The 576,716-nt window shown below is 38.3% G+C and overlaps 5 protein-coding genes and 1 long non-coding RNA gene across 33 annotated transcripts in view, besides 7 other annotated features; 2 read left to right on the forward strand and 4 right to left on the reverse strand.

The window, feature by feature from the left end:
• Positions 1 to 21,317: 21,317 nt before the first annotated feature.
• Positions 21,318 to 301,589, forward strand: Slc4a10 (solute carrier family 4, sodium bicarbonate cotransporter-like, member 10). 16 transcript variants are annotated; one of them, NM_001242380.1, is made up of 27 exons: positions 21,361 to 21,538; positions 133,052 to 133,133; positions 165,586 to 165,732; positions 186,201 to 186,339; positions 203,413 to 203,573; positions 209,227 to 209,415; positions 218,208 to 218,299; positions 219,198 to 219,287; positions 225,225 to 225,382; positions 228,157 to 228,244; positions 232,305 to 232,451; positions 238,799 to 238,899; positions 242,247 to 242,421; positions 242,987 to 243,120; positions 243,507 to 243,752; positions 256,720 to 256,825; positions 261,648 to 261,809; positions 263,554 to 263,667; positions 264,756 to 264,917; positions 271,602 to 271,853; positions 272,998 to 273,066; positions 278,650 to 278,823; positions 279,499 to 279,621; positions 288,128 to 288,195; positions 291,411 to 291,527; positions 292,322 to 292,360; positions 299,571 to 301,589. In NM_001242380.1, exons 1-26 carry the CDS (start codon positions 21,491 to 21,493, stop codon positions 292,332 to 292,334), a joined length of 3,357 nt encoding a protein of 1,118 aa, NP_001229309.1. In that variant the 5' UTR covers positions 21,361 to 21,490; the 3' UTR covers positions 292,335 to 292,360; positions 299,571 to 301,589. The 16 variants fall into 16 exon arrangements, with proteins under 16 accessions (XP_030108118.1, NP_001229309.1, NP_001229307.1 ...); NM_001362675.1 differs by lacking the exon at positions 21,361 to 21,538 and adding an exon at positions 122,724 to 122,977; NM_001362672.1 differs by lacking the exon at positions 21,361 to 21,538 and adding an exon at positions 122,724 to 122,977 and having other exon boundaries at positions 218,211 to 218,299; positions 292,344 to 292,360.
• Positions 301,590 to 304,918: 3,329 nt separating this feature from the next.
• Dpp4 (dipeptidylpeptidase 4) lies at positions 304,919 to 387,161 on the reverse strand. Of its 6 annotated transcripts, NM_010074.3 has the most exons (26): positions 386,632 to 387,077; positions 386,061 to 386,145; positions 361,911 to 362,006; positions 361,277 to 361,368; positions 360,020 to 360,088; positions 354,123 to 354,175; positions 353,943 to 354,015; positions 353,050 to 353,170; positions 349,212 to 349,372; positions 347,601 to 347,713; positions 339,774 to 339,909; positions 337,508 to 337,552; positions 335,455 to 335,562; positions 335,131 to 335,198; positions 334,123 to 334,176; positions 333,630 to 333,751; positions 331,806 to 331,853; positions 331,462 to 331,560; positions 329,385 to 329,454; positions 326,968 to 327,162; positions 323,347 to 323,401; positions 322,664 to 322,763; positions 319,902 to 319,966; positions 309,443 to 309,515; positions 309,102 to 309,175; positions 304,919 to 307,565 (listed from the first exon to the last, which is right to left on the reverse strand). In NM_010074.3, the coding sequence occupies exons 1-26, from the start codon at positions 386,635 to 386,637 to the stop codon at positions 307,464 to 307,466; spliced, it is 2,283 nt and encodes a 760-aa protein (NP_034204.1). In that variant the 5' UTR covers positions 386,638 to 387,077; the 3' UTR covers positions 304,919 to 307,463. The 6 variants fall into 6 exon arrangements, 5 of the variants coding, with proteins under 5 accessions (NP_034204.1, NP_001153015.1, XP_006498754.1 ...); NM_001159543.1 differs by lacking the exon at positions 304,919 to 307,565 and having other exon boundaries at positions 308,069 to 309,175; XM_006498691.4 differs by lacking the exons at positions 304,919 to 307,565; positions 309,102 to 309,175; positions 309,443 to 309,515 and adding an exon at positions 316,515 to 316,978 and having other exon boundaries at positions 386,632 to 387,158.
• Positions 387,162 to 429,962: 42,801 nt separating this feature from the next.
• Gm13561 lies at positions 429,963 to 443,808 on the forward strand. 2 transcript variants are annotated; one of them, XR_001783318.2, is made up of 6 exons: positions 429,963 to 430,098; positions 431,591 to 431,690; positions 433,471 to 433,699; positions 435,851 to 435,949; positions 436,202 to 436,269; positions 443,727 to 443,808. It is a non-coding gene; the product is annotated as a predicted gene 13561 (long non-coding RNA). The 2 variants fall into 2 exon arrangements; XR_001783319.2 differs by lacking the exons at positions 431,591 to 431,690; positions 433,471 to 433,699.
• A 5,567-nt stretch (positions 443,809 to 449,375) lies between these two features.
• Positions 449,376 to 458,499, reverse strand: Gcg (glucagon). The gene is made up of 6 exons (NM_008100.4): positions 458,412 to 458,499; positions 455,311 to 455,414; positions 453,401 to 453,562; positions 451,670 to 451,807; positions 450,562 to 450,705; positions 449,376 to 449,830 (listed from the first exon to the last, which is right to left on the reverse strand). Exons 2-6 carry the CDS (start codon positions 455,400 to 455,402, stop codon positions 449,824 to 449,826), a joined length of 543 nt encoding a protein of 180 aa, NP_032126.1. The 5' UTR covers positions 455,403 to 455,414; positions 458,412 to 458,499; the 3' UTR covers positions 449,376 to 449,823.
• Positions 458,456 to 459,944: a biological region, named in NCBI's record as "Gcg promoter region". NCBI's record gives its function as "regulatory_interactions: Gcg".
• Positions 458,492 to 459,944: a promoter. NCBI's record gives the evidence for it as "EXISTENCE:reporter gene assay evidence [ECO:0000049][PMID:12815047]".
• Positions 458,543 to 458,563: a protein binding site, noted in NCBI's record as "G1-50; Alx3 site". NCBI's record gives the evidence for it as "EXISTENCE:protein binding evidence [ECO:0000024][PMID:26739814]".
• Positions 458,557 to 458,595: a protein binding site, noted in NCBI's record as "G1; Pax6 site". NCBI's record gives the evidence for it as "EXISTENCE:protein binding evidence [ECO:0000024][PMID:26739814]".
• Positions 458,573 to 458,602: a protein binding site, noted in NCBI's record as "G1 probe". NCBI's record gives the evidence for it as "EXISTENCE:protein binding evidence [ECO:0000024][PMID:11825903]".
• Positions 458,739 to 458,770: a protein binding site, noted in NCBI's record as "G3; Alx3 and Pax6 bind as a heterodimer". NCBI's record gives the evidence for it as "EXISTENCE:protein binding evidence [ECO:0000024][PMID:26739814]".
• Positions 458,787 to 458,811: a protein binding site, noted in NCBI's record as "CRE/ATF site". NCBI's record gives the evidence for it as "EXISTENCE:protein binding evidence [ECO:0000024][PMID:12815047]".
• Fap (fibroblast activation protein) lies at positions 475,782 to 550,355 on the reverse strand. Of its 5 annotated transcripts, XM_006498746.4 has the most exons (27): positions 550,263 to 550,355; positions 548,692 to 548,764; positions 548,285 to 548,369; positions 530,947 to 531,045; positions 529,591 to 529,685; positions 528,629 to 528,703; positions 527,120 to 527,172; positions 523,416 to 523,488; positions 522,601 to 522,721; positions 521,404 to 521,558; positions 519,133 to 519,236; positions 516,977 to 517,112; positions 511,836 to 511,880; positions 507,977 to 508,081; positions 507,808 to 507,878; positions 505,554 to 505,607; positions 503,501 to 503,625; positions 499,039 to 499,086; positions 493,840 to 493,938; positions 493,313 to 493,382; positions 492,366 to 492,560; positions 487,232 to 487,286; positions 479,352 to 479,451; positions 478,211 to 478,275; positions 477,646 to 477,718; positions 477,288 to 477,361; positions 475,789 to 476,134 (listed from the first exon to the last, which is right to left on the reverse strand). In XM_006498746.4, the coding sequence occupies exons 2-27, from the start codon at positions 548,695 to 548,697 to the stop codon at positions 476,030 to 476,032; spliced, it is 2,286 nt and encodes a 761-aa protein (XP_006498809.1). In that variant the 5' UTR covers positions 548,698 to 548,764; positions 550,263 to 550,355; the 3' UTR covers positions 475,789 to 476,029. The 5 variants fall into 5 exon arrangements, with proteins under 5 accessions (NP_032012.1, XP_006498809.1, XP_017170996.1 ...); NM_007986.3 differs by lacking the exon at positions 550,263 to 550,355 and having other exon boundaries at positions 475,782 to 476,134; positions 548,692 to 548,867; XM_017315507.1 differs by lacking the exons at positions 548,692 to 548,764; positions 550,263 to 550,355 and adding an exon at positions 548,607 to 548,650.
• Positions 550,356 to 570,463: 20,108 nt separating this feature from the next.
• Ifih1 (interferon induced with helicase C domain 1) overlaps positions 570,464 to 576,716 on the reverse strand; it is a 50,638-nt gene continuing 44,385 nt past the window's right edge. For 2 of the 3 annotated variants that reach the window (NM_001164477.1, NM_027835.3), the window contains 4 exons: positions 576,236 to 576,397; positions 573,632 to 573,822; positions 573,025 to 573,115; positions 570,639 to 572,934 (listed from right to left, as the gene is read on the reverse strand). In NM_001164477.1, the coding sequence (NP_001157949.1) occupies positions 572,755 to 572,934; positions 573,025 to 573,115; positions 573,632 to 573,822; positions 576,236 to 576,397 (624 nt within the window). In that variant the 3' untranslated portion in view covers positions 570,639 to 572,754. Of the gene's footprint in view, positions 572,935 to 573,024; positions 573,116 to 573,631; positions 573,823 to 576,235; positions 576,398 to 576,716 lie in introns of all 3 variants that reach the window. The other variant, XM_006500187.4, reaches the window with a different exon arrangement.

Raw genomic sequence — 576,716 nt, forward strand, 5'->3', positions numbered from 1 at the left:
ACTCAAAATATACTTTTCAAAACATGTTTTAATATTCATAGCATTTTAGTTAAAAAGGATGAAGGATATACTTTAATTGATTTCCCATGGTGCATACAATATTTGGCTTCTTCAGCTGTGGTTTGCAGACCAGCTGCATTAGCATCAGTCTGAATGACTGAACTATGCCTTTTAACAGAATTCCAAGTGGTCTAAAAAGTCAAATAGAGAAACAGCCAGGGAACTGTTTAAATATGTTATCTTTACATAGAATTCTCATGAAAATAACTACTTGCTAAGTGGATAAAAAGATTATAGGTCATATATTCTGTGTAGCACAAATCCATTTTTAAAATTTAAATTGAATAAAAACTTAAACGTGTCCTAACAGTCCACTTGCTAGGTAAAACAGTCTGTAAAACTCCTGTCAATTGTTGAATACCCCAGTCCAGATGCCTGTAGTACAGTAATGTTCCTACACGGTCGTCATCATTGGAGTGGTGCTGACTTTGGATATCTGGATTTAAAATTTAGCAGTGCTATCTTACTGTGTCTTTTAACTGGGAGTGTAAGACACTTCTTTGAGTTTTAGTTCCCTATCAAAATGTAATTAGTATCTTTTTAGATCAAGTCAGTCTGTGACAAAAAAATGAAACAATACTTCTTTGATTGTGTCCCTTAAGTAAGAATCTTTTAACTTGTAAGAGTCAGAAATACAGTTTAAGCTACAGGGGAACATTTCTTTCCATGATCAAACCAGAGGATATGCTGAATTATCTAGATTTCAATAATTTGTCACTCATCACATTTCTTTTTATTTTCTGTCATCTGTCTGCCAATCTTATCTATCTTCCTTTTCTCTGTCCATCCATCTATCCATCTGTCCATCCACCCTTTGAGACATGTCTTACTTGACTACTTAGTACTCACCATGCAGCTCAGGCTGTTCTTAAATTTGCATCTTAATCTTACCCCTGCCTTCTGAGTGCTGGGATTGCAAGCATGTGCCACCATGCTTGGCCTATGACTTAAAATCATTCTCTTTCAGGCCTTTTTCTTAGTGAAGATATGGTCTTTTAAAATTTTTCCTCTATTACTGAAGCATAGGAGTCAAATGTATTTCATATCAAGCTTATAGATTCAGGGTGTGTGTTAAGTCAGGTGTCCATCCTTGGTCCAGCAATCTCTAGTCAGAGTTGAAAGAAAGAGTTGAAAGTTTCCTTCAGAAGGAAAGGAGGAATCCTCATGATAGACAGATAGCAATAGACTTCTAGAATGAAGCCCAAACACTGTCTCTAAGCTATCCCACAGATAGTATAGTTAATTTTTTCTCTTACTTTCTTTCACCTGTTAATGTTGTTTCATTAATGTTGTTTCTCGGTGCTGCTTAGTGCTTTCCACTAGTTATCTGCATGCCAAGAGATGCACTGGTAAACACACATAGTCTTCAAATTCTCCAAGTCATATTTTCTCATGCAAAGTTTGATATGGCAGGGCAAACTTGATACTCTCCAAAGAGAAATCTACTTGAATCCTGTATCCAAAACCCAGAATCTTCAACTTCAAAGAAGTTCCTTTTTGTGCCAATCTAAAGTCTGCCTTGGCATGATTGACAGAAATCCTTTGTAAGAATTCTACTATCACATAGAAGTATGGTCTGGTCTTTGTTACTCAGGAAAAGAAAATGAAATATTGAGCATTCTGCTTTTAAAGCTTCTGTTGTCAGTTATAAGTCATGTCATGTGGGTGACGTTATACATACATACATTATATCTATATCTATATCTATATCTATATCTATATCTATATCTATATCTATATCTATATCTATATCTATATCTATATCTATATCTATATCTATATCTATCTATCTTTTTTTGTTCTGAAAAGGAATAATTAGTCATGGTAAAGATTAATCCACTAAATGTTATATAATGGTGTACACTGAATCTTCTATATCAACATGCCTGCTTGTCTTCACAGATTTATCCATGACGGTACTCTCAAAATATGGTCTCACTCTCAAGAAAGGAGCTGCTAGGACTCTCCCTCCCTCCCAGCAGTAGTTTTGCTAGAGAGAGGGGGAGGGATTCAAATTAGACTCCTTTACCAGGCATTCAATTAGGTAATAATATGTTAGATTATAAAAATATATAAAACATACACTGCTATATGTTCTTTAAAGTTTTTTGTTTATACGCAGTATATTTGTGCTGATGTTTTGTAAAAGTTTATGAAACAAGATTTGATCTATGGCTTAGCATCATAAGTTCAAGTGATGCTTGTTAATTTATCCATTTAATTTTTGTATATGGTCATTCATGTTCTTATCCATTAAGATGTTTATTAAAGTTCTGTTAGGCATTTAGCACCAAGATAGATGTGGAGAAACAGGGAAGAAGACAAACTTAGTCTATACTGTTATAGATCATAGACTGCTGTGGAATCTTTTGAATAAGGTCTTAAATCAATATCTTCTCCATTCAGAGTTGGGAAAAAAAAACCAGCAAAAACTTCCATGCTCTTATGAAGAGAGCCGCATTGTTGTTACCTCTGATGTCCTGACCTGACTCTAGAATTATATTTAGTTTACCATAATGATTCATTCATTCATTTAGCTGAATGGCATTCTTTGCTTCCTGTCTCCAGCAGATCCATGTCTACTAGACCACAGGAATTACAGTTTCATGGTGAGAGAGCTGATACCATGATACAGTTTAAAAATATTTGTGCACTTCTTATGTAATCAGGCATTTTAATAAAGGAAATACCTTTTATTTATTGCTGATCAAATCACTAAGCCTTCTCTAGAGAGTGTTCTACCTCCTATTTTGATGAAAAAAGTTGCTGCTCATTTTTATATGTTCTTGTAATCATGTTGAATATTGTTATACTGTTGTAAAAACATGAATTAACATAACTACTTCATTCTCATACTAACTTGCTAGTCAGAAAGATGCCAAAAGGATATAGTAAATAGAATATAGTAAAAATAATAAAGACAGGTTAAAATATCTTCTGTCATCAAGCAATATTTGATATATTTTCAAGCCCACTTTTCTTTTCAATTCTATACTTTTTTTGTGTTCTTTTTCAATCTTGTGAAGTATAGTTTTTGATACTCCAATGTCTTTTGAATTATTTCTTAAAAATTTCTGCTCCAGGGCTGTCAAGGTGGGGAGCAGGTAAAAGCCTTTGCCCTGTGAGCCTGACAATGGTGCAAGGAGACAGTGACTGGTTTTGGAATGGCTATGGCATGCACGAAAGCAGCCCCCACCCCTCGAACATGCAGACACGTACACGGTCGGTCACCTACCGCTGTACTGGACTGTGCCGTGAACTTCCCCACCAGCTTTCCTGTGGATAAATGTAAGTAAAGGCCTCAGAACTCAGCATTCTTGGGCAGAAGGGATGCCAACCTTGCTCAGTCAAAAATCTTACCAACATCCTTGGCTCTTGTCTCTCATAGCCCACATTATGTTCCCAGCGAATACTCTTGGCTGTAGCAAGAGGAACATCCGGAATCCGGGCCTTGATCCTTCCCTGTGTATCTTTCCACTGTTCTCACTCTAGGGAAATTGATATACTCACTGTCTACCATGTTACTTCCTTCAGAACTTTACTCAAATTTCACACCAGTGAGGTACTCTCTGACGCTCCATTCAACAATAGACTACAGGGATAGTTATTCCCCCCAGACATTCTTTTATTGTCAAGAATTGTTTTTGTTTTTCTGTGATTTTTGCCTTTCCAGATGAATTTGAGAATTGTTCTTTTCATGTCTTTGAAGAATTATGTTGGGGTTTAGATGGGAATTGCAGTGAATCTGTAGATTGCCTTTGGTAGGATGGTCATTTTTACTATGTTAATTCTGCCATCCATGAGCATGGGGGATCTCTCCATTTTCTGAGATCTTTTTTGATTTCTTTCTTGAGAGACTTGAAGTTATTGTCATACAGAACTTTCACTTGTTTGGTTAGAGTTATCCCAAGATATTTTATATTATTTGAGGCTATTGCAAAGGGAGTTGTTTCCCTAATTTCTTTCTCAGCCTGTTTATAATTTGTATAAAGGAAGGCTACAGATTTATTTGAGTTAATTTTATATCAGGCCATTTTGCTGAAGTTGCTTATCAGCTGGAGAAGTTCTCTAGTAGAATTCTTGGGGTTGCTTAAGTATACTATAATATCATCTGCAAAAAGTGATACCTTTATTTCTTCTTTGCCAATTTGTATTCCCTTGATCTCTTTTTGTTGTTTTATTATTCTAGCTAGCACTTAACGTACTATATTGAACAGATATGGAGAGAGTGGGTATCCTTTTCTTGTCCCCGATTTTAGTGAGAGTGTTTCAAGTATCTCTCCATTTAATTTGATATTGGCTTTAAACAGTATTTTCAATGTCTTATTTTCCTGCAATGTCCTCTAGGTACCAGGACAGTGACTATTCAATTACTGGCATATAAAAGCTTTGAAATAGCAATTTGCTAAAAAGCAAAGCATTATATTAACAACAATTTTTATACTAGTAAAGTCAGTAATAGTTGAAATACGTATGTTTTCAATGACCTCTATTACTAAGTAAGAATATAATACTTTTACTCATTTTCATTTTAAAGCAAGAAACTAGTGATGGAGAAAATAAGGTATTCATCTTACAAAGTCCTTGCTTTATGTGACTTTAACTTTCTTGCATTTGAACAGCACATTCAGTTTTAGATCTTCCTTTTTATTAAGATGAAAATTGCTTTTACATGATGCAGTATAGAGTAAATTAAAAATTTGCAAGTTCTTATATTGGAAACAAAGTTAGATGGATCAGTGCAATGTTGGGTTATGACAACCAACCATTTTTCAATCCTTTTTCTCTTTCCTCTTTCCTTAGGGCAAGGAGCCCTGTCTTAGGGATTGTCCATACACCACTCTGGCCTGTATTTCTCCAGAAATTTCCGGATTTGTTTTACTATCTTTTACTGTCACTCCAATAGAAATAATAACAAGGCCAGCACTTGTCTTCTGATTTTTGAATAAGTGATGGTCCTGGTATTAAAAACTAGATTGTTATGTTCACACATAGGGAAGCTCATGAGGTTAATGAAAAAGTACCATCGAACAGACACTAAAAGACAAATGCCTTTCAGAGCTCATTTTTGCTCATATTTTCTTTTATCTTGAACTACTGGTTTTCAATAATGCTGATCAAGTCAAAGTTATTCCTGAAAGTAAAAGTCATCAATGGTTTTTATGTCACATGTGTGTGATATTTGTGTTCTAGTGAAGAAATACTTGTGTTTACTAACTCTGAACTTTTGCCCTAAAGTATGTGTGTGTGTGTGTGTGTGTGTGTTTTAAAGGAAAGTTGAAATACAAACATAGAACATTACCAGGCTTCTATAGAACAATAAGAGTAGATTGTAAGACAGCTTACCAAAGGTTTGGAAATGGTTTGATTTATTGGGAATTATTTTATAATAATACATTTTTATTCATCATTCAAAAATTTAGAATACTAACTGGCCAGTGAAGTCCAGAATGTGTTTAAATGTTGATGTTTCCTTGGGGCTTCTTCATTGCATTGCTCTAACATCCATACTCAGATATTTCCCCAAATTCACTTCCAGCTCTCTTCTTGACATCTTCATTTGGGCATCCCTAGCTAGTTCACTCAATGAAATAATGATGGTTCCCACTATTTGTTGAGGAATTACTATATACTGGAAAATATTATAAGTACTACACTGGCATTAGCTGATTTAATTCTCAGAATAGTTTAAACTTGTTTTTTAATTAATTTTACAAAACCAAGGGTTCAAGAGTTCAAAAAACTTACGCAAGTTGGCATGGACATCATATTACACATGAGTACAAAGTTCCTTTATTTCTTTCTTTTACACTTCTCTTGTCTTTGCTTTTGTTTTTTCAAATACTTGGAATTGAAGTCGGGGTTTACTACATGCTGGGCAAGTACTCTTCTACTGGACTATCCTCCCCTCTCTCCAGCAAAATCTGTGTTACTACAGCTTCATAGCATCTTTTGTGACACAAAGTAGAAGCTTTTTATTCAAATTTTAAGAACTTGTAAATGCTTTAGCCTTAAAAATTAACAATTAGATAAATAATTCATTATCTCTGACATTAAATATTTGATTATCTTTGACACCAAATGAGAATCTGCTGGGAACATATGATTTACTACGTGTATAGAAGAAACAGAAGACAAGAGGAAAGCATGTTACATGTTTGACTAAACAAAGGCAAACAACCTAACTCAGGTCATTAACACTGCAGGATTTCTCACCCTGACACAGGAATTATCACTCCAATTATTTTCTGTTAAGAAACAGGACCACATGTTTCTTCTCTGAATGAAGTTTGAAGAAGCCTTGCTATAAATAAAGCACCATTACATACATCATTGTTATAGAAATACTGTGTTTTTTTTTTATTTGACCACATTCATTAAAAACAAACAACACTTTCTGAGTTTGTATAAATGCCAAGTGCGGATGTAGACATCATAATTCTTTATGCTAATTACATTTAGGATAAACATTTTATTTGGTAACCTAAACAAATTAAAGATCAGTTACAGAATAGTGCAAAATGTATCTTCTTTGAGGCAGGTAACCTCCTTCATTGGAGGCTTACTAGGCGTCTTCACGTTGTATGAACCTCAGCAAGTTGCTTCACTTGGATGTATTTCAGTTTTTTAAATATATCAATTGATATAAAAACACATTTTTTAGGGTTGAAATTAAAGATAAATATATTAAATATAAAATATAAAACATTTAGCATGGTATGGGATATAGCCTGAAGACTAAAACCATGGTGGATTTTTGTTGTTGTTTGTGAAACAATGCATAGCATACCAGTTCACTTAGGATGTATATAATGTTTGCCATTTGCTAAATAATTAGTGATACTTAAGCCAAATGCTTGCTTGCTTCCTTCTTTCTTCCTTTCTTCCTTCCTTTCTTTCTTTCTTTCTTTCTTTCTTTCTTTCTTTCTTTCTTTCTTTCTTTCTTTCTTTCTTTCTCTCTTCCTCTCCTCTCTTCTTTTTTTTTCTTTTTTTGATTTGAGACAGGGTCTCCTCACTTCATCTAGATGTCCACATACTACTCACTCTGTAGACTAAGCTGGCTTTAAACTCAGAGAGATACACCTGCTTCTGCTTCTAAAGTACTAAGATTAAGGAGTGTGGTACTACACCAGGCTCAACAAGCTCACATCATTTTCTTTTAAGAAAGATACATGCTGTCTTGGGTAAGAGAACATATGAAAATCAAGTTACAAAAAGTGATATACATGCCATTTAATATAAACATCTCAATTGAAAATACAGAACATTTATTCTCATCCCAACTTTCTAGATTAGAATTTTTGAATATGAAACCTACATAAAAGCATCCATATAAATTCAGATATAAGCTGACTATGGATAAGTTTTAGTGATTCCTTTATATGAGGTAGATACCTTAATTTATATGTGTATATATATATATATAGCATTTTAACACAAATTTATAATATAATTATATAGTGTATCTTTAAGCAGATTTACTAGACAGTGTATTTTCTTAGGGCTTTTCAAACTTCCTGTGTGTTAATCTTCCCTCCTTCTCTTTCCCTGTGTATTACCTTCCTCCCCACTTCATTAATATCTGATAAATTATGCTTCTGATTATAGTTTAATATCCCATTAAAATAATATTTGTAACAAATTTAAATATCTTTGACTCTATTAGTTATTCAGTCTTCCTTCAGAGACAATTAGTTTTGACTTAAATAATTAGAAACAAAAAAAAGTAAGTAAAAATCAAGAAATAAATCTCAACTTACCTTTCTTCTATATCTTACATTGAGTATCAGCTGGCTTTTCTGCCCATGTGCTATGAATATGGTAATGCCATCTATGGTTTTTTCACTGTCTATACCACGTATTAGTAATGTTTTAGTTTGCCATATACATACATTTATGGGAAACTGTTCATATGCTGTCAACTTGATTCAGATGTCATCTTCTGTGAGGGGTCATCCTTCATATTCACTTGTTTTCACTTGGCTCTGGAATAGGTGGCCCCTTTCCTTCTTTCATATATGTATGACAGTCATGTTGCCCTCGGATGTGTCTGAGTATTCACTTCCTTTCCATACTGTAGCCTCCTTGGGGAATACTTTTCTAGTTTTTCCAGTGCCTTGCTCAGTATTGTATTCATAGGAATTATTCAGTAAATGCTGATTAAATGAATACACCAGACTTTGTCTTTATTTATGAGATACTTGTGTTCCTGAGAAATATTAGAAGCTTAAGTAAACATTAATTTTCTCATGATAGTTTTTGTAAAAGTAAATTCTTTCTCTTGTTAAATTATATTTGTATTGATGCAAGATAATATTTTATATCATGACCAAGTTTGAAGTTATTTAAGTACCATTATTTTTTATTTATTCATTTTGTTTAATTCTTAGGATGCAATATCCAAATCCAGTTGGATTTCAGAAGACTAAACTTGGATACTGGTTCCAAATAGTAGTGTGGTAAGGAAAGCTGAAGAGCCGAGATGTCCGCAGAAAAGGCTCCCCTGGAACTGAAGAGAAGAATTGGAAATGAGTAAGACATTTAGTTCCAATGTACTTTTTTTATGTGTTTTCTTTTCTGTTAGTTGAGCCTTGGTTTAGGATGAAGAAAGGAAGAAACAATGATAGGCAGTTATTTTAAATGAATGCATAGAACTTGAAAGTAGAAAGTGGCAGTTTTGACACAGCCTGGGTGAAATAGCAGAGACACACCTTAAAGGTAATAAATGGTTTAATTGCAGAGTTTATTTAGATATCATGTCTTTAAGATAAGGACTTCCATTTCATGATTATAAGTCAACACTTGCTTTTAATGAAAAGCAAGGAATAAATAAAAAGGAACTATCCCCATTACCTTCAGGAAAGTCAAAATATAGGTAATACATGCCAAATGGTACGAGTGACTCTCTCCAGTGGGTGAGATTATAAATGACTCTTTCTGATTTCTATATCGTTCTTGATCTTCCTGGCTAAATATTATTCTTTTTTTTCCATTTTTATTAGGTATTTACCTCATTTACATTTCCAATGCTATACCAAAAGTCCCCCATACCCACCAACCCCCACTCCCCTACCCACCCACTCCCCCTTTTTGGCCCTGGCGTTCCCCTGTACTGGGGCATATAAAGTTTGCATGTCCAATGGGCCTCTCTTTCCAGTGATGGCCGACTAGGCCATCTTTTGATAGATATGCAGCTAGAGTCAAGAGCTCCGGGGTACTGGTTAGTTCATAATGTTGTTCCATCTATAGGGTTGCAGATCCCTTTAGCTCCTTGGGTACTTTCTCTAGCTCCTCCATTGGGAGCCCTGTGATCCATCCATTAGCTGACGATGAGCATCCACTTCTGTGTTTGCTAGGCCCCAGCATAGTCTCACAAGAGACAGCTACATCTGGGTCCTTTCGATAAAATCTTGCTAGTATATGCAATGGTGTCAGCGTTTGGATGCTGATTATGGGGTGGATCCCTGGATATGGCAGTCTCTACATGGTCCATCCTTTCATCTCAGCTCCAAACTTTGTCTTTGTAACTCCTTCCATGGGTGTTTTGTTCCCAATTCTAAGGAGGGGCATAGTGTCCACACTTCAGTCTTCATTCTTCTTGAGTTTCATGTGTTTAGCAAATTGTATCTTATATCTTGGGTATCCTAGGTTTGGGGCTAATATCCACTTATCAGTGAGTACATATTGTGTGAGTTCCTTTGTGAATGTGTTACCTCACTCAGGATGATGCCCTCCAGGTCCACCCATTTGCATAGGAATTTCATAAATTCATTCTTTTTAATAGCTGAGTAGTACTCCATTGTGTAGATGTACCACATTTTCTGTATCCATTCCTCTGTTGAGGGGCATCTGGGTTCTTTCCAGCTTCTGGCTATTATAAATAAGGCTGCTATGAACATAGTGGAGCATGTGTCCTTCTTACCAGTTGGGGCATCTTCTGGATATATGCCAGGAGAGGTATTGCTGGATCCTCCGGTAGTACTATGCCCAATTTTCTGAGGAACCGCCAGACTGATTTCCAGAGTGGTTGTACAAGCCTGCAATCCCACCAACAATGGAGGAGTGTTCCTCTTTCTCCACATCCATGCCAGCATCTGCTGTCACCTGAATTTTTGATCTTAGCCATTCTGACTTGTATGAGGTGGAATCTCAGGGTTGTTTTGATTTGCATTTCCCTGATGATTAAGGATGTTGAACATTTTTTCAGGTGCTTCTCTGCCATTCGGTATTCCTCAGGTGAGAATTCTTTGTTCAGTTCTGAGCCCCATTTTTTAATGGGGTTATTTGATTTTCTGAAGTCCACCTTCTTGAGTTCTTTATATATGTTGGATATTAGTCCCCTATCTGATTTAGGATAGGTAAAGATCCTTTCCCAATCTGTTGGTGGTCTTTTTGTCTTATTGACGGTGTCTTTTGCCTTGCAGAAACTTTGGAGTTTCATTAGGTCCCATTTGTCAATTCTCGATCTTACAGCACAAGCCATTGCTGTTCTGTTCAGGAATTTTTCCCCTGTGCCCATATCTTCAAGGCTTTTCCCCACTTTCTCCTCTATAAGTTTCAGTGTCTCTGGTTTTATGTGAAGTTCCTTGATCCACTTAGATTTGACCTTAGTACAAGGAGATAAGTATGGATCAATTCGAATTCTTCTACACGATAACAACCAGTTGTGCCAGCACCAATTGTTGAAAATGCTGTCTTTCTTCCACTGGATGGTTTTAGCTCCCTTGTCGAAGATCAAGTGACCATAGGTGTGTGGGTTCATTTCTGGGTCTTCAATTCTATTCCATTGGTCTACTTGTCTGTCTCTATACCAGTACCATGCTGTTTTTATCACAATTGCTCTGTAGTAAAGCTTTAGGTCTGGCATGGTGATTCCACCAGAAGTTCTTTTATCCTTGAGAAGACTTTTTGCTATCCTAGGTTTTTTGTTATTCCAGACGAATTTGCAAATTGCTCCTTCCAATTCGTTGAAGAATTGAGTTGGAATTTTGATGGGGATTGCATTGAATCTGTAGATTGCTTTTGGCAAGATAGCCATTTTTACAATGTTGATCCTGCCAATCCATGAGCATGGGAGATCTTTCCATCTTCTGAGATCTTCTTTAATTTCTTTCTTCAGAGATTTGAAGTTTTTATCATACAGATCTTTCACTTCCTTAGTTAGAGTCACGCCAAGATATTTTATATTATTTGTGACTATTGAGAAGGGTGTTGTTTCCCTAATTTCTTTCTCAGCCTGTTTATTCTTTGTATAGAGAAAGGCCATTGACTTGTTTGAGTTTATTTTATATCCAGCTACTTCACCGAAGCTGTTTATCAGGTTTAGGAGTTCTCTGGTAGAATTTTTAGGGTCACTTATATATACTATCATATCATCTGCAAACAGTGATATTTTGACTTCCTCTTTTCCAATTTGTATCCCCTTGATCTCCTTTTGTTGTCGAATTGCTCTGGCTAATACTTCAAGTACTATGTTGAAAAGGTAGGGAGAAAGTGGGCAGCCTTGTCTAGTCCCTGATTTTAGTGGGATTGCTTCCAGCTTCTCTCCATTTACTTTGATGTTGGCTACTGGTTTGCTGTATATTGCTTTTTATCATGTTTAGGTATGGGCCTTGAATTCCTGATCTTTCCAAAACTTTTATCATGAATGGGTGTTGGATCTTGTCAAATGCTTTTTCTGCATCTAACGAGATGATCATGTGGTTTTTGTCTTTGAGTTTGTTTATATAATGGATTACATTGATGGATTTTCCTATATTAAACCATCCCTGCATCCCTGGAATAAAACCTACTTGGTCAGGATAGATGATTGCTTTAATGTGTTCTTGGATTCGGTTAGTGGGAATTTTAGTGAGGATTTTTGCATCGATATTCATAAGAGAAATTGGTCTGAAGTTCTCTATCGTTGTTGGGTCTTTCTGTGGTTTAGGTATCAGAGTAATAGTGGCTTCATAAAATGAGTTGGGTAGAGTACCTTCTACTTCTATTTTGTGAAATAGTTTGTGCAGAACTGGAATTAGATCTTCTTTGAAGGTCTGATAGAACTCTGCACTAAACCCGTCTGGTCCTGGGCTATTTTTGGCTGGGAGACTATTTATAACTGCTTCTATTTCTTTAGGTGATATGGGACTGTTTAGATGGTCAACTTGATCCTGATTCAACTTTGGTACCTGGTATCTGTCCAGAAATTTGTCCATTTCGTCCAGGTTTTCCAGTTTTGTTGAGTATAGCCTTTTGTAGAAGGATCTGATGGTGTTTTGGATTTCTTCAGGATCTGTTGTTATGTCTCCCTTTTCATTTCTGATTTTGTTAATTAGGATCTTGTCCCTGTGCCCTTTAGTGAGTCTAGCTAAGGGTTTATCTATCTTGTTGATTTTCTCAAAGAACCAACTCCTCGTTTGGTTAATTCTTTGAATAGTTCTTCTTGTTTCCACTTGGTTGATTTCACCCCTGAGTTTGATTATTTCCTGCCGTCTACTCCTCTTGGGTGAATTTGCTTCCTTTTTATCTAGGGCTTTTAGATGTGTTGTCAAGCTGCTAGTATGTGCTCTCTCCCGTTTCTTCTTGGAGGCACTCAGAGCTATGAGTTTCCCTCTTAGAAATGCTTTCATTGTGTCCCATAGGTTTGGGTACGTTGTGGCTTCATTTTCATTAAACTCTAAAAAGTCTTTAATTTCTTTCTTTATTCCTTCCTTGACCAAGGTATCATTGAGAAGAGTGTTATTCAGTTTCCACGTGAATGTTGGCTTTCCATTATTTATGTTGTTATTGAAGATCAGTCTTAGGCCATGGTGGTCTGATAGGATACATGGGACAATTTCAAAATTTTTGTATCTGTTGAGGCCTGTTTTGTGACCAATTATGTGGTCAATTTTGGAGAAGGTCCCGTGAGGTGCTGAGAAGAAGGTATATCCTTTTGTTTTAGGATAAAATGTTCTGTAGATATCTGTCAGGTCCATTTGTTTCATAACTTCTGTTAGTTTCACTGTGTCCCTGTTTAGTTTCTGTTTCCACGATCTGTCCATTGAAGAAAGTGGTGTGTTGAAGTCTCCCACTATTATTGTGTGAGGTGCAATGTATGCTTTGAGCTTTACTAAAGTGTCTCTAATGAATGTGGCTGCCCTTGCATTTGGAGCATAGATATTCAGAATTGAGAGTTCCTCTTGGAGGATTTTACCTTTGATGCGTATGAAGTGTCCCTCCTTGTCTTTTTTGATAGCTTTGGGTTGGAAGTCGATTTTATCCGATATTAAAATGGCTACTCCAGCTTGTTTCTTCAGTCCATTTGCTTGGAAAATTGTTTTCCAGCCTTTCACTCTGAGGTAGTGTCTGTCTTTTTCCCTGAGATGGGTTTCCTGTAAGCAGCAGAATGTTGGGTCCTGTTTGTGTAGCCAGTCTGTTAGTCTATGTCTTTTTATTGGGGAATTGAGTCCATTGATATTAAGAGATATTAAGGAAAAGTAATTGTTGCTTTCTTGTATTTTTGTTGTTAGAGTTGGCATTCTGTTCTTGTGGCTGTCTTATTTTTGGTTTGTTGAATGATTACTTTCTTGGTTGTTCTAGGGCATGATTTCCGTCCTTGTATTGCTTCTTTTCTGTCATTATCCTTTGAAGGGCTGGATTCGTGGAAAGATATTGTGTCAATTTGGTTTTGTCGTGGAATACTTTGGTTTCTCCATCTATGGTAATTGAGAGTTTGGCCGGGTATAGTAGCCTGGGCTGGCATTTGTGTTCTCTTAGTGTCTGTATAACATCTGTCCAGGCTCTTCTGGCTTTCATAGTCTCTGGTGAAAAGTCTGGTGTAATTCTGATAGGTCTTCCTTTATATGTTACTTGACCTTTCTCCCTTACTGCTTTTAATATTCTATCTTTATTTAGTGCATTTGTTGTTCTGATTATTATGTGTCGGGAGGAATTTCTTTTCTGGTCCAGTCTATTTGGAGTTCTGTAGGCTTCTTGTATGATCATGGGCATCTCTTTTTTTATGTTTTGGAAGTTTTCTTCTATTATTTTGTTGAAGATATTAGCTGGCCCTTTAAGTTGAAAATCTTCATTCTCATCAATTCCTATTATCTGTAGGTTTGGTCTTCTCATTGTGTCCTGGATTACCTGGATGTTTTGAGTTAGGATCCTTTTGCATTTTGTATTTTCCTTGACTGTTGTGTCGATGTTCTCTATGGAATCTTCTGCACCTGAGATTCTCTCTTCCATTTCTTGTATTCTGTTGCTGATGCTCGCATCTATGGTTCCAGATCTCTTTCCTAGGGTTTCTATCTCCAGCGTTGCCTCGCTTTGGGTTTTCTTTATTGTGTCTACTTCCCCTTTTAGTTCTAGTATGGTTTTGTTCATTTCCATCACCTGTTTGGATGTGTTTTCCTGTTTTTCTTTAATGATTTCTACCTGTTTGGCTGTGTTTTCCTGCTTTTCTTTAAGGGCCTGTAACTCTTTAGCAGTGCTCTCCTGTAATTCTTTAAGTGACTTATGAAAGTCCTTCTTGATGTCCTCTATCATCATCATGAGAAATGTTTTTAAATCTGGGTCTAGATTTTCGGTTGTGTTGGGGTGCCCAGGACTAGGTGGGGTGGGAGTGCTGCGTTCTGATGATGGTGAGTGGTCTTGATTTCTGTTAGTAGGATTCTTACGTTTGCCTTTCGCCATCTGGTAATCTCTGAAGCTAGCTGTTTTAGTTGTCACTGTTAAGAGCTTGTTCTTCAGGTGACTCTGTTAGCCTCTATAAGCAGACCTGGAGGGTAGCACTCTCCTTAGTTTCAGTGGGCAGAGTATTCTCTGCAGGCAAGCTCTCTTCTTGCAGGGCAGGTACCCAGATATCTGGTGTTCGAACCAGACTCCTGGCAGAAGTTGTGTTCCACTCACTAGAGGTCTTAGGATCCCATGTGGAATCCTGTGTGGGCCCTTGCGGGTGTCAGACGACTCCGCTGGCAAGGTAGCCCGGGGCTCGAGAAGAGGGGAAGGGGTTTGTGCCCCAGATCAGGCCCGGGTAGCCTGCTTCCCTATGTACCACAGTCTCAGGTTCCGTGCAATTGGATTGGGGCAGGCGCTGTGTTCCACTCACCAGAGGTCTTAGGATCCCGTGGGGAGTCCCGTGTGGGCCCTTGCAGGTGTTGGGCAAGACTCTGCTGGCAAGGTAGCCCGGGGCTCGAGTGGAGTGGAAGGGGCTTGTGCCCCAGATCAGGCCCGGGTAGCCTGCTTCCCTATGTACCACAGTCTCAGGTCCCGCTCGATTGGATTGGGGCAGGCGCTGTGTTCCACTCACCAGAGGTCTTAGGATCCCGTGGGGAATCCTGTGTGGGCCCTTGCGGGTGTTGGGCAAGACTCTGCTGGCAAGGTAGCCCGGGGCTCGAGTGGAGCGGACTAAATATTATTCTTTAGGTTTATCTCCTTTCCATACTAACACATTAGTTAGGCAGTACATCCCTAGTTGATGGTAATGCCCTACTCTAGCAAATTCTGGACAGCTCATTCTGTGATCAACACAATACAGTGAAAAGTCACCTTTTTCTTCTTCTATAGAGGCAGGCAACACAAAATATACAAGTCTTTATTGAAATTTGTAATAAAATACCGTCTTAAAATTATTTTATGGTATGTCCAAATTATATTTTCTGATGAGGTTTTCTGTTACAAGAAAATAAGCCCATTTATAAGTGAGTAATCAGGAAACATGTTGAAATTCTCTGACAATTAGAATAAATTTAGGATAAATATTCAGGGTATTAGATTTTATGTAATATGTAAAGTTTCTCTGGATATTGTATATAAATATATAAGAATACTATTCACTAATAGTTTGATTATCAGTGATTAAGTGGAGAAACTGCTGAGTATTAACTTTTCTTCCCTTGTTATTGTAACAGTTGGCATCTTTGACAATGCACACTCAAGAGCAAACACATTTTTTTGTTCATCATAGTTTAAGAATGTATAGTAAAATTTACACAGGGCTCACTCTGAAAAACAATTATTTTGGTGTAATTCTTTAACTTGGTGTAGAAAGATTATTTTATCACAAGGTCAACCTTGCAATAAGTATTGCAAAGTTAGGAACAGAAATGATACATTCAAGGCCATTTAGTAAAGACAGTAATAATTAGAAAAAATGGTTGATAATTGGGGAAGTAGTAAGTTGAGACATAATGTTTTTTTATGTCAAAGAAGGGAAAATTTAACTTTTTCCCACAAAAGAAACACCTAAAGGAGTTTAAATCTTTATGGTAAGGATGAGAAAAATGTCATTAAAAGTCATTTTATCTCAAGTTTTAGACTTCGGTCTCTTGTTTTTCACATATAATTTTTATGTAGCTATATTGTCAAATAATTGTAATACAACCATTTTAACCTCATTGCTGAGTAGCTTACAAATACGTGAGACTCTGACTATGGTTATTTTATTTGGCCTTGACAGTGACTAGGGGGTAACCCCTAATCTACTATTCTAACTGCTAGCCTGGCTCCCTCCCCAGCAGTGTACCCCAGATACTTGCTGTTTCTCCTGGCCATGTGCTCATTGTTCATTTGCCCTCAAAGTGACTTCCTCCTCTTCCCATCTTTCTCCTCCAACCAGGTCACTTCTCACCCACCTTCCTCTAATTCCACCAGTAACTGCCTGCAGCCAATTCTATTTAACCAATAGTACTAAGTCAAGGAGCAAAGGTTTGCACCACAAAGCTAGTAAACATGAGAGTCACTGGTAGACCCAGACCTTTGGGTGTAGAATCGAGCATTATAATGCATAACAACAGGTCTAAATTGTGGCCTTTTCTGAGCAGAGCCCATGTCTTATTTGTTTCAATGTACTTTCTAGTGCACAATAGCCCTTTAGCTCCTATTGAACTGAGCTAGTTTGGACTAAGATACTGTTTTTCAGCCATCAACTGAGGACATAGACTGTAAGAATTCCCTTTCAGGATAAGTTAAGACACCACCTTAAAATTAAGAACTTAAAATTGTTCAAATTTCAAGATTGGGAAAACCAGCTGTGATCTCAGAGACATGTGGTTTAAACTGTCTCTTTTAGTTTGTGCTTCAGCACAACTCTGAAATACATTACTTAGTTTGCATATTCTTTTTCTGGTGATTGGTTAAAATTACTATCAAGTTAGGGCCCCAAAGCATCTGTAAAATGAGATTAAGTAGTGACTTTCCAGTTGTGGGTAACTATGTCCCACATTTATGTTTTATAGTAGGCATGCTTAGCTTTCCCCATAGTGATCAGGATTCATTTTTTTTAAGCTGATAAGAAAACATTTTTGGGGTTGGAGAGATGCTTCAGCAGTTAAGAGCACTGGCTGCTCTTCCAGAAGTCCTGAGTTCAAATCCCAGCAACCACATGGTGGTTCACAGCCATCTGTAATGGGATCTGATGCCTTCTTCTGGTGTGTCTGAAGACAGTGACAGTGTAGTCATATAAATAAAAAATAAATAAATCTTTAAAAAAAAAGAAAACAGTTTTTTTTTTGAGTCAGGTAAATTCAATGCAGTGCTTTGATTGATTCATCTTACAAATCAATAAAATATGTTTTAAATTGCTCAGAACATCTGTACGTGTCCCAGTAGATATAGACTTGCTGGGACAGAGCATAAAGAGAGGATATAAACAGTGCTGGATGCGCTACCAGATGCAAAATGTTTTAAAGTCATTGCCAGCCTAATGTTCAGATATTTTATATTAAAAAAGCAAGGGACTTTGAGATCCAAGCTAGAAATCCAATACTTAAAAAAAAAAACCTGAAAAATAAATCTTTTTTTTTCAATATTAGTGTTGGTAGTAATTTCTAGAACCCAGTGTTTCCTTCAAATACATTAGATGGCCTCTTGTGCAAGGTAAACATTGTGTTAATGGGAATATCTTATTCCTAGATCTTAAAATAGCAAAAAGAAGTAGGAACTGAGAGTACACTGAGTGCAGTGTGGTTTGTACACTTGAGAGAGGAGATGAACTTGAGCTCAGCAAGAGGCTCAGGATGCAGGACAGATCATGGAAGGAAGCTCACACAGAGATTATTTCTCTTTCCTTACCAACAAAGGGATTGGTTAGGACAGGGCAGCTAGAGATGAGGTTAGCTCATTGTTCAATGCTTTCCCTAGTGCCTCTTTCTAAGCTGGACTCCGGCTGATCCCTACTCTCATTTCATTCTTCAGAGAGGAAAATTCCACTTTAATATTGCTGCAGATGACAGGAAAAATATCATTAGTAAACACAGTATCTGAAACTTAATAGAATGAAAATAAGACTATTGTCACATTCTTGTAGGGTGTATAGAACATTACTTTATTTCCTTTGATGAACTGAGTCATACAGTTCTTAATATGATGCTTCCAATCTGGCTGTTAGGCTTCAATAGATTCTTACTGGATTTCTAAGCAAGAGAAGCCTATTTTTAATCATCTAGGTCAGTTCTCAACCTTCCTAATGCTGTGGCCATTTAATACAGTTTCTCATGTTGTGGTGATCCCAACCATAATTTTTTTTTTGTGACTGTAATTTTGCTTCTGCTCTGAATTGTGATGTAAATACCTGATATGGGGTAGTGCCCCACAGGTTGAGAACTGCTGATCTAGGCTTAAGGGGAAATACTATGGATTAGGAATTATACAGAATTCACTTTCGAGCAAGTTTCAAAACGGAAACCCCCGGATAATTTACCTCCTAGCCTCCACCAAGAATGTACAGATAAGATATACTCATGCATTTCATATTTCCTTATGCAGTTTGGAATTTCTCTTCTCTTTTATTTCTCTTTACCACCAGAATTTTGAAACCAATGATACTGTGCTAGAAGACTGTTTTCTTAGTAAAAATTCCATTACCTAGTGATGAGTGAGCACTCTCTCTCCAGCTATTGCTCGTTTTATATGAGTTGGTTAGGGTATTTATTGATCCACTATCTCAGGCTTTGGCCATTAACTTTAAGATATTTTATGAAATAGATATAGTAGGTTAAATGAGGATAATTTCCTTTTTCTTCTTTCATTTTTCTAGGCAAGTATTTCATGCTTTTGGATCAGAGATATATAGAAAGATAGGATTTTTAAAAATTTATATTACACTATTTATTACTATTGTGTTATATTTCGTGTATATCTGTGAGAGTTTGTTTTCTCCTTCTACTCTGAGTGTTCTGGGAATGTAGTCTGTTCCTTCGGCTTGATGGCAAGCACCATTTCCTGCTGAGCCATCTTATTGACCTTGAGCTTTAGCAGTAGGGTCTGGTGACTCCTATTACACTGGAACTGTTGGTAGAGTACCAAAGCAATGGTTGTTCCAGCAAAGCACATTCAGAGTTTATTAATACATATTGTAGAAAATGATGATTAATAGGAATTTAAATGCAATTTTGTTTTTATTGTCTCACTTGGAATTAAGAGTCAGAATTTTGGGGGCTGGCGAGATGGCTCAGCAGGTAAGAACACTGACCTCTCTTCCAAAGGTCCTGAGTTCAAATCCCAGCAACCACATGGTGGCTCACAACCACCCGAAATGAGATCTGACATCCTCTTCTGGTGTGTCTGAAGACAGCTACAGTGTACTTATGTATAATGATAAATAAATCTTTGGGCAGGAGGGAGCAGGGACTGAGCGAGCAGAGGTCCTAAAATTCAATTTCCAACAACCACATGAAGGCTTACAACCATCTGTACAGCTACAGTGTACTCATATACATAAAATAAATAAATCTTTAAAAAAGTTTTAAAAAAAGTCAGAATTTTCTTCATTATGTTTAAATTAATTTAGAAAAAATATAAACTAGGTGACTTAGGATTAGTTACTAAATAGAAATTAATGTTCAAAGGACAGTTTTATTATGTTATTCATATAAATCATTTCTGATTGTTTGTTACGGTTATGTGTGTGGGTAGGAACACTTACTTACTCATCAATTTTTTTGTAGAAAATCAAGTTGAGCCCACTTATTCCTAGTCAAATATCTTAAGATTCAGTTCCATTGTATAATCTAAATGTCCTATGAACAAAACTGTTACTCTTAACATTACAGTATAAAAACTAGTAGTTTCCCAGAAAGCAATAAAAACTTATTTTAAGAATTGTATTGAAGATGAAAAAGTTATCCATAATTCCATCTACAATAAGAGATATATAAACTTTAGTGTATTATTAATATTATTTTATGTAAATTCCCACCATTAAGGATTATAAAATCTGGTGGCTTTTTAAGTTTATAATAAATTATAGCCATCCTCTTTTAGCTCCTAAGAGATTTTTATTTTTATATACTTTAAACTTTTATATTCTTAGTCTGAGGTCCAGGGATAGATGGATTTCATTACTTAAAATAGATACAACCAGGAACTGTTTTGGCCGCCCCCTATAATCTCAACATTTAAGACTAAGAGACAGGACGATAACCATTTCAAGGCTACTCTTTGCTTCTTACTGAGACCCTCTCTCAAAGACCTAAGAGATGGACATACAGCTCAGCGGTAAATATTTGCCTAGCATATCTGAAGCCCTGGGGTTGACTGCACATTCAGAAGACAGATCCCATAATTAATTTCAAGAAATATGTATGCAAAATGAATTCCATAATTATTTAAAGAATGTGTGTGTAGACCATCGCCAATGTCTTTTTTCTAATGGTGTTCTTTGACTCCTCTCCTTCCATGAATTACTTAACTAGTTAAGGCAAGGAATATATGCCTAAGCTACTGATCAGATTTGCCACCTTTTAATTGACCTTTAATATATTTTAGTCATTGCTATTGCTATTGTCAGAATATTTTCCATTCCTGTCTGTTTTGAGAGACAAATTTTAGAAAAAAATCCTTTTTAATAGTGTATGACTTGCCAGTTTCTCACAATTTAAACATAGTAAATGTCTATTTTACCACTTACATTTTTAAGTTAGTGAATGGTTCAAGCTCACTGACATTCTAATTTTGAAGTCATATTACCTCAAATATCATACTAAATGATAGTAGGTAAGAGAACTCCTATTTAGACTTTGCATTGACATCACCATATTTGAACTATTATTTCCTATTGGATTCTGGAATGCAGTGAGTGTCTTAAGGTGTCAAAATCAGACTGAACTGGTTAGAGGCCAGCATGAACTCATTTGTTTAAGAAGTTATCATCTCAGGCAAAATTCTCACTGCCCTTTGGACTTGTAGCATCATCGTCTGTACTTTATACAAGTATCCAGGTGTGGGCAGTGATTCAGGGCTTGGGGATCTCTCTTACCGGCCCAAGGATTCAAGGCAATCAGTGCAAAACCTGGCCAGCAGCCCGAGTGAGTAGGAGCCATGTGACTCTGGTGAGTTGGAGTGTGCAGTTGCCTCCTGCTTCAGAGCTACCTGATCCGAATACTAAGCAGAGCGAGTGCCCGGCTGAGTGGAAGACACTGAAGACACTGCAGAGCAAGGTGCTTTTTTTCCAGAGGTGTTACAGAACATGGAGATTAAAGACCAGGGAGCCCAAATGGAGCCGCTGCTGCCTACGGTAAGAGACAACCTGCTGTCAAATAGATTAACCGCTTTGCTGCTGAACCTGTCAGGCAAGTGGTACGCTGCTAGGTGCTGGCAGAGTGTACTTTTGGGGTGGTGGATAGCTCCCACAGCATATGGACAGGGTCTCCTCCCATCTCCGGAGACCAAAATGCTTAAAGCAGAGCACATGCTTTTTTTTTTTTTTTTCCCTCCTCAATATGGATGCAGCATGGTGATGAAATGTCTCATATTTGTTGCTGTTTGAAGAAATGGCTAGGGTTTAGCAGCAGGGACAGTTATGTGTCTTTCTCTCTGCCTGCTATTGCTTATCTTTCTGTTTCCGAAGATTTGCAGTGCTGACTCAAGCTCCTGCAAAGAACCCCCAAACCCCCTTATCCTATTTAGCCCTTAATACATTTCTTCCTGTGCTCCATCCTCAGGCAGTGAGGTGAGGGAATCTGCTGCTGTTTTGAAGCTCTAGAGATTTGATCTCAGCAGAAAACGGGAAAAGGGTCGTGTGTGTGTGTGTGTGTGTGTGTGTGTGTGTGTGTGTGTGTGTGTGTGTGTGAGTGTGTGTGGTCTGTCAGTTCTTTCTCAAATGGACGTGTGCCACAGTTCGTGTATGTGGAAGGTATGCGCTTTTGGAGACAGGCATACTATTCACATATGAGTATCTGAAAGGTTCCTGAACTGTCATTTGACATTAGCCCATTTGTTTATCGCTGGGTCCGTTAGCCGCCTGCTTGATTTAATATTTGGTGTGATTGATTTGCCTGTCTTCTACACAATCCCTCTGTCTGGCGCACAGACTTTGACTTAAGGCAGCATCCCTTTTAGTCTGGGGCAGCTCAAGGGAGGCGTGGGTGAGGGGTGGGAGGAGGTCAGTATATACATGGTGAAGCGGAGATGCCAAACGTTAGCTCCTAGCTTTCTATCAGCGTGATCATTGCTCAGAACAGCAGAAATCTCCGCAGCACCAAACCATGTAAGAGAGAAGCTCTTCGGTTGTGACCCACCTTGCAGACTAGGACCGCTGTAAACTGTCCTTTTCCAAATCCGTTCTCATCTTTCTAATACACAGTTATGTGATTCCGTAGAAGGATAGAGCAATTTCTGGGCCGCTGATTTAGGGCCTTAGGCTGCAGCCGGGTTCTAATGCCGCAAAAAAAGATCCCGGTTTGCTTCCTGCATCAGCTGTGGCTACTGAGCATGCCCAGTGTTCCCCAGGACACCAGGTTTGGATAGGGAGGGAGCAGAGAGGTGGGAAGAACACCAGTGTCACCACGAAGAACAGAGCCTAAATTAAGAGCAAGGACAGTGGTGGGGGGTGGGAAAGGGTGTCAGATAATTGGCCAGCACTGTCGTAAAGCTAGAGCCATTGTGTGTGTGTGTGTGTGTGTGTGTGTGTGTGTGGTATTTAAAAAAAACGAGTAAAAGATTTGTGTACCTTCTTAACTTGAATAGATACATAAATCGTGCTTCTGTGGTTATTCGGAATAAATAGTCTTAATGATACCAGGAGCTGTTTGTTCTGTAAACGACAGGAACTATACACAGGAATTACAGGATGGAGATTTAGGAAAGATTAAATATAGGGGGGAAAATCCCTTTTGTGGCAGGGGAGTGGATGGGGGTTGGGACTTGTCCTAGAAAAGCAGGCTGAAGCCAGTTTGATGTGGCTTATGGATTGTCACTTGGTGGGAGCAGTTAAAGGATTTAAGACCAAATGAGGATTATCTGCAGGGGTTTAGAAATGGATGACTTTACTGGGCTATGGGTTTGTGGCTTAAAAGAGCAAGGAACATAAAAGTTTGGCTAGAAAAGAGGAACTATCATAGAAAAGAATTAAAGGCCACATTTAAAAGTTTTCATTTCCTTGGTGTTAATGGATAATATAGAATAGTTTTACAGGTTAATGGTAACACAAGAACCATGTTAGCAATATGTTTTTAAAAAGCCTAAAAAATTAGGAAAAAATGGTGGTTTTGGCCCGATTTTATATTTGTATAGTGTTGTTTTTAACTTCTCCAATTGCTTTAATCAATAGAAAAAAAGGTCATTTCTGCTATGTAATAAATAAGAAATTGAGGCACATGGAGTCCAAATAAAATGTTGAAGGTTACATTGTAAGGAAGCCAGGCTAGACTATAGATCTTCAAAAACTAGTTAAAAAAAATCACTCAATATTTTTGTGTTAGATTTTTTCATTATAATTTTTGTTTTTTATTAGATATTTTCTTCAATTACATTTCAAATGCTATCCCAAAAGTCCCCTGCCCTTCTCCCCAACCCACCCACTCCTGCTTCATGGCCCTGGCATTCCCCTGTACTGGGGCATATATAGATTTTTTTTTTTTTAAATCAGGCTTACTGCAATCAGTTTCCAGTCTCTTTTTATGTATGTTTATACACACACACACACTGTGTATGTTTATATGTATATAAGTTTATATTTATACATTTATATGTATATCTATATATACATATGAAGAAAAAGCAATATTATTTAGGAACATATTATATTGAGGCCTGGTATTTCTTTTTTTTTTTTTTTCGTGTAACCTTGGAACACTTAGGTCTTTCAGTTTACAACTGAAAAATGGAAATGCTATGGTATATGCCTTTTCATTTCATTTTTAAAAATATTTGTTTCTTTATTTCTCTGTATGTAGGGTGTAACTTCACTGCACATGTGTGGAAGTCAGAGGACAACTTGTAAGAGTCAGTTCTCTCCTGTCACTGTGGGTCCTTGGTATTAAATAAGCTCAGGTTCTTGGGCCTGGCAATAGTCACCTTTGTCAACTTATTTATCTCACAGGTCTAAGGCCACATTTTAAATGTACTTTGACTATATAGGTTAGCTGTAGAAGGATAGTGACTCATTCACTTAGCTGCCTCTGGGCAGAGATCTGTCTATTTTATTATTTTATTTGTGAAAAAGTAGATAAGGTTATCTTAGGAAATGGAAAATGTTAGAAAAAGAGAACATGGATTGTCTAAGTAACATTTTTATTTAATTTGATTTATAATCTAAGTTATAATTTTAATTTAAAACAAACTTATTACACATTGCTGCTTTGGAAGACATGTATAAGTAATGAATCCCAAGTCTTACTTGAGTATCTATTCTAGAAAGGTAGACTCTAGGAATAATGATATGCACAGGGTATTGTTTGTGAGAAGGGGAGGGGATCAAGAATCTACATGTTGTAAGCTTATGGTAAAAGTTTTGAATTCAGATTAAGAAAGTAGGATAGTTTAAAAAGGGAAGAAAAAAATCTGGTCCAAGCAGTCAGTCTAATCAGAGTTAGAATGTATGGTTATCTGTTTATGACATCCTTTTAGTTTAGGCTTTGATGATGGCTGCTTCAGCTGTACCTACATCTGATCGACAGGTGTGCAGTTCAATGTACTGAATGTGAATGGAGACATGTGAGCACACTTTCAGCTCCACTCTTCTCATGTCTCAAAGGGCATAAGGCAATGCTGCTTTCTGAGTGCTGCCACAGCAGTCTCTTCAGTGAGTGCTGGCTAAGATTCACTACGCACGCTGACACTTGAACCTAGGAACTCACACACTGAAGTAAGCTCTACTACTGAAACGCATTCCGGTCCTGTGTTATATTTTTAGATAAAGAAATGTAAGTTGAAGATTTGATTGTTTTTTTCAAACAGTGTTATTCTGCAATCCAGACTGGCCTCAAACTCAAGGAAATTCACTTCTTCAGCATTGGAAGGAAGGGCTGGAGTTGCAAATATATGCCATCACACCTGGCTTTAATGCTTTTGTCGTAAAAATTGCCTCACATATTCCTCAAAACTAAGGGTATGTTAGTTTTCTTTAGGAACAAGGAATAATTCATTTATAATCCCACTTACCATATACCACGTGCCCTTCCCATATATCACTTATCGAGTAGTGAGTGCATTAGAGCATGCTAAGCAATGGGTTTTACTGTGCAATCTTCATTTGTATATAATGTTCTTTGCTCATGTTCACTTGACCTTTATTCTCTTCTTCCCTTCTCTCTCGTCAATTCCCATCCTCTCCTCCAATAGGCTCTCTTCTACTCTCATGTCTCTCTCGCTCTTAATCTCTCTCTCTCACACACAATGTTGATCTTTTTGCAAATGAGACCATTTCATTTTTTCTTATGATAAGCTAAAATTTCTCTCTCTCTCTACACACACACACACACACACACACACACACACACACACACACACACACACATACACACACGTCTCACATATTTATTTGTCTGTTGATTGACAACTAGATTGTTCCACATCATGCTAGTATGAATAATGCTACAGTAAACATGGAAATGCAAATATCTCTGTGATATACTGATTTAGATTCCTGTGAGTAGATAGTGATGAGTGGACACCCATATAATATGGTAGTGATGTTTTTAACTTCTTTTGGAATCTCCATACTTCTTTCCACTGTGGTTGTACAAGTCTGTGTTTCCATCAGTAGTCACAATGGTTCCCTTCCCCTACATCCTTGCCAACATTTGCTGTTTATTTTCTCTGTGATAATTGCCCTGACTGGAGTGAGGTAGAATCTCAGTGTGGTTTTGATTTGCATTTTTCCTGATGACTAGACATGTTAAACATGTTTTTATGTTTATCTATTAAAAAATGTCTGTTGTATTCATTTAGTGATTAGACTGGTGAGTTGGTTTTGGGCTAGTTCATTGGATTCTGTGTATATCCTACCTTGATAGGAGTCTGTGGTTAGATAAATAAATAGCAAGGCTTTTCTGGATTCTATAGACTGTTTCTTTACTCTGTTGTTTCTGTGAATAAGCTTGTTGCTCTCATACAATCCTGTTCACCAGTTTTTGGAGTAACTTACTATAGCATTAGTTTCTCTTTCAGAAAGTACTTGTTAATGTCTATATCTTCAAGTGTCTTTCCTATATTTTTCTTCAGCCTTTTTGAGTTGTAAAATCTTTCCCTAAGGTCTTTGATCCATCTTGAGCTAATTTGGGATGGGGTATAGGGTGAGAGATACTGATCTAATAACTTCGTCATTCTAACTTCAATCTCACTCCATTCTAAATGAGGATATTTAGTTTTCTATATGCTCTTCTTTAATAGACTTTTTTTTTTCTTTCTGCAATGAAGTTTTTTGGACCTTTGTAAATAATTAGCTGGATGTGTCACTGTGGGTTTATTTCTGGTCCTCTACTCTATCCTGTTGGGCTTTATGCCTTCTCCTGTGTCAGCACCATGCTATTTCTGCTATGATGGACTCTAGGGCAATTTGAATTCAGATACTGTGACACCTCTAGTGTTGGACTTTATGCTTGGGTTGCTTCAACTTTTACGTGTTGGGTCTCAAGATTTCTTTTGTTTTCTTTATTTATGAAGAATTCCATTAGAGTTTTGATGGAAATTGCATTGATTCTGTAGGTAAGTTTTGATAATAGGGCAGTTCCCCCAATATTACCTCTGGATAGGTCTTATTGCTTTAGAGCAGTTTGTGTTCCCAGCAATATTGTATAGAAGATGCAGACATTTCCCATATATTCCTTTCCTGTCCGCATGTTTAGACACCTTTACTAACAGTATTACTCACCAGAATGTGATATTTTGTTACAGTTTATGAATGTTTACTGACACTCCTCAGCTTGTAGTGAGAATCTTGCTCCTGCCTTTCCACCTCTATGCTGGGAATTTTGCTAGTTTGCTTGCTCGGGTTTTGTACTTTTACTGTTATTATCTAAACAGCCACTGTCAAACTCAGGGTCATCCAGAGTTTTTCCTATGTTATGTCTTCTAATAGTTTTTATAGTTTTGTGTTTTTTAAATTTCCAGTTAATCTTGAGTTATTTTCCTGAGCAATGAAAATATATGTTGAAATTTATTTTTTTTGTATTGATATATAGATATTCCAGAGTTTCATTGAAAGATACTATTATTCATCTACTTATAGTGCCTTACTCTTTTGTCAGAATTGAGGCATAACAGGCCCTCTGTGTCTGTGGGTCTATTCTGGTCTCCTCTCTGCTCTCTCAACCTTCTTCATATATTGCTGGAGCTTTATAGTAAGTCTTGGTGTTGAGCACTGACAGTCCTCTAGATTTGTTCCTCTTTGTCAAAAATATGTTATTTTTTTGTGGATTTTCCCTCTCTACAGAAACAGAGAACCAGTTTGTTAGAAAAGAAAATCTACAGAAGGATTCGCTCCTTTTCTTTCACTTGTGATTGTATTGAATCTAAAGATAAGATTTAGAAGAACTGATGTTTCTCCATTGTCTATTTACTTAGTTATTCGGTTTATTTTATAGAGTTTCTTTTTTTTCTTTACATGGACCTTGTATATATTGTGTTAAATTTATATTTACGTACTTTTGGTGTCAGTATTATTGTTAATTTGTTTGCACTTGTTTAGTGCTGGGAAATATGACAATAATTAATTTTGTGTATTAATCTTACATCTTGAACTTTGCTATACATATTATCTTCAGGAGGATTTTCCTGTTGATTATTTAGGATTTTTTTTTTTTACAGAAACAATTCTTTTATGCATAAATAAAGATAACTTTTATTTCTTTCTTCCAAATCTATATTTTTCTTTTATTTTGATGTTCTTATTGCAGTTATGACAATGTTAAAATAATAGGATCCTGATGGGATATCTTTGCCTTGTTCCTGGTCTTAGTTGGAAAGCAATGAATTTCTTATCATCAGAAGTGAAGGGGAGGGGACACCTAGAGGGGGCAATATTTGGGTTGTAAATAAATAAAATAATAAGTAAATAATAAAAAGAAAAGATCATGTAAAGAGCTAACATTTCACCCCAATTTTCAAGATCACTGTTTGTCTGTCCTCATGAAATATGTATTACTGTAGTATAGTATTTCAAACTCTAAAAATCATGCTTTTTTTGTTTTTCCGATTTTCATAGTAAGTTTCTCCAAAAATCTCATGCTTGTAGATAATTTTTTATAAACTAATGTATGTCTGTTTTCAAATATGTAAGTGGTGAAACAAAAGAAAAGCAGATACGAATCAGCAGAGAACAGATAAGGGTTAGTTATGGGCGGGAGTAAGGTTTTACTACAAATATGTGTAAAGAAACTTTTGGGTTTAAACTTTTAAACACTACTTTGAAACTAATATACTATTTCTAATAATATTTTATTTAGTTTGAAAATATGAGTATTTTTAAATGCATATCAAGTAAAATATTTTAAAATACTCTGTTGCTTAAAATGTTTATAATTCATGAGTTTATTAATTTTAATAACTAACATATTCCTGTTCCATACATTGCTACAAAAGGAACTGAATATTAAAAACATGTCCAAGAGACTAACCTAGTATGGTTTATTAAATATATAAAAGTAGCCTCTTTTGCCTAATAAAGAGTTTGAGTTTTAAACTGTGGGGGAATGCCCTCTTAAATAATTCAGGTATTCACTAATGATTTCATTCTGAGGTTGTTTTCCTTGTTTAGATGTTACAAGATGAGTATTAGTTTCCTAGGTCTTTCATAAAAAAGGAAAACAAACTTCCCATTGAAAACAGTGTGCATTTATTGTCCCATGGTCCTGGAGACTGAAATTAAGGCGCCGTGAGGAGTGTTCAAAGCTATAACTCTAGTCTTTGCTTCTCCCTTTGCATATTCGTTCCTCTAGTATCCTCTCTCCTTTTGTAAGGATACCAACATATTTGATTAGAGCCCAGCCTAGTAATCCCATTTTGACTTGTGCACATTTAAAAAGATTCATTTACAAACAAGGATTCCACTCAACATCTCTCTTTGGAGAGCATAGTTCCACACGTAAGAAAGCATGTGATGTTTTTGTTATAGGTGTCTATTTTCACCCTCACATTTCAATGGTGATTAAAGTTCTTCATAAATTACATAAAAACTGAAAACTTGGCCAAGAAAATGTCTTATCAAATAAGAGCTTGCTACCAAGGCTGACAACATTTCAATTCCTTGAACTGGAGTTCGAATGAAAGAATCTACTACAATTCATCCTTTGATTTCCATATCATGCCGATACACACATGAATGTAATAAAAATTTAAAAACTTAAAATGTTACTATTTAGATATAATTTCTAATATTAAACCAATAAAGAGGAAACTAACATCAGCTGCCACATGTAGAATTTTTTCTTTTCCCTTCCTTCTTTTTCTTGTTCCCCCTCCCTCTTTTAAAAATATTATATAAATGTGTGTCTGTGTGTGTCTGTCTGTGTGTGTATGCTCCATCTTCATGTATACCAGAAGAGGGAACCAGATCTCACAACAGACAGTTGTGAGCCACCATGTGGTTGCTAGGAATTGAACTCAGGACCTCTGGAAAAGCAGTCAATGCTCTTAACTGCCGAGCCACCTCTCCAGCTCTTCTTCTCCTTCTTACCTTCACTCTTTTCTTCTTTCCCACTTGGTTTTGCTATGTAGCCTAGGTTGATATGAAACTTGATTTGTAGCTCAGCCTAGTCTGAAACTTATGACCTGCTTCCCTTAGCCTCCCAAGAACTGATCTTGCAGACATGTGCCATGACATATGTTTCGAATGTTTTCTAATAATTAATGCAGGTATTCTAATAATTAATGTGCCATCTTCCCTGGCACACCTGACAGATCTATGCATATATGTGATCACATATTGTGAAACAAATATTGTGGGTTTTTTTGTTTTTGTTTTCTTTTTCTTTTTTTTCTGTTTTATTTTTCTTTCATTTTTCAAGACAAGGTTTCTCTTGTAGCTCTAGCTGTTCTGGAACTAGCTCTGTAGACCAGAACACTGGCCTTGAACTCTGAGATCCTCTTGTGTTTGTCTCCTGAGTGCTGGAAATAAAGGCATGTGCTACCAGATCTGCCTTTAGAAACTTTGTTTGTTTTATATATGTGAGTACATTGTTGCTGTCTTCAGACACACCAGAAGAGAAAATCAGATCCCATTGCAGATGGTTATGAGCCACCGTGTGGTTTCTGGGAATTGAACTCAGGACCTCTGGTAGAGCAGTCAGTGTTCTTAACCGCTGAGCCATCTCTCTAGCCCCAGAAACCTTGTTTTTAATTCATTTATTTTTAAAGAATTTTGTAGGTGTATAATACATATTTTCTCATTTTATGTGTGAAATTCAAAGATTTTCAGTAAATTTATAGAGTAGTGCAACTGCCATTATAATCTTGTTTTAAAACATTTTTAAATGCTCACCCTAAATTTTCTTTGAAGCCACACAAAATCACAGCATGAAGGTGAGAAAGAAGTAATCCCTCATTGATGAGGAACTAACAGCAGCCCTGCAGCAGAAGCACAGGGGCAGCACAAGTTAGAGAGGACTTCTGCAAAGTGCTCTCTCTTCTAGCTCTTAGAATCTTTCTGCTCCCCTTCCCCCATAGTCTCTGAGTCACACAGGGAAGGGGTGTGGTATAGATGTCTCATTCAGGGCTAAGCACACCACAGTCGCTCATCTTCTGCACTCTGACCAGATGCAGGTCTTTATATTAAGTTCAACGTGCTGCAAAATGAAGGCTCTCTGTTGAGGATTGAGGGCTGCACTAATGAATGGACACAGAGACAACAATTCAGGAAGCAGTTTGATACTATATTCATTTAGTAAATAATCATAATCAGTTCTTCTGTATGAATGATAACTTCCTCATCCATGAGTCCTTGACCAGGCAGGTTACAGTGCCAGGCATACGTTTGTCTTACATAGTAGGCCTTTAATCAAATCAGAAAGCTATCGGTTCCTCCATACAATTTATGTCACTAGTGCACCAGTTGGCATGCCTTGCCAGGCCTGACACTTTTGTAGTTAGCAGGGTTTACAACTGGCTAAATCTGTTGATGACTTTTCTCTCTCAGTAGCCTGCGTAGCACTTTCCAGCACTATGAATGCTCTTTAGAGGGCAAATTTCTAGATCAAGACCAGCTCCATGTCCTATGTAGTTTCTTCAAAAGTACAGTCTTAAAATCTAGTTTTGGTAGATACGCAAGTGCAAGTACAGGAGCTAAAACATAGACTTTAAAAATATGAATTCCAATAGGTAAGTAGTAAATAAGTTTCTTATTTATCATTTATTGAACATCATTTAGCAATATCACATCTACAATAGTAATATATTAGTTATATTTGAATGTGCACACATCGAGCTATAGCCTGTTCCTCAGTGGGTTCTAGTCTCTTCAAAGCTGACTGTTTTAGGTGATGCTGTAATACTGTCATACAGCCAAGTGCACTGAATTTCTTAAATGTTTCCTGAATAATTTTTAGATACCAATACTACTCACATTAATGAAGAGCTAGATCGTTAGGGATGGACATTTATAGCTATACTGATTAGAAGTTATGCCAACTTTGATAAACTAGCAACATATTTAACTTGTTACTATTCTTATCTGTAAACTAGAAATGGTAGCACTGATACCTGCCTTGTCGATTTGGGAGAGTTAGTAAAATGCATATATATTAAAGATTCTTTGGATTAATGACAAGTAACTATGGTTACTGCTATTATTATTGGCTTCATCTTTTTACTTTTGAATGAAAATGATTATATGAAGATTTGAAAATGATATACATAATTTATTGAAGAATTGATTCAGTTGCTTGATAGATCTTTTTGAGGGTAATAGAGAAGTGTGTCAGTAGCATAATCTGGCAATTATACAACTATATTTCTCGGGGTGGGGCGATGGCTCAGAGGTTAAGAGCACTGACTGCTCTTCCAGAGGACCTGAGTTCAATTCCCAGCAACCACATGGTGTGGTTCACAACTATCTGTAATAGAATCCAATGCCCTCTTCTAGTGGTTCTGAGACAGCTACGGTACAATTATATAAATAAAATAAATGAATCTTTAAAAAATGTTTTTCATAATTATAACGTTACTATTTACTTTTAAGGCTAGTTTAGAAAGACTTTAATGCAAAAATAATTATTTTTTTTAAATTTGTATTTTAGATAATCTTACTCTCACATAGTAATTATAACAGTAATACATATGGCTTCTATGTGTATTGTATGCTTCTTATCCTAATGTTAACATTTTAGATACTAGATAGTTAACAAAAACAGGATACTGATATTTATGCAATTAACTTTGCTATCTTATTTAAGGAATCTCTGTGACTGTGAACGACGGCTCAGTTGGTAATGTGTTTGCTGCACAAGTGTGAGGACCTGAGTGTGGATCTAGTCCCTACGCAAAAGTTAACTGTGGTGATGTGTGCTTGGCATCCCAGCACTAGAAAGGTAGAGACAGGACCCAAGGTGCTCACTGGCTCGCAAGTCTAGCAGAATTGGGAAGCTTCAGGTTCAATGAGAAACTCCATCTCAAAAAAGGTAGATAGCAATTTAAGAAGATACCTGACACTGACTCTGGCTTAAACACACACACACACACACACACACACACACACACACACACACACACACACACACACTACAAAACATTTTTCAACAGACAGCACCAATTTTCCTATCCTATTAAATATTTATTGAATGTATTTAATATACATTTCAGAAAAACCTCATTACACAGCATACCTCTTTAATCTTCTTTAATTGTGGCCTTCACATTTTTGACATATACAAGTCATTTAAAGATATTACTATTATTTTTATTAGATTTTTTTGAGAATTTTGTGCAATGCATTTTCAAGTTTGTACTTTTTTTCCATATTCTTTCTAGATCCCCAAATCTTTTTTCCCCACCCAACTTTGTGTCTAAAAAACAAAACCCAAAACCCAAAACCAAAACCAACCAACCAACCAACCAACCAACCAAACAAACAAGAAACCCAAACCTGACTATTTCTTACTGTGTACTTGTTTGAGAACTTTATAATAAGATTTAGGCTATGAGTTTTGGTCATAAATACCTTGGAGGTGATGTCTTCTTTTCTATGCCTTGCATCACTTGACACAAAAACCTCTAGTTTTTGGTGCTGCTAACTGAACGAACAAAACAAATAAGGAAAAGAAAGGAGACATGACTGCTCCTAGGCATGGTGGAAGAGAAAGTTTGTTATAGATATGTGGGAGAGCATAGCCAGAGGCATGGACCTCTGGGAGAATCCCGAATGAACAGGACCCTGAACTGGGCCATGGCAGGGTAGGGGTATGAGGAGAGAGGAAGTAGGGGCAGCATCCAGGATGCCCAAAGGAATGAAGAGGACTGGTAACCAAATGGTTGGATTATATTGAGAAGAGCAGACCAGCCCCCTGGGCTGGATAGTTCAGGGTAGGAGGCCTGTAAGCCAGCCATACACATAACAGGTATGGACTATATGATACATGGAGGACCTGGCCACCATATCCGCTTTGATGTGTTAAATAGGCATCTCAGTCCAGGGTTGAAACGTAACTTTAACCTTTATTATGGAGGTGTTTCTTGGGATTTGGACTATCAAGTAAACAAGCAAAACCAACCAGCCAACCAAACCAAAGAAACAACAAAACAAAATAAAAATGTTTCTTTTTGTATAAAACTCTGGTAGAGACGCAAATGTACTTTGTTCAAGCTTTAGCATCCTCAGGGTGAGTATTTCCTGTAGTATTCTAGTGTTTACTGCATCATAATGATTTTTCTATTTCTTTTATTTCCATCTTTAAAATCTAAGATTTAGGCCTGAAATTCTAGCTTCTTGAGAGGCTGAGATAGCAAATTTAAAACCTGCCTCTGCTACAGAGTGAGTTCAAGACGAGCTGGGAAGGTTAGTGAGGCTTAGCTTTCAAAAAAAAAAAAAAAATAGGGGGCAATGACTATAGTTCAGCGGCTGTGGTTGACTGTGCCCAACACTGGGGCATTGCTGTCAGTCCTTTCCCAGGTTCATGATTTTGCATTTGTTTTTGCCCCATGGAGGTTAACTAGGGACATCTATGTGTCCACTGAATTGTAACTACCCATTAGTGCCTGATGGGATCATTAGTGGAAACATAAGTGATGGCAATGACTCTCCTCTCTCTGTATTGATCATTATCAGGTGGTCCAGTATGGAGAAGTACAACCCTGAGCTCCTACTTCATCAATACCTGATTGTTGATTGGTTCATTTTTATGTGCACCTAGTGCGAACATTTTTAGCTTTGTGAGTTCATGATTGCAATGTGTCTTGCCCAGGAGATGACATTTCTCAGCCTTTTACCTTATATTCTGACTCTTTTTTTTCTTCTGCTTTATATTTCAACAACATTACTTGACTCTTAGAGGGAATAATGTGTAGATTATACAGCATGTAAGGTAAATTATATTTTTGAATTGGTTACAAGACTGGAGTTTTTCATATGATTTTTCTTACCACTTTCATTTTGGCTTACCTTCTCCCATCTTATCTCCCCTTTCTCCTCTACCTCCTCCCTGTTTAAAGATCTCTACTTTTCTACTTTCATAGTATCCATTCTCTCCATTCCTTAAGAAATCTCCCCTCCAACAGCCTCTTTCTAGTTTCCTGCAGGTCCACGTTGAACAGCAAAATTAGGAATTTGAAGTTAGGATCCATATATGATAGAGAACATGCTGGATTGTTTCATTTTGATTGAATAACCTACTTCAATATAATTTTTTCAGTTTTAGCCATTTGTCTGCAAATTTCATAATTTCAATTTCCCTATTTTCCAATTTTTTATTAGGTATTTTCTTCATTTACATTTCAAATCCTATCCTGAAAGTCCCCTATATTCCCCCCCTACTCCCCTACCCACCCACTCCCACTTCTTGGCCCTGGCATTCCCCTGTACTGAGGCATATAAAGTTTGCATGACCAAGGGGCCTCTCTTCCCAAGGATGGCCGACTAGGCCATCTTCTGCTACATATGCAGCTAGAGACACGAGGTCTAGGGGTACTGGTTAGTTCATAATGTTGTTCCACCTATAGGGTTGCAGATCCCTTCAGCTCCTTGGATACTTTCTCTAGCTCCTCCATTGGGGGCCCTGTGTTCCATCCAATAGCTGACTGTGAGCATCCACTTCTGTATTTGCCAGGCACTGGCATGGCCTCATAAGAGACAGCTATATCAGGGTCCTTTCAGCAAAATCTTGCTGGCGTATGCAATGGTGTCAGCGTTTGGAAGCTGATTATGGGATGGATCCCCAGATATGGCAGTCTCTGGATGGTCCATCCTTTTGTCTCAGCTCCAAACTTTGTCTCTGTAACTCCTTCCATGGGTGTTTTGTTCCCAATTCGAAGAAGGGGCAAAGTGTCCACACTTTGGTCTTCATTCTTAAGTTTTATGTGTTTTGCAAATTATATCTTGGGTATTCTAAGTTTTGGGGATAATATCCACTTATCAGTGAGTGCATATCATGTGAGTTCTTTTGTGATTGGGTTACCTCACTCAGGATGATATCCTCCAGATACATCGATTTGTCTAAGAATTTCATAAATTCATTGTTTTTAATAGCTGAGTAGTATTCCATTGTGTAAATGTACCACATTTTCTGTATCCATTCCTCTGTTGAGGGGCATCTGGGTTCTTTCCAGCTTCTGGCTATTATAAATAAGGCTGCTATGAACATAGTGGAGCATGTGTCCTTCTTACCAGTTGGAACATCTGGATATATGCCCAGGAGAGGTATTGCTGGATCTTCCTGTAGTACTATGTCCAATTTTCTGAGGAACTGCCAAACTGATTTCCAGAGTGGTTGTACAAGCTTGCAATCCCACCAGCAATGGAGGAATTTTCTCTTTCTCCACATCCTTGCCAGCATCTGCTGTCACCTGAATTTTTGATCTTAGCCATTCTGACTGGTGTGAGATGGAATCTCAGAGTTGTTTTGATTTGCATTTCCCTGATGATTAAGGATGTTGAACATTTTTTCAGGTGCTTCTCAGCCATTCGGTATTCGTCAGTTGAGAATTTGTTTAGCTCTGTGCCCCATTTTTAATGGAGTTATTTGATTTTTCTGGAGTCCACCTTCTTGAGTTCTTTATATATATATATATATATGTGTGTGTGTGTGTGTGTGTGTGTGTGTGTGTGTGTGTGTGCATACATATATATATATATTGGATATTAGATAATTTCAATTTATTATAACTGAATAAATTTTAATTGTATATATTTACCCCACATTCATTATCCACTCCTCAAGTGATTAACATTTAGGGTGATTCTACTTTCTAGTTGTTATGAATAGAACATCATCAAACATGGTGAGCATACATCACTGTAGTTGCATTTAGTGTCCTTTGTCTATTTGTCCAGGAGAAGACTATCTGATTAGAATAATGGCTCTATCTCTGGATTTTTAAAGATCTCCATAATGATTTCTACAGTGGCTATACCAGTTTGAACATCCAATAGTGAATATGGGTTGCTCTTTCCTTACATCCTCACCAATATTTGTTGTTTTGTTTCTTTACTTTTTGGTTTGTTTGTTTGTATGGGATATAGTCTCCTTTTGTAGCCATGACTGGCCCTAAACCCCTATGTAGACCAGAATGGCCTCAAACTCACAGAGATCCTGTTTTTGTCTCACAAATGTTGAGATTAAAGTCACATACCATCATGCCTACTAATATCTAAGTACTTGAGACTGGGATGAAATGGAATTTCAAAGTTATTTTTGCTTACGTTTCCTTGATGGTTAATGATGTTGAACATCTATGAAGTTTATTTATTTATTTATTAAATAGAAAGCACAAAAAATGATTTGATCAATGTGGTCACACTGGGAATAAAAAATACTAAGAGACTTCAGGAAAAACACTAAATCTTCAGGGTCCTGCAATGAGATTGAAATTTAAATAGCAGGCCTAAAAAGTGCATATCAAAATGGTACCATTCAAGTTGTAGTTACGCCTCCCACTGACTCATTGTTTGGATTTTACTGTGTGCAAGAGACAATATCTTCCTCCAGCTGGGCTTTTTCTTTCTCTCAGCATAAGATTCTTGGGGAATATTCCATTTATTGGGGGTCCATTGTTTCAGTAGTCTGATAATTAGATTGTAAGATACTTAATTTCTGCCAGGCCTGTTACAATTCCACATTTTTTTTAAACACCCCAATATTGGGATGGAATAAGTCTGTTTATAACAGTATAATAAAGAGAATGCCTATAGAAACCAAGGTTAGTACACATTTAGTACTGTATAACCATGCATAAGAACTGCTTGTCCAAATCTATTGGTTCTAGTTACTGTTGCAAGGACTGACAGTTGTTGGTTTGAGTCGGGGTCTTATCATGAAACTTAGCTATACTCAATAGTACCCTCCTCCCTTTTCAGTTTTTAAGTCCTGGGATTACAGGTAAGCACTGCCCTTCCCAGAGTCTTGATTTCAGGTTTGACAACTTCCTCTGTTGACTCTGAACAATATTTTCTGAAGATATTTTGGATTAACTGAGAGTTTGGTCCCCATTGTCTCTTGATGCTAGGAAAGGGCTCATTCTGCATGATTGGATTTTATCCCATGCTGGGGTGGAGGGTAAGTGACAGGTATCAAAAAGTTAATAACAGTAAACCCTTTGTGTTCAATTTACATAACTGAGACATAGAAGAAATGGCTCGTTGTAGGTAAAGCATATAAGAACTCCCAGAAATAAGCTGAAAAATGCTTCTTTAACTTTAAATTTTCGAATGTCAATGAGGCAGGACCAACAGCTGCTGAAAGACACTGGACTGCGGAAAGAACTGCTGGATTAGATCACGCTGTATAGTTTTAGTATCAGAATGGAAGTCCGGGAATGTTTTGTGTTGGGGAAGAAGTTTTGTCTATATTTCCACAGGCTCTGGGTTCCATCAAAGTTGATAACAATTCAATCTGAGTAAGAAACTTCTACATTAAAGGTCTACTCAAGGAAGGAAGAGACACAGAAAGAGGACAATGCAGATGACACAGAAAGATTATCTGCCCTGCATGAGGACAACTCAACAAACTGGCTGAAAAAGGATAGATCATTTCTCAGGCTGGCAGACTGGAAAACCTTGATGCTTAAATGGACATTTGCTGAAGGACAGATGATCAGGACAATGGACCTTCTTGAGGACATTTGGACTCTTAAGATTATGGGATAAGGATTATTGCATCAAAAAATCTTTATAAGTACATTTGGACTGTTAAGATTGTAAGATTCTGTTGTATTAGTTAAACTGCATACAATTTTTATCTTAAACAGAAAGGGGGAAGATGTAGAGGAATTTTAATCCAGTACAGTCTGGCAAGGGATAACATATCCAGCTGGAATGCAGACATGCTACATACCTTTAATCTCTCTGGCTGGAATGCAGACACACCCTTAGTCCACACTTTTGATCCCTCTGGCTGGAATACAGATATGCCATTAGTGCACACATTTGATTCCAATCAGTGGTGTCTAGTTTAGAGGTAGTCAAAGTGATGAATCAGAGAAGGATTTGACAGAATGAATTAGCTAGGATATGTCCAATTCTCACGAGGACATGAAATAGAGGCTACTCAAAGAATGGTGAGGGAGCGTGTGGAGCAGTTAAATTTCGTGCAGTTCAGTTTGGCTGCAGCTGTGCTCAGTTCAGTTGAGTGGAGTTAGAGCAGTTCAGTTCCTGGAGTTTGGAGGCAGTCTTTCCTAGCAGAGCAATTCAGTCAGAAGCTGAGAGAAACCAGTTTGAATCATTCAGCTTGGAGAGAAGTTTGAGCCAGAACACCTGAGTTGAACCAGCCAGCCAGAGTTCAGAAAGAGCTAGAGTGAGTTTATTCAGCAGCAAGTCTCAAAGGTTGAAACATTCTAGGCCTAGTTTAGCAGACAAAAACTGGAAGCTGAACCCTTCAAGGTCCAGGCTTGGAGAAGATTAGATTGTACAGAGGCTAGAAGATTCCAGGCCTAGGCCTGGGGATTGTTAGACAGAAGTGCTCTAGGCTCAGCCAAAGCCATGTATTCATAAAGTTTGATTACAGCTCTCATCTCATCCCTTGATCTGAAATAAAAAGAGACATACATTTCCATTTTCAGGTTACCTGAAGCTCAGTCTGCTTGTCTTGTGGGTAATATGCCAGCAACTTAGGAATGTTACCCAGTTCCTTTGTCAAAGGCTTTGCATAAGCACAAAGGCCACATAATAGACAATACTGAGCTATAAGGTTTAAAAAAACATAGCCAACAAGAGTTAAACTAATTGAAAGTTAAGTAATTTTATACAGATTTACAGACATCTAAAACATAGCAATGTTCAGATGGCTTACATCATTTAAGAGGCATCTTATTCATAAAGCCAGAAATAGTTAGCATCATGTCACAGATATAGCTTATATGAAAGTTATATAAAAAGCAAAATTTAGAACCTTTAATTTAGTAAAATAAGTCTATAACGCTGACTTTTTAAAAAATGTTAAATGATTTTTTTTTACAAAAATTTACTTATTTATTTTATGTATGTGAGTATACTGTCCCTGTCTTTGGACAGAAGAAGGCATCAGGTCCCACTACAGCATGGTTGTGAGCCACCATGTGGTTGTTCAGAATTGAACTCAGGACCTCTGGAAGAGCAGTCAGTGCTCTTAACTCTGAGCCATCTCTCCAGGTCCCTAACATTGTCAATTTTAATTTTAAATCTCTTTCAAGTTTATAGACTAGTGCTGATTCTTATAAATAGATTATGTACAACTGTATTATTTTGTCAGAGTAAAAAGACATTATGTCCAGGTTTTAATGAAAGAATTGACCATAATGACATATTTTTGATGCTTTTTAAAGATTGTAGTCAGAAAGAGGTCATCATTGAACCATATGTGTACTGTAACCTTTATAAAGAGGCAAGGCCTGTATCTAAAGCCTTATCATCCCCTTTTCTTTCTTCCAATGGCCTTGTAAAGCACTCTACTATTCGTAGATACTTAACGTGATTCATCCGTCTATTGATGGGCATTTAGGCTGACTCCACAACTTTGTTGTTGCAGAAAGTACTGTGATTACATATGTGATAATTTTCATTGTCAACAGAATCTAGAATAATCTGGGAAGAAAATCTCAATGCATTGTCTATATCAGGTTGTCCCGAAGGCATGATTGTAAGGGTATTGTCTTGATTATCTTGAGCTGTGAAGACCTGGACTGTGAGTGCCTCCATTCTCTGGTAGGAGATCCTGGACTGTATAAGGCTAGAGAGGGGACGTAACATGAATAAGCATGCATACATTCCTCTTCTTTCTGCCTTGGACTGTGGCTGTGTTGTGACGAGCTGTTTCAAGTTGCTGTCTTGACTTCCACGTACTGCTTAACTGTAATTTGGAGTTGTAAACGGAATGAATCCTGTCTTCCTCAAAGTTGCTCCTGTCAGAGTACTTTGTCAGCAACAGAAAGGAAACTAGGGCAACATGTGCTATCTCAAACCACTGATTTTCCTTAAAAACGATTTTGTTTTTCAGACAAGATCGATAAGAGACCAGTTAATAGGTATATTCAATATATGCCTTTCCCCATAACTTTATTAAGTTTTTCATAGAAATGGATTCTTATCTATTGTTTGTTGTAGTAAAGTATTTTTTCACATATAATGCTTTCATTTATATCACTCCTTAGGAAGAGATACTTATTTGAACTACTTAATAAATTTTGTTTCATTATAATTTTATTTAAGAGGATGGCCAGTTCAGGGTCCATATCCCCCATTACTAGGAGTCTTCACTACTGTCATTCTAGTAGACTCTGTGGAGTTCCCAATGGTACAAAACCACCGACCTACAGTTTGTCCCACCAGCAGGATGTGCTAGTACTGGAGCCTCGCATAATCGTCATCAGAGAGACAAGAGAATCTTCATCCAGCAACTGTTGGGAGCAGATGCAGAGGCCCACAGCCAAATATTAGGCTGAGCTTGGGGAGCCCTGTGGGGGAAGGAGAGGAAGAATGAGGGAAGCCAGAGCGTCAAGGGTACCATGAGAGCAAGGCCCACAGATCCAGATCAACGGGAATTCAAGTGAGCTCGAAGAGACCTGTTAGCCTGTATAGGTCTGACCTAGGTCTTCTGTGTATGTTATGGTTGTGTAGCTCTGTATTCTTGTGGGATTCCTAACAGTGGGAGTTGCTTCTGTTTTTGACCCCCTTTCCTGCCTTTGGGGCCATTTCTTCCTACTGGGTTGCTTCTTCCAGCCTCAGTGTGAGAATACATGTCTGATCTTATTGTAGTTATACCATGTTTAGTCGATGATCCTGCGAGGCTTGTTCTTTTCTGAGGGGGAGGTTGTCAGGGAGTGGATCTGGGGGAAAAGGGGGAGATTGTGGGGGAGTGGATCTTGGGGAAAGGGAGTTTGTGGGTGAGAGACTTAGGGAGCGGAGGGAGGGAAACTGCAGTTGGGATATAATATATGAGAGAAGAATAAATAAAAACAACAAGCAAGCAACATGAACAACAAATGAATCTATTCATCCAACCAACCAAAGAATGCCCTTGAAGATCCTGAAAAGGGAAAATCCTGAAAAAAGTGGAATTGCTAAGTTTTCCTAAATGATGTTACTTCATTAAAGCATGGTGGCTTGAAATAGAGCTTAGGTTAGTTATTTCTTTTCTGTTATGTGATTTGACAAATAAGTAGTTCTTTTGAGCTAAGATTAGGAGTAATCTACTGGAAAGCAAGTCCTGTAGTAACAGTTATGTAGCAATGGTTTCTCCTTTATTATGGTGTGGTGAATGTGCTCCTCCTCATGCTAAATATCAGCTTAAATGATGTCAGAGAGAGAGAGAGAGAGAGAGAGAGAGAGAGAGAGAGAGAGAGAGAGAGAGAGCGAGCATCAGCTTACAGCCGGACCAAGTAGATGTTGCTGTAATCGTACTGCTAGTCAGTAAGGAACAGGAGTCACCAGTAAAAACCATTTAGGCAATACAGGTTGACATGTTGCTTGCTAAAGCTTGATGAAAAAGAAATAGTGAATTCTCTACAGCTTCCAATAAAAATTCTAATTATACAGTATTTCCTAAATACATTTTGTTCCAGGTTTGGATGTTGCTTTTAAAAGGATTTAATTTTTTTAAAGTTAGTTTTTGTAAGCTATAATTTTTTCAGATAATTTTTATGATTAAAAATATATTATAGTGTTTCTATTTTCTTAAGGCTTCTTATCTCTCTTAACAGTGTAATTCAGGGCTGGAGTTTCTTCATTAGCCAACATTCTCTGCACAGAGAAACTTGCCGTCTGAGAGTTGCAATAGTATATGGTTAGGAAGATAAAAATTAAGAGGAGACCCTTATATTAAAACCATTTAATAAAATAATAGTATTAGATTCACCCTGGAGCCTGTGAGCTCTAAATTATGGATTCCTGGCCAGATTCAAAGCCCCAGGGATGTGCTGCTTCTTGTGGAACAGGTCTTCAATCCAAGCAGACAGTGGTTGGTTACTTCTGTAACCTTGGTGCCACTACTGAATTCATGGGCATACCTTGCTAAGCCAGTCATTACTGTGACTTGAGAGAGGTTCACACTTGGGGAACTTTTTGCCCTCGGGGCCCACATAGCATCTCCACTACTATGAAAACTAGTTAACAGAGAAGGGGCTTCTTGGTTAGGACCAATTTGAGTTCTCCATGTCCTGTGATGAAAATGTGTGTGTCTTCAGCAGTGGACCTTACCATCAAGTTCTCTAGGATCTCACACCTGGCACTGGGCTTTTTAACTAACACTAAGCTTTCTTGAAAAATTTATTTGAAAAAAAATATTCATACAACCAGACTAATACATTATATGTAAGTGTACACACACACACACACACACACACACACACACACACACACTGTTTAATTGGAGTTATTCTAGACAGGGTATAGGTATAGGTTGCCAAATGTTTTCTCTTAAAAAAGCATTTCTGAATATATGGAAAACTAGTTGCAAAAATCCCTGGTAGAATGAAATTTTGAGTAATCATCTGCATGTGAGTGGTTCATACAATTTAATGAGTTTGAAACTCAATAAATTAACTCATTAATTACTTTTATGATATTTTATTAAACAACAATCTGGCTAAAAAAGAGGCTTCAATATTGTTCTTCAAATAAAGGAAGCAAAATTGAATTTATTTTTGAAAACATCCTGAAGACCACTTAGATCATAATTGAGATTTTAGTAAAGTCACAGTAATATGAGAAGCAGTAAGATCTTCATTTACCTAATGCCTCCACTAGCAAGTGATGAGAGACAACAATTCTGAAGTAATACTAAATAACCAGAAGCAATTGTGTATTGGAAAGAACTATCTTTCATTTTTTTAAAGGGTGAATTGTAATGCTATATTCTCTTATTAGTGACCTGTTAGGCCAGGTCAGAATACTTTAATTTCTAATATTTTCCCCTATTAACTTTATATGCTTTTACATACTCTCAAAACCCCAAGAATGAAGAGGTTTAGTAGGAATTTTATCAAGATTTATAATTATAAGACAGCCGTGGTGGCACATGCCTTTAAAGCAGCACTTGAGAGGTAGAGGCAGGAGGATCTTTGTGATTTCATGGCCAACCTGCCTATAGAGTGTGTTTCGGAAAAGCCAGGGCTACATAAATAGACCCCCATCTCAAACAACGACAAAGAATTACAGAAAAAATAGTAATATTTTTCATATTATAAACTACTTGCAATAATATTTTATTATAATATAGTGAAGTGAAAAACTTAAAAAGAATAACTTGTCAGAAAGAAATGTGATTTTTATTAGTCTCAACTTGTTTTCATCCATTTTAATATAGGCTAGTGATATTAATTTGACTTTTTAACTTTGTATTTCTTTTTAAAGAGTTATTACAGTGGTTTAAATTATGTGAATCATGATCTAAGAGTTCATCTTCGGTTATACTGGATAAGGTATGTGCAAGAAAACACCATATATTGTTTGGACTATCATATTTTCAAGAAAGTATGATTTTTAAAAAGCAACATTGTCAAAGAATATGTTGACTGAATGCTGTTGGAAACCGTGTAAAGTAACTTAAGTCCAAGAGCCAGGCAAAGTAATAAGCACCGAACAGTTAGCACATGCTTTGTGTGTTTAGAAGTTTCTTCATAGTTTATGTTCCTCTTTAAGGATCTGTTTTATGTATGATACCATTCTAATGCTAGTAAGCATCTACATGGGGATGAAGGAAAGGAAATAGACCAGGAGAAAGGTCACAGTGTGCTTCAGTTTGCATATGGTACTCCAGCTTAAAATAAATCATGCTATAAGTAAAAAAATTAAAATTTTACAAATATAGGAAATGCAAAATTCAGCTTTTATACCAAAGATTTCTACCTTCTAGTATGAGTTAATTTTTTGGTGCAAGATTGCACTGTGTTTTGGTTTATTTACAATATTCAACTAAGTAGGTAGATTTATTGAGCTCTCATAAGATGAGTTCCAGAGTCAGATTCAAGATGCATGAAAGTCAAGTAAGGCTATAACTCATAGTGCCAATTTAGTGTACTTAGTTTAGACCTCGAGGAGTGATTCCATTTAAGACTGGGTAGATTTTATTATGATATTCTTCATGCTGAGTACCTCAAATTTGTTTGATAATGCCTTTAAACAATTGATTCAGAGGTCTAAAAAGAAAAGAACACAAATTTTTCTTTGTTCCTTGTTTTCTCTAGTCTGACTTACACATCACAGATAAAGGGAAGACACTTCAATGTTTTGAAGCAGAAAAACATTATTATTCTCAGCAATAAGAAAGTATTCACAATTACACATTAGAAATAAAATTTCTTCCTTCCTATCCCATTGTTTGATTAGAAAGAACTATGTGTGAATCGAAAGATATTTCAGGATATGTTTTAAATGTTCATGTTAGTAAATGTATAGCTTGTAATCAGCACTATTGAAATATTTTAAAGCTTAAATTGACAAATGATTCATTCATTGCTTGTAAATTAAATTAACTGCTTTAAAATTTAGCACCACCAATACTAAAGATATTTTAAAATTTTAAGTATTTTTAAAATGGAAAGCAATTTCTATACAGTCTATTCAATTCATGATTTCCCCTCTCATTTCCTCTGCAATTCTCTCTACCTCCTCACCCAGACAATTCCATGAAGTCCTTTTCTGTCTGTCTGTCTGTCTGTCTCTCTCAAACACACACACACACACACACACACACACACACACACACACACACACCAGGAAAATAAAACAAACCAACCCGAATAAAATAAAACCAAGCATAAAAGAAACAAAAACAACAGCAAAATCCTAGAACCCTCTCCATACACAAAGCATACAAAGTCAAAATCTGAAATTGAAGCAAAAGTTCAGTAAGGTAAAACAAACAGAAAACCTCAAAAAAAATTGTGAGACAAAAACATCTCCAAACTACCATTGAGCTCATTTTGCTTTGGCCGTCTACTGCTGGGCATAGGCCTGCTCTTAAATGTGGTTTATATACTTGGTGAACTCCACTGGAGAAAATTAGTTTTTCCTTTGCAAACAGTTGAAAATTGGAGATAGCTTCTGGGTTAGAGAGGGGCGCTTATGTTCACTTCTCCTCTCAGAGGTAGGGCCCTGTCTGTCTTGGACCTTTGCAGATCTCTGGCAGTTCATTTGTGTGTTAGTCCTGTTGTACCTAGAAGACACTGTTTCCTTGGTGTCTCCCATTCCTTCTGGCTTTTATAATTTCTCTACTTCCTTACTACTCAACTTCCTGAAGGAGTTTGCTGAAGACATTCCATTTAGGTCCAAGTGTTCCAAGGTCTCTCTTTCTCAGCACATTGTCCAGTCGTGGGGCTCTGTATTAGTTCCTATATCCTGTGAGAGGAAGCTTCTCTGATGATGACTGTATCAAACACTGACCTGTGGGTGTAGCAGAATGTCATTAGGAATCTTTTAGTTTTGTTTTGTATTTTGAGTCAGGGTTTCTCTGGGTAGCCATAGTTATCCTGGAACTCACTCTGTAGACCAGGGTGTCCATGAACACAGAGATCTGCCTGCCTCTGGCATGCTCCATCACCACCCAGTGAAGAGTTATTTTACTGCTAAATTTTTTTAGCAGAAGAATAGTATTTGGTTTTCCTCTATGTCTATGGCCTATCTAGCCTCAGAGTCTTGGCCAACTGGGCAATGTTGAACATGGATTCAACTTCATGGAGTGGGTCTTAAATGGCTGGTTACTTCTACAACTTTTGTGCCACTATTGCACTGATGTATCAGGCAGGCAGGTCACCATTGCAGATCAAAGTATCCATAGCTGTGTTTTTGTTTACCTGTCTTCTCTCGTAGCATAAGGAGTATGTTCCAGTACCATGAACTCTAGTCAGTAATGGTGAAGGATTTAGTTAGGCACCAGCATGGCTTCTCTGAGTTCAGTGTAATAGTTAAGAGTTGTTTTCAGCAATAGGGAGCTTACCATCATCTTTTTTTAAAGCAATGAATGGTTGTGGCAATAACTATGCTGTTTGGATGTTTCCTGGGGTCCCTTTGGTCAATAGCTCAGCTCTTGTAGGTCAGTAACCTCTTTCTGACAATGGAAGTTTTATGGGGCTTTACCTCCTTTGCCATTTGGTGATTGCATTTAGATTCCATACATACACATATACATATAATTTTTAAAAGAAGCATCTGCTATAATAGGTTTCCACATGACCACTGTAATAGCCGTTAGTGTTAGTTGCCCCTTCATATTATCTCACCTTTATCTTCCTCTTCCCACCCTCTCTCCATTTAACTCTCTCTTCCAGTCTTTCTCCTGACCCACAACTATATATTCTATTTTCTTTTCCTTGGATTTTTCTTCTTTCCCTCTAGTATTTTAGTCTATACCTTATCTTTGTGGTTCTACAAATTGTGGCATGCATATCAAAGGCTTAAATGCTAACAGCTAACATATACCCTTTTGCATATGGGTTATTTCACTCAGAATAATTTTTATAACCAATACCGCAGATATTTTATCTTTCATATATATAGACAAGAACTCATGAGAAGCTTAGCTACTGAGATATAAAAACATTCATATTCCTTAATATCCTTCCTTACATGGAGTTTTATCTGTATTGTTTCTTGAATTTTCATTATCTTTGGTAGGAAGAGTTCTATGACAAGATACTTTTAAAAGTTTCTTCATTTATTCATAGCTCTATAATAGGTACTGTTCTTGTGGGATTGTCATATCCTTTATTCTGAGAGATCTTAGAGAAGGCATTTGAAAATCTACCTTTTTCTTTTTCTGGAATGATTATGAAAGATGTTCTTATTGACAAATTGTTAACAGAATTTGTTGTGAGAAAGCCTCTCATATTAGAGAAATCAAACTTCTCATATTTAATTTTTAAGCTAGGCATTGGTCAGATATTCTTCTAACAACACAGGTAGCATGCTCATTGTGTTTAATAGTCACAATTCTGCACACATTTGAGCATATTTATTTCTGGTGTTTCAATCTACCAAACCAATTATGAAGGGATATATTTATTTTGATGTCTAAATTGCAAAAGGTTAAACACAAAGAACTTGAAGCATTAAATGATAATCAAGGGAACATGTCCAAGCCAATATCCAAGTCACATTGTATGCATGTACGCCTAGCAACAAATGTAACCTTTTATGTTATGTTTTATTAGAACATTTAATATAAAATAATCCATGTGTTTTAAGTAGTAGAAATGGTTGCCCTAATTTGAAGTTAAATTCAAAGTCAGGTTAGAATTTATAAATTCATTTCTAGTGACAGACTGCTATGAGATACCGGAAGCATAGCAAGGTGAAATAGTGTGGTTTTTTGGGGGATATATTTTCTTACAGAATAAAAGAGAGACAGACAGGTTCTCTTCGATAAAAATAAAAAATATCAACATGTACTTTTTGAAATGTTTAGTTTTTCTCTTTAAAATATTTTTCCTGTAGGTTTAGCTTTCAAAAATTGAATGTAGGTGGTTTCTTTTTCTGATCTTTATGAATTATAAATCTTAGTGTCGTTCAGTTGTCACGGAGATCCACAAGTTGGGAGAAGGAAGTGAGTGTGGACCACCCTATCATTGACAGTGCTTGCTGACCATTATAGTGCTAAGTGCTCAGCAGCATGCTGGCTGCTATGCAAAAGCTCTGCCAGAGTTCTTAGCCATGAGTGTAGCAAACACACACAATTGTATTTCTGCGTCTATACTCTGTGAAATAATCAGTACAGGTTGTTTTATCTTCAGAAAAATAATGGTAAATTCAGCCTGAGTTATCTGCCCATGATCTAACAAGTCAGTGGTAGAGAAATCCTTAAGGTGTCTTGACTCTGAATTTGGTTAACTTTCTGAGGCTGCTCTTCATAGATGAATCGCCACATTTTGCCTAGTTGAGCATGAAACCATCCTTTTCAAAGACAGATATCTCACGCTATCATTTACTCAATAACTTACTGATTATTAAAATATTTCTGGAAATACACAGTGTATATTCCTGTGTGCTAAGAATTTGGTTTAGTGGATTCCAATTTCATGTGAAAGTGAGGTGATTCCTTGTTCTGAACATTAAAAAACTTAATGTGATATTTATTGGGGTACTGTTATTACTACAACTTCAATAATTGATAATTATTATCAAACTATCTTTAAAAGTAAGAATTTTCTCTATCATTTAGGATATTATATATATTTATATTTCTATATTATATACCAATACCTATATATCATAGAGATTAAAATTCGTTGATGATCACCATGAATATGGCCTTCTCTCCAGTCCCCTGAATTAATCACTGTTATGGATTTGGTGAATAAGCTTCCATGACTCATAAGCACTCACAGATAACATATAGTATAAATGAAAGTATATTTCTATTTTTTTAACTTAGACAGTACATTTCATGTTTATTTAATATTAATGAGATTTATTCATGTTTATGTTTGAGCTACCTTATTTTTCAGCTGCATATTTTTTTCCTTAATGAAAATTTAAATAAGTTGCTTTTGATTTTTTTGTTTTTATAAATAGTGCTACCATGAAAAAGTCCATGTATTCTCTAGAATGGATACTGATATGCCTAATTGAATATTTCTAACCTAACAGATTGGAAAACAGTTATGTGACTGTTTATGAATCTATATCTCCTTCTTGTTAATTATTTTGTACAAATTTAAAAATATACTTTTACTCATAGAAAATACTTTATTAATTATATGTTATATTTTCAGGTTTATTTTACTATTTTTTTAAAAGAAGCTTTTTAGTGTCATTTAGTTTAATTCCTCATTTTTCAGTTATTACCTTTTTCTTTTATTCTAGTTCATAAAGATATTCTCCTATATAGATAGTAATTAGATTTAGAAGCATTATAAAACCTTACATAGACCTGTTTTGTGTAGTATTTTAAAACAGAGTTAATAGCTTTTTGTTCAATTTCATAAATTTATTCCATATGAATAACATTTTCAAGGTGGGAATGTCTGTACCTCCCTGCTCCCTCCTGTCTATGCCTTTGCACTCCCAGCATTCCCCTGTGCACTTTTCTATCACACTGAATCAAATTCCCTCTCAGTTTCATGTTTCCATTGATTCTACTTAGTGCTACAAACTATGTGCATAGTTACAGGGTCATCTGCTGAAGTATGAGTAAAGTGTTAGGGCTTGTATTCCTGAAGAAAACTGACTCTCCTCCTAGCAAATACCATTTGCCAATGGCCTCTCAGCTATAGGGTTTTGTTGATCCCATGCCTCTAATATGGTAGAATTTTATTTGGCTTGATATCAATCAGGTTTAGTACATGCAGTCACAACCATGTGTGTAACTGCCATTATCTGTCCCCAAAACACAATTTTGCTATAGTAGCTTATTAACCTCTGAATATTAAAATCTTTCAGTCCTCTCTTCCACAATGATCCTTGAGTCTTGGGATGACAGAGCTAGTGCCCTTAACCGCGAAGCCATCTCTCCAGCCCACAATGCTAATTCTTTTTTTTACCCATAGCTTCTATAAACATTTCTCTCTATTTGCTACCTTTTTCTTTTCTTCTAACTCCTTTTTCAGGCTTCTTAAACCATTACCTTATTTATCCTTACAGAGATTAAAATTGCCCTGCTCTGATACTTGAAACTGGAAACTCTACAGATACCTGGGATATATATTAATGTAAGGGAAGGGTAAAATATCTCCAATATTATTCTACCCTCCTCCCCAAATAAGAAAGAAGGCAAATAGGATGTTTTTCAAATATAAGTGGGTTAGGAAATATTTAAAATGCTATGTATTCCGCTGATGACTACATGCCTCCCTAGTATGCCTAATCTTTTCTGTGTGTCTATCTGGCCTCCTCCTCACTCATCCCCATCGTGAGTCCACAATGTACAGAAGAACCACAACAAACGGAGCTGGAAACTCCTTTCTCCTAAACTACCTTACACTAATTCCCTCTCGATGTGACCATTAGTAAAATCGCTACTTCCACTGAAGACAGGTGTTGTGATCATATTAAACCTTGTTAAAGTCTAAATGGGACTATGGAACTCAAGAGAAAGAACAAAGGAGTACAATCATTTGACAATAACCAAGATAATTACATTTATAGGTTTTTCCTTCTAGAAGCTAATAAAGGGATCTCCAAATGCCAACAGCATCATTTCTCTCATCTTGTTTATTGCATTTATGCCTATAACAATTATAAAATATAAAAAGTAAAGGCACATTTCAGTAACTAAATGCTACTTTTTAAAGAATTTATTATGAAATTGACATTCTAGTTCCAATGTACATGGATGACTGCTGCCAAAGAGAAAATGAAATGTCAACCTGACAACTTAGATAAGGTCTTACATTTGAAATCTTGTTAGAAACAATCTAATTAGTATAATATTTTATAACACTTAATATATCATGTTTTAAAGAATTAGTAGTAGTATCTGAATCATAGTCAAGGATGTCCGATAAGTTCCTTAATTCTATAGGCTATTGCCACTGCTCTTGATCGTCCTCCAGAATTTAATGATAAAACCTATTGCTGAAAATATTCAAGTCATGGACATGGAGAAACCAGTCTAGTTATGACCTGACACCATCATCTCTACCAGCTACCTTTCCTAGTTTGGGGAAGCAATATACTGGATAATAGGGAGTGGAATGTTAATAGCACTATGGTAACAATTGGCCTGGCAAAATGAAACCACTGGTGTGAATGCTATGGGAATAATCAGCTGCTCTCTAGAGGATTAAAGCCCTACTCTGAAAGACAGGCTTAATAATGGAGCTAAAAGCCAAGGGTAGAATAGGCCTTTGGGGAAAACCTACTACAATTATTCTGCTAAATGGACACCATATTAAACTTTTTTGAGTACTTAACTTTATACACACAGATTATTGCATCTTTCAACCCTCACCAGAGAACTTCTTCATGCAGCAGATGGTAAATTAACACAGAGACCCACAGCTGATGGACATGAGGAGAATAAAAGACTGTTGAGTGCTCAGCCCTAAAAGGGACATTAATTTAGATATGATGCTTGATTATTTGACTAAGCTTTAGGAACACTCCAGGTCACATGTTGTCAATGTAAAACTGTAGCCTTAACAATTTTAAACATACAATTTTCTTTTCTCGCTGCTGTTTATTAGGGATTTTCAAGTTAATATGTTGTTCTAATGCAATGTTACTTTCATAGAAAAGAATGATAAGAATAATGTTTAAGGACAATGTTGATGAAACTGAATGAATGGAAGTGTCTCTTTTGGCTGCATTAAATATAGAAATCATTGTTTTCGAGTGTACTTTATGGAATTTTACCATATAGTATTTTCTTCCAGTATTTTACTCTGAAAATATATGGTTTCACTTTTTGGTAATGCTTACATCTAGATATCTGAGGAATTCATTAATACTTCTAAACATTTACTGGTTCCATTCCTATGTTGTAAATTGTGTTACTCAATCTGCATGGTTAACATATTTATCAGAAAATTGGGTAGGCAATAAAACTACCGGAACTTAATCTGTCAGAAACAAAATATAGTTTTCATTATGAATAAATACTTTGTAATATTATAACTTCCTTTAGGCAATGGAATTTTAGTTAACCTTGTAGTATTTATAATGCAAATATGAAGCTGTCATATCTGATACTTAAGTGTGTTTAAATAACATTTAATTATTATGTGTATATGTATTCATGCATGCATGTGTATGTTCAGAGGACAGTTGGAACCAACCCAGCTCACCAGGCACAGCAGCATAAAGCATAACTCACCAAGCCATTTTGATAAACCCTTATTCTTTTAAGAATAAAATTGTAGTCTTCCATCACAATATGCTTTATAGATATCATCTATTCAGTAATCATTATTTAAAAGTGAATACTGTCAAAGCTCTATAGACTGTTGTTTCTATATACTCTTTTTACCTAAGTATTATTAGTCTAAGTGATGTGTATGCACTTCAAATCACAGTTTCTTAAAACTCTAAAACAAACAAATAAAGAAATCACCAAGGTTCCTTTGTTATTTATCACTTGGGCAAATTTTCTTAAATTAATTCTCAGATCTTTTTTAAACAGTGAAACATATTGCTTAGGAATTTATTTTTAAAAGTGGTCCAGAGTATCAATATCTTTTTATTTGTTGTTTTGAGCAAGACACACAGGGGGGATTACAATTTCCTTAAAATTATAATTTGTAACAACACCCAGAGAAAACACTGCTCCCAGGCGCTCTAACAGTGGTGCAGGTTCCTTCTCTCTGAGCTGGTGCCCTGAGCAGACCATGGGCACAAACTCTGCAGCCAGTCCCACAACATCCAGAGGAAGCTCCACTCCCAGGCGATCTAACACACCCAAGGAAACAGGATCCCAGGAGCTTGGTCACACTAGGGTCTCAGGGTCCCAGAGGCAGCTTAATTCCCAGGAGCCTGGACACATCCAGTATCTCAGGATCCCAGGATCCCAGAATCACAGGATCACAGGATCACAGAGACAGCTTGACTCTGAGGAGTTCTAACACAGCTGAGATCACAGGAAGGAGAGGCTCCAGTCAGATATAACCAGGGCAGGTAGCACTAGAGATAACGGGATGGCAGGAAGCAAGCATAAGAACATAAGCAACAGAAATCAAGATTACCTGGCATCATCAGAACCCAATTCTCCCACCATAGTAAGGCCTGGATACACCATCACACTGGAAAAGAAAGATTCAGATCTAAAGTCACTACTCATGATGATGATAGAGTACTTTAAGAAGGACATAAATAACTCCCTTAAAGAAATTCAGGAGAACACAGGTAAACAGAAGCCCTTAAAGAGGAAACACAAAAATCCCTTAAAGAATTACAGGAAAACACAAGCAGGTGAAGGAAATGAACAAAACCATCCAGGATCTAAATCCGGAACTAGAAACAATAAATCACAAAGGGAGACAACCTTGGAGTTAGAAACCTAGGAAAGAGTCACAGGTGCAAGCATCACCAAGAGAATACAAGAGAGAGAGAATTTCAGGTGTAGAAGATACCATAGAAAATATTGACACAATAGTCAATAGAAATGCAAAATGCAAAAAGCTCCTAACCCAAAACATCCAGGAAATCCAGGACACAATGAGAATCCAAAACCTAAGGATAATAGGTATAGAAGAGAGTGAAGATTTCCAACTTAAAGGGCCAATAAATATCTTTAACAAAATTATAGAAGAGAACTTCCCTAACCTAAAGAAAGAGATGCCCATGAACATACAAGAAGCCTACAGAACTCCAAGTAGTCTGGACCAGAAAAGAAATTTCTCCCATCACATAATAATCAAAACACCAAATGCACTAAACAAAAAAAGAATTTTAAAAGCAGGAAGTGAAAAAGGTCAAGTCACAAAAAAGGCAGGTCTATAAGAATTACAACAGACTCCTCACCAGAAACTATGAAAGCTAGAAGATCCTGGGCCAATGTCATACAGTAAGAGAACACAAATGCCAGCCCAGGCAAAACTCTGAATTAACATAGATGGAGAAACCAAAATATTCTATGACAAAATCAAATTTTTACAATATCTTTCCACAAATCCAGCCTTACAAAGGATAATAGATGAAAAACACCAACACAAGGAGGGAAACTACACCCTAGAACAAGCAAGAAAATAATCCTTTAAGAAACCCACAAAACATAATTCCACCTCTAACAACAAAAATAACAGGAAGTAACAATCACTTTTCCTTAATATCTCTTAATATGAAAATTAATATTACCAACATATCCTAATTGATTGAAATTCAAAAGTATGAGGGAATAGAAATTTGTTGGCTGTCATCCAGTGGTCTTTCTAATTTGGTAATTGGAGAAATAGGTCCAATAATGTACAGTCCATATATACTTTCTGCTTATTTGTACGTGACAGTTGTCTTGCTGTATACCACATAATGGTCTTGGAATCATGCTTCTCCTATTTCAGCATGTCTATTAGTAGGATTGATCTGATGTTTTTAAACTATACTATGGTTTTCAGAATAGCTTATATATTTAAAAATTTTTTTATACAGCTGTACTGGCTAGTTTTGTGTCAACTTGACACAGCTGGAGTTATCACAGAGAAAGGAGCTTCAGTTGAGGAAATGCCACCATGAGATACAACTAACTGTAAGGCATTTTCTCAATTAGTGATCAAGGGGGAAAGGCCCCTTGTGGGTGGGACCATCCCTGTGCTGGTAGTCTTGGGTTCTATAAGAGAGCAGGCTGAGCAAGCCAGGAAAAAGCAAGCCAGTAAAGAACATCCCTCCATGGCCTCTGCATCAGCTCCTGCTTCCTGCCCTGCTTGAGTTCCAGTCCTGACTTCCTTGGTGATGAACAGCAGTATGGAAATGTAAGCTGAATAAACCCTTTCCTCCCCAACTTGCTTCTTGGTCATAATGTTTGTGCAGGAATAGAAACCCTGACTAAGACAACAGCCAAAAGAAACATAGACAATTAATTTGGGAGGTGGTTTGTAAGAGAACAACAAAGAGTAAGACTGAATGTTTTGCTTGATATTTATAATTATTGTATCAATTTTGAAGAAGAGGACCTTATAAGATACTTTTTTTCTGAGATGAATGCTTTTCAAAATCATCATAGTCAATGAACCAGAATCTTACCCTCACCTAATACCTCTATACTTCAATGCTCCTCACATCACCAAAGGATTTTACCTACATAGTAGCTAAGCTAAGAGTTGACAGTTCTGCTGTGCCAAGGATTGAATTGTAGGCACAATTATTTGGATCAGATTTCCTTCTGTGGTTAAAGCTATTTGACTTGAGTGTCATGCTCCAAGTAGAACCTTTGTTCATTGAAACAGTTGATGAATGACTTCATGGATAGACCATCTTAATACACACCCCATTTCTTAAATGACTGTAACCTGTTTTCTGTGGGCTGAGAATGATGACAATCACTCTCAGTACATTTAGTCTTGAGCATAATAAGATGTTTAAGTCTTTCACGTGCATATTTAAAAGTTTGTGGGGGACTGGAGAGAAGGCCCAATGTCTGCTTTTCCGGGGTACTATGGTTTGATTCACAGCACCCACATCACAGCCCCACAACTGTTTGTAATTTCAGTTTCAGGTGACCTGACATCCTCTTCTGCCCTCAGTGGCCACTGCATACACTTGTTGCACAGATATACATGCTGATAAAACATTCATACACATAAAAATAATTAATAAATAAAATGTTAAAATATTAAATTGTTTACCTGAAGTCTTTAAGAAAGCAACATTCCAGAGGATTTTGTTTTTGTTGTTTTTCCATTCTACCCAGGAATTGAACCAGCAAATGCATCATCAGTAGTAGTTACCTATTGGTCTCCAAGCTGATAACCCTGTTGCTTCTATGTGTCCTAAATTCCTAAGTTTCTGCAGGGAGATCAGTTTTGTTTTGAATCGTGTATTGATAAAAAAATGATTGATGAGGGTGGTCATCTTCAACCTGTTTCTCTTTGGTTTCCAAGTGAGAAAAGACAGTCATGAACCTGATAGTTTAGGTAGGGCATACTGTCTTACCTGTCAGCTGTGTGTCCTTGTAGAGGCACCATTAGATAACATAGTAAATTACTTTTGCAAATTAGATGAAAAATGATAGTATTATGGTAGAGGTTCCCAGTACTGCTCTTGAGTAAATGGTACTTAGGGGGATGCAGCATATTCTTTCAGAGTATAAAATTACATGATCTCTGTGCTATTATTAAGTTGAAGTATTAATAAAAAATTGCTTTATCTGTACATTTTAAAAATTTATTTGTTTTGTCTTTTCCAGAGGTGCTGATAATGTAATCTTGTAAAAATCTGTGCTGTTTTTTTTTTTTAAAACAACATTTGGGTATGGTAAAAGATCTTTATGTTTTTATAGATTGTAGAGTCTATATATGTTGTGATTGCATGAGATTCCAGTAACAGATTGTTTATAAAATTTGTTTTCTACTTTTTTCTTGAAATCATTTAATCCCTATCCTGCCTTAGACAAATTAGTTCCTGGATAAAAGAAATACATAACCTTTATATTTACAGTAAACTTTCAACAACACAAGAGCTGAACTGCCTACCCTCTATGTTATTATACTCTACTTTTCTATAGATAACCCTGAGTTATTACTTACTATGTTTCATCTGAGTTGTTCTTAACTCCAATTGGTCAGCACTCAGGGCCTTGTTTTCTTATTCTAACCAATAGCAGCTTCTCCTTTCTCCTCCTACACCTTCTTCCTTTCCTCATGGTTTAATTCCGACCCCAAACCCAGGAAACCTAAACCTCACCTATGTCTCTTCTGCCCAACTTTTGGCTGTTGGCATTTTTATTTACCAACTTGGGGCCCAGATCACTTGAATGTACATGCAGACTCCAGGTCTTAGGGGCCCACACTTAAACATTACAGTAGACAGCAAGACCAACCCTCAGCAATTTTCATTTTAGCTTAATACAATGCTCCTTTTCTCTCAGATATAAATTGAATACAATGATAAGAATTATGAGAACAATAAGGTATGATATATATATATATATATATGTATATATATAAATAACATATATCTATTATATTTGGATAGTTAAAGTATTTTATCATCTATCTTAATGAGTTTACAATTCTGTATCTCGATCATTGTTGATTTTAAATCATATTTTCTTTAATGTTAAATAACTTAAGTTTAATTGTGAGACTATAACTAAATAGTCTTTAATCTCATCAGAGGTTTGAGACGGAATAAATATTTGAGTATGTAGGAATTGCAGGAACATCACTTCTACAATTGAAACAATTGGCAGAAACAGCTGACAGTCTGGATAGTCCCCTATTTTTTTTTCTTTTCTTATTTTTTTTTTTTTGGATTTGTTTTGTTTTGGTTTTTTCGAGACAGGGTTTCTCTGCATAGCCTGGCTGTACTGGAACTCACTCTGTAGACCAGGCTGGCCTCGAACTCAGAAATCTGCCTGCCTTTGCCTCCCAAGTGCTGAGATTAAAGGCATGTGCCACCACACCCAGCCTCCCCTATTTCTTATAACATTGGAGCATCAATCTTCAGCTTTCTGGCCCAGAGCCTCTGAAAGACTTTAAGTGAAATGAAGCAGGAATTATGAAGGACCTGCTTATCCTGTCTTGGCAGAGTTTAGCAGTCAACTGTCTTGTGTCCATTTGTCCTTTTTGGTCAAGATTTTGTCTATGGATAAAATAAAGTCCTTTCTTGCCCAGTGGCTAGTTGTCACAACTGAAGCCACTCCAACCGGACGTTTTGATGCTCATCACTTTCTTTGAAGTGGAATGGCGGTACTGTCAGCAGCAGACATGTCTCTTACTCAAAAGATCTTTTAATAATGATTAACCTTAAATGTTATATTCTATGGATCTCTGATGCTTTTGAAGATCATCTATCTATATATAGCAGAACTGAGTTGTTAAACATTGATTATTTTTAGCTATTTACTGTTTGAATAACCTTGAAAACATTTTACTATTGATTAACTACATGAGAATATATTACCATGAGTTTGACTATCTGACTATTAACTTGTATTATTTAATTATTCTAAATAGTTTATAATAACAGCTATTCAAAATTGTGTCTAAGTCTTATATTCTTAAATGAGTTGTATAGGCACAATGCTTATCTAAGACTAATAAAATTTAAATTTTGTATCAATATAGAAAGATTTATACCAATGAAAATCTTAAGTCTGTATCAATATCCAAAATTTCATATCAATGTAACAAAATATAACCTCAGTTTTTCATCAAAATAGAAAGATCTCTATCAATGTATCAATTTATGGCTATAAAATGTTTTTGTTTAAGAGAATAGCAGATTTAATAACGTACCCCTATTTGTCTAATTTATTATAATATATCCCACTTTTTCTTCTATCCCCTTTTCCATTATCCAAAAAAAAAAAATAAATAAATAAATAAAGGATAGAGAAGAGGAAAGAAAAAGTAGAAATCGCTGACTGTAAGCCCCCTATTATGTTCTTCCCTGTCCAAGGCCATAGTTATTTGTAAATTATCCCTTAAAATTACAATATATCTATAATTTATAAAACGGCCAAAACCATGCACCCCGACTTAAGGAACTGAGAAGACTTTCTTCTTATATTTGTTTTTTGCTGAATTGGGGTGAACAATTTCTGTTTGGAGCTCAAAAGAAAACTGTAAAAATGGTTAAGTCAAAGTTTAGCTAGTTGGCATTATTTATTGTCCAGTATTTGTGTGTTGAGAAAGTTCAGAGCTTAACAAAGTCCTGACTGAACCATTTCGAAAGGGTGGATAAACCACGTCATCAGGGTTAGCAGCCCTTTCAGAAGCTGCTCTTCTTTATTTACATTTCAACTGTTATCCCCCATTCAAGTCCATCCTCCCCACCCCCAAAACCCCTATCCCATCCCCTCATGCCCTACTTCTATGAGGGTGTTCCCTCATCCAACCACCCACTCAATTCCGCCTTCCTGCCTGTGCATTCCACTATACTGGGGTGTCAGGAGGACCAAGGGTCTCTCCTCCCATTGATGCCTCACAAGGCCATCCTCTGCTACATATGCGGCTGGAGCTATGAATGACTCCATGTGTACTCCTTGGTTGGTGGTTTACTCTCTGGGAGCACTAGGTGGTCTGGTTGATTGATATCGTTGTTCTTCCTATGGGGTTCAAACCCCTTCATGTCATTCAGTCCTTTCTCTGAGCAGAGTCCTTTCCCCTCCATTGGGGACTCTGCCCAGTCCAATGGTTGGCTGCCAGCATTCACCTCTGTATTCGTCAGGCTCTGGCAGAGGCTCTCAGAAGACAGCTATCTCAGGCTCCTGTCAGCATGCACTTCTTGGCATCCACAATAGTGTCTGGGTTTGGTGACTGTATATGGGATGGATCCCCAGGTGAGGCAGTCTTTGGATGGCCTTTCCTTTAGTCTCTGCTCCACACTTTGTCTCCATATTTTCTCCTGTGAATATTTTGTTCCCCCTTCTAAGAAGGACCAAAGCACCCACACTTTGGTCTTCCCTCTTCTTGAGCTTTATGTGGTCTGTGAAATGTGTCTTGGGTATTCTGAGATTTTGGGCTAATATCCACTTATCAGTGAGTGCTTATCATGTGTGTTCTTTTGTGATTGGGTTACCTCACTCAGGATGATATTTTCTAGTTCTAATCATTTGCCTAAGAATTTCATGAAGTCATTGTTTTTAATAGCTGAGCAGTACTCCATTGTGCAAACATACCATATTTTCTGTATCCATTCTTCTGTTGAGGGACATTTGGGTTCTTCCCAGCTTCTGGCTATTATAAATAAGGCTGCTATGAACATAGTTGAGCATGTGTCCTTGTTAAATGTTGGAGCATCTTTTGGCTATATGCCCAGGAGTGGTATAGTTGTGTCCTCAGGTAATCAACAAATGAGATCTCATAAAATTGCAAAACTTCTGTAAGGCAAATAGGACAAAACATCAACCAACAGATTGGGAAAAGATCTTTACTAATCCTACATCTGATAGAGGGCTACTATCCAATATATACAAAGACCTCAAGAAGTTAGACTCCAGAGAATCAAATAACCCTATTAAAAATGGGGTACAGAGCTAAATAAAAAATTTTCAGCTGAGGAATATTGAATTGCAGACATGCACCTAACAAAATGTTCAACATTCTTAGTCATCAGGGAAATGCAAATCAAAACACCCCTGAGATTTCACCTCACACCAGTCAGAATGGCTAAGATCAAAAACTCAGGTGATAGCAGAGGCTGCAGCTGCTCTTAAAGCAAGTCTCTGGAAACAGCATTAGGTGAGGCAGGAAGAGGCAGGGAGGTGGAACAGCAGGTTATCTCAGCATGCTGAAGGGAATATTGTCTGAGCTGCTCTCTTGGTGGTTCATTTTGTAATATATAAACCTTTTAACCAATATTTAGTTGTATTAAGATATTTGTATGAAATGTGCACAGATCAGTTAAGAATGAATTTTTGTTCCTTGTTTGAGCAGTTGAAAGACAACTTTTTTAAGAGTTAGTTGGATCAATAAATAAATTGTAATAAGTCTTTGTTTATCTCATGTGAAAGGATGGCCTGATGAATTTTGATGATTCTGTAGCCAACAAGACTTATAGGCTGTGTATAGCTGAAGTTGTGGCTAGAGAAATTTTTACGTCTCAGCCAGTTGAGGTCTCTATGCAGACTCCAGGTCATGGGGACCCCCTCCCTGCACTTAGCATTACAATTGACGGCAAGTCCAAACCTTAACACTACTTGCTTTTTTGTTTTTTGTTTTTTTCAGAAACAAAGAACAGGATCTCAGGAGCACTCTGTATTGAGGGCCTTTACTACACTTCTTCATTTAGGAAATATTTGCAAAAGTGGTGGTTGTACTCAAAACAGGAAAACAGAAATAAAAATCATAGCATTCCACTTGGATTTTTCATTTGATCTTTTAAATAGTATTTTCCTAATAAAATATGTAATCACTTTGAATAGCTCAATTATCTTGTGATAAAAGCTAATATGAAGGAATGAGTAGCATAGTAGTGTATTTTGGTCCGGCTATCAATGTACAGAAAAATACCTAAAAGTCACTTGATCATTAACACTGATATTTCATCCTTGATAAAAGTTTAATGTTGATTAAAAAGTAAAATCAAGTATTTTATGTTTAAAGACTAAACTAATGGAAAACTTTTTTTTTTGAACATGTGACCAAAGCTAACGTCTATCTAGAGCTGGTACAGTTTCCTGTTCAGTAATTTGTTGTATATACCACCACCTTTTAGAGACTATGATTTCTCTTGTTATCACCTAGCAGTGTAGTACATATTTTAAGAACAGGAGTATAGGGTGTGAGCAGTGGTCCATTAAGAACATCTCCATGCTCTCTGTTTCACCACAAAGTCAGGAGCCCAGTGGATCTGGGAGGAGTCCAGGCTCTCTGTGGTCCCCTCCTGCATAGTGAAGATTTTCTGCTGCTCCAGACCCTTCCAAACCCTGGGCTGGTAGGACTTTGTGCCTCTCAAGACCCCTCCCCTTCATTTTCATTCCTCACTCAGGAATAGCCTGAGGGGTGTGGGAGGTTCTGAGTCAGGAAAGCCAGCAAGCCTGCAAGGGCAACCAAGGCTGGGATCTGTTTCTCTTCTAAAAAGTTCCATGAATAAATTAGGATGGGCATATTATAAGATAGATCCTGTTGTCTAATCAGCCTAGATAATCTGCTAAAATTACTAAGGTATTTTAGTATCTCTTGGAAACACTTTATATTGATATAGACTTTATTTTGAGTGACTATTATTTTCTTGCAGCTCATTTATGAAAAACAAACATATATTTCCTTTGTTAGACTGTAAATTGTTGTTTTAAAAGATACACGCTACTTTAAAGAGAAAATAAATATTTCTGTTGGATTAATTAACATTTATTTGAATATTAACATTGTATATTTGTCCAGTATTTTTTTCATGAAATGAATCTCCATGCCCTTTTTCTTTTGTCTGTAACCAGTTAAAGCTTTCTCATCATGTCAAAAAATGCCATTAATAGACTATTAAGGATTTTTAAAGAGAATAATATTTATATGCGGGAAACTTCTATTTCTTATTGTCCAAGCTTAGTCTGTGTTTGCTTAATCTCAGTTTTGGTTTTCCCATTTTTAAATAAAAACTTCGTGTGTTTGTGTTGGTTAAACTCATCTTTGTCTTTCCCATTTTTAAACAAAGTATTTAACTGAGTGTTTGTGTTGATTTGTGCTCATGAAGGTCAGAAGAGGGCTTTGGATCCCCCTGAACTGGAATTGTAGGCAGCTGCCCAACTTGCATGCAGGGAACTGGACTCCAGTCCTTTTTACAAGCAATCTGTTACTGAACCGTCTCTCCAGTCCTTGTCTTCTATGTCTAAACCACATTCAGTTGCTGTAGCACTAGAGAGTTAGGTACTGTCCTTTTGCTTTTGTTGACAAAGTTCTTTAGTTGATCGGAATTTCATATTCTTTACTTATATTATACATTCTTATTTTTAGTGAATATATATTTTCAAAATTTTTGAATTTTTAAGAGGCAATATAAGATGTCAAGGATTTTTAAAGAGAATAATTTTTATATGTGGGAAACATCTATTTCTTATTGTCCCATTCTATTTAACTATATTCTTTTTCCTTTATGTTAATGAATATATTATTGCAATTTGAAATATATTTCTAGAAAAGAATCTTGTATAATATTTAGCAAGTGATTTATTTTAAATTCTGAAGAGTATACTTTTGTAAGTGGAATTGTGGGAGTGTAACTGGGGAAATTTTCAAAAGATGAAATCAGTCCTAAAACAGCACAAGCTTTTGATGTGTCCTGTGTTGCCCTTGGAATTGATGATACATGAAACAATTATGAACTTTAATTTTTCATAAAACCTTATTTTATTTTAGCAAATCTATTTGTTTTCAGAATTGTGCACCAGAGAGGCTGTCTAGTGTAATGATGACAAAGCCAGATGATAAAGTAATCTTGGCTATGGACATGAATAGAGTCACGTTTTTAATGGACCTAGCTGTGATGTTCTGGTTTGCCATCTAAACATGACATTTACATTTTAGACTTAGTGAAATCATTTTGTTGTATAGTTATATGATGCTTTGAGTGGCCACTATTTTTACAAAAAGAAGAGAATACAATGTACAAGCAGACAGGTGAATTCATATGGAATAAAAGAATATTTCAATATGGATTTTACCATTTGGGTCCATTGGAACTTCAGTTAAGAACTGAAGATATAGGTAGGATATGACTTTCCCAAAAGGTGAACTATTAAGATATTTGATGTAAAGAAAAAGGCATTTACTTATGTTTTCAAGAACAGCTGCCTTTGGCATGAGGAAGCTTTCATATTAAGCCGAGCTACAGCAATTCACTTGTGACTGTGAGACGCTACATGCACTAGGGAGTTTCTAAAGGCCGGCTCCTCAGTGCCATCTGCCCCCGCATCTCCCCCGCCTCAACCCCCGTGTGTGTAGATCCCGGAACACAGTCTTTCAAAAGCCGTTCTTTAGTAGGAAAATAGTTTATTGAAATAAACTGCTTTTAAAAATTTTTTTACCTCATGTGAGCACAAAAGTTTTCAGGTTTTAAAGATTTTAATGTTAACTCTTTTCCAAAATAATAAAACAGGAAAAGGTATCATATATTAGTGATACTGAACAATGTGAATTGAGATTACGAAGCTGAGTTAGTCGAACATTGCTAACAATAAAATCATTTTTAGAATATCAAAACTAACTCGTAGATTTCTCGTGACATAAAACCCTGTCACGGAAGACCTAAGAAGCTGCGCAGTGGTCTCTTTGTTCGAGCGCTGGTTTCTTTGCTTGCCGTTCCTTTTGTCACCTGGGGCATTTTTTCCTCCTTTTGTCACCTGGGGCAATTTTTCCAATACGTAACACATATTTTTTTCTGCATTTGGAATAATCAGCTTTTCCTTGTGCTCATTAGGGGGGAAAACCACAACCAAGGTATTAGCACAAAGCAAGGTATTAACAGTGCCCAGTCTCTACCACATACCAAGTTCCTTTGTCTATTACCTAATTAACATACTTTAATGAGTTCACCAAGTTTAATGAATACTTCATATAAACTCAGCGTTTTCTACCTCCTCATTTAATCTGACACCTGATGTAACAGATCTGGCTTGATATTATGAATAATTTATGAGCCAGTATTTCTGAGATAACAAATAAAGAATATGAAACATTTACTATGGAAGGAGTTAAAGATTTGCTGTTTATTTACTTGAATATACATTATACTTCCCAGTAAGCTATTGAAATGCATGGTCTAGTTAATAATAACTTGAGAGAAACAATGTAATTTATGTAAATATATTTCTGTTCAGGCTAATCATTTTAAAATGCAATGAACCATTTAATTATAAAACACATTGCTTATGTTATCTTCTATAAATAGACTTGCTTACTTTGACACTATTGAGCTGGTCTGCAAAGTCTTTTTAGTTTTAAGATATGAAGAATAAACACTCCTCATATGAAAACTAACTTACTAAACTGTTGAAGTCAGAAAAATTATTAATAAACTATTGAAGGCCATAATATTAATATATTGATGAACATTGGCATGAAATTTGTGTTTTTCTATCTATGTGAAGCATTTCATTTATCACTGCATTTGCTAATGAAACAAATCTGAGAATTTTCAGCACTGTCTTAAGGTAAAAATTTGGTGTTTATACCTCTTTTTCCCACCTTACCCCACTGGAAAAGAGATACATATTGATAAATCATCTAATGTTATTTTAGCAAACTAAAAAGGTTAGCAGATATTATTGTGCTTCAGGTTGTTCTAGTGCTGGTGAAACAGGTCAAACTGACGTCTTTCCCTTAGGGTTCACTGGGGATGATGAACTAATTAGTACTTGCAGTGAACTCTAACCAATGGCTACAGAAGTTATCAGATACAGCATTCCCTTGTGTTCAGTGACAAAGCCTAAGCCTTACTTTAACATTCACAAGGGGTACAAGAGAGACACTGTGGTGCCCTGTTACTGTTTCAGGCAAATGTTCCATGTGATCCTTAGCCATAAGCCGATGTCATGGGTGTTTTAACACATCACAATGTACCTTCTAGAGTGAGTTGTAGAGTAACTTTGAGACTATGTACGGATATTTATATTTAAGAGATTTTGCCTTAGTTATACTAGTTTTGCTATATTTTTAGGTTTGTCTTTGGATTCTAGTAGCAGATTTTTTTTATATGTTTAGGGTAGATTTAGGTTTATTATTTGTTTGTTTTAAAGCCTGAATTCCCTAGGACAAAGAGTGTCAAATAATGCAGATAAATGATGTAAAAATAATTCTTGTTGATTAAAAGATGAGAGAATAAGAGATATAATGGTCAAACAAGAGGGCACTTAGGTATTAATAAGCCTAAATTTCTTTTATACTTATTTTTTCCTCCTAGTACTGAGGATTGAGCACAGAGCTTTCTATATGCTCAGTAAACTCTGCTTCTCTTATTTTATTTATTTTAAAACTTGAGATAGGGTCTCACTTAAGCTGGCCAGGCCAGCCTTGTGTTTATTCTGTGATCTAGAAATGGCAGTCCAAGATCCTCCAGTTTCACATCCTAATTATTTGATAATAGAGGCCTTTGTTACCGGGCATGACTTTTTTCCCTTTAAACTGACTTAAAGTTAAACTTTAATAAATATAATCAAAATATATTACACTTGTCAAAGCAAAGACAATCTGAGTTATGCTGGTTGCAAACTGTGGTTGTAATATGTATGTTACCTAATAAATGATTGTGTCCATAAAACTGGAAAACACTATATTAATTAGCATACAGGTTTTTCTGAATCCTGTTAAAGTCTATGTATTTGGAGTTTGGCACTTAAGAGTGTTGTGTTGGGTTGCGATGGAGATGAGGTGACAGATGTGAATGTACTACCAATAAAAGGGTAAAAGAACTAAGAAAATTGAGCTGTGAGAAGGTTCAAGGAGGACATGGAGACATTGGCCGTTACCTGGGAAGCTTAGATGCAGACTTACGGTGCTACAAGAGGGCAAAGGAGATTCTGAGAGTGAGTAAGAGGAACAGTTCATCCAAAGATGGAGCAGGCAGCTAAGACGTAGTTAATCACTCTTCACCAGAGCCAGAAAATGTATGATGCCTTTGTGGTTGCATAAAGTACAGATTCAAAGTACCAAAGGATAGCGTTGTTCCAACTGTATGTCTCCATCACATCAGAATTTTAGTGGATTAAGGTATCTATGACCTGCTTTCCATTTGTGTGTATGATCTCGTCCCTCTTTTAGAAAGAATAGCTTTTATCAGATCCACACTGAACCATGCTTGTGAAAAAATTAGTTTCCTAGTAAGTTTTGAAATATTAGACAGAAGCTGTATGATACAAACATTTGCAGTGTATCAGATGAAACCATTGTTTTTTAGTCTTTTAAGCTTACTCTTTGATTTTTATGAAGAAAGAATCTAAATTCAATGTTTTTATTATCAAGCTGGGATTATACAATCTCATAGGATTTGTGACCTTCGTTGATGAATGTTTCTTGTGAGATCCCTAATGACTGGAACAGGGGCTCGCTCTGACTCTGTTGCCTGCCTTTGGATCCCTTTACTCTAATCAGGCTGTCTTGTCTGGCCTCATTAGATGCTCCTGGTCCTACTGCAGCTTGATATGACAAGGCAGGGTGATATCCATCGGAGGCCTCCTCTTCTCTGAAGAGAAAGGGAGAGGGGATGGAAGGAAGGAGGGAGGAAGGGAGGGGAGGAGGAAGGGGAAGCTGAACTGGGATGTAAAGTAAATAAATTAAATCAAAAAATATTGAGAAATTGGGCTGGAGAGATGGTTCAGCAATTAAAGGCTAGGCTCACAACCAAAAATTCAAGAAATTTGAGAAATCATGTGATATATGATCTGTTTCATTTGTTGTAAGCTTTACACACACACAAACACACACACACAGAGAGAGAGAGGGGGGGTGTTAAAATCAATGATTTTTTCTTGAGTTTCAGTTGATTAATTTGACAATTAAATATATTGTTACTTTTGGTACAATTAATTTGCCATACAAACGCTGTCACACATATTTTACTTTTGATATTATGATATAATTACCACATTTATCCCTTAATTCCTTTCAAACCCTTTCAAACTCCCATTGCTCTATTTCAAATTTATTTAAGTAACATTTCTATTTAGATTTTACACTGATGGATAATATTTTGAAATATTAAATTGGTGATATTATGTGATATATAAACGAAGTTAATACTTTATGGTTAACCCTTCACTATTCATATGGTACAGGCAGAAGAATGTATTTTTATCTTAAAGAGGAGGCTTATTTTCACTGCTACTTAATAAAAAGTGTGCTGAGTCAAGACATCCTTTACCTTACAACGCTGATCTCCAACTGTGTGACTCAGTGGAAATAATAAGAGTCATCCTGAAGCTATAGCTTAATGTATATTTTGATGCTGAGGGGAAAACATCCTCCTTTTAGGATTGTGAACGTAAAGGCTGAAGTGAAATTGTCGCGGTCTCACTGTTTCCCTGATTCTCAACTTTTGTGTCTGTTCACTTGGTTTCCTGAGGAAGATGGCGTTGAGGTGCTACCATTGAGCTTTTATGCCCGTTCTGTTTCATCCCGTTCTTTTCCATTTTGAGCATTCAGTGAATATTTACTGTATGCTATAAATTGACTATGATGGACAGAAATGTTCATTTTCCTAGTGTATTACGTATGAAATATCTTCTGGTATAGGATGGCAACTTGATTCGTGTGGTTGAGCCTCTAGAGTTAGTGTGACAATGCTGTATGGCAAGGCTGTTGACTGCTTGATCCTGTAATTCTTGCAATCTTTTCTTTGCAGTAGTAGATGTTGAAACAAGGACGCTGTGCATGGTAGGTAAGCACCATATCTCTGATTTATTTCCTTACCCTCTTCTACTTCTTATTTTGAGACAAGTTCTCATTAAGTCTTTCAGACTGGCTTTGAACTCACTCTGTAGCCAAAGTAAGCCTTATCCTATCATCCTTCTCCTCTACTTCCAAGAACTTGGGATTACAGGCCTGCCCCTTCAGTCACAACTTGGTTTGTTCCTGTGCTCATATGAGTCACTCCCTAAGTAGCTTTGTTAGCTTAGTAGCTTAGTAGCAAGGACACAAGATTACCCTTCTTTGTAAGTGTTTTATAGTTCTGGTACCTTTCTTTTTCTTAGGATTGTATAAATAGTTTCTTTTCTACTCCTATATCCTATTTTACATTTTTTTCCTGGACTACAAGAAAATCAAAAATTCCAGAATTGATATCAAACTTCAGTATTTTTTCAAAGCTTCCTCATATCTTTCCACATAAAATGATTTTTCCTGCTTTAGGAGCATTTTGTATTAATGTGACGTGCACACATAGTCCTTGATAGCTGTCCTTTGTATGCAAAAAGGGTTTTTAACATTCCATTATTTTCTTCTCTCCATAACTGGTACTCAAAAGTATGATGGTCACATAACTTTGATAAAAGTAAATGCTACCCTCTAAATGTTTCACAAACCTAATCATTAATGTGATGGCAGTCCAAGGAGGTGGCCTCCAGGGTCCCCGTAGATGGCACCCGGGCTCTTAGGAGAGGAGTGGGCTCATTTTTTCTAACCCTTCACCACACCAGCAGTTATTCCTTCCAGGTGGCATGGCAGCAGGGTACTGTGGTGAAAGCAGAGAGACCATACCCTAACTAGTCACTGATACTACTAATGCCTTGATCTGGAATCTTTTAGCTCCCACAAGTGTTAGAAATGATTTTTTTTTTTGTTTGTTTGTAGATAGCAAGCCTCCAGGATTTTGTTGTAGCAGCATTGATATATTGAGATAATCGGTTTATTTGAATTGTTGACATAAATAACTTGCTATTTTAGGTTGCTAAGGAGTGGTGTAGTGGTTTGAATAACAATGCCTTCTATAGGCTCATTTATTTAATTGCTATGTCACCAAGAAGTGGCACTCTTTGTAAGAGTAGAAGGGCTAGGATGTGTGGCCTTGTTGGGAGATTTCAAAAATCCATGCCAGACTTAGGCTCCTTCTCTGTCTCTGTTTCTGTCTTTCTCTGTGTCTCTGCGTCTCTCTCTGTCTCTCTGTGTGTTTCTCTCTGTCTTTCTCTGCCTCTGTCTCTCTCTCTGCCTCTCTATCTTTCTTTTTTTTCCTCTCTGTTTCTCCCTCTCCCTCCCCTCCCCCCTCCCCCTCCCCTCTGCTCAGGATGTAGCTCTCAACTGCTCCTCCAGCACCATGGCTGGTCCCATGATGATACTGGACTAAACCTCTGAACCTGTAGTCATCTCCCCCATAATTAAACACTTTTATTTGTAAGAGTTGCCTTGGTCATGGTTTCTCTTTACAGCAACAGAACAGTGACAAAGACAAATGGAGCAGTAACATGTTTTGGTATGTTGTAGGAAAAGATTATATATCTTTTACAGGATTTATTATGGAATATTTCATGAAAATTAGTGACATTTTGAATTAAGCATTGATAATTGAAAAGAATTTAGGGAAAGGACAGTGGGTGTAGTCAAACTGTGAAAGTGAAAATACAGTGCACATAGGAAGTAGTGAGAACAGTTTCTTCCTTAAAGATTTGATGGCCCCTGAGAGTAAAGTAACACAGTCTAAACTATTTAAGGCTGGCTACCTTTCTCTTGAGTCAGGTTCTCACAGTGTAGTCAGGCTGACCTGGAACTCACTGTGTAGTAGAGGCTGGCCTCAGACTCCCACCATCCTCCCACCCAGCCTCCCAAGTACTGGCATTACAGCTGTGAGCCATCATTTCTGGTTCCATTAATCTCTTTATAGATATGGGATTTTAATGATTTATAAAGGAAATTTTAATTTAAAAATGACCAGCTCTTTGGCCTCATCTATTTTTAAAAATCTGAGAAATAGCTAAAAAGTGACTTTTAAAATGTGATGTATTTTTAAAAAAGCAAACAAATGGGTAACAAAATATCAGTGATTTGGTGATTCCATTTAGATTATTTTATATATCTATATCTTATGCACATGTAAAATACATGTATTTTATTTTATTTTATGTATTGTCCTGTAGCTATTTTATATATCTATATCTTATGCACATATAAAATATATGTATCTTATTTTATGTATTTTCCTCCTATGCAAGTTAGAGGACATAGTCTTTCTCAGCCTGGCTGCTTTCTTTTGAGTTACTGAATTTGAACATCTGGTTTTGGGATGTTTGAAACAAATGTTATACATCAATATTTACCTTTTCCTATATAGATTTTCCTGTGAAAGATTGTATATAATGAGCCATTCATCGTTTGGAAAAGTGTGTCACCAACATTAACCTCATACTCCAAATGATTGCTCTAATTCTGTTAGTGCTAACTCTCAATGCTAAATTGTACTAAGCATCTAATTTTATACTTCCTTAAGTGTAAGCGTGCTTCGCATCTATCTTGTTATTTTTTCATTTAATTGAAGCTACTTTCACTATTTTAAAAATGTGTGCTCAGATGTACAAGGTAAAAGAAAACATTTTAAGATGGTGCAATTCTGGAAATGAGGACAGTTATTTTAGGTTATCAAATAAAGGTCAAACCATTCTGGTACTTTCAAAGTCTCAGGCCAATGCTTATGTCATGTGAAAGCAGCATCATTAGACTGGGAAACTGGTTTGGCCAGGGAGCTGATGGCGAAATTGTATACTAATCAATAGACTACTCTTCTAATTAGCACTTTCAGTGAAAGAGTAGGGTAACTAAAATGGAATTAGAAGTATCATTGTCAAATACATGTTGAAAGAATCTGATAATTTATCCAAACTCTTCCTGGCTTACTGTATAACCCTGAAATTTTAATATTCATATCTATGAAATAGTCACACAGAGTATCACTTCATTTCAGCTGGTTAAGAATGCTATACAAACCAGTTTCACTAGGTTCGAGTGTACTGTATCTGATAGATGCACGAGTAAATTTGTAATAGTGACTTCAATGGTAGTATTTGTATGTCTACTTATTCATTTGTGCGTGCTTGTGTGTATATGCAGGTGCACATGTATGCACAGGTGCCTATAGATATGGAGATCAGAGGACAACCTTGGATGGTGTTCCTCAGGTGTCATCCATCTTTCCCTTGAATAAGATCTCTATCTTGCCTGAAGTTCATTAAATAGACTAACCTAGATAGCCAGCATCCTGCAGGGATCCAACAATCTCTGGCATCCCAGTGTTGGGTTTTCAAGCCAGTGCCACCATGTCAAGCTTTGCTTGTTTTCCCTTCAGTGAAGAACACACAATATTTTCTTGCTAAAGTATGCCATCTTTCATTGCTTCTGTCATTTCACTTATATGCTTAACTTTGACAGACCTCTTTCATGCTCAGCCAGGTTAAATCCTAACATGCATATGATGCTAAGATGGCTTATCATTCACATACCATTTATGAGTATCTAGAGTTCAACTAAAAAAAATAGAGAGAGTGCATATTCACTGGGCAGAAGGTCTTTGGAGCCTTAGCTATGAGAGGTAGAAGGCTCTGTTAACGGCATACTTTCCTGGCCTGTTAATATACAACACAAAGTTATGTCATGACAGAGAATGCTTATTTTCTACAGTTACCTAGCTATTCAGTCTCTACTTCTAATGAAAAAGAGAGAAAAAAATGAAGCAGTAATATGAGCACATTGGTTCGCCTGTTTTTTTTTTTTCGCATAAAATCAGCTTTTAGCCATGCAGCAGCCTAAAGGAGAAATATGCAGGAATTTTCTTGTGTGTGATTTTTGGCTTCCCACTGAAGAAATGCTCTGTTAAAAGTTTGCATAAGGGTATCATATAAACACCTACTACAGTAGTAGCTTCATAAAATATATATATATATATATATAAGATAATCTAAATGGAATCATCAAACAACAGGGAAGACAAAACTTACTTGTTCACACACACACACTCATATAAAAATACTGAGCTAATAGCTGTAATATATTTGCAGAAGACCTAGTGCAGACCCATGTAGGCCTTGTGCTTGCTGCTTTAGTCTCTGTGAGCCATGCTTTACTAATTCAGAAAATCTTGTTCTGGTATCCTCCATCCCCTCTGGCCCTTGCAATCTCTGTGGCTCTTCTTTCACTGGGTTTCCTGAGCTCAGGGGTGAGGGATTTGATGGAGGCATCCCATTTAGAGTCTCTCCCTGAGTAATATACAGTTGTGGGTCCCTGTAGCTGTTCCCAGTTGCTCTCTGATTATGATGAGTGGATAAGGCATTGATCTATGAGTATAGCAGAGTATCGTTAGGAGTCATTTTTTTTTCACTACTTTTTTGTTGTTTAGAATAGTAGTGTTTGGTTTTACTCTAGGTCCCTGAGCTGTCTAGTCTTCAGTTCTTGGTTATCCAAGCAGTTTTAAGAATGAGTTCCCTCTTGTGGAGTGGGTATTAAGCAAAATCAGACATCTTTGGCTACTTGCCACCATTGCCCTAGCATATTTTATAGGCAGGACAGATTGTAAGTCAAAAGTTTTGTGGCTGGGCTGGTGTCCATGTTTCTCTTTCAGCAACCTGTAGAGTATCTTCACACACCAAAGAAACTGGAATGTAGGGGTAAGAGCTCCATGTTGGCATCAGCTTTGACTTCTCTGTATTCAATGAGTTTTGTGGTTGTTGTCCTTGCCAGTGGGGCCCCACTGTCAGTTTGCAGAGAGCAGCCCTTTGTTTTAGTAACAGTCTGGGTTCTTTGGGAGTTTCCATGGACACCCTTGGTCAACAACTCATTTGGATGGAACCCAGTCTCACCACTGGAAACCTCACCTGGAGACAAACAATGGATAACTGAGACTCGGTATTTCCCATTACTAGGTGCTCTCATAAGGATCACCTTCATAAGTTCCAGAAAGTTTTTACTACACTAGGCTTCCATATCACACCCAAATGCCACACAATTTGAGTCATCTCTCGCTTCAATTTTTACTTTCATTCCATCTGATGATTCCCCCTACTGATCCCTGGCTCCTGTTCCCACCTGCCCTGTGTCCCCTCATAAAATATATACTTTTCCCTCTCCCAGGAAGATCCATGCACACCATTAGACCCCTCCTCTTTACCTAAGCTCTCTGGGTCTATGGATTGTATATTGTTTATCATTTATTTAACCAATATCCACATATCAGTGAATATATTCCATATTTATTTTTCTGGGTCTAAGTTACCTCACACAGGATGATTTTTTTTTAGTTCCATTCATTTGCTTGCAAATTTCATGATGTAATTTTTTAAAAGCAGTTGAGTAATATTCCATTGTGTAAATGTACTGCATTTTCTTTATCCGTTTCTGTTGAGGGACATCTAGGTTGTTTCCAGTTTCTGTCTATAATGAATAAAACCACAATAAAAATGATTGAGCAAGTGTCCTTGTGGTAGGTTGGAGCATCCTTTGGGTATATGACCAACAGTGATATAGCTAGATCATGAAGTAGATTGATTCCCAACTGTTTGATGAACCACCATATTGATTTTCATAGTGGCTATGCAAGTTTGCACTCCCCCCAGCAATGGTTGAGTATTCCCCTTGTTATAATCCTTACCAGTATATGATGTTGCTTGTGTTTTTGATCTTAGCCTTTATGAACAAGTGCAAGATAGAATATCAAAGTAGTTTTGACCTCGATGGCTAAGGATATTGAACATTTCTTTGTTTCTTAACCATTTGAAATTCTTCTACTGAGAATTCTCTGTTTAGATCTATATCCCATTTTTAAATTGGATTATTTGGTTTTTGATGTCAGGTTTCTTGAGTTCTTCATATGTTTTAGATATTAGTCCTCTATTGGATGCAGGGCTGGTAAAAATCTTTTCCTATTCTGCTGGCTGCTGCTTTGTCTGAATGATGGTATATATCTTTTGCCTTTCAGAAGCTTTTTAGTTTCATGAGGTCCCACTTATTAACTGATGATCTTAGTGTCTGTGCAAATGGTGTTCTGATCAGAAAGTTGTCTCCTATGCCAACACATTCAAGGCTGTTCCCCACTTTTTCTTCTGTCAGGTTCAGTATTTTTAAGTTGAGGTTTTTCATCCACTTAGACTTGAGTTTTGTGCCTGGTGTTAAGTATGAATTTATATACATTCTTCTACATGATGGCACCCAGCTTGACCAGCACATTGTACCTTTGGAATAGTGAGACATTCAGTTTTTAGTTTTTTCATATGAAGTTGAAAATTATCCTTTTACCTTCTGTAAAGAATTGTGTTGCGATTTTGATGAGATTGCATTGAATCTGTAGATTGCTTTTGGTAAGTGGCCATTTTTACTATGTTAATCTTCCGAATCCATTAGAATGGGAAATCTTTTCATATTCTCATATCTTCTTCAATTTCTTTCTTCATAACATGAAGTTTTTATCCTACAAGTCTTTCCCTTGCTTGGTTAGAGTTATCCCAACATATAAGGGCTGGCTATAAACTACCTTAATTATTTACTGATTTTTTTTGTATATTGATCTATTCCCTCATTTCAGGGATGAGGCATCTGATCATGGTGGATGATCTTTTTGGTGTATGTTTGGATTCAGTTTGCAATTTTTTGAGTATTTTGCATCTATCTTCATAAGGGAAATTACCTTGTAATTACTTTTTTTGTAGAGTATGTGGTTTGAGTATGAGGGTAACTGAAATCTCATAAAATGAATCGAGCAACTATGAGAAAATTGAGAAAATGAATTGAGAAAACCAAGAGAAACAGAGGAGAAAAACCCTATAAAGGCCCCATCTGTGAGAGAAGCTTTAATCAGAGGTCAAACTTTAATTGACATCAAAGGGTTCACACAGGCGGGGGGAGGGTATAAGGGACATTCGTGATAGCATTTGAAATGTAAGTGAAGAAAATATCTAATAAAAAAGGAAATGAAAAAGAAAAGAGAAAAGAAAAGAAAAGGAAAGGAAAGGAAAGGAAAGGAAAAAGAAAAGAAAAGGAAAGGAAAGAAAAGAAAAAGAAAAAAAGAGAAGAGAAGAAAAGAAAAGAAAAGAAAAGAAAAGAAAGAAAAGAAAAGAAAAGAAAAGAAAAGAAAAGAAAAGAAAAGAAAAGAAAAGAAAAGAAAAGAAAAGAGAAATATGTGCGGAGGCAAGATTTTAGTCAGATCCAGCCTTGATAAGCTCTGCCAATAGCCATGCCCCCAGGTGCTGCCTGCCAGTCCATTGCAGCCCTGCTCAGCTCTGCCTGGAGGAACTGCAACTACAAGGGACAACCCCCTCTCTGGGTTGGAAGGAGAGGAGTTGGGCACTGTTTTGTTGTGGAGGGCATGCTGTTCTGAACTGGTTTTCTTTGTTTAGTTTTTTCTTTTGCACCAGGAAAAGAAAACAATTACTTGTTTGTTTCTCCTGGCTTCTTATTTTCCACCCTTGGGAAAGACATGTATGTAGACAATGGCTTTAGTGGTTCTCTGATGAGAGTCTGACTGGCATGGCCATAGTTGCTGCTGGCAGTGAGAAGCTCAGATCAGCTTTGGAACTGGGCTTCTAGAGCTGAGTGTTGTGGAAGGAGAGGGAGGGAGGGAGGCCTTCGAGTACCTGTACAGACAGGTGACAAAGTTCATGTTTAACTGCCCATTATTTGAAATAAACTGAGCTGAGTTGGTCTCTGTTTCTATTTTGTGAAATAATTTGAGGAGTATTAGAGTTAACTCTTCTTTGTGAGTCTGGTAGAATTCTGCACTAAAACATCTGGCTATGTGCCTTTTTTATTGGGTGACTTTAGTGGCTGATTCTATTTCACCGGGTGTTACAGGTTTATTTAAATTGTTTATATGATCTTTCAGGGAAGCACAAGTTTTTAAAGTAAGCCCTTATGATTCTCTGGGTTTCATCAGTGTTCTTTCCTTTCTGATTTTATAAATTTGGATAGTCTCTTTGTGTCTTATTTAGTTTGGATAGCTTGCTGTTTTTAGTAAGTTTGTCTATCATACTGATTTTCTCAAAGAATCAACTTTTTGTTTCATTGATTCTTTGTATTTTCTCTTTGTATTTTTCAATTTTATTGGTTTCAGCCCTTCCTTGGTTTGATTATTTCTTGCTGTCTTCTTCTTTCGGGTATGCTTGCTAAAGAAGCAATGTTCTAGAGCTTTCAAGTATGCTGTTAAATTGCTAGTATGAGATCTCTTCAATTTTTTAGTGTACATACTTATTACTCTGAAATTTCCTACAAGTAGAGCTGTTGTGGTAAATATTAAAAAATGGACTGACAGGCTTTCCATGATACTGCTGGTAACTAACTGGCAGGCCACATGACTCCAACTGGGAGATCTCAACTCGGCAGTGTCTCTGGGCCAGAGCTCCCGAGAGTCCCTTGGTGGACCTTGCCACACCAGCCCCACACATCAACCTGGTAGAAATAAAATCTTGAAGATTATAATTAACTAATCATATTTATGTATCGATAAATTTTCAACTTATAAGATGCTAATACAATAATTTCAGAACCAATTGATAATGATAAAAGCTGCCCACCTAGATTAGACAAATTATCCCAATTATTCTAACCTTATGATATCATGACTACCTGTGGCTATGTAAAGCCATGCTGGTTCAGGTTCTTTCGCCTCTCTGTCCTCCTCCATCTTTGCCTTCCTTCCCTCTCTCTGAGATGCTCTCTGACCCTGAAACTCTTAGTGCCACCTCCCTTTTTCATGTCCAATCACAGGCCACCTGCTGCTTTAATATTTTAGTGTGATTGGACAGGGAAAATCCTGTCACATAGAGCTTTCATTGTGTTCCATAAATTTGGTTATACTGTCTATTCATTTTCATTGAATTCTAGAAAATCTTTATTTCTGTATTGACTGACTTTTTATTAAGTAGAGAGTTGTTCAGTTTTCATGAGTTTGTAATCTTTGTGCTGTTTCTGTTACTGTTGATATCTAGCTTTAATTGGTGGTGGTCTGATATGATGCAGGAAGTCATTTCAGTTTTTCTGTCTCTGTTGAGACGTGCTTTGTCTCCAATATGTAGTCAATATTGGAGAAAGTCCCATGAGGTAGATAGAAAAAGGTATATTCTTTTCTGTTTGGGTAAAGTGTTCTGTAAATATTTGTTAGATCCATTTGGTTTATAAGTGTTTGTTTCATTATTTTTCCATTTAGTTTGTCTGTGGATGAACTATCTATTTTCAAGAGTTGGGTATTGAAGTTTCCTACTATCAGTGTGTGAGGGTCAGTATTTGATTTAAGTGGAGAGTGCTTCTTTTACAAACTTGGGTGCCCCGGTGTGGGGTGTAGATGGAATGTTATCTTGGTGGAATTTTCCTTTGTTGAGTATGTAGTACTGTAACCCTTCTGATTACTTTTGGTTTGAAGTCTATTTTGTTTGATGTGAATATGGCTACACCAGCTTGCTATTAAGATCCATTTGTTTTGAATATCCTTTTCTAACCTTTTACTCTGATATAAAGTTTATCCTCGATGTTGAGGATATATATGGAGATATCAGAGATTAAATCCTATTTTACCATCCATTCTGTTAGTCTTTGTCTTTTTTTATTAGGGAATTGAGACCATTGATGTTGTGAAATATCAAGAACCAATGATTGTTGATTCCTGTTATGTCATCAATGTTGTTATTAGTGGCCATGGTGATTATGTGTATGAGTGTGAGAGAGTGTGAGAGAGAATTTGTGTGTGTGTACATTTTCCTTCCTTTGATTTTGCTGATGTGAGAATATTTAGTTCTTGTGTTTCATGAGTGTTGTTAATCTCCTTACAATGGAGTTTTCATTCTTTGGCCTTCTTTGGGACTGGATTTGTAGATAGATATTGTTTAAATTTGGCTTTTCATGGAATATCTTATTTTCTCCATCTATGGTGATTGAAAGTTTTTCTGGGTATAGTATTCTGGGACTATGGGCTGTTATCTCTTCCATCTACGATCTCTGAGAGTCTGCAGCACATCTGTCCAGGCCCTTGTACTTTTTAAAGTCTCTGTTGAGAAGTCAGGTGTCAGGCGAATAGGTCTTCCATTATATGTTATTTGTTCTTCCCCCTTAATATCCTTTCTTTGTTCTGTATGTTTAGTGTATTTATTAGTATGTAGAGAAGGGTATTTCTTTTCTGGTCCATCATATTTGGTGTTTTATATGTTCCTTGTAATTATATTGGCATCTGTTTTAGGTTAGAAAAATTTTCTTGTATGATTTTGTTGAAAAATAGTTTTTGGGGATATGTTTTCTTCCTCTATTCTTATTATTCTTGGATTTGGTCTTTTCATAGTTTTCCAGATTTCCTGGATGTTTTATATCAGGATATTTTTAGATTAAGATTTTTTTTGACTGATGTATTCATTTCTTCTACCATGTGTTGAGTGCTTGAGATTTTCTCTTCTATCTCTGATATTTTGTTAGTGAAGCTTGCTTCTGTAGTTCTTGCTCAAATTCCTAAATTATTAGTTTCCCAAATTCCCAATTCCCTTACTTTATGATTTCCTTATTGATTCCATCTCCTTTTTCCTTGAACAGTCTTATTCATTTCCTCAATTGTTTGTTTGTGCTTTGGGGGGGGGGCAGGGGCAGTTCTTTAAGGGATTTATTGTTTTTCTCCAATTGTTAGTTTGCATTTTCTTGGATTTCTTTAAATGATTTATTCATTTTGTCTTTAAGAACCTCTATCATTTCACCCAGTTGGTTTTAAGGTTTTTTTCTTGTGTTTCGGTTATAATGGAATATCCAGGGCCTGCTGTGGTAGAATAGCTGGGCTTTTGTGGAGACATACTACACTGGATGTTATGGCTTGTGTTTTCACACTAGCACCTAGGAGTCTGGGTTTGGGAGGATAATAGTTCAACATGCTGATTTCTGGGTTTGTCTTTTATTGTGGGTGTTCTGTTCCTTGTTTTGTGTTTCCTCTCTGGATTTCTGGAGAGTGTGATGGCTATGTGTTTTCTGTTTTACCTGCTCAGCTGGTGTGTTCACAGGTATGCTTGATGGTGTTAGAGGCTGGGAATCTGGGATGAATTGGGGGAAGGAAGATTGGGGGAGAAGGTCTTTGCAATCTGTTGATGGTGGGGTCAAAAAAGAAGTGAGGTTGCAGTAAATTTCCTGGTACATAGCTAGGGATGCGGGGAGAGGGGGGGGGCGCGGGTGTGTGTTTTGATTTTCAATCTCAGAAATAGTAGGAGAGCTGTGGATATGCCTTCAGCCTACTTGATATCCTGAGTGGAGTGACTTTTGGGTTAGCATAAGGTCTATGCTTGGATGGGGTTCTGGGACAGAGGAGTGAGCTGAGGGGTGGAGATCTGTGGGATCCACAGGAGATAGGAGCAGAGGGGCAGGGAGGGCTTCTGTGGATCTTCTGCTGCAGAGCTGAGGATGAAACTAGGGGATTGGATCTGGTGTAACAGAGAGAGAACAGGTTTGAGGGGAGTTTCCCTGGTTTTCTGGCAGGTATGTCCTATGGGTTAGGGGGTGGTGCCTGCTAAATTTGGGTGGGGATATACAGACTGAGTCTGGGGAGGAAGGTTAGGACAGAATTGACTTGAATCCACACAGATCTTTTTTATATAGAATGATTTTATAGCATGTTTATACAGTATGTTTTATAAAACAGGATTCCTGTGTGTCCAAATGTATGTGTTTTTTAAGTCTGCATGAGTTTCTTGTGCTTTTTCTTTGACTTTTGTTTGTTTGTCCTATTATGGTTTCTTTGTTTTTATTTTATCTCCTGATTATTATTAGATGCCTGTTTGTTTTCTAATAAGAGAGAGAAAGAAAAGGTTTGGATTTGTATGGGTATGTAGAGAGCTGATGGGATAAGTTGGGGGAGGGGAAACAGTATAATCTATGAAAAATAACCTATTTTCAATTAAAAAATAGGAACAAACAAGGCCATATGTGGTCCCTTGCTTTCTGGGTACTTGGAGCTCAGCCTATTTACTTAGAGGAAAAAGGAAGGATTTGGGGAGGATGAGGATGTGACAAAAGAGAAGGGAGTAAGAAAGCCAATGCTGGCCTCCTGCTGTACTGGCCTTGTGGCATTTGCCATTGGGCTTTCTTGTCACAGGGAAAGGCTTAGGGTAGTCTCCTTCCTGCAGGGGAGGAAATGGTGGCATCTCTGCAGTCTCAGACTCACTGTGAGAAATATGTTCATCCAACTTTTTTATTTTTAGTTTGAAATTTTTAAATAGTTTATATATTTAAATGTGATGAGAAAACTAAACTTTAGTGACAGTGGGCAATCACTGAGGATGTCATACTTCAGGGTGAAATGTATACGTTTCATGAAAAAAGTTAAACTTTTCTTAGTTAAAAATATAAACAAGCAGAACATGTATACTTTTCAAATAGAACCAGAGAATAAAAAACAAAAAATAATATTGATTACCTTTTCATTCTCATATCTCCAAGTCATTTTATATGGGTTAGCAGTTTTGCAATATATTTGAAGTAAGGTAGAAGAGATATTATTTTGTAGATGGTGTGATCTATACCACAGAGGACGTGATATGCTGAATTACTTATTAAATGTCAGAAACTCAGCTCTGTTGATGTTAGGCTATTTATTCTTATGAAAATTTTTTTTAAAAAGTATCAGAGACCCCCAGATACAAAGGAAAATTACTAATGCCACAGTATTTTTTAGTCAGTTCTTGTGGAGTGGGCTCTACACCTAATGAGGAAGTCATGGTTGAATCCTGTAACATTTTGACACCAGTGGGCATATCCTGTTACGATTATCATTCTTGTCCTAGTTTACTTGCTTGTTTATTATTTGGATTCTGGTTGTTGAACTCCTGATGGAACTTCCTGAGTAGTTTACCTTCTGAGTCACTCCTACCCCAGTAGTAGTCATTTTAAAGTGAGAAATTTGCCTTCATTTTGAATAAGCGTTTGGAAAATTCTTTTACCTATTTGGAATGTAATGGGATAAAATCCTTCCCTATCAGTTTCATGATGATTATGGCTAGATAGTTTGGTACAGTATCTGGGAGGAAGCTGTCCTGCTGCTAACGGAACCTTGGTAGCAGTTTACAAACACTGCTGATGAAATAGGAACTCTCCCAGTTGGTCACTTGGAATTTGATGACAGTATCTGATTTTCATAATGATGAAAAATGGCATTCATATGAAGAAATAACTGAATACATACCCATTTATACTTATCCTAATTCAGAAAGAGAATTATCTTTTCTCTCTTCCACAATGTGTACTTGCATTTGGTGCCTATCTTATGCAAGCAGTGCATGTCTGTGTTGATGCACCAGACCACAAAGCAAAAAATCTTTATATTAAAGGGCAAACACTTTAGTTAGAAGGACAACTTGGTAAAGAATTAAAGAAAGTGCCTTTGTTTAAAAAAAAGTTCATTTTAACATACAAAAAAATCTCAACATTCAGCCAAATCAAACACCTTTAAGGAGGACATTTGTCTAAATGGTCAACTATCAGTGTTTATGTCTCTTTCAAAGTTGTAGGAATTTAATGAGATCTTGTCAATGTTAAATTACATTATGTGGTAGGGAAGCAACTCTTCCTCAGCCCCTGATTTAAATGTGATTAGGATACCTGGAAACCTCAAGGAGTTTTTCTAACTGTATTTTTGGCAAGGGTTGTATTGTGGATGTTCTGAGCTTTTTGCCTAATATCCACTGATCAGTGAATACATACCATGTATATGTTCTTTTGTGACTGGGTTACCTCATTCAGGATGATATTTTCTAGTTCCATCCATTTGCTGCAAATTTCATGAATTCATTGTTTTTAATAGCTGAGACATAATTCATTTTGTAAATGTGCCACTTTTTCTGTATCCATTCCTCTATTGAGGGACATCTGCGTTCTTTCCAGCTCCTGGCTATTATAAATAAGGCTGCTATGAACATAGTGGAGCATGTGTCCTTGCTATATGTTGGGACATCTTTTGGATATATGCCCAGAAGTGGTATAACTGGGTCCAGTTTTCTGAGGAACCACCAGACTGATTTCCAGAGTGGTTGTACTAGCTTGCAATCCCACGAGCAATGGAGGAGTGTTCCTCTTTTCCCACATCCTCGCCAACATGTGTTGTCACTTGAGGTTTTGATCTTAGCCATTCTGACTGGTGTAAGATAGAATCTCAGTGCGTGTTGATTTGCATTTCCCTGATGACTAAGGTTGTTGAATATTTCTTTAGGTGCTTCTAGGCCATTTTAGTTTCCTCAGTTGAGAATTCTTTGTTTATCTCTGTGCCCCATTTTAAAATAGGGTTATTTGGTTCTCTGGAGTCTAACTTCTTGAGTTCTTTGTATATATTGGATAGTAGCCCTCTATCAGATGTAGGATTAGTAAAGATCTTTTCCCAATCTGTTGGTTGCTGTTTTTTCCTATTGACAGCGTCCTTTGTCTAACAGCTTTGCAATTTTACGAGGAGGTCCCATTTGTCAATTCTTGATCCTAGAGCATAAGCCATTGGTGTTTTGTTCAGGAAAATTTCCCCTGTGCCCATGAGTTCTAGGCTCTTTCCCACTTTGTCTTCTATTAGATTCAGTGTATCTGGTCTTATGTGGAGGACTTGAGCTTTCCTATAAGGAGATAAGAATAGGTTGATTTGCATTCTTCTACATGCTGACCTCCAGTTGAACTACCATCATTTGTTGAAAATGCTGTCTTTTTACCACTGGATGGTTTTAGCTTCTTTGTCAAAGATCAAGTGACCATAGGTGTGTTGGTTCGTTTCTGGGTCTTCAATTCTATTCGATTGATCTACTTGCCTGTTTCTGTACCAATACCATGCAGTTTTTAACACTATTGCTGTATAGAACAGCTTGAGGTCAGGGATGGTGATTCACCTAGAAATTTTTTTTTATTGTTGAGAATAGTTTTTGCTATTCTAGGGTTTTTGTTATTCCAAATGAATATGAGAATTGCTCTTTCAAAGTATGTGAGGAATTGAATTGGAATTTTCATGGAGATTGAACTGAATCTTTATATTGCTTTTGGTAAGATGTCCATTTTTACTATATTAATCCTGGCAATCCATGAGCATGGGAGATCTTTCTATCTTCTGAGTTCTTCCTCGATTTTTTTCTTCAGGGATCTGAACTTCTTATCATAAGGATCTTTCACTTGCTTGGTTAGAGTCACATCAAGATATTTTATATTATTTGTGATTACTGTGAAGAGTGTTGCTTCCCTAATTTCTTTCTTAGCCTGTTTATCCTATGAGTAGAGGAAGGCTACTGATTTGTTTAATTTTATATCCATCCACTTTGCTGAATTTTTTTTTATCAGATTTAGGAGGTCTCTGGTAGAATTTTTGGGGTTACTTAAATATATGATCATATCATCTGCAAATAGTGGTATTTTGACTTCATTCTTTCCAATTTGTATCCCTTTGACCTCCTTTTTTTGTCTAATTGCTCCAGCTAGGACTTTGACTACTATATTGAATAGATAGGAAGAGAGAGGGCAGCCTTGTCTAGTCCCTGAATTTCATGAGATTGCTTCAAGTTTCTCTCCATTTAGTTTGATGTTGGCTACTGGTTTGCTATATATTGCTTTACTATGTTTAGGTATGGGCCTTGAATTCCTGATCTTTCCAAGACTTTTAACATAAAGGGATGCTGAATTTTGTCAAATGCTTTCTCAGCATCGAATGAGATGATCATGTGATTTTGGGGGGGTGGTTATATAGTGGATAACATTGGTGGGTTTTCTTATATTGAACTATCCCTGCATCTCTGGAATGAAGCCTACTTGATCATGGTGAATGATCATTTTGATGTGTTCTTGGACTCAGTTTGTGAGAATTTTATTGACTATTTTTTCATTGATATTCATAAGGGAAATTGGTCTGAAGTTCTCTTTCTTTGTTGGGTCTTTGTGTGATTTAGGTTTAAGCATAATTGTGGCTTCATAGGATGAATTGGGAAGTGTTTCTTCTGTTTGTATTTTGTGGAATAGTTTGGAGAATATTGGTATTAGGTCTTCTTTGAAGGTCTGATAGAATTCTCCACTAAATCCATCTGGCCCTGGGCTTTTTTTGGTTGAGAGACTTTTAATGACTGCTTCTATTTCTTTAGGGGTTATGGGACTGTTTAGATGGTTTATCTGATCCTGATTTAATGTTGGTACCTGTTATCTCTCTAGAAAATTGTCTGTTCCATCCAGACTGTCCAGTTTCCTTGAGTATAGGTTTCTGTAGTAGGATCTGAGGAGTTTTGAAATTTCTTCAGTTTCTGTTGTTATGTCTCTCTTTTCTGATTTTATTAATTTGGATACTGTCTCTGTGTCCTCTGGTTAGTCTTGCTAAGGGTTTATCCATCTTGTTGATTTTCTCAAATAAAACAGCTCCTGGTTTGGTTGATTCTTTGTATAGTTATCTTTCTTTCTACTTTCAGCCCTGAGTTTGATTATTTCCTACCATCTACTCCTCTTGGGTGTTTTTGATTCCTTTTGTTCTAAAGCTTTCAGATGTTCTCTTAGACTGCTATAGTATGATTTCTCCAGTTTCTTTTTGGAGGCACTTAGAGCTATGAGTTTTTCTCTTAGCACTGCTTTCACTGTGTCCTATAAGTTTGGGTATGTTGTGCCTTTATTTTCACTCAATTCTAAAAAGTCTTTAATTTCTTTCTTTATTTCTTCCCTGACCAAGTTATCATTGAATAGAGAGTTGTTAAGCTTCCATGTATATGTAGGCTTTCTGTTGTTTTTGTTGATATTGAAGAATAGTCTTAGTCTGTGGTGGTCTGACAGGACACATGGGTTTATTTCAATCTTATTGTGTCTGCTGAGGCCTGTTTTGTGACTGATTATTTGGTCAATTTTAGAGAACTAAAGGTACCATGAGGTCCTGAGAAGAAGTTATATTCTTTTGTTTTAGGATGAAATGTTCTATAGATATCTGTTAAATACATTTGGTTCATAACTTCTGTTAGTTTCACTGTGTCTCTGATTAGTTTGTGTTTCCATGATCTGTTAATTGATGAGACTGGGGTATTGAAGTCTCCTACTATTATTGTATGAGGTGCAGTATGTGCTTTGAGCGTTAGTAAAGTTTCTTTTATGAGTGTGGGTGCCCTTGCATTTAGAGCATAAATGTTCAGAATTGAGAGTTCTTCATGCTAGATTTTTTCCTTTGAGGAGTATGAAGTGTCCTTCCTTATCTTTTTTGATAACCTTTGGTTGAAAGTTGATTTTATTTGATATTAGAATTATTACTCCAGTTTGTTTCTTGGGACTGTTTGCTTGGAAAATTTTTTTCGTCCTTTTACTCTGAGGTAGTTTCTGTCTTTGTCACTGAGGTGCGTTTCCTGCATGAAGCAAAATGCTGGGTCCTGTCTATGTATCCAGTCTGTTAGTCTCTGTCTTTTTATTGGGGAGTTGAGTCCATTGATTTTTTTTTTTTTTTTTTTTTTTTTGCATTCAGTGGACATCATCAAGTAAAATTTCATTTTGAGTCCATTGATGTTAAGAGATATTAAGGACTAGTAATTGTTACTTTCAGTTATTTTTGTTGTTAGAGGTGAAATTATGTTTGTGTGGCTCTCTTCTTTTGCGTTTGTTGGGAGATTACTTTCTTGCTTTTTCTAGGCTGTAGTTTTCCTCCTTTTGTCAGAGTTTTCCATCCATTATTCTTTGTATGGCTAAATTTGTGGAAACATATTGTACAAATATGGCTTTATCATGGAATATCTTGGTTTCTCCATCTATGGTAATTGAGATTTTTGCTGGGTATATTAGCCTGGGTTGGCATTTGTGTTCTCTTAGTGTCTCTATGACATCTGCCCAGGATCTTCTGGCTTTTAGAGTCTCTGTTGAGAAGTTTCGTGTAATTCTGATAGGTTTCCTTTTATATGCTATTTGACCTTTTATTTATTTATTTATTTATTTATTTATTTATTCATTCATTTATTTATTCATTCATTCATTCATTCATCCATTCATTCATTTATTTTTAAACTTACTGCTTTTAATATATTTTTTTAATGCATTTGGTGTTTTGATTATTATGTGTTGAGAAGAATTTCTTTTCTGGTTTAGTCTGTTTGGGATTCTGTAAGCTTCTTGTACATTTATGAGCTATTTATGAGCTATTTATGACTATTTAGGTTAGAAAAGTTTTTCTTCCATAATTCTGTGAAGACATTTACTGGCCTGCTGAGTTAGGAACTGTCACTCTCTTTTATACCTATTATTCTTAGGTTTGGTCTTTTTATTGTGTCCTGGATTTCCTGGAATCTATGGGTTAGGAGGTTTTTGTATTTTGTATTTTCTTTGACTGTTTTGTCAATGTTTTCTATGGTATCTTCTGCACCTGAGATTCTCTCTTCTATCTCTTGTATTCTGTTGGTGATGCTTGTGTCTATGACTCCTGAACTCTTTCCTATCTATAGAGTTGTCTCACTTTGTGATTTCTTTATTTTTTCTATTTCCATTTTTTTAGATCCTGATTGGTTTTGTTCAATTCCTTCACCTGTTTGTTTGTGTTTTCTTGTAATTTTTTATGGGATTTATGTGTTTCCTCTTTAAGGGATTCTACCTATTTACCTGTGTTCTCCTGTATTTCTTTAAATGATTTATATATGTCCTTCTGAACATTCTCTATCATCATCATGAGATGTGATTCTAAATCAGTATCATGCTTTTCTGGTGTGTTGGGGTATCCAGGGCTTGCTGTGGTTGGAGAACTGGGTTTTGATGATGCCAAGTAGTCTTGGTTTCTATTGCTTCAGTTTTTGGGGTTGCCTATCACCATCTGCTTATCTCTAGTGTTAGCTGTTCTTGCTGTCTCTGACTGGAGCTTGGCTCCTGTGAGCCTGTGAACTTGTGATCTTAGGTGTGTCAGCACTCCTGGGAGGCCAGCTCTCTTTAGGCAGTAATGGGGTGCAGAGAGATGTGATCTCAGGTTTGTCAGCACTCCTGGAAGAATAGTTCTCTCTGGTTGGAATTTAGTATGGAGAGCTGTGGCACAGAGTTATCTCTAGGGCACAGATGGAAACCAGAGGTTTCTGTGCCCTGTGCACCCCAGGCAGGTCCCTTCTTGGCCAGCTATCAGAGCAATAGTGGTGGTCTCACCTGTGACCTTCGGTGTGTCAGCACTCATGAGAGACCAACTCTCTCTGGGTGTGTTGAGTAAGGAGAGCTGTGTCACAGGGTTGTCTCTGGGGAGCAGATGGAGGCCTGAAGCCAAAGAACTATATTCTTATAATGGACTTTTACACTGTCCCTTTTCCTTTTATATTTTCTTATTATTTCGACATTTTACTTAAATCTTAAGTACTTAATAGTATGTTTAAATTTAAAAATCATTGTTCTAATAAATTATTGAAAATTTATGAAAACCATTTTGAGCATATACTGTTTATTTGAAGCTCTCTTTTATCGTTAGCATAATATGTCTTGATTCTGCACTTCTTTGCCTTTCATGTTATTGTTGCCTGAATGAAATAATGTATTTTTCTACTTTTATTTAAAATTAGAATTTGTTTTTGTATTTTACTTTAAGAAGCTGGTGAACCACCTTTGATGCTAAACATCTTGGCTACACTTTGAGTGCCTAAGATTGTGCAGGTTTAAAGAGTTTCACAAGTAACTTGAAATTATAGAAATAGTACTTTGTGCGTGTCCCCTTGTATGCTTATTTTGGTAGAGAACTGTTGTCAGATTATCAAAGAAACTCATAATCTGCCCCAAAAGAAGAACTTTCAACATCTGGCACACTAGAAAATTTGTTTCTTGGAGAGATTCTTGTAGTCATTATAATGTAATTAGGGGTTATAGTGGGTAAACTAGTGAAGCTTATATTCCTCAGAGAAGAGTATGGGTGTGGCTTATGGATGCAGATGCTGAAGCACCATTTACACTGATTCAGCCCTTCATTGCCCACATGCTGCTGCCTGGTAGTGGTATTTGCATGTCTGCCAGTCTTCTCCTTCCTTTTCTTTATTTCATGCTTCATGTCTGATGATATATTGAGTATTGAGATACTGTAACATTGGCTTATCTATGAGACTCACACTGTAGCTCTCACAGATCTTTAGAACTATATTACAAATTAACAAAATTGTTTAGTTTAGGAATTAAAATATTTAATTTCTCAAGTATAGTGGTACAAATTTTATGTTAATCATTACAAAATGGAAAGGACTGTTCCTCTACTCTCCTATACTTTTTTTTTTTAGTATAACATACACATTGAAAATATTAATACTAGAATGGGACCTGACTTAATTAAAAATTAATTAATTAATTAATTAAAAATTTCTTAGGCCATTTGTACCTTACATTGCCTCAGAGAACAACATTTAGTTATGATCAAAAAGCATATGCAGCTATATTCCATGTTTATGTCTGTAGTACTGTGTGAATGGTACCCCTGGGTGTGGCTATATTGTCCTTCCCAGAAAATCTTTAGAAACTCTCTTTTTCTTTGCTTCCCATGAATTCATCACTATTTTTATTTTATAAATATCTGTAATGTCTACCTTTTAAATAATAAGTGCAGGCCATTTTGTGTGTTTGCTTGTATGAGTAATGTGGTGATTATGCCTTCAAAGCAGTCTCTGCCTTTGTTTTGAATAACCCTTGTACATCATTGTATTAGAATCATCTTCTTGAGTCTCATCTCTTGAACTTACTTTCCTACAGAGAATTCCCAGTTTCCTATTTTTGGAGCAACATCAAAGCTCTTTAGCGTGCCAGCTGAGCCATCACCATTCCCTAGCTTATATGTCTGGCCTCATATCTTGCATTTCTTTCAGTGTATATAGAGTCACCACAAATCCTCCACTGATTCCATATTTGGGACCAATTATGATATTTCATGCCCTTGTATATGGCATTTCTGTTTGTGTTCCTGTGCCTTAAAGACTTTGATGAAGGTTCATTTACACTGAGAAGCCATTTCTCATTCACCATGTATGTCTGGCTTAAATGCCTTTCCTCTGTGCTCTTATGGAGCATTAAGCGTTATGCTCAGAGAGAGTGTAAATTTTTGGTTTATTTATACATTTTTCTTCATGGAAAGTACTCTTCTTAAGGGTAGGACTGCTGTCATGTATACTCAGTTAACAGTAAATAACTGAATAAATAAATAATTAAATAGCTGAACACTTAGCTATTTTTTTGCTGCGCAGATAGTATTTTTAATAGATGAACATAATATGATAATATGTGTATTTTTAGTAGATGAACAGTATATGATAATATATTTCCAAGGGACAGAAAATACAGCAAAGATGTATGGATTGGAACTGCATTGTGTGTGTTGGACACAGGAGAGAAATGAGAAAGGAAGGTTGTTTTGGCCTGCTTAGAAGTACTTGTGAGAGTGGATGGAAAGTTAATGCTGAAGAATGCAGGAGTCAAGGCTGAAAGGGGATCTGAGATTAGAGGAAGGAGGACCTTGAGAGTCTGGTGGAGTTTGATATGTATGGCAAGAGAGCCATAGTAGATTATTAAACAGGGGTGTAATATGATAATATACTCTTTATGAAATATTATTTATTTAATCCTGCTTTATCATGGTGTGCTCAACAGATACTTTTGTATATTTACATGTATGATATGATATTTGGATGTATAGTCATTGTGAAATGACTAAGGGATATTTTTTATAACCATGTATGGCATGCATTCTAAAAAGATCCGAGCCAATGAAACCTGCCTGAAGCCCTTCATGATAAGAAGTGAGAAGATGAGTATTCAGACGATGGTAATAACAAAGCAGATATGCATGAAGAGTAATAATTTTTACTTTAATATTTTAAGGGACAAATAACAGGATGGCAAAACTTAATGTTTTCAACTATTCTCAGTTCAATAAGAAGCCAGAAGTATTGACTTTCTGTCTTTAAAAAGCACCTCCTTTCTTTTTTAAAAAAAAAAGCTAAGTTCTTAAAGAATATCAAATTAGCTTTCCCTTTATTCATATTGTTTGAAATGAATGCCCTTTATTTCAAATCCTCATTATCACTTACCATCCACCTTATTCCATTTATAACTCTCTTAGAAAACATCAAGACGCACAGTCTTCCTGTCCCTGCAGTTGGCTGCCAACATTCGTGCTCATGACTCATATAATTCCTCATTGTCACACTTTACATCAGCCATGTACTGGTAAAGACTTAATCATCGTGTGGCATTAATCCACCAAGCATCAGATGTCCACAGACTTCTGAAACCAGAATACATGGTTTATATTCATTTTAGAGATGAGGAGCTGAGCCTGAAATACTAAGAGATTTTGCTTGTATAACAGTCGGTTACTTTTAAGTCTTCTGAATTTTATTCCAGTAGGCTTTTCATTAATTCCATAGTAATTTATCTATGATTAAATTTTTCTTAGCTAAATACTTAGTATCTGTGTTCTTTGCATTCTTATACTGACTATAATTGCCTTTCCCCTGAGAGATGCTTCCACTAGAAACAAGTTCAGTCCATTGAATGCTTGCAACTGCTTGAGTTCTTGTTTGGTCTGTAGGATGTCCATGTTTATTCGTATACCTATTAATATGGTAACCTTTTCATTTTAAATCTTGGAGTTCTTCTCCTCACCCATCCTTTCTTTAGTCTTTCTTCCCCACTTGTTTTTGATTCTGTTGTTTTTCTTCAAGTATAGAGACCCGATACACAAACAGAAATCATAGAATTATGCTGACATAAGCCTCCAGATACTTGGGCTACTGATTCTCCATAATGCCATTCCTGTTCCTTTTTCTCCTTTGAGCTGATGTTCTTAGTTTTCTATGTTTTATTGAAGTATGGCACACACACACACACACACACACACACACACACACACACACACACACACACACACACAGTATATATCAGAATTTCATTTCTTTTTGAAGCTAAATAACAACCCCAATTGCATGAATATGTAAAATTTTGCTATTCATATGTCTGAACTAAACATTTGGTTTCTTTTGGTTATTATAATCAATCAGTCAATCAATCAATCAAGCTCTTTGATTACCAAACTGATACTCTTCTCTTTAATGTAGGGATGAGGTTTTGATAAAGGAAAGATAAGGTAGATAGATGTCCTGGAAAATTTACATGTTTTACTCATTCTATTGATTATATAATACAGAAATAATATCTATCTCATACGTATTACTGGAATTAAATGTGCTTTTCTCATAGGTGGTTACTAAATAAAATTCAATGTTGTGATGTATGTCCCTTTTCTCGTATCATTGAAATGAATGGCTGATTCTTTTACAAACTCAAGCTTAATGCTTGGGGCCACAAAACTTAAGGTACCAACTGAGGAAGATTGTGGTAGAATTATTCAGGGAAATGGGATTTTTTTTAGGAAAAAGGCGTGATCACCTTTTAGAAATTCTAATTTTGGGACACAAGAAGAAACCATCAGAATTAACCAGAAGAATTGTCAATTCAATGCCACACCATGCCACATTGAAAGACACTGTTAGGAAAAAATAGAAAAAGTCAGTTAGAGGGTCACATGATAGATATAGAAAGCACAATGTTTCTCATGGAGCCATGAAAAGTTATACGCAGACTAATTACAACCATTGACTTATAATTGAATAGATTATAACTCAGATGACAGTTGGTATTTGATCTTAAGCACTTTGATTTAACTATACTTTAGCAACTAACAAAAAACAATATTCCTTTTCTATCATCATTCAAATTTACTTGAATTAATATTAAATACATTGAATTAAACTTAAATCAATATCAAAGTTTCTCAATGATGAAGATATAAAAGTTTAAACCAGAAAATTTGCAATAAGGATTACTGAGTGAATGTTGATTTTTCCCTAAGCATATTACCAAGGAACAGCTCACAGATTTACAAACAGAGGCATTGTAATTCATTAGGTGACTTGAGGTCAAAGACATTGGGATTAAAGCTGGGAAGGATGTCAGGCTGTTATTTATTGCTATATTTTTAAGTTAATAATATTTCAGACTCCAACTGAGCAAGGCTTTGTTGTTTCTTGTACAGATACTTTGGTAAGTGTCTGCTTATGCTGGAAGGAATAAAGTTTACAGCTGAAGAAGCATACAGTCCCTGACTTTGGAGAGGTCATAGTTGGTGATGAGAATGGATGAGCAAGCACTATAGCTGAGCCCTTGGTCCCCAAAAGAAAGGCAGAGAAAGACAAGCCAGTGGAAATAGAATAAGGTCACAACTCCATGGCCTGTGGCTCAAGTGGAAATGGTTAAAAACATAATAAATAAAAGCAAAAACCAAATAGAAAACTTAGATAAACTTTTGAATAATCTAATATTCAAAAGGTCTATGTTTTCACTATATAAGTTATCTTTTTGAACATATCATGTTTAAACTCAAATCTTTTGGCCTGAGATTTAAGAGAGTGAAGTTTTAAAAAAACACGTGGCTAGAAGAAAGAAATAAACAACTCCCTCAAAACCTACTGAGAACATCAACACTAGAAAAAATTCCAAATGTGTACAAAATAAAAGTGTGTGTGTGTTCCTAGGAATGGTGTCCATGTGTGTCCATGTGTGTGGAGGCCAGGTCACATGTAGATGTCAGTCCTCAGACACTGTTCACCTTCTTCTCCTTAAATCTATTGTTAAGTTAAAATACTTTTTGATTATAGGGACAATCAAAGAAAAAGCACTCAATTATATACAATGTATATCATGTAACATGCAATAAACACCGACTATTGGCCATGCAAACAAGAATTTAAAACCTTCAAAGACACTTCCATTAAGTACAAACCTTTCAACTATGGCCAATTTGTAAGTGCCTCGCACCTCAGGAAAGTGTAAGTTTCTTTTCTCTGTTTTGACTTATAGATATTTGTTCAAACATACTAATATCACTGTTGTTTTCTGAAACTTTCCAGGCTCTGTCTTCATATGAAGATCCCTTTCACAGCATTCTATGTAAACAAACTAACTTTACTTAAATCATCATCCGCTTTTCCACTACAGTTATGCATATATTTAGTCATAATTAAATATTATGGGGGAAGATAACAGAAAAACTTACCTGTAAGCCCATGTCTATACATCCATGATATATAGAATTAATGATGCCTACTGATCCACAGTATAGTGTTTAATTCCTAGTGGTACATAGGCTCTAACCCAGGCCCTCACCCAAGATATGCAAGTGCTCCGTCACTGATGTTCATTCTCAGCCCTTAAGATCTAGTATTTTTGATTTGCATACAATAAAGTCTTCTTTTTTTAATTCAAAAAGAATATTGAACTTTTATAAGAGTTCTCATATAGGACTGAATATGATAGAACGGTGCACAAGTTCTATATTTACGGAAGCTACTGGCTTCTCAAATGTTTTAATTTCAGTTTACAAAAACATTACCATTCAAAATCGAGTATAAGACTAGAAAGAGGTATCCCAGTATGGCCTTGATCTTGTGGCCTTGCCTCAGCCTCTCATGTGGTGAGGTCACAAGTGTGCACCAACATCTCTGGCTCTGGAATTAAAATCTTTCAAATGAATGCTGCCTTTACTAGTTGTTGGTAAGCCAGGAGAAATTAAACGATATAAAATTATCCTAGTGGGGATCATTTTATTAAAATGTATCTATTTAATTTAATTTCATTTTAATTATTCACTTCACATTCTGTTCACTGCCCCCCTTCCCTATCACAATCCTTTCCCCAAATTCCTCCCCCTTCTCTGAGTGTTGGGTGCTCCCTAGATATGCCTCCTACCCTGGCACTTCAAGTATCTGCATCTTCTCCCTCTGAGGCAGACAAGACAGTCCAGTTAGAATAATATATCCCACATACAGGCAACAACTTTTGGGATAGCCCCAGTTCCGGTTGTTCAGCATCCACATGAAGATCAAGCTGCACATCAGCTACATATATGTGGGAGGTCTAGGTCAGCCTGTGTATGTTCTTTGGTTGGTGGTTCATTCTCTTAGAGACCCAAAGGTCCAGATTAGTTAACTGTGTTGGTCTTCCTATGACATTCCTATCCCCTTAGAGGCTGGACTCCTTCCTCCTAGTCTTCGATAAGAGTCCCCAAGCTCCATCCACTCTTTGTCTTTGATTGTCTGCATCTATCTGAGTCAGCTGCTGGGTGGAGCCTCTCATAGGACAGCCAGGCTAGGCTCCTGTGTGCAAGCATAACAAAGTATCATTAATCATGTCAGTAATTGGTGTTTGGCCATGGGATGGGTCTTAAGTTGAGCTGGTTATTGGTTGGCCATTCCTTCAGTCCCTGTTCCATTCTCAGTGCCTGCATTTCTTGTAGACAGAATAAGTTTGTGGTTGAATGTGGGTTGTTGTCTTTATCAATCCACTGGGATTCCTGCCTGGCTACAAGAGGAGGTGGCTTCTTCAGGTTCCACATCCCCAATGCTGTGAGTAACAGCCAAGGTTACCACCATTTACTCTTGGATGCCTCCCTTATCCCAGGTCTCTGTCTCATCTTGGAGATACCCCCTACCTCCTCACCCCCATCAGTTGCAGATTTCCATTCATTCTCATAGTCTTCTAGCCATCTCTCCTGTCCCTCCCCACACCTGATCCTGAACCCTTCTCCCTTCTCACCCCCCTCTCCCTTCCAGTTCCCTCCTTCCATCTGCCTCTTATGACTATTTTATTCCCCCTTCTAAATGAGATTTAAGCATCTTCACTTGGGCCTTCCTTCTTGTTTAACTTCTTTGGGTCTGTGAAGTTTAGCATGAGTATGCTGTATTTTATGGCTAATATCCACTTATAAGTGAGTACATACTATGCATGTCCTTTTGGGACTAGGTTACCTCACTCAAGATAATATTCTCAAGCTCCATCCATTTGCCTGCAAAATTCATGATGTCTTTGCTTTTTTAATAGCTGAATAGTATTTCGTTGTGTAGATATACCACAATTTCTTTATTCATTCTTTAGTTGAGAGGCATCTAGGTTGTTTCCAGTTTCTGGCTATTACAAATAAAACTGCTTTGAACATAGTTGAGCAAGTGCCTTTGTGGGATGGTGAAATTTCTTTTGGGTATATACCCGGGAGTGGTACAGCCGGGTCTTGAGGTAGAACTATTCCCAGTTTTCTAAGATACTGCCAAATTGATTTCCAAAGTGGTTGTCCAAGTTTGCACTCCCATCAGCAGTGAAGGAGTGTTCCCATTCTTCACATCCTCGCCGGCATGTGCTATCTCTTGTTTTTGATCTTTGTCATTCTGATGGGTGTAAGATGGAAACTCATCATTGTTTTGATTTGCATTTTCCTGGTGCCTAAGGACTTTGAACATTTCTTTAAGTGTTTCTCGACCATTTGAGATTCCCCTGTTGAGAAGTCTGTTTAGCTCTGTACCCCATTTTAGATGTGGTTATTTGGGTTGTTGGTGTCTAAAAAGTGAGGTTCTTTGTAAATTTTGGATATTAGTCCTCTGTCAGATGGACTGTTGGTGAAGATCCTTTCCCAGTTTCTAGGCTGCCTGTTTGTCCTATTGACAATGTCATTTCCTTAAAGAAGCTTTTCAGTTTCATGAAGTCCCATTGATCACTTTTAATGGGAAAACCATGGTAATAAAACAGCAGCAGTTAAAGCAAATGGCTTAAGAAATTGTTCACAGAGAAATGTATGAAGAAAAAAAAGACACACTGAGTTTTAAAATTTAGTAAAGAAAAGCTTTAAAAAGATGATGAATATATTTTAAATTGTTTGTGGCCATCATTAAAAAACACATGGTATACTGCCAGAAAACATAAAAGTGTTCTTCCATTCATGGGCATAAAATTTTTTGAAAATTAATGAAGTTGAAATGAAGCAGCTAGCTCCAATCGTTCATAATTCACTTCTAATTTTGGAAAACCCATAGCTATAAAGGAGCTAATGAATAAGGGAGATAAAATGTTTTCAAGGCACTTTTAAATAGAGGCATTCTGTGTAAAACTAGGAAAAGACACCTCAATGCTTAACTATCAAATACATGCATGAGTTAAGGGAGCTTCATGAAATGTTTAAGTACCTTGAGTATTTGTCAGTTGTCTAAAATAGCAAGAAGGGTGTCAAGGCTTAATATTCTATGGTGGATAATCATAAATCACAAATGATCTTGTAGCTCACTACTGATCAAGTAAGACTACAAAATGTGTTCAGCAGTATTTTCTATCTCATGTATCAAATCATGTAGACATATAAAAATACTCATACTCTGATGTCTTCCTTTCTTACTTGTATCCTCTTTACCTCCTCCACTTGTTTTGTTACTCTCAATAAGATTTCAAGTACTATGTTAAACAGGAAGGGTAGAGTGGACATTTGTATTTTGTTCCTGGTTTTAGTGGAAATGCTATGTATTTCTATTTAGGATTTTGGCTGTGGGCTCTCTCTCTATTGCCTCCGTAATATTAATATATGATCTCTGTGTTGCTAGACTTTCAGGACTGTTATTATAAAGGAATATTAGATTTTTTTGAAGAACCTTTTTGATATTCAATATAATGATAATGTGATCTATGTCCTTCAGTGTATTTATGTGATGGATTCCATTCACCTATTTATTCACTTTGAATAATTTCTGCATCTCTTGGATAACGCCTACAATCACAGTGGATGATCTTTTTGATATGTTCTTTAATTCAATTTGTAAGCATCTTATTGGGAGTTTTTCCTATATGTGTTCATCTGAGATATACTTTCCTTTTTGTAGGCTCTTTAGTTTTGATATTGGAATGATAATGAATTTGTAAAAAAACTTTATAAATCTTCCTTCCTTTTCTCTTTTATGGAATATTTTTAGGAGTATTGGTACTAATTCTTCTTGAAGTTCTGGTAAAATTCTTTGTTGAGTGATTCTAGTCATGGATGTTTTTTCTTTTTGTTTTGTTTTGTTTTGTTTTTGTTGTTGTGAGATTTTTAAGTTACTACTTCTAGCTCACTGGATGTTATAAGTCTATTTAAACTATTTACTTCACTTTAATTTAACTTAAGTTGGTCATATGTGTCCAGAAATTCATCCATTTCATTTAGACTTTTCAGTTCAGTGGAATATAGATTTTAAAATTTTGTTCTTATGATTTGCTGAATTTACGCATGTCAGTACTAAAGTTTTCAATTACATCTCTAATTCTATTAATTTGTTTCCATAAATTAATTTAGTTAATTAATAGGATTTGTCAATCTTATTAATCTTTTCCATGAACTAACTCTTTGCTTCTTAGTATTGTCTTTTTTTCCCATTAATTTTATCGCTCTTTTTGATTAACCATTCTGCCTAATATCTTTTGGATATTATCTGTTTTTTTCCGCCCATAGTCTTCAGTGAATTATTACTCTATTTATTTGAAACCTGTAGGTTTTTTGTTTGTTTGTTTACTAATATAAGCGTTCTTCTTAGGAATTTGCCCATTAATTTCCAAAGATTTGGGTATGTTGTGTTTTATTTTAATTCAATTCTTGGAATTTTAATATTTCCTTTTTGATTTCTTTCTCAATCTGGTGTTGCCAAGGGTATTGCCTACTTTCTGTGACTTTCTTGCTGTTAATATACACTATTACAGTATAGTTGATAGATGACGTTTAGAGTGCTACTTCAGTTTTCTTATATTGGTTGAGTTTCTTATGTACCAATATATGTTTAATTTTATAGAAAGTTCCATTAGATGCTGAGAAAAATGTGTATTCTTCAGAGGTTGGGCACATTATTTTGTAGATATATATTAAAACCATTTAATTTAAATCATTTAACTGTAGATTTGATTCGTTTTTTTTTTTTTATGGATGGCCTGTTTATTGGCAAGAATGGGGCATTAAAAAATTACCTATCATCATTATATTGATTTCAACCTGTAGTTTTAGACCTAATTGTTTTTTAAGTTAAATTGGATATTCATGTTTTTGGTGCATATACATTGAAGATGTAATATCCTATTACAATTTTCCTTTAATGAGTATTCAATATCCTTCCTGCCTCTTCTGGCTAGTTTAGGAGGAATCCTGTTTAATCATATATTAACAAATTATATCCTATAAATGCTATGTATTAACATGTCATATCCTGTAAAGCATATAACATGTTATATTCTATAGACCATATAACAAACATCCTTGTTTTTTAGTTCCATTTTCTTTCAACACCCTTTGCTGTCATTTTACTGTAAGATGTTGTGTAGCCTTGATTGTAGGGTATGGCTTTTTGGAGACAACAAAAAGATTGCCTGTGTTTTCAAAACCAGTTTGTTAATTTGTGTTTCTTTACTGATGGTTGAGAACATGTAAAGGGTTTTATTGAATGACATATTTTAGTATATAATCATTTTGTTGCCTTTGTGTTATTTTGTTGAACATCTTTTGATTAAGTGTTCTGGAATTATTGATTTATTCTCTGTGTTGTTTTTGGATCTCTTTTAGAACCTTTTGGACCTTTTATCAAACGTTCTCTTCCGACCTAAGTATGTCTTCCAGGATCCATGCAAGAGGTGCTTTAGTGGCTGTAAATCCCTAAAGCTGTTTCTGCCATGGAATTTTTTCCCTTTTGAGTATGACAGATAGTTGTTGGTAGTAAAATATTCTGGATCAGCACATGTGGTCATTCATAATTAATAGAACAACAGTCCAAACTTCTCGTTTTCACAGTCTTCACTGAGAAGCCATCTGTTAGTCTGATGGGCCTGGATTTATATGTGAGATTTTCTTTCTGCTTTTGCTGCTCTCCACGTACTTTCTTTGTTCTGCATGTTTAGTGTTTTACTAAAAACATGGAGTTTCTCCTTCTTGGATATTCCTACTTTGTGCTCTGTATGCCTTTTGGTCCTTGATAGATATCTCTTTCCTTAGGTTAGAGAGCTTTCTTCTAGGATTTTGTTGAAAATATTTTCTTTGCTTTTGACATCTGTCTTTTTCTCTTCCTGTCATTTATAACTTTGTTGTTTTTATAGTGTTCATGTGTTGTTGTTGTTGTCTTCCCCCTCCTTGTCCTCCTCCCCCCTACCCCTCTACCTCTTCCTTCTCCTTCCCCTCTTCCTCCTCTTCCTCCTCCTCCTCCCCCTCTTCCCTCCTCCTCTTCTTCTTTTTGGATTTGGAATTTTCTTTAATTGTAATGATATATGACCATATGGTTTTTTCAGACCTGTTTCTCTTCCACTTTGTCACTTTGTTCAGTCTTATTGGTGGGGATTTGAGTCTCCAAAATTTTCATTGTATGGCTTATTTAATCTTGTCCTTTTTGTTGTTGTTAGAGTATGTCTTTTTAAAAAATATTATCTTCGTAGCTTGAATTATTTTCATTAATTTTCAGTAGTTTGTGTTCATGTTGGCATTTCTTTCATATCCTCCTTGAGTTCTTTAATCATGTTTATCATTGATATTTAAAAATCATTATCTTGTACTCCATTTAAGTTGCCTTTCTTGAAGAATATTACTATCCTCATACTAATTTTGGCAGAAATCTGTTGTCTTGATTATTTTGTGATCTATATTTTGGAGATGGGGCCTATTCGGTAGTTAGTAGCTGGTAGTGTTATTTGGTATTAGAATCTTGTCTCTTCTTTCTTGAGTTAGTGTTTGGCTCTCTCTGCCCTATTACCTGATCCTGTCAGTTGGTAAACCAGCTGAATGAGGCAGTCTTGGTAAAAATTAAAGTGTTGATACTTGAATGGGGTATCAGGAATAGTTTACATTACCATGGTCTAGGTGAACCATCTTGTCCCAGAAACGGAACTTCTGTAGAATTTCCAGATTCTCACAACCAGTCTTCAGAGTCCTGGGGAGTTGCTAAGAACTTCTTAGACAGAGTGAGTAGATAGCATAATATCAGGAGTCTGGTGTTCCAGCCTGGCAATGGGGCTCCTGAATAGAAAGGACACAATGTCACCAGGTAGCTAAACAGTTATGGCTGGATATATCTGGGATCCCTATATGGAGTGGTGGAGAGGAAGGGCCAGACAGCAGACAAGGAACATATGTAGGAGCAGATAGTTTCCTGTGTGTGAAAAAAATAAAGAATGACAGCTGATGCTTAAAATTTCATTCACATTTACATTTCTCTTAGCTTTTCTCAGATCAGCGTGTGAGCATGCCCATTTCATCTGCTCTGTTCCCAAGTCCACTTTGATCATCTTGCTTATGAAATCTCCCTTTGTGCTTTAGCATGTAACATTTGAATACTGAAAGATCTAAGATTAGCTCCAGAGAATAAAATTTCCTTAAACAGAAACTTGAAAATAGATGATAATGAAATAATATATGATTATTAATTTGATTTTTATGTGAATATAACAAATATGCATACATACATAATATTTAAGATCATGCTTTAATTTCTATAGATATTCAACAGACATGTGTGAACTTTTCACTCCACATTGAGAGAACAAACAAAGCATTCACATGTTGAATCTAGCAATTTCATCCCTTTATAAAAAAGGGGAATGTTTTGACTTTAATTCCAAAATTTCTGACTATACTCTTCTGGATATTACATTAGTATCATTATTATGAAAAAAGTATCACTCAACACACACTCAATTAAAATATTTTAAAGAATCAAGAAATATGGTTTGTGTCCTCAGAAAATTTATAGTCAGAGTAGACACTCCTTCCATTTTTTTTTCAGCAAATATTCATTGACCCTTTCAAATATAAATTGATTATCCTTTCTTAGGAGAAAGTTATGGCCTAAGCAAGATATAAAACATGCACATGACTACTATGATACAAATTATTGAGTGATAAATTTACAAAGGTGTCATAGAATAGATTCCAACAAGTAAGTTTTAAGAGGAGGATTAGGAATTTGGATTCAAGACAGGTGGGGATTTTCATTTAGGAGACAAGACTTAAATTAACCTTTAAAGAGAAAAGAAGGGGGCTGGAGAGTTGGCTGAGCAGTTAAGAAGGCTGACTGTTCTTGAAGAAGATCTGAAATTTGGATCACAACATCCACATCAGAAATGCTTATAACTCAAGTTCCAGGGGATGTATGACATCCTCTGACTTCTGTGGATACATGTTCTCACATGCACACCCCCTACATACATAATTAAAAATAAAATAACTCACTAAAAAGGAAAGTAAGGAAGGAAAGAAGGGCTGGCAAGATGGTTCAGTGGGTAAGACTGAATGCTGCCAAGCCTGACAACCTGAGTTCCAATCCCAGAATCTACATGTTGGAAGTAAAGAATTAAGCTTTTTGACCTACAACACACACACACACACACACACACACACACACACACACACACACACACCACATTCCTGTGAACAACTGATTTTTGATAAAGAAGCCTAGGCACTAGGAAAAGGTCACCATCTTCAACAAATGGTGCTGGTCTAACTGGATGTCTGCATGTAGAAGAATGCAAATAGGTCTGCACTTATCTCCCTGCACAAAACTCACTATCTAATGATCAAAGTGTCCTACCCCTTAGTCACACCTCCAGCCTATGACCTTCTAAACATTTCACATATATTTATTTCAGAAAAGTATTTTTCTAATTTAACCTTTTTAGGAAATTTTCCTTCATTTTAATTTTGGTTGCTTCCAATGATGAGTTTGTTTCCTCTTTTTTTCTGGCAAAATATTATTCTATTTTGTCTGTATGCCTATATTAATACACGTCATATGCACATATCACTATATATTTCTGTTTCTACAACCATGGATACGTTAGTTATTTCTGTATATTGGTTACTGTCAATATACTGCAGTGAACATGGGCATCCAGGGGATCTTGGATTGTTCATGAAAGAAAGAAAAGCCTTCTAGGGCTCCTAAGGGACAGCTGATTGTTTTCTGGTGGCAGACCCTTTTTTGTTTACCTACCCCTATTTTCATTATCCATTAATTTTTGATAACTTTTTGAAAGGCATCATATCATACCTAAGACATGATATTATAGCCACTTAGGACTAATAAATAAAAACTTTGGCATCTTAATAAAATTTTTGTATTCGGATGTTGATCATGAAAGATTGCCACTATGTTTCAGGTCACATAAGGTCCAATAAATCTTAGTGTACAATTCATGGTTGTTCTGTTATTCATTCACAAGATGTCTTCCCCAAATGTACTTAACTTTTCTAAGGTCAGACACTATAGTGTTAATGCAGAAACACCATAAAATTCTCAAATATATAAAGTTTAGAAAGTGTATCAGGTTTCAAAAATGCCTAGTATACTTTTGTTCCCATGCATATTTTATTTTTTTATTAATCTATTTTCATTGTCTGTATTTCTTTTAAAAAGACAACTTATTATACTCATTTTAAAAAAGCAATCTATTGTAAGTATCAGAAAACATCTTGGTAATATTAAAGCTTTATTAGAGAAACATGGACACTTAAGAACATATGTTGTTAAATGCTAATTGTTAGAATATACATTTTTATTTCAGTTTTGTTTTTGAGACAAGAGCCCAGCAATTCACTGTTTGTTTACCTAATAAAAATAAGGCTTAAAACCTTAACCCAAGTTTGCTTTTAAAAGTCACAATTAGTTAACAAAAGCTGAAGAAATTGTCACTGAAGGAATCTTAACTTATTTCTGCCTATTATTACTTTAGTTTAGAATTACTTCTGAAGCTAATGGTATTGAGATAGATTATTTAAAACCACAATGTGTTAACCCTGAATATTGTTTTTTGTATCTTCAATCCTGTAGTCAAAGTCATTATAATCTTAGGTTAAATTTCAATAAACTATCTTGCTATCATTCTATCTATATACAAAGAGATTAAATGTGAAACCATAACTAAGTAAAAATATTTGTCTATGTGAATATGATATAGTAATTAGATTTTTGTCCTCCAAGTAATAGCAGTATGATATTTGGATCTCAGTAAAATGAAGACTGGGTAAATATTATAACTTTAAAATACAGAGACAGTGAGACTCTTTTAAGGTTAGTTCAATAGAGAAAAGATTATTTTTCTTCTTTCATGGTCATGGTTCTGAAGTTCTCTGACCTGCACCATAGAGAAAAAAATGAACTTGCAGTGCGTTTGTATGAAGCCTTTGTTTTGAATGTTGTTTACCAACCAAAGCTTGCTGCTGCTATTTCCCTTGTACTGCTTGCTTTGTTCTTGTGTACTCTGTGGGTGTTTGGAAAGAGAGAGAGAAATCAGCTCTGGTTGCTCTTAATTTCATAATCTCTGTCCTGTGTGCTTCCTTTCAGTTTTGTTTTTCAGGAGATGATTTTAGAGCAAATCCTTCTGGCTTTGTCTTCAATTCCAAATGTCACTAGTGTCAACTGTCACTTGTGCTTCCTGAAACGGTTCTATCTGCAGATTTCTTCCTGTTTATTTCTAACACTTAAAGGTTGCTCCAGTGTTTTACTGTTAGACACTATTGCCATCTATATTCTTTTTTTTTATTGCTTTACTTTTAGGCCACTTTTATAAGGATGTCTTCCCAGTAATTAAAATGTTTATAATCGCCACAGCACTATGTGTACGTACCTAGGAAGTACCCACCCAATAAGTTCATCACCTCATTTATAAGTGCACCCTGCATTCTCTCTGTATAGACATTAAAGAGAACAAGCATTCGATGATATGCTATTTTGTGACACTAATTAACTGGCCAAATGATATTTACCTTGTTCCCTGCTTGGGTTATCCTTGAATTATCTCTTTTAATGTACAACAAGAATGACAGTTCTAAAATAACCATCTAAGCATAGAATGATATGTTTTAGTGGCTTGTAAAAAGTCTCTGTCTCTTTTTGTCTCTGTCTGTGTCTCTGTGTCTCTGTCTCTCTCTCTGTCTCTCTCTCTCTCTCTCTGTCTCTCTCTCTCTCTCTCTCTCTCTCTCTCTCTCTCTCTGTTTGTGTGTGTGTGTGTGTCTGTGCACACATGCCTGCCTCTGTATAAATGCCTAGCTCTGTGAGCGCCTGCCTGTCTTGGTGTGTTTTGTGTGGGTGCAGAAACCAGAAGTTCATGTGATATGTCTTCTTTTGTCATTCTCCACTTCATTTTCTCAGACAGAGTCTATACTGAATGTATTACCAGTTATCTAAACTGGGTAACCTGCAAGCATCAGGGATACTCCTGTCTCTTGTTTCTTTCTTTCTTTTTTTTTTAAATTTAATTGTTGGTTTTTTAAAAAGCTTTTATTTATTATTTTACACTCCATATTTTATTTCCCCCCTCCCCTGGTCCACCCTCCGACTGTTCCACATCCCATACCTCCTCCCTACCCTCCTGTCTTGATGAGGATGTCCCCATCCCCCACCCCTACCCTGAATCCACCAGACCTCTAAACTCCCTGGGGCCTCCAGTCTCTTGAGGGTTAGGTGCATCTTCTTTGACTATACCCAGGCCCAGCAGTCCTTTGCTGTATATGTGTTGGGGGCCTCATATCAGCTGGTGTATGCGGCCTGGTTGGTGGTCCAGTGTTTGAGAGATCTCAGGGATCCAGGTTAATTGAGACTGTTGGACATCCTATAGGGTCGCCCTCCTCCTCAGCTTCTTCCAGCTTTTCCCTAATTCAACCACAGGGGTCAGCAGCTTCTGTCCATTGGTTGGGTGCGAATATCTGCATCTGACTCTTTCAGCTGCTTGTTGGGTCGTTCAAAAGGCAGTCATGATAGGTCCCTTTTTGTGAGCGCTCCATAGCCCCAGTAGCCTCAGTAATAGTGTCAGGCCTTGGGACCTCCCCTTGAGCTGGATCCCACAGTGGACCTGTTGCTGGACCTTCTTTTCCTCAGGCTCCTCTCCATTTCCATCCCTGTAGTTTTTCAGACAGGAACATTTATGAGTCAGAGTTTTGACTGTGGCATGGCAACCTCCCCCATCACTTGATGCACGGTTTTTCTGCTGGAGCTGTGCTCTGTAAGTTCCCTCTCCCTACTATAGGGCATTTCATCTAAGGTCCTTCCCTTTGAATCCTGAGAGTCTCCTACCTCCAGGTCTCTGGTGCATTCTGGAGGGTCCTTCCAATCTCCTACCCCCTGAGGTTGCCTGTTTCCATTCTTTCTGTTGGCCTTCCAGGCTTCAATCCTTTTCCCTCACCCAATACCACATCAGCTTTCCCTCCCCTTCCCCTGTCCACTTTTCTCTCCAGCTCCCTTCCTTCCTCCTCACTTGTGGTTGCTTTCTTCTCCCTCCCAAGTGGGACTGAGGTGTCCTCACTTGGGCACTTCAGCTTGTTGACCTTTTTGACTATATCTTGGGGATTCTGTACTTTTTTTCTTGGCTAATAGCCACTTATTAGTGAGTACATACCATGCATGCCCTTTTGGGTCTAAGTTACCTCATTCAGGATGATATTTTCTAGTTCCATCCATTTGCCTGCAAAACTCAGAATGTCCTCATTCTTAATAGCTGAGTACTCTCCCGTTGTGTAAATGAGCCCTCTTTTCTGTATCCATTCTTCTATCATGGGACATCTGGATTGTTTCTAGCTTCTGGCTATCACAAGCAAGGCCTCTATGAACAAATTAGAACACATGCTCCTGTGGCATGGTAGGACATCTTTTGAGTATATTTTCAAGAGTGGTATAGCTACCTCTTCAGGTAGATCTATTTGCAATTTTCTGAGGAACCTCCAGATTGATTTCCAGAGTGCTTGTACCAGTTTGCCATCCAACCAGCAATAGTGTTCCTCTTTCTCCACATCCTCTCCAATTGTCTCTTGTTTCTAGTACTCGGATTACAGGTGTGCATGCCCAAGCCTGGCTTTTTACATGAGGACTCATTGAGTCATTTCTCCAGCCCTTGGCTTTAGTTTGTCACTAGTTCTGTACATATTCAAGTAGATATAAAGTCCAGTGAACTGTATTAAGTGCAGTGAGGGGGGATGAAAAATAAATCACACATAGGTCTGTGTCTTAATAAAAGATGACAGATAAGATCAAACCTAGAAAAGTGCAAATGTGTTAGAGAATTCAGGCATTTATACAAAAGAAGGAGTAAGACCATAAATATTTAGATCATGGACTGGTCCATGGAAGATGTGATTTACTGAACTTTGATGGCTAGGTAGGACTTGACCCCTGACAATGATAATGGAACAAGAATTGCCATGTGTCATGGGATTAAAAATAGCAAACGGTATTTTGGAAGTATTTCTAGCTTTCTATCATGTAAATTAAGTGTTTTATAGTTTTAATTTATCTAATTCTCAAAGGACATTACATAGGTTCTGTTATTGTCTTCATTTTACTGATAAAAACTGCAGTTCACAAAGTTTGAGAATGTGTGAAATGCTAATAAAGGCAGTGTCTTTGTATCAGCCAAGATAGTAATGTAACCAAAGGAGCAAAGATAATGGCCTTAAAATAGAGAATTATTATTTATGAATAGTTTGTACTTGGTTTATATTTAGCATAAGGTAAGTGCAACATTTGATAGGAATGAAAATTTTAATCAAAACTGACCTCAGGGGCCATCAAACAGGACAGGGCATTCTCAAGGAGTTTTTGACCAGGAAGTGAGATAGTAGTTTTAGATAGGATGAAAATAAAGTTCTTTTTTCAAAGCATGGTAACTAGGTAGTGAATATTAAGACTGTAATTATCCCACAATTCCTTTGCCCAGATTGTGAGGTAAATGCTACGACTATACAGATGAATAAGAACAAGGCCATTGCTGTGGTAAAGGAAAAACCTGGTCTCCTTCCACTGTGCCATAACTCCCCGGTCTTTTTCTTAGCAGTTTAAGTCATATACTGTGTTTTCTCAAAATTGGAGCTAAGAATAATATCATTTCTTTTCCTTATATATGAAATTCTGGTTGATTGTTTTGTGTATTTTAATTTACCTCTCAAAACTGCCTCCTGAGGTAGATATCAGTATTATCTATAGTTTAAAAGTGAAGACACTTCTTCAGTCTGGCGGTTCCTCAGAAAATTGGACATAGTACTACCGGAGGATCCAGCAATACCTCTCCTGGGCATATATCCAGAAGATGCCCCAACTGGTAAGAAGGACACATGCTCCACTATGTTCATAGCAGCCTTATTTATAATAGCCAGAAGCTGGAAAGAACCCAGATGCCCCTCAACAGAGGAATGGATACAGAAAATGTGGTACATCTACACAATGGAGTACTACTCAGCTATTAAAAAGAATGAATTTATGAAATTCCTAGGCAAATGGATGGACCTGGAGGGCATCATCCTGAGTGAGGTAACACATTCACAAAGGAACTCACACAATATGTACTCACTGATAAGTGGATATTAGCCCAAAACCTAGGATACCCAAGATATAAGATACAATTTCCTAAACACATGAAACTCAAGAAAAATGAAGGCTGAAGTGTGGACACTATGCCCCTCCTTAGAAGTGGGAACAAAACACCCTTGGAAGGAGTTACAGAGACAAAGTTTGGAGCTGAGATGAAAGGATGGACCATGTAGAGACTGTCATATCCAGGGATCCACCCCATAATCAGCATCCAAACGCTGACACCATTGCATACACTAGTAAGATTTTATCGAAAGGACCCAGATGTAGCTGTCTCTTGTGAGACTATGCCGGGGCCTAGCAAACACAGAAGTGGATGCTCACAGTCAGCTAATGGATGGATCCCAGGGCTCCCAATGGAGGAGCTAGAGAAAGTACCCAAGGAGCTAAAGGGATCTGCAACCCTATAGGTGGAACAACATTATGAACTAACCAGTACCCTGGAGCTCTTGACTCTAGCTGCATATGTATCAAAAGATGGCCTAGTCGGCCATCACTGCAAAGAGAGGCCCATTGGACATGCAAACTTTATATGCCCCAGTACAGGGGAACGCCAGGGCTAAAAAGGGGGAGTGGGTAGGTAGGGGAGTGGGGGTGGGTGGCTATGGGGGACTTTTGGTATAGCATTGGAAATGTAAATGAGCTAAATTCCTAATAAAAAAATGGAAAAGAAAAAAAAAAGTGAAGACACTCGTAAAAGGGGATTAAGCCTCTTGTTCAGGGTTATTATTTGGTGAATTAAAATTTAGTTAATGTTTGTCTGACTCTGAAGCCTAGAGACCTGAATGTTTTCTTAAGCATATACTTCCACTAGGTTGGGTTACTGACGTTACCATCTCTAATCTTTGGAACACCTCAATCATATACTGTCTCTGATTCCTTCCTAAACTCATTCGATATCATTGACTTTCCCCTTTTGCTTTGATATTCTAGCAAGTCAACTGGTCCTTGAGTGATGATAGCTCACACTGACCAGCAGTTACCCTGTCCCAGGCATAGAGCTACCCAGTTCACTGTAGCCAGAGCTTTTAACTATGGGACTGTGAGCCTTTTCAATAAATAAAGGGTAGGGTTTCAAGTAGTTTTACTTTTTTCAGTGAGTTTTTTCTTTAAAATCGTATCTACTTATTATCTTTGATCTTGGCCATGTCAGAATCAATAAAAGGCAAGTTGGTTTTCAGTTTTCCGTAGATATTACCTTAAATACATTTTACTACAGTAGTTGGGCTTTTTGGAGAATGATCTGTGATAGTCATCCTTTCTTTTTTAAATGAGTGAATTTATTAAGAATGTAGCAAGCTGGGCAGTGGTGGCGGCACATAACTTTAATCCCAGTACTTGGGAGACAGAGGCAGGCGAATTTCTGGGTTCGAGACCAGCCTGGTCTACAGAGTGAGTTCCAGAACAGCCAGGGCTACACAGAGAAACCCTGTCTCAAAAAACCCAAAAAAAAAAAAAAAAAAAAAAAAAAAAAAAAAAAAAAAAAAAAAAAAAGGTAGCAAAGCAAAATTAAAAGAGTCAGTAGCAGGAAGCAGGTAGAAACACCATCAAACCAGGGGCTTACAGCATTCTGCAGAAAGGCTGGGTTGGTCCTGCTAAAACAATTGGTCAATTGGAGAACTTGATCGCAAGTCTTTGTCAGAGAGCTTTCTTTCCACTTCTGTTCACCATAAGCACTTTAGCGTGTGTATCAACAATAGCACTGTCCATTGGAAATGGTTTACTTTGGGCTGTTCTCAAGGATGCAGTGGTATTAGTTAAAGATACTAGTTAAAACATACTGTGAGCAGTTTGATGTATTCCTTCCTCCTTGTTATACTGACCAGCCTGCCCCAAACAAAAAATTTCAGGATAAGGTATAAACATGGTCAGGCTTGAGACACATGGGCTATCTTTGTTCTTAGGTCACTTTCATTAAGAACAAATAGCATGACATTTTACCATTGCAATTTAAACTAAAATAATTCTTTCTTATCTATTGGTTCACTTCTCATGTTTTAGCTATGGGTAGTCCAAAAATATTAAATAAAAAATTCAGAAATAAGACCATTTTATATGACATTTATTATACTATAATTATATTATTGATTATCATTACTAGTTTCTTAATATCCTTAACTTTTAAGTTAAACCTTTTCAGAGGTACGTATGTATCAAAGGAAAGCAAACCAGCACACACATTCTTTGGTACTAGTTGTGGTTTCAGGCATCCACAGACTTCTGAGCAAGACTGTGTTTCAGTGATATAGTCAGACTATCAGAAAAATCCATTCCTAGGATCACTTTTAAACAGTATTTAACCATTTTCTTCTTCTAGTCTTAGCACTGGAAAGGTGCTTTGTGAAATAAATTTACACATAAAAACGTTGTATCTATGCATGATATTTTGGAACCTTATGGCATTGTTTCTTATCAGAAGGTTTGTCTGACAGACATTTGAAAGGTTTCCTAAGGCCGTTTTCTTTCTGTTTCAACGAGTAAAGTAGCATTGCTCTGGGTGAGTGACTCACTCTTTCTAGGTCATTTCATCCTATAAATGTCACGGAGGAAAAATAAAGACGAAGTATGCACCTTCCGTTTCACTGGGTTAGAATCAGCCGGCTTTGCTATTGCTTGGTAACTTTGACTCAAAAGGAAATTGTTTTGCTCGAGAATCCTGAGTTCATTCACTAAAGAGGGGCAATCATAATTTATCTGTAGGATTATTTACCTTAAAATTTCATTGTTCAGTGAACATTAATAAAGATTTTGCTTTGTTACTAATTTAAGCTGGTCTTAAAGTAAGTAAACCTTCCTTAAAAAAACATTTATATTAACTCTCTGCGGTTACTATTTTACATAAAATTTTGATAATCCAGTTTGACAAATAATGAAGCAAAAGATATTCCTGCTGGAGAACACAGTTTTGGAGAGAAAGTTGATTATTTTGTCTAAAAGGCTCCAAAGTGTTCACTTTACCTCTAGTATTGCTAAAGTAAGTACTATCCTTTGACCCAGTAAGTGTGTCTGTAGGAACAAACTTTATTTATTTTAGGGAAAAATATATGACACAGTGTAAGGAGATGTTGATTGGATTGTTATTTATAATATTAAAATTAAAATAGAGGACTTATTCTCTTACCCTCTCTGTCCTTTCTCTCTCTATTCCCCTCCCCCTATCTCCACGTGTTCTTGGCCAGCCTCTACCCCCTCCTTCTCTCTCTTTCTCTCTCTCTCCCTCTGCCTTTCTCTGTCTCTATTCCCTCTTGAGTCCCCCCCTCATGCCCTAAATAAACTCTATTCAGGGGGAAGGCATGTCTCAGCATGGGCCCACCGAGGTACTCCCTTCCACCTCACCATACTATGTCTCTACCAAACATATTCCTATTCCTGGTTCTTTCTTTTTTTTTTTTTTTTATAAAATTTAAAAAATAAAATAAAATAAATTAAAATAGAAAGTGATAAAATGTAGTATCTCTTGTTGATTCAATACCTTTAGTAATTAAATGTTACAATGAAGAAAATACTGACTTGAGGAAATGTTTATAATTTTTTCAGTAGAGAAGAATTTAATGTAATTTTAAGTAATCATTAATTAGACATTATAAGTAAATATTATAACATGACGTGGTTGCTGGAATTTGAACTCAGATCCTCTGAAAGAGCAGTTGGTGCTCTTAACTGCTAAGCTGTCTCTCCAGGACATAAGCAAATATTAATAACAGTTATTTCTGCACACAAAGTTTTGATTGATTTTCCATCTTTTTGATCTTTTGGTTTTCCTGTTTGTATAAGCAGCTATGATGTATTTTTGAAACTGGTAAACAAAAGTCAGTCAAATATAATAACAATATTACCTATGCAGCTGTCACAATTTTCTTTCCTCTGTTGCTTAACTACACAGTTTTAGGAAGGTGGCTAGTAGAATGATGGTGGTATTACAAAATTAAACTCTTATTTAAGTCCTGAGTTAAAAAGGCAGGAGTGGTCATTGCATTTTTTGTTATAAGTATATTGAAAAATTGCCATCTTGTGTAAGAGACAGATTGAAGTATTTTTACACACTGATCCTTTATATGAACTGATATTTGTGCTATAGTCCATCCATATCATCAGGAAGCAGTGAGTATTTATTATAATAATTAGCACTTTATAAGAATGGTCAGTTTGTACACATTAGGTCTTTTTTCTAGGTGTTTTTGTAGTATATTATATTGTAGTACAACCAATTTATGCTTAAAATAAATGAGTGGTTATTTTACTTGGGTTAGACAATTCCTGGGGAGTAACCCTCAATCTATTTTTCTAACTGCTGGCCTGGCTACATCCCAGAGGTATGCCCTGATATTTGGTGACCTATGTTTTCAAAACCAACTCTATCCCATGTCCAACAGAAGGCTAATCAGTTCTTCACCTTGGTTAGCTTGTAAAAATCACTTTGGACCATACCATGATGATTAAGACAAAGAGAAAAAAAAAAACCTTTATTTTGTACCATGTTTTCATTTGTCACCCAAAGCTGTCTTGAAAGGTAATCTGAAAAAAAAAAAAAGTCTGTGTTAGCATCAGCTCGATAGGAATGAAAACCTCAATCGTGTGCACAGTAAATGATACAGAAGACTCATGAGATTACATTTAAAAGTTAAGATAACTAAAAGTTGGCTTAAGTATTTATCATGAGACTAGAGCAGAAATAAAACTGAAGTATTAGAAAACCTGAAATTCAAGACATGCTCTTCAGTGGAAGGAGTAGTATGTGAGAAACAAAGGTATTTGTTCACCTGTTAACCAAAAATTAGTTTTTTTCTTTTGTAATGAATTCTGTAAGTCATATATTTATAAAGTGACCATATTTTACAATGTGGTCTTTGTTTTTTCTCCATACATTTTACGTAGCAGAGGTTTTACTCCATAAAGAGAAATACTGGTTTTCACTGAGTATTTTGATAACATTAATCAATTTTCTAGTGCTGTGACAAAATGCATGAGACAACTTAAACAGAGGGAAGATATGCTTTGTAGATGCTTCAAGTCCCTGCCCACTGGCCCCATTGATCCTCTGGCATGTAGTGAGGGAGGACACCAGAGAACATGGCCATGAAAAGGCAAGCTGTTTCCCTCCGTGGGGGTGGGGGGGCAGGAAGCCCAGAGAAAACAGATGGTGTAGAACAAGGTATAGGCTCTAAAGGTACCCCCTAATGCTCTGGTAGCTCTTCTCTCTTAAGTTTCCATACCTCCCTCACATTGCACTATCAATTTATGAACCTAATTACTGATGAGTTCAAGGCTGGGAAGGTCTAATGACTCTCAAGCTTCGCTTGTGGCATTGCTGTATGAGGACCAGGCCTTCAGTGCTTGAGCCTTTGAGGAACAGTTCAAATCTAAACCACAATGACAATATTTTATTATCTTTTATATAATGTCATTTTATCTTATCTGTCTTATTTAAGTTTATTATTGTGTGTACATATACGTGTGCATGTGTGTGAATGAGCATGCCATGGTATGGTTGTGGGTGTCAAAGGACAACTTTTTTGGAATAAGTTTTCTTCTTCCTACATTAAATGGGTTCTGAGGTCTCCAGGTGTCTGCAGAAAGTACTTTCACCTGCTGAGCCATCATCTCACTGTCCCTGAAAGTCTTTTATTTCTAATATTCTGCAGTCACATGAATCACACTTTGGGCATACTTTATCCTTTAAAAAATTCACATTTCTTCTCCCCAAACAATGTAGCACCAAACTTGCCTACATCCTAATTTGCGCCATTGCTTTTCTCTATTGGCCAGATTTTCCTTTTGCCATAACAGATACCTGAGAAAATAAGTTAAGTGTTGATGATTCATTCTATCTGTCTATCTGTCTCTCCATCCATCCATCTGTTTATCCATCCATCTATTATCTATTTATAAATTAACACACAGTTATTTATTTATTTATTTATTCATTTATTTATTTATTTATCATGACCTTTAGATACACACATGTTAATAGAATTAGTTTGTTTTGGGGGCCTTTCTGGTGCCTTCCTCTACTTCCTCCTGCATCCTGCTTGCTGTTTCTCCTTTCCACCCCAAATAGCCTTCTTTCCTGCTTTTATGTCACATGCTGGGAAGAAAGAACTAGTTGCAGCTCACAGTTTCAGAGGTGTCAGCCCACTATCATCTGACTCCATGGCTTTGGATGTGTGACAGTGTAGAACAAACATCATAATGCCTGACCCATGTGTCAGGGGTTACTGATATCATGGCTGTCAAGAAGCACAAGGACAGATGGTAAAGGATTGGCTCGCCTTACATCTTCTAACGATATAAGCACTTTAGTCAAGCGTTTCCTCTAACTAGTCTTCATTTCCTAATAGTCTATTAATGGACTCAGCACCTTCACCCTCAGTTTACAACCACAACTAAATTGTGACATCAGTTGCCTGCCAATCCCTCAATCCCTGAGCCTCGGGCAGAGAATAGCACTTCAAACTGCAGTACCTTCAGACAGAATCTCTCATCAGAATTTAGACAAGACTGAGTATTTTAAGGAATCTTTGTGTTTTGTTATCTTACTGTGGCAGGTAGGATTGGTTTGTACTTTTAAGATGTTAGTATATTGGGCCCCCTAAATGTTTCCAGTGGTAGAGGTGTCTGATTGCTGGAGGCCTGTTTTAAGTTCCAGCCTTGTGATCCATATGATGGAAAGAGATAAGCACCTCCGGCAGGCTGTATTCTGATCTCTGGATGAGGCCACTCTGTATGTGTACATGCACTTGCATGCATGCGCACACACACAGAATAAATAGTATATATGCTATGAAATGTAAAAAAAATGTAAATAAAATAGAATACATTATTTTAGAGGCTATCCTCTGAAATAAAATAAAATAATTTCAAATTTATTTTATTTAAAATGTTTTTTAGTCTTTGAGAATTTCATACATGTATATGATATATTTTAATCATATCCTACCTTTCCTCACCCTCCAACTCCACCCAGACTCCATTTCTCAATGAAATACCTTCTAACTTAATGTCCTATATTTAAAAAAAAATCTTTTTATTTCATATTGCATATGTGTATACATGAGTGTGGGCCTATTCACTAGAGAGTGGGCAATCTATCCCTTTTACATAAAAGTAAGAGATAGTTAATAATGGAAATAAACTTTCATTCAGAAAATTGTAATTTTAAGGGTTTCTTTATAGAAATGTGTACTGTATTTTTCACTTTATAACACTATAGAAGAGGAGTGTAATTTTAATTATTATATAAATCACTTTTACAAAAAGAAAATATTAAGATTAACAACTTTATATTTAGAAAAACTTTGAAACCAAAGATACAGAGATTCTGATTTCTAACCCTGACTCAACTTTTAATATTTGGGATATTGCAATGCTTGACAGATCAATAAATCAATTTCACCTGTCATTTGTGCTCTGTGACTTGCTAAGAGTCTACATATTTATTACCGCCCTCAATTTAATCTGTTGAATGCTCAACCACTGGTATGACGATACCTCACCAAAGGCTATGTCCTTTAGAATTGCGTTCCTTCCCTTGTTTAAAAAGAAAGTCCCCAGAAAGTTAGTGTGCCTGCGTGTAAAGGACAGGCAGCCTTCACTAGACGCTGAACATAATGATGGACTGATAATGGCTTTCTTAGCCTAGAGAACTGGGTGATGTATATTTCTTCTATTTACCCATCATTCACCCTAATTTGTAGTATCAGGACTAAGGAACCAAGTCAACTCTTTTGTTTTTTTTTTTTTTTCTTCAGCAATCCTTTGTCTATTCTTCATCACTTTTATGACATATTTGTCAGAAAAAGCGTATGGATATACTGCTTTTCTATGATAAATCATACTGCAATAATAATGCTATGAGTAATATATTGTATAAAGAAATATTTTTAGCAAATCTACAGAGACATAAAGATAATTTTAATTTTAAGGCATGTATGTATGTAAGTATGTGTGTTGTTTGTTCACATATGTGCAACATGTATGTGGGTACCATAAGGCCAAAGAGGGCAGTAGATTTCTGGGAACTTGAGCTACTTGGCATTGATGCTGGGACTGAACTGAGGTGCTGAGGGGTGAAGTTCTGGAGGCTAAGAAATCCAAGATCAAGTAAATGAGCAGGTTCACTGACTAGTGGAGTTTTTTTCCTTCTAAAATTTTATATGGCAGGCACAGGAGCTTTCTGTGGATTTTATTTTTAATCAAGAGAAAAAATGCAATTTTAAAAAATACAGCATTCAAATTCATCATATATCAAGTCCTCTGGAAGCACAGTGATGACCTTAACATTGACGTCTATTGCAAGCCCCCAGAATTCTTATAGTTTAATTAGTTAGTGTTGTATCAATACTATTTTATGGATCTTAATATGAACAATAAATAAATAATTTTTAGCTTAATAATATTTTATCATTAGATAATATATTAAGAAGTATGTCTACTAGTTTTGAATATTATTGCAAGAATCAAGTTTGTTGGCAGGAAAGCATTGTGGAAATTTTAATAATGTATTCATTAATATATTCAAAAGAATGATAAAATGTTCATAATTATGCTTATTTCCCGTGTATTCATTTAATGGCTCTATTCAGCATATACATATTAGGAAAATCACAGGGAATCTAAACTAAATATCCCTCTTCAAGTTTTCCAGTTAAATATTTTCTGGCTTTTATTACTTTTGTTTGGAGTTTTTTCTTCTTTTATTTATTCTTCTCTCATATATTACATCCCAACTTTAGTTTTGCCTCCTTCCCATCCCCCTCTGTCTCTGCCTCCCACATCCCCTCTCCCCCCTCAGATTCATCCCTCCCACTTCATCTCCTCTCAGATAAGAGCAAGCTTCCTTGGGACATCAACTAAATAAGGCATAACAAACTACAGTAAGACCAGGAAGGTATTCTCACATCTAGGCTGGATGAGGCAACCCAGTTGGAGGCAAAAGGTCAAAGACAGCCCTTGCTCCCACTCTTAAGAGTCCCACAAGAACACAGAGCTACACAACCAGAATGTACGTAGAGGACCTAGGTCAGATGCACACAGGCTCCCTGATCTCTGCGAACCCTCTTGAATCCTGGTCAGTTGATTCTTTGGGTAGTGATCTTGAAGTTTTCTTGATCTCTCTGGCTCCACCAATCCTTCCTTTCCCTCTTCCACGGGTCTCCCTGGGCTCAGCCTAATATTTGGCTGTGGGACTCTGAGTCTGCTCCCATCTGTTGCTGGATTAAGTCTCTCCTGTGATGGTTATGTTAGGCTCCAGTCCCAGCACATCCTGCAGGCAGTGTGGATATTAGCTATAAAGTAAAGAAATGATCATGCTACAATCAACAGACCAGGAGAGGCTAAGTAACAAGGAAAGCTGAAGTGGGGACACAGGGACTTCCTGGAAAGGGGAAATAGAATAGATTTTGTGAGTGGACTGGGATGGGTGTGGATGGGAATGGGAGGGATCAAGTGGAGGGATTGGGGTGGAGAATTCTAGGAAAGACTATTGGAATTAGGGGGCACTTTGGGAGTGAGATAGAAACCTAGTGTAATGGAAACTCCCTGGAATCTACTAGGGTAACCAAGCAAAGACTTCTAGTAATGGGGGAGATGGAGCCTGAATGGGCCACCCTCTGTAACCAGACAAGACCTCAAATGGAGGGACACCAACCCAGCCACAAAACCTTTGACCTCCAGTTTTCTTTTGTTTTTGTTTGTTTGCTTTAATTTAATTTTTTAAATTATTCATTTTACATCCTTCTCACTGACCCCCTCAAGCTCACCCCTTCCCACAATCCTTCCCCCATCCCCCTCTCCTTCTCCTCTGATTGGGTGGGGGTCTCTGGATATACCCCCAACCCTGGCATTTCATGTCTCTGTGAGGTTAGGTGCTTCCTCTCCCACTGAGGCCAGATCTCCCACTGAGGCCAGACAAGACAAGCTGGAAGAACATACCTCACATACAGGCCACAGCTTTAGGGAAAATTTCTACGCCAGTTGTTCAGGACCCATACCATGGTCAAGTTGCATATCTGCAACATATGAATGAGGAGGCCTAGGTCTGGCCCGTGTATGTTCTTTGGTTGGTGGTCAGACTCCGAGAGCCCCAAGGGTCCAGGTTAGTTGACTCTATTGATCTTCACAAGGAGTTTCTACCGCCTTCTGGGCCTACAATCCTTCCTCCTGTTCTTCCATCAGAATCCCCAAGCTCCATCCACTGTTTGGCTGTGGGAGTCTGTATCTGTCTGGGTCAACTGCTGGGTGGAGTCTCTCAGAGGACAACCTGCTCCTGTCTGCAAGCATAACAGTATCTTTAATAGTATCAGGGACTGGTGCTTGCCCATGGGATGGGTCTCAAGAAGGGACAGTTATTGGTTGGCCATTGCCTCAGCCTCTGCTCCCTCCTCTGTGCCTTCATTACTTGTAGAAAGAATAAATTTTCATTGAAAGTTTTGTGGGTCAGTTAGTGTCTCTATTGCTCCACTGGGGTTTCTGCCTGGCTACAGGAGGTGGCCTCTTCAGGTTCCATATCCCCAATCTAGTGCATCACTGATAGCTAAGGTCACCCCCATTGACTCTTGAGCACCTCTCTTATCCCAGGTCTCTGTCTCATCCTGGAGATGCCTCCCACCTCCTTACCACCACCCCTCCAGATGTCCATTCATTCTCACAGTCATCTAGTCATCTCTCCTGTTTTTTTCCCACACCTGATTCTGAATTCCCCATTTCCCTACCCAGCCCTCCTCCCTCCGAGTTCCTTCCCTTCATCTGCCTTTTATAACTATTTTATTCCCCCTTCTAAGTAAGATCCAAGCTTCCTTTCTTGGGCCTTCCTTCTTGTTTAGCTTCTGTGGAGTGTAACACAGTACCTGTATTTTATGGCTAATATCCACTTATAAATGAGTGCATACCATGCATGTCCTTTTGGGACTGGGTTCCCTCACTCAGAATGCTTTGGTTTTTTTGTTCAGATTCACCTTCACTTTCTCAACTCTTCCTCCTCCTCCCAGATTCATCTCGTTTTTTACCCAAGCTAATTTAAAACAAAACAAAATCAGCTCTAGCTTGTGTTGCCATATACTCTTGGATGTGCCAGTTAATATATTAAAATAATGAAACATATATAAATAAAAATAGCACACCCCCCAGAGAATAATGTGGTGAAAGTACGTTGGTTATAAAATGAGATATACAATAACATAGGAGATTAGAAATACAATTGACATTTGCCTCTTTCTTTTCTTTCTTTTTCTTTTTCTTTTTCTTTCTCTCTCTCTTTCTCTTCCTTTCTCTTTCTCTCTCTCTCTCTCTCTCTCTCTCTCTCTCTCTCTCTCTTTCTTTTTCTTTCCTTTACATTCCAGTACAGCCACCCTTTCCTCCCAGTCCCCTCTTACACAGCTACTCCCCACCCCCATTCCTCTTCTCCTCTGAGAAGGGAGATGCTATCTTTACATATCACTCCACCCTTGCACATCAAATCTCTACAGGACTAGATGCATCCTCTCCCACAGAGGCAAGACAGGACAGGCCCAGTAAGGGATCCATAGGCAGGCATCAGATTCAGGGACAGCCACCCTGCTCCAGTTGTTGGGGAACCCACATGAAGACCAAGCTGCTCATCTGCTACATATGTATGGGGGCAGGGCGCCTACACCCAGCCTATGCTTACTCTTTGGTTGGTGGTTCAGTCTCTGCGAGCCCCCAGGGGTCTGGTTTAGTTGACTCTGGTGGTATTCCTGTGTAGTTTCTTTCCTTTTTAGGTCCTTCAATCCTTCTCCAGCTCTTCCACAAGACTCCACCTAATGTTTGGCTGTGGGTCTTGTTTTCATTGGCTGCTTGGGGGAAGCCTGTCAGAGGATAGTTATGCTAGTCTCCTGGCTGCAGGCATAACAGAGTATCATTAATAGTGTCAGGAATTGGTTCTTGCCCATGGGATAGGTCTCAACTTGGGTCAGTTTCTCCACCTCTGTGTATAGGAGGTAGATGGAAGGAAGGAACTGGGTGGGGGAGGGGATCAGATGGGGAACTCAAGTGTAGGGATAGCAGGCAAGAGAGAAGGAATAGGTAGTAGGCAGGGGCAAGCATATCCCTTTTCTCATACCAGTTTCTCAATTCTAACTCTATTAACCAAGCCATGTATCTAATGTCACTTTGTTTAGGCCTTAATTGTGTAATGATAAAGTTGAATAACATTGTACAAATTTGTCTGTTTTTATCTAGTTTTATTTATTTAATTATTTGTCCATAATGGAACTAGGACAATAAAAAACTACAAGACTGAATATATAGATGAATTTCATTCTGCTAAGGCCAAAGGTCAAATTCTTTCCAGAGCAACCAAGGTTTCTCATGCTGGGTCCTTAACTTTGCACTTTAAAGTGTAAAACATTTTGTATTTATTGTTTCTCAATTCTGACTTCTCAGATTATCTAGTGTTTAGTAGTACTTTACTGGGAAGACCCTTTCTGATCCCCAGATGGATCAGAAAGGAGGATTCCCTACTTTTGCTCTAATAACTCTTTAATTCTGCCATCAAAGCAAAGGAAGACCATTTAACACCTTTATTTGTTTTATTTAACTATCACAATGTCAGTGGAGTCAATTTTTTGTGGTTTTCAAGCTCTGTGGCACGTTTTTAGTATCTGATCAAACAAATGTTCACTATTTTCTACATGTGAAGAATGAACATACAAGGCATGGCTTCATGGCATGGCTTTCTTGACGATAAGTTAAAAATATGAATACACATTTGAGGATAAGTACTACCTGAATGAGCCACCCTTGTGTACCTATGATGTTTTTCCTTAGGTGCACAGTCAAACTATTGGGTCATTATCTAATTTTTTTTACTAATTACTAGTTTTAATTACTGCTGAAAGCAGTAATTTCCTAAAAGAAGAGTATGGATTAGACCACTAAGAACCTATTTTTTTCTTTTTGGGGATAAGTGGAGAGATTATTTAAGACTCTTTAATCAATTCATAATTATTTTTTTTTCCATTTTTTATTAGGTATTTAGCTCATTTACATTTCCAATGCTATACCAAAAGTCCCCCATACCCACCCACCCCCACTCCCCTACCCACCCACTCCCCCTTTTTGGCCCTGGCGTTCCCCTGTACTGGGGCATATAAAGTTTGCGTGTCCAATGGGCCTCTCTTTCCAGTGATGGCCAACTAGGCCATCTTTTGATACATATGCAGCAATTCATAATTATAATAGCCAAAATCCACTACTTGTTTCTTTTATATTTACTTAAAAAATGTATTTCTTTCCTTTAATTGATGATAGATTTTTCCTCACATATATTCTGATTACATTTTCCCCTCACTTAAATTTTTCCAGTTCCTCCCCATGTCCTCTCCCCTCCAGATCCAGTTGTTTTTCTGTCTCTCATTAGAAATCAGACTTTTAAGGGATAATAATAGTGTTCAAAACAAAAGGAAACACATGAGAATTGGACAGAACAAACAGAAGGAAAAGCTCAAGAGAAGGCACAAGAGTCAGAGACCTATTCATTCCAATAATTGGAAATTTTATAAAATCACTGAAATAGAAAATGTAAGGTATATACAAAGGACCCGGTGTAGACTGGTGCAAGCCTGGGTGTGCTGCCTCAGTTTTTTCGAATTCATATGAGTTTTCTTTGATCTTGTTGGCTTAGAGATCCTTGTTTCCTTGGTGACCTTCATCTCTTGTTGCCCATTTCTCAGTAGCCTGAGCCAGAGAAGAGGGATTTGATAGAAACATACCATTTAGGGTTGAGGGTTTCAAAGTCTCTCACTCCTTGTATAATGTCTGGCTATGGGTCTCTGCATGTATTTCCATTGTATTTATTTTGTGTGTTTGGAGAAAGCATGGCATGGTATGAATGTGAAGGTCAGAGGACAAGTTGCTGGGGGTTCTCTCCTTCTACCTATGGCCTCTGCAAATCAAACTCTGCTTTGTAGTATTGACAGTAACACTGAACTGTCTCACCTCTCCAGATTTCTTTTTTTTTTAAATGGTGTTTTAAATGTATTTGTTTCGACAATTTCACAAATGTGTGCAATATATCTTGACCATGTCCACCTCTGCTTCTTCAGATCTCACCCCAATAGATTTCCTGCTTATCTTTATGCCTCTTGTCCCTCTGCCTTCATGGCAAATTTATTAAGACTTATTGTGAACCCCCCCCCTCTCTCTCTGTGTGTATATATATATATAATACTCCATATTATAATCACTCACACACACACATACATATATCTATCACATATGAGTAGGACAAGGGAAGTTTACATATTTATTGTCAGTTTACATTTGTCTAAAGCATATTTGTGCATTATTTTAGCTATTATGAAATTTCAGTTTAATTTACATGTATATACATAAGGTGTTGCAGCATCATTGATTCTGCCTATACTGTATATTTAGGCTATCCTAAGGTAAGATCCTATACTTTGCACCCTAATTTGCTTAATTTGATATTGATCTTAGTCTCTGTGTTTTTTCTTTATCCCCACATACTGTTGCAGCTCATGATGAAGACAAAAATCTCACAACTGTAATCCAGAGCCTTTTATTTCTGGGCTCCTGTACCAGTTGCAAGGTTTTTTAAGCTGCTGTGCAGTAGTGAACAGGGGCATTTTTAGAGTGTTGATGAGGAGAGTACAATGGTATTTCATGCTGTTAATGCAATATCCTTTACTTAATCTTATTTTCTAAACAACCATCTAGTCTTAGGACTTGATGATCATTTATTAACTTCTGCATATTTAACTCTATAAGAAGAACTAAATAAAATCATAGAAGATAATTTTAATTTGATAATTTTAATTTTTAATTATGTTGTTCTGAGGTATAAATTATAAAGATTCCTGGAAATAAATGTAAATAACATGTACATGCTTATATTGATCAAAATTATCTATTATTTCATGAATGAAACTCCTCATTTTTAGATCCTTCTACATCTGATGATTTGGCAAGAAGTTTTCTCAAAAAGGGAGTACAAATTTATCTACTAAATGATTATGCCGCAGATTAGTTTTATAGGGAGGATAAAAAACTGTTAAGACATGACATTTTAACACAATATTTTCAACAGGCATATTGGATACTTAATAAATAGAGCATTGCTTACTTTAAAAATTACTGGTTGGAAATGAAACACTCATAGGATGTGATTCTGTGTAGAAGCAGCAGTGGGAACCTGAAGTCTGTGTCTGACTCTGGATGGTGCAGAACGGCTCCAAGCAGTAAGCTGGCTGTTTCAGACAGCACTAACAGCATCAGCAGACACCACTGTGTCAGCATCTCTTAGTATGCAGCGTTGGTAACTGCACAGAGGGGATGATGAGCAGTGCATGAGATCCAATATTTTGATGATGAATTAAACAGATCCTGATGAATAGATCTGCTATCTGATCTTTTCTTCACTAGCCCTGTAGATGCCGAGAGACAGACATGGCTGAGCTTATTTATTTACTTATTTTTTTGTAAGACAGGAAGTGTGTGATCTTTTAGGGATTTCTGGAAATAGAAAGGTCATGCAGCCTGGATCCTGTGAGCATTTCCAATCTCTAAGTCAAGAGGTATGCACTTGTGAACTGTGATACTATTGGTATGCAAGGTGGTTGCTTTGTCTAGATCATAGTCCTTTGGAATATGTTAACCAACATAATTACTTAATAACTCGTTTTCATTTGGATAATTGAACAGGTGATAATTATGATAATGGGTAAAAAATGAATTAAGAAGGGTTTGCATGTATGTATGAGTATGTTTTTACTTTGGTCTTTTTTGGGGGACAGAGATGGGGAATAAAGGAAGATATACTTTGTGTGTTAGAAACGTTTATAGCTCTATAAATTTTTTCTAGATTAATCCTGATTAGATCCGGATTTATTTGAAATGATAAAAATAACATGAATGAGTGAAATGAAAATAATACTTGCTATATTATCTGCCTATAGATATCTATTGCAATATGGTTGTTATCTGAGATTTAATCACTAATCAGTGTGTCAGCACTGTGCTGAAATACACAGTAATGGAAGTTTGGTGAGTGGAAGCACACTTGCACAGGGTATAAGCTAAATCATGAAATCTGTATTTTATTCTAGGATATCTCTTAAAGCCATTTAAAATCACTTCTCAGGTCCTGTGATGCACTTGGAGCTTTAACATACATCTCTGCTAAGGCATTAGCCACATCTGAAAGCTGATTTCGAATTTGTTTTACATAAAGGAAGCTTGTGACTTCTAAGTGTTTTGAAGATTTTTTTTAACCCAGAGAGATTTGACATTTGCTTACTTTCATTTTCAAGCTGGAAGATTTTACTCCATTAAACTATAAATTGTAGAAAATCCTTAAAACATTGGATTTATATATTTGCTTTGTATTGAAACTCTATTGGTTTTAAACTCTCTCTCTCTCTCTCTCTCTCTCTCTCTCTCTCTCTCTCTCTCTCTCTCTCTCTCTCTCTCTCTCTCCATATACATGAAACCTCTCAAGTTTGAATTCATTCAACTTTTCTTTAGTGTAGACTTTCCTCAGACTTGCGTTCTCAACACAACAGAATTGTGTGGTAAACCTTCAAATTTTTAAAAAAAGAACTGTATTTTATTTATGTTTAATGATACATACTTCTGAGTTAGTTGTAGAGAACTATCAAATCTGTTAAGTTTATTATTAAAAGATGAATGCTAAAATATTTTTCAAGAGGACAGGGTTGACTTTCCATGTCTGTGTCATGACTATGACTTACTTAACTTCTCATAAGGGTGAAAATGTGGTATTACAAATGAATACATTGGACAAAGCCTGAAACAGTGAATAAATTCAGTTAGGACCTGTTTCTCTTTTTTAATTAAAAACACATTGAAAACATTCTTCCTACTGATATTGGATATAATTTATATGTTATTTTGGCTACTTAGCAGCTTACATTCTTATTAGTTGGGAAGGCTGCCATATTCTTAAGCCTGATTAATTTTGGAAGATTTGAATATACCTTTTAGTTGCTACAAAACCTGTTTAATCTGTTAGAATTTATTTCTAGTATTTGCATGTATTAGTCACTAGGAGTACATTCTGTTTCTTGGCATGGCTTCAGGATTCCTCTAGGCCTTGGTTTCACAGAAATTTGCTATATTTTTACTGTATTTTGGGCCTTTTAGAAGAACCAAACCATAAAGTATTTGATTATGTTCTTTAGGAACACTTAAATATCATTAATTTTACTATATGAAAATAGTCTTAGAATTGGTATTACTGCTGCAAATCAGAAAAATGTCACTGCTACTGTGTCAAAATATATTGCACCGAAAAGTAAAGACCAGTCAGAGTGCTGCAGACATTTAAATGGAATGCCAACAATTCTTCCCTGTTTAGCAAGATGTTTTTGAACTTTGAACAGCAAAGTTCATTGCTAAACTTCTTAGGAGCAAGAGGGCATCTTTTTACAGTATCTGCACTATTTTACAATATGTATCATACATCATAAAAATTTCTAAAGATAAGTTGTTCATAAATAAGTGTGTAGAAAGCTGATCATCTGTAGGATATTGTATTTAACAGAAAGAAAAGCCAGTTATTGTTGTCAAGGCATGAATGAAAAAATGCATAGACCTTAATGTAGATATTTTGCGATGATACTTTAAAAGTGGTTTGTTACAATTCAACTCAGTGTGAGTTGCATATTATTGTTCTTTCCTCCCATATACATTTTATAATATTAGCGAAATCAAAGGTAGACTTAGAGATGGATTAATAATTGTGCAGAGTGCAATTTTATTGGCAGACAAGAAGACTGAGGATTCAAGGCCAGAAAGACCCTGTATCAAAAAAAAAAAAGTTCTGTATTTATAAGCCAACTTAAATTGGCTTTAAGGTGTGTTCATCCTAGTGTTTTGCAGGCAGCTAAGGCAGAAACCCAGAGACTCATGTTTATCTTAGGGATATAGCTGTAATTCCAGCCGTAGTATGAGCACTTCAATAGCTATGTGCAGTGCGGAGGAGAGTTATTAATCTTGAGGTTAAACATTTGAAGTAAGGACCAGCAAGTACGGCAGAGTATAGCTGTTACTGGGCACTCTGAATCTGAGTGCACACATCAGATCGAACATTCTAAGAGTTTTCAATTTTTGAAACTGGGTCACCCTGTATAGGATAGTCCCCAGATTAGCTGAAAAATTGTCACTTTTTTGACCTGGTCTCTAAATTTCTGGGATCACATATGTCCACCACCTCACCTGCCTGAAAATATGGTTATCTGATTAAAAAAAAAAACCCACTGGAGAACTGGTCACCCCAGCCTCTGAGGAAGGGACTGAGAGGAACTATAACGGAAGCAGGTGTTTGCTTCTGACTGATGGACAGTAGGTGTTACTCTGGTCTGTTTTACATCAATGTGCTTGCTGAAAATAGCAGAGAGGTGGGTAGAACATAGAACAGATGCAAATCCTCTATTTTCCACTCCCAAACTGGGCAGTTTGCCCAGTAGTGCCTCCAAAGTGCTTGATATCTTGTATTAAAACCTTCAATTAAAGCAATACAGGCTGAGTTACAAATTGATTCTGGTTTGTAATAGCTGAGCTAATGTAAGAGGCTGTATATACTGTGGTTAAATATCTAATTGGCCACAGTCTCTTGGTTCAAACTAAGCTAAATTACAAACCAGCTGTATGATCACTAGTCTTTCTTTATTTATAACCAAGGGAAGGTGATCCTTAAATTATTGAGAATGTTAAATGAGTTTATGTAATAAAGCAGTTGTAACAGCTTGTGGCATGTAGTATGCAAATTAGTAATACTCTTTGGTGTTTGGCAAGTTGATTCTGTTTACTAGTATTACTAGTATGCATTCACTGTACATGATAATGGGTTTGAGTATGGATGCGATTAGTTTAGATGTTTATTATTACATGAATTGATGAGCAAAATATGGTGTATCTATAAACAGTGTTGATTTCCTCAGCCATAAAGAACAAAATCAGGTCATTTGACTGAAAATGGATGGAGCTAGAGATAATCATGCTATGAGAAATAAGCCAGACTGAGGGATAATTGTTGAATGTTTCTCTTATGAATCTCTATTTAAGTAAGTATGCGTAGGTGTGGATGTGAAGGAAGGAGAGTGGTCTACAGAGAGGAGATGCACAGTAACAGGCAGGAGGCAGAAAGAATGATATACCTGAGCAGTGCACACTATCCCAGCTCAGCTTTAGCTGACTGGAGTAAATGAAGCCATCTGTCACGGGAGAGGCTTCTGAGAACCATAGCGAGTAACGAATAGAGCCACAGACTCTTGACCGTTACATTATGATTTTCAAACTAAGAACAGATCATTTTCTCCTGATCTCCTGATTTCTGGGGGAAAATGAAATAAAGAACAGAAGAGCAGCTCCTGTGTTTTGAAGTCATTTTAAAGAACTCTAGCTCTTTTGAGACTCTGGGAATGAAAATTAAATTCCTGAGTAGATTTAGTAGTTAGTTGACCCAGTAGGGGGGTAGAAACAAAATGAAGGATTTTAATAAAATTCTTTATCAAAATTGCACATGAGAGCATTACTCAGTCTCCCCACAAGCACTCAGAAGTTCCAGAGTTCATATTCTAAAAGACCTCCTGCTTGTCCCCAGTGTAGCTCTGTTTTATTGGCAAGTAATCTGATTTAGCCTTGGCTTTGTTTTTGACATTTCCTAACCAAGGGCAATGTAGTGAGATCATTTAGTACAGTGAATACTCATGTCACTGTGGCAAATATTTGGATAAAAAGAACTTTGCTTTAGAGAAATTTGATATAATACTTATTATTTTAATCATGGGAGTAACTGGCTATTTTAGCTTGGCTTTTTATATGCTTAGAAAAGCATAATAACATGCTTATATATTATATATTAATCTAATATATTAATATTACCTTTAAGGTAATATTACCCCACACATCAGAGGCTTTCAGGTTGTCCAAGAATAACAGGAAAGATAAATAAAAATCCTTTATCAATTAATTAGTGTATCACAGTTTGGATATAACTTTAGTATTAGAGCTAAGACAGTATCTTCCATATTGAAAATTAAGATTTAACACTCTTTTAAATATGGCTTCTATACTAAGTATGTCAGAAATAAAAGTTTTGTGGGGTTGCAAAGATGGCACAGTTGGTAAACTACTTGCCTGACCCTAACAAGAATCCAAATCTGATCTACAGAACCCACAGAAAAAGTCAAATCTGCTTGCAATCTTAGTGTGAAAATGAAACAGAAACAGGTGAGCCTTTAACTCTATTTGTAAAACAATAGCAAATGTATAATCAAAGGCTTTTAAAAACAATTCCTTTGAGTTGTTCTTATTCCTTGTGATTTATTATTGCTTGGGAAAGAGACAAGGTAAGGACTAGACAAGACAGAGATCTAGCACACTTCAAATACTTCCTTTAGGATTAGAGATTTATTTCTAGAAGAAAGCTTTGCTTTGAGTAGCTACTCAGATTTTTGCATGAATTACAAATGATTACACATAATGGGTGAAAATTCATTAACACTAACAATTTTACTCTAACTTTTACTATGTATTATTTTATATTACTTTAATTATAAAATATGTATTTACTATATAAATTTACTGTAATTGCTATTCAAAGTTCAAATATTATTCTTATGAAGCAGGTAAAAGACATTTAGAGATTTAAGAACCCTTTACCTCAATTCTTAAAAAATATTATCAGAACGTTGGTAAGAAAACACGTTTAAGAAATGGATATTTCATTAAACTCCTGCTTTTAAAAAGAGAGCATTAGGATCCAGTGAAGTATATTGCAAAGTGTGCTGCATATAGTTATTCAATTTACCCATCCTTTATAGCCACCTTCAGTTAAAGGTTATGTGAGTATATTGGAATCTCTGAACATGTTAGGGGAAGGTAGCACAAACACGGTAGCTAACCTTTGAGTTCCTAGGCCTGAACTTGATTCATCTTCATGTTTTCATCTTCCTGACTTTTTGTTTTTATCTTTAAAAAAATTATTCAATGACCTTTCCCTCAGTAATAGCTCTCTTAAATTGGGATACTGCTATGGATGGAGACTTCTAATGTTATGTTGAGTGTCAAATGACTTACTCTTTGAAACGCTGTTGAAACTGACCAAGGTGCTCAATAAGTGCTTAGGTTAACATTCATTATAATCATTACTCCTACTGAATTTGGGGAAATTGTGATATATATTCATATATTTATTTAAAGTCAATTTAAATCATCATCTCATAAGTTCTACTTTATGTATACTAAACTTGCCATTATCCAGGAAGCCTAGCTCTAGGGCTATAGCTGTCAGTCACCGTTGCAGGTTACATACATCAAATGTATAGAGTGGCATAGGCCAATATAATCTGCAATGGTCATGGAAGACTCCATGAAAGCAGTCTCACAGTATGTCTTAGCTTTCATAATATTCCTTTTTGTTCTGATTTCCTTTGTACTAGAAATAATACATATAAAACCACCAACTCTGGTATTGCAATAGCTGCTCTGTAAGTCATGAGTGTTGCTTACCATTACAGACTTTCTGCTTGATATAGCCTAACTAGGGCAATCTATTGTTTGAAAAACACAAACTAACCCTGAACACATGTAGCAGAGTGTCCCTGGGAACGCTGATTAGCTCCAGAGTCTCCAGAATACTCATCTGCTTAGAAATATACTGAGATTATATATGCTCTGTATACTATAGCAAAGTGCACAGAGGTTATTAATATTACAGTAATTGATAGTTAATATTACTGCAATTGTATACCACAGTTAAAAGAGTTAGAGAACTAAGAAACTCAGAATACAGGCTTAGAATCCTTTAGTGGTTTGATTTGGATAACAATTAGACAACCGGACTTTAGTTCTAGTTCTATTGTGGGCTTGAATGTATTTTAACCCCATATAAGTTACTGTAAATTGTTTGTGTTAATGAATTTTCATCCCTTAGGTATAATCATTTGTGATACACGAAAAAAAGTTAATCTGTCAAAGTATAAGAAGCATGGATTTTCTACCTTGAAGTCACTGATAACTCTATTCTTTTGCATAAGTCTTGCCCTCTATCTGGGATTTCATTATTCATCCTGATTATTTTGTTTGTCCTATAATACTTAGTTTTATTATAAAGTTGTGCGATTAGTATGGTTTTTTTGTTTGTTTGTTTGGTTGGTTGGTTTGTTGGTTGGTTTGATTTTTTGAGACAGGGTTTCTCTGTGTAGTCCTAGCTGTCCTGGAACTCACTCTGTAGACCAGGCTGGCCTCAAACTCAGAAATCTGCCTGTCATTGCCTCCCAAGTGTTGGGATTAAAGGCATGTGCCACCACTGCCTGGCAATTAGTATGTTTTTATATGCCATTTATTATGTTTAGCCAGCTTCTGGTATAACACTTACATGCTTGCCATTTTAAAAAATACACACTTATCTTCTTCCTTCAAGTATGAAATCTTTGATGTCAATTGTGTCTTTTAATTCAGCAAGATTTTTACATGTATTAAGTGATTAGTAATAAAAACTAGTGGTTCTATAGCAAGCAGAAAGTCTGTAATGGTAAGCAACACTCATGACTTACAGAGCAGCTATTGCAATACCAGAATGAATTATGATTTATTAATTGAAGAACTCTTAAAAATAGGACAATCAAAAGAAAAAAATTTCCAAGATGAGTTTTTAAAATAATCCCCACTCAGGATGACATTTTGTAGTTCCATCCATTGCCTGAAAAACCCATGATGTCTTTGTTATTAATAGCTGAGTAGTATTCCATTGTGTAAAAAAACCACATTTTCTGTATTCATTCCTCTGTTGTGGGGCATCTGGATTGTTTCTAGCTTCTGGCTATCACAAACAAGGCTGTTGTAAACATAGTGGAACATGTGCCCCTGTGGCATAGTGGGCTTCTTTTGGGTATATGCCCAAGAGTGGTATAGCTGGGTCTTCAGGAAGATCTACTTCCAGTTTTCTGAGGAATCACCAGACTAATTTCCAGAGTGGTTGTACCAGCTTGCAATCCCAAAAGTAATGGAGGAGTATTCCTCTTTCTCCACATCCTAGCCAGCATCTGCTGTCACCTGAGTTTTGGATCTTAGTCATTCTGACTAGTGTGTTTTTGATTTGCATTTCCGTGATGACTAAGGACTTTAAACATTTCTTTAAGTGCTTCTCAGCCGTTGGTGATTCCTCTGTTGTGAATTTTCTGTTTAGTTCTAAATCCCATTTTTTTGATTGGGTTGTTTGGTTTTTTTGGAGGTTAGCTTCTGGAGTTCTTTATATATTTTGGCTATTAGCCCTCTGCTTCTTCTTATTGAAACATTTGAAATATTTTAATGAAGAATATCTCAATATCATATGAATACCTTATTTTCATTTCTCTCAAATTTTCTCCTTATTCATAGTGTATATTCCTTTCTTGATATTTCCTGGATATACTAGTAAAAAACAAGACATCAGGCTAAAATCATGTCTCTTTACTGTAGATTTTGCACATGTAAAACACACAGAAGTTGATCTTAGGTGGAATACAACTATAATCTTTTATTTTAAGAGCAAGTACATTTGTATGAATTAGATGCCTCACTGTTGAGATTCACTGCAATTACAAAGCATTTGTACATGTAAATAATTCAATTCTTCTCATGAACATGATAACATTTAAAGTTTACTCGAATCAAAATGAAATAGTGTTCAGTACACTTGCCCCATTTATGGACCTAGCTGTGGTGTGTCCATGCTGCCTTGGCACCACTCTTCATTGTATGGCACCAGTTCATCAGACAAAATCCACTCCTCTACCAATCTAGCACCTCATTTTCTGAAAAAATTTCTAAGGAACTAGTAAACAAATCAGAAAAGTCCATTGGGAATATGCTCTGTTACTATTGTTGCTTCCTACAGGGTTTTAGCTGCCTTTATAACTTTATCAAAGGGAAATACTAGATATGTTCATGCTTTTTTCTTAGGACCCATTATCTTAGCCATCTCAAATTAAAGTTCATACAAGTAGTTATTTCTGATGATCTATTTAAAAGGGTTAATACGATCAATGATGATGTAATTGTCAAAGTACATTTAAATATTTTTGCCTTTCAACTTAAATTAATCCATAAAACATAAAATTGTAAGTGTTAATGAGTTACTATATAATATGTGACACACGTAGATTGGATGTTTCATCTGCAGCTCATTTCTTTCATATTACTCCCTTTGTTACGCTGGAAAATGAGACAACCTGTCACCCAATCCCCAAGACTGTAGAGTAGGAGCTTCTTCACTTAACAGTCCCTTCTTTCAGAATATCTCTGACACACGCATCAACTCTGCTGATCTTCCTTCTAGACCAGAAAAAATGGAGTCACTGTTTTAATGTTTCTACTTAGACATTTGGACTTGTTAGACATTCCAGACTTAACTTGGAACTTCTTTATTCAGATACATCAAATAAGAATTTAGTAGACTGTCCCTTTGAGTCCTTCTAGAACACGTTGATTGAGTAGTATGCATCCTAGGCCTCTGTGACTCAGACCACTTTTGTTACTGCTTTGATTTTGTTGTCCTTATACTAAATGTACCTGCTTTGTCTTTGGCAATTAAGTTCTGTCATGTGTGTACCACATCCGATTGCCCTCACCGCCTTTAAGGTTTCCAGCCCAGGGATAACAACGTTATTGGACTCAGTTCAAGGTTGGTTTTTCAATGAAAGAAAGTTGTTACAAATATCTGATGTTTCAAAGTTGTTGGGTAGATAGAGGGAAAAGTTCTTCTCTTTTACAATGCACTCACTGTTTTTTAAAGATTTTTTCCATTTTAAATATTCATGTACTGGAATTGACCTAGAATTAATCTCAGAAATTTTGTTCTTTTGAATGTTTCTCCTATTATGTTCATTGTTCATTTTAAATCTATTTTTGTATATATTCTTGGGCAGATAAAAGTTGGAAATAGTTTCGCTATATTCAGTATTTTATAATCTTTTTCATCCTATGTGGTCAAATTGATTATATTAAATTCTTTATCCATCATTTTGCTGAATAACAAATTATTTAGTATGTTTTGAGCATGTGTACAATGTTCATATGTGTAATATCTAGCCGTCATTCTAAACTGGAAAATATATATGGAAACTAAATGGAGACTTAATCACATCAAAATAATTTATAATCTTGTTCAATAAGCTGTCTCACACTACAGCAATGTAATTATAGAGTTTTCATTTATCTAATAATTGCCTACTAATTGCTTTTAAGGGACTAGATCAATTTTTAATGGAAGTGGAATTAATTCACCCTGTCATAACATGTGTAGTGTCAATACTAATGATTTTCATAGTTTTCTTGTATTCTTAAAAATGTGATCCTGTTAATAAGAGTTCTTTATCAGGGATTAAAATGACTGTTACTAAATTCACAAGATTTGTTTTAATCATTCCACCTCCCTAACAAATAATGCCAATAGGAATGTATGGGCTTGGCAATGGTAAATCAAAGAACTTACTGCTCTGAATATACAACCAAATTTATTTTTTTATTCTTTCTATCCAACAATTGCTAATCTGGCAGACTAAATCTCCAAATAGTGGATAATGTTTGGAATTAAGACTATGGATACTTATATTTGTTTAATTTTATTTTTCCTCACACTATAGAGAAATGATGAAGAAGCCGTTGTGGATAGAGGTGGAACACGCTCTATTCTCAAAACACATTTTGAGAAAGAAGATTTAGAAGGTGAGACATTATTTTGGTGGGATAATTGATAACTTTCCATTGGTATTTCAAGGAGAATTGTATGTTTTTTAGTTGTAGAGAACTTAGAGTGTTGATATGAAAGTAATGATGCTGTGCTGGTATAGTGTAGAAATGACTGTTCTGGTACACTCTAGAATACCAACAGGCAGACCTACAAATGGTGAGCAGCATTTGCTCACACACAGATATTTGATCAAATCATTCATCATTCTAGAGAATATTGGTGTCAGATTTTCAATAATCCCTGTTTTAAGGAATTACAATTAATTAGAGACTGAAAAGAAAAAAAATAGATCTATCAACTGTGGTATGACCAGAAGAAAATTAAATGCAGTATTCTTCTAGTCAGGTATCATAGAAGTTCCTTTTCTATGGGTTGTCTTCAATGAGAAGAACTGGTAATCCAGTGGGTGAGATAGTACAGTCTACTGTTTAGTTATACTAACTAATGGCAGACTGCAGTTGGTTGGAATGCCAAGTCTGTCCCTTTATTAGCATAAGGCCTTTAGGTGACTTTCTACAACTTAATTCTCTCAATTGTTAGCATACTAAAAGCAATGTATGCATCATAAGGATTTTTAGAAAAACAGGATACAATATTTCAAAAAATGCCCAGAAATAGAGTAAAATAATCAGTAGTTATAACACCATAATTTAATATTCATGCAGAATTAACTTTCATGTTTTCAACCATGAATTTTGTTCATCTCTTAAATATGAGTTATATACAATATTTGTCATTTGAATGTAAGGTAAAACCTAGATTGTCTTAAGTGCAGGTAGACAGAACTAATTATTCATTGTGTGGAGAAGCAGAATGCTTTTCAATTTAAACATTGAGAGAGAAGCTTTTAAATTGCAATTATTTTAATAGTGTTTGAATTTTATTTTTAGTTGTAATGATTTCATAGCATGATAGTTGATGCAATATTTGGAAATGACTTTTATCAACACAGATATTGTTGATAATATACATTATATGTAACAGGTATTTTGTATGGTACACAAAAAATATCCAGGTCTAAGAAGGTCACGCTTGTTGAATGAGCCTAGTTATTTGCTATACCACACATATTTTATTATATACATTATAAATAACCTTGAAAATCAAAGTTGTAATGTTTCATATAAAAGAATTCTTCTTGGGTTTGGGCAACAATATATTACAGTTTTTCCTCAGCATTCTTTGTTTGTTCAACATTAACCATGTAAAGATCATGTGCAGAAATGCTTTTAGTCTTAAAAATAAGGCTTATCTCTCACAACCCATGTTGTTTGGGGGCATAATTACATTAACCAGTTTGATTCTAAGTATAGCCAGAACCAAGCAGAACCGGAAAAGTTGCAGAGATGAAAAGTGGACTTCAGAACTTAAAACGAGACAATATAAAATTTCAATTCTTAAAGAACAATAAATTGCTAAATAAATTGAATTGTGTATAGAAGAAATAATGAAGCAGTCATCCTTCCATGAGAGACATCTTTTTAGGATCCCTAGGACAAAAGACAGAGCACAAAGAGCTGAGGATTGTTCGTAAAACTCCTGCACTAAAGATCTCACATATCTGTCTTTCTGTGTCCTTGTGCTGTGCGGTCCATCACCAAAAAAATCAGAATCTACCAACAGAAGCTCCCTGGACATCCCATGCTGATGCAGTTTAGGGAGAATACATCTCCTAAAGTAGTCTTTAAACAAAGTAAAACAAGAAAGCTACTGTGTATGATGACAAGCTATTTTATCTTTCCTACTGATTTTTGTTGTTATTGTTCTTGTTTACTATCTCAAGGTTGAAACAAAATGAAAGCATCAATTCAGAATGTTACATTGTTCTTCCCTCATCTTGCTGTTAATATGGGCAAGAGGAGTTGAGCTTAGATAATTAGAAAAGAGCTTGTGTGGGCAGTGCATTAGATAGCCATCTCATTTCTCTTTACCGCCTGTAAAATACACTGTCAGGTAGAGGTTGGAGAGAGAGGTAGAGACATCCAGTCCAAGGAAACATGACAGCAGAACTCAGTTAGATTTTTTTCTTTTCTTTAATTATTAGTGTCATACAAATATACATATGTAAATAAAACCTGCTGGATCTATTTATTTAGTGTTGCTCCTGTGTGTATGTTTTTAGGACTAACCACTTACTATAAGTTGATAACTTAGGGGGCTTATTCTTGGGGAAAATTGACTCTCCTTCATTTTGCAGCCATTTACTACCTGTGACTTTTCATCTGGGGGTAGGACCATGGAGTTCATTAGCATGCTCAATGGTTGTATTATTCTTTAGGTCCTGATTAGGCTGCCATATTGTGATTTCATGGGTGCAGATTCTCTGTCTTATACTGAAGACATAGTCTCTTAGCACTGACCTGGTCCTTTGGCTCTTATAGTCTTTCTGCTCCCTCTTCTCTGAGATCCCTCAGACTTTAAGTGTAGCCAGCCACCAGATATGGTGAGATTCCAGTAGGCCTCTCTACTTTCTTTCCCCCTTTCCTTCATTATGGTCTTTTTAGTCTTCTGGCAGCTTCCCTCAAACAGACCTCTATTCTCATCCCATTGTCCTTCCTTTGGGACCCTGACTAGCTAGATTTTAAGAAGTCAATTTTATTCAGTCAGTAGCAACCTGAAAAAATTTCACACTTACAAAATAACCATTATGAATTTAGGAACAAGAGGCATTTGGTTTTATATGTAGTTCTATAAGTAGGTACTAATTTTAAACTGGGAGGATACAGTTACTGCACTAATAGCATGGGTTTGGATTTTGCATATAATGTAAACCTGTCTATTTGCCTTTGCTTTGATGCATTTTAAAGTCATGCTAAGTTGGTTTTTGGTTTTAGGAAGTCCATTGACCATGCTTGACAAATCATGTTTATCTACTCTTAAAAATGTCCCAAGAAATCCAACACAAGAAGAAGTGAGCCTAGAAATATGTCCAATTTCATGGAAAAGCCATCTTGGAGTTAAATATTTGTGTGAATAAGCCACACACAGATACATTAAATTAATACTTAATAATTCACAAAGAATTACAGTAAAAACTGAATTGTCCTTCTAGATATAACATACATTATTGAAAGATAATGTAATTGATATAGCTACATTATTACATACATTTTCTGTGCTAAACATTATAAGGGAATATAGAGTGATTATATGTATAATTATTAATTATATTTTATATGTAATTAAATAGTCACAATTATTAATTATTTTTATTAAAAATGAAATTTACAACTGGTAGAACACAAGTAGATTGTTCAACACTGGCATCTATGAGTAGGTGTTTTCATCTAGAGCTGTGGTTCTCAACCTTCCTGATGCTGTAACCCTCTAGTAATAGTTCCTCGTGTTGTGATGACCCCCAACCATAAAATTATTTTTGTTGCTACTTCACAATTCTAATTTTGCCAGTGTTATAAAACATAATCTAAATATCTGATATGTGACCTCCAAAGGGATTGTGACCCATAGGTTGAGAACTACTGCCCTAGAAGGTAATGACTGTATTTATGTCTTTTCTGATGAAAATTGGTCATAAAAACAAAGATGACATTACATTAATTTTTTAAAGAACATTTTTTCAATTTTAAAAATAGAAAACAGATATTATATGTATTGGCTGTTATTTTTTCTATCCTAGAACACAGCAAATGGGCAGGTACCTGTGCTAGTAAATGGTCTATATGTGTGCACAGGTTTAAGAGACCTGGATGTACCTGGTTAGGGAATGCAGGATGATATTCAGGATGAGGTAGTTAGCCTTTCCCTTTGTGTAATGGAAAATACTGTGACTTTAAGGAGCACATTTAGTGATGCAGACAGCATAGAATAAATACTTTAAATGGAAAAGAGTTAGGATAGATATCAGAGACAGACGCATTTTATAAATAAAAAATTATCAAGTAAAAATTTTTTATTTAAAAATTGTTGCTTCCTAGATTTTATGTATATCTTAGCTACTAGAACTATCAGCATAATTTAGCATTCTGAATGCAGCTAGTAGAAATGCCAGGTGTTTAAAAATATCTTAGAAATCTCAGGTACAATATATTTAGTAGAAAATAATCACCTTCTCAAAAACAACAGCTTGGAGTAAAATATTATATTAGTTACATTATTCATGTGTATTATACATTCTCATGAGTGACAGCTGTATGATTTCTTGCTTTCCAAATTCCAAAACTCTTTTGTTTGTTTGTTTCACACGTGTTTTATAGTGTTATTATCTCATCTATTATCTAAAACCAAAATGATACAATTTAGAAGTTTTGCATACTTATTTTTGGACAACATGCTGTCACTAAATTCTCTGGGTTGATGTTAGTGACATTTTCTTTTTTTTTTCTTTTTTTTTTGGTTATTTTATTTATTTACTTTTCAAATATCCCTCTTCCCTGTTTCTCCTGCTCAAACACCCTGTTTCATACCCCCTCCCCCTGCTTCTATGAGGGTGCTCCACCACTCCTCCATCCACTCCTGCCTCCCCGCCCTGGCATTCCCTTACACTGTGGCATTGAGCCTTCACAGGACCAAGGGCCTCTTCTCCCACTGATGCCAGATAAGGCCATCCTCTGCAGCTGTAGCCATGGATTCCTCCATGTGTACTCTTTGGTTGGAGATTTAGACCCTGGGAGCCCTGGAGTGGGGGGTCCTGGTTGGTTGATATGGTTCTTCCTATGGGGTTGCAATCCCCTTCAGTTCCTTCAGTCCATCCCCTAATTCTTCCATTGGGGTCCCTGTACTCAGTCCAATGGTTGGATGTAAGCATCCATATCTGTATTGGTCAGGTGATAGCAGAGCCTCTCAGGGGACAGCTATACTAGGCTCCTGTTGGCAAGTGACTCTTGGCATCAGCAATAGTATCAGGGTTTGGTGTTTGCAGATGGGATGGGTCCTTAGGTGGCAGTCTCTGGATGGCCTTTCCTTCAGTCTCTGCTCCACTCTTTGTCCCTGCATTTTCTTTAGAAGGTACAATTCTGGGTTAAAATTTTTGAAATGGATTGGTGGCCCCATCCCTCAACTGGCGGCTGTGCCTGTCTACTAAAGGTGGTATCTACAGGTTCTATCTCCCTTCTGTTGGCTATTTCAGCTAAAGTCATCCCAGTTGGGTTCTGGGAACCTTTTGCTTCCCTGGAATCTGGGACTTTCTAGTGGTTACCCCCAGTTCCTCATCCCCACCGCTACATATCTCTGTTCAAGTTCCTGACCTTCTCTCCTGTCTCCTCCCACACCTGCTCCTGCCTCACTTTTCCCTCCCCCTTCTGTCTCCTTAGTGACATCTTTTCTTCTGCTCCTTTTCTATTCCTGCTGATTTATTCCTCTTGGTCATCTGCTCTGTCACTCCCATTGTGTCTTTCCAGCCCTCCAGCCTCCTTAGCGACACCAATATGTTCTTTCTAGGCATTCTTCTGCTTCATGAGGCAATACCTAGTGAAGGATATCTAATCTCCATAGTTAGAAAACCTCTGGATTGTGATTAAAGCAAACCTCAGTACAATTGAGGTTAACCAGTTTTATTTTTGTTTTCCATGTCAGTTTGGGAGTTAGTACAGTCTAAAGTGTGAGATAACAAGGGGAAAATAATTAATACTTTAAAATTTATTCTAATTACCTTCTAACACATATGTAGGTTACCCAGTTAAATTTGAATTTATGTAACTACTGCATGCTATAATAATGGTAACTTTACTATGCATGTCCATGTAATGTTTTCATTTACTATGTCATATATGTTAAATCTATAGATCTCTAGAAGTAGATATTAGGATGACCCATGAATATGTCCCTTTAGAAACAGGCGTAGGCTAGAGAGATGAATTTGGAGGGTAAAAGTGCTTGCTGTCAAGACAGATGATTCGAGATAGAGCTACAGGACCCAGCTGGTAGAAGGAGAGAGCCAGTTTCTGTTGCCCTCTGATCTCCATAGAATTGTAGCCCATATATATCACACACTCACAGGCGTGTGTACTCGCACACACACATTATAGAGAAATGCATTCATAAATGTAATAAAAGAGAACTGAGTCAGTGATTTCCTTACTTGTCAGTAGTTTTGCCTTCCAATGGTTCACATCTATGTGCCATGTAGTCATTCTTTTCAGCGGAAAGGAGCTAACTGTTACCTACAGAAGCACCTCCCCTGTGTCATACCATACTTAGAACAAATACTTTATGATTTCTTCATCATTTACTTTTCTTTGCAATATCTGTCACAGTTATTCTCAAATGAGAATCATTTATATCCCATTTCTTTTAAAACTGTATCTTATATTTATTAAACCTTTATAACTTAAAACTTTTGTTCCAAATACTTCTTGTCCACTGGTCTTGGTAGTGTAACATATCATACCAAAAGTTAATGATATCAAACAACAACTGCTCTATTTTGGTTATCGTCTGTACTAGCTAGTTTTGTTGCCATCTTGATATACTTGAGGAGAGAAATCCTCACTTGAAGAATTGCCTGGATTAGTGGTCCTGTGGGACTGTCTGTGGGTCATTTTCTTTATTTATCTATATGAGATGGCCCAGACCATTGGGTTGCACCATCCATAGGCAGATGCAACTGAACTGTATAAAAAGACTAGGTAGGCATGAGTAAGGGAGTATGACGGTAAGAAATGTTTCTCCATGGTCTCTGCCGCATGTTCTGCCTTCAAGTTGCATCTTTGCGATTCTGCCCTTGCTTCTCTTGATGATGAGATTATAAGATGTAAAATGAAGTAAACCCTTTCCTCTCCAAGTCGGTTTTTGGTTAGTTCACAGCAACAAAAAAGCAAACCAGGGTATTGTTTATAGGTAATTGGTTTCAGTGGAAATCTACTAGTTCTTCCTTCTGTCCTAAATCAGCTGACTCCCGCATCTGTTGGCCGCATTAACCATTAGGTTTGTCAACTGAAGCTGACTGGTTAGTCTTCATCCTCACAGGAGACAGTGGTTGATGACTCGGCAACACCTGGGGCACTATTACATTAGCATGTCTTGCAGGCAGGCCACTGTTGAGATTAACAGGATTTGTAACTAGAAAATATACTTTCTTACATGTATATTTTAGGATGCTTCTCCAGTATAGGTTTCTGTATAGTTTCTCAGAGGCCTTCAGTGTAGTTGGCCTTTCCCATATTTCTTCCTTTACCCTGATTCTCTATTCCTTTCCCTATTTAATCTCCTCCTCTAATTTCCCCCATTATCTTCCCCAAAGACTACATTCTATTTCTCTTTTGTTGGAAAATTCTCTTCTCCTCCCTAGTCTATTAATAGGTACCTAACCCCTCTGTGTGTGTGTATGTGTGTGTATCTCTCTCTCTCTAACTATATATGCAGTTTATAAGCTAATGTTCATATATAATGGAAAACATGCAATATTTGTCTTTCTGGGTCTGGGCTATCTCAGTCAGTATGATTGTTTCTGTATTCATCAATTTATTTGCAAATTTTATAATTTTCTGCTTGAACAATATTCCATTGTATAAATGCATAACATTTTCATTATCTCTATCCATCAGTTGGTAGACATCCAAGCTGTTTACAATGTCTGCCTATTATGAGTAGAGCAACAATGAAAGTGGAGGAGCAGCTCTTTCTCTAGTAGAGTCCTTTGGGTACATGTCTGAGAATTGTATGGCTAGGTTATGCCTTATTACCTTCTAAACTAGTTGCAGGTTTTGACTATGTCTCTCTTTTTTTATAAGCAACTGTGAGGCTTTCAAGATTTCTACTTTCTACCTACTATATTCAGTAACTCAGCTATTCTTTGGTAATGAATTCAAACGTGGACTAAGGGTAGATAAATGATACCAGTCCTCAGTTTAATATTTCTTTTTACTTTAGCAAAACAACACAAGAATCAACCATGTAGTGGTGTGATTACATTGTTTTACTGTACACACACATGAGTTCAAATCACACTCTCTCTTTTTGTCCCTATTGCTTTCCCTCATCAAAGACTTTCTGTTGGATTAGAATTTTTGATACATTGTAATAAATGATACTTTGTGCTTTCAGAGTTTTTTAAAGTCTCTACTGTGTTAAAGACCACATGTCTATACAGCTTAATGTATGTATATGACTGCTTCCCATGACTGACATTTCTAAATTAGCAACCTAATAATTATGTACCAGTTATTTGTATAGTCTTTTCACAGAATAAAAAACAATTCTCTTCTTGAGTACATGGTTTGATGTCTTTCAGGCTAGAGTTTTAAAAGAAAGTTTCGTTTTTAAATATAACTATTAACTTTAGTTACCAAATGCATATCTTCCTCCATTGTGCAATGTAAACATTACAAACATTGCCACATCAAGATCTGCTTCAGTACTAGTGTTGTTGGATAATTAAAATGTTTATAATTTTGATTTTCCTAAACAAAAGTAGTGACCTAATTTAAGTGTCAAACCAAGATCAAACAAGTTTTGTTCACAAAAGTAATATTGTTTTTTTATTGAGTTCTTTGTTTGCTCTCTGGAAAAATATTTTCTTTTTGCTGACATATGCATTAAAAAAAAAAAAAAACTCTGACTTTTTGTGGAGAGCACTTTTTCCAGTCCATGCCTCTTTTCTCTTTACGCATGTTATTCTCAAAACTCGTTATGAATTATGTGTAATCTTCTAAGTCTTTAATTTTTTTTAATCTAAAACAAAGACTCAAATAGGGAAGGATTTTATAAGATTTTAAAGACTTCATGAAGAAAACACTCTTTGGCACAATACTGCAAGGAATTAAGTAGAATAATCACATTTTTAGCTTTCATCCTAAATTCTAGGGATAATTGATTTTTGCCATGCAAATAATATATTTATTAGTTTTTATGGAACAGAATTTTTTGGTTAAAACTTTTTTACATAAAATATTTTTGATCATTTTCTTCCCCTCCTCCAGCTCCTCCCAAATCCTCCTTCCCACTCAACTTTATTCTCTCTTACACCAAAAACAGAGGTCTAAACAAAACAAAACTCAACAAAATAAAACAAAAAATTAGCAAAACAATACAAGCACACAAACAAATTCTATTTTTTGTTGGCTAACTACTTTTTTTTTTTCATTAATTAATTTATTCAGTTTACATCCCAGCATGAGCCCTTGCTCCTCCCAGTCGTCTCCCTCCTCCCAGTTCCTTCCACCCATTCCCCCTCTCCTTTCCCTCTGGGGGGGGGGGAGGTAATACTCCCTCTTATCCCCAGAACCCAAACTCAACTTTAAGTGGGCCAGCATAAAACCAGAAATACTTTATCTGATAGAAGAAAGAATAAGAAATAACCTTGAATTCATTGGCACAGAAATGACTTTTTGAACAGAAAACTGTTAGCACAGGCTCTAAGATTAACAGTTAATAGGACCTTATCAAACTGGAATTCTTCTATAAGGCAAAGGATATATCAGTCAGATAAAGTAGCAGCCTACAGAACAAAGAAAAGAATTTTACCAACATCATGTATAAAATAGAGGGCTACTATGTGAAATATAAAAAGAATTCAAAAAACTAAATATCAAGAAAACAAATAACCTAATTTTAAAATGGGTTACTGATGTAGACAGGATTTTCAGTAGAAGGACAGCAAATAGCTGAAAACAAAAAAATGTTCAACATCATTAGCCATCAGGAGAATGCAAATTAAAACGACTCTGAGATTCCATCTTACACCTATCAGAATAAAACAGAATAAAACAAAACAAAGCAACAACAAATTCTATAGCTATATATCCACAGAAAAGGGTTCATCTTATCTAAAGACACTGTCTCAGGCGTGCTCATTGCTCCTCTATTCACAAAAGACACAAATTTGAAATAACCTGGATGTCCTTCAACAGAAGAATGGATAAAGTAATTGTGATACATTTACGTATGCAGTATTACTCAGCCATTAAAACCCATGAAATTTTCAGACAAATGCATGGAACTAGAAAACAGTTTTCCTGAGTGAGGTAACCCAGACCCAGAATGACAAGTATGACAAGTAGCAAATATCCACATAGATTTGCTTATATGTGGATATTTGCTACTGGGTCAATGATAACAAGCTACTATCTGTAGAACCATACCGGTTAGATATAGATTAAGTGACTAGGGGTTGGGGTGGACAAGATAGATCTCTCTAGGGAAAGAAAATAGTTGAGGAGGGCTGGAACCAGAGGATAGAGGGGGGAAAAGGGATGGGGGACAAGAGAGGGAATATGAGGAGAAATAGCTAAAATTAATGACCATTTGAGAGGTAGTATAGAACACAATACAGTAGAAGTTTCCTAAAACATACATATACGAAGGCAATCTAAATGAAATTGTCAAATAATTGGGGGAGACAATTTCATTTAGATCTATTTGAAGTGTCAGCTAAAAGGGACTCATGAGAATCCCCATATAACCCAGGCTGTTGTCGAGATAGGCTGCTTTCCATAAACTAACTGCAAGACCCCATTGTTGAAGACAATAACATCACACAACTCATTCAACATGGAGAGATTGAGCTCTATAGTCTTTGATATAGGAATTTACTATGCATAATACCAAAGGTAAAATGCAGATATCAACAGAGCCACAAACCTTTTGATACGTAGTGGCATCCTATATGCAAGATATGTTAGTATAATGGAGTTACACAACTTATGGGGGTAATCAACCAATCCAGTAGCTAAAACCGATAATCAACACTGCTTGAGTGATCATGAACCTGAGACTAGATAGCCCAGGGACCTAGGGTCAAACCAAATGCTACTTTATGTATGTATGTATGTATGTATGTATGTATTTTACTGAAGCAATACAATGACTCGTAATGACATTCTTTTTTTTTTTTTCTCCATTTTTTATTAGGTATTTCGCTCATTTACATTTGCAATGCTATACCAAAAGTCCCCCATAGCCACCCACCCCCACTCCCCTACCCACCCACTCCCCTTTTATGGCCCTGGCGTTCCCCTGTACTGGGGCATATAAAGTTTGCGTGTCCAATGGGCCTCTCTTTCCAGTGATGGCCGACTAGGCCATCTTTTGATACATATGCAGCTAGAGTCAAGAGCTCCGGGGTACTGGTTAGTTCATAATGTTGTTCCACCTATAGGGTTGCAGATCCCTTTAGCTTCTTTGGTACTTTCTCTAGCTCCTTCATTGGGGGCCATGTGATCCATCCAATAGCCGACTGTGAGCATCCACTTCTATGTTTGCTAGGCCCAGGCATACTCTGACAAGAGACAGCTATATCAGGGTCCTTTCAGCATAATCTTGCTAGTGTATGCAATGGTGTCAGGATTTGGAAGCTGATTATGGGATGGATCCCCGGATATGCTAGTGTCTACATGGTCCATCCTTTTATCTCAGCTCCAAACTTTGTCTCTGTAACTCCTTCCAAGGGTGTTTTGTTCCCACTTCTAAGGAGGGGCATAGTGTTCACACTTCAGTCTTCCTTTTTCTTGAGTTTCATGTGTTTAGGAAATTGTATCTTATATCTTGGGTATCTTAGGTTTTGGGCTAATATCCACTTATCAGTGAGTACATATTGTGTGAGTTCCTTTGTGAATGTGTTACCTCACTCAGGATGATGCCCTCCAGGTCCATCCATTTGCATAGGAATTTCATAAATTCATTCTTTTTAATAGCTGAGTAGTACTCCATTGTGTAGATGTACCACATTTTCTGTATCCATTCCTCTGTTGAGGGGCATCTGGGTTCCTTCCAGCTTCTGGCTATTATAAATAAGGCTGCTATGAACATAGTGGAGCATGTGTCCTTCTTACCAGTTGGGGCATCTTCTGGATATATGCCCAGGAGAGGTATTGCTGGATCCTCCGGTAGTACTATATCCAGTTTTCTGAGGAACCGCCAGACTGATTTCCATAGTGGTTGTACAAGCCTGCAATCCCACCAACAATGGAGGAGTGTTCCTCTTTCTCCACATCCACGCCAGCATCTGCTGTCACCTGAATTTTTGATCTTAGACATTCTGACTGGTGTGAGGTGGAATCTCAGGGTTGTTTTGATTTGCATTTCCCTGATGATTAAGGATGTTGAGCATTTTTTCAGGTGCTTCTCTGCCATTCGGTATTCCTCAGGTGAGAATTCTTTGTTCAGTTCTGAGCCCCATTTTTTAATGGGGTTATTTGATTTTCTGAAGTCCACCTTCTTGAGTTCTTTATATATGTTGGATATTAGTCCCCTATCTGATTTAGGATAGGTAAAGATCCTTTCCCAATCTGTTGGTGGTCTTTTTGTCTTATTGACGGTGTCTTTTGCCTTGCAGAAACTTTGGAGTTTCATTAGGTCCCATTTGTCAATTCTCGATCTTACAGAGCAAGCCATTGCTGTTCTGTTCAGGAATTTTTCCCCTGTACCCATATCTTCAAGGCTTTTCCCCACTTTCTCCTCTATAAGTTTCAGTGTCTCTGGTTTTATGTGAAGTTCCTTGATCCACTTAGATTTGACCTTAGTACAAGGAGATAAGTATGGATCGATTCGCATTCTTCTACATGATAACAACCAGTTGTGCCAGCACCAATTGTTGAAAATGCTGTCTTTCTTCCACTGGATGGTTTTAGCTCCCTTGTCGAAGATCAAGTGACCATAGGTGTGTGGGTTCATTTCTGGGTCTTCAATTCTATTCCATTGGTCTACTTGTCTGTCTCTATACCAGTACCATGCAGTTTTTATCACAATTGCCCTGTAGTAAAGCTTTAGGTCAGGCATGGTGATTCCACCAGAGGTTCTTTTATCCTTGAGAAGAGTTTTTGCTATCCTAGGTTTTTTGTTATTCCAGATGAATTTGCAAATTGCTCCTTCTAATTCGTTGAAGAATTGAGTTGGAATTTTGATGGGGATTGCATTGAATCTGTAGATTGCTTTTGGCAAGATAGCCATTTTTACAATGTTGATCCTGCCAATCCATGAGCATGGGAGATCTTTCCATCTTCTGAGATCTTCTTTAATTTCTTTCTTCAGAGACTTGAAGTTTTTATCATACAGATCTTTTACTTCCTTAGTTAGAGTCACGCGAGATATTTTATATTATTTGTGACTATTGAGAAGGGTGTTGTTTCCCTAATTTCTTTCTCAGCCTGTTTATTCTTTGTGTAGAGAAAGGCCATTGACTTGTTTGAGTTAATTTTATATCCAGCTACTTCACCAAAGCTGTTTATCAGGTTTAGGAGTTCTCTGGTGGAATTTTTAGGGTCACTTATATATACTATCATATCATCTGCAAAAAGTGATATTTTGACTTCCTCTTTTCCAATTTGTATCCCCTTGATCTCCTTTTGTTGTCGAATTGCTCTGGCTAATACTTCAAGTACTATGTTGAAAAGGTAGGGAGAAAGTGGGCAGCCTTGTCTAGTCCCTGATTTTAGTGGGATTGCTTCCAGCTTCTCTCCATTTACTTTGATGTTGGCTACTGGTTTGCTGTAGATTGCTTTTATTATGTTTAGGTATGGGCCTTGAATTCCTGATCTTTCCAAAACTTTTATCATGAATGGGTGTTGGATCTTGTCAAATGCTTTTTCTGCATCTAACGAGATGATCATGTGGTTTTTGTCTTTGAGTTTGTTTATATAATGGATTACATTGATGGATTTTCGTATATTAAACCATCCCTGCATCCCTGGAATAAAACCTACTTGGTCAGAATGGATGATTTCTTTAATGTGTTCTTGGATTCGGTTAGCGAGAATTTTATTAAGGATTTTTGCATCGATATTCATAAGAGAAATTGGTCTGAAGTTCTCTATCTTTGTTGGATCTTTCTGTGGTTTAGGTATCAGAGTAATAGTGGCTTCATAAAATGAGTTGGGTAGAGTACCTTCTACTTCTATCTTGTGAAATAGTTTGTGCAGAACTGGAATTAGATCTTCTTTGAAGGTCTGATAGAACTCTGCACTAAACCCATCTGGTCCTGGGCTTTTTTTGGCTGGGAGACTATTAATAACTGCTTCTATTTCTTTAGGGGATATGGGACTGTTTAGAAGGTCAACTTGATCCTGATTCAACTTTGGTACCTGGTATCTGTCCAGAAATTTGTCCATTTCGTCCAGGTTTTCCAGTTTTGTTGAGTATAAGCTTTTGTAGAAGGATCTGATGGTGTTTTGGATTTCTTCAGGATCTGTTGTTATGTCTCCCTTTTCATTTCTGATTTTGTTGATTAGGATTTTGTCCCTTTGCCCTCTAGTGAGTCTAGCTAAGGGCTTATCTATCTTGTTGATTTTCTCAAAGAACCAACTCCTCCTTTGGTTAATTCTTTGAATAGTTCTTCTTGTTTCCACTTGGTTAATTTCACCCCTGAGTTTGATTATTTCCTGCCGTCTACTCCTCTTGGGTGAATTTGCTTCCTTTTTTTCTAGAGCTTTTAGATGTGTTGTCAAGCTGCTAGTATGTGCTCTCTCCCGTTTCTTCTTGGAGGTACTCAGAGCTATGAGTTTCCCTCTTAGAAATGCTTTCATTGTGTCCCAAAGGTTTGGGTACGTTGTGGCTTCATTTTCATTAAACTCTAAAAAGTCTTTAATTTCTTTCTTTATTCCTTCCTTGACCAAGGTATCATTGAGAAGAGTGTTGTTCAGTTTCCACGTGAATGTTGGCTTTCCATTCTTAATGTTGTTATTGAAGATCAGTCTTAGGCCATGGTGGTCTGATAGGATACATGGAACAATTTCAATATTTTTGTATCTGTTGAGGCCTATTTTGTGACCAATTATATGGTCAATTTTGGAGAAGGTCCCGTGAGGTGCTGAGAAGAAGGTATATCCTTTTGTTTTAGGATTAAATATTCTGTAGATATCTGTCAGGTCCATTTGTTTCATAACTTCTGTTAGTTTCACTGTGTCCCTGTTTAGTTTCTGTTTCCACGATCTGTCCATTGATGAAAGTGGTGTGTTGAGGTCTCCCACTATTATTGTGTGAGGTGCAATGTGTGCTTTGAGCTTTACTAAAGTGTCTTTAATGAATGTGGCTGCCCTTGCATTTGGAGCGTAGATATTCAGAATTGAGAGTTCCTCTTGGAGGATTTTACCTTTGATGAGTATGAAGTGTCCCTCCTTGTCTTTTTTGATAACTTTGGGTTGGAAGTCGATTTTATCCGATATTAGAATGGCTACTCCAGCCTGTTTCTTCAGACCATTTGCTTGGAAAATTGTTTTCCAGCCTTTCACTCTGAGGTAGTGTCTGTCTTTTTCCCTGAGATGGGTTTCCTGTAAGCAGCAGAATGTTGGGTCCTGTTTGTGTAGCCAGTCTGTTAGTCTATGTCTTTTTATTGGGGAATTGAGTCCATTGATATTAAGAGATATTAAGGAAAGGTAATTGTTGCTTCCTGTTATTTTTGTTGTTAAAGTTGGCATTCTGTTCTTGTGGCTGTCTTCTTTTAGGTTTGTTGAGGGATTATCTTCTTGTTTTTTCTAGGGCGTGGTTCCCGTCCTTGTATTGGTTTTTTTCTGTTATTATCCTTTGAAGGGCTGGATTCGTGGAGAGATAATGGGTGAATTTAGTTTTGTCGTGGAATACTTTGGTTTCTCCATCTATGGTAATTGAGAGTTTGGCTGGGTATAGTAGCCTGGGCTGGCATTTGTGTTCTCTTAGTGTCTGTATAACATCTGTCCAGGCTCTTCTGGCTTTCATAGTCTCTGGTGAAAAATCTGGTGTAATTCTGATAGGCTTGCCTTTATATGTTACTTGACCTTTTTCCCTTACTGCTTTTAGTATTCTATCTTTATTTAGTGCATTTGGTGTTCTGATTATTATGTGTCGGGAGGAATTTCTTTTCTGGTCCAGTCTATTTGGAGTTCTGTAGGCTTCTTGTATGTTCATGGGCATCTCTTTCTTTAGATTTGGGAAGTTTTCTTCAATAATTTTGTCGAAGATGTTTGCTGGTCCTTTGAGTTCAAAATCTTCATTCTCATCCACTCCTATTATCCGTAGGTTTGGTCTTCTCATTGTGTCCTGGATTTCCTGGATGTTTTGAGTTAGGATCTTTTTGCATTTTCCATTTTCTTTGATTGTTGTGCCGTTGTTCTCTATGGAGTCTTCTGCACCTGAGATTCTCTCTTCCATCTCTTGTATTCTGTTGCTGATGCTGGCATCTATGGTTCCAGATTTCTTTCCTAGGGTTTCTATCTCCAGCGTCGCCTCACTTTGGGTTTTCTTTATCGTGTCTACTTCCCTTTTTAGGTCTAGTATGGTTTTGTTCATTTCCATCACCTGTTTGGATGTGTTTTCCTGTTTTTCTATAAGGACTTCTACCTGTTTGGTTGTGTTTTCCTGTTTTTCTTTAAGGACTTGTAACTCTTTAGCAGTGTTTTCCTGTTTTTCTTTAAGGACTTGTAACTCTTTAGCAGTGTTCTCCTGTATTTCTTTAAGTGAGTTATTGAATTCCTTCTTTATGTCCTCTACCATCATCATGAGATATGCTTTTAAATCCAGGTCTACCTTTTCAGGTGTGTTAGGGTGTCCTGGATTGGGCGAAGTGGGCGTTCTGGGTTCTGATGATGGTGAGTGGTCCTGGCTTCTGTTAGTAGGATTCTTACGTTTACCTTTCGCCATCTGGCAATCTCTGGAGTTAGTTGTTATAGTTGTCTTTGTTAAGAGATTGTTCCTCTGTTGATTTTGTTACCCTCTATCAGCAGGCGTGGGAGACAAGCTCTCTTCTCTGAGTTTCAGTGGTCAGAGCAGTCTCTGTAGGCAAGCTCTCCTCTTTCAGGGAAGGTGTACAGTTATCTGGTGTTTGGACCTCCTCCTGGCTGAAGGTGAAGGCCCAAAACAGGATCTTTCCCAGAAGCTGTGTTGCTTTGGCCAGGAAGGTGGCCAGTTGTCTGGAGTCGAAGATGTCGCCGCCTGAGAAGCTCTGTGGCTCTTGTCCGGAAGGAGGCCGGCCGTCTGGAGCTGAGGATGGTGCTGCCTCAGAAGCTCTGTGGCTCTTGCCGAGAAGGTGGCTGGTTGTCTGGAGCTGAAGATGGCGCCGCCCAGAAGCTCTGCGACTCTCGCCCGTCCCAGAAATGGCTGGCACTCTGTATTCCACATGGTCACCCGTGCAGCCTGCCCTCCGCGGAGTCCCGGAGCCAAGAAGGCTCCCGCCGGCGCCTGTGCCACAAACCTCTCAGGCCGGGCAGACCCCCGTGCTCTCACCAGGAAGGTGGCCGGCTGTCTGGAGCTGAAGATGGCGCCGCCCAGAAGCTCTGCGACTCTCGCCCGTCCCAGAAACGGCTGGCACTCTGTATTCCACACGGTCACCCGTGCAGCCTGCCCTCCGCGGAGTCCCGGAGCCAAGAAGGCTCCCGCCGGCGCCTGTGCCACAAACCTCTCAGGCCAGGCAGACCCCCGTGCTCTCACCAGGAAGGTGGCCGGCTGTCTCTCGTAATGACATTCTGCTGTACTCATAGATCAGTGCCTTGCTCCGTCATTTTAGAGAAGCTTCCTCCTGCAGCAGATGGGAAAATGTACAGAGACCCACAGCCAGAATTTATGGAGAGTGAGAGACCTTTGAACACTAAAGCCTCAAACAGGATGGAGAGGTCTCCATCAAATCCCTCTTCTCAGGGCTCAGGAAAACCTCTGAAAGAGGAGACAGAAACAGTGTAAGAGTCAGAAGGGATGGAGGACTCCAAGGAAAAAAGGTCCTTTAAACAAAATGCTAAGCACATATGTAAATTCCCAGAGCCTGAAGTAAGCATGATGCACAGGTCCTCTGTGGCTCTGCTCTGCATGGTGCCCTCCAGCTGAAAGGATAAGTTGACACTTGCCCCCATCTCTAACCCAGCTGTCACCAGTTGATAACCACTTGCGAATGAAAATTTAGTTTCACCCAAGGGAATTTCACAAACTACTCTCTTTTTTAAAGCATTTTTTAAAAAATTCACTTTATATCCTGGTTGCTGCCCGCACTCCTGGTCCCCGTCTCACATAGTCTGTCCTGCCATCCCCTCTCCCTTTCTCCTCTGAGAGGGTAGAGGCTTCCCCTGAATATTCCCCAACCCTGGCACATTAAGTTTCTGCAAGGCTAGGTGCATCTTCTCCGAGGCCAGACAAGGCAGCCCAGGGGTAGGGGGAGTAGGTCCAGCGTGTGTGTCCTTTTTGGTTGGTGGTTCAGTGGCTGAGAGCTCCCAAGGGTCCAGGTTAGTTGACTCTGTTGGTCTTCCTGTGGAGTTTCTATCAACTTCAGAGCCTTCAACTCTTCACCCTACTCTCCCATAAGAGTCCTGAGCTCCATCCAATGTTTGGCGGTAGGTATTTGCATCCGTCTGAGTGAGCTTCGGTGGAGCCTCTCAGAGGACAGTTATGCAGGCTCCTGTCTGCAAGCATAAGAGAGTATCAATAGTGTCAGGGATTGGTGCTTACACATGGGAAGGGTCTAAAGTTCGGCTGATAATTGATTGGCCATACCCTCAGTCTCTACTCCATCCTACTCCCTGCATTTCTTTTACAGGATGAGTCTGGTCAAAAGAGTTGTGGGTGGGTTGGTGTTCCTGTCATTCCAGTGTGATTTCTGCCTGGCCACAGGAAGCAGGTTTTCAGGTTCCATATCCCTACTGCTATGAATCTCAGCTTTTCCCATCCCAGGTCTCTGGCATGTCCTTGAGATGCCCTCCAATGTTCTTCCTATGCTGGATATTTTCATTCATTCTCCTGGCTCTCTGGCCTTCTCTCCTGCCTCTCCCCTAACTTTATCCTAAGCCACATCCCATTTCCCCTCCCTCAATCTGCCTCCTATGACTGTTTTACTCCCCCTTCTAAGTTAGATTCAAACCTTCCTTCTCCTTCAGCTTCTTTAGGTCTTTGGAGTGTAGCATGGGTATCCTGTACTTCATGGCTAATACCCACTTATAAATGAGTACATACCATGTGTGTCCTTTTGGGTTTGCACTACCTCACTCAGTATGATATTGTCAAGTTCCACCCAATTTGCCTGCAAAATTCTTGATGTCTTTGTTTCTTAAGGCTGAATAGTGTTCCATTGTATAGATAGATGGTCTACATTTTCTTTATCTGTTATTCAGTTGAGGGTCATCTAGGTTGTTTCTAGTTTCTGGCTAGTATGAATAAAGCCATCATGTACATAGTTGAGCAAGTGTCCTTGTGATATAGTGATTATATTTTGGTTATCTATCCAGGAGTAATATTGCTGGGTCTTAAGGTAGAACTATTTCCAGTTTTCTGGGAAATTGCCAAATTGATTTCCAAAGTGGTTGTACAAGTTTGCACTCCCACCAGTACTTAAGGAGTGTTGCCTTTGCCAAAGGGTTTTTTAGCATCTAATGAGATGACTATGTGATTTTTTTTCTTTTGATTTATTAATATGGTGGATTACATAGGTGCATTTTTGTTTATTGTGTTCCTGGGTTCAGGTTGTGAGTTTTTTATTGAGTATTTTTGCATCAATGTTCATAAGAGAAGTTGGTCTAAAATTTTCTTTGTTGAGCCCTTATATGGTTTAGGTATCAGGATGACTGTGGCCTCACAGAATGAGTTTGACAGCGTTCCCTTCTGTTTCTATTTATGGAATAGTTTGAGGATATTTTATATGAAATATTGGAATATTTCAGCCCTTATTTTTATTATTTCCTATCTTCTACTCCTCTTCAGCATGTTACTTCTTTATTTCTAGAGCTTTTAGATGTACTTTTAAATTGCTGATGTGAGAACTTTCTAATTCTCTATGGAGGCACTTAATGCTATGAACTTTCCTCTTAGCACTGCTTTCATTGTATCACATAATTTGGGGTATGTTTTGCTGCCATTTTCATTGACTTATAGAAAGCCTTTAATTTTTTTATTTCTTCCCTGAACCAGAGATCATTGAGTAGAGAGTTATTCAGTCTTGAAGAGTTTGTGGGCTTTCTGGTGTTTCTGTTGTTGAAGTACAGCTTTAATCTGTGATGGGCTGATAAGATACAAGGTATTATTTCAATTTCTGCTGAGGTTTGCTTTATGACAGGCTATATGGCAAGTTTGGGAGAAGGGTCCTTGGGGTCCTGAGAAAAAAGCATTCTTTTGTGTTTGGGTGAAGTATTGTGTAGATGTCTGTTATGTCCATTTGATTCACATCTTAGTTTATTAGTTAGTTTCATTATTTCTTTCTTAATTTTTGTGTTTATTGGTGAGACTGGATTGTTGAAGTCTCCCACTATTATTGGATGGGATTTGATTTAAGTTTTAGCAATGTTTCATTTACAAGTGTGGGTGCTCTTGTGTTTGGGGCATAGATGTTAAGAATTAAGATATCATCTTGGTAAAATTTTCTTTGATGAGTATGAATTGTCCTTCCCTGTCGCTTTTGATTAATTTTGGTTGAAGGTCTATTTGATTAGATATTAGAATGGCTACTACAGCTTGCTTCTGTGTCCATTTGCTCAGAAAACCTTTTTCTAGCCCTCTGAAGTAATGTTTATCTTTATTGAGTAGGTGTGTTTCTTGTATGCATCAGAATGATGGATCCTTTTTTCATATCCATTGTTAGCCTGTGTGGTTTTATTGGGACATTGAGTCCATTGATGTTGAGAGATATTAAAGATCAGTGGTTGTTAATTCCTGTTATTTTGTTGTTATTGTTGTTGTTGTTGTTGGTGGTGGTGGTGGTGGTGGTGGTGGTGGTGGTGGTGGTGGGGTGTGTGTGTGTGTGTGTGTGTGTGTGTGTGTGTGTGTGTGTGTGTGTTTGTGTGTTTTCCTTGTTTTTGCTTAATAGAATTTTAGATAGAGCTTTGCTCAACTCTTTGGGTTGGAGCTTTCCTTGTAGTATTTTTCCATAGGTCTGGATTTTTGGGTACATTATTGTTTCAATTTGGATTTGACTTGATATATGTTGTCTTCTCTATTTATAGTGATTGAGACTTTTGCTTGGTATAGTAGTCTATGGATTTTTAGATATTGCAAGATATCTGTCGAGGCCCATCTAGCTTTTAGAGTCTCTGTTGAGAAGTTGGGTGTAATTCTGATAGGTCTGCCTTTGTATATTACCTAGTCTTTTTCACTTGCCACTTTTAATATTCTTTCTTTGTTCTAAAGATTTTGTGTTTTGATTGTTATGTATCAGGAGAATTTTCTTTTCTGCTCCAGTCTAATTGGTGTTCTTTAAGCTTTTTGTATGGTTATAGGCATATTTTTCTTTAAATTGGAAAATTTTTCTTCTATGATCTTATCAAAAATATTTTCTGGACCTTGGAGCTATGACTCTTCACGTTCTTCTATTCAAATTATTCTTAGGTGGACTCTATTCTTGGTATCTCAGAATTCCTTGATGTTTTGTGCCAAAAATGTTGTAGATTTAAAGATTTTCTTTCTAGTCGGTCACCAATGGGAGGTGCCCCAGTACAGGGGAATGCCACGGCCAGGAAGTGGGAGCGGGTGGGTTGGGGAGCAGGACAGGGCATAGCATTTGAAATGTAAATGAAGAAAATATCTAATAAAAAAAGATTTTCTTGACTGATGTATCAATTTCTTCTATTGTATCTTCTATGCCTGAAATACTCTCTTCCATCTCTTGTATTCTCTTATTGATGCTTGTCTTTGTGGTTCTTGTTCTCTTCTATAGGTTTACCATCTCCATGAATTGCTCAGTTTGTATTTTCTTTATCATTTCTATTTCCACTTTCAGGTCTTGAACGGTTTTACTTATTTCCTTCACCTGTTTAATTGTATTGCTTTGTATTCTTTAAGGGATTTATGTGTTTCCTCTTTAAAGCTTCTACCTGATTGTATTTCCCTGTGTTCATTTCCTCTTTACAGGCCTCTATCATGTTTATAAAATTAAATTTAAGGTAATTTTCTTGTGCTTTGGTTCTATGAGGATATCCAGGGCTTGATCTAGTAGGACACCTGTGCTCTGATGGTGTCATATTGCCCTGGCCTTTGTTGATTGTGGGTTTTGGTTTTGTTTGTTTTGTTTTGTTTTGAGGACTTTAAGCCATCTAGATGGCTTTAGTCCTGGATGTTCCTGTTGTAGTAACATATCAGGAGGGGACCTATCCTTGATGATCCTGACTTGATGGCAGGCCTCTGGTGGGTATCTTTGGGCTGTATGGTTCAGGATCAGCAGATATGATGAACATGGGAGGAGAGATGGTGGGAGCATGGAAGTCTGGCAGGGATAGCTGGATGCTCAGGGCAGCTGGACATGCCCCAGAAGACTCAGCAAGCATGGAAGATGGGTTCAGGAAGGGAATCACCTGTATGGTTATGGCCAGCATGTCTGGTCATTGTGCGTGGAGTGGTGGTGGGAGGATCAACAAACTACTTTTAAGGGTGGACTGCATGCTTGGTAGTAGATAACCAAGAGAAAACAAACTCAGCTTCATCTTGGAAATTCCTTGTCTCAATGTTGTGGAAGGGCTTTTTACTTTTTCTTGTTGTTGTTAATTTAATTTAACTTTATCAATTTTAAATTCTGACCAAAATCCCCCTCCTCTTTCTGCTGGTCCCCCCCTCCTTTCCACCTCCCCTTTTTCCTTTCTTTGTCAACTCTTCAATGGCCAGCCTCAGTGGATATTAACCAGCCATGGCACATTAAGTTGCAATAAGTCTAGGCATCTTCTCTTCTATTAAGAATAGACAAGGAAATCCATTAGGGATAAAGGGACCCAAATTCAGGCAACAGAGTTGGAGACAGATCCTGCTCCCAATGTTAGGAGTCCCACAAGAAGATCAAAGTATACAACTGTAACATTAGTGTGGAGGGCCTACGTCAGCCCCATTCAGGCTCCTTGGATGGTGCATCAGTCTCTATGGATTCAGGTCAGTTGATTCTGTAGGTTTTCTTGTGGTATCCTTTACCCTTCTGGCTCCTATAATTTTCTCTCCCTCTCTTTTGTGGGATTTCCCCCAAGCTCCACCTAATGTTTGGCTGTGGGTTTCTGCATCTGTTTCCATCAGCTGATCAGTAAGAAAGCTTCTCTGATGATAATTGGGCAAGATGCCAGTTGCGTGTAATTTTAAAAATCCATGCTAGCTCCAGCTAGACTTTAGAATCAGTAGCCTGTTCCCCCACCCCACCCCCCATACACCTCCACACCCGTTTCTTCTTTCCCAATGCCGAAAACAGCCTTTTGGCCCTGGTTCCTACAGCCAGGGCTGGCTTACTATATTGCCCACACCCATCCTTCCAGAGAACGCCTGAAGCTACTGCTTTCATTCCTTCCACAGAATAACTGCTGGGGTGGTTGGCCACATTGACCACCAATGATTGCTCAGCGGTTTTGCCCTCTCTCTTGCCCACCTAAATTGTCACAAATGGAAAACATCGGACAGCCTTAATATTAAATATTAGCCAGATATGTATCGGTAAATCTCCAACCCCAATAATCCTTTACAAAGAACACACAACTCAGTTATAATATTTATAAGCTGCATGCCTAGATTGGGCAGACAAACCACTATACTACTCTATTCTCAAGCTACGAGATCCCTTGCTACTTGTGGCTCCTCCAGGCCATGTGGTCCTCTTCCATTTTCCACCTCTTCTTCCTCCATCTTCCTCTCTTTCTGTCCCTCTGTCTTGTCTTCTTTCTTCCTTCCTCTCCCTTCTCTAAAACTTCCATTGCCCAATCACAGGCTCTAGCCTTTATTTGACTGTGGAGCAGGGTTCACATGGAATCACTCCATGTGATCCACTCCTAGTTGGGGGCAGGAGTAGAATCAAAATACAAACAACACCAAGGCAATCCACAATAGATTCCACTCTACAAGTATAGCAGAATGCCATTAGGAATCATTTCATTGACTTTCTTTTTCTATTTGTATTTGGTTCTATCTTAGGTCTCTGGGCTGTCCAGCCTGTGGTTCCTGGCTCTCTGGCAGTGTCAAGGGTGGGCTTACTCTCATGGCTGGCCTCAAGCTAGATCAATCATTGGTTGGACACTCCCACAAGTTCTGTGCCATCTTTACTCCAGCACATCTTGAGGGCAGGATAAATTGTAGGTTGAAGGTTTTATAATTGGGTTGGTGTCATAGTCCCTCCACTGGAAGTCTTGCTTAGTTACATGAGATGGCCAGTTCAGGTTCCATATTCCCCATTGTTAGCATGTTTTACCTAGGGTTACTTTCATCTATTCAATGGGGAGTTTCCATTGCCCCAGGTTTCTAGCTTATCCCAGAGATGCTTGCTGAATCCATTTGTCTCTCCCAGTACTCTTTCCCTCTGTCTTCCACTCATGTGATCCCTCCTGTACCCATTCCAACCCATAACACGCCACTGTGTAAATGTATCACATTTTCTTATCTATTCTTTGGTTGTGGGACATCTCAGTTGTTTCCAGTTACTGGATATTATAAGTACAGCTGTTGTGAACATAGTTGATCAAGTGTCCTTGTAGTAGGATGGAGTGTCCTTTGAGTATATGACCAGGAATGGTATAGTTGGGACTTGAGGTAGATCGATTTCCAATTTTTTGAGATACCACCATATGGATTTCCAAAGTGACTATACAGATTTGCACTCCTTTCAGCAACAAAGGAGTCTCATTGTTCCACATGCTCTCCAACATGAGCTGGCACTTATGTCTTTAATTTTAGTGATTGTGAAAGGTGTAAGAATTTCAGAGTTGTTTTGATATGCTTTTCCCTGATAGTTAAGTATGTTGAATATTTCTTTAAGTGCTTCTCAGCTGTTAGAGATTTGTAGAGATAATCTCTTGTGGTAAATGGAAGCATCACCTGCCAATAAAAGGCTGATTGATCAAAGAGCTTGCCATGGATTGGACTCAGTCAGTCCCTCAACCCATGGGAGAAGTCAGGGTCCCGGTTCTCAGGTGGACAAGGAGTTGGCAGGATGACAAACAGATACAGACACCAGAGAGAGTGCTGTATCTGAATGTAATGTCTCAAGGCGAACATCAGACTTATAACACCGAAAAAAAAAAAACAAGGAAGTTAGGTGATACATCAGCCAAGGTACATCAAGATGCATAATGGCTCTTTACACAAAACAGAGGAAATGCATACATAAAAGCTTACAGGAACCAGGAAGTGTTTACAACTGAGATACTATCAGCTCTATTTAAAGCTATTCACAGGAGCCAGGTGAAAGGGCTAATATGCACAGGTGCAATTATGTTCTATTGTATAACTCACCACCAGGACTTTCCACTCTTGCTAATCTTTTCATGAATAATACTCTAGTTCCTCCTTAAACCACAACCTTCCTTCTTCCTAGACCATTGTAAATTCCTGCATATGGGAGTTACTAGGCTGTAATTCTAAGTTTACTTTGTTGAACTAGCCCTGAGATTTTTAGCTCTTATCCAGTAAAATACTGCAAGAAGCATGCAAGACCCTCCACACTATCACAGGAACAAATCTGGTTATGGGACATCAGAGAATCTCCAGGAGACACGTTTCTATAGAAATTTTTGTATAAAAAATATTCTTTGTTCTATACATTTAGTGTTTTAATTATTATGTGGTAGGGGCACTTTCTAGTCCTATCTATTTGGTGTTTTGAAATCTTCTATAGGCATTCTTTTCTTTAGGTTAGGGAACTTTTCTTCTATGATTTTTCTGAGCCTTTGAACTAGTAATCTTCTTTTATTCCTATTATTCTTAGGTTTGGTCTTTTCACAGTGTCACAGATTTCCTGGATGTTTTGTTTCAGGGCCATTCTAGATTTAACTTCTTTTTTTAAACCAATGAATCTATTTCTTATATTATATATTCAACTTTCTCTCATGTCTTGTATTCTCTTGGTGATGCTTGCATCTGTAGTTCCTATTCGTTTATGTAGATTTTCCATATTCATAATTTTCTCAGTTTGTGTTTTTTATAATCCTTTTATCTTGCTTTTAATGTCTTGAACAGTTTCCTTGGCCAGATTGTTTTCTCTTGTCTTTCCTGGCATTCTGTAAGTGATTTATTGATTTTCTACAATTTTTAATTTTTTTCATTATTTCTTTAAAGTTTTTTCCATTTCTTCTTAAAGGACCCCTATCATCTTCATAAAGTCAGTTTTAAGGTCTTTTTCTTGTGTGTCACCTACATTGGAATACTCGAGACTTGCTGTCATAAGATAGCTGGGCTCTCATAGTGCCATATTGCCCTGCTGCTCTTGATTGTGTTCTTACTCTGGCAGGTAGGCATCTGAGTTTGGGATGATTTAGGTATAGGTGATGATTTCTGAGTTTGTCTTCATTGGATGGGTGATTTGTTCCTTGGTTTCTGTTTCCTTTTTGGAATTCTGGGCTTTGTGACCTGGATTTTTGGCAGTCTGCTTGAGCGCTGAACCACTAAGAGTCTCTGACTAGATTGGGGGCTTGACTGATGGCAACTTGTTTGGCTTTAGGGACAGCAGGGCATCTCTGTTCTTCTGAGTGATGTAGCCTGTACCTTTGCATCAGAGTCTGTTGTTATGAATGATCTGACTTGTATGAACTGCACCTGAGCAGCTAGAGACTGCTGGAATTGGGGCTAAGGGTCTTGCTATGAGACAAGCAGTTGGGTAGTGGTGGGGAGGTGGTAGAACGTGTCTTGGGGAACCTAGTCTAGGGAGTGGGGGCAGTTCAGCAGGCAGAGGCTCATTCACCTGTCCTTCTGACTGGCTTGGACTGTACCTTGTTATTTTATCTTATTATTTTAAATTTGATTTATACTTTTCCTTTTCTCCTTTTACACTATAGATCCTTTGCACATATATTATGGTTTCAAGATTAATGCTTTTGTGGGATTTTTAGGTATGAAAACAATATGGTCTCTGTTTCTTATGCCTTTTTTCTCTCCCTCCCTTCCTTCCTTCCTTCCTTCCTTCCTTCCTTCCTTCCTTCCTTCCTTCCTTTCTTTCTTTCTTTCTTTCTTTCTTTCTTTCTTTCTTTCTTTCTTTCTTTCTTTCTTTCTTGTCCAATTCTGATGTGTTAGGTTTTGTTTTGTTAACTTACTTTATTGTTACCCTTAGAAGCTTGTTTTCTAATGAGAGACAGAGAGGGTAAGTCAGATTTGTATTGGGAGGGGAGGCAAGGAAGAACTCAGAAGAACAAAGGGAGGGGAAAACTGTAATCACGATATATTATATGACAAAAAATTATAATAAAAAATTGTTGAAATTTTAATTGAACAGGTCTATTTTAAAGCATTCCTTTCAGTAAAAATTTGGCTTTTCTTATAAAAGTAAAAGCTACCTTCTTTATAGTTTTGAAAAGTGATTCGTATTAGGATCAATAATTTGCAGCTCATCACAGAATACGTTTGTTAATTTTTGAATTCTTATCTTAGATGATGTGTCAGATGCAAAATGAAGTGTTGGATATAATATTATAGGACACACATTCTAAGATGATTCCTTTGTTTCTTAAATCATGGTTAATACAGAAATGTTGGTAATATATGGGTAAGCAGAAAGACAATGGCATGGCCCTGAGAACTTTTGTTCTCGTTTCTTGTTCCATTAAGCCCGTAAAAGTTGGCAATGTGAACAGAAAAGCTAACTGACAAGTATCAATGTCTACTGGGTAACAGATACTGAATTCAACATTTTCTATTATATTATCCATTATATTACTTGTATATTACCTGTATGCTTGTAGATACTACATACATGTCATCTTGGTTTGGCCATGATATGATGTGCCCTTGTAGAAAATCTCCTGAATATGCCAGTAAAATTTAAATGTTTATGTTCTTCATTTCTTTTAACATTCGATTTTTGGATCAGAAGCAATTATTATAGTGAAGTCCAAGTTAGTTGTGTTTGCCCTGTGTTTACAGTTCAAAATAACAGCAACAAAACACACAAGTTTGTGTAAATATTTAGCAGAGACAAGATTTGAATGTAAGGAAGTATTTGACCCAAGCTCAATTACTGCTTTGTAATATACTACATTACCCAGTGCAATGCTGCAATGAATCAAATGATAAACAGATGAGATACAGAGAGATGGGCAAATTAAATTTTTAATTCTGTCCATCGCCTGCATTAGGAGTATTAGCTGTCCGTTTTAGCATTCTAAAGTGAAGGAGTTGGAACAGTGACTGTTTTTCACTTCTGTGAGTGGTTCCATTCAGGACACACACAATAAAACGAATATAGAACCTATTTTTAGCTTGACGTTTTTCAGAGGATTGCTCTATAATTACTTCAGATTTCTGCTATTAATCCTCCTTACTAATGTATAAACATTATATCAGATTTGCTGTCAGGGTTAGAAGAATGCCAGTCTTGGTACTAATCCTTCTAGAACTTGAAGGGATTTTGATTCTGCCTCAAAAAATATTTTTATTTGTTTTTAAATAAACCCCCACAATTTTAGTACAGTCATAGCCACTAAAACTTTATCATTCATTCCATTAAATGATATGCATTGGAATCATAATCATAAGAAATCTCACAATTTAATGAAATCTCTCCTGAAATTTAATATTAATTACCATAAGAACTTCAGTTAGGGTTTTCTCTCTGTGTTAGTTAGCCTGGAATGCCGTCACAAGATGTCACAGGTTGGATTAAACTACAATGTTTAATTTTCTTACAGTTCTAGAGATAGGGAGTCTGTGGCATGGGCAGGTTGGAACTGAGTCCTTGGCTTCTAGGCAGCAGTTTTTTGCTATATTCTAAAATTAGTTCTTTGTGTCTCTGTGCTTACTTGACAGAGAGCTCTTTTTTCTTTCTTGCTACAAAATATTTTTTATTAGATATTTTCCTCATTTACATTTCAAATGCTATCCCAAAAATCCCTATACCCTCCCCCCACCCTGCTTCCCAACCCGCTCACTCCCACCTCTTGGCCCTGTCTTTCCCCTGTACTGGGGCATATAAAGTTTGTTAGACCAAGGGGCCTCTCTTCCCAATGATGGCTGACTAGGCCATCTTCTGCTATATATGCAGCTAGAGACACAAGCTCTGGGGGTACTGGTTAGTTCATATTGTTGTTCCACCTATAGGGTTGCAGATCCCTTCAGCACTTAGGTACTTTCTCTAGCTCCTACATTGGGGGCCCTGTGTTCCATCCTATAGATGACTGTGAGCATCCACTTCTGTATTTGCCAGGCACTGGCAAAGCCTCACAGGAGACAGCTATATCAGGGTTCCTTCAGCAAAGTCTTGCGGGCATATGCAATAGTGTCTGCGTTTGGTGACTGATTATGGGATGGACCTCCAGGTGGGGCAGTCTCTGGATGGTCGATCCTTTCATCTTAGCCCCAAACTTTGTCTCTGCAACTCCTTCCATAGATATTTTATTCCCTATTCTAGGGAGGAATGAAGTATCCATGCATTGGTCTTCCTTCTTGATTTTCTTGTATTTTGGAAGTTGTATCTTGGGTATTCTAGGTTTCTGGGCTAATATCCACTTGTCAGTGAGCGCATATCAAGTGACTTCTTTTGTGATTGGGGTACCTCACGCAGGATGATACCCTCCAGATACATCCATTTGACCAAGAATTTCATAAATTCATTGTTTTTAATAGCTGCGTAGTACTCCATTGTATAAATGTACCACATTTTCTGTATCCATTCCTCTGTTGAGGAACATATGGGTTCTTTCCAGCTTCTGGCTATTATAAATAGGGCTGCTGTCAACATAGTGGAGTGTGTGTCCTTATTACCAGTTGGAACATCTTCTGGATATATATCCAGGAGAGGTATTGCGGGATCTACCAGTAGTACTATGTCCAGTTTTCTCAGGATCTGCCAGACTGATTTCCAGAGTGGTTGTACAAGCTTGCAAACCCACCAGCAATGGGGAAGTGTTCCTCTTTCTCCACATCCTTGCCAGCACCTGCCTTCACCTGAATTTTTGATTCTAGCCATTCTGACTGGTGTGAGGTGGAATCTCAGGGATGTTTTGATTTGCATTTCCCTGATGACTAAGGATGTTGAACATTTTTTCTAGTGCTTCTTAGCCCTTCGGTTTTCCTCAGTTGAGAATTCTTTGTTTAGCTCTGTATCACATTTTTAATGGGGTTATTGGAGTTTCTGGAGTTCAGCTTCTTGACCTTACTACAAGGAGATAGGAATGGATCGATTCGCAATCTTCTACATCATAACTGCCAGTTGTGCCAGCACCATTTGTTGAAAATGCTGTCTTTCTTCCACTGGATGGTTTTAGCTCCCTTGTCAAAGATCAAGTGACCATAGGTGTGTGGGTTCATCTCTGGGTCTTCAATTCTGTTCCATTGATATACCTGTCTGCCACTGTACCAGTACCATGTAGTTTTTTTCACAATTGCTCTGTAGTACAGCTTGAGGTCAGGCCTGGTGATTCCCCCAGAGGTTCTTTTATTGTTGAGAAGAGTTTTTACTATCCTAGGTTTTTTGTTATTACAGGTGAATTTGCAAATTGCCCTTTCTAACTCAGTGAAGAATTGAGTTGGAATTTTGATGGGGATTGCATTGAATCTGTAAATTGCTTTTTCCAGAATGGTCATTTTTACTATACTAATCCTGCCAATCCATGAGCATGGGAGATCTTTCCATCTTCTGGGATCTTCAATTTCTTTATACAGAGACTTGAAGTTCTTATAATACAGATATTTCACTTCCTTTGTTAGAGTCACGCCAAGGTATTTTATTTTATTTGTGACTATTGAGAAGGGTGTTGTTTCCCTAATTTCTTTCTTATCCTGTTTATCCTTTGTATACAGAAAGGCCATTGATTTGTTTGAGTTAATTTTATATCCAGCTACTGTGCTGAAGCTGTTTATCAGGTTTAGGAATTCCCTGGTGGAATTTTTGGGGTCACTTATATATACTATCATATTATCTGCAAATAGTGATATTTTGACTTCTTCCTTTCCAATTTGTATCCCCTTGATGTCCTTTTGTTGTCGAATTGCTCTGGCTAGAAGTTCAAGTACTATATTGAATAGGTAGGGAGAAAGTGGGCAGCCTTGTCTAGTCCCTGATTTTAGTGGGGTTGCTTTGAGTTTCTCTTTACTTAGTTTGATGTTGGCTATTGGTTTGCTGTATATTGCTTTTATTATGTTTAGGTATGGGCCTTGAATTCCTAATATTTCCATGATTTTTGTCATGGAGGAGTGTTGGATTTTGTCAAATGCTTACTCAGCATCTAACCAGATGATTGACAGAGTTCTTAATGTCTATTCTTTTCATAATACTAATCAAATCTGGGTTACTTTATAGCATTATTTAAGTTAAATTGCCTCCATGTATGGAATGCCCAGCTCCCTAAATAGTTAAAATTAGGGCTGTATGTTTAATATGTCAAGTTTGGGAGGAGACAAATGGCCCCAGGTGTTGGTACTATGGCATATGTACTGTTTGACATTTGTGAAAATTTTTTGTGCTAAAATATTAATATTTTCCTATGGGAATCATATAATCTACATTTTAAAAGCTGTACTTTACTTGCTTATCAAATATCATCTTAATTGCTTGTACTTTATTTTCTAAAAAATACATTTCTTTATTCCTATTAAATGACATGTATAGCTATGAATGAAGTTACTATAGATATTTGTGCAAGTTTTTCTTTGTACATAAGCATTAAAACATTTAGGTAAAATACAATGAATTAATTTGATATTCAAAGTAAATTATAGATCTTTAGGGTATTGAGGTTAGAGTATAGATACAATGGTTATTTACAATGTCATCTAGAATGAGAACTTAATCTTTCTATAAAATTACCTTAAGATGGTCTTTAAACCTAAATGTAAACATAGAGGTGTTCCAATAATCTTGAGGAAAGTTGATAAAAGTCCAAACCAAGACAGTAATAGCAGTTGGGATACTGAGGGCAGCAAGAGATGAAAGATTACATGGTATATTCAGTAATATAGATGATAGTTAGTACATAATTGAAGCAAAAGAAAATAATGACTTTCATAAACTTCTTGAAATTAGCAAGGCTCTCTGAAGGTTCTTTAGGTGAATATGTCTGGTAGATAAGACATGTAGATTGGCGGTTCAAGAGAGAAGTCTGACATCAAAGTATGTATCTTAGAACCTGTAGCGTGTGTGTGTGTGTGTGTGTGTGTGTGTGTGTGTGTGTGTGTGTGTGTGTGCATGTCAAGAATAAACAATGACATGCCCAACTTTTCATGAGTAAATAAAAGACTAATCAACAGGGACAATAATATGAGTGAAATAAAGCACAAAAAGAGAAAATGACAAAAAGCAAACAAAAAACAATTTTGCCATGAGTAGGGACTTCACTGTAATCTTTTTATTATAAATAGTAGTAAAGAATTGGTTAAATAAATCTATTATGTGTAGGGAGAATGCAGATTTTATTAATTAAGAGCATAATTGTAATTATAATATGATGGATGATAACAGAAATTAAGAGTAAATAATAAAGATAGTTGCAAAAATACAACAAAATAATTAACATTAATAATATTTGATTTTACATCTCTGGTGCATTTAGCTAAGTATATTTTTAAAACTATGACATAGAATACCAAGCCTTATTTACCATAAACACTCAAAACCAATTTACTGGGTTGAATTACACTGTGATTCTTTTAACATGTAAGCCATCATCTTCTGTGTTCTGGACTAAATGAGAGATTTTGTTCATTTATTTTGCAATGAAGGTCATCGGACATTATTTATTGGAGTTCATGTGCCCCTGGGTGGAAGAAAAAGCCATCGTCGTCACAGGCATCGTGGTCATAAGCACAGAAAGAGGGACAGAGAGAGAGATTCGGGACTGGAGGATGGAAGAGAGTCCCCTTCTTTTGGTAAGCATTGTTCTCTGTGTTTGTAATAGATTATTCCCTCAATGCATCAGCCACATTCTTCCTTCCTTCCACACTCTTTGAGCATCTTTACTGATATGTAAACCTAAGGTATGCATCACTGGGGACCACATTGGTTCCTGGACAATCTCTAAGCAATGTGACTTCATGAACATCACTTTTGTCTGTTTCTTTAGTAGAACCAATCCTTTACTTTTAATCTTATTCTACAGTGGGCCAAATTAAATACCCAATCACATGCTGAATTTTAAATCATTTTCTAAACAACATCACACTCAATTTGAGATTTGATATTTTATATAGTGAAGATATGCAGTATTTCTATGCTGAAAGAAACTGTCAAAGAAATATTCCAATGACTTAAATAATTTTTTTACTTGGAAGAAGTCCAAAGAACATATTGTAAGACATTACTGCAAGTGCCTCAAAACTTTTCAGAATTTAGTTTCCAAAGACATGTAGAATAAACAGAGAAAAATTCTAAGGAGCAGGAGGTTTGTCTGCTGGGAATATGGGTATTTCAGGTCATTAAAGTGCGGTATGGGTCAGAGAAACCTGGAAAAATTTGAGCTAAAATCTCGGTCAGTCATTAATTTAACAATGTCTTTGGAGAAGCATTTGAGGTTTAGTATTCTTAAGAATTTTCTCACCCTATTATATGCTCCATACTATCAGACGTGATGCTACATGTTATATGACATGAGTTTTAAGAACCTAACTTTTAAAAGGAAAAGGCTTATATATAAACCTAAAGGTGATTATGTTTATGTCACAAGGAAGTGATATCTGGCTTCAGTTCGTCAGAGCCAGTAGTTGGAATGTGATTTCTTAGTGAGTTTTAGTTATGTTGTATAGTGGTGGCAGTGAGGATATTTGTCTATATACAATCTTTTATAAAAACAAATGGTATAACATTAATTATTTTAATTTTTAGGTATGTATATGTATGGACTCATGTGTATGTTTGTATGTATATAGATACAGATAGATATACATATGTGTGTGTGCAAACATGTAGGGGTCAGAAGTTGACATCAGATACTTTACTCAGTTAGATATCACATTTATTTATTTGTTTCTCTATTTCTTTGTCTTTATCTGTTTATAGTCAGGGCCTCTTAGGGAACTTCCCTGTGTCAGTAGACTGGCTGGCTAGCAAGCACCAGGGAGCCTCCTTTCTCTTCTTTCCTAAGTGCTAGGTTGTGCTGGACATGTGCTGCCAGGCCTGGAATTTATGTAGCTGCTAGGCATCTGAATTTAGGTCTCCATTCTTGCTCAACGAGCAGTTTACCGGCTAGCAGTTTCCCCTTTCATCTGTCACTGTAATCAGCAAATGCAGTAGCTCTCCTGAAGCTGTGATCGCATTTAACCCTCCTCTCTACCGCAGTAAATGGAAACTGACCAGTTTTGTGTCTTGCTATTTTTACTGTCATCCTTTCCTAATTTCCTTGAATTTAAAATTTTATTTTCAAATGGGAATAGTAATGAGTACTATAGAATGACCAGTTTCAAGCATGAACTCATAGTTTAAAAAAATGAATGATAATGAGAGAAATTAAAAAAAAAAGATTTTTTCCCTTCAGCCTCTAAAAGAATGTTACAAGAAATATGACAATGATTGTGTTAGTTACTACTGGCTAAACTATAAGCAATAGAAATACATATGAAAATATGACTCTATTAGTCAGTTATTTAAAATATGGGCCACAAAAATATGGTATATATTAACATGACCTTGGAATTAGATAGAGGACTTTTCTAGGTTTAGCTGCTTAACAACCATCTATCTGACTTGACTTCAAAATTCCCTCTGCCTTTGCGAGTTCACTACTTTTATTCCTCTACGAAGGCTTGATGACCTGTCATCTTAAATGGAGTGCTTTTCCTGTTACTGAATTTATATAAAGGAGATTCTTCAGGAGGATTTATAATCTTCCCTATTATGTAATATACAAATATATTACATAATATTACACATATATATTGCTATATATTATTTATTTTAATTTTATATTATATGCGGTTGATAAAAATTTAGAGTGTAAGTACAACTATCAGTAAAGTCTATGGATACTTTTATTTCTGTCTGTCTGTGCCCATTTGTGCTTTTATGTGCATGGATCAGACTACTCATTGCTCCACCATCGAGTGTGTGTATTTTCAACTTTGACATATAATACCAAATACTTTTTCCAAACTGATATACATATTTACACTTTGACAAACAAGGCTTCAGAATTTATCTCATTTTATCTTTTTAACTAAGAGTTGATAATGCTGTTATCTTAATATCAGACATTCTGAAAATATGAGTAACAGCTCATTGTTTTAATTTCTCCTTTGCTCTTGATAATGGAGTTGGGAAACTGCATGTGCCCATTGGGTAGCCTCCTCTAGGAAGTGACTATCAAAGATGTATGTTCTGTAATTAATTTTTTCTTACTGATTTGTGGAATATTTGTACATTATAAATATATTTTCTTTGCTGGTTTTTCATGTTCCAAATATCTTCTAACAGTTAGAGCTAAAGTTTTAATTATCTTATTGTAGTGTTTTTCTTTTCATTGCTAATTTTATTAATTTGAATCTTCTTTCTCCATGTTCTAGTTAATGGGGTTAAGAGTTTGCCAATCCTGTTGAGTTTTTTGAAGAACAAACTTTTGTTTCATTGATTATTTAGTTTCTTCCTTGTTTTGTCCTGTTTGCTTCTATTTCATTGATTTATTCGTCAGTTTTATTTCTTTTTTAAAAAAGATTTGTTTATTTTATGTATATGAGTGCACTGTAGCTGTCTTCAGACACACAAAAAGAAGGTGTCAGATCATATTACAGATGGTTGTGAGCCACCATGTGGTTGCTGGGAATTGAACTCAGGATCTCTGGAAGAACAGTCAGTGCTCTTAACCACTGAGCCATCTCTCCAGCCCAAGTTTTATTACTTGCTTGTTTTGTTTTTTTTTTTAATATTTCTCTTTTTTGGTGTTATTCTTATAGTTCTAATGAACTCTCTCCAATTTTTATGTAGACATTTAGTGCTATGAACTTGTATCTTTATTTCTGTCTTGATCTTCATTTCATTCAGCTGTGAGTTGTTCAATTTCAACAGCTTTGCTGTTGTTTCTATTATTGTTAATATCCAACTCTTTTTTTTTCCATTTTTTATTAGGTATTTAACTCATTTACATTTCCAATGCTATACCAAAAGTCCCCCATATCCACCCACCCCCACTCCCCTGCCCACCCACTCCCCCTTTTTGGCCCTGGTATTCCCCTGTACTGGGGCATATAAAGTTTGCAAGTCCAATGGGCCTCTCTTTCCAGTGATGGCCGACTAGGCCATCTTTTGATATATATGCAGCTAGAGTCAAGAGCTCCGGGGTACTGGTTAGCTCATAATGTTGTTCCATCTATAGGGTTGCAGATCCCTTTAGCTCCTTGGCTACTTTCTCTAGCTCCTCCATTGGGAGCCCTATGATCCATCCATTAGCTGACTGTGAGCATCCACTTCTGTGTTTGCTGGGCCCCGGCATAGTCTCACAAGAGACAGCTACATCTGCGTCCTTTCAATAAAATCTTGCTAGTGTATGCAATGGTGTCAGCGTTTGGATGCTGATTATGGGGTGGATCCCTGGCTATGGCAGTCTCTACATGGTCCATCCTTTCATCTCAGCTCCAAACTCCGTCTCTGTAACTCCTTCCATGGGTGTTTTGTTCCCAAATCTAAGGAGGGGCATAGTGTCCACACTTCAGTCTTCATTCTCCTTGAGTTTCATGTGTTTAGCAAATTATATCTTACATCTTGGGTATCCTAGGTTTGGGGCTAATATCCACTTATCAGTGAATACATATTGTGTGAGTTTCTTTGTGAATGTGTTACATCACTCAGGATGATGCCCTCCAGGTCCATCCATTTGCATAGGAATTTCATAAATTCATTCTTTTTAATAGCTGAGTAGTACTCCATTGTGTAGATGTACCACATTTTCTGTATCCATTCCTCTGTTGAGGGGCATCTAGGTTCTTTCCAGCTTCTGACTATTATAAATAAGGCTGCTATGAACATAGTGGAGCATGTGTCCTTCTTACCTGTTGGGGCATCTTCTGGATATATGCCCAGGAGAGGTATTGCTGGATCCTCCGGTAGTACTATGTCCAGTTTTCTGAGGAACCGCCAGACTGATTTCCAGAGTGGTTGTACAAGCCTGCACTCCCACCAACAATGGAGGAGTGTTCCTCTTTCTCCACATCCTCGCCAGCATCTGCTGTCACCTGAATTTTTGATCTTAGCCATTCTGACTGGTGTGAGGTGGAATCTCAGGGTTGTTTTGATTTGCATTTCCCTGATGATTAAGGATGTTGAACATTTTTTCAAGTGCTTCTCTGCCATTCGGTATTCCTCAGGTGAGAATTCTTTGTTCAGTTCTGAGCCCCATTTTTTAATGGGGTTATTTGATTTTCTGAAGTCCACCTTCTTGAGTTCTTTATATATGTTGGATATTAGTCCCCTATCTGATTTAGGATAGGTAAAGATCCTTTCCCAATCTGTTGGTGGTCTTTTTGTCTTATTGACGGTGTCTTTTGCCTTGCAGAAACTTTGGAGTTTCATTAGGTCCCATTTGTCGATTCTCGATCTTACAGCACAAGCCATTGCTTTTCTGTTCAGGAATTTTTCCCCTGTGCCCATATCTTCAAGGCTTTTCCCCACTTTCTCCTCTATAAGTTTCAGTGTCTCTGGTTTTATGTGAAGTTCCTTGATCCACTTAGATTTGACCTTAGTACAAGGAGATAAGTATGGATCGATTCGCATTCTTCTACACGATAACAACCAGTTGTGCCAGCACCAATTGTTGAAAATGCTGTCTTTCTTCCACTGGATGGTTTTAGCTCCCTTGTCGAAGATCAAGTGACCATAGGTGTGTGGGTTCATTTCTGGATCTTCAATTCTATTCCATTGGTCTGCTTGTCTGTCTCTATACCAGTACCATGCAGTTTTTATCACAATTGCTCTGTAGTAAAGCTTTAGGTCTGGCATGGTGATTCCGCCAGAAGTTCTTTTATCCTTGAGAAGACTTTTTGCTCTCCTAGGTTTTTTGTTATTCCAGACAAATTTGCAAATTGCTCCTTCCAATTCGTTGAAGAATTGAGTTGGAATTTTGATGGGGATTGCATTGAATCTGTAGATTGCTTTTGGCAAGATAGCCATTTTTACAATGTTGATCCTGCCAATCCATGAGCATGGGAGATCTTTCCATCTTCTGAGATCTTCTTTAATTTCTTTCTTCAGAGATTTGAAGTTTTTATCATACAGATCTTTCACCTCCTTAGTTAGAGTCACGCCAAGATATTTTATATTATTTGTGACTATTGAGAAGGGTGTTGTTTCCCTAATTTCTTTCTCAGCCTGTTTATTCTTTGTATAGAGAAAGGCCATTGACTTGTTTGAGTTTATTTTATATCCAGCTACTTCACCGAAGCTGTTTATCAGGTTTAGGAGTTCTCTGGTAGAATTTTTAGGGTCACTTATATATACTATCATATCATCTGCAAAAAGTGATATTTTGACTTCCTCTTTTCCAATTTGTATCCCCTTGATCTCCTTTTGTTGTCGAATTGCTCTGGCTAATACTTCAAGTACTATGTTGAAAAGGTAGGGAGAAAGTGGGCAGCCTTGTCTAGTCCCTGATTTTAGTGGGATTGCTTCCAGCTTCTCTCCATTTACTTTGATGTTGGCTACTGGTTTGCTGTAGATTGCTTTTATCATGTTTAGGTATGGGCCTTGAATTCCTGATCTTTCCAAAACTTTTATCATGAATGGGTGTTGGATCTTGTCAAATGCTTTTTCTGCATCTAACGAGATGATCATGTGGTTTTTGTCTTTGAGTTTGTTTATATAATAGATTACATTGATGGATTTTCGTATATTAAACCATCCCTGCATCCCTGGAATAAAACCTACTTGGTCAGGATGGATGATTGCTTTAATGTGTTCTTGGATTCGGTTAGTGAGAATTTTATTGAGGATTTTTGCATCGATATTCATAAGAGAAATTGGTCTGAAGTTCTCTGTCTTTGTTGGATCTTTCTGTGGTTTAGGTATCAGAGTAATAGTGGCTTCATAAAATGAGTTGGGTAGAGTACCTTCTACTTCTATTTTGTGAAATAGTTTGTGCAGAATTGGAATTAGATCTTCTTTGAAGGTCTGATAGAACTCTGCACTAAACCCGTCTGGTCCTGGGCTATTTTTGGCTGGGAGACTATTTATAACTGCTTCTATTTCTTTAGGTGATATGGGACTGTTTAGATGGTCAACTTGATCATGATTCAACTTTGGTACCTGGTATCTGTCCAGAAATTTGTCCATTTCGTCCAGGTTTTCCAGTTTTGTTGAGTATAGCCTTTTGTAGAAGGATCTGATGGTGTTTTGGATTTCTTCAGGATCTGTTGTTATGTCTCCCTTTTCATTTCTGATTTTGTTAATTAGGATTTTGTCCCTGTGCCCTTTAGTGAGTCTAGCTAAGGGTTTATCTATCTTGTTGATTTTCTCAAAGAACCAACTCCTCGTTTGGTTAATTCTTTGAATAGTTCTTCTTGTTTCCACTTGGTTGATTTCACCCCTGAGTTTGATTATTTCCTGCCGTCTACTCCTCTTGGGTGAATTTGCTTCCTTTTTTTCTAGGGCTTTTAGATGTGTTGTCAAGCTGCTAGTATGTGCTGTCTCCCGTTTCTTCTTGGAGGCACTCAGCGCTATGAGTTTCCCTCTTAGAAATGCTTTCATTGTGTCCCATAGGTTTGGGTACGTTGTGGCTTCATTTTCATTAAACTCTAAAAAGTCTTTAATTTCTTTCTTTATTCCTTCCTTGACCAAGGTATCATTGAGAAGAGTGTTATTCAGTTTCCACGTGAATGTTGGCTTTCCATTATTTATGTTGTTATTGAAGATCAGTCTTAGGCCATGGTGGTCTGATAGGATACATGGGACAATTTCAATATTTTTGTATCTATTGAGGCCTGTTTTGTGACCAATTATATGGTCAATTTTGGAGAAGGTCCCGTGAGGTGCTGAGAAGAAGGTATATCCTTTTGTTTTAGGATAAAATGTTCTGTAGATATCTGTCAGGTCCATTTGTTTCATAACTTCTGTTAGTTTCACTGTGTCCCTGTTTAGTTTCTGTTTCCACGATCTGTCCTTTGAAGAAAGTGGTGTGTTGAAGTCTCCCACTATTATTGTGTGAGGTGCAATGTATGCTTTGAGCTTTACTAAAGTGTCTTTAATGAATGTGGCTGCCCTTGCATTTGGAGCGTAGATATTCAGAATTGAGAGTTCCTCTTGGAGGATTTTACCTTTGATGAGTATGAAGTGTCCCTCCTTGTCTTTTTTGATAACTTTGGGTTGGAAGTCGATTTTATCCGATATTAGAATGGCTACTCCAGCCTGTTTCTTCAGACCATTTGCTTGGAAAATTGTTTTCCAGCCTTTCACTCTGAGGTAGTGTCTGTCTTTTTCCCTGAGATGGGTTTCCTGTAAGCAGCAGAATGTTGGGTCCTGTTTGTGTAGCCAGTCTGTTAGTCTATGTCTTTTTATTGGGGAATTGAGTCCATTGATATTAAGAGATATTAAGGAAAAGTAATTGTTGCTCCCTTTTATTTTTGTTGTTAGAGTTGGCATTCTGTTCTTGTGGCTGTCTTCTTTTTGGTTTGTTGAATGATTACTTTCTTGGTTGTTCTAGGGCGTGATTTCCGTCCTTGTATTGCTTCTTTTCTGTTATTATCCTTTGAAGGGCTGGATTCGTGGAAAGATATTGTGTGAACTTGGTTTTGTCGTGGAATACTTTGGTTTCTCCATCTATGGTAATTGAGAGTTTGGCCGGGTATAGTAGCCTGGGCTGGCATTTGTGTTCTCTTAGTGTCTGTATAACATCTGTCCAGGCTCTTCTGGCTTTCATAGTCTCTGGTGAAAAGTCTGGTGTAATTCTGATAGGCCTTCCTTTATATGTTACTTGACCTTTCTCCCTTACTGCTTTTAATATTCTATCTTTATTTAGTGCATTTGTTGTTCTGATTATTATGTGTCGGGAGGAATTTCTTTTCTGGTCCAGTCTATTTGGAGTTCTGTATGCTTCTTGTATGATCATGGGCATCTCTTTTTTTATGTTTGGGAAGTTTTCTTCTATTATTTTGTTGAAGATATTAGCTGGCCGTTTAAGTTGAAAATCTTCATTCTCATCAATTCCTATTATCCGTAGGTTTGGTCTTCTCATTGTGTCCTGGATTACCTGGATGTTTTGAGTTAGGATCCTTTTGCATTTTGTATTTTCTTTGACTGTTGTGTCGATGTTCTCTATGGAATCTTCTGCACCTGAGATTCTCTCTTCCATTTCTTGTATTCTGTTGCTGATGCTCGCATCTATGGTTCCAGATCTCTTTCCTAGGGTTTCTATCTCCAGCGTTGCCTCGCTTTGGGTTTTCTTTATTGTGTCTACTTCCCCTTTTAGTTCTAGTATGGTTTTGTTCATTTCCATCACCTGTTTGGCTGTGTTTTCCTGCTTTTCTTTAAGAGCCTGTAACTCTTTAGCAGTGCTCTCCTGTAAATCTTTAAGTGACTTATGAAAGTCCTTCTTGATGTCCTCTATCATCATCATGAGAAATGTTTTTAAATCTGGGTCTAGATTTTCGGTTGTGTTGGGGTGCCCAGGACTAGGTGGGGTGGGAGTGCTGCGTTCTGATGATGGTGAGTGGTCTTGATTTCTGTTAGTAGGATTCTTACGTTTGCCTTTCGCCATCTGGTAATCTCTGAAGCTAGCTGTTTTAGTTGTCACTGTTAAGAGCTTGTTCTTCAGGTGACTCCGTTAGCCTCTATGAGCAGACCTGGAGGGTAGCACTCTCCTTAGTTTCAGTGGGCAGAGTATTCTCTGCAGGCAAGCTCTCTTCTTGCAAGGCAGGTACCCAGATATCTGGTGTTCGAACCAGACTTCTGGCAGAAGTTGTGTTCCACTCACTAGAGGTCTTAGGATCACGTGTGGAATCCAGTGTGGGCCCTTGCGGGTGTCAGGCGACTCAGCTGGCAAGGTAGCCGGGGCTCGAGTGGAGTGGAAGGGGTTTGTGCCCCAGATCAAGCCCGGGTAGCCTGCTTCCCTATGTACCGCAGTCTCAAGTTCCACGCGATTGGATTGGGGTAGGCGCTGTGTTCCACTCACCAGAGGTCTTAGGGTCCCGTGGGGAGTCCCGTGTGGGCCCTTGCGGGTGTTGGGCAAGACTCTGCTGTCAAGGTAGCCCGGGGCTCGAGTCTCGAGTCGAGCGGAAGGGACTTGTGCCCCAGATCAGGCCCGGGTAGCCTGCTTCCCTATGTACCGCAGTCTCGAGTTCCAAGCGATTGGATTGGGGCAGGCACTGTGATCCACTCACCAGAGGTCTTAGGGTCCCGTGGGGAGTCCTGTGTGGACCCTTGCGGGTGTTGGGCAAGACTCTGCTGTCAAGGTAGCCCGGGGCTCGAGTCACGAGTCGAGCGGAAGGGACTTGTGCCCCAGATCAGGCCCGGGTAGCCTGCTTCCCTATGTACCGCAGTCTCGAGTTCCAAGCGATTGGATTGGGGCAGGCACTGTGATCCACTCACCAGAGGTCTTAGGGTCCCGTGGGGAGTCCCGTGTGGACCCTTGCGGGTGTTGGGCAAGACTCTGCTGGCAAGGTAGCCCGGGGCTAGAGTCTCAATATCCAACTCTTAATCCTTGGTGGTCAAGTAGGATGGACCATGTTATTTCATAATTGACTTACTTTGTGCCGAAGAATGTGGTCAATTTTGGAGAGCGTTCCAATAACTGCATAAAAGAATGTATATTTTGTGTGTTTGGATGAACTAGATGTCTGGAGTTAATTTATGATAGAGATATTTAACTATAGCAGTTCTCTTTTTAGTTTTTGTCTGGATGATCTTCAGGCTATGGAAGTAACCCCATATCACAATGTGAGAGTCAGCATGTGAGTTTAGCCATGGGAGTGGGTTTTGTTGTTTTGTTTCTTTTTTTTGTTGTTGTTGTTTTTTGTTTTATAATTTATAAATTTATAAATTTTGGTGCCATTGTGTTTGGTTTATAAAGATTAGAATTGCATTATTCCTCTTTGTAGATTTTAAAAAAATAAGTGTACAGTGTCCTTCTTGATGAGTTCTGAATAGTCTTGGCTTGAGGTCTATTTAATCACATATTAGAATGGCCTCACCTGCTTGTTTCTTGGATCCATTTGCTTACAACATCTTTCTCCGTACTTTTATTCTTCCTTGATAGTGAAGTGTGTTTGATGGATGCAGCAGAAAGATGGATTCTGTTTTTGAATATAGTCTTATTCTATCTTTTTTTTGATATTTTCTTTATTTACATTTCAAATGTTGTCCCCTTTCCCACCAACAATGGAGGAGTGTTCCTCTTTCTCCACATCCTCACCAGCATCTGCTGTCACTTGAGTTTTTGATTTTAGCCATTCTGACTAGTGTGAGGTGGAATCTCAGGGTCGTTTTGATTTGCATTTCCCTGATGACTAAGGATGTTGAACATTTCTTTAGGTGCTTCTCTGCCATTCAATATTCCTCAGTTGAAAATTCTATGTTTAGCTTTGTACCCCAATTTTTAATAGGGTTATTAGATTCTCTGAAGTCTAACTTCTTGAGCTCTTTGTGTATGTTGGATAGTAACCCACTATCAGTAAAGATCTTTTCCCAATCTGTTGGTTGCTGTTTTGTCCCATTGACAGTCTCTTTTGCCTTAAAGAAGCTTTGCAATTTTATGAGGTCCCATTTCTCAATTCTTGATTTTAGAGCATAAGCCATTGGTGTTCTGTTCAGGAAAATTTCCCCTGTGGCTATATGTTCCAGGCTCTTCCCCACTTTCTCCTCTATATGTTTCAGTGTCTCTGGTTTTATGTGGAGCTCCTTGATTCACTTTGACTTGAGCTTTGTACAAGGAGATAAGAATGGATCAATTCGCATTCTTATACATGCTGACCCCCAGCTGGACCAGCACCAATTGCTGAAAATGCTGTCTTTTTTTCCACTCGATGGTTTTAGCTTCTTTGTTAAAGATCAAGTGATTATATGTGGGCTCATTTCTGGGTCTTCAGTTCTATTCCATTGATCTTCTTGCCTGTCTCTGTACCAATAACATAAAAGTTTAAATCACTAGTGCTCTGTAATACAGTTTGAGGTCAGGGATGATGATTCCACCAGGGGTTCTTTTATTGTTGAGAATAGTTTTTGCTATCCTAGGTTTTTTTAATATTCCAGATAAATTTGCAAATTGCCCTTTCTAACTCTGTGAAGAATTGAGTTGGAATTTTGATAGAGATTGCATTGAATCTGTAGGTTGCTTTCCAGAAGATGGCCATTTTTACTATATTAATCTTGCCAATCCATGAGCATGGGAGATCTTTCCATCTTCTGTGATCTTCTAATTCTTACTTCAGAGACTTGAAGTGCTTGTTATACAGACATTTCAGTTGCTTAGAATCACACCAGGATATCTTATATTATTTGTGACTATTGTGAAAGATGTTGTTTCCATAATTTCTTTCTCAGCCTGTTTATCCTTTGATTAGAGGAAGGCCTCTGATTTGTTTGAGTTAATTTTATTATTAAATCCAGCCACTTTGCTGAAGTTGTTCATCTGCTTTAGGAGTTCTCTGGTAGAATTTTAGGGGTCATACTTAAGTACTACTAATAGATGATACTATCATTATCATCTGCAAATAGTGATATTTTCATTCTTTCTTTCCAATTTGTATCTCTTTGTCCTCCTTTTGTTGTGTAATTGCTCTAGCTAGAACTTCAAGTACTATATTGAATAGATAGGGAAAGAGTGGGCAGCCTTGTCTAGTCTGAATTTAATGGGATTGCTTCAAGTTTCTCTCCATTTAATTTGATGTATATTGCTTTTACTATGTTTAGGTGTGGGCCTTGAATTCCTGATCTTTGTAAGACTTTTATCATGAAGGGGTGTTAAATTTTGTCAGATGCTTTCTCAGCATCTAATGAGATGATCATGTGTTTTTTTTCCTTTGAGTTTCTTTATATAGTGAACTACATTTATGGATTTCCATATATTGGAACACCCCTGCATCCCTGGGATGAAGCCTACTTTATCGTATTGAATGATCATTTTGATGTGTTCTTGGTTTCTGTTTGCAAGAATTTTATTGAATAATTTTTCATCCATGTTTCATAAGGGAAATTGGTCTGAGGTTCTCTTTCTTTGTTGTGTCTTTGTGTCGTTTAGGTATAAGCATAATTGTGGCTTTGTAGAATAGATTGGGTAGTGTTCCTTATGTTTCTATTTTGTGGAATAGTTTGAAGAGTATTGGTATTAGGTCTGCTTTGAAGGTTTGATAGAATTCTGCACTAAAGCCTCTGTCCTGGGATTTTTTTAGTTGAGAGACTTTTAATGGCTGCTTCTATTTCCTTAGGGGTTATAATACAGTTTAGATGGTTTATCTGAGCCTGATTTAATGTTGGTCTTTGGTATCTGTCTAGAAAATTGTCCATTTCATCCAAAAGTTCCCATTTTGTTGATATAGGCTTTTGTAGTAGTATCTGATGGTTTTTTTTAATTTCCTCGGTTTCTGTTGTTATGTCTCCCCTTTCATTTCTGATTTTATTAATTTGGATAGTGTCTCTGTGCCCTCTGGTTAGTCAGGCTAAGGGTTTATCTATCTTGTTGACTTTCTCAAATAACCAGCTCCTGGTTTTGTTGATTCATTGTATAGTTCTTTTTGTTTCTACTTGGTTGATTTCAGCCCTGACTTTATTATTTTCTACCTTCTACTCCTCTTAGGTTATTGCTTCTTTTTTTTTTTTCTAGAGCTTTTAGGTGTGCTGTCTAGCTGCTAGTGTATTCTCTCTCCAGTTTCCTTTTAGAAGCACTTAGAGCAATGAATTTTCCTTTTAGTGCTGCTTTCATATTGTCCCATAAGTTTTGGTATGATGTGCCTTCACTTTCATTAAATTGTAAAAAGTCTTTAATTTCTTTATTTCTTTCTTGATCAACTTATCTTTGAGTAAAGCATTGTTCACCTTCCATGTTTATGTTGGCTTTCTGTTGTTTTTGTTGTTATTGAAGACCAGCATTAGTCTATGGTGATCTGATAAGATGCATGAGATTATTTCTATCTTCTTGTCAGATGAGGCCTGTTTTGTGACCAATTATATGTTCAATTTTGGAGAAGGTACCATGAGGTACTGAGAAGAAGGTACATTCTTTTGCTCATTGAACTCAGAGTTGGCTAATTTGGCCAATCTAGCTACCCATTTTGCCATCAGGATCTCTTGTCTCCACCTCCCAAGTACTTTGTTTACTGGTGGGATATCATGCCCACATGTCAATTATGTGAGTTTTCTGGTTCTGAACTTGGGTCTTTATATTTCCATGTTAAACATTTTAACTGAGCCATTTCACTAGCCCATACAAATACTTTCTATGAGAAAATAGAAAATGTGGTACATAGAACTTGGGAACTATTTTCTCTGTCTCTCTGTCTCTGACTCTCTCGTTCTCTCATGGTCTCTGTATGTAACCCTGGCTGTCTATGTAGACCAGGCTGGCCTTGAACTCTGAGATCCCCTTGCCTTAGTCTCCTGGGATTCATAGCCACTATGCCTCAAGATCTCCATGCCATGATCCAGGTCAGAAACGTGTATCCCCCAGCCTCAAGATCAGGATCACAGGTGAGCCTTCCCATTCTGGATTGTAGTTCATTCCAGATATTGTCAAGTTGACAACCGGAAATAGCCACTACAGTAATCTAAATTCTTTTAAAGAGGTTAAAATATTGCTGGGTGGTCATGAAAAGACTTTGATGAATAGCACGTAATACCCATAAATTAGTTTTATTTTTCAGAATTAAAAGCAGAGACAAGAAGTCATATGTTATTTTGAACCCAAGTAAATGCTCCCCTTCATTAAACAGATTATGTTCATTTAGTACAATCATATTTTAAGCTATTGTTATTTTTATTGTGTCTTAGAGAAGTCTTTTGAATATCTTGTCTTCTATTTCACACTTGCAAGTCCTCTTTATTTTTTGCTTATTTTGTGATTTGTACTTTGGAGGTGTACAGTGACTCATCTTGATGCTTTCTTAATAAGGAGAAAAACTAAGAGTTCTCAAGATCAAGTCTCAAGTATTTAGCAATTGAATTTTTAAGGGTGGATACATGCATATTATCCATCTACCAAAATTGTCAATAAATAATACACTGAAATAATTAGAAGTACGAAAAGAAAAATGATTTTGAGTTATTAAGTTGATGGCAGTTTAAGGCATGTCTGCAGTGAGGTAGGGTGCTTGACAAGTGACTGGAAGGTTGAATAGTCTCCTTTATACATCAAAATTAGCAGTGTCTCATACCGTACACATATGCAATGAAAACATTAAACTCACTTCTTAGTGTAACCATGGCACTACAATTTATGTTGTATTTATAGTTACTCAATATATTGTTAATTCTAAAATAGCAAGAATTAGAAAACCAACTAGAAACAATTTACTTGGTGAGATCAGGTTGGAAAACATAAGATATCTCTCTCTGAGATAGTATTCTTGTAAGATAAGATAGCACAAGGCCCTTATCTCAGATGGTCTCAAAATAGAGACCCTGAGAGAAAGAGAAAGAGAGACAGAGACAGAGAGACAGAGAAAATAGTTCCCAAGTTCTATGTATGATATTTTCTATTTTCTCATAGAAAGTATTTGTATGGGCTAGTGAAATGGCTCAGTAGTTAAGAAATTCATGTGGTACACCACTAAGTATACATTTTTCTTTTTCTTTTTCTTTTCTCTTTTTAAAAAGGAACTTATCAGTCTTATTTTTAGAAAACATGCCTTACTTATTAAGTAAGTGTATTAGTTAGGGTTTTACTGCTGTGAACAGACACCATGACCAAGGCAAGTCTTAATAAAACAACATTTAATTGGGGCTGGCTTACAGATTCAGAGGTTCAGTCCATTATCATCAAAGTGGGTGCATGGCAGTATCCAGGCAGGCATGGTGCAGGCAGGGCTGAGAGTTCTATGTCTTCATCCAAAGGCTGCTAGTAGAAGACTGACTTCTAGGCAACTAGGGTGAGGATCTTATACCCACACCCACAGTGACACACCCATTCCATCCAGGTCACACCTATTGCAACAAGGCCACACCTTCAGATGGTGCCACTCCCTGGTTCAAGGATATACAAACCATCACAGTAGGCATCTTCTTTTGACAAAATAGTGAACCATGAGATTTAGTTATTGACCCAATTATTGCTCACCTTACATATAGTGTAGTTTCACAGATTGCTTAAAATATTTGCTTGTAATATTTAGCAGCAATATTGGTAACCACAATACCTGGCCAATGTCCAAAACCAAAATGTAGTATAAATGTACTTTCTTTTTCTAGTTTATTGTATATTGAACATTTAAAATTACATATGACATATTGATGAATCTTGCTGAGAATAATGAACACTTAAAAAGAAATTAATCTTTTATAGTTTTCTTGTGATATACATTGTTTAACACCAACTAATATCAGTGCTTTATTGACTATATTATGATATATGTAATAGAATTTGAAAATATGTGAACCACAGAAATTTATATTTAAAATCAGTTTTCTCTCTTTTCACTTTATAGAATTAGTATAAGCAACTACTATATTCAGTGAAATTAAAGGCTAATGTTTCATGAATGTGAGGGAACTCTGAGCCAAATTTAATGGTAACTTCTGTAATTCCAGTGCTTGGAAGTATGAAACAGGGATCAGAAAGTCTAGTCTGATGTAACAGAATCAGAAAGTATAGTCTGAACTTGGGTTGACCGTGAAGTTGTTCCCCTTTCTACAGCTAGACCTTGTATAGGTAAGAGCCTCTTGAAGCTGGAGAAAGAGAAGGTGCTTTATAATGTCCCTACCTTGAAAACCCTTTCCTTACTTCAAATACTTTATCATCTTCCAGCCACCTTTTGAATTCTGCTGATTTGTAGGGTAGATAATGAGTCCAATCCATGGGAACGAAGAAGCAGGAAGGTTCTTTCTGAACTGCTATTGTTACAAAATGATGCCACATTTTCTAGGTTTAGCTAAAAGAAAAAAACCTGAGTTTGCTCATTCTTTCCTAGAGATTCTATCCCAGAATTTACCAGGGCAGCTTTGACAGGTAATGTACTGAGGGGGATGTATGGTATCAGTAACTAATCACTCAGCAGACTTTTCTCTGAGGGAGCAAAACTCCTCTCCTATAGCTTTTATCCCCCAGCAAAATCTCCCAAGTAGTATAAAAATTACAATGTCATTACATTCTATTTTTAAATGAATAATTATAAGTAAAAAAAACCCCAGCATGTTCCCAAATTTCTTTACATGATTAAACATTTTACATACTATAGGTTAAAAAAGTAAATTATTCCCAAGGATCCACATAAATTTATTTTTAAGTAATTTATTATAGATTAACAAAGTATAAGCAAGCAATGTATTTTTTCACAGTCAGGTCTTTTACTGGCAGGCTGCAAAATTTGCAGTTACAAAGAAAGAATCAATCATTTTATTACTTAGGGATGAGGGGTTTGAGACTCACATCACAGGTCTATTTGGAGAATATGCTAGAGTGCATGTATACTGCCTCCATCTGTTGTCACTCTCGTCTTGGTGTATATGAGGGTAAGCGTGGGGAGCATTTAACTAACTTTTCAGGGAAACAGTTTGTAAATACTTCATATTCTCTTACACCTTCTTTGGTGAGAAATATCTGTCAGTTTTTGGTGGTTTAGTTGAAAATTCATTGTATCACTATTACCCATAATTATGAATTAACATTAATAGTATGTAATCATTCTCATTCAGTTGTTATACTAAAATAACAAGAGAATATGTTAAAATTCAACCAAAATAAAAATTATTGTTAAGTCTGAAAGAGCCTAAAGACATGAATTTGAAGGGTAATTATCATTCTTGTTATTATTTTGTTATATCAAAACATGAGTTATCTGAATACTGGCAACTCTTATGCATAGCAAGGATAAAGAAGATGAAAATTTCTATAATACTGAGATACATCATGGTAAATAAACTGTGGATCTCTTCCTTAAGTCAGTAACTACCATAGTCAGTAGAAGTGTATTCTTGGCAATAAAATCACACATTGAAATGGAAAATCCCCAACTCACCTCTACTATTACACTTGCTATGCTGACATGAGAAATATATTTATCAGTATATTTTTGACAACTCTACAGAAAGGGCCTCAAATAGGGAATGATCATAGGTTATTACAAACAAGAATGTTTTCACTGAGGTTTAGAACCAATGTTTGTAAGAACCTGTCTAAATAGTTAGTATATGAGTAATAAGGAAACATGAAGAACGTGAGTAATAATCCAGTTACAGGTTTGCTAATTAAATTTCTAGTTATGATTCAAATGGTATAATTATCTAAATTGACATTTTATAGTTAGTTATTTTTTGAAAATTTAGTTTATGTGACAAGTAGAGAGAGCTTATTTGATTAGTTGTCTTTATAGAAGTAATATCTATTCCTTTATATTCCAGTCCTACTCACAATTAGAAGCTCTGTATGCTACTACCCTAACTATTGACCATCATTCAACCATCTGCATTACTGACTTTTTACTTGTTTCTAAATTCCCTTCTGATTTATTCCATTTTACCATTTTCCCCAATGGATGGAAACTGCAAGAGGACAGAGATTCTTCTCTTATATTTCTCTGACTTAGTGCATAGAATGGTACCTTTGAAGAGAAAGATGCTCATTATGCATTTGCTCAACATCAATTCCATTATCTACTGTCCATCTAATTTTAAAAAATCCCCTTTCTGCTCCCAAACTACTCCTTTTCTCTGTTCATTCTTCCAATGTTGAAATGTATTCTGTCTCCACTCTTCAATTTTGTAATTATCACCATGAATTACTTACATTTTTTTGCTGTGTTAAAGCAACATGACCAAAAGTGACTTGAACAGTAAATTGTATCTTGACTTAAAGGTTCAGGGATGAGTTCATAATGTTATGAGTGAGGTGGAGTTCGAGCCGGAGGCTAAACATTCCCATGGTCAAAGGCAAATAAAAATCCGAGAGTACAGTCTGGAATTGGGTAAGGCTGTGAACTCTCAAAACCCACCCATAGTGAAGTACTTGTTCCATTTAGGCTCCACCTCCTAAAGGTTCATAACCTCTCCAAATAGTGCCACCAATCAGGAAGCAAGTTTTCAAGCATATGCGCCTATGGGAGACATTTCTCATTTAAATCACTACACAACCATCGTAATAGAACTTCACTAGTTAAATGCCGCCAATGTCTATGTTTCCAGCCCTCATTCTCCTAGAATCAGAAGCAGATATAGGGTTTCCATCCAACTACATTTTATTCCCTTTCAATCATGCAAGATGCCTTTGTATAAATTCTTTCACTGTAGTCTTTACTGTTCTTCCAGGTACTTTTACAAACATTTAAGACCCTCAGGGTTTACATTGTAGAATGGCAACTTTTTATCAAGTGTGGGCAAGACCCCTAAATGCCACTACCATTCCTTACAAGTGATACAGTTAAGGAATGTTTGGGAGCTCCCATATAGTTACATAGTTAAACAAAAGAACAGTACAGCAGCTCTATACATTGACATTTCTTTCCCATGAGCACACAGTTTCATTCTGAGGTCCTCCTCCTGAGGTAGGTCCCTGAACATTTCCCTATGCAGTCTTGGGAGGGCTGGCTTATGCTTTTTGACTTGTTAGCCCACCATGGCTGCTGCTAGGATTTTAGCTATAGCAGGCTCTGGATCAGAACCAAGGTGTTTGTTTTCCCATCAGCTGCACCCGGGTTCTGAAAGGTTCTAGGCCAAGCAAAACATTTCATCCTCAGTGCAGTTCATACTACGTATGCTGTGGGATAGCTCTTCACCTCTTATCTTTTCTTCCACCAACTTTTTGCTCAGAGTTTAAAGCCTTCCAAAACCTCACTAATGGAATGTTTTGGCTTTGTGTTAATTGTCTTCCTTGTAGGCTGGATAGTCCATTTTGTCTGCTCTTTCCTTTGTTAACATCAGGTTTGTGCTTTAGTGCTTTACAAATTCAACTTCTGTGCCAGTTTTGTGGTGCTAGTCTGACAACACCTCTCTTACTGCATAGAGATCATATCCCTCCACAGAGCTCAGCAAAACCACTAAAGTTCCATATTAGTTCCAACATCTCTGATGGAGCAACCTTTTTCTTAATTCTCCTGTGAATCTAGTCTTATATGGCCTATGATTCAAGCACAGGCTTTGCATACCTAGTTTTCTCAGTAATGCTTGTCTTTGCTCTTGAACTGGTCATCAAATATTGCCTCAATCATACCTGTTTTATTCAGTTATATTTGCCTTTCCTCTTGAACCAGGTGGCAACACAGTCTCCCAATGCCTAGTTTTGTCAGTAATGTTTGTCTTTTATCATGTGGTAGCTGTTCCTCATGGAGATTTCAGAAGGAGATAACCAAGTGTCCTTAATGGCTTGTATGAGCCAGTATATCAAAGAATGCTGCTCCTCTCTTTGCCTCAAGTAATGCAGCCTTTGTTTCTAGGAGGAATGGCTTGTAGATTGGTTTATTCAGCTTTGCTTCCTCTTCACTAATTCCATTTACCCCAGCCTCATGAACTATGCTGTGGTTGGCCTTACATTCGTTCCTTTATGGTCTTTTTAAATTCAAGCAATTCACATACTGGCTCTTTCCTGTTTACTGTAGTTTCATGTAATGATCCATTGATCCCATCTTAAGACTTCTATATGCAGGTTTATCAATTCTGCCTTGCTGACTCCCTCCTTACATTCTTATTTTCACCATGGATTCCAAACCTTTGGAAATGGAGCGTTAGCACATACTTAGTTTGTATCATTTATTTAGTGAAATTTTATAGTCTACAGAATACATGCCATCTGTGTCCATAAATTTATACCTAAATATTCAATATGTTGAAGCCAGTGTGGCTTTTTATTGTGAAATTGTATATTATAGTGTATAACAATGATCTGAGTATAAGCTTATACCCTATAACCTTGCTATATATGTCTCTAGCTTTTTTCTTTCTTTTTAGGTATCATGGGATATTTTCTTTGTAGATAAATCGTGCCATCTATTATATAGACAAATTTTCTTCATAGGCTTTCTCTGTATGTATGTGTGTGTGTGTATGTATATACATATATATACATATATATACATATATGTGTATATATATATATATATATACACATACACACAAAGAAATATAATAATATATTTGTGGTTCAAAATTATATTAGTATTATGATAAGATTGGCTGAATGCTCAGGTGAAGAATACAAGGAGTGTGAGGTTGGCATTGTGCCAGAGGTGTTTGCTGGGGCATTTAAAGCTTGTCGCTATGATAAGCAGATGTCCTTCTATATGATTTCTTACAGACACCCCATCGCAGAGGGTGCAGTTTATTCTTGGAACTGAGGACGATGATGAGGAGCACCTCCCTCATGACCTTTTCACAGAGCTGGATGAGATTTGCTGGCGTGAAGGGGAAGATGCTGAGTGGCGAGAGACAGCCAGGTAAAGATTTCTGTTGAACAGTGAAAGAATATTTTTATTTTATCTAGGTCATTAGAAGAATGATTATCTAGTCCCAGTGCAATGATTCTGCAAACATCTAGGGTTTTTGCAGCTTTCTGAATTTGCTCATCTGGCCTGGGCAGATCCTGTAATGGTATATGGGTCAGAATGAAATCTGAAGGCAGTAATTAAACAGTGATGCAGAGCCAGCTACAGCTGCAGCCTTCAAGATAAACAGTAACATGGTTTGTATACCAGCAACAAAACAATGGAAATCAAAAGTAATTTGTTTCTAACTTTTCAGCTGCTGACTTATACTCAAATTGGTGTTATCATGTGGTAATTTCACTGTGGGCTTTGGAAAAAAAAATCATGAAAAAGAATTTTGTTATAGTTCTCAATTTAATTTAGTGTTTGTTAAGGAATAAAAATAATTTATGTTGTTTCTCTAGCATAAGAATTCATTAAGTTGGATGTTTTAAAAATATCTTTTAAAAATATTTTCTATATTCATAATTAATATTTTAGTTGTTCAATATAATTATGAATTATTATAAAAATCAATGAGTTAAATTTATACCTTTCACTAATTTGTGCTTTCTTACATTTATTTATTATTTAATAGTTTATGAAGTGTCAATTAAATAAATGGTAAGTACAATAGCAGCAGCAAAAGCATTAGATCTTGCCTTCAAAATATGCAGTCTATACAGAGCCACATAGTGTAAATGTTGTGCCATGAATACTGTGACTGATGGATGCATAGTAACTGCAAAGACCCAGGGTTGCCCTTGGAGCCACATAGTGTAAATGTTGTGCCATGAATACTGTGACTGATGGATGCATAGTAACTGCAAAGACCGAGGGTTGCCCTTGGTCTACTGCGATTAAGGTCTTTATATGAATATGACTCACCTGAGGTCTAGTTTTGTATATACTAGGCATTCAGTCTTAAGTTCTGCATTTTTGTATCAGCAACATAAATTTATGCAAACATTTAAATTACCTGATTGCTATATAACTGAACTTTATTTAGCCAATCTTGACATACCTCATCCATTTCATCCAGATTTTCCAGTTTTGTAGAGTTTAGGTTTTTGTAGTAGGTTCTGATGGTTTTTTGAATTTTCTCAGTTTGGATGATTTTCTCAACAGATATCACATACCAAAATTAAATCAAGAGCAGGTAAACTATCTAAACACGCCCAATATCCCCTGAGGAGATAGAAGTCATTAAAAACCTCCCAACCAATAGGATAGCCATTGCTACTTGTTTCAACTTTTTCCTTTTTTCAATTATATATTTTAATCGATTTTAGTTCCTTATATCTTGAGAGGAAAATTCTTTGTAACATATTTGTATGTACATTTATATGTTTTTATATATGTATAGTGAATGTTTTATCTCATTGCATGGCCTTCCTTTTACATTTTTTATTAGTATCTTTGAAAAACAAAATTTGTACTAGTTTTGTAGACACCAATGTGCTAAGTTTGTCCTTGATTAAAGATGTTGAACTTGTGTGTGGGGAGGAACAGAACAAAAGAACCTCCCAGCCCCCCCCCCCCCCATACCCCCCAAAATCCCAGGGTCAGAAGGCTTTAGTGCTGAATTGAATTCTTTTTTTTTTTCCATTTTTTATTAGGTATTTAGCTCATTTACATTTCCAATGCTATACCAAAAGTCCCCCTTACCCACCCACCCCCACTCCCCTACCCACCCACTCCCCCCCTTTGGCCCTGGCGTTCCCCTGTACCGGGGCACACAAAGTCTGCGTGTCCAATGGGCCTCTCTTTCCAGTGATGGCCGACTAGGCCATCTTTTGATACATATGCAGCTAGAGTCAAGAGCTCAGGGGTACTGGTTAGTTCATAATGTTGTTCCACCTATAGGGTTGAAGATCCCTTTAGCTCCTTGGGTACTTTCTCTAGCTCCTCCATTGGGAGCCCTGTGATCCATCCATTAGCTGACTGTGAGCATCCACTTCTGTGTTTGCTAGGCCCCGGCATAGTCTCACAAGAGACAGCTACATCTGGGTCCTTTCGATAAAATCTTGCTAGTATATGCAATGGTGTCAGCGTTTGGATGCTGATTATGGGGTGGATCCCTGGATATGGCAGTCTCTACATGGTCCATCCTTTCATCTCAGCTCCAAACTTTGTTTCTGTAACTCCTTCCATGGGTGTTTTGTTCCCACTTCTAAGGAGGGGCATAGTGTCCACACTTCAGTCTTCATTTTTCTTGAGTTTCATGTGTTTAGGAAATTGTATCTTATATCGTGGGTATCCTAGGTTTTGGGCTAGTATCCACTTATCAGTGAGTACATATTGTGTGAGTTCCTTTGTGATTGTGTTACCTCACTCAGGATGATGCTCTCCAGGTCCATCCATTTGGCTAGGAATTTCATAAATTCATTCTTTTTAATAGCTGAGTAGTACTCCATTGTGTAGATGTACCACATTTTCTGTATCCATTCCTCTGTTGAGGGGCATCTGGGTTCTTTCCAGTTTCTGGCTATTATAAATAAGGCTGCTATGAACATAGTGGAGCATGTGTCCTTCTTACCAGTTGGGGCTTCTTCTGGATATATGCCCAGGAGAGGTATTGCGGGATCCTCCGGTAGTACTATGTCCAATTTTCTGAGGAACCGCCAGACTGATTTCCAGAGTGGTTGTACAAGCCTGCAATCCCACCAACAATGGAGGAGTGTTCCTCTTTCTCCACATCCTCGCCAGCATCTGCTGTCACCTGAATTTTTGATCTTAGCCATTCTGACTGGTGTGAGGTGGAATCTCAGGGTTGTTTTGATTTGCATTTCCCTGATGATTAAGGATGTTGAACATTTTTTCAGGTGCTTCTCTGCCATTCGGTATTCCTCAGGTGAGAATTCTTTGTTCAGTTCAGTTTTTTAAGGGGGTTATTTGATTTACTGAGGTCCACCTTCTTGAGTTCTTTATATATGTTGGATATTAGTCCCCTATCTGATTTAGGATAGGTAAAGATCCTTTCCCAGTCTGTTGGTGGTCTTTTTGTCTTATAGACAGTGTCTTTTGCCTTGCAGAAACTTTGGAGTTTCATTAGGTCCCATTTGTCAATTCTCGATCTTACAGCACAAGCCATTGCTGTTCTGTTCAGGAATTTTTCCCCTGTGCCCATATCTTCAAGGCTTTTCCCCACTTTCTCCTCTATAAGTTTCAGTGTCTCTGGTTTTATGTGAAGTTCCTTGATCCACTTAGATTTGACCTTAGTACAAGGAGATAAGTATGGATCGATTCGCATTCTTCTACATGATAACAACCAGTTGTGCCAGCACCAATTGTTGAAAATGCTGTCTTTCTTCCACTGGATGGTTTTGGCTCCTATCAGACCTTCAAAGAAGAGCTAATACTAACACTCCTCAAACTATTCCTTAAAATAGAAAGAGAAGGAACACTACATAATTCATTCTATGAAGCTACAGTTACTCTGATACCTGAACAACACAAAGACCCAACAAAGAAAGAGAACTTACTGGATATTTCTGAGTAGTCTAAGTTGATAATTTTATTTAAAATAGTGAAGAAATTTATTTTTTGAGGCAGGGTTTCTCTGTGGCTATCATGCATAGACAAAACTGGCCTCAAACTCAGAGATTTACCTGGTCTCTGCCTCCCAAGTCTGAGATTCAAGGTGTGTACCACCATTCATGGCTATAATGAATTAATTTAAAGGAAAAAATTATTTTCTAGGTAATTCCTGTTAAAATAACAAACAAGCAACTGAACAAAAAATAAAACATGCTAGTCTTAGAAAATTCAAAAAGTATGAAATAGTAGACAAAATCATTTTTCTATCTTGATTTATACTTCCTTCTTCAAGGGGTACCGGTAGTAAGAGTTCCTCATGTATCTTCGCCCCTCCTCCACTAAATTTAATACAAATTATTTCCTCTTTTCAGTTTATATATTATAGTGTTTACTTTGCTTTTTATTTTATATGCTTATATTTTTTCTATATTAACCATGCAAAATTTATACTATCTTTTAAATTATGGCATTATACTAAATAATGTAATTAATTATCCAGACTGGATAAACATTCATGTTTGTCTCTTTTCCCCAAAATCTGTGATAATGATTATTTATACATATATTTTTTAGTTTTACATTATAATATTATATTGTAGTTATTTATATAGGGTAAATTTTAAACAGTAGAATTCTATGTGCCAAAATGGAGCTCATTTTTCTTTCACTAATTATTTCAGTAATTACAAAATTACTGTTATAAATTTGATAAATTTAACCATCCAAGAGTGTGTGAAAGCTTTCTTCCCCAAAATCATAGCTCATGCTGTTTTTCTATTTTATACATAAAACATATCATATTTTAATTTTATATGAGATTTTACATATTTTATGTTTTATTTTTCCTATGTGCTATTATTCCATTTACTCCGAATGTCTTGTTTTTATTTGTTTTTTTGAATGATTAGAATTGACAGTGTGCTATTTTTTTGTTACTGCCTTTAATGAAAACTTTTTTCATGAATTAATAAATTTTACATCTTTCCAACTGCATCAAAAACAATAGTATAGCTCGACTTGGTGTTATACACCTTTAATTCCAGGAGAAATAGTTTGATCACTCTAAGCTTGATTCTAATCTGGTCTACATAGTGAGTTTCAGGCAAACTAGGGATACTTAATGAAAATAGTCCAACACCCCTCTCCAAACAACAACAAACAACAATAACAAAAATATCAACATCAAAAACCAAACAACATGATACAAAACCCAAAACAAACAAAAAACAAAAGATCAGACTTTTCAAAAATACATGTGATCATCTTTATTTAGCAACAGAAAAGCATTATAAGATCATCTCCACAAGACTGGGGCATAACTTTGCTTTTGTACGTTTAAAACACTGATAATGGAATAAAAGTGCACCCATCCCTGTTAAATGGTAGAGACATCTGTCCTCTCCTGGCTACAGGACACATGTTCCTAGTTAGCAAGAAAGGAGGGTTGGTAGATGAGATAGCTGTGCCTTAAATTAGTTAAAGTAAATCTCTTTCATTTATTGCTGAGAAGTACTCCTTGGTCAGATTTTGTTTTTAGTTTATGAGTTTCTATCTGTGGATATACGGACAAATGTTTAGATTGTTTTAAAGAACTGTGGTTGTTTAGTAAATCCGAGATCTATGATTTCACTAGTACTGATCAGTTGGCCAAGTTTCCAAAACCAAGGCCAGTTTCCCTCTTGTTGAGCAGGTCTTAATTCTAATTAGAAAGCCCTTGGTTACTGCTAACGTATGCATGCCACTACTACACTCTTAGAGTTATTGTTTGTTAGAGTTTCATTGCTTTCAACCTTTATAATAAAAATGAGAATTGAAATTTAAATCTATGTTTTGTCTTGACTAGTACATCATTTTTAGAATTTTTTACTTTGTAGATCACATAATGATCCATTTCTTTGATTCAAAAATATACTTATAAATTTCCCAGCCTCAAAGAGCTACGAAGTGGTAGAAGGAATCTTAGAAACACCTTTCCTTCTGTCAGAGTTAATCAGATAGGATTTCAACATGTTCTAATAAAACGACTTGAATAATGTGCTCACCCTAAATGACCAGTGTGTTGCTCTGTTCATCCATAAAGAATAAAAGAGATGATCTGGTTAATTATTAGCATGCTCTGCTAATGCTAGCTAGGACCCATGTCTATTGCTACACTTTTAGAGTCTTAAGCATGGCACAGCTGTTTAAAGTTCATGGAGACATCTGATGAACAATCAAAATAGGCATTTAAGAGAAAGGTAGGTACATTTTGGCTGAGATGCAGTACTTCACAGAAAGCAGAATGTACTTACTGGAGATTTAAATTTTAGTGAGTTTTAAAGTGACAGAAGTGCCTTTGGTTTTTTGCCATTGTCCATCTAAAAATAATTCGGATTAATTAATTAATACATCTGATTTTTCAAATGCAATTTAATTCTAATAAATAATTTGCATATACTTTGCACTGTTTCTTTTGTTAGTATTTTTGTGGGATTAGTAGATTTTTACTCTAATAGTAAAAATAAAAATGATATTTTTGTTATTTTTGACAAGCAAAACGAGCAAAGTTTTAGATTTTGAAGTTACTATTTTTGATCTTATCTACATAATAAATGTTTGTGCAAAACAGCTGTTCTGTTTAAACCCCTAAAAGAAATATATGAAGAGACTACTGAAATAACAAAATTACAATGTCCCACTTAAAAATAAGAAGTCTCTCTTAAAAAGAGCATAGAAAGCGAGCACAACTCCCAAAGCTACGAGATGGTCCAGGCAGTGTGCTTTATTCGCTATGCTTGCCATTTCAAATGTTTTCTACAATTGAGTTCAAAAGGGCCAAGTAGGGATTAGTAAAGATGTTGATAGTTAGAGGTAGCACAGAAAAGTGTTAGTACACCAAAACAATCTTATTGATGCTACAAAAGCATTTGGGCGTCAAGATTAGTATATAGTCACATCAACTGAACTCTTCAATAGACTGCAAATGCAAAGACCATATGAATTAAGACAAACCAAAAAATGTACATGCAAGTAACATTATACATGCTGAGCAGATTATATTTGTCTTAAACGCGTTCTCACGACCGGCCAGGAAGGACGCAACAAACCGGAATCTTCTGCGGCAAAAGCTTTATTGCTTACATCTTCAGGAGCCAGAGAGCAAGAGAGCAAGAGCCAGAGCAAGAGAGAGAAAAAGAACAAGAACAAGAAAGCAAGAGAAAGAAAGCAAGAGAAGAGAGAGAAAAAGAATGGCAAAACCCCGTCCCTTTTAAGGAGAATTATCCTCCGCCTAGGATGTATTACTCCCTGATTGGCTGCAGCCCATCGGCCCAGTTGTCATCATGAGAAAGGCAGAACACATGGCGGGAAAACTGCCCCTGCACGTGTGCAGATTATGTTTACTACTTAGAACACAGCTGTCAGTGCCATCTTATAATGGCAAATGTGAGGGCGGCTCCCAACATATTTGATCATTTATGAATATATTTGCATATACATTACATACATAGATATATGTAATAACAACTAATGAAGAAAAAAAAGACCATACATTTGAATAAGGAAATGAGGCAATTATATTATAATCTCAAAAATCAAAAAAATTATTGAGAGAAAAGAATAACTAGAGCCATTAAACATTGAGTTTTGATAGTTTCTGTCTCCTTAAGATGAATTGCTTTACATATATTTACTAGTTCTTTTCAAGTGTCTTAAAGGTGGAAGTCTTATCAGGGAGTATCTTGATGCCTTCAAAACCATAATTTAGGAGTTATAGAGCTCCTTCCTATTTAACAGAATCAAAGAACAAAACTTCCTAAAAATGTTAAGCTGAGTTAGTGTTAAATAATACATGCAGAGTTAATTTCTCTAGAAAAAAAATCTGTTGTTAAATGGTAGAAGAATTTGCTTTGTGTATTTTAATACAAGTGGGGCGCATTTTCATCAACTTAATCCTCAAAGAATTCATGAAACACCTATTTAATGTTCTTTGGTAAAAAGAGAATTCAGTGGGCTAATCACGGATCAGAACAGATCCAGACGAAGGGGATGAAAACAATCTGCTCAGGGGCACCCAACCCCCATATACAAAGTGTCATGTATTTGGTCTACAGACTATATATGTATGTATGTGAATATATATATATACACATATATATATATATATGTATGTATCATCCATCAAATGGACTTCATGAGAGTGTAGCCCACTGAAATGTATGTAATGAAACATTTTGTAACTTAACCATATACTCAATGGCTAAAAGTCTTGAAACAGGATCTGCAATGTTGTAAACCTCTTTATTTGTATATTTAAATGATGAAATTGGATGAAAACACAGAAAACAAAGTAATACTTATGTGATATATATTATTTTTTAATATAGTCTTAAAATTCTCTTAAGTGTGTGTTGATGCTTTTGGCATAATTCTGGAGTTGGCATAAAGCATTAAATCGTGAAATGTGTGGTATTCTTAGTAACGTGGTATTTGTAACTTGTAGATTTCTTTTATGGCAAGTACCTTATGTCTTTTCCCATAATTTTCAAAAAAAAAAATCTATGGTTTCATCAAACCAACCATGCATGTAACTTACATTTGGTCATTTTTAGCTATTAAGCTGCTTAGAACTTTCAAGACTTCATTCTTTTCTAACAGAAACAAGAATTCAATTTGAAATATTTTTATAAATGAAACAATATAGAATGGAGATTTGTATTTAAATGCAAGTTTATATAATACATAGATGTGTAGATCTTAGTCAAGAACTAAGAAACACACTAACGTGTGGCTAACTGGTTTTTGACAACTTGCAAAAGTTATGAAATGAAAGAAAGAACCATTGATACTCAAAAGCATGAAAATAAATTAGGAAAATGTGTAGAAGTGACAACAGATTTTTTTTGCAGAGAATGTATATGGCATATATATGCAAAATAGCATATATATGTGTGTGTGTGTATCATAAACATTCATATCAATTTATCTTCAATGATTAAATTAAAAAATTAAAATGTAGAAAATAGGGGGTCTCAGGACACACAAGATTCTCTTACATGAATGGATGACTTGATGCAATCATGGTTTCTATGAGAGACCATGTTATGGGAGAAGATGGAAGACACACACACACAAGCACAGACACAGAAACATATACATAAAACACACAGATGCCTGTCAAATGGCTTAGAAAATATTTACCACCATTAATACTTAGGGAAAGGCAAATTAAATCTTCTATGACATGTCACTATATGACCACTAAAACAATTAAGATAAAACATTGGCAAATAAGAGGTGCTGTTAAAAAGAGAGAGCAGCTAGACTGCTCATACTTTGCACTTGTGAGTGTAATCGTTAGAGAGACGCCCTGTAAAATACTACGGTAGTTTCTTATACAATTAAGCTCATGTTTACTGTTTAACACACCAGTTGTACTCTTAGGCATTTTGATATGTGGAAATGAAAACTCTTGTTTACGCAATAGTTTCACCACAAATTCTACTTAGCAGAATATTACTCATGAAAGAATATCACCGAGCAGAAAAATAGAATAAAGTATTGAAACATGAAACAACATTGATGAGTCTCCAGTGAACACCAGCCAAGTCTAAAAACTTTCCAACTGTATTGTTCTGCATCCTTGAAGTGATAAAACAACAGTCTAGGGATTGTCAGGGGACAGCAACTGAGCAAAGGTTGAGAAGATAAAGATGTGGCACAAGGGTTCACTCTGTTGCTCAGGAGCAGTCTGAACCATCTCCGTTACAGAAATGGCATGGATCCACACAAGGAATGAAAACATGCAATTATACATGTTACCAATATTCTCAAACACATCACACACACATGCACATACACAGGCATATGCACTCACCCACCATTAAAAGACAGAAGCCATGGATTGGTAAGAAAATATGGAAGGTGTTTGGAAGGACAGAAGGGAAAGGGGAAATTATGTAACTTTATCATCTCAAAAAATAAAAATCATTAATAAAAATTAAAATGTTTACTTTAAAAAATGATCAAATAATATAGAAACACAGTCACCTATCTTCACTGGTATCTATGAGTATTGTTTTAAAGGGAGTTTGATTGTATTATATAGAGATATCAGCTTGTGTTTTAAAAATAAACTTTTGTTACACTTTATAAACTTTTTATAGGTCAGTTAATACAGTTGTAATCAAGTAATTAAAAACTGTATGTGTGATAGAAAAAAAAAAAAAAACTACAGTCCCCTAAACCAAAAATTAGAATATTTTGTGTGGAACGAATGCCTGTTTTCCCACAAAAAAAAAAAAAAATTAAATCTTTATATAATCCATTCTCTTTAAATCTAACATGAAAATCACGCCAGCCCATGTGATGCTGTAGTTATCATGGCCTCCTCCTCCTCGTCCTCCTCCTCGTCCTCCTCCTCGTCCTCCTCCTCGTCCTCGTCCTCCTCCTCCTTCTTCTTCTTCTACTTCTTCTTCTCCCCCCTTCCTTTTTCTTTCCCCATCCTTTCTTTGTTCCTCCCTTCCTCCTCTCTCCCTCTTCCTCCTCTTTCCTATTGCTCGAAAGCCACATTACATGTAACATGAAATCAGAGATTTAATAAAAGCCATTTTGGTACAAAAATCATTATTATCTTGCACAGTTGATAATTTAAAAATATATAAATAGAATATAAAAGGAAAGGGATCAGAACTTTTGTCATGATGAGATTGTTTTCAATCATGGTTCAAAATTAAATGTATTAGGTTTTGTTGTTGTTTTGTTTTGTTTCTGCTATAGGAATAAAGTTAAAGCAAGTTGGATTTGAAACGACTGTTGGTCAAAAGGTCTCAGCTATTTATTAACATGCTGAATCTGTTTCCTGTTTACTCACATGAGAAACTGACCCAGGGCATTTGTAAAGACTTTACCTTGGTCATACTGGAGTTTGTATGTATATTACAAATAAAGGCCAAATTTCTTATTTCTTATTTGCAACTAGACCAAGGAACATTCACCAATATAATCTGTCTCACATTGATTACTAAGGAAGTAATTTTTGTACTACTCAATGTGATTGTGGCTTTGTGCATGCATGCACACACATGCAAACACGTGCGTGCGCACACACAAACACACACACACACTATAAGTATATAGCATATGTCATATATATATGTATATATGTCAAGAAGTCAAGAAGTACTAATTAATTAAGAGTATAAAAGTCATATTCATTCTTACCTGACCTGGTCCATATGTTTGATGATGTTGAAGACTTTGGTATGAGAACGGTCTGTATCTTGAAAATGACTGGTTGTCATAGCATAGAAAAAAGTGATCAGGAGAGTCACACCTTTGCAGTTAAATACTGCCAAGTCTTGGGAGCAGTAAGCATAATTTGTACTATGAGTTCATTGACCTGAACAAGTTATATTTTTCACATGGACTCAACTAATTAAAAGGGTGTAAATTACTAATGTCTCACTATCCCCAAACAACCAACCCTAATAATCACCAATTGGATGTGAGGTTATTTTTTATTAATATTTGTTATTAGGTATTTTCCTAATTTATATTTCCAATGATAATCCGAAAGTTCCCCATACCCTCCCCCACACTTCCCTACCCACCCACTCCCACTTTTTGGCCCTGGCGTTCCCCTGTACTGGGGCATATAAAGTTTGCAAGTCCAATGGGCCTCTCTTTCCAGTGATGGCTGAGTAGGCCTTCTTTTGATACTTATGCAGCTAGAGTCAAGAGCTCCGGGGTACTGGTTAATTCATAATGTTGTTCCAACTATAGGGTTGCAGATCCCTTTAGCTCCTTGGGTAATTTCTCTAGCTCCTCCATTGGGAGCCCTATGATCCATCCATTAGCTGACTGTAAGCATCCACTTCTGTGTTTGCTAGGCCCCAGCATAGTCTCACAAGAGAGAGCTATATCTGGGTCCTTTCAGCAAAATCTTGCTAGTGTATGCAATGGTGTCAGCGTTTGGAAGCTGATTATGGGATGGATCCCCGGATATGGCACTCTCTAGATGGTCCATCCTTTTGTCTCAGCTCCAAACTTTGTCTCTGTAACTCCTTCCATGGGTGTTTTGTTCCCAATTCTAAGAAGGGGCAAAGAGTCCACACTTTGGTCTTCATTCTTCTTGAGTTTCAAGCGTTTAGCAAATTATATCTTATATCTTGGGTATCCTAAGTTTCTGGGCTAATATCCACTTATTAGTGAGTACATATTGTGTGAGTTCCTTTGTGATTAGGTTACCTCACTCAGGGTGATGCCCTCGAGGTCCATCCATTTGCCTAGGAATTTCATAAATTCATTCTTCTTAATAGCTGAGTAGTACTCCATTGTGTAAACGTAACACAATTTCTATATCCAGTCCTCTGTTGAGGGGCATCTGGGTTCTTTCCAGCTTCTGGCTATTATAAATAAGGCTGCTATGAACATAGTGGAGCATGTGTCCTTCTTACCGGTTGGAACATCTTCTGGATATACGCCCAGAAGAGGTATTGCGGGATCCTCTGGTAGTACTATGTCCAATTTTCTGAGGAACCGCCAGACTGATTTCCAGAGAAGTTGTACAAGCTTGCAATCCCACCAACAATGGAGGAGTGTTCCTCTTTCTCCACATCCTCGCCAGCATCTGCTGTCACCTGAATTTTTGATCTTAGCCATTCTGACTGGTGTGAAGTGGAATCTCAGGGTTGTTTTGATTTGCATTTCCCTGATGATTAAGGATGTTGAACATTTTTTCAGGTGCTTCTCTGCCATTCGGTATTCCTCAGGTGAGAATTCTTTGTTCAGCTCTGAGCCCCATTTTTTAAATTGTGTTATTTGATTTTCTGGAGTCCACCTTCTTGAGTTCTTTATATATGTTGGATATATATCTATCCCCTATCTGATTTAGGATAGGTAAAGATCTTTCCCAATCTGTTGGTGGTCTTTTTGTCTTATTGATGACGGTGTCTTTTGCCTTGCAGAAGCTTTGCAACTTTATGAGGTCCCATTCTCGATCTTACATCACAAGCCATTGCTGTTCTATTCAGGAATTTTCCCCCTGTACCCATATCTTTGAGGCTTTTCCCTACTTTCTCCTCTATAAGTTTCAGTGTCTCTGGTTTTATGTGGAGTTCCTTAATCCACTTAGATTTGACCTTAGTACAAGGATATAGGAATGAATCAATTTCCATTCTTCTACATGATAACTGCCACTTGTGCCACCACCATTTGTTGAAAATGCTGTCTTTTTTCCACTGGATGGTTTTAGCTCCCTTTTCAAAGATCAAGTGACCATAGGTGTGTCGGTTCATCTCTGGGTCTTCAATTCTGTTCCATTGGTCTACTTGTCTGTTGCTATACCAGTACCATGCAGTTTTTATCACAATTGCTCTGTAGTACAGCTTTAGGTCAGGCATGGTGATTCCCCCAGAGGTTCTTTTATCCTTGAGAAGAGTTTTTGCTATTCTAGGTTTTTTGCTAATCAGATGAATCTGCTGATTGCCGTTTCTAATTCATTGAAGAATTGAGTTGGAATATTGATGGGGATTGCATTGAATCTGTAGATTGCTTTTGGCAAGATAGCCATTTTTACTATATTGATCCTGTCAATCCATGAGAATGGGAGATCTTTCCATCTTCTGAGATCTTCTTTAATTTCTTTCTTCAGAGACTTGAAATTCTTATCATACAGATCTTTCACTTCCTTAGTTAGAGTCACGCCAATGTATTTTATTTTATTTGTGACTATTGAGAAGGGTGCTATTTCCCTAATTTCTTTCTCAGCCTGTTTATCCTTTGTGTACAGAAAGGCCATTGACTTGTTTGAGTTGGTTTTATATCCAGCTACTTCACCGAAGCTGTTTATCAGGTTTAGGAGTTCTCTGGTGGAATTTTTAGGGTCACTTATATATACTATCATATCATCTGCAAAAAGTGATATTTTGACTTCTTCTTTTCCAATTTGTATCCCCTTGATCTCCTTTTGTTTTCTAATTGCTCTGGCTAGGACTTCAAGTACAATGTTGAATAGATAGGGAGAGAGTGGACAGCCTTGTCTAGTCCCTGATTTTAGTGGGATTGCTTCCAGCTTCTCACCATTTAGTTTGATGTTGGCTACTGGTTTGCTGTAGATTGATTTTATCATGGTTAGGTATGGGCCTTGAATTCCTGATCTTTCCAAGACTTTTATCATGAATGGGTGTTGGATTTTGTCAAATGCTTTCTCTGCATCTAACAGGTTGATCATGTGGTTTTTGTTTTTGAGTTTGTTTATGTAATGGATTACATTGATGGATTTCTGTATATTGAACCATCCCTGCATCCCTGGGATGAAAGCTACTTGGTCAGGATGGATGATTGTTTTGATGTGTTCTTGGATTCCTTTAGCGAGAATTTTATTGAGGATTTTTGCATCGATATTCATAAGGGAAATTGGTCTGAAGTTCTCTATCTTTGTTGGGTCTTTTTGTGGTTTAGGTATTAGAGTAATTGTGGCTTCATAGAATGAGTTGGGTAGAGTACCTTCTGTTTCTATTTTGTGGAATAGTTTGTGAAGAACTGGGATTAGATCTTCTTTGAAAGTCTGATAGAACTCTGCACTAAACCCATCTGGTCCTGGGCTTTTTTTTGGTTGGGAGACTATTAATGACTGCTTCTATTTCTTTAGGGAATATAGGACTGTTTAGATCATTAACCTGATCTTGATGTAACTTTGGTACCTGGTATCTGTCTAGAAACTTGTCCATTTTATCCAGGTTCTCCAGTTTTGTTGAGCATAGCCTTTTGTTGAAGGATCTGATGGTGTTTTGGATTTCTTCATGATCTGTTGTTATGTCTCCCTTTTCATTTCTGATTTTGTTAATTAGGATGCTTTCCCTGTGCCCTCTAGTGGGTCTGGCTAAGGGTTTATCTATCTTGTTGATTTTCTCTAAGAACCAGCTCCTTGATAGGTTGTTACTTTGCTTCTGTAGTGCACACTCTCACCTGTGCAGACTACTTTTGACAGAGTCCTGCAACTAAGATGGCTCTAGCAAATGCTGAGGGACAGCCCTTCCGGCGGATATGAGGTTATTAAAGATCTTTAAAGGGCAGAAACTTTTTAAGAATCACTCATTTTAAAAATTAAAGAAGTCTGGGGATATAGCTCAGTTAGTAAAGCAATCCCCAACATGCAAATAAAAAGCCAGACAGACTAGTGTGAGCATGTAATTCCAGGTGTGGAGAGGCAGAAACAGGAGGATCCCTTGGGCTTACAGGCCTGCCAGCTTAGCCCAATCAGTGAACACCAAGTCCTCATGAGAGTTCTTGTCTCAGAAAGTAAGCCATTCTCATTCCTAAATGTGATGTCTCTATCACACCTTTCCCCACAAAGCTCAGAGATCTGTGCAGATAAGACAGAAAGTTTACTATACTAAGAACTTGTGAACAACTTCTGGAAAACTGCTTTCCAGACACAACAAGACTGATGCACACATGAACTCACAGAAACTATAACAACATAGATAAGATTCACAGGAGCTCAAACCAGGCAAAAATCCCAACAAGGAAGCAGGGAAGTAGGTACAGACTCTCACCATTAGCCAAGAAGTTATTTGCCATGGATAGATACTAGGAGAGGGGAATATCATCCTTTTGTTCCTCCATGGGTATGTCGGTTGTAGCCCGTGGCAGGGATCATGGGCAAGATTAGTTAGCCAGTCTAAGCCGAACTCCATGGTTTTGGTTTTTGTTTTTTAAAAGAGAGAACAAGAAGAAGTTGGATATGTGAGGAGCTGCTGGGGTATGTTCAGGGAAAAGGAAAAAGCATAATCAAATTATATTTTATGGAATTCTGAAAGAATAGATCAAAGCATAAAAGATGTTGTCATACATGATTCCTGAAGGAATGAAACTGGAGATTTACCTGTGCCCTTCACATGCACACATGCGCTTGAATTCCCTCCTCCTACATGCACACTCACATGTGCACATCAACACACACACACACACACACACACACACACACACACACACACACACACACACTCCAATTGAAACACTCCTTAGCTGAGTGGGGTGGTCCACACCTATAGTTTCAGCACTTGGGAAGCAGAGGAAAGGAAGGTTATCCTGGGCTACATGGTAGAACCCTTTCTCCAGCTAGAACTCCCACAGTCTTCTCTGACAACCACAGTAAACATCAAAATAAACCAAGGGTCAAAATCACAGAATAAAAAACAATTAAACAAGGGAACAGAAAAAACTGAAGTGTTCTTTGAAGAGATATTGTGGATGATTTGGTGATGAAATGTGAGGGTTGTTTTTTGTTTGTTTGTTTGTTTGTTTGTTTGTTTTGTTTTGTTTTCTAATCCTTTGTGGGTTCTCTATAAGCACAGCTTTCCCCAGTGTGTGTAAAGATAGCATGAATAGTATTTTGCTTCTTGAACTTTATGATAGATCCATGGCTTTCTTGACACTCATTTCAACTCTGTTCTTTCTAACAGACTCTTGGTTACTATCTGTTAATACATTTGTTTCTTTGTCTAGTTTCTTACATGGGTTCTCAACCATTGAAATTGGGTCTTTTATTACATAAATAGCAGTACCAGATAGGGGTCTGTGTGTGTGTGTGTGTGTGTGTGTGTGTGTGTGTGTGTGTGTGTGTGTGTGTTTCCTTTTGGAAAGAGGAAACATGGCCAAAAGTGATAAGGACAGAGGCATGAATAAGGGAAACAGAGGAGGGAAGGCTATTTAGGTTAGAGTTCATCAGAAGTGGTGGAATTGAACAGGTCCTTGGATAAGATTAGAGAGCCAGACCCTAAATCATTGAGAGGTTGATGCCAGAGTAGTAAAAACATTGACTTCCCTTATCTTTCCTATTTGTCTTAATTACAAAAGATTGCAGATATTGCAGACTGTTTCTTCACACTAAGCAGGCAGTGGTTCCCATTTGGATTCAGAGTTCATGTTCCATTCTTGGCAGGAGTACCCGTGGAATGATATCCTAGACCAATTTTTGTGTATCCAGGTTCTACCACTGACTGTCATGAGTATGTTTCTTCCAGACAAAATAACAAGAATTTTTACCTACAGATTAAGTGCCACATTGCATAAGCATCCTACAAATTTATTGGAGAATTTTTCATCTAAAACCTGAAATTTAAGAGTTCCAACTACAAAGAAAAGATTAAGTATTCTTTCACCTCTTTTTTTCCAACTACAAATTTTTTTCCACAAAGGAAAATGCTTCCCTTTTTTTTTTTAAGTTAGTACTACAACAGTGACCACTGGCAAATTTTTATTTAAAACATTTCTGCAAAGCTAGATAAATTTTTAAAAAGTAAATCTTTGTTTTTAACAATCTATTACAATAAAAATGTTTGTTTAATAGAATTTAAAGAGATTGTACCTGAGTAAAGTGGACTATCTTTTCCTTATTTCCCCAAACCCATGAAAACAAGTTTCAATTTGGAGACTTTTCTTTTTATAACTTTTTTTATGATATGGAATAATTCTTCAACATTGTAGTACTTAATATATTTACAAGAATATCTATTTGTATAGGTGGTTGAAATTTGAAGAGGATGTGGAAGATGGAGGAGAAAGATGGAGTAAGCCCTATGTGGCCACGCTTTCATTACACAGCTTGTTTGAGTTGAGAAGCTGCATCCTGAATGGAACTGTGCTACTGGACATGCATGCCAACACGATAGAAGAAATTGCAGGTAAGCTGTTTGTTTTCTTAATTTATTTAATTCTGACAAGCTTGGCTGACTTTTATTATTATTTTTCCTGACAATTCCATATATGTGTGAACAGTGAAAAACAAGTTTTCATAGTCTGTTTAAGGAGCATTAAAATAATTTTCTTCTATTTCTTTATTTGAAATAAAATAAATTGAATTTGAAATAAACCTCAACTCATTTCTAAATGATGATCTATAACAGGAAAATAGATGGCCAGATCTCCCTGAATATTTTCATGAACCTGTTTAGACCACACACACAAAGAAACTAATCTTTACATAGTTAAAGATTTCCCCTAAGGAGTTTGTTTATGTGGATTAAGTGACTGAATTGCATTTGAGAATAGATTAATTAGAATAAGTTTTGTAGTTGCTATATGAAATATATCTGTCAAGTATCCCAGGATTACAACACTGACCATAGAACATACCTTTTATGATTTTATTTAACTTTCTTAAAGAATGTGACTTCTAATGTTTTCCTTAGATTGTTACTCTGAGCAGGAAATGTCCAGTAATTGCTTATTTTCCTATCTCTGTTGCCTTTCTTTTGCTCATCTCAGTAGACCCCGTGAAAATGAACTGTGTTCAATCTAGTTTTCCACAATTACATTTTCTGAATCTATTCTTGCAGTGAAAGTAGTTCAGTAGGCACAATATCTCGAATAGCTTTTTACTCTTCTTTGTGATTCTCTGGTCAGCCTGTGTCTTTTTGTTTGACTCCAAGTAGTCCCACTTGAATGTTCCACTTTCCATGTAGAGCACTTTGTACAATACTATTGAGGATATGACAGTAGTTTAGAGCTAACAGTATACAGAAATTACAGGTTCTAGACATAATTGTGTTGACAACTTTTGCTTCATTTCCTTTTCAACGGTGAATAAAATATTTGTAATTGCAACTTGAGTGTAATATAAAGATATTTACTTCATCATTCAAATTTCATTAAAATATTATTTTCTTTTTGTATTCAGTTATGATCATGTAATTTTATTATATTTAATAAATAGATATGCTTTACATATTTATGTCTTCTAAACTTTGCAGTTTGTTCTTATCTACCATTATATCTTATTGTTATATCAATCTTTAAATGTAGGATGGAGGCTATTTTCTCCTATTAAAAACAGATATGTAGAATTAATGTCTTAAACATGATATTTGCAGATAAGGAAATAGTTTCTTTGAATTAACCTGTAATCATAAAGTTGGTTTTGCTTATGATTATGATGATTTAAAAACTAGTAATTTTTCATATCATCAATTATTTTTCTATTTTAGGAAATCAAAAACTAGGTTCATATATTAGTAGCTAGTGTCTGTTTTCTAAAAACCATATTTGTTTGTCCTTTAGGATTCCAGATCTGGGATCATGTCATTTCAAGAATGTATAAAGTGTAGAATTGGTGCTTTCTAGACATTTCTTTGTAAAGCAACCAGATATTGTTTTGGAATGGCAAACTATTTTATGTCAGTGTTTTTTTTTTGTTTTGTTTTGTTTTGTTTTTTTTCTATCAGATTTTTGATATGTTTTTTTTTAACAGACTCTCATAATTCCTTAAAGAGATTTTGTTAGATTTAGTAGCAGAAAATCCCATTTGCATCTGGCAGGTCTGTCAAGAATTTCTTGTATAATTAAAGTAGGATTTTCTTTTGGATGAAGTTAATTTAAAACATATCTATTTCCCCATGTTTCAGGGAACTCAATAAATCCAAACTCTATCCCTCAAAATATTACTTAACCTTTTCAAATCCACAAATCTCTAGGTATACTATTTCTTACCATGATTTATTCTGATGCAGAGATTAATTATGTTGAAAGTGTTTCCTACTTACATTCATATACATTGTAGACAATTTATGGTTTGTGCTAATCTCTTTAAAACTCAGCATTATAAAGATTAGAAATGGAAATATTCTTTTTGAAGTGTGAATACTTTACCCTGATTCTGTCAATGAAAGTTAGAAAGAAATTGAAATCAAGCTAAAGTTAGTATCGTGGACAAATAATCAATCAAAGCTCACAACGCATTAAAGCAACTTTTGTCACTTAAACTTTTTCACTGAAGGATAAATTTAATAACTAGCTCCACTGAATGCAAACTTAAGACCGGTATGAGAATGTATTATTTGACATCAGGTTCATGCGACGGCACAGCACGCACCTCTAATTCTAGCATCGGCGGTCAGGTCTCTTGAGTTTGAGGCCAACCTGGCCTACACAGTAAGTTCCAGGCCAGCCAGAGATGCATCCTGAGACCCTGTTAAAAGCAAAATAAATCCATAAGACCAGGTTAATATTATGACAACCCTTAGTATACAAAGTTAAGTGTTCGGCTTTTATACTGTTAATTTTGGCAGCCAAGAAGAATCTATCACTTCATATTCCCGACTCCTGCATCTCTTTGAAGGTTAAGGCCATGAGTTTTCAGAGCATTTATATGGGAAATTTGAAGAAGGCATATATTTTTATAGTTTTTGCAATAAGTATGGCTTTTTGGAATACTTTGTGATCATGATGAGTTGATTATACTAAAGCAATTACCTAATTATGATGAAAAAAAATGACTCCTCTGTCCTGAAGCCGTTTTACACAGCACTGATAGATTTTGTAGAGTGCTTGAAGTCAGAACAATGTGCTCTATCTTTTTCCTTCTTGCTTCTTTTCTTAACAAGATCTTGGCATAGGGCTTTGGCAAGCTCATGGTGTTAGGCACCATTGCCTGCTGAGATGTGAGGGCTCAACTTTGGGCCTAAAGCCATCATGGCTCATTATCCCTTCCTACATTTCTAGTTAATACTGATAAGTATTATTGTGGTGAAGAGAACAATGTGGGTGATGCTAAATCATGTTCCTGCCTTTGTGCTTAAGCCTCATGCCAGTATGCTTTATTTTTAAGCAAGAAGATTAACCTTTCTCGTTCACTAATACAGTCTGTAATGTAGTCATGCCTTGGATGTATGGACTGGGTTTGTGGGGTTACTGAACACATGAGTACTTTTTAAAACCCAAGTACTTTCTCCTGTGTCTGCCTGAAATAAATATCTTATCTGTATATAACTATAAAGGTGGATGTTAAGGGGCTTTATAGTGCTCCTGTAATTGTGGCTCAGTGGAATTTTAGTAATAATATTATAACATATATAGTTTTTATATGATCAGCTTTGGTTCTGTTTAGCATAGTGAACAGGGAAGTCTTAATATTCTATTTCTGGATCTGCCTTGAAATTGTGTTATATTAGTGTTTTAATAACTTATAATTTCTATTGTATATGAATATGTATTTTATATACATTTTTGGTCACAGCAAGTTTTCAAAGTAATATAATAGGATGACAGTTCTTCAGTTCCTTTATTTTGTTTTAATTCAGAGATGTCATAAATACTGATCTGCAAAGAACTGAAACATGAATTTACATTTCATCATTTAATGCCGTGCACTTTTTGGAATTGAATGAGACTTTTTATCGCATTGGATGATTTCTAAGTACTTCACATGTATCATTGCCAACTCCCAAATATTCATTTTTAACTCTTTCCCATTGTGAACAGAAAGTGACAAAGCAAATTATATTCCTTGTTTTAAGTATGGCCCACTGCCTAGTCTTGTAGGCCTTTTGAGCTGTGACTTGGGACATTTCACATGACTGAAAATGAAAACAGAAAAAGCTTTTATAATGTAAAAATTGTACCAAACTAAATTTCATCGTTGGGAAGTTTTAATGTAGTTCAAAGGCAGAATTGGGGAGTTGTGACAGAAATCGTTTGTTATCTGGCTCATGGCAGAAAAATTGAGGCTAATTAATTCAATTCTTGTCCTGTCCAAAAAAGCTGTAGGAATCCCATCTCTACTGACAGTGATTGGTTCGTGTCAGTCAAGAGTAGAATTTTCTATGCCAGGTGAAAAATGAACCTTTTATAAAAGCAAGGGACAAAAGCTAATCTATTTCCTACTGGATAAGAACAAGGATATTTCCTTGTTACAGCTGGCAGCCACCTTACACCCATAACGGAAACGAGACTGAGCCCAAATGCACATCCTCAAGAGGATGCATACAGCATCACACAGAGATGGAACTAGAACAGCCTCATTTTGAGTTTCCTCTTCTGCCAGTCAGTCAGATGAGTCAGTGTAACTGAGGTAGCTTGTACTTTCTGTTATTGACAAACTCATCTTAATATCTAGTTGATACTATTATAAACTGAGAATACTGAAGCCTTCACAGGGAACTATACCCTATTTAATGGAAATTGCAAAGAAAACCGTGTACTGGGAAATTACTTACTGGTTGACCTCAATTTGCTAATCAGTGCTTTAAGGGCCTTAGATTATTATTCTAGCTGCAGTGCTATCTCAGTGCATACATTGTTATTCCCATCCTTCAAGTGATAATAACTGTACTTACTCAGCTTTGCAAGGTCACACAGCTAGAATGTTGTAGAGGGATCCAAGTTATTCTCCATTGTCTATTTCCATTTTGTACAAACAGGAAACTGAGTTTCTAAGAGGAACGTTTGCTAATGTTGATGCCTGCAGTGTAGTGAATGCGTTGGCAGGAGACAACTCACTGGGATCTGCTTTATATAATTTGTACTCCCCAAAACCAATTAGAGTTAATATTTGATATTCTGAAAGCAGAGTATTAATACTGAGGCTCAGTGAAGTGATACTACATCATTAAGGAATTTCAAAGGCCCTTTCCTGTTATTTATTTCATTGGCACACTCGATACATATGACAATACCAATGTACTCAGATCAGTCTTCTGAAATCTTTCCTTATGCATTTTAAAGCTATAGTTCCTTGTCATCAAACACATTCTATGGGTTCTGTTAGAGAAAGAGATAAGTTTGTAACAAATAAAATGCTTATTTACTCTATAAATGCTTGGAACAAAACTGCTGGATAGCTCCTAACCCCACTTAGAAGAATCAAGAAAATTATTCTTCACTAGAAAGTCATAGAAAAACTACATTAAAATATGTGCAAGATGTCAAGTGTTTGGCTAGTGCATATCTTTAATTTGTGTTCTTGGGTGACTGAGAAATTTGTAGTGTAAGTTTGAAGTTCACCTGTTTGCAAAGAGGGACTCAGTTTAGTTAGGGTGATTTGCATTTTCTGTTTCTTAAAGATGTAAACCGAACTATGTAACTAGTTGATACTGTTATAAACTTTGAGTGTAAGAAGATTTCATAAATTAAAAAAAATACCTATACTCTATGTAAAAGAAATGGTGTGTGTATGTGTGTGTGTGAGAGAGAGAGAGAGACAGAGACAGAGAGAGGAGAGAGAGAGACAGAGACAGAGAGAGAGACAGAGATACAGAGACAGAGATACGGACTATAACATAACCTTTTCTGTTACAATCATATGATTCTGTTTGATGAATAACATAACTTTTTGTTTAATATATTGAGTATGCTTAGAAAAATGAGAGGTTATTGTTAAAATTAAGTGACTTACAATGAAAATTCATGTTTCCCTGTAGCAATCCTATAAAAGATAGACTTGTTTGAATCATCTTACATTGAGATTGTCAAAAGAATTTCTTTCTACTTTAATATGACTAATATTCAGGGTGTCCATTTTAAACAGAAAAGCTGTGCTCCTTATCTTCTTTCTGTCTTCAGATATGGTCCTTGACCAGCAGGTCAGCTCAGGCCAGCTGAATGAAGATGTTCGCCACAGGGTCCACGAAGCATTGATGAAGCAGCATCATCACCAGAATCAGAAAAAACTGGCTAACAGGATTCCTATTGTCCGATCTTTTGCTGATATTGGCAAGAAACAATCAGAACCAAATTCCATGGATAAAAATGGTAAGTGCTCTTTTGTTTCTACTATAAGACCATGAAGTATTAAATTCTTTCCAAATACTTAAAATATTTTCTTTGAAAATTGTTTATTGAAATTAATATTGTTTTAATAGAATCATTTCCTTTTGTGTGCATATATATGTATACATATATGTATATGTGTATATATATATATATATATATATATATATACACACACAAAAATACACTATATATTTGCCTTACTTTATCATCAAATTGTAGACATCTTATTAAAGAACTTGTTTCTAGAAAGGCTCATAAAAAGAGTAAAATAATTGATTTTCAATTCTAACTTACAGATCCAAACAGCAAACCTAAATGGAACACATCTTCTATCTTGACCTAAAACTCTAAGCCTCATCTTTCTCATAGTTGAGAAGAATAATGAAATGGTTTATGTTGTGGTGGCCTTCTGATTAAATCATCTTTTTTTGTAGAGAAAGGTTTTCCCATCTTGGTCGTGGTCAACAGATTTCATTATTGAAAATAAAACGATGCAGCAGCTAACGTGGCAGCTAACATGGCCCTGCCTATCTGAAGTCTCCTTTCTGCCCTGAGCACAGTGCTCTTTACGTGGCAGCATCTCAGTGTGCAGGGAGCCTCATCACAATCTTCACACAACAGCATACTTGAGCAATATTATTTTCTCATAACCCTGCTTATTAGTTTTCTCCTTGAATGAATTTAATTATCATTTACACTAAGAAATTGCTTCAAAATTTGTTATCATAGCTTCATAAAGGAAAATGAATTTACCATAAAGATCATATGGATATGTTATTCTTGTATCAGGTATAAATGTTCTTCAGTTCTAAAAGATAAAAATTATGACTGCCATGTAGTTTGGTAAGTAGAATGTTTGTCTAGTATTCAGTAATCCACATTTTATCTGCAGCACTGAGTAAATGGGCCATTGTGATGCAGTCATGCTCATAATCCAGGAATTTAGGTAGAACTGCAGAAAGTTCAAGGTCAACCTCAAGTATATAGAATGTTCACAATCAGCATAGCAATAAGATATTTATTTAAAATATCAAATAAAAGGTGAAAATATTTTCAAATGATTTATTAGAAAACCTGACTTACAGAAATTGACCACAGTAACATAAATTGACAGAACAGAATATTTCTGTGATTTTCTTCCCTTTTCAAAAGTTTCAGACGTACTTTACAACTATGAGGATATGTTTTCTTTAGACTTGTATTTTGAGGATGTTTTCATACTACTGAGTCAAATGTTCACAAACAAAAGAAATACACCAATGAATCATTCAATTTGTTTCAGAGTATCTTAAGGTCACTAAGTATATTAAGTCTTAGGATTTAATGTTGAATAGTATTGAATGATATATTTCTAATTGAGAAGTAGCATTTGAAAATTTGTTTTTTATCTAGGTACTAGGAAAGGAGTGAACCTTTCATTGAAAGTCCCGTGACTGGGTAGACAGAGTCCTCCCTTTTCTTACACTGGAAGGCTCATTCCTCGGGTCCCCAGGCTGTTGCCTTTGGGTATTCTCTAACCTTGTCTGTTGCTGCTTCGTGTTTCTATTCTGATAGTATGTCTGTACGAGAATGTATTGTCTTCTATTTATTACACACTATAAAGCCAACAAAAGCAGCTGAAATTTTTAGTTTTAATTTCTAAAAATTAAAGATACAGAAATGAAACATAGATGCTGTCCTTGACTGACTATAAAGCATTGGTATCACGTAGAAGCATGTCTATAGATATATATGCAAAGTTCGTTGAAAGTGTCACATGCATGCCATGGCATATAACCAACTTATATTAGTAGATTCTATTTTGCAGATACAGAAATAACATTAAGACAAATACTATATTTAAATTAATTCATATTCAAAATTATAATTTGACTTAAACATATACACATTAATGTGAAATTGAAGATTTTATAATTTGAGATATAAGTGTAGTGGTTTACTCTTTAAAGGGAAACTTGAAGACAATTTTATTAAATTATTAGAGAAAAACCCCTGGGTAGACAAATGGTAAGTTCTGGCAGCTGCCTAGATGACTAGAGAACAGAAAAAACATCCAGTAGAAGTTATTGATGCTTTTATAGTGCTACTACTTATTTGTTGGCCAAGGTTAAGAAACCCAATCTAGATATTTAATAACTTTTATGGGAGATTTAAGTTTGCTTGACTCTCTTAAAATCTTATTAAAATACCCCATGTTATAATTTTCCAAGAATTTTGAAAAATTTTTGGACAAATAAACAGTCTTCATTTCATTACATTTTTGGAAATCAGACAATAACATATAGACCAAATATGTTTATTAAAACAACTAATCATCATGTGTGATACAATTTCTATATTTGTTACTTCAATCTTCACTGAGAATAATGTTTGTATTTGAAATTTTAGATACATTTTAGGGAAAGGGAAGAAGGTGTGGAATTTACTGACTTGACCTTGTGTTGTCATGTGCAGACCTATACTCACTGCCGATGTTTGAAACTTCCATTACATTTAAGGAGAGAGGACAGACTTACAGCTGTGAAGCACAAGTCTACATGCAGATGCGCATAGAGACAGCATTTACAGAGAGGACTTTTGTTTTTATCTGTGAAACAGCTTCGTTTTCCCAAAAACTAGAATCTGAGTAATTCTGTTGCCATCTGTACAGTCAACCTTTATATGAACACATACAAATCTTTCCAGGGCATGTGTTAGGGTAATAGAAACTTGGAAGCACTTATAATAAGATTCATATATCCAATTAAGTATTGTTGTGCAGCATCCTGTCAGCGGTAGTTTCTAAGCCTAGGCTTCTAACACCTCCTCATGACTCTGTTTTGCTTCCTCACACACTTTACATAATTATGTGTTCTGAGAAGTCTGGAAATATGTATAGACTTCAACAATTTAGAAGTAAGTCTCCTACCCACAAGTGTGAAAGACCTCTACTACTAAGGTTCTCAATCTACTTATGGACTCTATAAACTGACAAACTTGAGATAAACAAAGAAATTGGAACTCAAAGCATAAATGTAGAATTGGCACTCTGTTTTAAAACATGGATTAGAGACTTAATTTTTATGGTGCAATAGTAAAAGGGGATGCAATGGAATCTTACCATCCAAAAGCCTAAATGTAATATCCAATATCCTTTTTATTTTAAAAACACCCTTGAGCAAACCATTTTACTAAAAAAAAAAAAAAAAAAAAAAAAAAATGGGCCTTTCCCTTTTTAACACTATAACATTAAAATTAATAGAAGGTTTTCTTTAAAAGGAGCAAAGATGTAGAAATGAGTTATCTACCCTTGTTTAATGTGGTTTTGTTTTAGGATCAAAATATGAAATGTCCTCAAAAATGAAGTGATATTTACATAAGGAAGTCTAAGAAACATTTAGAATAAACTTTCTGTTTCCTTAATTGAATACTTTTGGGTGTTATCTTGGTTGTTCTCTCAAGGATTAAACATCTAGATACTGCATTTCAGATGCAGGTCTTCTTTGTTTTATGTTACATTAAAAAAAAAAAAAGTGTATTTTCTTTCCCTTTCTTTTCCCCGTCCACGTTTTCTCTCTGTTACTTTTCCTTAGTGATTAATGATATTTTTCAATCTCACCTACAAATACTCTGATGTATATATCTATATGTTACATATATATGTCAATATTTTTGGTATTCTGCACATTATCCTCAGGGTTAAGATGCAAGATGCTATGGATTCACCGTGCATTTTTAATGCCACCATGCTGTGTTTAACTTTCACTTTTCATTAAGCATCAAAACTGTGAGAATTAAATGACTGATTCTGATGTTTCAATAGAAAGTGACAGTTACATTTGGCAAAACAATGGCAAGAAAATAATAGAAAATAGTATTTACTTTGACATTAGAACCCTGAAAAGTATACTGAAATGAAAAATATCAAGACTATTCAAGTCATGTCTTGAATCTAGAAACACATTTCAAACACAAGTGTGACTTGTGTTAGATGATCAAGAAACCAAAATACATTAATGCTTCTATTTATCATTTCTGTCGCGCATTCCCTTACGCATGGAGACATTTGTATTGCAATTCTGTTGTAAAATGTTGTTAATATCCTGATTACATGTTTTTGATAATTCTTGGGATTCATGGCTTCTGTAGTATAGGGTACTTTCATCCCCGAATCCATTACTGCTAATATCTAACTCTTCCCCTGCTTCACGCTTTTTCTCCCTCCTAATTAGAATAATTTCCAGTTGCTGTTTTGTTTTAGAACCTGAAAGTTACAAAGCTTCTGCTAACTTCTTCTAATTTACTGTTCAGAGTCTTAAGTGCAGAACACTTAAATTTAGAAGGATGGTATGTGCGTTGAATATTCTGACCTGGGTAGGTTGAGCCCTTCCAGCAGTAGACACAGATGTATTGTTAATGATGTTTCTTTGTGGTTTTTAAACTTGCTTTACTGCCTTAAAATTACTTTTCTTATAATGCTGTATATTTATTCCAAGATGCAGGATGCCTTTATGTGTTTAGATATTCATTTCCTTTTAAAAGCACTGTGTTATTGTAAATAATATAACATGTAGTATTTACTCCTCATAATGATCAACTTTGAAGGAGAAAGCTAGAAAAGTACTTCTTAATGTTGCTTGAGAGAAAGCATAGTAAGAGATTCCTATATATGAAGAATGTAAACATTTCTACTGTTAAAAGAAAATTAAAATTATGTTACTTATTAACAGAGTTGATGTATCTGTTAGAGGCTGTATTATCACTGAGCTATGGAAATTGACTACATTTTAAGAACAAACATATTTCTAAGATAACATGTTTAAAGTTTTACTTTCTTATTTGAGACTATTTCCAGGCATACCAATTTCAACAATTAATGGCATGAATACTTTTTCTGGTTTTGAACTGTAGCTCACCTAATCATAATTTCCTAAAAATTTATCTCTTTCTCCATGTTCTCTATTTCCATAAAAATGTATTGTTGCACATATATGTAACTTTGTCATTCATCTCTATATTTCTTCATTTTGCTCTGTCTTGTGTCTGTCTCTAACAGGCTCATCTCATCTCTGTACCTCCCTCATCTCCTACCCTTTGGGTACTCTAAATGCGTTGAAGGTTCTGAGGTAGTGTAATCCGGCTTGGACTCTAGGATAATAGTACTGTACCTCCATGTCTTCATCCCAGTTTCCTTCTACTACATACAATTTATACTGAATTAACCAGTAGCAATAATGATATATGTAGGACATAAATTATCTAATGATTTGATTTAGACTGGATAAAAAAATGTAAAACCACTGTTTTATATCACTCATTCATACAATATGCATAGAGGAAAGAGCTATATGTGAAGACTCAAATATAATTCAAAGAAAATCAAACAGGTGCTAGTATACATGCTATATACTCTATGCTTTAATTCATATGTAATAAAGCAAGTTAATATTTCATTAAAATAAAGAACCATATAATTAACAGATAAAGTAATAGTATAAAGTAACCTTTAATGTTGAATAGAAAGGATAGTGTTAGATTTTTCAAATATTTACATATAAATAGTTATAGACTTCTATCATGCTTTGTATAAGTTTCATGATGCCTGAAGATTTGCACTTTATAATAGTTAAGGTAATCTAAGTTTACAATGCCATTTAATTACATGAATTTTATCTGAGCAATTATTAGTGCTCATGGTGTAGGAATTAGAAAGGAACAGACAAAAATACTTGTTTGCAAGCATCATGCTAAAGTAATTAGAAAAGTTATCATAAACTAATAGTATACTTGCAACACTTTTAAGGATTTAAGGAGTTATTTCTACCTTTTGACTACTTTTCCCCTGGAGAGGGAAATAGCCTGCAGTTTTTTTTCTAATATATTAGAAAATAGTCAGTGCACCTAAAAGTTGTCATTTTTTGAATGACATTTTTTTATCACAGAAGTCAGCAATTGTTCTAGAAATTTCCTTCCCTATATTTGTCCATGTGTCTTATGTGATGGTCTTTGAGTTCATGAAGTGCCCTTTGGAATCTAAGCCCATCAACTTCTTTCAAGTGATGATACTTGAATTAAGTAAGTTTTTAAGCAACAAGTTATAATAGGCAACAAATTATAACAGCTATTCTGTGGCCTAAGGAATCTATGGACTATTACGATGCATGCATTATAGCTTTGTGTCTATAACAAAATATATAAGCTTTATTTAAAGTATTGTAATTTTCCCTAAATAAAATAAATTATTCTTTTAAACTTAATTCTTAAATTATACCTATAGATTTTAAGTGCCCAAAAACTTGTCAAAACTCCTTATTTATATTATTTTATTTTAATAATTTAATGTGTAGTTTTAGAAGTAACACATTAAATGATTCTAAATTCAGATTTTAAATGCTATTTAAACTTTGAATGACTTTAGATGTGACAAGTATATTCATGTATTATTCTAAAGTATAGAAGATACAAACAGTTGTGGTCTCTATACCTATACAAAGGATGGTTGTACTATAGAATACATTCTTTCCTCTCTGTCCTATAGTACAAGTTCTCTGGATTTGTCTGTACTCTAGAAATACATATCTCTTACTGTCATCTAGTGTGCTTCTTACTTGATATTCAGAACTAGGCCATTATTAATATCACTTAAAAGATTCAAAGATCATAGTATCTAATTCACTTTCTGATTATCATATTATAATATAAGGTAATATTTTACACTTTTAATTCTTAAAATAGGAATAGCATAGAAGAGTAAATGTCCAAATATATTTATTACAATTATCACAAATAGCAACATATTAGTGATCATAAATATTTACCAAATGAAATACAAGTGCCAATGTTTAGCTATAGTTAATAACCTGAATATAGTTTATGAAATATTGTTCCATATCTATCTCTCTATATATATATATGAATGAAAGAAAAACCAGATTTTTTAAATTATATATTCTAGCATATTCACTGTCTGATTCAATCTCATCAAAGTTGGTTTTGTGTTGGGTTGACTCTTTTTGCATGTGTTTTCTTACAGCATTATGTAAATGATATTTCATGTAGTTACTGGCTACATGGCATAAATTATTATAAGAAAACATATATGTTTATTTAATTTTTCCATAACATGGGTCTTACCACTTAATTTTACAGAATATCTAATAAATTTAGGCTTAAATATATCTAATGTTCCAACTCATGCAATTATGGAGAAATGTTGTGAAACTGGTGATTGAAGACATCTGTTAGTAGCACAAATGCATTATGTAAAGGCTTTTTAAAAATAACAGTTATTATTTTGAGAACAGTAAATTGAATGGCTGCTGATGAACAATTCAGTTGTAGCTGTGCATTGCAGGTAGAGATGGGAGAATGTAAAGTTTGTCTGACTTCCCTTGAAAGGTGTTCATTGCCTTGAATTATGTATTCAAATATGAGAATCTGTGTCCATGATTTGAGGTTAACTCACTTTAAAAAGTCATTGGATCTTTACCTTCACAAAATATATTATTTTTTTTGGTTTTGATGGAAGCAGAAAAATATTTAAATTCTAGAAGTATATTAAATCTATTCCTTTGTAACAAAGGGATTTTAATCCAGAAAATGTTATCTATTAACAGATGTTCTCTGACTGTGAGCCTTACTAGGCTAAGCAGTGAAGTTATATGAGTATGTACAATAAATAATTTTGGTTTTAATCATCTTTGTTGATCAGAAAAAAAAAGGAGAAAAACTTCTGTAACCATTTAAGGGAGTTAGAGAATTTCTGAATTGGCAGTAATCGAAGGGGACGAGAATAAAGTGAATTCTGAATAAAACTGAGATGTTAGCATGTAGAGAGAAAAGGTAGGCACAGGGAGGAGTTCTCATGTTTGAGATCCATGAAAGTAAAAGGCTTTCTGAAGCCACTGAGTTAAGTTGTACACATTGTCACGGCTTCCATGTTTAATTGCATTACCTATTCCACAGGGAAAGTAAAAAGATGGGCAGGGAGTAGGCTGAGGGCACACTGGGTTAATTATAATTTATTGCTAACTGTGGCATATTTCAGATGGTCTATGCTGCAAAGGCTGTTGCATTGTAAATGGTGAACTTCATGTCCTATGGTCATTGTCACACCCCCAGCTCTTTGATCCTGCTAAGTAACCTCACCTTTAATACAAGACAGAAACCTACATCTTAATTATATTTTCAATAAAAATCATGGAAAACCAGCGCAACTCTAGTCTAGTGACCTTTTTTTGCATAAGAGATGAATACCAGAGCTTATGTAACTGAACAGTTATAGACACAAAATCACATATGTTTCTAATAAGCTCTATTTCTAAATTTTATTGCTAAAGAACATAGTGATTTGGATTTTTAAATGTAATAGAACAGAAAAAATTCTGAGAACTTACTAATATTCGTCCTTTTTTATATTGTCAAAAATTCTCCAGTCAGAACTTCAAAGTTATGTCTCTTTAAAATATATACTATTAGTTTTGATTGATATTTAGAAGTCAATGAACCCTAGGTTATGGTTAAATTTAGTTAAAATTTGTAGGCATCTTTTCTTCAAAGAGATTAACCATTTAGTGTTTTAAATTGATAATTGGCTTAAATGTTCTTGGTTGATTTCTCCCATTTCTATCTGTAACTGATAAACTTTATATTGATATAGTTCCACTTAATTGAATGTTCATGCTTACATCATAAAAGCTTGTTTAAAATTCTACTTAGTTTGGTTAAATTGAAGTTCATATCTCACCCAGTATAAGTAATTGTCTGTATTCTGCAATAACAATCTCTTTTAGCAGGTCAGGTTGTTTCTCCTCAGTCTGCTCCAGCCTGTGCTGAGAATAAAAATGATGTCAGCAGGGAAAACAGCACTGTAGACTTCAGCAAGGTAAGCTCTCCTCTCTTCCATTTAAGTAGGCTGCTAAATCACTAGTAGAAACTGCTACCTATTGACACATTTGCATGTCTTTATTTGTTTTTTTTACTGAAGCTCGAAATTGTTATAGAAAAGTGTCAGAATTCAGTCTACAGGCAGGGCTTCGCCCATTTGAGAAAACAGATGTGTAAAATTTAAGAATCATCTTTTGAATTCAGCCACTTGGAGTAACCCTTGCAGTAGAAAGAACAAGTGAACGTCGCAAGAAGCTTAATCTGTTGTCTAAAAATATGTGCTAGATTTTCTCCCTCAAAGTAATCTTCCCATTATTTGTAGAAAAACAAGTCATAAGATATCAATCTCTACCGTTATTACATTTGAGGAGTCAGTAAAGGAAACCCCAGGAGGTAAAAGAGCAGAACTTTGAATAAAAACATATAAAAGGCTTACTATGGTGAAAGCTACTTCTAGTTGTATATGGTCTAAATTAAATAATTTGTTTGAATTTACACTAAGAAAATAATGAGTTAGCAAAAATGATGGGATTTTGGTTAATATATATCCGACATTTTATATGCCCTATAGTAGCTGTGGCATCATAACCGTTGAATAGAGAGGTTTCAATATCGGTAAAAATAAGGATGTTGAACAATTTTATCCGAGTGGCTGATAAGGAAGTACTATTTTGATAATGCCCTCAGCACTAGCAATAGTGGGAAGAAGTGGGAATGGTCTTCAGTCCGAGGAAGTAATCTAAATAAAAGGTCTGAAAGGATTAATGGTAATCTGCTTCCTAGCCCTGTTTTAGCTTCCCAGGGATACTATATCCCTGAGCTAGACCTAGCTATGTGCCTGGAAGAGTCTCTGGGAGCATGATGTACAAGCTTAAGTCTGTTAATTATGCGTGCAGGGACTGGGAGGCCAACAAAAGGGGCATACTAGTCCATGTGGGATGAAACAAAGGCTTGACAAAGGACCTCCACACCAGCAGGAGAGAGAGGTGAGGGTACTCGGGCTCGACTTCTACAGTAGTCCAAAACTCATTTCACTGTCTGAAGGCATGTAATTCAAATATTAAACCCTTTTAAATGTGTTCCATCTGCCACTCTAAGAGTTATATTTTTAAAGCATTACATCATCATTCATCTGCAAGTTATAATAAATCTGTCACACACTGCCATAAATTTAATTTCTGCTGTTCTTAATTCAAAACAATATCTTAAAAGTGATGACACAAAAAATTAACTATCTTATAACAAAGGAATATTTGACATTTTTTAAGAATTGTGATTTTTAAATTATGTAATCATTATTTAAATAAATTAACTTTAAACTAAAAAACTCTTATACATTGAATTCTATATTTTCATTTCATTTTGATGTTTTTGTTGACCTATCTTCATGGCCTTCAAAATTAATTGATCATCATTAAAGAGAAATAAAGATTGCCAATTAAAGACAGTGGTATCATCCCTAGGCGCCAAACAATTAGAACTACATAAATGTGAAAAATAAAATTTCTATCTTTGAATTCTTTCCTTCATTGTTGCATTTTCATTCTCTGGGCCATTTAGTGAAGAAGCTTGGGCCAGCCATCTGCATCCCTCTGTATTTTCTCCATAGCATTGTTCATTGGAAAAAACATATCTTTTGAGAAAGAGCATACAAACTTGAATGCTAAGTGTCTAACACTTATCTGTTACTGTTTCTGGAGGATCTCTCTAAACTGCAGCATTATCATTGCCGAAAACAAGTATAATAAATATTTATTGTTCTGTTGTAAAGACTTAATGGTATTAGGGCCTGTTAGAGAACTGAGTATAAAGTAGCTACTCAAGAAAAAAAAAAATGACTGTATTTAAGGTTGGGAATGGTAGTGTCAAGACAAATTCCAGACCAGATTTAATGTGCTGCTCTCCACGGATCTTCAATACCTTCAATTGGGCTTGACATAGAGTTTTTTGAAGGGACTGTAAAATTTAAAATAGTCTAGGTGCTTAGTTTTAGAGTAATGAAACAAAACAAGAAACATTTATAGTTTTATAACCTGGTAGAACAGAGAATTAGAGTTTGTAAAGAGTTGCTGTGGTCCATCACCTTGGAAACAATTCTTACTGCCAGATTTTGAAGGTATGCAAGTTAAGATGTTTTTAACCTAATGTTTTAGTTTGGTGTTGGGTTTATTAAACTTTAGCTAATCTCTACATTACTGTGTCCATTTTGATATTTTAAATCTCGTCATATGGATCATAAAACTCAGTCAAAAATTGAGATATCAAAAAGCTCTTTTTCATTTTATGTAACTCAATCCTAAGTTCTATCAACCTTCAGTCTACACAACTTTCCTCTATATAGTGATGAGGCGCATCAGTTTATTAAATTAAGTAAGGAACTAACATAATCTATTACATCAGATTATAGCTCAATTATTCCGTCAAAAATTAGGAGCTTCAAAATATTATTTGTTTTTTAAAACACTATGTTTTTTTTTAACATGGTAAAAATGACTATTGTATGTCAACAGAGACTCTTTTATTTCAGATGGTCCTAAAGAAGAGTTCCATAATTATCCCCTACCATCTTATGTATTTTCACATCTTTCTGCTGTGCTTGGAGCATATTAGGAGTAAGAAACCTTAGTTGTCTCATTTAGACAAAAAAAAAAAAAAAAAAAAAGAATCCTGTGGAACTTAAAAATGCCACCTGCGGTAGATCCCAGTGGTGGACACCATTTGCCTACCTTCTATTAATTGCCAGGCTTTCATCAATAGCCTTAAGATTTGAACTTTATCTTAAGATTTGAACTTTATCTTTAAAGTTCCATGTCCTTTTCTTTCAGCGTTAAGTGTGTGTCTTGGGCAGACAGCTCCAGCTCCACTGAGGTCTTCTCTCTCATCTTGTTGCCTAGAGATGAACTATTTTCACCAGCATTTTAAGTTCCAAATTGCTAGAATCAGGCATCTTTCCCTTCTTGGCATAACAGTGGAGCCCACAGAGCCTAGAAATATGGTATAAATCCAGAGCTCCCAAAATGTATCTTGACTCTTTCAAGGTTCTCTACAAAGCACTAGAAACTTCCAGGATCTCTCTATTTTCACTGCAAGAGTTTGAATCCATTAAAATATTTTCTTAAAAATACATTATAAACTAGACCCTCAAGTAATCTATTAAGTAGCAATACATTTGTGCAAGATAAAATTTGTTGCTCTTAAATGTAATTTTTTGTTTTAATAAAAAGTGGAGAAATTGCTAAATGAGATTCTTTATAAACTGTGATCTAATGTAAGGATAAAGAATAAGACTATTCCAGGTATAATTTAATCTAACAATATGAAAGTGATTATGTATTACAAAGTCTACCATCTTTTCAAAATCCATATCTCATTTGAGAAAAATATAATATAATTAATGCAAAATGATTATTGACCACAGTTACATGAGTATAAGTTAGTATATTAAAAGGAAAAGATAAACTTGCTGATCTTGAAATCAGATTCTGTACAGCTTTTATTAAGGTAATAGATATCAATTATATGTTTGGCTTAATGTACTTTAAAAATCATAGATAATGGTCACAGGGTTTTTTTATATATAAATTAAACTCTTTATATACTATGCAATCCTTGATCCAACCTAATTTTAATTTAAAGCAGTTAATTCTGTTTTTGCAGCTTTTCTGAGATAAAGATTTTAATAGCAAAGATTGATAGCTGTTGAACAAAGTATTCTAGATGGAATTTATGCTTCAAGAATTACCAATAAATTTTGTATTAATTACAAATTATATGATTTTATTTTCAAATTAAATGTTATTACATATGTGTGTGTGTCTATGTGTGGATGTGCGCATGCGCGCCTGTGTGTGTATGTGTGTGTGTGTGTGTGTGTGTGTGTTTATGGACATTTGTGTGCTATCGTGTGTATGTGAAAGTTAGAGGGTAGGATGCAGGGGCCAGTTATCTTCTTACACCGTTTGGGTCATAGGGCTCAAACTCAGATCTTAGACTTAGAAGCAAGCTAAGCTATCTCACAGGCCTCTATTTAAATTTAAATTTTGTTCCATTATATTAATATTATGTCATAATTTTTCTACTGTTTAATTAAATTATTTCTTTTGAACTTAGAAAATGTTGTAAAACCTTATTATGGATTTCTCATAGTGAGATGGACTACTCAAATACGAGGAGTTGTGTTCAGATTCCTAGCACCCACATAAATGCCAGGCAGTCCAGGTAGAGTCCCTGTAAACCTAACGTTCAGGAAGCAGAGACAGTGAATCCCTGAAGCAAACTGAACAGGTAGCAAAGGAACCAGTGAGCTCTCGGCTTAAGAGTGAAGCCAGATATATGACATTAACATCTGGCATTCATACATGCATATGCTTACATGCATGCAAACATGTGCATTTGCCACATGCACATTTACAACAACAATGAATATCCCAATAGAATATAAAAATATAGAATATAAAAATCTTATATTCATTTCCTGGAATCTTTTACAGGCAATTATAGCAAAAGTGTAAACATTACTGATTTAAGTATACAATAAAAGCCATAAATGAACTTTGCTTATCTATGAAATAAAAGGTTAGATTCTCGGAAAAAATACATGGCATGTAATAATCATTACACATACTTCAAGAACTTATGTTTTTATATCTGAAGAATACAAATAATGGAGCTTGTAGCTTATAATATTTGTGAAATATTTTATCTACACATAAATTTAATTTCATAAAGGATTTTTTACTTTAAGATAAAAATATGACTACACTATTATGGGATGCTATATTTTTTTAAGTTGTGTTGTTTTTCAGTAATAGAAGTGGTATCTCGGGCTGGCTACATGCTAGGAAACTGTTCTACTATTACAGCTATATAAAATACCATATTTAATGCTTTTTAATGAAATACAGCTACATGTACTACTTTATTAACAGGCATATCTTACATAGAGTTTAATACATATCTTTAAGTAGCCGTACTAGTGCCTTAATTTTAGAAATTCTTTTATTTTTGAGATTATAATATAATTATATCATTTTCCACATTTCTTTCCCTCCTCCAAGCCCTCCCAGATACCCCATCTTGCTGCCTTTCAAATTATTATCTTCTTTTTCATTATTACATGCATATATATGTATGTATATTTGCCGCAGACCCTCTGGGTCCCTGTGTCTGCGTGGAACGGGGTCTCTCAATGCGGGTGGGCAAAGCGTGGATGAATGACAGACAGATGCACACAGGAGAGGTTGTGTGTAGAATCTGAATGTAATTTTTCAAATCGAACATCAGACTTTTTATGCAGAAGACAACAAGGTAGTTGGGTGACATACTCGCAAGGTACAAATGAGGTAACCGGATGCTTAATGACTCTTACACAGAACAGAGGAATGAAAACGCAAAGACTGGCAGGAACTGGGCAATAAAATAACTGAGACAGAGTCAGCCCTATCTAAGGTCAGCTATAGTCTTAGAAGCCAGGTGTGAGAACTTTTCACTCCTAGGGCAAGGGCTTTCACACCCAAGTCATGGTTCTAACTAAGGAGTTCCGTTCTAGCTAACCATCTCATGAATAATGCAATACTCTAAAACCACAGCCCGATCTGCTTCCTAAACCATAGTAAATTCCTGTAAATAGGTGTAACTCAGCTATAATTCTAAGCATCTATTCTGGTTTCCCCTAGGGTCAGAAACTTCTTTCTTCCTAGGTGATGGTAGATTCCTGTGAAGGGCAGTGACCTAACTTTTACTCAAAGAGATAGTGTAATACCAGGGGCAGTACTGAATTCCAAACCCAAGGTCTTGCTAAGGACGAACTAGGACTGTTGGAACACTGGCAGACAGCTTTAACTATGTCAGAATTCAATCTTAAAAGGCACTTATGATAGGAAAATATTGAAAGAGAGCACGTGGATCCATACACTAGACTAACGAGGGAATGGAATGCAGGAATGAAAAATTACTGTATGGGTAGGGAACGCTAGACTCCAGGAGGAGAGCTTCCTTGAAACTCTTTTGCCTCATGAGTGACTTTTGAGCCTCTCTGCTTGTCCAGTTGACTCAACCAGAGAGCGTAGCATATATTCTTAAATATAACCATCTCAGTCTGTATAATGTTACTTATGCCCATAAGAGCTACATTTAAACCTTTTATTAATTTTAAATTTCTTGGAAGAGTATCTTCTAATTTTTAAGACTTCAAAAGAATTAACTGGTCTCAAAATATTTTCTTAGCCTCATTGATACACAGCAGAGAACTCTCTCTCTCTCTCTCTCTCTCTCTCTCTCTCTCTCTCTCTCTCTCTCTCTCCTATTCCCACTTTGATCCTTGTTCCTGATTTCATTAACATAATGTCATAAAAAATTACTAGGGCATATAAACTCCTAGTCCCCTAAAAACAGCCTTCCATAAAAAGTAACTCAAATGAGCTAGACCAAGAAATAGGCCGTGCAAATTTTACTTTAAAGTCACTGCTTCATTTTCATTGATGCTCCATGCATAAAAATGATTTGTATTTAAAGACTATTCTCCATGAGTTTTCAGACATCACCCTTTAGTCTCAGCATTTCCTCCTTTTAGTGGACTTTTTGTTTTATATTCATTCATTTAAATCACAGGCATTTCATAGTAGAAATTCACCTATGCATCTGCTAATGCTTTTAACCTATTTTTCTCTATTCTGTTATATCTCAGTTATATGGAGTGTTATGTAAACTGAGGAATTTATCAGGCCAAGTATACTATATGAATAACATAATACAATTAAATAAAAACAAATGCAAAGACATATTATACTATAAGAATATATTTATTTTAAAATAGACATATATTGAATATTTGTTGAAATTTATAAAATTCATCTATTATAAAATATTAAATTTATTAACATTATAATTTTTATGATTAAAATATTCACTTGTGATGCTCTCAGGTTGATCTGCATTTTATGAAAAAGATTCCTCCGGGTGCTGAAGCTTCAAACATCTTGGTAGGAGAACTGGAGTTCCTAGACAGAACTGTGGTTGCCTTTGTCAGGTTGTCTCCAGCTGTCTTGCTCCAAGGACTTGCTGAAGTTCCAATCCCAAGCAGGTAAAAGTATTCAAGCATTTTTCGTGTTTACAGAATTATTTATTTTAGGCAATGGTATATTTTAATATAAGTTTCTTGACTAGAATTGAGCGCATTACCCATAAACCTACTGTTTCTTGTTTATAAGCGTGGGGCATGCTTTTAAAATTAGTCTATCCTTCCTCATCCTTCTAGAAATTCATATTTTACTTTAGGCATGCTCCCCATCTGCACAGATCAATTTTAGTGATTTTATCCTTCACTTATTTTAAGTGTTTTCAAAGATTATATTGAGCTATGTGTTCAAGAAAGAGGACATTATATATGTGTAGTCCCAGCCAAGAAGATCATGGTCTCTAGGGCTTGGCTTTGTTTAATTAGGCCTTCAGTTCATGGGGATAGCTTATGTGGGATCAAATGGTTCATGCTGCAGCCCTAGGACAGTTGTTCTTAATTCCCAGGATCCGAAGAATCATTGATACTCAGTCATACAATGAAAGTGGTTGATTCTGGTTAAAAGGTCAAGATTCATTTGTTTATGTGAACTCTTTTCTACTTAGGAAATGGTAATATAAGCTGAGTTCTGTTATTATTGATTCATGTTTTAGAGATATAAGGGTGCTTGTGAATAAAACCAAGAAAAGGAAAAAAAATAGAATTTGACTTTGTCATGTTATGTTCTTACTGCTTTATCTGGGAATTGTCTTTCCTTCTCCCCTGCTGCCATTTCACCTGATATGCACACCTGACTTTGTCTAACCACAGCAAAGCCTGTTTGCTAAAAGACATTGACAAAGTTGAGAAGTGTGGCTGTTCTGTCAAGTGGTTTTAGAAAATAGTTTTCTTCTTTGAACTTTTGACTATAACTCAAACCATAACACACATACCACACCACAGTTTGGTTACAGATGAGTTATCCAGGAGATAGGGGATTGCAGAAGCAGAAGCCTCATGCTGTCTGGACCCTGTTGACTAGAGCGGCATTCAGTTGTAGCACTTGTCTGCCTTGGTCTGAGTGAGAAATCTAGTTGCCATTAAGGTTATAGAAGTCAGTTTCTACTTATCCCACTTGAAGGTTACTGGTATACATGCCAACTTTTAATTAAAACTGAGTATACTAAAACAATATAATTGTGTGAATAAGGTTATATATTTCTACATATAAACTACAGGCTATGAAGAGTGTCTAGACATCTGAGAGTCTGGTTTCATGGGACAGGTTTACTAATTGCAGAGGCACTGTAGTAGTATAAAATGCCCACTCAGTTGCATACTCCCATCTCACCACTAACAATGGTGTTTAGATACATACAAGTAAATGTGATCTGCTTATCACGCTCATAGTTTCGGTGTTTCAAAGAGAAGAAAAGAAAATTCCCAGGAGTAGAATATAGCCATAATAAGGTCATACACCCTCACTTTGAAAAGTCTCAGGCTTAGGTGACCTCATTCTTACTGATTCTGCAAAGTATGAGTAGAGACAATGAAGAGAAATTTGGAGCACTTTAGAGCCACTGTGTAGGAAAAGATTCAAAAGACCAGGTTATTTATTTAGGAAAAAAATGAACAAAGATTAGAATAAAGAATAAAGAAAACCACCTGTGAACCCCAATTATCCTTTCTTAGGAGGCATAATTATAAAGGCAACATACAATAAATGTCAGGAAATATGTTTTAGGGCTTTATAAATAGTGCATTCAGTAGAAACTTCAAAAATAGCAAGATATTCACAGGTTAGAAATTTTTCAGAAGTACTATAGTTGATAAAACCTCTGACACCACATTCCACTATTCTTGTTTTTTATATATTACACAGATGCACACACACATATGAACACATGTACACACATATACACATACCCCACACAGAGAAACACACATGCACATACACCCCAAACATGTACACAATCACTCAGACAAACACATACACACACACTCGCATGCACCACACAAGGCACACATGCACAAATATGCACATGTACACAGGCACACATGCACAGACACAGACATACACACATACACACTGAGAGCAGAATTTGATGGGTTCAATTATAACTGATAGAAAATTAATGTCATATATCACCTCTAAGGTTGTATATTGATACTTCATATAAAACATATATAATCACTAACATTTACAGCTAAAGAAAGCATAGAATTATATTAACTACAAACTGTACCAGATAGAGTTATCCTTAGTAACATAAACCATTTGATAAATGAATAGCACCAAAATACTATGGCAACATAAATGGTACACTTTAGTTTTCATACATTTTTATCATGCCTAACTTATTTTTATACTTTTTTCTTCTGCCTAACTAATTTTTAAGTCCTAGCAGTTTTTATGTTCAATAAAAATGTGTATGCAGTTACTAGATGTTAATGATGTATTCTCTCTTAATGTATAATGCTATATTGCCTTTCTTCCTCTTGGTCTTCTTTTTATGAACTAGTGAACTTTTCTGCTTACTATTCAGAGAGATTTAATTTTTTTCTATGATCCCCTTTTAAGGACTTATAGTCTTTAAAATTCTTGGTTACAGCATAGGCTATATAGAGAGCTAAAACCAGAAATCCTAGTGTAAAACAAACAAACAAACAAACAAACAGCATTCCCATTGTTTGAGGATATTGTACTGAAGTCTCAATCATAAAAAATTTCAAAATCATAATGAACTGTAAAGTTTAATATTAAAATCCTTGTTTTGACTAATTTCTTTGAGAGGAGGGATTATATTCTAAGGGGGTTATTGTTATATTTCTACCTTGAATGTTTTTCTTCTTAATTACAGATTTCTGTTCATCCTTCTGGGACCCCTGGGAAAGGGTCAACAGTACCACGAGATTGGCAGATCGATTGCGACCTTAATGACTGATGAGGTATTTGTTCATGTTCCTAAGGAATGGTCTCCTCATAAGATACACCTAAATTTGGAGGTCTAGTTCATAACAGTTTCTGAGAATCATATTTCCGTGTATTGAATCCCATTTTCCCAAGTTTTCACTACCAACTTTACTTGAGAAAAATTTGTCCATATAAATTAAAGCCAGCAATAATAATTTTTGAGACTTTATATGTAAAAACCGTTATGCATTTATTAGTTATTTGTCTACAGTCATATGCCAACATTATAAGCATTGCTTATATGTTAATAGCACTGAAGATTTGTTTGTGGCATAACTACTTTGCTATCTAAATGAAAATAGTAGTTGAATGTATAGAATACATAGCACCAAAAATCTGGGCTAAGTCTGTAAGCCCTCTTTAGTTGCTTGATACACACACACACACACACACACACACACACACACACACACACACACACACACAGATGTCCCAACCTTGAAATCTTTAGTCTATTAGTGGAGATGTAGATGAATTTTAAGGGGTTGCTGATCTCTATTATATAAATATATTTCTTTGTAAAAAAAAAACTACAGAGATATATTTTGGATTATAAAAACCTGTCATTAGCATCTCAAAGAGATATAATTCTAAAAATGTAAGATCTTAAAAATCAGAACCCATGACACCCTTAACAGTGTGTGGCTGATTAAACAAAATGTGAACAAGAACAACACCAATAAATATGTTAACATGAGAGTGATCTCAGGTGTGCTATCCCTGTATCCCTTGACAAAGAACTACAGGCAGCTAAGGACTGCTGAGAGAGATGTGTGGGAAGGAGGGGGGAAGGTGAGAGAGATACAAGGACAGAGAGTGACAGAAACAATGAGAAACAGAAAGAGACAGACAGACACAGAGAGAGACAGACAGAGAGAAGAGAGGGGAGACAGAGAGACTCACATAGAGACACACAGAGAGAAAGGCAGAGTCTTCCTCAGAGCTGACCTTGGCTATCCAATGGCCAATGGTCATCCCTGAAAATATACATACAAGCTACACTAAATGAGCTCAGCAGGTTATGTTAATATATTTACTCATTAAGTGCATGTAACAACAATAATATTTATAAAGAGACCTTGAATTTGAGAGGAAGCACGTGAAAAGAGTTGGAGGGAGGAGATGGAGGATTGCTAATTTATTCAAGTATTTATTAGATATGAATTACATATCAGCCCTTATGGTAGATAAAAATACAGACAAAAACTTTCTTTCATTAACCCCAATTATTGGAAGGCAGAGGGAATAAATGTTACAGAAGAAATCCCAAAAGCAGTGGAGGGAGATAGAGGTGGCGTGAGTAGCTTTTTCAGTTAAAGAGAGGACTTTTGATCCCACAATGAGCAAGGAAAAAGGTTTGAGATAGGAGCATTCCTAGATCACTCGGAACATTTAGAACCAAACCACTTAGGAGGAATGATGCCAGAGGCAATGGTCCAGCTGTCGAGGGATCTGGGACATCACCAAGACCTTAGCTGACTTGGGAAACTAGTGGAAGTGTTTGAATGGAGCCCAAAGTCACCCTCAACTCTTCCTCATTTCACACCCACATTCCTTCACACGGCCGTGTCTCTGTGTTTCTCCCATCATCTAGCTTTTGCTGTTATCATAGGGTCCCCACCATTGCATTTTTCTGCCTTTGCTTTGTTTCATTTTGCTAATAATACAACGGTTAGAGAAATCCCTCTTCTGTCCAACACCCTCAAAGGACCTCCTGTCTCATTTTCAGAGGCAGCGTTTACAGTCTACCCAGTTCTTCGATGTCGTTCCTTTTCCTTCTTACATCCTAGGAATTTTCCCCTTGCTGTTTTTCAAACATGGCATTCATGATCTACACTTTCAGGTCCTTTAGTCTGGAATGGTTTTGTTCTTGCAAGTAGTAAGGCTTGGATTCATGAGGTCTTACATAAAAAAAATCACCAAAGACTCCTTAATTACTGCATTAAAAGCAGCATTGCTTCACTTGCATGACCTGCCTTGTCTATAGTGCATTATGTTGTCCACCAAATGTATAGTCGCTTATATTTTTCTCCTCTCCCATCACACTAGAGTATGAGCTTCACTAAGGTGTGTGTTTTATTGGGTTTGTTCTTTCCCATATTCCTTACATCTAAACTATTTGGCATACATTTATTTAAGAATTGTTCAGAGCTCATTTTAACAGGTAAAATAGACATTAAATAACTAATTGTGAAATTAATAATTAGTTCTTGCAAATAGTGATGATGACAAAAAATCGTAAGGGCAAGTTCTGGGAGAATATTGAAGCATCTTCTCTTGCTTGGGAGGGAGCCTGGGAGATTGGAGTAAGAATGCCAGGTTAGCTCACAGAGAAGAGTTTAAAGGACATGAGTGACTGGGGAAATTGGTGATGGAAAAGCAATAGTAAATCTGTTCATAATTTAAAACCAAGTAGATTGTGGTATGCATCTTTGGAGTTCTTTAAAGCAATAGGTAATTGGCAGCTCTGGATAAAGTGACTTTTTCTTTTCTGTTAAAAGCAGGACATAGAATCGTGTGATGAGATCACATCAAGAAAGATTTCAAGAGAGTTGCTAATAGTTAATTAAGGAAAATTAAACTGCAAAATTACATCACTTACTCCGATTCCTTTTTCTCTCTCCAACTCCTCTTTCTATCAAACTTGTGGCTTCTTCTTCCCTAGTTGTTATTGTTACATATGTATAAATACCCAAGTCTGACAACAGCCTGCTGAGTCCATTTAGGGTTACTTGTGTGCATATAATTCAGGGATGATCTCTTAATATTGGATAACCTATTAGTGGACTCAAGCCTAGGGAGGAAATTTTCTCCTATTTCCAGAATTTGTTGGTTGCCATGTTTATTTGTCTATGGGTGGGATCCTGTAAGATGTAAGATATTCCATCCATGTTAGCTGTCTATTGGTGGTGTTGTTCTTCAGGTCTTGTTGAGGTATCTTGTGTGAAACATTTTTATCATTTCTAGATAGAAGCAATGGAGTCTTTACATCAGTTTGTCGAGAAAAAAAAATGTGTTGGCAAAAGTCTGAGTTATTTGGGGATTCCCATAGGACTCCCTTTGACCAGCAAATCAATTAGATGTAGCTCAATCCCAGGACTGGAAGCTTCAGTTTGTGACAAGAGATGCTAAGTTGGGGAGCTATGCCTTACTGGTGATTTCATTTAGATCACCTTCATATATGTGTATATGTGACCAAGAGTGCTACAACTAGATCTCTAGGTAGATAGATTCCTGCCTTCCCAAGAAACCACCACACTAATTTCCATGGTCCCTATCAGATATGCAGTTGGTGAAAATCTTTTCCAATTCTTTAGTCTGCCACTTTGGTTGACAGTATCCTTTGTCATATAGAAGCTTTTCAGTTTCATGAAGTCCCATTTAAAACTTCTGTCTTTTTGTGCTAATGGTGTTTTTGTCTTTTACTGTATTGACAAGTTCAAGGCTTTTTCTTCCATCAGGTTCAGTGTATCTTGTTTTATGTTGAGGTCTTTGATCCATTTGGAGTTGAGTGCATGGTGATAATTATGTATCTATTTGGATTCTTCTACATGCAGCCATATAGTTTGACCAGCACCATTGGTGAAGATGCTATCGCCCCCATGTGTATTTTTAGCACACACACACACACACACACACACACACACACACACACACACACCACATGTCCACATGTGTATGGATTTGTGTCTGTATCTTCAATTTAATTCCATTGATCAACATGTCTGTTTTTGTGCCAGTGCCATGTTGTTTTTATTGTGATGGCTCTGTAGAACAACTTGAAATCAGGATGGATGATGATACCTCCTACAGCTCTTTGATCAGTCAGGATTAGTTAGGCTATCTGGGTTTTTGTATTTCCTATATGAAACTGAAATCTTTCCTTTCATGGTCTGTGAAGAATTGTGTTGTAGTTTTGATGGAGATTGCATTGAATCTGTATATTGCTTTTGGGGAATGGCTGGTTTTATATTTTAACTCTACCAATCTTTTTGATAGCTTATTAAAACTATGCCACTGCTCTTTCTTCTGTAGGTGTTTCATGATGTTGCTTACAAAGCTAAAGACCGCAATGACTTGGTATCAGGAATTGATGAGTTTCTGGATCAGGTTACCGTTCTTCCTCCTGGAGAATGGGATCCAAGCATACGAATAGAACCTCCCAAAAATGTCCCTTCCCAGGTGGGTATGTTTGAAAACACTCTTGACAATTCTTACAGTTTGTTTTTCTTTAAATTCATGCCCCTAAAATAAGGCAGTGTACCATAAAGTATCAAATGATTTAATTTATTTCAGTAAAGCAAAAACATTAATTTAGAAAATGTTCTTGGTACAACCTAATGTAGTGAGAAATTTGGCATTTTGATCATGAGCCATTAAATATGTTTCATTTGCCTGAAAATATTTCAGGACCAACAGAAATGATAATAAATTTCTTAACAGCATAAAATATGACCCGAGATAAATCCCATTATTTTCACTGTTCTAAAAGTTGACAGGGATTTGGGAAAGCTCAAAGGAGGATTAATTGTGTTTTGTAAAAACCCCCTATTACTGCTAATCACAGTGAAAACTGAGAAAAGTTTTCATCGTGATCTTTATGCTTATATCCTGTCATGCATAGTATATATTTTTGTAAAAATTCTGAAAATGGAAATGAAATGCATATTTTACTTATCCTAATTACAGATAGAGAGAATAAAGAGATTTGTTAATGCTTAGGGCATTTTCATATCTCTGGCGTGATTGTTGAAAATGGTGGCCAAATGTCTGCAACTCTCTTCATATTGCCTCTCGGTTGGTTCCTCTGGAATCTCCCGCCCACGTTCTTCCAGTCGTTGCCTTTGGGCCATGTTTCTGCAAAGTCCAGCCATATCTCACTCTGATGTTTTGACTGAAGTGAGAGGAGGGCCTGATGACCCAATCCTGTACTTTGATTTTCAGGTCTGTTAGAAGTGGGCAAACTGGCAAGTGTATTATAAACCATGAGTATGAAAAAAAAGGTCATGCTAACTCCTCTGTCAGCTTAAAAGTATAATATTAATATTTCAGGCCTGTGTTTTTATTTTGAAGTCTTTTTACCATTATTGAAATCTATTTACTTTCTTAACAGTTACCAGTTTGTAGATGTGTAACTGAAACCATATAACTTAAATTCCTCTACTACTAAAGAAAGGAGTGGGTAGATGGGTGAGCAGGGTGAGGGGGCAGGCTATAGGGGATTTTCGGAGAGGAAACTAGGAAAGGGTATAACATTTTAAATGTAAATGAAGAAAACATCTAATAAAAAAATAAATCTAAAAGAAAAAAACAAAAAGCTGTGGCATAGAGAGAGCTTTTTCATTTCTCTACTAAAACATGTCTGCACTAATGATATTAGAAATGGCAACATGATGCTTTCTAAAGTAATATGAATAAGTTTATTATTAATGGCATTTAGATAAATTTAGTGAAAATATTAAGATAGTGAGAGTAAGAGTTTGTAATTCCTCAAACATTAAATTATTTTTAACGTAGTCTGGTTTTGAGGAACGGTGGTTTTGAGGCAAGGTGAACGAGGGAAATTTTTATTTTTTATTTCTTAAGAGATAATAAGAATTAGCAGATTCCAGGTATTGGGAGATGATAATACAAATAACATTGAATTAGGAGTTATATTATCTAGGTTCTTCCATTGTGTATTTGCCTGACCATGAGTTCATGCTTTATTCTCCCAGTATTGATGCTTTGTTTCGGAACTGCTCGACAGAATTTGTCCAGTAAAGGAAGCATTCTATAGTGGTGGTCTCTAATCACCTAACTACTGTTAAATACGAGTAATGTGGTTACTGCAGTTAACACATTATTTATTTATTTATTTATTTATTTATTTGGTTTTTCGAGACAGGGTTTCTCTCTGTAGCCCTGGCTGTCCTGGAACTCACTCTGTAGACCAGGCTGGCCTTGAACTCAGAAATCTGCCTGCCTCTGCCTCCCAAGTGCTAGGATTAAAGGCGTGCACCACTACCACCCGCCTTATTTTTTATTTTAATTAACTTAAATTTGTATGGACACATGATTAAAAACTATTATGTTAGATAACAAGATATTATACAGTGAGTATGGATTTAAATATATACGCTATACTTCATTATAATATTAATATTTTAAAACTCCATGCTATATTTAAATAGTAGATAATATGAGCTATGTTTTCTTTTATTAATGTACCAAAATGAATTAGTGTATGTTAAGCACCTTGAATTCATCCTCATTAAATAATATTACCCTCGTCAAATATTTTTGAGGTTTTTATTCTTTTTCAAATGTACAGATGACAGCATTTTTAATACATTTACTTTCAGAAAAAAAAAGAAAGAACAACTTTTCATCTCAAGCAATGTGCCTGAAATTCTCCTTTAAGCTCTTATGTAGGTCATTGCAATCACTGTCTTAACATGTTTCTTCCTATTCTTTGCTTTCATGTACTGCGCTTGGTTGTCAAAATCACAGCTCTATAAGCGTCCTTCTTTTTGTTGTTTGGCACACTGTCTTTGCTAAAGCAGAAAGGAAGAGAGTGGCTTTATTGAGTAGCTTCCCATCATTTAATGACCACATAGCCCAACTGAACCCTTAATGTTCCACGTTCACCATCACAACCTTCCTAAGCCCAGCCATTCTCTTCTCACCCTTGGGCTCGCTCAACATCTCAGCATAACCGTTGTGACCCCTGCTGCTACATGTTCACTGTTTCTCCCTTTTACAAAAATACTGAAGACCAGTCTTGCCTACATTGCTTGTGATGACAGTAAGCATTCCAGTTGCACACCAGATCCCAGCTCCATGCTTTGGTCTGCTAAACGCCCTCTCTTATCATTATATCAGTCCTCCCTTATGTGTTGTATCACTGTAGTCAAATACTATTAAGTCATAAATTTTTACAGATAACTCCTTTGATATCATTTCTATTGTCAGTCAGTTTCACATTTTTGCTTTCATGGGCAATAGAATGTTATAAAGGAGTTCTCTGTAGTATATATCTCTACTACCTTTCCTGCACGTCTCTATAAATACCTATACCTGTTGGTATCATTCTTTACTTCAGTAAACCAATTATTGCCTCCAGTGCCATCCACAATGATAAAAACGTGGTAACTTACGGGTCTATATTGCACTTAGCACATACTTAGTAACATTTGATAGAATTGATAATGTCATTATCCTGAGTGTATTCTCTTTGCTTAGTTCCTAAACAGCACAGTCTTCTGGTGTATCTAGAGTCTCATAGGTCAGTTTTATCAGTCCTCTTTGCTTGTTCTTCCTATTCTCTCGGATTTCTTTATGTTAAGACTAACATTTAGACCATAACCGTATTCTCTGTACTCATTTTCCTCTATCTATACTTATAATTTTAGTAATACCATTCAATCTTAGAATATTAAACCTTTTTCCAAATTCATTTCCTATATTGAACTCATGTTATTCATCTGCCTATGCTATGTGTATACGTGAATACTTGATAGTTTAAGCCAGATTGAATATACTCTCATTACTTTATATCTCTTTTCTTGTAATTATAATTTTAAGCTAAACAACATATATTTCTAGTAGTATAAAAGAATTTCTGAATTTCCCTCAAAATCAATTGAATTTGTATCTTCCCATCTTAGTTAATAGTTAAATAATTCTTATAATTGATTGGACCCAAACAATCCATTATTTCATCTTATACCTTATATCTACTCTTCCAGAGAATTCTGATGGCTTTGCCTTCTGTCTTTATCCATAATTATACTATTTCTCACTGTAAACACACTGATTCAATTTTCTGTCAACTTTTGCCTGAGTTTCTGAAATAGCTTAACTCATTGCTTCATTCTATGCCGTAGAACCTGTCAATTTCATAGTCAAACTAATTCCAAGTTCTGTCATTATATTTCTGTCCTCAAGGCTTTGTAAATATTTCTCATTTGATGGAGAAAAAAAGCCAGAGAGATATAATGGCTACTTAAATCTTTCCATGCCTCCTCCTTTTCTGTGAGTGCATGTCTTCTGCTTTCTTTTGTCCTAGTGTCATTCAGACCTGCCAACCATTCTGCTCCTTAAGACTATGGCACTGGCTGGTCCTCTAACCTTGTTGTCCTCAGGTTATTTAGCATGCCTGGTTCTCGCACCTCCATCAACTTTTCCTATATGGCCCTTTCCACAGAGCCTGCTTGAAAATTCACTTCATAATTGCTGCTCCTTCCTCGCCTTACAGTCACCTTCAGACACCTTGTGCCCTGGATGAAAGTTTTCTCTTTTTCCTGAAAATGAAAGTAATCTCATTTTTAATCTACTGTAAAATTAAATACTTAAATTTATTTTTTCTGTAATTCCTATGAGAATATATGCTCTATAAGCCTAATTTATCTACTGGTGTACTTTAAGGGTCTTTCACACATAAAAACATTCAAAATACATGTGTTTGTTTCAGAACTTAAAATAGATTCTAAATAGAATCTTCAGAATATTTATTGAGTTTTATAAGCATTATATTTTCAATGCTTTTCTACTCCTTAAGTAAACATGTGCTTTAGAATGGTTAATATCTTAATTATTTATCATCTATTTTATCAACATACAACTTTGTATTTTTTTGGTTTTTAAAATCAATTTATTTATTTACACTCCATATTTTATTCCCCCCTCCAGTCCATCTTCCAACTGTTCCAAATCCCATACCTCCTCCCCATCCCTCTATCTCCACATGGATGTCCCCACCCCCAACCCCCACCTGACCTTGAAACTCCCTGGGACCTCCAGTCTCTTGAGGGTTAGGTACATCATCTCTGAATGAACACAGAAGTCCTCTACTGTATGTATGTTAGGGGCCTTCTATTAGCTGGTCTATGCTGCCTGTTTGGTGGTCCAGTGTTTGAGACACTTCAGGAGTCCAGATTAATTGAGACTGCTGGTCCTCCTACAGGGTTGCCCTTCTCCTCAGCTTCTTTCAGTCTTTCCTAATTCAACAACAGGGTTCAGCTGCCTCTGTCCAATGGTTGTGTGCAAATATCTGCATCTGACTCTTTCAGCTGTTTGTTGGGTCTTCTGGAGTGTGGTCCTGCTAGGTCCCTTTTTGTGTGCACTCCATAGCCTCAGTGATAGTGTCAGGCCTTGGGACCTCCCTCCCCTTGAGCTGGATCCCACTTTGGGCCTGTCGCTGGACCTTCTTTTCCTAAGGGTCATCTCCATTTCCATTCCAGTAATTCTTTCAGACAGGAACAATTATAGGTCAGAGTTGTAACAGTGGGATGCCCCATCCCTCATTTGATACCCTGTCTTCCCAACTTTTTAAATGTATAAAACAGAAGTTAAATTATCCAAAGGAGATTATTTCCACGGAAGACCAAATATTATCACTTGTTTTCTGAGAGCTATAGAAGCTATGATGACATGTTTCCCTAGGTGACTGGAATTAAGTAATGATGGCCACTCTTAAATCTTTTATGTTTACTCTTAAATATCTTATATTTACCTGTGAAAATAAGCCCTTCATCAGTTGAAATATATCTTCCCTATTATTCTTAAATCTTAATCTAGTTCATCTTTCCATATATCTGTAGGAATTGTAGAAATACTAACTCGTGAACTTTCCTATGTTGTGCTTAATAAAAGTTATTCTGTCATGTGTGAAACACGTAGCAGTCTCTCTAAATGCCCTACTGTATATTAGATAAGCTAATGTCTCAGTCTTTGCTTCATAGTTATGCTTATTCTAGTTGGATGACAGTCGAGTTTTATTGTATTTTCAAAGGTTCTTTATCACTCCGTTAAAAACTTAAACACACTGATAAAATCTAAGGTGGCCAGAGAAGGGATTTTAGGAAGGACTTTCTCATTTATTTTTCTTTCAGCTATCTCTGTCACTAGCAAAAATAAGTGGAATAAACCTGAGGAAAATGACATTCACACAAACCTCAGTTAATTTGCAGTTGGTTCAAGCAGAGACTTCCTTTTGTGTCTGTGAGGCATGGAGTCTTAGAGCATAACTTATCCCTTTCTTAAAAAGACATGTTTTAAAGGAATAGAGGGAACAATACTTAAAAAGGGTGAAATGGTAGAGAACTTTTCTTTCTCTTCTTTCTTTTCTGGTAGGGATTGAATTCAGGCCTAGGACACAATAGACAAGCACCTTTCTAGTGAGCTGTGTGTATCCCATCCCTAGAACACTGACATTTCCTCCTTACCTTTGAAACTATTGCATCTTTATCAATGTGTGGCACAAAATAGGGCACCCAAAACCTGTGAGGTGTAACGCTTAAAAATGCCCATCATTCATCTATTTAGTCCACACTATAAAATAGGTACTGTTCTCATCCCCAGTGATGCAGGAAGAATGAGAGCCTTAGCAGATTGGATGCATTTTCAAAGGTTAAACAGCCACTAAGCACAAAACCTGTGATCTTAGCCATTCTACACATGGCTTCAACGGGGAAAATGTTATCTTTGTAATTAATGCCCAGCATTGCAACAAAATATAGTCAATATATCAATAAAATTTCCTGCAGGAGAAGAGGAAGATTCCTGCTGTACCAAATGGAACAGCAGCTCATGGCGAAGCTGAGCCACATGGAGGACACAGCGGACCTGAACTCCAGCGAACTGGGAGGTTAGCGGCAGCCATGTTGGGGGACTTCAATGCTGTCTTATCTGTCAGGAATTGTTGTTTCAAGGTCTAATTTTTTATACATTTAATATCTACTCTTTGAGAGTGAAATGCCAATTAATTTGATTTCTCTGAAGTGAATAATGATTGTCACTTCTGTTAAAACAGAACAGTGGCTACACCATTCCATCTTATTCTAGTCTTTCATTTTATGAAGCATAAAATACATTCACAGAGTCTTAGAATGAATAGGAGAACTGTCATTTGATGCTTCCAAAACAGCTTGTTGAAAGCTTTAAGTTCAAGATGGAAATAAAACTAAATACCAAGAATTAAGTCCTGTAGACCTTACCTCATTAGATTCTAGTATGATGTATATAATGGTATTTTTTATTATTATGCCTGTGATTTGAAAGAGCTATATGATTTGTTTTTCTAATCATACACCTTTGAAGAGATGAAAGCTTCAATTTATTTCATAAAATGTTTTTTATGGGTTTTTGACAGCTTGTCTTTCTGCAAGCAATGTGTGAGGAGAAAATCAGAACCCTTGGGTGGATGTCTCTTCAGGGAGCTGGTGTGGACAGCCTCCCTATAATTAAAGACAATTGCCAAGGCTTTGTAGGATTGGTGGCCCTCCCTTGAGCAATTTTCTGTACTGCGTGCAGTGTGCCCACTGCTGACTTCCCAGTTCCTGACAACCCTGCATTTCTATTCTCCTGTGCTTCCCTTTATGGCTGTTTGTCTCTGAAGAAATGTCCTTAACATCTTCCTTGGCTTCATACTGGTTTTTAGATGGTTCAAGTGTCTCCTTTCCCTTTCCCTGGAAGCTATATACTCATTCTGTTTGCTTTCATACTTTCAATTACTGTCCTTTTTTTATTTTTGATGGTATATACTTTTTCTTTTCCTCTCAGGTGTAACATGCCACATAGCTTAGATTTTTTTTTTTCGAGTTCACTTTTCCTTACTGCTTCCTAAATCCTCCCAGGTCACCAATATCCGGTATCTTCGCTTCTCCAGAGTTCTTCCACAGACTCTGTGGCTGACATGACTTGAAGTTTCCATTACTCATCTGCTCTCCTGGAATTGCTGGTGTACATCTGGGCTGCTCTTGCACTGTTCTTCTGTAATGAACTCCCACTTCTGGATTTAGATCTTTACCGATAAAAGCACATTTATTACACAGCTATCTAACAACTATTCAAACTAATGTATGCTCGAATAAGTGATGACTTACACAGCAGTGGGCTAGTGAAATACTATCAAAACTATAAATATTAATTACTAATTAATAGTTTATAACTCTCTCAAATTATTTTTAGAAATAGGTAGAATATAAATCATAAATGAGTGTGTAGCTCGGCGGAATAAACCTACTTTGAACTGTGACTTTGACAAGGTAACATATTATTCAGAAATAGAAACTACAGCATTTACACACATGTGTTTTGCCAAACACCGTTAGAGAGACCTTATGTGCAGTTTGTATATGTGTGCATCTCATGTGTCCTTTGGAAGCATCTCTGAGTTCCAAATGTCTCTTTGTATTAGAATTTTATTCTCAGTCATTTCTACTTGAAGAAATCACTAGACAAACAGTGATTTTACACTCATATACCATTAGATAGTTACTAATAAACAACTATTATGTCTCTATCTGATCAACAGAATTAAGGGCTAGTGAGATGACTCAGTGGCAAGCCTGGACATCTGAGTTATCCCTAGAACCCACATGCCTGCAGGAGAGAACTGAATCGCTCACATTGTCCCCTGAGCAGCCCCACAAGCATACACACAGAAAATAAATAGAGAAAAAAACCCAGTTATTCTGAGAATAATTTTGCAGTCAAATAGAAATTGATTCTTTTTTTGTTTTTGGTTTTTTTTTTTTTTTTTTTTTTGGTTTTTTCGAGACAGGGTTTCTCTGTATAGCCCTGGCTGTCCTGAAACTCACTTTGTAGACCAGGCTGGCCTCGAACTCAGAAATCCACCTGCCTCTGCCTCCCAAGTGCTGGGATTAAAGGCGTGCACCACCCCCGCCCGGCTAGAACTTGATTCTTAAGAAAACAATCGTTTTTGACATAATGTTAAAAATGAACACTGTTTTCACAAAATAACAAAAGTTTAATTTTTATGATCCAAGAACATTCATTATAGTATCGGCATTTAGAAACCTTACAGTTCTTGCTTTATCACTTTTTTTGATGCTTTTTTTTTTTTTTTTTTTTTGTGTGTGTGTGTGTGTGTGTATTTCAGATTGGCCTCAGACTCAAAGTTCTACCTCCTGCCTCTGGAGTGCTGGGCTTATTGGCATGTGCCACCCTGTCCAGCTTTTAAAATATTTTTTAATCATTAACATTCGTGTAGAAACCATATTGTAGTCTTACTTTAAGATCACGTCTTTATTCCATGGAATGAATTAAACTTTTCATAGCAAAAGTTAACTCTGAATGCTGTCATCAAATATTCAAATAATGAGAAAAACCTACTTATTAGCATTTTCATTCCTAATATGTTAAAGAACATTAAGTGCTTAGATCTTAAGCATCAATTTACAAACTCCTGACCCAAATACAAAGCCCTCTGAAGTGTTTCAGGGTGTTTCCTTTTGTCATATTTGGAGTATTATTTCCAGGAAAATCCATCATTATCATGGAATTGATAGGCATTAGAATATGTGTCGATGTAGTAGATTAAAAAATATTTACCTAGTTTGATTATCTTAGGTTACCTCTTTAGTTTCTTGAAACTAAAATCAACCTCAGTCTATCTGTCTCTATTGAGTGTTGATATCCACATGTTCATTTAGTTGTCTTCTTACAGGGTCCTTTTTATTGGTAGAGGGAGTAGGTGACTGGAGTTAGGGTTAAACACAGTTTTATTTTCTTTAGGATGATGCTTAAGAGTATCATTCACAAAGACCAGTTGTCTCTTCGTCTCTCATTTTCTGCTATGTTTAATTAAGTGCAAAATATTAAAAAATAAAGCAGGAAAAAACAACAATAAACACTTCCAAGGTGACAGTGAAGGCCCTGTTTATTGTTAGTAAAGGAATGTCAGAGATTGGAATCTCTCATTATTTGAGATTTGATTGATAAATCCCAGATGAATGCTTGAGAAAGCCTCATGATTTTTTTTTTTAGTCGTAGGAACAACATTTGAGGTAGTGTAGTGCAAAGCTGCTCCTGTAGGCCATCATAAGGAAATGTGGGTCTAATGTGGGTCTCATCTCTGCTGATGGAAAATGTTACTGTGACCGGGCGACAGGGCAAATGAACATTCTAACTGACAAGCTTTTTATCTTTGGGTTTCACTCTTGTGTCCCCCACCCCTACCCCGTGTCCTAGGATTTTTGGGGGACTTATATTAGATATCAAAAGAAAGGCTCCATTCTTCTGGAGTGACTTCAGGGATGCTTTCAGCCTGCAGTGCTTAGCATCGTTCCTGTTTCTCTACTGTGCATGCATGTCTCCTGTCATCACATTTGGAGGACTGTTGGGAGAAGCAACTGAAGGTCGTATAGTATGTATCGTTCTTTACTTTGGACCCTAATCTGTCTTCTAAGATTTGTAGTTATGTTAATGAACCTTGGATTTTGGGTTTCTGGAGAGATTTGACCCATTGTCCTGAAGATTAACTTTCTATGAACTTCCCGGATGGTTAGTGAAGCTGAATATCTGAGAACAGAGCATCTTCCAAATACTAATTTTGAGTGCTGTGCATGGCTATGGCCTGATGCTGTGCCCCTCGACCTACATTTCTAGGTCAGTTTTAGGTTGAGTCCATTTTTCAGAAATCTGAGTCATACTTCTGTTCAGGCACTGATTCTGAAAACATTTAAATATTGTGTAAAGAAATTTAAAAAAGGAGAAACAGGAAGGTATAGATTATAATTCTCAGTTTCTGGTAACAAATTTTTGACCCCCCACTGGCCATTTTCTCAGCCTTATTTCCCTTATTTCTGCACAGGTTTCTAGGAATAACACAGTGAAAGGAAAATATGTGAACCAATATATCTGAAATGTTTATACTTGTTACAAGTGCTGCCTGTGCAGTTGAGGTAATCGATCCATTCATATTTTTTCAGAGTGCAATCGAATCACTCTTTGGAGCATCTATGACCGGGATAGCCTATTCTCTTTTTGGTGGACAGCCCCTGACCATATTAGGCAGCACAGGACCTGTTTTGGTGTTTGAAAAGATCTTGTTTAAGTTTTGCAAGTAAGTATTGTGACTCTTGGCTACTGTATGCCTGTTCATTGCTGTTCTTTTTGATTTCTTCATCCAACATCATCGCTGTTGGAGGTCTGTAGGGAGAAGTGAATTCATTCAGTTTGTCATTTTTGTCTCTATGGGAATGAAGAAAAAGTTAAAATATTTGTGTGTATACTGCGCATGTAATATTTATATTAAACAAGATTCATTTTTAAGTGCTAAGAACCCCCTACTAGCTTGTCCCATTAGATTTCTCTAGACAAAGTCCAGAGCTCAAAAAGCCATGGGATGTGAAGTTGCTTACTTTTGCTTCATGATTTAGGTTTGTTTCCTCTTGTTTAGATGATATCAAGCTGTAGAATGACCTTCCCACACTCTCCCATCTCTCCTAGGGAATACGGCCTGTCGTACTTGTCCTTACGGGCCAGCATTGGGCTCTGGACTGCAACACTGTGCATCATCCTTGTGGCCACGGACGCGAGCTCACTCGTCTGCTACATCACCCGGTTTACCGAAGAGGCTTTTGCTTCTCTCATTTGCATCATTTTTATCTATGAAGCCCTGGAGAAGTTGTTTGAGCTCAGTGAAACCTATCCAATCAATATGCACAATGATTTGGAACTGCTGACACAATACTCGTAAGTAGTCCGACTACCGCTCCTGGCTGCCAGGCTGCTCTCTTCACAAATATTGCTATTGTTTAAGAAATATAAAGACCTTACTTATCAGAGAGTGGGCCTAGAATTGATCCATGACCTACATCATGGGCTTTTAGAGCTGAAGAGGATTTTAAGTCATCTAGTCAGCCCCACATCGGATTCTTGTGTTCTCATTACATCATCTCTGCCAAGAACATCGTTCTAAAGAGCTGTTTGTCAAGTGTTTCATAAAATAAACACGTAATTAACCAAGTCAATATAAATACAGATTGGTTCTGTTTTCCAAACTGTATCATTTTACTATGCTTTTCAAGTTTAGATTTAAAGAAACTAAATAAAAGAAACCCCTAGAGTTTAAGTTGTATTTATTCGATGTTTGAAATTGTGATGAGAAACAGATGAAAACCAGCAAACCCTAAGTCTAATTCTGCTTTTGGATGTTTGTGGCAAAAATTTTTAAGTATTAGTTGCTGAAAAAGATTTTGCAGTTCAAGACTGAGAACACACCGACTCTTTCTAATTGTGGTAAACCAGAAATCAGGCACTGCTCCAGCACTGCACCTGTAGAGCATATATGTGCTCATTAATTGGTACGCTTATTTAATTTTACAGATTTTGTTCCATTTATATGTACAGTTTCACAGAACCAATGTTTGAAGTAATACGCTCCTCATCGGGCACTTGTAGCTTTTGTTCCAACTGCCACCATCGCTTAGATATAAGTCAAATATTTGAAATATTTCTTCATTGTTAGAAATTCAATGTCAAAATTACATAGTAATAGTTTACTGTTGTAACTCTTAAAATGTGAGATAACGATGCCTTGCTAAAAACAAGTAGTTCTTGGTATTTAATTTTTTTTCAATTTCAGAGAAAGCCTAAAACAAAGTACCTGTATTTGGAAACAAGAAAATTCAAGATTTACACGTAAAATAATTTTTCCAAATAAAATAGATATTGGTAGTGTTGTATTGAGTTAAGGAAATAGTCGGCTGTCACAGACATTCAGGAAGTCAGATAGTAACTTGATCACAATCAGAGGTTACACAGCCACATGCTACATTACTTTTCAAAACCGTTGATGATTGATTGGGGCACATGTACTGCGATGCTTGTGTGACAATGAGGAAAACCTGCGAGCATCTTCTCTCTTCTTCTACCATGTGTGCTCTGGACATTTAAGAGAGAAAAGTCTTAAGAAGTAAGGATTGAGCCCTGGATAATGTAGCTAGTTTAAAGTTAGAGTAATGAAGACTATTTCAGGCATAAACATTGAGGCAAAAGTGCTGCCAGCTGTAGTTGGCAAGAAGTAAAAGTGTATCATAGCTCTGGAGAGAAGAAAGGTGGTCCAGCAACATGAAGGAATGGGTGCTTCAAAAGATCGTTATTACCTTAAGACATAGTCTTAGATTGAGAGGTAGTAGAGTAAAAAAAGCCATTTACCCAAAGTAAAGAAAATAGACGGTGGCAAATGAATTGAGAGCATAAACCTAAGCCAGTTGGGTGTCTAAGAGTCAGAACCCCGCCCCCACTCCCATTATTAGGAGCCTCACAAGAACACCAAGCTAAACAGCCATACCATATGGACCCAGCACAGACCCATGCACCCTCAGTCTCTGGGATCCCTGATGAACCCTGCTGAGTTAACTCTGTGGGCCTTGTTCTTGTGGTGCTCTTGATTTAAGTAACAATAGCAACAACATTTTCCTAGCTTATCAGCATCTTAACCTCGCAATGCTGTAATATGTAGATCTTATACCTCAAAATGCATACTTCCCTTTTATCGTGCCAAGAGATAGTGTCAAGAAAATCTATTTCATTTAGAGTTTATTCTACATCAGATGATCAAACTAAATTTGTCACGTTAGCAATAAGTAAAGAGTTTGAGGGAATCATTTTCCCTGGTTGCATTGGTCTTAAGGAATGGCAAAAATAAAATGTTCTGCTCATGTCAGATAAGATGTTTCTTCAGTACATAATAATAAGGTTCTCAGATGACTAATAAAAGAAAGTAAAAATGCACACATGTGACAAGAAAGGAGAAAGAAAAGGGGGAAGGAAGGGAGTCCCCTTCCTAGCCAGAGTGTGCGGGCCGTGGGAGAGAATACATGAGAGCAGTGTATGACACAAATTATAAAAATGCCATAGTCAGGTCCATTACTTTGTATACTAACCTAAAAACCTAATTTTAAAAAAAGTATGCATTATTTTTTGCAAATACATGAGTTAAAGCAAAATTCAGGATATATTACTGGAGTTTCTCATATATATGTAGACTAAAGTTAAATTTGAAAAAAATACTTCCCCTGTTTCTAATGGAGAGTTCTGAAGCCTAAGTGATGAGCACGACTTTTTGCTCTTGCTTTTATCTACGGTCTCATTTCTGTCCATTCAAATACTTGTTTTATGCTCCTTTCCATAACAAAAGATTGTAATTTATTTTAAATAAATGCTTCTGATTGCCATTATACTCAATGTCCTTTCTCGTAGTTACTCAACTAGATTTGAGTCTCTGTTAAGGTTTAAAAACTTAAATACAGTTTTCTTCTCCATAGTCTTTCACAATGCTATAGAAATCGTCATGTACTTAATGCACTTTGGTCAACTAAAGACGTTCAAGGTAATTGTTATCCCCTTTCAAGTTTGACAAGTAAAGCATTTATGTGTGTGTGCATGTGTGTGTGTGTGTGTGTGTGTGTGTGTGTATGTGAGAGAGAGAGAGAGACAGAGACAGAGACAGACAGACAGACAGAGACAGACAGACAGACAGACAGATTTTGAAGGGTGCTTATGGTGTCCATAAAATGGTGTTGGATGCCTGGAAACTGGAGTTAAAACCTTAGTGAACCACCATGAAGGTGCTTGGACCTGAAACCAGGTCCTTTGCAAGAGACCAAGTGTTTTTTCTAGTTATCTGTCTTTCTACCTTTAATATTTCTCTGAAATTTATTTTATTTTATTGTATGACTATTTTTAAAGATAATATTGCTCCACAAGACTGCCTGCTTTTCTGAACTACTCTGAATAGCTTAACTTTTTCTTTTATTTTTAACTCTGTTCTAAGGATGTTTTCCCTAATACTTCAAAGTCTCTTCCTCTTTCTTCCTTTCCTCCTCCCTGCCACGTGGCTGCTTGCCTACCACGTGTCTGACCTCTGTGCCCTTCATGCTTACTTAAATGGAAGGGCCGACCCTAAGTAGCTGTTCGTTTTATAGTTTGCCTGCCTTGGATGATTTACTTTTAAACTACTAACAGTCTTCAATGCTTTTTAAAAAAATTGAATCTATACATTTTGAAAAAATTAACACTAAGAATCTTAATATGTAGTTAATACATATAATTATATATGGATATATTTAACTAATCTATACAGATCAAAAATTAGTTGTGATTGAAAGTTTAGTCAGACTATTAAACTTGGTGAAGGAATCATTAGGAGGAAGTTGGTGAAATAGGACATCAGTCTACCACAGAACTCTAGATGTTGACTAGAAATCCAGGAAGAAAATGAAGTTTTCATACTTCACTCACTAATTAGAACTCACTAGTCAAAAAATTACAAATGAGACAGAATTAAGAAAACTGTTTTCTGACTTTTATGGCCATTTTTCTATATAACATTGAATGCATCCATTGAGAGTTGATAACAACATAATTTTTGTTCTATATTCTTGTCCTTCATTGAATAATCCCTGTATGCCTCCACTAGGCTAATTTCCATCATGGTCAGACCAGGACAGTTGAGTACCCTTTTGATGCCACTGTGTCTACAAAGAACTTGGCATATATCATATAAATATCTTTTTATATGCACTCCACATTATCTCCTACAATTCCCCAGGCCTGGCCAACACTTTCTCTTCTCAGCTTCACGTGCTATTCTTTTAATAATGCACTGAATCCAATCAGTGCTACTTTAAAAAACTGGTATGCAATCTTGACATAAGAGTTTTTTCCTCTAAATTGTGTATGTCATCTTACAATGAAAAAATACACATGTAGACACTCCACAAAATATTTATCAACAAATGAGCAATCAATATGAATCGTTTGGCATTGGAGAGATGGCTCAGTGGTTAAAAGCACTTGTTCTTCCAACATCAACATGGCTCACAAGCAAAAATATCCCTCCAGTTCCAAGGGATCCAGTGTCTGCTTCTGACCCCCATGACTACCAAGAATGCAAACAGTGAAAACAGATATATGCAGCCAAAACACTTATATGCATAAAATAAAATAAAAATCTAAAAATGTTCATTCTTGATTCTTACTAAGCACTGGCTATTTTTGTTTTCTGTTCTTGATTTTGAACTAAATTGTTTTTAAAACTAACACAAATACTTCTTAATGCTTGAATACATATGTACATTGTATAGTGCTCATATCTGTGTAAAAGTATATATTCCACATTACTGCTTCTTTGTGGTGGAAACATTCAAACAAATATTTCTAACTTTTCGAAAAAGGACAGTTTGTCATTATTATCTACAGTCACTCTGTTGCACAGCAAAACAACACAACTTCTTGCTCCTATGTAACAATGGCTGATGACTATTCTTGAGCCTTTTACATATCCCCTGCTCTTCTGTTCTCCTCATACTTTGGTAACCACTATCCTGCTTTCAGCCTCAATGAGATTAACAGGTTTTTTTTTGTTGTTGTTGTTGTTTTGTTTTTATTAGATATTTTATTTATTTACTTTTCAAATGTTATCTCCTTTCCCAATTTCCCCTCCTCCCAGAAATCCTTTTCCCATCCCCCTTCTTCCTGCTTGTACCAAGGTGTGGCCCCACCCATCCACCCACTCTTGCCTCTCTGCCCTCCCATTCCCCCACACTGGGGCATCCAGACTTCATGGGACCAAGAGCCTCTCCTCCCACTGATATCCAACAAGGCCATCCTCTGCTACATGTGTGGCTGGAGCCATAGGTCCCTCCACGTGTACTCCTTGGTGGATCAGACCCTGGAATCTCTGGGGTTCTGGTTGGTTGATATTGTTGTCCTTCCTATGGGGTTGCAAACCCCTTCAGCTCCTCCAGTCCTTTCTCTAACTCCTCTATTGGGAACCCCGTATTCAGTCCAGTGGTTGGCTGCAAACATCCATCTCTATATGTCAGGCTTTGGCAGAGCCTCTCAGAAGACAGCCATATCAGGCTCCTGTCAGCATGCACTTCTTGGCATCTACAATAGTGTCTGTGTTTGGTGACTGAATATGGGATGGATCCCCAAGTGGGGCATTCTCTGGATGGCCTTTCCTTCCTTCAGTCTCTGCTCCACACTTTGTCCCCATATTTGCTCCTGTGAGAATTTTGTTACCCCTTCTAAGAAGGACTGAAGCACTCTCACTTTGTTCTTCCTTCTTCTTGAGCTTCATGTGGTCTGTGAATTGTATCTTGGGTATTCCGAGCTTTTGGGCTAATATCCACTTATCAGTGAGTGCCTACCATGTATGTTCTTTTGGGATTGGGTTACCTCATGATATTTTCTAGTTCTATGCATTTGCCTAAGAATTTCATGAATTCATTGTTTTTAATAGCTGAGTAGTGTGTAAATGGAGATGAACAGTTTTAATTTCACATATGAGTACAATCTTGTGGTTTCCTTTTGTTCCTGGCTTGTTTTACTTAACACAGTGACCATCCATCCATGTTTTTTTTCATGCGTCCTATGACTAGTTATCCAATAAACATGAGAGTACAGATGTGCCTCTTACCAAACAATTTCATTTTCTTTGAATATTTTGCCATTATTGATGGATCATATGGTAGTTATGATTTTAAGTCTTTGTGATAAGTCCACATGGTTTTCTATAATAATTGTAATAATTTACACTCCCATCATATGAGGGTTCATTTTTCTACACATTGATCTTTTTGATGATATTCATATTATCTTTTTTATGATTTTTGATGATATATTATCTATAGTCAGGTGATTTCTCATTGTAGATTTTATTTTTTTGATGATATTCATATTATCTATAGTCAGGTTTGTGTGTGCCTGACAGCTCTGCAGAGCATTTTGTTCAAACACTGGTTGGAAGACATTTGTATATCTTCCTCAAGCAGGGTGGAAAAAAACACTTTAGAGCTGTTGTCTACTTCTAAATTGGATTATGATTATTTTTAATCATCACCTATGCTCCTGGATTGAGCTCTTTCTATATTTTGGTTATCAATACCTTGTCAGGAATATGATTTTCAAATGACTTGTCCTGTTCTGTTGGCTGTTTCTTCCCTCTACTGTTTCCTGAGGTTTGTGGTTTCCTCATTTTGCTGTTATTCCCTATGCTTTAGAGCCACGCTCCCTAACCTTTCACTCATTCCTGTGTCCTGAAACACTTCTCTGGTTTCTACTAGAACTTTCATGGGTTTAGGTCCTAAAATATTTAGGTCTTTAATCTACTTCATTCTGTCATCTGTATATGGTGAGAAGTTGGAGTTTAGTTTCAGTCATACATTGACCTAACTTATTCTAATGATAAAGTGTTGTTTCCAGGACACTACTATCAAAAATATAGTCCATTATTGATCTGTTTCAGCCTTGCTGTCCCACTAATAAGCTATGACAGTTTCAGGGACAGAGCTGCTGTATCTTCATCTGTGTCCCCCGAGACCCTGGGAGCTCTGTAGATGTTAATGCATCCTAACAGTGACTGCCAACAAGTTATTCTCTGTGTATACTGTCAGCTTTTACTTTACTGTACCTAAAGTCAATCCATAAATCCTAAATAAAATTATCTTCTATACTTTCTTGTCAAAGACAGTGAGAAGGCAGAAAATTATATCACTACTCAATATTTAAAAGAGAATTCTTTGCTCAAATATGAACCAAATAGCCACATGATATAAAGCAGATTTTGGTGAGATTGAAAGACTATTCTTAGAGAGTTTACAGGCTATGAAGCACTGACCCAATTTCTCTTTGCTTCTGAGCTGACCTAAATTTAAGGATGTATTCTGAAGTATTTAAAATGAAATTTAATGGTGTTTCAATTTACATTAAAACATCCCAGCATCAGTATTAAGACAATGCATTTTCTGCCTCAAAAAGCTGATATTCTGACCTAGAATTCGGCTAGCATCAAATCAGAGAAGTTATAGTCTAGAAATACCTCCATAAACTTTCTAAAGTTCCTCTGAATTTTTATTTTTCTATAATTTATGGTTACTCAAATTTTTGAAGCAGATATTTGCTTTACAAATAAGTTAGTGGTTTATGCTTACCAATATCCAACAAGGCACTGTGGAGTAGAGCTCATTTTCTGATGTAATGCTTTTTCTAATTGATGTTGTGATCGCTCTGTAGCATTCAAATTTATCTTTCCTATTGGAAACATTGCCTTGGCATATATATATATACACACACACACTATTGATGCTGTGAATGTGATTTGATACTTTTAATCAAGGTATCTGCCAATCCTGTTGTGAAGTGTTCACAAATTATTTTGGTTTATGGACTATGCAATGCACTGCTCATTCGCTTGTCATGGCTCTGCTGGGTGCTATAGGGGGTCACAGCTATTTACTTTGCAGCATTAGTCATCATAAGGTTTTCTAATAACTTGTGTTAGTGGAAGGAAAAAAATTCTTTACCATGGAAATAAACATGCTAATTGCTCTGAACAAGACACGTGTAAGATATTTATTGAACCGGCCAAATTTGGCTAATTCAGCATATTTTCCTATTTGTAAATGCCTTTCTTCATAATATAAGGTGTCCTGCTTATACAGTCTACATTTATTAGTTAGAATGTAGAAAACATCAAGTGGAAAGTGTGTGTGTGCATGGTGTAGAAAAACATTTTTATTTTTATATAAAATAAGTGTTCTGTAGTGTAGCTTTATTTATTATAAATCAGAATACTAATTAAATAAAAAATAAATGTGTTTAGCTGCTATCACATACACACACATATATATATTTCTCTAATTTTATATCTTGTATTAATATATAATTGCTATGGACACTCTTGAGGGCTAATTTAGTTAATAAAAATGCTTGAAGAAACAAAGAAATCACAAACCTTTCCTGTTTAGTGCACAAAGGAGAGCACTATTTATAACTGCTGAGGCAAAGGGACAGCATCTGTAGCCCAGGAACTAAAATTAGGGATAATGCTGAAGGGAGTTCTACCGAATGATGCTTTCCAGAAGACCGCCATAGGCACTTGCATAAGGAAGGCAGGTCACCTCCATTATCCTTGAAACCAAAGCAAGTTCTGCTGCAAGAGGGCCTTCGGCTACTCTGTTGACCTAATCACAGAGTGACCATTTATACAAGCAAGAGTGTTCAGAGAACCGGCTTTCTGTGGGAAGCAAAGGAAAGCAGAGGGCGTGCTCTATAGAAAGTGCATTTAAGCCAACTGATTCATTACAACAAGGCATTTTATTCATTTATTCAGAAATCACACGGTCATCTCATTAGATGCATAAAATGGCTTTCTGACAAAATCTAACATCCTTGTATGACAAATGTCCTAGAGAATTAGGTACACAGGGGGCATATTGCTTCATAATAAAGGCAGTATACAGGAACCCCAGAGCCAACATCATGTTAAATGGAGAAAGACTCAAAACATTTCTACTGAAATATGGAAGAAGAGTATTCACTCTGTCTCTTTTACTGTTCAGTATATTGATTAAGTATTAGCTGGAGCAACAAGATAAGTGAGATATTAAGGGGCACAACTAGAGAAAGAAGGAGTCATGTTATCCTTATGTGCAGATGACACAGTTCTCTCTCTAACAGTACCTGTGTACTTCTTCAGGGAACTTCTATAGTCAGTCAAGGTACTCAGCAAGTAGTGGAGTACAAAGTAAATACATAAACATCAGACGTTCACCTGGAGACTAGCGACGAACCTACGGAGAAAGAAATTAGGCAAATGATCCCCTTCATGGAAACCACAACAGTATCTTGAATTAAATCCAATTAAGGAAGTGAAAGATAAGTAAAATAAAATCTTTAAGACACCAAAAGAGTAATTGAAGAAGATTCAAGAAACTTGATAGAAATAATATTGTGAAAATGACCATACTACAAAATCAAATTATAGACTCAGGGTAATCCCCATTAAAATTTCAATTCAGTTATTCACAGAATTTAAAAATATAATCTTGAATTCAAAATCTTGAATTTTGAAACACACACACACGGGGGGGGGGAGAGAGAGAGAGAGAGAGAGAGAGAGAGAGAGAGAGAGAGAGAGAGAGAGAGAGAGAGAGAACCATCTCAAATAATGAAAGAACTAGTGGAGGGTATCACTATTCCTGACTTATTCCATAGCTGCAGAACTTTAGTAACAATACAGAGAAAAGCAATAATGTAGCAGAGAATGTCCTTTCTTCTGCCTTACTTTTTTACTTTCTATTACAGAGCCAAAGGGCATGTCCTTGTCACAATAGTAATAACAACCGTATTAAGGATATAAAACATCTAAGTTGAATTTACTTGTAATAGATCCTGTCTTGAGGCTCTGTTGATCTTAATTTGTTTGCTCTCACCATAACCTGTGAACTTGATGACTTGTCACCACTATTTCATAGATGAAGACATGGTAAGATAGATTGACTAAATGTCTAAGATCACTCAGCTGAGTGCTTGCCTTGAATAATAATCTTGTCTGGAAAATTCAATATTGTGATGATAACACCAAAAAAGTCTTTTATGAATACCTCCACTCTATCGCTGGAGTCCCTAGAAGTTAGTTTGGGTGAAATCAACCAGAGAATTTGCTTTTCACTCAGGTTTCTCCCCTCAGAGAGTTACTTCCAGTTTTTTGTTTTGTTACTTTGGTTTAGATTTTAGTTTGGCTCAAAACAATATGGACTGAGTTCATATCAAGGGCAGAGATGTAATTTTTCTACTTTCATTCTTGGTTCATATTTAAGAACATGAGTTCCCAGCATTCAGAAGTCCCCTGTGAGCCTCCAGGGTGTGGACAGAGATCACTTGCTATTTTCCCTGGGTCTGAACTGGTGGTTCACCCCAGGTCTCACACTGCTAGACAGATACTTTTCTGGTGACAGCATGCTGAGTTCCAGAGATAACGGAAACTTTCTGCGAGCATATACCCTGTGAAACCTGAGTGCTGAGAGTTCAGATAGCTAGTGTGTGAAGTCTAAGAGAGCACTGGTTTTCTTGGCTACTCATGATGCCTTTATTATAAAATAAATATTTTAGACTAAACTATTTTTCCAGCTTGGAATTGACTTGAGAAAAGTGGTTTGCCACAGAGCCCCGCCTTGGAGGCACGAGTAACTAATAATATGATTCATACCATGTCTCTCCTTTGAGTTTGCCACTTTTATATCAGGCTTCCAGCTTAACACTTTGGGAAAATCACTGTTAACATGTAAATAGATGCAGAAGGCAGGAGTGCCCCGCACTTTATGCCTGTGTGCACTTCATGCTCATCACTCACACACTGCAGTCACTCCAGGTAGCAGAGACCACTGCCCCAAGGGAGGCCACACACGCTGAGCAAAGTGAATGGAGAGGCCACATCACTAGGCATATATGGGACTATAAGAAACAGGGCACTCAACAGCAGAAATAAAGGTGGTGGAGGTAGCTGTCATAATAACGGGTAAGAGTGCAGGGCATATGGAGGTGATATCTTAAAGGAGAAATGTCCTGGGAACGGAAATTGGGGCGGCACAGTGAAATGTAGATCATGATTTGATCTGGCACTTATCCTGATAGAAAGGGTGTTCGCTCTCTGCTGCCAGATCCAGTCAAGAGGAGAGAACCCGGTCCAGCCGAGTCTCTCCGAGGCTGAGCAACATGGTGAGTGTTGAGGCCCAAAACAAACACACCCGGGCCTGGAGTCTGCCAAAGCAGGAACTCACTTTATTAAACTAGGCACTTGCTTATATAGAGAAGGCAAGAAGGTGGGGATGGGTTATATAGGGTGAGATGACATATGGGGTGATATAAAATGACGAGGGGTGTGGGGCGATCTCACTTGAAGGGCCTATGAGAAATCGACACATCACCAATAGCTAGGCAGAGGCAGTCTCATTCAGGTCGGTAGGTCGTGCTGAGTCATTCTCAAGCAAATGACAGGTCTCGAAAATCAAGCCAGGCTTGGGTTTGTCCTCAAGGCCCAAACCAACGCCAAATAGGGTCCAAAAAAAGGCCACCAACTTCTATCTAGAATCAGCTTATTACAGCAGAAGGAGCAGGACTTTCAAGGCCAAGCAAGGATTCAAATCTAAATCTGTTGTTATGGCTTGACTACACTATCCCTCATACAATAGTGTAGTATTTTCATGTGACCTATTCACACGCTCTTGTATAATATGTGGTGCAATGTTAATAGTTGTTCCCCTGCATTCTTTAGGATATGAGGGCAAGGAATACACCCACGTGAGTTCAGTAAGGCCACCAGTTTTCTCTGAGTAATTTTAAACCACTTGTGATTGAGGCTGTGAGTGAGGATCTGGATGAGTAGGACTCACAGCATACACGTTTACTTTGAAATTAAATGAAGAAAACTGGCATGGTAGAGAATGCAGTGATGCCTTCATGTTCTGTGAGGGTGAGAATTTAATGTTTGTTATAGGTCATGAACAACTGAAGAAGGAACTGGGAAATGGTGATGATCTTGATGAGAGCGGCCACAATTTCAAAGGGAGCCAAACATGTACTTAAATATCAGAGAGAGAGAGGAGGACAGAGACAGAGACATACAGACATACAGAGAGAGAGGAGAGAGAGGAGAGAGAGAGAGAGAGATAGAGAGAGATGTGTGAGTAATGTTAATCTCTTCATATTGGTTCATATATTTTCCATAAATGGAAACAGATTTAGAGTGATTAAATCATTTGCCCATGGTTATACAATCAGATGACTGAGCTGTGTGACACAGAAATCTGCATCTTATCACAATGGATCACTTGTCCAGAAACTTAGGAGCCTTTGTTTCTTTTTGCTAGTATTCTCTGCTGACATTGGAGACACTGATATTAACTGCCCATGGTAACTAATGCTTCCATTACCCATCCCCATAAAAACCATGTCACTATCTTGCCTAAACCCTCTCCAAGTGAGCTCAGCTGTAGAAGCTCTGCCTTCCTTTCATGAGCACCAAAACCATGCTGTCTTACATCCCATCCCGAGCAGGATTTCTTGTAGCAATAGACTATATAACTCAATGAGGAATGGAAGCGTCAGGGTAGTGAGCAAAGCAAGTTCCTGTAGTAGGAAACAGAGGCAAGAGTGTTTCCTGGGCAGAGAGGTACTTTCCTATAGAAGTTATCGTAGCGATGATCATGTTCTGTAGCACTGTTAACATAACCAAAGCAGCAGTCTAGTGCACTTTACAGTTATGTGGCCCATGTGGGTGATCTTGGAGCCATTTGCAATGTATTTGTATAGGAAAATGCTTCTCAACAGACAAGACAAAAGGATTATGAGTGAATTCAGTATCCATCCCAGAACCTCATAAGTGTGTACTAATGTGCATTGATGGTTTCATCTTTAGTAGAATCATCACTCATCACCAAGGTATTAGACTAGATATCTAGGCTTTTCTTTCCAATCAAGCACTAAATGGGAATTGTATTGCAAAGTATATGTGACTTTTAAAGCGTGAATTAAATGTCACCTTCATTTTTAATTAATGAGATTATACAGATAACTAAGGTAGGTAATCTTATTACAATACACGGGATACTTATAATTTTTCAGGTGACTTGTAACTCACAGGTAAGTAGACATTGGCACGATCCCTCATTTTCAGAAATGCTGCAAAGTTCTCTAATATCCCAACACTCTGCTGATGTAGCCTTTCCAAGAGTGGCTTAAATGACCCAACTTCTGGCCTCTCAGGTGGATGAATGCTCTACCTAAGGAAAATGAATCCTCAGGTGTATGCTTTGGATACAGTTTTAAAAAATCTGCTTCTTTCAGAAAAGGACTTATCTTGCTTTTTCAGATGTAACTGTATGGAGCCACATAGTCCCAGCAATGACACACTGAAGGAATGGCGGGAGTCCAACCTTTCTGCCTCTGACATAATCTGGGGGAACCTAACTGTGTCAGTAAGTAAAACATGGCAAAGGAACTCAAATCTGAGTCATTTACTGTCAAGACCTTTATTAGCATTTTTAATCAGTTATTGTGACTAAGTTAAGAATTTTGGAAATACAAACTTATACAAGTGATAGCTTTGTTTTAAAGTTCCCCAATTCAGATATCTGCCCATAACTGGGGCTTTTCATTCCTTTCTTTTCATAGACCTGCATCCCTCTGAAAGTTTACAGAAACAGAAGAAGGGTACACGTCAACTAAAAACATTAAATACTAATTAAAAGAAAAAGTTCTCTTTGTTTCTCAACAGATTCCTAACTTCTATTTTTATTCTGAATTCTACTAAAAAAAAAAAAGATAGGCTAGATCCATATTTCTACGTATAGTGGTTGAATTCTGTACCTGTGTTTTATTTCCTTATGCCTTTATTTGTAAATGTTTTCTCATGGGAACATTTCTCAGTTCTTACTCTTTACTTCATGTGTGAACATCTCTTAGACTCTGTATTCACAGGCTTCACTCATTTCTGTTCAGTGAAAACATAAAATTTGGGTAAAACCCAAGTGTTCTGCTTTAAAATAAGTATAAAAATCCCTGAGTAGCCCCACTTTCTTTCTGTTTCTTTCACTTATAATCATTACTATCCAAAACCTTTACCACCCTACCTACCTGTATGTTCTCAAATTTCTTTATAGCCATCAGCACAAACAAATTCTACTTCATTTGATTAATCACATACTATTTTAGTAAGTGATACAGTTAATGGAACATAGAAATATTTTGCTATAAAATCTCATAAGCCTTTAAATATATTATTTGAGAAGGATATGACCTTCTACCTTTATATATTGGGATTATAATATAATTACATTTCTCCCTCCCCTTTCTTTCCTGCAAGCGTTCCCATATATCCCTCCTTGCACTCTTAAAATTCATGGCCTCTTTTCTATTAGTCATATTACATGCATATATTAAATAGTTTAAGCTATGTCCAAGTATTCTTTAGAATAGTTGACTTGGAGATATTTTTGACTATACTCATGTATGCTTACAGAGTCAGAAATCTAAGTATACCAGCTTGCCATAAAGTTGAATTAAATAGCAAACATTTGAGTGAACATTGTTCAACATAATCATTTGGTGTTTATCAAACATTTGACCCTTTGATTTTGGTTCTTTCCCCTTACTGAGGTATATTCTGTTGTATATGTTCTTTCAGAATTAAAAATCAATTTACTTATTCTTGGTTTACAATTTAATCTTGACCTATATTTTATGATCTTTGTTTTCTCCTGCTCTCTGTCTCTCTTTAATCTTGACCTATATTTTATGATCTTTATTTTCTCCTGCTCTCTGTCTCTCTGTCTCTCTGTGTATGAGAGAGAGAGAGAGAGAGAGAGAGAGAGAGAGAGAGAGAGAGAGAGAGAGAGAGAGAGAACACATTAATGTTAAAATTTGTAGGTTACAAATTTTGCTTTTTACATCTAGGCATCTTGAAAACAGCAGAGCCCCTTGCGTTTCTTTAGAATAAACCTCCACTTACTCTTGTCTGCTGTTGTGGTCAACATTTATTCTTTTCAACCTATATTTCCCTAGAAAAGTAATGCAACCAGGGTTCTTGTTTCCAGAAAACCATTTAAATTAATCAGTAAAGGAAGTGATGGTGTGAACAAGAAAGGACAATGCAAATTTAGTGAGAAATTAGATCTGGGGTTGTGGTGGGGTCATGGTGAAATCATGGTGGAGTCATAGTGAGGTCATGGTAGGTGTGTAGGCAGTGAGTGGTGTGCTTTATCTACAAAGCTTCATTTTGGGTCACGTATTTCTATTTTCTCTTGATCACAAATTCAAAATAATCCAGTCTGAATTATTCAACCAAATTAAGTCATGTGTTGTTTTTCTCTAAATCATTTAATGCAAAATAGTAAAATTTATTCTATACATTAGCCAATCCAATTGATGATGTTAGCCACAAGTGAGTTATTTCAATTTTTTGCTTAAGAATTTTTAGTCAATATATCTAACAGTGTCTCCCTTTCCCCTCTTCATACAGAGCCTCCCACCTCTCTACCCACCCACCCTTTGAAAATAGAAGTTTTTGTACAATTAGAGGGTTATAAAAATATTTTAGATGCAAAACAAATTTAACACTTTATGCCTTATTTTAATTTTTAAAGTTCTCTACTATGAATTAATGTTACATAAGAAATGTCATATCATTTTCATCAGTTAATAGCAGATATTATTTTATTTCATCATAATATATCTTATAATTACTAACTTATACCTTGATAACTCAGTAAGGCAGAGAATCAAAATCAAAGGGCTAAATGTTTGGTAAACACCAAATGATTATGTTGAACTACGTTCACCTCACGTTTACTGTTTAATTCAACTTTATGGCAAGCTAATAGACTTAGACTTCTGTCTCTGTGCACTTACACAAGTACATCAGGAACATCTCAAAGCAAGGAGGGATATATGGAAATGTTTGGAGGAAGGAGGGGAGAGGGGAAATGTAATGGTATTATAATTATTGTTATTATATTGTAATTATATTTTAATTACATTGTAATTTCAAAAATCTTTAAAAACTAAAAAAGAAGGGAAAGTAATTATCAATTGCTTGAAATTTGTTTCAATGCTTTTTAGTCTCTTTCTATACATATATATATATATATATATATACATTTGAAAAGACATTAATAATTTCACATTCATATCTTCAAAATATACTAATAATTTCTATTTTAATTTTTACCAATTTATAGAATTGTTGAAATAGAATGTGTTGGAAGAGTAATTAGAATCTGTCAGCAAGTATCTTTTGAGTACTTACTATATTGTAAACCATGATAGACTAAAATGAAAGAAAGGCTTTGAAGTTTGTTTGCACGTCCAAAGGACTCCTTTTTCCCCTGTCTCTCTGTCTCTTCATTTCTTTGACTCTATCTCTGACTCTGTTTCTATCCCAAACCCCTCTCACTCTGTGTGTGTGTGGGGGGGGGGGGGTATATGTTGGACATGTAGATAGTATAAAGCTGAAAATAAATGTTGAATTCTGTAGTTACTTTTTACCTACAGAATTTACTTTTTAGAATCAGAGCCCCACCCTTGTTTCCTTGAAAAACAAGAAATAATAATACTTTACAGTTTGCTTTGAGTTGAGATAGCTAGCCTTGGCATTGGCGGTTATAGATAGGCAGTTGAATAATCTTTTCTTGCATCTGGCTTCTTAGGAGTAGAGCATCTGACCCACCTACATCCAAAGAATTCATAGAAGCCTTTCAGACATGCACAAAAGACTGCAGGTGCTCACAAATCACTATGTGCTGTGTGGGACTCCCACTTCCTCTGCTTAGACATCCTGGTGCACGTAACACTGCTTAGCAATTGTTCCAAGCATTTCTAAATGCACACAAAAAGAGACTGGAAATGTCAAAGATTTTTTTTCAAAATTTATTTATTAAGTTTAAGAAGGAAAATTAAAGCTATAAATAAGGCTAAGAGGTTTATTATTATTATTATTATCATTATTATTATTATTATGCAGTTCTTCAGTAGCTTAGTTTCTGTTCTCTGAATCATCTTAACATGAATAATTGAAATTTAGCTAATAATAAAGACAGTGTGGTGTCTGTTACATGGCTCTAAGTTATTCTGATTTTTCAAGAACCTTTAGACTCAGTACCTATGTCAAGAAGAAGTTGGTTGTTGCTTGCTTCCGGATGACAATGTGGCCACTTATTTATTTTAAATATTTCGGAGGAGTTTGTTTTATTCTAGAGTGAACTCAGGCGCTTGAAGTTTGGTTCAGTGAAAACAGCATATCTCTAAATTTTCTTTGACTATTCCACAAAGCAAGTCTTGTTCAGGGTCACAATACCTAGATGAATAAAAATTTTCCTGGCTTCTTTAAGCTGATATTTTCTATTTGTTTTGAATACAGTAATATAATTTTTAGAATATGAACGTTTTCCAAGATGACTTAGAAATATTTTTTCCTTTCAAAATATTTAATGCTTACATAAAATGCTGTTTTTCCCCCTTGAAGTTCTTTTTGACTTTGCTGCCACCTAATGGCTAAGACAGTAATTAATTTTTTTCTTTTTCTTTTTCTTTTCTTTTTTTTTTTTAACCTTTTTTTCCCCTTAAAAAACAAAACATAACAAACAAACATAAAAGCAGAAGAAATTCCGTGGGAAAGCAGAGCAAGCATGACCCTCTCCTTGTTCATGTAGGAATTTCTTTATCATTTCTTATTTGAATTCAACAATTACCGTATACGATTCAAATTTCCATTTCTTTAAATATATATCATCATTTTTGTTATCTTTCATAGCCTTCTTAGTATTGTTGAACTAGTTTTTAAAAATAATTACTGTTCTGCACTAGTCTATAATGCCTACCACAAGAGCGGTGCATGTACCCAGCTCTACCACATAGCATTAGTGAGGCTGAAAAAACATTGCTTAGTTTCTCCATGTCTCAGCTTTCTCTGGTATCAAATATAAATGAAAATATCTGTCTATGGTGTTGGTGTGAAAAAAACTAAAATGACATATTTAAATGCTTTATTATATTTCTGATGTTAGTACAAACTACATTATCAAACTTATCACATTTAAAATATATCTGTTATCTTGAACTTAATCGATGTCAGATTTAAACCCTATCCAAGTAGAACTTGAAATCAAGTGTCATACCTCTTAAGTTCTCTGTGGGAGCCATGGGTGAGCAGTCTAGGTGTCTCAGCTGCGTTTGATAGGGTGTTAGTTTTCTGAAAGAAATGCACTAAGTGTTCTTTACCAGTTGTGTTTCCCTTCCTCTCAGGAGTGCAGATCACTGCACGGGGAGTATGTCGGGCGAGCCTGTGGCCATGGCCACCCCTACGTGCCAGATGTTCTCTTCTGGTCGGTGATCCTGTTCTTCTCCACAGTTACCATGTCAGCCACCCTGAAGCAGTTCAAGACCAGCCGCTATTTCCCAACCAAGGTACTTGGGTTTAAATATTTCTGATCCAAATATAAACTAAATATTCTACATGCTCAAGGTTAGGGGAGAGTTACTGATGGAATGACATGAACTGGTAGAAAGGTTCTGAGAGAACTGGCAAGCTAGATTTAGGTCCTAGAACAGGGCTGGGAAGAAGCCCTTTGTGACATAGCTACCAGAGGTGGCACAAGCTCTTCTGCTTTCCTTCAAACTGAAAGGTCAACACTTCCCTTCCCATGTACAGATTTGGAAAGTCAAAGCATAGGCCATATTAGTGATTGTCACTTTCTTTCCCAGGGAGCAGTGGGGCCTATGCCAGCCTGACAGGAACCAGTGTTACAGTCTCTACATGGAGAAGCCTGGCACTGTGCACTAGGACACAATTTTCTTTTCTTTTTTTAAATGCATCAGTCCTTTACCCTAAGCCACCATGCTTGTATCTGTATATTTGAGAAAGGAAACAGGGAATCAACTGAGTTCAATATTTAACACTACAACATAAAAATCTGTGAGGTCTGAGTCCACCATGAAAAGGTCCAGGATGAGATTTAACAAACACACACACACACACACACAGACACAGACACACACACACACACACTCAGACACACACACACTCAGACACACACACAGAGGAAACAAATGTTTTTCAGACTGAGGTAAATATCTCAAAAAAATTCCACTTTGGTAAACAAGAAGAGTTCCTTCCAGAGACTGCTGCTTTTTCGGTCACTATCTTCTTCACGAAAGTTAACAGGCTTATCTCCTCCACCTTTCAGCTGAACCATTCTCTATGTCAGAATCTAACGACTTTGTTCATGGGTTGCAACAGCATACTAATAGAAAGCAAATGTTACTGATAGTTTTTAAGAGTAACTACTCAAAAATGTCCTTGGAGAGCTTGGGAGATGGCGTAGTCTGTGAAGTGCTTGCTCTGTAAACATAAGAACCTAAACCCAGGGTCCAAGAACCTATGGTAAAGGGCTGGGGGTGGGGGTGGGGGTGCCGGAGAGCTGGGTGTATTGGTGCACACCTGTGGTCCCAGAGATCACAGTGAGATTGCAGGGGGAAAGAGGTGAATCCTTCGTGTGCCTTTGCCTGAGCTATTGGATGAGGTTCCAGGCCAGTGAGAAATGGGGCCAGCATCTCAGGAGGTTTTTCTCTGACTTGCACATGTGCACCATGAACTGTGCACCACTGCACAATGGCTTTCTACAATGAGAAATGGTTTGAAAAATGGCTTATATAAAGTTCATTTTATATCAAAGAAATTTTTAAATTTGCCTACATCATTGTGTATATTAGTAATTGTCATACCTTAAGTAATTAAAACACGCTTCTTTAATAAAAGCAGGTAATGCCATTTAGTGGTCCTTTGGATTCATAATGTTAAAATATAATGTGTATTCAAGAGACCTAAAATTCACCTGATGCAGGCCAGACAACTTTATTCTGTGTTCCAAATTTTCACATACTTGGGTTTATAATAGATACTTTAAATGAATATGAAAAAGAAAATGACCACCATTATTTCAGTTCAATAAATCTTTATTCTGAAAAAGTGTGGGTGAGAGACATAGATGTATTCAGACTGTAGCATAGCATAGCTAATGATACTATGTTACAATGTGCATACGGAGTAACATCATGATATTATGTCACAGCGGTCATATTCAAGACTGCTCCTGAATATTTCTAGTTATTTATAGCTCCCTCAAAGTAACAATATTTTCATTATTTTTAGGTTCGATCCATAGTGAGTGATTTTGCGGTTTTTCTTACAATTCTGTGTATGGTTTTAATTGACTATGCCATTGGGATCCCATCACCAAAACTACAAGTACCAAGCGTTTTCAAGGTGAATTTATCTAGCATGTAACATCTATCTGCTTTTCTATTCCTCTGTATCTAATAGATGATCTGTGACCCAGTATAAGAAACTTTTATGAGAACATGAGCAATATGCATTAATAGATTAAGAAATAAATTGTTGTCTGGTATTAAAAAGAATAATAAAATTGAAACTTCAAGACTGCTTAAACATTTCCTATCACCCATTAGAGTTGAAAGATATGCAAACAGTACAGCATGCCTACAAACCAAGGAAGCATTCTGAAACTGAGGGACATGCATTTTTGTGAGGGAAAACTGCAGAGTGAATAGGGTTTGAAAAACAGATACTAGGCTTGGGATAAGTATACCAACCATATTATGATGGCAGGACAGCCCTTGATGCCAGCAAATTTACTGCCTCAGCCTGTTTTCTCATCTGTCAAACAGAGCTAGGGACTTAATCGGAGAATCATTTGCTGTCATAATGAATTCCTCTGGGACTCATTTCCAGCAGCAGCCCTGTTTTGAACCTTTTGCTGAGCTTATGATATGGCTCAGTTTCTGGTTTTTTGTTTTGTTTTGTTTTGGTTTTCATTTTTCATATAGTAGCCTGTGCACACACCTGAAATAAGTTACTATATTACACCAAAACCTTCTATTTATATATCCACTAAACTAAAAGAAAGCTCTGCCTTGTTTCTAGCATAGTGTACAATGTGCAATCTTAAATGTAGACAAATTTGCATACAGTAAATAGTAGGTATTGGTGTTACTTATTAAATACAGGTATTGATTGAGAATGATGTTTTAATTAGTCTGCTGGAGTTAAAATTTGACCTCAATTAATTATTAACCCTGGAACCTTAGACAACTTACTACGGCACTCTATGCCTCAATTTCATCCCTACTATGCTATGAAGAGAAAATGGGTTAAAAGATAAGACACTCAGAGGGGTGTCCTTAGTTATGTGAATGCTCCGCGAGTTTATTACTTAGTGAATGCTCAGCCAATCACTTCATAATTAAGAGTTCCATGTTTATATCTGTATGACTTAGTTTGGTTAGGTATTCATCAATCTTGCTACTGATATCTATGGTTAATTTTTTTCTCAGCCGACCAGAGACGACCGTGGCTGGTTTGTTACACCTTTGGGTCCAAACCCATGGTGGACAATCATAGCTGCCATCATCCCAGCTTTACTCTGTACTATTCTGATTTTCATGGACCAGCAGATTACAGCTGTCATCATCAACAGAAAAGAGCACAAGCTAAAGGTATGTATTTAACATCCATTATAATACAAATGATTCTTATGCAGCTGATAGTAATTGATGGCCATAGATTCTGTCTTTAATTTGTATACATTTGTTCAGTATAGAATGCTGTTTTCAGGTTTGTAGTTTTTATTGTTTTCTAGGACACTTTGTCTTATGGTGCTATGAACATTTTGGTTGCAATATTTGTCTATCCTCGAGTCTGAAACCTTACTTCTAAAGGGGAAAAATGGTTCTAACTTTAGCATGCTTAACATTAACTTGGTGAAATGTTCAATTCTGGTAAGGAAATACTTACCAACTTGGCTTCCGTCTGGGATTCCACTATTTCTTTATTTGATGCCAAGTATGTTCGTTATTATAAGGGACCATATTTCAGATATGTTTCACTGAATTATATCATTTAAAAATTATTATTTGTTTGTAATGCCTAAAACAAAGGGAACGTGTGGCTATAAATACTATAGTTTATATGTGACATCTTTGAACATTATTGTGGATTTTTAGTACAAGTAGATTTTATTTAATATAATTATATAAATATATATGTATATATACATGTGTACATGTGTGTGTGTGTTAAGTAAGTCCACAAAATATCAAATGGTTAAAAATAGTCAGAATCAATACAGGAAGAGAAGGCTGAAAGCCTATAAGAGCCAGAGGAACAGGAGGTGTGCTGTGAGATAGGAAATGCATACCTATGAAACGCAGCAAGGACAATACCAAGACACATGCTAACATGGAAGAGGAGAACCTTACCAGATCCGTTAGTAGGCAAAGAACTACAGGGAACTAATGACTGCTGAGAGAGGGAGAATCAGTCTTTGCCAGGGTGGAGCCCCTATTTGATTTGCAGGAACCAAATGGTCAGCCCTGAAGTCACATACACATAAGCAACACTAAATGGAGTCAACAAATTATATTCACATGTGTGTGTGTGAGTGTGTGCATGTGTGTTATGTATGTAACAGTTAATAAAGAAGAGGCCATTAAGTTTGAGAGGGAGGTTGGAGACATGGCAGAAGTTGAAAGAAGGAAGCAGGAAAGGGTGGGGATGGGAAATGAAGTAATTATATTTAATTATTTTTATATCAGAATCAAAACTTGTAAAATAGGACATACATAATCTTATTTTGTTCTGACACTGAAGAAATTGCCAGTTACCTCTGCATGTCTTTTAAACTCAAGAATTTTTGCTGAAGTAACAACTCTTGTGCTATGTACAATTTTAGAAAATATTAGGATAATTAAAATGTCTGTGTAAACTATTTCACTGATATAACAATAAGCATAGTTATAAGAATGTACAATTATTTGTAATAAATTATATTGAGGAGTTTGCAGTAAATATTAGAGAGTATGAGCATTCCTCATTCTATTGAAAGCAATTTTAGGATGAAACTTCTTTTAAAAAATAATTAATTCAACTTGCTTGTGGTTTTTGTTGAATAAAATTTTTAATTATTGAAGATATATAATTTACAATTTCACAAATTCTTAATACTAGATATTGTGACTAACTCTTGAAATTCCAGCATTTGGGAGACTGAGTCAGGAGGATAATCATGAGTTCAAGGCCACCCTGACTACATGGTAAAACTACATTATTGAACAGCAGAGGTAGTCATGCAGCTCTGTAGTCAATAAAGCACAATGCAACAAAATGTATTACCTGCTACACTCTAAAATCTAGGAATCATTCACAACTGTACATCTTGTTTTTCCCTTATTTAAAAAATAAAAATATCTTTACCTTTCTGTTTTTGTATGAGTTAGATTTTAAAAACAGAGAATATGAAGAGTTAAAGGGAAAAGGGAAAATTCCATAGTCCATCAATCTGAAAGTGACATTGCACATCCTTTTCACACGAACATAGGTAGCTTTTCTTTGGTTCTAGGGATGCATAAACTCAGGGTTTTAAGTGCAGTGTGCCCAGCTCAAATGTTGACACAGTGCACGGAGTGCCTGCTTTTTTCCACATAAGACCATTACTGTAAAGGCCATACCAACTACTTAATCTGAATGATCATTTTAAATGAATGTATTTCATTATATTCATGTTTAACATTGAATGGAAAGACTGATATTTAGGTAGAAAGTAAGATATAAAGTCACTGTTTGCCTTTCGAAGAGTAGAGTAGATTAGCCTTTGTAATAAGAGGCAGAAATGCCACTGGCCTGCTGAAGCTCGGCTGTCTATACAGGCTGTCCTTAAACTGCTCTAGGTAGAGCTATTTTTAGCCCGTAGTGGAATCATGTTTAAAAGGCTAAAGGTAGAGGAAGACTTGCTGAAGTTGGTACCATCCCCTCAACTATTAAATGCCCTCTGCTCCTTCTTAGAGACTCATCCTTGTACGTCCCAGGCCCTTGCTCTTGCTCCTCAGTCTTCTTACAAATAGAGTATGTCCTTGACATTTATAACTGTTCCAAAGTTCCAAATCAGTACATTCATTTCCTCCTTTACACTGCGTACAGTTGCTAGCATACAGTAGAATGTTCTTCTAGTGTTTCTTCAAAGTACTCAAATAGGTAGAATGGAATAAAGAAGTACAACTTTTAATATCCAGTCCCTGAAATAAACACGACCCCGTATGTTACATTATTTCTTTTGTTACATGAATAAATCAGTATATATTTAACTTTTTAAATATAAATTTTAAGTCAGCATGGATTTAGTGAACAACAGACTGGCTTCATCATACTGTCTGTACTCCACAGTAGTCAGTCTGTCCTCAGCCACTGCACTGTGAGCACTCTACACGCATAGTGTTCAAAACAGGGTCCCTCCAGCATTGTCATACTTTAACATAAATAAAGCACCATTATTATTAAATATTATTTGTCTATAACCATTTTCTCCTATATGTTCCACTATGATGTACTCTGTTGTTGCTGATTCTCCTTTTGACAACAAAATATTACTTCTTACAATACCATTTATTAGGAATAACAGTTTGTCCGTGGCTATTCTCCTTGCCTATTGAAATTTTTTTCAGAGTTTCCTGGCTTTGGCATGAGCTTCATGTTCATGAAAAGATGTTCCCTGAGTATATTCCCAAATCACAAGCTAACTATACTTCCAGCCTTTATTAATTTTTAGTTTTAAGCTCCTCACAACCTTGGTTGGAACATCATTCCATGGACTGTGTTCTTTCATTTCTGCACAAGCATGTGGTAGTCAATGCAGCATATATCCGAGTGCATACCGTCTCTTCATCATCTTAGAATCTTGTCATCTTAGCTCTCTTCCAAATGTATTATAGAGCTTTTGATTTTTCTGCACCTCATTTCCAGAACTAGTCATTTTCATTCACATAATACTTTTCATAACATCAAAAAATGTTTTCATAATAGTTTTGTACTAGTAAATACACAATAAGGAGTTGAGCTACTCAGACTATCCGACTCATTGGTTAGGTAACTTACTATACCCAAGAACAAGGGAGCATAAGTTAGCAAAACTCCACATCACACCACTGGCCTTTGTGTCATGCAAACATTAAAGTAGCCACAAAAATAAAAATATGACCAGGAAAATTAATATATATTATATAGATGCGCAAATAAATCCATCCACTCTCTAGAATTTAGGACTTCCCTGTAGAATTGCTGGGGGCGGGGTAGGCAAAGATTAACTAAATCCTTTTCAAAGGCATTAAAAACAAAAGCTTGGTTTTGTTTAGAGCATACTCTGTGAAAGTGGAAATAAAGCGAGACATTATTTGTAGAAGAGAAAGTTTCTGTTAAGATACAGCTCTGGGATTTTCTACATGTTTCTGTAGACAGTTCAGGCTTCTTTTGACATCATTTTTAATAAACAGCAATACAATCCCAGATCACTGGAGCAAATGAATGCATTCACAGCATTCATTTGGCACCACGTTCCCTTGATGACTATGGCATTTGATATGTTCTTTTTTGCCCTCTTTGTCAGCCTGGTTCCTCATGTCAATCTATAGTCTTTTATGTGGTTAACGTGACAGATGCAGGAAATTGCTGCCAAGTTTGAAATGATTTCTTCAGCAGTGGCATCTGGGTATCAGATGGTCCTCTTGGCTGGCCTCTTGTCTTGCTGCATGTTGGTTTTAGTGGGGTCTGGTGTAGCATCACCTGTTGCTATGCTCCCTCTTCCTCCCATATGTCCATTTCCCATGATTCAAGGATGAATGTGAGAATAAAAGCTACAGTTCTGTCTTTATTTTGAAAAAAAAAAAACTACAGAAATATGTTACAAGGTGCAGAGGTCTCTCTCTGACAAAGGATACTTCCCTTTGGCTGGCATGCCTAATCAGCTAATAATTTGTTTGCAACGAACAAGTTTTTAAAAACATTTTAAAAGAAAGGCAAGAAGAAGGATGCTGATTAATGAATGGAAATGTCAGAATTGCCTTATCTCCTTTGGTTTGCATTAAGTCAAATTGTACTTATTGTGCAGCATAATTAAGGGAAATCATGTATTCATTTTAAAGACAGAATTGTTCTCTCTGAAATAATTATCTTGCCTACTTCTAGAAATCCAAAATTCCACTGTTTACATTTATTTAAACAAACAATAAGAGCCATAGGAAATTATTTTTAGGAAGAAGTCTTTCTTTTCTCCATATTATTAAATTTAGTGAATATGGATGGTTAGAAATTAAGGATGTGCTAAAACGACAATATTGAAAAGGGAGGGGTCTGTCATCTTTTTTCTTTTGTGTCCCCTGGCACTTCTCATAAATACAAATTCATTTTTGGTAGTACCGCAAATTTAAAACAATTCCAGAGGCACAATTGCATTGAATCCCCTTGGGTGCAGGAATTTGGGTAGATTCTAATTCACACTCTGATTTGCACTCCCTAGAACAAAGCACTCCTATAACTGCTTCAGGCGCTGCTCTTTAAGATAGTGAGTTTCATGCTATTAACCTATAGCTTATGAAATGTTTTGCTGAAGTCTTTTTCTTATGCATGTTTGATTATGCTGACGCCAGGATGGCTTCCCATTTTCTAGATCTCCCTGGGTGTTTTATTCTCACTACCAGGCCAAATGTAACTGCTCTATTTATTCTATAATTATAACTATTACATTAGATTTTAATATGTGTTTCAAGAATATATGTTTCCTTGTTTTAAAAAAGCCATTCTACTCAAGAGACAGAGGTAAGAGGATTGTCAAGTTCAAGATATATAATGTGTATATAATGAATTATAGGTCACTTGGGCTACATAATGAGAATAATGAGACCCTGTATAAAGAGAGAGGGAGAGAGAGAGAGAGAGACAGAGAGAGAGAGAGGGAGAGGGAGGGAGAGAGAGAGGGAGAGAGAGGGAGAAAGGAGGGAGAGAGAGAGAGGGAGGGAGAGGGAGAGGAGGGAGAGAACGGGGAGAGAGAGAAAAGAATTTCAATCTGTAACATCTATTGATTGTCTCTTGTCTGTTAATAATTATGCTAAGAAACTATGGAAAATACTGAGAAATGATTTGATGTTATCTGTCCTTAAATTTGGATTTATTATAGTAGAACCTAGCATGTACTTGGTATTTATGATAGAGCAGACACTACTCTCAATCACTTCTGGAATTAAATAATTTAATTATCATAACCTAATGAGATACCTTTTATTGACATTATCAACTTCTCTCAGCTCGGAAAAGGCACAAGAGAATAAATGATTTACCTAAGGCCATTGTTGAGCCTTTATTTATTTTATCTGTAAATTTTCACTTTAAATATATTTTTGAATATAGATTCTTCTATCATATAATATGTCTGGCCACAGTTTCCCTTCCCTCCCCTCCTCCAAGATCTACCCTCCACCACCATTTCCTCTTCAGAAAAGAGTAGGCTTCCAAGAGACAACAGCCAAAACAGGAGAAAACAAAATACAGTAAGACAAAGCAAAAGCCCTTATATAGAGGCTGGTTGAGGCAACTCAATAGAAGAAAAAGAACTCCAAAAACTGGCAAGAGAGTCAGAGATACACATGCTACCACTGTTAGGAGTCCCACCAAACTAGCAGCCATGACATGTACACAGAGGACCTGATACAGAGCCACACGGGCCCTGTGCTTGCTATCATTTAAACCCAGCGATGAGTTTCCAGAACAGACACTTTTGGTCGTTATGTTGCATGAACTTTGATGAAGTAGTACTGAAAATAATAAAGTCAGAGCCAAGTCACAATGTAAGTCAAGATTTTTGCCACCTCTGTGAACAGCAGTGCACTTCAGCATCTTTGGTTGTCTCCTCAGAGACCTACCCAATCAGCCAGTCAAGAGCAGTCTCTGAACATACTGGCACCCACTTTACTTACTTAATTTTCTGCCTCATTTGAGTGCAGAATAGTGATAATGGAGCGGGATTACAGAGGAGGCAGAAACACAAATGCTGTTATTTCAAGGGATGGCTGGAATCTCTGGTTGTTGAAAAGAAAACAAAATGAGAATAAAATCATGGGGCACTGAGATAAACGTGAGAATAAATAAGAGCAGTTGGGCTCTGTGATACTATATTTTCCAATAAGACATGATCCCTGAAATGAGAGCACGTTATGGTAGACAGTATCTTAGAACTTAGCTATGGAGCATCTGCTAGGAAGGCCTCTCAGTACTGTCAGGAAGTGGTTTCTTTTCTCAACCAAGCCAAGTGGCCGTGTTGGTGACACCATTGCTTTCTCCTTCTTTTGTGTCTTTAACAGAAAGGTTGTGGCTATCACCTGGATCTGTTAATGGTGGCAGTCATGCTCGGGGTCTGCTCCATTATGGGCCTGCCATGGTTTGTGGCTGCCACAGTTCTCTCCATCACTCATGTCAACAGCCTCAAGCTCGAATCAGAGTGCTCTGCTCCAGGAGAACAACCCAAGTTTCTCGGCATTCGGGAGCAGAGGGTGACCGGGCTCATGATTTTTATTCTTATGGGTTCATCCGTTTTCATGACCAGCATTCTGAAGGTAATGAAATCATCATTCATATGTTTAATATATCATTTTAATATAGGCATCCATATGTAAACATTGCACGGCATGAGATAAAAGTGATAATTAAAAAAATGTTTATATAATTCTCCTTCACTAATGATAAATGAAAATTTGTCCTGTTTTAGAATCCTGAAGTACTTTGAAAGTACAATTTTGATCTACTCTCTGGCAGTAACAATTTTGATTTGTAATTTTCATGCCATGGAACAGATTACAGTTTCTACTAAACTCACTGCACTTCCATCCAAATTCAAGTTTCTAGTATTTTGTCAATCTGTATATTGAGTATTATTATTCAGTCTGTAGAGTGAATCTTATTGTAAGTAGGTGGTGTCGACAGGACAATGAGCATGCCTTGCTCACCCAGACAGCTTTATATTTTGACGGCCTCACAAAACACAGTATTAGTAATTTCTACACTTAAAATTATTGAATTAAATTTGAACGGCGGTAAAGACTGATGGTTTTTGTCATATAATTCTGGAAGGTAGTCTTACAGCATGATAGCTTATCATTCATTTTGATTGCTGAACATATTAAATATTAATTTAATTGTTTCATTTATACAACTTCTTGTATTTAATCATTGAAAACTCTTATTTATATTATATAACTAATAGAATAGAGGATAAAATGAGCTAACCCAATAAAGAAAATTTGAACAGTTCACCTGTTAACAAATATTTGCCACAATGAAGGACCGATTTGTAAAAGGAAAACTTCGCCCCTTACCTTTAATCCAAATATCTTACTATTTTAAAAGAGAATGGAAATTGTCTTTAAAGTGGCTAAGAATGTTTATTGTGGCTCGATAGAGCTTCCAGTACCATTGCTTAGGAATCATGTGGGTTTCAGAGAAGGTTAAATTCTTATAGCTACACTATTGTTAGCATCCCCCTTCAGATTGGAGTAACTAAGTTGCAGGCAGCATAAGTCACTGCTTAGTGTTACAGGTATAAACATGCTAAGGTACTGTTTGAAGTTACATCTTCTGATTCTGAGCTACACTTGATTCTAGCATGCTTTCAACTGTCCTTTCCCCTCGCTGATAGTTGCAAAACTGAATGACCGTGTGCTGGAAAGTAATGCCAGGCATTCTTCTATTGTTCTCTTATAGTTTATCCCCATGCCAGTGTTATACGGAGTGTTTCTTTATATGGGTGCTTCGTCTCTCAAAGGAATTCAGGTAAATTACTTTACTCTTACAGACATGTCTGCTGTGACTTAACATATAGATGCCCAGTCACATGACAGCAAGGCTCATCTGAGGACAGGCTTTCCGACCATATGTAAATTTTATGAAAATGGCCAGAATTGTAGATGCTAAAGCAGATTTTTCTGCTAAGTGGGCATTCTCTCATTTATGTGCAATATCCCCCCAAACATGAGCAACCTTAAATTACTATGTACACATGTGTAAGTTCTTATGTGTGTGCATGTGTGTGTGTGTACACATGTGTGCATACTTGAAGGGACAATGCATGTACGTGTAGAGACCAGAGGATACCAGTGTAATTCACCACCTTAGAATGGCCAGGAAACAATCCCAGTGATTCCTGAAATGTTTCTATTTGTATTTTCTCAGAACCAGGATTACAATCAAGTATCACCATGTCTGGCTTTCTTATGTGAGCTCTGAGGAGCTAACCTCAGTTTTCATGCTTATATGGCAAGCACTTTGCCAGTTGAGTTGCTGTTTACCATAAATATATTAACACTGAAAAGTTTGGGTTTGATCACCTTTTAGAAAATGAATTAAATTCATTTCAAAATATATACAAATGCCATTTTTGATACTCTATCAAGCCATGTTTATGGGACCTATCCATAGCAAAAGAAAAATACCTCATACAAAAGACAAATAATTTCTTCAAAAGAAAGTGTTTGTTGCATGCAACATATACTGTTAAGTGTTAGAAACGGGCAATTTTCCAGCAGCAATGAAGTAAAGCACATTTGTTGAAAATTCATAGTAAAAATGATCACAAAAGAGACATGGCAAAATGATTATAATACAAAGGAAGGGAAAACCTGCCATGTGTTTATAAAGCTCTGAGCTGGGGTTGGATCAAACCCTCAAGGTAGAAAGCTAAAAATAATTTGCCAATAGAGTAATATCCTCCCTACTCTTCTTTTTCTTTGATGTTTGTTTTTCTTCTCTTAAAATTGCATAATGAAGTTATTTTGAAAATTAAGCTACGATAAAGGCATAACACAAGGAACATTTAAATGTAGGGAAACTATGATTTCAATGTTATCTGGATAAATATTTTAGGGATTGTGTTAGTTTTATTTTTGCTGCCTAAGATGTTACTATGTAATTTCGTAGGTAAAGCAAGGAGTATATATTATCTCAATATTTTCAAGTCCCGAATATGGAAGATTAGCTGTGTAGTTCTGGGACAAAATATATTTTTTCTGGTTGACAAGGATTGTCAGCATCTAGAGATTTGATGGGGTTGTAAGATCATCTTCAAGATGCCTTAAAACACGGCTGAGGGCGACAGGCCTTACTGGCTCCTCTCCTTTTCTTATCAGGTGTCCCCAATACTTACGAATACTCACATTGGAGTTTTCTTCTTTGGAGTGAGAAATACAAAAGTGTTGGGGGCGTGAGGGTGAGGGAGGGGGACAGACAGAGACAGAGGCAGAGAGAATGCTCTTTGGTTTACTCTCCAAAAATCACAAGTGGTCTGTCTTTCGGGTTTTTCTGTTGGTTCAAAATGAGCCACCAAGTCCATTTTGTACAAGAGGAAGGAAGTTACACTTCACTTATTGAAGAGAGTCAAAGAATGTGTAGACAGATGTATAAACCTCCTTCCGTTCACTCTGAATCTTTGAGGGCTATTGGCATATTGTTTCTGCTGATTTCCTTTAGGATGCTGTTACAGTTTGACCAGAGAGCAGTCCCTCAAAGTCATGTCCCACCAAATTAATGACGAGAGACTTTATGAACCAAGAGGGTTTATTGTATTTCTATAGCTGAAATACATGAAAACTTGAGAGAGGAAAGATTTATTTTGACTCATGGTTTCAGATTTCAGGCCATCACAGCAGGGAAACTCTGGTAGAGTAGCTCTGTCCCACCAGTTGGAATATGTGGTAATGGTTGATCACAAGGCAGCGAATCAGAAATCAGAGAGCGTGGTGCTTAACTATTGGCTGAATATAACTTTTAAAGGCCCGGCGGCCCCCAGAATCCTTTTGATATGCCCCAAAACTTACTAACGGTTTCATAACTTCCCAAAGCAGTACCACCACTGGAGATCTGAACATGAGCCTACTAGGAACGCATTTAAGAATCAAATCGTATCTGACAGGACACAGACATAGGTGACAGGGGCCTGTTAGCATGGAGGTAGAGATTAGATTTTTCACTGCCACAGTGTAAGAATATAGGAAGCTGTCAAGAGCTGGAAGAAATAAAAAAAGAAAAAATGTTCTCTCCTTGACCAGAGGGATGATAGTCCTGCCAAAATCTTGATTTTGGACATCTGGCCTCTGCAACTGGACAATACATTTTTTATTGCATTAAACCAACATGCTGTGGTAATTTGTTCTACAACCTTCAGAAATGAATACAGATTTCTACGTAAATGTACCTTTGAATTAGCTTGGTTTATAACAATAACCTTCAGCCAAAACACTTCATTCTCATCCGAACAGGCTATGTTGAGGCTTAATTATTGTACAGATCTTTTTAAACTAAAAATAATAGGAAGTATAGCATTTACTATGGCATGGCTACTCTAAATGCTGATCAGAACAGAGAGGAGTTCGATCCTGGCAGAGAAATAAGAAACACCATGTCTCTGTCAGAGGAAACTGACCACCTGCCTTTTGACTTGGAGAGGAGCAGCGTCCTGACCTAAGGATAGCGTTGGCTGTTAGACCTGAGGCAAAATGTCAACACGAGGCTGTTGGAGACACTGAAGTATACAAAGTGTAGGGACTCTATGCCTCTAAGAGGGGAGGGGAAAATAGACAACTGTTGTGTTTTGAAATTTTACTCAAATAGGATTTAATGTGCTCATAAAGTATCATGTATAAAATGTCTTCCAAGAGAATTAGTTTAGTAAAGGTTTTCATTTATTTGTTTTTCTGGGGATTTTTTTGTTTTGTTTTTTTGCCTTTGGCAAAAGTTTCAATGAGTAGTGATTTCATCTGTAAGTAGAAAGCATTTATTATTAGGCCTCAGGCTCACATAAATATAACAGCAGGAATTTTAAAAACAAAATGAAGTAATTGTGGGTAGAATCAGGCAGACTTTCTTCTAATTCTACTCAAATGATATTTTTACCCACATAGTTTGGAATTAAACAAAAATGTCAAGTTTTAGAATTATTTGGAATGTGATCCTTTCAAATGGACTTGTGAGAGCATCTAAGTCCTCCAGTCAAGTTTAATGAGTATTAAATCCCAATAACGAACTAGAAAGCCAAGGCACACTTTGACAAGTCTCACACTGGGAAACAGAACTGGTAAATTTAAGTGAACAGTTGAAATTCCTATTGGGAACTGAAGCTAACAGAATGGGAAGATATTGCATGCTGCTATTTGGACACGATGAAAGCCAAATACAAATCTTAGAATATATTTATCACAATTGTTATTCCTGTAGTAATGATAAACAAAGCAAGCACATTAGTCATCTATGATAGATATTTCAAGGAGCATGCTACTTTGTTATCAAGCAAATTGGAGGAATCTTCATGGCACCTGGCTTTTTGACACTATATAGAAACTTACTATGTAGGCTTCTCACTGTGAAATATGGCAGAAAAAACAGATCACAATGTTCTCATGAATGCTGTTTCTGTATTCAAATATATAACCACATCTATATTCATTCCAACATTTCAGGGATCCAAAGTGAAGCAAATGTGCCACTTAAACAATAACAATTGAAGCACCCACTCGCTGCAGCACACTTATGCAACACGCAACTCCCTACCCAGAAGGCTAGCTGGGGGATTCTATAGGAACATTCAGTTGTAAGCTAAAGGATTTTATTTCTTTCTATTCTTACTTCCCCTGTGCACAAGTTGTATCTATTTAATGGTTCCTAAAATTTAGAGATAGTTATAAAGTAGAAAAGGCCAGCACACACACCACACACACACACACACACACACACACACACGTAAGCTAAGAATGAGGATTGAAGTTAGTGCTGTCATGTGTTTCAGCAAATAACTTTGGGAAGTTATGAATGAATATTAATAGATGAAGTAATGCACATAGGATTATAATTTAGATAACTAAAGAGTGGTTTACCACACACAAGACAGAGCACAAGTGAGCAGATAGATTTGTGTTGTTTCATGTCCTATGATACTTATCCCATATAAAACTGGGTTTTTACAAATCAGGATGCTCTAACCCTGACATAGGACACTTGTTTATCTGCATAGTAAATTCTGAAATATTTGATGATAGTAACTGACATTTTTCTTATGGTGGCTAAGGAATATTTTATTTACCAACCTTCTTTTAAAGAGCATATATTATTTTATCATAAGGAACTTTAAGATACAGAATAGTGACTGACAGTGATCAAAACCATTGTTTTCTAAATAATCACTTCTTATTGAAAGTATTATAAACAACAAAATTTGCCTAAAGACTAAACAAGTGATTCACACAAAATAAAACTATTGCATAGTAAAATTAGTTATCCAATAAAATAAATTGGAGTAAAAATTTATGGAAATGCAGTTTATAAAATAAGTATAGTTATTTTATCTACCACTATGACAAAATTGAAATAGAGATAATACATTGTTCACATTGGATCCATCTATATATTAAATTGGTCCAAATAAGAAAGTTTGTGTTCATGTATGTAGCTGCATTGATATGTGTTATATGTATGCATTTGTGCAGGTATGGGTACAGGTGCATATGCCTATGTATGCACAGGTTCGCATGCATATGTGTGTGTGTGTGCATGAGGAGACCATACATCAGCATTTGGGCATCCTCCCCAGTCACTTGCTGACTTGTTTTCTGAGACAAGATCTCTTAGTGAACCCAGAGCTCACAGATTTGCCAGACAGACTGTGACCATCTTTTATATGGGTGCTGGAATTCTAAAATCAGACCCTCAGACTTGAACTAAGAACTTTGCTTAGTAAACTATCTCCCCAGCCCCCAAGTAAAATAACTTCAACAAAATATAATAAAGCACATTGGTAACAAAAATAAAGGTAGGCCAAATGTTTATGATAATGATATGTATGTTTCTAAAAACAGCGTCAAATCTTTTGTTGGGAATCAAAGTGGCAAAGTCAAAACAGCAGGACTCAGTGAGGAATTTCAGTCACAGTACCAGGCTGCAGGGTTTGTGTGGAGTTTGGAGGAGGTCAAGGCAGAGAGCAAGTCTGGGAGTATTTAGCACATGAAAGCTAAAGCCCTCTCTAGGACAGGAAGTACACCAAACATGGGAGGCCAGAAGGTTAATATTTGGGGAAAAAGAGAAAGATTATGATGGTATAAGCAGAAAGACAGTGATTTTGTTTTGCCTGTCAGGGTGTTGGTTCTCAAGGTAGCAAAATGTAGCATTGTCTTTCCCTTTCAAATGACACGCTGTTGTAATATTAAGGAAAGAATAACATAATATTCAATAAGTAGTAATTCAAACTATCTTGCAATTTCCACAACTATGTCATTTGAGCCTAATATTTTGGAAAATACTAAGTATCTAATTGGCCTACAGTTACTGTTGTCTTGTTCTCAGATGCAATCTACCGTCTGTTTAATCTTTTAGTTATTTGATAGAATAAAGCTCTTCTGGATGCCAGCCAAACATCAACCAGATTTCATCTATCTAAGGCACGTGCCCCTCCGGAAAGTCCATCTCTTCACAGTCATTCAGATGAGTTGTCTCGGCCTTCTGTGGATAATCAAAGTTTCGAGAGCTGCTATTGTCTTTCCTATGATGGTATGAAATATTCCTCAACTGTTTTTCTCTGTCGCTAATTTTGGGGACGCACATGAACTAAAACTGCAAAAGTAGAGAGGCCTAGATTCACTTTGACCAGTTACTAGAAAAGCTAGTATAAACTTGGGCACTAAAATAAGTATTTTCTTATCTCTGGTATCATCTAAGGTTGTTTGTTGCTGTTGTTGTTGTATTTTGGCCATCCATAATGCAGTAGCTAATTGAAAGTAGGATGGAAAGTGTAAATTTAAAAAATTAGCTTGATATATACTAAAACTCAGGGGAATTTTTAAAATGAAATTTAATTGAAAGTTTTAAACAAATTTCAAAAATATTAAAAAGTATAGTGATTTGAATGACTATACATAATTCAAAAACTATTAGCATAAGAATCTTCTAATATTCACTTATGGTTTATTATGTATTTAGGGACACATAATTAAATATATTTTATAGCTTAAAAAGTTTCTTTCAAATGTTTTCAACACTGAATAAAATATTACATTTCACTCTAGTGCTTTGAGAAGAAGGGAATGAAAGATCAGGCTGTGCTTTATACACACACATTTTCAATTCTTAGTTTTCTATCAGCTCTAATAAGACTCGTCTGTATCTATATCGTCTTTCTTTGTTTTTTGTTGTTTTGTGTTTAAACTGCTTGACTTTTTTCTTCAGGTGTTGGCACTAGTGTTTGTGAGAAAGTTGATGGACTTCTTGTTTACCAAACGGGAACTCAGCTGGCTTGATGATTTAATGCCTGAGAGTAAAAAGAAGAAACTTGAAGATGCTGAGAAAGAAGTAAGTCAGAAAAAAATCGGTACTCTATCCAAGAGAGAAGAACAATAGTAGCCCCTTGCAAAACTAAATTTTTGCATTTTTTTCATTAAATGGTGACTACCAAATACAACAGGAAAAAAAGGTTTGGAAGTTTAATGTTTAAAATGTTAAAAATATAGCTGGGGGTGGAGGGCACTTACCTGAGTAAGTTAGCCCTACAAGAAATATGCAAATGCCTCTATTTAGTTATTCTCCAAATGCCTCTATTGAGTTATTTTTCAGAGTTTATGGTCATGGATGGGAGAAAATTACTGATGTATAACTGTTTCTGAGTTAGTCATGTAACTATTGCTTTTTGATTGACTATGTTTGCAACAGAAACAATGTAATACCTCACTTGGTATTTTTCCTGCTAACAGGTTTGAATCAGTAGATTTAAATAAAATTGTTATTCTTAAGACAGACAGAATATTTAAGAAGAAAAAATTGACCTGGTTTGCTTCTAAAATGATCCAAGCTTTAAAACAGTGTTTGTGCTTTGGGTTTTAGCTATCTTCCAAAGCTACTGATTTATCCTATTTTGTTCATAAGAGAGAAAAATGAGATGTGAGTTTTATGAAATATACAGAGCTCATATGTCCACCTGGGTCTTTTAAAAGACTATTTAGTCATACCCATTATTAAAGTACATAAGAGCCACGAGAAATATAAATAAAATAATGAGACACTCAACATTTATTAATTGAGTAACTGAGCCCAAAGATCACAAAACCTGAAACAAAAATTTTGATTAATAAATGAAATGAATGAAACATTTTATAATTGTGTATTTTTTCCAGTTTTGTTTTCATGGGTGTTTATTAAAAGGATTCATCCTCTTTTCTATAGAATATGTTTGGATCATACATGTATTTCTTTTCTCCTGCTGGTAATTTTATTTATAAATATGAAGAGCTTTGGTTTTACTCAAATCATTTAAATAGGCCAGATTGGACCATAAATCCTATGAGGTTTTAGCCAAAAGCATTCTATGAACAGAGCTCTACAGCATGTGGCGGATAGTCCCTTTCTCTGTGGTATCTACAGTTAGAGACAACACTATGCTGCATCTTCTTTCTGCATGAGTGTTTCAACTTTCCAAAATGTCATAGAAGGCATACAGAGAATCATACTTCTAATAATGTTAATGCAACATCAAAATATTGTGAAACTGTCATTGTTTGTTTAGTTTTCTGTTTACTATACTCAACACTTTACCAATCCATACATGGTATATTAATACTTATTCCACCTGACAATTTTTTCCCAAGGTTAGAAGTTTGAAGGGAAGTAATTTTGAAGACAAAATTTATTGCCCTTGATTTTTTCCCCATCTTCCAAGTCATTATACCTCCAAGCTTACTCATCTGGTAACGGACACACTGTGTTTTCTTAATAAAGAAAATAGTCTTACTCTTATTTCGTATCAAACATCTTTGCTGTATCCCGTACAAGCAGAATATATAGATATGGTAGAGGCACCCTCTTTCATTGACTACCATCCCTTTCATAGTATATTCCTGAGGCCATTCTCAGCATGAAACCTTTTTAGAATTTCATTTCTCTTAGTATTTGGAAAGCACTTCAGGAAAATGCAGTGTAATCTCTCATGCTACCTTATTGTCTCTAGAACTATAGAAAGACACCATTGGTTTCTCCTGTTTGTTCATGACATTGTAAAGAACAAGTTGACAGTGATCAGAACTGTAGTAGAACTTGCCACTGAAACTTTGCACAGTGGTACCAAGTCAAAGCTTTAACTGAGATGTGATTATCGCTAGTAGAATTAGCCATTCCTTTTGCCCATAAGTACTGGCAATGTTTATTTGGCATTTATACGGGTGTGCATATCATGGATGCATTCAGAGAATTTATTAACCGGCCTGAGACCTTGTATAGAGATTCCATCATTTCACACTCTGCCTTATCATGCTCTCATTCTGTTTACTGTTGTTGTTTTTAACTTGAAAGTAAAGATTTTAAGAACAACTGAATACCACTAAATTTCCTAGAACTTATACTTTCAACAAGGATATAAAAATGGAATAAGACTTCAGTTCCAAATGAGAGGGAACAAACCTTACAATATATTTATGGGCGTGGTTTAGAGATCCTGAAAATCTTACATAGATTATGACAATGATACTTTTCATATGATCCTAATTGCATAGAAATAAATGGGAAACCCAGTATTTCATTCAAGAAATAACCTAAACCCAAACATTAAAATATAGTTCTAAGAAGTGCAAAGAGGACATTACTCCAGCAAAGTGGAGAGATGGAGGAAAGGGCATGTGGAGACGCTTATGTTCTGTTTGGAATTAGCACTGGGAAAGCAGCGTGGAGGAGGACATGCGGGGGATGACACCAAGCTCACATCCAAGGTTCACTTTCTACTTGAGGGCCCAAATTTGGGTATTTTCTTTTCTGGAGCCTATGAATTCCCGTGAAAGTTATGGTAGTTCTATAGCATCTTGTACCAACGTTTAGTGCTCCAAGAGTGTGTGCAATAGAGTGGATAATGGACAAGTTGTTCTGAAATGTTCACATTAATTGAGGAACTCTGGTTGTGATCTGGCAAGATGATAAACAGTAGAAATGTCTCAGCTCCCCGAGACTTGAATTTAAAGTGAGCTCACCTCTTGTCCTTTTGATGATAGTTACAAGCTTGTACCTTTATCCTCCAGGGTTTTCCTATCAGTAGCCCATTTCTGGACTTATGGCTCTGAGAAAACATTCATTTGACCTTAAAATTCAATAATGAGTTAAGCAGAATAAATAGCTACACAGGCCAGTCCAAGGTCGCAGAGCTTCTGTTCCAAATTTTCATGTACTTCATGCATATGCATATGCATATGCTTCGGTTTTTAGAAAGAAAGGATTATAATCAGGGTAGAAATGAATATTGGAACCCTGACATTTTGCACATTGCTCTGTGTAAAGGGAAGACTGCAGAATCAATTCTGGATGTCCAAATGTGCTCAGAGTACCAACATGCCTTCCTTCCTTCTTCAATATCCTCCAGGACATTGCACACAGGACAGACAGACTGCCACTAAATGCAAACAACTCAACAGAATGTTTGCTCTGGGGTGGTGAGCAAGAGTGCGGGCATTAGGTAGAGGCTGGGAAGGCAGGTCTGTAGAAGTGTTCGTATCTGCACCTTCTTCCTTACTGATTGATCACTCTAACACATACAGAATAGAAGCAAACAAAAAGAAGGCAAGTGGAGCCTTGTGATCATGAAAAATTCCAAGAAAGTACAATCTAAAAATAAGCACAATTAAACAAATTACAGCAAATGCTTTCCTTCTTAGAAAGGTAAGAATTGGCTGTAGGTTTAGGAAGAACGTCCTTATTACTGACATCCATAAGCGTTTTTTGTTTTTTGTTTTTTTTTGTTGTTGTTGTTGTTTTTGTTGTTGTTGTTGTTTATAATTCAGCTATAGAGTGGGGCAAGCATGTTCTATCTCCTGAAGCAGCACTTTCCCAAACTGTGGTTCTAGGAGCTCTGCTGCTCCAGCCAGCACCTTGTAGTATTTTAAGAATGCAAATTCATAGGCTTGTTTCATCAAAGTGCCGACGCTAGAGCCAGCAGTCTGTTTTTTGAAGACCTCCAGGTGATTCTGACATCTGAGATAAACATTTTATTAGACTCACAGACTCTCAACCTCTCTAAAAAAGCTAAGTTCTTAATATAAGACGACAGTGTCAGAATTTTGAACTTACAGTAATTTAGGTGATGACTTAAAGGTGCTGAGTCAGGTCCAGGGAGAGTGAGGGGGGTCAGCAGTCACAGGCACTGCCTGGCAATCTGTCCTCAAGATCTTTCCTAAACCCACATGTCGAAGGAGAAAACAAACTGCTGCAAACTGTCTTCTGACTGCCACATGCCCCCCCCCCTCTCTCTCTCACACACACACACACACACACACACACACACACACACACACACACACACTTCAAAAAGTTGCTGAGTCAAGTTCTGATGCATCCATAGCCTTACACCAGATTACCTTTTAAGGGGTTTATTGTTTTATGTTACCAACTCTTTAATCCATTGGAAATCAGATATAATACTTCTTGTTTGTTTGTTTGTTTGTTTACATTCCAGTCGTTGTTCCCCTGTCAGTCCCCCCTCCCACAGTTCCTCATCCCATTTCTCCTCCCCTTTGCCTTCCTAAGGGTGCTCTCCCCACCCAGAACCTGCCCCCTTCCCTGGGACCTCAAGAGTATTAAGCTCTTCTTCTCCCACTAAGGCCATACCAGGCAGACCTCTGCGATATTTGTGCCAGGGGCCTCGGATTGGCCTGTGTATGCTCCTGGTTGGTGACTCGGTCTCTGGGCGCTCCCTGGGGTCTGGGCTAGTTGAGCCTGCTGGTCTTCCTATGGGGTCCCTCTCCTTGTCAGCTTCTCCAATCCTTCCCCTAATTCAACCATACAGGTCCCCAACTTCAGTCCAATTGTTGGGTGTAAGTATCTGCTCTGTCTCAGTCAGCTCCTGGTAGGGCCTCTCAGAGAACATCTGTAAGCACATCATAGCATCAGTAATAGTGTCAGGCCTTGGTGTTACTCTCAAAAGATGGATCCCAAGTTGGGCAGATCATTGGACAACTTTTCCTTCAGTCTTTTCTCCATTTTTGTCCCTGCAGTTCTTTTAGACAAGAACAGTTCTGGGTTAGAACTCTTTGTTAGTCACCTTGTCCCTACACTTGAGGCCCTGTCTATCTACTGGAGGTGGACTCTTCAAGGTTTCTCTCCCCACACTGTTGGGCATTTTGTCTTAGGTCAACCTCACTGACTCCTGAGGGTGTCTTCCCTCCCTGGTCTCTGGTACCTGATCCTGTTCCCTTTCCCCCTCCTCCTCCTCTCTCCCACCCAAGGCCCTCCCTCCCTCTGCCTTCTGTGATTATTTCCTTTCTCCTTCTAAGTGGAATTGAAGCATCCTCACTTGGGCCTTTCTACTTGTTACACTTCTTAAGGTCTGTGGATTTTATCCTATGTACTCCGTACTTTTTGTACACACCATGCATGTCCTTTTGAGTCTGAGTTACCTCACTCAGGATATTTTGTAGCTCCATTCATTTGCTTGCAAAATTCACGATGTCCTCATTTTCAATAGCTGAATAGTCTGAATAGTATTCCATGGTGTAATTGCACCACAGTTTCTATATCCATTCTTGAGTTGAGCGACATCTGGATTGTTTGCAGCTTCTATCTATTACAGCTTCTACCTAATTGTCTGCTATGAACATGGTCATTTATTGTTTTTAAACTATATACATATGCACTATCTGCAGCCCAGTGTATTAGTTGAGAGAATGAAATGGTAGGTGCTTCCTAGGTTCTGCAGGGCTTATTTGTCTCCTCAATAAAATGAAGTGTTGAACAGGAGTACTGAATCTCCGCAAAAAAAGTCCTTAAAAAGCAGAAATTGCAACATTGACAAGTGTTTGCTCCCTAAAATAACGTAAGTACCTTCGTGAATACTGACTCTGCTCTTGTTCGTACTTTGAGATTTTTTTAAATTATTTTCATTCTTTATTGGTTATTTTATTTTTTTACATTTAAAATGTTATCCCCTGCCACAGTTTACCCTTCACAAGCCCTCTATCCCCTCCTCCCTCCTCCCTGCCTCTATGAGGGTGCCCCCCCACCTACCCACCCACTGCTAGTAGTGTCTATTAATCTTCTTTGAGATGTGCCTAGAACATTATGCAACTCAATTGACGCGTGCAAATTGAGTGAATTCCTTTTTCAATGCGTCAATTTTTCTGCTCTTTGTTGGATATGGAATTAGTTGTTTCCCCCTTATTTTGTATCTAAAAACTGTTTTGGTAACCATCTTAATTAAAATAATGTCTTAACATCATAGCATAAAAGATTTCTATACCCTTGTTGGCCAAACCCTTCCTTTGGGTTTGAATGAATCTTGTTGGATCATTCATGGATCCTGTGCAAATGATGTGCTAAATGGAAGCCACATTAAACACTTGTACAGTAGTTACCTGGTCAGTTTTCTTCAACTCCATGTCTTCATGCATGACGAGATAGACTAGGCTGTGAAGATAATGGAAACTGCGTAATTTCATGGCTCTTCTACGAAAAGTCTTTGCCATCTTTGCCTCCCCAACGGTGCTACTTGGGGTGCAGCTTTTCCTCCATCACCACACCCAGGCCCACCCAGCCCCTTCTGGCACCTGAAGACAGCAGCAGTGGCTGCTCAGCCACCTTCACTTCAGATAAGTATGGCTGGGAATGCTATCTTTGGAGGTGATGAGTTTTTGTTTAGATAGAATGATGACTAGTCTAAAGCCCACACATACTAACGAGCCTTGGGGTACAAAATAATTATTGGAAGCGGTTTGAGAGAAAAGTGGACAAGCGTCAGGAAAGACATATCCACAAATCTTTCGCCCCAGTCTTTGCCACTAATGGATCTGCCTGTTGTTGCTGTTGTTGTTGTTATTGTTGTTGTTGTTGCTGCTGTTGCTGTTGCCAGGTGACACCAGTGCTAACCATACTCTTATTCTCTTCCATTTGTTTTGCATTTTAGCCTTCTTTATTACATCTTTCTGGTTTGGCCAAAAGAGATGCTATGTATCATCTTCTGTGAACAACCAAGGACAGATAGATACTTTGTTTACATCTTGGTTTGCTGTATATAGCCTTTGGGATTACTGAGGGTCACTTTATGTCCCTCCATGTACAACAATATTAAAAGAATAAAAGTAACATTTTCTACCTGAATGGAGAGATATGTTCAGACTCAGAACCCATGATGTGCATATGCCCATATGCCTCGATAAACTAAGTTGCAAAGAACACCTCATTCTAGGCTACAGATTCGCTCTTCTTATTCTTAAATGAGTTATTTTAACTAATGGTTTTCTTGTTGTAAGTTGAGTATAAATTGTTTCCCATAAGCTCATGTATTTGAATACTTGGTCCCTAGATGATGACACTTTTCTATGTGCAGTCACAAGTCAGCCAGCTGCAGAAGCATCCGAGAAAACTTGAAATTATAATGAATATGTCATTCAACATTTGCCATGGGAGTAATAGCAATAGCAAACACCATCTCTTTACCAACTAGTAAACTAGTTCAACTAGGTTAACTGAGCTAAACTAAGTTTAGGCTGCTGGTTTAAGTTAATCTGGTTAACTTTACTTAATTAGTTTGATCACATTGCCTAAGCTTTAAATAAGATTGTGTGTATACACACAATCTACATATAACATATCTAAACATATATAGTGCATGCAAAAATGTATTAGTATTGTCATTGAAAAATAAATAAGACATTTTGTATGATAGTCATAAGCTTATCTTTATCTCAAAAGTTTATAGATTAAAAAAATCTTATAAATGAGGAAAATGTGTACAAGAATATATTATTTTCACCTTTTAGAGATGACTAGAATATTGCTGTTGTAAGAAGAAATCTAAAGTATGAAACAAAAACTTACATCTAAATATACGTCTAAATGGAGGGCATTTTGTTTATTACTTCATCATTGTGAGTCACAAATCTGCCTTTCTGTGGAAGATTATATGTATAGGCTTATATGCACACACATACACACACACACATACATATATATATACATATACATATATATATACATATACATATATATTAATACAAATATAAAATATATGTGGTCAATATCAGGTGTCTGTCTCTATCATTTTCTATTTTATTTTTTGAGAGGGATGAATGATGTGGAGCCTGGAGCTCACATATTGACCATGCTAGCTGAAAATGAGCTCCAGGGACTTGGCTGCCTCCAGCCAATCTGGCTTGTGCATGATTTCTGGGGATCTGAATTCAGACCCTCATGCAGGTTTAACAGGTACTTTGTTCTGACACGTTTAAGAAAGGATCTTTTGTCTTTTTCCAAGTCTCTAGAGCAGTTCTCAAAATGTGGTTCCAGATCAGTACATTTAACATCCCCTGGAATTTGTTAGAAACATACAGTTGTGTGCCCTCTCTATTTCAGACCTATAGAATTAGAACTTCTAGAGGTAGGACCTGTGATATTTTTAGCGCTGTATGCAGACAACTCTAAAGTAGGGTTTGGGAATTAGTGCCCTGAATATGTAACCCTCACCTTCTCCTAGCAGAGGATTTGGGGGATATAAATTCAACTTATAATACCCAAAGTCTCAGTGTGTCACCCATACTCTCACTCCTGTACAATTCAGGCTGTTTCTTTAATATGTTTGGGAATTAACCATATTTCACCTTGAGTGACATGGAGGAGATTGTTGTTAGCATTTAAATTACTTCGTGTTATGAGACTTTCCTTAATTACTGTGTTCTTAGTCACTGAGGCTTTATTGAAAGGACCTGTGCTAACATTAATAAGTGCAAACAAAGTGGAAGGTCCTGAGGTTAATGAGATAATAAAACTGTGTTTCTTCTTTAATGTGATATAGAGACCTATCGGGTTCACTTCGTATACATTACATTTGTCATTCCAGGAAGAACAAAGTATGCTAGCCATGGAGGACGAGGGCACAGTACAACTCCCACTGGAGGGACACTACAGGTAAACAGATGTTTATAACACGTCAGCAAGCGTCCTAGAGTGTGCTGGCTATACTCAGTCTAAGAATTTCATACCACATGCAAGTTACTCAGGTTGTGTTAAAACAACAACAACCTGAGACCAAAAAAATAAATTCTAGGTTCAAATGCATTCTGCCATCCATCACTGTGCAGCAAAATAAATACAATGAAGCATAGCATAGTGACTCTCTCTCTCTCTCTGTCTCTGTCTCTCTCTGTCTCTCTCTCCCTCTCTCTCTTGCCGCCCCCTCTCTCTTCCCTTCCTCCCTCCCTTTCAATTTTATAAGATATATGAAAGACCACTTTCCTATTCTGAGAAATGACCAGAAGGCAGGTCATTGTTCATGTTAAGCATAAATGAGTCCAATGTCTGTAAGGTGATCATGGGAAAATACTTTTATTCTGAGAATTTGCTCCTAACAAAAGTCACTTCAAAAAATAACCCAATTTTTGAGTTAAAGGAGTCATGTCTGTCTTTTAAGAAAATATTAATGTAGTTGTGAAAACTACACCAATCTTTTTGCTCCCAAAGACATGAAAACAAAAGTTTTTTTCAGTTGCAATGAAAACGTCCGCAGACATTTGACCCCTCCTCACCCCCCATTACTCCTTTCCTCCCTCTCTCCTACTCCTTTCCCCTCTCTACTTCACTCTCTAATTTCCTTCCTCTTTCAAAAAGTTTAATTTCAACAATTTTCTCCTACAGTCTATTTTAAATATTATTTAGTACCCAAACCTATGGTCCTAAATTCTTAGGTTATACCAGTAAATAAATAATGTGGAATTTTTAGGGGAAGAAATCTGCCATAGTATTTAAAACACAAAGTAGAAAAGAATTTATTGTATATCAGAGTCTCACTCTAACACTGTACCCTTCCCAAATGGTTAGACTTAAAAAGTAAATGCAATTGGTGAAAGTATTTTAGCCTTCTCTCTCTCTCTTTCTCTCTCTCTCCCTCTCCCTCTCTCTCCCTCCCCCCCCCATACACACACACATACATACACACAAATACACACTTAAAATACCCTTGATTGAGGAGAGTCAATATATTCTCAAGTGATTTCTCCAGGAACTAGTTTTATGGCATGTCGTTCCAAAAGGGTTAAATAAAATTGAAAGTGGTCCAAACTGCATGCTAGCTTGACTTTCATAAATACCTGTGCATGTGAGATAATAAGACTGGCATTTTAAAGCTTAATTTTGCTTAATTCAGAATTTTCTAAACCTTTTTCCCCATAAGACTCCTAATATCATGAGATACTTGTTTCTCTGTGATGCTTTCTTGGAAATTGATTGATCTATTCTGAGATTCAAGGAAGTTCCATTTTTCAAGGAGGCTGGAGGAAATAAACACATATTTTCAGACTGAGCAAGGCTGAATCCTGGTGCTTTTTTTTCAGAACTGGTGGATTTGCTGTGCTCTTGTGAACAGCCACCAATGGAGGTGACATGAGGCTGGCTCAGGAGTTTTGTTAAGCGGACTTTTTTCATAGTAAAATATGTTAGCTCTATGCACTAAAAAATAGTGCCATTTTCTTAGTTACAAAAGTTTTCACTTGGTCTGTGATTAGTTTATGCTGACATTTGATTGTGTTTTTAACTCTTGGGAAGTTTTGAAGCATCATAAATGTTTTCTATAATTGTTTTAAATTTAAAATATAAAAACAGAGCAAAACTAGACAAACCAGCTAAGCACCAGCATAGACGCTAACACTGTAGGTTTCCCAGTGCATGAAAAATGCACTGTCAAAGGCACGGGCTGCATTTGTTCTCAAACAAATAATTACTAAGTATATTTATGCCATTGTGTCCAGCTCTGGCTGACTTTTGAGAGAGCTGCTATTATCCAGTGATCTAGAATCCTGCTGTCACATACATAATATCTTAGTAGAGTAAAGGCTAAAGACAGAGCACAAAAATATGAGCAGCTAATACAGAGATGTACATGGCAAAAAGAAGGATAAGAAGACAAAGCAAACAATTGGGGGGCTTCAGTGGCAGAACACCAATTTAAAATACTCACAGCATGGGCATGCCTGAGCAGGTGAAATTAGAACAGAATTAGAAACTAAAGTCTGAGATCTGGGATGAATTAAGAAAACAGTAGCCCAAATCTATATCTATACATTAGAATATTTTCTTTGACTTTTTCAGATACTTTTTCTTAATTGAGAGAGTTGCTTTATGTGGGTTGTTACTCCTTTGATGTCAGATATTAGATACCCTGCATATCACATATTTACATTATGATTCATACCAGTAGTAAGATTACATGAAGTAGCATTAAATAATTTTATGGCTGTGGGTCATCACATGAACTGTACTAAAGGGGCTCAGCGTTAGGAATTCTGAGCTTCTCTAGTCTGTTCAAGAACAGTCTAGAGGCTAGGAGAATCTGATGACAAGAGGGGAGGTCAGAAGGAGAGGGAGACACAGAGACAGTGGCAGCCACTGCAGGGTCAGAGGAGATGAAGTGAGGGATCTGTCACGCTATAAACCATCGGGGCAAGTGACTGAGCAACAGACAGTGGGAACTGACCTCTGTGATCTGGGATGGATTAAGAGAACTGTAGCCCAAATCTATAGCTACACAACTTGAATCTTTTCTTTAGATTTTCAAATACTTTTTAATAATTGCAAAAGTTGGTTGGTGCTTCTCTATTTTAATTACTAAAAATGTGCTATTACAATAAACAAAATGGAATATTATTCAACCTTAAAAGAAGAAATACTTAGGGTTATATGTAGACATCTTGAACACGCAGGACACTTTCAAATGAAATGACCTAGTGACACATGCACACACAGAAAGCCCAGCCCTTATGTGATCCATTTTCCATGGGGCACCTAAAACTCAATCGACAGGGGACATGCAGTGCTGGTCGCCAGGGGCAGGGCAAAGAAGGACTGGAGGGCTGTTGTTTAGTAGAAATGAAATTTCAGTTTGATAAGATGAAAGAATTCTGGAGACAGATGCTAGTAGTTGGCTAAGTTATAAATGCCTTTTATAACTTTTAAGTGTACACTTTAAAATATTTAAGATGAAAACTTTATGTTGTATGTGCTTTACTATTAAAATTTTGATAAAATGTTTTACATACTTATAAAACAGTCTTATATTCATCTTCCCTAACTGAATTACCCATTACTTATTTTCTGTATATATATTTTATTTTGTGTAAACTCCTTTCTAGAGACGACCCGTCTGTGATCAATATTTCTGATGAAATGTCAAAGACTGCCATGTGGGGGAACCTTCTAGTTACTGCTGACAACTCAAAAGAAAAGGAGTCACGCTTTCCTTCTAAAAGGTTGGAATTTTGAAATAATAAGGTTATATTAATTAATGTTTTATGGCATACATTTACCAGATTGATTCAACAGATACTATTGATTTTAATCAAATTTAAAGTTAAAATATTTCATAATTTTTTCTAAAGGGAGAATGACAATTTTTACAAGCATTATGCTTCTCAGTGTCTTCCTTTCAAATTAAAGCTCACTCCAAAACTACGACAGTGGGGGGGAAATGGAGCTATTAATGACCCCAGTGCATGATGGTTTTGAACATTCATTCTGGCCCACTCTTTCTTTGTGTGGTTTCATTGATTTCTTCATCACACACTCCTAGGACGACTGTAGGTCCCAGATCACATTCTCCACTTCCTACTCCATTGTGGCAATGATTTGGCACATGTAATGGTCGTTCTACATTTAGTTGATTTCTACTTCCCTACTTTCAAGTTTCTGACAAGCTCCCCTACCCTTATCCTGAGCATCCATCTGTTCTCATCTGTCTGTAGACACATGAGCAGTCTGTAGCTGTGCATGCTGAGACAGGAGATGCTTTTAAGTAGTGAGAGAATCCTGGTATTTCAGTTGAATTTTCCAGAATTTATAAATGAGTTTGGACTGTACCAGGCAGCCAAGCCATCTTAGATGCTGAATAGAAGAAAAGAAGGTCCTGTGTTATGCTAGTTTTGTTTCTCATAAGAAAAAGGTGGATGTTTGGGGATAGTGTGATAATGATTTAATTTATTTATTTTTTTATAACTTTACATTAACTTTTCTACTTAATTTTTATATTACATTCTTTTGCCATAAGCTCCCCTTCCTAATCACTCTAGAAGCTGATTCCCCAAAGGTAAGATCTTTCCCTCAAACCTATTCCCTGGTTGCATTTCCTTATGTTAAGTGGTGTCTTCTGGAAACCCGGTCAGCCTGTGTCATCTGTGTGAGTTTTGGGGAGGCAAAAGGTCTGGAGAGTCTTGGACGCCCATCCAATGCCAGACTGATGTATATGGTAGTTTATGTCTACTCAGTTCTTTAAGGGACTCTGAAGGATGAGGAAACATTTTCTTCCCTTAATGTATGCAAGTGCATCACATATAAAACAACAGACCTTACAGAACCATATTCAGCAAGCAATGGTAGCAAATTCCTAGATTGGGAAAAGAAAATGTGTCCCTTTAATTGTGCAAATTGCAAATCTGGGGGCTTCCATTCCTATTGCTGTGGTAAATTCAATCTTTCAAACGTCAGGAAACACAATTGGAGCCATGGGCTAGATAGAGAGACTATGTTAGTCTTGGTGGGGGAACCTCTTATTGAAAGTTTTTGTCACCCCAAAATGGCATGCTGCTTCAATGTCTTCTCTGTAGCAAACAGAGTAACCAAGACAGCAACCACCATCACCCCAGAAGCTGGAGTGATCTTTCCTTCCTCTCTCCCTCCTTTCCCTCTCCCATTGCTTGACTAAATCCTGCTGATTGCTTTCTCTAAATTTCTTTAAAATTTAGGCCAAAGGAAGTTGGCACAAGCTTCTTCACAGATTATTTCTAAGACTTTTGAATGATGTCTTTGAACAGGCCTTCAAAACCAGCATGTAGTCCCTTGCTTGGAATGAGGGGCAGTAATGTTCATTCTAAAACATGATTTAGCATTCTTCCTTCAAAATCCTAGGTAGAGACCCTTGGAGTCATCCTCACAGCCATTGTGTTTTGTCAGAACTCCTAACAGAAATCAGAGTAATATGAGAGCAATTTGAGACCATGGACAGTAAAATTTAATATTTTTCCCATTTATTTTAAAATATGAAATCTAGATTGGTGGACTCAAAGTAAAATACCAGTCATGGGAACTAGGTGGAGAATTTGAGACAAACTTAAAGATGTTTTTCATAGTGAACTATGGGGGCCCACAGTCTAAACTTTTCCTGGTTTTTCTTTGTATTGAGAAAAGATTTTATAATGTGATACTGTATGTACTTCTTAAAGTCAATATTAGAGTCAAATAGTGCCCTTTACTGGAAAACCTAGTTGTTTTAAAAGTCTGGTTCTAAGGAGATCATTATTCATACTGACGTAGTTGTGTGTTTCTTGTTTTTTTTTTTAAACACATATTCACACTGATATAACTTCAATTATAGAATGAAAGTTAAATCTAGCACTCTCTCTCTCTCTCTCTCTCTCTCTCTCTCTCTCTCTCTGTGTGTGTGTGTGTGTGTGTGTGTGTGTGTAACCTATGCTTTTATTGCTCTGCCTAGTACCTTTCTGCACTATTTGATGTGATATAGTTTATATCTGTTAGTTGGTAGTGTCTTCCATCTCCCAACAGTACAAACACCGAAAGAAAGGAAGTGGCTTTGAGAAATTCTAAAATCATCGATATTAATAGCAATGATACACTTCCAAAGCAACTGCTTTCCTTCAACATCTGCTGAAGACAGTGAAATGTGACAAAGGAACTCTGTGCATTTGCTGGATGGCAGACAACCTACTTGTCAAAACCAGCAAAGACCTTCAGATGAGGTTGCTGAGAGCCCATCTCTCTTGTGACCCAAGCTGGCTCCACATAGCTTCTGGTCTACCCCTTCCCCCAGTTATTTTCCATTTTGTTCCTTTCCATATCGTCCCTCAGGAGCTTAATCACCTGTGCAGAGTAGGTTTAGAACAGCAGTGTCTTATCATTTTATCTTGCATTTTGTTTTTAGAAATATCATATATAGTTTGACCAGGAGTAGAGGCCAGGAGCTGACTGTGGTCCCAGCTCATCTTGAGGATGTCTGCTTTGGTCCTGGTAGAGCAGTGCTGTGCATACATACTAAAAACTCCTCTACAGCCTCTTATGTTATAGACTGACATTTTATTTTCATTTTATGACTGCCTTGCTGGGTAACTAACATGAAATACGTAAACTATAAAGTTCTAAGAACTAACACTTAAAGTCCAAGAAAGTCATGAGATAAAAACTGGGTGCAGGCTCTAAGAGTCACAAGTGGTTCATATCTTGCACTTGTAAGAACTCTTTCAAGCACGTTAGAAGACTCTCCTGGGGAACTCTTTATCAGTCACTCCAAAAGTCGCCCAGCTCATCCTGACATGGCAAAGACTTAAAGGCCTCAACTAAAAGCACTAAGAGAATTCTTTTCCTATTTGCTACACATTCTGTGTAAGAATGATATTTTAAAATCTCAAATAATAATAAGATATGTTTATAATCATACTAAGTTCTCTGCATGACTTGTATCCTGCAAAAGCCACCAGTGTTGAATGTATACAGTATGTGGTGATTAGAATCTGTACCTTTGTCTGAACAGGCTAGCTAGTAGGTAGCCTGGCTCTCCTGTGACTACTCAGCTTTGAATTATGTTACATGTGTGTGATTCCTATGTGTCAACTGCTGTCAATAATTCAAAGAATCATATATATATATATATATATATATATATAATTTGCAAAGTTGATCTCATGAAATATTTTAGTTCATAATTTTTCATTAACAGTGTGTGATTAATATTTTATAAACCATATTTAATTTTGTAAAATTATATGCCATCTAGCTGTTACATAATTATTTAGTTTCCTACTGTTACACACTTACTTAGACTGCCTCCAATTTTTTTATTTTGATTTTTAAAAGATTTATCATCTTCCCCCTCTTCTTCTTCCTCCTCCTCTTTCTCCTCCTCCTCTTCCTCCTCTTCCTCATCATCATCATTAACGAGACAGGGCCTCACTATGTAGTTTTCATTGACCTGGAACTGATAAGTAGAAGAGGCTGGCCTAGAACTTGCAGAGATCTGTCTGCCTTTGATTCCTGTGTCTTGGGATCCAAGGTGTCAAAGGTGTGTGCTGCTACGCCTGGCTCAATTTGTTTTATTTTTAATTTTGTGTACGTGTCTGTGTGTAGGTATATGCTTATGAGTGCTGGTGCTCAAGGAGGTCAGAAGAGGGCATGCTAGAGTTAGAGGTGATTCTGAGCCAACTTATGTGGGTGCTGGCAACCCAACTTGGGACCTCTTCAAGAACAGTGTGTACTCTAATTCTCTCAGTCACAGAGCCAACTTTCCAGCACCTTTTTTGCTTTTATACTTATATTTGATACTATAATAATCAATTTCAATAAGATAAAACAAAAGCCAACACATTGGAATTGAAAAAACAAACCAACAGAAGGGAGGGAGCCCAGAGAAGGCACAGGAATCAGACCTCCATTTGACCACACTCAGCAATCCCATTACAAACACTTACCTGAAAGCCGTGACATTTACTCAGAGGACCTACCTGGTGCAGACCCGTGCAAGCCCTGCACAAGGTGCTTCAGTCTCTGTGAGTTCATATGAGCTTTGCTCATAATTTATTTAGATGACTTTGTTTTCTTAGTGTCCTTCATCCCGTCTGGTTCTTACACCCACCCTTTCTGCCTCTTCTACAGAATTTCCAGAGCCCTGAGGGGAGGGATTTGATAGAAGCATCCTGTTTTAGGCTGAGTGTTCCAAAGGTCTCTCTCTCTCTGCGTGATATCTGGCTGTGGGTCTCTGTATTTGTTCCTATCTGCTGCTGGTAGAAGCATCTCTGAAGATGGCTGAGCAAGGCACTGATCTGAGTATAGTAGTATGTCATTGTTAGTGAGTTTATTGTAACATTGTTTTTGTTTTATTTTGTTTTATTTGTTTCTTTATTTTATTTTTGAATACTAGTATTTTGTTTTAGACCAGGTTGCTAGGCTATTTAGTCACAGGTTTTTGGTCACCCAAGCAGTGTTGGATATAAGTTCCTTATTAACTGGTTACTTCCATCAGCTTTGTGCCACCATCCCCTAGCATATCTTGTAGATTAAAGAGTTTGTGCCCAGATTGGTGTTTGTGTTTCTCTTTTGGTAGCTTGCCGAGTACCTTCCTACACCAAAGACACTAGAATGTAAGGGTAAAAACTCTATGTAGACACCAGCTTCCTCTATAGCTTGATAGAAAAAGTTCTCTCAAAAACCACATTTAATTCACAATTAGTGAATAAGTGCAATGCTTTCTATAATGGATTCCTAAGTGTACTTCTTGCAGTGGTACCTATCAGTGCTGGGAAAAGTAGCATTCTTCAGTGTCATTAAAATATTTTTATGAATTCTTTATTCTTTGAGATTTTATACAATGTCTTTTGGTTGTCACGTTCATACCCAACCTTCCCCCAACTCCTTTCTGATATATTCCCAGATCCTTACTCTGAACTTTGTCTCCTCTTTTATTTATTAAGCCATGGACTCCTGGGTGTGGGGTCATCCACTGGAGCATGGTGGGCCATGGAGCAGGCCAGCCTCCTGCTTCTGCGTCTTTTCCCTCTCACATCTCTGCTTCCTACAGCCTCCTCCTATCGGGGAGTCTCCTTTGCATTGATTTCTTAGTCCTGAGCCTTTCCCCAGCCTCTTGGCATATACTTGTCAAAACAATATTTGAGTGCCACTGAAGAAGCTTCACCATAGTCTGCTCAGTCGCCTGCCAAAGTGGTCCTTTTCCTTTACTCTTGAAATGCCACTTTCATCTCTTTATGTTTTTCGTTATTTTATTTTTTGACATTATAATACGATTATATAATTTCCCCCATCCTTATCTTTCTTTGCAAACCCTTGTATACCTCTTCCCACTCTCTTTCAAATTCATGGCTATATTTCTATATCTTCCCAGGTCTGACAACATATGTTTATTACAGTAAGAAATAACACATATGCGATATATATTTGTTTAAGTGAAAGCTTAAAGTTGATTAGCATCTAAAAAATGGATGTAATAAGGAACCCAGAGAGAGAAAGAAAGAGAGCATTATATAGTTGGAAAATCCAAATAAAACATTTTCATAGAGGTCTTTGAGCTAATTATAATACTTCTGCCTCCCCAAATTAATTTTAATAGTTATAAATTAAACCATTGTAAATTTAATGGTTATAAAACAAAGTTTTTATTCCATAATATAAAATACCAATATAATAAAGTAGATCAGGAAGAAATTTATCTGTGGATCAAGTTGATGTCTAAGTCTCTCTCTCTCTCTCTCTCTCTCTCTCTCTCTCTCTCTCTCTCTCTCTCTCTCTCTCTCCTCTTCTTCTTCCTCCTCCTTCTCCCTCCCAATCATGTATTTTTTTTTGTTTTTTTGTTTTTTCGAGTTTATGAAGAAGTTACATAATACCTAAGTTCTAATGTACTGTGCACAAAGCAACTGTGCTTGAGTAGAGGCCCCTGCATCCATCCCCTCAGTCTCCTAAGATACAATACAACATTCCATTTTACAAAAGACAGTATATTAGAAACAGGAATACCAAAAATCAGTATTCTGGAAGTAAATTACAAGAAGACTCAGAGGCCATATGGTCTAATGCTCAATTTAATGTTGAAAAAAACCCAGTCTCAGAGAGATTAAGTCATGGGCTGTAGGTTGCACACCTTGGGAGGTAAAAGTGAGTACTCTGCCTCTACTTCCACCCCACTCTGCCGGGTTTTATTGGATCCGTTTGACAGAAGAGGCGAGTACAGGTGGAGTCCAAGGACAAGTTAATTTAGAATGCAGACTAGCAGACATTTGTCTTATAAAAGGAACATAAAGTAGAGAGAAGTGAGTCATACAGATAGAGGAGTTAAAAATACAGAATTAAGGCGCTCAACACATCATGTGCACACTGTCATCTCTTCTCATGGAAGGAGAAAAGAAAAGGGAAAAAAGTTGCTTTGCTCTGACCTGTAAGGAGTATGTGCTGAGAAGTGTAGCAGGCACACACCCGGGTGCCATAGACACTCGCTCACACCAGCTCTCAGTGCTGGCAGTGAGCCACAGATGGCAGAAGCTCCGGCACTTCTTACCTGATGGCGCCGGGTGGTGGTGACAACTGAGAAGGGCTGTTTCTAGCTTGAATTGGAGAAAAAACAATTTTAAAAACACACTCTTAGAATATGTTTAAGTTATTGACCACTAAGAAAGATGCACAAGAAACCCCATAGAAAACATAACTTGGTTCCTTTATCACCCAGAGAACAATCATAAAGCCAAGAGTGCTACCACCTTCAAGTATTTCATAAATGTATATTAAGGGCTGAGGTAGACAATAAAGAGTTTGTCGGTTCATCTAGTTCAGGGTCTCAAAGGCTGCGTGTAAGTTGTTCTTTATGCCATAAATGTGAAGGAGAACAGAGAGATCTCTAGGACATGGGACTTTGCCAGGCAGCAGAAGTACTAGAGAAAGGATCCTGTTGCTCTCCTGGAAGCATACCCTTTAAGTTGGAGCTCCTTTGGTTTGAACGCTATATTGGAACTCTTCATGAAAACTTCCTTGTGAAAGCAGAAGCACATTATGATAGATAGAGTGTGATAACTCAACAAAAATGGTAGTCACGTTATCAACACAGTCAAAGTGAAGTTATCTATCTGGAAAATGAGATTAAACAGAAGCTTTGAGGTGTGAGTTTATTCTAGAAGGGGATGAATAATCTCTCTGTTGTGTATGTAGTCTGAGGGTTTTTCTGTAAACACCACACAGGTGTATGGAGAGCAGTGAGCAATTCTCTCAGATGGAAATATGACATCCCCCTTACTAGAGATCAGGGTCCAGTCCAGGAACAAAGGAAAGGCCATTTTCAGCAGAGCTGGGAAATCCCCCACCCCTGCAGCACCTTGGTCTGTCATTTTCTGGTCTTCTGCTACCAGACTGTGGAGCACGACTGACATTTTCACCAACTATCGAGCATCCGTTTGTCCAGAGGAGGACCATGTATTAATCTTGCATGCTTGTAGAACTCTTTGGAAAATGTCTCTTTTGTTTCTCCCTGTCTGTTTGTTTGTTTGTTTTGTTTTTTGTTTTTTTAAATTTCCCCCTCTCTGCAGTTCTTGATTTCTAGCTCACAGAGTGCAGAGGATTTAATTGCTGCTGTGTATCTGCATTGCAGCTTGAGAGAGCAATGCCTGAGAGCTCCCGTATTTCTTTGGGGTTGGTGGGTAGTTAGTATCTGAATAACAAACAAACAAACAAATCTCATAGTAACCAAGCTGGATTGTACCAGTAAATATCTCCCCCCTTTTTGTCTTTCCCTTTAGCAATGAAAGCCGAAAGGAGAAGAAAGCTGACTCAGGGAAAGGCGTTGACAGGGAGACTTGTCTATGACTTGATCTTCAATTTATTTTTTACATATATATATATGAGAAGAGTGTCACAATTATTAACAAAACTGCTTTGATCATGTAATTGTAAACCCTCTCTCCCATCCCACCTTCATACTGTAAGTAGTGCAAGCCTTCATTCTATTTCTGTGTTCAGCCTCTGAGCAGGTCGACACCCTTGTAAGCAGATCCAATAGCTAATGCAAGAGTCTCCAGTGTTACTGCCGTAAGACATTCGCCAACACAGGATTCTCATTGTTGACATTAAGAGAACAAAGCTTTCTTTAAAAGATAAGTCATATTTGCCTAGTTTGTATTTTCCTACCTTAGTAACCTGAAGATGCCTGATAATTTTATTCAGAAGAATTTTGAAAGGTAGTCGTACTTTTTATTTTTTATGGCTTAGCATTCGTTACTGGTTTTGAAAGACCCAAATCAAAAAGTTACTCTGAAAGCATTTTTAATAATTGTATTTATGTATTTCCTTGACTTAATATGAAACATTTAATACTTAATAACTGTTACTTCAAGTCATTTGAGAAAGAGACCTGTTCATATCTTCTTAAAAGACATACTGCAAAGAGTCAAGTAGTGTTCACTTAGAATTCAAGTTGTAACCATGCAGTCAAAAACTAGGCTTGTATTAAATGCTTTAGAGATATTTGAAGAGTTTTGTGGGGCTTTTCATTTTAAATCTTTACCAGAAATATGCTACTGAGTTTCTCTCCCATTGACAAGGGTTGCTTCCCGAATAAGCCTATGACATACATACTTACGGAATGCCACATGGTGCAACATTGTACATTTGATGCCAGCCCTGGCAGCTGTTCTGCTGACCATGGTCATGTGCTGCTAAGTTTGGTTCCTATCATGTTGTCATGTTAGACCAACAGGTCTCCAACTGTATTTTGTTTTTTTTGCAAAGCTCTTTTCCACATTTTAACTAAATGCATGTTGTGGAAAAATAGTCTTTGAAATAAAATTTCAGATTTTGTTAGAAAAGGTTATGTAAATACTTCAGTCCATATGAAACAGTTCAACTTTATTGAAACAGGAAGGAGATTATGGATTTTTGAGTATTACTAAATATAAATTTCATTTAATTTTCAATAAATGTGCTTTAATACAAAACAAAATATCATAGGGGTCTTAGTTCCTAAAAAAGTATCAATGATTAACAACCTTATAATCTTTCAATGTCCAGGTTTAGAAAAATTCAGAGCCTTCTGGGTTTTATAAATTACATGTACTCTGTGTAAATACACATAATTAGAAAAATCCTCTTTGCTTTTAAGCTAATGAAGACGAGAGACAACAGAGCCTACATAACCTTAATATTCTGATATCTTTGAACAAAAAATTTCCTCAGAATCCTTTCAGGAGCCATTTTTTTAATGAGATATGAGCCAAAATTGTGAGAAGAATTTTCAGTTCGTAAAGTCTGTATTTATAAATGGTAAAGAAAAATGCAAAAGTGTCTTTTCCAAATGTGCTACCTTTGTGTATGTTGTAATAGCGACACTCTCTCTAAACATTCTCGCTGTCTATGACTTAGCAGGCCAATCCCCAAAGCACTCTCCTGGTGTCTCTAGAGTGTGATGTCTGTTCTGTTGAAATGACCAGTGAGTGACACTTCACATGATCACTGGTTTAAACAGGCAATCAGCCTATGAAATTCTGTATTTCTGAATATTTTTATAGTAATTTTGTTCTTGTGTGAATTTTAATGCTATCTCTATCTTAATCTTAATATTTTGAAATCACATAAAATATAAGAAAATGTAGTATTCTATATTTACTCCTAATTTCAGATTCCTGGTCAAAATTACTGAATATCTTGAATGTAATTTATTGCAATGTTTAAGTACTGTGTAAATGTGACAGGATATTGTGTTTTTCAAAACTAAGAAATGTTATGTGGAAATAAATATTTATCCTACCTACTTTTCATGCTTATTTTAAAGTGTGTACAATGTGTCTTATCTTTATTTTTCCTTCATTTTGACCATTAAATCAGGTAAAGTATTTTAGCTGTCTAAACATAATATTGAAATTAAGACATCCATATAGTTAAGAAACATTTGTGACATAAATATTTCAGGAGGATTCAAACAACTCTAACCTCATGAAGAGAAAATAATGAGAAGTTTGTAAGGACATACATGCCCCTTCCCCATAGAACATGGTACAAGTTGCATTACTCCTGTGGTGGTAAAATTCCATCGTAGGATCTGTGTTATTGGAGCTCATGAATGCCTGATTTTCAACCTGGGAAAAACATTCCTTAAATGTATCCAGTCTGTTTGCTTCAGAGGTCAAATAAGAGCACAGTTCTTCTGCAGTCATCTAGTAGAGTGTTATGAAGGCTATATTTAGAACTCTACTTCCTCGTTAATAATTCTCCTGATTAGTGAGTTCTCTTGTAATTGCTCCTACTTAACAGCATACATGTCCTACCTAAATATCTTGTTGGGTGATTCAGGCTTTTACATGTAGACATCCATGCAAACTAGCACCATTTGATTGAAGATGTTCTTTTTCTCCAGGGTGTATTTATGGCTTCTTTATCAAAAGTCAGGTGTCCACAGGTGTGTAGATTTATGTCTGAATCTTCAATTTGGTTCCATTGATTGAAAGTGTCTGTTTTTATGCCAAATACCGTGCCGTGTTTATTACAGTAGCTCTATAGTAGCACTTGAAGTTGGGAATGGTGAGACCTCCAGCAGTTCTTTTGTTGTTCAGGATTGTTTTAGCTATGGAGGTGTTTCAGACACATAGTCCGATAGAGACACTTCAGTGATGACTTCCAGACCTTAGGCCGTCTCTCAGGCCTTAAAAAACGAGGTCCTATCAACCCTGACCTCTCCATTTCTGTCCAGCAAAAGCCAATTTTCTCCAGTTGCTTTTCTATCACTGACAGATTGAATTCTAACTTTTTAGTATGTCTAACTTGCATATCCAGTTAAAAAAATAAAAGTAGGCCGGGCAGTGGTGGTGCACGACTTTAATCCCAGCACTTGGGAGGCAAGAGTAGGCAGATTTCTGAGTTCGAGGCCAGCCTGGTCTACAGAGTGAGTTTCAGGACAGCCAGGGCTATACAAAGAAACCCTGTCTCCAAAAAAATAAAAAAATGAAAAAAAATAGATACAATCTGGATGGCAAACATCTATAATATCAGTACTTGGGAGGCTGAGTTAACAGGATTAACTGTCAGGATTTTGAGGCTAGCTCATGGTCAGGATGCCCAAAATATAGCAAGACTGAGGTGGCAACCTTCTGAGCATCTTTAGTTTCTTAAGTATTTTGAGAGTGTGATTGTGGTCAGCACTCAGAAATGACTTCTGACTCTTTGCTCCGCACAGTTGCATGTTCTACTTCTCTTAGTCCATGTGGACTGAGTTTATACCCTTCTGTGTGTAGAGTCAGAGGCTTCTACCAGGCAACCTTACTTCTCTGGTTGTTTTGAAGCCCCTTGATGGTAGAAATGGTGTTTTAACTCTCCCTGTTAACTCTATACGGCTCCGATATTTACCCGAAAGCAAAAGCTGTTCTAGAAGCACAAGTAAGTTGTTCCAGGAAGTCTTGTTCAGTCTGTTAAGAACAATAGGAATACAAGAGTGGGGGTTTTAGACCATTACAGTGGAGAATACCAACAGTGCATATTGGATACTACATAGATCTGGTACTTGAGAACATCAAAGTCCAAATCCTAGTTGAAGGACTTATGCAATATATGCAGCCACCAAGGTAGGCAAGCAAAACAGCAAACTGCCGTGGCTAAGAAGAAGGAAAAAGAAAAGGAAGATGCCGGAGGCTGCATCTGTAAATCTCAGCCATCCAACAGTTCTGAGGCAGGACACCTCTTCCTTCCTTTAAGCTCCCGCGGAGTTGAACTGGAAGAGGCTGGATAATGTTTCCTAAATAATATGTTCATTGCGACTGTTGATTATCTTGTCCTGTGTGTCTGACTTCAGCTAAAGATCAGTACATCAAGCAGGAAGCAAGAAAAGCTTTTGCTCATCCCTAATAGGACATTCAGTTTGCTGCTTATAACCAGACTTAGACTGAGCAAATACTCAATATACTATACTTTCCCCATAGCTCGTTTCTCTGTGATTGACAGTGGGAAAAAAAAAAAAAAAAAAAAAACTAGCCAGTGAAGTCCACTTTGCTTCTCACAATTCAAAAAGTTATGATTTTGTACAGGAGCAACTTAAAGGAATACCTTCATGTACCTCCAGTGTCCCTAATCTTCATGTCCATTGCATCTGAAGATTCAAACATTCCTTGATCAAAAGTATTTCTAAAACAACTATGTTTGTACTTGGCAGGCATGTATGTTTCCCTTTTATAATGATTTATTTCGATACAGCATTTACATTGCTATATATGATAAGAATCTAGAGATTCTTTTGAGTATAGATGGGGACAAGCTTTCATTTCTGTATAGACTGTCATTTCACAGGAGGTACTTGAGCATCATTGGATTTTGGTACCTATATCCACAGGAGAATCTAGAACCAATCCCTGTAGATACAGAGAGATGAGGATAAACATTTTGTTTGTTGAATGGTCATATAATTCCACTATCATGATGGATGCATTTTAAGTAATTCCACATGCTTAGAGAATTGATTTAAAAAAGACCACATAGAACAAGGACTATTTATTACATTGTTGACATTTATAGTTTATAACAGCAGTTTTTAACCTGTGGGTCACCACCCCTTTGGATGGTCTAACAACCCTTTTGCAAGGGTCACCTAAGACCATTGGAAAACACAGATATTTACATTATGATTCATAGAACCAAAATTACAGTTAGGAAGTAGCAATGAAAATATTTTTGTGGTTGCGGGTCACCACCACAAGAGGAATTGTATTATCTTACAGGGTCACAGCATCAGGAGAGTTGAGAACCATTGGCCTATCTATACGCCTTGAGAGACATACTTTTTCAATATCTGTAAAAAATTATTTTTATTAATTCAAATTCTTGGACTTATCAGAGAAATATGAATGCAGAGAGATGATCAACTATGTTGAGCTTCATGGTGGTGTTATTAACCCAGGCTCTGAGATTTTCTTGTGGGGTAGCTAGGGATATCACGCTTTATAACCTCCATTTTGCTTCATTCTCAGCCACCTGTGTCCCCCAAAACATCCCAAATGCTTGCTTCAGGTCACTCGGGATGTATGCGAAAATGCTGCTGAAATAGCTGTCATAAAGTTGGCACAACAAAATTATCTTATTTTAGGAAAAAAAACATGCTTGTGTTTTGGTATGTTTTTTCACTTAGAATTTATTGAATCTTAAATATTGTACAAATCTAGTAATTTTATAAACCGGCATTCTCACTCCAACTTAGAGCAAGAGCAATAAGCGCCAAGAGGTGGAACTGCTAATACTCCGAGAACCACAGTGCCCGGAATGGCACAGACTGAAGTGATCCTGGATAGTGAAGCGTCAGGGCGGCCTTCCCTTAGCGCATGCGCCCCTGATGCTGGTGTGCTCTGAGAAGGAAGCTCGATCCATGTGCTTCCAGAGAATGCATATGTCCCTCAGAGACAGGTCTATGTCCCTTAGTGACGTTACTAGCTCTTGTGCTTTTCAAACTTACTCTTGAGTTCACTTAGAACTTCCGCATCAGGTTCTTAATCTAATTCACAACTCTTACGGAACAGTAAAACTTGTGCTATGAGAGTCAAATAAAAACTGAATTTATTCACATTATCACCATTTGAAACCATCATTGCCTGAAAAATGTGTGCTGTGATATTTGATTAATTCAGGCTCCAGAAACAACATATTTAGAAACAAAAGGAACACAAAATTCATGGTTTGGCTATTATATAAATATTATGTGATACATCATATAAGATATATTAATAAAATCTAGATTATTATATAATGGGGTTTAGATTGATGAATTCACAACGGGTAATTTCTGTTTATGTTTTCACACTGACAGGAACATGTCACCTCTGTCCCTTGATCTAGAACTTTGCAGGTGGATACTGCTGCACATGGTGAAAGTGCTGTATTCTAAAATAGGATTATAGCCAGAAACCTACAGGCTTACTTACCAGCAGTGCTTGCAATGGAAGAATAGGACTTGAGACTTACTTAAGGTGGAGTGAATCCGTGGGGGGGCCTGGGAAGTGGCATCAAGCTCATGAATATCTAATCCCACCCTTATTTGATAGGTAGTTTCCATTTCTGCCACGTTTGCAATTCATGCTGTGGCTCACCTGTCCAGAATAATTTTATCTAGCACTCTGGTCTGAAACTGCATTTAAATGTGTGAAGTCCATTTTAAAAATGCAGTTGTGTTATAAATAATTGAAACAAAACGTAGTATTTTCTAAGTTATCCAAACATTGCTAAGTCAAGTTCAATATCAGAATGTATGTTTTCTATTATATCACCCCCCCACAAGAAGAGACCAGAGACAAAACAATACAGAAAACCCTGGAAAGACAAGTCAACCAAAACGACTCTGCTGATAGTGTTCTGTCCCATGCTGTGAGCCTCACATGCTCCCCTAGATTAAATTATATTATGAATTCCATAGTATTTAAATGACCAAATTATTGTTAATTGATTTCTCCAAAGCTATGTGATAAGTGTGAAAATAGACATTTCAGGGGGTATTAGAGAAACCCCTATGAATCATTTAAGTTTAAACAGTTTTATGTATCTAATTTTTTTTAAAAAAAAGCTGAACTCTTTCCATGTTTACAAGACAGTCTTGGATGTCTAACAAGTTAAACAAGAACCTTTGAACAAATGTGTCCATATGTCAATGCGGTGTAAGTTTGATTCAAGACATAACCCATTACCTCTGAAAAATGGAAGCATATTTACTAAATGACCAGGCAAAGTTCCAGTGTGTAGAATAGAAATAATAACACAAAACATTCTCATTTAATTTTCCATTAAAAAGCTAATGAAGTTAAAATATTTTAATTAAAATGCTCAAAGAAATGAAGTAGGAAAAACTAATGCAAGTATTCCTTCATGTTAGAATTTGTGACACAAATATTTTCAACTTTTAACAGGGCAAGTCGATATGTTCCAAGCTGCCTCTTTTCACTAGGAGACATCGGTAATTTTCAAAAGCACATTTACAATGCTTTCCCATCACCCTTGCTGTGTTTTTGTAGCACCTATAGCCATAACTGGCACCTGGGGCCCTTACATTGCTGGCAGCGTCCCTTGCATTTCTTTGGAGTCTATTCAACTGCTGTGGTTTTACTTAGAAGTCAGTGCTTTGCATATATGATTTCCTGAGACTGTTTGAATAGTCTTTCTCAGAAAACTGTGCCAGTCTGGCAGTGAACAGCTCTTCTCGAGGCGAGCTGACAGTAGCCTGGTTGGTTTGTATGCTTGGACCTGGGTTTCTAGCCATACTCCCTGCTCCCTCTTCTCTTGTTGCTGCCCTAATGACATCATTACCCACATCTTGTCACCCACTTAAATAAGGGAAACGAGATTTGGACCAGTCTAGTAAGGAAAAAAAAAATTGAAATTCTGCTCAGGAAATCTATGCATAGCTCTTGCAAAAATAATTTATATTTGTTGTTTCAGCAGCTGATGTGGAAATGATTTTAAATGATAAACAAAACAGAGGGGAAAATCCAAATTGCTCTAAGGTAGTAATCTGTTCTGGGGACAGGCATCCTTAGTTAGGATTGCAGGTGTAAAACTGGAGAAAGCAGCCTGAAATGTCTCAATGCAACATTATTAAGATCTTCATCTTAACAGTGCACTTTTGAGATAATGAGAACAAATGTGGTCTTAAATAAGCTATGGAGAGCTATGCTGTGCTAGTGTAAGGAGAAGCACTGCTGGAGGAAATGGCTCATGTGGGAATAGATGTGCTGGTGAGCTGTGCTGCTAGCGATCCCGTGGTCTTCATCCGTGTACCACTGCAGAGAGAGAGAGCGCTCAGGATTAGGAGGTCCTCGGTCTTTAGAAGGGAAAATTCAAATGAGCTCTTGCACGGTGTAAAAACAACGGGAATGGTTTATAAGCCTAAGTGTGATCAGAGAGGGCGTCTAGTTCTCCACCAGAGCTGTTCAAGACATGTTCCGTCCTGAAGAAATCACTGGTCCTCTTTTTTGGGGGGTGCTGAGAAAATCCACTATGCATTTGTGTTTACCGCAGAAGACTTTAAACATGGGTATATTCTAATTAAAATACCCAAGTCAACCTTTAAATGTGACTCAAAGGTCACTTAAAAACTACACTCTGAATGGGAAGGTTTATACCAGCAGGCATACTATTTTAATAGGTGCCAGCAAGGGCCAAATCTCTCTACACTTGAGTATGTATTAAAATAAATAGATTTTAAGGACAATTTTCTAATATAAGCATCTAATGGCTGGAAAAATCAATTTTAATATTAAAGTCTTATATCTGTAACATAAGTGAAGCCAAAAGACAAATGTTTTATTTACCAACATTTAAATTTTACACTGGAAATTAAGAACTCTGTATATCTGACATTTATGTCAGGCAGGTACATATTCCTGAGACATAAGTTAATTTTAATCATGCCTCAAGTATTATATAACTTTGCTTTAAACATGGAAAAAACAAACCTCAACTTCTTCTGAGAATCTGGTCCAAAATATATGGCAGGTTTTCTCAGTACAAAATAAAAAATCCACTCTTACATAGGTGGGCACTATTGAAGCGGAGCACACAGCTAATTATGTGTCAGAAGTGGAGGGACACTATTTTCTAGCCAAAACAGTTAAGAAAGTTGTGTTGTTTTATAGCATTGTATTATTAGTGCAAGATGCACATATATATATATATATATATATATATATATATATATATATATATATATATATATATGTATGTATGTATAAAGTCTGATGAAGAATTCTAATGAAGAAGATGAGTTAGACTAAATACCCAAAACCTCCTCTATACAGGCAAACCCAGCCCCAGCCATTTCTGACTTTATAAACAAGCCTAATTGTTTGCTGCCTGCAGTTGTTCAACAAAAGATAATGTAGCGACTGCAAGAGCTGAAGCATGCTAACTATTAATACCCCACTGTTGTTAGGATGGCTAGTAATCATAATAACAGAATGGATTTTACATTTCAGCTATTATCATGCTGGTTTCACTTTAGAATTACTCTGCCACACATTTACAGAATAAGTGATTACTTTCGAATCAAAACAGGGAGAGACTGAACCATCACAGGAATAGAAGAATGGTGTTTTGACACTCCCAGGATATGTAATACTGTGTTTCTCAACCTCAAACTGTCTAATATTTACTCTGTGTATGACTCAAGGATAGCACGTCTCCAACTTCACAGCGGAATGATAAGGGGCCTCTCTTCTCTTCCTGTCATCTGAGACTTCCTTGGGAAAAAGTAACTGCCAAAGGGGAAACTAGACCCACTAGATATTTTGTTCCCCCTGAACAAAGTCTTAGTATACCATTGCTTGGAAATCCACACCAGCATCCACCAGGGCTTTGGAGATCTGAGCTGACTGCTGAAAGTGAACATTATCTGTGGGAAAGACAGTGAACAAACAGCCGTAAACAAGTAGCTAATAGCCTCTGGAGTGTTCAGATACAGAGTGGGAAGGCAGAAGAAGAAAGTGACTGAAGTTCTAGGACTCTGCATCCCATTTAGCCCAAGACAAGTGAGTTGTGGAAAGCAACACTGTTTTATTGAAGTAAATGTAACAGTCTTGCCCCTCATGCTTTTGTTTTGTCAGTAGTGAAATTGCAAACCTGTCTGTGATACTAAAAAGTCTAATTAACTGAAGCTCACCATCTGCCGTTCCATGAATAAGGAGGTACTCAACTTGTTTAAAATGTTCAGCTCTGCTCATGACTGTTGAGTTCTGAAATTGGGAAAAAGAATGTCATTATTCAAAAAAGGATCTGCCATAACTGATTTTTCACTTCAGTTTACAAAATAAAATGTTTTCAGCTGGGGCCCCCTTTGATACAAAATATAGCAAACCGATATTCAAGCAAATGCTGTCTCCATGCATGGCAGAATGCTCAGCATGCCCTGTGCCTGGGAGACGGCACTGGAAAGGAAGAACGCCACATCTCCCCTGCACATGTAGGAAGAGAGCACCTGTCCCCTAGGCTGCATGCAAAACCCCTACAGTCCCAGATCACAGATTGCTGTGTCCCATGCATTATCACAGGGCAGAGTCTCATATTAGCAATGTATGTTCCATGGGCTTCTGCTGTAGTTCAGCCAAAAAGTGTATTACCATGGCAACCATGTGTCACATGGTGCCATACATGCTACATTTCAAAGAGCCTGTACATAGCATTTGCAACTAAACATACTCTGCAATATGTCATGTGAACTTTGGTCCACATTTCTAGGTTCTGAATGAAAAGCAAACATTACCTCTCTGTAAACAGATGTTTAAAACCTAAGCAAATGTAGCATATGAGAGGGGAAAGGGTGAGAGAGATCAAGGGTGGCCTCAGAAAATCAGTGGGTGTTTGGTACATCCTCATTTTGAATAGTGGAGAAAAAGACTTCTGTTAAATGTCATTCCTAAGCCAGCCAGGGAGACAAGATGAAGGGTTAGAAGGTCTACTTTTGCCAGGGAGACAGGATGAAGGGTTAGAAGGTCTACTTTTGCCAGGAAGACAGGATGAAGGGTTAGAAGGTCTACTTTTGCCAGGGAGACAGGATGAAGGGTTAGAAGGTCTACTTTTGGTCTGCATCATCTAGGGGTTTCCACAATAAGGGTCAGAGGTCTTGAAAAGAAAACTTTAAAAGCATATAGGTCAGATCATTTAAATTTAGGACTGGTTACAACGTTGAGATGAAGGAAAATGCCAGATAGGTCCTGGGAAGCGGGAGCCTGCTTTGCTGGTCCTGGAGTAGGTTGGATAGGAAGAAACAGTGACATCTCCACAGAGTCAAAAGCAGCCAGCTCTCTTGGCATGCATCAAGGTCTGCATTTCAGTGACATCTTCATCTGTAGAGCTAATGCATACCTAATCGTTTTGGTGGAAGCCCTAGTGGTTTGGCCACAAAGGTATGGGGCTATAGTTACGTGTTCAAGTCTAGTCTTTAGTTTCAATACTACTGAGCTCTACAACTGGAGACATACATGCTACACTCTAAGTCCCTATTTCTGCAAAATGGGAGTAAGAAAAATTGAACTAAGGAGTCAAGAGACATGATAAAAGCATTATTTAAATTGTTGAGGCTGACTGAAAACTCAGTGACACGGTGTTGCTGGAAAGTGACATACTTTCTATAAAATTCAGTGCAGTTACACAAAAGTTGCCATCCACCAAGACTCCTAAGATCATCCTGAACTGGTTAGCTCAAAGCAAATGACCTATCTTGTTTAGGCAGACTATTTCCTATTCAACCTCATCATATTAAATTTCTAACCCAAATTGAGACTTTTGTTCATAAACTTCTCAAATAAGCATTGTAACTCATTAAAAGTTGTTCTTTAATTTAATTTTAGAAAAACTTCCCATTTGATGGGATGTCCCACATCTATCTATCTACGTATGATGCCATGCAGTCAGCATGTTTGCAAGGAAGCCCCTATCCATCACAACACTGCCACTGCTATTTTATATCCATCCATTTTTTTTCATCTAGTCAAATAATACTCATTTATAGCCAACTAAATAGTCCAAAAAAGTGACTTGATTATATTATTTATTATCCTTAAATAATAACATATTTATTATAGTATCTAATACAGAGCTAAATATTTACCAATTAGATGAGTAAGTACAGTTATTCAGCATTATCTGCTATAATTGATCCTGCTTTTGCATAGTTAATCGCAGTAAGCAGACTAAAATATTCTCATTCTGCAATTTAGGAAGTCATTATGCCCACTTCCAAGTGCTATACCACAGCAGTTGTAATCCTAGGTACCGGTCCTGGAGCATTCCCTCTGTGCCTGTCACTGTGCTAACTAACCATCTTGAAGGAGCCATGAAAGTGAATCAAATGCTCACACCTGTGTGAAGTAGGTCTATGCCAACCCTGCTCTATGTATGCAGAGACATATCTGGGAAGGAAGTCACTTCCACCACAATCCATCTCTAAGAGATGTCAAAACTGGACCAAGTCTGGGAAAACCTCCTTTTATTTTCTGTTTCTCTGTCATGTCTTCTAAAATTCAAAAGGGCTTATGATTGTCATCCAGCAAAGGAACCCTGTGAAATAAAATTTTAATTAACTGTCCAGGAACTTGAAGTATGTAAGTATCTCTGGATTCTGAGCTGTGTTTGCCTTCTCGCGGTGAAATAATTAAATGTGAGATTGGTCTTGACAACCCTGAAGGTTGGGAAGGGTATCTTTCCCATCAGCAGGCGATAGCACAAAACTTTTATTCTCTCCTCTCCAACAGGAGACTATCACATCACATTCTCCTAAAAGTCATTGGTATCCACTAGACAAGGCTGGACGGTAAGGCTCATGACTCATTCTGAGATACAGGGCCAAGGCCCCTTAGGGGCCCTTCCCAGTGATCTCTTCTACCAGCCAAGCACGCAGCCTGTGCTGACTTCCTGCCATCACGTTTCTTCACAAGTTCGATTCCACCCTTTACTAAGAGATGATAATCGACTTTAACACCCAGCTCTGACCCAGATCTACAACTGTGTCACCTCGCCTCACCTCTAGCAGCCCCATGGGCCTGTCTTGCTTGGCAGCATGAACAGAAAAGCTGCTCCAACCATCTCCCCGTGCCATGAGATGGAGAAATGTCATTGAAACAGAGAGTAATAGTTAGGAGACATATAAATACACAGGACAGTTAGCAAGGAATGTGATAACTACTGGAGTTTGGACCAAAACAGTTTCTGGCTGCCTTTTTTTTTCTTAAATGGAGTGAATACAGGCTGAAAGAAGACAATTTTTATAAACAAGTAAAACCCTGAGCCTAAGATAAATGTTGTGATGTACACACTGTAGCTGTGATGAACTAGACATGGTGAGAAACGCAACATACTGAGAAAAAGACGAAAACTGTGATAAAAGTGTCATGATGCAAATTGTTTTACATTAACAATATTACACTACAAAGAAAGAAAGACAAATACTTTAATGCAGCAAGAGAAAAATAAAACAAAAGCTTCCCCCTGCAGTTGCAAGAGAAGTGTGCCATTTCAGTCCATGGTTCCCTGCTCACTGGGAGCAGCCTCCCAAGGGACTTTTCAATGAGAGAGACAGGCAGCTGCCAAGAGCACACCCTCTTAGGAGCTCTCCGTGCAGGAAACAACCCTTCATCCCCCAAATGCAATGATGTCACTTTGCCTCAGGATCCACTGGTGAGTGGTTCATTACTGGACCATGTGTCCTAGCTTCTCTGGTAAGACTCTATTTGCCCTCTGTATGGCACACTTCAAGCTGTGAAGGAAACATGCAAAGCGAGTGTATAGGCAATGCATGCATTTCTCCAATATATCATTAACGGCCGGGAAGATATTAATTGTACTATTTTCATGCACCCCAATTGGATGATCCCCCATTGCCTATCCATGGAAACAGGAATGAGAAAAAGGAAATGGATGACTAAGTTACAAGCTGAATAGTCTATCACCAATGACAAAAAACGGAAGCTCGGAGTGATAAATGGGCAGGGATGCAATGGTAGTGCAGTTGGCACTCTCCTGAGGCTAGAAACTTCCGGAGAGCCCCCTGCTGCCAGCAACAGTCTGGCAGAGAGAAGTGGAAAGGATTGGTCCAGCGGCAATGCCGATTCCACAGCATCTCTGTGAGGAGGTTTTTCTTCAATCCCCAAGAAGAACCATCTGTAGCTGCTTGTTGGATCATGCTGGTTCCTCAGCTACCTTCCAACAAAGAAATCTTTGTATTTTTGAAATAAAGGAAGGAGCTGATGAGAGTAGGGGAATGCTGTGAGAAACAGGAGGTGTGACAATTTTCACGCTACCCTTTGTGCCATCCATAAACCAGAAGGACGCTTGGCTCCCTGAAGATAAGGATGGTGGCAACTGCCATGCCTTTGAAGCTTACATCATGGCAGGTGTTGGGGTCTCCTGGAATCACTTCTGTGACTCTGGGAGGCATATATGGTTACTGCCATTATGTAGAGGGGGAAATTCAGGTTCAGGGAAGGAACACAGCCTCCTCAAGTTCAAACTTCTTGAAGTAATGGAAACAAACTTTCAATGCAGGCTGTTTGAACTTCAAAGCTCAGGTTCCTGACCAATATATTCTATAGTCATTTGATCACAGCCAAACTACTCATTACCACCCAGAGGCTCCTGGAGAGGACCAAACATTCACTGGGTCTGAGAGATAACACCTTACCAACTCAGGAAGCTACAACCTTGGGCTTACTAGCTTACTCTATGGATTCTCCTGAAATCAATGCTGCATGAATAATATTAAAAGGTGCCATTTGGAGAATTATCATTAATACTAAGCAGAGGGCACAGAAAACATTTAAGAGAAACTGAATCCAACCCATCAAATAAGATGTTGTACTTGTTTACATCCACCCAACAACTGCACCCAGGAGCTGCCAAGGAAAGAGCTCCCATCCACCCCAGACAGGGGGCTCTACCTCGGGCCTCACAAGCAACACTGGCTGCTTTAAAGATCACACAGCAGTCAACATTTTATCAGCACTCCACAAACAAGTTAAGGTTTGGCTTAAATCTGAAGGTCTCTCTCCCTTTGGCATATTCTGGGATAATAGAACAAATGTCAAATCAGTGCAAGATGGCATATTTACAAAATTGCACCCTGTTTTGCATAACCTAACGATGCAGCATCCTAAGGATTGAACGTTTCAAATCTGCTAGCAGAAGACTGCCAAATCCATGACTGTTTCATGCACTTGCCAAAAGCCTATCAAATTTTGAGCAAAATGCAAAATAAATCTCCTCTACAAGTTAAATCAGCCCTTCTGTGTGTTCCAGGCTGCCCTCTCCTCTTGGCAGCAAGGCTCAGGACTGGGGCCCCACTCCCCCTGCCCTCTGTCTTCTACTTCTCTGCTTATTCACAAGACAATCCCTTCTCCAGTCTACGCCCTGCCATATGTATTGGTCACCATTTGGTCTGCTCTTCCCCAAGCTATCCCCTCAGTTCAATAGATCTGTCTTAGAGATCCCAGGAAAATCTTTCTCTCTGTCACTGTCTCTCTCCCTGCTGCCCCCTCCCCACATAGTAACCTGTTGGGAGCCTCTCTGATCTTCCTGGTATCTTCCCCCTTTCTCTGCCCTTCTCCTTCTTTCCTGGCTCATAGAGTGTCTTCTTCCCTTTCAAACCCTCAACATCTATATGTTGCTTGAAATCTTAGTGCCTCGGTTTCCCTGTCAGTACAATGGTGGGAATCAGGGAAACTTGAACCTGATCATTCTTGTAAAGCTCTTAGAATAACAGTCTAGTTATACTAACACAATAATGAATGGGTGAATGAATCTGGGTGGGGGTGGGGAGCTGAAATCCTTTATTTTTGACTTCTCCTTTTCCCTGAACTTCCTACAGGCTTCTGACATAGATAACCAGGCCCTATGGTCACAATTGGGAAGTCTCTAGTCTTTTCCATACAAATTGGATACTGTTGTGATGTTCAAGTTATGTTCCATTACCATTTAAAAATTTATCTCTCCAGTGTTTTTACTATTTTTCTTGTCTATAAGGAATAAACTTTTGAGCAAGTCAAATGGCAGACACTTTGAATAAATGAACGAAAGACTCTTACATGTTAGTGTCTGATTGCTGGTGAGCTTTGAGAAATTGATCACCCACCCATTGGTCAGGATCCCAATCCTTGGGTTATGGCTACACTATGGCATGTGTTGGGTCACAGATTGCAGAATTGCCTCCCTGGTTGTCCCATTTCTTTGCTTAAATCCCTTGCCATTTCTGTCTGTTATGCATGGAGACTGCAGGTAGAGAAGATTTGTCCACAGAATTACCCTGCTAAATAGCTCAGACATGTCACCTTTCTGGGACCAGGTCCTTGGGGGATTCCTCTTTGGGGTCTTTGTAGTCTTTAAAGGAGTTCCTGCCTTGTCATTTGTCCATAGTGGGTGATGATCTTCAAAAAGTCTTAGGGGGGTCACTGCAGGGGTCACTGTATTGAGTCAAAGCCTGAGTTTCACGATCTCCCAATCTTCATAACTATTTTTAAAATATCCGAAATAATATACCTGCTGTGGGGAAGTTAACCACGTAGGTACATGCCTTCACAAATGGTATACTAGCTTTGAGCAGGGCACACACTGACAATACACCTGGTGGCATCTCTTTCCTCAGTAGTAAAGAGGTCCAAATGCACAGGTGTGTTCTCTTGGAGATTTGGGTTCCTTTAAAGTCGGGGTCATTTATCCCCTGGTACTGACTCATCTCATTGAGTTGTACTGAAAATTATGTTCTCTTCCAAATTCTATAGTTCTATGTGTCAATGGCTTCTTAGCTAAGAATATAAACTTACTTATTGCACAACCGAACATTTTGTGCATTCCTAACTCTGGATGTGCTAAGAGAGTCCTGACTAAATGGGACTTTTTTTTTTTTTCCAAAATATTTTCTCGACCCACAGAAGTGCACAGTGACAGAAACCTTTCAGGAATCATTGAATTAATTCTCTGTCTTATCAAGGGATAGGACAGAAGAGAGAGGAGAGGAGAGGAGAGGAGAGGGGAGGGGAGGGGAGGGGAGGGGAGGGGAGGGGAGGGGAGGGGAGGGGAGGGGAGAGGAGAGAGAGAGAGAGAGAGAGAGAGAGAGAGAGAGAGAGAGAGAGAGAACCTGGGAAAGAAAAGAAGTGGGAGATGACAGGTCCAGAGGGGCAGCTGGGGCCTTGGAGGAAAATAGAATGTTTGAATATATTCTTGCCAGAGACAAAAGCACAGGCTCATTTAAAAAACAAAGGAGGGCAGCTTTATTCTAAAACCTGCTGTGCACCAAAAATAGGCAACTTAGATTCAGGGTTCCTCTCAGACTCCGATCCCCGCGCGCGGATTCAGTCCTCCAGGCTCAGAGGAAGCAACCAGCGGAGCGGGGCTCAGTGGAGACAATTCCCTCAATGCATTTACCTCACTTTTCTCCTGCCCACCTTAGCTATCACCCTCCCAGATAATCCCTCTGAGTAACACATTGGGAACCTTTAGCTCCCTGGTACTGGCAGTTTTAATGTGTCCATTGCCAGCAATGAATTTCATGCCAAGAAAACCCGACTCCTGGCGTGGAAGGATTAAACAGTCCTCGGGTGCCATCTGTGCAGTGAAGAGGAAGGCTGACTTCGTGCACCCAATGTGCGTGCGTTGCCATTGGCAGGAGGAAGTGACTTCTATTTACACGACTACCTCATACAGGGAACACCTAAGGGGAGAGATGAGAATGGCCACCACTGTGGGAGGTAGAGCCAGGGGAAGGGAGGATTGGGGTCTACAAAAGGAGCCTATAGAAAAGGCTGGAAAAGGAGCCGTGAAATGGCAGATTCAAACTCCTGTGCTATAGCATTACACATACACACACACACACACACACACACACACACAGAGAGAGAGAGAGAGAGAGAGAGAGAGAGAGAGAGAGAGAGAGAGAGAGAAAGAGCAGAATGATGATGTGTGTTCTGGTATGATGGCATGTGTTCTGAGGAAGTGAGGCAAGTGTCCTGATGAATTTTGATGTTAGAGTTTGGACTTAAGCCTCTGCCTCATCTGCTCTTCAAATTGGCTTTGGCTTCTCATTCATCATTCTCCAGAGGCAGGTGTTGAAGCACTAGGCAGAATAGCTCCTGAGTTTATAGGACTTTCCATGCTTGGACATAGCCAAGAAAACCATCTTTCAGGTTGGATAATACTAAGAAGAAGAAAAAAATCAAGCATCAAAATGAGAAAAATGGTGGAAAAATACAACTTAAAGCATAGTATTTTCCTTAAAACATTTATATATATACACATGCATATATATATATATTTATATATATATTTAAGTCAAGATAAGTTGCAAGATAAGATGCTGGAAGATACCCAGTGAGTGAAATGTTGAAGTCAGGTAATGTTGAGTAACAGTACTGGGGGTAGGTAATCCTAGTGGAAAGTAATTACTAACTCAAGGTAGAATAAAATGAGAGGTAAGAATCCAATGAAGAAAGCAACAGTGTTTAAAGAGAGTGAGAGAGATGTTGTTCAGAGAGAGGCCGGTGGAAGCTTCCTAAAACATGGGAATGGGGGCAGATGACAAGCCAGGTGTAAGGGACCCATAGCAATGTCAGAAATAGCAGCTACAGAAAGACAGAATCTGACATTTAAAACAGGCTAGGTACAAAGGAAAGTGCCATTAAGACAGTGTGTGTGTGTGTGTGTGTGTGTGTGTGTGTGTGTGTGTGCGTGCGCGCGTGTGCTCGTGTCTGTCTGTCTGTAAATCTATGCCTGTGAAAGTGTGTATGTCTGTGTCTGTCTTTGTATGTGTGTGTCTGCGTGTCTGTGTGTCTATATATGTGTATGTATGTGTCTGTGTGTGTGTCTGTGTATGTCTTTGTATGTGTGTGTATGTGTGTCTGTGTGTCTGTATATATGTGTGTATGTATCTCTCTGTGTGTGTCTGTGTGAATGTGTCTGTGTGTCTGTATATGTGTGTATGTGTCTGTCTGTCTGTCTGTCTATCTGTGCCTGTGAAAGTGTGTGTGTGTCTGTGAGTCTGTATATGTGTATGTATGTGCCTGTGTGTGTGTCTTTGTATGTGTGTCTTTGTATGTGTGTGTATATGTGTCTATGTGTCTGTATATATGTGTGTATGTATCTCTGTGTGTGTCTGTGTGTATGTGTCTGTGTGTGTGTGTCTGTGTGTATGTGTCTGTGTGTTTGTATGTGTGTGTGTACTTAAGGTACTACCAAGGTGTAAAATTGACTGTATTGTGGGAAAACACAACAAGAGTTTACACACTGGGCTACTTTTCTACAGGGAGCTAGGTCATTTGCCAGGAGCATTGTAGTTATGAATGAAATAAACAATGCTTAAGCAGATTACAGGATATGGACTAGAAAGAGTAAGGAGAATGAAGTATGCAGCCTCAGAGGAGACCTCTGTCAGAAATATAAATAGCCTGATTATGAGGCTTCTTTGTAAGTAAAGATGTCTAGTGTGTCATCTTTGTTACTTTTCTATCAAATCTCAGAAACATACATTAAAACATGCAGATACAAATACAACATGCCCCCTGCACATGCAAGCTTGCTAGTTAAGTTGAAAGTAGCAAGTAAGAGTAAAACATACACACACATAAATCTTGCAAAGCTGAAACTTTGAATTCATTGTGTTTTGATCAGATAGTTTCAGATTTCACTGTAGTAATGATGACATCTTACAAAAAAATGTATATATACTGCTCAGAGGAATATTACTCTTAGGATATTGTATTCAGTCACAACAGAGAAAATTCTGTGTTGACATTATTCTTGTTTTTCTCTCTTTTTAATTCATTCTCCTGCAGAGAGTTTTTGGACATCTTTGGAGAATGAAAATGTCAGAGATGATTTTACTTGTTATCGAAAAGCTTTAATTTAGTTTACAAGGTTTTTTTTCTCTTTTTTTTTTTTCCTCGACTAATAGTGCCAACAGACCCAGGAAAGTTTTGAAAATGTCAACGTGGTGCTGGTTCATACAGCTGCATCAGGATGATGCAGAGCGTGTTCTGGCTGGGCTGTGGCCTCCACCCTAGCAGAGGCAAATACAGCTACAGTCAGGTCACCTTTCAAGTGTGTCAGCTTCCCTAGAGAGCCAGCTGCCCACTACTGAAAGCTCTCTGGTAATTCATGGCCAGGGCTCTTCAGGGTACTCCCCAACTGCACCTGCCACCTCGCCTGCTTTATGCAAACCTCGTGTTAAAAATCTACATAGCTGGCTGCGAGGTGGAGAATTAAAGGCATGCGTTTACCTTTTAACTATTATAATAACATAAAAACTTTAATATCTTGATAAAGGCTTAAAGAATCCTCTGGGTCCTAAAAGAATATGTTGAATTTGACATGTTTTCTAAACTGAAATTTTTATAATTAAAGTAATTATCTGATGTTGCTTTGTATTTCCAAATGAATGCATATTGTGACCTACATAGCATATGATAAAGACTGTAATTATGCAAAATATAGTAGGGGAAGCTATTGGAGTATCTCTAAACCACCTGTGTTATTTCTTTTTAACAAGAATTTTGTTGGAAATATTTTTTTTTCTGAAATAGATACAATTAAGAAGTTCCCGGGCCACTTATATATAAGTATGAGGTTGACACAGCTCTTACCCTGTAATGGTCAAGGTTGTCTTCTGGAATTGGGAGACCCATGTAACGCTCTGTGTACACTGAGTCTGGGATAGGAAAAGAGAGAAGAGGTTCAGCTCCTCCCCTAACAGCATCTCTTACATCTATCACATCACTTTACCCATCTTACTGTGCCTTAACTCATGAAGGCATCTCCTCCAGCTAACAATGCCTGTTAATGCAGCTGGAGATGCAGATGGCCAGACCACACTCTCAGACTGAAGGCTCCTCCTCTGCAGCATTGACCCATCTGCACTCAGCTCTCAGGATCAGGGCACTGGACGGACAAAGTAGACAGCCTAAAACACAACCAGCAATTGACCTGCAGAAAGTTGATCAGAGTCATCTTGTGCTTCTGTTGTCTTGTGGTACAGAGGCAAAAACTTCCCTCATGCTACGATAATCTATCTCCTTTTGGGAATTATACCTAGCAATGATCAGTTACGAGTGATTTATTTAAACCTTAGATTTGGGGCAGGTTGAGACCCACTATGATGAAAAGAAAGACTTAACAGTCCATATTGACACAGCTGCTTCATCGTAATTCAAGTTAAACATTTGCTTTCCCTCACTTTATGGGGAGGTCTCAAGTTTTGTGCTGTAACACTTGAGCGCTGCGAACAGATTACATTAATATCTGTCTGCTGAACTGACATAAGCTCTCTTATATATAAATATGGTGGAATAACAGGTTGCACAATTGGTTTAGTTATTTTGGGTAATTAAACATAACTTTACTCAATTTAAAAAGAAATTAAAATCCTATATTATATATTACCCTAAAATATCACTGGTGGAGTTTTGTTGTTGTTGTTCTGTAACTTATTAGTGTTTGTTCCTTGTACAAAGCATGAGTTTAATAAAGACATCTCATTCAAGTACAAGCTGCTATGCCCACTGTCAGCCCCCCCCCCCCATACCGTCATATTACCTGCTTGTCTCCTTGGCTTTCCCAGACAATCCCCTTCTACTCTCATGTCATACTTGCAGCCCTTTATATTTTAATGTCAATTCTAGGTTTTACATATGAAGGAAAGTTCATGACATTTGTCTTTCTGAATCTGGTTTCTTTTGCTTTCTATGATGTTTTAAAAGCTGCGTCCTTCGATGGCCAGATTGCAGTAAATGCATATAAAAATCACGAGTTGCCTCTGTACTTGACTGTCTTCGGATTGGACAAGCGTCATCGACATTAATTCTATGAATTCTTTAAAATCTTTTCTTGCTTAAAGACAACACCACCATGCTTTGCAGTGGCCGAGGCGTTGATTAAAAACACGGCTGAAGAGTGTTTGCTCTCCTAAGTGAGCAGCAGTAATATCTACTATTTTACTTAAAGTCAATATGGACTATGTATAATTTTATGTATCTACAGGACACTCCTATAAAAATATAGTACCTTAAATGACGTTTAAAAGTAAAAGATAATAAGCTTTTCATGTATGGTTTAATTTAAAAAATCAAATATTAACAATATTGCTTATATGTTTAATAGGGGGAAAACAGTCTTTGAGAGCAATATAAAAATGTTTTCAACATCTATTCCACAGCCCTCAGTGTTTGTCTCAGGACATGGCACTTTTAAAATCTATATTAACCATGTTTACATGTATATTAAGATCTGAAATTTTTAAAAATATATTTTTAAAAAATGTGCATAGCTGCATACGGTAGTTGTGAAATTTTAGAGCAATGTCTTGAAACATCATTTACATATTCATTGTTTTTAATTTTGAATAAAAATCTTTAAAATTGCACATATCTTCAAAGCTCTCTTTTTTACTGTGTATTAGGCCATGTACATTTAATGAACTTTTCCTACATGTCTGCAACCTCACAAAGGCTATTTTATTATTTGATTGACCACCAGAGGTCTCCAGAAACAAACCATCCAACAAAACAATTAATTAGAAACAAAGGCATCACACGAAAAACAACTCCATTGTGTGCAAATTAAATTGTATCTGTGCCTGCCAAGTTTTCAACCCAAAGATGGTGGTTTTGAACATTGGCTTCTCTTGACTTGGATAAAGTTTCAAAGATGAGTTTTCACAGGATTGGTGCTGCCATATATTAGGGCATAAATACTAGCAAGCATATTGTTTATCACAAATTCCATTCTTACATTACTACAATAAAGAACCTAAGTGAGGTCAGAGAAGGTGTGAGAAAAAACTGCATCCCCTTCCTACGCCTCGATGATCACCTCTACCTAGTCTTGCCCTGGGCATTGTCGTCTCAGAAAAATGATGCCAAATGGTCTATCTCACGATGAAGATGATATTCTATCTAATACTAAAAGACAGTGGGAAAGCAAAATCCCCCTGGAAATTCATATGTTCCTGTCTTCTCTTCCTCTGACGCCCCACTAATATTTGACCTTCACTCAGAGGGAAAGAGATAGATACTTCCTCTCCTCTATTAACATGTGAAGTCCCAAATCAAACACTAATAATGATAAGAAAACATTTATTTGAGAAATGTAACACTGACACTGTTTTAAAATTTTAGAAATAGGATTTGTTGTTGAGAAATTAAATGTGTAGGTAACACACCATAGCACCCTGGCTTGTGTAACAGCAGAACAAACGAGAACATCTTATACAGCTTTGTAAACAGTCACAGAAAGAAACCAGCCTATTATTTTCCATAGAAACACAGACAACTAAAATAGGAATGGCTTTCTCACTAGAACACTAAGGTCGACACTTAATAGTTCATTGCATACAACAGCAGTTACGTACCATAGTACTCCCACCGTGACACAGGTGCCACAGCTATTCCGCACTTGAACACGCCACTTCCCGATCCCAGGACCATTGAGGTTACATACCCTCCATATGACTGGGGAATGGAAACAGTTATTTTTGTGGAGGTAAAGGAATAAGGACATATGGTAAGCGAGTCGCGGTTTCCACATTTCTCACATCTTTATATACTGTGCCTCTTTAGAGATAGAAAGTATGGTATATGAGGCTTAAATTGGCTTTAATTGGCCAGTATCTAAAGTTTACACTTTCAGAGGCCTGGTTCCTTTTCATAGATATCAGGGAAGACAAGCATGGGACATTAGTGGACCCCCTAGTGACCATACAAAAATTGAAGAAAATAATAAATAAAAACAATAAGCACAAAACCTTAGCTGATTAATAAGATATCTTTTTTCTTGTCTTCTTTTTCTTGTTGACTTCTCCATCCACCTCCCTTCCTACCTATCCACTCTTGCTCTTTCCTGTCTATCGCATCACAATAAACAGAGCTGCATGCCTAGCTCAGTACACATTTAGGAAGCCTGCTGCTCAAAGGCCCAAGACTTGACAGACAAGATTTTTATCTCCAAAGATTTACATGCAAAAGATAAATTACCCTCCACTCTTACATTCACTAAGGACTGCATACAAATCCATGAGTCAAGAAAGCTACTTACCCAGCCCCAAATTGCAACTCGCTTGCTATCCACAAATCCCATTTTTACAAATTGCCTAAAACACAAGAAAGAAGTTTGCAAATCAGTTTTCCACTGTGCATTGAAAAGTAAGCTAACCACACAAGTGTGAAAAGCCTGTCCCCTTTTGGTCTCCTTCATTCTATTACAAATTAAGAGCAACCGGACCAGTGGTCAAAAACACCTGAGAGTTGTGTGTACCATGCTAACATCAAAACTACATGAAGAAGGGTTGAGTCCATAAAAATTCTGTGTGTGTGTGTGTGTGTGTGTGTGTGTGTGTGTGTGTGTGTGTGTGCGTGATTCACAGAAAACAAATCCTGGCAGTTTTTTTCACAGCTTTATATAAAAATTTGCAGCCCAGATGCACTTTTCTTTACATAATTGAATTTAAATCTCTCCAGATGTTTTTTCAGTTTGAAAGTAGTTACCCCTTGCAATAGAAAAAGGGCACAGAGCACATCTGAGAAGGTTTAGAATTGTCTCTGGACTCTTACCTGAGAATTTAAACACAAACGTCTAAATCCCATCCTGGGTTGGGTGTTGATTAGCTAGCTCAGCACCATTAAATGAAAGTACATTTTCTTTGATGGATTAAGAAACATCTTTGCCATCCAACTGTGTCAGGAGTTGAAATGCAGGTAAAGAAATATGAACCTTGTTTTATGCTCCTATTTTTTTTTAATCTTATCCTTAACTCAAAAGCCACTTTTTTCCTTAAGGAAGTCTAGCAAGTAGGATGTGTAATTTTGTGGTGTTACAGGAGGTGTGGAAGTCTTCCCATTGATGGACAGTTGATTCTGTTTTCAATTGGTTATACATATCCAAGGCTTCAGAGACAAGTGGCACCAGAACAAATTAAGAGTACTTTTCAACTTTTCTCTTTGTCAGTCTCCTTAAACACAGGATCTGAATCATGATTGCACAGGGTGATACACTTTTACAGAGTAAACATGCATGCTCTCACAAGGTAGCTCCTGGTCATTTTTCTGTCTGAAAAGTGAAAATAAATTAAAATGTTTCTTTTTGCTGTGCTCCACAAATATCGACCTAAGTCTGTACTTGATTTTGAAGTTGATACCTGACTCTTTTCATTCAGTATTATTTGGGAAGTCACCTGTGTTCCTGTATTCAGTTCCTTTTATTGGTTATAATCACTATTGTCTTAAACTGGGACTTTATTTTATAAATATTGAACTCAGTGATTTTAGCATTTTTAGAACTCAGATTCATGAGGTTACAGAAACCATAGCTTCCTCTCATAGAGAGACCAGTCTTGCTGGATAAAAGCTTATTTCTATAACAGCAAAACCTCTGATTTGCCCTTTCATTAATCTAAAATTCCTTTTACATTTTAAAGAAAATGGTCAGTAATTACCTGTAGCATAAAGAATTTCATTCACTTAGAGATATTTATCTAACATCTTTTCTTTTCATTGATTATTTCTCTTTAAAGTTATTTTTCTCAATAGAGTGATTATCTAGGGGTCATTCTGCATCTTTAGGTCTCGAATTTACAACACGGTCTCAAGCCACTGATTTATTAGACTTCTCCAAACACCTATCAAATTGTTTTCGAACCCAAAAGTTACATATTCAATTCACCAGCTGGATGCAGTTTAACAGAAGAGTTGGAATGGACTTGATTCTAATCCTGGTTCACACCCCCCCCCCCAATTTGTTTCTTTACTTGAAATACACAATAAGAACATCTGCCCCCCTCCTGGGGCTGCTCTGCAGCTTAAAGCTCTGTGCTTTCCATTGTATGATTCTATCTTTTAACCCAAAACACATCGGTTTGTACTTGTGTGGGAAGGGCAGAATGTAATGATGTTCATACTTAATGATGCCCTCATCATTGTGATTCATGACAGTTGTAGCTCATAACTTTCCAAAAATAGAAAGTCACCCTTATCCAAGCTGTAGGGGGCCAGTTCTTGGGCAGCATAGCTATTACTCACTACAAGACTGACTGTACATTCAACTTCTCTACCATGCAGTTCTGACTATAAGGGACTGACTCAACTATTTAGCCAGATGTTTACCTAGTGTGCTAGCTAAATTTAATTTTCAATTTGATTGTGCTGAGAAATGGCTTAAGCATTACTAAAGAACAGCCCTGCATGTATCTTTAGGGAAACAACTAACAGGAGAAGACCCACCCTGAATGTGAACAGTACCTTTCCATCAGCGAGGGCATCAAAGTAATCAAAACAGGGAGTAGAGAAAGCCCACTCTACTATCTCATGAGGCAAATAGGATCACCACACGTTTTGCTGCCATAATTTTCTACCTCACTATGGACTTGGAAGCAACAGAGCCAAGGACTGTGGACTGAAATCTCTGAAACCATGGTGCAGAATAAATAATTCCTCCTTTTAAGTGGTTTAACCCTGTGTTTTATAATTCCAATGAAAATCTCACTGACACTGATTGGTACCAAGAGACAGGGTCATTGCTGTAACTCATTAGATCTCATAATTCAGAAACATTTGGTATTGGTTCAGAAGAGAAATTCAGAAAAATGCTCTGAAGAAGCCAGCTAGAATGTTGTCAGCAGAGGTTAATGACTGATCCTGGTGGAAACTCAGAAAACCAGAGTACCTGTAAGGATGCAGCCAGCAGCAAATCCTGATCATTAGGAATCAGATGAGGGGGGTGGGGGGAGGCAGAGGGAATTGACTAACATCTGGACCAAAAGTCATTGTTTTACTGATTGTTGTACTGTGTAGTAAAGGACCTTTCTACCTTTGTCCCATGCCCCAAGACTTTGTGGGAGGCTGGGTCTCCTGGTGAAAGACTAATTCATTTGAGGGAGGAAATGTCAGGACTGCCTAGTATTCAGTGCCTGGCATGATAATTGCTGCTTGCTTTCTGCCAACTTTAAAGTAAAAGTTGTCATCAAAGTGCTCAGAAGAAAGGGCTGAAAACACACTGTTGTTTGTCCTTATCCAACTGAGCCAAGAATAATGGATTGACATCTCTCAAACCAGGATTCCAAATGAATCCTTCCTCTTGAAAGCTCCTTCTGCCAGACCTCTTGTACCTGCACTCAGAAGTCTCACTGACACAGTCACTCCTCCCTCAATTTATCCCTGTGTTTCATGGAGTGCATCCTCAACTCTTGGATGATGCTAGTGTCTATGCCAACTCCTTTTTTCAAGCCATATAGAAAAAACTTAGTAAGTTCCTTTCTAAAGCTTCATATAAATCTATAGTGACTCATATTGCACTAGAATATAACAAGGGTAAAGGATTATAAATTCACCCTCCAAAACCTTCAAATTCTTCATATTTTAGAAAGAGAGAAAGAAAGAAAGAAAGAGAGAGAGAGAGAGAGAGAGAGAGAGAGAGAGAAAGAAAGAAAGAAAGAAAGAAAGAAAGAAAGAAAGAAAGAAAGAAAGAGAGAAAGAAAGGAAGGAAGAAAGGAAGGAAGAAAGGAAGAAAAAGGAAGAAAGGAAGGAAGGAAGGAAGGAAGGAAGGAAGGAAGAAAGAAAGAAAGAAAGAAAGAAAGAAAGAAAGAAAGAAAGAAAGAAAGAAAGAAAGAAAAAGAAAGGAAGAAAGAAAGTCAACGATGTCTGAGTTCAACTCTGAGTTGCTTACCTGGCTGCTTCAATTTGATCTTCAACTTCCAGTGTTCCCAATCTTCTGTTGATTGCATGCATGATCTTATCTCCTTGGTAACCACTTCCTCTGCCGTCAAAGCTAGCTACTATGATGTTTTCTGTACTTGCAAGGTAAGTGGCCCAGTTCAGTCTGAAGGAAGCATCTGCTTTTTGACTACAGGGACCTGCATATCTGTGAAAATTTCCATCTTTAAATAAAGAACGCTAGCATTTTTCTCCTATTGACTAGGCATTTGCATCTTTCTCAATCATGAGACTGAAAATTATAGTAGGCACTGGATTATCAAGAATAGGTTCATTTATAGAAGAATTTTAGTTCAGCAGCAAAGGCTGCTCTGACAAGGATCATATTCAAAGACCTTCTACATTTGTGTGATCTGGCTGAAATGCAGACATCTTTAATCTCTCTAGCTGAAATACAGGCATACCCTTATTATATATGTTTAATCCTACAATGAAAATAAGGGTAGTTTGTACAAAGAGGCAGCCATGTTTGAAAGTGATGTCTAATTGAGGGGCAGACAAAGTGATCAATCAGAGAGTGTAAACACCCAACTCACAGGAAAATAGCAGAAAAAAGAGAGGCAACTTAAGTGAGCAGCAGACAGGGCAGGAGGGTTGGGGAAGGAGAAAGAGGGAGATGGAAATGGGGGGAGGGGAGGGGAAAGGGGAGGGAGAGGGAGAGGGAGGTTTTACTGGGACAATTTTACAGATACAGGTTGCAGGTGAAGACAGAAGGAGCCAGAGAATAAGGAGACAGAAGATTAGAACAAATTGCCAGAGTTAGTTTGAGGTCAAGCAAAGCAATTTAGTGAGGATAAGAGAAGTCAAATTGAATCAGTCAGCTTGGAGAGGAGATGAGTTGAACCAGACAGCCAGAATTCAGAAAGAACTAGATATAGTAAGCTTATTCAACAAAAAGCCTCTGAGATGACAATTGCATCAGGTAAATAAAAGCATCATTTGCATTCTTTAAATTTAGCAACATGACCATTATGGCTGTGTGTTTCCTTTAGATACATACCTAAGATTTGCATTTAGACACTGTTGTCAAGTACATTCTACATTTTAAGTTCTATGCACGGGCTGGAGAGATGGCTCAGCAGTTAAGAGAGCCAACTGCTCTTCTGAAGGTCGTGAGTTCAAATCCCAGCAACCACATGATGGCTCACAACTATCCATGATGAGATCTGATGCCCTCTTCTGGGATGTCTGAAGAGAGCTACAGTGTACTTACATATAATAAATAAATAAATCTTTTTTTTAAAGTTCTTTGCAACCTTAGAACTAGGAGACATAATTCATCAAATACTGGGGATAGGGGAAATTGTCTTATAAAAATAACCATGATGAGTAGTGTAGTTTTCCATCCCAGTCTATACACTTGTTTCCTAGGTTAGGGTCTCCTTAAGGACTCTAACTAGGGCATCACATGCTTCTCATTTTCCCAAGGCTCTTACATAGATAGTGTTGCACACTCTGAGCCTCTATACCATGGTAGAAAGGACAGTAATATAAAAGAATGCTAGTTCTTAAAACCTTAAGGACAAAGAAATATAAACTTGAAATAGGAAATAAGCATATTATTCATCGGTGCAAGAATTTTAACATTGTTGTATTTGCAACCTTTATAGCCTAAGATCTACCACACATATAGCCATATGTACAACTTTTATCAAACCCTCTGTGTACCAAGAGATAATCCCTATATATGAGCTATAGCTCACAGCTTCTTATTTCAATGTCCTCTCTGCCCAGACTACATGACTTCTGGGTACATACGTCTCTTCTTGAATAATCATTCCCTCCCAATTCTTCTCTTTCATATTCATTGGCTCTTGCAAACCCACAATGATGAGCAAGTTCTGCATGAATGCCTCTACTAACAGGTTCTTGCCTCTTCTTTAGATGGTAGTTGAAAGAGCTTTCATTTAAGCAAAATATCACATTGTTTTCATTTAAAAATAGATGTTGTAGCATTCTAAATTTATACAGGCGAACATATTCATGCATTCATATATGAGTAAACATTTTTTTTGTAACATGAAATTCCTTAGCTCTGTCCATGACAGAAAACTTAGTAGATTAAAAGTGCCTCTTTCTTGCTTGTCAGGAAGAAAGGATGGAGATAAGAACCAGAAAAGGCCAGTGGGAGTCCCTTAAACTCCAGGGAAGCAAAGCAAAGCAAAGCATATGATAATGACAGAAAGAAGTGTCTCTCTCATTTATTAAGTTAGGAGAAAACACAGCTGGGATTTGTAGGTACAAGACGGGTGGGGAATAATAATCAATGATGTAGGAAAGAAGAGAAGTATTGGCTCTCTATGTCATTAATCTATAACCCCAGAGAACTGCAGCAGTTGACTGATAAGTTATTCTCTCTTGAATACTTACACATCTAATAGTAGAGGATATTTCTTGGATTTATCAAAATGAGGGGGCAAGATCATTTGATACCAAAATCCTAAACAAGCAGAAAGATTAATTAGTGAGATCAAAATAGTTATTAGTGGGATTCTACTCCTTATTTCTCAGTAGTTTCTCTGAGCTCACCAATTTGTTAAGTTAGGTAGAAAACAAGAAAGATCAGCTTAGGATCACATATTAAAGATATAAAAGCCAGCTGCGTTGTTCATAAGGGCTAGTTACTATGGTGGGAAAACAATTAAACCATTTCTAATACAGCCGTGAATCCATCAATGGCTTCTAAACTACAAGTGCATTTTAGGATTCCTAATGTTTTGTTTTTATGCTTCTGTTCTTTGGCACCCAGTCTTCTTATCTAGCTTGTTTATGTTCTAAATTTTCCTCCCAAATGTTTTTCCTCTTCTCGAATTTCCTTGAGGCTGTTTAGAATTTGCAGTCGGCCATAACTCTCTTTTAAAATCTGGATTTAATAGTGATTTTCTAATTCCTATTGCCACCCCAGACCGCAGAGCAGAGTCTTGTTCTCAGTTCAGTTTTTCACAGAATGAAATCGGCTCCTGGGAAATAAACTGCTTTCACATTCTTTGGGCTCTTTCTTGGGTCCATTTAAATTCTTATGCTTGATTTAACATCAGTTTAATAAAAAAAATTATCTCAAGATAATGAGTCAGTCTCCTTTGATCTCAGAATAAATAAGTCTAATAAATCTAAATGAGAGTTCCACGTACTCGGGAAGATGTAAACTATAGGCTCAGAAAACCAAACCAAACAAACAAGCAAACAAAACTCCTGATCTCTGGAGGAGGCTCTCATGTGTACTCTCCCTTTTGCTTCTTGACTTATTTTCATAATGATTTTGGTTAAAGAGAAAAAGATAGACTCAGTAGTCAAACATTTATATAGATGGGCTTATCTTCAATTTGTGTTTCCTAATTGTTTAGTGCTTTTTATTCAATGTGTAGGTAAGAAAAATATTTTTTATTATAATTTTAATCAAATATCAAACTATTAGCCAGACTGACTGATATTTTTAATACATGCACCAGTCATGATTCAACATCTTGTCTGGCCAGCACTAGTTGATTAGAAGGGTTTTAACTCTATCTTTTTATAAATGTGCAGTTTTTCTGTGAGGACGGGGTCTTTCAGGCCCCAAAGTCTCACTTCCTCAGGCCACGTCTCAACCCCCTTTCCTGCAGTGATGTAGTGAGAACGACTAAAGCCTAATGAGTGCTCTTCCCCCCACCCCCATGTTGGTCCCCTCCTACTTTCTATGAAAATTTCTTTTTAACTGTGTGCCCTCCCCAGCCCTAAAACCTAAGGACTCCCACTGTGTGCCCGCTGAAATAGAATGGCGTCTCCATATGCACTGCAGAACTCCGCAGCAGACTGTCAAAATGAGCTCTTTACATTCAAGATGTCTCAGGGACAAGGAGCAGTGGCACCCCTGCTGGGTCGGAAGGGGTTTGTTAGCAAGGACCCTGGTGACACACACTGCACATTCCCTTTGAGCAGGGTGCTAAGTTATTCTGCCCAAGTGGGTCTGTCCTACCCTTTCCAATGACGGGAGTTGAATACTTTATTCATTTCCTTTAAAAAAAAGTATTTTATTTTTATTAGTTTAGGTTATGTGTGTATGTATCTCTCTGTGTGGGTTTGTGCAAGTAGTAGCAGATGCCCTGGGAATCCGGAAGAGGGTGCTGGAATTCTGAAGTCACACAGCTTGGGAACCCTCCGGGCATGGGCACTGGGAAAGGAACGTGGCCCCTGCAGGAGCTGTAAACAGCTCCCAGTGGCTGAGCCATCTCTTCAGCTCCATATTTCCCATGGTGCTAAATTAAAAACCAAAACTCATCAACCATGAGGTATATCTTCCTTTCCCATAAGTCATTTTTCCTGAGTGGAAACAGAAACTGAAGAGAAAGAAGCGTTTCTAACTCAGACAAACCTACTGTCCTTAGTGGTGCCTGAGAGCGATCCATGCTTACCACATGCCCCACCTGAGCTCACTAGGAAATTACAACCTTCTCTACATGTAACTTACTTGTTTCATTCAAAACAATGAAGTCCAATTTTTTTGAAGGCATCTGGACATCCTGCAGCATTCTATCCAAAGCAGAATTGTCTTCCAGGACTCGCAGCTCTAAACAGATAGAGGAAACAGCCATAACTCGTAACAGGACAAAGAGGCTAGGTCACATGCGACAACAGTGAGCAGGCGTGCACTGCGGCAGCTGGGCCGTGCACACTTCCGGTAGGAGGAAGGCTTATGTCTTAACTCCTGGGTAAGTCTCTAATGCCAAGGGAAAAATCCCATGCTGGCCCTATCCACGTGCGCGCTTTCCTACAAGCCGGTGGAGGGGGAGAGGGGGAAGTATGACAAAATACCTTTATGATCCGTGCTACGATGTAGAGTGTAGAGGGGCAGACCGGGGCCTGTGAACGGAACCAGTGAAAGATAGGTTTTAGATGAGAATAGCATGCCTGTGTGAGCTTTCAAACACACCAGCCCTTACTGTCTGACATAACACAAAGCCGCTACTGCAGGAGGTAAGAAGCTCAGCTCTCTCCTGCTCATCCCCACCTTTTTTTTTTTTTTCCTTACAAATAACTGCAATTAAGTGTAGGATGCGTTCCTACAAAGGCACAGGGCTCAGATAAACGGGACAGGAAACGGATCTCTGTCCTACTGGACATTCCGAGCAGGCTGCCATCTCTGTGCCCAATTTCCTCCTAGGCGAGCCGAAATCACAGTTTAACCTTCCCAATTCTCTGTGAGCACATGTTGACTGTTCTACCTCCGAAAGTCCCGTGCTCCTTGGAGGATGAGTGGGCAGCGCTCTGGAACCAGCTTCACCTGGAGGAGGCAAGTCTGCTCACCGGCCCCCACTGAGGAGAGTCTGGGAGCCAGGAGACACATCTGCAGTGCCTAACTTGGATAAGCAGTTTCTTTCTGGCATGGAAATGTGTTTTTCTCACCAGCCCATATCTTCACTATTTATCCCAACTGTGGTAGCTGTGGAGTGGAAGGTAATGTATAGCAAAGCTATCTTGTGATCTATTTAATTTTGATGCATTTAAATGATATAGTTAATTTCTATATTTGCTTGGAAAAGCACAGTGAAGGCACTGCTAGACCTGGGTTTGAATCCTGACTGACTTGCTGGAAAGGTTAGGTCAGTGTGTCTACGTGCCAACATCTTTTCATAGAAAGTGAGGATAATATGTACTTTGGAGAGTTTTACTAAGGTTTAAATAAGATCATAAATATTAAGCTTTTAGCAGAGTTCCTAGTATAAGGCACATACCCAAGAAATGATGGCAACATTTAGCCATACTGAAGAAAACTAAAAAACTGCATCAGAGGGAACAAGATATACCAGGGAGACAACAGGATAAGTAGTTTGAAGGCCCCTTTGCCATTGGCCATGCTTTTTTTTTTTTTTTTTTTATAGAATGTCTAGATTCTTTTTCTCAGTTTAAGAAGCAGCCTGGTACAGCATTAGAAAAGAGGACTCAGAGAAGCCCCTTAGAGTGCTTTGATCTTACTGTATAACTTGAATATGCCACTGTGCCTCCCCTTGCCCAGGCTTCTAGACTTGGAATAAAAATTAACAGTAGTTGGGCTGGTGAGATGGCTCAGTGGGTAAGAGCACCCGACTGCTCTTCCGAAGGTCCAGAGTTCAAATCCCAGCAACCACATGGTGGCTTACAACCATCTGTAACGAGATCTGATTCCCTCTTCTGGAGTGTCTGAAGACAGCTACAATGTACTTACATATAATAAATAAATAAATCTTAAAAAAAAAAAAGGATATCATTGTAGGAAACCAAAAAAAAAAAAAAATTAACAGTAGCAATATCAACAGAGCACACAGTAGTGAAGATTCTGGGTGATGGGCACCACTCACAGTAACTGAAGGGCAAATGCATAAAATAATTATTTAAAACCTAGAACACGTGGGTGCCTAAGGATGAACTCTGGGGCAAGAAAGAAATGTGTCCACATCACACAGCACATACACACAGAGTGTAGAAAAGGGCTCACGTATCTTTGAGGGCTCCTATGTTGCCAAAGGAAGAAGGACCCGAGCAGAGACGAAAAATAGGCTCCTAGAGGAAGCCCTCAGGGTTTCCTGTCCCTCAGCACTGTAGGGACAGGAGTGTTCACAGGTCAGATATTAGCTCTTCCTCGAATCAATGCAAACTTACCCCAACATCCCAGCTGATAGTACTTTGCCTCTTTACTAAATGATACCGCATAATACTGACATCTTTCTGGATTCAGGTCACAACTAAGGCACTTCACATTTGTGTGGTCAGTAAGTTGAATTCTGTAAAGCCAACAGTGGGGATTCATTACTTCATCAATATGTATGCGATAGGAAGAAACTGACTAATGTCATGTTCCAGTCTCAGAGGAGTCAGACCACCATAGCAACCCACCAGGAATTTTCTCTTCACCATAAATGTATGTATTAATTTATGATAAACTTAGTCTCCCATAATTAGGGTATGCCAGGGAACACCTAATAAAGTCATTGTTTTGGTGATATATGAATGATAAGTGAAGTAATCTAAGTACTTATAACAATTCCAGTGTAACATTAATTAGGACAAGACAAACATCCAGACAGACAGACAGGGACAAGGAGTAATCTGTCACTGAAAACCCCTGATGTCAGCATCCCAGCAGCACTCTTACTTATAGAGATTTCTTCCTCCTGGCATTTCTTTATATTGGTTACTAATGTAGTATCTGAGAAGAAAACAAAGACAATATATATTAAATATGTTTTACAAAAATGTTAACTATATCCCCTGATCTCCAAGCCCAGGCACACAGGCACACATAGCTGCACTGCATAAGTGTGTGCCCTCTGTCCACACTTGCTGCTTTGCCCTTTCATCCCACCCAGAAGCTATCTCCCTCCACCATCTCTACCCAGGACTCTTTCTTTAAACAGTCTGAAATGGATGAATCCGGAGAGTTTTTCCTGAATTGGAATGATAAGTAAAACATCCAAAACAGAGCTTTTACAAGAAAAATATGCCTGGACAGCTAGCTTGAAATTGAGAACCCCCGCCCCCACCCCAATCCTGATTTCTGTCTTCTGTGTTATTACATAAGCTGCATAGCTGTAGGGGCTGTATATTCCAGAATGTGGCAGAGCTCCTTCTGTAAAGTCTTCAGAAACTACTCTGGGCAATGGCAAAATTCCTCTGTGATGAGGCCAATGCAGGAAGAGCCCAAGATCCTAATGGAAAGTTAAATGCCTTTTGCTGACAGCTCATGTATGCTGTTAGTAGGCGCTTAAAGCAGAGCTTGCCATATTCCAAAGAGCAAGGCCGAGCCACCAGCAGAGAAAATTGCCTTTCTCAGTCTTTCCTGGAGCCCATGTCAGTCGGAAGTTAACAGAAGGCAGAGTGCCCCTGCAGCGAGTGGAGTGGCCCAGGACGTTCATGAGAGATTGCAGCCCCTCCAGTGCAAAGCAGGTAAAACCAAGAGGTAGAACCACTCAGTGGCATGGTGTCAAATCTGCTGAGCGTATGTGAAAATCATTAAGGCTTCCGTATGTTAAAAAGAAAAGAAGGATTGAACATATTCCAAATCAGCGACTCTTTGTGGGAGATTTTCCTGCGCTTCTGTGAGAGGGTGTGAGTATAACGCACGGGTTTATAGCCTACTTACTGGCTATTAGAGTATACTCACAGATAATCGCTGGTCAGAGCTTCGATACTAATGACTTCCCAGGCTCCTTTTGTAATAAATGTACAGTCCTGGTTGGGGTTTTAAATATGAGATATATTAGATTCCCCTAACAAAGTCAAGCAGAGGATTTAATCACTTATATCAGGAAGTCAAATAAATTTGAGGGTGCTTTTGGGGGCATCAATGTCCCATTCTGCTTCATCCAATAGACCACTGAAGAATCTGAATTAGTGTATTTATGCACACTGCTCAATGTCATGAAATGATTTCTGTTTCAGTTAGGGAAGGAGGTCAGCTTGGAGTCTGCTGCACAAGCACACTCACTTTCTTATCTTTCGGGAAGTGGCAGATGTGTTTGTAGCCATCTTTGTCGCTGATGATCTTATAGAAGCTGCTTCCATCAGAGGTGAAGTGAGGTTCTGCGGGCCTAAACTAGACAATGACAAAGCAAAGAAATGTCACCATGCCAGTCTCACCTCAGGATTAACCCTAGTTTCTGGAAGTCCTCTCTAATCCCTGCATCCTTTGCTTGTCATGTGAAACAAAGGACCTCAAAACGAACATTGTCCTAAGTAGAAGATGAGGAGCAGAGAACAAGCTCACAGGCTACTCTGCTGAGGTCAGATGGGAGGATGCACACAAAGGTGCCCACGGCAGATATTGAACACACAGAAATGTTTCCATTGTTCTGGATCGTATCTTGCAAGGATAATGGAGACTCCCAACCATATGGGCATGCAACCTAAACACTCTCTGTTGGAAGGAACTTCCTTGATATTGCAAGTGCACTTTCTCGAAGGCATCTAATTATCTAACTGTTTCAGGTTGGAAGTGGAAATTTTCGTTCCCGTTTTTTTTTTTTTACTCAATTCGTTTTGAAAGTCAGGCTTAGTCTTTAACCACTCCTGGACTACATGCCACCAGGAATCTCTGCCATAGATTTCCCATGGAAGCACTTACACAGTTAGTTTTCTTCTAAGCCTTTTCATTTTGCTAAAGACGATCAACACCTTACGAAAATGATTACATGGGAATGGAGAACAAAAAAAAATTTTTTTAAAAAGTTCAATAGAAGATAGCTCTCAGAAAATTGTGTTTAAATAGAAGAGGGGACTCTTCCCAGCCTGGAAAGACCACGTTGCGTTTTAATTTCTATTTCCTGGTTACGTCGCTAGCAGGTAGAGGATGGTCTTTTAAAATTGTTGGTTCGCTTCACCCTGAGTGTTTCCTCTCTCATCCTCTCCCCCCCCCCCCCATCTGGGGGAGAGAAGGGAAATGCTTGCCTCTTCTATTTAGTGATTCAAAGTGAATTCATTTATGAAGCAAGCTGAGGCGTGCAGTACACTTTGTGTTCTCATTACAGAGTGCTTAGGCACAATCCCCTCTCTAGACCCATGTTCACAGCCTTATCTTTTTAATACATTTCCCTGTTTCCCCTGGATGGAGTTGTGCCTAGTAGAAATGTGTGAAAACTGGCATCTGTCTGGTTAAATACAGAGAGGAAAAAACATATTTTTTTTCAGAGAGTCGTGAGGAAGTGTAGCGTGTCTCTTGCCATGGAGGAAACCACTTTTCTTGTTGGCAAACCTCTCTCCTCTGCCCAATCAGTGCCTGGAAAAAAAGGACATGGGAATGTTGTGGTAGCTCCCAGCCCAGCAGAGAGGGGTCTTCGTCTTCCTGGACTGAAGCCTCACCTCTCTCACCCGGAAGATGGGAAGTGGTTACAGTCTTTGCTTCACTTCGTTACCCTTTTAAAAAAGCTACGTACCGCCGTCCAGTTTTCATCTTCCCCATAAGGTGTCATGGTGGCTGGAGTCCCTCCCCCTGACCCCGTGCTTTCTTCCACAGTCTCAGACTTGAGTCTGAGGTGCTGTGCATATACATGTGTCAGGTGGTGGTGAGCAGGGCAGTGGGTCTCTGAGGGTCACCTTGCTTTCCCAGATAAAGTGCATCCTCAGAGTGCCTACCAACATGCGCTTTCCTCCAGAGAGGTGAGCAATGGACATTATTGAATTGGTACTGTTCCTGATGGCTGCCATCCAGGCTGGACTGAAACCCTTTTTCTGCCTCCAAAGCGGAGAACTCAAACAACAGGTCAAGCAAGTATGTTCTGCATCTTGGCAGCCTTTCAGCTCACTGGAAGCTCCAGTTGCCTGGAGATCACGCTTTGCTCGTCAGTTCTGCTCATGACTTTGGTGTCGGACTTGTCTCTTCGCCTTCTTGGGTGTACAGTAGGAAGCACAGCTAACACTGAGACACGACCTGACTCACGTTTCCATCAGTGACAGCACAGTGCCTTAGTATAGGACAGCCACACATTAACCGGCTCTGAGTAGCAGGCATGATGTCTATAAAATCTATAACTCAGGACACTTACTCTTCCGACCCAGCCTGTGGTACTCATTTCAACATGCTGCTGCTCCTGGGGAGAAAAGACAGTGCAGTGTTTTAAAGAGAAGATGGTGGAGTCCTTTTATGCTTTCTCTTTCTTTTAAAGATGAACGTGTCCTGTATCTCAAACTGACAATATGACCAAAGCCTTTAACTGACCCTGTGTCAGCTTCCTAAGCACTAGGGTGATGTGGGTCCACCCCCACACTCAGGTTTACGTAGTGTTGGGAACTGATCCAAGGCCTTCAGGCATGCTAAGCCCGTAATCCAACAACTGAGCTACTTCCCTAGCCCCGTACAAGACGCCACACATGAACTTACACGTATGACAAAAGAAAACAATCTTTCATCCTTTAAGTCTGTGTATGTTCGTATTTATTTCTCTTTTTTCTTTTTATTTTCTTTTATTTTTTTTTCCTCACATGATTGCACTTGATCACTTATCTCTGTCCCTTGGTGCTGGCCTGAAACTCCAACTGGCCTTTTAAATCTGATATGCACAGAACTCGGTGCTGTTCTTCAGTTTCCTATAGCCCAGCCGCCTGTTCTCAGACCTTTTCTTAGCCACACAGTCTAGATTCCTTCTCTTCTCACTCCCTTCTTATGGAAATCTCCCTTAGCCCCTTGCTTCAGCCCTCTGTCCTTTCCTACAGAGACTCCCATCATTCACATCTTCAGGATGCTCTTAGTGGGCTGCTTCCATGGTCTCTTAATTGGATGTTATCATTTACTCCTCTGGTCCACTATCCTCCCTGCTCAGCCCCTAGTTGATCACATTTGCAACAGACAACTCGATTCCCATTAAACTCATCACTTTAGAATCCCGACATGGCTTTCCATCCATTACAAGATAAGTTCAAACACCTCTGCATGGCCCCTGAGCCCAAATCTTAAGCACTGGCCTCATTCCCCATCCAGTACCTCACTTCCAGCTTAGGTGGTAAGCACATTCGGTCCCTCTGTGCTCTAAGCTGTTCACTATGGATGTCCTCGCACAATCCCTCAGCTTACAGGGAACTTTCTTATCTGCTCACATAGGACGTCTTATCCTGGCTGGCTCTCTGTCTTCCTGCAAGCCACTTCCTTGTCTTGTTCATCTGGCTCCAACAGAGTATCTGTTATTACCCTCTGTATCTATCTTAAGTCCTCTTATGGCACAATATCCTGATATTGTGATGAGTCAAGCAGCAGAAAGCAAAGTGCTTTAGAGTTCAGGTGTGTCCTGTGACAGAGGCACTTTTGAACCTCACTGAGCCTCGGGCTTCACTGTCCCTGTCATGTTGTAAATGTTCAAGGCATAGAAGTGTTATGAAATATCTTTACAACTGCACTCCCTACCAGAACAAAAACAGTTTTTTTGGGAGATGCAGGCTGTTTACTTGATTTAAAAACAAAAACAAACAAACAAACAAACAAAACAATCCCATAGCTTAGCAACGAGGTGGGGACATTTTAAGTAATGTGATATTTTCTTGCATAACAAATGGGTGTGTCAAGATATGGAGCATCACTCAAATTCTCTGCCCTCTGCCCATTTAGGATGCTGGCAGGTAGGTGTGTGTAATGCAGGGCTCATGACCAGAGAGAAAAAGGAGGCACAGACTGGTCATGACGTATATCTGTTTGACTTCGGCTCCAGTCTCTCCTGTGGCTGCCGGCTCTCAAGGCAGTTTTGTGAAATCCTCAGCCTCAGAGAACATCAAGGTATCCTGTCTGGGTACCTCAGCACCTCACAATTTGCTCAACACTCGATTCCCCTCGGCATTGCTGCCCTCTTAGGCTGATGGTTTTGTGTTTACATTCTAAGTTGGGTTTCTGCTTAGAAACTGTTACAGTCTAGTAATAGATTTGTACCTTCCTGGTATTTGTTACCCACATGCTTAGCTAGCTATTTTCCATCCTTTTTATTTTACCCGTTAAAATAACCTTCATTTTGCATATAACCTCATCCTGGTTTTGAACTCGGACACCAACTTCCGTCCTCAGGATTTCTCGCCACTCCTTCCCCCACCCTCCCAAATGATCACATCCATACCTACCACACCACGACTAGTGTGCAAAGGAGAAATGGAAGATCTCTTGGATATCGAATATCAGACACCAAGACTGACCTCCTGCTTCAGAGCTGGATATGGACTCGGGGACAAGAGAAACTAAAACATTTGCTGATCCCAACCTCCACTCACTCGGATGACAAAGACCCCTCATGTCACATGCTGTTGGAACAGCAGAGCATCCCAGGGAAATCTTACGGATGGACAGTTCCACGTTAGGTTGATCTTATCATAGTCACAGATAGCCATCACGGAATAGTTCTGAATCCTCCTGAGCCACTGTAGTGAAATTCTTTCTTCTGTAGCCCACACCACATCACATAAATAGTGATCCCTGGAGATAAGAAGAGGGGAAGGGTTTTAGAAATAGTGTGGTCGGGGAGATGGCACAGTGGATAACATGCTTGCCTTGCAAGTATAAAGATTAAAATTCTGACCTCCCCCACTCCCACAGTCCAAGTAAAAACCAGGCATCTATGGTGACCACCTATAATCCCAGCACTTAGGTGAGAGGCAGAAACAGGGGATTCCCTAGGTCAACCTTGTAGTTAAACTAGCCTGAATTGGTAAGGTCGGGGTTAGGTCAGAAGCCCTGCTCAATAAATAAGAGTAAAGAATGATGCATAAAGATGCCCATAGAGACCTAACTTCAGGTCTCTACAAGCGTGAACACACATTTCCCTGCACACATGCTAGCACACACACACACACACACACAAACAAGAAATATGAGGTTTTTCAGACTTTGTTGCAAATGAATATTTTACTTGATAAAAAAGAATCTAGTCTGCTGTGATTTGAATATATAGGGCCTCCCATAGACTCTTGTTTTTGAATTGCTTGGCCCAGAGGGAGTGGCAGTCTTAGGTGTGTTGGTGGAAGTGGGTCACTGTGTGGGTGGGCTTTGAGGTCTCCTATGCTTAGGCTATGCCCAGAGTGGTACACAAACTCCTTCTGTTGCCTTCTGATCAAGATGTCGAACTCTCAGTTCCATGTGTGTGCTGCCATGCTTGCCAACATGGTGATAACTGACTAAACCTCTGCCTGAACTGTAAGCCAGCCCCAATTTAATGTTTTTCTTTATAACAGTTGCTGTGGTCAGGGTGTCTCTCTCAGTCATGGCGTCTCTTCACAACAATAAAACACTAAGATAGACTAATGGGAAGTAGAATTTTACATTATTAGGAGAACCATTTAATCACAGAACACTTTCTCTCCCCTTTAGCTTAAAATACAACTCGATTTCTGAAAGAAGTTGAAGTATATCTAACACAAAAAAAGCAGCAGACACATCCTAAAGTGGCTTAACTCACGCTATTGAAACCATATTTTTAGGACAGTAAAGATTGAAACCATATTTTTAGGACAGTGAAGTCCCTATCTTGACCCCTGGTACCAGGGAGTCAAGGGTGAAACTTTCCCAACTCCGCTCTGCTGCCTGAGAGTAATTCTGTGAGGTCAGGGACACTTGGAACGATGCTATAGTTTTCTAGTAAATTAACATACTCCCTGCCCCTGGTCAGTGTGCTTCCTGCAAAGCTACTGCTGCTAAATCAGTGTCCCTATCATCCAGGAGCTAATCAGAGTGCAGTGTCTGAGAGTGTTTCTCCACCTCCTTTCTCCTGGAAAGGAGCCAGGGCCCCTACCCTAGCCCATCTCTTCTGCCCTCACCCAAAACAGGGGAGTCAAGTTAGCAGCAGGAGAGGTTCGCAGGGTAACCTCTTACCCAGGACGAATAATATATCCTTGAAAATAACTGGGAAGAATCAAAAAATAAGACACAGAAAAATAAAGTTTTTCAAAAAGTAATATTCTATACCAAAGATTAAGAAACATTTAGTTGAGGAACCAGATAGTAATTTTTTTTAGTTTTTGTGCTCTACATGTTGTCTGTCACATTGCCCCAATAGGGAAGCAGCTAGAGACAATGCTGACATTAATAAGAGCAGCTGTGTTTCAATATAAAGATTCAATTGCAATGTCATGGATGTCTTTCTTTTTCTTTTTTTTTAATGGCACTTGTCCCTTTCATAATGTAAAACCATGTATAGCTGTGAATGATATGAAGACGAATGCAAGCCAGGATGGATTTGAATCGTAGATGCTTTTCTGTTAGCCCTGGTTCTACTCCACTCATTCTTGCCCATTTAGATCCAGTAAACAAACACCACCACCATAACAACAAACTCTTTGGAGACCAAAGCGGGCAGATTGTTGGAAGTTCAAAGCCAGCCGAGGCCATAACAAAAGACCATGTCTTCAAAACTCAAAAGGAAACTCTATGGAGAATCTGATGAGTTTTATGAATGCATTTGTTAGGGAGAAAAAGTCTCTCTGCTTAGAGACACATGTCGGGACCCAGAAACATTCTTCCTCATTTTAAAAGTGTTCTGGTTGCAGAGAGGCAGGTGAGAGCAAGAGAACTCTTCCATGCCCCATGTCACCTATGGTAGGTAGCTTTATCTATGAAATCTGTGTTATATCTTATAGTGTGGCTGTCCGTGCTATAAAGCCACAGCTGCCATTTAAAAACACTGAGTAATGGAATATGGGCGAGCAGACAGGAAACTCACGTGCATTGGTCAACTTACGTGTCCTGGCCACCTTCCCTGTCCATTTCTAGATAAAGGTTAATGAACCTGGGTCTGATACCTTAGTCACTGTCAGTGGCTTGGGATGTACTCCAGGCTCCGAGAGGGCTCAATGGAGGCTTCTCACCAAGGCTGCAGACAGTCTATTTTAAAACATTTTTATAAACACACTTTCCTCTAATCACAGCCCTGAGAGAACATTATGCCAAGGTGACACTTCAGAGTCATGAAAAAGACATAAAGGGATGGATGGCTTACCTCAACTCTTGACTCAAAGGTTTAAGTCCCCACTGTAAATCAAAAGAACATGCCACCACAGGGATTTCCAACTACCTTTTGTAGGATAACACGCTGACTGAGGAGGGGGACCAATTCCTGAACAAACTTCCGCTCTTGTAGTGAGCAGGAAATACTAAGGCATTCCCCCACCTGTAGCCAAGCCTCCTTCTGAGCCTGGGTCTCTTGCCTTAGGTTGGGCAGAGGAACCCAACAAAGACTTCCAAGTTTTGGAAATGCATCAGTCACCAGGAGAATCTGGTTGGTTTTCATGACAAAGCAGTGAATTTCTGGACTTATAACAGTTTGTACTCAATGTGAACGTGACTCTGTGGAAGAAACTGGCTACTTCCCATAAGACTCATAATCACTCTGTGAGGCAGGTACCCGTGTGGTTTCTGTCTAGCAGACGAGGAAACACAAGTGCAGAGATGTTAAGTGACTTTCCCAGGATCAACCAATCGGAAACCTCTGGAGCCAGGACTCAAATCAAGCAGATGGCTTCAGATTCTCCTGTCTGTATTTGTGCCTCCTGCAAATATTTTCCTATCTTACTGGGAAGTCCTGCTAGTTCATTCCACTCTTACAGTTCCTAGAGTGTACAACTCCTTTCTCAATGAAATCCACTTATTCCTTGAGAGTTATGTATATGCTAAATTTTATGAACAAAGTCAGCTGGTTGCACTCCTATGACATCCTGCTGTGGCAAATCTTGCAAAGTGACTTCTTGTCCTGGCAAAGAGGAAGCATTTCATACAAGGCTTTTTAGGTGACATTGCTGCCTCTAATTTGTGTAAATGTTTCAACTGTACATTAATGGTGTTTATGCTTTGCTAGCTAGAAGGAATAATGGAGGGGAAAATGCTACCCAGAGCCACTGCAGCCTGGGACTAATTAATTCAGTGAGTCACCAGAGGAAGCAGGCGTACTTCCAGTGCCGGCCGTGGGCTCCATGCCACCTATTGCTCTGATAGGGATGCCAACCCTCCTGGGTCCACTGACAGATTGTTGAGAAGAGGGATGGGTGGGGAGGGATGCAGGAGGGTTGAGGGAAATAGCATTGTATAGCACACAAGCTTAACTGTCTTCTTTCTTACGGGTATCACCTGCATGTTGGCTGGGCAGATGGAACTCCAGTCCAGTTTACCTCTTGCCCAGCAATCTCAGGCTTTGATGAGCCTAGTGTATAGACCAAGGGTCATCTGGTATTCAGACAGATAAAGGGAGTCTTTATCTACTGTGTCCCTTAAAGTACGGGAAAAGAAGGACAGGGTAAATCATTAGCTGAGTGTGATGGGCCTTCAGGCTTTTCACTGGATATTGGAGGGGGGGTGTCACCTCCCTAGACACACTCTCTCCAGCCCTGTAGTTTTAGCCTGAAGAATCTGCAGATAGCTAGTCAGAGGGAGAAAAGAGGACTTGGTACACAGGATGATTTTGAAAGTTATCTTTGGAGCTGGCTTTGGGGATTCATTCCTGTGCCATACACATTCAGGAACACATGGAAAGCCCAACTTTCTTATCCACACATCCATTTATCTACCAACCCATCCATTTGGTCAACTGGCTTATCTATTCAATTATTCTACAGTATCAGACACTGTGTCTCAGTCACCCTTCTGGGCACCAGTTACTATTATAAAATTGACCCCTCTCTAACAGATCTTGTCTTACTTCAGTTGGCCCTGGAAACACAACTCTAAAGAAAAGTTAGAAATTTCACAACATCTGTGTTGTGTACTCTTTCCTCTCAAACATTTTGAGCTCTTGGATTCCCATTTGGAGTCAGTGCATACCAGCAGCTCAAATAACCTAATCAGCCTCAAACCTCAATCTTTGAGGGTAGCAGAGAGGCTCGTGCTGCTCATATTCTAATTCCTATGAGTGGCGCAGAGCAGACTCAGCCACTAAAAGGACTCCACTTGCTGGAAGCCTTAGAAAGAGTGACAAACAAAATGAGTGAGGAGACCTGGACAGAGCCGGAAGCGTGCTGCTGAACTTGCTTGGTAGTCTACTCAAGGATCTAGTGAGTCACTAGGGGACCCACAAGGCAGTGACACAGTAAGTATGCCTTGTCAAGACTGCCTTGGTCCTGGGGGCTAGGGGGGTCTTTTACTAAAAGCATGAAAGTGTTGTCTCATCAAGCAAATGAATACTTTCCCCAGGTGGACCTAGGGTCTCATTGTAGAAAAGCTACAATCTCACCAATACTAACAGAGACCGCAGCTGTATCTTAGATTCTCCCCGGAATGCTTCCCTGTGACATTTCCTAAGACAGACATCTCGTTGGTAATATGATCAACATCCAATAGCACCAGCCAATAAGGCAGCCCTCACCAAACCTTTAGCTTAAGGAAGTATGAAAGAGCAAAGAAGTAAGGTGACTAATTCGTGAAGTCCTTAAGACTTGGCTAACTCTTCTGAGCTCAGCACTTTCCCACCGTGCTTTGAACGGTACTTTCTTGGCAGGGAAGACACATTTTCATCATCTGTGTGACCATGGAGACAATATCCTAGGCTGTTGTGTGGAATGAGTGAGAAACCAAGGGCAGATCACTAACTATCCCAGGCCACAGGAGAAGTGTTCAACAGTAAATGTAACTAGTCAATCATTGTGTTCTAGTGTCAAGGGTCACACAGTACCTGTAGCTCCTCCCAACACTTCCAACCTCACCCCGTCCTATGCTTATGTAGCTGGGGTGGGGGGAGGGGACCAGAGGAGTGAAGAACTGAGCCTCCCTTTCCCCAGCTTCTAGGCAGAGAGATCTCTTGGTTCTCAGCCTTGTCCTATTGGCCCACAACTCCTCTCTTGGCCCACTTGCCCTCTCTCCTCCTCTCTTTCTTCTCTTCCTCACTTGTTCTCCCTTGTTTTTCCTCCCCTTTCATGGCCATTTCAGTCTGCTGGCCGTGTTCAGACTGTTTCTCTCTTTTCTGGGCCCCTCCTGATGCCTCGGGGCTGTTTCACCTTCCTCAAGTCACTATAATCCTTCTCCTCATCCATGTCCTTATTTTCACTCAGGAAGCAAATGTGTCCGTCCTCCTCATTCCTAATTCCCATGTTAACTTGCTGTGTGATTTAAGCAAATTGCTTTTGCTCTGTGATTCCCCAGCTCACGAGCAGTGGAGTTCTGACAGTTCTGGAGACCTCCCTAGGTCCCTTCTACTTTTTTTCAGGAACCTCAGAGAAGGAGTGGGGACAAGATTGAGGCTTGCCCCACACTTGCAGCAATCTTCCATCTCTTTTTCCAGAAGAGTGCCACAGGATTATTGCAACAAAATAAAGACTTTCAGGATGTTTCAAAAAGTTTGGTAACCACTTTTGAAGTCTACAGTAGTTCTAGTTGGGACTGTTTTCTGGGCTGCACTTCTCCAGACAAGTGTTGGCTACAGGTTGAGAGGTCCTAGAGCATACATCCAGGCTTTCCCTGGGCAGCCTTTCCCATGTCCCTTGGGTTCCACCTCAGTGCTTCCCCTCCAGTTCCCTGCGCCAGGCAACCCATTAGTGCACATTCTGCAGGAAGCTTTCTTTGATCCCTCTGGCCATAGAAAACCCATCACCCCTGCCAACTTGGGATGCGACCAACCTGATTCGGGTCACTTCATTCTCCTAGCTGTTTATATGAAAGTTTGGTATCTCTTCCCTGATTAGAGGGGGCCCAGTGTCACCCGCTTTTTGCACACCTTGAATTTGTAAATTGTGTTTTTTAAATCAGTGTTTATTTAAGAGGTTTCGGGGTTGAAACGACAGGCTTTAGAACCTTTGGGTATAGTTTTATATCTTGGGGGGGGGGAGAATCTCATGGAATTTCTTACTGATAAGATTCCTTTCCTGAATAAACGTATTAGTACAATAATTTCTAACCAAGCTAGTAGATTATCAGTGTAGTGCACAAAGATGGTGTCAACTGAGAAGAACAGTATGCTTTACTGTTGCTCTCATGCCATCTCTGGCTCCCTGAGGGCACCATCTGTAGTCACAGAGAAAGATTCTCATAATCCCCCTTCCTATCCAAAGAGCCTGACTGAACAGGCCCTCCCAAGGTTAAGGTCTTTTCCTTAACCTTTGAACCTCATTCTCTTATCTGTGCAGAGGACAAGTCATAATAGCTGTTGGGAAAAGAGCTGCTTAAGATAACTTACACAGTGAGAGAGATCATGTGTTAAAGCCTGTTTTGGGCACTCAGGAGATGCTCAGCACATGATAGCTGCTACTTAAAACAAACCAGCATAAATAATAGAGTGAAATGAAGAGCTACATAGAAAATTACACATGCTCTGGTTTTTATAGGAAAAATTAGCCAGGTTCTTACAGAGCTTGCGAAGCAGGACTTCAACCATCTGAGATGATGTAAGCAAATTACATCTTGAGAGTTAACCATCTATTGGGGGTTCCCAAATGTGACCCACAGTTTCTCTGAATGCCTCTGGACCTTTGGGGAAGAATTATAGCTCATCCAAAATGAGAGTATTCAGTCCTTTTTTAAAATCGTTTTTAAACCACTGTTGAGCTCCTAAAGCAAGTCCCAGATTTGGGAATTGTTTCCCAAGAGGCACCTAAGGAGCTTCAGGAGCTTCACAATAAAAATGTGTAGGCTTCAGACTAACAGGTCATAGCAGGGCCACCAACTGTGGTAGACACATTATGCTGTAGACAGCATATTGCCATGCCCAGAGAAGTCTGCATGGTTCTCAACCTGCACTACTGCTCTTCTCCCTCACTGGATCCTGTTTCTCTCTGTGATGCCTCTGAGACTCCAGAACATACCTTCTATAGAACCCTGGATTTCCTCTGCCTATAGTAGCCCCACAAGGTATCCCACAGAGACGTTCTACTCTAGCCTTGTGTGTTCTCACTGGAACCCCCTGCCTAGCTACCTGCACCTTTGTCCTTTGGTTTTATCCTTTTTTGCCACTTGGTGTTTTAGACTGATACGTGTTTGTTCATCTGGTTATTGTCTGTTTCCTCCAGTGATGCCTGGCAGCCCCGTTCACTGTGCATACCCATCACAAGAACCACACCAATGGAAAGTCCCCAGACAAAAGAAAGAATCAAGGATACAAGATGATGCTATGATTGATGTTGCCACCTGTGTCTGAAATGCTCTACCCAGGTAGTGGAAAGCGATCTACACCCAAGCACTCAGGTAGAGCATCTTACCCTCTTGCCACAGATGCAGGAGCAGGGATTTGGATGGGAGCCGCACTAGAGGATGAGCTGAGAGAGTCTATATTTACAATAAAGAACTTTACAGTTGGATTCACAGCTCCTGCCTAGGGGGGGGGAAAAACCACAGAATTGATAATGATTAAAAAAAAAAACAGCCTCATCATTACATAAATTTAAGCTGCATTAAACTATCTGAATTATGGCTGTAGAATCATAACAATAGGATACCATCAAACAATTTAATAGAAATAAAATGAACATAAAGAAAATCCTTTATGTGTTCAGGTTAAAAAAATTGTGTGTGCATGTCTGTGTGCCTGTGTGTGTTTATAAAACATGAAGGTCCAAACACTCATATTTAAATCACGCGTGTTTGCTTGCTCAGAATCTGTGTGCTTTGTGCCGGGAGTGGGGGTGGGGAGACAAATGTCTTTTTTTTAAAAAAGCAACTCCATCATTTGCCAATATATTCAAATTCTATAGCACAAACATTTTGGTGGTTCACTTGTATAGTATCAAAGGCTTGGTCCACCAGGAAAATAAGCCTGAGGCCAGAGCCAATCGTGCTGATGTAGTAGGTGTCACCTTCATGTCAAGTTCAGGCTAACCATGCTGGGGCTCAACAGTCAATATTACTGCAGAAGTCTCTAAGCGCTTTAAAAATGTACACATGCATCTTCTATTGACAGATTAGTTAGAAATAATATGAGTTTTAGAGATTGTTTTATGGAGATTTTTCCCCCTCAGTTTCACTCATCAAAAAATAACATTCTCTGAAAACATATCTCCATATTTAATTTAGGATCTTTTTTCCTTTTAACTTCCTCTCCCTTCCTAAAATGGCAGATCTTCATAAGGCAAATTAAGTGAGTTGGTAAAAATAAAAACTCCTTTTTTTTCCAAATCATTTACGGCAGAAATACGTTGTTAGCTTTTCCTGTAGACGACGACACTGTGGCCGTTTTTGTTATGGTGCTGAAGAATTCCTGGCTCCCTTCTAAAGCCCTCTCCTGGCTTATACTGCTTGACAAAGATCCTTGATTTTAATACACACAGTGTGGATAGCAGGGAACAATCTTGAAACCCAGGATGCGGCACGACTGTCTCAAATGTAGGACGTGCAAAACTCACGTCAGTGCCAAACCTGTAACAGAGCCACTGAAACTCGTCATGCACTGTATCCTGTTAATTAGTAATACAATCTGATATATAACCAGGCTTTTCAACTTCAAATTCGGGCTCATTCCAACGTCTACAAATGAGATGAGCTCCTGATTCAATTACAGCCTCCCTTTGCCTTCATTCAAGCATTTCCTACCCCGCCCCTACCTCTTTCAAAATCATTTTCACCATCTTTTTCTGCTTGTCATTTCTTAGAGGTTTTGGAGAAATTACAAAACCTTAAATCACACTCTTTCCTGGGATAATAAAAATACTTTAAAATTGCCCAGATGCTGTTGACTTCAGCAAGAGAAATCAGAGAAAGCTGTTGAAGAGAGACTGACAATATTTTCATTAGCAGGAAGGGATTAAATGCAACCATTCTCTCCCCCCCCCCCCCCCATCAAATTGCAGAACCAAGATCTGAGCGGGAGCAGAGACCTTTGGGTATGGAATCCACACTGTCTTGGGGTACTGCAGTGACTCATCAGAATAGAAGGAGTATTCAATGAGCGGCACTCCTGTGTCGTTAAACTGGGCATAAGCTAGAAACGTGTTGTTTGGAGACCACCACAGTGCAGAGTAGGCACCGAAGACTTCCTCTGGAAAAAAAAAGACATAAATTGTTCTGTTACAAGAAAGCTGATAAATTGGCTTTGGCATTCAAAATATTGTTCTCATTAGCTTTAGTAATTATAGTAGAGTTCAACTAATGAACCGTTTCACATTTGCCGGGGTTCCAAAATCAAAGTAATACAAACGAATAAAAATAAAATCTTCAAGGATATATCTAGATTGTAAAAATAAGTCACCCATTGGACCATTTTAGAATATTTCAGTATGCAATATTGGATATAAGCTCTATATTTTTTCTTTATCTTATAATCCTCTAAATTTATGCCTCAAAACATACTAAAAGTAAATTTCACACAGGAGGCTGGTTTTCCTTTCTAATTTTCAAACAGTCAACATGCCAGCGTATTCTCCCTGCCTGGGCTGAGTTTTCACTGAGTCCATGGGGTACTGGTGGGTGGTGCCTAGCTCTAGACTATCAAACCAACATGGTGCCCAAAGTTTAGTATTCTGGCACAAATAAGGTGTGGGAAGGATGCATTTCGAATGGAGAGAATTCCGCAGACCCCTACAGAGAAACATTTCTTTTGCCCAGCCTAGAAACTGAAAGTTCCCTGCCTTAAGCCCCTCCTCTGGCATACAGAGAAAGAAAATGAAAGGTAGACCCAATGGGGAGAAAGGCACGGCTTTCAAGTATATTGATGGTCTCCTTTTCAAGCTCTGACAGAGGCAGTTCCTCACTAAGATTACCAGGGAACCTGTCCACAGGACATTTGATCTCAGGCTTCTAAAATACTCAGATCTGCCTTGTCAACAGTGGACTTAAGATGCAGATTGCAGTGGTGTGAGTCTGGACTCCCACTCATGTAGTTAAAATATTGGCCCCCAGCCTGTGATGAGACTAGGAAGTGGTGATTAGTTTACGATTTGGATCCTCTTGAAAGGAACTTGGGTCACTGGGATTGTGACCATGAAAGGGATGTTGGGACCCCAGGCCCTTTCTTTTTGCTTCCTCATATCTGTGAAAGAAAAAGCTCTTGTATAGCATGTCCTGCTGCTAGAGACAAAGCAGTGTGGCCAAGTGGCCAAGTGAGGCAGAACCGAGTCTCTGAAATCATGAGTCAAAATAAATCTTCCCTCATTTAAAATGTTTTCTTCTACTTTTCTTTTTATAGTGATCGAGAACTGATAAGCATGTAGGTAGACAGTGGAAAGCCCCAATCTACATTTCATTTGATGGCATTCCATAAGAACCAAAGCATCGACTCTAGGATCTTAAGCTTAGGAAATTATGTATGCCAATCAGATTTCAGATCATTAAAGGCTCTCTGCAACTGACTGGAAAATACATTTACTTTTGTTTTAAATTATGTATCTGTGTGTATGTCAGTATGTGTAAACATGAGTGAAGGTGACCTAGAAGGCCAGAGGTGTTGGGTCCTGCTAGGACTAGAGTTACAAACAATGGTGTGGATGCTGGGAATAGAATTCAAGTTCTTTGCGAAAGTCACAAAAAGCCACCGGGTCATCTCTCCAGCTCTCCAAAACCAGATTTCAATAACAGCAATTGTGATTGCAGAAATAAGAAGCAGAGCAATAACATCATGTAACAATTATTTTTATGAGTCTCTGACATTTGATGAGAGTAGTGTCATATGCCAGGGATTGATAGTGGTTGACATTAATTATGCCAGGCAGTCTTCATTAGAACCCATTTTACAGGTGAACCAAACAGAACAGGGCTAAAAAGAATGTAAAGAAATTACCTTAAGTCGCATGGCAAATAATTAGTAGAATCAAGAAGTAACCTGTCAGTTTGGAGAGTGTGATTGGCATCTTACATCACACAGCTCACACCTGGCATCTTACATCACATGGCTCACACCTGGCATCTGACATCACACAGCTCACACCTGGCATCTTACATCACACAGCTCACACCTGGCATCTTACATTACAAGGCTCACACTTGCCTCTTTTTCAGCAGTTTCATTTCAGAACACCTATCCTTTGGTAGGACAGCCTCCTCTCACTTTGACTGCTTCAAACTTGAATTAGGTAGTTATATTTATGTCACACAACTTTATAAACCACATCCAATTTTGTCCACACAGACAGTCCCAAGTGAATCTACTCATAGACCATTTTGCAGAGAGGAAAACAGAGGTAAATTAAGTGAAAAGTTTTAGCCAGGAACTAGAACTCAGGCCTTCATACACTAATTCAAACCTTTTCATGCAGAAGTCCCTCATACTTGGGGTTCAGATCTCAAATCTTAGAATTTTGACTCGCTGAGTCTTGTCTACAATACACTTGCAAGGATATATGCATATATGTATGTACATATATATGATATATCATATGTATATGATACGTATATATGATATGCCATGTCATATACATATGATAATATATGTGTGTATCTCATGTCACATACATATGATATGTAATTAGGATAAGGGTTTTTGTTTTTAAAATTACTTTCAAACACTGATAAGGGGGTATAGCTGGGGCTATGTTTCAGTTAGTACCTATTTCTTAGGCAGAGTGTAATACCTCTAACAATGTAGCTATTTCTCTCTAGGCAGAGAAGCCTCATCCTTAGAGGAATGCCCTTTGAAAACAGTGAGGGTATTTTCCTGCAACCAGTCACTCAGATGTGAACATAACAAATGAAATTCCTTCAGTCACAGTTATGCAGAGGAGATAGCTTAAGTTGTTAAAATTCTTATTGTAGTAAAAGCCAGCTGTTTTCAGAAAGAGCCACAGGTCTGGGAAGAAGCTGTTTCTGCTTCATCTTGAAGACCCTGGAAGACCCTCAATGTTGGGGTGCCCAGCATTTAAAGAACTTGTCATGTCATTGTTGGTTTTAATCTAACCCTTATGGAAATGGAAAGTTGTCTTTCTCTTGACATTATCTCTTCTGCTTGTTATCGTGTCTTACCATTAAGTTAACCTGACTCCCCTAAGAATAAAAAATTAAGCAGGAAGCTAAGAAATAACATGATGAAGAAAGGATGAGTCTGTCTAACAAATATGAAGTACCCTTGTGAATTATTTGGGATAGCCTCAAATACCTTTTATCTTGGCAACCAACACATAGAAAATGGTTTCCTAATAGCCCCTAAATCTCATTCTCCTAAAAGCCACAATATTCCCTTTTAAGGTTTTGAGTATTGTTTTTTACTTATTTTTACTAAATTTTCCTAATCATCTTTGTTTTCTTTAAAAACAGGAAATCACAGTCTGTCCCAGGTTAGTTCAAATGAACACTACATATTCTTTCTAAAACAAGCGATTTCTTTCCTTCTACTTGGCAACTGTAGGCAATATTTATCTCTCTTTTTAATATAGTGGAAGATTTCACTTTCCTTGGAAACTTCTAGGCTAGGTAGGCCTCCTTGGAGGAACATCTGATGCTAATCTGGATGCTGTCATGCCCTGGTAAAGCTAGAAAAGTGACACAGAAAGGCCCTTTGTGGTAGGAAACCAAAGACAAGCAGGGGACTGTGAGACAATGGGGGCAGAAGCTGCTCCAGGAACAGGTAAGGGTTCTGTGTCACTGTGAGATCTAATAAAACAATCTCACCAAATGTTTACGTACAAAGCTCATTTTGGGTCTTACTGACTGCCCCAGTTTTTAGCACGGCTATGTTGAAACATTCTTAAAAGCTATAGACTTTCTGTTTAAAGGTTTAGTCTTTACCTTCATAAACCCAGTCAGTTATTCCATTATATATTACATTTTCTTCTCCTGTCGATGTGATCCTATGACTAGGTAAGTGTGGTTCAACTTTAACGTAAATATCATTCTTCCAGACATATGCCTTAAAAAGATCGAAAAACATATTAATATCAGTAATCATGTTACAATGTGTTTTATGGTGGGTTCTTAAAGTACTATGCAAAGAAGAAGATAACCATAGAGAATCTGTCTCACTAAGAACCTGTTCCTAAATTACAAGTATGCAGTCAACCACCTCGAAATAATATAAAGTTATTAATATGTTGAAACAAAGAGGCTTGCTGCTGTCACTATGGGGACAATGAAGTGTGTCTGTGTGTGAGACGACCTAGCCCCATAGACCATCTGTGTGTGTGTGTGTGTGTGTGTGTGTGTGTGTGTGTGTGTGTTTGATGACCTGACCCAAAGATCATCTACGCAGGATCATCTAGGCTTGTGTTTCTTGTATGGGACATTAGTAGGGGTTATGTAGTGCAACTGCAAAAAAAACATTCCATCTTGTTATTTAAATTCTTTTGGGCTTCTAGTGTTTTTCTAGCACCATAAACAGGAGATACATCTACAGTGATTTTGAAGAGAGATTCAAAAACATTCAAGCACAGCAGATAAGGAGAACATAAGAGTTTTTAATAGGCATTCTTCCCAGTGAATAAGCAACAATAGAATCAAAGTCTAGCACTTTTAATAATTCTACTTTTGGGCCTAATTAAATAGTGTTTGGAGTAATGACCCTATATTACTAATATAAAGAATGAAAGGGCTTTCAAAATGTGTACTTAATACTAGGGGCAGTATCATCTGCCTATGAAAGACTCTAGCCAATCTTTTTCTGACAGGAGGAGAAATGTACTAACCAACTTATGACCTTCTGGTGACCATGTGATCCACTGTGTATTATTTGGAATCTTCTCTTCTGTGATCAGCTGTCTATAGAAAATATAAGAGGATACATTTCCAAAACAATAACCCTGTGTGAGATATCCTTTAAAATTACATTTGAAAAGCCTAGCAGGCTTGATGGGGGGGTCACTGACCTTTTATTCACATCATAAATGTTGTATGAAGCTGTGTAGGAATGTCTCCATTGCTGCAAAAGAAATCAGACATCTCAGTCTTCTGGGATTCCAATAGGCTGGCCATTTGCTCAAGATGACAGGCATGCAAGAGGTCATTGCATAAGTTTCAAATTTCAACAGTACTATCATTCCTTAAATTCTTAGAATTTTGGAATTGAAAACATATTTGAAATCATCCAGTAAAAGGTCATGAAGAGTTTATTCTCTTTTGCATCACCTCTTTCAAGAATCTTTCAAAGGATTACTGTGGGCCCAGGTGTCCGTTTTGATGTTGAGCGATATTATTGCTAGCACAGTACAGCAAGGATGTCTGGTTTTTATTGTTTTTTGTTTTTTGTTTTTAAATAAACTCAAAATTTCCCTTTCACTCACATAGCTTCTAAAATATTTAGAATATTTCTTAGTTTGTCAGAAGTAGTGATGATGAGGAATACTTAATATAAATATCTACTGTTGGAATTTTTAAAGCTATCTGAAAATATAGTTAAAAATTAATATATGTGTGTCTTTGGTGTTAAGCAACCAAGTAGTTGAAAATGAACAGCACACTAAATTCAAGGTAATGAAACAATCCAGTAAAGACCAGTATGAAATAAAACATATATAATGGTGAAAATCAATGGTCAAATGCTGGCTCTGTCAGACACTCAAAACCACTACATACTTAACGAATCAGAGAAATAAGAAATCAGTTTCAGAAACGAAAAGTGAGACAGACACTACAACAGACCTTTACAATCATTAAAAGGTTGAGACCCTTATGAACCTTTAAAAAAAACAAAAACAAAAACAAAAACAAAAACCATAAAACATAGAAACAAGGACATTTTCTTGAAATAGTCCTACAGCTAATAAACACATGGCATCAATGAGTAAGAGTAAAGAAAATTCCAAATGACTTGATCAGCAAATCCCTTAGTATTTAAAACCTACGGACAAATGATTACAACAGCTTTACTCAGAAGTGTCCAAACATGGCAGCGGCTAAGACAGCCTTCAGTAATGGGTGAATGGATTGCTAGATTGTGATTGAGGATAGGATAGGATACCATTCAGAGTTTTTAAAACTATCAAGCAGTCAGAAGGGTTACATACTGAAATTATTACATGGCTTCTTGGAAAAGGCAAAACTATGGAGACATTGGTGCTTGGCTGCAGGGAGGGAAGAACAAACCGAAGACAGGGTACTTCCCACGATAGGAACTCTCATCTCCAGAGCTTGTCAATGTATGTGCTGTACATTGCCACAATTCATGAATGACCCCAGTGCAAAAGTGTAGATTTGAGTTAACAGTGTGTCAGTAGTTGCTCCTGCATTGTCACAGATGTACCATTCTCAATATAGAATGTTTATAGAGAAGACCCAGGAAAGGAAAGTGAGGGCATATGTAGGTACCTTTTGCTTACTTTCAGCAAACTAAGCCTGCTCCAAAACATACTATCTATCGGTTTTGAAATGCATTAGAGTTATGCCTTAGAAGGAGGAGTTCTGTGGTAGCACATTCCGTTTCAATAGAGTAAGCAGTAACTGGAAATGATCCCTATATATTTCCATAGCGTCATATGAATTAATAGAAAATACAGAGGGAAACATGCTAGACTTTAGGGAACTAAGGGAAAACAGAGAGGGAGATGTGATGTGTATGAGTATGCTCTCGCAGTTGTGAAAAAGCGCTTCTATGTGTGTATGTGAATAAAATTAAAGATGCTTTTGAAATTCCTTGGGTGCACATTTGTATTCTCGAATAGTTGCATGGGTAAGAAAGCAAGTCTTCCTATTACTAAATAGCTGGAGTTTAGAACAAACAATGCAGGACTGTTTCAGAAACCAAGCTACAATAAAATTCAAGCTTTGTCAATAAGGAGGAAATTGAGTGCCAGGTAGTGAAACTGAGCCACAGTCAGGGCTCCTAACCTTACCTACTTATCACTTCTCAGCCTCCTACACCCTCATGTCAACAAGTATTTATTAAATTCCCATTTCTCATGTGTCATACATTCCTTTTCTGGATCCTGGATTACTGAACACACTCCATGTTTGTTTCTTGGCAACCTCAAACATAATATTTTCCAAAGCCAAAAGGTGTGGTAGAATCTAGAAATACTAAGACTGAGATCATCTTGGGATCATGACAAAGCTTTCATGAGGTATAAAATAAAATAGATTTATCAATTGCCTTAGTCTATAAGCACTGGTGCCCCCACTTTCCTCCACTGAAGGTCTCCTAACTAAACAGGGCACATGGGAACATCCACTACAACACAGAAACCACAACAAAATGTACCAAGAGCTATGACAGAAATAGGCAAGGAAAGCATGCGGTCCTATATTAGCTCTAGAACATGAGCGAAACCTGTGGGAAAGAAGATTCTAGGACTGAGTTCTTAGTGGATGATTGCCATGGAAAATGGGAGAGGAAACGCTGTAAAATAAAAGCTGACGTGCAAAGACAAGAAAGGTTTAAGATTACCATCTTAATGGGTAAGCTCTGCTGTCTCCCACCCTAAAAACGAAAGTCTCCACTCTATAAGGTCAGAGAAGCTGCTTTGCTAACTTCCGTTTTCCATGTGACGTGCTTCCAAGACCGTCACACATAATCAGCATGGGACAGAGAACACAGTCACATCTCCAGAGTATGCAGCAGGGAGCAGAGATATTAGGAGAACATCCGTACTGGTGGCAGGGTGCCTAGTCATTCCCCTGTGTGTTCAGTCACTCATTAGTTTTTATTTACAACTTAGAAATAGTGCTTGCAGATGTGATGGAACAGGATCTAAAGAACACTGGAAGAAGAAGATGCAATTAAATTAAGTTTTTCTCTGTTTTTGAAGGTGTTAATGCTATTGCCCTCAAATTAGATACTCTCAGAAGTAAGAGAGAGAGACAGAGACAGAGAGACAGAGACAGAGACACACAGAGACAGAGAGAGAGAGACACAGAGAGAGACAGAGAGAGAGAAGATATAGTCCCTTGTTTGTAGCTAGCTACCTAACAATTTAGTGTTCTACAACAAAGCATGCATGCACCTCTGTGGTCCAGTACAGTAGAGACTAAAATATAGGGAAACTGGCAAGAAATATGGCAGGCAATAAGTAAAGGAATATCAAAACAGCATAAATGTTAGGAAGAAAATGAAAGAAGGGATTTGCTGGAGTGAAGCAATGGTTGTAGGATGACGAGAATGATGGGGAGCCATGATAAAATGATCCAGGACAAGCCAGGAAAGAAGACAGAAACCAGAAAACACTGGGAAAGAAGGCTCCAGCAGAAGGAGAGAGCAAGTGCTTCGTTTGGCTCTTGAATGGGTGTGTGAGTGACACTTGAGAAAACCAAAGAGCCATGTGACTCTGAAGTAGGGCAGGGCAGGGAAGTGTCCCTCAAACACATCAGCTCACAGACTGAGATCCTCACAACAAAGGCTCTGCAGTGCCGTGAGATGCCGCTGCCTCATTCTGTGTAAGAGACGCCCCTGGAGGGTCTAGTTTATCACAGGTGTAACTTAAGCTAAATTAGAATGTAAAGGAGACACACTGACTTCTCCCTGGACTGGATAGAAGAGTCTAGACAGCACATGAAATCGAGGATGACAACATGCACCCCTGGTTTTGATTATCTAGGGCTAGCCAGGGAGTTGCATCTGACACTGTACCACACCACACCTGTCAATACAGATGGAACAGTGAGCTGACCTGGTTCTCTCATACTGCTTCATACATGATTAGCTTTTAACACTCATCACTGCCACCCACCAGTTTGCAGCCCCAGTTACTTGTTAGAATAGTCTACACCAATAGAAAATTCTGATAACAGGTCAATCCCAGGAACTTGGATTGATTGGTGGCCTGATTAAAGCTGAGCAGCAGGAATTTAATTTTTTTTCTCAATTAAATTTGTTTTGGGGATAGAAATAAGAAGCTCCGAGTTATGTACACAAGTGCAATGACTGAGAAGAGTTGTGTAAAAGTGACACCGGCATCTAATGTGCTTAGAATTGATGGATTTAGTAGAATGGGGAAATGAAGCCCACGTGATGGATCCAAGGTAAACACTATGATGGAGTGCCACCATTCCGAGGTGGCAAAGGGAAGAGGGAGTGTTTGACTTGGCCAGAGTCCAGCTGGGTTGGTCTATAGATAAGGTCACTCAACATTATTTATTCCAGGAGAAAAAAAATCTGTCTTCCATATAGAGTATCTCTAGAGGGTTTCAGTCCTTCCAACCCATTTTAAAATTCTCTATACAGATAGGATGGATCCCAAGGGTAGGGTGGTCTCTGAATCCATCCCATCCATAGACACCAAACCCCTACACTATTGCTGATACCAAGATGTGCTTGCAGACAGGAGCCTGGTATGGCTGCCTTCTGAGAGGCTCTGCCAGCCCCCAACTAAGGCAGATGCAGATACTCACAGCCAACCATTGGACTGAGCCCTGGGACCCCAGTGGGAGAGTTAGAGGAAAGACTGAAGGAGCTGAAGAGGATTGCAACTCCATAGGAAGAACAACAATAGTGATTAACTGGATACCGCCTCCCCCCCCCCCCCCAGAGGTCTCAAAGACTAAACCACCAACTAGGGTTGGCTACATATGTAGCAGAGGATGGCCTTATCTGGCATCAGTGAGAAGGGAGGCGCTTGATCCTGTGGAAGCGTAATGCTCCAGAGAAGAAGGATGCTAGAGGGGTGAGGCAGGAGTGGGTAAGTGGGGAACACCCTCTTAGAGGTGAAGGGGATTGGGGGGTCATGGAGGGGAGCCTGGGAAGGGAGAGAAAATTTGAAACACAAATAAATAAAATAATTTTAAAAAAATGTCTCTATAGAAAGTACCCAAGGAGCTGAAGGGGTTTGCATACCCCTAGAAGGAACAACAATATGAACTAGCCAGTACCCCCAGAGCTCCCTGGGAGTGAATCACCAATCAAAGAAAACACATAGTCGGACTCATGGCTCCAGCTGCATATTTAGCAAAGGGTGGCCTAATCGGTCATCAATGGGAGGAGAGTCCCTTGGTTCTGTGAAGGTTCTGTGCTCCAGTATAGGGGAATGCAAGGGCCAGGAAGGGGGAGTGGGTGGGTTGGTGAGCAGGAGTGGGATGGGGGCTGGGGGGGGGGTAGTGGGTTTTTGGAGAAGAAATCAGGAAAGGGAAATATCAATTTAAAAAAGTAAAAAAAAAGTCTCTATAGTTGACAGCTGTTGTCAACTCAAAAAATAAAATAAAAATAAAAATAATAAAAGCTCAGGTAAAGTGCCTGGTGACCATGACGATGTGCAATTTGATGATAACATTTTTTTAAATGTTTGAAAACTCTATGTTCCATAGGTGACTGGGAGACGCTGAGTGATCTCAGTAGAGCCTTTGTGACTAGACCTAAGCTCCATTCAAGATTGGCTTGAATAAGGTTGGGATTTAGTCTTTGGCTTTGTCCAGATTCTCTTCTAGAAGATGAGGATGATAACACCTTAAAAGCAAGTACTTATTGAAGGTCATACTATATACATAGGCCGAGAAGAGGGAGGCACAGGACTAGATCCTGTGTGTGCAAGTCAGACACAAAGTTACTTTAAAGTTAGATCATAAACTCCTATGATAAATCTTATTAAGCTATGTCATTAATATTCCTAATGTATTAATTGTTCCTTTTAGTACTTGAAATCATTCAAATATATTCCTTTAGATATACCCAGTAAATTTGTCACGTATAAAAGGGAACATATATTTGATGCATACTGAAGGAATTTTTCTGTCAGTGGCATTATTAGATGTTATCTTCAAGTACGCATATACCTGAAGTCAGTTAAAAAAATAACATATTTGCAGGATTTTAGAATATCACATGAGAAAGCATTTCCTTTACCTTCACGTAGTTGTATTCCAAGAGAACAAACAGTCGGTCAGGTGACACTGAATGATATCCAAAGCTTTCCTGTTGATCAAGCGATAGAAAGAAAACTGAATGGTTCAAATGGCTCTTGATCAATCAGGGGGTAGAGGGGACCCTACACATACAGATTGTGCCTTAGGGATGGCCAGTTACAAAGAGATAGCACAGTCACCCACACAAATGACAGTGGTATGAGGTGGACAACCATGACTGTTAGAAGGCCAGGGAGGGAAGGATCAACTGAAGAGGCGTAGTTGAGGGACAGAGAGAACTCTGCCCATAGGAAGAGGACCATGGCCATGGAGCCAGTATGGGAGAGAGTGTGGATATTTAGAACGTTTGAGGGTTGCCTGTAACCCTAATACAGTATGCCTGTGCCAACATGGTAGAACATGGGAGGACATTAAATCTCCTAAACAGGTCATGAACTATGAACTAAGGGCTATTTGTTTGTTTTGTTCATGAAGATGAAAGTACTGTGTCTATTTTAATTATTTATTTTTTTCCCAAGATACCCTGGTGACAAGTGGCTGAGACCAGAAAGAAAAGAGGCGGTGTTCTATCAGCCTGGTCTCTAGAATAGAAACAGAGATACAGAATGGAACTCTATGAGACAGCTGACAGGAAGGGAAGGAAATCAATAGAAACTTGCATAGCTAATTATAGGGAAAGTGAAAGGTTGTAAAATTTCCAGATTAAGTGACTTGGAGAGCCAAGTGGTCCTTTCAAAGATTGGAAATTGAGCCAGAAAAATATGATGGCTTGAGACACTAGGGCACTGGAGAGAAAAAAAAAATCTAGTTGGGTTTGGGAAGCTGAGCTGCATTGCATATGCCCACAGGAACTTTGGAGGAGATAGCAGGCTTTAGTTAGTGTTAATGTATGTATGAGAATCAAGGCCGTGAAGGACAAACACCAGAGCCATGGACGGGCGTGTGGTATGGGCGGGCAGGTGTGTGGTTTACCCAAGGGGAGCAGACAAAAAGAGGGAAGGGGCCATGGAGTGAAGACAAATCCAGAGGAACACTTACATTCAAGCACACAGCTAGAGGAGGAATCAGAGGAGACTAAAAAAGTAGCCAAGGCGGAGAACATGGCAAGCAGAGAAAGATCCACTGGGCTGTGGGCCGCAGAGTCCAACAGGATGAGAAAGGAGTCCTCAGGATTGGAAGAGAAATGAAAACAGTCCCCATAACTCCATACGTGAACCAGGTGTGTGACTAAACCTACAAAGGTACTGTTCTCCAAGAAAATGGAGCTGTTTCCATGTTCAGCATTGAGCAGCAAGATATTGTTCTCTTGTTTGTAGAGGTATTCAAAGTCTAAAGAGAGAAAATGGCCAGATCAGTACGACAGATTGCTATCAAACACATGTGTAAGCTAATTAAAAAAAAATCGTTCACACAGGGCACATAAACATGCTGGGTGCCAACAGAAACAAAGAACTTTGTACTAAACCCATACTAGGCCCATCATTAATGCCAACCTTCCAACACACAGTTAACTCTTTATAGAATATAGCAAAGAAACCCTTCAGTTTCCTCCTATCTTCTCCTTTACACTTTCCTCCCCATCACCCAAGACAGGGTTTCTCTGTGTAGCCCTGGCTATCCCAGGCCTCATTCTCTAGACCAGACTGGCCTGAAAGTCAGAGATCTGCCTGCCTCTGCTTCCTAATGCTGGGATTAAAGGTGTGCACCACCACCACCACCAGGCTCCCTTTTGTACTTCTAAGCAAGAAAAAATACTGCACAGAGTTTCAAAGGAAAGATCGTATGTTCTCACTGACCAAAACCCTTGCAACCAAAGCCCTCTAGAATGAATGCGAACCTGACATTCCCATCCAATGAGACACGAGACTTACCTGAAACCCACCACAAAGAGTAGGACTTGACCCGAAAGGTACTCTTTAAATAGTCAGCTAGTGAATACGTTCTGCGGCTGTCAGCTGCCGCTTCATCTGTTGGTAGGGAAATAAAAAGAGGAAAATATTCAGTAAGGTAGAGTAGCTCAGTTTTAGATAAAATAATATACCTGTGCCCAAAATGTTAAAATAAGCCTCACAGCATGCAAAATATGCCTTGAAAGATTTCAGTTTAGTCAGTGGAGTAAGAATTCCTTGAAGTGTTTAATATTATGGAAGCAAGTTTCACTGAGAATATCTAGATCAGCAATATTATCAGAAATGTAATCAGTTCATTTTCTAGCAGCCATAGCTGAAGACAAAGATAATTTAATTATATGGCATATTGTATTTAGCACAACATGTAAAAATATTATCATTTCAGCCTATAACCAATATTTAAATGTTATTAATGAGAGTTTCCATAATCGTTTTTGTACTAATTCTTTAAAATCTGGTACCTAGATTTGACTTAGAGCTCATTTCATTTTAACTATGTTCATTTCATGGTGATAAGTACATGAGACCAGTGACTGATATAGGAGATGGTGTAGGACCAGATCTGCCTTCTGCTGAGGCCTTCAGAACATCCCAAGTCCTTTTGTTCTTCAGAGACCTTTGGTGTATTCAGATCTTGGTTTCTATCACTATTCTTCACTATTCTACTTGGTAGAATCAGTGGAGCTCTATATTCTGCTAGTAGGGACTCAAATTCAAATAATTTTTAAAAAATTTCCCCCCAGGGCATTGGTGGCACATGTCTTTAAGCCCAGCACTCTGGAGGCAGAGGCAAGCAAATCTCTGAGTCTACAGAGTGTGTTCCAGGACAGCCAGGGCTACACAGAGAAAGTCTGTCTAAACAAAGGACCACAATAACAACCACAACAACAAAAACATGGTTTTTGTTATAGTGTATGTATGTGTGTGTGTGTGTGTTTGTGTGTGTGTGTGCTTGCTTGAGAAAAACCACGCATGCCATTGAATATGAGTAGAAGTAAGAGTACACTTTGCAGGAACTGGTCCTCGCCTTCCTTGCCTTCCTTTACACTGCATCTGTGATCTAACTCAGATCTTCTGGCTTGGTAGCAAGCACCTTTAACCCACTGAACCATCTTGTTGGTCCCCGGAATCATTTTTCTTATGATCTCTTATTTCCTTCCACTTCCATATAAATAGGAACAAGTACCTGTTGATACTTGTTTTCTAGGTGTTGTGACTTCAAGTTCTCAATTGCTGTCCCTCCTCCATACCACCAACAAAATGCCTTTCAGCCTGGTGAAGCTCCCTGCATTTCTTTGTTAGCTCCAGGAGCATTTGAAAGTCTTTATGTGGCACTAGCCGGCCTCCGTTGTCTGATAGAGCATTCTCTTCTCAGCTCATGTCCACAGCCTCCAGATGCTGTCTCAGCCAGCCATGTGATCAGCGACTGAACACAGGCACAGCCTCTGCCTTTCCCACCTCTGCTACTCATCCTCACCCATTTCCCTGTAAAGGCTTCCCCTGCTTTTGTTCGCTGTCTCTTTAACTGTTTCATGATGGCTTCCATTCTGCCCTCCCTAATTTGCTCCTCATATCAGTTTACGACTTGTGTTGAGAGCTATTTTTAATTAAATTTATTCCTTAAAAATTTTATATATGTATACAGTGCACTCACCCCTGTCAATTCCTACTCTTCCCTACGAGTCCTCATTCCAAGTTCACGTCTTTGTTTTGTGAGCCACTGCACTTAATGAGAGCCATCTAAGTGAGCATGAATATGAAACTCTGTACTGCGGGCTGGTGGGTAAACCAGCAGATGCACAGCTCAATATGAATCCCCTCTCTCAGAATCCACCGGTAGCCAGCATGGGTAGGGCCCCATGAGTTCCTTTCTCATCCATGAACTGACTGTTGGCAGAGCCAGACTTGTGTAGGCAGCTTTTCTACTGTGAGTTCAAGCTTGAAATAGCTGTGTCGCTGTATTATGCAACCCATCTCCCTATCTTCTGGCTCTTCGAAATGCTTCCTAGGCCTTCAAAGGATGGCATGGATATTGTGTTTAAGGCTGAAGACTCAAAAAATTCCTTATTAGCATTTGAGCTGGTAGAAGTCCCTGAGTTCAGCACCATGGCAGAGTTACTTATTAAGGAGGGTAACTAAATTCTGTCTGATTCAAGACCCACTCCACACAAGGGAATTCATGTCTGATACTATAAACTGGTAAAATCTCATACCTGAGGTGGTCTCAGACCCCACTGGATAAACATACTATTGTTGTTTAGCTAAACTGATGGAACCTGCCTTCTAGATATGTGTTCATATACACATAGCCATGAATGCCACTCTTAGCCTTCACAAGGGAAGCGTCTCTGTAAAGGGAACCATCTTCGCAGTGAGAAGAGCCTCTGTGTTCACTGTGCAGGCTTCACAGCCAGGCCATGTGCTTTTTAAACAACAGGACTTGCCCAGTGAGATAATATGATGGACACACACACACACACACACACACACACACACACACACACACACACTCACAGGCAGAGGCAGAGGTTTTATTACTTTTTTTTGGTATCTTCATTCTATTTTTATTTTTTTATTAGGTATTTTCCTCATTTACATTTCCAATGCTATCCCAAAAGCCCCCCATACTCCCCCCCACTCCCCTACCCACCCACTCCCACTTTTTGGCCCTGGCATTCCCCTGTATTGGGGCACATAAAGTTTGCAAGACCAAGGGGCCTCTCTTCCCAGTGATGGCCGACTAGGCCATCTTCTGATACATATGCAGCTAGAGACATGAGCTCCGGGGTACTGGTTAGTTCATATTGTTGTTCCACCAATAGGGTTGCAGACCCCTTTAGCTCCTTGGGTACTTTCTCTAGCTCCTCCATTGGGGGCCCTGTGTTCCATCCAATAGCTGACTGTGAGCATCCACTTCTGTGTTTGCCAGGCACCAGCATAGCCTAACAAACACTTTGCCCCTTCTTAGAATTGGAAACAAAACACCCATGGAAGGAGTTACAGAGACAAAGTTTGGAGCTGAGACAAAAGGATGGACCATCTAGAGACTGCCACACCCGGATATCCATCCCATAATCAGCCTCCAAATGCTGACACCATTGCATACGCCAGCAAGATTTTTCTGAAAGGACCCTGATATAGCTGTCTCTTGTGAGGTTTTATTACTTAATGTAAGATGTTATCACATAAGTATTACAAAAAAAAATTCCTTTACACAAAGTAAAGTTATTCATTCACTTCACTCCAGAGACAAATCACAAAGAGCCTAACATCTTTCTCCACACTCTCAAACATTTTCATGTGCATGGAAACACCTAACCACAGCACCTGCCACATCACAAGCAGGCCAGTAAAAGCTGCCCTTTGTGTTACTCTTTTCAAAGCCCATGGGAAAGTAATTCTCTTATAGAAACTGTCCTTTCCAACGAAGTTTTTAACAGTAGTTCCTTTTGAGCTAACCTGATAATATCCGACTTTTGAACCTTCTCCTTCCATAGATAAAACTGCTACATTCTCCTTGTTAGCTCACAGACGTTGTTTAATCCAATAGCTGACTGTGAGCATCCACTTCTGTGTTTGCCAGGCACCAGCATAGCCTAACAAACACTTTGCCCCTTTTTAGAACTGGGAACAAAACACCCATGGAAGGAGTTACAGAGACAGTTTGGAGCTGATAATTTTAATTGATAATTAATTAAAATTAATAATCGAGTCCAGATTCCTTGGGATTACCTAGTATCCAGTGGGCCATTATTCCCTTCCTGCGCCCCTCTTAGCACCCCTCTGGCACTGCTCAGCCTGTTCTCACATCAGCACATAGCTTTTCTAAGCTCCTCATCTGTGCCTCACTCTGGTTCCCTTCAGCTTATGACATTCTTGGGGATCTACACGCAGATCAAGGAAGATGACTCACGGCGCGTATACACCCGCAGGGCCTACACCAGCCCTGCCTTGTGTAAGGTTCACTTAGGTGCTCAGGAAGCTGAATGCAAACCACTTTTTATCTGTTCACAAACAGTCCCAGAGTCTGGCCACACTAGAGCAAGTCGAACAACAACTACTCCCTGTGGGTTGGTTTTTGGGTTTTTTTTTTTTTTTTTTAGTTTTGTTTTTTATCTTGCCGTTTGATGAGCAGGACACATTGGAAGACAGTTTGGAAACATCTAGATAAGCGAGTTCTGTGAGATTCGAGTGCCAAGTCCAGGTTTTGACCTTTATCAGCTTCACAGTTTGCTGGCAAGGTACACCCTTCCGACTCTTACAGGACGTGCTCATGTTCCTGTTTCTCCTTCCTCGTCTTCTTGCTCCTTGACAGGGCACTGCTGCAGCAACAGATGCAGGTCCTTGGCTGCTGCTATGGTTTTCGTGGTGCGACCCGGGACACGCCGTTCACTTGACTTATTGATTTAAAGCCTTGTGCCAGCCAAGGAAAGCAGTTGATCATGTGGTACCCATCAGCTCATAAACAAATGCAATCTCTTGAATTTAGAATCTTAGGGAAGACATTAGCTGTATTCTGCTTTATTTCCTTGGCTTAAAGAACTAAGATGAGCCATGTAAAAATGACATTTGTCAATCATAAACATCAGAAGAGCAGCATTCAAAATGGTTCAGCCTAGTAATGAAGTCTCACCAAAGGCTATGGTATAATGAATCCTAGCTTCAAGGTCAGAATTACTTATAAATCAATTGTAACCCCAGGATAACAAAATCAAAATAAGAGAGACTACAGTCTTCCAGAGTAGTCTTGATTTTGACCAATGTCACCATGTGTGTTAACTATTTTTTCAATAAAAAATATGTTCATTCATCATTAATGTTTTAACTCTTAAACTCTGATTTATAACATTTCTACTTTCCAAAGATAAACTGCTTTGGAAATTAAATAGCTAATGAAATACTTCTAGAAAGAAATATGTTTCTTAAGGCTCACAAATGCATGAAGTTGTTTAAGAAAAAAACAGGAAAAAGAGGTATTTGGTTGTAGTTTGTGGATGCCATATGGCAACCAGTCAACATTCCACACTAATTCTTGTCTCTACAAAGAGTACAAAGAAATAAAACAGGTGTTACTGCAGAATTCACTTTTGTAAAATAGCAGTCTTGGCAGACAAAGAAAAAATATTCAATAAGGAGGAAGTAACAATTAACGGACAGGCTTCATGGCCCCTGAGACTGGATCACACAGCCACTTCCTATCTCTGCCGAATCACAAAACACAAGAAGGGAGTCGCAGGTGGCACTGAAAGCCAAGGGCCTAGTTGTGAGCACAGACTTGCCTATTGCATTTGGCTTTGGGGAACTACTGAATAACTTGCTATTGTTCAGATCTAACTCATTGCAGTAGTTTTAAGAGGTGCAGGCTTGGAGAGAGGTGATTAAGTACTGGAGGTTCTATTCTCAGGATTGATTAGCAACTTGTGAAATGGGTGGGGGCAATGAGTGTACCCCACCATGGACCACCACGTGAGGATGCTGCTGATAGAAGATGTCATCAGGGAAGCAATCTCTTACATAATGCTGAGCTAGCTGGTTCCTTGACCTTGGCTTTCCCAGGTTCTAGAACTATGAGAAATAACTTCCTGTCCCTTATAATTACCCAGCCTTAGATATTTTGTCCTAGCAGCATAAAATGGCCAGCCCAGAAATTGGTATTGGACAAGTGAAGAGTTGCTAAGCAACACTGGAAGTGGATAATGGATAGAGCCTGGAACTGTGTGGAAGCAACTGTCAAAATGTGCTTCATACCTTTTCTGTGAATGTAGCACTACAACCAATGTTAGTGAGGGGGTCCAAGGAGTAGGACTCCAGAGAAAGGTTTAGTCTTCTTTGAAATTATCCCAAGTGATCATGTTAAGAATGGTGGGAGAGAAAAGGATGGCACAGACTGCACGAATGAAGTTCTATAGAGAAATGAGGACCATCTTTTTGAAAATTAGAGGAAAGGCCATCCTTTCTTAGTATGGCAAAGAACTTGTGCCTATGCTCTAAGGCTTTCTGGAAAGGACAATACAGGAACTATGATCTTAACTTGGTGTAAGAAATTTCTGAACAAACTGATTACAGTATTCTGTTGGTACTCTTGATTGCCTAGAGTAAATTGTAAGAATAAAGACATGGACTACTGACAGAGTTGGCAATCAAAAGGCAAACAGAACTTAAATACTTAGAAAAATTTCAGTTTGACTAGGTCATAAAGATGAAATGGCATATTTGGAAATAATGCTAAGGGTATGTGTTAGCATGTTAGCATTCTTTCTAGGCTCTGCCCAACAGTTACATAACAACAGCCAGGTAGACCTGGCTTACTATAGAAAAGGAACATTTTGGCCTGTCTTCTTTGCTCATTCTGACTGTTTTCTCTCTCTGACTCCTTGTTTCCTATCTCTCCTTCCCCCTCCTCCCTCTCTTTCTCCTCTCTCCCCTCCCCCCTCTCCCCCTCTCTCCTTCTCTCCCTCTCTCTCCTCTCTCTCTATTTCTATTCCCTTCTCAACCCCCTTCCCAGGTCCCCTAATAAACGCTAAAATATGGCTGGTACCTCAGGGGGGAGGGATACCTCAGCATGGGCCTGCTGAGGCACCTCCTCTTCTCACACCATACTGCATTCTACAAAACATATCTTTGGCTTTACAAAACATATAAATATGGACAAGTAATGATTTGATATGGAGGTCAATATATGAGGAGGGAGCCTGAGGCTGTGTGCTCTGGGCTGTGTTTTGGTGCTCCAGATGAAGACCACAGCCTGGGTAAGACATGAGTAATGAAAGTTTGTCTGGCTTATAGTTCTAGAGACTGGAAAGTGCAGGATCATCAGTTCGTGTCTTGTAGGAAACTTGCTGCTGAGTTATAGAAAAGCATAAGGTATCACATGGCTACAAAGTCTGCACAAAACGGCAAGGGTGGGTGTAACTTGCTTTTATAATATACCCACTCCTGCAAACACAACCATAGTCCACTCTCAGGAGTGGAGCCCTTACCGCCTCACATCTGTTGTTAGGCCCATGCCTAACACTTCTGCACTAAGAGTTAAAATCTCTACACATAATGTTCAGAGATCATAAACCATTGCATTACTCACAAAGAGACTGGAAGAATGACTTTAAATGCATGTTGGAGAGATATGGGCAAGTCAAGACAAGGAACCAAACCAAAATAGGAGCATGGCATGCCCACAGGAACTCAGTATTCACTGCTTTGAATCTCAGAGTTGCCTTCAATCTATACTCCCTAAATTCTGGTGTCCTGTTCTTCTTTTTTCCCTATGTGTAGCTCTAGTAGGGCCAAAGGTTGTCTCAGTGTCCACTGGTCACCTTGGAGGTACAGCGATTACTTATTTCCTAGCCGCAAGGTTATTTCAGCAAGCCACAGGGCCTGTATGGAGAACTGCTACCTTCGTGATGATCTAGAAAGCCCCAGTTGGATGAAGTTCAGTAGAGCGAAGGGGTCATGTCTGCTCATGAGATTCTAGAACTGGGCCAAGATGGGAGAGCTAGCTTGAAATCCTAGCCTGGGGAAGGCACAGGCATAAGACCCCAATCCATGAGAGGTTGGTTCAGTGTGACTTGTACTTAGCAGGAGACTTAAGACTTGCTCCAGTGTGTCTAAAGGTGAACACTGGGTCAAATGTTTTCTCAAGACACAAAAGAATTAATGAGGCTTTCCCTGTTGGGTTTGGGGCTCACCTAGGACCTAGTATTCCTTCCTTGCACCTTTCTCTCCTTTGAAATAGGAACAGCTTTCGCTGTTGTAACGTACATGATGTGCTTTCAGTTTCACAGCTGGAGAAGACCCACCTCAGGATGTGCACACTCTTGAGTTTCACTCACTTCTGATGTAAGTGGGCCTCTTCAGTTGGTATTTTTGAGTGGGTGTTAAAATTATCTTCAGGCATTAACAGAGAGGCACTGAATGTATCTGGTATGTGAGAAGGTCATAAATTTTAGGGCGGTGGATTGCTTTGGTGGTGGATTGCTTTGGTCTAAATGTACTTCAAAAATCATACTCTCTGTTGTGGTGGTAAAAGACAGGCTTTCAGATAACCCCCACCCTGGCACTTCAAGTGTCTGAGAGGCTAGGCTCAGCTTCATACTTTTCTGGGACTCCTGGGTATGTAAACAAGTGGTCTCAGATTCTTGTCCCTGCTCTTAGGGCTCTTTTCATTTGTTGTTTGCCTTGTGCTGCCTGGAGGTGGGGTTTTGTTTTATCTTATTATATTTTATTTTGTCATGTTTGGTTGTTTTCTCTTAGAAGCCTGCTATTTTCTCATGAGAAACAAAAAAGGAGTGGATCTTGAGAGGAGGGGAGGTGGGGAAGAACTGGGAGGTGTAGAAACAGTGGAAACTATCCTCAGGATATATTGTGTAAGAAAAGAATCTATTTTCAATTAAAAAAAAAAGTCAAGAGACAGGCTTGTAGGAAAGAGATTGAGTCATTAGTACTCTGTTTTCCTCGGGGATCAGGACTATATAAAACAGCTTGAGTAAATTAATATGTCCATCTGTCCTTCTGCCTTCCTGCTATTGAGGAGCCATCACAAAGGCTCTCATCAGACACTAAATTCTACTTAGTACTATGGTCCTAGACTTCTCATCCTTTATACCTATAAGGAAATCAATTTTACTAATTCCCTAATCTTTGGTGTTTTGTTATAGTAACAAAAAATGACTAAGACAGACATTTAAAGACTCAAATTTTCAATCCAATAACCTAACACAATAGCAATTATAATGCCTACAGAAGTTTCCAATAGGAGATGAGGTAATGTATGTAATGTGCTTTATTCAAAACCTAAAATCAAGGTCTTAAAGCTCTATAGATAGGCTACAGTATGTGTTCTTGCATTGCTCCAAGCATGCCACAGAAAGTCAGGATGTGAACAAAGAAACAAAGGTGTCTTCTCTGGAGCACTTAACAGTGATGCTGACACCAATAACTCAACATCAAGAAAGTAGCAACCAATTAAATTTCACTGTCTTCATAACTTGAGTATGCAATAATAAAGAATAGCCTAGAAACCTGCAACTTTTCTTGGTTTGGAATATATACACACCCTACTTTAAACAGTGCACCTAGCAACCCCAGACCCAAACCTACACTGAGTTGCTGCCACACCCCATTTCAAACAATGGAATATACTTTTATATATCAGTGATTCCCCTTTTGTGGACAGTTTCTATGCTTTTGTGTATCTTTAGATATATCTAGGTATGGGAATGAGAAAGCTGGCCCCAGTTCTGACTAGTTTGGGTCGTGTGAAATAAAACATTATATCCTCTTAGTGAACTTTTAGGGAAAATGCTCTATTAACACCTTATGACTATTCATAATTATATGTGCACATGATTAAAAGTAGAATCATCAGAGGAAAAAGCATGCTCAGTAGAGAAAACGTTATATAGCCTAAATCTGTCCATCAAAATATAAAACCATCTTCCCTAATCTCTAGTAGCTAGCTCTTTCTCTTAAACACCATGAAAATATTCCCCAAACAGTAATCAGGGCTTTTGAGTATTCTCTCACTTATGTAGTCTGTTGTCTCTCGAGGACGTGTGAAGTTTCTTTGCTAATTTGTAATCTGTGTGTGTACCTCTCCTGTCCACACTATGAAACTTTAAGCATAATTAAGACATCAAGATCCTGGAGACACCTGGCTTAGATACTGACCATGCGTAACATAATCCCAATCCATGACAGTGTGATAGTCAGAGTTCATGACATTGAGAAAACACATAGGATATGTGCAAGCTCATCATCAACTTCCTCTGGTGAGGCATCTATAGCACAGGTCAAAGTGTGTGAAGAGGGATAGGAAACCCAAGAGTTAATGGGATGAGAGAATAAGTAAAGAATGGTGTTTTTCTGGTTATATGAGAGGCTGGAAGATAGTCACAATCAGTAGATTTCCTTCTCAACTAAGGAAGCATCCCAGGTCCCTAGGCAAACAGAACCTGATAAGGGTGTTGGCATTTAGCCAGGGCCTATGAAATTATGGAACCAAGTGCTCTAAATATCTATCTCGGGATCAGATAGTTGGATGAACAAACTATTATAAGGAATGAAGCCATCTGCCTGGGTGGGGATCTAGCTCAGTGGTAAATCATGTGCCTGGTTTATCTAAGACCCTGTATTTAATACCAAACACTGAAAAAAAAACAATAAAAAGAATGAAAATGTTACCATTCAGTACGTTTCAAATGTTCAATTTGAGAAGTAATTAAAGTCATGATGAATATTTACCAGAGTAGAAGGGTCTAGGTAAAAGAAGATGCCATAGGTGGTCGGGTATTCCTTCCTACTATTTCTTAGCCCTAGCAGGATCTAATACCATGCTTTTCTCTTATCCTTTGGTTTGCTGTTTGCCTCACTTGGTTGATTAGAAACTCCAGTGGGGGCACTCATTAGGCTTCACTTCATTTATTCTTGATCACTTCATTATACTTGGACAGTACCTGGCCCACAGTAGGCACTTAATATATAGATGTTGGATAGCAGGATAGAGACAGATAATACCAAGCCCAAAAATAAGAGTCATAAACACCAATGCAGGCCTTCCAAGTGGCGGGTAGAGAACAAAACAGACTCTAAGCAGAGTCAATAAGAGATCAGGTTCCAGCCTGTCACTCGCCTCCAATAGGCTCATTTCTCTAAGCTTGCACCAGTTTTTCGGTCTTATGCATTGCCATCCTCTTCCAGATTTAGCCTTCTTTGCTTTGTAATGATGAGAAGATTTACGCTGTATTTTAAAGATCTAGGTGTTTACAGAACTCCTGTCAGCTTCTACTAGGAATACTTGGAGAAATGCCAGGCACCAGGAGGAAGCCCTGATTGGGAAGAACTCAATCCTTGTTGATCCTTGCCAGTAGCCACACCCATCCAGCCACCCCCCCCCCCAGCCCCATTTGATTTGTGTTGGCTTGCTTTCCAGAAGAATCCAAATAGGCTCAATGCTTATCTCAGAATTTTAAGCTCAGAATGTCTGTGCTCCCAAGTCTTAGACTCAGTTCTTTCCTACCCTTGGGCTTTCCTTAGACTTTCTCCTCTGTTTGCCATCTCTGCAACTGACTTTTATATTAAATCTCTCTGCCTAAACACCAATTGTAACTCTAGGTTGTCATGAAACTTTAGTAGATACTTACTTTTCTTTTGTAGAAGTAAAGTCTATACCAGTTAGAAGATTGCAACAATTAGACCTGAAGTTGCATAATTTCTCTTGGGTGACTGAGTGGGAAATATTTCAGGTTTTGTGGCTCATAAGTTGTCTGGCCTTTATTGTAGCTATTCAAAGTCAGTCTTTATAACTTAAAGAATGGCTGATGCTATGTTTCCATCAAACTTTATTTTCAAAAAACAAGTGGCCAGTGTGGAGTATTGAATAAGTATGTAGACATTCCTTAAAACTGTGAACAATAAAAAACAAATTACACAATTCTCAAGATTAAGTTTAACAAACGACACTGGGATTGACATGCGGATGGCCAGGAAGAAATAGAAACTTCACACCACAGAGCAGCAGAGGGCAAATGAGCCCCATAATTGGACCAAGATGAAACAATGCTGTCACTGGTGTGGAACTATGAGTCATGTTGACTTCTACAAGGGAAGATCCAGGAGGCTCCACACACCAAAGCAATACTACAGAGGAATGAACACAGACTTGCTGTTGGAAGAAAAAATAACCTGTACTATAATTATAGCTACTCTCTCACCCCTTGACAGAACTCTTTTGGGAATAAACAAGGCATAAAACCAAAAGGCCTAAACTAATATAACGTGTGTGTTGATTCCTTGCAAAGCTACCTCACAGTGTCAGCCAGTGTAATCCGAAGTGATAAGGACCCAATGATGGAGAAAACTACTTAATAATAGAGGGATAAATGACCCACAGACCATATAAAGTTGCTTCAGCCTAGCGGGTAGTTTCTCTGATGACAAATAACTGAAAAAAATTGTAGAAAGACATTGATGAAGGGTGTTAGCGTGCAAGCTGGAAATGATCAGCTGGTATTTGGAAAAATATCATCATTTAGGAAAGCTGAAAAACTCGAAGACTGACTCACTGAAGAAGAACTATCCAGAAATATTTATAAGCATAATTAACAAAACTACTCTTTGGGACAGATGTTCCTAATCCAGGCTACAAGGAAAAACAACCACTGGAAAAATGTCCAATAGAAATGGTCCCTTTTCCAGTATTTACCAGGCAGAATCCTTAGCACCATGGGGCACATGGTAAATGTTATTATGTTTCTAGCCTCTTAGAGTGTTAAGAAACAAAAGTGTTGAAAAAGAAGTATCTAAAATCACGTTTATGAGCCTTCTAGCATTCTTTTGGCGGGCTGGATAGTTCTAGGCAAGTGTATCTCATTAACTCACTTATCCAGCTTAGCCTTACCTCGTGCTCGAGATAAGTAGACCAAGATACAAATAGCTGTGACCAAAGTGCCATGACTAATAAACACCCAAGCCACAACTGAACAGGCAATCGACTCCAAGGGCTGCAGTTGGATGTTTAAACCTCTCTAAACTTTGGCACATGGTAGACGCTCTGGGAGCCGACTTTGTGAACTGGTGGGAGTTTCTTAGGCCTTCTGGAGGTGTGAATCCAATGCCTGCAGCTAAATAGTCAGCTGCTTCTCTCTTCCATGTCGTTTTCATCAAAACCCTAGTCACACAGGGACTTATTTTGTACCTTGCACAACACTGTTGTGCATCTGACCCTCCTGTTTGCTTAATCCTTTTCTTAGAGCACAGAGGGATGGAGAGCCTTCATCTCTGACAACCCCTGGCCATCCTATGCCTCACATCCTTGGTCCCCTGACTTGCAAAGCTCATGGTCATCATCTCATCTCTGCCTTTCAAGCATTTCAGTTTCTCTTTACTACTTACATTTTCCTCTTTTACATGTGCATGAGAAAGGTCACTCATGAGGAAGTGCTTTCCAGACCTTGCTACCTCTCTGAGCCATCTGCCTGTTTCTTGTGCTAGCATAACCTCACAAGTACACAGTCTGCATCGGTAGCCTCAATCTTCCCTCTTACCAACCCTCCCCATACCTCCTCATCAGTCCATTACTTACTGCTCAGCCCAAACCTACCTCTTCTTCCCCATCTTCTCTTACGCTTCTTTTTGATGCCAGATATTTGTCCAGTGAATCAGGACATTTTATACCATTAGTTAAACACATGATCTAAAGTCTCTTTCTTCATCAGACTATAAATACACCAAGAGAGTGGATGCGCCTTTGACAAACCAACAAGCACTGTACACATAGTAGTTTTAGATAATCTAGTGTTAGATGATTTGAAATTGTATTTATGAACATATTATGGAAAGAAAGGACTGAGTACTGCCTGTTGTCCTCTGCCTTCTATATGCTCAAGCTGTGGCATGAGCATTCACACACACAAACAAGAGTTAACAGAAAAAGAATCTTCTTCTTTTGCTCACTCTGCTCTAATTCAATGAGTACTTATTTACCACACACAGTGCTATTCCATGTTCTGGGCACCAGAGATCTACCTGAAGAAAACAAGAAAAACTGGTTCTCGGGAAGCTTATATCCTAAAAGGAGAGACTGGGGAGCAAAGAAGTCAGTAATGCAGGTTAGGTGGTAGTGAGTGTCATGAAGGAAAACAACCAGGGTGGGGGAAGTGGACTGACCATTTTGTTTCTGTTTTTACCAGGGGAGTTTGAAAGGCTGATGGATAAGAAACATTTGAGATGAGATCTGTAGGTAAGCAAGTGGGCACCATTCAGACTAAGAGAACAAACTCAGGAGAGAGGGGGACAAGTAGAACGAGCTACAGAGACGCAGTAGGGAGCTGAGACAAGTGGGGCTCAGACTTCATGGCCAGCTCATCTGGCCAGTAGCTCTGCATTCACGTTAAGGTGATGGGAAGCCCCTGAATGGTTCTAAGGAGAGACGGACATGATTTGCCTGTGTATAAATATGACGGCTGCATTTGTTTTCTATTGCCATTCAACAAATTACCCCAATCTCAGTGGATTAATAGCCAGCCCCACCTCTCAGTCCCCAGCTTATTAGCTCATATTCTGTAGTCTGCCAAGTCCAGCCTATCACATCTGGCTCTTCTTCTCGGAGTATAACGGGTGTGGAATCAGAATTTGGCTGGCCTGGGTTCTAATTTGAAGGCTCTGGGGATTTCGAGACTGCAATATTCATTTCTTGACTGACGCCAAGCCAGGGATCCTATCTCCCTTTAGAGAATGCACACATCCTATGTACATGGATTCTTCCTTGTCCAAGTCAACAACAGAAGACAGAGGTCCTCCTTTAACTAGGATCTCTAACTTTCTACTCTATGATTAATCAGATGATGCTAACAACAACAACAACAAAAAAAACCTATGGGGTTTGGTAGTTAAGGGTCAGAGGGTAGGAGGTTCTCTTTTGAGGATGTAAGAGATTATAACATTTTTATAATTGAACAAAAATGAGCGAAACAATGATCCTAAGACAAAGGAATAGTTGGAACTTTGTCTTGAGATAAGCAGAGAGGGATGGGATACATGGTACAAATGAAGGGCCTGCCCTACACAGAAACTGGAGACTTGGTCCAGCATCCTAAACAAAGGCAGAGATGGACCTGTACGAACTGAGTTATCTTCAAGTGGTTTTGGCTTCTCATTAAAACATCAGGGAAGGTCTTAACCTGAGAATGAACATGACATTCAGTAGGGGTTTGATGGGTGGGTCATACAAGAAATCCTCCATTAAGGGAGTGGGCAAATCAGGGGATTTCCAGAAATGTTTTCCCCACTGACACCATAGACCACAAGTGAGTTATGATACAGGAACAAGAGGCCACTCTGTCTTGGGTTCTGCATATTCTCTTTGGTGTAATCAAACTGCTTCCATTGAGACAGAATTGTTGCTATGTCTGTTAATCTCCCACTCGGAGAGATACTTAAAACTTGAAGGATTTAGAAACATCAGAAAGATTCTTTTGTCCATGTTAAATTGTCAGTTTCTAGGGATTTGAGGTTATTTTATTTGCTTTTCATTTGTTTATTTTGTAGGGGTTTTTTTTTTGTTTTGTTTTCTTCTTGTCTTGTTTTGGTTTTTAGTGTGGTCATTAATTATGTTGTGTCTTACTTTTCCTGAGTTAATTTTTTTGTGGATCTAATTTAAACCATCTCAAAAAAAAAGTTTGTGCTCATTTAGGGGCTGGTGAGATGGCTCTGCAGTGAAAAGCTCTGGTTGCTCTTCCAGAGGACTGTGTTCTACTCCCAGCACCCTCACGGCAGCTCCCAACTATCTCTAACTCCAGTCCCAGGGGAGTTGATGCTCTCTTCTGACTTCTTTGAGCACATAATGTACATAGTACAAAATCAGGCAAAACATCTGTGCCCAGATGAAGAAAATAGATATAAAAAAATTAATTTCTCATTTTATATTGACTCCTTTTGTCATGGTTTATGGCTACAAATTGGGTAAAATATGATAGTTTCTGTGTACTCCTATGAGAAACTGTATAGTAATTTTCTTTAAATGTTTCCTCTATTGTCTCAAATTTGAATCTAAAGTATTGTGAATTCAGTTTTTTGGTTTTTTTTCTGCTTATAACTTCTTTGGAGGCCAAGATGAGGAAAATACTGGAGTCAATGTGCCTTTGGAAAAATAAACATCAAAATACAGACTTATAATACACTCAGGGAGTTAGGGAAGAAAACCAGAAGAGAGTTACAAGTGTCAATTCTCTGCAGATCAGAACTAGCTGGACGCTTGTCTTTTGCTGGGAACTTACATCTCCCTAATACAAAGAAAGGGAACAAGGTACATGGCAGCTGCACAGCCTGTCTCTCTTCCACCTTTCAGGAGTCTCAACTCAACTTAAATGGCCCCTCTTCCTTGCACTAAAGAAGGGCATTCCTCTTCATTCCTAGATAGGTTGATGTTTATTAGTTTAGTCCAATAATGAAAATCTGTTTTCCTTTAATAATTAATTTAGAAGTAGAGAAGAGACAACATTTTAGCCAATAAAATTTAAGGAAAGTCCACCCCAGGTCAGGGGATTTCTAGAAATAGTTCTTCAACTGATGCGATAGGTCATAGATGAAAACAGTCTTTCCTCCTCTCCTGAAAGAGCCCTGTGAGTTGGTGACACTCTAAACTAAAGTAGCTATGAGCAACCAGGACAAAGGACATGAGAGACCCCGTAGAGGACACTGTTGAGGAAAACTGCCACATATTGTGAGGGTGACAGATCTGAAAGGCAAAGGGACCTTGGGCCCTGAGAATGCTCTCTGGTTATGACTCTAAGGAAATTAAAACACTGCCTTACTTCTAGACTTCCAGTTATACAAGATGCTGGTGATAACACGATGGAGAACTCTGCATCTTAAACAATTCTTGCTAGGTATACTGATTTTTTGCAGACAAAAAGAAAAAAAATCCCGTTGAATATGATCTCCGTACCAAATCCTGGGGTGTAAATTGTTTGGAACGAAACATACTGGTGTGTCCTGAGTGCCGGGAGTTAGCATGGGGCCTGGGGAACTAGAAGAATTATATTCAGGCCCAGTAATCATTAATCTTTCATGCTTGGCTAGTTTCTATATAAACTTCCCTGGACAGTACATGACTTTGGCTTTTGGATACTCCCACCGCACTTTGATCATTTACAAGAAGGGCTCTTAGGACTCTTGCTATAGTTAATGTTCAGGTTTCCTTTAATATTGTGACCCATTGGAGGACAGAGGTCATCTTTCCATTCCTCAGTACAAAGTGCCACTATTTACAATATGCTCCAGCGATACTTGCTGAACAAGAGAATTGCAAAGCTGGGCAGGGAGGATATTGTAGAGAAAGTCCAGAGCCTGGCTCTGGGAGGGGAGTTGTCCAGAGTCATTGCTGCAGATTAGCAGACATCTTCACTTGGGCTATGAGGGTGGGGGCTTTAGCAATCCTCTGCTCTCCTCCCCTCATTCCTCACATGTTTCCACTGTTGTACCTCTGAAATACAACTTGCTAAAGCAAACAAACTTATTTCATCTCCAGGACACCGGCTTCTCCCTTCCCAATGGTACAAACTAGCCCCTTCCCCAAAACACTGTCCACACAGGAGTCAGAGACACACTTTTCATGTAACTGATATCATGCTCTACTTGTATTTGAACCCTCCAATTGCTCAAAATCATACTTGGACTAAAAGAGCAGCTCCTTCCTGTGTACATTATTTCCTATTCTCATTTTACTTTTGCAGCAGTTCTGTGCTTGCTTCTAATATGCCTGCAGTAGACTATTAAGGCCCGGGGGTGTGGTCCTCACGCATATTTCTCAGGACCGTAGTCCCCACACTCGCAGTAATTCTTGACATTAAAAAAAAAAAGTGTTGAGTTGACAAATAATGCCTTTAGTCTCTCTAAGACTTTAGCTCTAAAGAGGTGATAATTCTCTCGTGACTGAGTAATTATATTATATGAGAGACAAGAATAAACAAGTAAAATAAGAAGGAAGACTCGCCCCCTGAGACCTGGTACTGAGCTAAAGTACAGTGGGTTTGAATAGGGACCATCTAACTCAGATTGGGGGATGTGAAGTCAAGGAAGGCAAGTGTTATGGTCCCATAATTACACTCTGTTCTATACATCGAGAACCACCAGAGCTTCCAGAAAACTAGGAACAAGATCGCTACAAGCTTTTGTCCTGCCTTACATTGCTTTTTTTTTTTTTTTTTTTTTTTCAGGCCTATGATCGGTAAATTGTATAATATAATCCCATGGATCTATTTTGTCTTTTTCACAAAGTGAACCAAATACTGAAGAGATGAATACATCAGTGTGTACAATCAGGTCTATAAGCTACAGGAAGCTTCACATGAAACTATACAACGTAAAACTGAAAACCCTATCCTTGGACACTAATCAAACAGCTCAGAAGTGCTAATTTTGTGGTTTCAGGTTATTCTTAAATTGAGAGGCCACTTTCTTGCATGGGTCAGGCTGGAGCTGTGAAGAGTAAAGGGGGAAATCTTTACAAGATAGTGATTTACAACACGAAATGATTAGCATTCGGCCATAAAGCAATGGTTAAACATTAACTCTGAAAAAACTGACCATCAAAGCACTTCTTCAGATCAGTTATTTTTGAGAGCCAACAGGCAGGCTCAGGGGAGACTATAAGGCAAGAAGATTTGGGTTCCCAACATCTATGACTTATTTGCAAGCCCTTGAGTTTCCATATCACAGTGTTCCTAAGTTTAAAAAGATAAGAATCTCTCTGAAATCAACTATCCTTTGATGCTTAGATAGAATAATATAATCAGAAACAAAGCAAGTACAGTGTTGGTGATGAAACAGAATGAGCTGTTACTACTAATACTACTTAATGAGGCAGGAGCTGAAAAACAGACAAGAAAAGAGTCATGAGAAGGACATACCTCCCCTCCCCCCACCGGCTCCCCTTCCACAGCCCCAACACTGGCCTCTGCTTGAAGATTCACCAGCTGGGAGTCAAGCAAACAGTTAACAAAGCTTACCGAAAAGTTTGACTACATAGAGGTATTCATTTTGCATAGACCCCTTTTCAAATACGGATTTTTAAATAGCCATAAATCATGTTGAAGTCCTGAGCGTATACGCCAGCAAACTGGTCTTAGCTCTTGTGAGAACCTACAAGTTTCTGGATTTTGCAACTAAACCTATAAAGGTTTGAACCCCCTGTGCCACCTTGTGTCCTGGGCTTTATCTTGTCTGCTGTAATCCTGTCCAGGGCACCCAGAAACAGTCCTCTGATCTCACCGAGTTCCTTAGCAACGCTTTGCGATGTAACTTGGGAAAAGCACCACCACGGAATCGTTTTTTTAAGGGCACTGTAATGACACGTAAGCCCAACTCTCTCTTGAGACGTTCATACATGTGTGTATGTTACTCTTCCTTGTGTGCCTCTTTCCATCAACCTTCTATTTAAACATCTCTTGGTAATAAGCTCCAACTCTTTTTCTTGGATTGGTCCAAGGGTTTCCATGTATTCTTCATTTAATCCTTAAGACAACTCTTAAAAGTGCTTTTATCATTTCCATTTGAAGGAAAAAAAAATGGTTACTTCTTCATTGTTGTAGAACAAATATGTCCAAAGCTTAAGCGACAGGTGTTATCTCCTAGACTGTGGGTGAGGAATTTGGATGTGGATCCCCTTGGGACTCCGGCTTAGGGTTGCCCGGAAATTCTTTTCTGTGGTGAAATCAAGAATCCCAGCTTCACCTGAGTGACTACAGGCTTTGAAAGGAACATCCCAGGTTATTGGAGGTGGAACTGTGACTCTTAGCTCTTGCCCACTCCCACTGTTAATAAGACCATTAAAAAATACAGATAGATACTAGGCTGGGAGTGTCCCAGTGGTTGGAACACATGCCCAGCACTCATGAATCCCTCAACTCAATCCCCAGGATTCTCCAGCACGACATAGGAAGAGGATATAGGGAAGCCTGGAATATATATAATATATTTATATATATATAAATATAGCATGAGATCTCAAGAGAGGCCTCTGGAGCAGGCTCATTTCCTTAAAATGTTTAGAATATAAAGATTAGCAGTCATGACATTATGCTATAACTATGCAAATCAAAAGCTGTAACAATTTTGCTAATAAGACCCAGCTGATTGTATATTTGATCACAAGTTAACAAAAATGACAGTGGTATTTAACAGTATCAAGTTTCAGTTGGAGCGACATCATCTATGTGTGAATACCTACTCTATGGAACACTGAGAAAGTTTCTTAATTTCTTTAGCATCCAACCTCCAAGATGGTTCAGTGATGTGCATCTTCTGGTGTTTTCAGCCCCCCAGTGTTGTACTGCGTTGTTTGGTACTGCTAATACCAAACACCAGAATTAATGCTTTGATGGCTACTTCTGAAGCTAATTATGGCAGGCACCAGTGCTTCCTGCTTAGCCCATTTTGCATCTGCCTTGCTGACTTATAAGGCTCACATGAGGGAAACAGGTCTATAGCTAACCCCTAGATGAGTGGCCTTACACAGGGTCCTCTGTCTTCAGTTAATTATTCAGGTGACCACCTCAGGAGAGACCCTAAACCAGAGCAGGATCCCAAGGTAATCCGCACCCAAATTCCTCACCCATTGTCTAGGAGATAATGCCTGTTTCCCCAAGCTTTGGAGAAATTCCTTCTGCAACAGTGAAGATGCAACCATTTCCTTTTCCCACATGGAAATGATAATAGTAATTTTTTTTTCCAAACGTCGTCTTCAGGATTAAATGAAGAATACCTCAGCCCAATCCACGGCACAGAGTGAACTCTTACAGACTATTCTTTCATCCTTGTGGCATCTACTCCCCCACAAGGCAAGCTGCTTCTGTGTTATTTACAAGCCACCTTCCGCTGGGGCCTCAGTACTTAACATTGAAAGCACACCCAGGCAGCCCCGTCAGTCCCTTTAGGTTATTACTTTTTGATCGTTAACCAGGCACACAACCTTCTCTTTCTCGGTCTCTGATCCCTTTTAAGAGGCAAGGAAAAGATTTCCAAGGCAAAGAAAGTTAAGGCGTGTGTTCTAAGGAGGGAAAAGAAAGTCCAAATTGCTGGCCTGAATAAGACCAGTTGCTGGTGAGCTGGATTTGACAAGAGTCAACTGAGCTCTTCCAGGGCAGGCTATTGACAAACTGTCCTCTGACATACACAAAGCTTTCATTCAGGAACATCTCTGTTCTTTCAACTGGGAATGGATCCTAGACTTTCTCAGGCAAACTTTATAGATGCTCTCGTTCTTCCTGGCTATTCCTTTCTCCACTTGGTACTTGGGTTTCTTTAGTACTGAGGGTGGATTCGAGAAGTCATGTTTCTTATAAACCTAGAGGAAGGTGTTGAGGAAATTTACTGTGGAGCAAGGAACAAAAGGAGAAGCATACTTCTATTCCATAATCAAGCCGAGTCATAATTGACCACTAAGCATTCCAAATATCATACCATAAAGTAATCCTGAACTAAATGAGAAAGCCACATTTGGCCATTGGCTTTTCTGACAAGTAACGTGTGTTGATATGTTTCACCCATGGGAAATGAAAAGCAACACATTTCTAACAAGGTAAGTGGAAGTTTAAAGAAAAGCTTTAAGTACCCTATATGTATACACAGCCGGGAGATTTTATTTTTGCCTAGAGAAGGGCAAGCTGCTCCACTGACTTCTGCCCTCTGAAAGCTTTCTATCTTTAAAATTAAAAAGACAATGTCGGGCATGGTGGCACACACCTTTAATCCCAGCACCTGGGAGGCAGAGGCAGGCAATTTTCTGAGTTCAAGGCCAGCCTAGAAACAAAAAAGACAATGTCGAAGACTCTCCTCCGCCTGTTTCATGTTTACTGCTTCCTGTTCTGTGAACATCAGCATTTCATATGGAAACCATTGACCTCACCTTAAACTGTCCTTTCAGGGAAGAACTTGGGTTGCGCTTTTCTTTCAATTCCCTTTTAGCCCTTTAATTCTTTGCTTTGCAAAGAAATTAAATTCTAGGTCTCTTTTGTTTTCAACGAATTTTCCCTCTCCTCTTTTCTTTCCCTCCTCTTTAATTCTCCTGTCTCCTTTCCTTTTCTCAGTTCTCTTTCCACTTCTTCCTTGCCTGAGTTGAAGTGAGGTTAAACCGTGGGTGCCTCAGGGCTGGGCAGGACAACATTTCATCATCTCTTCAGGATGAAGCAGGGTCCTTGTCAGAATCCCTTCCTGTGTGGCACAGCCCAAGAAAGGTATTGCTGACTTAGTGGGAACGCTGCAGGACTAGGCTGTCATCTCTTCCCTTTATGATAAGGTTAGAGTTGAAGCAAGATAACTTTCATTTCCTATCTAAACACACAGAAATCAGAAGTAAAAAGAAAGAACAATGTAAGTGTAAACAAGCTACCAGGAAACCAGATTTCTACCGGACTCTCTGGAGGCAGTCTCTGCTACCCTCCCCCCACTCCTCCTTAAGATGAACCAGTCACAGAAGTACAGCCATTCACATCTGAGGAGCTTTCAGCTGCCAACTTGTGAACTGCCACCTTGTTTGGGGCCACTTTTCTTGCCGTTCCTTCCACTCAATCCTCCTTCACACTACAAATCCCAAGTGCCCAGCCATGCTCAAAACTCTCCCATTCAAGTATTTTAATGGAGGAGGGGTGGCTAGGCAGTGGATAAGAGTGCTTGCTGCTCTTGGAGAGGATGAGAGTTTAAGTCCCAGCACCCACAGGATGGCTCACAAGCATCTGGAACTCCAGTCCCAGGGGTCACCACCCTCTTCTGACTTCCATGGGCACCAGATATTAAAGTAGAACCTGGAGTAGGCAAACACACACACACACACACACACACACACACACACACACACACACGTATGTATATGTATATATGTGTATGTATAATATGTATGTAATTTTTCATAACTTTACATCATCGATGGGTTAAAGACCGCTCCTTGCTCCTACTACCCACATCCTTCTCTGGCCCCGAGACCTTTAGAATCCCAGAACACAGAATATGATCATTGTGTGTACTGCTACACAAGACACTCGTGTTTTCTAACTCTTCAAGCCTTTCCAGATTCCTTACAGGATCCTCTTCTTGTCTTTAGAGCAGTGTACTCAAACCTCTCTAGCTTAAATCCTAAGAGTCAGTGAAAGGGGATACATGAGTCTCTCAGGAAGCCCTCTGCAGAGAAACATCCTTGATATTTATTTAGGGAAGAGAGTGGGTGCTATTCATGCAAAAGGGTAGAATAGGCTTTCCAGAGTCTGCATGCTCTACCCAGTAAGATGGAATCCTTACAGTTAACAATAATTTGAGCAAGCTCTTTGGAAAGCAAGATTATGACTTAGACCCCAAGTTCATTCTTTGTCCATCTCCAGTGGGTTTATTCATAGGCCATAATCCCACAAGCTTCCCGTAGGGAATTTTGTTGCTTTGTAGAGAAAAACTAGTCTATCCAGGCTATCCTTTGAGATTGTTTGATTTTAGATAGGACTCATCTTTTTCTCACCCAGATTTTTGAATGTTATTTAATTTTCCTTTTTTTTTAATGTACTTCGAGAAAGACCTCGCTCCTTCTTGGCTGGCCTCAGTTTCTTCTGTAGCTAAAGAAGGCCTTGGTCTTCCTTAGTTCCTGAACAACAGACCTAAGTTTGCCCAAAACAGTAATAATCACTGGTGTCTTGATTAAATATCATCAGCAGAGGGGTCACTGATTAACCTTGGCTCCATCATGAAACCGAGTGATTTTCATAGCTTTATATGCTAATTCTCAGTTGTTGTCTTGAAGTCTGACTAAGACCACCTGACTACATTTCCACCCGGAGAGACTCATTCGGGTGATGACTGATTTAGAATGTGCACAATGTATAGAATGCACACAATGTGTAGTTCATAATTCCCAAGAGAAGAGGAGGGAGGCCCAGATTATCTTCTCCTTAGCTTGCATCCACTCTCTTTTTTGTACCAAAAGCCGGGACTAAACTGGAACATTCTGGCAAGCTGAAAACGCATGCTGGGGACTTTCAAGGAAACAACCCAGAAGAAGTTGACTGATTCTAGGTCACTATGTTAGGCACAGTGGCGATTTAGTGATGCAGTATTTCTAAAATGGTCAAATAATTCCTTCTCCCCAACTGAATCTTCCAACTGGCAGAGTCTCATCACCCTTGAAGGAGAAATCTCTGGGTTTCCTGGTTTAGTTTGTTCTGTTCTGTTTTTCTTTTTCTTTCTCATTCCCCACTCCACTTAAGACATTCTTATTGCCTCATTGCTATGCTTTGGGTCTTCAAAAGCTGCCTTATTTCCTTGGAAGCTCTACAATCAACAGTCTTCTAAAATCAATTTGAGGTTAAGATACTTTCCGTTGAATTTAATAAAAAGAAGCCGCGCCTCTTTCCCAGTGTCAGGAAGTGTGTATTTGTTATACACAACAAAACGAGGAAGCCTCAAGGCCTAAACACTGGAGCCCCCAGAAGCAGCAAATACATTTAGAGACACTTACCAGTCTCTTCAGCCATAACCCAGCACAGGGGTCAAGGCCCCCCAATAAACTGAGCTCGCTTTGAGAGCCGCCTGACCCCGTCTCCAACCACCCTCTCTTTTTAAGATGTTGCAAGGTTCTACCTTTGCTCAGCAGAACTATTGGCACGGTGATGATGGTGACAAGCGCAGCGACACCAAGCAGTCCCAGAAGAACCTTCCACGGTGTCTGCAAGCAGGTCAGATTGCAAACAATTAGAGGGGAAGTCTTTGTTCCTCTCTGCGAAGAGGGTTGGGACTTAGGCCCCTTCAGAGGCAGAGGAGTTTGCAGGTGCACTAGTAGACCTGAGGGGTTTGGCGTTCACTCAGGCAGAAGCCCTTGAATTTTGGCCCTGAGCATGATCTTATGATCTTGTTGGCTTCTCTCCTCCCACCCACCCGTCTGATGCCAAATGAGAGTGCCGCGTGCGTTCCACGGGTGACCGTCCCCGACTTCCAAGGCTCAGTGCCTGGGTCCCAGTAGGACACGCCAGAGATCTAAGCCAGTTCCCGGGACGGACGTGCCTTCACCTGTGAGGGTGGCCCCGTGGCTTCCGCCTAATGGCAGCTCCTGGTTGCCTCCAGGAAAACTGGGGCAGTTTGGAGAGAATCTGTCTAAACACCACCCACAACCCGACCCTCTGGTCCAGGGAGGTGCGACGCGGGGTGCACTCACCTTCATGGTCGGGCGGCTCCTTGAAACTGAACTCTGAAGCTTGAGCGCAGGCAGAAGTCACTGCGCGCAGAGACGGACGTCCTGCGCGGCTGCTCTGCACGCAGTCACCCTGAGCTCGCCGCCAAGTTTCGGCCTGAGTTAAACATTAGTTAGCGCAAGGCGGGCTTCGGTGCACAGTGTGAGCGCGGGGCAGCCGACCCAGCGCGGTAGGACCACTAGGCGAGCCAGGAAGTAGCACGCAGGGCCCCCATGAGTGAGGGATAAGGGGAACAGCGAACCCCCTTTGCTAAAAGAGACATTGCACATTGAGGTTTAACTGTTGCTCCCTTGCGTGGATAATCGAGGCAGCTGAGGTTCAAGCAGGCATGGAGTTTGGCAGATTCACGGCTCACTGCAGAAACTAGCTGCCAGTTCTCTTGTCCCCTTCCCTGAGAGGTCTGTCAGTCTGAGAGAAGGGGTTGGGTGTCCCATGTTATCTGGCTGGCAAAGAAAGAGAAAAGGTGATTGTTCCCTTTTGAATGACACTTCAGGTTGGATATCTGTATTAATCCTCCCTGGGGAATGTTCACTTGCTTTGCCGGAGTCCCTCCCCCCGCAAAAAAGTAACCCTACCGCTTCTTAAGTGGGAAGTTACTTTAAGCATTGTTCTACTCGATTACTGTGTTATTTTATAGGGAGGAAGATTATGCACAACAACATCAAGTCATTCCATGAACTCACTCAGCCACGATGCTATGGAGTTAATACTGAAGCCACTGGACCTTAGTCTTTCATGTCTCCACAATTTGAGGAAGTATATTTCTTTATAAATAGACTAAGGCGCATGCACATGCGCTTGCACACACACACACACACACACACACACACACACACACACACACACACACACACGTCCTCTTAATTATGTATCCCAAGTGTCTGTTTCTACCTCCCTCTCCTACACCTGAAGAAGTTGAGTCAAGACTCAGTGGAGCCTTGAGCCAGAGCTGAAGAGCGCAGTCTAAAAGACCTATAGCGAACAGTATCAGAAGGCTCATCACTGTCCATTGCTGTCAGCCATTCCGGCTCTCAACAAAAGTAATAACCACACCAGCCATGGCCTTAACCTGGAAGCCTGCACCAAGGGTCATTGGATGCATCTACAGAACGGATCATCTTGTTCTCTGGGATTAATTCTTCCTTGTATACACAGTTATTTTCCCACGCTCTGCACATTTTGCGAGTTTTCATTGTACCCGCCTTTTGATGGTGTTTTAAATAAATCCCTAATGAGTCGGCTAGTCAATATATTAGCTACCACTTGAGTTGGCATAGATGCTCTAACCAATCATTTCTGTCCCCACACAGAATGTTCTGTTCCTTAGGGAGAGTTCCTGAGCAGGGCTTTGATATAGCAGCTCCCCCACAGGAGCTGTCATCTTCCTTTGCTAAAGAATGATGCTTCACCTTCCACTGTTCTTTGGTTAGAGGGGACTCTCCATAAAGCCACTGAAAGTGTTGAGGGAGAGACATTACCACAGTGGGAGAAGGCACGGCAGAATCCAGGTTCTCTGAATCTGTGCCCATGTTTGCCTAGTGGGATCTGGTGAGGCTTGTCTCTTCCACAAACACATGCCATTTCCATCTTAAAGTCCAATGTGTTTGCGTCTGCCAACTTCATCATTTGATGATTAGGTTAAACTTTGTTCGTTGTAGAGAACTCATTTGGGTAGTTAGTTGATGATATCTCTTAAAGTGAATCTTCTAAACAAGAATATATATTTAAGGCTCTAACTCCCAGATCTTCTCATTTGGAGATAGGTCCCCCTGGATGTTAAGTTATGACTATTGAACCCAATGTGATTCCTATCATTATAAAATGGTGAAGCAGAGACATACACAGAGGGAAAAATGGCATAAAAGACAGAGGGGTGAAGTGGGCTCTTACAAGCCAAGGAGGCCGAGCACAGGTATTTTTTTTTTCTCACAGTCCTCAGAAGGAACCTTTTGTGGAGGATGCCTTGAGTTCACACTCCTAGGTTCCAGAACTAGGGAGCAAATCACTATTTTTGTTTAACCACCCAGCTTGTGGTAACTAGTCACAGTAGCTCTAGTAAACTGATGGACTTGCGGTCTCGTGGTTGTGCCTTTACCCTCGTTTACAACCTGGGAGCAAGGTAGTTGCTGAAATTCAAAAAGAGAGCAGCCATTTGTCATCATAACCACTGTCAAGGAGGTCCCCGAGTTTTGTCATAATTAATTATAATAACAAATAGCCAAGACCTTGGTGGAAGGCATGGTGGCACATACACCTAATCTCAGGACTGTTGCAAGTCTGTGCATTCAATATCATAGTGAGTTCCAGGCCAGCCAGGGCTACCGAGTGAGACCAGGGCTGGAGACATGGCTCAAGGGTTAAGAGCACTTGTTGCTCTTTTGGAGGACCTGAGTTGAGTTCTTGGGAGTTCACAACTATCTATAACTCCATTCCTAGTGGACACAGTATCCTCTTCAGGCCTCTTGGGGCACCAGACATGCACATTTTGCACAGACAGACATGCAGACAAACTACTCGTACATGTAAGATACAGTTGGTTCTTTCCTTTAAAAGTTGATGAAGATGCTCTTAAACCCTGGGTACTTTTTATGACTCTATTATTAGACCTGGTTGCTTCAGCCATTTTATAGTAAGGACTGCATCTACCGGCTCATTAAACTCAAGATGTGGAGAAACTGTGTAATAGCATAGACTTGCAAATCCCTCTCTCACTCCAAGTTGTGTGCAGAAGAAACAGCCTCACAGACCACTAAGCAAAGGGTGGTGAAGCACACCCGATTACCGTGCACAGTGTTTCCAAAATCCAGAGTTCTAGTGAGTGTTGCTGTTCCTTGTGTACAATATAAGGGCTGTGGTGACTTAACTCCCAAATTAGAAGGGATGCCTTGACTTGTTGCTTAGACTTAGGAATGTCCTTAGATAGTGACAACGTTCTATGCTGCTTTCTCCAGAAGGTGCTTTCAAATTCCCTTACTGGTGTGAAGGGATGATTCCAGAATCTCCCTGTAGACTCATCCTCCTTAATATATCTTCATAGGTTAGAGAATAATCACTGGTAGTCTGTAGAAACTGGAGCAGATGAGAAATAGACGCTCCCAAACAACCCGTGAAGGAGCAGAGCCCTTCTGATGCCCTGATGATCCGAGCAGAAATCATCTCAGACTCCCAGCTTCTAGAACTGTACTACAGTGAATTTCTGCTATGCAACAACAGAGTGGGGGAGGGGGGAGGGGTGGGTAGGAGAATCAACAAAAGCAATTTTTCTTTGAAAGTGCCATAAGGAAGCCCAGTGCTTTGTATGCTCATTCACAAAAGCAAATGCATAAACAAAGCACCCCGGTTTATGATCATATCAACAGACTGAAGTGAAGTGAAGACGTTTCGGTTTTAGAGATGTTTCTTACGTTTTGGGGTATTTTGCATGCAGTGCCTGTGCAGTTCAGGAGAGGGTTGTTAGTTACTGAGAATTGAACCCAGGTCTTCTGCAAGGGTGAGTTCTCTTAAATTTCATGTGTACTGAGGAAGGCTTGGAAGAGTATTTAAGGTATGTGTAGCGACAGCATCCTGGGTCAGAATCTTTTCTTGAAGAGATCTATTTCCACCATGCATCCAGGGCCTGTGAAATCTTGAGCCTGGAAACTTAATGAGAGACTACCATGACCCAAGTGCTTCCTCCAAAACTCTGTTGAAATATAATTGGTATTGTGATAGTGTTAAGAGGTGAGGCATTTTGGAAGTGATTGGGTTGGTGGGACACTGCTCTCATGGATATGGCTAGGAGGCCATTATTGTGGGAGTAGGGTAGCAGTTAGCTGCTATGAGCTCACTAATTATAAAAGTGGGTGGGAGGCGCTGTTCTCTTCCCTGTTCCTTTGTTTACCACCTGGGTACCACAATTCTCTGACACAGCAAGGAGTCGTCATCAGTTCTCAGTGTCCAGAACTCTAAGTCAAATAAATTTCAGAACTTTACAATGGACCCAGTCTATGGCACTCTGTTAGAGTAGCAGAAACTTTGGTCAGATTTCTGGCTACAGACTCTGACTTTTTCTAATTGCTTGAGTTAAAATGTTACCAACTACTGACTCCATTGATAAGTACCACATTGTCAAGGTTTAAATATCTCCCAAGAGCCAGTCTTAACAGCTTGTCCCCAGAGTGGCACTACTGGGATTGTGGACCCTTTAGGCAGTGTGGCTCTGTGGCAGGTGCTCATGTCACAGAGGCAGGCTTCAAAAAAGATTGTAGGACTCCAGTTCTTCATTTTAAAACTTCCTTCCTAGGAATAAGAAAGAGAAGTGGTATATCTCTGTCTTACATGCGTTCTCGCGACCGGCCAGGAAAGACGCAACAAACCGGAATCTTCTGCGGCAAAAGCTTTATTGCTTACATCTTCAGGAGCAAGAGAGCAAGAGCAAGAGAGAGAATGGTGAAACCCCATCCCTTTTAAGGAGAATTATCCTCCGCCTAGGACGTGTCACTCCCTGATTGGCTGCAGCCCATCGGCCGAGTTGTCGTCACGGGAAAGGCAGAGCACATGGAGTGGAGAACTACCCTTGGCACATGCGCAGATTATTTGTTTACCACTTAGAACACAGGATGTCAGCGCCATCTTGCAATGGCGAATGTGAGGGCGGTTCCCCACATCTCTGCCCCAAGGCTCCCTGCTATAATACTTGGCCTCATTATAGGCCTAAAGCAATAGGGCCTATTTACCATGGGTCAAACTCTCCAAAACTCTGAGCCAACAGAAGCTTTTCTACCTAAAATGTTAGTATGTCAAGTATATCACTACTGTGACAGAAAGCTACCTCTGTCCATAATGGCAGCATCATACTTATTACTTTAATAGGCCAGCTATACAGGACAGCACAGTATGCTTGCAACTACTATGTTAATGGCTCCTTTGAAGAACCTAAGTCCTGGAGTTGGGGTTTCCTAGAATAAACAGCAAAACAGATGTAAAACCAAAGAAATGAATTTTATAGGGTTTTGTTTGTCTATTCTCCCTCTCCTTCCCTCTCCCCCTCTCCTCTCCTCCCCCCCCCCCAATCTCCTTTGAATGTCTTGCCTCTTTGTGGCTGAGTGCAAGAGCTGCAGGGGCAAAACAGAGTGGATAACAGACAATGGTATTTGTCTAAGGGTGGCCCTAAGGGGATGGGCAGGCACCCAAATAGAAATGAACCAAATAAACAGCAGAAACCAAGCTACAGCTTATTGTTTGCTAAACTGTCTCCTTATGGAGAATGGAAATGCCTCACTTGCTCCCTTACCTTTCTCTCCCATTCTTCTCTATTGCAGTAAAGTGTCTGGGGCACTATCACTGAATAAATGCAAAAATAAAATAAAAAAAAATAACATCATATTCTCTTTTGTGCTCTTAGGGAACTGGGAGGCCAGAGGGTCATACTCTGGAAAGAGAAGGTGAGGGAAGAGGGTCTCTGGCTGCAGGGGAAGTAGTGAAGAACTTAGATAGGACACTAAAGACACTACAGAACTCCAAGCAGGGCACTCTAGTCCACCTGTGAAAATCAGATCCTACTGCTGTTGTACCACACAACACAAGTCCTGTGGATCTCAGATCAAAGCTCACTTCTCCCCAGTTACCTTCAAGTGCTCAGTAAATACCTGTTAAACCAGCTACAGCCAGTCTCCAGAGACCTTTGCACTCCTCTTTGGATGGTGCTCTTTGGAGGGTGTGTGGTTTTTTTTTTTTTTTTAATTTAAAGAACTTGCTTATTTCAACTTCTGCATTAAAAAATAATTACATGATTCATGAGAAGATATAATAAATCCTTAGAACCCGATTCTCTGAAGTGGCTGTAGCTATGAGGACAGCTCCTGCTTTTTGTTGTCTGGGCTGTAAACACATAGGGGATATGGGAGACCTTTTGAGGTGTTTATGGATTGGCATTAGAGCTGAGGCAGGGGATGGGCTGTGGCTCCTATGACTAAGGAAGAGAAATAGCAAGGGCCAGGGTAATAGTCCTGAAGGCAAGGCCCAAACTAGACTTATGAAAAATCTGGTGGGGAGGGGCCATTTTCTATTTTAAGTGGTAACTCGCATAATTTATAAGAAGTCTTCTTAATTTTGTTTGTCTTCTTATGAATAACAAAAATAAGAGGAATGCATATAATAATGATTGGAAGAGAGCAAGAAGTAAGTCCATCATTTATTTTTAGAAATAACGGTAGTAAATGCACATATGAAAACATGTATTTGTTAGACAGGAGTAAGTTTTTTATTTTTATTTTTTTATTTTTCCCTTCAGGAATCTGATTCCCAATATGAAGTTGCCCTTACTCAGCATTCACTCTCAACACTCACATACAATTCGATGTGACCACTCCAGTCCCTCTAGATCAGAGACTAATGCTTTTGTGTTCTGGCTCCATATGTGTGATGGAAATACTGCATCCATTCCGGAAGAATGAACCTCCGAGATGCTAGAGCTGAGACTCAGTATGTACAAAAACCACACCTGACAATGAGACCAAAAACTTTCTACCTTTCATGGAAATACACCCAGAATGGTCAGAGGTCGTCAAATGCCAGTCAACATCCCGGTCCTTGACCTGTACTTCCAAATCTGGTGCTATCAGAATAGATCCTACCTGCTCCTCCCAGCAGTCTTACTATAAGATGCTGTTTCTAGTTATCCTACTTTCTGTTTCCCTATGCCAGCAGGCTCCATCAGGGAAGACCTGAAGCCTTTCTCATTTTTACTATAAAGTGTTCACACTTTCCTGCCTGCTTTTAGTTTTGTCAAGCCCCATGGGATGATGGGTGATTCCCACATGACAGTAAGTTGTGAAACGGCGAGCTTTGTGTGTTTTCAATTTGGTGTTCTGCATTTATTCCACAGTGCAGAGCTAGGGTTCAGCTTCTGGGAGTCTTTCTTGGATATTTTAAGACACCATTGATCATACTTCTCTTTCAGCAGAAAGAGCATCTCAGAAGCTCATTCATTGGTCTTTGTTTCCTTTAATCACCCTAAAAGCTGTGTGCATGAGAGGGTAGGGAGGAAGCAAGAATAGGATCAGTAATGTAAGCACAGCTTTTAGGGTGTGCGTGTGGGTTTAAATTTTATTTTATGTGTATGAGTATTTTGCCTGCATGTATGTCTATGGAAGGCATTGGATCAGGGATGGCTGTGAGCCACAGTGTTGGTGATGGGAACTAAATCTGGTCCTTCCCAAAGACAATGTGATTTTTAACCACTGAGCCATCTCTCCAGCCTACTATAATCTTAATAATTCCGATGATGCCTCTAGACCATTGCTTGGTAAAAAAAAAAAAAAAAGCCCTCTAAAGCAATCTTTTACAAAAAGACAATGTTACTGCATTTATTAAAAGTTTATTAATGTAGAGGTCAAGAAGGGGAAACGCCCCCCCCCCCCCACCATGTTCTGGTGGATACTTCAGAGATTTCATTAGACATGTTTCTGTCTTTGTAGTTAAGACTTTCTGCTACATCCATCAGCCTGAATGCTTTGGCATGAAAAGCAAAACCACCCGTAAGGGAATCTGAAAAATCTCCCCTACTTGCTGAAGAGCTACTGTACCAGGCAGTGCACAGATCTCAAGAAGAGTCAGGCATGCTCCCACTACCAAAGGGTTTACCAGCCGACTTACAATTGTAATTTACCTGATGTTAGCAAGCAAAACTCGAGACCAAATACCAGGACTAGTCAGTCTCTGCTGGTCATTGTGAAGCATTTCCTAGGGGCGGGGAGCTGGGGGCGGGGGTCAGTGTTCTATCCTGATGAGGTAGTCTTCCTGGATCCTTAAAGTAAGTACCTCACCTTCTCTTTCCCTTCCAACTCTTGCTATCTCCTTTTCAATCTCCTCCCACACTGAAGATCTTCTTTTGTAAGAGGTTTATCTTCTTCAAAGACAGGGCGTCTTCCTCCTTTTGAGTATTTTTGAATCACATCGATTGTGACAAACAAGCCTCAGGGAGGTAGATAAACCATGCCTTTTGCTCAGAGGTCCTTCTTCATTCTTAGACCCTGTGACAAACATACCCTGCACAAACTTCCTTCCCTATACTGAGTGAACTTTATGGAAAGGGTCTGTGGACTTCCTGCCCATCTTATCTGCTTCCAGGACAATAGTCACGCTTTATTAATGTTTGTATTTTTAGAAAGGCCACCAGTGCTGCACTGGAGTAAACAACCAATGTTGTCAACATACAGAGACAACTGCTTCTTCCAATGGATCATCGTGCCACTCACCAGGAAGGCACTGAAGCAAAGAAAGGAAAACCTGTACAGTCAGACAAGCTTGGCTCTGCCACTCAGCAATTATCTGCCCTTGGCTCTCACATTTTACGGCCTATTTCCCAGAGCTGCTCAGGTATAATGATGCCTGAGTCATCTTTGCTCTTCTCCAGGTTTCACGTGCCTCCAGGCACCTGTGGTTCCTCCTCATAGCTCTCTGTGTGGTATCTCTTGTGGATTCCAAGCTCCAAAGGTCCCTACCTAGGTGGTACAGAGGACTACAAGTGCAATGTAATCATGAGCAATGCAATGTTCCACTTATCAGATATGATCCTTCCCTAGAATATGCCCCCACCCCCTTGATGAAGAGAACTGCCTGGACACTGCCCAAGTCAGGAACTCAGCAGATCTCCTTGATTGGCAGCTCTACTTCCCCACACATCTCTGCTGCATTCCCAAACCTTCAACTTGGCTCAGGCCTTCCTCTCTCCCAGCCAGGATCATTGTCCATCACCTTCACTTTCAGACTGGAGAGTGTCCTACAAGGCTGACCCTGTCACTGTCTTGCTTTAAACTAGCATCATTCTCTGCGGCAGGAAAAAGACTGTCAGATCTCTTGAGCCACTGTCTGCAACTGTCTTCATTAGCTCCTCCCCAACTTCTGCTGGGCTATGGCTTCTCTGCCTCCTCTCACTCTCTTTTTGTCTCTGTTTCTCTTTTCCTCTCCCCCTCTCTCTCTCACTCCCTCCTTCCCTCCCTTCCCTTTTCCTTCCTTCCCTTCTTCCTTCCTTCCCTTCTTCCTTCCTTCCCTCCTTCTCTCTTTCCATCTTTTCTTGAGTCAGAATCACATATAACTCAGATATCCTCAAACATTTTTCTTAATGTTTTATTGATTTTTTTTTTTTTTTGGTGAATTTCACATCATGAACTTCAATCCCATTCATCTCCCTGTCTCTCCATATGTGCCCTCCACTCTTACAACCTCCTTCCTACAAAAGGAAACGAAACAAAACAAAACAAAAAACAAAATAAATAAGAAACAAACATCTCAGCACGGAAGCTGCAGCACATCACGGTTTGGCCCAAACACCCTTTGCCCAAAAATCTTTAGTTGCAAATGTTCATTACAATGAGTCATTAGCTTGGTTCAATACCTCTGGCTTCTGCTACACTATCAATATCGGATACTCACGGGGACTCCTCTTGGATATCCTGTTGTTGGCCTGTGTCAAGAAGATCCTACCACTTTGGTATTGAAGATCTGGACCCTTCACGAACTTCAGCTTCAGCTTCAGCTTCAGCTCATATGTGGGGTAGATGTTGGGGTGGGCCAACTAAAGCACTGGGTGTGGACCTAGGTGGTAGCTGAGCTGTGCAGCCCACTGCAGGCTCTCCCACTTTGCCCAGGTGAAGAGGGGTGCCAGCTCTATGGAGCCCTCGGGACATCACCATGGCCTCAGGTCGTAGTGCAGGGTCCTTACATCAGGCTAGACCATCACATCATCACCACCTTTGCATCTCCAGTTTAGCTTCTTTTTTTTTCCCTCCCATCTCACTACCACACACTTGCTCATTGTAGGGATACCTACTTTTGGGTGGGCCTCTGAGGGTCTCCTGCCAGACTCTGCTTCATAGTGGCACATGGGAACTCTAAGGAAGGTGAGGCTAGCCTTGAACTCAAGACCCTCTGCCTCCACCCTCCCACTCCTTATATTAAGTCCTGTGCCCAGTGCACAGCTTCAGCTACTTGCATTTCTTTTTTTTTTTTATTACGTATTTTCTTCAATTACATTTCCAATGCTATCCCAAAAGTCCCCCCTCCTCCTCCACTCCCCTACCCACCCATTCCCATTTTTTGGCCCTGGCATTCCCCTGTACTGAGGCATATAACGTTTGCCTGACCAATGGGCCTCTCTTTCCAGTGATGGCCGACTAGGTCACCTTTTGATACATATGCAGCTAGAGTCAAGAGCTCTGGGGTACTGGTTAGTTCATAATGTTGTTCCTCCGATAGGGTTGCAGATCTCTTTAGCTCCTTGGATACTTTCTCTAGCTCCTCCATTGGGGGCCCTGTGATCCATCCAATAGTTGACTGTGAGCATCCACTTCTGTATTTGCTAGGCCCCGGCCTAGTCTCACAAGGGACAGCTATATCAGTGTCCTTGCAAATTTCTAAGAACTGAAGTGCAGCCTTTCTTCCCTTCGCTTCAGAACTTTAGAGTGCAATGTCTTCCTATTAGGAATTCTGTTTACTTTGGCTTTAGTAGACATTCAAGAGTCAGGTGTTATATCCTATAAGAAGACATGTCCTAGTATGTCTTTGCCTCATTATACCCAGGGAGGCTTACTCCAGAATAAAAAAAGTACACATCATCAGCAAAGCATCCCTTGTTTAAAGTAAGAGTATGATATTAATAAAACCACAGCTAAGCGTCATGGACATAGTATTGTGCTCTAGACCCAAGTTCTTTGGAGGTATGATGGTCAATTTTGACTGCCAGCTTGACTAGATCAAGAATGACCTAGAGGTACCCACTTCGCATACCTTTAGGTGTTTTCTGCTGTTTAATCTTGAATGTGAGCTGTATCTCATGGGCAAGCTACGAGGCTGAATACAAAGGGGAAATGGAGACAGCCAGCTTAGTCCCAGCATATTCTCTCTCTCTCTCTCTCTCTCTCTCTCTCTCTCTCTCTCTCTCTCTCTCTCTCTCTCTCTCTCTCTCTCTCTTCCTGATCTCCCCAAAGCTGAGCAAGTTTCAGTTGCCAAAGCTGCAAGCTGTTACTTCTGCTATATCTTCCTTGCCCTGAAAGACGCTCCTGAACCAAGAGGCAGAATATGTCTCCCCATTAAGTTGTTTATTATCAGGTCTTTGGTCATAGCAGTGAGAAAAGTCATTAATACAGCGTTATCTCCTTTCATCTACATAACAGCCCTGTGCAGAAGCTCACTGTCTCCCTGCTTTCTACAAGAGGAAATTGTGTTACATAGAGGTGGCTGCCCTCCCCTGCATCCTACAGAGTTTGGACCCAAAAGGCTTGATCCCAGAGCACACACAATTATTTGCTATGCATTTTTGTATCTAATAACTTCAGAGGTTTTTATCTGTTTACTGACGTACTTATGAGACTGAAAATAGTGATTGGAACATACTAGCTGCTTAGTAAGTGTTTCCAGGAGCACCAGATGAATAAGTGCTGGCTTCTTTGTGTCTCTCCTTCCCAAAGGGGAGGTGCCGGGTTTTATTCTGTTTCTTCTCAGCATGTAGCCCACAGCACATTCTAAAAAAATGTTGAATGTTAAGCCCATCTCACTCCTAGTTTCATTGTTATTCAAGATTTTATCAGTTCAAAGATTCACAAACTTTGCCTTTCTGCTCTTCTGAGTTTTTGCATTTGCTGAGCACATCATCAACGCTGGACTCTTTGTCACTTTTCAGTGTGTAGAAAAGAACATCTGGTCAGCTGCTACTTCACAGCTGGAAAAACAGTTTCTCTGGAGCCAAACAATTCCATACTTCAGAAAAACAGGGAGGAAACCTTTTGCCTCCTGTGAATGTGTGGGCAGAGGACTGCATCACCACGTTCTTTGAATTCCTTGGAAAAAGATAACACGAATCTCACACAACATGGAGATGTTGGTGGAGGTTATAGAAACACACACACACACACACACACACACACACACACACACACACACACACAATGACTGAAATGCCGAAAACTACAACCCACAGGCTAAAAATAATAGCAGGGATTTTCAAAAAGGAAAAGACAGGTGGATCAGCATGGCAGAGTGCTGAAGGGCTGTGCACACACGGCATTCCCTTAGGAGGATCAAAGACAGATGTTCACAAAAGAGAGGAATGGGCAGCCTGCTAGAACCTTTCAAGAAGCTGATACAAGGGAAAGATGATGTTACTAGAGACAAGGCAATTTAAATATAAGCAAAAACTTATAGAAGGCAATCATCACTTCCATGGGATCCAGGCAGGGAGGAGGGAGAAACACCAGTAATAAATAGCAGTGCTTCTGGGGAGGGGTGGGGTGGCATGTGCACTATGTGTTTTTCTTTTACAAATGAACTTACAACTCTCAGTACCCCTGAAAAATATTGTGCTCTTTCTAAAGTAGACATTGGAAGATTTGGGATGATAATGTGCATACGACAGATTTAGGTGGTCGGTCCAGCTGCTCTGGCTACTGGCATTGGAGAATCATGTTGCTGTAACAGACAGAGCATGGTCCCCAAGACCTCTATTGCTTTATGACTTGGGTGATTTGCTTTAACTGGGCCTCCCTCATCCCCTGCAAGCAAGATTTGGAGAGGCAGAGATGTAAGATCTTCCAAAGACATGAGGCTGGCTTCATGATTAACAGTGGAGTCTTCATTTGCATTATTATTATTACTATTATTAATGATTTTTATTTTATTTTTAAGGTCTTGCTGCATCATGAATAAAGAAATATATCAAGATAGATTCTAAAGTCAGAAAAGTTTTGGACTAGGGTGAAAGGACTGAGTTGGTGTCCCAGAGAGACTCTTGTCAAAGGGAACTATGAGAAGCATTTATTCAACAGTTTGTTCTGCAGCTGTTGCTTGGACTATTGGGAAGGGAGGTGATGTATGTGTGTACAGCCATAATGGGTATCCTTAGGGAGGAAAGGGCTTATAGAAGGTATCTTCTGATGTGTTAGAATAGCGGCTCGAGTCTAAACATAGCACACCAGGCCAAAGCAGTTCCACATGTAAGAGGTTTATTGGGAGAGAGAGGGGCAAGGTGGTGGTAGAAAGAAAAAGGGGGAAGAAAGAGGGAGGGGTGTTCCTCTTATATATATGGATGGTGATGTAGTCATTGGTAAAGGTGGGAGGTGAGCCCAATGGATTCTGGTAATATGGTGGTTGTTACCTTGGCAACAAGTCTGCGGGTCCCACCTATGTGATATCATGGGTTTTGGAGGTACTGATAACAACATCTTCTCTATTATGCTATGAACAGCCATCTTTCCTGCCCAGGAAGAATGAATTCCTTTTAAGGGAAAGGGAGCTATTTTCTACTTTCTCTTTGTTAACAATACACTCTGGGTTCCTGTAAACTTTCGGAAGGAGCGTTACCTGTATTGTTAAACATGTAGTGGTTTGAATAGGTATAGTCCCCACAGGGTCATGTATTTGAATGTTTGGGCCCATAGGGAGTGGCACTATTAGGAGTAGTGGCCTTGTTGAAGTAAATGTGGCCTTGTTAGAAGAGGTATGTCACTGTGGGGGTAGGCTTTGAGGTCAAATTATGTACAGTATAGTATACAGTCTCCTTCTGCTTCCTCTTCCAGCACCATGCTTGCCTACATGCTACTGTGTTTCCAACCATGACAATAATGGACTAAACCCCTGAAACTGTAAGCCAACCCCAATTAAATATTTTTCTTATAAGAGTTGCCATGGTCATGGTGTCTCTTCACTGAAATGAAATCCAAACTAAGATATGTCTCTAGTGTTTTATATCAATAGTATTCATAAGAGGTACTGGGGTATTCTGGGAAATAGTTACAAAGCTTTAGTCTTTTGGAGGCCTCTACCCTCAGGGTGTCTATCCTAGTTCTCGCCTCAGAAGCACAAAGACGCTGCATGTGCACAACTGTTCCTAAATTGCTGTAGGCTTTTTTCACATTCAAAAAAGTGAAATTGACCACCTAGAATAGCAAGGTTCTTCAGGCTAAGTCCATAAACTTTCCTCTAACTTTTTCAAAACCTATTTTTAATGATGGTTCTTAAACGCTTTAACCTTCCTTGTAATGCACCACCCACCAGAAGTGGTGGGAAAGAAAGGATGGGGGGTGGAGTGGACCTGTTTAGAAAGGTTCTCTGGAAAAACTCCCCAGTGTGTTGTCGAAATTGACAGTTCAGTTCACAGGTTAGCAGTGGCAGCTTTATCCACTTGTGGACACTTTGCGGGTATACCAGCAGTCCAGTTTAGGAGAGTCAGGATAGCAAACATGAATCAGCAGTGGTGGCATGACCTAGCAGAGACAGCCAGGCCTCAGCCTTGGCACAAGTTAGCAGGAGGGATTAAGGCCAACAGGAATGCCAGGAGAAGCTCTGGGCTGTGCCTCTCTCAGTGAAGCAGAGATCTGTGAGGATGCCAGACCAACAACAATTGCACAACTAGCTCTGTAAGCAAGCCAAGCTCGGGTTCTACCACTGTCCATTGAGTCCTGTTTATACCCTCCAAATATCACATGTGCTCTACAAGGGTCTTGTGCGTCTTTCTCAGCTGACATCACTCTGCCAATCAGCCCAAGTCCATAGAAGCAACAAGAAACTGTAGCACACAACCAGAAATTGTTTTGGCACATTTCTCTCTTTGGAGTTCCGGCAAATGCAGCTCAACTACGAAATGTAACGCTTGTTTTTAGTGAAGAATCCTTCATTGTGTGTCCTTTCACGTGCTTGCTTTAGCAGAACACCCTCTCTCCTGTGTCTGCTTCAGCTAAACATTCCTTCGTGAGTCTGCTTTAGTCTTTCACCTGTGTCCACTTCAGGAAAACACTCCTTTATGTGTTTTTTCCCCAGAAAAACCCCATTCAACACACTGGACTCTCCAAAGAACCTTTAAGTTTTCAGGAAAACACTCTTTCACGTGTTTGCCCCAGCAAAACACCATCCAACACAACTGACTCTCCAAAGAACCCTTAAGTTTCCACTTCATTTTCCTTTTTTCCCATGAAGAGTCTGACTTTCTCCCGTTCATTACTGCTGATAGACAAGCTTGAGACAGTTTTTCCTCTTTATTATCTTGAAAGGCATTGATTAGCAAATAGGCCATTTATATTTAGTGATTTCTCTTTGAAATTTTATTTAGTTTCAAATAAAGTGTACTTGAAACTATCCACAATATTTCAAATAGTTTGTTTATTCAAAGAAACTTTGAAGTTTGTCCAAACAGTTTTACTATTTGTGCTATAAAACAAATCAGTCTTTATTGTTTTAGTGAAAATCCCAAGCATATAGAATTATAGCTCTGAGTCTCTCACCCACCCAGCCATCCATTTGAAAGTTCATTGCTGTGTCTTGGTGAATACTTTTGATTCAGTGTTTTATAGAATATATACTATGTAGATACTGCTTGCTTTAGGCACTCATTAACGATTTGTGTTCCCATTACTAATCTCTACTGAAGATTAAAAAAAAAAGAAGGCAGGAAAAATACAAGTAAAGAGGATATTTGAATGTTAAGAAATTGTTCATTTGCTCCCACACACCTTGGGTATACCAAAATGAACAGTTAATATAGGACAACTACCATGTGCAAGTTTTATTCATAAGTCAACACATTCTACATTATGTCAAATATAAATTTGGCATAGTACAGTTAAGTTTAAAAATTGTTTTAATATAGCTTTAAAGAGCTACGGCAAACCAATGATTGATGAAAAATTATCATGTAATTCTGTACTGTATCTGTAATTAAATATGAGCTTATGATTATACAAAATATCATAGTTTTCTATAAGATCTAATACCAATAACACCTTACAACATAAACCTTTATTATGTTCTTTGAGCCAGGGGTGAGTTGTGATTTGAAGGCTCAGGGGATTTTCTATTGTCACACTGGAGAAAGCTTGTTTGTCTTCATCTTGTGCTACCATAATAAAGTGCCATAGTCTGGGTAGCTTATAGGTCATTATACCCTGAAAGTTCAAAGTGAGAGTCCTCTGTAGAGTTGCAGATGGCCTCTTTTGTGTTTCCAAACAGAAGGGAGGGAATGACAGGTTCTCTCCTCATGTTAGTGAACACGACTTAATTCATTCTAACCATATTCACCTGATACCATCTGCAAATCCATAACACTGGGATGAATATCTTGATGTAAGGCTTGGTAGACACAAACATGTAGTTCATTCCATTATTTCAACAAGAAATGTTTAGGGGCAGGTGAAATGGTTTGGTGGGTAAAAGAGTTTGCCATGAACACAGGGGAACCTGAGTTCAACTTCCCAGCACCCAGGCAAAAGCTGAGCATGGCCTAGTGTGCTTACAGACCAGGCATTGGGGGATGTGGACAAGAGGATCCTGGGAACTTCTCTGTCAGCCAGCCCATCTTAAACCATGAGTTTTGGCTCAGTGAGAGACTCTGTCTTAAAGAACAAAACACCAAGGCACAGATAATAGAGGAAGACACACAGCAACTTCCTCTGACATCCTCACGTGCTTCCATCAACACATATGTATGTGTATGTGTATCTGCATGTGCGTACACACACACACACACACACACCAGAACACACAAAGGAAATGTGTTAAATTTTTATACTGCCCTGTACATGAATAACATTGCATACAAAATTAATAAATGTGATTGATAATAATTGTAATTAACTGTTATAATGAGAATTGGAAGCAATGAGACACGTTTGGGTTATGGCTACTGTCCAAAAGTCATCTCCTCATTTTATATTTGGGTCTCAGGTTCATTAATTATTCACAACTCGGAATGAACCAAAACACTTAACACTCTCTTTCGGCTACCATGAATCTAATAGACAGACTTAATAAAGAAACTAATTAGTATCTGGTGGCATGGGGCAGCACAAACATAAGGAGAAACCTAACAATATCACTCATCCCAGAGTAAATCTCCTTTCTTTTGGAAAGGAAAAATAAAATCAATACTGTAGAATGACGATATTTTGCCAAGAAAGATATGGCTTCACTATTGATACCACATTATCAGGCAATGGCCCTTATTTCATTTTTTTTTTTCAGGAATAAACACCTTAAAGTGTTTGGTTGCCTCATCACTACATATTTTCCTTCTAAATGTTGAAGGTTTCTAAAAGAATGAGCTGTCCCTTAGGGGTTATGAAAAGACACATTGTCTTATTGGGGAGTGACATCTGGAATGGTTTTCCCATGATGCACCACAGGATGGCCCTGACAATGGTAGTTGTTTGGATACTTTTCTCTACATATAGGCTACCTAGAGGTTGTGCCTATAGGAAAATTTAACCTTACTGGTAGCTAGCATCTAGTGTATTTCCCCTTCTTCTGACCAGTCTCCAAAGTTGACCCTTCCACTTCCCAGTCCACAGTGTTATTTAGGATTGATATTACCTGGTCACCGAGCTAAGCTCCTGGCCTTCAGACCCTCATCCACCAGCATACTCTCTACCTCTAATATCTCACTGAACTCTGCTCAGAGAGATGGTCTTCAAATAGAGAGGTGTGATCCTCTTGCTTCTATGCTCCTGCTTAGGTATCTTTGCCGTGACACTTCCGTGTCCTTGTCATCCCCTCTTCCTTGAGTCCCTGTCATTTATTCTCACCTTTGCTCATTTAGAACCTTTTCCAAAAAGCTCCCAGCAGTGCCTTAAGCTTCCAGCTCACGACTAACTACTCATCTTATTTTTTTTAAAGATATATTTATCTATTTTATGTATATGAGTATACTTTAGCTGTCTTCAGACACACCAGAAGAGGGCATTGGATTCCATTATAGGTGGTTTATGAGCCACGATGTGGTTGCTGGGAATTGAACTCAGGACCTCTGGAAGAGCAGTCAGTGCTCTTAAACGCTGAGCCATCTCTCTAGCCCTAACTACTCATCTTAAAGCCTTCGCTTAGATATTGTTCCTTCGCTTTTTCTCCCCAGCATTTGTTTCCCTGGGAACTGCACCCTTGTATGCCTACATCACTAACCACACTAGAGTCCCACTGCCTTCTTGCTTACCTGAAACTCACCCTACTCAGAAAGTCTCTTGAGGAAGAGGTCTCCAGTCTGTCTTGATCACTACTGTATTTTCAGCACACACTACCTTACTCAGAGAAGGCATCAAATGCACTCATTCCTAAAGAATGAATGAAGACATGAAGAAATAGATGAGCACAGAGAAACACACAGCTATGTTTTAGGTAGAGCTTCTGTCTTCAAAGAATATGTGGCCTGCTTTACTTTTGTTATGTTATGAAACTGTGGGGAATAATAAAAATAGCACATCTTTTAATGAGATCCAAGTTAATGTCCTAGCTTTACAACGTACAAGCTGTCAATTTAGGTAATTTATTCAACCTTCCTAAATCTTGTCACATGAATCAGCATAGAAACAAAAGATACATACCACCAGTGAAGTTAGAAGCATTATAATGACATATATGGTAATGGACAAAGAAGTTGACATTTTTCTTACCTCTTGCCACTTAACTTACCTAGTCTTCAGACTAGGGATACATTTCCCTTCTTATAAAACAGTGAGCTCATACAACTTTAAAGCTACATTGAATATGGCAAGATGCTCACATTTACTTAAGGTAAATTTACAAACCAGGAGTAACACATACCTGTCATTCCATCTCTGAGGAGGTGGAGGCAGGAAGATTGTGAGTGGCCAGCATAATAAGATTTTGTTTCAAAAACAAAACCAACATGATATCAAAAGAATGTGTGTGTGTGTGTGTGTGTGTGTGTGTGTGTGTGTGTGTGTAGTATTTGTAAAACATATCTGTAATATATATCAAATGTTTTCAGAGAATGTCTATAAATGACCTTGTTATAGAAGTGAATTAGATCTATCTCAAGCTTGGGGTGTAGATCACTTACCTGGTATGTACTGGGTTCATGTTGCAGCACTGCCAAGAAATTGAATTTTGAGCTAGGCATAGTGACTCGTGCTCTTAATCCCAGTACTTGGTGAGCTGAGTCAGTGGGAAAGAGTTTGAGGCCAGCCTGGGCTACTAGTGAGTTCCAGGCTAGCCTAGGCTGCTGAATGAGAACCCATCTTAACATTCTTCCTCCTCTCTCCAGTGAAAAGAAAGGTGACAATGTCCAGAGCTCGGCTAGTGCTGTTTAAACTTTAGCTTTTTAATTTCCAAGTAACATTATTTCAGTGCTTATAATTAATAGACTTAAAACCTTACATTCTGAATGAAAATGGAAAATTAGGAGTTGTATTCTTGGTATTAGTATACTTTAACAGCATACACTAAGGAATCAACCTTTCCCTCTAAACAATTGCAGTAACTATTAATTTTACATCAACGTTCAGTGAGTTAAGAGATAGGCAGGGAGAGCTTCCAAGATCTTTTGTTGTTATGTTTCCAAAAGAGCATAAACCCTAAGGGACAAAACTGCAGACTACATCAGGACAGTCTATCTCCTCAAAGATTCCAACCCAAGGGCTACTCTGGCATCTTTCCTCTGAATGCTCAAAGTGTGGCTAATCATGGCCAAGTGTTTTGATGCAGCTGATTTGACTCCTAAATGAAACTGGATCCTGACAAGAAAGTTCAAGAATCATTGTCGGCTTTTTTGCATAACTTAGAAGCATCCACAAAGGCATATGTACTACTGCCCTGGCAGCCATGTATACATGAGCACAGTGTAACACCTCCATCCTCCATGCTTGGCACGTTAGCGTGGATGTTCATTTTTATAGCCGCTAACTTATTAGCTGTGGATTACGTTGTCACTTTGTGTGTTACATTTCCAAGCATAAGAAGTGTGAGCGAGTTCTAAGACATGTGAAATGAAGGATCAGCTCGGGAAAGCTGGTCTTGAAGGCACCAGCAAGGAAAGATAAAGATTTCATCATGTGGTTCTTACAGACTGCCAATTCCTTGATTGACAGCTCTCTGTATGGCAAGTCTTGAGGGATTGGGTATTTAAATCTTAATTACAAAAAAGTGTTACAGAATACTAAAAATCATTCAAGGAAATTGGAAGCCTTATAATGTTCGTTCCTCTATTAATCTCTTATACAGAATAAATTTGATTGACAAGATCCATATAAATTCTGTAAAGGAATTTAGAAAATCAGTAAAAAATTGAAGAGGAAAATTTAAACTATGTGCTAGAAATGTACCCTCTCCAGTAAATTAAATTGCCCCAAAATTGCATACACAAAAATAAAACAGACTAAAGTGAACTTGCTCAAAGATATATTCTTAACTGGCCTAAATAACAAAAAAACCTCATTAACACAATTCAAACAAACAAAAAGACAATACAAATAGCTGCCATGCTTAGAATGGAAAATCACAGAAGTTTTCAGCAGAAAAGAATATTAGACTCCAGACGATATAAATCAAAAAACTGCCTAGAAAAAATTTAAAAGTACATTTTGAGGAATATTCAAGAACATCATTTATGCTTGCAATATCTATGCCATGCTCTCATTGTTTAATTCAACAGATACTAGGTAGCTAACTTTGCCGTAACCTGTTACCACATGCACAGATGGACATAATACAAGCAGAATTAAAGAATTCAAGACAAAAACACTGTAGAAAACAGACCAGAGCATTAAAATCTCATAAAAGCCTATATAGGGCTGAGTATCTACTATGTTTTCACATCCCCCTGTGCACTTCACACCCCTCTGCACACTTCACACCCCTCTGTGCACTTCACACCTTTTTCTGCTTTGTTTTTTCCCTGAGAAGCTAATGTATATGGGCTGTATGAGGTGTTCTGTGTTACCCAGGGTGCTTCAGAAGAGTGGAACAAATATGATGCATGTATGTATCTGTCTATTCTATCTATTCACCATCTATGTATCTATCCATGTCTGTCTGTCTGTTTGTCTGTCTGTCTGTCTATCTGTCTGTCTGTCTGTCTATCACCTATCTCTACTTATATATACAAACAGACATTTATTAAGAAGATTCATTCATACAATCATAGAATTTAAATGTCTTTATGATATGCTCTCTGCAAAATGGAGCATCCCCCAAAGCCAGCAATACAGTTCTCATCCAAATGAAAGGACCCAAGAATGAAACTAGCTGCAGTCGTAGGTCCTAGCCTGCCTTCAGGAGGCGGGAGACTCTGGAAGACAGTTGTACTAGAACAGGAGAGAGACTCACGAACCAGATTAGACAGAGATAAAGCTCTTTCATCTATCTTTCTGTTAGATCTAAACTCTCAACACTTTAGGCATTGCTGAGGGTAACTTCTTTCATTTACCTTATTGATGCCAATGCTAGTCTCCCCAAGAAATCCCCTCCCAAACACATATAGAAATGATAGCCCTGTCAAGCTAGCATATAAAAGCAACAATCATAGTTCTTCCTTTTGACTTTTGATTGAATTCAGCTAGTGGGGCCTTGACAGCATGCCCGAAGGAGAGAGAAGTGTAATGAAGGGTATTGGGTGAGGCAACTCTGATCATAACCTATATTGGTCATGAAGTCACAATCCTCCCCCAGCTACAGCTGCAAAGCGGCCATTTGGATGCACATGTTTCCTGCTTAATAAACAGTGAGCACAAAGAATCATATATGGCTTTGCAAAGGATGGGCCTAGAGCTGGGTCCTTTTGGAGGAACAGAGATTCCCAAAGAAATGGGTCAGGAGTCAAGGAAGCTAGCTCACATAAAACCTGTGTGAAAGGAGGAAACGAGTGAGCTGAGAGGATTTTTGAAATTGATTGTGAAGAGTGTTGTCATTGAATTCAATTGAGAGAAGAGCAGTTGTCCTGGTCAGACAACTTGACCCAATCTAGAGTCACCTGGAAAGAGGGAACTCAGCTGAAGAACTACCTCACTCATAAAATAGTCTGGGAGAAATAATCTAGATTGATGACTCATGTGTTTTGTGTTATAATCGTGTGTACTGCACACAGGCTCACAGGAGTTTGTAGAAATTTACAGAATCAACAAGCATAGAGATATATCTTTTTGCAAGACACATTGGGCTCATTCAAATAAAGCAAACAAGGCCTTAACTGACCTTCTTGTCCTGGATGTGAGACAAGTTAAGCCCATGCAGAACATTGCAACCCTCAGCTCCTCTTTGTGCTTTCAAGGAGCTCTGTGTTCTGAGCTATTCTTCCTCACTCACTCTCGGGCTTCACTATCTTTGAAGGTATACATGGGCAGAAGAGCAAAACCAGGGATTCTCTACCTAGGAAAGGATGTACCTGATGTGCTTACAGATGTCTTGTTAATTATCTTGGTTTTGGGGGAAATACTAATGTAGACCACTTTAAGATTTGCAGCAGAATGCCCATCATCAAGAAAAAGTGACAAGAAATACTGGTGAAGATGTGGGGAGAGAACAACTTTTATTCCCTGCCAGTGAGAATGTCACCATCAACCCCCACTCAGAAAATCGGTCTAAAAGGTTCTCAAAAATCCCTAAAACTAGCAGTACCTATATGACTCAGCTATGGTGAACATAGTTTCACAACACCATGCAGTCCATCACAGAGATACTTGGATTCCTATGTTTATTGCTAGGGTTATTCACAATATCAAGAAAATGGGATCATCCTGTCTGCCCATCAACTGATGAATGGGTAATACAAATGTAGTACCCTTAAACAATGGGATTTTATTCAGGATAAGGCAATGTGAAATTAGGAAGTGTGCAGGAAAATGCATGAGACTGAGAAATATTACAGTAAGGGGTGTGTGTGTGACCCAGGCTCAAGAAGGCAAATGTCACACTTCTCTCTCATGTGAGAATCTCAGCTTCTAATTTTCAGATATTGTTTTTACGTGGAAGAGAATGCAGGAGACGCTGAGAGAAAATTGAAAGGAGATGACAGAAAGGAGTTGTTGCAAACATGGTATAGAGTCAACCTAAATCAAATAGGCATGAAAATGATATCAGGACATTGGCTGCTTTTTATTGTAAGTTTAACAATAAAATAAAAATTATTTTGTCTTTTCCCACATTTCCTCACATGGCTTGTCCTGTTGTAAAGATATCTTCTCTAATAAGTTAACTCTTACAGATTTCATTAAAGGATTACAGTGAATATTATTTTCATATTCTTACATGAGGTTGCTAAAATGGCAGTGCTACTGATAAAAAGCCAAAGACGGGCGGCTTCCTTATGAGCATCGTGTCAGGCATAGGTTCACACTTTCCTTGTTGATGCTGAAAACTATCCATTGCCCTCCCCTAGAGACAACCATGATGCCATGGATCCTGAGATGAAGGGAGATTTTTACATCTGGAAGGGATGAGTAGCCCATAAGTTTGTCATTGGTAGAATGATACTTTGGGCAAGGAAGCAACTGCTCTAAGTGTGCTCTGGAAATTAAGTGTAAAATGTACTTTCTCAGACCACGTCTGCCTTGGAGAGACGGAGCGGAATGTCTGAGTCTCCCAACACCTACGCCGGTGACTACCACTGTAGTAAAAGCTAGCTTTTTCAGGTTCGGGTTTGTTGTTGTTTGTTTTGTTTGTTGCTTGTTTGTTTGTTTTCCTCAGAAGTTACCTGAGCTGCTGTTGATGTACAGGCTGTTTTGACCCTGTCTTAAGGCTTTTATTGCTGTGAAAAGACACCGTGACCACAGCAACTATTATAAAGGAAACCACTTAATTGGGGGCTGACTTAAAATTTCAGGGGTTTAATCTACTATCATTATGGAAGGAAGCATGGCAGTGTTTAGGCAGGCATAATACTGGAGAAGGACCTAAGAGTTCGAAGCCCATGTAAGTAGGCAGCAGGAAGAGAAAGTGACATTCTGGGACTGGCTTAAGCTTCTGAAACCTCAAAGATCACCTCACCCCCAAGTGACATACTTCCTTCCTCCAAAAGTCCACCCAACTCCAACAAGGACACACCTCCTAATGGTGCCAAGTCTTAAGGACCCAGGAGTCATTTTTACTCAAACCACCAAAGGCCTGGATCTTTTTATGGCTTGTATGGGGGTCACTTATCTTCTAGTTAGGCACTCATAGGGCATGGTTGATGTCTGATCTTTTGTTTACCTTAGGTTTAAGGACTCTTTTCTATGAGGCCTTCCTAGTGCCTGTTGAGTTGGAACTTCAATAATATACCTAATTACAGACTCTCCTTGCCTTTCCAAATTTGTATGGTTGTGTTAGGGATGATAACATGGATAGACCCTTCAGGATCCTCCCCTAGGCTTCTGAGCTCTTTGTGGAAACACAAGTTGAGGTTAAGGGACAGTGAGAATGAGAGCCCCTTGGTTCTGTGTATTTGCACAGTATTTTCCCTGTCAATGCATGAAGCAGGCTGAAACAAGGAGTAGCAGTGCATAGGGCACAGTTACGTCTGCTGTGGCCTGGCAACAGATTCTGGGTCTGAGCAGAAATGCCCATGCTAGTTTGAGTTAAGAGATGGTCATGCCTAAGACTTCCCATAAAGTCACTGGCCCAGGGCAAAGAGGCTGACTGAATAAGTCCCCTGGGATAGGGTGGATTTTTAACTCATACACTTTCTATTCATTTACATTGTATGTCACTTCCATTAATCAGTCACCTTAGACTTGCATGACAAGAATAAGTGCTCTAATACAAAATGCATTTCTTCTCAGATTACGTGCCCATTATACAGTGGGTCAACTCTGAATATTTTAAGCATGACCTCGCTTTATCCTGGAGTGTGCATGCTTTCCTACTAGAATAAGGTGCCTTAAAATGAATTTAATATCAGGGAATTCACACATCAGTAGCCCAAGCCAGTCATATCTCCAAGCCTGAAGGCAAGGTGTATCAAGGTCAAATTTCTCTTGCTGTGCTATGGCCAGTACCAAAGATCCTTATCAGAGCTTGCCATGCTATGCAAACTTGGGCAAGTCTCTTTACTCACTATGCCTTAGCTCAACCTGTGTGTGTGTGTGTGTGTGTGTGTGTAAGATCATGATGACATCACTTCTCCAGAGTCAGAAGTGATTTGACATTTCAAAGACAGAATGGAGCTGCAGATTGAAGTTTCATATGTGTGTAAGATATGAAGGAACCAACAGACTTCCCTGGATTGCCGCTACTCCTTAAATATTATTCCCCAAACCTAGGCAATCTTCTCACTTCAATTCTTTATTCAATATATGAAACAAAAATAATTTAAAAAGCATTTAAAAGTTGTACTACAAACGATATGGTTCCATCCTTCTTTGCCACTGAGTGATAATCCATCTTGAATATGTATCTCAGTTGTTTTTATCCGTTCATCTACTGATGAATACCAGAGCTGGTTGCATAACATGGGCATTGTGCATAACACCACAATAACAATGATGCTATACTGAGTCCCATGGGGATTGGAGTGATTTGCATTCCCATCCATGGTGTAGAAGGGTTCCTTTCTCCCACACTCTTGGCTAATACTTGTCCTATTTTGGTCTCTTGATAACAGCCATTTTGACTGGGTGATATGGAGCCTGACTGTAGTTTTGCGTTTCTTTGATGAGAAAAGATGCTGAATATTTGTGTCTGTATTTAGGTCATTTGCACTTCTTCTGAGAACTGTTTGTCCTTTGGAATTGAAGTTTTCTGTTACGTGTTGTGGATATTGATATCCATATTAATAGCTTGTTTAACGTACGGCTGGCAAACATTTTCTCCCATTCTGTAGGCTATATCTGAACTTTGATAATTGTTTCCTCTGAGGTGCAGATGGTATTATGTGATTCCTCTTTGTCTATTCTTGCTATTGTTTCTGGCTTATACTTCTGTGCCGAAATGTTTTCTCCAGCAGCTTCAGCTTTTACAGTAAATACCTCGATCCAGTTGCTTTCCTATGAGGAAATAGGTATTTAGTTTCTGTCTTCTCTAAAGAATATTCTATTATCTTGGCACAGTTTCTTGAAGCTGCTTTCTTTTTCCAACATATGCTTTGGTCCCTTTGTGAAGAATTCGGTGTCTACATCTGCCTGACTTTTTTTCTGAGACTTCCATTCATTGGTCTCTGTGTTATTTTTGTAACAATACCGTGCTACTTTTGTTGCCGTGGATCTATGCTAAAGCTGAAATCAAGTACTGTTCTCTTCTGGCTTAATATTACTTTGGCTTTTAAAGGTCTTCTGTGCTTGCATGTGAATTTTATGGATTCTTCCCTGTTAACGTGAAGGATATCATTACAATTTCGATGGGAATTATATTTAACTCATAGATTATTGTGAATAGGATTGTCACTTGTTATTCTTATGGTGAAAAGTTATTTTTCTGTTATTTTTATAAATCCTGCTCCATTGCTATAGACCTCAGTGTTTGATGGTACAGCCTTTAAGGTATTTTAGATACAGGATCCTTGGTCTCTCACTTCTTGGATCATTTTTATTTCCTTCCTTGACTTTATATGACAAGCTAAGAAATCAAACATTGTACTGGATTAGAATGAGGCAGTTTGACACCTTCACTCATTTGTATTGAAATGTAAGAACATTTCTCCATACATTATGATACTGACTATGGTTTCCTCATACATAGCCTCTTTTATGTTAGGATGTTTCTTCTGCTCTGCTTTTAGCATGAAGGGATGTTAGATTTTGTGAAAGGCCTTTTCTGCATCTTCTATGATAAATGTGTGAATTTGCCCCACAATCCTGCCTATTTGTTATGCTGTATTTACTTAATCTATATATTTATTCCTCTGTATTCATTAACCACCTTTGTAACCCTGGAATGAGAGCAACTCAATTGTGATTATGATCCTTTTGTTTTGATGAATCCAGTTTGCAAGGGTTTTATGGACTTTATGCCTATGTTCATCAAGGAAATTCATCTATAGTTTTTGTGGTGTATCCATACCTGGTTTTGGTAAAGGTGATACTGGCCTCAGTATTACAAGGCAATTCCTCTAGAGAACACACAGGCTGTCTTAAAGCGACTGTATGGGGAACTTGCTCAGATCATGCATCCCAGGACCTCACCATTCTGGTTGTTTGTTTGTTTGTGTTTTTTGCAGAAAAATCATACCTTGGTTGGCACACTTCATTTATCAAGAAGTGTTAGACAGAAGCAAAACTAAAGAAGCCCAAAAGCAAGGTTAATAAATTTAGGGACGTTATGGGTCCTGGAGCTATTGACTAGGGTTTTTTTTTTAATTTTTTAATTATTTTAGGTTTATTTATTTATTTTATATGTATGAGCACACCATTGCTTTCTTCAGACACACCAGAAGAGGGCATCAGATTTCACCGCAGATGACTGTGAGACACCATGTAGTTGCTAGGAATTGAACTCAAGACCTTTGGAAGATCAGTTGTAACCACCAAGCCATCTAGGTTTTTGATGGATTAGGTCTTCATTCCTGGTTTGGCAGAGATTGAGGCCTACCTGCTTGTATTTTTTTTCCAATTATTTTATTAATTTACATCCTAAATGTTGCCCCCTAGTCCTCTTCCTAGAGTTTTTCACCCCATTCTCTCTCCCCTTTGCCTCTGAGAGGTTGTCCCCTACCTCCCCGGTATCCCTCTTCCCTGGGCATCAAGTCTCTACAGGATTAGGCACATCCTCTCCTACTTTGCACAATGCAGTTCTCTGCTACATCTGTGCCAGGGCCTTGGACCAACCCGTGTTAGTGGCTTAGTCTCTGGAAGCTCCCACGGTCCTGGCTTTGTTGACACTGTTGGTCTTCCTATGGGGTTACCAGCCCCTTCAGCTCCTTCAGTCCTTCTGCTAACTCTTCCATAGGGGTCTCAGACCTCAGTCCAATGGTTGAGTGTAAATATCTACATCTGTCTCAGTCAGCTGCTGGTAGAGCCTCTCAGAGGACAGCCATTGTAGGCTCCTGTCTGCAAGCACAACATAGCATCAGTAACAATGTCAGGGTTTAGTCCCCATTCATGGAATGGATCCCAAGTTGGAGGGATGGGGTAACCAACACACCATCCATTTTTTTTTTTGTCCCAGAATTGTTCCTGTCTGAAAGAAATTGTTCCTGTCTGGAACAAAAATGGAGCATAGAATGAAGGAAAGGTGGTCTAGTGACCTTCTTGGTTCTAAGGTCACAGTGGTGATTCCAACATGGAGTCAGTTGTGCTAATGCCTCAGGGCCTTTCCATCAGAATGCGTTGGGGAGTGTTCTTTCCCTGTCTATTCTATAGGATGGTTTGAGGGATGTGGCATTTTTCATTTACTTCTGGAAGAATTCAGCAGCTAATCTGAGGAAATATTCCCAGTTTTCTTTCTGCCTTCTGTAGCTTTATACTTTAGGCATGATGTGATATGGAGAGATTCTTTTCTAGCTATGTGTATTTGGGGATCTAGAGTCCTACATTTGGACATCCATTTCCTTCCCTAGATGTGGAAAATTTTCTGCTATTATGTCACTGATTGAGTTTCCTAGCATTTTTTTCTTCCACATCCATCCCCTACCCCTCACATCTAAGAGATTTGAAGCCCCTAGTTATGCTCCAAAGGTCTTGACTGAAATTTTTCTGTATTGTTTCTTGACTATAAAATTCTTAATCTTATCATCGATTCCCAGTACTCTCAGAGTCTTCTGCCTGGTTCAGTCTCCTGGAAACACCTTACACTGAATTTTTTGGTGAGCAGCCAAAAAACCCAATCTATAACAACACTCAGGGACGAAAGCAAGCTACTGTAACAGCAACACCATCAAACAAACCCGATAGAGAAACACAATAAAAACCAATCAACACTCTAGTTCACCTTCAGTAATCATAGAAAAGGAAGCAGAAAAAGTAATAGGAAAAAAAAAACCACTATGAAAAGCGGTCATTAGTAAAGGTAATAACAGTAAAATAAAGAAATACAAGAGGAAAAAAAAAACGAACAAAGAAAACAAAATAAAAGATTCCAAACTAAAGAAAAACATGCAAATAAAATTAAGTAGAAATAAAAAGAGGAATTAAAATGCGAACATCAAAGGTAAAAATGAGAAAATAAAATAAAAATAATGCTAATAGATTGGGGTTTTTAAAGCAGTTTTGTTTTGTTTTTTGCTTGTTTTGTTTTTGTTTTTGTTTTGTTCTAGGAACAGACTTGGAGAAGTTTCTGGTAATCTGGGTTGGGATGTGTGTAGCGTGAGTTTTGGGCTTGTGTCTATCGTGCCTTAACAATTGGTTATACAGTCGGCTAAGGACTTGGCCAAAGTTTGTTGCCACCATCAGAGCTAAATCTGCCTTCAGATTTCGTTGTCCTTCCCCCCCAACCCCCACCTCTATCCCCACCCCCACCCCCTCCCGCTTTTGCTGTTGGTCCTAATCAGCTCTGAGCTCTCAGCAAGTTGTGAGTTAATACGGAAGCCTCTATCTGTGAGCTTCGGTGTTCCCGGAGTGTAGTGGAGGATCGAGGATGCGGACAAAGCTCTAGGATCAGTGGTGGGGATACTGACCGGAAGGAATCATACTGTGCTTGCTGGTCTCTCCGCTTTCACATCCTGTTGAGCAGGAAACCACCTTGGGAGAGACAAACCTACAGGAAACAGCTGATCTTCTGGGAGTAGTACAGCCAGCAGCAAGCTCCACCCAGCAGCAGGTACTCCTCCCAGCAGCAAGCTCCACCCAGCCTGCAGGCAGCCTGTGAGGCCAAGCCATCCTTTAGCCATGTGCTCAGAGCTTTCCAGTTCTCTGATCCACAGAGGGCAGAGCTACAGGCTACTGCACAGTCCTCAGCCAACGCTCATCAAGTGCACACACATCTGGTCCTCCTCTCAACATCGTCTCTACTGAGCCTCTTACTGCTGTGCCCCACCCAGAAACCATGGCAGAATATCTCCAAGAGGCTTAGCTAGAGACCATTTCTTGCTTTCAGTTCCCTAAAATAACAGTCTCAACTAACAGGCTCTCTTTTAAGGCAGTGCCTGGCTATCTAGTACTCTGGAATAGTCAAGGGGATCAAATTCAAGAGAATTCTTCCTTAATGCTGACCTGCCAAGCAAGAAGGATCACTGTCATACTAAACTCCTGCCCTGGATTCAAGGCTTGTGAAAACTGTGAGTTAGGCTACATAGAAAAACGATAGCACATGAGCTTTCCAATTGGGTTTTTCTCCCTTGCCCTTTTCGTCCTAAAGGATATTGACTACTTCTCTTAGTTTCCAAAGAGGTTCTGCTATGGCACACACGTTGTAAGGGGGGGGGGGTACTTTAGAGTTTAGACAATGAGAAATAGAAGCTAGAGGTCAAGGATAGGGAGGGAAGAGGGGGGGGGGATAACAGTGGCAGAATTACAGTTATGAAGTAGCAAAGGAATCATCTTATGGTTGGGGGTCACCACCACATGAGAAACTATAAAAAGGTCACAGCATTAGGAAGGTTCAGACCACTGCTTTAGAGCGTACAAGCAGAGAGGTTTTCCAGGAATTTTAGAAACAGAAACGCTTGAGGCATATAACACAAGAGAGACTTGTATTTTAATCAGGTGAGATTATATTTGGCTTCTAGCTGTAGAACAATATCTGAATAACAGTCCCTGACTCAACACAGAGCATTGTTTTCAAAACACATGCATGCACATGCGCACGCGCAGGATGAGCGGGCATAGGCAGTGTTAATAACTGCGAAGGAAGTTGCATGGCCAACAGCATTTGGTATGAGCCCCTCGCTTTCTTCCATCACTATTGGTGCCGTCTCTCGGGGACCAAAATAGGTGTTTCAGCTCTAGTCAAATCATCTACATTATTGCTGTACGAAGGAACAGAGAAAGAAACTGCTGATGCCGTTTTTTAGATGTTTCCCGGGAGTGACTCCAGTACCTCCACTTAAAATCATTGCTGGCCGTCGACTTCCATGGCTTCAGCGGGGCAGTGTTCTGCCTTATTCCAGGTGTGTGTCCTGTTAAGAAGAGTATTTCTGGAGAAGAAAAGAAGAAAGGACGCCGCTGCCGAGTGAACGAATACCAGACATCTCAAGAAAGGGAGAGGGATTAAAAGGCAGTATTGTGAACTATATGGTTAAATACTTTAAACTCCACCTGAAAAGCAAAGTGAATGGCTTGAGTTAAGGTCGTGATCTATACTATATTCTATTGTCTATGACATAGAAATGAGGTTCAGCCACAGGGCCCATGTTCATTGTTCCTCCTGTTACTACAGAGGTCATTAAACATCTATTTCTGGCCCCTACTCTACACTCTTCCTGGTGAAGTACTTTCTCTTCCCATTTAATGTACTTGTAAAACAGGAAAGCATTTTATGCCTGCCACTGCTTAAAAATATTGCATTTTCCAATGGACGGCCTAAACTCTCACTTTCAAATAAGGCGTGATAAAGAGTTTAGTCATATTTACTCTTTCACCTTTCTTTGTTTTAACATCTGAGGAGACTAGGACAATTTTTAGTGCTAAGTGAGCTATCAGAACATAGGTCTTTCATCTCAGCATTTGGCATGTAGAAACATGTGGATCTCAGTTAGTTCAAAGTCAGCCTCCCCTACATAGTGACTTCTAGGTCTGCCAGGCTACCCTGTGAGACCTTGTCTCAAAAACTAAGCAAAGCCAAACCACAAAAATAAATGTTGGTGTTCCAGGGCTATTGCAGGGATGAAACGTTGCTGGTCATACAACTTTGTTAGAAATGTTAAAAATTACCTATGTCAGAGCATTGCCAGTGTGTGTATGTGGGGGGAGGGGCAGACATGAGTATACAGATTAGCTTCTCATTTCCCTTGCAGGGGTGTTCATTATATAGGCAAGAGGCAAAATAATAAGACGATGCATGTTGATTACAGTAAATCTGGAAAGGCATAAAGAAGAAAAAACAATTTTGGTCATATTAATAAGGTTCTTTCTAGTCTTGTGTACATGAGTTTGTATGAATATGAACATGTATATTCATATGTGTGTGTTTAAGAAAAACAGTATTGGCTATAAACATACAGTATTTTGGTTTGTCCTCTGTGTTCTGACTAAACCCTTTACACTTTAAAAGGCCTTTTGAAGCAGAGGGTTTGTTTGGTTTGTTGTTGTTGTTCTTAAACTGCTGCCTAGTATTTGGTTATATAAGACTACTTGTCTTAGTTAAGGTTCCCTTGCGGTGAAGAGATACCATGACCACAGCAACTCTTATAAAGGGAAACGTTTAATTGGGGCTGGCCTACACTTTCAGAAGTTAAGTTCATTATTGTCATAGTGGGAAACATGGCAACGTGCAAGCAGATATAATGCTAGAGAAGGAGCTGAGAGTTCTACATATTGATCTGCAGGTAGCAGAAAGAGACTGTGTGTCACATTGGGCATAGTTAGCTTGAACATCGGAGACCTCAAAGCCAACTTCCACAGTGACACACATCCTCCAACAAGGCCACATCTCCTAATGTGCTATTCCCTATGGGCAAAGCATTCAAACACAGGAGTCTGGGAGGGACCATTTCTTTTAGACCACACACTATTATTCCTTCCAACAGTGATTTTAGGTATTGTTGTTTGGCATTTAAAGGTGACATCACATTTACAAACACAGGCAAAGCCAAAATCAGTAATCAGATTACAATACTTAGTCCCAGATTTACTAGCCATTCTGAGGTTCTTTAGTTTAGACACCACCCTTGTTATAATCCCATCTAAAGACAGCTTCCAAGAAACTAGCCTCTTCTGCATGCATGGCTTTAGTCATCTCACCCCAGAGATCTGGCTTTATCCTCAGTAGCTGATAGAGTTCAATGGATGTATGGCTCTATGATTTCTGAGGCAAGGTCATAAAAGGACTTGCAGTGTTTTGCCTTAAAGGAATTTAGAAGATATCTAACTACATGGGTTTTTGCCTTTAAGTAAGTTCACAGTCTAGCATGAAGAGTGGGAAAAAGAGGGAAAGAAACAAGGAACAGAGGGAGAGGGAGATAAAAAGAGATTGTGTGGATAGCTCCAGCAATTCTAAGCATTCCAGTATGAAAAAAACAAAAAACAAAAAACAAGCCAACTTGAACATCCAAATTAGCCAAGCTTCTATACCATGCTAGAGATAGCCACTATGCAGTTAACACTAAGTGTGTTGCTCATGGCTCCTCACTTCAACCTTAGAAGAACAACTTAAAGGCATGAGGTATTTAATTTTATGGTGTCAGAGGTTTCAGACCACTTCTGGCTGGACTTATTGCTTTTAGGTTAAGGCAAGTATCCCTCAGAAAGTGCCACCACCTGGGACCAAATGTTCAATACAAAAGTCTGTGGAAGATATTTCATACTCAAACTCTTCTGGCTTCTAAAGACTGGTGGCTACCTCATAATACAAAACACATTCATTCTAAGAGTCTTGAGAGTTGTTCAAAAGTCCAAGTGTAAAGATGTTTCTGGGACTCAAGGCATGGATGACAGTTTTAAAAGTAGATTCTTTGAGGATTATAATGGCACAGAGTGAACATTCCAAATGAAGAGGCAGGTGCGATGAGGACACAAAGGAAGAATGGGACCAAGATGAGACTGAACGTCATTAGCGCAAACATTTAGTCCTGGGTCTGAGACTGGTATCTGGGGGATACATTGATGTGATGTGAGCTCCCCAGGGCTTGGGAAAGCCCTCCCATGCTTTCCTGGTGCCAGCCCAGAAAACCCATCTCTTGGGCTAACTATTGCTTACAGATTTCCTTAAAGAATCATCATGTTTCAGGGTCTCTAATGACATAGCCTTCTGTGGGCTTGTCTGCCTCATATCGCCTAGCAGCTCATGCTTTCCTTGGCATGTGTAGCAGTTTGAAGGAGAATATCCTCTCCCTTTTGGGTCATATATTTGAAGACTAGGTCCCAGATGGTGGAATTATTTGGGAAGAGTTGGGAGCTGTGCCCTTGTTGGAGGAAGTATGTCACTGGGGGTGGACCTTGAGGCTTAAAAATGCCATTCCCATTGTGATCTCTGCTTCCTGCTTATGATATGAGATCTCAGCCTTTCCCACCACCCTTGAAACATGGCTACAGAGTGTGAGGGTGGCTGCACATGAGCATGGTGAACCTATTACTGAGGAAAACATGTTCCTGTATAACCTGGTGGGAGCAGAGCACACTGAAGGTACTGTTGACTGAAGGAACCCTTGAAGGAGTTCATCTTTTATGCCTTGACAGTGCGGTGGATAAGGTTTTCCTGATTCCTGTGAGGCCCCCAAGGCGTCTTTATTACTGTCCCAGTGTGAAGTACTTTGCTTCCTTTTTTATGCTCGATTTTAAATGCACATTTTTACTTGGCATATACTGATCACAGAAGTAGTATGCCTCATTATGACATTCCTGTTTATGCACACATTTCACTTTTATTATACTCAACTACTATTGTGCTTTCTTGCCTTTTTCTCCCTCCCTTTCTCCTTCCATATGCCTCACAGGCTCCTTTTATTGTCTTCCCCCCTCTAAGGTCCACATCTGAGAGAAAGCATGAGTCTCAGTGTCTTTTCTGTTACTCTGTGTATTAGTCATGGTTCTCTAGAGTCATAGAACTTATGGATAGTCTCTAGATAGTAAAGGAGTTTATTGATGATTTACAGTCTGCAGTCCAACTCCCAACAATGGTCAGTAGCAGCTGTGAATGGAAGTCCAAAGATCTAGCAGTTGCTCAGTCCCGAAAGGCAAGCAGGCGAAGGAAAGAGAGAGAGAGAGAGAGAGAGAGAGGGAGAGAGAGAGAAAGAGAGAGAGAGACTACCTTCTTCCAATGTCCTTATATGGTCTCCAGCAGAAGGTGTAGCCCAGATGAAAGGTGTGTGCTACCACACCTTTAATCCCAGATTACCATGAACTCAGAGATCTCCCTATCTTAAACTTCTGGAATCCATAGCCACTATGCCTCAAGGTCTCCATACCAAGATCCAGGTCAGAAACTTGTATCTCCCAGCCTCCAGATTAGGGTCACTGGTGAGCCTTCCAATTCTGGATTGCAGTTCATTCCAGATATAGTCAAGTTGACAACCAGGAATAGCCACTACACTCTGATACAGTACAGACAAAAGCATCGGAGGGAGAGAGGGCTTATTTGGGCTTACAATCCATCTCCATGGGGAAGACAAGGCAGTGGGCATGGAAAGAAGAGTAACCATACTGGAGACAGGCTGGTTAAACCGGAACAGGAAGTGAGGCTGGCTCTAAAGCGTCAAGGTCTGCCTCCAGTGTCCCATTTCTTCCAGGAAGAGAGGCTCTATTTCTTAAAGCTTCCACAAATAGCATCAACATCTGGAGATTGAGTGTTTCCGAATGTGAGCTTATGGCCATTTCACATTCAAACCATAGAAAGGCACTCTTGTCTCTGTGAGATTCATTCATTTCATTTAACATCACCTCCCTCTTCATCCACTGTCTTGCAAACACAGTTCTGCTCTTCATGGCTGAGCAAAACTTCATTGTGCATATATCCATATCTTCTTCCTCATCCATCCATTCATGGACATCTAGGTTGATCTCTGATGTGACTTTTGTGTTTGGTTCCGTTTCCATGGCTCTAATATCTCCAGCAACCATGATTTGTCTTTCTTTTTTCTCCTCGAAACATTGTTTGCCTTAGTCCATTCTCCACTCTCCTGTAGCCAAAAGATGATTTTTAGGAAAGGAGTAAAAGACAAAGCAGAAAAGGAACAACAGAGACAGAGGAGGAATAGGCCACTTTCCTGCACTTTGTATTCTTTCCAAGGAAAAAAACTTCGCAGCTCACAAGTAGGGGCACTTCTTTGTCCCTGGCTTTTCCCCCTCCCTTTCTTTCCTTTGTAACCAAAGTAAAAAAAAGGCACCATGTATGGACTCAGGAGAACCAGAGAAAGGATAGTCACCTTCCTGAACGATATAGAAGGGGAATTGGAACTTTTGCAGAGGTACAGCAGTTCCTGAGTCAGAAGCTGTGGGGACCTTCAGGCATCATTGTTTTGGTACTTCAGAATCAAGGGTTCCCCGGCTCTGACAAGACAGCCAGTGACCAATGTGCAAGGCCAGATTGGGACAAAGACACAGCAAGTCTTATCTGCTATTTTTTTCTTTCAGATTCCTTCCTACAGGACCCCCAGTGTTCACATAGCTGTGCAGTGTTCTGTGTGCATAACCATCTAGTGCAGTGGTCAATGCTGTGACCCTTTAACACAGTCCCTCATGTTTTGGTGACCCCTTCAGCCATAAAATTATTGCCATTTTATAACTGTAATTTTGCTAATGTTATGAAATATTATCCAGAATATCTGATTTGCCACCCCTAGAGGTGGCAACCTACAGGTTGAGAGCCATGGGTTTAGAGTAGGTATACTCTATACTATTTGATATCAGAATCCCTTTAGATTAGAGCAGGCACAAGACTGACCCTGTCATGTTAAAGAGGGCACTCTTCAATCCTGAACAAATAAGATCTTTAGAAGAATGGCAAGCATAAATATGCTGGGGACTCCTACAATGCATTCTCATGACCCTTCTATTGAGGACAATTTGAATAGACAGTACAAGCATCAGTTGGACACTTCTATAGAAAAAGACATGAAACACACTGAATACGGTGGCTCTATGTAGGTTGCTGCCAAATATCTAATCCACAAAGGATGGCAGTCTTCTCAAGGTAGCTATCAGGCCTGGTTGCTTGCTGTGCACCATGGGAGATTCCTGGACAGCCTCCTTCTTGCATTATTTATTTATTTTTTTAACTAACGTAGTTCTAATTTTTGATTCTAGCTTTCACCATTTTTCTGCTCAGATTATCCACTTTAAACAGGCATCCCACTGGTATCCCTTTGTTCTCCCAGAGACTGTGGGTGCTGGGAGACTTTCCACAGCGCGTGCTATTTGGCTCACCTTGGTGCAGAGTTGATTTTGTCTTGTACAACTTGAAAGGCCCTTTATGTGGGTGTTGGTTTCTTAAGTGTGGAGTGGCCCATCTTATTATCACTTCTGGATTGTTTTGAAATGGAATGTTTTGCTAATACACCCACTAGGTCCATTTAAAGAATGTCTTTTTCTTCCCCTAAAACAATTAAGGAAAGCCGCCTAGGTATCCATCCAGCAGAGGGAAGGGGAGGGTAAGGGGGAGGAGAAAGGGAAGGGGAGGGGAGGAAGAGGAGGAAACAGAGGGGGAGGGGAAGTAGGAGGGGGGAGGTTCATGCTGTGATTTGGTATCTGATAGTTGTTATCTCTTTTAGTCTTGTCCTGAGCCTACAGGCACAATATTGACCTACCAGCCACCTTGGTAGTCTTGTGATAGCCTACTTCTGGAGTGTCAAACACAACAGATTCACTGGTGCAATAATAGTCTAATATAAAAAAATGATATTGACAGAAGTACTAGGTCAGACCTCAGAGCTATGGTTTATAGTCTGGGGTAGTCTGTCGTCCATATTGCTATTGCCACACATATTAACTCCTTGTGGGCATGGCTTGAGAAATGTTAGCTTGGGCAAAAAGGATTTCTGTAGTTTGATTAGCTGATTTTTAATTTAAAAATATTATGTATCAGCTGTACTAAGGATCTAGGGAGTCTCTCTCTCTCTCTCTCTCTCTCTCTCTCTCTCTCTCTCTCTCTCTCTCTGTGCCAGTGTGCTTCTATGATACATACCACTTATTGTGATTATACAGTGCTTGAATACCTGTCTTCTAGCCTGCTCATTGCTCACTTTAATGTACATTTACCACAAGCTTCCCTTTGATTAAGTCACAAATGGGCGGTTGTGGAATATCAGAAGAACCCTGGAACAGTGGTATAACGTCAGGACTTCTCCCGAGTAATGGCTATAGTGTTGCTCATCTTGCAAGTTGTTGAAAAGAAAAAAAAAAAGAGTTGATAAGTCATGCGTTTTATTTTGCAAACATAACTGGGCGATTACATGGAGCTGAAGATTGTCAAAATATTCCAAAAATATTTTAAAACTTTCTACTTATCTAGCTTTGGGAGGCCAATATCTTAGAATATTCACTAAGTAGGCAGATCATCTTCCTATAGTTTCTTAAACCCTGGTTTGGGGTTTTCTGGTCAGGAATTTATATTTCTGTGTAACTCATTTTTATTCCTACATTGTAACATCTTAGCAGTAAGAATGGTCCCTTAGGGAACCAGAAATGTATTTTAATATCCTTTCTTTATGACCATACTTGGTTTAGTTTAGACATGGTTCAGGAAAACAAAAGTGGTGGAAAAAAAACACTTGTGAACTAAAAAAAAAAAAAAAAAGAAAAAAGAAAAAAAAAAGGAAAAAAAAAAAGGAAAGCCTTATTTGACATGATTCCTTTGGGGAATACATAGAGGTTTTATTTCCATTTTTCATTTTCATTTTTATAATGGTTTATGTTTCTCATATAGTCACTAGGTGGCTTAATATAGAAAACAAGTTTATGAGAATTGAACGTTTATTTGACAGCTGGATAACAAAAAGAAATAAAGGGGACTATTTATGTTCTTAGATAGTATGCACAGTGTAAGCTAATGTTTGCATGACTCTGAGGTGGTTCCCATGTTAATATAGAACCGAAAGTGAATTCAGGGGGACGATGACTTCAGTTAGAACAGCTGAAGTAGAGGACTAACAAAAGCTGAGGAGATAATTCAACAAGTTCTGCAAGGAATAAATTCGCTATGGTAAGAAGACTGTTTAGTGTGAGAACATTCCTACATGTTCAAAATAACTCATCATATCATTTTGTATAACGGATGAGCTTCAGTGGTCATGGTTTCAAAATTTGTAAAGCCCAACAAAAAAAGCCTAACCTTCTAGTTAGAGTTTTTATTTTTATACTTCTTTTCTAGAATGCTGTGGCATATTAAATTACATTGGGTTGGACATTTTAAATTCCAAGAGATGCTGCTCCCAAAGACACTCGAATAAGCAGGCAGAAGGGACAGTCACGGGTTTGCAGCAGCTGTTAAGTCGGAGGGATTGTGTGTGATTACAGAACGGGCCATGACGCGCTGATAATGAAAATGTAGGGTTGCATCAGTTGGAGGTTTTGGTCTCAGGCTCCTGTTTCATAGAAACCCCAATATAAAAGACAACATAAGTTCTGCCTCTACTCTCCTGGGGACTTTAATAGATGTGATTCTTGGAAGAGTAACCCTGAATCTGAATTGGGGACCATTCTCATTGGTGAATGTGAAATAAGTAACAGCTCTTATTGCCCAGATCTTGAGGGCCAAAATGTATGGATGCTACTTGAGATTTGATGCTGGTACGTGCCTCATTGGATGGCCAGGAAGCAGTGGTACAGGAAGGCCATTGGACTCTCTTGCTAGTGGGTTGTGATGGTGGTAGTGTAGAGACATAGGCTTTTTTTGTCAACCCTGTGAAGGGTACAGGTGTTATTGCAAGAGATGTAGAAGATGTTCTCCCGTGTGTGTGTGTGTGTGTGTGTGTGTGTGTGCGTGAGAGAGAGAGAGAGAGAGAGAGAGAGAGAGAGAGAGAGAGAGAGAGAGAGAATGTGAATGACTGGGTTGTAATAGCTACAGTCATGTTATTTTAGTTTCTGTGGCTGGGTATCAACTCCAAAACATAGTGCCAGGAAGAAAAAACGAACACAAACAACAACAGCCAAACACCAAAAAAAGTTTGTTCATAGATTCTCTGGACAGGGCATAGTGAAGATGTGGGGGTGTTGTTTTTGTTGTTGTTTGTTTGTTTGGTGAAGTCTGGGTTTCATTTAGAAAGGTGGATGGTCAGAGTCTAGAATCATCTACATGCTTGCCCACTTACATGAATGGTAATTAAAGCTGGTGCTTAAGGGGTAATTCAAGGGGTGTTCTTTGGACTAAATGTTCATGTCCCCCAAGTCAAATCCAATCTCAAAATCAAGGCATGTGCAAATGGGGATATAGGGGAGAATTGGAAAATATGGGCAGAGTGAATGAAAAGATTAAATGCTCTTATAAAAAGCAGCCATGTACCCTTGCTTTCTACAACAAAACAGGGCAAGAAGATGGCTGTATGTAAAACAAAAATAGGGTGCTCAGTGGAACCTGACCCAAGGGGTACTCTGGTACAAGCCATTAGTGCCAGAACTGTAGAAATAAATGTATGCTGTTCAAGCTGCTCTAGTTTAGGAGGTTGTATCACAACAACCTTCACTGGCAGACAGTTAGCAACTGGAATCCCTAGCTCTGAGTTCCCAAGGTCAGAAGATAAAGAAGGAATGAGCTTTGTGACCTGTGACACAGGTACATAGGTTCCATGTGTGAGTGAGTGTGTGTGTGTTTGTGTGTGTGTGTGTGTGTGTGTGATGACTCTGAGCTGGTCTTTGGCTTAGAGATCTTAATTATGAATAAGCTTATTTTCAGATTGCACTGGGTCCCACAAATTATATAACAAGAAAGAGAGGGAGGAATGGGGAAGGGGAATGGAAGAAGAAAAGTACCCAGAAGCTATGTTGACTTTTTCTTCTTTTTAACCATATCTAGGAAGTCGGGCAACATCACTTATAGTACACTGAAATTTGTTAGAAGTGTGTGCTCGGGGTGTTCCATATTCAGAGGGAAGAGAATAGATTGCGCTGCTTGATGGAAGGATGTCAAGGCTCTGGGAGAATATGTGGGAACATAAATATTGCTATGGCCATTTTTGGAAAATACAATCTGCCACACATGCTCTGTATGTATTTCTGCAGGTGCCACCTACTGGGTTAGTTTTTATTTTGTTTCTTGTGTAATAGAGTTTTAAAATTAAAGCTAGAGACTGAGACACGAAGATAGAACCGATGCAGTATCGCATAGCTAGATCGCACCATACACAACTTTCTCTCTGCCACTTGAGTGGATACAACTATTTTCAAGATGGGAAATGATGATATGGAGACAGGCATCGAGAGGGCATTGTTAGGAAGAATGTTTCTCTCACTCTAGTTTACCCAAAGCTTAGCAACAAGACACCTCTGGGAACCCTCTTAGAGGGTCTTGAATCACAGTTCTCATAGGTGGGAGGCTCAGAAGATCAGGGCCTACATGTTTTAAAGAGGATGAAGACAGCAGACTGAAGAAATTCTGCAGAAGGGATGTGGCACAGGGGCAGAACCCTGGCCTTGAATGAAGCCTTAGGTTCAACCCTTAAAACTGTGAACTATAAAGTGGTATCTTTAATTTTTTAGGAAAAGATCTTATTTTACTAAAATATATCATTTATTACTTTATTTTGAATTCACTGTTTTATACTATTATGTTTGCAATCACTAGGGATATTAGTATCTTTATTTTTTTTTAAATAAATGTATCCACAAACCAAGCAAGGCAGGGAACTCAGTGGGGAAGGGGAATGGCCCACCAAATCCATTTGGCAGACTTTAACATGACAGTTAGTGATAGTTTTCTCCAAGACCAAACTGGACACCCCTGAAGTCTCTCAGAGGGAGGGGCCCCTTCTAACAGGCTAGGGCAACCTCAGAGGAATGGTTCAATCTTAAGAGTCCAAGGCAATCTACCAGGAGAGAAGAAAGGAGGGGGCAAAGGAGCTGTTTCCGCAACTCAGATGGGGATGAGCACATTACACATCAAATCCAGACAGGCTGGAGCACGTCTAGCTCCAGAATTCAAAGGGCAGAGAGAGAGAGATTTCCAACAATGGCCAGGGCCCTCGAGGGAGCATTTGGCTCATAGTATCCTAGAGAGAAGGAATCAGAATCCAGGAGCTAAAATTGATGCTGAATGATCGAGAGCTACAGAGAGAGTCACAGGTGACCCCTAAAAAGGGATGTCCAGCCTGTCTGCTCGGCCAGAACTGTGATACGCTCCAAGTGGAAGGAGGACCTGTAAGACATAATTAAATCATGAAGGTGAGGCCTTCAAAGGGTAAAGAAAACATTTTAGCAAATCATGAAGTCTAAAATGGGGATATGTCTACACAATCCACTGTGGTCAGCTTCCTGTCCTTAATCTTCCATAGTCAGGTCTATCTGGGACCACAGGTCCAGCAGAGACCCCACAGGATACTCATGGAAGCTCCCCGAAGGACAGACTCATATCTAAACACTTGCCAGGCCCAGAATACTAAAGGTAATCCTAGATACTCCTACATTTGGCTTTAACTCAGAAACTGACCAATAAGCTTCAAGGTAGCTTCTGGAAGTCAGGGCAGAGGAAGTCACAGGATAGAGAGAGTGAGTGACCACAGTGAGAGAATCGTCAAAGGGCAGGAGAAGTCTGGAGAAAGAGTTGTTCTGGTTTCTAACTGTGCAAGCATTTAAGTCTCCTTACCGAAGGGACTGGAGGATGCTATAGTCTCAGACACTCAAGTAAAGACCGGGGATGTGCTCAAATGCTTAGTCACCAACAACGAAGTGCCAACCCCACTGAGGGTATGCAGACAGGGAACAGTAGTGCATACACCTTTGTCCCTGGGCATACTTGTTCAACACCTGTCATTCCTGAACCTTAAAGCATTTGAGACCCAACAAGGAATCACAAACAGCAAGTGGGGACAAAACCCAAAATGTGGAGTCTTTTATTCGGCTTCTAAGGAATTCTGCACTTCCAGGAACTATTTTAAATCCTTCAGATGGAATCCCATCTCATCTCCCACTCATCCACCCATGCCCATCACGCTAAGTTCAGCATTTGCCTCTTTCCTACATGGGACGAGCAACTCTAGGAGGGAATGCCAAATCTCCCACAGAGACTGGAGCTTCAGTTAATCTGTGGGTTGATTGACAGAAACCCCAGCTTCTCTCGCCGCCACTGTACCTCAGTCAAGTAACTCCCACACAGATGGGGTTGACTGCCTTAACATCTAATCCAGGGAGTGTGGAGTACTTTTAGCTCCAGAAGTAAAAGGACAGAGAAGCATTTTCCATAATGTATGGTCTCCTTCCACGTGTGCTCAATTTACCTCGTTTGCTTCTTGAGTTTCGCCATACACGCACTGTGCCCCTTGAGCCTGACTTACCGGCCAGCCCTCTGCTTGCTTGTGTCTGAAACTCAGTCCCAAGCTCTAAGCTCTTGATTTTTTGAACCAAATCATGTGGTGCTTCTCATTCTGTTGCCATGGATTTCTGTTTGGAGACTTGTCTGCCGCTGTTATCCTTCATGGTTCTCTTGGGTCTGGGTTCTAGCCTCGACTCTGTTTAAAAAAAAAAAAAAGCTACATAGCCGTAAGCAACTGTGTTAACTTGGTGAATCTCAGTTTCTTCATTCACACGATTGGGATAAAAACCAGGATACTGTAAACAAATAAGTGAATAAATGTGACAGCACCTAATTAAAAATTATAACACATACAATAGATATATGTGTGGTGTTAGTATAATAATAATCTTACTTGTGCCTTTATTCTTAATTATTGTCTCTGCCTTCCTTAACCCTTGCCTATGTCTCTGATCTTCAGAGCCAGAGAGAGTAAAAGCCATCTTCTCCCTGGATTATTTTCTAGGGACAGTGTCTTCCTATTAGGTCACACAAAGGCCAGCTATTTCCTTTCAAGCACAGGTCTTCTCTGTGGAGCGTTTTTCTCTCTGGCCTAACTTCCTAGTGACTACGGAAACCTGTAAAATCCCAGTTCAGCCAACGCCTCTCTCTCTTCTCTTGGAGCTGTCACAGAGGATAATCGGGACAGCAAAGTGTTCTGTTCTGGCAGCCAAGCGAAGTCTGGTTTTTTAAGGATAGAGAGAACAACTCTGGAAAATGCTGCCAACATCTCAAGGAAGGTAAGCCCTAAGTATTGATCGTTGGATTTGGCAATCTGGAAGTTGCTGACGAAACGGGGACAGACGTGTTGATTAGCTCGGGTTCAAACTAGAGCCAGCCGCAAAAGCTTACTTAAAGTCAAACAGGTAAAGACAGCTCATTTGCTAAATCAGAGAAATAAAGCCAAGTGATTGTGGCTGAAAGAGTAGAGGTAAGGAAGCAACATGTCTGCAGTTATGGCTTAAGTAGGTCAGAACACATAGGCTGGGACTCACCATGGAGGCTGGTCTCGGGGAACATAGACCGCTCAACAACAGTACTCACGGGAAGTGAAACACTTGCACACACAAGTAAGTGGGTGGGTAATTACTTCAGTTAATTACCCAGAGGAGGCAGAACTATCCATTATGAATGAGGTATTGGAATTTAAAAAAAAAGAAGGCAAGAAATAGTCACATATGACAGTGGAATAGTTAACAACTAGGGACATCTGATGCAATTGCTAGGCAGTGTTGGTCCCCCTTTTCATATTCACAGCCTTGCATCTGAGTCGATATCATCAGTGATTTCCTCTAGATATGTTCATCTCTATCAGCGCAGGTGCAGAGTAAGCGGAATGCTGTGTTCAAACCAATCAGGTGTACAGTTCAAAGAAAGCAAGGATGCTGAATATAAAAGCTGGATAGAAGGAGGGGTGAGGCTGCAGGGGAAACTAATGAGAAACCTAGAGGTTCCATTAATCGATGATGACTGATGGACAGAGAGATTGTGAGTGTAGATATGTAGGGATTGAGCTAAAGAAATAATATTCATATGTCGTCAGAAAAGTAAACAACACAGAGATCACGGAGCATCGCAGTTAGGGTCAGAATCAAAGAATGTATTCATGGAAATGAGTGGTCAAGGGTGTGTGTGTGTGTGTGTGTGTGTGTGTGTGTGTGTGTTGTATCCTCAATCTATAAATCTATAGTTGCCTCTTTCAAGATTTGGAACGGAAAGCATTGCAAGGCATCAGCTGCAGGGACACAGGCTCATCAAGAAGCTAGGGAACAGGAGGATGAGAAAGCATGAAGCATAATCATCTTTAACGGTAACAGGGAGAAACCAAGTAGACCGTGGCAGCGACAGGATGGAGGCGTGGATGAGGTCAACAATCTCAGTCCCCTCTAACATGTCCAGCTAACATGTCCCCGAGATTGATGGCAGAGAATGGGATGTGAAGAGTCACTCTGTACTCCCCAAATTATGTTTCAGTTTTAGCAAAATATATTAGAAAAGAAGCAGAGGAAGGAAGGCTTTGTACTGATTATAATTCAGTGACCACAATCCAGTTTCATAAACTAATCTCAAAAGAAAACCTGGGAACGCAGCTCTGGGTTTCCCGAAATGCTTTTCTTTCTGATGATCAGTATTTTCATCGTCGTCGTCGTCATCATTATCATCATCATCATCAATCATCATCAAAGACGTCGTTTGCTGCTATTTACTCTTTCTTATCCTGTGGTGTCATAGAGATGTCCAGAAGCTGCGTAGAATGAGCACAGGGATTGGGTGCAGAAGCAAAAGCAGAAATCCATCTTCTTCCCAGGCAAGAAGAAATCAGAGACACCAGGTGCTATACACAGGCCATTGTCTTTCTGTACTTTATCTGTTTTATAAAAGGTATTCTTCACGTAAAATTATACAGTGGGAGAATTCTAACTTAAAGTAAACAAGCAGTTATCAATTTGTTTTCATTTAGAATATGCTAAGCATAAACATATATTGCCCATACAAATATGGTGCCAGTATTTAAGAGAGCACAGGTTCCCTGACCTCAAAAACTTTAAGAACCTCTGACTTGCCACTTGCTGGAAGATGAAGGCTCTCCCAGGGAGAGGCTGAAGGGTAAGACACAGAGTCCTTCAGAGACTCCTGACACTGTGACCTGCAAGCAGGTTCTCTTCCCAGGGCAGTGGCTGGAACATGTGTAGGAAAGGCCTCAAAAAGTTCCGCTTGCTCTCGGCAGCTTTCCTAGTCTGGAGCATCACGAAGAACATTCATTTAGTAAGCAATTATTCTGACAATCTGAGCAATAAATGAGTCTCTTTTAGAAAGTAGCATTTTTTGCAATCTCCATGAAGTCTTGAGTATGAACACAATATATCACTATAGAAAATGTAGAGAATTCTGAAAAGTCTTAAAAACATGAATTTTATTTCCCCGAGAAGATAATTAGCATATACATTTCCTTTCTGTTTTAAACAAAGTTATCATGATTAATATTTAAGTTGTTACTTTATGCCTAGTGTAGTTTTTAACCCCTTTTAATAACTGTTTTCTGTTTTGCTAATCAATTGGCATTATTATATATATGGAGTAAAATATTCTCTTTGAGTTACACAAATAAATGTATACTTCTGCAATTGTACATGATCAGTCATTCCACATTATTAGCTTTTATAATAATGAATACAACCTTACTAAAATATTAATTTAGTTTACACACATTCACTCCTGCAAAAATGTATATCACAGATGCAAAAGTGTTTATTTTACTACTGACAAAAATATAATAAAGATGTAACTTCCTCCCAGATTGCATGCTCCTTTATTATTTTTGCTATTGTTATAACTTATTGAGAACTTAAACAAAATTCGTGTTTTCCTTCCTTTGTAACATAATTAAATGCAGTTGGATTTTGTTTTGGAAAATTGTAAATAAGGAAGATTATGGAAATAACGATATCATTGAAGGGAAATAATGATTGCAACAATATCAAAATGTACTGTAAAACAAGAAAAAATAAAACAGTATGGTTTGATAATAAAGACTGAGAAATGAAAATACCTCCTGGGAAATAGCCGAGCAAGCCTGAAATTGGTGTTTAAGTATAGACAGTCTCACCAATATGCCGCAACACTAATAAACGTTCAAAAAGCGTTGCAAAAACTACCATGGCTTTTTTCTTTTTCTTTTCTTTCTTTCTTTTTTTTTTTTTAATCTTCTTTTCTTCCTTTTTTTTTTTTTTTTTTTTTTTTTTCCTCCCGAAAGAACACAAATTCCTTTTCTAAAACAGCTAGTTTAGGGAGATAAAATTGGAAGAAAAGATGTATGGTGCCATCTAGTGGTCTTTCATATAACTGCACAATACTGTTCTATGTCGTTTCCATTCGCAAAAATTAAAATTCTTCGAAGAATCGAGAAAGGTAAATTGTTTATTAATAAAATATTTAATGCATACTTCCTCAGCACTAATTTAAGAGAAGTCTAATTTTAGTGCTGTTAAGGTGATTGTTAGGTCCTCAGAGATTAAGGTAGGCTGTGTAATTATCTGTACTTAACGTACAAGAAATTACAGTTCCAGACATTTACATAAACAAGCATGCCAACCTGTCATACTTTTTTTTAGTAACACAATGAAACAAAAGAACAATTTGAATAAAAGCACGCTGATTGAAAATTCATATATGGGAGCAGAACCTGCCAGCCGTTATAAGTTCTGAATAAAGAACACAATTTGAGAAACCTGTTCTTTGGATTGAGGTGCCGGAGGCTTGGCGCTTGCCCTCAGCTGTTGCTAGTGTGGCCAAGTAGTTCCTGGAACGACTGGAGACTCCATCTTTTCTCCCAGCCTCCAGGTAGGAGCTACACACATCTGTGACCATCGCCACACTGATTGTCTGCATCCGTCCCCATCAAACAAACCAAAGGTCCTACATTCACACGGAGAAAACTTACAAAGCAGCCCTTCCGGTTCAGAGAACAAGTTCACCCTGCCCCTAAGGTGCCTGCAGCAATAGTTCCCTGCTGTAATGAACGCCTTCTCCCCGAAAAAGTCTCCGTGGACCATTGTTAGTCCCCTTCGCTGGAATTTGGGGTCTGCCAGTGAGATAATGGGACCAGTGTATTCCTGGCTTGTCATTGGCTGAAGCTTAAGATGTAGAAGCTTCAGGTGGTCACCTGAAGGGTCTGAATAACAAGGGGAGGCAGGGGGATGAAGTCCAAGGAGCAGTGATCAGAAGAGAAGGAAGAGTACCCTAACTAGATGCTGTTGCCCTGCTCAGCCTTATTGGGTTCTCCTTGATGTCTCAACACCTGCCTAGTGACCCCTTCATTTTGGTGAATCGTATGCAAATGCTTTTCTGTCTTTTGGTTCAGAAGTGTATTCTATCACTCAGCAGCCATATTTCTTCTATGCTGTGTCTGAGTTCTTTTGCATGACCTGTGAGAGCTCTCGTGACCTCTCGGTTTCCCTCACTTCTGGGTCTTTCCTTCTCCCCAACTGGCCTTTTACCCTTCTCTCTACACCGTAAGCACTAGCTGTATACAAATTTCACTTCGTGGGGTTTACCAGCCACTCTTCAGGCTATCCTGAGTGCTCCAGAAAACGTTTTATTATCTTTCCTCCCCAGCTTCGTTTTAACCTTCAGACACAAGTCCAAGTCCCTTAGGTCTCTCAGACTTGGATCGTTTTCTTGGCATCATCCCATCGATTATTCTGCATCCTGTTACTGCTTTGCTGACTCTGCGTCAAAAAAAAAAAAAAAAAAAAAAAAAATGGCCTCTTCCTTTGGAAGAGACTAAGCTCTTTGACGGATGGATGGTATTTGTCTCCCTGTGGCTTTGTACTGAACCTAGGCTATAGTAAGCACTACATATATGCCCAAAGAACTGACGAGACGTGTCTGTTAAGTGAAAACAAGTAAGGCTCAAGTTTGCTCTAAAACGTTTCCTGGGAAGGGCTGTGTCTAATTGACCTCGTTTCTCCTTCAGCTGGAGTTTGTAAATCCCCCACCACCACCACCACCACCACCGTTTTATGAGAGCTGTTGTTTCAGGTTTCAAAATGAGACTCCCCTTTTCAACGTGACTCTTACTTAAGTCAAAGCTGAATGCACACAATCGGTCTAAAGATTATCTCTATTTTGTGGACATGGGTGGTCCAGACACCCACAAGGAGATAAATAAATGTTTGAGGTGGGTCCTTCAATGATTTTTTTTCAATGGATGCCAATTTGGCAAGCTTGCCTGGGCCCTACCAGTGTGAGGAACCATGATTTTGGTATGATGTTGGGGAATTTGTGGCTCCCATCTGCTGGTTATCTCGCAAAATGTAGAGCTGAGAAAAATCACATACTGATTAAATCATAGAATCCCACACTTGGAAGGGACTTCATGAGATGATCGGGCCCGCCTCCTGAAGGTCAATGCATAAATCATCTTGTGCAGATGGCTGTTTATCCTATTTTTAAAGCTCTTTAAGGATGGAAATTACACAGCTTCTCTTGGTAGTCTGATCTTCATGGTCAAGAACTTCCCTTTTAAAAAGCCCCAGCTTCTCCCTGCAGTTTGGCTCACTTCCTCTTTTTGTCAGCTCGCTGCGAATGTGCACATGATCAGCGTCCCCTGCTAATTATCCCTGGCCCACTTCTCACACCCTTGCAACTAATTATTAAGAGCTATGCTGTTTCCCCTCCTAAGCGACACAGTCACAATGCCTTTAATTTTCAGGAGACTTATTTCCCCCATCCTATTATTTTTTTGTAATTTATTTATTTATTTATTTATTTTTGCCGTACCACCATCCTGTGGAAAACTGATAATTGCGCTTGTGCTCATGTCCAGATCAGTTGTCAATGGACAGCGAAGCCCCCTCACCTTGCTGTTTAGACTGCAACCTTTCCTTTTTGTTTCTCAAGTAGATTTTGTTCTGCAATAAATCTCAAGCTGTTTACTGTCAACCTGCTACATGGGGGAATCCCTCTTATTTATGTTGGTTCCTTTCTCAGAAATGCGTGTCCTGACCTCCAGGAAGTGAATATACTCAAACGGATTTGGCAATTGTGGTGAGGAAACTTGAGTTGAGGAGACAATACTGAATTATCCAGGTGAGCCCAGCATAGACACAAGAATGAAGATAATATAGAGGCAGGAGGATCTGGGTCAGAGACAAAGGGTGGGAGCAGATGTTGGGGTGATAGGTTTAAAGACGGACCGGGGCCACAAACCAAGGACTGGCGCCTCTTCACAGCTGGACAAATCGTGGCCAAATCGTCTACTGTTGAGTAGAGGGGGGAGGGAAGGGAGAGACAGAGGGGGCGGGGTTGGCTGGCTTATTCTTACAGTTTTTTCTCTTTCAGTACACATGGACGGACCCACCCAAGGTTCTGGCCGCATATATGGCAGAAGATGGCCTTGTTGGACATCAGTAAGATGAGAGGCCCTTGGGCTGAGGGGGTTCGATGCCCCAGTGTAGGGGAGTGCTAGGGTGGGAAGGTGGGAGTGGGTGGGTGGATGGGAAAGCACCCTTATAGAGGCAGGAGGAGGGTGGATAGGGTAGAGGGAAGACCTGGAAAGGGAATAACATTTGAAATGTAAATAAAGAAAATATCCAATAAAAGAAAAAAATAATAAAAGTGGTCAACAAATCAAAAAAAAAAAAAAAGGAAAACCTAAAATAAAAAAATAAAAAAGAAATTAGGGTTCAATGGCATACTAGGCAAATGCTCTCTCCCTGAGTTCCATCATTAGGTATCTTCTTACCTTTTGAGATAGGGTCTTAAAGTTGCCCAGGCTGGCCTCAAATTCATTCCTAACTGATGCTGCTCTTGAGTTTATAATCCTCTTTCCTCAGCCTCCCTTTTTATAGCTGGGATTATAGGCTTGCACTTCTAGGTCTGGCTTGATACTGGCTTCTGATTTGGAGGATTATAAGGGGATAAATTTGAAAGGACAAAGGTGTTGGAAATCTGTTAGCAACACAGAAAGAAACAGTGTCCGTTTATGAAGAAACGATCTCTGCTTGTCTTGAGGTTTTATTTTATGAACCTTTAGGGAGCCTGGGAAGGTTTATTATTTCCATCTTCCCAGCATACAAAGTCATATCAACAATAACAGATGTGTACCAGAAGATCAATAATGTCACTATTGCTTCTGGATTATTTAAAGTAATTCTTCTAGTGAGATTCACTTAGGAAGAGTTCTCTGTGAGGCCTTGCTCCATGAGCTTGGAATAGTTCCTCTGTGCCTCACAGAGGTATGAGAAAGGGATTAGCATGGTCACTTTTCTGGGGCTTCCAGACTTGAGGCAGCCTAACCAGGTGCTCACTAAGCTGATATTTGAGCCACCAGCCACGTGCCATGCTGGCCTGCTGTGTCACTGGGTTCTGTGTCTCTAGACAGAGTGCAAAATTGTGAAGCATCTGAAAGCATCAAACACTGTCAAGGGAGATGTGTTACTACACATGTGACTCTTGGGGTGGGGGGAATAATCCGGTTTTCTAGAAATTCTTTGCATTTGTTCCAGATGTCAGATGAAAACATTTCAAACATCAAAAAAATAAAATTACAATTGTTAAAAAAGTGAGAGGGACCACTCAAAAATATCTGGTGAGCAGGGAGGAGCAGGCATTTTCTGTCTTGGCAGGAACCTGTGATTTCCCTGGGGGAAGTCACTCCGAAGGAGAATGGCTTCTAAATTAGGTTTCAACAGAGCGGGGGTTTGAACTCTGATTCTGCCTGGTGGAAGGAAGTTCCTGTCATTGTGTTGCTCTTCAGCAAGGACTTGATTTCCTGTGCAGTTTGGTGTGGGAGGCAGGGAGAGACATGGCTTCCCTTGTGTGCTGTGCTCACCTTTCCATGCTGTCTCTTGGAAAGGGAAGAGGACTTTTATTTTTAATGCTACCTTTCTCCACTCGTGCTTTCCACAAGGTCTGCTGAAGCGAGGGGGCTCATCAGTTTGTTGCCTTCCTCTCACCTTAAACCAATGATCACAAACTCAGTCAACCGACAACTAACAAACACCCACTGGCTCTGCTAATTAGCTAATTTCCCTCTTAATACCCAATAAATTCATTTATTGTTCCATTGCTATTCAAATATAGCTTTAAGATCCATACATCACCCTATCAGACTACAGTCCTACATCCCTCTCACACACAAGCTTTATGGCATTCTCCCTTCTATTCTTCATGGCCAGTCATTAAAGACCGCCATGGTGTCCAATCGTTCTTCATTCTTACTTCTTTCTCTCTTCTTAGTCCATTATCATAATCCTGCTTGATGATTCCTTTGTGACACAATAGAACCTTACACACACACACATACACAGACACACACACCTTATGTTCCTGTAGGATGGAATTCACAGTTCAACTAGGTATCATTTCTTTCCTGTGTCCAAACCAAGTCCACAGCCATGAACACTGCTCCGTGTTAAGTACCTACTCTTCACAGCCTTACACTGTTTAGATACTGAGCCAGAAACCCAAGATACTGCTGCCTCGTGGTACCCACAGCATCACCTTAGTACAGTCCCTACTGCTTCTGGTCTCACTGCTTTCACTCTCTTAGTTCAAGCTGTTATTTTTCAACTGAGTTATTGAACTGCCTCTCAAACTACTGCTTGCCTTCAGTTTCAATATTAATTTCTTTCCAGGAAAGAGATAAAGAAAGAGAGAGAGAGAGAGAGAGAGAGAGAGAGAGAGAGAGAGAGAGAGAGAGAGAGAGAGGTTTTCTTAGGTAAAAAAAATGCAAATGGCTTTGGCCTAAGCCCAAAGGCATCTGAGAAGGCAAAAATTGGTAAGAAAAGTTGAAATGGGCTGCAGAGATGAGCTAAAATGTTGAGTTATTGACAGATCTTGTGTGTTGTGGCACAGTTGAACATAGAGGGACAGAATACAGTCTACATAAGCACACATAATGCTATGAGGCCATTTATGTTGATGGGGGTAGCTGAGGTGTAAAACCTAACAGAATCGCCAGCTGTGCCTATAAAAGCTTTAGGTTATTATGAGCATCTCCTGGCTATCCTCGGCCTTTCAGTACAGACTTTGGCATAGCAACAACCTGCCAGCCAGCCAGCCTCTCTCCCTCCTTCCCTTCCTTTCATTTTTATCTCCTTTGTTTTCTTTGTTTCAAAGTTTATTATGATACATTTTAAACACTCAACAACATATGAAATGCCTTGTATCCCCATTGGTTATTTATGGTAGGTCCTCCTTTCTGGCCACTCCTCTTGCCTTTGATGTCATCACACTTGGTCCATTTCCTTCTCATGCATCATGATTCATTGTGCATTTATCTGATTGCTAGTGGCATGATTTCACTTGTGTTTTATGGACTCTCTGCTATCTTTGTAACTTTCTATTAGAGATTGTCCCTTTGCTATTAATGTAAAAATTGTCATATCTAGTATCTTAAATAGAACATAAAATACCTGAAGTTATTAAATGTGAGTAGCAAAAGATTAATATTTCTGATACATTATCCATTTACTGGCTGATACCTTCTCTGCCAAAATCTTAAATATGCAACTTTTCATTGTTTATAATCATAGTATATTTTTCTTGCAGATTAGAAGTATCCTTCAATTGTAGAATGAAATGATTTTATTTCCATAATGCAATGATATATACTAATAAAAAGATGAATTAGATACATAAGAATCACAATGTATAAATATTTGAAATTACAGTATAAATATTAAAACATTAAATATTTCCAAAAGGTAATTAAAACATGATACTCTATTCAGGTCAAGTACTTGACTACCATGACTGAGTCTCTAGGTTTTAAACACAGCATGGCAAAATAAATTAGCTTAAAATGGACACAATTTAGGTAGAATTTAAAAGCACATATGCTCTTTTGTATATCACTTGGTTTCTATAGTATATAGGCAGTATAAACCTAAATTACTAAAGGAACCATCAACACTAATTATGGGAATCATATTATTCCTGGGAGGGAAGAAAAGAGAAAAGATGAGGTTTGAATCGCTGTCTTATCCACTCAAATCTTTAACACCTTGGGTCAGCAAAATTCTGTATCATCATATAATATCATAATTATTTATTAAATTTGTTTTGTTACTTTTGTACTTACATTTTGTTATTATTTTAAAACCTAAAACAAGTACATTTTCCATGTATAAATTATGTTTATAGTTATATAGTTTATATTATAGTTTTGTATAAACATGATTTAAATTACGCAAGCATAACAGTATTTGGCAATCCTGATTTGAAGGTGCTCTGTGTTGGATTCACAGCTAAGAATCACCAGATCAAAGAGTTCTCTGCTTCGACAAGCAATAAAGCCCTGAGATTAGGCTAAAGGCAAAAGTTACAAAAAAATGTTTAAAGGGTCATTAAAGGAACATACATCTGCTAGCCAGTAGCCTTACCACATACCATTCTAAAGTGCATCACCTTTAAGCATGGTGCTTCGTACGGGGGTGCCACACTATTCCGAAATCAATGTTCTCTCACTGCTGTGCCTGCTTCCCACTGTGCTGGTCCAGCTAGCTACTGCACTCAGTTCTGAAGGCAGACCTTCAGAGCCCCCATTCATCAGTCACTCTTTGTCATCCCGTTGTGTGCTGTCTCTGGCTGCCACAGTAGGCACAGGCAAATACACACCTCTTGCCAGATCCACGTTCAGTTTGAGATCTGCCCTGGTGGGTGTAGTTACACCATGAAAATTGACAAAAGCTACAAATCAGGGTCTCCCCGGCTCTCCGGGGAGAGCAGGCTGTTAGGTTGGATTCTGGCCCATTGCTACTCATCCCCCAATTCCCATTAATTCAGCCAGCTCCCCTCCACAGTCTATTTCAGATTTGCCCCTGGTCTCAGCTTGATGGCTCCATACTTAGACAAATCACTGTTTATCTTTGTCCTCCAGTCGTCCCTTCCCTTCAGAAAACAATCTGGTTCCCATTGTCCACTTAAATCCCTGTCCTTGGAGGCAACCACAAAGCTATCACCAAACCACTGGACACTTTGGACTATTCTGAAACTATATAAATAGCATCACACAATGCATGCTATTTTGTGGTTATCTCCTTTTTGCGACACATTGCTAGATTTATTCCTGTTGTTGTATGTGGGTTTTGCCCTGTAATATTCCATTGTGTGAATACATGGACTTTGTCCTTTTCTACTCTTACTGGACTTTGGGTTGTTTCCAGGTTTTGGTTATAAAGAAAACCATGGAGAATGCCCATGTTCACATCATTATGACAGTTGTTATAGCCTTGTGTGGTTGTCAGAGGGTTTCTATTTCTGTGAAAAGGCACCATGACCATGGCAACTTTTAGAAGGAACATTGACTTGGGGCTGGCTTACAGTTCAGAGTCCATCAGCATCATGGTGGCATGCAAGCAGACACGATGCTGGAGAAGGAGTTGAGAGTTCTAATCTTGATCTGCAGGCAGCAGCAAAAGAACTGTGAGCCACTGATCCAGGCTTTGAGCAGTAACACACTTCCTCCAACAAGGCCACACCTCCTAATGGCTCCACTCCTTATGGACCAAACATTCTAACACATGAATCTATGGGGCCATTCCTGTTCAAACCACCATAGGAGAGGAGAGAAGGGGCATGTGTCATGGTAGGTGGTCAGAGGACAGCTTGTGGGAGTTGGTTCTCTCTCCTTCCACCAAAAGAGCTCTGGGTATAGTACTCTGGTCATCAGGCTTGGTAGCAAATGCTTTTAAACGCTGAGCCATCTTGCTAGCCCATTTTATGGTTACTTAGTTCTCCATTTTGTCCATATAACTTGACTCAATCAGCCAGTATCGTATGGAGTTAGGTTACTTATTTATTTAGTTTTCATAAGGTATATGTTTAAACATCCAACAAAACACCCAACAATTTTTCCTGTATCTTCCATTTTATGCTACCATCAAGAACACATAGGTGTTCTGATTATTCACTCTTTGGTCACCGTTTGCTGCATTTTGTGGGCTTGATTTCAGTACATGATGCAGAAATTCAATTTTACTCACATTTTATGAAGAATGGGAATTATTTTCTACCAAAGGCCAATGTACCAGATATGGAGTTAATGATGAAACCATCCTGTTTTGGTTTGTGATCAGCATATGACACTAGTAGATTTCCTAGTAGTGAATCTCTCTCATGATCTTGAAATAAATCACAGCTGATTGTGATATATTTTGAATCTTCAAATGTGTTGTTGAATTCTACTTAAAATCAACATTCATCAGTGAAATTAATCTCTGTGATTTTCTTTATGTTCTCCTCTTTGCTATGTTTTGTATCAATTGTTAGTTATATACAGTACTTGTGTTACAGCTATAATATTTAAAATATTCCTTAAAAAAAAAACAACAACAACAACTGGCTCTAGAATAATTTACAGAGCCACATTCACCTATTTCACTTGGAAACTATTTGGACCTGGTGCCTTTCTCACAAAACAGTGTTGGTTGTTTCGTGGTTGTGGTCTGGGGAACCCTGGGCTCCAACATGCTGGGCAGGTGCTCTGCCTCTGAGCTAACCCTCCAGCCCCATCTTGAGGCTTCCATTTAATCTATAAAATTGGTTTACTCTTAGGTCTTTTTTAAAAGTCTCTACTGTGCCATCTAAAAATAATTCTATTATCTTAAACATCTTACAAATTTCATCTAGATTTTCAACTATCTCCTTTATCTTAATTCGTACTTAAAAACACAAGAAAATCAAGAAGAAGGAAGACCAGCGTGTGGATACTTCATTCCTCCTTAGAATAGGGAACAAAATACCAATGGAAGGAGTTACAGAGACAATGTTTGGAGCTAAGATGAAAGGATGGACCATCCAGAGACTACCCCACCCGGGGATCCATCCTATAATCAGCCACCAAACCTAGACACTATTGCACATGCCAGCAAGACTTTGCTGAAGGGACCCTGATATAGGTGTCTCATGTGAGGCTATGCCAGTGCCTGGCAAACACAGAAGTGGATGCTCCCAGTCATCTATAGATGGAACACAGGGCCCCCAATGGAGAAGATAGAGAAAGTACCCAAAGAGCTGAAGAGGTCTGCAACCCTATAGGTGGAACAACAATATGAACTAACCAGTACCCCCAGAGCTCGTGTCTCTAGCTGCATATGTAGCAGAAGATGGCCTAGTAAGCCATCATTGGGAAGAGAGGCCCCTAAGTCTTACAAACTTTATATGTCCCAGAACAGAGGAACGTCAGGGCCAAGAAGTGGGAGTAAGTGGGTAGGGGAGCTGGGCAGGGGGGAGGGTATAAGGGACTTTCGTGATAGCATTCAAAATGTAAATGAAGAAAATATCTAATAAAAATTGAAAAAAATTAGTTATTTCCCAACTCATTTAGCTTCACAGACCACTTCCCTTTTCCCTTTAGATGGGCAAGTATTTTCCCATTTCTTCCTTTCTTTCTAGGCAGTCACAACCTTTTTAGTCCTATTGTTCTTACTATATTGTTTTATACACGATTTATTCCCATTTAAATTTTCAACAACAATGAATGCACTTTAAATGTCAAGAAATGAGTTCATTGTATTTATTGAGACAATCATTCAAACATTCTTCTGATGTCTGTCAATGGGAAAACATCAAAGGTTTTGTGATTTATTGCAAGGTTATTTAAGGTAGTTTAACAATTCTGTGCTCTTTTCTATACCACAGGGACAGAGTCTCTGATGTGGGGTTCTCATTTATGTTTGTGAGCCCCTCATCTATGGTTTCCTTTCAGGTAAAATCCTTATGAAAGTATTTTCACTCATGTTACAGTTGGGGGCGGGGTTCATTTCTGCTTCTTTCCTTCTTGTCTTATAACTTTATTAATAAAGTACAACACCAATCTTCATTTTTTTCCTGTTTGTTTGTTTGTTTGTTTGTTTCCCAGAGTCTTGCTATGTACCTCTAACTGGCCTGGAACTCACAGACATTTATCTGAATTTGTGTGTTCTAAGTGCTGGGATTAAAAGGTATGTACCACCACATCTGGTGAATTATCCTCTCATTTTATTTCTCTTGCTTTGGAGATTTGCTTTCCTTTCTATTTTTCTCTAGTTTTGAGATAAAAGTTCATGAATAATTGGTTTTAATACATTTACTTACTTATTTGTGTGGGCACATGTGTGGCACTGTGTATGTATGTGTGTGTGGGGGGGTGTAGAACAAAAGAGAGCTTGCAGGAGTTGGTCTCCCTTTCTGTCACTTCAGTTTCAGGGATGGGACCCTGTTTTGTTGTTCAGGGAGGAGACTCAGCTCCTGCACTGATTTCTACTGTCCCTTTATCCTCACTCTTTGGGTTCCAGGAGAGTCGCTCCACTTTTTCTTGTGGTGTGTTATAGTCAGTCACAGGCTGGAACATGATCCATTGGTGGAATTCCGCACAGTCTTTCCTCTGAGACTCCATGAAACTGCTGGCCAAAGGCATAAGGAGCGAGAAGGCTCTCTGTTGCTTTTCCCACATTTGTGGTTTTCTTTGTTTTGTGTCACTTTCAAACCCTAGACTAGATCGTGACATCTGAGGACAATAGGCATGTTAGCATCACACTAAGTCCAGAACCGTTTGGCAATCAACAACGTGATGAGAACCTGTTATGGTTCAGTGTTTCAATAAGCTCACGAAGTCTGTCTTCAGTAGCCCACCGTCGGCACGGTCGGGCCAGCATTTGTGCTAGCTCACAGTTACTTGTTTCTAGTGGTGAAGCATCTAATGTCTCCACTGAACAGATGCCCTTGTTTCATTATTTCCACTGTTGACCCCTGAATCATGAGGGATTGTTTTCTTTGGCTCTCCAGCCACCCTTCTGTTTCCAATTCCTGGAATCTTGGCTCAAGAGGATAATACCTTTTTTTTTTTTTTTTCTCTTCTAATTCTTAGCGCTCTAGAGTGCTCCTCGATCACCATCAAGACTGACACACCGGTTTGTTTCAGATTTAAAGTCCAGTCATCTCTCTGAAAAGTATTTGTAGCCACAGAAGCCATCCCCACAGCACTTCCATGGCCGTTTATAGGCATGGGAAAGTGGTGACATTTTCGAATCATCCAATATGGCTTCCTAAGCTGAGTTCAAACAAAAAAGCTCAGACTGCATTGGTTGGTTGTTTTATTGCTTATGTCTCTGTTTTTGATTGCGCTCAAGCACCGTGCTCACATGGCACTGTCTGTGTTCCTAAGTGCAACAAGTGGCTGCATTTGTGAGTTCATGAAATGACTGCTAATTGTTTGAAAAGCACCATGATAGAAAGCATTGTTCCGCGATGGAAAGTTATGAACAGTGAAGTCCTGTTACTCAGGATCAAGAAACTGTCAAATTTTTCTTAGTAAGGGCTGGCTGCCTTGCAGGTTTGGAGGGGTGATGTGACATGGGAGATGTTGAGAATGAAGGCAAAGGAGGCATGCTCTGCTATCACGAAGCTGCAGAGGAATTTTTTCTTTTTAAATACCTGCTAAGAGCTATTCAGGAAAAGGGTTATGTGAAAGAGCAGGTTTCAGTGGTGACTGAGTTGGCTTGTTTCCCAAGGAAATTGGCAAACAAACTTACACAAGGAAAATGGTATTTTAGTTGACAAAAAATGCTATCAGAGACTTTGGAGAAATTAAATCTGCATTCCTGGTAGGGATAATAGTTCATCATTTATAGTTTCTTTGTAGAGCACAGCTCCCACATGTAAAGATAATTGACTGTTCTCTGTTTTGTTTGGTTTCCTTTCTACCTGGAGGTTGTTAATTTGAATATTTATTTTATGTTCTTCCAACATGTTAAATTGTCGCTTTGTTTGTGGTACTCTTCCCACCAATTCCTTTGTTGTTTTTCCAGATGCACAGATACATGCTTAAGTAGATGTGTTTTCACTATATTCTTTCTTTTATTGTGTATTTTCTCTTGTTAAGCTATGTTTCCTAACACCTCTAAAACAACATTAAATCGCAGTCAAAATAACAAGTATCTCTCCTTTGTGACTCTGTGGGGGATTCTTACAACACTTCCCACTAAGTGGAAACTTTAAGCTGAAGTATATATAATCTTTAAAAGTATCTGTTGATTATTCTTTCATGGGGAGGGGGGGTATGAGTTTAATATTGCCCATTGATTCAGCTAATTGCAAACAGGATTCCTTCATCTCTCTGTGACTCAATTTCCTCTTCAAGAAATTGGAAATAATAGCGTTAACTCATAGAGTTGTTACTAGATAATAGGTAATTAAAATACATCAAGTGCTTCAAATAGTGCCTGCCATTTGTTAAGTGCTGTATTAGTGTTACCCAATCCACTGTGTTTTTTCTTGAATCTATTAGTATGATGAATTATGTTAAAGGAGCTTTAAATATAAAGTCATTTTACCTTGATAGTGTCATTTCCCCTGGTCATCACATACTATGTTTAATATACACTTGGATTTTCTTCTTAGTATTTTAATTGCATCAATTTCAGAAATTGTTCATTTAGATTTAAGCACAATTTTATTTCAGACTTGAGATAAAATGCTTAGTGGAGAGGTTTTTTATTTTTATTAATGAATTGAAAAGATTGCTCCTCTCTATTTGCAGTAATATTGACAAATTATATTTTCCTATAAAGATTATTTTCATTCTAAATTTTTAAATGGATCTGGAGATGTAGCTCCTAGGTTCCTTTTAAAGCATATCATATATACAGGCCAAGGACATCTTCAGCGACATAGAGTTTGGGGCTAGCCTGGACTATATGAGATTCTGTATCTTAAAACAAGAGCCAATTTTTAAAATACACTAATATCCAGTTGTTCAAGTAAGTTCAAATTTTGGAAAAATTATTTTTGATAGTTATTTTTCAATTATTACTCTTCATTCAGCATTTGACCTTTCTCATTAACAACAACAACAGCAACAACAACAACAACAACAACAACAAAGAGGAAGGGCTTCAGTTACTTGTCTGTTCTGATGTACTTTCCCTTGGAAGGAGTAACTGAGTTAAGCATGGGGTCTATTTGTTTTCTGTCTCACTGTTTTAATTTTGTCTTTATTAACACATCCATTTTATCTTTCATTTCTTTTTGGTTTAGTTTTTTTTTTCTTTAGCTCTTTGAAATTTGTTCTTGATCTACTTGTTTCAAGAGCTGTCTAATATCATTTACTTTAATGTGCAGGCACAAAGGCTTTTAAGAGATGCTAATTTCTGGCCTTCATTGCATTTTGTTGTCCCTAGAGAGCACTATGCAATTGCCAAGGCTCTCTTCTGTTTTACTGTTTTTGGGCAACTGTTGCATGTGTGCTTGCAGATCAAGCAGCCTTTCCCATCAGAACTCATAGTTCAGTCTAAACCTGTAAAATCTTCCTGGTTCATTGCTCATTTCTTCTGTTTCATAATGTTTTCTTCATCTTAGACCAGAAAGTGGAGGTGCCTATGACTGTGATGTCTCAGACATTTTCTCCCAGAATCCTCACACTTTATAGATGTGAACAATGTACGATCACATACATAAACTTTAATAACTGCCCAAATTTCCATTACAAATCAGAGTCACATTTTAAAGTGCCCTCCTATCCTTTTCTTTCTTCTTCGTTTCTCATTTGTCAGAAACTGAGATTATAATCTCCATATTATTCTATAATACACATATCAACATGTTAACTCACTTGGCACTGTACTTTAATTTGCCCCTGGATCTTAAGGGTAGATTTATATTATCTGGGTTTGATCTCTTTCAGTTTTTTGGGCTTGACGACTGTGGACCTTCACACTGTTTTTCTCTTCTTTTCACTCTAGACACTCATTGTAACCTACCCGCTGCCTGCCCCGCCCCCTTTTTTGGATGAGTATATTCTGTCATTCTGAAGGCTGTGACCCAACTAGAACATACACAAAGGTGGTCTCCTTTGTTTGACATTATACGTCACACACACACACACACACACACACACACACACACACACACACTCACACTCACACACACACTCACACACACACTCACACACACACACTCACACACACTCACACATACACTCACACACACTCACACTCACACACACTCACACACACTCACACACTCACACACTCACACACACTCACACACACACACACACTCACACACACACTCACACACACACACACTCACACACACACACTCACACACTCACACACACACACACACACACACACACACACACACACACACACACACACACACACACACACATGGAAATCTACTAAGTCATCTGTGAATCCATAAGTACACAAGAGAATAGTTTACATGAAAGAAAACGCGGTGTCCATCAAGGAATTGTCTTGACCCGCTTTAGCTAGAACTGTGGGAAATATTGTTTGTTTTCCCTTCCAGATGAATGGCTTCACCAGGAGCACACACATGTGTATTTATTTAAGAAATAAATACAAGAACTGAGAGAAATCCGACTTTGAGAAAAATTGTTTTCTGTGTAGCCTGTGAGCCTCCCACAGTGGGGTGCTTTGGAGGAGAGAGGGATTATTTTGGTCCGGGGGAAGCCAACAAAGTCAGTGTCCTGCACTGACCACTTCCATGGCAACCGTCTTAGGGCCCTATTATCCTTGAGGGCTCACTGTAAAGCACATACAGAGAACTGGAAGATAGAGACGTGAGCATACTTAGATTGCTCTAATCTTTTTCACATGAGAAACTTACATACAAAGGAGTTAACTGTCTTCTTGGGATCCTTCTGTCAACTCCAACCCACTTAAATAACTGTAGTGTTAAAGTTGCTAAGTCAGGAGAAGTTTTCTACTACCTATTATAAAATGATTGTGGTTTAGAGGTTTTACCCCAAATTCACAGCTGCAGATCAAGTTATACAAGTATCTAACTAAATTACAAACTTTGAAATCTTATCAGTGGTAAATCTACCTTACTGCAGTGCTATAGAGTTGAAGAAACAGAGGGTGCCATGGTGTTACACAGAGGAAAATTTCAGGCATTGCCAACCAGTGTCAGGCACAGTCAAGACATTGGCCATAGCAGAACTGGGGTGTTGTGGAGAAACTCAGATATCTGCTGTATCAGGTAGTTGACTGAATAAATGGAGCAGAGACAAGTATATAAATGTCTGAATACACAAGGAGTGTGTGTGAGCTCAGGCAGGTGTGTAATGGGGTGTGCATGTGTGTGTGCATGTGTGTGTGCGTGTGCGTGCATGTGTGTGTGCGTGAGTGTGTGCGTGTGCATGTGTTCGTGCATGTGGGTGTGTGTGTGTGTGTGTGTGTGTGTGTGTGTGTGTGTGTGTGTGTAGGCATAATATTAAACTGAGAGGTAACTGACTTTTATAAGGAAGTGTGGCTGCTATTTGGCCCCAGGAGAGATTTGATTTTTGAGTCTAATGCTGCCTGATGACATTTTTTTGTCAAGATAAAACATAAATATCTGATATGACCAACTGATTCTTCAATGTTAGCTCAACATGGTAAAGTACTGCATACTCATTCAAAATATGGAGTTGTTCTCTAATAGTAGATTTGAGATATGGCCACCAGCTGAGAAAGAATGAGAGTCTGGAAGGACAGACAAATAAAGAGAAAGGAGACCATAGTAACAAAGAATGAAATATTTATTTAAATCTATTCTTGATACATCAAAAGCTGAGTGCATTTATGGTAAAGGATTCAAGGAAGAAGTTCTCTTTCCAGGTTTACCACTACGGTTACCAGGTGGTCATGTCTTCTGTTAGTATAATCCAGGTGTTGTGACTGCGATAATTTACAATTTATATCACAGAAAAATAATCTCGGGGGGGGGGGGACTTTAAAATGAGGAGAAAAAAATATGAGAATCCAGAATTTTCATACTGTAAAGTTGTTATTTTTATCAACATCCTGGAAATACTTTAATTCATATACAATCGTTGGGTTACACAATGCTAGAGGGAAATGTATTCATCTGCATGCAAAGCAATATAGCTTCAGGATATAGCTTTGAAATTGTACATCCCAAGTGACTGGCACGAGATGTTGTGAAGATGGTTGTGAATGGTGAAATACCTATTTCCTACGAGGGGGAAAAAAAAGAGAATTGTTTAGAATAATTATAGTAACCAGATGATATAACTAATTTATTCTGAAGACATTTCAATGTCATTTAATAAAAATTTATCTCTCTATTAGAAAATTCCTCAGCACTTTTACTTGAATTAATTTTCATATAAGGATGACATATTAAGAATCTTTCAAAAACATGTATTTGTAAATAATTATAAAAATAGGATTTATTAATAAATTACATTTTAACTTGATTTCTCTTAGTCCTGTGCTGTTCTCTCTCTTTTCTGTTTTGTTTTGTTTTGTTTTGTTTTGTTTTGTTTTGTTCTATTTTAATGCTGGAGACTGAGTTAGGGACCCCACATAGGCTAATCAAACACTATACCACTAACGTATACCCAGGCACACAGCTCTGCTCTTAAATTGAGTAAATAATGCCACTTATAATGACATTTTTGGGGTGTGTTAAACTTTCAGCAATTTTAATGTGACATTAATATGTAATGATTTGATTCTCCATATTTCATTCATACTGATTTTGTTAGTACTTGACATCCAGTGGATGCTTTGTGAGTAGCTAAATGGATCGAAACTTCCATAGAAAAGTTAAACATGCTTGCATAAGATATTCATCATATGTATTACGTAAGAGTCATCCTCATATAGGAACGGCTAATGGCTGTATAACCTACATTTATGAAATTTTTAATAGATTTCAAAATCAACTAAAAAAGCACCTACTTGTCAGTGATCTTGGTTTGAATCAGCCAGTTGATGAAGTCCCTGGTGGCAAGATTATCCAGAATGGTGCTCATCTCGTCAGAGAAGGAGCCATCAGCGTGCCTGCGGCCGAGTTCCTCGGCAATGGCGACTTCTTCTGGGAAGCTAAGAAAAGAAGGGCTGGGGTCAGTGTTTCTCTTAAATAAATGCTTATGAACTGCTGATCATTGGTGATGTGGGTGAGAATTGTAGAGAATAACATTTGGGTGGTGGTGGTGGGGCATTTCACTAAAACCCCTTATACAAGACCGTACAAGGTGGAGACCATTAAAAGCTAGAAGGTTTTGGTTCTCTACCCTGAAACGAAGCTCGCATAGCTTTGCCTTTTTGAGCAATCCACTCTGCCTTAAAGATTTTAGTTAGTTGACAACGCATACCTTATTATTTAAATGATTAGTTTTTCAAAAACCCAACACAAATACATCGTGCTCTGGAAAGTCATTGACTGCGAAAGCAGTCTGGCAAAATTTAGCAGGAAGGGGTTAAAATTCCAGCTATGCCCCCCCCCCCAACCCCATTCTCTACAGTGGAATTCTGAATATTTGTTACACATTACAGACACCCATGAAGTTGCACCACTGGGTTTGTAGGCATGATGGGTAGCGCTTACAAGTTAGCCTCCATACTAGTTCCCCCTCATTTCAATCTTCTCAGCAAGTATGTTTTAACTCCGCTTAAAAAAAATCAGAGTTGAACATAATTTTTCTCCCACTTCATTTCAAATGCAAATCAAAATGGTCACAAGAAAATGAGATGGTTCAGGAGTAATGTGTGACTAAGATCTAGGCAAGCAACTAAGAAACTTGCTCTCCTTTTCACCAACATTGTGTGGCTAGCTCTGTGGTGGCTGAGTACATGTGGTAGATGTGGATAATGTCGTTACATGTTTGAATTTTTATTTTCACATGAATACAAGTTAAAAGAATATGTAACTTCAAGTCAGACTATGACCATTTCATTAAATATTGCATTTTTAAAAAGTTTTCGGTACAGTTTTTCCCATCGGATAGTCTTTTTTTCTTCTTGTTGTTGCTGTTTTTAATCATTAGATAATCAGCCCGAGACTTACTCTCGCCTTCCTCGGCCTTTCACCAGCCAAGCAATGAATTCCTTTGCTGCCTGGCCCTCCAAGTAAGAACTCACATCACTGGTAAAGGTCCCTTCAGCATGCCTCTCAAATTCATCATGACGTTTGGCAATGTTGTTCCTGAAAGAAATGCGGGAGCTGAATTGAAGCTTTGCATCTTTGCTAGTGTGTTTCTCCTTGATAAGCTGTGCGAACCTTAGGCTCAGGACTGAAAGGAGAGAGGGCTAAGGAGTTTGGTAGGTGAGAGCGGTTACACAATTATTTTGAAGTTCTGTTAATGATCTGGATTGAAACTTTGTGGGGAAAGGCTAATGACATTTTAAAAGACACTAAACCTTCCTTTTCCAGGGGCCATTTTCACCTCCTCTGCTTCCTCATGCCATTGTTGTTAAAGCTTTATTTACGTTTTACTTGATTTTAGGACAGGAAGGCTGCCCACCCCGCCATGTTGCTCACAGTCAGAGTAGGTACTTGTTATTAAATGAACAGCCAGTCAGAGTCAGTTAACCGATCCGAGGGAAAGCTAAGGACTGTCATGAATTTTTATGAGAAGAACCATATGATGACGGATTAAAGAAAGTAAATGCTCTAGCGGGAGAGAAGCAAAGTGGGCTCTTATCAGCTGCAAGCGTGTTCGAAGAACCCAGGGGCGACAGAACCAGCAGCCTGAAGACCCGTGCTGTACATCGCCCTTTTGGAACGTTCATCTTAATCAGACAACAAATAGCTGAGGTTATGGGTCTCTTGCTTTGTGTTAGTTTGCCCACATTGTATCATTTCCACTCTAGAAAAATCAGAACAATGGTTTTCAAGTCTATAAATTTGTGTTTTCTCACAGTCATGCCTTACCTATAAGTCACTGGCAGGGACATTGTCAGCCCTCAGGTCTGCTCTGACCACTATGGGTATCTTTTCTGCCCTACTCTCCACTCCAAGGATATATGTGCCCTGTCTCCTTGTCTCATACCCTCTTCCTATCCTATTCATCCCACCCAAATATATCTATGTCCTTTTCCTGATTTTTAGATTTCCTCAGCTACTTGGTATGCATAACTTCCTTTTCCATGTGGGCTATCCTCCAAAGAAATTGTGAAATTCCACCATCTCTGCGAAACTCTTGTGGATAATTTCCTCCAGTAGCCTAGAAGTAGCAAAGCCCCCAACACTCCTCAAACAAAATCCAACATTAAAATGTATGCCTTATGATGGGTTTGTGTTCCTGCTTGCCACCTTCTCTCTTTACACTCAGCAACTAGCTAGGCTGTGATTTTAAATGCACTTCTTGGATTTTATGTTACAAAAGAATGGATGCAGCTGCTTTTCGTGCTTTACCAACGATCAATACAGCTAAGGTCTCATCTTAATCGGATCACAGTCATTGACTTGGACCCCTCAATTGCATGTTGTGAGTTTTCTCGAACTTTTAGTAAGATAACATTCTCAACCTAGCAGGTCATAAAAACTCAGTTTCCAGTTTAGAAAATTTCTAAAAACACTGCAGTTTAAGATAATAAAATGTTTTTGTCACAATTGTGTGTGGATAAGGATTTCTATAGAGCAAAGTCAAGGGGTAGCACGGTCAACATCAGAAATATCCAACATGAATAAGCCTGTTTGGTGAGCATGATAACCTAGGGGAGTCGGGAAAATTTCTTAATATGTACTGAAGTTAATATGTATATGAAGTTGTGTGCAACAACTTCAGACTCTTACCGGTTCCTCTTGGTGTTCATCAACCACTGCACAAAATCTTGGGCACGGCGGGAGTCCAGGTATTTGCTGTAGTCGCTGGTGAATGTGCCCTGTGAGTGGCGTTTGTCTTCATTCATCTCATCAGGGTCCTCATGCGCTTCTGTCTGGGAAGCTGGGAATGATCTGTGAGTGGAAGTGATTAAGCAGCTTAAATAGTACTGCACAAGCAGGTACTCCAAGGGCAGTGCTCCACAAGTACACACTTAGGCTTCTTGAGAAGACTTCTCGCTACAAAATAGAAGGTCCTGTGCAGGAGTGAGCTTGCTGTTTCTGCAGTTGCCTTGCAGTGGTTCTCAACTTTTCCAATGCTGTGACCCTTAAACACTGCTCCTCATGTTATGGTGACTCCCAACCATAATGTTATTTCATTGCTACTTCATAACTGTAATTCTGCTACTGTCACAAATCATAACATAAACATTTGATATATGATGCCCCCCCCGAAAGGGTCATGACCCACAGGTTGAGAACCAACGCTTAGAAGGCATTAGACCCTGCCCATTGGACTAGCTTCAGTGTATTGGAAGATACTCATTCTGAAATTTAGCAACAGGTTTCTCACATGTTTTCTGAAACAGGATGATAGAAATCTTTTCAAGTAATTAATCTACTCATGATTATGCTAATGTGACAGAGGAGAACAGTGACTTGAATATTTTAAAACTTTAAGAATCCCAAATCATGTGTTTGGGCAGCAGATCTATGTCCCCAAATTTGTCTTGCATATACTAATGTAAAAAAAAAACCCTCAATTACTTAGCCATACAATAGCTAAAGATTGGAGAAAGGGACAAAAAACACCATCTGCTAATTTGAAAATTCCTGGTGGATATTCCTATGTAACTGTTTGGCATGATAAATATACAGGGATATCAATGTAATAACCACAAACGGTATACTATTTCACTTGTCAAATTAAAATTATTAAGCAGTAGAGAGGGTAAAATATTTCTCTACTACCAATTGGCAGAGAGATGAACTCTGACAGCTTTTCTGAAGGGCAAATCAGCAAGGTTTTTTTGTACTAATTCTGGTTTAAATTCACTCATGCCCTTTGACACAATAGTGTCATTGTTAGAAATCTACCCCAAAAAGTATTAAGAAATGCGAGCAAAATGCATATGGACAGACCTCCTGTGTAGCACTCTTCCTGGGTAAATTTTAAAACTTCTTTAAATGCCCAGAAGAGGAGGAATATGAAAATAAATACTGTATATGATGTGAAAAGCATGTAACTCATACAAATCAGATATGTCGTAATAAAAGAGCAAGTTGACAATATAACTTCAAGAGAAAAATCTATTTCATGGCAATAGAAGCTCAAAGACATTTGCATGATAGTTTATACAGGTACTGAGAAGGGACTAGGAGGGGAGGGAGGGGCAAACTGATATAATGCTATTCCAATTAAAAACGTATTTAAAAATCTTTAAAACCCAGGAAAGTAACACCCTAATTTTATATATTTTGAATTATTTTCTTTGCACAGTAGATATATTTGAACACTTGAAAATGTTGAGTATTTTTTTAAACATTTTAAATCTTAAATATATATGATTTTTGTAATTAACAAAGAATAATGTTATTTTTAAAGACATAAAAAGGAACTGGGGTTGAAATAGCTAAAACAAGGTACTAAAGATTATCATCTGAAGAATCCAAAGGATTACAGTTTTCCATTGACATGCTTGTAAACCTAGCTACCCCATTGTTGGTGTATATGTATCCTGATTCGTATCCCAGATCAGCCCACCTTTATCACCACTGTGTGTTCAATACGTCCCTCCAAACCCCTGGGACCCTACTCACCAATCACGGTTCTCACAGATTTTATTATAACCACAGTGACAGACCAGACTACTGTTCAGTACCTGGGGTTCTCCTCTGTGTCTTGAAGGGCGTGCTGCCAGCTGCCTTGCACCAGCATTATAAGCAATCCAGCCACAAAGTAAATGGTCTTCATTTTTTTTTCTGCCTGATGGAACACAGAATGGGGGTGGGTAGGGGGTGATGGGGGAGCAGGCAGTCCAAATGAGCTCAATTTTGACTAAGTTAATATTACGTGCAGACAAAAGTTATTCTGTCTGTTTTACCCTGCTTATGGCTCCAATGCCATGTTAAATTCAAATAGAATATACACCCCCCTACCCCCATGAATTTTGATAAGGAAAAAATAACACAAAGGATCTGTTCTACTATTAGGCTTTTCATTAATGTAGGACACTTCTGTTAATGTTTAGAAGGCTCATTTCCAGACTTGAAATAAAAGTGTCCACAATAAACATTTAAAATACCCTCTGTAGATGATATGCTGCATATGGTTAGCCTGAGTGGCACCTTATCCATAACACCACCCCTTCACTATCAGTCTGGCTTTCAATTAATCGTCCTTCACTTCCAAGCATTTACATTATACTGCATTTCAACCATCTTAAAGCCGCCTCAGGCTACAACTTGGCATACCAGCTGTCGGTTCAGATGTATTATTCATTTATATTTTAAATAGTGTAACTTGGTCTAGACTTTGTAATTATAAAGCGGCCAACAGATTTGAGGTATTTTAGGGTGCTTTGACCTGTTCTAAATTAAAGGAAAAAAATCATTTTAAAGACAAGCAATTTGCAATAAGAGCTAATGCTCCTGGCAACTTGAACAATCACAGCTAAGAAATTAAAGATTAGTATCCTAGGGAAAATTAGTGCTTGCTTTTGAAGTCCCAAAGTCCCTTGGTTGTCTGGTAATTATACTCAGTCTAGAAAATGACATTTCCTAGTAATGACACTGTGGGTCTGTGTGCAGCATACACCTGGTTTCTTGTCTGTTTGGCAAAAACTGATAACCTGTGAAAGCAGAAGATACCAGGGTTGTGGTGATGAGGATGTGGGTCTACATGAGTGTGGACCAGGACACCTCTAAAGAGTGAGCTCTTCTGTCTTCTGAGTTGGAATCTTGAGTCCAGAGTGTGTCTCAGGCTTCTCTCTGCAACCTTCCAACTCTAGTGTTTTATTTTTGAGAAATGGGAATTTCAGCCCAAGTTTCATTATGTTTCTTCATAAATAAATGAAATGAGTATTTTTAGCAAATGACATTTGGTTTGGAATAAGGATTTTACAAATATTATCATTTTTAAAACATCAATCTTTTTTTTTAACATCTCAGCCATATTTACTATCTGTCTTTAGCAGTAAAATAGAGACTGTCATACCTGGAGTGGTAGATTCCTGAAGTAATAAGTACTTATTGATGAACTGGCCAATCAGACAAAACAGCATAATAGAAATTATGCTTTCATCTATCTTGATGATGAACAACACATGGCTACTTTGACATGTCTTTGATTGTACCTTTCAATGGTAATGTGTTATTATACTATTGAAGAGTTAAAGTTTCCTTTTAGGACCATAATGCTATTGGAAAGCCTCTTGCAAAAGACTGAACAATGCCAACTCAGTCCTAAATAAACCCTTCAACCCAAAGTCCCTGAAGGTTCTGAGATGGCCCTGGTCATGTTTTTAAAGGGTAGACTTTGAAAGGACAATACAGAGAGAACATATGTCTTCCAATGCAACCTCTTGGTATAACTCACTTCCCTTTAGCCACTTTTTGAAAGTTAAGAAACTTCTGAGAAATAAAATAATTAACCCATTGCTTTAATACTATTATTTAGAATTAAATATATTATGTTAGCATCAACATTGTATCCAGTAAGAAATTTACACTTACTTCTCTCCTCTTTTGGCTAGTGTAAAGAAAGAGAATGGTATTTCTGAAAAAAAGTAAAAAGAAAAATGCCACAACTTTCCTATCAAAATTAAAATTAGGATATAGGTACAGTATTACTCCCTGTTTGGAAAGTCTTAGAAAAAGAATCTTAGATTTAGGAAAGAAGAGATTATTTTATTTTCCTAAGATACATTGGTGTTGTAGGGTACATAAACACTTTCTGCTTCCTTATCTCCCTTAATAACGAGTCCTTAGATAAGTGGTTCTCAACCTTCCTAATGCTGTGACCCTTTAATACAGTCCCACATGTTGTGGTGACTCTAAGCATGAAGTTATTTTCAATGCCACTTCATAACTGTAATTTCACTACTGTTATGAATCATAATGTAAATATCTAATATACAATACCCGTGAAGGAGTTGTTTGACCCCCAGATTGAGAAGTAACGGCCCTGGGATGTCTTGAAACACACTATGCCTGATGGTTGACTCCGTTGCTGGCATTTGTGAATTGGGGTTTTTCCCTATGAACTTAAGAAGGCACTTCAGAATATCTGATTGGTCTTTCTAAAGAGATGCAGAGAATCTCATTCCAGATGGAGCTACTTTAGACTGTATTTACAACTATTATATGGTAAATAACTGTTATTTTATAACCCATATGAAGACATTCCCAGTTATTGATGACGCTTGTTTTCTGCTTTATAGATGTCAGCTTTAATTTACAAAGGGCCTTGATACCTCGAAACATTTATTAGAAATCTGGATAGTTGAGAGATGAGACTGAATATTTTCTTTTAGAAAACAAAAGCTTTTAAAAAAAGCTTTTAATTCATAAAGAAAAACTGCTATTATAGTCTTGGTAATGGACACATTTTCTTGTGAAATTAAAAAGCCCCTTCTGTTCAAAGTAGTACGCGCATCTTTCAAGTCAAAGCAAAAATATTTATTTTTCAGAGTATTTACTTAGTTGAACATACTGTTCACATTGTAACAAATGCACTGGTCTGAATCTTTGTTTTTCTTTCTATTTTATAAATGCATTATATTATTTCTCTAAGTAGTTTGCAAATTCATCACGATAAAGTAGGTATAAATCTAATCAATAACGCTTTGATCTAAACTGTGCCCTTCATCGTCCTATCAATAAGGTAAAAGACGTAAAAACAACATTTTAATTCATAGTACTTAAACATAGTTCACTGCCCAATGTCCTCCAGACAGTCCCCGCCGCACAGTGTGCCTCTTACCTTGTGAGCCTGAGCTGCGAACAGGTGTAGACAGAGGGAGTCCCCTTGGGAACTTTGAGTGTGTCCTGGGCCCAAGCTCTGCCCTTCTGCACCAGGGTGCTGTGCTTTTATATGCTCTCCAGGCTGTTTAGCCTTGCAGATATTACGCTGACAATATAAATTTCTCATCTGTAAATAATGGGGTTTTGTTCAAATGATTTCACTCGCCCACTCACTTTGCTCATCTGCTTTTTACGCTGATACCGGGTTGAGACCGCAGAGGCCCGGAAACATTTTATTTACTCTTGTGCCTTTCTGTTTGGGAATGGAAAGGGCAGTTTGGAGATCCACCCTTCGGTCTCAGTCAGGCACGAAAAACTGCTAAAGTTCTCTCAAGTGAATTTTGACGTCAAATGAGCCTAGTCTCATTTGAGGGTCTTATCCCTTGATTTGGTATTTGGCTATATCCTGAGTTCCTGAATAAGTGATAGATCATTCATCTAGGCAAACAAATCACTCACCCAGTACACACATATCAATAACCCACTCATCCACATTGTATGGAATAAATTTGTATTCTCTTTGTGGGGAGATTTTAAATGTCAATTAAAATGTAATGTGCACCATGTTAATGAGACACAGAAGGCAAAATGAGAATACACAAACTCACTGATGCTGATAGCAAAGGGTCTATTATTTCTGTTTTCATCTTAAAATGAAATAAAAATGACTTAAATTTAATTTTACTGAGAAGGGGTGGGGCATTAGAATACAAAGAGAGATACAGGAGGCAAACTATTGAGATGAGATGCATGCTGTTTCTTTCTATAGCTTCCAGCGTGTATATAGGTCCTTACTAATTATAGCATATAGCAGATACAATTCTAGCCATTCCAACAGAAGGAAATATAAGATGGGAAATAACCAGGATGTATGAACAGACAGCATGAAACTCCAGTGATCATAAGTATGTTTCCTTCCCTGCTATCATCTGTAAGCTAGGGGACTTTGGCCAAGCCACACATTCTCCGGGATTCTAATGCTGATTTGTGAGGAGAGCAGTGGTTAAGCATTTGTTTAATATATGACAAGACCACAGCGTTTCCCACCTAAATCTGGATGTCCAAATGTATCAACTACCTGGTATAACTGATAACTTCCATGGAAATAGACCATTGAAACAACTGGAGGAGTACTCTGACTGAACTTAATTCTTCATTCTGTGCATTAAACTCACTGGTGGGTGTGGAGCTACACTAAGAAATAGGTACCATTTTCCACGTCAGTAGAGAGAACTTACTGAGGGGTTTTGTGCTAGTTGTCATTGATGATATGAAGCCCTGGTCCCTAGAGTTAGGTCCAAGGACCAGCATACATGAGATCCTATTAAAAGCAGAAAATCTCATGCCTCAGATCTGATCTACCTACATTTTATCAAGGCTCCCAGGAAATCTATTAGCAGGTTAAGCTGAAATCACAGCTGTATAAATTATCAAGTTCACTTTCTCATTGGTGCTGCTGGTGTCTTGAGCCAAGGACAGCTCTTGGCAGAGCCAGCAGATGGGGTGAAAGAGCAGAGAAAGGTGTCCAGCTCCAAGTCTAGCAGAACTAACTCAATTGCACTGATTAAGCTTAGAAGTGTGGACCAGCTTAGCGCAGGACTAGATTGCTCTTTATGATTGCGAGTGTCAGGAGTGTAACAGCCACACCTTTATTAAATGTTTTGTCACCTTCCGGCCCCTTTTATCCTGTCTCCACTTTCCTCTCCTTTTCTCATCTCCCATTTTTCACCCTCCTCTCTTTTCCCTTTTCTGATACTACCAGTGTGTGAAGCATCCCTAAGAGAGGGTTCTGCAGATGATGTTTAAGATGCTCAAAAGCCATAAATATAGCACCAGAGTCTTGGTAAAACTTTCTCTCAGTGGTTCTTCTCTTTTTTCTCCTCCTTACTTGCCTTCTGTTATTTTAGAAGTAACTCACCCCCCTTTTGTCAGAAAATAGTTCTATAACTCTCCCTCCACCCAACTAATTCTGGCTCTTAGAGAAAAGGGCACCAAGGATATAAGCCTTATAATAACCCCTAGGAGGAACAAATAAGCTTCTTAATAGACATTGTGTTAAGAGACAATATGGGTGCTAAGATAAGCTTTAAATTCAGTTTGAGTGTATAGATTCAATAGTAACTTTAGCACCAGCCTCTTCTTGGCCTTCATTTCCCATCAATGCAGTTGTTTAATTATTTATGTGTGAGGCAGGGGTAGTGGTAGGCATGTATGTAAAAGATTAATATTAAAAAGTTCAGCTTGTCCAATAGCTAACTGTGAGTATCCATTTCTGTGTTTGCTAGGCCCCAGCATAGCCTCACAAGAGACAGCTATATCAGGGTCCTTTCAGCAAAATCCTGCTGGTGTATGCAATGGTGTCAGCATTTGGAGGCTGATTATGGAATGGATCCCTGGTTATGGCAGTCTCTAGTTGGTCCATCCTTTCGTCTCAGTTCCAAACTTTGTCTCTGTAACTCCTTCCATGGGTGTTTTGTTCCCAGTTCTAAGAAGGGGCAAAGTGTCCACACTTTGGTCTTTGTTCTTCTTGAGTTTCATGTATTTTTCAAATTATATCTTGTATCTTGGGTATTGTAAGTTTCTGGGCCCCCAATGGAGGAGCTAGAGAAAGTACCCATGTAACTAAAGGGGTCTGCAACCCTATAGGTGGAACAACAATATGAACTAACCAGTACCCCGGATCTTGTGACTCTAGCTGCATGTATGAGAAGATGGCCTAGTCGTCCATCATTGGGAAGAGAGGCCCCTTGGTCTTGCAAACTTTATATGCCTTAGTACGGGGAACGCCAGGGCCAAGAAGTGAGAGTGGGTGGGTAGGGGAGTGGGGGGGGGTCTAAGGGACTTTTGGGATAACACTTGAAATGTAAATGAAGAAAATACCTAATTAAAAATAAATAAATAAATAAATAAATAAATAAATAAATAATTTTAAAAAGTTCAGCCTGAAGCAGAATGGTTGTGTGTTTGGCAAGGAGGTTGCCTAGAATTGTTCTACTGGAGGCAGCATGGAGGGCCTTGGTTGTCAGTCGTATTATATAATGGTAGATATCATCTACCTTCCTGAAAGGTTGATTTTCTGACCTGTAATAAAGTAATGATTACGTTATAAATATAGTAAAATATTTCTACTCTAATGTTTAAGGTAAAAGAAGGTACATAATCAGTAAAATGTTATTGTTCTTTCTGAGGCTTAAGATCAAGGGCACCTTCCATATACTGTCAACCCACAGGCTAGAGAGCTCAATGCTTGCTTTAATCCTTCTGTGTCACCATCTTGAAATTCTTACAAGGCTCCACATTTTTATTTGCAAAGATGATGTAGCTGGTCCTGCAGAGGGCTTCACTCTGGACTGATGTCATGTAGGGTGTGAGGTTGGTGTCCATTGATTTCTGACAACTCTAGAGGATATGGAGACTGAAGTATCTGGGAATGGTTCATACTACATTCTGGCAGCAGGTGTACAGGAAGAAGGGTTATAATGGATTGCTCAAAGAATACAGGATGTCATGACCCTTTTGGAGGACACTTTTTTAATGTTCATAAAGTTATCAAAGCCCTGGCCCAGAAAAGTTCAAGTATCATTTTGAAATTTAATTGCACAACTAATTCTCCATATACTTGTAATGAGATAGTGATAGCTCTATGGCAGTTATTTGCATAATTACAACATGTTAGCAATAATCTGAGGGGGCCATCCATATAGCACTGTTTACACACAATGCAGACAGACTTTATTTATCAATATAGAAAGACTTCAAGATAGGTTGTTAATTGAAAAAGACAGAAGCATTGATTAATCATATATCAGCCTACTTTTGTGTGTTAGAAGGAGAATAAATGGTCCATCAGCTTCCAAACGCTGACACCATTGCATACACTAGCAAGATATTGTTGAAAGGACCCAGATGTAGCTGTCTCTTGTGAGACTATGCCGGGGCCTAGCAAACACAGAAGTGGATGCTCACAGTCAGCTATTGGATGGATCACAGGGCTCCCAATGGAGGAGCTAGAGAAAGTACCCAAGGAGCTAAAGGGATCTGCAACCCTATAGGTGGAACAACATTATGAACTAACCAGTACCCCGGAGCTCTTGACTCTAGCTGCATATGTATCAAAAGATGGCCTAGTCAGCCATCACTGGAAAGAGAGGCCCATTGGACAAGCAGACTGTATATGCCCCAGTACAGGGGAACGCCAGGGCCAAAAAAAAAAAAAAAAAAAAAAATGGGAATGGGTGGGTAGGGAAGTGGAGGGGAGGGTATGGGGAACTTTTGGGATAGCATTGAAAATGTAATTGAGGAAAATATGTAATAAAATATTTTTTAAAAAAGAAGGAGAATAAATACATATTTACCTTCAATTGCATTAAACTTGGAAGGACACATGAGCCACTGCCAAAAGCTTACTTAACTCTAGAACACAGCATGGAGCCATGTCAATGGTAGGGTACAAAGAAGTCTCCTCAACACACATCTGGTTTTATTTTCTGGCTGTTTGATTCAGATTGTTATACAAAACAACAACAAATTTTAACTTAAACGTTGAATAGTACAACCACCGTACTAAGAGAAAGCCTTGTAGTAAATGTTCAAAGAAGTTTTATTTACCTTAGCTATGAATGATAGATAGTTGAAATACCATTGGCAAGAGAAACAACTGATAAATCATCACACAGAATTATACATGTAATTGAATACTATTCAAAAACTAGACATCAAGAATTGATACCCACAGTGATGCAGATGAATTTTACAAAAATGTGTGTCTTAAAAGAGGCTGGGAGCTGGAGAGATGGCTCAGCCGTTAAAGGCTAGGCTCACAATCAAAAATATAGCAGAGGCTGGACACACAAGCGTAAGTGCCATCCCGTGTAGATCCAGATATGTGAGTTCAAGGACAGATGAAACTGACGTTTTAACATGGGCCCAAATTGTGGCTATTTCTTGGTTGAGGCCAGAAGAAATTGCCTTGGGTAGAACTTTCTAGTAAGAAAAAAAATCTTTTATTGCAGTAATTGTCAAAAGAAACAAACCAAAACAAATTATTTCAGCTTATGTAAGCTGCATATTTACATACCTATGTACATATGCATATATCTACACGCACATATAATATAAAGGTGTGTGAGGGTTAAGTGGAAAGACATCACAGGCAAGACTAGTAGTTTTCAGATCACTGATGCATTAGGTGGATCTGCTTGCATGGCCTATGTATAATATTTTTCATACCAAACAGTAAAAAGAAAACTATGATAGACCCTTGTTAGGACTGACATATTAGCAGCAATTCACCAGTTGTTCTGGAAATCAAGAGTGTGTCCTTTCAGTTACTGAGTAGAAGGGAGGTGAAATATGTGAAGTCCAGAGGCACAGGATAGCAAAGAACTTGCTGTGGGTTACAATATTCTTCTCCATAAGAAGGTTTTGTCAAAGTGGGTGGAAACCTTCAAAAGAGTTAAAAAAAAAAAAGAAACTTCATAAATTAGTGTGTGAAGTTTGAGGGAACTGTTTATGTCAATTGGCTTAGTTTTGGCTTTGAAGATTAAAGAAAAGGTTGAACGAGTGTTATATAAAAACAATGAGAAAATTTTAAATCAGTTCATGGAATGTAATGATCGGATGCCTTTCATGTGCCCATGGGCGACTTGATGGTGTAAGGGATGGGGGGATGGCAAAGGAAGAGCATCTGGGGGTTTCTAAGAGAGCAGAGGATGCGAGAAATGCCTTTCATGGGAGATATTTAAGAATTAGTTCGTGACCATCCATCTGGAAAGATCTGGAGGATGGCTGTGGAGGAGGGGAAGCTCCCTAATAAGACTGATGGACAGTTTTCTTGCCCCGAGGCTCTGAGACCTTGTAGAAAACTTACGAGTCTGTGCAGGGGACCGTGTGGCATCATGGCTTAACAGTCGTTGATTTTATCTTTTGTAAGATCCCTTGTATAATGAGATGTTTAAAATTGTTCTAAGTTTCAGTTGTTATTTTTATTCTTAAAGCGAACAAAAAAAAAAGAAAGAAAACAAAATCACATTTGTACAAAAGAATCTTATCTCATAATGTATAAGCAGAATATATATTTATGTGTATAAATACATATATATCATTGAATACATGTGCTATGCTACTATTTTTTGCATATTGTAGCTATAAAAAAACCAAACCATATGTCATTACATTTATCCAACCTCTTGCTCATCTGGAAAGATTTTTTTTTCTTCAAGCTTCTAAGAGGCTTTAATGTGAACCAATTAAAACATTGTCGTTTTCAAAGTCTTCTCAGAAAGGAAATAACTTCAGCCATTAGAAAATGTAACATTTGAGATCTGAATACTAAAAATACAGAAATGTAAAATGAAGTCATCAACACCGTTGTCTATTCATTGCGCTTTGTAATCAGCTTTGCCCCCGCCTGGGACTTGCTTAGCATCGCCAAGTCACATGTAATCAGATGGATTGTGAAGATAGGCCCAGCTTTCTGGTGCCACTGGAGTGATAAAATTATGGAAGATGTTGTGTAAAGCCACACAGCCTATTGCCTGGTTTTAAATAGAATCCTGTTTATTTTAGTTCAATTTATCATTTAATGTTTTTTTTTTTTCCCCTTCAAACCTAGAGAACGATTTTGTATGCTGTCACTTTGTAATGGACTACTGAAGTCATTTGTTCTGTGGTCAAGGCCATGTCTATAGCTGAAGGTCTCTAGTCCTGGCCATCCCTTGCTGAAAGGTCCCTAGAGAGATCCCTTCTCTGCTGCTGTGCTGCGGGGAACAACTAGACTCACCTCCCACCCCATTTCAGTAAGAATCCCTCTCCGTTTTAATCAAAATCTTTTCTTGTTGAGGGATCACAATAAAAAAATGAATTCTTGACTTTTCCTGAAGTTGAAGAGAAACTCTTGCTTCCTCTCATCTACCTGGTTTGTAAGCATCCACATCTTTTACCATAAGCCAGTAAACAAGGAATCAAAGATCATGACTTTTGAAACTCTTTCTGGATCCCTTTGCCATAGCTTCTAGGCATAAAGCATGGCGTCACAAAAAAATGCTGCCCTGAATATCTGAATTATGGTTTGACTTACCAATTTGCTTCTAACATTTTATGGTCCTCAGAAGTGCATCATATAGCGTGGTTGACATTGATGGAGATGATTCAATAAAAATGATAAATTCAAAAGTACATTTGAATGAATATCTTGGTCCCAAATATGATAACCATTTAGTGGCTCGTCTACAAAACTACGACAGCAGATTCGTTGAATTTATTTTCGCTTTTCACTTGACACTCAAATGTGGGCCAGGTATTTTAAAGGCAATAGTTTGAATGGAATGGAAAATCGTTCTGTTGATTACGACCAGGATTTTCCTTCACTTCATGCATGAGAAGCAAGTCTTTGAGAATAGAAATAGCTATCATTTTTTTCTATGCAGGCCTTACGCCCCTCAGGATCAGATTTAGGTCTCAACACACTCACAGATGTCAGATAGCCAAGTGTAAGATCTCAAAACGTTCAACAGTGGCAACTGGGGTGTGTGATTAGGTGTTTCTGCGTAGACTCAGAGAACGGACCATTGCTGCTTTCAGCATATTGCCATCTCTCCAAGAAAGTAAACTCTACCTCATCTCCAGGCTCCCTCTTGTCCCCTTTCCTAGCCCTTGACAGTCTATATTTATATTTTAGAGTATGCTTCACACCTCATACTATTAGAACCACTTTCATGTAGCCTATAGTGTCTAACATCTTTTACTTAGCCCAATACCTTTAAAGTTCATCCATATGGCAGCAGGAACCAGTAATTCATTTTTATATGGCTGAATGATACACCAGTGTATGTTTCCACTTTTAAACCACTGTGAATAATGCCATTTTCAGTGTTTGTGAACAAGATCTGGTGTGGATATACCTTTAATTATTTTGTGCAGAATTTTTAGGTTATGTGATTATTCAATGTTCATATTTCTTTCTTTTGTTTTGTTTTTCAAAGCAGGGTTTTTCTGTGTAGCCCTGCCTGTTCTCCAGAACTCACTCTGTAGACCAGGCTGGCCTCGAACTCAGAAATCCACCTGCCTCTGCCTCCTGAGTTCTGGGATTAAAAGCATGCTCCACCAAGGCCCGGCAATGTTCATATTTCGGAGAAACTTCCAATTCCTTTCCCAAGTGACAATGAAGGTTTCATTTTTAGGTACCTGAGTCACAAGTATATCACTTGATTGAATTGTTTGTTGTTGTTGTTGTTGTTGTTGCCTTCAGCAGCTAAAGATTTCACAGAGGATATGAGAAGCACCTAAGACTGGAAACCCAGCTTCCAGAGTCTAGACTGAAGACAGGGACAGTCAGGGGTAGAATGAGATTACTCTTTGGAAGAGTAATCAGGGACCTGGAAGACCAGAACACAGGAATTTGAGAAGTGAGTTTCTAACAGCTGCAAGGCTTAAGTACAATGTATAAAACATAGACCTGGGATGGAAGGAAATTGGCTTAATCTTGTGAGTTTCTTCTTTGCTTTAATAGAGGTACGGTTAGAGTAAGTAGAGCTTAAATCGTAACTTTATTGTAAAGAAAAGTGGATTTTTGTTGGTGGTGATGTTTTTTGTTGTTGTTTATTTGTTTGTTTTTCCTGGCAAGAAGAATAGATCAAAATAGGTATCTCCAAACCATTAGAGTGCCTGGTACCCAGGAGCTGTGTAGAATGCCCTTTCTTCTACAGAAGACACTCTGCTGCAATGTTTATAGAGATGACATGGAAGTTTCTGTGGATTATTTATACTAAAAAAAACCCCAGGCTTATTAGAAATTATTTAGGTGAAAATTTCACAACAACACTACCCCTTTCAAATGACCAGAGCAGTGGTGTTTACCTCTCTAACCAACACCTCTGCTGTCTGCCAACTCACATCATTCCAAAATAAAGACTCATATCCAGTAAACAGTTTTTCACTTCCTTCCCTCCCAACTCTTTGACAACCACCAAACTAAATTCTGCCCTTTTGGATTTGCTGATTCTGGACATTCTGTGTATGTGAAATATAAAATAGCCTTTATTTGGCTTCTTTCATTTAGTATTATATAACTACTCATTCATATCATGATATGTGAAAGTTTTATGCTTAAATAGTATTCTTTATATACATACACACATGCATACACTAAATTTATGTGCTATATACATATATATCATACACTTATGTGTATGTGTATGTGTATGTGTATGTGTATGTGTATGTGTATGTGTATGTGTATGTGTGTATGTGTATGTGTATGTGTATGTGTATGTGTATGTGTATGTGTATATGTATATGTATATGTATATGTATATGTATATGTATATGTATATGTATATGTATATGTATATGTAACCAGTCTGCTCAGCCCTCCAGGACTGACTGATAGACCTTTGGGCTGCTTACATCTATTGACTACTACAGAAAGCACTGCAGTACCCATAACCAGGGGGTACTTAGTTGGAATTTTTATTTGTACTTTTCTAACAGCTATGTTTATTGAAGAGAAATGTTCATTCAAGACCTTTTCCAATTTAAAAATTATGCTCATTTTTGTTATTGAATTGTAAGAATTTGTATATATGTACATATATACATATATAGCTATAAAATACATGGATATATTTATAAAATTATATAAACATATATATATATGTATATGATAAATATTCAGATATTTTCCAAAAATAGATATTTTTGGTAAAATTATATACTTTTTAAAAGTTACATTTGTTTACCATACTTTCATAGTTTTTATGACTTTATGTATTTTGGGGGAATTATGACACAAAGCTGATGTGAGAATTGTTTTTTATTTAGAATATTTGTCATACATCAAAAAATTTGATAAATTCACAATTATTTTGAAAAGAATTCACACAAAGGTTCATCAAGTATCTTATAGAAGAAAATCATACAGTGTTTCTCCTAGAACTTGGCTTTTTCACTTAAGAAGATTATGTAAATAATATTTTATGGTCCTTAATACTATAACTTGCAAACAAGCAAATAGTGAATGTTGAAGGTTCTTTGGCAATTTGTAGGTATACTTGGCTTTTGTTATAACAAAATTTGATAGCTGTTAAGTAACAAAGGAGTCAGACCTGACCTGGAAGACATTTTCCAATGACTTTTGTGTAGTTTTCTTTGTCATTCTAAAATTGTAATCTGAGGAACTGAAGTTTAAGATGTACACATTCAGTCTTCTTCCTGCCTGGAGCCTGTCCTTTGTTCAGTCAGAGTGTGGTTGATATGATATACCCCATGCTAATTTGGGGTCCATCCTTAACTGATATCATGAAAGTGTCTCCCAACCCTTCCCCCACCTACATTCCCATGGCTGCAGGGTAGGAGTGGACAGGAGAGCAGCCATGGGAGTGTGCAATGTACAAGTGACATTAGCTAGAAGAAATCAGAAAGGACACTATGGAATGAAGAAAGGGCAGGAAGATTGGAAAGTTGGTATCATCTTGCATCTAGGCATGAGTGAGACTTACATGTGGGGTAACTTTCTCTGCTTACACACACAGTTTCGCTGTGGCTAGAAACAAGCTATAGACCCTTCAGTAGTCATTACATTACATAGCACTGTAAAGCTTCGATTTAAGATCAACCTATCTATGTTTATTGAGAAACCACTCAGCAGACACTCCATTAACTATACTTAAATTCTAATAATGGCTGATAAAGAGCTCACTACAAACGCTGTAATTGTTTAGACACTAGTAGTCAGGAGTTCATGGTCCCGAAGGTGATAAGTCCATTACACATAATTTACTTTTTTATCACAAGTACATATATTTTTAACCTCAGATCTGCAGTTTCATATCAGACTGATGGGCACAGAGCTTCAGCTATAGTTAACAGGCAAAAGAAATAAAGCGCACTACTACTTAACGTAGAAACAGATAACCTGTGTGTCATGTAAAACTCACTCTTTTGGTTTCTCTCTTTGAAAGTGGGAAGGTCTGGGGACACCAGACCCTTATTTTTGTGTGGCTGCTGTTAGAGACAGCAGTTCTCATGCTTTAGATGCTTCTACTCACTCCCCAACCTCCCACCTTGACTTTGGAGCATCCTCACTGGAACTGACCATCCTTGGTCACTGGGTACCTTCACCCATTCTGATTGTCTACATGACATCAAAGATTACTTTAACAGGGAACTTTATGCCAAATTGTCTAATCTAATAAAATTTCAACTTGCATTTAAATATGTGTCGCCAAGGAAGGTATGGATGGTGATGATGATGGTGATGTTGGTGGTGACAGTGAGCACAGCCCATCAAAAATAGTTTTCTCTCAATGCTGCCTAAATTGGGGGAACTATTTCTACATTAGTATTTCTTGGGATCTTTGATTGGTATCCGATGAAGCATTTCCCAGTGCATCCCCAAATAGGGAATTGGTGAGACCCATCAACATCCCATCCGATTTGAAGGCCATAAATCTACCATATGGCATAGAGATGGAAGGAATAACTGAGCCTTAGGAAAAGAGATCTACCTAAAACAAAAGACCCAGAGCACAGTTATTTGGACTCTGGCAATTTCCAGAAGGATAAACTATCCTCATCTGCCTCAGTGGGATCTTGGAAAGTTCAGTTAACTCATGTTGAATCATCAATGGCAGAAATATAATCCCCAATGTACAGCTTCGGCGAGGCACATTCCACCGAGTTGCTTCTCATGACTTCATATTATCATCAGAATTTAAAAGAGAGAACAGATAAAATTTTTAGGAATTATACTTGAGATCTATCAAAGGGCCAAGACAGGCACGGGAGAAGTGTTTTATAATATAAAATAAGACTTTGGTACTTGAACTATGTTTATTAAATAAACTATGTCTTTAAAACTAGTATTAGATACAAGGTAAAGATTTCTACACCCTGAAGAGAAACTGGAGAAGAGCAGTATTTTTAAACGAGAGCTGTCAGGTTCCTCGGTAGCACTTCAGAGAGTAATCTGACGTCTTACAGTCTGAACACTTTGTGCCAAGTGTGCTCACTGTGTGGTGTCTCTTTGGTGATTCATCAAGAAGCAGCAGTCAGTATCTAAGTTGGGACAATGCAGTAGGCTGTTTCCTTTTCCTAATCCAAATTATTTTTGTTTAACAGACTGATGTCTTTTCTATCTCTGAATAAGACTCGCCCCTCCTTAACCCTGTTCTGCTCTGGGACACATCCTTCTCTGGAATTGTCTCCTTTACTCTTCTTTGGGGGGGGGGGGGTGGAGCAGCAAAGTTCTGTTATATGCTAGGTTCCAGGAAGCCTAAACTGTTCTCTCAGAAGATCTCTCTCACACACACACCAAAATCTAATTTCATGGATCTCCTTAGCCACCAAATGTGGGTAATCACTCAGCAAGTATTCATTGAGCTTCTCCTTCATTTTAGGTACAGCCTTGGTACTGGAGTTAGAGAGATTAAGTAACAGATGGAGCTTCAGGTATTGGAAGAGAAAAATAACACACACATAAACAAGATAATTTCTGATATCTCTAAGTGCAATCAAGAAAGCAAAAGTATGGAATGTGGCTGAAAGACTCTGACTGGCAAAAAGCAATGTTATGTTTTGTGAACCGAGACATTCTCTCAAAGGTAAGTAAGTAGATAAGCATCCTTATCTGAGACCCAGATAAGGATAAAACCAAGGAGCAAGTGAATAAACCGTGTCTTGGATTCTAAAGCAGAAATATGGTTGGGGAATAAACCCTTGAGGGAGATGGAACTGGGTCTCTAGAGTGTGTCGTAGCTCACAGCAGAAGTGCATACAAAGTCTTTACCAGCATATTGCTCTGGCTGTTTGTGTTCCTCAAAGTTGACTGTCAAACATTGGACCTCGAAGGGGGAATCAAATATTAGGCTTTTCAGACAGATAGCTGCTAAGGTGGAAGAGCGAATCACTCATTCAGGATAAGTACCAAGACAGTTGAGCCTCCTTGGAGACTTATAGACTTAATGCTAGTCATTCCTAGAAGTAGTTGGAGAGTTCTAGACAAATGAGTAAGGATTCTAACACATATTAAATTCACTGAGGTGACAAAAAAATTCCCGACTTCAGACTCAATTAATTTCTTAACAGTTCATTTTTTAAAACAATGAAAGGTGGTTTTTATGTATTAAATAAACATCTACAAAACACTTTTTTCTTATGAGCTGCACACCATTAGTTCTACAAATAGTAAATATTTTAAGCTTACAATCAGCTCCATGGAATGGGAAGTATGATTATGTCTATTTTACTTGTAAGGAAAAGAAAACACAGGGGATGTATGAAAATTAATGATTTAATACAAAACATTGCTTTAATTTTCTAAAGCAAACAAGAGAACAGTAATGTTTTCTGTGGATACAAAAGACTGTATGTCTTGAAAAAAATCAGTATTTAGTCAAAATTTCTTTTAAAAATTTTATTAGTTCTTTAATAGTTTCATATAATTTATTTTAATACTTCTTAATGTTGGAAAAGTAACGAATTGTAAGTGTGATATAAGACATTTACAACACATTCAAAGGCTACTTGAAAGGATTGTTCCATATTATCCTAAATCCTGTTTGAGTGGGTTTTCTTTCTTCCTTCCTTCCTTCCTTCCTTCCTTCCTTCCTTCCTTCCTTCCTTCCTTCCTTCCTTTCTTTCTTTCTTTCTTTCTTTCTTTCTTTCTTTCTTTCTTTCTTTCTTTCTATTTCTTTATTTTTTACCATACTGATTAGCTTTAAGCTCTATTATGTGTTTCATTAAGACATACATTTTCAAAGTTTACTTTCTAGTTTGGTGAGAAACCTTCCTGTTCCAAGCAATTAATGACTGGCACAGATGACTCTGTCTTAGCAGGTCAATGAACAGTAATTATCAAAGAAGGAAGCTGGTCTGTCAGTCAGGCCATTGCTGAAACCTCGGCCTGACTGTGTCTCTCTCATTCACAGAGCACAGACTTTCCATAACCACAGAGCAAAGGGTGCATTGCTATAGCAGCAAATATTTGTTAAAACATAGGGTGTCATAGCAGGTTCTTAAATGAAGTACTCAGTAATTGAGTATTAATTAGAAGCGAACAAAATGAAATCTTAAGTCTCCAGCTTGCCAAAGACATTACCTGTGTGTCAAAAGAAGTGTTTGCGACCAGCATGCTGGGTTTGCATGCCAATGATTTGAGCAGGTGGTCATTAGGGGCTTTTTCTGCAAGCCAAATCATTTTCTCCCTGAATAGCTTGGAGAGTTCCAGACCCTAATTTCTCCCTGAATTAAAAATTATCCCACTCCAAATTGCTAAGGTACCTGTCTGCTACACAGAGGACGTATAGCAACAGAGCTTTCTCAAACTGGGAAGGATTTACTGCACTCACGATCTTTCAGCCTGCCTTATTGGATAAACTCAAAATATCTGCTTTATTGATTCAATTTGAAATCTATGTTAGGTGCCTTCTTTCTTCCTTACAAACAGCATAATTGAAAGCATTGTTTTGGTAGACTCTTCTAAGAAGACCACATAATCACCGTTTAAATTAGTCCTAATTCATTTTACATTTGCTTATTTTACTTTCCCAGAACTAATTTTTTTTAACAATTAGAACATCTGAATTTTAATTACGTTACCATCAAGAAGCTCATTAAAGTCACTTAATTGGCAACATTTCCAAAAAAACCTTAGCTGGGTTTAATATATTTTAAAGAGTTACTGTCAAAGTATAATTTCACCATTACAAACAGCTTGGCAACAACATTTGCATAAAGATCTGTCAGCTTCTGAAAAAAATGCTTAAATGTTGGGAAAATCAGATTCGTTAAGTCGCCTTTCCTGAAACAGCCTACAAATGGAGAAATTGTCACATACATTCCTCCTTATAACCCCTGAAGTACACACACCATGCCAACACAGGGAGTCAGGAAATCTTCCCTGAAGGAAATAAATAACACACTTTGCAATCGGAGGTAGATACATTAAAAAAAAAATGTCAGAAGTTCCCTATTTGTGTTAACTTTAACCAAATTTCTCATGTGCCTGCTTCTGCTTCCTCAACCCTCTAAGAAATATAGATTGTCATTTAAAACTTTGAAAGTTTTCTAAGTATTTCCGTGGCCACTACCACAGAGTAATCTCTTGGTTGCGGTAGGTATAAACTTTGCATATGCAGTTTGTAACGTTAGGAGTTCCCTCTCCAAGTACACCCAAGACTAAAATGTAGAAAAAATAGGAATATTAGTGTGCCAGTTTTTAAAGGAAAAGAGATACAGCGTTCTAGAGGCATCCATTTAATTTGGTGTTTTCAACCTAAAACAGCCCCCCACCCCCTTTGCTCTTTACTGCCATTCTGTTCTTCCAAGCCCAAAGAGGAATCTAGTAGAGCAGAACAAAATGTAAACACTAACGAATTTCTAGTCAAATCGCTGCCTTTCCCTCCTTAGCGTATTGCAATGTCTGGTACACAGCCAGATTCAACACATGTCTGTTGAATGAACCTGTTAATGAATGAGCAGACATAGTGAAGCCCTGAGGAGGACCTAGATGTTTCTACACAGAAGCCCAGGCTTGGATCCATCAAGGGCAATGTAGAAAACCTCAATCTCTCATAACTATAGAGGTGCGCACCTCATAAGCCACTTGTAAAGCTTTCTCTGTTAGTATATTGGAGGGCTCGGGCCATGGCGATCACTCTAGGATATGGCTATTCACTACTGCTTTCTGTGCTGATGGAACTAGCCTATGTCAACTACTACTCCACAGTGTTGATACGGTGAAAGTGCTATATTTTAATTGCATTTAATTTTTATTCATTTAAGACAGCCACAAATGGTCAGTGGCTACAGTAGGCTTCCACAGTGTGTAGAGATGTGGAGGAATATGGCATATTGGAAGAAATTCAGATTTTATGGAGGCTGGTGACTGGAGAAAGGCTTGGTAAATCTGCATGGGAAGGGTTGTCCAAGGCTCCATGTGTCAGGGAGTTGAGTGTAAAGATTCATTGGTACACGGGGAGTATCCCTGGGAATTTCAAAGTAGGGAAAGAGCCTGAACAGATTTGTCTTTTGGTAGTTCTGTGAGGCCAGAAGCAAAGGTCTGAAACTCAAAGTCACTTCCTGTCTATTAATATAGAAATGGCTTTGCAAAGCCCACAAACATATCTGTTGATATAACAAGATTCTGATAGTCATCTTGTTTGCAAGTCTTGGGTAAAGTGGCTCTAGGAAATACCTGTGGTTATTGTCTCCTCCCAAGCAGGCAAACTCTGAGGGCTCTTCTGGGCTTACGTCAGATGCTGTGCTGTGGAAAATTGAAAGTAAGGGAGCAGAATTCTCTGTGGCTCATGACATCAGTCACTTAGTGCAGGGAGAGATGGATGGCCTTTTGGATCTGTAAAGGTCCTTCCATATTCCCCACTACTCAGCATCTCTGTCACTGTCAGAGGCAGGGCTATGTGGCCAGAGTGAGAATCATGTTTCAAAACGGGGCAGTAGAAAGGATTTGGAGTTGAGAAGTGTCTGAAAAAATAAAACTAAAAGATAGTGTAATCTATGGACCTTATAACCATCTATCTATCCTTGCTTCGATTGGTTCTTCCAGATGTAGAAATGAAAGGAGGCTTTCAGACATGGTATCTTGTAAGCAGAAAGGAAGAATTAAGTTTGGGGTAAGGAGAGAGAACACAGGGAAAGTCCAGAGCTGAGAAACATACCTTCTAGACATTGTCTTGGTGGATGCTTCCAAATTCACTCCTGTGTATCTTCTGGTGTCCTGGTGTGGCTTTAAATTTTTTTTCTGTGGAAATCACAGAGTTGGCAAACTGCCCAAAATTTCTAATTGATGCTGGGCATTATAACTTTCTCTTCTTTGAAATGAGCTTTAGAATGTAAAACTCCAGGGAGACTTTACAGACGCAAAACTTGCTCCTTCAGAGTTTTATTTTTGTTAGTTTAACTTAGTAATTTAGGAATCTGAGGCCGAGTTAATTACTAATTCCTACAGAGATTCAATGTAATCCCTTCCAGATTTAATATATTTCTTAAAAGGAACCCGCATTGAAAAATTTGGCTTTATCCTCACCCAGCACATCTGAAGACGCTGGAGAAATCTTTGGAAGTAAAGTTAAGAAACATTTCTTGGAGGTAGAGCAGAAAGTGCAGACATCTCGGACTCGATTCATTGCGTGATCTGAACTGTGCCTTTCTACGCGCTGTGCTCTTGGTCTCAGGATTTGGGGTTCTCATTACAGAAACCCAAAACCGCATCCAGCTTCTCCTCTTCTGTGACCATGTGTCAGGCATGTCTTTTTCCTATTAGGAGCAATTTTCCCAATAGGACATGTAGTGTGGAATTAGTGCACACAAACAACACGCTATAACCTGAGCATCTGACTTTATTTCCGCTACCCGGCAATGAACAGGTGATAAAACATTGTGTCCAAAGCAAGATGTGTGGCTCCCCTTTTCTCTTCTTTCACAGAGCATAGGGAAATGTAAACAATACCGAGCCTAACCTCCTGAGCCCTCCTAAATTTTTAGCGGCTTTTACAATATTCATGGTCCAAGTCGTCCATGTGAAGCCTTCAGACTGTCCTACACGCTAGTACTTGCATTGGTTCAGTCTGATAAAGAAAAGCATTGCTTGAGGAAGTGCGTCATGTGGGTATATAAATGATTCTGGGAGCGCCCAGATGATATACCATGGTTCTGGTCAGAGTACCACTGCAATAAAAAGGGGAAAAACAAAACATGTTTTATTCCTAGAGCCCAGATAGAACTGGTGCATTAAGTCTGTTGCTTTGCTTCTTGGCCACTTGGGTTTTTCATTTGAAAAGTAAAAGCATTGCATTTAATTTTCCCTAGGAAAATGGGAGCTCAAAAACTCCATGAGGTGTTTGGCCTGTAAATCTAATTCTCCTCTGTTTCAGAAAAAAAAAATCATGTAGTAAATCACATATAATCATAAGTACATTTGATGGGACTTTAAAACATTGTTGTAGAGGAAAAAAGAGAGGGGATAACATAATTTTAAACTTTATATTTGGAGAGATTCCAGTAAGATTATTGTCTTCATTGCATAAGTGCGGCAAGGGTTGTGATGTAATGCTATAAATTTACTTAGCTGAGTTTCTTTCAGGAAGTCAGAATAAACAGAGGCCATAAAACAGATCTCATCTCACTTCTTGTAACCTGCATTTAAAAAATCTGAACCTCTAAAAGATGAGATACACCCTTCCTGGAGTCCTCTCCTATACAAGCAATTGAGGGAAGAAAATATATTTGCTGAAGGGAGAAGAACATGACTACCAATGGCTGCCCCCACTGTTGGTCTAACTGCCTCCTCTAATCTCACTTCACATTCTTTTTGCTACCTGGAGCCCAGGTGCCAGACACTGAGCATACACAGAGGAACCTTTCTCTGACTCTAAGTGGACCTGCAGGAACTCAGGCGGTCACTGAGATTCCAGGAACGGTCTGCAATTGTTTCTTCCTGAATTAACAGAACCTGTTAGCTGCTCTGAGACTCCTAGGTTCTGTAGGAACTCTGAACATGTGCCTACACATATTCACCTAGTCCTGCAGAACCATTAGATATCTGGGCTGTTTAATCCTGTAAATTATCATATTCTATACAAAGCCCATAGGTGGTGGTATGACTTACCTTTGGCCCTTGATGGGCTTCAGAAAAAGTCCAAGATTCATTTACTAATACTCTGCTCTTTCTATTCTCTAGTTATGCTTTCAGGTATACACACACACACACACACACACACACACACACACACACACACACACACACACACACACAAGAACCCTCTCTTTTAGCTTGGTGGTAGTCAAAGGCCATGAACTAGGATGAAACAGGATCATGTACCATCGCCTGGAAATCCACTTGTGCATTAACCAAAGCTTTAGCAATCTGTGCTGAGTTCTGAAAGTGCACATTATCTGCAACAAAGAGAGAGCAAGAGAGAGAGAGAAAGAGAGAGTTAAAGTGCTGCTAAATACCAGAGAGCCTAGAGTGACAATGCACTGCCTGGAAATGAACACCAACAATTATCTAGTCATGCATTTGACATTGTCAGCAACGAGCGATCACGCTCAAATATGGAAATGTCCCTGACTCTTAGGTACTGACCCTGAGCACAGGCAAAGGAGGATGCTTAATGTTTCTTAAACAAAGTGATGCTGGCTCAGTATTTTTATGTGTAAGAGTCTTGCTTAAACCTCACCATCTGCTGTTCCGTGGATGAGAAGATAGTCTACATTTCTGAAATATTCTGCTCTTGCCATCACAGTTGAATTCTGGAAAAGAAGAAAAATTAACATTTTAGTTGCTGCAAAGTTCTAATAGAAAACTAGCTAAATCATTGTGCAATGGACTTCGCACCAATACTGAAATTATGTATTGCTTTGGTTGATAAATATTTAAGAGTCAGAGCAACACATTTTCATCATCATTTGCATTACTTCCATCTGATTCTTAGTTTGAAAAACTGAAAGTTTATGTGTCATATGTTACATATGAGTGAGACCTTAGGCATAAATGATACCCGCTCAAGCTGTGTAGGCGTTGGGGGTGGGGAGCAGAGATGAGAAAAGGGAGGTTAGATTGGAGAGAGAATAGAATCCTCAAAGAGTAAAATTTCTTTCTAGTGATGCTTTTGCAGTTAACAAAAGATCATAATTTTTGCCTGGGGATCCAGAACTGAATTTGCAAACTCTGAATCACTGTTTTAAAATTACTTAACACGTTTGAAATAAATTAGTGACCTAGATACAATGGGAAATGCTTACTTTATAGTGTTCGAGATTGTCGTCCTTTGTTGGGAGGCCCATGAATCTCTCTGAGTAGATAGATGCTGTAAAAATACACAGGAACATGCTATTTCCATTTTATACATGCCATTTCTCGATCTTACATAACTCCTACAATAGTAAGTGTGCCCCAGTTCTCCCGTGGGAAGACTCTGAGGTACACTCCTGTTTTACTTGGTGTCATGGTACATCTCAATGAATATGTCATTTCTGCAGCTCACCTCAGTGAGGTTCCAGAAACAATGCAGAGACTTTATGGAAACACGAGTGGCTAAGTGATTCTTTTTCACAGGCTGCTTTTAAGCTCTTTTCAGTTGCTCTCCTTGGAGGAATGTGGAGATAGGAAGGGCCTCATTATATTTGAAAATAAACTGCAAAATCCACCTCCTCTGGTCTCTTCACTAGTGTCTTGTTTCATCTGGGATGAAAATGTGTCTCCCAGACTTACTTGCCTCAACACCATAGACACAAATTCAAACACACAGTCATATACCTTTCTGAATAAAGATTCTCTGTAAGGCATGAATGTCTCTCATTTTTACTCCAGTGTGGAAAAGAGAAAATAGCAAAAGCTATATTTGTTTTTGCACAATTATTAGAATTACTTTTAAATAAGCATTTTATATTGGGGTTAATAAAGAAAACAGGCACTCACGGGAATAGTTAGCTCCCAATTTATATATAATCTCTCTCTCTCTCTCTCTCTCTCTCTCACACACACACACACACACACACACACACACACACATATATATATATATAATTCATTCCTTGGCCCTTGACTTTGCAAAACATATGCTTAAAAGTAATCATTGCTGGAGTTATGTGCCTTCAAAAACAGAGTTAGCTCTGATGTTAAAGATTTTTTTTCCACAAGAGATCAAAGTTTGTGGGAGAAAATAAAAATATAGGATCTGTGAAGAGTTCTTTCTCTTTTTAACCACTGGAAGTTAAAGCATGATAGTAATGAGTTATATGAACAACCTCATTTATAGATTATATTTTCCCCAGTGATGCTGAGGTAGACCTTACTGCATAGTTTGCTTTCCTAGCAACCTCAGATATAGAGTAATTATGTGTTAAATGTTTTCACGGCAGCGTTTATGAAATGTTTCCATACCGTAATATTCCCAGCTGGAGACTGGAGCCACTGCTATGCCACATTTGAAAAGACCAGTTCCAGATGCAAGGGCCAGGGATGAAACATAACCTCCGTAGGACTGTAGAGACATTGTTATTGGTCAGCCCCAGACACAAGCTCAAAAGCATCTCTGTGTTTTTAAAGTCTACACATAATAAGAATGGGGGGGGGGTGGCTGGGTCACTCTGAGGAGGAGGTTAAATGTGTACCAGGTACAACAGCAGCAAACTACAATAGTAAATTTATCTCTGATAAATCAGATAACAATTAATGGCTGGAACAAAGCAAAGTCCCTGAAAACAGGGTAGGCAATGTTTAAGAGATAAACGTAATTACAACGTTTCTGTAAAACTTCAAAACTCTCTCTCTCTCTTTCTCTCTTTCTCTCTTTCTTTCTTTCTTTCTTTCTTTCTTTCTTTCTTTCTTTCTTTCTTTCTTTCTTTCTTTCTTTCTTTCTTTCTTTCCTTCCTTCCTTCTTTCTTCTTTCTTTCTTTCTTTCTTTCTTTCTTTCTTTCTTTCTTTCTTTCTTTCTTTCTTTCTTTCTTTCTTAGATCTTTCTAGGTCTTTGTTAAACAAGAAACCAAACCAACCAACCAACCAACCAACCAACCAACCAACCAGGATTCTACTTGAAAGAGATGCACAGAAAAAGGGAATTGTTTCCAAACTGTAAGATGCTTTCTAGCACTCAGGGCAGTCCCGTGAGGTGGACACTGAAGCTACAGCTTTCCCCATTTTATGAGTCTGACATGGCTGCAGTTGTTTGCTGTATAGGTTATGGGCAGTTTTGGGGAGTCTTGTCATAGGAGCCCAAACGAAGAAAAGTTGTTGGTATCTTTAAGGAGGGATAGGGGCAGTGCAAGGAAGAGGAAGGCAGAGAAGGAGAAGAGCAGAAAGGTGCAAGCAGGCCCACTCTTAAAACTCATGAAGTATGAGGAGTGGAAGGAATTCTGTGGTGTTTTTCCTTGAGTGAAGAATCCTCTAAGTACTTTATGGTTTTATTTTTCCATCTCTGGGGAATTTTATTGAGGGCCCTTGGCTGCAAACCACAGAATAAAATAGGCTGCTCCAATTATACTGTGGCCTCTTTTTCTTATATTTGGAGGAGAACTAAACTAGGTTTTAATAGGGAAAAATAGATTTTTTTAAAAGCAGAAGGAACATTTGGGTTCGAAAATCATTGTGGTAAGTGAAATTGTCTACATGATTTCAAATTTCACTCATGAAAATAATCTGCTTTAATTAGTAGGACAGCAAGAAGTGTTCCTGGATGGCAAGGTTTCCCTTCCTCTTTAATTTCATTTTCAAAAGAGAGCAGAGTGAACCTAAGGCCTCCGTTGTTCATGATTTTACAGGAAAAGGAGCATTTACTAAAATAATATTTGGTATGCCCTCTGCTCTCCATGTTTCCGAGAAGAGAATACATGATAGGACATTGTGATTCCTAGTACATATTAAGATCTCCTCAAACATCTGTATTCAAAACCTCACACATTATTAATATATACCAACTCAGGGATTAGTTACAGCACTGGGTTCAAACATACATACATATATATTTTTTTCTGTTTTGAGATAGGATGCAAATATTATCTAGAAGTTGGTAATAGCAAAATCATACTGCATCCATGGCACAGCACGAGGTTCGACTTTAAATCCCCAGGCATCCTGGAAAAGCGATTCCTATTGTAGAAATGAAGAGGGCTAGAAAAGAACCAGCATTGACTTTTTCTGCTCTCTCCTGAGTGGGGATCCTCGGCGGAGTGGGAGGCTGCTGTAAGAAATGTGCCCACAGAGCAGATTGGCCAAGAGAATTCTAGAATGGTGTCCTTTGCACTTAGATGCCTTGCCATTTTGTTGAAATGAAGGATGGCTTTAAAATCATCCCTGGAAGGGCACAGAATTTTAAAACAGGGGTATGGATGCTCTTATTTAAGCTGTCATACACTTTGGGACATTTTACCTACCAACAATAACAATAACTAGCTAACACTTTTTCTGGCTGAGGACTGGTATTCCACACCATGTGTCTTGTCCATCCAGCCCCCACCCCCCTACCCCCTGCTGTGCATTTTTTTTCTCTCTCTTTGGTCTCTTTTGTCTTCTTTTGTTTCTTTTGTCCTCTTTTGTCTCCCACTTGTTCTCTGAACTGTGGAAATGTGATCTGGCCTCAGGACATTTGCAAAAGCAGCGACTTTCCACCTGGATAACTCTTCCCCATGAAAGCAGCAGGCCTCACACCTCACGTCTCTTCTTCAGGTCTTAACTCACTTCCAGACAGCCTCTCTAGCTTTCTAGTTTCAAACCATTCACTTACACCTAGCTCTTAGCTTCCCTCCTATCTTGCTTTATTTTGCATTTTTGAATATCCCTTCCCATCTCTCAACATTTTGTATTGTACTTATTTATCTTTCTCTCCCACTATTCTCCAACTTCGCAAGTAGAGAGTTTTGTTTGTTTTGCATATGGATCTATTCCCAACACTGAAAATATGGCCTGGTATGCAGGAGGGATAAAAATACATATTTACTGAATACATAATTCCACTGTTATCTCCCGTAATTCCCACAGTGACCAGGGAAAGAAATTGTTGATGAATTTTTATAAAGGAGAAGCTAAGCTCACACAGTAGCTGCAGAATCAATAAAAACCTGAGGTAGGGCTCAAACCCAGAAGGGCTGCCTTAGCAACCCATGACAATTCCTGTTTCCCCACACCAGGGCAACTTCTTTCGGCAGAAATATAGTTTAACATGGTCCCTCATTAGAAGTGTATTCTTTCTACATTTACATCGTTCTCACATAGCAATTCAAATCGCTTATAATTAGTCACTGCAAGAGAAAGGAACTAAGATTAAATAATGAACTGCTGGTTATTCAACACCACCTGGCTAGGTCTTCACTAACAAAGCGAAGCCTGCGACTGCAGTTTCTTTTTCTAATAGTTTACACAAACCTCTCCCTGTTCCTGAACAGTAAGAAGAATTGCTTTAATTTTTCATTGCATTCAAGATTTTAACACATGTTATAGGCTTTCTTGAGCAGTGTTGAGCGTTTAAACCTCTTCCTGGCCTTCTGTCCCACATACCCAATAGCCTTTCTCTTGAGTAAAAACCTAAAGTGTATCGAAGTTCTGGCAAATGGCCCAAAGGCAAACCCATACCCATTAGAAAGCATTAGAATGAACAAGCATTTCTTAAACACCATGATGGAGACATAACATATTTTGCAACTGATTAAAATGAGGACTATAAATCTTTGGTTATCTCACCCACATAATAAAAAGTAGTGCCCAAAATGCTCCTTCCTTCTTTAAAAAAAATCTGTATCTGGAAAGAAAATGTAGGATTTGAAACTTACTGACAAACCAATTGTAAATAGTATTTGTAGGGTTAGACATGACCTATTTAATAAGCTACAGAAATGCTTAATATTACACAGGAAAGGATAACTTCTTTTCTGATATGAAATATTAGCATCTGCGAACCTGTTATAATCAATTCATAAAGTCTTCCTCCTTCATATCTCCAGTTTCCAATAGACTCTTACTTACTAGTCTTTAAGGGAACTGTACGATTATGGGCTCTTCCAAATGCCTGTTTCTCTGGCTAATTGCAAGCCTTTGCACTTTGTCCCTAATGTTAATGTTGTAGCCTTGCTTTCTATTCTCAGACCACCTTCTATCCTATGACATTATCTTTCTAAGACACCAATACAGTGGGTGGGATTATTAACATCAACAGCTCTTCTCATAGATAAAGCCATGAAAACTACTGTTAATACATATTTGTGGGAAAAGGAGTAATAAATAGTTGTGGAATAAAATACTTTTTATGCTAAACAAAAATGTTTTTAAAAGTTTCTTTCTTAGTCTTCCATGGGGCCAAACACTATTCTAAATAAATATCTGTTTCCCAAACTATTAGATTATAGACTATTTTCCTGACCCCCCCCCCAAAAAAAGAAAACCCTCTTGATATGAGTGAGACAAATTTTGGGAGAGCATGAAGCTACACGATTAAATTCAGTTTAAGTAATATCAGAGATGCTTGACATGATTATATATTTGCAAAACATCTGAGAAAAAAAGCTATCAAAAAATGATACAATCCATTCTCTTGAAGAACCTCAATGCGTGTAGAAGAAGCAAAGAGGTACCTGTTCTTTTAAGAAGAAGAGTGATGAGTTAAAGAGACACTGAGATTGTTGCATTGGGTTGGATCCTAAGGAATGAGTGGTTTTCTGTTTTAGAGGAAGGACAGGGTGAGCGCTGGAGGAAGTGCATGGAAGTGTTGCTAGGAAGTTATAAGGCCACAGGAACAGCAAAGCACAATCATAGTTTGGCTACGAATCAGATCTGGGAGAAACAGATTTGCAAAGGCAGCAGGAACAAGGCAGCCAAGGACCTGGGACAGGAGGTATATTTGCTATTTATTACACTGTGATCACCATGGAGCCCCGAAATATAAAGAAGTAGAAAAATAACACGTTAAAAATTGTGTTTCATGGCAATCATGAAGCATGCATGGGTCGGTGCTAGGTCCTTTGCATATATGTTATGCTTCTTAGCTTGGTGTTTTTGTGGGTCTCTTAACAGTGGGAGTGGGGGTGTCTCTGACTCTTTGCTTACTCTCTTCCTTCCACTCGATTGCCTTGTCCAGCCTTGATATGAAGGCTTGTGCCTAGTCTTATTGTATCTTTGTATCTTGTTATGGAATGTTCTGTTGAATACATATATATATATATATATATATATATATACATATATATATATATATATATATATGTCAAAGAATAAAAACCAAAAACCAAAACAAAATTGCTTTAGAATGACAACATTTTAAACAACCCTGGAGCTGTTGAGGCCTGTCCAAGGTCAGTTAAAAAGCAATTAAAATAACTTTATTAGAAAGTACCCAACCTAGGACCATAGACCCAAAGCATCAGCATTATCTAGAATATGATCATAAATGCCAGTTCTGAGCCTTAGCAGACTCTCTGGTGGTAAGGATCTGGAAGCTGTGTTTTAATAAGCTTTTTGGGTGATAGATATATGCCTAACATTTGAGAAGTTCTGCCTCAATGACTCATGAAGAAACTCAAACTAAACAATGCCATTGGGGATAGTAATAGCTATTCAACAGCTTGAAGTGGAAAAAAAGAGTTCACTCATTATCAGAATTTTGGACTCGGAAAAAGGCCTAAAGGTAAGAAGCTTTTAAGCTTTCTAATTTGGATGACTCAGTAAATGATGAGGTCTTCAGAGATGATGAAGATTTGTTTTATAGTAGTCCATATTAAGGTTAGTTGGGAGTAAACTAAGAATGGTGCCCATGTATGCTGTGTCCTGGAGAGATGACAGACAAGCAACTGAATTATAAGACTCAGAAGAAAAGGGGCTGCAAAAGGCCAGATTCTGCAACCATATCATGCTTGAAACCCCAGAGTTTGCTCCAATGGCCTACAGAGCATTGATGGGCGAAGACCATACTCAGAGGCATACTAACATTTAAGGAACCCATAGACTCACGATCACAGAGGCACAGAATACAAAAAGCTACACACGCTTTCCTTTGTGTGGCCAAGTAGGTCCTTGTTATCTGATGACTTACTTCTCCAGACATCTCCAAACTTTATGAGTCTTTAGCCTTTCAAAGTTTTTCATACTCTTGACCAACTCACAAATGCTTCTTTGCTTTATCAAGATGAGAATAAATGTGGTCTTCACATTCTGGAATGCCCATTTACTAAACTATTATTGACTATCAAAGATGCTGATTCATATCTGGTATCTCTATTAGCTCTCACAGACACAATTAACTACATTCCTCTCTGCTGTTATGCACAAAAAGTATATCTCTCCATAAACATGTGATTTCTATATTCTTCCCCTATATGAAAGTCAAATTTAGGGCTGAATCACTCTTTTATCCATAAGAATCCAGTGTGAGGGCTGGAGATGTGATTCTGTACATATAGTGCTTGCCTTGCATGCATAAAGACCAAGGTAGAACTCCACTATCATGTAAAATTGGGGAAAGTAATTCATGTTTGTCATCCCAGGGCCTGGAAGGTAGATTCAGGAAGAACAGAAGTTCCAGGTCATTCGCAGATATATAGGTAGTTGAAAGGTAATCTGAGATGCATGAGACTGTGTCAGAAAAAAATAAAATAAATTGGCTAACAGGTGACCTAGATGAGATATAATGATGATTTACAAGGATGAAGGAATGGATGTCAGAGACCAGACATATGTGTTAATGGATTGCCCCAAACTGGAAGAACTGATATATAAAGAGGCATAGCATTATGGGCACCTTGTTTCCTCCAGCCACTTGGGGTCTACTCAGGTATGGCATGCATTGACAAGCCACTCATTGCTTTCTTCTTTAAAAATTGCTCCTACAAATCTGCTTCATGACCATGACTATGTGAAAGAGTTGGCAGTGCAATAAAAATAAAATACTATTTCTTCTGATGGTATTTACACAATCAGATATGGTAAGCTTCTTTTATTGAAGGATTCTGGGTTGATATAAATGCACTGCTGGGTGATGAGTGAGTTTTCAGGTGAGCCCGTATAGAAGATTCTCTACCAAACTAATACCTAACCATGTTCAGTAAGTGAAATGGAATGTTCTAGTTTATGGTTACTCAGAACCTACAGCAAAAAATAAAGCATCGCTCTAAGCAAAATGTTAATGATTATACATGATTTCCTTAGAATGAGACTCTGTCAAAGATCTACTTTAGACATTTCACCAAAAATAAACAAACAAACAAACAAAAAATGGATAGTAGCAAAGGTCTTATCTGAAATATTCCCCTATAAAAACATTTCACTTGCTTCTACCCATTTGAATCCACCCTGCTTAGAAACTTAACATTGGGTAGTTTTGAGAAGGAACAACTGGATTGCAGTAACAATTTTCTCCAAATTCCTAACAGCCCTTTATCTGGTCGCTGAGCTCGGAGCTGAGCTGGATATTGCAGATTCTGTTCAATGCAGGGGTTTCACTCCCTCCATCCATCCTGTGCAGGCTTCTCTCACAGAAAACAGCCAACACAAACAACCCAAGCCCAACTGACTGCAAGTTGACTTGCAAATGTCCAAATCCAGACCAAAATGTGAAGCAGGGAGACTTCTTTGAAGGGTAATTATCATAATTCATAATGGGCAAACTTAAACTTTCCCAATATTTCCCTAGAGTCTCCAATGACTTCATTGCTCACAATTAATAAAGTCTGGCACTCAGTTTTGTGTTTATTATTAATAAATGTATCAGTCCTTACAAGTGGGGGGAGTGTCATTTCCAAAACCAAGAGCTAAGGAGACAAACAATGCTTACTTTCAGATTAGGACCAATGCACATTGGGTCTAAGGGATACTTTGATCTTCCCCAAAGACAAAAATGCCTAACAGCTCTGTTAGGATTATACTGGTCTAGATAGATACTAAGCAATTTTTATACCAAAAGTTCCTATCATTTCAACCCTTAGCTCAGATTTTTATAAAAAAGAAATATAAAACATAAAATAAATATTAAATCAGGGAGGCAATCAAACCTTTGAAGGGCATAGTTCAGTTCAATATGCTACAATTTAGTATTAAAAATTAAGTAAAAATGTGTCAATTATGGATTCATTTGATATACAGTGAAGAAATTAAATCAGAAAAAAAAGGAACAAACACTTAAAACCACCACTTCAAAGCTGTTATTATCCAAATTGACTGTTTCTATTGACAGATTAAATTATGTTGCAATACTGACATTTCATGCAAAACCTTCTAAGTGAATACTTTCGAAAATGAGGATTACCGAACTGAGTAACAGGCAGAGAATGTATAAAACAACTCACCCAGCCCCATATGGCTATTCTTTCTTCATCAATGAAACCCATTTCTATGAATTTTCTGAAGTGGAAGAAACAAATTTTTAGAATTTTAATTGTGTACACATGACATTTACTTCATTACACAAGCATATTTAATCCAAAGATTTAATAGAAACGCTCCATCTCTTTGTTTAAACACGTGCATAATAAGGCTGCATTTACAAATAACTAAAATAATATTGTTATGTCTTCTACAGAGGATAAAAGAATCATCTTAGACTCCACTCTTCATCCTTATTGATCCCAGGGCCCTCAGGTCCAATGTTTGAATCTTGTGGGTTATCAAAGCCTGTCCCCAGATTGCCTCGTTAGAATACAATGACATTGCTACTAGTACCAAATTTCCAAATCCTTGGGTCTTGGAAAGGATATTTGCTTCACTGCTGATTCAGTTTTTATTAAAGTTGTATCACTTTATTTGCATAATTGTTGATAACCATCATTTGATATTAAATCCTGTATTCAGTGAAAAACAAATCTATTCTTGCCGTTCAGAGCCCTCCAATTTACTATGGTATGGACAACCAAATATATCTATACGTATCCTTTAAAAATGTTAAATGATTTGCTCGGCTCCATCACATTTCCAAAACGTTTTCAAAATAATTTTTTCCCTTAGGAATAACAGACTACAAAAAAAACAAAAACAAAACAAAACAAACAAACAAACAAAAAAAAACGTTTAAAAGTCCCGGGAAGCCTCCAAAGCAATGTTTGCTGTTCATTTTTACCTTGATTCTCTTGTATTCTAGAGAAAATGAGACTTATTGGGAGAATGGGTTGAGAGCCTCAAGTAAACTTTATAGAGATCAGAAGCAAGGGAAGAAAGAAGGGGTGACCGGAGTGAGTGGGCCCTGGAGAGCGCCACAGCAGACAGATGGAAGGGAGGGACCCCGTGAGGCACAGTCTCCAAAACACATTGGTGTGGCCTCTGCTTTCTCTTTATGCCTTTCTCGTTCGTTCTCCGGAAGTAGAACACGCATGTCTGTTGTTGTTGTTGTTGTTGTTGTTGTTGTTGTTGTTGTTGTTGTTGTTAATGGAATAATGGACTTTCTCCTTTTCTTTTGTTGTTCTGGGAATCGAACCCAGGTCCTTAGGTTTCCTATGCTAGTGCTCTACCTCTGAACCCTTTTTGCCAGCTCTCTAGAATTACTTAAAGGGATTTTATAGCAACCATTTCGCTCATTGCATCGACTCAGCATGCACGTTTCTGACGCACTGAGGAGTTGGGCAAATGCCCGGGACAAACAGATGGGAAGAGGCCCCGTTAGTCACAGCTTACCCGACACGAATTCTGAAGGACACTGAGTGTACAGGGAAGAAATGGAGTAGCGAATGGAAAATTGCTACCTGTGTGGAAGCTGATCAAGGAAAAGCGAGCAGATGTGCAGGAGACGCGTGGCCGGCCCTTCAGCCATTCCCCCACACGTTTCAAAATCAAAATGGGAGTTGAGAAGGTTCGCTTTCTTGTTAAAAGATAGTGTCACTACTGGTGTTGGAAGACAGTTTTGAGCCATAAAATCGGTCATGATTTTATGATCTTGCAGAGGCTAACAATCATATTGCCTTGCATCTGGGGCACAAAGCAAATAACAGGTGATACATAGGAACAGGAAATTCTTATCCGCTCCCTGGCTAGGTTTATTCTGAAAGGATGACATTTACAGGAAATGATAGTTTGGTGGTTAACATGGAAATGAAACATTAACACTTAATGTGGCAGAACTAGGCTAAAGGTTAGCTAGATAATACAAGCTTTTGAGATCAACAAGGCTCCATAAATTTCATCCTCAAAACCTGAAAAGCTTCCTGGAAGGCGAGATATCAGAAACTATTGATAATATGTATTAATCAACACAGTCAAAGTAACACACGAATAAGGTGTTTTTGTAATATTAGAGATTAAATTAAACTTTACATATTTTCCCCACTTTAAAAAAATGACTCTGGGCTAAGGTCATCTTGAAACCTAGTGACTGATTATGCTATTTGAGAAATTTTCTTTTGACACTATCTGTAAGTGTGATAATATATTTTTTCTCTTTCAATTTTTCATCATTAACCCTTAAATCACATAAAATTAAGACTATGGGACTATATACAATGCCGAATATACTCCCAATAAATGGAGCTGACCCTATAATCTCTGAAATTTTGTGATTGTCTTAAATGTGGAATTTTCCAAGAAGCCTGAAGAAACCGTGTTCCTTCTCCTCCAGCACTTGTGAACTCGCTACCATCTGTTCCTTACAGATATTCTCATGCACGGGCAGGCTATGAGGTGAGGTCTGCTCTTCCTCTGTTTTCTACTTTGTTTGCCTTTATTAGCTTGGCTTGGCTGGTACTTACTGTTGTTTTCAAATGCACATGCATGGTTTTCTGTTGACATGTAGAAAATTCGCCTATATAAAATTTTATAAGAGATTCAAGGAAAACAGTTCCGTTTCTGGGTTGATTCGAGAGTGACAGCCAAGGGCTTGCAAACCCGTTTCTTCAAGTTAGGTGTTCACTGTCTGATTCCTAAAAGGCTTCCTTGGGAGATAGGGGGTTGGATCACTCTCGGGATCATCTCAGTCTTTCCTTTTTAGCCTTTTGTGAAGAACTGGATCCTAAGGTCTCTTTTACATGTTCATGTAACAGATTTCAAACAAAGCTAGGGCCAGCCCAGGAGCTCTCTGCACTGCTGCATGTGTTGCCTGAATGGGTCTTGCAGCTGCTCTATGATCTATGCTTCATGAGGGACTTACTAAAAATCCCATCTAACAGTAATGCTTCCCCTTAGAGCACCACCTATCCATGTTTACCAGATTGTAAATGCATTGGAAGCAAGGATTGCACTGCTTTGTACAGAGTGTAATATGGTGACACATATTAAAACCTGGCATGCATTAAGTAGCTGAGCACATGGTAGTGGTATCCTTGCCCTATATCAGGAGAGCTTTCTTTCTCCAGATAACATTCTAGGAAAAAAGGTTCAGGGAAAGAAATGGCCACCAGTTACTGCCTCTATTACATCTTCAATCAAGTACTAAAGACAAGTTAGTATTATTACAAAATTGATAGACAGGATTCAAGACTCTGTGTCTTATACACTGAATGCCAAAAATAACAATTTTCATTAAGGTCCTTACAGGGGCTTCCGATCTATACTTTTATTTCATCCATAAGAGCAAATTAAGGATTCATTTCTTGTTGAGTACTATATCTGTGATAGTAAATCAATGGTCTAAATACCATGACAGAGTTTGCTGTTAGTGAGCTGTGTGATTTCGGTTGTTTTAACCCAAAGCCAAAACAAACCACCCTATAATTCTGTGGAACCTTAGAAAGCATTTAAACTCAAGACACGATGCATAATTTTTTTTATCGTCATGCCTTTGCCAAATTTTTGGTTTTAGTTCAAATATTAACAGACAAGATCCAAGTTATGCCTCTAGCAAATTACCCAAAAAATTAAAGCTGGAAGGCCAACAAATGTGTTCATACTCTTTACAGGGTACATCAAAGTCTGGGAAAACTAAGCTGAGGCTTTAGCTCAGTAGGTAAGGATTTAGCTCCTGGACTTGCCTTCTAACACTGCAAAAACAAAAACAAACAAGCAAAAGCAGAGTACAAAATCCTCTGTTGCTTCAGTGGAGTTAATCTTGAACTGTTTCTTCATTGGACAAAATTCTTCCAAATAAATTAATAGTAAAAATATCAAGTCTGGATCAATGAAGATCATGCAGCTTCCAAAGGTGAGAGGCGAATTATAAATTTTGATGTTCTTTAACAAGATAATCATTAACTTACTATCTCTTATTAAAATTGACTGCTCTGACTGAACAAGTTTTGTCTGTGCATAAATGACTATTCACTAAAGGGAAGAAATGTCAAATGGATAAGTCATGACTGCCTTTCTAAAATAAAATTAGTTACATATGAATCTAAATTTTTCTACTTTGACTAGAGTCAGAAATACAATAAATAGATAGATTGAGAAAGCAAGAAAGCAAGAAAGCAAGAAAGCAAGAAAGCAAGAAAGCAAGAAAGCAAGAAAGCAAGAAAGCAAGAAAGCAAGAAAGAAAGAAAGAAAGAAAGAAAGAAAGAAAGAAAGAAAGAAAGAAAGAAAGAGCTGTCTAGACCTATTTCCTAGCTGTTAAATTAAATTTGTTTTGTATATGTTGATCAATATTGCTAGTATCAGTGACACTAAAGGGATAAGAGATATTCTACTGAGTTTTTTTAAATTGATCTTTGTTGTGAATCATTATTCAGTCTTTAGCTGTTGCAGGTGTAAAATCATCTATATCTATGAGTGCAACCAGCCAGCTAGCCCATAGCTGCCAGACTGGTAGACTCTTATTCACTAGCTTCACTTCCTCACTCTACAGTAAGAAGAGTTCAGGGCAATCCTGTCTACTGTCCTTAGTACGGTAGTGTTTTATCGACAACACTGTTTTAGATTCTAACAAAAGACAATGGGTCCATTAACTGTGGTTAGAAATATAGCTGAGAAAGAAGAAATTAGATCTGTCTTCCTTCTAAATGTTTTCAGAATATCACATCTATTATATGAAAACAGGAGCTTTTTGACAAATGAAAATTGGCATCTACTCTCATGATAGCATAGTAAAAACAACAGCAAGATTATTCACAAATGAACTTCCAACACCTAGGACGTGCAGTGACTATGAAAATCTGAACCAATTCTAAAGAGGTGGACTGACAACAATTGAAGATATTCATGTTTACTAATGATATCACTAAACTTATGTAATTTTTCTTTTTGTCTTTTCAATTGTGGGCCATGGTAATCAATAAAAAGTGCAGTTGGAATGTCTTAGATCTACCAAGCAGTTTTCTTCACCTTTATTAGCCCATTCCCATGAACAGCTTTCCCTTTATTGACCAAGAAGATCCCTTTAAGAATAATAATACATTTGTACCAAGTCAATAAGCCAAACTGAAACAGAATGAAGTCATCAGGAATTGTAAACGTGACTGAAACTATGGCTCAGAGGCAGGACAAACCCATCGTGTTCAGGGGCCCCTGTAGGGTCTACAGCAGTGACGCTGCACTTGTCGTGTGTGGACAGTTTGTTGAAAAGGTGCTCACCTGACAGCTGTGAGCTGGTCCTCAACTTCATATACACCCAGTTTTCGATACACGGCATGCAGGAATTTGTCACCTTGGAAAGCAGTGCCCCGACCATCTACCAGGGCAATGACTATCCCCTCCTTACTTGCGAGATAAGTTATCCAATTAACAGCAAACACAGACTTAACACTCTGGCTGCAAGGACCACCATACCTAAAGGAAAAGAAAAAATAATTTCTGATTTTTTAAAATAAAATCTAGTTTCCCAAGGAGGCTAGCATAGATTTCAGCAGTTCCCAGTCCCATTATGAGATAAAAATTTCAATATCAATAGCATTAGAGCTGGCTCTAAATCAAGAGGTGACCAGGCTTTTCCCAGAGGTTTGCTACAAGGAAGTTGTTTTGGGACACAGCCTCTCCTATTCCCCAAAACGGATACATCTAGGGTTGGCATTTCAAGGAATATGTGTGGGTTTTTCGTCATTTCTGCCACCTGCCACTTGCTAAAAGCAGACATAAGATATACTAAAAAAAATGCATGGTGTTTTAAGCAAATTGTGTGTAGGTCAGCACTGATTTTGGGTGTGATTCCACTAAATGTATTCCATTCCTTTATTTCATTTCTAACTCAATTACATAAGATGTTAAGATGATTTACACTATTTTTTTTTTTTTTTTTGGCTGCAATCTCTCTATCTCAAAGGTATTCTGACACATTCGGCAATTTGCCATCCCAAGGAAACTCAACCCAGCCAATGCAGGCAAGTCCATCTCAAATCTCAAAACTTCCTCAATCTATTTTAAATAACCATATTTTATTTACTCTGATTAGTTGGGGGAATATATAAAAACAGCATCAATAGGAACTGTTACCAAGGAGAATGGTTCATTCTATTTCATAAATGTGTGTTTCATCCAACATATTTTCAGTAAATAGCTTTTACACTACACAAAATATTACATACACTTGAATTAGCAAAGGGTACTTCTTTGATCTGTCAAACTGAGGAGGCAGAATCATCTTGTACCAGAAAGCTTTGAAAACAGAAAGAGGGAGAATAATTATTTCATCACATGTATGTTTATTTTTTTTTGTAAACAATGTACAGCATAAAAGCAAGCCAGTAAATCATTGAGGATTAAGAATGTACTTTCAATTGACTTTATGACCTATTTCAGGTCTAATTTGCAAATGACTGTAAATCCTCAAAATACCTATTTGCTCTACAAGCGTCTATTTTAAAATTAAAACATGATAAAGTCTTCTTTTAAAAATGTCAGTGTAGAGAGCGAGCTATGGAAAAGTAGATGGTCAACTGTATTTATAATCACATTAAAATGTTTAACCAAAATATAAATGTTGTTAGGGAAAGGCTATTTTAAATGAGAGCTTATATGGCTTGGACTATAAAATTTACTCAGTGATTGTATTTTAAGCAAGCAAAGTGTTCACCTTCACATCAATAAGTGAGAAAGTTTTAGGATTTCTTACTCAGTCCCCCGTCTTTGAGCTTCTTAATCTCCACTTTAGGCAGCTGGATATTTCTCAGAGAATTTTCCAGTTCTTTGTTTTCTTCTAATACTTGTATTTCTTTAAAAAAAAAGATATGTAATGTTCATCTTCAGCTTATACTCTTTACATAAATAACTTCTTTCATGAAATTCCTTTGGCTTGTATGGGTGGCCCTGATGTGACTAAGGGTCTGCCACAGTGTCAGTCATGATGCAGTGGAGATGCCAACGTGTGAGGACATCATATCCAACCAGGGTCCTCAAAGCCCCTAACAAGTCCAGCATTTTAAGCAAAACTATCAGAGCAACCATGTTCACTTGACCATCTCGTCCCCTATCTGACTATAGTCTTTCATTTCGAAGCCACAAGGCTGACTAGGTGACGTTTCTTTAAACGTTGAGTGAAAGAGTGAAAGGGCGAAAATACAGTCTCCGGATGATTGACCCATCTCGGTGAAAGGGTGACATAACTGCGAACCTAATGTATTCAGCATGAGGGATTAAATCTCCCTTCTGAGATTTTTATATCTATATCCTGACCTTTTCCTGTTATATTTGATTAATATAGAAATGTATCTTTTTCCAAAACAAATTGTCACGTACATGGTTCTTTCAAAGTCTTTCTCTCAAAGCTGTTGTCTATCTTAGTCAAAGAGCAACACACAGTATTGTGTCATGTGCCTGAAAAACAATCTAAATGCTGCTGCTGTTTACAGTAAGAATTAGTGGCTCCTGCCTAGAATTTCAGCCCCTTGGAGACTGAGAAGGGAGGATCTCAGTGAGTCCAAGGCCAGCTTGGTTTACACAGTGAATTCAAGATTAGTGCAGTTGAAAGCCTAAGACCCTCCCTCCCTCGGAACAAAACAAAAGCTACACTTCGTCCTTGAGCTCAGCTATATTTCACACTTTAATGTTTCAAACTGAATAAATCAGTTGATCCTCTGAGTGTTATAGATTGGCAATACATGTAAATGGGTTTATATTAAGAAATCTCTTTAAAATAAGTTTTAATTTGATACTAGCATCTTCATGAAAAAAATTAGTCTTTCATACACAATATGTAGAGTTAGAAATTTTTTTTCTGTGAAACAGAGAAGTAGATGACTTGTGAGATATGGTAATTGCTACAAAATGAATCCTGAAGATTTTGTTTACATTCATTTTTGAAAAGCGGTCACTGAAGACAGTGAACTGGAGACTCATAACTACTGTTTGCCAAACCACATCCCGTAGAGCTCTCTGTTTTCATATGCTCATGGCACTTTGCTCCAAAATGTGTTATATTTAATCTTAGCACACGTAGAAATGCTTTGGATATGATTTATATAAAAGACATAATAAGTTTCACATTAGCTTTGGGTAACCCATCAGAAAAGAAAGACTTGTGACATACTACACGTTAGAGCTCATAAAAATTAAATGTACACATTTAAGTGAATCCAGCTACTGCCTTCCCTCGTGTGGAGTCTGTCTGCAGAGTTCCTCCAGAAGTGAACCATGTATGATGCCAGAGTGGAGAGAGAGCAAGTAATGGACTCATGATTGCTATTCCTGTTATCTGACGACACAGACTGGAAATAGAAGGTGTTATCATATTGTATGATTTTTAACTTTATTGCCGTTCTCTTGCTAATTAATGAACCTTCAAATTTATGACTTAATGAAGTACCAGGTTTGGTTGAAAACCTAATCAATGCCTCTGTAGTTGGAGTCATATTCTTCTAAATAGTGAGCAAAAAGTTGTCCTACTTCTTAAAGCACAAATTGAACTTCATAGGAGTATGGTAACAGTGAGAGTCACCACGACTGAACTTTTCTATGGAGCATTATGAGCCCTCACTTTGTAAGGGGTGGTTATAGTCCACCACATTCTTTCCTTTGCTCATCTTCCTATGCTCACTGCTCCCTAACCGAGGGTCTAGTATAAGGTATGGAGTCCATATTCCATATGTTTGTACATACTTTATTATGTCAAAACTCAGTTGACCTTTAAAAGTGATATGTCTTATATTCAGTTTTTGTTTAAGTCATATTAAAGAAATGCATTTCTATTAATTAAACTTTGCAAAGAATCTGTGGAGAAACCGATAAGTAGGTCATTCGGTTACTTATTTTAATGAGAACCTGCACTGCCCAAAGCAACTAAACTTCAAATGGGACCTCAATATTAAGTGACAACTCTCTGGGTTTCCATAGTATCCAGTATAATCTGCTGTTTTAAAACAACTTTCTTCTTTGAATGGAAATGAAAGCCACTATTTTCTTTAGTGTTTTCAAACTTTCATGAAACCACCACAACCTCTTCATCCTTTCTCCTCACAGGAGATTAATCTCTTGATGTATTTCTGAACCCTACCCCCCGCCCGTACCTTTCAAGGACTTTCTTATTCTATCTCTTGGGGCTTGTACAGTATAGGATACATATGTAGTCAAGACTAGGCTCCAATTTCTGATGCTGTTTCTCTACCTCTCAGCATTGGAATTGCAGATGTGTGCCATGTTCTGCACCTAGCATTCTTCAATCTTCTTTAGCCTCATAATTTCTTCAGTCAACACACAACAAGTATTTATCATCTTACAAAACACTAACTGTTCCCAGCTAGTAGCCAGCCTTTCTTCTCTCTTCACAGACATATGTACTAGAAGCACTGTTGGCTTTGTCAAAACAAACTCCCACTAATTTATTAGGCAGGTCCTACCTTGCTTTAACCTTGTTTCCTCTAACCCTGTATTCTAGACCCTGCTCTAAATGGTAGTTGACTCACTTTTTACTAATTTACCATCTCAGCACTTTCAAGGCCACTGACACCAAGTTGTCCATAAGCTCAGAGCTTCTTCATGATAATCTTCAGTACAACTGCTACTTTGACATTCAGATCCCCAAATCAGCTTACTGTAGGCCAACCAGTTCCACCTGAATATCCTATTAGTATGCTAAACAAATTTTACCATCTCCTCCAAGTTCTGTTCTCTACAGTGCGGACTTTGTGAATAAAAGCAACTATTCCAATCCATCAACCAACACAGCTATTCAAACAGCATCAATTTCTTTTGTATTCAGGTATCTCAGGTTTGATGGGGAGCATTAAGATATATTTCTTACCTGAAATAACCCAGATATGGGCTTTCCCTGTATGCCTTTATGTTTCCTATATTTCCTTTCTCTTAGCACTGCATTTCATTTTCTCATTGTTGCCTGCTCATACATTTGCATCACCCACTAATCTCTAAATTCTTTGAGGGTAGGAATAAATGTCCAATCTGGTCTCTATCATTTTAGAGAAATAGTACCACAGTGGATGGCCTAATTTAGTAAATGCTCAAAAAATATTTGCTGAATGAATATTGCTGGCACCAAATGAAAAGGATAGTGGGTTAAAAAAACTTTAAAAAAATGTAATGCACAGAATTTGATATAAAATAGCAGTTAGATCTTAATCAAAAGTATAGATTACCAAGCACAGTTTAAAATCTACCTGACTGGAGGCTCTAAGAATCCATATTTGTGGTAAGCATGTGGTATGGTTTGAATATGAATGTTTCTCATTAGGCTCCTGTGTTTGTATGCTTGCTTTCCCGTTACTGGCACTGTTTTGGAAGGTTCTAGAATCTTTAAGAGGTAGAGGCTTTCTAGAAGTAAGTTAAAGTCTGAGTGACTGGTCTACCTTGCCCCTTTCCTGTATTCTTTCTGTTCTCTGTCTGCAGGCATAATGTGACTAGCTACCTTAAAACCCTGCAACCATGCCTTCCGATCACAGCGACCTGGATGCCCTCAAGCTGCCTTCTTCTCAGAGATTTGATTGACAGAATGAGAAAAATAACAAATACGTCGCAGATGAATACTGATTCATTAGACAAGTTGGTGGCTCTGTTCTCTAAAAGAATTTGAGTCATTTCTTAAATTAGAAAACATAAAAATATATGTGATGTATATGGAGAGTGGTATAATAAAACTTCAAAAGCATTAAAAAGATTAGTATCTGCCTGGAATGTAACGAGAACATCAAGAAAAAAAAAAGCTAGGATATAGAAATTCATGTTATGGGGGAAAGGAAGTTGAGTTATATTTTAGAGTGGTGATAAAAAGAACTTTAAATATCTATGGAGATTTCTATTAAAACAAAAATCCAGGACTTGAATGTAGTATTGCTTTGAAATGTTCTCTCAATGTTGAATGCGTCTTATTAACACATTTAACCTATTTTTCATCAATATTAGAATCCAGATTAAAAATAACTTCAAAATGAAATGAACTCGACTGTCCTACTTCAGACTCCCTGTCCTATCCGGAGCAGCTGGCCTTTTCTTCATGACTTCATTTTCACCTATTCTTGATCCATTAAACTGACACAAAAGTAATCCCCCAGTAGTGTCCTGACTTGTCAGCCAAGTGTCCAGGGACAGCTGCAGGTCTGAGTGCTGAAGGCAGGAGCATCCCCTTGCCCCACATCCCCCCTGTTCTCCAGCAACTCCAATCTGTTTGCGTTGTTTAACGACCAATCAGAGGATAATGCATTACCAGCAGGAAGAACACCAGAAAATTAAATACAGATAACTTTGTGGAGAGCAAAAATGGCCATCTTTGACCTGTGAATCATTTTTAAGCACCATCGCAAATTCAAGGTAGAGGAGAGCTATGATGACAGCAGTCAAAAATGGAACGTATCCCCAAATTCCAGGACTTTCACACATGGCAACAATGTGATATAGCTGTTAACACAAAGCAAAACAAACAAAAGAGCTGGCGTGATAATCACCCTCTGCTCTGAACCAAATTGGAGAAGTAAGAAGTGATGTCTAGAAATTTTTGCCAGTGTGGGGTGATAAAAGGAAAAAAAAAACACCTCCTGGAAAAGCAGGAATTCTTTTTTGAGGAGAAAGAAGTTACACGAATATGCTTTCCTTCTAATTCTAATCTTCTGTGGTGTTAGAAAGCCAGGGAAGAAGAAAGAATTGATCTCTATGGTGTGGTTTCTATTATGTCACAGCCCAACTACCAAGAAGTTCTTGACTTCATGTGATCAGGTTTAAAGCAAACAATATTTCAATCTGTGGAATAATGAACTTTATGATAATAATATGGCATCACAATTCACCTCGCCTGGGTTGTTTAACTATCCTGCCCTCTGAAGGGGCTCACACTAGAGAAATCAGGATACCTTTAGATGCAAGAGAGTACCTTGGTCTGTGCGGCCATCATGGAGGGTGGAAATGGGGAGGCCAGGGCCTGTGTGCAGAACGGAAACAAAAATGTGATTACTGTCAGAAACAACAGTTCTCTGTCAGCCAGGACTGCTTGTAGTATTATGACAAGTGCCAAGACAAGTACATCTTTTAACTTTTTGCTGCCTTTATGAACTTTTCTTTTTAACCATAGAGAAGCAGCATTTTAAGTTTCATTTAAACCACACACATCAGGTCAAAGCCCAATCAAAGAACAGAACTATGAGAAGCCTTACCTGCTCTGTAGCTTTTCCAGAGTGAGCCTTAATGGTTAAAAACCTAATTAGTTACACAGAAAGGCCTCAGAAGCTGCAAGTGGCCTTCTGGGAAGCTGTCTCACCACACTGGAAAAGTTCCAGCTGTATATTTATTTCTAAGTGACTTTCATCAGTACCTAGATTTCGTCTCATTTGTTGAACGTTCAGTTTGCTTTGGTGGATAAAAGCTAACATCTTTTATCCTTGTGACTATAGCACGCACAAATACATTTTTTTTACATTGCTCCCTTTTCTAATATGCTATTTTAGGTCATATTTTGGGGGTTAGTAAGTTAAGGCAGGAGGAAGATGCTATTGAGATGTTACTTGAGGGATTAAAGAAGGAAGGATGGGGTCATGAGGGTGGGTGTGCTTCAGGGCTTGTCATGGAGATTTGAGCCAAGGCTCTAGGAGCTGGGAAGTCTGCCGAATTGATGCAATGGAGCAACAGACAGGATTTTATCCTCCAGCACAGAGCAAAACCATTGGATGTGGTCTGTTATTAGATCAACCTCTAGACTTGAGGACTTGGGATATAAACTGTCAGCATCTTTTGTAATGAGTGATTGATAAATCAGTCCTCAAAGTGGAGGCTGTCTATACAGTAACTCACTGCTTACAATGTATCACAACATTCAGAAACTGGCTGGGTTGGTTTGTTTGTTTGGTTGGTTGGTTGGTTGGTTGGGTATTTTTGTTTTGTTTTTTTTCGAGACAGGGTTTCTCTCTGTAGCCCTGGCTGTCCTGGAACTCACTCTGTAGACCAAGCTGGCCTCGAACTCAGAAATCCACCTGCCTCTGCCTCCCGAGTGCTGAGATTAAAGGCGTGAGCCACCACGCACAGCTTGATGAGATGTATATAAACAAACAAACAAATAAACAAACACTATTATTCATCTGAAATACAGAATAAAATAATTCCCAGAGTACTTTTAAAGAATACATTGGCCAAGAGATTCAGTGCGTTAGAAAGCAACACATGTAGTGGTTGGAATAGATGCTTTTGTCATTCCTAATATTTTCTTCCACATATGGGTGCCCCATTAGAACAGTGTTTTTAGCTGGGCGTGGTGGCACATGCCTTTAATCCCAGCACTCAGGAAGCAGAGGCAGGCGAATTTCTGAGTTTGAGGCCAGCCTGGTCTACAGAGTGAGTTCCAGGACAGCCAGGGTTACACAGAGAAGCCCTGTCTCGAAAAACCAAACCAAACCAAACCAAACCAAACCAAACCAAACCAACCAACCAAACAAGAACAGTATCCTTAGATCCAAATAAAGCAGAAGGACTTCTCGATGTTCTAAGGAGAGCTGCTTATGAATGGGGCCTTCTGGCTTGCTTCTGGCAGCCTACTCCCTGTGGAAAACATGCTTTGGATTTATTCCTTCGCATATTAGGTGCCAAGCCCCATGGGCAAATCCTTCAGGTACAAGGGTACCGATGTTTGTAAAACTGTACTTGTGGGCTACAATGTTGGAAGGCACATGCCTTTCCTTCACCACATTCCCCAACCAGCCTTTATAAATAATAAAGCTAATATTTTTATTTCCTGCCCTACTTCTTATTATGACTTGAAGATAGAAGAAAGAGATTTTTATTGCGGCTTTCTCCAAAACCAGCAGCCTGTCTGTGACACTTGAGAGTATTAGAGAATGTAACTGAAAAGCTTTTCCTGAGAGTTAGTGTTTCCTAAAAGTTTTCAAAAGGGACACACAAGGCATGTGATATTTAGGGCCAGAATCTAAGGAAACAAGGCCATTTAAATCTCTAGGCTTTATTAACATCCATCATATGGAATTTTCATGAGCATATGTTTCTAGTAGTGGAAACCTGCATCTCTTTTTTATCTTAAACTAGGAGACAAAGTAATGACCCATGCATGACACAGCAGGGTGAGGACACGGCCCTAGAGACGCAGCATCAGTACCTAAAATTCCCATTTTGTACTGTTTTGGCTCTATCTACTTTACTGATATGGGTTTACCTGCATTCGTCGTGTCTTCCAGGGCTCAACAGTCCTTCAGGGAGTTTGAAAGTTACATAACGAGGCGTTACTCTTACCCCTAAAGGGAAAGATTTCAAGGTTTTTCCTATGATGGCGGAGTGACTCACTTTACTGGAGCATCAAAAACACCAGACGATGTGGTGCTTCCCACACAGTGTATTTTTTGCTAAATGGGAAATTACCATACTGCCGAGGAAGGGTGAGTGGTAGAAAAGTCAGGCGATTCAAGTTCTAGAAAGGACTCTCCCACCAACTTTTTTTTTTTTTTCTTTTTTTTTTTTTTTTCCATTTTTTATTAGGTATTTAGCTCATTTACATTTCCAATGCTATACCAAAAGTCCCCCTTACCCACCCACCCCCACTCCCCTACCCACCCACTCCCCCCCTTTGGCCCTGGCGTTCCCCTGTACCGGGGCACACAAAGTCTGCGTCCCACCAACTTTTGATGAGGGCTTAGTCTTTGGTTCCTTATCTATTCTTCAGTGAACATTTAGCCTCAAGCAGATACTAAAAGAGAGGTGATATAAAATGTAAAAGCATGCTTTTCCAGAGAGCTATAGCATTACTCAAATAGAGAGTACATAGCAGTATGAACGCATGTATGCTAACATGACCCTGGTGACTTTATCAGCCTTATGGAACAGGAAAAAAAAAACCTGACTATCTTGGTAGAGTTTTCAGATGACAGTAATTCTTTTGATGCTTCATGGTGCCTCTGTGTATTCTGTTGGACGCTCTTCTTACAGTTATAAATAGAATGACTAAAGAGATCAGCCCCACCCCGCCTTCCAGGAGAGAGAAAGAGATAAACATCAGCCCTACCCCGCCTTCCAGGAGAGAGAAAGATAAACAGATGCCTCAGAATCTTTAGTTCAAGGATGCTATGTGCTTGACATGAAAGCTTTTGATACATGTTACATAAATATAGAGTTTGGGTTGGAAAATGTTGCATATAACTTGAGAGGGACATTTAATGTTTACCTTTAAATGCCATAATCACAATCAGCACATATGGCCACGAACAACAATCTCTTGACATTTCAAAGATTCCACTGACCAAACATTTTATGAAAGTGTTATTTCAAACTGACATCTTATGCCATCTTGAAGGGAGCATTCAGGTTAAGATGCTTATTCATGACTACACAGGCAAATGAGTTGTGGCTCTGGTTCTAGAGCCAAATAGTTGGATTAAGAGAAGTGATATATCATGATGGCCTTAATTCTTGTCCATTCATTTTACAGGAAACCCACAGGAGGCCTCTGCATCTGAGTAGAGATCTCAAATGATGAAAAGCTCCATTGTTCTCTCAGTCACCTACCTGCACCAGAGCCATTAATAACAGAAACAGGAGGGTGGCGTGCACTTTGTTAAATTTCCTGCTAAGTATATTACCCAAGTATGTTACCTGTACTCTTAAGCTGGGGTTAGCTAGGGTGAGAAAGCAACAATTATAGAACTGGAGATTCTACTAAACCTTCAATTGTCACTGATTTCACTGGTTTGTAGTCTTATTTTAGCCTATATTTCTTGTTATTTATTCAAGATAACATGTGCATGAAATTAACGAGTCTACAAAGCAAATTATTTGTGAAATGAAACCATGGTCTAAACAACCAGAAAATTCTTTCTGGGTTGTTCAACCATGGTTCATTTGTCAATATTTGAATGGGTTACTTAACATATCTTCCAACTTTTAAGGAAGGATTAGATGACAACAATTCATTTTCTGTCCTCACTGAAACTAGATTTAGAAGAATAATCTGTCTTCATTGTGCTTTCCCCCACAAATGAGGCCAAAGCAGAACAACCCCTTTTATCAGAGAGGACACTTCTGTTTGAATATTTCTCCTTCTGTGCCTATCTGGTAGATGGTGTCTGCATTCAACTTCATAGTGATGTGGATAAGAGGCAGACAGCTCTTGCTTCAGCCCTGGCAGAGGCACACACCTTAGCTGGTTAGCTCAGTTTCCTCAAATGCAAAAGAGATTAATACCTTCCTATTCTTTTCATTCTGCAAGCCTTGGGCATTCAGTAAGATTCTTATATGTAACAAGTGCTCACAAAAGGAAAAGTGTGTAAGCGATCCGATGGAGTGACAAGGCTGACGACAGAGGCAGTGGGGATGGCCATGCCTACGTCAGGTCCGTCACCTACCATAGCAGACGAGTGCATAGTACTTGGCTTTGTAGCTGAAACTTGCTGTGTAATATTGGCACCTTTCTTTCCTTAGATGGCAAGTAACACACTTCTTGCTCGGAGGAGAGTTTCCAATGCTAATTCTAGAGGGAAATGAAAATAAAGCTAAGCTGAAATTTTGAGATTGTATTTATCAAAATGTACTACTCCATGTAAAGTGACTAATTTACATATTGACATCAAACCCACTCTATTTTTTCTGTTGCCAATATCATTTAAAGTAGAGGGGAATCACAGTGTTTTGATGTAGCTTGATGTTTGATCCATTTTTTGCCTGAATACGCGCAATGTTTGAGAGAGAAGCCCTCTGTGGTTTTCCTGAAATGGGAGAGCTATAGAACACTTGCACTGGGGGTGAGGTAGTCATGTTTTTCATATCCATTAAGTGCTTCTGAAGTAGTTAGAGGTCTCTGTGTGTGTGTCTCTCTCCCTGTCTCCATCCCTCCCACCTTCCTCCTCTCTCTCTTTCTCTTCCTCCCCTTCTCCAAGTCAAAACATACAAAACACTCTGGCAGCATTACCAAGAAAGGATCCCTCTTTTTCTTTCTATCTGGGAAAGGACTTTAGTAACGAGCAAATGGGAAGTAAGTCTGTTTGCCTTCTGCATTTTTCATCCCTTCAACAGGACACATGGACTTTTGGGAGTTCCAACTAGGGAGGATGCCTCCTCCATCCCACACAGGGCAAGCTACACTTTGATTCCTCTATGTCCCCATATTCACATGAGCAGAGCCTTCTGTGTGGCCCTGGAATAGAGTGATAAATAATAGGCTTCTGGATCTCTCATCCCACACTGGATCAGATTCCCCTTTTGGGAATACTGGGTGGTGCTCTGCCAAGAGCCCATACTGACTGCCAGGGTGAGTTTTTCCACCTCCAAAGTCTTTCTCTTATAGCCTGAGATAGCCTTGAGCATGACACAGGGGGTCTAGAGACACTGTTGTCTCCAGAGAAGGAGGATCCCCAACTGAAATGTAAGTGTGTATCCAGGTGTGAATATAGGACTATAAATAATAGGTTTTTTCTTTCCTCTTACAGATTACATGAATGAATTTTTATGTGATTTTGGAATTGTAAAGAAGAGAGTTAACAGTAATGGCTCAGAGAACAGCATTACCCCTGTTCAAATCTCAGCCTCAATAATATTGTATGCGGCATAGAGTTAATGAAAATTAAATGCGATTACAGGTGCAAGTCAGCTAAGAAGCTATTTGGTTTACAGCAGAGCACCAACAATGTTAACCACTGTTTTTATTTCTATATGCAGAGAGGAGTCTTTTGGTTATTATTCCACCTATCAACAGGGCAATTGGATCGAATTTTAATAATTAATGGAGAGATGCATGTGGCTATAGCAAATTGAGCCCTAGTGAAGCTCACACTACAAGAGTAAAAACAGTGTAGCACATAGCCAGTGCTCAATAAATGTGCATTAGTAAATAAAAGTCCTGAATTAACTCCAAACTTTTTCTTTTCTCTTCCTTTCTCTTCTTTTCTCTTCTCTCACTAGTAAATAAAAGTCCTGAATTAACTCCAAACTTTCTTTTCTTTTTTTTTCTTTCTTTTTTTTTTTTTTCTTCGAGACAAGGTTTCTCTGTGTAGCCCTGGCTGTCCTGGAACTCACTTTGTAGACCAGGCTGGCCTTGAACTCAGAAATCTGCCTGCCTCTGCCTCCCAAGTGCTGGGATTAAAGGCGTGCTCCACCACCGCCCAGCTCAACTCCAAACTTCTCAAGTGTCTTATAATTAAGTAAAATTATTATTTATATCACCATAAGAATTCCCATATTACTCTTTTCAGGATGAGTTGGCTAATTCTTTGGGTGCATATGACTTTATGCTGATATTGTATATGTCATTTTCCGAATTAGTTGCCCTAACTTACAAGTGGATTTTATGACATTTCACACTTCAAAAAGCAATCTACATCTACCAAGGGTTATTATTCAGTTTTACTCATTTATCTCTGTGTGTGTCTACTGGTAAGTACTATTTTGATTGGTCTAAATTACCTGTAGATGTTTCTTCTTCCAGGGTAACCTTCAAATTCATTGCTAGAATAAAACCTGAAATGAATTTACAAAATATTAAGTATTGATTATTGAACTACAACAGTACCATCATTAATATTAATAAGTAGCATGGACAGAAACATGTATTTAACGAAATTCTGTAGAATTACTGCTGTGAATAACTGTGTTGGGGCATTTACTGTAACTTACAGATCATTGGAGAAAGGTAAAACTGAGCTCAACACTGCTTTTGTGATCCACGTATCTTACTCTGATTCATTAAGTATGAACCATGAAAACTGGCTTACTTAAATTAATATTACACTTTTCCTTTCCCATTATAAATGTTTACTGGTTTCTCAGAACTATGCTATTTGTCTATGACTGAGAACACATTTTGATTTTATTCTACACACCCAGTAGTAGAAAAACTTAGCATGCCAGGAAACTCATCTGAGCTAGAAGAGCTGAAGGTATCATAGGCCATGTTAATTCACTGAGCTGTGGAACAAACCACAGGAGAGCAAACTTGCTACCTAACTGCCCAGGTGCAGGCTCCTTTCTGCCTTAATAGATGATGAAGTGGAAAATCCAGTTTGGTGACATAACTTGATTCCTCTGTGAATATATCTGAATATCTGAAAGTAGCTGTCCTTTTTTTTTTTTTTCACTCTTCCCTCAAGAAGAGCATAATAGAGTGTGAAAAGTTTAGAGTAAACAAGGTTTGTTTTAATTCTCAGGAGGGCTTAGCCGTCCAGGTGTCCTCAGTGTCATAAACAAGTTCCTTAAAAAAAAGGAGACAATACAATGCAACGCATTTCCATTATGAAATTCAAAACCCGCGTGTGTCTGCTTTACTTATGTGTGCACTAATGTCACAGGGCTCCAGTCTTCACTGTCCCTTGCCTTTCCCACATCCTTTCAAACAGTGTGTGAATTAACTGCTCAGTCTTTTCCCCCAGCGACCCCTTGTAGCATTCCCAGGCTGTCAAAGTTCCCAGCACTGTCTCCCTCTCTAACACTGCAGCCTGTCCACTTTCCCACCTCTCTCTTCCCCCTCACAGATGATCATATTCTATCCCATCTTTCCTAAATAGCTACCCTTTCCTTTCATCCACTTACAAAACATAGGAACAGAACCCCTCCCATGTCAGCCTTGGTCCTGAGGACACAGAAGAAAGGAGGCATAGTCTTGTCTTTCTAGTCAATAGTTCACTGTCATCATCTAGCTCACTGAGCTCAGGTCTCAGTCACCCCTGGCCATCATTAGTACCACGGCAGGATCTCCAAGTCTTCAGCCTGCTCCCCCTCCAAACCTATCATGCCTGAAATCTATCTTTCATTCATTTTTTATCTCCTCATTTTCCTGACTCTAGTCACTTTTCTGGCTGCTCTATGTAAGAACCAAACTCCTTTGACTCCCATTCAAATGATTTGATAGATTAGCAATAGGTTTCTAACACTGCCTGCATAGTAAGAAGATCAGACGAATTCTCTTCCTTTGCTCCCAAATTCCATCTAATAGCAATCGGATTATGAGTATCGAGGGAATATCCCCAATTTACACAGCATTAGAATTGACAGACTAAAATAAAAAAGAGGCAGGGACTTCTGATTAGTTCAATGTGTCATAAATGACTGTCTCGAGGCAGCTCTATGAGACAGTGTGTAGGACAGACTGAAAGGAAAGGACTTAAAGAATTCCTGAGAGTAACAGCAATAGTCTTGGATTCAAAAGCTTTAGGTCCAAAGTCACTAATTCCATGGCCTTTAGCCAAGTGAATTCCATGCTCTGACTACTTGTCCTCTCATCTACAACCTCTGAGCAACCATTCCGAACTTATAGTATCTGATAGGTAGTAATCCCTCAATAACTGATGGCTTTTACAGACAACATCAAATCACTACAAAGGGGTCTCCATGTCTGTGGGCTACCTGCTATGGCTCTTTAAAGCTTGCCCATTGGTCTTAAGTGCTGAAGAGTGAAATTAGTCTTTAGAATCAATAGCTATCTGAGAATTTTTAGACTTTTCATACAAGTTCCTAATAAAATTTTTTTTCAGAAAGAAATCTTGTTGTTGAGTGACTAAAGAACATGCAGTCTTCATGAAATCATAGCTGTTTGAAAGTAACCAAAGAGCAACAGAATGGTCTTTCAGTTAGCTGAATAGACAGTACAGTCCATTGCTTGTACGCCCATTGGTTGATTCCAATTAAAACCTAAATGGTACATCGTGCTGCATGCGGTACTTACAGTGAATCCTGTGTTACGCGGAATATATATATGGCCTCCCACTTGCCACTTGTAATTTGAATAGCATTTTCCTATAAAAAGACAAACATTATGTTGTGTGAAGCTGAGCGTCACTTGAGCAACCTCAAGTGAATGATCTTTGAGGAGAGAAATCTTGGAAGGAACGTACCACAGTGTCTTTGATGTAGTGAATATGTTTGTAACCATCCTTGTCGCTAAATATTTTGTAGTAAGAAGTGGCATCCTGGCTAAAAGCTGGTGTCGAAACAAAGAACTGAAAGAAATGAACAGAGGTTATATCTAAAAGACAAACTGCACAAAAGCCAGTTATTTTTATAAGCCATGTATGGCTAAGAATCCTGGTGTGTCACCTCTCCTATCACCTGTCATCCACACCTGAAATTCCAGATTTTCAAAGGACAGCTTTTCCAGTCAATCTAATAGGAACTCGCAGGTGCTGACTGGTGCTTGTTTGCTACTGCACACCTCTACCCCACCCTACCACCCCTGGAGCCCCAAGCTTTGCGACACCTGATTAATAAATTTCTGACGTAAGGTGATACGGTTTGGGATTGAGTTACAGGAATAACAAAACAAATGTTGACATTTAATCAAACCAAACTTTAAAATGGAGCATTTGATCAAAGTATATTTTTTTAAACAATTTATTGTTATTTTTATGTGCATCGGTCTTTTGCCTGTATGTATGTCTGAGTGAGGTGGTCAGGTCCCCTGGAACTGGAGTTAGAGTTGTGAGCCACCCTGTGTGTGCTGGAAATTAAACCTGGTCCTCGAAAAGAGCAGCCAGTTCTTTTAACCACTGAGACGTCTCTCCAGCCCCAGATGTACTTTGGATTTTTGAGTTGTCTAATGCTAAGCTCCTAATGTCAACAACTTAATGAAGACATTTGAACGATTCAAATATGATGGTCTAGAAGCCACAGATTTTAGTAGCACTTTTGAGAGGAACAGTGAAGCATGGTTAGGGTTAGCTCTGAGCTCAGGAAACACAATGGCGGTGTAAGCTGAGTTTGTGGAGTTCAGCACACACTGCTGGGAATGATCTTATTGCACTCAACTCCCAGTCACTCAAGTTTCCTGGAACAGAGCTAGTGGCAACTCAATATCCTATCCAGTACAGACAACTGAATTCTGAAAATGCCTCATAGGGTAATGTGTCTCCCATTGTAAAATAAAATGACCTGTTCTATCTTTATGACTATTCTTACAGGTTGTCCTCTGGTGAAATGATGACAACTTACTGAGAAAAATCTCATGAGAGTAGAGCTTCTCTATATCATACAGGAGGAACTTAAAACCTGATCCTCTGTCTGGTTTAAGTCCATGGAACAGTAGCCCAAGCTGTTCCGTTATTTTATGAGTGAAGAAAATAGTAAGCATCCACACATACCAGTAGTATCTCCTACCTTCAAACATTTGTTCTTGTTTATATCTTTTCTGAGATCAATTTCTGATCAAACAGGTAGCAGGGAGAAGTGCGATTGACTTATTTAATGATGACATTTGGATGTGATCTGAAGCTGGAAATTTTTTTTTGATAAAATTATTTCTCTTATGTTGTGATCATACGTTGTTAAAATGCAATGGATCTCATATTTCTACTGGGTAACTAATGTTTCTATAAATTTGTTTCCACCTGGATGGAAGATTTACAGATACAATTGTGATAAAAATGAAAGATGTGGCCCTACTAGATTAGCATTAGCTCTAGATCCAAGGACCACAGTTCTAATAAGAGAAAAGACATAAGGCAGCATGAGAGGCACAGGAAAAGATTCTATATCCTGGACGCTGCCTCATCCATGAATAATCATTGCTCAAGAAAACTTCGCTAAATAGAAATGTCTGGTGTATCTTTGAATACATTTGTAACAGTGGAAAGTTGAGTAAGGTGAGATGGCTTATGCATCCATCACCATCAGTCATCATAAAAGCTGCTTCAGATCACTTTGCATCTTGAGTGTAAGTATTTGGCGGGGGCACTGCTCTAGTGTGGGCCATTGACAAAGCTGCTTCTTCATTTCAGAAAGGTTTTGCTCTCAAGCAAGGAATGGCAGCATTATAATACACAGCTTCTTTACTCCCGCATACTATATAGTGTGAAAAACAATTGGTTCTATGTGGTTTAGTTGTTCAAATGGAACCCAAGCCACCACAGACCACTTTAATGTAATATGGTGAAAAGTTATTCCTTGCTTCTCCTCTCTGTGTGCAGACCCCTTTCTCTCTTTATCTCTCTCTCACCTACCTCTTCTTTCCCCATGGTGTCTTCCCCATCTTTGGTCCTTAGGGCCAGTGAACTCACCTACCTGAGAGCAGCTTCCCAATAAAGCTGCCTTTAATAATAACAAATAATAAAAATAATAATAATAAACAGTTTTTCCTCACATACCTAGTGAGTCAATTAAGGGACTTCTAAAAAGACTGTATTCTGAGTAAAGCTTACAATTTCATTTGTACTGAAAATAAAAAATTACCAGGACAGACTGTTCTGTTTTAAGATATTAGGAGCAGGCAAACAGGAAGAATCTTTCTGCTGGGCAAAGGCTGTTATCTCGTCCCTTTCTCTGCGCACATGGAAGACAGTTGCTTCCGATGAGCAGGTAACTTAGGTCAGGTAAAGAGGGTGTGAAATATTTCCGCTCTCACGTTGTCAGAGCTAGGGCCATAATGCATTCTGAGTTAAGTGCTTCTTGCAGCAAGTCACACCTGGACACTAGATAAGACATTCAACTGCGGTGACCTCAGTTGTAACAGGGCCCTGCCCTGGTTTCTTTATCGCGCTTAGATTTTTTTTTCTGATAAATTGCTTATCTCTGAGTGAAGTGCAAAGCCATTTAAAATATCTTACCTAGGAAGTAAGGTTACTTCTCACAGTTTTGTTTTTTTGTTTTTTGCCATCCTCACTAAATGGCAAAAGATAATGTGTAAGCTGAGCTAACGATTAGACAGAAGTACAGGCTTTCAGACACCAAACCATAAAATTCATGTTCTGTTTTTAACCAAGAGGTTTTAGCCACAGACCGAAGAGGTAGCATTGTTTAAATAGCTGGTGATAGTTTGGTTGCAACCCTAGTCAGGTTGAAACCATTATGATTTCAGAGCGTATGTCTAAATGCAAAGAACTAAAATTTAGGTTCTTTTGTTTTGTACATCATTTACAGGAAAATATCTCCAGTTAATTTCTTGTGTCTTTTGCTGTTTAAATATCTTGAATAAATTCTAAAGAAACCCCTTTTTAAAAATTACCATTTAATATATACTATTATGACCAGCTTTTTAAATTTGTTTAAAGACCCAAAACAAGGACTGTAGTGGTAGCTTATGATAGGCTACTTGTCCAGTATATTTGGCCCTTGTTGATCCCAAGAACTACACACAGGCATGTGTGTGAGCACACTCGCACCCACACAATTACCCGAATGAGTTTTTAAATCATATACATAATCTATATTTTCTCAGGTTAATTTCATTGATACTAGTTAGGAAAGCTATCCAATAAAGCAGATGCATTCAGAGGATGAGAAATTATTTCCAAAAGTTTCCACTTGAAGTAATTATTTTACACTCTTTTTCTGGGATATAGAATTTTCATTACTAAATATACTTCCAAAGATTAAAATTGATACCTGTGTCCCTTTTTGTACAGTGTGCCTAAATCTCAGCCCAGCAGCCAACCTGACACAAATGATTGCTTGATGTACTTTTGTGACATGTGGCATTGTCCAGACTACATTCACTAATTCTCCAACTTATTTTGTAGTAATTAATGTAGGAGAAAAAATACAATTGGTTTCCTTAAACGATGATTATATTTATATGAAACAAACCATATATATCACTAACTCCATCGAAAGATTCCAGGCACAATTAATCACAAATCATCCCAAAACACATTTCCTTGTTTGATACCTAAGCACGACATGGGACGCATACACTGTGTAAAAGTCAGTTCACTGACTCTGCTGGGTGCCGTTAAAATAAAGGAAAAGATAGAAAAATCATACTCCACCAGCCCATCCTGTTCTGCTTTCTTCTACATGCTCCTGGTTCTACAAACAAAGAGAAGTCAGATTAAAGCACAAAAAGAATAGCTTTTCAAATGTATAATTTGGACATTATGAACAGTTAATCTGCCTGGCCATGGTGTTCTACAACTGAGCCTCCAGTTGAGGAGAGTTTGTTAAAGGTTTCTTAAGAGCAGCATGCTGAGTATATACAGACAAATCATTGAGAAACCTAATTTCAGATGTTTTTCTCCTTCACTCTTCCATGTGGCTGGTCTTAGAATCATCACATATGTGTGGAAATTCAGCCCAAATAAAGCATGTGATGTGACACAGAAGAAGGCAGTCCACAGCGAAGTTGCTATTGTGTTCCTATTCCTTATGGGGTAGCTAGAAACCTAAACATTCGTATTTTCAGGTTTTAGCAAGAGGCAGAAGTATCACTTCATATATAAATACTTAGAAGTCATAAAATGTAAATAATCCTTTTTTATAGATAGATAAAGAACATTATGGGTTGAGTTACTAGGCATAGACCTAGTGGTAAGCTTAGTGGGTCAGAAAGGAAAGTGCCTCAGGGAATTTGGAAGAGGAAAAGCATCAGCAAGATCTTGGAGAAACTGTGGTGCCATCCAGGCAGTTTGATCTGTGAGTAAATTCCATGAAGGACTTCACTTACCTAATATAGAAAATGTAACCATAAGTATGAGAGACAATGTGTATTTGGTAGTGGCTATGGTGGAAAGACGCCAAAAATGCCACTTAAATTCTGGTTTTTAGGAAATACTGATAAAGACTCAGACCAAGGATACAGTAGTGGGGATAGAGTAAGGAGACATTGAACCTTCAGATCAACAGAAATAATTTTGAGAATTTTTTGACAAATAGTTCTGGAAACATCTGCTATGGATAAAGACCACCCTGAGGGAGTTAAGTAGACAGTTGTGAAAGAAACAGCAGTTATACTCTGGGACAGGATTGTCTTTCTGTAGTTGAATCATGTTTCCCTGCTTTTCTTACAGCGGGACATAGTCACGTGGTAAGGAATAGAAATAGTATGAACAGAAAGAGAAAAAAGCTGTTTGTAGCCCTTCCCATAAAAACATCTCACTCGGACCATTCACTCCACCCCCCATTCCTTTCTTTCTGCTCCAGTTGAATGCTAATGACTTAGAACCACACATTAAGATAACAGAAATGCCATCAGCTGGGTTTCTGAACTGCATTATGGAGTAGAAGACCTACTCTGACAATACCTCATTTTCTTGGATTTGCCATTGGTTGTATAAATGAACCATGAATCCCTACTATATTAAGCCAATTAATCATTGGAATTTCCTCCTACAGAAGTGTTGTTGACTTTCCTTGGAAATGCATTAACTAGAAAATAACATTTCTATGTAGGTGGTCAACATGACTGCCCAAACAAGCTCAACAAGGATGACACTAATGGACATGCCAAAGTAGACAGGGAAAAGCCCACAAGGCCTCACCCTTACATAAGGAACTCTAGGCAACTCAGGAAAGCTGGGAACTGGAACAGTGGTCTCCAAGAAAGGAGCAACCTCACCTAGGAGAGGGTGGGGGAAAGGACTGAAGTTCTGAGGGCCAGCAGAAAGAATGGAAACAGGTAACCTCGGGAGGTAGGAGACTGGGGGGACCCTCCAGAACGTACCAGAGACATGGGAGGTGAGAGACTCTCAGGACTCAAAGTGAGGAACCTTAGATGAAATGTCCTACATTGGGAGAGGGAACTTGTAGAGCCCACCTCCAGCAGAAAGACAGGGCATCAAGGAGAGATGAGGTTGCCATCCCACAACTTTTGACCCACAACTGTTCCTGTCTGAAAGAACTGCAGGGATGGAAATGGACAAGAGACTGGAGAAAAGAAGGTCCAGTGACAGATTCAAAGTGGGATCCAGCTCAAGGAGAGGCCCCAAGACCTGACACTATTACAGAGGCTATGGAGCACTCATAAAAAGGGGCCTATCATGACTGCCCCCTGAAAGACCCAACAAGCAGCTGAAAGAGTCAGATGCAGATATTCTCATCCAACCAAAGTACAGAAACTGCTGACCCGTGTGGTTGAATTAAGGGAAAGCTGGAGAAGCTGAGGAGGAGGGCAATCCTATAGGAGGACCAGCAGTCTCAATTAACCTGGACCCCTGAGATCTCTCAGACACTGGACCACCAACCAGAAAGCACATACCAGCTGATATAAGCCCCTCCCCGCCCCAACACATATAGCTCAGAGGACTCCAGGTTTGATTTTAGTCAGAGAAGATGCACCTAACCCTCAAAAGACTGGAGGCTGCAGGGAGTTTAGATATATGGTGGGTCAGAGTGGAGATGAGACATCCTTGTGAAGACAGGGGCCAGGGAGGTGGTATGGGATGTGGAAAAGTCAGAGGATGGACCGAGAGGGGAATAAAATCTGGAGTTTTAAATGAATGAATGAATAAATAAAGACAGAAAAGAAAAAGAAAGGAGCACACCCATTGGTTGTCCAGTGACAAATATCCTTGGGAAAATACAAACAAGTAACATTGTGCAGGCTAACCAAGTTATATAGAGACATAACCTGGTTTTATATATATATATATATATGCATATACATATGTGCATACAGTGACAATTAAGAAATGAAGAGGCCATGAATACGAAGGAAAGTGGAGAGGGATATATGGAAGTATTTGGAAGAAAGAAAGAAGAATTGTAATGATAAAATTTCAAGAATGGATCTTTATCATACTGGGAAAGTGCTTGCCTTCTAGAGTAATAACCTGAGTCCCAGCACCAAAATTCACTTAAAGGAGAGGCCGAAATGTTGGCATGCACTTGTAATCATAACACTGTCCCCTGAGGAATGTTGTATGTCACTTGCATGCCAGTCTAGTCTAAATGATGGACTCCAATGTAATGAGAGATTGTACAAAGACACTGGTTAACATTCCCAAGGATAGCACTTGAGGTTGTCTCCTGACACATATGCACCAACATCCTCATAATCAAATACACACACACACACACACACACACACACAGAGAGAGAGTGAGAGAGAGAGAGAGAGAGAGAGAGAGAGAGAGAGAGAGAGAGAGAGAACAAAAAGAAGACCTTGAGAAATATATACTCTTCAAGTACCAGCAATCTTAAAAAGAGTTTGGAGCACTTCAGAAGAGTTTCCTGAGTGCTATAGTGGTAGGCTAGTACCTCACAGAGAAAAAGATTTCAAGATGGTGGGGGGTGTGGGGGGGAGTGAAACCTTTTGACAATCTTCAGTCATGAAGATAAAAATTAATTTAGCCTATTTTTAGAGAGGCGAGAATAACATAAAAGATGGTTGTTTGTTATGCTGTAAATTTCTTTTCTCCCTTTTTTGTTTGTTGTTGTTTGGGGTTGTTTGTTTGATACAACATTTTTGTTTCTGTCTGGTGTAGCCCTGGTTGTCCTGGAATTCACTCTCTAGATCAGCTGACCTCAAACTCACAGACATCTGCCTTCCTCTACCTTCTAAGTGTAGGGATTAAAGGTGTACACCACCACTACACAACAAGCTATAAATTTCTTAATAAAGCTTGCCAATTTTTTTTATAGAATAACTGCAAGCTCTTTACCTCTTTCATGTCTGGCAACATGAGTGAAACATTGATTACCTCAAACATTACTGGTTTTCAAAACACAAGCACATTATCCTGAGTATGGTAGTTGGAAAATTCTGAGTTAGTTCAGTCAAAATGCAATTATAATTATTATAAATGCAATGACTTTTCTAGCCATAAAGGTTATTTTCCAGGAGCTTCGATTTCCCTTTGTGAGGACATTTTATATTTTCTGTCCATTTAGGTTATGTTGTCTCAGATTTTGATAAACTAGAATTTCAGATTGCAAATGAATCATTTTTTTTATTTGTCTGTTCATAGTTTCCAAGTTAGTCATGTTAAAGCTGAGTTAATAATGCTTAGATTCCAGGATGTTTCAGATATATCCAACCGGGGCCAGTCAATCAGATCGGATCAGTGAGTTCTAACTAGCTAGTTTAATTGAGATCAAGTTTTTCCAATGGCACTATTTTAAAATGCATCCTTTTCTTTGTTATAAACTCATAAATTAAAAAACAACCAACCAACCAACCAACAAACAAACAAACAAAAAAACCACTTGGTTTCGTGCAAATCGTTGTAAGCTTAGTAAAGACTTTTTTTTGACAGGATAATGACCTAAAAGCAGTTTTAGCCTAGGGAATGCTACCAAGCATGGCTTTGATATATTTCCAAGCAGAATAAATCATTCTCCTTATAAAATAAAATGTTTTAAATCTTAGATGGAATTTAATGACTTACTTTGATTGATCTGGACTTTAGCTTCATAAAATAAGTTAACTCTACATTTGTTTTAATAAAATATTTTTTTCATAATTAGAACTCTCCCAAAATGTACTCAGCAACATTTTGATTTAAAGAAACCATTTTTAATTAAAAAAATTTAGTATCTAAAATGAGTACTTAAAGACAGGCACATTTCAATGACTCCAACTGGCACAGTCCCTTTGGAATCATTAATTTCAACAGACTACGTTTGAATTTGAAGAATAAAAACAACTGAAGCTTGATGGTAAATTTGTACCTTATTTTCAAGCTCTCCATCTTCAGATTAGTACAGTAGGGAGTGTTCTCAAAGATACCTGGACAGCAGCATAAAGTGCAGAGCCATCAAGCAGTTCATACCCTGCTCTCAAACACCCACCTCTGATTTTTAAACTAGGCGCTGCTTCACTTTTGTAACTTTTTCAATTTTAACAATTTTGTCCAATTTTCATTTCTTCTCTAATTTTGTGTGAAACATCTATTTCTGTAACAAACCCATTCTTTCTGTGATTTATTTTGTTTCGCCTCTGTTGACTACTGCTCTGATGATCTCCAATGGCTGGATCACCATCCTAATGTCACGCTGGCTCATTTCATGTCTTTCTGTATTCAAAGCAAAAGCCATTCAAGAAAATGACTGCTGTGCTATATTTGATAAAAATGGTGGAATTTCTGTGAACACACAGCGGTTGAATGCACCAAATCCTGCTTAACAAATCAAACTGTGACCCATTTCCATTTTCAGAAGTACTTGCCAGTAGCTTAAATACATTTTACCTTTGGACATTCCCATGCATGCCAGTCTTCCCTGAAATCACATATAGACAGGACTGAGACATTCTGCACTCTTTTTAGCCACTGCAAGCATACTCGTTCACTGGACACCCATGTGAGCCAGCTGAAATAATAGTCACTGCCAACAAACCGAAACACACAGTCTCAACCATCAGCTCATTACCACATTTAAATAATACCTTCATTTATAGTTTCTAAAAGACAGTTGCTATTATAGGATATATGTTTAGTAGATAAGAAAGACAGACTTTCTGTGAGAATAGTATTTAAATAGATCTGCGGGCTAAAATAAGTAAGAAGTTATTCATCTAAGAAAATTATTTGTACTTGAGCTTTCTCCTAATTTTTGGAAAACAAAATTAAGATGTAAGGGCAACACTATCTATCTATCTAAGAGGGATGAAAGGGTTACATTTTCTATGCTCTGCCTATAATCCCATTTTTAAAAACTTTCTAGTTGGTGCAGAGGACCCAAATATAGTGAAAAGTTCACCTTTGTTTCCTTGTGGGTTCATGTGGAAGCCAAGTTTTAGCTGTTATTATGGTCAAGTGTTGAAATTATATTAATAATAATCAGATGATCTAAAAAGCTTTGATGGACTTTATAACATATTTAAGTGTCAATTAATGTCATGATTATACTTGACGGTGAATGAACATTCACAGACGAAATTCTAGAACTTTCTAATATTTTGAAGAGCTAGAAGGAACTTCGGGCTCAAATCCTGATCTCATAATATTCTATCACAGTATCTATCCTCACTGAAATTATTTAGCTGTGTAGGTCTTTGCTTCTGTATCAATTTGAAATAATAATGTACTGACTAGAATATGAAAGGATGAGCTGAGTGTGCTTAACATGCCTCTTGCTTTTTCTATTACTTGCCCCAGTACAGGGGAAACACCAGGACCAAGAAGTGGGAATGGGTGGGTAGGGGAGCAGGGGTGGGGGGAGGGTATAGGGGACTTTCGGGATAGCATTTGAAATGTAAATGAAATAAATACCTAATAAAAATTGGAGGAAAACAAAAGAAAATAATATTTAAAAAAATACATATTCAAGGTTCTATTAACCAGGTTGTTGTGAGCAGTCATTTGCCTCTGTTTAATTTTCCTTGGTATAGCTGAAGAAGAGCCAGGCCCTCTGTGCTCAGCAGGTGAGGCTCTTGTGGTCCTTTATTTTCACCAGAAGGACACAGAGGTCAGACTTAGGTCTGAAAGCTTGCTATAATCAAGGGCACTCAGAGAGGCATATCTGAGTTATACTAGAGAATTGAGAACATTAATTCCAGTACTGAGGAGGTAGAGGCAAGCAATCGCCTCAAGTTCAAGACCAGCTTTGTGTACAAAGCAAGTTCCAGGGCATCCAGGGCTCTGTTACAGAGAAACCCTATCTTCAACCAAACCCAAACCCAAACCAATTCAAAACTTAGAAAGAAAGAAAGAAAAAAAAAAAAGAATTTATTTTTGACTGTGTGTATATGCATTGGGTTGAGTAAAGGTTTGTACACATGAGCCCAGGGCCATCAAAGGCAAGAAGAGGGCATCAGGTCTCCTGGAGCTGCCCTATGTGAGTCCTGGGAAGTAAACTCCAGGCTTCTGCAAGATCTATAGTTATAAAGACTGAAACATCTCTCTATCCCAAATACTTCATCTTTCTGTCTGTCAGAAAATACTTTCTTGGCATATAATTCTGCATCAAGATAATCAAAACAGACTTTTTCAAAGTAAGACAAATGCTAATGTTTGAGAAAAGTTGCCTTTTCGGGTTTATAATGTCCCAGGAAGCACACAGATCCATAAATCCTGGCTTGTGGGAAACTTGACCAGATTTTAAGGGCTCATGCTGAAGACTTGTTCATCTGCGCGTTGGTCCCAACACTTCTACCTCCAAGGAAAACCCCAGAAAGCTTTAGCTTTGTCACCATGGTCATCTTTAAACGAGTCTTTAAATGTATTTTAAAAACTAGTTCAAGAAACGTACTTGTGACTTTTAATTTGCATGTATCTTGCATGTTAATTTTCTGCTTTCTGGTGTGTGTATCTTCAACTCACTAGAAATGATGTCTAACCTGATGTAGAAAGTTCAACATGGTAAAATATGGTTAAATATGAGACAGGGGTCTGAGATCACTGACCTTGAGGCTATCATTTCTGGAACTGGCACTTCCATTGGGCCCACGTGGTGAGGGTAGGTGGTGTCAACAATAAAAACACGAACAACCGGATTCTTAGCCCCAGCCTGCCAAGAAAATGGAAATTGACAAGCTGATACAGTTTTACTGTCCACCAATATTTTAAAGACACCTCAGGATTCATGGCATATTTTAATAAGTGAACAAAGCTAAATAAGTAACAGACGAAGATGTTCTGCATAGTGACCAGGAACTTCATTTCTGCTTTACTTGCAACGTAGTTACCCATGTTGTATCAACCAGAGTCAAACGTATTTCAGGTGTTTAAGGAGAGACTTGATTTATAGGAGAAATGATCAGGAATGTGAAAGTCCACGTCTAAAACCCCTACCGTCTCTCCTGATTTTCAAGACAGGTGTTTCATTATTGGTATGATGAGAATAATCAATATACCCATATACTCTGAAGGGTAGGGAGAAAGGGTAGGGTCTGAAAGAGAATAAAAAGCATAACTAAATGAAACTTACCGATTGAATGACCAAATTTCCTGTCCTCCCTGTACCTCACAGCCTACTACCATTGCTTCCTTCTCAATGGATGGAGGAAATCTTACTGGCAAATAAGGTGTCTGTGGGCTATTACATTTTTTTCTTGATTTGCATTTCGTGTGCTACCACATACCTAAAATTTACATGACAGCATGCCTCATGCCTAGACACTGTCTTTGAATGGATATTATTTTACTTCAGAAAGAATCTTGCAGTTAAAATGTGAACCCACCACATTTGAGAGCACAGTGTGCGGTGACTAAATGCTAATTTTTATTGAACTAAATCAGTGCTTCTCAACCTCCTGGAGGCCGTGACCCTTTATTACAGTTCCCCGGGTCGTGGTGACCCCAAACCATAAAATTTGTTTTTATTGCTACTTCATAACTGTAATTTTGTTGTTACTGTAATGAAAATATTCATATTTTCCAAAGGTCTTAGCCAAGCCCTGTTAAAGAATCTTTTTGACTACCCGCCGAAGGAGTTGAGACCTATAGGTCGAGAAATATAGATCTAAAGTCTTTCTTGAGACATTTAAAGAGTTTTTGGAATTTTCTCATCTCTCCATTCAGTGCTAGAGGTTTTAGTGTTCCCAGTTTGTAAAGAAACATGAAGACTTAGGCACACACTTACAGATAAGTGGGAGTCACTTCTCAGTTCTGAGCGTCCTCACCTCTTCCTGCTCACATTCCGTTCTTTTAATTTTGGATTCCAAGTATCAGGCTTTCCACTTCCAAGCCTCTCCATTTCTCTACCTCTGTCTTTGAGGGGACTTACATCTCAACATTTGTTTCCTATCTCATTCCTTTTCTTTAGTGACTTTTTAACATAAATATGATGTTTCTACTTCTCTCTTTGGGGTGTCTTTGGCTTATTTCAAAAGCCAGTTTGCAAATGCCACATCCATCCTATCTCATATTGGGACCTGCTGGAGTCATTCATCAGTAGGGTTTGGAAAACCAAAGCACTAAAAACTATATATATTTTTATTTTTTTAAAAAAATACCAAATTATTTTATAAGAGGTAAATTACTTTCCTGACTTTCCTTTTTCATGCCTTTGTCTAGATTTTAAAATAGGTCACAATGCTTTCTCCATGTCACTTAGCCTTTCTGCTGCATACTCAGTCCCTTCTCCTCTAGCTTTGGAAATGAATAAATAATATGTATGATGTTTAGTTTCCTTGTCTTAAGGAGGAAATGGAGGATCAAAAACATCACTTACCTGTCCACAAGAGATCTTAACATGTGCCTGACACTACCTGACAAAGACATCAAATTCAATATTTGAATTTTCCTTTCTGGTTTGCATTTACAGGAGAATTCAAGAGAGAATTGTGAAACAGAACTTTTACCCTGAATTTGGAACATAGAACATATATATATATATATGTATATATATGTATATATATATATATGTATATATATATATATATATATATATATAATTAAAACTAAGTTAAGCTTGTTTTTCCTCCATGATCTAGACCATATGTTTTTTTCAAAGATTCTGCAATAGATTTTGCAAAGACTACTTCTTCCAGCATAGCCAGATGTCCAAAGCAACAGATGTCCACATAAACAATAGAGCACAGTACAGTGTTTGCTTTATGACATACAAGGACAAGAAGCTTTCCAAGTGTGTTGGTCCCACCTCTATTCATGGTAATGATTGCTCATTTGGACATCAAGGGAATGAAGCCCTTTATTAGAAGCATTTCACATACCTTTGGATATGGAATATTTATAGTTCTAGGATACTGTCCATCACCATAATAAGAATAGGCAATAATTGGTATATCTGAATCATTAAATTCTACATATGCCAAAAATTTTCCATCTGGAGACCACCAAAGAGCATATTTTGTGGCAAGCATTTCCTCTGAAAAATAAGAATTTACATAGTAAATTATAATTATAGCTTATTTTTAAAATCATTGTTAATACTTCTAAACAAATATTTATTAACTTAAATCATGTTTTTAATGTGTGTGTAACATATGCCATACTCTGCTTATTAAAAAAATACTGTGAATTAAGAGGAACAGTTTAAATTTCATTCTATATCAAATGTCAATTAGTCTTGTTAGTAATTGCTATTACCCAGAAATGTAACATTTAAAATAAATAATAAACACATTGGTAATAATTAATTTTCCCCTTGGAGCAATTAAAAAAAGTAACCTAAAGTAGCCCAAACAGACTATAGTATAGCCATAGATAAAGTAGGCTAGTTAGTAGACAATACTTGAAGCAGGCAAAGAAGGCTGTGATTTCTACTGGCAAGTGATATTACCAACAGAGTTTGAGTTTCATTCCCAAGAATTTTTCCAACCAGGCTTAATTTGTTTGTATGTGCTTGTGTGTATGCAGATATGTATGCATGCGTGTGTGTGTGTGTGTCTGTGTAAAAATACATTCACACATGTATCTTTTTAAAGAAATAAACTTGAGGAATAGAGAGAAGACAACTCTTAAAGTCTAATTAAGTCCTGTGGCCTTCATGACCTAGATAAGGATAAAATTCAAGAGGGTGTTGATATATTAAAAAAAAAAAACCTAAGAACATTGTCTTGCAAAATAATGAAGCTGTTTAGCTTGGGTGGGGGAGGAAAGATGTCTTCCCTAAGCAAAACAAACACTGGATAATGCATTAACTCAGCAGCCTAGGACCACTTCTTGGAATATAAATCTTCTCCACTTTATAGTAACATTCATGAATATCGATTCTACTGATCTTTGACAAGGTTTTCTTCTTTAAGACTAGCCTCCTTCTATCCATAACCTATTAATACAACCTATTTTCAGAAGGACAACCAGCTCATTAAAAGAATATTGCATTCAACGAATTTTTTACTGAGTATATGAAACCATTTTCAATCATAAGCCTAATATATCAACAGTAGAAAAGAAATATAGCTTACCTTCATAAACCCAGTCTGGTATTCCATTAAATATTCTATTTTCTCTTCCAGTATAAGTTATTTGAAAAGGTGGATCTCCTGGTCTTTGTTTCAAATAAATATTGTTTTGATATACATATGCCTGAAAATGGTAGAAATCTACTCAATAAGGGAAATTTACCCCAAAAATACAGTGATAATGTAGATTTAATTATTTACCTATGTCTTTAAAAGGGCTGGCAATTCAGATGCAAAAGGATTCACAACTAAAATAATTTAATAAGGTTAAAAATAAAACCAACCCACATTAATTATGATTTAAAATCTGCATCAAATAAGAATTAATGTCTACTATAATACAATTATTTTGTTATCCAATAAGCAATTGTGCATATTGACAGGTAGTCAAATAAACCCCTGAATATTAATAGCTAACCAGATCTAATCTTTATTTAGAGCCCTTAAATAAGAGCTTGGACAAAATTTCATGTTGTCTGAAGCTAGTCTGGGAAACTTGTGAAAACCATATTTTTCCTGAGTTTTCTGGCACCACGCATTCTGGCTGAGTATAAGGATAAAGTTTTTGACTGCGATATTTAAAGAAGTCTATCCATGAGCTTGAGATTTTGCGGAATTCTCAAACGGGTTTCAATTTATCCAAACTCTTCCCGTTTTTAGCCACTGAAATAGTCATGATGTCTCTCTCTCTCTCTCTCTCTCTCTCTCTCTCTCTCTCTCTCTCTCTCCTTTTAGGCAGGGAAATTTAACAAAGGCCAAAATCAAATGGCTCCTCTTTTATTTAAATGATCAAACACTTTTATAATCTAAACACTTACTAATTTACTCCCAACAGGCGACCAGCATAGATACTGAATTGGACGAGGGAGCTCGTATCCTCTTACAAATTCCCTAGAAAGAAAGAAAGAAAAAAATAAATATGTAAAAACCACAACAACTCTTGGTGTTCAATATAAAAAACATCTTCATAAACATAACCAGTAAACAAGACAATTAAAATTAAGGACATCAGTATGAAACATCCTCACTTCTACAAGTTCAAAGGAGGAGTACATGGGAATAAGGCGTTGAAGCCCAGCTCATTTGTGGTTTAAGTCACCTAACTTCTCTGTTTTCAGACCTTCACAGTGAAGTCAGTGGGTAACACACCAATAGACTGGATTATCTCAAAGTTCTCTAATGGAGCCCCGCCGTCTTATAGGAGACAACCATGAGACACAGAGAAATAAGAATGACTTAAAAATTGCATTGGTGGTTCTTGGGCAGACCCCAAAGAAAGCTCAAGTCATTTAACCCCTGAGACTGTAAAATTTGCACACACCAGACTAAGATGGTCGCTGACGTGCCTTCCAGCTCCGAGTTTCTATAATTGTGCTCTAGTTTAATATGTGCTCTTCCACATTCTCATTCACAACCCCCATCTCTGTGAATGCATATGAATTTCAAATTTTTGAAAATAAGATGCCATTTGACAATCTCCCCCAGGGATCTGACTTGAAATCAGAAAAAGGAAAGGAACATCTGATCTCAAGCTAAACTGAAAAACAGATCGTATACTGGGCAGTGTGCCTTAAGCTTGCAAAGTTCTCCACCCGTGGGGAAATTTCAGATATTCTATTGGCCAAAAATCTCACTTTGATGTTTAACGTCCCACTGCTAGCTTCAGCCAGGAGAATTGCATTGTGCAGCTCTTGCAGATTTTCAAGGAGAACATATCAAATGTTTATGTACTAAAGAACCGCAAGTTGCCAGGCTGAAAGGTTGACTGCTTGAAAATCATCTTAGTAGTCTCATCAAGACTGTTTTTGTGGGACAGCAAAGCAGTAGCTACTCCTGAGACCCATTTGAAGATACTTTTAAAAGACCCCATTTGTTTCAGCTCACAGCCTCTGTTCTTTGGGTCCCAGGTTTGTATCAGTTTTACTTTGCCTGCTCCTTCACACTTGGACACCTGGGAAGACCCAGAATACACTTTATCTTTGCTGAATTTATTATGTCACACAGAAAAATAAATAGCTAGCAACGAGGCAAAAAAATTAATCAGAAAGGGTGATGCTTTCAGAAGAAGGACATTATGGAGGTGCACTGCAGTGGGAACTCTGGCAGCCAGAGGGCAGTCCATGAACACCAGGCACATGCGGGCCAGGGTCCAATGGATATGTAAGGATCTAGTAAAGGCAGTGAGTCAGAAGATATTCTTTACCTGGTTTACAATTCTGTATCAAGTTAATGTTCTAAGATTACTTTTGGCTGACACTGCAACACTGCCTAGGTTCTCTCCATGGAGTACAGTTGAGCTACGCAATGGCATGAGCAATGCCAGTCTACAAATCCAACTCTTTATGACTGGAAAGCCATCTGAGCTGCCATTTTGGGGCTATATGATTCACTAATGCTATAAAAGATGGAGAAAGGGGATGTATTATAAAAGCTGTCATCTACAAATTTTCTTGTTTAAACCAGAACTATCTTCTTTACTTTGTGCTAGACTTTCTTTTTCTTTTTTGACTATTTTTTTTCATACAATATATTTTGATCATACCTTTTTCCCAAGATTCTTTCAACTTCTCTACACTCAACTTTCTATCTCTTTCTCTCTGTCTCTCTGTCTGTCTCTCTCTCTCAAAAAACACAAAAATGAAGATAAAAATTAACAAATAAAATACAAAAAGTCAGCAAAAACATCGGATGGAATTCTTGGGTGTAGGGCCTGCCTTTTGGTCTAGGGCCTGCCTTTTGGTCTAGGGCCTGCCTTTGGGTCTAGGGCCTGCCTTTGGGTCTAGGGCCTGCCTTTGGGTGTGACTGGTAAACTCCAGTGTCACTAGACTGGAGAAACATAATTGCTCCTGTGTGGTAGGTATCAGTTGCTAATAGCTTTTTGATTAGAGATTTTAGTAATCTTCAGAGACAGACAAGCAGGAGTAGTGGTATTTAATCAAACTTGACTTTCAGCCAATTTGTCATCTCCAACTAAAATGATATTGTTTTACCTGGAGGAAAATATCTGGAAATTAAATAGTTGTGAAAAAAACAAGAGACATACACATAAAGTTTACACATAAATAAACAAACAAACAAAAACAGTAGTTTGATTAGATTTACTACAGAAAAGCTAAATGGGTAATATGGTTGCAGGGCATAAATCTTATCTAAGCCACTGCAAAGAAATTAATGACCATTATTTGATCTGGGAACATCTTTATTTGTGTACTTTTCAATTTGGTGGATTTCAACATCAAGAATTTTAAATGGTTAAAAAAAAATTTTAAAAAGGACACGATTAAAGCCCAAAGCAAACTGTTCTGCAGGGCTCCACTTCCAACCTTAGCAGACTGCAGGGTTCTTAGGAGTAGGTTCGGTTCCTGAAGCTTATTTGTATTTCTCTGTATATGCTTTTCAGGCTATGGAGCTCTGTGAATACTTCTTGCCTAATGGTGGTATTGAAACATAAAAGAGACTCCAAATCCATTAGATCAACTGAGACTATGTTTTCAAAAAAAAAAGCAGGTCTTGTTTCTTCCCTGAACATTTAAAATAAGGAGATGAAAAAAAGAAGTTCTTTGCTTGACAAAAGGGGCAGTAGACTAGAAGCGGCTTTACATACCTCTGCAAGCCATGTAATTTTTCTTACTTTTTATATAACAGAAAACAGGGTATCATATTAAGATGAGGAACCACACTAATCCATTTCCTCAATTAGCCAGCGTGAGTTTTCTAAAGTACAAATCTGATCTTGTCATTTCCTGTAAAATCTTTCAGGGATTTCCTTTTGTCCTCAAAAGTAGGACTAAACTCTTTTAAATGGTTGCATAGACATTGCTGCCCCGTTTTCAGTTCCTTACTCCTTTTCAGGGCTATCCATCCTCCCTAGGAGGCAGCTCTCCTCTAATCAGATGAAGTGAAACACCTGTGGATTGTTTTTAACACTTTGTGTTTTCTGCCTGGAAGCCATTGTATACTCCTCCTTCAATCTTCCTATACAGTCATGCTTTCCTCTTATCTGCTAACTATTTCATGTAGTTGAAATTCACATTAAAATAATATATAAATGGCAATTATTCCTTCTTTAACTAAGAGTTACTTAACACTTTGAGCGTTAAAGAAAGCATTTTATCATTTTTAAAAACTATCAGTTTTAAACCACTCAGTGGCCTATGAATCAAGACAATGGCTGTTGCTGTAAGTCCTTTCTCCTGCATATTTTTAACGTGGTGGGTTCCTTCCTTAAAATCGTGACATTCCCATGCATTAAAAAAAACCTTTTTATTACATGTGTTTATTTCCATAAGTAGCACATCTATATTTTTCTTTTTGAAATTTGAAAGTTTAAAGATCTTTTGTGTATAAAATGCATGATAGTAGTTGAATAAACAGGTGAATATGTCATAGGAAGTTCGTGCTCTTCTGTGGATTGACCTATATTTCAAATTACATACTATCAGTAACAAGATCACATAGCCTTAAACCCGTATCAGAGCCAGAAGTCTTAGAAATAAGCCACATGAATGTCGTGGTGTTTTACCCATTCTGAAGGTCGTAGATGTAGTATGTCGCTGTGTATGAATATCGCCAGAGCTGTTAGGAAGAGGGGCAAAGACAGAGGACAAAGCTTTAAAAGCTCATTCAAATAATAATGTGCAATGATCGATCGTCACTGGGCTCTACGACAGATGCATTTCAGTGGAAAGTAGGGTTTTGGGTATGTGTATTGTATACCTGTGTGCTGTTTGTCCAGGTCCCAGAGGGCACCTCAGTGTTATCTAAACTTCACTCCATTGAAAAACATACCCCCAAATCATTTCATAGTACAAAAGGCTCATCTTGATGCATTTTGTCCTCAGAATGTTTCTCTGGATTGAGGAGCGCCCCTGTGATGCTCATAGCCTCTAGGGTCTGCAGAAGTCTCTGCAAAGGATACTACTCTCTGAAATTGGTCAGTGTGAATTTCACCTGACAGCCTGTTACAAAATGTACAAAATGCCTTCCTTTCTTTGGATATGCATATATATAATATAAAATCAGTCTTAGAACTTGGAAAATAAATAGTAGCCTTTAATTTTAATAATCCTCCTGAACAAAGCCACTTTTTATCTCCTTGAGTATGCGCTGGGTTCAGTGAATAAAGCAAGCATTGTTTTGGATTTTGTTTCTTAAAGGGCTTTCAATCCCTTGATATTTCCCACTAGGCTGAAATGCATATTTCTGAGGATTTAAGTCATAAGGACCTGGTTTACTGGAGAATAAGCCCCGGCCCCAGGATGGTAGTGGTCAGAATGGCTTTCCCATCTGAAAAGGAAGAAGGTCTTACTAGGAAACTCCATCTCAGGCAAGGTCTGAAAACTGGAGTCAAAAGTTTCGTGATCTCAGAAGAGCTACTAGAATTTTTAATTTGAAAGTAAATAAGTCTCTTTGTGCATTTGTCACAAACGGAGGGAGAAACGAAATAATTGTCAGTTATTTACTGTTTATTCCTAAGTGTCAGTCACATGAAAGGGTTGGACTTTCAAATATGCAATCTGAGCCCTCTTCTTTGGTATATTGAATGTGCACACCTGTTTGATTATGTGACTTAATGTGCTACACAATGATTCTTCTGTTTGGAATATCAGTATAGTTTTTTTTTTGGGGGGGGGGGTTAACCTGAGCAAGAATTTGCCAATTTGTTACGGTGTCAAAGAGTTCTCAAAAAACAACATAATTCATCTGCTTCTGATGTATATCAGTATTCCAAAATAAAATTCCCTTACCTTAGGGGAAAAAATGTGTTTTCTGCTACTTGAGAATAATCGGATATTCAGAATTTTAAAAAGTATGTTAGATTATTGTGTGTGTTCCAGCTGTGCTTTATGGGTTTATTGATTTCCTTTTTACATATTTAGAAATAGATGTAGACTCTTTCTGGTAGGAGCCTCCTCTCCTAGTTTCATTTAAAATTTCTTACACAACTTAAATTTTAATATAGTAATCTGTATATTAATGGGAGACATAATTATATATATATGTATATTTATCAAAATTAAATAGTTGATACCTTTGAATAATCACTTTCTAGATACACAAATTGCCGATCAGGTGACAAACCATAATCTGTAGCATTCACACTTTTCTGAAATATGAAGAAGTTGGTTAGAACATAGGAACCATACTCCATCATAACTTTTTCATTATAAAGCGATACCATACCATTGACAGACTCACATGCATTTTCAGTATGATTTCAAAAAGTAGATGCCATACCAAGTGCATAGGAGGGAAATTCCTAGACACTATGGGAGGATGTAATAAAAATAAGACACAATTTTAAAAGCCTATAATATTAAATCTTGCAGATGGCTGACAGGGCAAATTAAACAGTTATAGAAGTGATTCAGTATAACACTGCAAACTCATGAAGGGAGGGGTGATGGAATTGAACTTATGTTCTATAAGTGGTTACAGAGACTACAGGGCTATCCTTTAAGCTCAGTTTGAAAGATTAGTAGGCCTTCGAGGGTAGGGATGTAGCAGGCTTGGAAACCCAGGAAGAGAGACCAGCATGCATGAGACATCACAGCTACCCTTCTTTGAACATTTATTCTAAGTTAAGAAATGTCCTAAGCGCTTTACGATGTTATTGGATTTAATTTTCATGTTAACCTAAAAAGTATTATTGGTCTCACTTTGTAGGAGAAGAAACAGGTACAACAAGTGAGGGTTATGACATTACTAGGTTATAATGTTTCATACTAATGACAGGAGCTGAATCTCAGTTCACTTGACCCTAAGTTCCTAATTTATATCTGATGCCATATATTTACACAGAAGGGAAAAAGATATTATGGGGTAGAGCAGAAGAAGAGGGCAGAGGCTTAGTGTGTCTAGAAGAAGGCAGGGGGGGATGGAGGTGGGAAGATGGGTTGTCTCCAGATCACCCACTAAGAGATTGACTGTGGTCTTAGGTCAGTAGCGTGCTTGCAAAGGTTTCTGAGGGAGTCGGACAATGGTGATACATACCATGGTGCTATTACTCAAAATGATATATGATTCTCTTGTTTCAATATTATAAAATACTATGTTATCATCCTCAGATTGATGAAGATATTCTTGTTCTTTAAACACAAAAGAAAGCAAAACAGAAAGTGATTGCTCTTAAAGATGATATTTACAACAAAAGACCCCCTCTGCTCCACAGATACACCTTGTCTTCCTCCCTGTCCAGCACACAGAAGCTGATGATGGCAGGGAAGATAATGTGCTCCTTCTGTAGCTCATAAAGATGACACGTTTGCCAGAGCAGCCCTGTTCTAACTGATTCAGGTGCTCATGATAACACTGTATTTTATCTGAACTACAAAGGGGACAAGCTAGTTTAAAATGGCGAGTTTCTTTTACAATAATAAATATAAATGCATTTGGCCTTTGTTTTAATTTAGCACAACAAATACTTCACATAAATGTTCTTTTTAAAAAAGAAAAATGGCAATACTCTATCTTGGTAAATGACCCTTTATATATACAAGTATAATGTCATCCACTTAACCTCACCATTTCTTTGATCATGCTCTAATTACAAGAACTATGAATATCATTTCTGTAACCCTTAAAGGTATTTTTGACAGGAGGGAACTGTCTTTTTTTTTCTTTTTCTTTTTCTTAGATTTTTTTTAAATTTACATTTTAAATGTTATCCATTTTCCTCATTTCCCCTCCAACCCCCCCCCATCCCCTCCCCCTTTCCCCCTGCTCACCAACTTACCCACTCTCTCTTCCCTGTCCTGGCATTCCCCTACACTGGGGCATCGAGCCTTCACGGGACCAAGGGCCTCTCCTCCCATTGATGTCTTACAAGGCCATCCTCTGCTACATATGTGGCAGCCATGTGTACTCTTTGGTTGGTGGTTTAGTTCCTGGGAGCTCTAGAGGTACTGGTTGGTTCATATTGTTGTACCTCCTATGGGGCTGCAAACCCCTTCAGTTCCTTTAGTCCTTTCTCTAGCTAAGAGGGAACTGTCTTGTCCTTCGAGTGTTAAGAATAATGATGGATGCTCCAACTGGGTCAAATTCTCTTGATTTCCTCTAAGTGAGGCCCTGCTTCTTACTTACTCCCAAGAGCAATGTCATTCACTGATAATATTCCCACACAGCACTGCTAACTTCTGCTTTCCTGCTAAGATTCAAGGGAGCTTCCTAACAATTGTGCAAGCCCAGAATGAACGGTGGTATAAGAAGTTTCCATGAACAGTCCTAACAATCCATCTCTTTGTTCATTTCAACTGATGAACAATAGCTCCAGCTATTATAAAAGAACCTTAGCACTGACAAGACAAGAATATACATTTTACAAACTCACAGAAGAAATGATCCATTTACCTGAAATCCAGTTGGGAAAATATGTTTTATATGAGAATGTTCCATTTAAAATATCCTTCAAGGTAAGAGCTCTCTTTGTGTTTCCTTCAGGTTTGTAAACTCAGGGGGAGGAAGAAACATATAATTAGCAACAAGGTTAATCGCCCAACTAAATTCTAAACTTGTTCTTCATCTGTTCACCCTCAGGTAATGGTAGCCTCCCTGCCTTTGCAAAGTGCCTGTTTAATGCCTGAATAGATGCTGGTTTGCTGACAGTCACGGGCAAATGGGGGTAGGGGGAGAATGGATTGGAGGATTATGTAGAGAAAGGTGAAGATTGTAGAACTGTTAGAACACTATCTTTCAGAAGTAAAATAAACCCATCAAGGACTTTTAGGACAGGAAGCAAAATTCCGACGACGTCGGACCTTACGTAAGTGACTCTAACAGCCAGGCTCAGACGCAGCTCAGAACTTCCCAAACCCTTCTCTGTACTTGGCCACATTTCCTCTCTTGCAAAGCTTGGCTAGGCTTTCTATTCACTTTTCAAGGATTTTAGAATCCCACTCAGTTGAATGAGATCACCAAGAATTCTTACCCTCTGAATTTTTAAGAAGGGCCGTAGATAATTTAGACAACTTTCTTAGTCCATTGCGATACACACTTTTACAAAAAGAAATGGAACAAGAACTACCATATTAAGTATCATAAAATTCTATGTAAATTCATGGAAAGGTTAACCTTACAAAACACATGTAAATTTCTTCTACATGTGAACCCTTCTAAGCTGTCATTTTTTTTTTTAAGCATGGCTTTATTTCTTCCTCAGAAGCTCATTAGAGAGGCCTAAGGCAGCCAGGTTAAGCCAGATGGATAATAAGGTGATGCCCTCCCAATGTCCCTTCATGGACCTGCTTCTGTCCTCCCTACCTCCCACCTCCTTCTTCTCCAGGCCACCACTTAGAACCTCAAAGTTACAGGAAAGCCCAATACCTCAAAATAGCATTTATGAGTCTGGCATTCACCCAGGTGAAAATAAAACTGTTAAAGATGAGAACCATAATATTATCCTTCTACTAACAGTCTTGCATAGCTTGCCATGACTCTCATTATAAAGATAAAATTCTAAACAAGGACTACAGGTTCTGGCAGGTCTAGGGCAGCCTCTCTCACCAGTCTTTCCTGCTCCTCCCTGATTACTTTCTTGACCCTAAACAAGCTGGACTTTAGTTCTAGCCCATAAACATCAGCATTAGTTACTTTTCTGTTGCTGTGATAAACTGGCCTGAACAGGACAATTTAAGGAAGACTGCTTGGTTTTACGATTTTCCAAAGGGATAAGAGCCCATTGTAGCAGGAAGGGATGTCAACAAGTTACAGGATGGCAACAGGACCAGGTAGCTGAGATCTCACACTTTTAAATAAAAGTATGAAGAAGAGAGTGCAAACTAGAAGGTACATGAAGCTTTACTCTCAAAGCCCACCCCCTCAGTGACAAACTTCCTCCAGCAAGGCTGCACAATCTAAACTGCCTCAAACAGCGCCACCTACTGGGGAACATATGTTCAAATGCAGGCAACTATGGGGAACTTTTCTCCTTTAAACCACCCCAACACCCCTGTCTCTTTGGAGGACTTCTGTACCACTTTCTACCCTTCTTCTTTGCCTTATGATTTCCACTTAGGTTTCAATGTTAATTTTATTCTTTTACTTCTGAAAAGCCCTCCATGACCCTCGACTTCAAGCCAGGTTGCATTGTCACAATAACAAAGCATTAGCTATTTTATTTTAGAGAAATTGTCTTTGAAATTAATTATAAGTGTATTTGAGTGACTTTTATTAATGGCTCTATAACTCCTATGCAACCCAAATCATTGTCACAAATATGAAGACCCCCAACTTATTTCATTGGCCATCATATCTTTGGTGTCTAGCCTGTACAGACATTTATAAGCACTCATCGAATAGATATGTATATGAAAGGAAGGGTGCACAGAGGCATGTAAGTATAAGTGGATGGGCATGTATTCTTCCACTAGTTTCCTATAATACGTTGGTAAATCTCCTAAGCCCTAGCTTGTTCACATAAAAATAAAGGATCTGACTAGAAGGCACTGATGATCCCAGACAGGCATACTAGGTTACACTTGAAAATATGAGGCTCATGCTTCATTCACGTTGAAGGAACGTTCATGCATGCCCCACAATCACAACTAAGTTGCTAAATGAACAATAACAGCCTAGGCTATTTTAGTGTATTCCGTATTCCCATAGGTGTGCATATGATCCATGCATTTGATGTGACCATGGGTTTTTATTGCTATTTTGGTTTAAAAGAAAACAAAAACAACAATGTTTCCTACAAGGCTCAAGTATTTGAATACTTGGTCAACAGCGTCTGGCACTGTTGGGGAGATTACAAAATATTTAGGATGTGGACCCTTGTGGAAGAAGGTACTTTATTGATGAGTCATTAAGCGTTTATAGCCTCACCTTGCTTCCATTTCTCTGTCTCTGTCTCTGCCTCTCTGCCTCTCTGTCTCTCTGTCTCTCTGTATCTCTGTCTCTCTCTGTCTCTCTCTCTCTCTCTCTCTCTCTCTCTCTCTCTCTCTCTCTGTGTGTGTGTGTGTGTGTGTGTGTGTGTGTGTGTGTGTGTGCTTCCTGTGTATGAATGGGATATGACTTAGTCAGAAGTTGAATACCCTGCTTCTCGATTTCTTCCTTACTCCTTTTAATAGCATCTCTCTCTAAGACTAAAGCTAAGGTGTCTACCAGAAAGGTCCAGCAACCCTCTACAACACTACTCCTGTCTTACCCTCTGCAAAATAGGTGTTGCAGGCACACAGGACTATACCTGGACCTTTAAAAATATGATATTTGAGGATTTGAGCTCAGGTCTCCATGATTACATAGAAGCAGCATAAATGTCTCCTCAGCCCAGTAGTACTCTTTAAATAATGTACCCCCTTTTCACATGTGTCTGCCTCTGTGCCGTGTGTGTGTGTGTGTGTGTGTGTGTGTGTGTGTGTGTATCTGTTGGCCTGTCTGTGTCTATGTCTGTTTGCATGTGTGTACACAAACACACACACACATGGATGCCAGGAGTTAATGTTGGTGTTTTCCTTTATCTTCTGTCTTATTTACTGAGTGAAGGTTTCTCAGAGAACCCGAGCTTGCTGCTCTGGCTGTCAAGTCCCCAGTATCCTTCTGCCTCTACTCTATCTACAACACTGAGGTTGCAAATGCTTGCCCCCAGTGTCCAGCCTTCATTTGGGTGCTAGGAATCCAGACTTTGGTCCTCAATTTTATAAGATATTTATTAAATATCTTACCCACTGAGCCATCTAGCCACTCCTTCCAAAAATTATTTAGATTAATGTTTCCCAAGAAATTTGATCCTTGGAGCTTTTTGTTTGTGTAATTGTTGAACTTGTACTAAACCTCAGTTTTATCCATGCAGATGTGGCAGAGGCTAATGTGCAGTGCAGAGAACAAAAGTGCACTTGTATTTTAGAGTAACAAAATGCATCAGTTCCTCTTTGCCTGCTCCTTAACGAACACATCACAGTTAGGATTGTAAATAAAACCAGTACCAATACTGCGCTTATGGCCAATTTTCCAAAAGATTTTTAAAACCCATACATTTTTTCCTTTCATATCATTATTGGTCATTTGGTGTTTATTGGATTTCTCAGGAATATGCCCAGGGTTTGCTATTCTCTTTTTAAAAAATCTTGGAATTACACGATACAGAAAGGTTGTGCTTGATAGAATATTTCATATGATTCCCTAGTTAGTCACTTATGTATATGGGCACACACTAGTTGCAAATGCCAGCAATCTATTTAGAGAACTTGGCATATGTCTTATTGTGGCTCAAAAATATCAGTAAAGTGTTTAAATGGCATTAATCACATTACTAATTGCCATAGTGAGAACAGTACTTACCTCCACAAGCATGATGTATAACATATACATGTGCAGACACAGGATAAGGCTCATGGCACAGACTGGGCAGTAAGGTCATTTCTAACCTCACAGTACCTTTGTAGGTAAGAGTATGCGAGGCATAGCTGTGCTGCTGTTAGGCTGGGCCCAGTTGCATCCATCCCCGGGGGAACAAGGAGAATGGAATTGGGTGCTCTGTTCCATGTGGGATTTGCTAAGTGTCTTTACCTCAGTGGCTATCACATCCCTACTCGAGGAAGTGGAATCAAATTGCATTGAGGTGGAAATAGAACAACAAAGGTCGTGAGTGTAGCACCGGGACATGCATGCACTGTCATTTGTCATTCACCTAATCCATCCTTGGACCTACAAAGGGGCCACTGGAGTTGGACTTCATTATTGAACACGTGTATTTTTCATGTCTGGCTGTGAGTTCCATAAGGCATAAGACTCCAACTATGAATCCAGAGCCATGTTTGATTTTTCTTACTAATATGTGCCTGCTTCTACAAAAAGCAGAGACACAAGAAATATCTTTAGATAATGATAATAATAACATCAAGTTTATAGATATTATGTCACCTTGTTTTTGACCATTCTCAAAAATATACCCATCCATATGGTAATATACATACACACACACACACACACACACACACACACACACACACACACACACACATACACATATACATAATCTTTCACCCTTGTGTTGCTTTATTTGAATGTTTGCCCTAAATGGTCCTTGGAGTCATCTGGAGTGCTATTGAAGGATGGACCATGTAGAGACTGCCATAGCCAGGGATCCACCCCATAATCAGCATCCAAACGCTGACACCATTGCATACACTAGCAAGATTTTATTGAAAGGACGCAGATGTAGCTGTCTCTTGTGAGACTATGCCGGGGCCCAGCAAACACAGAAGTGGATGCTCACAGTCAGCTAATGGATGGATCATAGGGCTCCCAATGGAGGAGCTAGAGAAAGTAGCCAAGGAGCTAAAGGGATCTGCAACCCTATAGGTGGAACAACATTATGAGCTAACCAGTACCCCGGAGCTCTTGACTCTAGCTGCATATATATCAAAAGATGGCCTAGTCGGCCATCACTGGAAAGAGAGGCCCATTGGACTTGCAAACTTTATATGCCCCAGTACAGGGGAATACCAGGGCCAAAAAGGGGGAGTGGGTGGGCAGGGGAGTGGGGGTGGGTGGATATGGGGGACTTTTGGTATAGCATTGGAAATGTAAATGAGTTAAATACCTAATAAAAAATGGAAAAAAAAAAAAAAAAAGAAGATCGACTTCTATGCCAGGTGGCACTATTCTTTAATCCTAGCCATTCTGAGGTAAGAGGATAGAAAATTCAAGGCCTATACATTCTACGAATACATTCACAGTCAGTCTAGACAACTTAGTGAGAAGCTTTATCAAAATAAAAGGTGAAAAGGAAGTGGCCATGGATGTATCCCAGAGTTTGAGCACTTGTCTAATATGGACAACGTGTGGGGTTCACTCTTCAGTACTGCAACAGACAAAGAAAACACGTTTCTAAAGCCCAGAATGGCCACTTCTGCCTATGGTCCTAGCACCAGGAGGGCCCAGGCAGGGAAATTCTTATGCCTCTGTGGGTAGCGCATGTTACAAAGTAAGTTCTAGGCCAGCTTGGGTTACAGTGTGAAACCCTGTCTCAAATAAATAAATAAAAATTAAAAATAAGTAAGAAAACACAAACATTTAAATAAGGCCAGTATAATTAAAAAAAAAAAGATTCTTAGTTTTTCTCAAATTCAAACTCACTGAAACAGAGCCTCTGTGTGAGGTCTGGTAGTTGGTAATGTTTCCCATGCTTCTGGATAATTCTTACTTGCTTTACTACATCTGCGTTATTCAATGTATCCCTCTGCACAGCATTAGATCTGCCTCTTAACTACAAGTTTCTGAGAGCTTGGAAGGTTGTATAGCAGTCTGCATGTTACAGAAAATAGTTCCTACCAGACTAAGTAGTGATCATAGCGCTCAGAAAATGTGGATGATCTCTTTCAACATTTGCATTCCTGCAAACTGATCCTGTGCATTGTCCACAGTGGGATTTCCTTCAGGCACAAACCACTTTACAGACCCCAAAGAAGAGAAGAAATGGCAAGTAGATGATCCTGCCCTAGATTAAGTGGATGACCACAGGGAAAGCACTCTGGTCATTGTGGTGTGTGTGTGTGTGTGTGTGTGTGTGTGTGTGTGTGTGTGCGTGCATGCATGTGTGTAAAACAATATAAAATTTATATGAAAATAAACATACTAAACAAGTTTGATCACTGCTGCATTAAAACATTTCATTATTCAAATGACTGAATAAATGGATTTTATAATCATTTCCCAAACAATGATTGATGCTGGAATATAATGATCGGGTAATTTTAGAATGGAGGCTTTGCACTTGCAGTCACAAACTCTGTGGGCCTAAAAGAAATAGAGTGTAACGGTCAAAGTATATCTGTCTACTCTAACCAACTGACACTGACCCATCTAACACTTCATCTTCGGCTGAGCCCTCAATTCAATTTGGCCCATCTTTAGCATGGTTATTCATACAGCACTTAAATGCCCTAATTAGCCGTGCTTTAATTATTTGAATTTTCAATGTATTAAGCAAAGCTGGAAGTTAGCTCCATTATGTATCTAAGAAATTATGAATCGTGAGATGATTCAGAAGGAAGTGATGAGCTGCTGTCGCCCTAGTTCTTTCTGAAAACTTTGTGTCTTTATGAAGCTGTGTCTGCCATTTAATTGACTAATCCTAAAAGATTGAGCGTGTTTATCAGAGCAGAAACAGCCAAGCTTTATGCTCACATTTGTCAGGAAACATGAGAAGGCGTGGGCTGTATTAAATAGGCACACAATGACAAGCAGATCTTTTTGTTCTCATTTTTATGAATGACTTGGGATTGATGTCACAAGGCCACTCAATGAAGGTCAAATGGCCCCAGATCACTGGTCCCATACTCTAGCCAGCTTTCTGAAGAGCCTGTTCTAATGGAGGCTCTAGTCTAAGCATCACATGGGTCATGCTCATTTCTGGAGTAGGTCCAAAGGAATAAGTGCAGGAAATAGCTAAGTGAAAAATTACTTAAAGCTATTTAAAATGAAATATGAGTCAAGACAGAAAACTTTGAAAAAGGGTCTGGAGCTATTTTCTGTCAGGAGGAGGATATATTACAACTAAGTTTTGACAAGTTGCAAGCACTCTCACATGTGAGTGTATTAAGTCTTCCTTCCTCTGAGATGTATATACTGTTGTGAACATTCCTTACAAGTTAGGAATTGAGAACTAGATAGGCCAACTAACATGCTTAATGCATTGTGTCTTAGTCAAGGTTTCTATTCCTGTACAAACCAGGAAATAAGTTGGGGAGGAAAGGGTTTATACAGCTTGCACTTACACGTTGCTGTTTATCACCAAAGGAAGTCAGGACTGGAACTCAAACAGGTCAGGAAGCAGGAGCTGATGCAGAGGCCATGGAGGGTTGTTCTTTACTGGCTGGTTCAGCTTGCTTTCTTATAAAACCCAAGACTACCAGCTCAGTGTTGGTACCACCCACAAGGGACCCTCTCCCTTGATCGTTAATTGAGAAAATGCCTTACAGCTGGAGCTCATGGAGGTATTTCCCCAACTGAAGCTCCCTTCTCTGTGATAACTCCAGCCTGTGTCAAGTTGACACACAAAACCAACCAGTACAAACTTGGACTTTAAACCCATCTGATTATAGAGGCTGAGTACATTACCATTATTGTTTAACATGAAAGCACACTTGTAGTAAAACAATAACAAATATAAAAACTAGAGCAAGAACCAAACAACACACAACACGTAGAAAAGTTATGCTTCAAAGCATAGATGATAAGAAAAGAAAGAAATCTGAGCTGCTTGTGAGCAAAGAGCTTTCTAGTTTAGAGGACTTACTGAGTAGTTAAAGAGGGGAGTAGCTCTTCATCTCGGAAGGTAGCATCTATACCAAATAACAAGTTATTCAAAAGAAGCAGCAAGCTTCTCCACTGTAAACTTTCTTAAGATCATGGGACATGGTCAGTATAAAGTCTAAGCAGGCATGCAAGAGCTTTGTGGGAATTCATAAACAAAACCTTCCTTGTCTATTGAAGTGTAAGTCTCCTTCAGTGGGACATGTTCTTCTAACTCCTGCTTGAACTTGTGATGTAGCTCCTTTATTGCTACTGCACATGAACTGAGGAAGGGCTATATTCAGAAATCATTTCATTCTTTAAGGATAATACATGTTTTGGGGAACCCACCCTAGGACAATTACCAAAACTGAACCCCACTTCTATGCACTTCAGTCCTGCCTGTGACATCTTTAACATCTTTATGTAACATGGAGCTAGAGGTATAGTTTGATGGTAGAGTGGTTACACATATACACACAGAGATAGATGGAGAGAGAAGAAGAAGAAGAAGAAGAAGAAGAAGAAGAAGAAGAAGAAGAAGAAGAAGAAGAAGAAGAAGAAGAAGAAGAAGAAGAAGAAGAAGAAGGAGAAGAAGAAGGAGAAGAAGAAGGAGAAGAAGAAGGAGAAGAAGAAGAAGAAGAAGAAGAAGAAGAAGAAGAAGAAGAAGAAGAAGAAGAAGAAGAAGAAGAGATGGAGGAGGAGGAGGAGGAGGAGGAGGAAGGGGAGGAGGAGGAAATAAAAAAAAACAGAAAGAAAGAATAAATAAAAAGAAATAATAAATCCCCATACTCCTTATCTAGATATGGCAATTCTGCACCATAAGGGGTACTGTGTGCCCTCTACAAATCCTCCATTGAAATGATTGGCAGTGACCCTTGACCTTCCCTTTTTCTGGTTTCCTCTGCTCTGCTGTCCTGCATTTCCTCTGCACACTGTGTCTCAGTGGATGATTTACTTTCCTTCTATTTCCTTGTTGGCATTTCTTTGTAGATTTGATTTGCAGTTTTCTAATGATGAATTATTAATGTTGGATTTTGTTGAGCACCATCCACATGCTTATTAGGCGCTGGCTAATTTTCTCTGTACATCCTCAGTCATTCTTTCAAACACCTATTTCCCTCCTTGTTATGAGTTGCTAAAAGTCTTTATAGACCCCATCACTAGTTTGTTGGGTACATCCTTCATAAATATGTCTTCCCACTTTGTGACAGCCTTTTTCAGTATTGTGGTGTTATTCTTGGCAACGTAAATGTGTTAACTTTTGAAAAGTTTTAATATATCTGCTTTGTCTTTTGAGGTTTGTATAAATGGGTATAGTTTAGAAATATCACTCTGTCCAAAAATCCTAGGATTTTCTCTGAGTTTTGAGAGTTTGAATAATTTGGTCTTTTATTTAGGTCTTTGGTCCACTTAAAGTTAATTTTTATTTGCAGGGGATGAGGGCAGGCGTTATTATTTTACATATGAGCATTCAATTGTTCCAACTGAAGTTTCTGTTAATATTTGTCCCACCTGATTAGTCGAGATAGCTAAAAAATTAATTAACCATTATTGCTTGTATGTGTGCCTGTGTGTGCACCTCTGTGTGTGCATCTCTGTGTGTGCACCTCTGTGTGTGTGTGTGTGTGTGTGTGTGTGTGTGTGGAGAGAGAGAGAGAGAGAGAGAGAGAGAGAGAGAGAGATCTGGATTCATTTGTAGAGGTCAGTAAACTTTTGAGAGTCAACTCAGGAATTCTACCTTGTTGAGGCAGAACTTCTCTTGTTGTCTGTTCTGCAGCACAATATCTGGCCAGTGAGCTCTCCATCTCCTTGCAGGAATCCTGGGTGTACAGATACACATTCTGCATCCTGTTTCTTACCTGAGATCCATATCAAGTGTGGATTGCCAGGTGTCAGGGTAAGTGTTTCTACCCACTGAGCCATCTTCCATCATAAAGCTTTACTTGTATACTATGTTTTTCTGCACATTCACACACCTCCTTTTCTGCTAGTAACATGATGTCTTTATTGCATAGTGTTTTGTAATTATTTCTGAGGTATGAATTATAAGTCCCTGTGGTTTATTTTTCAATAATGTTCAGCTATTTTATGGGTTTTAGGATCAATTTATCAATTTCTGTTAAAATTCTGTAGAATATAAATATAGATTTTAACCGATAAACACATTTAGAGATCTTTGCCATGTTAAAATATTGTTTTCTAATCACTGAACTTGGGATAGTTCCCCCACTTATTTGTATCTTCTTTCTGGAACTTTCACTGTTCGTGTATATACTATGGGTTAGTCATGGTTGTCAAATTTGATTGGATCTGGAATGAACTAAAGGTGTGCTTCTGAGCATATCTGTGATGATATATTTTAAAGGATTAACTGAGAAGGGAAATCCTTCTCCTATAATAGCCACCATCACCTTCAAGGGTGGTCCATATATAAAGAAGTCTGAGGGAAATGTAACACTCCCTTTTGCCTGCCCACCTTCTGTTCTTGCATGTGTGTGCCTCTACTACGTTGCTGCTACTGCCATCACCATCGTTAGTGTCATTGAACCCAACCTTTTCCATTTCCAGCATGGTCTGAAAACTAGCAGTTCTACAGGACTCCAATTGGGGATGCTCAAACATCCAGCCATGTAGGCTTAACAGCTATCAAATTCTCAGCTTCTCCCACATGCTAAGAGCTATTGCTGGACTCTCAAGACTATATCATGAAAGCTAATCTAATAAATCCCCATCATAAACATGTCTTCATGTGTTGATTCTGTTGTTTTCTTGTTCTGGGTTTTGAGAGTGGGTCTCCTATATGGCTGGCCTGGGATTGGCTAAGAAGATTAGGCTAGCCTCAAATTCGCAGCTATTCTTCTGCCTCTGTATCTCCAGTGCATTGATTGTAAGTGTGTTCCACTATTCCTTCTCTCTAGTATATTTCATTTTGTGTTAAAATGGTCAAGATATTCTAAATTCCTTTATCTGTACTTATGCTAATGATGTGGCTTTTTCAGTTAAGAAAACTTATTATATTCATTTTAAAATGTTAAAACAACCTTATATTCTTGGGAGAAATCCCATGGATCTGATGCATAATCTTTTAAAATATCACTGAATTTGGTTTGCTATCATAATTTGTTGAGAATTTTAGGGATTATAGTCATAAAGTATGCTAAACTGCATTTCTATCTTCTTGAGTTCTTTTGTTGTGCTTATTTTAATGTCATACAACACTGGCCTCTAGAATCTAAAATGAGTTGGGAAATTTTTCTTTCTGTTGAAGTCATCTGGACTTATTAGATTTTTTTTTGAAGGGGGAGTATTAAAAGTACTAACTCAACCTCCTTTTATTTAGTGTTTTGAGACAAGGTCACAGCTTATAGCACAGACCTGTGTTATTGAACGTCAGACACATGACTAGGACCCTCTGTTTAGAATCCTGGAGTCCTGGGGTTGCACACATATGACAACATGCCAGCTCACCCAGTTTCTTTAAATATTGTAGTACCATTCCAGTCTTCTATTAACTTTTGGGAGGGTGAGTTTTTATATCTAAAAGGGTTGGACCAACTTGTCTCATCTAACTTGCCTAGATGCTTGTCTGCTTCATTTTGGTTTTGGCCATGTGCAGCACATTAGCTTTTCTGCCAAATATAAAATCCCGGTGTGTATAAAATCAATTCAGATCTTAATGCTATTCTTCTAATTGTGAATAGGAATAAAGGTGAATAGAGATTATGAGTTATTCTACTTTGCTACATCATTTCAATCATTTCAGTAAGATATAAAAATAAGCAATATGCTCTTTTCTTTGACTATTATGAGTAGCGAGAAAGGGGGAGATTTTGTATTTAATTGGTTGATCTATAAAGAGACCATTTCACTTTGTACCTACTGTGTTTATTTGATTTCTACTCTACATAAGTTGTACCTACTGTGTTCATTTCTATTATACTTAAATCCCAGTTGGACATTTTGTGGCTTTAAAAAGAAAACCTGGCTTGCTTTTCCATGTCCTCAACTTGAACTTTAGAGCCTGATTAGTATTTTTCTCAAGGTATGCCTGTGGTTGGACATCCCTGTGGAAGGTGTACAAGAATTTTCTTTGGAAATCTGAGGCAGATAAATTTCTTTGGATTATATAATTATCTAAACCTTTTGACTATTTTTATAAAATTAGTGAGAACCTGGCAATATTCAAAGGGAGTTTGTTAAGATTCATTTTCTGTTTTAGAGTAACAATTAGAGAAATATGATCTACAACTTTGATTTATATACATTCCACTCAGAAAATTTTTTTATGCCCATGACCTTTCTGGTTCTTTCCCTTAACCTTTTGAATTCCCCATTTCTCCTTCAAAGTAAGAGCATATAAATAAGCTTTAAACTCTTCAGAAATAGAGAGTTTGCTTCACAGCTGTGTTAATACTGGGCAAACCTTGAAAACATCACATCTTTCAAAACTGTTGCTTTGCACCAAACTGATTTTTGCGAAAAATAATTGTTGAGCGGTAACAGTTATAGTTATAATATTTTTGTTTAAACACAGCATTGAAAATTTTCTTTTTACAAGACATTTATCCCTTTTATATTTAAATTATTTATGAATTTAAACCCTTCTGCAGTACATTATAGAAGTCATAAGTAGCTATTATTGAGTAATACATATTAATAGTAATACATTTTTATATAATATCTTTTTCTATGTTTAGTTATATTTTCTTTGCTAATTCATTGAAACAATTTCTGGATTCATAGTTCTTTCTGGTTTCATGAGATTTCTAAAAGCATTCCTGAGTCAAGGATTTGTACTGTATTTTCCCTGTAATGAGGGCTTGTCATGGGCTTTTATCCTTTTGTTCTTAAATTGTTTGTTCAGACATCATCTCAAAGAAGGTGTTATTGAGCATTGTTCTTATGCTGTTATGAGTGGAACTGTGTCCCCTAAAAGTGCCAATGTGAAGGCTAGTGAGATGGCTCAGCAGTAAAGGTGCTTGCCTCCAAGTCTGACGACCTGAGTTCAATCATGGGACCCACGTAGTGGAAGAAGGAAAAAAGACCTCTCTCTCTCTCTCTCTCTCTCTCTCTCTCTCTCTCTCCCTCCCTCCCTCCCTCCCTCCCTCCCTCCCTCCCTCCCTCCCTCTTCCATACACACACACCAAACAAATGAATGAATAAATAATACGTAAATAAAACATACATATGTAATAAAACTTTTGAAAGGTTCCAAGTTGAAGGGCAATCACAATGTGATTGTATTTAGAAATAGGTCCTTTAAGTATGTAATCAAAGTTACATGACATCACAATGGCAGAGCTCTAATCCAGGAGGACTGGTGTCATTATAAGACGGTAAAGCAATACCAGAGACAAACCTACATAAGGGAAAGGTCTAGCAAGGATACAGTGGCCTGTAAGCCAAAGGCAGTCTACAGGAAGAAACAAGTTGGCACTTTGATCTTAGACTTCCAAACCTCAGAACTGTGAGAAAATAAAGTTCTGTTCAAGTTGTCCTGGCGGCCAGAACAGACTACTTTCAGACCTAGGGAATAAGAAGCTGCTGTGGCAAGTACTTTGTAAAACAGCCCAAGTCTTCATTTTTTTAATGTGAAATCTGACTTTAAAATTGGCATCCAATACAAATTTCCAGAAAATGTATTAAGCCAAATTGACAGCTATGGCCAACAGAGGAAGAGAGTGCAAAGGCAGAGAAGAGAAAGTCGGGATGGCTCAAGGCTAAAGTGGCAGTGCCTGAACTTCCTTAGGAAGCACCAGAGTCACACTTCCAGAGACTCTGTGATCTTCCACATGGTGTGTCCTTTTTGCTTTCTCTTCTTCATCTTCACACCCCAACTCCCCTTATCTTTCTGCCCCCAACTCCCCTTTTCTTTCTGTGTTTTTTTTTATTTTAAGGCTCCCTCTCTTTGTCTCTGTGTCTCTCTGTCTCTGTCTCTGTCTCTGTCTCTGTCTCTCTCTCTCTCTCTCTCTCTCTCTCTCTCTCTCTCACACACACACACACACACACACACACGTTTCTAAACTATTTATTGCTTTAGGTCCAAGCAGGCCGAGTATAGTATAGGGTAACACTCAAGAGTAATGGTGACTACGACCAGAATTCAGGAGAAAATGTTTAAAAAATTAATATACCAAACAGAAAAGTCTAAGAAACATATTTTATCACATATAGATCCCCATATTAGGAGGTAAAAGAAAAGAGAGAGAGTTGTAGGCACAATTTCTTTTGTGTGATAAATTTTGAAATTAAAAAAATCATAGTTGGGAAATTGAGATGGTTTAGCAAGTAAAGGTGACAGCCAGTAGGCCTGACTACCTGAGTTTGGTCTCAGGAACTCCTATGGTAGAAGGAAAGAATCAACCCCTACAGATTGCCCTCTGACATCCTTACAACCATGCCTACATACATACACAGAGGCACACATATAAAATAAATAAATGTGTAAAATTATAGCTAACATGTATTGAGTGCTTATATATCACTCCATAGGGTAATGTACCACAAAAACCAATAAACAAACAAACAAACAAATGGAGGAAGAAAGGGTGATATTCATAAAATGTAAATCATGACTCAAAGAAGGCTATAGAGATTTTTTTTTTAATTCTAAGGCCTCTGAAACTTTCTAGTTCTGGTTTTTATTTTCATCATCTTTGTAAATCTCTTGAAGCAAGAAAGTCTGTATGATTGGCATCAGGGTAGACAAAGGGAAGCCAAGGGATATTGTGCTGACTTTTTACCTGGTTCCATCTTCATACTGGTGTAAGGGTGCAAGGAAAAAAAAATCCTCAAGAGAGAATAAATGGAGGCAGGAAAATAAAGGGAGTCAGTCAGGTGAAGGGGCAGAAGCCAAGGACCACATGGCCTGCAGGGCACAAAGGCATGTTTGTCTTCAGTTTAGATTAAAATTAAAATGAAAATGAAATACCTTAGGATTTCCAGAAAGAGCTGCAACACATTTATTTTTAATATGTAAGTGAGTTAAACAGGCATTCTCATTCACTACTCCACTTCCACTCATTCTTACTGTCTGTGTCTGCTCTCTCCCCCCCCCCCCCCAAAACTTCTCTAAAGTGAAGGCTGATTCTTTGTGGACTTCCACCTGGGAATGAAAAGACCCCTACGCCCCAACTCTATTCATTTCACTTATACTTGAGCGACAGAGACATTTCTCCATAATGATGGCTGTGGCCATGTGTTTTAGGGTGTGTAGAATGACAAATTATTCCTTGTTTGCCTGTCTGAGGGAAATTGAGACTACTGAACTTTGTAACTTCAGCAACAGCAAGTGATAGGAGGTATTTTGGGGAACCCAGTACATTTAGTTTATAAATAATGGAATAGATGGATATTTCTTGACTTCTGTTACCTTGTCAAGTAGCTCCTGGACTAGCAACCCAAGGGCACAGGAGACAAACGTACAGTGGTGACATTTCTGACGAAGTGGTATAGGGGCCTACCTAGCTTTTTCTTCTCCTTTCTGTTCCATTGCTACTTTTCCTTGACTTCCCATGGGAAGTCTTTACTTTTTCATACTTTTTACTTCATTCCTTCCCATGGAAGAAATGTGAGTAAAGTTGGGCCTGGTCCCCAGCCTGGACATGGTGAAGGTATGGGCACAAGAAGACAATGCTGCTCAGGTGACATGCTGAGGTGTCCGTAATAATGAAGAGGCAGTGACTTTACAGTCCAGACAGCAGGCCTAAGCATTGTTTACTTCTGCAGAAGAAGTAAATGAATGCAAAATAATTCATCTTGAGGTTAATTTGATTATTTCACAATAACAGGAAATTACTTAGAGAATTATCTTTTCCATTGAAAATAGAAATCTATGTTATAAAAAAACACAGGACTTTTATGTTATATATAGTTTATAACATATTTTTGAGTATGCTATTCATAAAAAAACTTGGAAAGAAGATAAAGATTGGGATTATATGTAATTACACAAATGTCTATATCTATAAATGTAAGTATAGACCCAAATATCTATCCTTATATGCTATTTGCAATGGATAAATATGCTTCTCATTGGGAATATTCTTCAAAGTCCAAAGGGCAACACTTGTGGACAGAAAAGTCTGTCTCAACAAAATTCATGTACTTTTGCTTCCAAAAACTGTTAATTTTTGAGGGAGCAGAATATCCATCTCAAGCTCTGGTAAGTGTATGCAAAAGCCAGAGGCTGATTTCTACTAGACTGGATTAAAGGGGTCAGAGACCTGGCCAGGCACTCAGAAGCTCCTGGTTGGAGGCAGTGTGTCCTCTAAGAATTGAGGTGAGAGTCTAGCTTAATAAAATGACAATAGGAGGATACACCTTGATGGCCCAGGGGAAATCTTGTGCTTTAGGACATGAAGATGCAAGCTAAAAATTAAAAGTGCAGCTCCAAGGAGACTGCCTTCATCAGGTTATCCTGCACATTGCAATTCTGTGAAAGGATGTGGACATTTTTGAACTCTTCAAGCTTTTGTACGTTGTACATGTTTCAATTTTAAAAAGCAACAGAGAATTCAGGACTGACGTGTTTGCTGGTTCAGGCTGGACCACTAACCCTTGTTCAGAGTCCGTTCACTTTAACCACAGACGTTCCCTGGTTCTGATCAACTCGGAGCATTTGTTCTTCCCAGATCCTATAGTACAGTCTCTGTCACTGTTACATTACATCTCTGCTTTAGAAGCATACATTGCTGTTCATAAGAAGGTTTGGAATAATAGGGGCATAGTTTATTACCAATGGATAATATTAAAATTAAAACTAGTTTCAAAATCAGTGCATAACATCTTCTAGGTCTCAGTCAAGTGACATTGTTGCCAGCCTAAGCCTTTCTGTAAAAATAAAAAACAAACAAACAAACAAACAAACACCCCAACCAATTTACCTTGATAATGTTTGCGTAACTGTAACAAGCCTCTTAATTGAATGACTAATTGCTACTATATATAGAACAAGAGTTTTACTTTTCCTATATGGCTATTCCTGAGATTTCTATTCTGAACATCTTCCTTAAATTTTTTGGAAGCACTATTTAGTGATTTCAAAGCCTCCATAGGTTCTTTTTTTAACGTTTCTATTCTTACTCATTATTTTTTTTCTTGCTACCAGGCAAATCTAGTAATAGAAAACAATGCTAGTTAAAAATACAGTCTTGAGAGGCCTATCAAAGCTTGTCTTCTGCGTGTATTTTGGGGGGGTGGTGGGAGGGGTACAGAATAGCTCTCAGGTTTTTCTGTTGCTGAAATAACACTGTAAAGCTCTTCCTACCCTTACATCGCCAGTATTTCTGGTCTTACACACAACATAACTGTGAACTTATACGTCTTCTTAGAAATAACAGGCTTACTTTGGAAAATAGGCACTTAGGAAATGTTCACCCATTTGAGTTCACACGTTGGTACATTTTCCAGGCTACGCTAGGCAGATGGAGTGAATCAGAAAATTTCTTACCTCTTGAGGGACGTAAGACAATGCATATCACCACTAAAGCAAGCGCAGCCAGGGTGGTAACTCCAAAGACAGTTTTCAGCCATGTCTACATAGAAGAAAATTCGGTTTGGGCTTAGTTCCTCCTGAGAAATGGCAAGATTTTGTCTAACCCTAGATCCTACTTCTCCTTCCCCACAGAGCTTTTGATTGTGTTCCACTGGTCTGGCGGTGATTGCTGGAGCCTTTCCAGTTCTGCTAAGACAAATGTTTCTACAGTATATTTAGAGCCATTTTCTAATCCTAACACACACCGGGAAGTGATACTCAACACACAAATCCCCACCTTCTCTAAAGAATAGAAAACTCTGACCATACTCAGCCCAGGCAGCCTCTACTCTGCGGTCGTCCCCGAGACGGCACGCACTAACCTTCATTTTTCCAGATGTTTTTGCAAGTTAGCTGATTCTCACTGCACAGCGTGGGTCACCGCATCTGTGAAAACTGTTGAAAAGAAGCAAGTCTGTCTTCCACTTGGAAGCTGAAGTCAGGACATGAGTTGCTTCCCGCTCCCCTCCTCCCTTTCCCACGGACTTTTGACTACCGTGCCAAATTTCGAAAGATTTCTGTAAAATTAGAAACAGATTTTGGGGGCGTTCTTGGCCTTTAAGTGAACTATGAGTGGCTGGAGGGAGGCTCTAGAGCTCTCTCATCCTTGTAAATTTACACCAACATCTGCTTAAGTTGTCATACAGAGGCCGTTTTATTTCACCTTTTTGTTGTTGTTCAGGTTTATATTTCATATTCTCCTCAAAAATCACTCGAGTCACTTTAGTAACAATCTTTTCTACACTCCTCTTGTTTGCAGCTGAGAGGAAGGATTTCAAATGGAGAAACTTTTTGAGGGTGCATTGTACATATCAAATGTTTGGGGAAGGGAAGAACAGTGGAGCCAAATCCGGCTTTGTGAGAGGTACACGGTGTGACTGCACACTCTTCTCCCGGGAGCCTATGAGGTGCTGCAGGCACAAATGTTTTTCTTTCAGCACAATTTCTTTGTCCGTATAGCACCATATGCACTTTCAGTAAATACAGAAGTTTAAAAATTCAACTGTCTAAACCCACGGCTGCTTTCCTTTAAAGAAATGAAGCGCCATCTGTTGAAATGTAGTATGGGTTAGGTGTGTTTGCACAGGCTAGAAAGATGGAAAGATCAGCGGGAATAATTTGCCAGCAGACCTTTGGAAGAATGGAAATGGCTTTACAAGAGTGATATTTTTGCTTTGCTCTCAGAATATCTTCTGAGAAAGGAGAACATTTAGTAATTATAAAGACCTTAAAATAAATTTTAAAAAGGCAAGTGAAAAGAGAAGTCATGTGTACTTCATTTTGGCTAAGTCCACATATTTCAAAGTGATCGGTCATCTTGGCAGATCAGTAAAATGACTGAATTCACAACACACACACACACACACACACACACACAGACACAATTTTTTTTTAAACCTTCTCTGTGGTCCAGAGCAATTTCCTAGGGCAGATTCCTGGTTTCCACATGGATACTGTTGCTAGAATATGGTGTCTCCAGTTTTTCCATTGCTGGCTTTCTCAAGAAGTTTGTAATATCTTTTGCCTGACTATGCTAAGTTTCATGCTGATCTTTCACAAACTGTGCATGAAAAATAACGAGAAAACATCACTGTTCTGTGTTGCTGTTTGCTTTAGTTGACTGGTCTGGCTGCCACAGGAAACTTTCTCCACCACAAACCAGCACAGTGGCTTGTGAACTTCCTCCCTGCCATTCTCCAGACAGCTGTCCCTGAATTCTAGCCTTAGGAAAGTTCTGGTGAGCAGAGTGAGTCACTAGTATGCATTGGCAGAGAAGAGTATTCAAAGCCCACTGCAGCTCCCGGATGAATCCCACTCCCCATGCGGTTAATGAGCTATCGATTTACAAATTGAAGCAGTACCAGGCATCATCACAGGTGTACAGTGCACTTACTGACATCTCCATGTGCCTTGATTGTGAGGCGTCAATCCGAGAGAAAGCCATCAGCCGGGTCCCATGTGAACTGCCCTCTAGAGGGTCTTCTCAAATTTGTTGCTTTCTTTGGAACATCCACATAGTACTTTCTCAGAACTTCTGTCCCAGCTCGCCAACGCCCACCCCCCCACCCCCCACCCCCAAAAAAATCAGCAAGTCCTTTGTAGTGAGTGATTCCCAAGACCTCCTTTACTAGACAGAAACTAAATGCAATAAGTGATTAAGGTATAATTAAAATGCATACTGCTAGCTTTAGCAATTAATCATTGTCACATGACTGGTAATGGGTACCACTTAGGACTCCAAAGACTCGTCTGACAGGTTTTATGGAGAAATTGGGACATCTTAAGAAGCAACATTAAGTTGAAAGTACTAGTATACGGGGACATTTTAAGGTTGAATAAACATTTTATTTATGTTTGTATTTTCTTTAGAAAGCTGGTTGAATCTAACTAGAACATCTGGGATAGTTCTAGCTGTTTGAACTGTTTTAAGGAGGATGTGACTGGGTAAATAAGTAAAGATGGTCTCTTGCATATAATTTCATAAGTTAGGAATATATTTCTTGTAACAGAGTTACAGACGGGCTTCTGATCTAGCTTATATCCAAGAGAGGTGTTCAAAAGGTGTGGACATTTAACCATTCAATAGCTTTACCTTTTTTCTCTCTCTTTTGGGGGTCAAAATAAAAATACTTTTAACAAGGTTTTTGTTTTTGCTTTTCCACTAAGAAAAGATGTGTGTGTTTGTGTGTGTGTGTGTGCGTGTGTGTGTGTGTGTGTGTGTGTGTGTACAAAATTAACCATGAGAGGGTCTGTTTACTCAGTGAGCATGCTCTCCTATAAGCATGCAAGATTCATCCATTTTTTTTTCCGATCTTGGAGCTCCTGCTGAGTATTTCAGCCTGGAGGTGTGCTAATCAGGTGAGCACCCTGATTAGTTGGAAATTTCTGTATGGACCTGTGAAAGGGGACAGAAAAGACATGTGATGCACTTGTATAATCCTAAAACAAAATCGCATCATTTGTCAGCATGAGAACTTTTCTCATGAAGCAAATCTGGGTATATTGAAATTATACAGAAACAGACAGAATGACATTGATCCATTAAAAGTTAAAGGCATAGCAGTATAATATAGGCTATGACCCACCTCTTTCCAAATAGGGGACACGTAAGGCTTAGTTTGGAATATGATGACATGAGAACATTGAGTAAGTGAGCAATTCTACATCTCAAGGCTATGAACAGATCTTGCTAAAGGTATTTACTAATGAACAGTAGTTGTTTTTCAAAAATGACTCTGTAGTAGTTTGGAGCTGGAATGGCCTCTAGAGACTCATATTGAAGGGTTGGCCCATAGCTGCTGGAATTGAGGGGAGGTATGGAACACTCTAGAAACTTAAGCTGAAGTGAAGAAGCTAGACCACTGGGAATGTATCCTTGGAGGAGACATACAGGAACCCTGGCCCATTCCTGTCTCCGTTTGCTTCCCAGGCACCATCAGGTGAGCAAGTTTGCCGTACCACCCTTTCGCCATAATGTTTTGCCAACTACAGACTGAGAAACAATGGAGTCAGCATATCACAGGCTGAAACTGTGATTCAAAATAGACCTTTTTTCCTTAAAACTACTCATGTCCATTGATGGAAATAACGAAAAGTGATCAACACAGAAGTTCTCCCTAAAAACACATTTAGTTATGATTCTTGAGAGCATAAAAAAAGAAGTATATTCTAAGAACATAAGTAAAGATAATACATTTTTTACCTAGGGGTGAGAATAAAAGGTTAATTTATTAAACAAAACAGCAATGTCCTTTAATGAATTAGTTATAAGAAGCATAAGGCTACAGTGGAGGCTATACTAGAAACCTGGATTGTATACTCTTTCAATTACAAATGTATTCCTAAAAAGTCCAAAAGCTATAGGGCTATTGCTTGGGAAGCATGCTTATCCAGGACATCAAAGTCTCTCTGCTTGATCCTCAATAGAGAATGAACCTAAGAGCCTAAGAGCTCCTAAAAGCTTGATGTTCAGATCTTCAGTTATAATGATCACTTCTTCCCTATTCTAAACACAGTACTTTAATATATAATTTCATTTTACCTGTGTCCAAACTCATTTACTAATTAGAAAACAGAATCCAGATTAAAAATTAGATAGGTTGCCCAGGATTCAAACAGTGCATAGATGGAAATAAATACATTAATTCAATCTGCTAATTACTTAAGTTGCTTCTAAAGTAATATTGATTAATTGCATTATTGAATGCACTACTGCTTTCCTACTGGGACACTCCTTGGGAGTGTCATAGTATTATTAAAATTTAAACTTAGCCAACCTTCATATCCTTGATCTGCATCATCACTGTGTATTTCTCAAAAGGACACAATCTCACTCCACAAAGACCATGGCTACAGTATTAAGTTGGACAGAGTTTTGTTAGAAAAGGAGCCTAGTAATCAGAGAGATACATATTTTCTGGGGGCTATGTGATTTCTCTTCAAATATGTGAGTAATGTAAGGAATTTGTCAGATTATCATCAAAGAGATTTCTCAGATCCAAGCAAGAATGTGTCCTGACATCTTGAGAGCATATAATAGCTGTCACATAGTTATAGATCTGGAGGGGTGGTGTGATATGGTGTCGATGAGAGAGGATATCACTTAAACTACTTTAAAAATCTAATCTAATTTCTAAAATTATGATTTTGATGTAAGGAAGGATATGAAGAAACATGTCTCTCAGATTATAATTTGTACCCACCACCTTCATAAATGTCATAATTAAATGCCAGTGGTTCATTATCCTATCACGATTAGAAAGTTCTGGAAGCAGAGAGAGTTGTCTATTAAATTAGAACTGGAAAGAAAAATAAACAATCTATTGGCTTCTATGCTATGGACACAAAGACTCAAAAGATAAACTAATGCTTCAATTAAATTTATGTTGTATTTTGTTTTTTTATTTTTATTTTTCTGTTTGGAATTCACAGCATAGTCCAGGCTAGCCTCAAATACCCGATCCTTCCAACTCTGCTTCCTGAAGGAGCCAGAACTGTAGGAATTCACCATGACTGTCTTCAATGACATTGGAAGTACGTCTCCTTTTTAGTGGTTCATCAATATAACTGTATACCTTATTTACTACCATTTCACTAGTTTGTAAAGTTAGAGAATGCCATGATTCATAGTCAGTGTTCATTGGAAACCTTTCTTGAGTCTGACATTTTAATAAACATTTTAAAATTACCATCTCAGTTCATCCACAGAACTTATTGTCTTTACTGTCCCCAATTTTCAGGTGAGAGCAGAGATGCATGGGACATTCAAGCAGCTTTACAAAGTTACACAGCCTTTGAATGGTGTAGAACACAAACCAAGTAGTCTATGAGTGCTAAGGTTCTGGCTGGAGAGAATTTGAGGCCCATGACTGACTTGTATAATGAATGAAACAGAAGGAAGGCTTTGCATGAGCTAGTACACTGGACTTTTACATTGAAAAGAACATGCCCTGATGTGAACAAACGGGAAGGAAAGAGCTGTCATCTGAACAGCAGTAGGTTTGAGCTAAGAAGTGAGTCCTTGCTGACAAGGGTAGACTCAGAAGATACCAATGGGTAAGAGACAAGATATTGCCAACAATTGGAAGCAGAGGGGAGCTGCCTTGAGTCACATTGCATGCAAGTCCTTTATAAAAGAGTGGGAGAAACAGGAGTCCAAATTGGTCAGCTGAACGTGTTCATTGATATTTCTTCCATTAGAGTATAATACAGAGGAAAAGGGATCAGTCAAGTAGCAGTGAAGAAAGTGGAGAAGGCATCATGGGACAACTGTGCAGAGGATAAGCATCTATCAGAGACACACTTAAAAATGGACTACTTTGCTTGGAAAACATGAGGGAAACCAGAACTTACCTGACATTTATAACAGAAGGTAGGAGGGTGAGATGGAGCTGAAAAGACCAGTTGGACACAAATATATGGACATTTTCCCTTTGTTTGCAAAGGAATTTGCAACCAGGCACTAATGTCAAACTAGAAGTAGATTTACATTTAAATGATATCAAGGTTGTTACCAAAAGAGTATCAAGACACTAGCACACCAAAGCCAAGCCATCCTCCAGTTTAATGGCTTCATCTGTACCCTTAGATCTGACATCCCTGTACAAGGGTATTTGTTCTTATTCTTTTTTGTTTGTTTATTTTGTTTTGTTTTGTTTTCTGAGATAGGGTTTCTCTGTGTAGCCCTGGCTGTCCTGGAACTCATTCTGTAGGCTGGCCTCAAACTCAGAAATCTGCCTGCCTCTGCCTCCCAAGTGCTGGGATTAAAGGCATGTGCCACCACTGCCCAGCTTGTTCTTATTCTTATTTTCAAATCTAAACTCTAAAGCATGAAAAAATGAATACAGCCAAGTTGAATAAGTAGGAGAAAAAAACATACAAAGGAGAGAACAACAAGAGCCATTAGATAATCATGGGAATTGAAGCATACATTTATTTAAATTATTTTTTATGAAACCTTGCTGAATCTCCTCAGCTGTATCACTCTCATCAGTCCCATCATGTAAATGCTAGACTATTAGAAAATATATTTAAAAGAAGACTGTAAAAGTGTACTGGCTGGTTTTATGTGTCAACTTGGCACAGGCTGGGGTTATCATAGAGAAAGGAGCTTCAGTTGGAAAAGTACCTCCATGAGATCCAGCTGTGGGGTATTTTCTCAATTCGTGATCAAGAGGGAAAGGCCCCTTGTGGATGGGACCATCTCTGGACTGGCAATCTTAGGTTCTATAAGAAATCAGGCGAAGCAAGCCAAGGGAAGCAAGACAGTAAAGAATATCCCTCCATGGCCTCTGCATCAGCTCCTGCTTTCTGACCTGCTTGAATTCCAGTCCTGACTTCCTTCTGTGATGAACAGCAGTATGGAAGTATAAGCTGAATAAACCCTTTCCTCCCCAACTTGCTTCTTGGTCATGATGTTTGTGCAGGAATAGAAACCCTGACTAAGACAAATTGGTATCAGCATAGTGGGGTATTCCTGTGACAGCCTGACCATGTTTTGGGAAGGACTGTGGAAGGACTTTGGAACTTTGGGCCAGAAGATCCATTAGCTCTGTCGAAGTTGTGTAGGAGCTTGGAAGATAATGTTGAGAACATTGCAGAAGATGGAGGCCTGGCTTGTGAAATTTCAGAGGGAATATTAAAGACTTTTTCAGGGCCATTGCAAGTTTAATTGTGAAGAGTCTGTGGTTCTGGTTAGCTGGGACTGAAGAATCAGCTGTGATTAACAAGATACCAGAATTACTAAAGCAAAATCTTTGAATTACTGGGACTATTGATGCTGGTTAGCTGGAGCTAAGAAATTAGCGGTGATTAAGAAGAGACCAGCATCACTGAGGTGACATCTTCTGGGAAGTGTTTTCTGAGAGCACAGAGGCTGTGTGCCAAAGATAGCCAAGGTTGTACCTTGTGCTGTGGCTGGACTTGGTAATATGTAAGAGTCACCCAGGTGGTACTGGTTTTGAAGGAATGAATGGGTCATGAAGAGCAGCTGAGGGTCGGCACGGTGAGAAGCCATGGAAGGCCATTGGTGAAGGTGCAATGTCAGTTGCAATTGGTGGCCAAGGACTGAAGTGGTCATGCAAAGGATTTGAGGCTTGGCATCATGAAGAGAGCCTATGAGAGGCTATTGTTGAAGCCTAGTTACAGCGGAAGACAGCAGTGTTTGGAGATGCCAGTACCATGAGATGACCACTAAGAACAGCAGCAGAAGTGGAGCATAGGCAACTGGAGCCTAGAAGACAAGGTGTGTGCTACAAAGGGCATGGCTAGAGAAGTGACCCAAGCCCTTGGAGGAGCCCAGAAAATCATGAGTTGGATCCCAGACATTGGACACTTGGAGTTTAATTTTTGCTTTTGATTGTGACTGTGCCCTGCTATTTTTCCCTCTTGAAGGAAGAAAATACTTTAGTGGATCCCACAGTTAAGAGACTTTTAATTGTAAAAAGACTTTGGATTTTAAAAGATATTGGATATTTTAAAAGGATTGAACTTTTAATATGTAAAGACTGTGGGACTTTTAAAATTGTTTAGATCTTGGGGATGAATAAGAACTAAGGGTTGAGGATTACTAGTGATGTGTTTGTGTGTCAAGTTGTCAAGGGGTCAATTGTACTGGCTGGTTTTATGTGTCAACTTGGCACAGGCTGGGGTTATCACAGAGAAAGGAGATTCAGTTGGAGAAGTACCTCCATGAGATCCAGCTGTGGGGTATTTTCTCAATTAGTGATCAAGGGGGAAAGGCCCCTTGTGAGTGGGACCATCTCTGAGCTGGCAGTCTTGGGTTCTATAAGAGAGCAGGCTGAGCAAGCCAGGGGAAGCAAGCCAGTAAAGAACATCCCTCCATGACCTCTGCATCAGCTCCTGCTTCCTGACCTGCTTGAGTTCCAGTCCTGACTTCTTTGGTGATGAACAGCAGTATGGAAGTGTAAGCTGAATAAACCCTTTCCTCCCCAACTTGCTTCTTGGTCATGATGTTTGTGGAGGAATAGAAACCTAGACTAAGACAAAAAGTGTCTTCACAATGGATAATTTTGGGTGTCAGTGGAATTGTTCCAGGGGAGATGTCTGAATAGTTGGTGAAACATTAACTTCTGCGTTCCTCCAGAAGGCTTAACAGCTGAAGCCATGGTGTGAAGAAAAACAGCAAAGAAATATCGGTCCTAACCAAGGTGCACAAGAATCACCTGAGCTCTTAAGAGTCTGAAAAAAAAGAAAGATAAGAAGAAAAAAGAAAGGAAGAACAAATCTATCATGTCCAGAACACATCTATCATGTTCTCTCTCTCTCTCTCTCTCTCTCTCTCTCTCTCTCTCTCTCTCTCTCTCCATCTAATCATCTACCCATCAGTCATGGATCATTTATCCATCTACTTATTAATTATTTATCATCTATCCTTTTTCTACCTATTATCTGCATATTTGTAAAATTATCTTTTTAATTTACTTGTTTATTATCTATATATCATATATGTACCTATCTGACCATCTGTTATCTATATGTGCTGCTATCCATATATAGCAAAGATGGGTCATGTAACAGAGCCCTAGGGCTTAGTAGGATCCCAGACCTTAGCATGGCTGACTCCAAGATGGAAGTGCCATTCAGGCTGTAAAACTCAGCCTATAGATAGGACCCCTGCCAAAAAGAAAACAAAGATATAATCCACCAAAGTCTATAGTTCTGAAAATGTCTTTAAATCTTGTTTTTTGGCTTTTGAAGTTCTATTTCTGGCTGATCTTGTTAACTAAGGAATGCCAACCCACACACACATACATACACACACACACACACACACACACACACACACACACACACACACGAGTGATTGTGCTTAAAAGTTCACCCTGAGAAAGGCTCCTTGCTAGGCTGGTGAATATCCAGTGTAGTTGCTGGCCAGTTAATGAAGACTTTTTACTACAGTGGTTCTCAACCTTCCTAACACTATGGACCTTTAATACAGTCCTTCATTTGTGGTGACCACCCCCCCCCATAAGATTGTTTCAATGGGAGTTCATAACTGTAAAGTTACATCTCTCATGAATTGTAATATAAATATTGGATCTGCAGGATATCTGATATATGACCCCCTAGGGGACCATGACTCCGAGACTGAGAACTACTGTTCTACAAATTCATGTCCAAACAGTATTCTGTGGTAGATTTTTCACAACATATAGTATGATAGAAGAGATAAACGACATAAAATAAAAACTCAGAGAGTTTAAGGACTGAAAGTCAAAAGAGAAATATAAACGGGACTTGTCCTGATCTTAAATTACAAGCCAGTTTCAATGTCTAGTAGACTTCAGGAAAGAACTAGAGAGATGAGGATGTAAAATTTATGGATAAGTACACAGTAAATGTGCTAAAGCCCTTGTTCAAATGTTCTCTTTTTAATGTTGCCTTATTACCCATTTAAAATCAGTCCATCTTTCTGGTTGGGATAATTTGTTTTGGGAAAGAAAGCAAAGCAGAAAGCTTACCAGATTTAGGCCAGCTTGGACTATCTAGGAAGTTCCAGACCTACATAAAGCAATTATATTTAAAACATTAAACAAACAAAAACTGTCCCCCTTAGAGAACCCACAAATAATGATGATAATGATGATGAAAATAATTGAATAAATGAAACTAAATAAAATGTAATATGATATAATTGACCTCTTGTGGGGCGGGGAGGTATGCAAATACTGAGATAGCTGAGTCGTTAGTACTGTGCTTTCCCCATAATCCCAAGGCCCTGGGTTCAATCCTCAGTACTGCAAAAGTAAATAAATATATAACTAGATAAGGAAATAAAGATAAAACTGCCTTTAAAAAAAAAAAAAACAAAACTTCTACTGTTTCTTACTCTTTCTAGCCTCTAAAGAGCTCACCACACTCCAACATCCTGTAATATTGTTCTCACTTACTGGCTTTTGGCTCTTACCCCTACACAACTCCATTAGGCAGATATTTATTTTATCCACATACCCAGGGCTTAGAGACAGCACTTGGCTTAAAATACGTGTTTAATAAATACTCATGGCCAAATAAACGAGGGAGGGCAGAGAGGGTGAGTGTTGTCTGGGCTCCGAGTGGTGTTATTAGTAAACGGTCCAGTTTGTTTCTGAGATGCAATCAGATACCAGCCATTGTTATCACACAATGGACATGTAATCCCGTGCTACTGCATCAGGGTGTCTTTCTACACAGTTGTAGGGTTTAGATTATAAGTGGAGCATTAGTAAGAGGAGACTTTACTGCGGCTAATTGTTTTTTTCTCCCTGAGAATGAAGAAAACCTTACCGGCTATTTATTGGAAGTATCTCTTTTATGGATTAGTAAACTGAGATTTAACCAAACTCCGTGTTACCTTCCTATGACATTTTGATCAGTGAATTTCCAATACTGTGGTTCTAGTAACTAGGATCTTTAAAATTGTGCGATCTTACTGGAATATCATTTAATCATTAAAAAACAGCTATTTAATTGAACTTCAGAAGTGGTAGAGATCTGGAAAATCATTGTGCAGCTCAGAACCGTGGGATGAGTTTTAATAAATTATTTACCTTGATTGAGCTGATGGGTTGGTGGCACCATGCCTAGCTGATGCTGTGTTGCAAAGGGCACCTCAGAGCTCTGTAGAACCTCTGCAGCTATTGGGACCCAATGGTTGTGACGGGGTTGGATTTTCCTCCCTTCTACTCAAACTCTCATAGCTATCTCTACCTTTCCTCATTGCTCCTCTTCCATTCTGGTAAAAGCACTCTTGGTGTGGCCTCAGTTTTGAGGAAGGACAGAGAACCAGTAAGATAATGAAAAGAAAAAGCGAGAGGCTGTGGTCTCCGTGGGTGACACTGCTCTAGGATTGGTTTTGCTCTACTATGCAGGGACAGACACTAGTATGTAACAGATAAAACCAAGCTTCAAGATAAAGAGGATCTTTGTATCTCCACTCTCTGCCCCGGATTTAGCCTCGTGAAAGGACTGTCTGCCAGCCTAAGGCTTTCAGGAGTCCATTCGTGAGTGGAGCATTCTGGGAAGTGAAGGCAAAGAGCCAGAATTAATAACATTGAAATAGAAAGAGTGTCTGGAAAGGTAGAGCTCTTTCAGGATGAAAAATAGGTGAGGACTGTGTTAGAGGATGCAGCGCTAATGTTAATAACTAAACCCGGTGCAAACCGTGCAACTGAGCTGCATCTCCACTCCAGCGGATAGACCCAAAGAACCAAGAAAATAGAAGCAGCCATGTTTTTAGTGGATGCCCTGCTTTCTGTATGGTGTATTAGTTGCTTCCCTTGTTTCTGTGACCAAATACCTGACAAAGTGAGGTTTAGTAGGTAAATGGTTTATCTAATGACTCACAAGGGAATACAGCTCTCCATAGAAGGAATGGTGGCCACAGCGGGGAAGTCGGTGAGCACCCTGTGTCCATCTTCAGAGGCAGGTGGTGAGGGCTGCCAGCGGTCATGTGGCTTTCACGGTTTGTTTCAGTCTTTTAAGCAGTCTGTACCTGAGCCCATGGGATGGTGCTGCCTACATTTGTTCCCCTCTTTAGTTAAAGCTCTCAGGATATGCTCTCTGAAACACAACCCGAGGCGCGCGCACCTTGTCAGGTGACACCAAACCTGTCAAGTCAAGTGAAGAGTAACAATCACACGATTCTGTTAATGACCAATTAGTCTGGTGATAATTGTCTCACGCTTCAGCCCAATGATGGAACTGACTGTTTTGAACGTGCTATCTCTCCCATTGTTATTTCTGGTCTTTAAGAAGGTTAATGTTTAGAAAAAGAACGGTGGTAAAAGTAAAGGAGCATAAAGAGAAAGGGCCAGAAGGAGCTGTGGTCTTATCTACGTTGTGGAGAAATTTTTATTTACAAGATAAGAGAAATCAGAGGAAGTCTGGTCCTTTCCTGCCACAACTCCACACTGCAGAGAGAGACAATATTCTTTCGTAAGTAGAGTTCATTGTACCCAGACCCAAAAGGTGGAGTGATGCAAGTAGGGTTTGTTTGGTTATTGAATAGGGGCGGGGCATTGCTCTCAGTTTCCTGTAGAGAAGTTGAAGGAGACAGGATGGCGCAGAAAGAAATGCTAGCTGGAAGTACATCTTAGAGGTAGCCTTACCCAGCCTGACCAGGATCTCAGGAGCTGGGATGTCCCTTCACAGTTGTCAAAACTGGAGTGAATAAAACAGATTTGTGATCCCCATTGGGTGTTTCCTACTTGGCTTCAAGCCAGCTGCAAAGGGGAACGATGCTAGTTGAGGCACTTGACACAGCCTAGGACAGTAGCTATAGGGTGGCAGCTGTGAACGGTCAGGCTCAGGTACTGGAATCTGGCCCTGAAGAGATTTCTCTGTGTCTGGGGCACTGTTCTAACAAAAACCCGAGACTGGGAAACTTAGGAGCAATGTAAGTTTATTTCCCAGAGTTGAAGAGGCTCCTAAGTCCAAGATCAAGTCACTTGGTATGGGGCAGCTCCTTGTTTCTGTAGCATCTGATGGCAGATGGAAGAAGGGCAGAAAGTTCTACTTAGAGTCTCTCAAGCTGTTCACAGGGTGACAAATCCCATCTGTGCAGGCAGAGCTCTTAAGGCTTCGTATGGCCCCATCTTGGTACATGTGTATTAGGTTTTAGATCACAACATGAATTTGGGGGTAAGATACGCTTAAACTACAGGAGTCTCAAACCATCTATTACCAACTATTATTTAGTGTTTGATGGAGTGTGTGTGCACAACTGGAATATATGAAAGCTAAAAGGAAAAGAAAAAGGAAAGACTTTAGAGTTAAATAACCTTCAAGGAGTGGACTGAAAACTTCGCATTTAAGCTAAACTCTGTCTACATTTTTCTTTTAAAAAGTAAAGTGTCTAGAGCTGCAGCATCTACTGCTATGGCCACCAGACACACATGCTTGCTGATCACTTGCAGTATAGCCTGCATGAAATACACATCGGCTTTTTGAAAACTTGGAAAAAATAAAATAAGATACATTTTCTTAATAATTTTCATCTTGAAAGTATATCTAAAGAGTTAGATAAACAAGTTTTTTTTTCTAATTTTGTCTATTTAACTTTAAAATGTGACTATTAGATAATTATAAACTTGGTCTAGAGGGTTTCTCTGCCACCTGCTTCTGCTTCTGCTTTGCTTCTTCTTCTTCTTCTTCTTCTTCTTCTTCTTCTTCTTCTTCTTCTTCTTCTTCTTCTTCTTCTTCTTCTTCTTCTTCTCCTCCTCCTCCTCCTCCTCCTCCTCCTCCTCCTCCTCCTTCTGTTGCTGCTTCTGCTTCACCATCATCCTCTGCTTTCTCTTCCTCTTTCCTCTTTCTCCCCATCTCCCCTCTCTCTTTCTTTCAGTTTAAGAGATCAAAGACATGATCTCACCAATGCTGAGCAAGTATCCTACCACCAAGCTCTAACTTTACCCAAAAAGAATCTGAAAGTATTAACACTATCATTATCTCAGATAAAAGTTTAAGGTATACCAAAAAAACCTTTTAAAGATATCCAACAACTTTTTTCTGGAGTGTTAGAATTTTAGTCTCAAACTCTTTACTTGGCTGTTGAAAGACACATCAGTCAGCCTCTGCTGTCATAACAAAACACTATACATTGGGTAGTCTATGTGATAGGGAGCTACCCCCCAGCACATAGAGAGTTCTGGCGGCGGTAAGTCAAAGAACAGGGTACGGCTGTGACCGTTCTCTTCCTTACAGCTGGCCGCTTTTCTGCATTATGCTCAATGGCAGAAAGCTGTAGCTCGGTTTTCTTTTGTTGCTAGACTGGAGATGAACACAGGGAGTTAGTCACCACCATCCACTGGCCACTCCCTCAGGGAAGCAGAGTTCTTTGGAAGCCAATGGGTTGACCTCATTGACAACTAAAGAAGATTCCGACTCACTTTAAACCCTTTTCTCAATACAAGAGCATCACATGAGCCATAAGCCAGGCATCAATGAGTCTTGAATAGGAAATAGCTAGAGCTCACTGAACAAGTTCTCGGGAGCAATGAAATAGTGATTCCATATGCCAGCAACACAAGGGCTCATGGCAGCAGACGACAGTCAAACAGAGCTATGAGTCACATTCAGGGCAAAAATAAGGTGATGCAAATAAATTACTTGTATTTGTTTCTGTCACCAACTGGGCTGCACTTTTGTATTTATTTTATATATTGCCATCAATCTCGTGCCAGCAGTATTTTTCTTAGCTAGTGATTTTATTACAGAAGCATCCAGAATCAATCTTTCCTTCCATTCCCACTGCCAATGACCAAGTCCAGATTTCTGTTACCTCAGCCAGGATGATTGCTTCCAACTCTTTTCTTAATCTTTTTCTTTCCAAATTTCCCCCCTTCAATGATTTAGCCTGTTAACTCCTTGTAGGTCATCTTTTCCAAAACATGTCATTTTCCTGCTCAAGAAGCTAGAATAACAAGAAACATGTCATTTTCTTTTCCTAAAACATGTCATTTCCTTGCTTAAGAAACTAGAATGACATCATATTGTCCAGACAGTATGGCAAGCCCAGACACAGTATGGCACTCCATCAAATGCAGACACAGCATGGCATTCCAATAGACGTGTAAAATATGTTAGTCTTTCTTCTTCTGTCTTTCCCATTTAGAACACAGTTCCTACCACAATCTATGCTTGAAACTGTATTAAATTAATATAGATGGAACACTTAATATATATGGTGTTACTTAAATTGCTTACTTCTTCTAATTCAGAAGGGTTTCGCAAATAATACAGGGAAGTTTTCAGCTGATGGCTGGCTGTTCTGAACTCTGATGCCTGTACTCAGTGTTGCACTCTCTGATATGCCCATTTTTTTCCCTCTGATACCCTCACACCTCTCATTATCGAACCCTTAACCAACTCACCAACTCCTCAAGATCAGAGATGATGGCTTATACCTCAGTCTGAAAAGGAAATTTATATTTATTAACTACTTCTGTGCCACTCACTGTATGGTGTGTTTAGCATTTGTTATTCAGAATTCCCTATATCTCTTTCCTATGTGTGTGATGTCTATATCATCCCTGACAGCCTTGACGACTGGAGCCAAATACCACTGGCTCAAGTAGTATGGAGCAGATTTACTGGTGTTTGAGACAATGGTGGGATTTCCACAAGCCAGCTCTTCCACTTGGGCTGTAGCCTCCTCGCCTTGTTTCTACAACACCCTCCCCACCATTCCTTGTCAACATCCCCCCCTTTCTCTATCTACTTCTAAGTGATTCTATTTTATGCAAGACATTTGAGCTATCTTTTTTAAAAAAGAAATTCATTCCCAATAAAGACACACACAAAAAGCTTCCTTTTAATAGAAAAATACACCCATGAAAGAGTTCTTAAGACCAGATACTTTGCCTTTGCCTTGGGATTCTTTCTTCGTGTCGCAAGTGCTTCATTTTCTAGGCCACACACATTTTCTCATTTGATCCTCTCACTAATTCACTTCTCAGCAGCTAGCAATAAACATTTACTGGGTGTTTACTTTGCACCAGAGCTGCCCTGGGTGTGCTGTCTGTTATCTGATTATGCCTGAACTGTAAACACTATTACTCTTCTTCACATTTTACAGACTTGAGAGTGAAAGTAAGCAATTGTATCAGAAAACTTGAAGGATAATCGAAAGTGTCCTAATTAAAAACAGAGGCGGTTTGATCCCAGAGCCCAAACACTGGATGTTGCTATTCTTACTGAGAGAGGGGAATTGAAGACCAGCGACCTACTCCTCTCATGGAAATGGTGACTTCTTTGCTGGGGATCCTTGCCCTCTCCACAAGAACAGGCCATTTGGCTCCTTCCTGAAAGTCCATACCTTGTCACACAGGTTAATACCACAGCAATGTATTAGAGGGTTCCTCCTTTTTGAACCCATGATTTTTCTCTTCCTTGATTCTCTGTATCCTGGTATCAACAAATCTCCCATCAAAATACCTCCTTTCTGTCATTCCATTTTCATTACATTGATCCATACTGGTAAACTAGCCTGATACCATCCAACTGTTCTCTCTGGGTCTGTGTTGCCCCTTCCTACTGCTTCATCAGACTGACTACAGAGAAAATCAATTCCTTCCACTCCCCTGATGAAAATGCCCAGTGGTTTCTGATTACTTTGGCTTAAATGCAACCCTAGACAGTAGTCACCAGGGCCTCATGTGGCCTCCTCTCCACTCCAGCTCCACAGCTGCAGCCATTCTTTGTAAGTGCCTGCTTAACTACTTTGCTCTGTTCATTCAGTTCTTTGACTAGAACACATTTTCTCCACTTGGGACTCAGGACATGTTGTTGATCACCACTCTTAGAACTATGTTAGAATGTGAGACCAAGATCCAGACATCTCTGGAGGAGTTAGTGAGAGCCATTGAATAATGAAGATGTGTGAAGTCACTGGAGTTTCATGAGGGAAAACTTCACAGCAGATATCTCACCAGAGGCACTAAACACAACTGCTTAAGTGTGTAGCCAGGAGAGCTGCCTACTGCAAAGCACTGCCAGTAGTAGGTGCCATCAGAGCAGTGGAGGCTGGAGTTTCCTTTAGTGCAAACACACCCAGGAAACAAGAAGCAAAGTTCTTTCATTCTGCAGTGACTTTCAACACTAGCTACTGCAAGACAATAGTAATTAAAGGGCCAGGGTGTGTTTTCAGAGGGTTCCAAAGGTTGTGTTTGGAGACAAAGGGACAATGAATTGGTTGCCACTTGGGATACTCTGATACTATAATATGAATATTCACAAAATTTCTCTCCTTCCCAAGCCCCACTTCTAAGTCAAAAAAGCTACTCATGGATTGATCATCTATAAAGCTCAAGATAATGAACAGGTAGAGGCAAATGATTGCACATGGAATCTCTATAAAGAAGTCTGGCAGAAAGGGTTGGGGGAATAAAAATAATACCAGGTCATTTGATGAAGATAATGCCAAAGAATTTTGAGAAAAAAAATAGAAGTAGTATGTGGGGCATTGGGCTATACACAGACAGCCTGGTTTCCAGTTGAGGCTAGATGTTGAACCCTGGGACCCCGTGCTGATAATTCACCTACATGGGAGAGAAGGAGTTCTCTCATGTCTCCTGGAACCCTGGCTCCTGTTGAAGGTACCACCCCCTCAGCCCCCCACAAGAGAAGCATGGTTAGTAGTCAAGTAGACAATGTCCCAAGCTTCTGACCTTCAGGCTAAACTCCTCCCCAGTTACCTAGCAACAGTAAGATAAAGCAGCCCCACTATAAGAGGGGCTGTTTGGCCCCTCCTCACTCTCGCTCTCTTGCTCTCTTGTTCTTGCTCCCCTTACTCTCTTCTCTCCTCTCCTCTCTCCTTGCTCCTCTCTTCCTTTCTCTCCCTCTTACTGTCTAGTCTTTCTTCTCTCTCTCCATTTCCCTTTTCTCTCCTCTTGGCCATGGCCCGTCTCTCTTCTACCGTTTCTCTTTCTCCCTGCCTTTCTATAATAAAGCTCTAAAAGCATAGACTGATTCTGTTCAACCGTGCAGACTCTCCCCTGTGTGGGAACCTCTCTCCCTCAGCCCTCTCTCCCATAAACCCAGGGCTACAGGGTGTTGCCCTGGGGCCCCCTGTTTTCGGGGGCTGTCCCTTGTCCACCCCCCAATGAGTGGGGTCAGTGGCTTAGGGTAGGTGGCTTAGATGCCTACCCAGGGCCAAGTGGAAAGCATCTGGCAGTCCTCCTGCGTCTGTCTGCCCAGAGCATAGGAGGAACTCTGGCCAGACATCGATGGGCTATCCTCTCTTCCCCCTCCTTTCCCTGCCCCCTTTTTAGTTCCCACAGTAGTGTATCAGCTCATGAAACAGTGAATGTTTTTTGTTTTGTTTTGGGTTTTTTTTTTTTTTTTGGAAAAAAAAAATTCAAAGGAATTAAAAGATTTGTGTAATGTGTATTTATCTTTTTTGTGCATACCAAAAGTAAATATTTAAATGAGTTTTTAATTAACTTGGTTGTTGATATTGAGTTCTTCCAAATGTAATGACATGCTAGGAGCATTAATTTTCCCTGCCCTCTGTGTGTGTGTGTGTGTGTGTGTGTGTGTGTGTGTGTGTGTGTGTGTGTCTTTAGTTGGTTTGGGGTTTTTGTTTGAATTTTCTGGTTTTATTTTCTTGTTTTCTGTTTCTATTTTTCTGTGAAAGCGATCTCTAGCTGACTTTAATTTCATTGGAGATGATCTTCCTGCCCGTGATTATAGGCACAAGCTACCACATCCATCTTCTGAAAACATTTTGAGTGCGCAAATATAACATAAATCAGCCTAGTATCCTGCATGTGTTTACTAAAGTTATTTCTATATTTGCTATTTCTGAGTAGGCTAACCACAGTTCTCCATAGTAGTCTGAGTTTCTGAGGAGCAATTAATGAATTCATCGAAGCAGATTTAAAATTCATTACTGATTTCTTTAGGCCTTCACTTCTATCCTCCAGTCTTTGTAGAGAGTCTAGTGGTGAGTGACAGCAAAATTAATCCTAGCTTCTGCCGGATTTCTACGTTAAGGTCTATCCTTCATTCATTTTTACATTTGCATTTTTGCTTCCTAAATGCAAATGGGAACTACCTTCTTTGTCCAGCCTTCCTCTCCCTCTTCACTTGTGTGTTCATCCTCCTCTGTCTCCCAAGACACATCTTTCCTTCTGTGCTTTAAATATTTTGTTGCTTCCTGACTCATTTCTCAGTCTGAAAATGGCCACTGTTAAAAATCTCCACCTCTCTCTTCCTCTGTCATGCAAAGCCCTTTAAAGGCCATCTATGCTCATTACATTACTGACCTCACTCTCCTGTTCATTTTCACTGATGAAATACCAACTAGGCTCAACTGCATAATTCAGTCAAACTGGAGATGCATCAAAAACATATTTTAAAAATTTTAAGCATTTTTTGATACTAAACTCTGGATTTTGTGAAGGTATATCTCATGAGGATGAACATGCGACCAATACTGAATGTTGCCAGTCTTTGGCTTCAGAGAAAATTTGTACATTCTGGGCATCCTTTTCCTTGGAATGGCTATATAGCAATGACTTTAACCCAGGCAGGTGACTCTAACTGGCTTGTTGCTAAGTCTTTTGTCTAGAACTTCTGGAAAATGTTATTGTTCTCAGGGCATTCTTTAAACAAGAGTGGTGTGGTCAAAACAGAGACACAGAGTTTTCCTCCCCTTTTGGTTCCATTCAGAGAATTGCTGACCTCTGTTTCATCAGAAGTCCACATCAGCATTAGGGTTTTTTGCCCCCAAATACTTACAGAAGAGTTGAATCTCATTAATATTTGGCTTAATGTATAGGCATTTATTTAGATAAGTAAAGTCTAGAAATATTACTTCATCAAAGATGTTTATCCACACATTACTAACTTTGAAATATCTACCATCTATCATAGTCTTCAAAGCAAAAATGCTTCTACCCTGAATGTGTTCAGAATGGCTTTTGCTTTTCCAAGGCGTAAAGACAACTAATAGCAAGTTATCTTTTTGTGGCTTCCTACAGTTAATTAATTTCTACAGTTAGTCAAAGGCATTGGTTCCTGACATTTCCACCCTCAAATACGCTAACAACTTTGAGGATATTGGGGGAACCTCTCCAACACTCTAAATCCTAAGATGGTTCTCTTTCCTCCATCCCTCTTTAGTATAAACTTTTTTACTGCTTTATTAGCCTACTCTGTATTGATTCTTAAATACTGAAAACCATGAAGAAAATGTTATTTATTCATTATTCTTGGTTTTTAAAAATGCAATCCCCTAAGTAGAAATCACTTACTTTTATCTAATTCATTTAGTACATTTGTTGACTGGACACAGGAATAACTAGTCATTGTTTGTGTGTGTGCATGTGTGTCCCTAAAATATAAATACAATCTGTTCAATCTGCATAATGCTGCTTGTATGGGTGGATCTTCAGGACTGCCCATTTCATATAGGATTCCTGGTCCTGGGTTGGAGTCTGGGACTAGTTCTGGGAGCTGAAATGGATATGAGGAGTGGGGAGGATCAGTCAGACTCACCAGGCTAGGATAAGCTTCCATAGTTCATATTTTGGCTCTTTGGATCTGAGAAAAAGTTTAAGGATTTAGGATATCAAAGAGAAAGTAACTATCATTTGTGCTATACAAAAGTTACTACTGATAATCCAGTTTCTCCTTCTCATGCAGTCCCTGATTCAATCAGAGTTACTATCAGTTCTTGAGGAGAAGGCAAGTCATAATTAAAATCATTCTCAGATGGACCTGGTTCAGTCTGAAAGCCATTGAATGAATACAGTGATACTGATGTGTACATTGATCTTTGTGTTTTGCCCATAGAGGCTAAATCCTCCCCTTAGCCACCTTGAATGGCACATTAACAAACATGCTTGTTACTCTTTCCTGGGATGGCCTTTTATGATAAGTGTTGATGTGACAGACTTCAATTCTGCATGTATTTTACTTAAAGATTAAATGCATATCTACTACTATGCTCTTTCACATTCCTTGACTACTGTAGCAGCTTCAGCTTGTCCCAAGACTCTTTCCACTGGGCCTTGTGGTTCTTTCTTGTGCATGCTAACTGCTGGCATTGTTCAATTCAGGGCCTGTATGTCTATAACAGCTCTTCAATATAGTCATTATGTCCTTTGGCCTCAAAGATTTTAAGTGGCTTTGTCTCAAAGTTCCCAAACTAGTAATGATCCTCATCCAAGTTGATCTTATTACACACTCTATGCACAAAAACAAAGACGTATCTAGCAAGACTAAGTACTGCAAAAATGAACAAACTTTTAAAGTTTCAAATTAACATCATAAATCTTACAATTCTTAGAACAGCATCAACTCTGTGCCTTGTTTTGTGCTTCTTGCTCTGACTCACGCTCTTGTTTAGAGATTTCATGAGTATTTTATGCTGCGGGAGAATGAGCAATACTTTCCTTACAAGCTCTCTCTATTTCCCTTCTGGAAATGCAAATGCAGCCTGAATTCTAGGGAGTAACATCTGGATTGTGTTTTTAAAGAGTCATAAACAATATCTGCCGAAGAAGTGTCAAAGAATGCCTTCCTATTTGAATAAAGACGAGAGTGACCAGAAAGTACTATAGCAGTGTAGCAGGAGTATAAGGTAAGGCACAGAATGTCACGGGTGCCCAGGAAGTGATTTAAGTTGGGCAATTTAGATATCTATTTTTCTCTTCATCTTCTTCTCCTAAGTGTGTGTTTGAGACTTGCACGTTTAAAAAGCTACAATGGCAAGAGGGACTCTGACTCTTCCATAGCTCTTTCAGTTGAATTGTAAACATCTGCAATGTCTTTTTTTCCAAGGCAGTACTTTCTGCTCTAACCGATACTGAATTGCAGAGAAGAAAATACCTACTTCTCTTATAGCACAGTCCACTTTGAACATTTACTTGTGACATGTATTAATGGCTTTTGAGAAGTCATTTCATGTCCATGGGCTATGGTTGAGAGAAAAAGTACAGGCATGGAGCAAGAAGCACAAGGCATTCATGGGTTAGGGCAGTGAAGGAACATTAATCCAGTTGTGCATGACTCAGGAGAACACAGATATGCGACAGGAAGTTGGTGAAAGTCATTCAAACAACCAAAGAACTAAGACATGGCCACTCTAAGTCCCAGACTCATGACTTTGTATCATGAGTATATTCTGTCAATCGGTGCCAAGATATTAAGGATATTACAGTGTTCAATAACAATTTATCAAGATGTAACAATCTGTAGTTGCTTTTTTTAAAAAAAAATGTGTCTACTAAAGTTTAAGTTGCCATACATCATCACATATTAAATTAATAGTATCTGAAATATACATCTTTAATTTAGAAATAACTATTGAAATAAAATATTGACAAAACCAAACAAATATACACCCTGATATTTGTTGATGTTTCAGAAACAGAATATATATGTTACAGTGGTCTACTTGGATATCTTAGATATTTGATTTCCTGCATAGTTTCCAAAATTCTTTAGAATAGAACAATACTTTAAATAGATTTAGATGGAATGCTTCAAGTATTTTAAGAAAACCAATTCTTCTTTTGTCCATTTATATTCCTAAGAGTTCTGATTAATATTTTCATTTTGGCTCAGTTCTCATCAATAAAAGATTCAAGATATCTTAATATGGAATTAAACTACAAAAAAAAAACTACAAAAAATACTTTCTTCACTCCCTTCATCATAAGAGATGATTAGGTCGTATTCCAGGATGGTACTGTGTTTGCAGAAGAGAAGGCAGAAGAAGCAAGCCTGAACCCACTTGATACTGTGTTTTAATAACATTACTTTCTTTATCGAGTTTCCTGTTTGTCAATATGATCACCTATGGATATACATCATAACAGCAAAAAATGAACAAGTGACTATAAAATGACCTCCAAGATTCCTTCCCAAATCATGTCAGTTCATGCGTGATATCCTGAATTATCTATATCCCCTTGCTTTGAGTGTGGGCATGGCCTACCAGCCACACGGGATAGGAATGCCCAGACATCCTTATCCCAGGTCACTGCCAATCTTACCAGTTAACAATCCAGAGTAAGTTTCAAGTCTGCTTATCGATAAGATGCCTCATCCAAAGCATAATGTATTGTGCTCCTAATACTATAGTTAAGTTACATAAGATTCCTTAGTAGCTTTGAGAGTTTCTACTGCTCGCCCTTGAAGAAACACATGATATGTACTGTGAGGCCTTCCTGAAGAAGCCACAGGCTAAAGCATTCCTAGGATGTGAGAGCAATTCCTGGTGGAAATGTAGCAAGAAAACAGAAATCCTAGCCAGACAGCTGCAAGGAAACGGATTGTCAGTGAGCACCGTTTCCTCCTTCAAGGCCTTTGGATCAGAACAGTCTGGCTGAAACTGATTTCAGCCTTGTAAGAAAACGACATCTAGATGTTTGGCATACAAAACAGCTGCTATAATGCGTAGGTGTATTTAAAACCCTGAAGGGTGTCAATAGAAGCAGGTAGTTCAATCAACATTTCACCATAAGGAGGCTGCGGAAGAAGGGTGAACTGAGGAGATGAACTTGACTGTGGAAATCAGTGACCGAGAGTCTGGGACAATGGTTTAGTGGTTGAGTACTTGTTGCTCATGCAGAGGACCCATGTTTGATTCCCGGCCCCCACGTGGTGGCTCACAATCATCTATAACTCCAACTTCAGGGGATCTGGTGCCTTTCTCTGACCTCCAGAGGCACCAGAAATGCATATGGTGCCCATACATACATGCGGGCCAAGCAGACATAGACATAAAATAAATAGATCTGGAAAAAAAAATCAGTGACAGGGCTAATATTGGTACTTGGGTTCTCATTTATATTCCAGTGTTTCCATAATACTATAACACTTTGCAGTTATGAGTATTGTTGGTAGATTTTCCTTATCCCTGATGTTTTAGTTACTTTTCTGTTGCTGTGATGAAACACCCTGACCATAACAACTTTGGAAGAAATGATTTATTGTAGCTTGCAGTTTGAGGTTTTAATCCATGACTGTGTGGTAGTCACAGTGACAGGAGCTTGAAGTAGCTTGCCACATTGCATTGCACAATGAAGTGCAAAGTTATGAGAGCAAATGTGGACTCAGCTAGTTTTCTTAATTTTATGTAGCCCGAGATCACCCACAGAGAACAGATCTTCCTTAATTAATTTAGGACAATACCTCATGGGCATTCCCTGAGCCCAGGTGATTTTAGAACTCATCAAATTGACAATTTTGATTACCAATTACATTTACCAACCAATAAGATGTTTACATTTTTGGTGTTCTGTTACATCACTGAAAGCCAAACAAAAGCATCCTCTACATATTCTAGAGTTAGCTCAGTAGTGTAGCGAAAACAACAATTAAAATCATATTCAATGTTGAGTTGGCAATATTTTAAAATAATCATGAATCAAGTGCTAATCTTCATCACTATACAAGCAGTATTCTGAGTAGTCAAGATCAGGAAATCTGATAGGCAATTCCACCCACTTCTTGTACTGTTTCTTCGGTGAGTTATTTTTGAAATTGACTACAAAATTCCTTATTTTAAGACAAGGCAAATCTAAACCTTTGTGCACCATCATTGTTCCCCAAGCCTAGAAAACAGAAGAGGAAGGAGAAAATCAACGTTCAATGGAACATTCCTTTGGCATAAATTAAAACTGAACCCATGAGATTTTACTCACCTGGCCACACTTGCAGATAATCTCTCCATTGGTCTGATAATCAGCAAATTTCTTTTGCAGTGCTTTGTTTTCTCTTACAATGTAGAGTCCCCTAAAAATTATTGTAGAAGAAGGATTGTTAGTGACATGTGACAAAATGACATTATGTAGCCATGGGTTCATGTTGGACTTGATGATGACCCACATGGTTCTTCCTCATTTTCTGCTCCCCAGAATTTTTGTAAAATATCAGGTGGATGTCCCCATCCTAAACATATATGTCACAAATGTCACATTGTCTCTTGGTCTTCTTTGATGTCTGCTGATGTTTTAACTTTTCAGTCATTCAAAAGCAAAAAAAAAAAAAAAAAAAAATGAGAGCAGATACTGATATCCACAAATTAAGTACTTTACATCAAAATTGCTTTGGATCTTACCGTTATTCCATATCTCAATAGAGATTACTTTCAAAGCCGACACAAGAAATGAGATTCTATTTGAGGGACTAAAAAGGGGGACGGTTTGATGGGGGAAAAAGATCTTCCTTTCACTTGTAAACACAATGTGTACAATGCCATTATTCTTGTCTCTACTAAAGAAATGCAAACAAGGATCTTGCTGCACTCACTTGAATTCTGGTGTCATATTGACATGATGCATCTTCTCAATGACATGGATGTTTTCTCCCGAGCAGACCAGCATGCTACAATTTTTGCAGAGAAGTGTTATTAACGATGGATTGTCGTTGTATTGCTTTGCAATGCTTCTTTTGACTTTCATTTTCTTTTCCAGGATACTTTGCACCTGCAATTCCAAAATCTGTGTGGAGAAAAGAAGAGAGTATTCAATTTCTTCCCTAGTTTTATGGAAGTAAACGAGCTGAAAATTGCATATCACAGGTAGATTGTACTCTAGAAGATGAAGAGATAATGGCGTGGGATAAACTTAGTTTTTCCTCTTCTACTGGAATTTACCTAAGTCTAAGCACAAAGAAATGATAGGCAGAAAGTCTTTGGGTGAGGTCATGGGCGGGGGGAGTGTTTGGATTCAGTCTAGATGTTTAATATAATTTTAAGTTTTCAGTAAAACTGACATTTTATGACATGCGAAATAGATTTTGCTTTCTGGATTAACTCTCACGATTTATCAGTGGTTGCCTACAATCTGTTTAAAAGGCATTTCAAACCTGACGGGCGGAGTTGCTCTCTTAGTAACTGACTGTGTAGTAATGCTTTCTGGGGGTGGGGGGTGGGGGGCGTTGAGCATAATAGCTGTGGACTTGGTCCACTTCACTGCTCTCATTCTCTTTCATCTGCCCGAGTGAGAAGTCTTGGGAGGGCAGATCTCTTGCTCAAGAGAAACGGAGAAAGACAGTCAGTCCATCCTGGAGTCCCTCTGGGAATCCTTTCTTAGGATTTGAATATGGCTTGCACCTCTGTACTCATGCAGGAATTGAATCCACAGTCTTGTGTAAGTAAAACTTAATAATTAAGAGAAGTGATACTTACTGTAGCTGTGTGCTAAGAAGTGGGGCCCTTGAGAAGAGATTAATCTTGGATTAAGATTTAGGGGTTGAACCCACAGGATTGAATTATGGTGGTTTTGTAAGAACAGAGAGAGCACAAAGAAGTTTAGGGACATATGCATTCCTGCCATAATGCGACAATGGATCAGGGCGTGAGGCCTCACAGAGCCTTCTACTTTGTTGTTAGACCTTATAGTTTTAACTCTTGAGTCAAACTAATGAACCTCTTCACATTAGTCAGCTCTTCTCAGGTATTTCATTAAAATAATGAAAGACTAACTACTACAATGTTTCAATCTACAGATTGGGGGAATCTGACCTTTAAACTATAGATTGTCCTATAACTGAACTAGACAATGTAGTAATAACACTTCAGCTTTTATGAGAATCTCACTGATTTGCAATTATGCCTTTAGTCCTAAGTATGAGGGAATAAATCTATAGTAGGATTATTTGGTGGAAAATGTTTGGTTTGCTTTACATTTAAGGGGGTTTAAAATGTATGTTTGTATGAAAACCTGGCCAGGAAACCCTGGAGTTGGTTATATACTTTGCACAACAATTTGAAAGCTTCCCTTCCCTAAAACTCTATTTAGGGTAGAGCCAATTCTAATGTTAAGAAACTAACATTCACACCCATATGCAAGGGTGTGAATTTTCTTCTAAATGGATTGTTTGCTATTATAAGAGTTACAGTCTTTACTTCAGTGGTATGAAAGTTTCCTGAAATATTGTATAAATATATTCTTTTTCCCCACTGCATTTCCTTCACCCAATTCAAATAGCTCTGTTAGTAAATTGAGAAGGAGCTATATGAGTTATTACATAGGTTGTAATCATTCAGAATTAGCCTCGGTGTCAATATCTCAAAAGTAGCCAGCTAGTTGTGTTTTCCATTATATGTTACTACTCTTGAGTTTTTGTTTTGTTTTGTGGGGTTTTTGAATAGGATTCACTCCATAGCCCAGGCTCATATTCAACACACTATGTAGTCCAAAATAGCCTCAAACTCACTGAGTAACGCTCTTGCCGCCCTAGCCTTTTGAATGCTGGGATTACGGACATGAGCCACCAAGCCTGGCTCTGCTTAGTTGTGTATGCTTTGCACAATACTGTTAAGGTTATGATTATTGTCTTTCCCCACACTCAGCAAGCACACACTAGAAGCTCTACTTCACATAGCAAGGGCACTATGATGTGCTTTCTCACCATGTTCTCTTCTTTTAAAATAGTGTCTGGGAGACAATAGGCATTTTATAAATATTTCTATATTAAAGACACTGTGCTCGTATATATAGATTGGATCAATTTGAAACTACCAGGTAGGTCTGAATGAGTGAGCTGTACAAGTCTTTCTGGAAAAGGGCATCCTAAATTTATATTACCAAAGTTGATGTTTGGTTTCCCTGCAATGATCAAAATTCCCTCAGCATTTCCTCTCTCTCTCTCTCTCTCTCTCTCTCTCTCTCTCTCTCTCTCTCTCTCACACACACACACACACACACACACACACACACACACACACACACCACGCACACCAGATTTGGAGGCTTTGTGTTTGAATCTGGACTAAGAACAAGTCTTCCAACATAAGCTGGTAACTCAGCCCAATTTCTGCCTGAAGAAGTAGCCACACAGTCATCTGTGGCAATCAAATATAGCCATTTTCAGGCAAAAACTAAACTCAGTGGTGGCCAAGAATAATACCTTATGTGCATACTCCTCTGGTTTCATGTTTTGAACACGGTTAATAGCTTTATACATCATCTTCTCTCGGAAATCATTAACAATCTCCCGTTCGGTAACTCCTGAGCCACTGCTGGTGACCAGGACATACGTGCTTTCATCAGCTCTGGCTCGACCCCGGGCCTGAGAATGTGAACAACAACAAAAAAAGGAAGTGTTGTGTCTTGTTATGAGCTCTCATGGTTTGAAACTGAGAAGATAGTCTTTGTTCAGAATCCCAGTCTTCAAATGATCTCCCTACTTTTAGTAAAGGTAGTTATTACCCACGGCTTGTGGATAAATTTTTGAACTTGACTGTTCTTTAATTCAATGTTCTAGAATGGTTTTGGCAACTCTTAGGGGCCAAAATAACACAACCACCCATTTAGCCCCATTGCACCCTGAGCAACTGTCTTACACCACAGAAACCCTGAGCAGTGACTTGGACAGTAAAGCCATCTAT

This window comes from Mus musculus, chromosome 2 (genome assembly GCF_000001635.26).
Source record: "Mus musculus strain C57BL/6J chromosome 2, GRCm38.p6 C57BL/6J".
In the NCBI taxonomy this organism is placed as follows: domain Eukaryota; kingdom Metazoa; phylum Chordata; class Mammalia; order Rodentia; family Muridae; genus Mus; species Mus musculus.

What these genes read in the sequence shown, in the direction of transcription:
- Slc4a10 (NM_001242378.1), top strand. Translation starts at nt 21,491, where the DNA reads ATGGAGATTAAAGACCAGGGAGCCCAAATGGAGCCGCTGCTGCCTACG. An exon ending in TGGAGCCGCTGCTGCCTACG is followed by an intron (nt 21,539 to 133,051) that starts GTAAGAGACAAC and finishes CTCACACTATAG; the next exon opens with AGAAATGATGAAGAAGCCGT. An exon ending in AAGCAACTGAAGGTCGTATA is followed by an intron (nt 242,422 to 242,986) that starts GTATGTATCGTT and finishes ATATTTTTTCAG; the next exon opens with AGTGCAATCGAATCACTCTT.
- Dpp4 (NM_010074.3), bottom strand. An exon ending in TCTTGGAGAACAGTACCTTT is followed by an intron (nt 360,089 to 361,276) that starts GTAGGTTTAGTC and finishes CTTGATCAACAG; the next exon opens with GAAAGCTTTGGATATCATTC. An exon ending in ATTTATGATGTGAATAAAAG is followed by an intron (nt 354,016 to 354,122) that starts GTCAGTGACCCC and finishes TATTTTCTATAG; the next exon opens with ACAGCTGATCACAGAAGAGA.
- Gcg (NM_008100.4), bottom strand. Translation starts at nt 455,402, where the DNA reads ATGAAGACCATTTACTTTGTGGCTGGATTGCTTATAATGCTGGTGCAA. An exon ending in GACACAGAGGAGAACCCCAG is followed by an intron (nt 453,563 to 455,310) that starts GTACTGAACAGT and finishes TTCCACTCACAG; the next exon opens with ATCATTCCCAGCTTCCCAGA. An exon ending in ATGAACACCAAGAGGAACCG is followed by an intron (nt 451,808 to 453,400) that starts GTAAGAGTCTGA and finishes CATTTCTTTCAG; the next exon opens with GAACAACATTGCCAAACGTC.
- Fap (XM_017315507.1), bottom strand. Translation starts at nt 548,636, where the DNA reads ATGGTCAGAGTTTTCTATTCTTTAGAGAAG. An exon ending in GGAAGAAGAAACATCTACAG is followed by an intron (nt 503,626 to 505,553) that starts GTAATTTAGACC and finishes ATTTCCCTCTAG; the next exon opens with AATTAGCATTGGAAACTCTC. An exon ending in CTATGCACTCGTCTGCTATG is followed by an intron (nt 499,087 to 503,500) that starts GTAGGTGACGGA and finishes TTCTGCACACAG; the next exon opens with GCCCTGGCCTCCCCATTTCC.